The sequence below is a fragment of the Ursus arctos genome, unplaced genomic scaffold (assembly GCF_023065955.2).
Source record: "Ursus arctos isolate Adak ecotype North America unplaced genomic scaffold, UrsArc2.0 scaffold_8, whole genome shotgun sequence".
Classification (NCBI taxonomy): domain Eukaryota; kingdom Metazoa; phylum Chordata; class Mammalia; order Carnivora; family Ursidae; genus Ursus; species Ursus arctos.
This window is the reverse complement of record NW_026623100.1, coordinates 71,904,818-72,400,871: the sequence shown is the minus strand read 5'-3', so window position 1 is coordinate 72,400,871 and position 496,054 is coordinate 71,904,818. Positions and strand designations below refer to the sequence as shown.

General features: G+C 42.0%; 1 protein-coding gene and 2 long non-coding RNA genes across 7 annotated transcripts in view; all 3 read left to right on the top strand.

Annotated features, from left to right (window-relative positions):
* The first annotated feature begins 25,209 nt into the window (after positions 1 to 25,209).
* Positions 25,210 to 260,237, top strand: KCNS3 (potassium voltage-gated channel modifier subfamily S member 3). Of its 5 annotated transcripts, XR_008958182.1 has the most exons (8): positions 25,998 to 26,140; positions 46,419 to 46,609; positions 163,612 to 163,674; positions 201,421 to 201,512; positions 220,916 to 221,263; positions 243,163 to 243,249; positions 254,244 to 254,399; positions 257,926 to 260,237. XR_008958182.1 is itself a non-coding variant. In XM_048222636.2 (3 exons), the coding sequence occupies exon 3, from the start codon at positions 59,043 to 59,045 to the stop codon at positions 60,516 to 60,518; it is 1,476 nt and encodes a 491-aa protein (XP_048078593.1). In that variant the 5' UTR covers positions 25,210 to 25,367; positions 46,419 to 46,609; positions 58,984 to 59,042; the 3' UTR covers positions 60,519 to 60,990. The 5 variants fall into 5 exon arrangements, 3 of the variants coding, with proteins under 3 accessions (XP_048078593.1, XP_026375035.1, XP_044246379.1); XR_008958183.1 differs by lacking the exons at positions 201,421 to 201,512; positions 220,916 to 221,263; positions 243,163 to 243,249; positions 254,244 to 254,399; positions 257,926 to 260,237 and adding an exon at positions 168,837 to 170,020; XM_048222636.2 differs by lacking the exons at positions 25,998 to 26,140; positions 163,612 to 163,674; positions 201,421 to 201,512; ... (2 more) ...; positions 254,244 to 254,399; positions 257,926 to 260,237 and adding exons at positions 25,210 to 25,367; positions 58,984 to 60,990.
* Positions 260,238 to 352,779: 92,542 nt separating this feature from the next.
* LOC130543143 (uncharacterized) lies at positions 352,780 to 487,237 on the top strand. Its single transcript, XR_008958235.1, has 3 exons — positions 352,780 to 353,055; positions 486,314 to 486,368; positions 487,115 to 487,237. It is a non-coding gene; the product is annotated as an uncharacterized LOC130543143 (long non-coding RNA).
* Positions 487,238 to 495,715: 8,478 nt separating this feature from the next.
* Positions 495,716 to 496,054, top strand: part of LOC123000345 (uncharacterized) — a 5,459-nt gene continuing 5,120 nt past the window's right edge. The window contains exon 1 of the long non-coding RNA XR_006408298.3: positions 495,716 to 496,054. This exon is cut by the window's right edge and continues 656 nt beyond it. This is a non-coding gene — a long non-coding RNA (uncharacterized LOC123000345).

The window sequence follows — 496,054 nt, the reverse complement described above, 5'->3', positions numbered from 1 at the left end:
TTCTCCTCCTGTGTGTTTTCTCCGCATCTCATAGCTCCTGCTGTGTGCCTTTATTTCAAACTTTGCAAAAGAATCCCCCCCCAGTTGTACCCCTGTGACTCTTGTCCTTCACCCCTCCATCTCTCCGCCGCCCCCACCCTTCGGTACTTGCCCCTCCCTCTGTTCACCACACCTGCCCAGGCTAGGGAGGAAAGGGCGAGACTAAGCAGCCGCAGCAGGAATCTTTAGTGGCGGGTACATTCTTTCATCGGTCACCCTCCCCCACTTGCGAGCACAGCACTCGTGTGGACGGGCTTGTGATCAGGATCCCTTTCATTCTTCTGATCATCTGTGTGCTGCAGGTTAGTAACCGCATGTGTGGCTGGCTGAGTACTAGGCAACACACGGGGGCAGGTGAACAAGATGCCACAACCTTAGACGCAAGTAACACTGTGTTCTTTCTCGACCTATGTGATCTTGTTCAATCCACATAATAACCTTGTGAGGGCAAAATGCAGTCTCTGTTCTCAAGATGTTTAAATGGAGCTGGGGGAGATAGGCTTGTACCTAAATAAGCATGTTATAAGCAAAAAGGTAAAGAGATTAAAAAAAAAAGTTTAAAAAGCTGTCCAAAATCAATGGGAATAAGGGAAGGAGAAAGGAGTTTTGTCTGATGGGGCACCCGGCTTCGTAGGTAAGCTGACACTGAACTTGATCCTCGATGGGTAAGTGGGCTGACCATAGGGCAGAGGGGCGTTTCAAGAGAGAAAGAACAGCGAAGCTGAGGTGAAAGGCAGGGATGGCGAGAGGCACAGCATGTGGGCATGCGGGCTGACGGTGTGTGGGTACAGACTGTAAAGGGCCAAATGCCAAGCTAAGGGGTTGGATGTAGCAAATACCTTTATTTTTTGTTTGACTCATTCTTTAAGGGTATGCAGTGGCGATTAATTTATGAACTAAACAAGAATTTATAAGTTCATGGCATGTTTCTTAGCCTGCAGTTGGTACCTGGAAGAGAGGCAGGATTCCTGCTCTTTGGGAGTTTATTTTTATTTTTTTTAAAGATTTCATTTATTTATTTGAAAGAGAGAGAAATTGAGAGACAGAGTATGGGTGGAGGGGGAGGGGGCGCAGAAGGAGGGGGGGTGCAGAAGGAGAGGGAGGAACAGACTCCCCGCTGAGCAGGGAGCCTGAGGTGGGACTCCATCCCAGCACTTCAGATCATGACCTGAGCTGAAGGCAGATGCTTAACCGACTAAGCCACCCAGGCGCCCCTTTTTGGGAGTTTGTATCTAGTGGTAGAGGAATAAGATTCGCTGATTGAGGAGAATGGACTGTCGTGTAGACAGTGAGTCTGCAGGAACTTTGGGGATGGAGGTGCACTGTCTGGGGATTAGAAGCATGGATGAAGGGGTTGAGGGGCTACAGAATGTGAGAGTGGAGGCTGCCCGGGTGGGAAGGGAGTGAGGGCAGAGCATTCTTCGAGGAACTGAAGAGTAGAGTGAAGGAGGGGGCAGGAGTGGTGAGAAGGGAATGGTGGGCCTAATTTTGGAAAGTTCTGGAAAAGCCAGGGCAAAAGACATCGTTCTGAAATACTGATCAGTCCCCCAGTATTCTGTTGTTTCTCGAATATTCACTTCGGTGATTCCCTGTCACTAACCGACCCCTTACCCTGTGCCTAGCACTTCCAGCAAGGCTGTGAGGTAGCTGCCATTATCCCCATTTTACAGATGAGAAAATGAGGCTCACAGAGGTCAAGCAAGTGGCCTGGGGCCCATGGCTAGTAAAGGGCTTCTCCTGGGCCTCTCAGCTATGCTACCCTCCTTCACACAAAGAACCTGAAAGTAAGACTAGAGCATGATGATCCCATGGGAGGAATGATGGATTGCTCAGGACGGTTCTGAACACCGGAAATATCTGTGATTAACGTTAAAACTTCCATTCCAGGAAAGGGGGAGGGACAGATTTCTTTCTCTGTTTATACTGACTTAAAAAAGTACAAATGCCTCCCCCTTTCGATCTTTCAGTTTTCTTGTTTGGGAAAGACATATTAAAAAATCCTGGCGGGGGGGCCTGGGTGGCTCAGTCATTAAGCATCTGCCTTTGGGGCTCAGGGCATGACCCCAGCGTTCTGGGATCGAGCCCCGCATTGGGCTCCTTTGCTGGGAGCCTGCTTCTTCCTCTCCCACTCCCCCTGCTTGTGTTCCCTCTCTCACGGGCTGTCAATCTCTCTGTCAAAAAAAAAAAAAAAATCTTGAAAAAATCCTGGGGGCGTTAAACAAGTATATGAAACCAAAGACGATGCTCCAGTCACTTCCCTGGAGTCACCAGGTTCTTGTGATAGAGGCCCTTTCAGCCCATCCTTCTTTGGTGCCCCCCCTTGCCCACCTCTCTCTGCGGTGGGTGAGCCAGGCTGGAGGTGCCAAAGTAGGCCCCTGGGGGGCCGGAGGGACCAGGAGGTGCTATTATGAAGGGCTCTACTTAAAAGGAGCAGAAGGTGTCAGGGAAATGCTAGGGCCTTGTTGTTTGTGCGTGTGGATTTTAAATACCAGGAGCGAATGACAGTTCCCATTCCCGAGCCTGAGGCAAGTGTCACACGGCCAAGGACTTGGTAATAGCAGAGCAATGCGACTCTGGAAGCAGGAGCTGGAGGCAGATGCTGTTTCCCCCACTTTTGGAATGCTCTGCCCATCCTCTTTGTGGACAAAGCTGCAGGTAATTCTCCCTAGCCACCAGGCATCCCGTCGTTGCTTCCAGACCCAGCTGCAGCTGAGGCTCGCTGTGAAGGCTCCGGACAGATGTTTGGGCTGCCAGGGAGGCCCTCTTGCTGCAGATCAAGGAATCCATTCAGAACACTTAATTTCCGGGCGAGCAGGCAATCCTGCAGATGTGGTCCTGGACTGCAGAGAGGCAAGCGCAGAGCGAACGGGCTACTGGGGGATGCCCCAGCATGCACCTCGGCGGCTGTGCTCCTGGGCGCCAAGGTGAATGGGCTACTGGGGGATGCCCCAGCATGCACCTGGGGGCTGTGCTTCTGGGCGCCAGGGTGACATCCCTTCTCCCAGCCAGGCTTTGGACAGACTGGGTAGCAGGGCAGAACAGCTCTGGCGCTCCAGTTTTGTGGTCGAGAACGTGAGACAGTGAAAAGCCAGGTAGGTTAGTGAAGGACTTTAGCAACATCTCCAAAGTCACAGAGTTCATGAAGGCTTTATCTGCAAAATGGGGGAACAAAGCTTACTTCACAGGCCAGATTGAAGATTAAATGGGATGATGGCATTAAGTTCCATGCACAGTGACCGATGGAGTAAATGCCAGTTGCTTTCCCCTCAAGTTAAAGAGCTCTGGTAAAAAAAAACAAAAAACAAAAAAGTGAATATCAGCAAGCTTAGTGGAGGAGAGTTAATCGCACATGATCTTCTCCCCCAGGGGGGTGGCAGCTGGGGGGCAGGTAGCCGGCGGCCCCATGATGTTGGACACTGGGCTTGCTGTAAATGATCTGTCCTGGAGGCAGAGACCCCAGCCCAACCACAGGAAGAAGCTGGTGCCCTTACTTCAGTCTCGAGATGCTAGAGTTGTTAACTGTTTAATTATATAACAACAACAACAGCAACGAGTTCAAACAGTATGGACAAACTGCAAATGCCAAGTAAAACTAGCTTTCCTCATTGCCTAGACAACCACTATACTTTTTTATCCTAGAAGCTGCCCTATGACTTTAAATGCCTTATGAGAGACAAAGAAATTGGCATGTACCTGTTTCAAGTATTGCATCTCCTAGTTGTTCTTAAGGATTTTTTTTTTTTTACATCAGTAAGATTTATTTTTATTTTTAAAAAAGATTTTATTTATTAATTTATTTGAGAGAGAGAGTATGAGCAGGGGGGAAGGGCAGGGAGAGGTAGGCTTCCTGCTGAGCAGGGAGCCCCAGGAAAGCGGTCCCAGGACCCCGGGATCATGACCTGAGCCGAAGGCAGACACTTCGCTGACTGAGCCACCCAGGCGCCCCACCTCGAAGATTTAGAACCTACACATTTTGTTCTCTAACCACAATGTGTTGCTCTGTGCTCTACTTATAGACCAAGCCTAAAAACGGAAAACTCATGAACGCATTTACGACATTTTTCAGTGTATTTGATACCATGAATGTTCAGTCACAGAAGTGTGTTTGGAGCCTTACGGCAGCAGTATATCCATGACTGCCTGATGCATGCCTTAGAGTTCCAGTGTACACTACCTGCATGGCCCGGGGACACCAAGCCCGCAGATGGCCGTCTTTACCTTTAGAGGTAAAGAAAAGGACCCCACACTGTTCTAGGCTTATCTTCGCCACAACGGGGAAGGTCCTTCTGGGAAGGAAGAAGATGAAGGGAGGGCCAAGCGAGGCCTACCTCAAGGCTAGCGCTAACTGTGAGTTTTCCGTTTCCTGAATGAGGAACTTAGGTTGACCTCTTTAGAACTGTTTACTGCGACCAAGAGCCCCAATGCAAGAACAGTCCCTACATAGTACAACAGGCAAAAAACCGCCCAGACTATCTGAGCGACCTGCTGTCTGTTACCCACAGGGCAGCCGGCAGCTGGGTCCACATTAACACTGTCTAGTGCCGCTCACAGAACATGTTTGATCTCACAGCGCAAGTGATGCCTCGAATCTGCCAAGAACCACAGTAGTTAGGATCCTGACAATTTGTTTTAAAGTTTGTTTCTGTAATAGCTAAGCTATATTGCTGAGTGGTTATAAAATAAATCCATTTGCATTTTCTATGCAAAATTTATATCTCAGAATTTTATGGGAAATAGAGTCTGCTTCTTTTTGCAAATGGCATTCCGCCTCTTGTAATTTAAAAACCTCTTTGACTAAATAGTATTTTAATGACTATTTGATGATGAAGAGACACCATAGTCTAAACAATCTTAAAGTTGGAGATTTCTAACTTCCCTTAACGATGCCATAATATTTATATAATCGTATTTTCTATACTCGATCTATACACGTGTTCTTTTAAGGGGTATCACAAGGTCAAGAAATATGAATTTTGTAACAAATTCGAACCGCTTCATAATTAGCGTTCCTATCATTAAAAACAGTCTTTGTTAGTTTTGTGGGGGAGACAAAAAAAAAAAAAAACTCTACAAGTTTTCATTCTTAATTCAAGGATTGTTTTCATAGGAAGAAAAAAATATTCTTAGATTTAGAAATCCATCCACCTTTGATTTCTGGGCTTCAGGGGCTGTGAACACAGCCCACAGCAGGACCCTCATGTCAGTTCCCCTCAAGGTCACCCAGCTGGTGAAGAACACAAGTGCGTCTAACTCAAGTCTAAGTGCTCTCCATAATGGTGGTTTCTGTAAGATGCGTAGCTCCTCTTTGAAGGGCTAGCCACCCCCAAAGAGCTGCTTCTTATTGGTAGTGGTCAACTATTTCCATGCATGCATCCATTCTAGTGTGAAATCTACAGTCATGCCATGGCCACAGGTCCAGGTCCCAGGGAAATAATAGTCTTCAGATGGTAGAGGGGGCTAGTTAATGTTAAGAAAGGCAGAAGGTACCAGGGATTTATGGGAAACAGGAGATTTGAGCTCTACCCACAAAATATGCAATCCTTTGACATGGTTAAAACCAAGGAGAGCAGCTATGACTCCCCACACCCCGTGGGAATCCAGAACAGTCAGAGCTGCTGCACTTACCAACTGCAGGAAGGTCAGTTTACTTGTCTCTGTCGTGTGTGACCTCCAGGGTCATGTGCATGAAGCTTCCCCCATGCTCCGGAGTCACAAAGTCTACAATGTGAAGGGGGTGATGAGCCTCTGAATACCGCTTTTAGCCCATGTCCAGGTGGACAAGAAGAACCTTGTCACCTACCTGTAGTAGCCGCTCCATGTCCGAAAACCAAAGCTCCTAGATGAATTAACAGGCAATTACGGCACAAATCCCACGGTTAAGTCTATACACCCATGCCTCCCCCACTCAGCGTTTAGCAGTATTGAGAGAAGTTTACCAAACGGTCAGAGAAAGAGAGGCTGGTGGGGCACGGACAGACCCATATGCACAGAGAGACGGAGAGATGGACAGATATGCGCGGAGAGAGACAGTTGGACAGGTGCACATGCACAGATGGACACACACAGAGGGAGAGAGGGGAGAGAGATGGAGAGAGAGAGAGATGGAAAGTAGAGAGAGAGAGAGGATCGGAACCCTGAGATCCCGCGGCTCTTTCCGACCCATAGTAGGATTGCCCATCTCACAAGATAGAGACCACGCTACAGCAAGAAGCCCAGGCTTTTGGCCTTTTATCTCTGCAGACAAGCTCTGCTTTCTGTTTGGCCTATCAGCATGGAACTGCCCTCAGTGGGGCTTGCAATCACCAGGAGAAACCATTAGAGTTGCCCTTCCTCCCTTCCCAACAACAAGACAGGATCGAGAAGAGTCATCCTGCAAGGAAGTCCCACTGTTCTCTGGTTCTTTCGTAAGGCCTGCCTTCAGCTCCCTCAGAGTGTTCCACAAACACTTCAGTAGAGGCCCCAGAGTGGCTTCCAGATAAAATACAGGATGCCTTGTTAGTTTTGAATTTCAGATAATACTCAGAATATTGCAATATTTGGGACATACTTATATAAAAAATTATCCATTGTTTATCTGAAATTTAAATTTAACAAGGCATCTTTCCTATTTATTAGCTAAACTCGACATCCCTACTGAAAAGATTTTGGTTTTGTTGAGCCGAAAAGGAAAACTTTAGAATGATCTAGAATAAATATATTTTTCCATATAATTTTTTTTTCTGCCACTTTTGGTCCGATGTGCAAATTAAATGGGTAGCCAGGAAAGGCCCGTGAGGTGTTTGGCCAGGACTAGGTGAAATCAGCCAGGGCGTGAGTCATCCTGAATGTTTGTGCACACCAAAGCCTCTCTCTCCTCACCGGAATGGGAACTTTTCCATGGCAAGAATATGTTATGGACTAAAACCCTTTTAATGAGGACCTACTATTTACCAGGGATTGTGCTAGAGAGCAGGGATGCGGGAGTGAATAAAACACTTAATTTCTTGCTCATGGCTCACCCACGGATAACCTGGCCTCTGTGCTGGTGGCATGCATTCTCAGAACTTCGCGGGTGCAATCTGACGCTGACCCCATGCACAGAGGGCAGGGCGAGAGGAAGACAATTCCAGACTGGTAAGTGGCAGTTTTACTAAACAAGAGAATTTACATCCGAGGCTTCTCCTGGGCACCACAAGATGAGAAGATCTCCACACCCATCCACCAAGATCTTAAAAGTTTATCTAGGGGCCTTAACTGTTCAGAAGCTCTCAGCAACCCATTGCTTTCTCGAGTCTGCCTCCTTAAAACCAGCTCTTAGTGTGGGAATGGTGGGCCGAATGGACATCCCAAGGACGGGGTGGGATTGAGCCTCCGGTTGCCCAGGTCAAGCTTGAGGGTCCACCAGCAGTCACATCCTCTCAAGACCTCCTCCAAAACAGCCCTGGCTCGTGGGACACAATCAGGAAACTGCCCTGATCAGCGCTCTTTGTTAATGTATTCATGCTCGGCTGCTAACGCGGGTTGGGTATCCAGTGGTGGGAGAAGTCTCAGGGACCAGTTCATGGGTGACGGTCCCTTTCTATAGCCCTGTGGATGACAAGGGAGCAGCTGCCCCCAATCAACGTGTTATGGGCTCTGGTTTTTAATTTGCTGCCAGTGATGGGCCAAACATTGGAAGTTGAACCTTTTTTCTGTTTCACATTTAAGACACTCTCTTAGGATCCACAGTTAGCTGCAGAGTTGGCTCTGGCCCTAACGTGCTGAGCACCTTGGTCAAGTCCCCTCTCCTCGCCGGGCTTCCATGTCCTTATACATACAAGGAGCTAGTCAAGCTGGATGATCTCTGAGGTTCTGTTAGCTGGGACACAGTGAGATTTCTCACTGAAGGATGCTTCCTCCCATGAGGGGCCTGGTCGCTGAACTATAGCTTCAGGCAGAGGCAGGAGGTTTGGTCTGGCTGCCAGGGCTTGGGGACAATGGGGGGCATAGAGGGATTTCTTCACTCAGTGTGGGACTTCCTGACTGGTCCCATCTGCTGGAACAGGTGCTTAAGTATGACTTTGTGAGAATTCCCAGAGTTTGGAAAGTCCTAAGCCAACAGAGAAGAATTTACTGAGAACAGGAGAAGGCAGACCCAGGAAGGACTCCAGTGCCCATTTGTGGGGAGTGTGGGAGAGCTGAAGTCATTCTGGCTGAATGTGTAAAACTGATCAACAGCTCTGGAAGTTGTCCCAGCTGATGTTATTGGAAGACTCCTTCCCCCCTCCACTCCCACCTGCCACAAGGGTAGCAGGGAAAGTTACTTAACGCTTCTGAACCAAGGTTCTTTAACAGTAAAATAGGGATTTCCTGTGTCACAAGGTTCTCATGTAAAAAACACCATGCAAATTATAGGCACACACTCAGGAAAACATAAGAAGTTCCCTTCTCTCTTTCCACCCCCACCTCCTGCCTGGAAGAATAAAGATTCTCTAAATGTGTGTTTGTGTGATAGACAGTGAGAGAATTACAGAGTGTATTGTAAGTGATTATTTCTTGGTATTTCAGCAATTACTTCACAGTTTTGTGCAATAATTTTTTTATATTAAAAAATGCCCAAGAGTAGCAAAATTAAATTCCTTCGGGAAGTTAAGTGAAAAAAGAGCCATACATATCAGCATGCTTTCTGTACTAATGGGAAACCTACTGGAAGTAAATACGACAGAACGGTAATGCAACAATTTCTGTGTGTAAGGTCCTTTTTTTTTTTTTTGGAGAGAATTTTATTTTACTTTATTTTATTTTTTAAAGATTTGTTTATTTTATTTTTTCCTTTATTTTTATTTCTTATTTAAATTCAATTAGCGAACATATAGTACATCATTAGTTTTTGATGTAGTTGTAGTCGATGATTCATTAGTTGCATACAATACCAGTGTGTGTGTAGGGTTCTGAGTGCTTTAAATTTTCAGGAGGCGGCAATCTGGTGCAGATGCAATGGCAGAGGCAGACCACAGGGGGGCGCGCGGGCCTCTCTAATGGTTTTCAGGAGGCGCCGCAGACCCTCAGGTGAAGATGAGAGCAGCGTGAGCCACGGACAGTCCTAGCTGCTGGAAGGCCCCCGCTGAAATAAAAAGTGCCCTACGCCCTCCTGCATACATTAGCTGGCCCCCTTTAGGGAAGGCGACATGCTAGAATGAGGCTGGGATTGACAGTCTCAGGTCTGAGGGCGTGAGGCTCAGGGTCAGGCCTCCCTCCTGTTTTACTGGGTTTGAGTGGGCCTTTTCCCTTGCTTCGTTTGCATGTCTGGGAACCAAAGTGGAGGGGCCAAGACCCCCAGCAGAAGCAGGTGCCCAGCACAAGCGCGGAAGCGGGGGGGCTGCAGGAGGTCAGGAAGGACATTACAAAAAGGCGAGACTGGCCTCCTGCCGGATCCAGAGCAAGCGGGAAGAACCCTGGGGGCAGCCGGCAGAGGGGCGGGAGTCTGCTGCCACCCTTTGGTGTGGTGAGAAGGATGAGTTTTCCGTGGACCCCCCTGGATGCCATGGAGGGCCCTGAGGGGCACAGGGTTGCCCTCTGCGGTGGCCATCTGTGGGGAGGGGCTTCCACTGCCAAAGGAGGTGGCTGGTGGTGGGGAAGGAAGAGGCAGCAATCTGGGCTGGAAGCTCCCTTGTTTGTGGTATGTGAGGAAGGACCCTGTCAGGTCCTTGGAGGGGTGCACACCTCTCATCTCCACGCAGGTCGGACACCTGTCACACAAGAGCATCGCTGGCCAGGTGGTCGGAACCAGAGGAGCCGTGACCCCTAACAGAGGACCACAGGGGCAGCCAGTTCATTAAAAAGAAAGAAAAGACCCCAAATCACACCCCTCCCCCCACGCCCACAAAATTATTGTTTTTTTCCCACTCTTTCTTTCCTCCCTGCTGGAGGTCTTGGTCCTAGAGAAAGAAGTGCGGGGAAGGGCTAGGAAACAAGTCACCCCTCTCCACTCCCAGGTGTGTCTGACTCCAGGTCCCTTGTCCTGGGCAGATGTCAGAGACTCCGGTTATTTTCTTTTATTAAGGCTAGTGCAGCCCAGGTTGTGACGCCAGGCTCATCTGAGATTCTGAGCTTTTCTCCTCAGCCATGTGAGGCCACTGCCATGCTCAACAGGCTTAGAGGGTGGAGTGAGTATGTTCTCTTTTTCCTCCTCCTCCCCTTCTCCTCCTTCTGCTTCTCCTGCCTCCTCTAGTCTTCGATCCAGCAGATAGTTGGGACAGGGAGGTAGAAAGGATGGGGAGGTGTGCTGGTAAATATTGAATGACCAGCTCTCCAGAAAAGATTCCCTGATTTGTAGCATCTGCCTATTTGTGTGGGGGGTAAATGTCCCACCATGGCTGCTTTCAAGCTGCCAATGTGGTCTGGCTGGACGTGGCATTGGGAAGAGGTCGTGAGCCAGTGTGAGGTGGAGTGAGCTGCAGTGAGCACACCCCAGGATGAAGGATAAAGAGTTAGTCTACCTGAGGGGGGACAGATACAGTCCTCCTTCTGCTGACTGCCTCTGCTGCTTGGCCGCCACCAGCGGGCTTTGATGTCCTCTGTGGGCTAGGTTTTTAGGGTCCCCCAAGATCCCCACTGCTCAGCCCCTGCACACGGAAGACCTGACTCTTCCACTCCTCTTTAGTTCCCTCCACCAGTGCCCAGTCCAGGACCACTGGCTGGTGGTTTCCCTGGGCTAGGTGGGCAGCTTTCCCATGTGGGGCGCCTGCAAGATGGCGTAAGCTGAGCTACGTTCCAGAGTGTCTGCCTGATGCACGGAGAAGCCACGTACCCCTGACACAACAAATCACAGAAATGCAAGTGGTTTCGTCCCTGTCTCCCCACACTGAACTCTATATGAAGCATTTCTCACTCTCATACCACTTCTGACACCAAGCGTGTGCATTTTCCACTCCAAGCAAGTCTCCAGTTCTCTGTGGATGCTAACTAGGTATCCTACGACTCCATTTAATTCTAACGTTAGCTACCTGGCCTCCTACTGCCATGTAAGGACACAGTGAGGAGAGAGCCATCTATGAACCAGGAAGCCAGCTCCCACCTGACACCAAACCTGCCAGCACCTTGAGCTTTGAATTTCCAGCCTCCAGAATTGTGAGAAATAAATTTCTGACCTATGCAGAATATTTATAAATGTACGTTATTCAACACGGGTATTTTTGAGACCGTTGGATTCCTTCAGGAGAGAGGAGAGCTCTTTAGCAATATAGCAGAGTTCGCAGGAGGACATGAGCAGCCATTGGAATCACTGGTGGTCACATAGGGAACCTGGACAGGTTCCAGGCCAGTGGTATTGGGTGCTACCAGCTCCCTGAGGCTTAAGTTGGGGGCGGGGTTGGGCAGGGGCCATGCAGGGGATGCACCGGTAGGAGATAGTTTGCTAGATTTAGCAAAAAAAAAAAAAAAAAAAAAAAAGTATGTGTGTATATATATATATATATATATATATATATATATACACACACACACGTACACACACACACGTATATAGGCATGTGTGTGTATATGTGGTAGCCATGGGCTGAATGTTTGTGATCGCCCAAAATTCATTGCCTCCACGGTGATGGTATTTGGAGATGGGGCCTTTGGGAGGTAGTTAGGTTTAGGTTAGGTCCTGAGAGTGAAACACTCATGATGGGATTAGTGTCTTTAGAAGTGTCACTCTTGAAAACATCAGCCAGGGTAATATAATAACAGTGATTATTACCCTCAACGTGCTTACGGTTCTCGTCCCAGCTCTGCCCTCTGGCCCACTGGGCAACCTCGGGCAAGTTAGCGCCCATCTTGGTGCTTCTGTCTCTTCTGCAAAATGAGCGTAGGGAGCGTCCGGTGACGGAGACGGAGGTAGCATCTGTGAGAAAGACCCTCTTAGCACGTGCTGAGCGCTCGGAAGGGGGGGAGCACGGCTGTGAGTAGGTGCTCCCCTCGAGGCGGTATTGCACCCCTGTGGCCCAGGCAGGGGTGAGGAGGCTCCAGAGGCCGCCCGCAGAGTGCCCCCGCTGCACGGCCACACGGCAGGGCAGGGCCCAGCTCCCCGAGGAGCCAGCCGAAGTGGGAGGCAGCACATTGCACCTGTGGCGGCCCTCCCCGGCATGGTGGGGCTGCAGTTGCCGCCTTGGCCCTCTGCCCGGGGAGCCCAGGGGAGGCTGAGGGCAGCTAGGGACATCTCTGGCTCCCCTCCCCCCACCCCAGCCAGCTGCCAGGCCAGCCCCTCTTCCTCCAGAAGAGCTCTCTCTGTCTCTCCAGAGCTCACAGCAAGGAAAGGCCATGTAAGCACAGAGCAAGAGGGTGATTTTATACAGGCCAGGAAGAAGGTTCTCACCAGGAACCGAATCTGCTGGTACCTTGACCTTGGACTTTCTAGCCTCTAGAACTGTGAGAAATAAATGTCTGTTATTTAAGCCACCCAGCCTATGGTATTTTGTTATAGCAGCTAAGCTGACTGATATACATATATATATAATGTATATATCTCAGTTAAATTTTTTTTGTATAACTATGTCTCATGCAATGTTTGGAAAATCTTCTGAAAGAATCATTCTGTTAGAAAGCAATGATTTAGGGATGCATTTTAAAAAAATCAATGACATTATAGGTAAGTCTTAAAATTCCTATGTATCCCCATTCATATTAGAGTACAAAAAATCTGAAAAATTAAAATATGTGTGAATTATTGGGCACTAAATAAGTGGATTAAAAATGTCGCCAGGTTCAGAATACCTTAGTCTGTTTGGCAGTGGGTCAGTGGTTTCCAGGGTTAGATTTTAGACGTGGGTATTACTAGATGAATTCATGGTTGAGGAAGAAAAGAAAGGAAAGCCTTTACTTATTTTAGAATGGTGATGATGATAATGATTTTTTTTTCTTTCACTTCGGCCTTCTCCAGAGTGCTAGCCCTGTTCTAGCAGCAAGTTGAGAGAATGGTCGGGAACGTGAACTGTTTAATGGTGCTTGCATATGGTGTTTTATAAAGAAGGACGTGGAGGGTCATTTAGAAATGGTTCTCTGAGTGCTAGCCTGCCCCAAGGAGACGGCGCTGGCACTTCTGACTAGTGTGAATTCTCCAGCACGTCTAAGAAATAAATGGCAGACATTTGAACTGGGAGTGAGCTCTGAGCAGGAAAGGTTTCTTCCCACACTAAGCGCACAGGGCTCACCAACCAAGAGAACTAAATAAATGGGGAGTAGTGTTCAGAGGAGAGTTTGGACAGTTTGAAGAGAATGAGCTAGGATTCCAGGTTTCTCACCAGCAGACAGTCTGCCCGGGAGCCTGCAAGGCTACGATGGAGGCTTGGACCATCCACCTCTGTGCTGCTCAGAAGAGAGATGATGGAGGCCTGTGAGAAGCAATCTGAACCCCAATGGAATGGCCAGACAAGGATTCTACATTAAGTTTTGCTGACCTTAATGAGCCTTTCAAATTATACACTGACACCTACTTCAAAGGCTTGGAGGTGGTGTTCTATGAGGAGAAGATGAGGAAGAGCATTTGCGGTATTTGTGAAATTTACGGAGCTCATCTAAAGGCAAAGTCCAGTGCCTTGTTCAGAATGTGGCGCTTTTAGTAATGACATAGGTTTTTAGGTCCATATCAAGGCTAAGTTGGGTGCTGTGGGGCAGCCCTACGTTCCAGCTCTAGTGATCATCAGTGTTGGCGTCTCTCATCAGCTCAGTGTAGGTGCAGAGTCTTAGGACGCCTGTCCTACCAGTTCCACCCTCAGACCATTGGCATCACTTCCAGTGAGAGACCGTGGGCCGACTGCAATGGCAAAGGAACTGGTCTATTGAAGAAGGAGCCATGGCTGACAGCCTGGGAATACCACCCAGGCAGGAGACCAGGCAGGCATCAGTCACAGGTATGTCACTCAGACCTGCCCAAGATAGGGAAGAACAACCGTTGGCAAATTCCTCACTTAGAAGATTCCAAGATGCAGAATGGAGGTAGGGGGGAAGTGGAAGGAAACAGGCCTTTCTGGTGGTGGATATGATGGAGCTCCTGGCTGCTAGTAACTGAGATGTGACTGATAAATTTAATCAAAGGGTAATTTCCTGGGAGCTCACAGAGTTCATGAGAGTCCAGCAGATCACACTTGGGGATGAGCAAGAATCAAGGGCCTTCTGGACGGTCAAGAAGCTGACAAACCTTGGAAATACAATGAATATAGAAAGTAAGTACTACCCTTCCATAAAGCCCGAATGCACAGAAGAGTAAATACCTAGGAAAAGGCTAGAATAGAAAAACAAATCCACCTTTTGATAAATGGAGCCGACAAGAAAGCTTGTCTGTTTCAATTTGGATTCTGGGTGGAATGTTTTTGTTTTCCACCTTCACAATTAGGTTTGAGATTTGTATTTACACTATCTTATGGTCCACAAAACTCCCATGCCATACTATTAACCTAAATGTGGTCTCCAATGATAATGCACCAGAGAAAATAAAAACCTTTTGGTACAGCAGGCTTGAAACCAGGCCTTACAGATGTCTTGGATGAGTGCATTGATGTGTTCATTAGAATGAGGGTGAGGCTCCCTTACACTGTTGGAAAGAACCAGAATCAGAAGGCAAGAATATCTGATAAGGATGCGGGGACCTCTATCTGTGCTCTTGTCATGGCCCCACAAATGTTAGGGTAGGGACAGAGCTAAATCCATGGGTTACTTTATAAACCAGTGTTTCCTAATCACAGTCAATCTTTGAAGGTTATATTAGATCCGGTCAATTGGCTTAACTTGCTGTTTGGTGAAAATTTCCCATTGACTATGAGCTTTTCAATGACAGGGACCATGGGTGGTTAATATGTAGTAAGATCATGTTTTAAAATGTTAATCACTCGGAGTGCTTCCCCCTTCCACAGTTTTTATATACAATCTTCTTCTCCCCATCTAGTTAGAGGCTAGGATTAGGATTGTAGGGATGCAAAGAGAAAGCAATATTAGAATTTGACTTTTGACTTGCAAAATAGGCTCTTGATGCTCATATCCATGGCTTTGAGAGAAAGGAATTAATTATAGAAGCTCAAGGTTCTAGCACAAACAGTAAATGGGAAAGGGATTACATGAAAAACAACTTTCCTAGAGTTGATAGAGCAAGCTGAGAGATGGTGGGAAGACCATTGGAATTTAGATCCAAGAGCTGGTGGAGACCCTAAAAAGGGAGGAAGAGGAAAAGTCCAGGTAAATTTGGAAGAATCCCGGAGCAAAGATACCAGTGTCTATATTTGAAGCCATATAGAGAGATCTGAGCCCAGCGTGGCGTTTGAGGCAGAGTAGTGGCCGCTGAGTAAGCTGTCAGGGAATGTGGGTCTGAGTGTACCTTACAGGGTGCCTGCCACACACCCCATGCAGTGTAGGAAATGCGGCTGGGAGTTTTACACCCTGCAGAGATACTGCCGATGTGCTGAAGGTGGGATGATGGCCCCAAAGCACTGGGGTCAGGTTCATGAGGGAGCAGAGTAATGCGTAGAAACCAGTAATGCGTGGTGCGGTAGGGTGAGTATTAAGCAGTGGGCAGCCCAGCCCAGAGGAGACCCGTGGTGGCGCCTTACTTCGCTGACCCTCACTGCTGGGGTGAGGCTCACAGGCCTCCACAGATCATACCTACGACCTCAGAGAATAAGGGAAGGCAGTGGGTGGAGGGGAGGCTGATTTTACAGAATTTAACTCTAAGAACCACCGGATTTACCTGGAATTGCCAGTATTGTTTTTGGTTGCCATGCAGAAATGACTTCTCAAGAGCTGCCAGAGATAGAGAAATAAAGAAAATAAGAAATTTGCACCTGTAAATCTGGGTTCTTGAAATTCACATTCAATAATCCCAGTTCTTTGCACTGATCCTGGTGTAAAATTAATGTTTGGAAAAGCTTTGTTGACCGGGGGATTGAATGAATGGCCACGCAGCTCTTCTGATCGTCAGGGAGAGCACATTGGAAGCCATGCTGCCAGCCCGCTGGCCTAAGGGGTCCTTCCTGTCATTATCTGGCAAAAGTTGGAGACTCGGTCCTGGGATGGTTTACGGAGAATGAGAATGTTGTTCATTTAGTTGCTCACAACCTAATACTTTACTGTGAGTACAGAAGGGTATATTTTGAAGTTTATGTGGGATTTATATTGATGCTTCTCATTAACCAACTAGAAATTTATTTTATGAGGAATTCCTCTTTATATGCAGAATAGGAGCCTGGGTGCTACAAGCCAGGAAGGAAAGAAGAAGATAATTCACACTTATTTTTTCCTCTTGTGCTTTGTGGGGCACCAAAGCCTCAAGACAAACTTTCTAAGTTAGTAGTACTATTATCCCCATTTTATAATGACTCAATTGTAGATGTGGTTAATATACTTGACACTCAGTAGACCTGCAAATGTTGGTTGAAGGAATTAATAAATGAAAGTTGAGTCACAGGCTCAAGGCAAATCAGGTGGTAAGTGGTAGAGCCTGGCTACAACTCTGAAACCTACATATTTCCATTATGCAGTGACATGCATTCTAGGCTTGTAATTCGTTCCTTGGTGATCATTTATCCAAACTCTCTTTCTTGGGGCACCTGGGTGGCTCAGTCAGTCAAGTGTCTGCCTTCGGCTCAGGTCATGATCCTGGGGTCCTGGGAGTGAGCTTCGTGTTGGGCTCCCTGCTCAGTGGGGAGTCTCCTTCTCCCTCTTCCTCTGCCCCTTCGCTCACTTGTGCTCTCTCTCTCAAATAAATAAATAAAATCTTAAAAAAAAAAAACCCTCCCTTTCTCTCTAGTCTTGCTTCTCTTGGTGACCATTATATTGATTCTTCAAAGTACATGGATATAAGCACCTTTCCTCAAAGCAGGAGTACGAGAGAAAATGTGTCAGCCTCAGAGAGACTTCGAGGGGATTAGGTTGGGATGGAGACACTTCAGGGCTTAGAATGGAGACTTGGGTGGGGTTCTATGGGAAATGCTGACAAAATTGAAGTTGAGTAAGAAAGATTTGCTGAGCACCAGAAAGAGATCCCCAAATAAACATCTCACGAGTTTCTGAAGGTGGAAGTTATGATTCCCAAAGTTCTACAGGTAGTAAGTGTTACTTGAGATCTGTGTCAACTCCTGTAATTATCCGTACATTTTTAAAGCTGACTTTCCATATTTATTTCTCAGTTGATTATCTCCTAGGAGGCACACTTCTTGAGAGCAGAGATTGTTTCTTCACCTTCGTGTTTTCCAGAGTCCTTAACACAATGTGCAGCTCTTAGCAGCCTCTCACAGGACTGGGATCAGAGCTGGAGGTTGAAGTCTAGGAGACATCAAAATATACAAGCAGGGATTGAGTCAACTGATAAGCTTGTCGAGAGCAGCAGCCCCAGAGAGAGGACAGATGCCAGGGGAGGAGCTGAATCCAGCCTCTCATGGAAGTGCCTCCGCGAGGGTGAGCCCTCGGGAATAACCAAATTGTCCCCGGCTCATCAGGATTCTCCTTCTGACCCTGAATCAGGGTGTGGGAGGGCATCCCCTTCTTCCTGCTTCTCCTCGTGGGCACCCCCATGGCTGATGATCGACTACCACGCCTTCTTGCCCTTGCTCTTACGGCTCAGCATCCTGCAGCCAGACTAGTGTACAAGGTTAGTGAAAATGATGCCTCGTAATAGCTTAGTGCCCTGATGAAGGAGCAATCTGGGGCCTTCCCAATCGCAGGGAACCGCTGGGGAGTGCTGCTGGGTGTGGATATGAGGGTGTACCCATATGTGGCTCTGCGTGTGTGTGAAGCACATATGGAACTTCCTGAGAGTGTATGTGCACCCAGGCGGGGGTGTGCATTTCCGAGTCTTTGTGTGTGAATGAGGGCACATGTGCGCCCAAGTCTTGTGCAACAGACTTGCTGTCTTAGAAATCTATCTGCTAGTTCAGGAGAAAGAAGAATTTTCCATAATTTTCAGCCACAGAATGACCTGCGCCCAAACCTTGATTTGGATCCCTGAAGGGAGTTATGAAAAGTACCTGCCATGCATTTCTGCCCCACCACGAAACGTGACATTTCAGAAGCTAGAAAAGAAGCATCTCCATTTTTAAAAAACCTCATGACTCCTTTAAGAGCTAAATAAAATAGGGGCGCCTGGGTGGCTCAGTCATTAAGCATCTGCCTTAGGCTCAGGGCGTGATCCTGGTGTTCTGGGAGCAAGCCCTGTGTCAGGCTCCTCCGCTGGGAGCCTGCTTCTTCCTCTCCCACTTCCTCTGCTTGTGTTCCCTCTCTCGCTGGCTCTCTCTCTCTCTCTGTCAAATAAATAAATAAAATCTTTAAAAAATAAAAAAAAATTAAAAAAAATAAGAGCTAAATAAAATAGTAGGTGTAATATTTTTTAATACTAAGTATTTTTTGTAACCGTTGAGATTAAGATCACTTGCATTAGTATACACACTGGTACACAAATAAATTGCTTATTTTTCTCTCAGGTAAAAGGGTTGCAGTGATTGGCCGTATATGGCATTTATATAATAGCTCCACGAAGTGGGGAAGGCCCTGGACTTACAACTCTTTGAGATCGGTATCTGTTCTGATTACCTCCTTGTCACCTGGTTGGTGAAGGAGGGTTCTTGCCATAACAGGATGAGCCTTGAACACATGACAGCCAACACAGGACAGATGAGACTGACAGCAGTTTATTAGTCACATGTTCTCACAGCCAGGGGGAGGAGGACACCACGTACCACACAGGGCCACTTGGGAAGGCTTGGGAGCAGAGAGAACCAGCAGGGGCTCTAAGAGGTATGCTTTGTAGTGATGAGAGGATGAGGGGACTCTTGGTTCCTGCAGGAGGATGTGATTGGCTTGTTTGAATAACTCCACAGGCTGGCAGGGAGGCAAAACCCATTAGGTTGAGGACCAGGTAAGATGCAGGCTGGTCCAGTCAATAGGGGAACTCTCCAGAACAGGAGACTTTCCCCCTATATGGGGGACATATCTGGCCAGAGTAGGAGAACTCCTGGCTAAGCCTCAGGGGTCCTGTGAAGTTCAAAAGTGTCAAGGCAGCACACGGAATCTTATAATAATTGGGGAATATAATAAAGTGTAATTATCCCCATTTTACATGGGAGAAAGAGAGACATGGGAGGGCCAAGGTGACACAGCTAATTTTATGCTGAGTTGGATACCAAGAAGCTTTTTCTTTCCTTCCTCTATATTGCTCTGTATCATATCATTATCTTATTTGAACCCTACTCCCACTGTGTCAAGGAGCATCTAGCCAATGAAGAGACTGAGGGTCAGAGAGAGAGGAAAAGCTCCATGTCACGCAGCTGGAGGGGAACAGAGCCAAGGTCAAATTCAGGGGGTTGAGTCTAGGGTGCTTCACTTGCTGGCACAGCAGGCTCAGGGGCTGGCCCTGATATCAGGAGAGTGGTCACAGTCTGCTGGCTCCCACATCTCTGCCCAGCATTGGGTAGGATACAAGCCCCATAATGCAGATGGAAACATCAGCAGGGTTTCTGCAGCTCTGAGAATTCCCTGAAGATAGGACAAGAAACTGGACTGAATTCTTCGGGTAAGTTTGTTTTTGTTACTATTGCTTTATGAAGAAATAAGGACTGGGACCATCGAGTCGAGTACATGCATATCCAGGGGCAGTAGTTAAAATATTTAACAACTGCTAGAAAGACTGTCAGTTCTAGCTGGGCCAGGCATTGACCTTTTAGTTGTAGGGTGGTGGGAAGTTCTGCGGGACACTGGAGAAGGGCTGAGACAATAGGAAGGATGCTCAGGGAGCTTTAGGACAGGACTATTTACCATCCGGTATATAAATTTTTCAATATTTCTATCAGCCTTGTCCATACCCTATGACCAGCAATCCTACCGTTGGGTATGTATAAGCCTCTCAAATTCTTCCCATGTCCATAAGGGGCCATGTGCAATGATGTCCAGTTCAGTGCTGTGGTGGTGGTTCATAATGTAGGGCTTTCAGGGTGCCCATCATTGAGGAGGGGATGGTGTGTGCGTGCACACACACACACACACACACACACACAAGGAGCAGACCAGATGCACACAGAGCAATAAACAGGGATGGAGGTCAAAACTGCCACAGAGTGGAGTGAAACACTTGAGAAGATTAAGATAAAGGACACATTTCCATTTGCATAAATTAGAAATGCATGCACTCAAAACAACCTTCTACAAGGACTATGGAAACAGAAGGTTATCAATAAGCACATTAGAATGACTGCCTATGGAGGGTGGGCTGGCAATGCAAGTGTGGAATGGGGAATAAAGGAATAAATGAACAACAAAAATGGGAGAGAGGTTTTGTGTGTGCTGCTGCTGACAATATGCCATACCCGAAGATGGTGGGTGAGTGATTTAATCCTCTGCAACCAAGAAGAAAAGAAGAAAAAGGCAAGAAGCATGAAGTCAGTGCAGCTACCCAACACTCACGGGTATTTGCAGCTGCATTTAAAGAGGAAGAGGAAGAGGAAGAGGAAGAGGAAGAGGAAGAGGAAGAGTGGAGTGCATTTGAGAGAGTGATCTCCTAGCAGACAGCAGGGCACTGACTTTCCATCTTGCTTCTCCAGAAAGATCTTTTGGTTTCTTCTCACTGCTGTATCTTGATATGGTAGAATCTCCTCTTTATCATCGCAGTAAGAAGTTCTGATTTTTTTCCAAGGAAATTTTAATAGAAAATTCCTTCTGTCCCAGAGACTGAATAGACCACTTCCACCATCATCCATGAAAGAACTCAGTCATGTGCTCTCCCCTGTGGCATGGGAGGCTTGGACATGTACACTTTATCCTGGGCCTCAATGTATCTAGTAGGATGACCACAGTCCTGGATTGTCCGGACCAAGGAGGTTCCAGGGACACTGGACTTTCAGTTTTTTAAAAGTGAGACAATCCTAGGAAAACCAGGAAGAGTTAGTCACCTTATGATCCAGGTAACCATTGGAGATATTTTTATTGAAGAAACAGAAGAGAAAAGATCATGGGGTTGTGCCTAGCAGTCTCTGCCATGGAGAAACTTTCCACTCTTCTAGTTGGAAATAAAGGCTAGACCCTAATAGGTTCCATCACAAGTGTGGTGGATTATTAAAATAGGTGCAGAACTCCCCAAGAGGAGGAAAAACAATGAGGTTGACCCATCTGGTCTTTGTTGCCTCTGAGTTTGTTTTCCTCTACTCTCCCTGAAGTCTGAAGACCTGAAGTTCATCCATCTATCCATCCACCTATCCACCCAACTATCTATCTGTCCATCCATCCATCCATCCATCCATCCATCACCTATTTCTTTTATTCTTAGCCACTGAGCATCTGTAATGCACCAGGCTCTGAAGATACTGAGATAAGTAACATCACATGGTGCCTGCCCTCAAGGAGCCCACAGTTTAATAAAGAAGACTCAGTCTACACAAGTGACCACATATTGTAAGAGCGTAACTGTAACTAGAGGTTTGTATGAAGTATGATGGAGCCCAGTAGAAGGAATAACCAAATATGATTTCTGGGTCAAGGAAAGCTTCAAAGAATGGGTGATAATGATAGTGCAGGTTAAGTTGGCATTTGCCAGGTGGGGAAGGGGGCATTACAGAAACAGGGGGTAGGCAGGGCCAAGGCTCAGAGAGCACACAATGAGCACAATGGAAAGATGGATCTAATGTGTCAGGCTGGAAGGTAAGAGTGGGCAGTGTGTGTGTCGAGGTGGGGGAGGATGTGTGGAATGAGTGAGGCGGGGAGAAAAGTGTGAAGTGCCGGAAATATGAGTGAAGAGGTAAGTGTCAGCCAGATTGTGAGCACTCTGGAAGTCCATCGCTTGGAGTATTTTCATGGCCTGACCTCTCAGACACAGCCCTTACTATGCTGAAGTATATTATTATGAGTACTGACAAGTGGAGCGTAATATGTGCTTGCCCAAAGTCTTTTGACTATGACACAGGTGTTCTATGGAATTCATCTTGGGAAATGCTCAAGAGTCCTCAGAGGACACCTCCAATGACCTGAGGAGAGGATTCCTTTGTGCCTGGAGACTTCAGCCATACTCTGTTACACAGGGTTGGTTTTTTTTTTTTTTTTAATTTAATAATTTATAAATGATGTCCTTTTATCTGTGGAACTGTAAGGCTTTTAGAACTGGCAAACACCTTGGGGATCATCTTGTCCAGACCCAAACAGAATGCCAGAGAGGAGATATCACTGAGCTGATCAGAGGCAGAGACGGATTAGAATTCAAGTCTTTGGACTTGAAGACCACAAATATTTAAGGTACTTTCTTTATTTTGTGTGTGTGTGTGTGTGTTTTAAGATTTTATTTATTTATGTATTTGAGAGAGGGGGAGAGAGAGAGAGAGCGCGCCTCTGTGGGTTCCATGGGGGAGGGGCAAAGGGAGAGGGAGAGAGAGAATCTCAAGCCGACTCTGCACTGAGCACAGAGCCCAACCAGGGGCTCAATCTCATGACCCCGAGATCATGCCCTGAGCTGAAATCGAGAGTTCTACGTTTATCCTAATGAGCCACCCAGGTACCTCTAAGGTACTTTCAATATAAAAATAATATAACAGGACATTTAAAGTAAACATACAAATAATTTTGTGAAAGAAGAGAGATCGTCGTAGCAATAATCTGGATTAAAAGCATTCTAGCTAATTAACTAGATTTAGTCTTGGCCTGCCTGGCATCCAAACAGAGATTGATTATGGTTCATATGTTTTCTCTTTACCTGATGGAAGAAATAAAATATGTCAGTTCCCTTTGGGAGCACATGGAGCTAAGCAGCCCTATGAAGGAGCCTTCTGTCATTCACTTCACAAACATGCAGACCCTATTAAAGGTCCTAGAAAATCATCCTTCAGGAAGCTCATTGCCTTTTTGAAGATAAACAGTGAAAATCCCATATGGTAGGTGCTACCTGAGCGACAAGCAAAAGGCATGTGGAGAGCATGAAGGGAGGTACAGAACCCTGGATAGGAGAGGCGGCTTTCCAGAGGGTAGAGATTAGGAACTGAATGGTGTCCTAAGGGAAAGGGAGTTGGCTGAGCAAAGAAAGGCTTCTGGTTGGGAAGGATGTTCCAAGAAGAGGGAGACACTGTGAGTGCAGGGAGACACGAAAAAGGCTGGCACTTCAGGGAATTAAAATGTTTAAAGGGCTCAGATCGGCTGGCGTGACATTCAGGCTGCTGTTCAAAGAGAAGCCGATATGAGGAACCAATGGAACAAATGTTAGCCACTATGACTAATACTTCCTCCCTCACCACCTTCCTGTCAGAGAACACCTTCATTTTCACACGCAGACCTTTTTCCATTTAAAAAGCAAATTAGTACCTCCCTACCTCTGGCAATGAGACCCTGGTGGGCTTCCGTCATTTAGATTTTAGAGAGAAGGAAGGGTCAGGGACAGGTTTGGGAGGGGAGAGGAGCCGGAGAACGTGGACCTGCGGGTAAGTGGGTAAGAGAGGAAGACCTTACCAAAGGAGTGCCCGGAGCAAGGAGAATATGGAAGCCTGGAAGACAGATTGCCCTGGGCCCACATTGGCTTGGGATGTCTCCACTGATGCTGGGAGTCCTCCTGGAAGCCATGGAGGAGTGAGGACTACTGTCAGCTGATGATTAGCCCCTTATAGGTTAATGCGTGGCTTGTGCAGATGCTTTCCTACGCACATGGTTAGTGAAAAGGGGATGGGCCATATCATGTGGCATAAAGACATTTTGCTGGGGTGGGAAGAGGCAGTTAAATGGATCAGAGCAGCCACTGTGGCAATGAAGACTGAGGTCAGAGGAAGAGGCCGTAGACACAGGAGGTGAGAACATGACCGTGTATGTGTGTGTGTGTGTGTGTGTGTGTGTGTATGAATGCATTTACCACTTTGCCTGGCTCAACCTTGGTAAACTGTCAGGGGTTAACTTTTGGGGAACAGACATTCATTTTATGACCCATACAGTGCTTTCCTGCGTATTATTCCATTTGCTTCACATGATCACCCTGTAAGGGAGGAACTTTTCTTACAGAAGAAGAAACACCATGTTGAACCACTAAGTGACTTGCTCACAAGGCTCCCCCTGGGTACAGCATGATGGGAAAGAACTCCAGTCTGTCTCTTAAGCCTGTGTCCCTTCTATACCCTGCCCCTGTATGCGCACAGCGGAGGCCTGTCCTTTCTGTCCCCCGCTTTCACAGATGCCACTGGTGGGGGTCCTTTCTGACCTCCACTGTGGGTGCCCCCTTCCAGTTCGTAGGTGTCATCCAGACCTGAGAAGGCCCTGGCTCCCTGGCTCTTCTGCACTGCAGATGCCCTCTGCAGTGCGTGGAGATTCCGAACAACTCTCATTCTCAAGTAAACAATGCTGGACTTTTCGGATAACTTACTGATTTAAAATGACAAATAGCTAACTGCTGGGAGAGACTCAGAAGCATTCTTCTCAGGTGTTGATAAAATATAAACATATTTTTAGAATAATCTTAGATCTTACACTAAAGATGATCGTATATGCAAATTACCTTCTTTAGAGGCTTGCAAACGGCAGTGTAGACAAATGCTTTGGATCCTCTTCCATAAGAGAGGGGACAAGCTTGGGGGAGCCAAAGAACAATGGGATTAGGGACAGAGGGTCCCCAAACACCTGTTCCCCAGCCGTCTGCCTCCCCACCTTGCCTTCCATGAGCCAAATGAAAATGCTGGTGTGTGAGGGAAGACTGTGTTGGGTTTTTGCTTCTCCTCTGCCATTCCTGCTTGCTACTATTCTCTCCTCCAGCCAAACCTCTCTGTAAGGTGCAGGTTTCACCTCCTTTTAGAAGCCTACCAGATATTGTAAACATTGCTCCCCTTTCTCTGATTCCTACTGAGAGTTTTGATCAAACAAAAACAGTGAGAAAATCCAGACACCACCGGGTACTAGGATGAGGTCACAAAAAGTGTCTTTCACCTTTTCCGTGCATCTCTTTGCCCCTGTCCCCTCCCACGTGCCGGCTCAGGACCTGGAACTTAACTCTGTGTGGTCTTGCTAGGTGCTTGTCTGAGGCCAGTGGTCAGCAGGTGCCGGGTTGGGGGCTGTAGTCCCATTGCGTGATGTGGGGGCGGGAACACCGGGCGCCTACAGCTTGGAGCAGCTGGCTCTGAGGAATTATTGCAAGTCTGCACAACTTAAAAATCTGCAGTTTGGGGGCGGGAGGGGGAGCGCGGGGGTGGGTCCCCGAGCGTCCCATTTCTCCTCCGGGCGGTTCACTGAGTTCTTGCTCACTGCAGAGGGGCCGACCATGCCTTCCGGACCACACGCCGCCCTCGCTGAGGCCTCGGTTTCTCAACCTCGGGCTGAAGGCATCTCCCTCTGACCTCCGCTTCCATCCTTCGGGAAGGAGACCCGACTCGTCCCCCTTCCTATCAGTGCATGCGACTTGATAGGTAAGTCGAGGAATGGAGCCTGTGAAACAATCTTGCTCTGCAAATGCAGCATTCGGGCAGCGGGGCTGGTGGTAAACAAGCAAGACCGGGGCTGTTTTCTCCTTCGCACTTTGTTTTAAAACAAGTTGGGGCCTCGATACTTCCTAAGAGAATCCCGGCAAATTTGCGGAGTGTCGCCTGGGCCGCGACTTTCGAGAGGCGCTTGCCGGGGCCGCGGGGTCGCGGCGGAGGTGAACTGTGTCCCGCGGAGTCGCGGGCTCCAGCCCGGACTCCAGCCCGGAGGGCGCGCAGGTGGGAGGCACCGGGCGCGCTCCTGCTCCCCCCGGGTCAGGGCACGCGGCTCCGGGGGTGACTCTGCACTCGGGTCTGGGCGGGGGTGCGCGCCCCGTCCGGCAGGCAGTCTGTCCTTCCGTGCGTTGGCCGGTCGCACCGCCGGAGCCCCGCAACCTGCAACCGCACTCGTTGGAGCGCCTGGCGCTCGGCCTGAGGAGCGCAGGCGGAGGGCCCGAAGCTAGGCGGCTGGCGAAGCGGGACCAATGGGGCGGAGGCCCAGCGGCCGGCCCCGCCCCGTCCCGCGCCGCCCCGCCCTATTCGCGGCTCCCAGGCGCTGCGCTCCGGCCGGGCGGGACCGACGGACCGACCCAGGCGGGCCACCCGGCTCTCCTCGCCGCCGCCGCGGCGGGCGCGGGGCCGCGCGGAGAGGCCTGATCCCTGCAGCGCAGGCGGGAGGCGTAGCCAAGCGGAGCGAGCCTGAGGCGCCGGGACTCCGGCAGGTACCTGCCCGTGTCCCCTCCTCCGCGCGCACTCCGGCGACTTCTCCGTCCGACCCTACAACTTTCGCCACCTTTTGCTGCCCCTGCGGCCCCGTGGCTCGGGTCACGAGTGCACGGCCGCGCAGGTCTAGGCCCGCAGGGGACTTTGAATTCTGCTGGGCGCCTGTCTCGCGGCGCCCCTCAGCCTCCGGTTCCCTGAGCCCGCCGTCGCTGGAGTCCTAAAGATCCGCCTGTTGCGCGAGCCGCGGGCGGCGACACGGTGGCTGGGCCCCTCGGAAGGCCGCAGGGAGGGTATCTAGGATCCGCTGTTGGGCGTGGGGCGGGTAGCTGCGGGGTGGAGGACGGACTGGAGGCGGGAGAATCGGGGAGCCGGGGAGAGGCGGCACTTCGCGTAGGGCATCCCTGGGGCGTTTCCTTAGCCGGGAAGCCTTTCCTTCTCTTCCTCGAGAGGAGGCGCTTTCCTGGCGAATGTAAGTGCTTCCCGGGCCGCCTGCTCCGCCTTCTTCCCTGTCATTCCTCCCCTCCCCTTTGCCCTACAGCGGTGCCGGGCGCCCCGCGACCGTCGCAGGGCAGAGCGCACCCAGGGCCCGGGTGCTGGTGCAGCGCGGCGCCCACGGACTGCCGGCGCGCTCTGGGTGCGAGCGGCTTGGGGCTTGCAGGGCCGCCGGGGAGTCGCCCGCCGACTCCCCACGTTTGCATCTGTGGTGTGGGGTCGGGAACTTCCCTTTCCCGCGCCCCTCTGGGTGGCTGCCGGACCTCCTGAGGTGAATGGGCTGGCGAGCGAACCAGACCTTCCGGCAGGGGCCGCGGCAAGCCGGGCTGGGCGCCTTTCGCATTGCAGGGCTCCGTCTCCCCCCCACCCCTCCTTCCCCGCTCTGTCTCTCCCGTCTCTTTGGGGAAAGGAGCACCTTTGCCGTCCTTGGTGTGTCGCTCACATCTCGGCTAGGGAGACTGAGCCGGTAGTCGAACTCGGGCAGCCCGCGGCAGGGGTGGAGGGCAGCAAAGAATCCCCTCCACTCACCGGAATAAGCCGGGGGCTCTGGTTTGATGCTCGAGAGTGAGCGGGTGGAGCGGGTTGTGCCTGCTCTTGATGAGAGCGGACTTGCGGTTCGTCCCGCTCTTGAATTTTTTTTTTTACTTCATCTTATTCTCTGAAGAGTGGGGCAGGTGAAGAAAACAGGATCAGAAACCTTCCCCTCCCTTTTCCATGTATTTGTTTAAGTGATTTGCATAACCATTTGCTTAGAACTGTATACATTGCCCCCCTTTTTAGACTACTTGCAAATACCTGCCCAGGTAAACAGGAAGCAAGCATTTTCCTGAGCACCTGCCCCCACACAGTTAAGGCTGAAAGAGGGTGGAGTTGATTTTGTGGTTGAACTTGGTGTAATATTTCGGTTTTACTCCTCACCTGAGTTGTAAACTCCGGGGGGACATTGATTCAATCAGTTTGCGTTTACGACCGGCTCCCCCGGGGCTGGGCCCCGGGCTCTGCTCTGGGGATACACAGTCCGAAATGAAGTTCCTGCTCCCGGTCTAATCCGGTCCTTCTTTTTCCTTTTTTCTCCAGATTCCTTCCTTGTGTTCTAATATTAAATTTGTCTTTTCACAACTAGGGATTGTCAGTATTGGGGTAGGGAGGAGAAGGTGATGCCGAAGTGCTTAAGAACTCTGAGTCCAAATCACGTCGTGAATATTCTAAGGAGATTTGTGGGATCTGTTTAATTCAGTCTTGTGTCTGAGCCATTTTTACTTGGAAAATCAGCCCGAACAAGCCCATTCATCAATGCAGCAAAGCCAAGCTTTTGCTGGTCAAGTGTATAAAAGCAAATAGGGGGGTGTGAGCAGTCTTTGCTTCGTTTAGAAATATTAGAATATTAAAAATCCAATGCTCGGGTGCTTGGGTTTGCCAGCAAAGCACCAGCTAAGTATTTTTCCTTCTTCCTTATTATTATTGTTATTATTATTTTTAAGAAAGATGGGGAAGAGTGGGGACTCCAGACACCTCCTGTCTTAAGTGAATTTCGCCTTTCACAGTAATCGTTCGCGGACTCTGTGTCCCTCTGTTCTACCCAAGCGAGATCTCAATCTGCCCTATGTCTGGCATTTGGGGTTGGAATGTGTGCAGCTTTGAGAGAGCAGGCACCACAGGGCTTTCCTCCTCCTTTTTTTTTTTTTTTAATAGAGAACATTTACTGGCTGCATACCATGTGCCAGCTACTCTGCTCGGCACTTTTCCAGGCATTATCTCATTTAATCTTCAGAACCACCCATGAGGGAGTGAGGCTTTCCTTCTTCATCACAGTGTTTCTGGGGGAGGCAGCAGTAGATGGAACCCCTGTAGGTATATTCTGAGTCCCATGGGAGATCAAAAGGGTGGGGCAGGGCTTGGGGGTCCCATGGGCAGACAAGGGTGGCTATGCAGGGTACCTGGAGGCAGAGTGGAAGGCGTGTCTTTACTACCCCAGCTTATCAGGTTTCAGGAAGGTGGATTCTCTGGAATGCCCTTTGTGTGAAATACCCACAAGGACCTGGGTTCCAGCCCTGATTTCAATCTCTTTATGGCTCCTTGACTTAAGTCACTTTGCTTCTCTGAGTCGCAGTCTGTTCAGCTACAAGGATCTAGATGTCTCTAGATTTGTTGTTACTCTTTACTAGGCACTGTGCTAAAAGCTCTGGATGTATTGACTCATTTCATCCTGGTGACGACCTTTGGAGGTGGGGTCTGTTATACTACCTTATTTTATTTTTTAAATTTTTATTTATTTATGTATTTATTTATTCATTTTTATTGAAGTATGATAAGACATACAATATTATATGAGTTTCAAAATATACGACATAGTGATTTGACAATTCCATACATTACACAGTGCTCACCAGGATAAGTGCAGCAATCATTACCCAATTTTAGATGAGGAAAAAGAGAAAAACTGGGTGACTTATGCAAAATCACACAAGTAGGACTACATGAAGCCAGGATTCGGTCCCTGGCATCTGGCTGCAGAGCCACTGTGGGATTCTGCTCTCCTTGGTTATCCCTACAGCCCCAACACTAACCTACGCTTAGTAGGACACAGGCTGGTTTGTGGAGTAGTGAGTAGTAGCGGTGGCTTGCCATGACCACGTGGCTTTTTGGCCTCTGTCTCATCCTTAGAAGGAACCTTGAAAACTGCACTGAAAAAGTATTCTTTTTGCATTTGCCAAAAATGTCTTCTTTCCAATGTAATTGGGAAAAAGGAAAACAGACCATAAAGATCATGGGCTAGGTAAACATTATGGCTTTCTCCAGAGAAAGTGCTTATTTTCAATGAGAAATCCAGAAAAATCAGAGAACACTTTGTGCTCTGAGTCAAATCCATCAAAAGCGCCAGCAAGTAACCAGCTTACAAGAATTTATTATGTGGGTGCCATGTGCCCAGTAGGCATCCAGGGCAGGCAGACTGTAAGACGTGTGTTCTCTGAGCCCCAACATAGAGCGGACCTGGAGACTCAAGATTAACAAGCTCTAGACAGGTCAATACAAGATGCTAAGTATTTGAGTCCTGATAAAAGTCACAAACTGTCACATTTGTATAGCCTGCTACAATTTGCAGAAACTTTCACAGGGTTACCTCATTTCAGTTCTAGTAACAGAGTATGATATGCAGTGGATGGGGTGGGAGTTTGGAAACCCATATTACAGATGAAGGAAACAAGGCAAAGTGAACCACGTGGACATGGCCGGAGCATGGGGTCTTCTGACTCCAAAGCCATCATCAGTCTGCCTCATAAGGAATGTAGTACATGCGGAAGGTCCTTGGAAGTGACAGAGTTTGAATTTCATCCCGAAGTTGGCTTTTGGTCACTGCTCTTGGCTAGTCAGGAGGAGCAGGGGAGGAGGGGAAAGTATTTGTTGCTGTTGTTTTATTTTTGCATTCAGGAGTCTGACATGTGAAACATGGAAAGAAATCTCAATTACGATGAATTCGGTAACAGTGCTGAGAATGTGCAGTCAAACGTAGAACCTGATTTAGAAGAATTTCCCTCCCTGTCTTCCTTTATCATTTTTCTTTCTATCATTTCTTCGTGGGCAAGGGGGTCTTGCTCTCTTTGGAATCCTGCAGAACCTTGTACCACGGTTTGCTTGGAGTAGATACCCTTTAAAATTATCTTTAATTGCGCAAGTGTTGAATGATCAAGGCCTAACATCTGCTTCTAGCTAATAACGTTCCAGATAAGCAGTAAATGTTGACAGCAGCTGGCTTCAGTGTGCTTGTTGAGGTCCCCCGTGAATGAAAGCCTTCTGCTCATCAGCCTGAGCAGATCAACTGAGCTCAACTGAGCAGCTAGCAGATGCTTATCAGTGTTGACTTAATGATTAACTTATGTGGTCATATATATCCTCTCTACATATATAAATATGTACAAGCATTCATTCCACAAGGTTTGGAGTACTTACCCGGCGATACGTACTGTTAGGTGCTGGGTATTCTGTGGTAAAGGAAACAGGCATGGAGGGGGTGGGCGGTGGATGGGGAGGCAGACATTAAACAAAGAAATGCAAACATTTAAGTAGTGCCAGCTGCTCTAAAGAACTTCCTGGGGGAGAGGAGCAGGGGTGGGGAGGGCACTAGGTTAGATGGGGGAGCCAGGAAGACCTTTCTGAGAAAGGGACTTTTCATTCTGAGGGGCGCACAGGAGTTCATCAGGTGAAAAGTGGGAGAAAGAGAATCCCAGGATGCAGAAGGAGTGTGAGCATTTGAAGGAAAGGATGCACACTGAGCCTAGGAGGAACTTCCAGAGAGCTGGGGCGGAGAGGGGGTGGGGTGGCGGGGAGGGGGCCAGAAAGGAGGGCAAGGGCAGATCATGCTGCAGCCTTTACACCAGCTTAGGGACCTTAGAGTTTATCCCGGAAGGAGCTCGTGGGTTTGTAAGGGGGGGGGGGGTAGTATCAGGAGCCAGTTTACATTTCTGCAAGATGGCCCATGAAGACAGTGAAGAATAGACCAGAGAGGCTCAGCCGTGGCAGCTGGGAGCCTGCTTAACTGGAGGGTTAAAGAGTTGGGACCAGATCAGACTGAGTGGAAACCAACGGGAGCTGAGGAAATAGAGGAGGCACTTGTACAGTTGGCTCTGAAAGGGATCAGAGAGGGTGTGTGGATATGCCCGTCTATGTGAAAGCCACATAGAGCTGAGGCTAGGGAGCTGAGCCCAGCTCCTCAGTGAATCACCATGTCCACATCTCTGTGCTTGGAGTCATATGGCCCTAGTGCTTCTAGAAGGTAAGACATTTGAATCCTAGCTCTGGTTTTGTCTCTAATTGCTGGGGAAATTTGAGTTTATCTCTTGACCTTCTCTGTTTTTGTTTTTATTTTCCTCGCAGCCTGTTGATTGTATGATTAAAAAAAATAGGTAATCTGTCTCTGAATATTTTTCTCCACGAGGATCATTCACATGTGTTAATTTGGATCGTCTTTATAAATTGAGCTAGGGGAACTATGAGTGGGTATGTGGAACATTTGTGGTGAGATTCTAAGCATTTGCTCTTTGATGATTACCAATACACTGCTTGGGAATTGCCTTAAATGGAGAGACAGCCGTGATAAGCCTGGTGGTGAGGAGATGCCGAGCCCCGCTGAGCTATGTGGGGGGAGGGCTGGTGGAGAGCCCCAGGCATGGCTAAGCCAACTTTCTGTGTCTCGGTGGAATCCTTCCTTACCTGCTCTTCTTCATCCCATGAGACTCTTCTTCTTTATCCATGGATATCTTATAAAAAGATGCAAGAGAGTTACCTCTGGTCTGTCATCTGGGGACCCACGTTTAGCAGAATATGACGGCCTAAGGTCGATAATAAACATCACAGATAGCCTGATGGGGCCTTGAAAAAGGGACCAGGGGTGCCTGGGTAGCTCGGTCGGTTAAGCGTCTGCCTTCGGTTCAGGTCATGATCTCAGGGTCCGGGGATCAAATTCCGCATGGGGCTCCCTGCTCAGCGGAGAGCCTGCTTCTCCCTCTTCTCCCCGCTTGGGCTGTGTTCTCTCGCTATCTCTGTCGCTATCTCTTTCTCAAATAAATGAGTAAAATCTTTAAAAAAAGAAAGAAAAAGGGATCCCTTTGTAGCTGTGTGGAATGAGAGCGTAGATAAGACCACACAACTGAAAGCTACCCCAAAGGTCAGTTAAGACATCTGCTGTTTCCTGATAACTTCTCTCAGGAATGCGGACTTCTATCCTGGCGAATAACTATTGTGGTGAGATGAAAGAATCACAGCAGACTAAAATGTGGGGCTTGACTATGCCCACAGTTTTTTAAACTTTCTTTTATGTACTGGTCTGGCTCTCTTAAGCCCTGACTGACAGGCCAAGGTGAACCTAAGAGCATTTCCTGGGATTTATTTAAGGTAAAGAATTTCATTGGCCCGAGGGGTGGGAGGACTTGGCAGCTGAAGACTGTGGTTGGTAGGTTTGGATTGAGAGGAGGTGCCTGGGTTCTGGCAAAAAGTTAGGTCAGCACTCTTGTCTTTGAGGTCAGTATATCATACCTTCTGGGCAGGGTTTGTCTCGTGGGTTTTTAAGATCCTGGTTTTCTAAGTGTGGTACGGTCATAGGCTGCTGACATCAGGTGCCCCTCTATCTATCATCTTTGTCAAAGAGTAAAAGGGCATCGATGTCCCCATCTCTTCTTATCTCCTTAATCACAAATCTGCAGGGTAAGCTCCCTGGATATGCAAAAACAGGAATCTTATGGACGTTCATATGGTGCCTGAGAACTTCACCTTTTATGTGGTTTCCCCAGACTTCTTGACCTAATTTGAAAGCAGATGTCGCTGTGGTGCATCTTTGCGGTGATGCACGCCGAGTTTTCTCCCATCGCCCCCCAGATTTAAAATGTGGACACTGCGGTGCGTTTTGCATTCTCATCTGGTGTCCTTTCTATGAGGCTTTGAAGCAAAAGGACAGGATGCAGTCGTGTAATGTGGCCCCAAACTCTAATGGGTTTGCTTTTGGCTGTTTTCGACCAGTCACTCCTGTCAGCCACATCATTTAAAAGCACACAAGCAAGCCTCGTTTTACAACCCTTCATTTGTAAGTTAGTGTCCGCAGCTCAGAAATAAATCCGACAGTAGCATTCTTAGGCACTGGGGTTAGGTTTCAGAATGTGCGCAAATGCAGAGGTTAAGTCAAAGGAGTGGGAAGCTAGATGGTTCTTCGTGGAACTCCAGGATTGTGTGGTGTTGAAGGGAGGTGGAGTTCTCTCTGCTAGAAGCAGGGCCCTGCTCGACATGCCGCACACACAGACACACACCGTCCAGGGGACAGAGGTGGTGTGGGCTGCTTCGCCGATTACAAAGTAGACAAACCACAAAGAAGTACCAATTCATATGGAATGTCGGTTTGGCAAGAGGCAAAGTGCTTGGCAGTTAGATGGTACTGATGGTTGCATATTAGGAATGCATTTAATACCACTGAACCACACCCTTAAAAATGGTTAAGATGGTCAATTTTATGTCACGTGTATTTTATCACAATAAGAAAATTGGGGAAAAAAGAGAAATTGAGATTCCTTTGTTTGGGTCTCAGATTCTTTCCACGCTTAAAAATTATTGAGTTTGTATAACAAACAACAAAAAAATTCTGTTTGCACCATTTTATTGTTAACTTTTTCAGAAGCTACCAGGTTGGTCTAGTGTGTAACTATTTTGAATTTCCCTTGCTACACTAACGAGTAGGAAATGCAAGACATGGAAAATTTTGAGTGTGAAAATCAGGTAAAGAAAGCCATGCTTTCCTCCAGGGTAGAGAGTTCGCTTTTTCAAGTGTGCATTCCTGTTTACTGTGGAGTCCGACCCGAGGTGGTGCCCAAAGCTCTCTCCTGGGGCTTGGTCCTGGACTTCACTCTCCGGAGGATACCTCGCTCTTCAGAGAATCTCCTTGTCCTCCCTCCAGCACTATCCCACCTCCTTCTTCCTCACGTGGAAAGCTGGGAAACTCTGAGAGGAGGGTGCATTTAGGAAATGAGTTGGAAAAAAGCGAGGTGTGAGATTTAATGTTAATAAGTCAAATTGAAAGCTTTTTGGCTTGCGTTGTCTGGGGAATCTCATTATTTTATAATTTTTTTTTTCATGTTGATGAAGTATGGAATTAGTCACAGCAGATAGTTCTGGGGAAAGTGTTAAAAAAAAAAAAGTCCTCCCAGGGTGGCGTCTAGGAGCTGGATTTGGATGTTTGTGAAGCATAAAACCATTTTTTTCCGACCTTCCAAATAATGGATTAGATGCTGTATGAACGATCATATTTATTTTATTATATCTCTTAAAATGTTAAATGAAACTTTTTTTTTCATCCCATGAAATAGCTGCTCGGCTTCATACTAGAGCAGGAGACACTTGGTTCTCTGAGCTCCTTGTGAACATACTGAGGATTTATGATTTGGCAAAAGCACTCCGTTACTTCTAGTAGCAATACGCGCTCTTCTGCAATCCTTCGGAAATGTCATAATGTGTCGGGCGCTCCCACTGGGTACAGAGAAGCAATAGCTCAGCGAGGCGTCTCATCCCAGTGTCCTGGAGCCCCCAGGAAGGCCCGTATGTGAAGGCAACTCCCAAGTGGCCTTCTTTGCTCCATTTTGAGCAGGAAAATCCTTGTCTTTTACCCTTAAGTAGATCATTCATTTGGCCATTCTTCCACCCAAATCTCCCACTTGTCGGCCGTGTGTCAGACACTGACATCACTGTGTATCGGTGAGGTTGCTAAGGAATTGGGACCGGGGGTGCCTGGTGGCTCAGTTGGTTGAGCGTCAGGTCATGAACTCTGGGTCATGAGATGGAGCCTTGCATCGGGCTTATGCTGGGTGTGGAGCCTGCTTAAGATTCTCTCTCTCCCCCTTCCCCTGCTCCTCCTCCCTGTTCCCCCCTCCAAAAAAAAAATTGGGTGGAAGCACCAAGGAGATGTGCCTATTTTTTTTTCCTATTTAGCATCAGATGTGTGTGGGCTCCCATGTGGTGCATCAAAGGCAAGTGTCCTGAAAGAGGTGGTCTTTGAGCTGATTTCTGGAAGATAAAAGTGGAATTAACCAGAAAAGAAGGGAACAGAAGGAACAGCTTCAAGGGGGTTTGAGAAGGAGTGTGCACTGTGAGATTGGGGCTGGAGAGTAATTGGATGTCACTGAGGCAGGGGGGCTTGGGGTAGATTGGTGGGTACCGAGGCCAGAGAGGCAGGCAGAATGTTCTTGCCGCCTCCCCTGTGTGCTGAACCATTCTGAACCTCATGCAGAAGTGCTGGATCATAATACTGCCTCCCTCTCTGGGTTGATCTGCGAATTAGAGAAGTTCATTCGGTCATTCAGTATTTTTTGGCTGGGCATTAAGGAGACAAAGATTCAGAAAAAGTAGGCCCTGCCGTTGTGGGGCTCACAGTGCGGTGGTGGAGGCTTCCAGGAAATTGTTCTACTGCAGTTGAGGAAGTTAGATACTCGATGGAGGCAGGCCCTGCTGGGTGGGGGCCTGGATTTGGGGCAGGGAGAGATCTGGGGTCAAAGCTTGGTTCTGGAGAATGTGATAGAGAATATGAGTCTCGAGGGGCATTCTGAGCAGACAAATGAGTGAGGAGTCAAGGACACTTTGGGAGAATTTCAGGTAATTCCTTATAGTTCTAGAGTTTGAGTTGGTTGTAGAATGTGAGGATAACAGATGAGGAACCATAATAATGACAGCTGACATTTAATTGAGCATTTACTATGTACTAAGCCCAGAGGGCTTTATTCTTATTATCTCCTTTTTAATCTTCATGACTGCTCTCTGTGGCATGTGATATTTAGTATCCATGTTTTACAAATGGAAAAAAAAACACAAAACACCCCAAGGCTCAGAGAACTTAAGTGATTGCCCAAGGTCACACAGCCGGGGGGTGGCGAAGCTGGGATTCAGACTCAAGCACTCTGGGTCCAGAGTTTATCCTGAAGGGCAAGGCAGCTATCAGAGGACCTGAAGCCCGCACATTTTAGAAGGTAGCTTGAACTTGGCATGGAGAATGAATCTGGAGGCAGGGGATGGGGATAAGTCTAAGGCAGGGAAGACAATTAGAAGTGTATTGTAATAAACCATGGAAAAATACCAAGTGTCTGAATTAAAGCAGAAGCTGGAGGGATAAGGAAAGGAAAGGAATTTGAGAAATATTTGGGAATAGAGGATGAGAGGAAAGTGTGGACACATTTATTTTAAGGTCCCAGTGGGACATTCAAGTGGACACGTCCAGGAGGCAGTTATAGGAGTCTGAAATGGAAGGGGGAACATCAGGGCTGGACATACACATCCGGGCTCTGTGGTTCAATGAAATTCCCAGAGAGAGGAGCAGAGGGACAGGAGAAACCCAGGGGGTTGCAGTGACACGCATTTGAGGCCTGCAGATTGTATCCAGGCTACAGATATGTTTCGTTTGGCTCACAATAGCAAAACATCAAAACCAGTAATTGCCAACATTTAGAACATTGGGAAGGTTCACATAAAAATAAGATTTGTGGGTGTTCTTGACAAGTTGGGCGATCCGACCACCTGATGTGCACAAATAAGGGACAGCAGTCCCCTTTTGGCAGGACTGGTGCTCTCCAGCTTGTCACAGCGGCCAGATGTCCCCTTTTTTTCATTTCAGGCACCTGCGTGGTCCCTGAAGGTATTTTATTTTGTGACCCCAGATTTAAGGTTTGGGAAGACAAAGCAGAGTTTCACAGGAAACCAAGAGTGAGTGGGCGGACATGTGGCATCAGTGACCCCCAGGGGCTGGGAGGTGGGCAGTGACAAATGCCTTGGATGGGTAAGTCACACCCAGATGAGAAGTGTGCTGTGGGTTTGGTTGTCTAGAGGTGCCCCAAGCAAAAACACTTGGTGGAGTGGTAGGGCAACAATTGCACAAGAAGAAGGAAGGGTGAGTGTGAAAAATGTTTTCAAGAGCAATGTGTCGCAAAGAGCAATTGGGGTTGGGAGAGTTTGTTTTGTTACTTTTTAATATGTGAGTGCCTTGATCATATCTATATAAGGGTATATGTGATATAAAATAGTACTTTCTTTGTCCTCGACTCCCATTTCGTAACTATAAGGAATCCAGTCTTAGCTTTGGTTGTTCTTATTAAAACAGAGTGCTCCAGGGGCCAGAACGGAATGAGGTTCCTTGTATGGGTGTGAAGGAAGCCCTGCCAAGTTCGGATCTTCCCAGTGTGCGTGCGTTTTTGCTGGTTTGAGCAACAGTGCCTTCAAGTGGGCAACAGTACATTTCAACAGCAGCGGGTTAAGTGGAGCAGTGCCCATGTGGTGACTTACTACCTGCGTTTACTCCTGTGGTTGTACACTGGACCCGTTTCCTTTTCCTGCTTGCCAGGTGGAATCTGTGTGATGATCTTACCAGCTAGCATCCCTTCTATTTCAAGCTGGGGGAGTGGGCCTTTACTGGTTGGATGCCATGTACCAATTTTCCCATTTACTTTTTTGTATTTCTTTTATGATATAATTTGATCTGATAACTTATTGTGTGTGTGTGTGTGTGTGTGAGATTTGTCTATCTTGTCTTCGATGAAAACTCTTTTTATTAAGAAAGAAATGCATTTTCTTCTGCAGTGGTTGATAAATAAGCTACCTTCCTTCTGTGGTGACCACAATTTCACAGGCACATTTGCCGTGATGTTTCTTTTCTCCCGGGAATACAATGGGTGGGGGGAGACTTTAAAATTTGACATGGAATGGAAGCAGCTGCTGGCTTATTAATGCAACAAATAACGTTTAAGAACTTACTGTGTGTCGGATGAGGCTAGAGGCACTTGGGATACGGTGGTGGTTAAGATAGATAAAAATTCCTGCTTTCATGGAACTCATTCTGAGTGGGGAAATAAATAATGAATATGATAAAAAAAATAAAGTACATGTCTCTAAGTATATTTTAGGGAGTGATAAATGCTAAGGAGAAAAAATAAAGCAAGGAGTAGGGGGATAGCAGTTTCACAGGGGGTATTTTAGATAGGATAACCAAGAAAGACCTCATTTGGAAGGTATCATTTGAGTCCAGGCCTGAAGGGAACGGGCAAGCAAGCCATCCCTTATGGATAGGGCATTCCAGGCACAGGGATCAGCCGATGCAAAGGCCCTGAGGCAGAAATGATGAAGGAATAGCGTGGACCCCAGTATGCCAGTTGGGAATGAAAAAGAGAGAGGAGAAGGAGATGAAATCAGATAAGTGATGTGGGAGGAGGAGAGTTTTGCTTTGAGGAAGATGGAAGCCATTGAAGAATTGAACACAGGAGGGACATGGTGTGACTTACATTTTAACAGGATCTCTAGGCTAATGGATTCTTAACCCTTTTTGTGCCATGGACCCCTTTGGCAGTCTGGGGGAGCCTATGGACCACTTTTCAGAACAGTGTTTAAATACAAAAAAATAAGAGCCACAGAATAAAAAGGAATCTAGTTGTATGGAAATATATAGTTATCAAAATATTTAAACCAACTTATGACATAGTGATATATGTGCTGCTTTATCAACTCCTTCAGGACGATCTAGCAGTAGGTCTATATGCACTGTGACTTCAAAGAAACAATGAACTTACGTGATTACTTTCTGAGACCTGGAACAAGTGTGCTGTGATATGAAATTACCAGGAATTTCTAATGGAGTGAAGTCACTGGTACCGCTCTTATTGCTCTGGGCCCCTGCCTGCATTTTTAATGAGAGGAATTACTACATTTCAGTTAGAGATTAGTGAAAATGAAGAATTTAGCTTCCCCTCCCCATCTAAATTCAAGAACTTCCTGAATTCTCTCTACTGAGCCCTGCTTTCCTGCACTATGAGGGGGAGGTGCAAGAGAAAAGTGGGGTAAATTCAGGAGCTGTCGCCCACATTTCTGGCCTTGCCACTGTCTGCACTTCGTAGACATGGCTGGGATTCGCTGTTTGCCATCTTAGGTCACTGCAGTGCCTGGTGGATTGCTGTACCGAGTGCCAGCCTCTAATTTTCCAGATCTGGAAACAGCAATAACTCTGAGAGGCTTTTTAATGCCTCTCTGACTGGTTCCTTGTGGCTAAATAGTGCAGGAGACCTGAGTTATGGTCCTTGTTTCAGCAGATTCTCTGTATGGCCACCTGCAATCCATTCTCCTTTCCTAAAGCCAGCGCTCACTCACCTTGGTTATTCCTGGCTCACAGAGGTGTGGCTAGTACAGTAGACTTCTTCATATTCTACATAAATATTTCTAGGTCATAGGGCTCCATTAGCCAGACTTAACTATTTTCTGCTCTCTGTACATACCACAAGCTTTCTCATCCCCACGGCATTGCACGTGTTCCTTCCCCTCCTGGGAGAATGACCTTCTCACTCTTAACCATCTTCTTTACTTGTTCGTGTCTGACCCGACCCTCAAGCCTCAGCTCAGATGCCACCTGTTCCCACAGTTGTCCCTCCTTCCTGATCCCAGAGGGACCCTTACCTCCTGTGAATTTCCATGGCACCTCGGTACCTCTCCTCGGGGTACCTGTTGTCTCCTGCCTTGTACTGAAGTTACTCATTTACCTGTGTGCCCTCCTCTGACCCCTTCTGAGCAACTGTAAGCTCCGAGGGCAGGAGCCACATTGTTTTTTGTCCTCTGTAGTTCCCAGGACAGTACCTGCCTCAGAGCAGACGTGAATGAGCAGCAGACACGTATGATTCTATAGATGTTAAAGGAGCCCGTCGGTGGAGGATCCAATATCACCCCAATCTGTACGTTCACTTTGTGTCTGTCCCGCCCCCCCAACCCTTCCCCAAGTACTGACCAAAGCTGCTTTTGATCTTTTATTTTTTCCAAAAAGAAATGACTATTTATTTATTATTTAATTAATTAATTCATTTTTAAATATTTTATTTATTTATTTGACAGAGACAGAGAGAAAGAACAATCAGGGAGAGCATCAGGCAGAGGGAGAGGGAGAAGCAGGCTCCCTGTTGTGGGGCTAGATCCCAGCACCCCGGGATCATGACCTGAGCGGAAGGTAGATGCTTAACCGACTGAGCCATCCAGGGGCCCTGAAACGGCTATTTACATAAGCATTTCGTGATACTTGCAAAGAAAGTCACACAATGTTGAGAGATACAGAGGAGAAAGCAAAAATCATCCCAATTTCTAGCATCCAGAGAGAATGCATATAACACTGTAGTGTATATTCTTAGAGATTATTCTTTTTTCCCTTTGAACGTTAGACCTCTTTTATAAAGACCAGATCATGCCATATGTTGTACTATAATTATTTTCTCTTTTTATTTAGCATATCGTGATGATCTTTTCATGAATCTGTAGTAGAGCGTTGTGGTTAAGAGAATGGCTTTAGAACATTATTGTTTAAATTCAAACCTTGAGGCTATCACTTAATAGCTGTTGACCCTGGAGAGTTAGTTAATTTCTCTATTTACCAGTTCTTCCATCTGTAAAATGAATTCCATAAAAATACTACTTGTTCAAATGTCACGAGGGTTAGGTGGGTTTGGACATGCGAACACCCAGAGGTATTGAAACATGATTCAGTATACAGGGGCTCTTCCTATGATTCTTGCAGTGTTTTTAATGGCCACGGAATATCCCATTATATAGCTACCTCCTGCTCTGTTTCCCTGTCGATGCACATTTAGGTTGCCTCTGACTTTTTACTCTTAGGAATAACTACTGATGCCGCGAACATCCTTGGATACCCATCCTTGCATGCTTGTCTAATTTATTCCCTCAAGGTACAGTCTCCAATGTGAACTTTGTAATACACATTGCTACAGTGTCCTCCAGAATGTTTCCTTTTCCCTGTTTCCTTCACTATTACCGTGGCATGGTAGGTTTTTCCCCTCTACTCTCTAAACTGCTTGTTCTCTGTTGCTCTTTTAATCACGATGTTAGTGCAGATGCTTGATGCATCAGCCACCAGAGACACAGGGATAGATGAGACTACCCTAGGGTCTACAGTCCCCGGGTGGCCTGATTTGCCTGCCTGTGTCCTGGCTGCAGTCTGAACCCCTGATTTCAGCTAGTCCTGCTTCAGGGGGTTCCTGCAAGGGGATGGAGCCGGGCAGTTCCCTTCTGGGGCTGGTGGAATAGTGGCAGCCATATGGACAACTCAGGGTGGTCCCAGAGCCTTGTCACCAGGTAAGGATGACCATGCTGGGGTCAGTGGCTGCGATGTTTCGCTCTCTCTTGTGAGGTGCCCACCCTTCCACAGGGCTTTTCCTTGCTTTCCTTTCTGAAGATTGCCTTTAGAGGTGACTCAGTGACTCAGCAGCAGCCTGCTGTCTCCCTCTGTTCCCCAGGGAGGGTTGTCTAGGAACACAGAACCCGAGGAGAGGAAAGTGGTGTTTAGTTACCCATGCTTCAAGCCTTAGGGATTTCTGGAGATGGTATTGCATTTACTCATTCTGGATGGCCAAGAGAAATATAATTTATATTAACTTTTGAAATATAATTTAGAGGCTTTGCTTTGGAAGGCACTTACTGGTTTCCTCCCCGAAGACCAGAACTTCTATAAATTTATTTTTAATCCCTGAATGTATTAGACCCTGAGAAGTTTTCATTTTCTTCTGGGGACAGAGCAAAAATTTTTAAAAAGTCATTGATTTCTCATATTAACGTACGTCTTAAAATTTGATAATTTGGAAAAACGAAGTAACTCAGGGATATTCTTAGTAGTCTACTGTCTGAATCAGCTGGGAGGTGGTGTATTATTTTGATTGCTTTGGATTATAGGATTTAAACATAAGTACCATTTTTCTGGCACACTAAATCCAGTTATGGCAGTCTGATTGTGAGATTTTAGTTTTATTTAAGCAAAACCCCAGACTACAACTCTCATTAGTTAATCAAGATAGAAATAGGGGCAAATTTCACCTTTGATTATTATTCCTGTTATTTCATTACTCTTAGATTTTATTGAAAATTAGTCTATGATTGATAAATAGGGACAAGACTACAAAACTGACACGTATTTGCATTTTTCCTGGGATATCAATGAGTTTCCACAAAATTGGAGCTTGGTCAGGGGTGCGTATGGTCAGCAAGAGGACCCTTACCTACAAGAGAGCTGTAGTAAGACATCTTTCGAACTATATTAGTGCATTGCTCTGTGCGTCATTCTGGCACCAAAAATGTTAGCAAACATCAGATAGATTCTCAGAGAAAATCACTAACCTTTACTCTAGACTCAAATTGCCTGAAGCATGCTTCGAGTTTCAACAAAAGGTTAACCTGCCTTTTATCTTTTCTCACTTGCAAAGTTTTGCTTGTCTGACACCAGAAATGCCATGACTGAATTCTAGAAGAAAGTATCCGGGTGAATATCCCCCGCCCCTGTCAGCAGACGAAGTATGAGTACCATCTGCCGTTCTGAGCTTTCTGAACTTCCAGCTTCCAAACGGGTACCTGAGATCTTTTTACTCGACCTCAGAGCAGTGGTTCACCACTGGGGATGGTTTTGCTCTCTGGGGGCCATTTGGCGATTTTGGTTGTCACCACCTTCGGGGACAGGGAGTGCTGCTAACCATCCTGCAGTGCACTGGACAGCCCCCCACAAGAGGATTACCTGGCCTCAACATATCACTAGTGCCGAAGCAGAGGATACTCTTCTGCCGAAGTTGGCAAGGTTAGGATGTCTCCAGGGAAGCTGGCTGGCTGTCAGGATGGTACTTAAAGGTGCCATTTACCTGGTGACCTTATCATAGGTCAGGGTCAGGCTCTGAGGCAGCCTGGCAACTTCAGAAACTCACGTCAGGAGTCCCACAGTTGTTCAGACTCTAGCAGATTGTCATAGAAACTTACAGAACACTGAGTAAATAAACCTCTTCCGGCCTTATTACGTTCCGCTAATAAATATATCTAGTGGACAGAGTGGACATGCTTGCATGCTCTCTGTTGGTGAGGTGCCTCAGGGAGTCTGGAATCAGAACAAGGAGAGGTTTGGGCGTATCTAACAATACCCGAAACTCTAGGTCCAGACACCTAAAAATCCACTCAAGATGTCTCCATCGGGGCCGAATGATGCTGCTTCTTCAGTGTGAGATCTCCTTTGGAAAGTGCTGGGATGGGTCTTGGGCAACCAACGTTGATCTTTTACACTTTCCTCCTCCGCTTCCCTTGCTGACCAACTGCCTTCGTTATCCATATTGATTCTTCTAATTAATTTACTGTTTAGTCTTGTTGCCTTGGGGAGAGGAACTGGTTCAATAAAAATGTGTCAAGCACCATTGTGTAACAGGGATAATGAATACGAAGACTGATATTATAACATTGTCCCTAACTGGAGGCTTCTCAGGCTAGTGGGAAGACGGAGGTGACAGCATTTCAGAAGAATGCGAGCAGGGTAGTAACAGGTACACTCAGGATTCTGTGCAAGTACATAAGACCCAGATCTATGCAGCAGTGTCCCTCAGAGTGTCTGCTTTGATCTCTCAGACACTGATTTTATAGTTTAATTTTTAGAGAGCAACCTTAGTCCTGTGATTCTGAGTCCTGGGGGACGGGCATCAGGAGTTATTATTACCCCTGTGTACTGTCTGCTTGTCCATTTGATTTTCCTCGTTCTGTTCCAAGATTGGATGTCAGCTCTCTGGATGATGAAAGAGTCCAACAGGCCACTTAATCTTCACCTTCTCCCTCTCAATAACGGAGCCAGTCATTTTGTACATTTTTGAATGCTGTTGTCAACCCACCAGGAAATACAGCCAAGCTGGAGGGTCCACCGCAAGGATGCTGCAGAGGGCCTCCCTTTTTTATCATGAAGAGAATTCTACGGAGGGTAGCAATACTTGAGTGAACTGATGTGTTTTGCCACGATCCTGCTGAATCACTCAGCAAAGTTAGAAGCCTGCTTAGGTGCTAAATCGCAAACGATACCGTCTTCTTTTTAACAGTTACACCCTGACATGGGTGGTGGGAACACAGAGAGTGGACCATGTGGTGGGATTGTTAAGCAGGAAGGGGAGACCGTATTGGATGTACACATTTTTCTTGCCCAAAGTGTGCTGGTTTGGGACACGTTCTGCCCACTTCTCCCAGTCCTTAACTTCCCCTGACAACTAATTTTTTTCTTCAGTGATTCATATAGTCATATCAAAGTTGATTTTCTGGGCTGAGTGACATCAGGCAGACTTACCTCAGTTTGAATCCTGTCTCTGGCATTTGCTGGGTTTGGGACTTTAGACAAATCACTTCCCTGAGCCTCGATGTCCCACCTATAAAATGGGGATCACAAAAGTTAGCACTCTCAGTGGTTGAGGATAGAAGTGATGTGTGTGAAGCTCCTGGAAGGTTCCTGGCATGTTGTAGGGACTCAGAAGATGCTGGTTATCATTTTACATGGAAAGGTCACTGTTAGAATGTGAATGCCCTAGGAGGGGTGTGAATTGACATAAATTCACACCGATAGGTATTGACTGGTGTTGTATCTTTTCCAAAAATCTAGTTTTTTTGGATGGGAGTCATAGTGATGGAAAATGAGGCAGAACACTGGCATTCTGAGTTTGGGGGGGTGGTGGACAGAGAGAAAAGGCAGCCTGGGAGGTTATTAATTCATCAGACATTGATGGAGGGCCCAGTAGGTACCAGTTTCTGTAAAAAAGACCCTTGGTTCCCCTCACACTGTCCCTGGGCCAGTCCTGTGATGAGCCAGTGCCCAACAATGCTTGGGGTTTCTTAGAAGTGCCAAACTGCCTAAGTACTTTGTTAACTTTTTTCTTCAGTAATTAATATAGTCATATCAAAGCAGTGTGCAGTTAATTAATTATCTCCCAGCCAGATTAATCTTACCTTCCCTTAACATGTGCTGCCTTTGGAAAGGTATCTTGTAGGCAGAGGAAGACTATACGTGTGTGCTTAAACCTTTTAAAAAAGGCACAGCAGCATTTCTGCGTTTCAGTGGAACACAAATATTTGAGACTGACCCAATGATGTGTTGCTGGGAGGCTGTGGAGGAGGAGAAGTAGGAGGACTTTAGCTCCTGGATTGATTTTATTTATCTCTTTGAGATTGCGCTCTACCTCTTCTGCTAAGAGTCCCTTCGGAAATTCACTTTGGGTAGAGCTGCATTTTTTTTTTTCTTCTGGATCTTTCCTTGTTATCTTTATTGGAGGTGAAAACGCACTGAAGGATTTCTCTGGCCGTTTTTGGGAGCAATGTGTTCCTGCTTTGCTCCCTCTCCATTGCCCCCTTGGTGTTGGTAGGGTACCATTCCTTGTTTATTACATTTGGTCCTGAGCCTGGGAGCTCCTGGAGTGGGGAGGAGGGGGAAGGCACTGCATCTTGTTTGCAATCCCAATGCCTAGGATAATTCCAGGCAGATCTTAAGCTATAATGAATGTTTGTTTAATGACTGACGTAGCCAAAGGCACTTCTTTCATTTTCTTTCTGAAGCTCGGAATCAATCTTTTCTTCTTCCTCCCCACCCACCCCTGGCCCCCTTTAGGACCTAGCATTGATTGGAAGACATGAAAATCAATGGATGGATGCCTAGATACTAATATAATTCTGTGGGAAGGCATCAACATGAGACAAGTCTTACCTTGTTGGGAACTGGAAATTTTTTTGCTTTCTTTAATTTATTCAGAGAGAGAAATGTAAATTTGTCCTTTTGTTTTGGTACGAGCTTAACCCCCCATACACACTACACACGCATCCGTGGACACACACACATTTAAGCAGAGGACGCTGATCTAGCAGGCATAGTCATTTCTGATCTGTGAAATATGACAATGGACAAATATAACACAATCGAATTTGGCCAGACTTTGAAATCTATTGATTTCAAATTAGAGCAGCAGTGTTAATTCTATTAGGACAGTCACACTCAGAACTTGGTCTCTGAAATGGATTAAAATGTATTCATTTAGAAGCTTCTAAGTATGTCCTTGGTGAATTAGCCAGGAAAGTGATGCCCCTAGAAGAAACCGTGTGGGAGGTGAATGACTGCAGTCCTAATTCTAGTGCCTCATCTTAGCTTTGGATGTTTTGTTGGCCTTGGGGTCAGTGGAGATGTCCCAAGAGTCCCCTGTAGTCAAAACCTGAGAGTCCTTAAGCCTGAGAGTGATTACGAGTCAGTCCTGGGGCTGTGATATCTTCCTATCCCTGTGTCCATTGAGAGTAATGGTTCCATGGGGGGTGGGGGGCAGAGAGAAGAACACCCCCTCCTTGAGATGAGATGGGGCCCTAAGAGATGGGTCTAATCAGTCAAGTACTCAGATCACTGAGTCTGAGTTGGAACGTCTTGGGTATATTTCTTCCTTGGAGCTAACACTTGACCTCTGGCTTTTTCTGCAGGTGAGAGTGATTTCCCAGTGATTGCCTTGGCCCATTCAACCAGAAAACAGGATTTTCCTCTTCTTTTGGCCACTAAATGCCTATGTGTACCACACACAGCCGGGAGGGAAGAAGGGCGGAGCTTCTTGGATGATGATGGACATTCCACTGGACAGGATGAGGGCAGAGAGTGTGCCATCGACACCACAAGGGTAAGAGTCACTGATCTTTCCTCTGGTCCCATTATTAACCAGACGGAGGGGAGAACGAGCCTTACAGTGACAGAAATGAAGGTCACATACCAGGGAGACTATTTGGACTAAAATTCACTGGCAGTTGGGGCAGAGGAGTAAAGGAGGAAGGTGAGAAAGCCAGCCTGGAAGGATGAGGTTGGATTCTTTTGGGGGGATACGCCACGCCAGCTTTGGAAGAATGAGTAGCCCCCATTCCCCACTTCCCCTCTGACATTTATGGCTCAAACTGAAGGAAGTAACAACTGCTATTGTGATAAGATTCCTTTTGAGTGCATTTGAGTCCATCTTGCTTAAAATGGGCTGTGGAGCTGGGTTGGGAAGTCTGGCTCAGGTCACGGATTGGGGGCTTCTCGGAAGTACCTGGCCTGGAGACATATTTTGTTTGAGCCACGTACTGTTGAACACATGTTGGATCAATTCTAATTAAACTTGAGATACCCCACATAAAGATCAGGGTTTCCGGGTCTCCTGGAGCACCGTAAGATACGTGCGTCCTGGCTCCCTGTTCCACAGAGGACTCTGGGGCTGAGCGGCCTCTGCCTCCGGATAGCTCACCACAGTCCCAGCCAGCCCACTTCGTCTGTTTAAATTGCTGGTTTGGACACTGGAGGCATTTCATTTCACCTTGTCTGGTCTAGATCTTTCTGTTAGCTCTTTGACAAAAGCAGTGATAGCCCTTTTAATTCTTCCGGATCAAAGTGAGTATCTTTCACTAGATTATGGGCAGAAATTAGCATACGGGGCAGTCTGGGGCTGAGACTGCCGTGGCAATACATGATTCCTTCCAGGGAACAGCTTAGGGTGTAGGGACAGCACCTGCGGGGGCCCGGTAAGGAGAACTGTGAAAACATTATGGTATCTTGTGCTGGGTGTTAACAGAATTGCGCACTGGGGGCTGCTGGGAGGAGGTGAGAAAGGTGAGGAAGCGGGTGGGGGGACCTGTTAATTTGGCCAAGGTACGTTCAGATTCTCCAAAACTCCCTTCCCCGGACACCAGTCTGAGCAGGTGTTTGTGGCTTCCTCCACGTCACGTGACTCCTGATAGGGTACTTCCTGCAGAGTTAAGGCTCCCCTCTTGTGGCCCATCCACTTTTTTTTCCTGTTTCAGGTTGAAAATTTTCTGTCCGTGATTCTTTGCTTTTTACAAATAAGACAGATCTCTGGCCACTTGCCTCAGTAAATCAGTCAGCCTTCCGAGCAGCCTCTGTTTGGAGATGAGCTGTGTGAATGACAGGATCCTTGGAATTTCCAGAGAGAAGCAGCCACAGTACCTAGAGGTCCAGAGGGAATGAGCACAACCCTAATACGACTGTTCCAGGTGGAGAGTGATGCCTCTCTTCCAGAAGGCTCTTTGAAATTTCACGTATTCTATAGGCTGGCACTGGGCATGACCTTCTAGATGTCTCGTAAACAGCCATTCGTTTCCTAGAATTGCACTCTTTTAGCTGCTCTGACAACACTGATTCAAGAAGGCCTGAACCAAGGAACCCCAGCGTCTCCGTTTCTAAACCACACGGGGTGGGCTATGCAGTGCCACTGACATTTCACCGTGCTCTTTGCTCTTCTCTGCCCATCGCTGATTACCGATTTTCTGTTCCTTACGTGTTACCCATGCTGGTGCACGGGGAGCTTTCTCTATGAGAAGGTCAGGGAAGGTGCCTGGTGGGAACACCTCCATCCAAAGGTGTGGACTGACTTTAGATTTCTAATTCTGTTTACATCTGCTTGTTTTTATTTGGAAGATTCTCACATACCGTGGGCAGAAATAGAATTTAGCATGACCCTACCCTTTTTAAAAACATGAGTGATTTGTCTTTTAAATTTAATGGGATGAAATGCAGCTCTCAGAATATCCCAAAAAGGTGGCAGTATTAATTCTGAAAAATGTCCTATTTTTTTTTAATCTGATGGAAGGATTAATGTAGATTTTGGACATGTGGGAGGGCAGAAGGAAGCTAGGCTTTTGTTTACATTTATGGAATCGATTGAAAAAAGTGATTCTGCCCAATCAAAAGACCGACTATTTTTGTTATGCTCTATGACGTTTCTGAGCAACACAAGAGCATCAGCGAAGGCACTCAGGCACGTGTGAGTGTATGTCTGTCAGCCTTGAAAGGACACAGTTCTGAGAGCATTTTTTAAGTGAGTTTGAGGGCAGAAAGCAAAACGAGAAGGAAGGGGGACTAAGAAGAGGTGAGTAAGAGGTTAATGGCTTTGAAAAGCCTTTTACAGGGTGCCACTTGGAGAGAATTAGATGAATGCAGTTTTTCTTCTAAGCTGCCAGTGAGTATCTTGGATTTTTGACATCTTTTTCTTTCTTTTCCATCCTGTAAACACCAAGAGGCCCAAGGTGGCCAAATACAGTATATGGTGTTCTCACCATGAGTAATTTGGGTTGCTAGTGGGCAGGGGGAGCGGTACAGTGAGCTGATGCTCTTCTTGAGAAAAAGCATGAAAATAGCATTTCAGTTTTCAACTTTGTGGCCAGATGCCTTTTGTACTCCCGGATGGGCCTGGTTTGAGACCCTGTGTGTCCTCGGCATGCTTATACCAAATCCCCTACTGGCATGCTTATACCAAATCCCCTACTGAAGGGTATAGTGCTCTTTAATGAGGATGATGAAAAACTAGGTAAATTCAAAGATCAGCCAGTCCCTCCTCCCTCCCACTTAAAAACAAAACAAAACAAAACAAAACTCATATTCGAGACATAGTGGAAAGAGTCTGCCGCATAAGATCTGGATAATGTTGGGCAAACTCCGCGCCTCAGGCATCCCTATTTGCAAGGTGGGATATAAGATCTATCACTTAGGACGGTGAGGGAGTTAAAGGAAATCATTCATTCATTCAGTGATGCTTCCTCATTGCCTCCTAGTGCCCAGGTACTGCACGGGCTGCTGGGAATTCAAGGGTGAACAAGAGTGTCTATGAAAGTGCTTACTATGGTGCGTGGCCCGAAAAGGTGCTTAGTAAATTTTTCTTGAAACATTTTTGATGGAGAATTTTAACATGGACAAAGTAGGGAGAATAATACATTAAACTTCTGTACACCTCACCCAGCTGCAACAATGATCAATTCATGAGCATATCTTGTATGAGCAAGATACACTTCCCCCACCTCCCCCCAACCCCCCACCTCCTGGCTCTGTTACCCCCACCCCCGGGATTATTTTGAAATGAATCCCAAACCTGGTATAATTTTATATTTTAGTATACATTTTCAAAAGATAAGGGTTCTTTTAAAAAGTATAATTCCAATATCATCAGCACATTGAAAACTTAACAATAATTCTTTTATATTATCAAGTATCTCGTTGATACTCAAATGTCCCTGCTTTTCTCATATATATATATATATATATATATATATATATATATATATGTATATATTAAGCATTTGTCTAGTTAAAATCAGGATTCATACAAAGCCCACACATTGGATCCATTTGCTACGTCGCTTATCTGGTCTGTGCTGTCTGTCCCGTACAGTTTCCCACAGTCTGGATTTTGCTGTGTCATTGCACATGTTCCTCTGAAATCTCTATCTGATTTCAAATGGCACTTCTAGTCTCTCAATAAAATTCAGGGCTGATTGGTGGTTGTCGTTGAAATACTGCAGAACTGTGTATATACTTCCATCAAGAGACACACTGTGTCTTCTTTCTTTCTGTGACTTCAGGCTCAGTATTGTTATTCTGATGTAGCTGTTATAAAGTGCCCCATCAGCTTTTGATCTGGGTTTTAGCAGCCTGGATGCGTTATTCCATGATGACTTGCAAAATAGTGAGGCTTTAATTCTATCATTCCTTCTTCATTAGCTGGGATCCCTTTTAACATAACAGTTTTATTGAGATATACTTCTCTTATGATAAAATTTACCTTTCTTTTTTTTTTTTTTTTTTAAAGATTTTATTTATTTATTTGACAGAGAGAGACAGCCAGCGAGAGAGGGAACACAAGCAGGGGGAGTGGGAGAGGAAGAAGCAGGCTCCCAGTGGAGGAGCCTGATGCGGGGCTCGATCCCAGAACGCTGGGATCACGCCCTGAGCCGAAGGCAGACGCCCAACCACTGAGCTACCCAGGCGCGCCTAAAATTTACCTTTCTAAAATGCATAATTCGGTGGTTCTTAGTATATTCTAAGTTTGTACAGCCATCTAATTCCAGAACATTCTTATGACCCCCGAAAGAAAAACACTGGTCACACCCTATTCTCTCTTCCTCCCCGCCCCTAGCAACCGCTAATCTACTTTCTGTCTCTATGGGTTTGCCTGTTGTGGATGTTTCATATAAATGGAATCATACAATATGTGGCCTTTTTTGGTCTGGCTTCTTTCATTAGAATAATGTTTTCAAAGTTCATTCATGTTGTAGTATCAGTACTTCATTCCTTCCTATGGCCAAATAAGATTCCATCGAATGGATAGACCATTTTGTTTATCCATTCCTCAATTAATGGACATGGATATTTGGGTTGCGTTCTGCCTTTGGCTGTTATGAATAATGCTGCTATGAGCGTTAATGTGTGTATTTTGTTTGAACACATGTTTTCAGTTCTCTTAGAAATAGAAGTGGAATTGTTGGATCATATGCTAATTCTATGTTTAGCTTTTTCAGAAATGGGCTAAACTGTTTTCCAACATGGTTGTACCATTTTACATCACCCGTGGTAATGCACGAAGTTCCAATTTCTGCATATCCTAACACTTGCATTATCGTAAAACGCTTGTATTATTATTACTTTTTGATTTTAGCCATCCTAGTAGTGTAAAATATTATCTTGTGTCTTTGATGGGCATTTCCCTAATGATAAATGATGTTCCATCTCTTCATGGCCTTTTTAGCCATTTGTTTATCTTCAGAGAAATGTCTGTTGAAACCCTTTGCCCATTTTTAAATAGATTATTTGTCTTTTTATTGTTGAATTGTAAAAGTTCTTTATTCTGGATATTAGATCATTATCAGATAAATGATTTGCAAATATTTTCTTTCAACATGGGGGTTGTCTTTTCATTTTCTTGTTACTTTTCCTTTGACTTGACAGTGTCCTTTGAAGCACAAAATTTTTAATTGTGATTAAGTCAGTTTATCTATTTTTCCTTTTATTGTATTATGATTTTGGTGTCATATCTAAGAAATCATTTTAATCCCAGGTCACAAAAACTTATGCCTGTGTTTTCTTATGCATGTTTTAAGTTTTGGCACCTATATTTAGGTCTCTGATTCACTGATAAATTAATTTTTGTGTATGATATGAGGTGGGCATTTTTTATTCTTTTGCATGTGGCTATCCAGTTATCTCAGTATCATTTATTGAAAAGATTGTTCTTCCCCGATTGAATTGTCTTGACGTCCTTGTTGAAAATCAGTTGACCATAGACATGGACTTATTTCTGGATTCTTAATTCTGTTCCCTTGATCTACCTGTGTCTCCTACGCCAACTCTACCTTGTCTTGATTACTGTAGCTTTGTAGCAAATTTTGAAATCATGAAGTATGAGTCTTCTGACTTTGTTCTTTTTCAAGATTGTTTGACTATTCTGGGTCTCTTGCACTTCCATATGAATTTTAGAATCAGCTTGTCAATTTCTGAAAAGAAAAAGGCAGCTAATATTTGGATAGGAATTATGTTGATCACCATACAGTACATCCCTGGTTTTTGATGTACAGTTCGATGATTCATTAGTTGCGTATAACACCCAGTGCACCATGCAATACGTGCCCTCCTTACTACCCATCGCCAGCCTATCCCATTCCCCCACCCTGTGTAGTGACTAACATAATATAATAAAAAAATATTATTACAAAAAAAAAATAAAACAGAGGTGGTATGCTCTTAAAGAAAAAAAAGGAATTATGTTGAATCTATAGATTAATTTGGGGAGTCCTGCTATTTGGGATTGTCTTTACATTTACTTATGTCTTCTTTCAACAGTAGTTTGTAGTTTGGGCACAAATTCGTACTGCTTTTGTTAAATTTATTCTTAAATAATAACTTTTTGATGCTATTATAAATGGAATTGTTTTTTAAATTTCGTATTTCTGTTTTCTCATTGCTAGTGTATAGAAATATAATTGATTTTTGTATATTCATTTCATATTCTGCAACAATGCTGAATTTATTTATTAGTTCTAATAATTTTTTTGTGTGTATGTATTCCATAGGAATACATGGAATTGTGCTATCTGCAAATAGAGATAGTATTTTTGGGCTCGGTTGCTGGGTACATCTGTATTTATAATTTTTATGTTTTCTTCACTGATTGACTCTTTTATTTTTATAAATGCTCTTTGGCTCTGGTAACAATTTTTGTCCTAAATTTTATTTCGTGTGGTATCAGTGTAGCCACTCCTACTCTCTTTTGATTACTATTTTCATGCTTTTACTTTTCAAAGTGTTTGTGTTTTTCAATCTAAATATATATTTTCTAGCGTACCATTTTAATTATTTCTGTTACTATTGTTTTTGAGTTATTAGAATTTTTTATAAAGAAAAATTTCCCTCTTTAACTACTATATGGTTCTCCTAAGGTACAGTTCATGCAGGAAAACAGGATAAATGTTTGATTTTCTTTTTTTCCCTCACATTCCAGAATAATGAACTGATACTCTAATACCCTGCAAAGGTAACCAATGTATTTCTTTCTTTCTTAAAAAATATTATTATGAACTCAGAGATTTTAACATACTCGACATAGTTCAGTCTATCGGGAAATTTTTTTTCTTTTTGACGCACAAATTTACCATCTTTGGCCAGTGGGAGTCTCCGTAAGTTGGCCCTGAGTCCTTTTGACTCTATCCCTGTCCTTGATGATGGCTTCCTTACTTTCTAATATAAGAGGATAGTCCAGGCTTATCTTGGGTATTTCTTTTTTTTTTTTAACTTAAATTTAATTAGCCAATATATAGTGCATCATTAGTTTTAGATATAGCATTCAGTAATTCATCAGTTGCATATGCTGAATGCTCATTACATCATGTGCCCTCCTTAATGCCTATCACCCAGTTACCCCATCCACCCATCCACCTCCCCTCCAGCAATCCTCAGGTTGTTCCCTATAGTTAAGAGTCTCTCATGGTTTGTCTCCCTCTCTGATTTCTTGCCATTCAATTTTCCCTCCTTTCCCCTATGATCCTATTTCTTATATTCCACATATGAGCAAAACCATATGAAATATTCATTTCTCTGAATGACTTATTTTGCTCAGCATAATACCCTCCAGTTCCATCCACGTTGGTGTAAATGGAAAGATTCCATCCATTTTGATGGCTGAGTAATATTCCATTGCACATATATACCACATCTTTATCCATTCATCTGTCGATGGACATCTGGGCTCTTTCCATAGTTTGGCTCTTGTGGACATTGCTGCTATAAACATTGGGGTGCAGATGCCCCTTTGGATCACTACATTTGTATCTTTGGGGTAAATACCTAGTAGTGCAGTTGCTGGGTTGTAGGGTAGCTCTATTTTTAACTCTTTGAGGAACCTCCATTCTGTTTTCCAGAGTGGCTGTACCAGCTTGCATTTATCTTGGGTATTTCTTACCCCAGACTGGGGATTGGCTATTTCTCTAGGGAGCCCTTGTTCTTTTAGTGAGAAATTATATTTTGATGCCTCAATCTGCACAAGCTTGAGATGTTAATTGGTCTTGACTTGGTGTCTTCAGTTGGGTTCCCGGGGAAATAGACTGAGACAGAGATTTGTGTGCAGGAAGTTTGTTGGGAGGTGCCCTTGGGACCAATTCCAGTGGGAAATGAAAGAAGTAGGATGGGGCAAGGAGAAGAGTTGAACTGTGATGAGGTTGGAACAGAAATCTTAGCTGATCCTATGGGAACTCTGGACCCTACCTTGAGAAAAAGGTGCTGGGTCTTTATAGCCCCCTCATACATAAGTCATTGGATGTGAACTGGCCTGGGGAAGGAGTGTCGTGACCTTGGGCAAGACAGCTGTCTTCGAATGAGGGTGATTCCCAAAGAGGGACTTAACTGAGAGCTCTTAGCTATTAACACTTCCAGCAGGTGTGAGAATGAGTGGCTCAGTTCTAAACGGGAGATGTGAGTGATGCTTCACAGCATCCACTAGAGTTGGTCATTTTGTTGTAGGCTTTTTCAGTGGAAATAAAATTCTCTTTTAGGGAAAGTTAAATTTTCAGTTCATAATGCTATTTCCAATTCAAATTTAAGATCATTGGGCTTTTCTTTAATTTCTTTGGTTTTTATATTTGTATTTCTTTTATTTTGCATTTGAAATCTTGGGGGTTCTTTATGACATTAACATAATCATTTATTTGCTTTACCCTATGTGTGTGTGCATAAAAGTTTGAGTAATACAATATGAATACTAAAAATATTTTTAAGATGTTTAGAGTTTATTTGTCCTAGGGTGTATACCACTATGGATGTACAAATTATTAAAATTAAATTAAATTTAAAAATCTGGAAATAATTTATCTCTTTGAGGTTAATGACCAGTTTGATACACAGTAAGGTTAAATTTTTAGGGATTGTCCTTTTCTTTTTTATTAAATTTTGTTTCATAATTATGTAAAATATTTTCACAGTTCCCAAGTCTTGCTTCTAACACTGTTCCCTCTCTCCCCATATAGGGAAGCACTTTGTTCATTTTCAGTTTGTCCTTTTGCTGTTCTTTTTTTGTATGTAAGTGTGTGTGTGTGTGTACATATGTATATGTATATGCATATATACACACATAATTTCCCTCTACTTAAGTAGCATATCCTAGAAATCACTCCATTGCATATAGAGAGATAGACCATAGCTTATCTGGCCAATCTTTTACTGATGGCTGTTTGTATTGTTTCCAATTATGCAAGTGTTTTCAATTTTTGTCTCTCTTTGGGAGAGATTTCTAGAAGAGAGAATGCTGGGGCAAGGGTAAATGCCTATACAGTTTTGCTACATCTTGTCAAATTCCCCTCCAAAAGTGTTCTCTTTCATTTTGCATTCCCCCACCCTGCTTCCCCACAAACTCATTAATAGAGTATGCAGTCCAATTTTTGGATTACAGACCACATGAACATGCATAAAGAAAATGCTTTAATATATTTAAAGTTTATTTATGTATTTATAAATACACATATAAATGTGTATGTTTACATATATAAATAAATGCATATATTTACATATATAAATGAATTATAAATGTGTAGTTGATACAAATCATAAATATACATAGATATGTATAAGTGTACCTTTGATCTCGTAAATGTTTTCTGGATAAGAATAAATGAATGGCTGTTAAGTAGACACTGGTCTAAAATAGGAATCTTGGAAATAATGATGTTCAGTATCTAGAAAGCTCCGGAATCGGTAGAGCTTGCACCTCTGCGCTAACCCTTAATGGCTGCGTGATGTCCACTCATCTCCTCTGATCCTGCCTCTTCATTGGCAAAATCCCAGGGTGGTAGTGAGGGACAAATGACAGAAGGAAGTGTGTAATTGGCAAGGGACTGTCTGCATTCCAGGGAACCCAGCTACCGAAGGTAGAAGGTAGAGGTGGGAGCTCCTTCTTCCCTGCCCCCTGTTGGGTGCTGTGGGACGGACTCAGGCAAGGAAACCAAACCTCCTTCTCTGGCCACCATGCCTGGGAAAATCTCAGCTTGCACTCTGAGCTCAAGCATTTGATCTGATCCAGAGACGCTTTCCTTTTTCCCTCTGCTGAAGTCCCCACAACAAGGAGCCCCTTATTTTATGATGTGTATTGCTTTTATGATGAGACTTTGTGGCATGAATGGGCCGCATAATGGGCTCTCTTTCACTGGCACAGAGTGATTAAAAAGCAAGGAGGACAGAGTGGGAAGACCGACATTAAGGGTGATAACAGTGTTCTTTAGAAAAGTGACTGCAGAATGATCGGGGAATGGGTTACACACCCACTGATTATGAGACCGGCGTCTGCAGGTGTGTCTTGAAGGCAGACACTGGTGTTCTATCACCGGGACTTTCCAGAATAGCCAAGGAAATGAAAAATAAGCCACCAGAAGAAAATGTCCATTAAAGTCTTAATGCCAGCTTAGCTAAAACTAGCTCCTTGGAACGTTTTACTGTTATACTTGCCATGAGCACAGGCCTGCTTTCAGAGATCTGAAGTTCCGTAAATATTTGGACCAAGCCATGAGGTCTGATTTAGGTCCGTCAAAGAAGATATCTAGCTAAAAATAGAAAGCAGAGGCAGAAAAAAACCACGCAAGTATTTTGAAGAGGTCAGCAAATCTGTTAACTGGTATGTCAAGCTATGCTGTGGTCTCTGGTTTCATGGGAACACGCTCATGGGAACACGTTCAGTTAGTGTCTAGAGAGCAAGTGCCCATGCTTGCTTCATGACCGTGGGCCTCCTCCTGGGGTGGATGGCAGGGGGCTGGACTTCGAGGCTGTGTCTTCTGGTGCCTTACTCAGAGGAGGAATCTCTTGTCTCACTGACAGCCTTGGCTATTCATAAGCATAAGGGACAAAAAAATCCCTTCCTGACCTTTTTGCCTCCTCTAATGGTGTCCCCGTATCAGCCACTTACGTGGAGTAGAAAACACATCCTCTTTTCACTTTTCTACCTCCCTCTCCTTTTCTTCCAGTCAATCAGCAAGCACTGCTGATTCAACATTATAAACTTTTCTTGATTTCTGTCCCTTCCTCTTTACACACACCACCGCTGCAGGAGTGGGGGGCCTCTCCCTGCCTCTCACCTGTTCTGTTGCAGCCCGGTCTCCTTGACCCTGGCCTTTGCCCCCCAGCAAACTCCCACCCTGCCATCAGCAGGGACTTTCTAAGTCACGGTCACAAAGATAACTGTGTTCAATCACTGATTAAGACCATTTCATGGTCTTGCCTACGGGTAAAGTCTAGACTCCGTAGACTGCTTTACAAGATTCTTCCTAATCTGGCTTCTGCCCACCCTCTGGTGCCCACTGTTGGGAATGCCCTTTCCCCTTGTTTGGTCAACTCTGCTTGAACCTTTAACATTTGAGCCAGATATAACCAACGACAAGGGTCATTGCTCTTTTCAATAATGCCAAAGATGCTTGACTCATTTCTGGTACAGCACTTCCCACATTGGATCATTGGATTATAATAAGGGAGAAAGTGGGGGAGAGGGTGTACATAGTGAAAGTATCATGGGTTTGGGGCTAATCCAACCCAGGTTTAAATCCTGGCTCTACCATTTACCTATACTGTGATCTTTGACCCAACATTTCCAAGTGTCTATTTTTCTGTACACTGCTGTGAAGTGTTAGAAGTAAGGGCTTAAATGACATCATGTTTACAAAGCATCGAACAGTATCCTGTGGGAATTTACTATTTGACAATCTCCTACCTTTCTTTCATCTGCACCATTTGCTCTGAGGGAGCACCATTGTATTGGGTGATGGTCAAAATCTATTACTTTCTCTCTGAGAAAGAGAACACTGCATCGTAGTCAGTGTCACAACTAGAAACAGGCAGTGTGTGCTGGACCAGTGTAGACTCGGTATCTATGGAGCCGTTGGGAGTGTGTGGGGGACAGTCCGTGAGGAGAGGGAGCAGGTGGAAGAGAAGTACGTATGTGTCAGGAAACCGATAGTGCAATTAACTTATAGAGGTTTTCCCAAGTCACTTTCTTCCCTGTGGATGTACCTGAAACAGCATCCCATTAAGTGTAACTATATCTTTAAGATGTAGGGTACTTAAGGACAGGGAGGTAATTATATCCTCTTGATTGTCCACATCCAAACATAGGGATAGGACTTTCTCTTAAAAGAGTGAAACATGGGAGCACAAGGGGAAAGCTACATCTTTTGTAAGAGCTGAGCCGAGCCCCTGGTCATGTGTGGGTTGGGGGTGAGGGTCAGAGCAGAGGGGAGGGCCGTCTGTGCAGGTGCATGACTGAGCCCTGGCACAGGGAAGACGGGCGGCAACCAGCCTATCACGTCTGAGCTGAGCATTCCCAAATGCGGGAGCCTCATGGTTGAGACTGGACAGGCTTGTATCGTGTAAGTGATCCGTGCATTGTTTCTTTGGGGGGGGGGTGGGAGGTAACTTTTGTATGCTTAGAAAATAAAGAAGTAGGAATTAAGGTTCATGAAAAGGCGATGGCAGTCTTCTTTTTCCTAAAAAAAAAAAAAAAAAGAAAAGAAATGAATCTATCAACCCCAGCTCCTGCAAAACAACCTGTTTTGTGTTGCTTTTCTTCCAGTTCAAATGCGTAACACTGTATTCCTTTTTATTCCGTTTCCTGCTTTGCTCTTCATGTAGCCCATCATCCTGGAAAGGGCAGCTTAAAATAAGCTTGGCAAGGCACGACGGGACAGTGCTAATGCCGTCTTGTGCTCCTTCCAGGTGCAGCGTGAACTTCCTCATCTCCCTTCCCATCCAGCTCCCTGCCTCCCGTGTCCACCATGGTGTTTGGTGAGTTTTTCCATCGCCCTGGACCAGACGAGGAACTTGTCAACTTGAACGTGGGGGGCTTTAAGCAGTCCGTCGACCAAAGCACCCTCCTGCGGTTTCCTCACACCAGACTCGGAAAGCTGCTCACCTGCCACTCGGAAGAGGCCATTCTGGAGCTGTGCGATGACTACAGCGTGGCCGATAAGGAGTACTATTTCGATCGGAACCCCTCCTTGTTCAGATATGTTTTGAATTTTTATTACACGGGCAAGCTGCACGTCATGGAGGAGCTGTGTGTGTTCTCGTTCTGCCAGGAGATCGAGTACTGGGGCATCAACGAGCTCTTCATTGATTCCTGCTGCAGCAATCTCTACCAGGAGCGCAAGGAGGAAAACCACGAGAAGGACTGGGACCAGAAGAGCAACGATGTAAGTACCGACTCCTCCTTTGAAGAGTCTTCTCTGTTTGAGAAGGAGCTGGAGAAGTTTGACAAGCTGCGATTCGGTCAGCTCCGGAAGAAGATCTGGATTCGAATGGAAAACCCAGCCTACTGCCTGTCTGCGAAGCTCATTGCCATCTCCTCCTTGAGCGTGGTGCTGGCCTCCATCGTGGCCATGTGTGTCCATAGCATGTCGGAGTTCCAGAACGAGGACGGGGAGGTGGAGGACCCTGTGCTGGAAGGTGTGGAGATCGCGTGCATCGCCTGGTTCACTGGCGAGCTCGCCATCCGGCTGGTGGCTGCTCCCTGTCAGAAGAAATTCTGGAAGAACCCTCTGAACATAATTGACTTCGTCTCCATTATCCCCTTCTATGCCACCTTGGCTGTGGACACCAAGGAGGAAGAGAGTGAGGACATTGAGAACATGGGCAAGGTGGTCCAGATCCTCAGGCTTATGAGGATTTTCCGAATTCTCAAGCTTGCCCGGCACTCAGTAGGACTTCGGTCTCTAGGTGCCACACTGAGACACAGCTACCATGAAGTTGGGCTGCTGCTTCTCTTTCTCTCTGTGGGCATTTCCATCTTTTCTGTGCTCATCTACTCTGTGGAGAAAGATGAGCACACGTCCAGCCTCACCAGCATCCCCATCTGCTGGTGGTGGGCCACCATCAGCATGACTACCGTGGGCTACGGAGACACCCACCCAGTCACCTTGGCCGGGAAGCTCATCGCCAGCACGTGCATCATCTGTGGCATCTTGGTGGTGGCCCTTCCTATCACCATTATCTTCAACAAGTTTTCCAAGTACTACCAGAAGCAGAAGGACATTGACGTGGACCAGTGCAGCGAGGACCCACCGGAGAAGTGTCAGGAGCTCCCTTACTTTAACATTAGGGATATTTACGCACAGCGGATGCACGCCTTCCTTACCAGTCTCTCTTCTGTGGGAATTGTGGTGAGCGAGCCTGATTCCACAGATGCTTCCAGCATCGAAGACAACGAGGATGTTTATAACACCGCATCCTTGGAGAATTGCACAGCAAAATGAGCAGGGACATTTGTGCCTGTATCTTGTGTCCCTTCCTGATGTTAGGTTAACACAGCTTTATAAACCTCAATGGGTTCGTTAAAATCATTTAATTCTCAGGGTGTACCTTTCAGCCATAGTTGGACATTCATTGCTCCAAAATGATAGAATCTTCTTTATTTTTCTCAGTGAAGTGAATTAAATGCCTTGTTCTGAAATTTATTTTTTACAAGGGAGAGTTGTGATATGATTTTGGAAAAAAAGGTAAATGGTATCGGGTGGGATTTATCGCTCCGGCTTATGTATCATTCTGTGTTTGTCATCTACTCACATTGAGCTAACTGTAAATTACTGACAAGTAGAATCCAAGGCCCAGCTGACTGAAGACTACATGCATGTAAGATCCACAAAATGAGACAATGCATGTGAATCCATGTTTGTGTTCTAGACATGGAAATTAGGAGCCTAATAAACTTGCCTAATTCAGTATGGAGAATGTCTTGGCTGTATGTTTTTATGTCAAGTTAAGTGCATGTCAGTATGTTCAAAATCAGTTTGGAAGGGCAATGCTCTTTTTGGAGTATCAAGAGCCCTTGCTGGTTCGTTTCTGAATTTTGGGTAAACATCAACAACGGGCTCGTTCTTTTGTTCAGGACACTGGTGGTAGTTGGCCAGGAGAAGGATCGTGTCCAGCGTAAACTGATGAAACGTGTGCACGTTCAGGACATACTCGAGTTAGCATATTTGCACGAAGCGTGGGCCCTTACAGATATCCTTCTAGTCTATATTTTGTATTTTATAATTTCTCTTGTTGAGGTAAAACCTCATCTCCTGAAAATGATGCAGAGCAGAGTAAAGCCCCACATTCACAGACAGAGACACACTCCGTGAGTGGAAGAAAGGAGCAATGTGGTACAAACACACAGTTGTGATTCATAATGGCCAGAGGAGTGAAACTTTAACCACTGGAAAAAGAGATGCCTGCAACTATAAAGTGAGCTGCCATTTAAAAATCGCCTTCGAGACAGTAATGTCTGCCTCTTCTCTAAAAGCCCCTCCCACTGAAGGAAGACATACATACTCGTTTCCAGAGCAGTGACGGAGTAATTCCAGCCCAGGTGGAGAGAATTTAGCTAAAATCTTAACTTTGGAGATGTATGGTGACTCTAACTCCTGCTGTCAGCCTGAGTTCTTTCCCCGAGATCCTTCTGAATGGAAAAGCGCATGGATTTATTATACAACTTCCTATGTTTGCAGATGCATTTCATTGAAAGAAGGACGTCGTCTGGAGGTTATCTGATGAAGAGAACTCTGACTCATTCCTCAACATTCCCGTGCCTTCTGAGATGGATATAACTGAACAGGGTTTATAGTCACTTTTAAATCTGGAGGTTTATTCATACATGTGTGTCATCCCCCGCCCATCTGAAAAAGCTTTCTTTCCCCCAAAATGCCTTTTTGATGTTGGCATAAGTATAGTTTTGAACCATAGCGAAGGAATTTGGGATCCAGTTTTATTAAAGATTTCCCAATTAGTAGTGAAATAGCTGAAGGCTGCTTCTATAGTAATAGTAATAGTAGCAGTAACGGTAAGAGTAATAGTAACAGTAATAGTACCAGTAATAGTAATAGTACTAGCAATGACATTGGTAATGATAATAGTAATAAGAGCAACAGTAATGATAATAATCAGCTGCTATGTAAGTGCACGACCTATATAATCTCACTGATTGCTTACGACATCACAATGAGCAAGGGGTTTATTCCTGTCTGCGCTTTAAGACAAGGAAACTGAGGTTCTCAAGAAAAGTGCCAGTGCATGCAGTGAATAATGGACTTGGACTGAGAACCCCGGGATCCAGATTCCAGAGTCTGTGCTTTGAACATGGTATCCCCGCTGCCTCCTGCTGCACTGTGCTGGGGAGTAGATTTAAGGACACAGAGTTCATCTGGAGAGGCAAAGAGCAACAAACTCTGTTGGACTTTGATTTCTCCAGTATGTGAGTTGAAAGGGGAAAACGCTGACTGTGTATGTACCTGTCCTTCCCTGACCCACAAAGCAGGCACATTTGTTTACAGAGCCGAGTTTTCTAGAACGCCCTTGAAGCTGGAGCAGACCGTGAGGGCGCTTCCTTGAGCCTGAGTGGCAGGTGCAGTGGGCAGCCTGCATTGTACAGGAGTTCCGGAATGTCTCTCAGCTGGTGGGTACTGAAGGAGAGCTAGAGTCCTACATCCTTTCACCTGAGCTTTTATGATTGGAGCAGAATAGCAATTGTGTTTCTGTCGTTCATCCCGCGTGGTAGGATGGCGGGTTTCTTGTTGCCTGAGGGTTGAGTCAGCAGCTAAGGGCCCGAGGCACAGGGGAGCTGGCAGAGGAGCAGGGATTGAGGGGCTGAGGAGGAAGCCCGCCAACCCGACCTACCTCTGGCCCTGCCTGTTGCTGTGTGATCTGTTCTGGACGTTGGGGTTCATTTGAGCAGGATCAGGCCACTTTGGGAGAGTTTTGTCTTTTAATTCTTTCAAATTCCTTGTCTCTACCCGGTGACCTCTTCTTCCACGTCCTCAGATTTGTGTTAGCGTCTTCAGCAGCAGTTCTATGGTGTTTGGAAGGCCGGTGACTCACCCAAGGACCTGTCTCACCAGGCTTGATTTCCTCCCTCCCAGTCCTCCTCCACTGGAGATTGTCTCAGCTTGCTCGTGTTCTACTCGCCATTTGGCCCGTGCTTACTGGGGTGTGTGCTCAGGGAAGGCGCTGGGAATGAAAGACTGACACGTGGTCTTTGCTCTTAGGGAGACTTTAGGCTAACAGGAGATAAATTAGTCAGCTGACATGTGTGTGTATGTGTGTGTGTGTGTGTGTGAGAGAGAGAGGGAGGGCTTCCTGGAGGAGGTGTCACCTGAGCTATTTGGGAACTTTAGTCTGGGATCCTGGTGAGTTTGGTTCAGTTTTAGGGAGAAAGCCTTCACTGCCATTGGATGGGTCCCAGCCGCAGACACTGCTAATCTCTGCCTTTGGGGCTTCTCTTTCCCCCCTCCGCCAACCACCACCCTTCTTTAGTTAAAGGATCTTCCATCTTTAGACATGATTATCCCATTTTTTTCCCTTGTGGAGATTTAACTCTGCCCATATTAGTCACAGTTGCTTTTTATATGCCTGAGCTCATCCCCATGTGTTGATTTTATATTTAACTTAGAATTTGGGGGGCAATTAGTATTGTCCCCAACTAGAGGGTCATGTGGGCCACTGTCTTGGGGTTTCTGTGCTCTGAGACCCCTGTACTATTTTATGGGGTTGGTTAATATTATTGGAAAAGCTTTTTCTGATATTCAGAAAGGGATGATTTGCACCATATGAAATTGTCATTATTCCATCATTTTTTTTTTTTTTTGGTCTAGAATCACAGCAGCTTCAGTATGATTCAGTGTAATATTAAGGGTTTCCCTTATGTTAACAAAAAGGTAAACTTGTGACAGGTCCTATCTGTATGTCTACTTTAAGAGAGAAGTGGTCATCAAGGAGCATGGGGATTGGGTATCAGCCCCAGAGCTAACTGGCTGTGCAGTCAGGACGCCAAGCAGCCTTTCTCTGAGCTTCCTTTCTTAGTTTAGATTTAAGTGTAATAATCACCAGAATCCTTTCTATCCTGGACACTTATGTAATCCACTTTCTTTCTGCAAATTGGTTAGTTCCCCTCTAACTTGGTTAAAAACCGGATTTTAACCTGCCAATGAATTTTTCTTATTCTCTGTCAGTACAGTGCTAACCAATGAGGTTTTATTGCTGTGGAGGACACTGGGAACTAGCTTGCCTTAAAATCTAGGTTATTAAAAGCATTTGCAGAGTCATTTCTTTTCCCTTTGTCTGGTGATGAGGAGCAAAGGCCTTAGAATTGCTGGAGAGTGATGGGGGTAAACGTTTTCTTGAACATCAATAGATCCATAAAATTGATTTGCTTGAAAATCACTCAGTGGCTTAACCTTTGGTCATTTTTGACATCTGCTAGTTTATCCGTCTCAGGAAGAATGCCAAAGCATTTAGGAACACAGGACAGAGGAGGGGTGAGCTGAGAAAGAGAAGGCACACAGGACGGCTAAACACTGCTTAAAAATGCGATAGCTCAGAGGGACCTGGGAGGTCACGAGGAAGGGGAGTGACTTACGCAAGGCCATGCAGCTAGAGGCATCCATAGAGACCAAATCCAGACTGGAGCACACACCACAGTGCGTTCTGCCCTCCCTCCCTGCCTTCTTCCCTACCTGCATTTGATTATGAAAAATTTCAAACATATATAAAAGTTGCAAGTATAGCATCATGTGACTACATGTGCCTACCACCCGGCTTCAACATTATCAACTCAGTAGAAACTCATTTCCTCTTTTCCTCAACTCACTTCCTCTCCTCTCCAGTTTCTTTTGAAGCAAATGTCAGTCATATCATGTAATCCATAAGTTTTGCAATAAGTATATTAAAAAAAAGAATCTTTTTCTAAATACAAAGGCAATGCCAATAAACTAAAAATGAATGATTTCTTTTAAGTTTCTTTTTCTTAAAAGTAAGCCCTAGGCCCAACATGGGGCTCGAACTCACAACCCTGAGATCAAGGGTCGCGTGCTCTACTGACTGAGCCAGCCAGGTGCCCCCAAACTAATAATTTCTTAATAGTATCAAATACCTGGTCTTTGAAAGTATTGCATAACTGCTACTCTTCAGTTCCTTGGCATTTCTGAACACCTGGTTCAGGTAAAAGAATTCTACAGATTATGTGTTAAATCATCACAGGGAAGCGGGAGCTCAAGAATAAGTGAAATGATTTCTGCTGAGACCCTTGAATTATCTGACGCAGATTACGATTTCCTCGGTTTTTAAAGAATTTATTTATTTTTTTATTTGCGAGAGAGAGAGAGCTGACCCCATACTGAGTGGGCTTGATCTCGGGACCCTGAGATCATAACCTGAGCTGAAACCAAGAGTCAGACTCTTAACCAACCGAGTCACCCAGGCGTCCCTTCCCTCAGTTTTTACAGGTCTCTGGAGGCTGAGAGAACACACCTTACAGCTTACATCTAACCCAAGTGTTGCCCACGGTGCTTAAAAGTTCATTGGTCCTTGTGTGATACTGGCGGAAGGTGGAACCACCTGCTAACTGCTGCTTGAACGAAGAATGTCTGTGTTCTTCAAGCCAATCAGTTTCCATTCTGAACTCTTTTCTCGCTCTGAAGAATCCCAAGTTTGAAACCTTTGTTCACTTTTCTTTCCCCCCAGGAAAGTAAGGAAAATATTTATTAGGTGTTAACCAATTTGACCAACATCCAAATGAGGCAGGTGTTTTAGTAGAACGTTTAAACAACTTTCTTGAGTATTAGTTTCCTACGGCTGCTGCGATATTATGGTGGCTTGAAACAACAGAAATTTATTGCCTCTCAGTTCTGGAAGCCAGAAGCTTGAACTGAGTTTCGTGGGCTAAAATAAGGTGCTGTCAGGGTTCTTTCATTCTGGAGGCTCTGAGGGCAGAGTCCCTCCCAGACTTCTTCCAGCCTCTCACAGCTGCCTACATCATTCCTGCCTGCCCCCACGGTCACATCATCTTCTCTTCTGTGTCCCACTTCTCTCTGCCTCCCTCTAAGGCACTTGTGATTACATTTAGGAGCCAGGGTAATCTCCCCATGTCAAGATTCCCAATTTTATCAAATCCACTAAGTCCCTTTTACCATAAAAGCTAACATTCACAGGTTCCAGAGTTTAGGACCTGGATATCTTCGGGGATCCATATTCATCTTCCTCCACCTCCACAGGTCACACAGCTGCCAAGAAGCCTTAATTTTAATGGTGTGCTGATACACACGCATCTCATTGGTTGGGGAAATAGGAAGAATGGATAAGAGCGTGGGTTTTGATGTCAGACAAACTTGAGTTCTAATCCTAGTTTTGTCTGTGGTCACAGACAAGCTCTTTAATCTCTCTGACTGTCAGTCTTTTCATCTGTATTTGGGGTTGATACAGACCTTCTCACAGGGATAGTAGAAGGATTAAGTTGGCTCTCAAGACTCGTTTTGGCTTATCTCAGGTGGCACCCATGTAGGACCAGGTAATTCTCTGTCTGATTACAGTACATTCACGAAATTAGACAGAATTCGACCACTGTCAAGATATTGTACATGTGTTAGGAAAAAGTAATTTATGAAGTAGTATTGTGTGACAAGACATGAAGCTAATTTAAAATTAAGAAATATGAATCTAAAATAGAGGAATCACATTTAATGTTGGAGCAACTTTTAAGTGTATTGTTGGGGTTTCCAGAAGATAGACAATGTGGCTGAGACACGTAATGAGTTTGAAGACCGGAAAGAGCCCCGGACCTGGAGTTGGAATACCTTCGTTTGCATTCCAGATCTGTGTGTGGCTTTCTGCATGGGCTTGGGGAACCTGTCTGACTTTTCTAAGCCTCGGGGTCTCCATGTATGGAAAGGGGACAACAAGATCACGGTTGTGCGGATGTAAAAATTCTTCACATATGTTTTATAAACACTTCATAGTAGGAAGCTATCATGAGGCCCTCTTTCCTTGAGAAGAAAGACAAAGAGAAGAAGCAACTACCCTTGTGTCTACGATGAATTTTACTGCATCATTAAAAAAAAAAATCAATGAACAGAACATTTGGTTCCTGAAGCGCTGTGTAGCTTTATTTGAACACAGCTTTCTTTCTAAATGAATCCTGCCAAGAACCAACGTGAATATACATTTTGTGGAAAAGTTCCATGGTGCTGTAAGGCCAGATGTACGAAGCACACACAGAGCTCCTTTTCCAGTAGCAATTATCCGATGAAATTGTGCCTCGTTTGCAGCAGGCAAGCCGGATATATTCCCATTGGAGTAGGGAGCACGTGCTGCGGTATTTATAAACCGTAAAAGACGTTTGTCAGCATGCACAGCACACACATTCATCCCTGCGCGCTGGCGAGAAATAGCCGCGTCGGTTCTGAACAGCTAATGAGGGATTCAGAAATTCTGTCAGCAAATCTGGTGCTGCGAGGGATTCTCTCCATAGATGGTGATGACTCCAGCACATGTGCTTCTAATCAGGCACAGAATAGAGCGTGAGGCTCTGGGTCGGCACTTGGCTCATCCTTCCCCGGGCCAACCCCAGCAGATTCCAGAAGCGAGGGGAGTCATGATGTCCAGTCCATGGTGTCACAGGGAAGATGAGCCGTGGGAGGTCAGCACTCACGGTTCTCACTTTCATGTCTCCTGTGGCCTAGCAAGAGAAAGCTTTCAGAGCCATCTCGGGCACATCTCACCCCAGCTGCTGGGGGTTCTACATAGGTCCACCCTTTTGAATCCTTTCTAGGCTCTCAAGAGGGTAGGTTGGCTTTGTTAGAGATGGAGGCAAGAATGGTTCATACTTGCTATACCCCTTGCTTCTTGGCTAGACCGACCGCCTCACTGGCCCAAGGAAGTGAGCTGCCAGCCCTCCATGACGTTTGCAACCAGGGGTCCAGACCCTCTTCACTGCTCTTCTCCAGTTTCCAATGGATCTGGGTATGATCTCAGATCATGGCTCCTGATTCTCAGCTTTCACTTTTGTTTACCATCTGCCCTTGAGTCTTGACAAATGATTTCTCTGTTACTCACTCCAGTTTGCCCTCATACCCTCAGTCTATGTGTCTTCTCATTTCAGACCATTTTTAATGTCTATCCCAGCCAGCCTTTTAGGGCAAGTCCAAATCCAACCAGCTGGTTCAATCCAACCTGCTGTAAGCCCTGTAGGGAGGCACCTGGACATTTCAGGCTGTTGGAGTCCATGACTTCAGGTGACCAATGTAGGCCTGATCAGACTTCATTCCAGATTTCAGAGCAAGAGTTATCGATCGGCACCAGGATCCCACGTCAAACCTAAGATATTGCATGATGTATAACAGGACTTTAAAGGGACCACCTTCTCTTGTGCATTCCTGGTTCCTCCAGTGGAGTTGCCTTCTCTTCTGATCAGCTGGCCCTCTGGCTTTTGATGCTTGTCTATAAGGGACTTTGTGGACTTGTGCAGTTATTTGTGGCAGCTTCCCAGCATGATAGGCAAGGATCCTTGAGTGCTTATTCTTGGTGTTTGCCCTCTAGGACCCAGATTATATATTATGATTTTGGTTGAGGTCCAATTTCATTTGTTCAACAAAAAATTTATTAAAGGGTCCTCTGAGATATATGTATATGGGTGATATACAGATGAAAAGGACAGAACTCTCTTGCTCATGAGAAGCTCACAGGTGGTAGAATGGGCATCTAGGGCTGTAGTGCCCAAGACAGAGCAGGAAAAGAGAATAGGTTTTGGGCTTCAGAGCTTGGTTCAGGGGCTGGCTTCACCATTTACTTCTCTGTGATTATGGTCACGTTACTTAACCTCTCAGAAACCTCTGTTTTCTCAACTATTCAAGGGGAGCTAATACTGCTGAAAAGTGTTGAGATAATGCACATTAAGGGCACATAGGAGGTGCTCAATAAACATGACTTTCCTCCTATTTCCATTCCCTAGTATGGCATACTTGCTGAGGTTTTAGTATAGAAGATGAACTGAAGCCTTGAGAGCTATTTAGCAAATCTGAATCATGTGGATAGTAAACCAGATGATTCAGACAGGTAGTCTCCTTGGTCTCCACCTCATCCTTTGCCTGATAATAAACTCGTAATGGTTCATCAGCGTGGTATGAAATGCCAGTGCTGCTGTGAGGTCACGAGCAGCATCTTGCATCCCTGACTGATTACTGGTACAGACCTTTCCATCTTTCCCTGATGATCATACGTAGCATGAGGCAGGAGACACCTGAGCCTTGGGGGCTTCCTTAAGCAGCTACAGACGTGATGACATTCGTGAATCCCATATTGCCTGTCAAACAACGAGGGATTCTAAAAACAACATGGGCCCAAAATAACTGCCTCACGAATGCAGCATTTGAGTGCCGACGATCGTCACCATGGCCCATAAAAGTTTTGGCAAGGGTTTCTATCCTTCACTGACCATCAGAGTTCTACAATAGAGCTGGCCCAGTGTGTCCTTCATTTCTTTTTTCTTTTTAAAGATTTTATTTGCTTGTTTAGTAGAGAGAGAGCGAGCGTGCAAGCAAGCAGGGGCAGGGGCAGGGGCAGAGGGAGGAGAGACTCTCAAGCAGTGCTGAGTGCAAAGCCCAATGTGGGCTTCATCACATGACCCTGAGATCATGACCTGGGCTGAAATCGAGAGTCAAATGCTTAACCAACTGAACCATGCAGGCGCCTCCGTCCTTCATTGCTGATGGTTAAATGTTTTAGTCTCTCTCAGGAAATTGTCTGCAATCAGTGGATCTAATAAGGCTGGAGTTTTTAAAGTAACTTGGATGCATTGAAATATGCTGCTGTATTTGGAATGGCAGCTGTAATAGTACACCTGTGTTTCGCATTGGTGCTTTACATGAATTCACCCATTTAATCTTTGCAACAACCCCACGAGGTCGGGTGCTGCCATCATCCTCATTGTACCATTGAGAAAACCGAAAAACGGGGGTTACCATACTTGCCCAAACTCACACAGCTAGTCATTTGAGAGCTAGGATTCGAATCCAGACACCTGGTTTGACCTCCGAATTCATGTCCTCAATGACTGTAATTTACTGGCTCCATGCTAATTTAAGTCACATGACTAATAATGGTTATTTAGAAATTGAATTGACAACATTTTGATTATCTCAAGTGGCCCTGCTCTGTGATGAGGACTTTCTTGGGTATCTGGGAGAAGACTGGAGGATTGCTTGACACGATCACTTTGAGAACCGTGCAAGGTCTGAAATTTACCCTGCTTGCACGGTAATAAGTTAGTCGGCCATAAATTAACAGATGCTGGCAGAGGACACACTGTTCCTGGGCCAGAGACAAAGGGCAGGTCATCCAGCAATGGCATCTGGCAATGTCAATAACTAGAGTGTCAGCATTTATACCTGCTCCCTGAGCCCGTCTCCATAGGGTGATGCAAAGTGGGCCCGAAGGGAACACTTCAGCTAAGGGAACACTAATCTTTTAAAATTAAGCATATCTGCCCTTTGCCCTAGAGGGCGATATTACCTTTATTATACTGGACAGTAAGCAATTTGCCCTTCGCTCTAGAGGGCAATAACTGGAGATAATATATCTTCCAAGGCTTTTTGCTCTACAAACATCCTTAAAAAAATAGATTAGAATGAAGGCAACTCATGGGTCTCTCGTGTTTCTTCTCATCTTGTGAGCATGAACCATCTCCCAATAGATCTCTCTACTCCCAAGGATCTAAAATTTCAATGTGTGGTGATCAATAACAGTCATGAAATCATATTAGACTAATATATGGGGTTTGCATAATTTGGACTGCAAATATAAAGGGCTTCTTGGAAGGCAAAGTCACTGTGAGCTAGGGTAGGTATAGAAGTCTTTTTGGATCTGGAGAGATTTCACTAAGTCAGAAGACAGTGGAGAGTGAAATAAAATTGAACATTTTATGTGTGTCACCACTGAGGCTAGGGGCTCTATCATACAGAGCACTGGACTTGGAGTAAGACTTGGGTTCAGATCATGGCTAAGTTGTTTATTAGTCATGTGTGCTAGGCAACCTCTCCGAACTGTCTGGCTATTATTTATTGACTTTTCCTTTCGTTTTCTGTAAGGAATGAATACTTGTTACCTGCAGAAGTAGAAATCAGAATTTTGGTCAATATCATAGTGAATAATGGAAAGGCTTTTGCTTATCTACACCCTTAATAGAGAGTTGAGAAAATGAGTTGGATTTTCTTTGTATTGAAGAAAATTGGTGATATGGCCACAATTTATCCAGATTCTTTGAATAATTGTTAATACAATTATCTTTAATTTGATTCTCCTATTTTTACCACCAAGACACAGGCTTGTCATCTCCTTTCTCCTAGCTCACACTGACTTTTCTCTCTCTGAGGTGTCACTATTGCTCTCAGTCCATCACTCATACCCACTGTCTAAGGGTGAAGTTCTGACTCTATAACTCTGCTCACATGACCTCCGAGAGGTGGCTCGGTCGGCCACTTCTGCTTCACCTTCCCTTCCCTACCTCTTATACTCTACTAACCAACCATATTAAAAGTGATGTTAACACACACACACACACACACACACACACACACACACACACACACACATGCAGTCCTGATTTTCCATGTCTTGGGCTATATTCCTCCCTCTCTCTGGAAAGCTTTTTCTCCCACCCGCTCACTAGCTCACTCCTGTTCACCCTTCATGAATCAGCTCAAAATTACCTCCTCCTCCCTTACAAATAAAACAACTAAACTTAATGCTCCTAAAAGGATTTCTCCCTCCCTCCCATCCAGCATCTATCATCTATCTCTGTCTTCCTGTATTACTCCCATTGTATTATAAAATATATAGGTAGGTGTATCTTTCTCTATTAGGCTGTGGATTTTTAAAGAGTGGATAATAGGTCCTCAGTGGATATTTTTCAATGAGTGATTGAAAACAACTGATTGTACGGATAAAGGGCTCTTTGGATCTCTGAGTCAAGACCTTCATGTTGAGTATATAGCAGATCACGGCCTCATAGTGTCTACCACATGTGGGCTCCAGCAGGAAGGCGGAGGGCAGGGCTGGCTGTGGGCACAGGCTGTTTTCTTCTCCAGCTCCACCTTACCTTCTCACCCGGCACACTTCCCGTCCCTACCATTTACCCCTTTCTCATAGCGGATTAGTCAAAGCTAAATATCAGAATTAGAAGGAATTGGGGGGAACTAATCCCATTTGGCCTAATCCTCTCTCCTTCCAAGGGCATTTTGGTTTTCAGAGAGGCCCCATAAAGATCCAAGAGATTGTAGAGCTCCTTCGCTGCAAGAATCCTGAATGGTGGGACTCCAGGCAGAGGCCAGAGAACTCAGTACCTTCACAGCACAGCTCCATCCCCCTCTGGTCTGTCCACAGGAATGAAAGTGGATTCTGCTGACTGATAGCCCCAGTCAGCTTTCAGGGTCACCATGAGGGTGATCAGCATATGCAATGATCAGTATATGCAAGCCTAGAGCCAGTTTTGAGAAAACAAGCATTACCAGGGAAGGCTATACATAAGTTTATTTTCCCACGGTGGGCTCAGTTTTCATGAGTCTGAAGCCAAGGAAGACATGAGGTGTGACTGCCCCCCTCTTTGGAGGCATGAAGGTGTGCGAGGGCTCTATGGGCATTCATCATTTCTGTCTGAATTCTCAAGAGCTGTACAATTCAGTGAATTGGTGGTTCTGAGCTGGGAAATGGCTTCGAGATGGACCGCAGAGCAGTGGAAAGTCATTTTCCCCATGCCTGAGTTCCAGGAGGGAGACGTTGAACATGGTGACGTCCCTGGAGAAGTCAGGGCAACGGGTTACAATTGCTGTGACATTCCAGTGCTTGGGGTTCTATAGGGTGTCTGTGTGCACCCATGTACACATTTTGCACGTTGGAGGAAAAAGCCAAAAGTTGGTGGTGGGCGGGGGTGGATGGGTGCGGGTGTCTGGTAGTCCTGGATTCAGATCACTTACTAGCTGAGTGACCTGTGCAACCACTTCCATCTTCCGTTTCCCCCTCAGTCGCGTGGGGATGATGAAATCCATCCAATTTCGTTATTGGGAGGATTACATGATATGAAAAGCACTTGACACAATACATAGTAAATAGCAGGTGCTCTGTAAATGGTATCTCTTGTTAGTGTAGAAACAGACTGTATTTATTTATTTGTTGTTTACTTATTTAATGACGTTCCACCTTATCCCCACCCCCCAAAATTGGGGTACCATACAGAGAACATGCTCCAACCCCAGCTACCGACTTCGATCAGAACTCTATGAAATAGAGATGAGAGAAACAAGAAGATAAGAATGAATTGGATGAAGAAAAGTTGGCCACTGTAAAATCGATTGGAAAACACGCATAGATACAGGCTTAGAAAATATATATTATTTAATCATTTGTACTCTGACTTGTTAGCGGAGGGTTTTAAAGTAGTTTACAAAGATACATCAGAACAGAATGAACGTAACTGTGGTATATGCATTCATGCCCTGACTGCGTCCCCAAAGGACTTTAACTTATAAGCTTAAGCAAATGCCAGGAAATTAATAATAATGAGAAAGAACAAAAACGTGTTAGCAGAAAAAAAATTGAATAGAGTCGTGATGCTAACTGTGTGGTTTCTGTGTGCAGCTAGTGGCCCCTGGAATCTGTCCTGACCCTTTATCTCACATGCATGAATGCTGGCAAGACCAGGCTTGAGACCTTGAACGTGGTTTTCCGTAGTCATCTGGCTTCCCCTGCTGTGCTTGCAATTGGCTCCTCTTCGGCTTCTGCCTCGACTGTCGACTTAGATTCCCCTGCGGTCCTGCTCCTGCCCTCTGGCTTCTGCATCACACCCCATTCCCCTTGCTCTCTTGGGACTTTGGCTCAGGACCCCTCTAGCACTCTGTTCCTGGCTGCTCCATCTTGGTTTCGTGGAATCCAAATCGCCATATGGACAGGGGCTGTCTGGGAGAATGGGACATGCTGTACCATCTGTCACCCCACACCCACACTGACTGATGACCTAGTCTGGTTTTGTCGTTTGCATACATGTCTGGTTCCCCTGCTCAGGTGTGGAGCCCGGCTCTGGGGCCTTTGCGTCTCCTGACTACATATCAGGTCTTGGACTACTTTATGTGTAGTTAGTGGTTTCCATATGTCACTGGCTGGCTTGTCAGTTTGCTGATGGGACATTGTGCAGGCATACTCAGGGCAGTCATCAAGGATTCTCGGGTTTCTGCCCAATGAAATATTTAGACACAAGAGGGCTTGCTTCTTGGCTACAAAACAATATCACCAGCAACACAAGCAACAACAACAACAGTATCTTCCATGTTTGAGCATTTCTGTGGCAGGCATTGTGTTAGACACGCTATACTCATTCTTCCAAACTCTCATGAGTAAAGGATAATGGTTAGCCCCATGCTACAAAGAACAAACTCAGGTACAGAGAGGATAGATGATTTCCCCCAAATCAAATAAGTATTAAGTTTAAACAGGATAAAAAGGTGGCTTCCTGACTCAAAGGCCAGTTTTGCCCACACCTCTGTACCTTCCAGTTCGCTCAGTGACATCCATGGCAGCTAAGGGACAGCTGTCTGGAAAAACTGGGGGTGGTCTCATTGGGGGTCCCTGTGTAACAACTGCCTCAACCTCCTAACACTCTCTGTCTCCAGATAGCTTCTGAGGGAAGTGTTCATTCAAAAGGAAAGCAGTTTTTGCAATACTAGTCACAATCGGTAGCAATTTATTTATATCTGTACCCATTCTGCCTTCTTTCCAAGCTAGGAAGGTCAGCCTTTCTCAAAGCCAAGCCTCTTCACCTGTCTGTCTGTCTGTTTATATGTTTGTCATTCATTCATCACTCTACTTATTGATCATCCCCTGGGTGCCAGACCCCACAGTGGACACTGAGGAATGGCCGTTCCTCCGCCTTCGATGCCAGTCCTTCCACCTGCCGTCAGGATGTCCATCCACCTGTCACCCCCGGACTGTCATTAATGCCCCCTCCTTTTCTTGCTGTTCATTCCTATAAAAATACCCAACTCTTTTCCATCCTCTTCCATCCCCTTCTTTTTTATCACCTTACCCTTTGCTTTTGAGCCAAGCTTCTAAAGAAGTGTCATGACTGCAGCCTTCCCTGTCTTCCTGTACATTGACTCCCAGCCCCTGCGGTGTGGGCCCCCCCCCCCCCCCACATCGGCCTCCTGGAACTGCCCTCATCGAAGTCACTGTACTGCACACTTGAGTCTACACTGCACTGGTCTATCAGCCACACTGGGCAGCTTTGGTCCTTCCTCTCTCCCTCCCTCCCTCCTGCCCTCCCTCCCTCCCTTCTTTCCATATTTCCCATGTCTTGTGCTACTTACTGAAAAAATGAAAGTAACAAAAAAACAAAAATCAAAATAACAAAACGAAGTCCCAGCCTCTGGTCTCATGAGCTTATACTCTAGTGGGAAAGACTGACTTTAATCAAAGTACTGTAAAAAGAAGTGGAAACTGCATTTCTGATAAATCTTGGCATGAGAACATAAAATGAAATCTTTCCCAAAGGAAGTGAGGTTTAAGTTGATATTGAAGGACAAGTGTGTGCTCCCTAGCTAAAGGGCAGAGGGCGACTGCAGAGAGAACAGCACGTGCAAAGGCCCTGGTGAGAGGAAGCCAGCGCGCTGAAGGAACCGTGACAAGTCTGGAGTGGCAGCCACACAGAGCAGGGGGCCTGAGTGAGGCTGGGAGGGTGCAGGGCAGAGTGTGCAAGGCCTGGTGGGTCAGCTGAGCGGCTCTGGTCTCGATCCCACAAGTACCTGGGAAGTTGTTGTTGTTTTCATTTTTGTCTTAGTGTGGAGAATGGGAAGGGAGGAGAAAGTGCTGCATGGAGATGCTTGTTGAGACGCTCGGGATGTTGGCAGCTTGTTAGCGCGCCTGATAACCATCGAGAACAGAGGGGGCTATAGGTCACTTTGCAAAGAGTCAATCAGTTTGTGTTGGGATAACTAAAGTTACCGCTCTGAGGGGAGGAAACTGTTCAGTTGCGTGAGCCCCATTCCTTCCTCAGATCAAGGAAAGTTGTGCAGCGAGTTCTCTTGCATCCTCCTGAGGAAGGTGCTTTGCTGCCACAGAAGGCTGTTTCCTGCGATTCCTCCGTGGGCCCTGGCCCCGTCAGTCGGACTGCACGAGCCAGGAAGTTGCCCTGTTAGCCGTGCCCTCAGATCTTTACCCACGGGGATCAGTAGTGGCTCCCAGAGACTGAGGAAGGTCCCCCTCCAGGAGCGACAGTGGCTGGGAGAGTGATGGCAGCCTCCTCTCTCCTTGGCCTTGGGGACCTCTGCCTGAGGCAGCTTCCTGTTTGCCCTGAGCCTTTGATGGCAGTGGCCCAGCTGGGGTCACATGCAGCCTGGGTTAAATGAGACTGCTTTCAACTGCCAACTAGACTAGGGTTTTAAAACTAATTATTATTTTTTTGATCATTAAACTTTAGAACTGAAATGTGGACTGGAGCTGGGATATGGGTGCAAAATGCATTTGCGTCCCTGTGGCATCCCTTCCTCCGAGTTATGTGGACATGGCGGGGGGGGGGGGACACCCAGTAAATATTTGTTGAATGCAGAAGCAATCTATTCACCAAAATTCTGGGAAGCCTTAACTTGCAAGAACATCAGAGCAGCAAGTAGATAACAAAAGATACAGGGCACGCTGGGCAAAATCCTGACCATATGGAAGGATTTGGTGGGACCAGTAGAGTCCCAGGCCAAGGATGGGGGTGTCATGCAGAAGGGTAGAGACTGGGGAGCATTTGGTCGTGAGGGTTCTGTATGGAGAGTGAAAGACTCATTAGCTGCACTGGTTGATCAAATCTGGGGGAAGGCTATGTTCAAAGAAGATTTTAAAGACATCGTGCTGTGTGTTACTTTGGAGTAATTCCTCTAAGTCCCTGCAAAGCCTTCACTAAAGTTCAGTATGACTCTTCGAGGTCTTTGCAGTTAGATGGGTGTCTGATTAGATGGGTTAACAAGAAGAGGCATGCCTCAAGGAAACCAACACGTTGGTTTACAAATAAACAAAGGACAGTGTCTGGACTGCTTCACGGTGCTGTGTTTCTGGCGAAATCTTGGGGTTGGCCCCAAGCCTTGCCAGTATTGCAGGCTATTGGGGGAACAACCTGTACAGGGACTTTAAACAGAAATGTACGTGGGCTCATTCTGGGCTCCCAAAAATTCAGAGCTCATCCGAATTGAAAGGCATTCTGGAGACCATTTAGCATTTTACAGATGGGGAAATTGAGGCTCATAAGGGAATATCACCTAATAACATAACTTCTCAAAGAAAAAGCAAGAACTTGAACTTGATAGTGTTGGGACAAGAGCTCATTTCTGTTTCGCTTCTTTTTTCCCAGTTCTGCTGACTTCCTTAGGTTCAGTAGCCTTGTTAACTTGAATTAGAACTCTCTGTGTCTATTAAGACTCCTTGGGTTACAAACAACAGAAACAATTTCTAGCTAACTTAAGCCAAAGGCAGGGATTTGTTAGAAAACACTGGGGAGACTCATAGATCCAAAGGGGAGCAGAACACCAAGCCGTGGGCGGGTAGGCTGGGACTAGGGCCGTGGTGCTGACACTCCCCAGGGCACTTGCTGGCTCACTCCATAAGCTGGATTTTTGGACTCAAATTAATCATGCATTTCTTTCAAAAAAATTTCTTTTCTCCCCTTTTACAATCTCAGTTGAAAGCATTTTTTTTGGTCATGATATTTTTAAAAGATTTTATTTATTTATTTGACAGAGAGAGAGCACAAGCAGAGGGAGCAGCAGGCAGACAGAGAGGGAGAAGCAGGCTTCCCACGGAGTGGGGAACCCTGATGTGGGGCTCGATCCCAGGACCCTGAGATCATGACCTGAGCTGAAAGCAGACATTTAACCGACTGAGCCACCCAGGTACCCCTCAGCTGAAAGCATTTTAAAGAACCAAAATTGCTACAATGGTTCTTGTCTGTTCGAAAGGTTCAGAACTTTTTTAGATGACACAGATAATTTTCGCCACTTTGTGGATTAAGTTTATTGAGTACTGTTATGGTCTGAATGTTTGTGTTCCTCCAAGATTGGTAGGTGGAAACCCTAACCCCCAAGAATGTGATCTTATTTGGAGGTGGGGCCTTTGGACAGTTTAGATGAGGTCATGAGGTTGGGGCCCTCATGACATGATTGGTGCCCTTCTAAGAAGATGGCAGAGAGTTTCACTCTCTCTCTGGCCTGTGTGGACCCAGCAGGAGGGCGGCCCCCTGCAGACGAGGAAGAGGGTTCCCAGCAGGAACAGAATCTGCCAGCACTTTGATCTGGGACTTCCAGAACTGTGAGAAAAAAATATCTGTTGTCTAAGCCGCCCAGTTGTTACAGCAACCCAAACGGATAAATACAAGTCCCCGCTTGTGTGCAAATGACCACACAACCAGTGTCGGCTGATACGAACGTGCTAGATTGCTGAAGGCTCCACTAGCAAGAGACATTTTAGGGGATTTTTTGATCAATAGAGATTGTCAAGAAAATGTGGTTGAAACTAAGACTTCTGGCATTTTGCTTCTCAAACTCAAAGTACAGAAAGTTGTCTATAAATAGTATATATCTTAGTATTTCAGGTTTTTAGTTTAATTTATATTAACTTTTAATATAACTTCTCTTTTTAACTTTGTAAGTGTACACAAATTCCCCCTGCTAACAAATTACATTCCAGCAACGGTACTGTAAATGATTGTGCGACCCTGGGGCCAATTACTTTGAAATTTTTAGTTCCATCTGTGAAGTGAGGGTATGGAGACTGAGCAGAACACGATGAAAATTTCTCTTGTGCTTATCAGATATTGCCAATTATTTGTCTAGTGATGGTTTCCCTCACTAGGTTGTAAGCTCCTTGAAGGCAGTATTTTACCCTGAGCACATCATTGGTCAAGCTTCAGTTGCTACCCAGGGTCTTAGGTGGGGATGGGAACAAATCAGTATGTTGAGGGGGGCTGAGCTGGGCCCCCCTGATGGACTCAGGCTCATTGCTGGAAGACAATGGGCATGACTTTGTTATGTTTGGGAAACATAGCTGTTTCGGTGTTTTTAGTTTGGATGCCTTTTTATTTATATCCCACATCACTGCATAAAGTGTTTGAGATGTGACAGATGTCAGTTGCCTTTGCTAAGCTTTTACTCATAGGGACTGGACATGCAAGCTTGGATGGGAGCGAGAAAGTGGTAGGGGCTTCCTGGTTCTCAGTTCTGCCACGCTAAGCACTCAGAGCGGAGCCGATGCTGTCTGCATGAGACGGATCACAGTGACAAGCAGGTATGCCTCTGTGACCTCATCAATTGCACATAGGTACAAAGACACCAATGAGCAAAGCCAAATTGGCCTTCCTCACCGGTGGGAAATTCTGACACAGAGGGGGCTTTTTTAGTTAGATTGGTGTAGAACAGAGGTCTGAGGAAGGCCAAAATATTCAGGCCTGCTGTTCCCTGTCCCCTCTGCTTATAGTTCATTCATTCATTAGCTAATTAAGTCAAAAAACACTGAGCACTCCTACGTGTCAATCCAGTTCTTTGGTGAGTGCTCTGCGCAAGATAAGAATCAGGAGCAGTTGGAGGGATCCAGTCCCGCTTGGGTGAGACGGGGCCAGGGGCAACTTCCCAGAGGAGGCTCCCTTATGCTAACTGGATGGATGTGTCATTGTTTATTAGGTGAGGACGGTTGGGCATTGGGGAAGATGGGAGAGTGTTCCAGGTGGAGAAAATTTTGGTCAAAGGCAGTGCTGGACTAAACGGAGTGTGTTGGGTTGTGATCTGGGCTGATGAGCTTGGAATTTATCCCATGTCCAGTGAGGAGTCTTTGAGGGAGCTTTAAGCAGGGAATAACCTTGTGAGATTTGTATTCTAGAAAGCTCTCTTTGGCAGCTGTGTGGAGAACAGGTGGAGTGACAGAGTAGTAAGAATAGATGGAGAAAGGAGTTGAGGACATATAAAGGGGGCATGCAGCAATCTTATTCAACTGTTCTCAGTGGGCTGGGAAGTTTAGGAACAAACAATATGCGGGCAGTTTCCAGAGGTAAAGTGGGATCTTGTTATAAAAATTCTCATCTTTTACATCGACTCACAGCCCAGACTTGCAGTGGCCTTAGCATGGGGCCCCTGCATCCACCTGCCCTCTGTTACCTGCAGAGAGGGCCTGGAGCTGGTGTGGTTTGGTGTCCAGAAAGGTTTCCTTTTATATTTCTATTCCAGTCTCTTTCTTTGGGAATTGGCCATGTGAAGGCCATGTGATTGGCCCCTCTCTCTGGTCATGTAACTGGTTAGATCTCGAACCCCAGCGATGCCAGGAAAATGAAATGCTGCAGCACTGGGGCCCCTGTCTGAGTGGCTGAGGGACTGAGGGGTCCTAAGATCTGCCTTACAGGCATGCGTCGCCTCTCTCTCTGTCAGGAGGGCAATGCTTCATAGGTGGGGGCCGTCTTCATTTGTGCTGTGGCTCTGGTCAGCAGGCCAGCCGGCGAGACCCAGAGCACAGTGCTGTCAAGCCTGCTGTCTCAGGGCTCCAGAGGAGTAGAGGCTGCTTCTCAGTGCCTGGGCAGGGGTGTGGGGAGGCAGCGCAGGGCTGAGGCCCTCCTTCTGCCTCCCTGGGACTGCAGCTCTGCTACCACTCCCCCTGCACTTTTCTATCAGCCTCATCACCTGTCTGCCCACCTCTACCTTCTCCCCATCCAATAGGTATTGGTTATATGGTCATTTTCTTTTGATCTTCTCAACCATTTTAAAAAGCTAAAATTAAAAAAATGTCATTTTTAAAAAGTAAATTAAAAAAAATTTAAATTGTGTTAAAAATGCACATACCATAAAATTTACCACTGTAACCATTCCTAAGTGTACAGTTCAGTCGTGTTAAGTATTTTCATATTGTTGTACAACTAATCACCAGAACTCTTCTTATCTTGCAGAGCTGAAACTCTGTAGCCATTAAGCAACACTCCCCATTTCTCCTTTCTCCAGCCCCGGCAACCACCATTCTACCTCTGTCTCTATGACTTCGAGTACCCTAGGCACCTCACATAAGTGGAATCATACAGGGTTTTGTCTTTTTGTGACTGACTGGCTTATTTCACTTACCATAATGTCCTTGAGGTTCCTGGGTGTTTTTGCGTGTAACAGGATGTCCTTCCTCTTTAAGGTTGAATACTATTCCATTGTCTGGGTATCCCACATTTTGTTTACCCATTCATCTGTTGATGGACACTTGGGGGGGTGGCTTCTGCCTTTTGGCTATTGTGAATAATGCTGCTGTGAACATCAGTGTGCAACAAACCACATCATTTTTTGAACAAAGTCCGATCTCCTGAGCCCACCCTGTCTTTCTCCCATTCAGAGAACAGCATGGCAGATATTTCTGCTCTCTGCCCAGCCACTCTCTATCCTGGGTGGCCAAAAGGAATTTCTGTTCTACAAGGCCATTCTATATTCTTTTACCTGGGCTATTGAGCATTGTCCTTCACTGCCCCCAATTTTTTTGAGGGGAATCTTTGTGAATTTTCTTTGTGGAAGTTTTGTGTCTCGATTTTCTTTGCACTGTTTGCTTCTGGGAGGATAGAGCAGAAGCATGAATTGTAATGAGGGGAAAATGCTCCCTAAGGGTCTCTCCCAAGTTGAGAAGAGCAAGAGAAGAAGACACTACAAAGTGGCTTCCCAATGGGGGGTAAAGGTAGAGGAAGGAGGTGTGACCCTCCTGGGTCCTTCAGCTGTCCCAGGCCCAGGAATGAGTGTAGGTCAGGGACCAGGGTGATGTGTGTCATGCATGTAAAGGAAGAAGGGCCTAGAGGAAGAGGGTAGGGTGGTGTGAGACCTGCCTGAGTGAGAACAAGAGTTAGGAAACATTGTCTGAAGATATGTCTGGGATGCTTTTTAGGTACCCAGATGTGTAAAATCCCCTACATTCATGCCCCATTTTAAACACCAACATTTTTCTCTAATACTGCTAAGGTACAATTTATATTTACTTTGAAAGTGACTCCATGCAGAGGATGGGCCTCATGGGGTTCCCCAGGACTTATTGAAGTAAAATGTTGATTCTAGAATCATTTGTTGCTGGTCTCTGGTCAATGCTTCCTTAGTTTGAGTTTTTCAACTCAACAGCGTTTTCCCTGTTTTCAGTCTTAAATTTAGGATGAAGGTAGTTTCTCTAGGACCCAGGAAAAGTGAAATGGGATCTTTAGAAAAACACAAATAAGAGGGAGGCAATTTTGTCGTTTATGTAGGAATTCAAGCTTTAAAAGGCATAACAGTTTCCTTGAATAATCCTTTCCTGAGATAACTTGAAATAGGATTTCAACCAAGTCTTCCTCTATTACATTTTATAAGCAAGCTAATAATTCTTCTGACTATAAAGTATATTTCCCATGTGATGTTTTTGTACATTTCCTTACTCTTGGCCTGATATTAGAGCTCACATGGTCCAAATGTCATAAGAGACAAACTGTTCTCATTGTCGGGGACCCCATGGAAGACTTGGAAGGACTGGGATGCAGACCAGGGGTGGCCTTGCTGAGCACTTGCCTGGGGTTTTGCACCACACTCCCATCAAAAGAGCCACAGGCGTGTTTCCTGCTCTCTCGAGAGGGGTTTCTGCAGATCAAACTTTATCTGGATCCTACCATAAATTCCAATTTCTATTTCCTTCAAGACAGAAGGCATTCTTGGGGCGCATGGGTGGCTCAGTTAGTCAAGCATCTGACTCTGGATCTCAGCTCAGGTCTTGATCTCAGGGTCAGGAGGTCAGGCCCTGCATTGGGCTCCATGCTGGCCGTGGAGCCTCCTTAAAAAACAAAACTCTATCAATGGCAAAGTGCATAATAAACACATGATTTATATATAAAAAAGGGATGGAAGGCATTCCCCTCTCTGCCTTCCTGGCTCCCATGCTTGCCATTGTACTAAGCCATTTGTTTAATTTCAGGGCTGATTGGTCCCTGGAAATGTTGTTTCCACTAAAGCAAATAGTTTCAAGCTTACAACATTTAATAATTACCAATTCTTCCATTCAGAAAAATCTCCCTAGGACATGACTCCCAGATGATGAGAAGGCAGCTTTTCTGAAGCTGTGTGTTTGTGGGGGTGAGGGCATCTTACGGAGCAGTGTGGACAAGGCTGTGATGCTTTCTCCCTTGGGGTTTTAAATCTGACTTTAGTCCCCTTTTCTGTATGACAGTTACACTTAGTGTCCTTGGTGGACCCTGAGACCACTTTGTTATCTGTTACGCCTAATCATTTATGGAGGTTGTCCCTACATGAGTTTCACCTTACTGTTAGGTAGACTGATAGAGTGGCGAATATTCCTTTCATTCTTTCCTTATTCTCCCTGACCTCCTAAGAGTACTAACAGCTTTATGGCTTTATTTAGACAATCATAGTTGTCAGTCACCCATTACATCCCTGCTTTCGGCCATTCCTCCTGTTATTCTTGCATTGGGAGCAGCAAGAATCTCTCTCTCTCTCTCTTTTCTGGTATTGGAGGTTTGACCAATTAGCAAACTTCTAGTGAGCAATGTATTCACTGCAGCTTTTGTTACACTCCATGCATATTTCCCTTTCCCTGGCTCCTTTGGTGGCAAAGACCATCTCTTGTCTGGGAAACCCATTCACGTGCCTCTGCTGGGGCTGATGCTTCCCCCTGGCAGTGACAGGAGTGGGCAAGACCCAAGACGTTCGAGAGTCCTCCACGAACCTCTTGCCGAAGCAACTGGGAGGGAGGCAGCACTCCTTCCCTTTGTAGGATAATTCGTTGTAAGGAAGATGGGAGCTAAAACTGCTGCTTTCCATCTCTGCCACCACGTGGGGAGGGTTTGTCTGAGAATGAAGACCCAACACAGAAAAGCAAAGCTGGGAGATGGAGAACAAAAGATATTCTTAACAACACCATCGGACTCCTTCATGTTGGCACATGGAAGTCAGCTGTGTCCTTTACATTTTTGGCTACATGGGACAATACTGTCCACCTTTTGGGTATGTCAGCTTGAGTTGGGTTTCTGTCATTTGCAACCAGCACATCCTAAGTGATACAACTGCCAGGCATTTTATCCATGGAAGTTTCTCCAGTGATTTGCACAGAGTGGACAGTGGGGGGACAGCAACCTTTCATGTGATTTTCAGAGATTGAAAGGTCTCCTACTAGGGTTGCCAGTTAATCTACAGGATTCCCAGTTAAATTTGAGCTTCAGATAACTAATAATTTTTTTAGTATAAGCATGTCCCATTCAGCATTGGAATTTCAGATCAACAAGAAGTAATTTTTAGTAGAAGTATGTCCCATGCAATAGGTGGAGTCTACTTATATGAAAAACATTTCATTGTTTATCTGAAATTCAAATTTGAGTGTCCTGTATTTTATCTTGTAACCCCAGTCTTATCAAATCGCCATATTTTAGGAATGTGATTGAAATAATATTTCGAGGTTTCTAAATTTAAGAGAGCATCCTACATGAGTATCCTTTATACCAAGAGTGTGAAATTCAAATTTATTTTTTATAATTTATATTTTTGTTTGCTGAGTCTGGCAATCCTGTCCTCTACCCACCCCAACTGTCTTCCTGATCCAGTGACACAGCACCTAAATCCGAGAGTCATCTTGTTCTCCTGCTCCGTGGTCGAGGTCAAAAAGCAAGGTCGGGTTCAAGTCACTTCACTGGACACCCATCCTTTTCAGGTGTTTGAAGGCAAAAGGGCATTACACTTAATGAAGGACTACCTTCTGACTTGTGTAGGAGGCGAAAGAAACTCAGAACTAACATTTACCAAGGTTCTCTTGCTTGTCAGCCATGGGGGAGAAGTTTTGTATCCATTGACTCATTTAATTTTTGTGACAGCCATGTGAAATTGATAACATTCAACTATTTCCATTTTTAAAAGAAGGAAACTGAGACCCAGACAGGTGAAGTAATTTGCCCCAAACCACATAGCTCGGAAGAAGTCAGATTCAACTGACCCCAAGCCCATGATCTTCTCGTAGGTTCGGTTTCTTGGAGAGAGGGCAGCTCCTGATATCTGTTAGCTGCGTGGATATTCCCTGGGCACTGAAACAGAGAGCCATCAGAGGGGCAGTGACTGCCTGTGGCCACGGCTTTTGGACCAGAGAATCTGTGATCTTTATTCTTTACCCACACTCGGCTGGGATGGGTGAATGCTTTGACTACATGCGTCTTCCATGCCTTTCCCTGGGATAGCAATGAAAACAAAGCAGATGGTCCTCAAACATATGAAAAATGTTCAAATTACTCATAATTAGAGAAATCAAAATTAAAATATCATGGGATACCATTTCTCATTTATCAGATTTGCAGAGATTAAAAAGCTGAACACAGCCTGCTGGCAGATCTGTAGGGAAACAGGTACTATTATACGTTGCTGGGGGGGGATGCAAAGTGGTTCGACTCATCTGGAGAGGCTTTCGGTCACACTTGACAGAACTCTATAAGCACTTACTTTTCTACTGGAAGTGTGACTTCAGGAATCTACCTTCAAGACATTTCAACAATGTGAAAATACACATGCACTGTTTGTGATTGCAAAGTATCCATCTGTAGGTTCGTTAGTAGCATTGTATAATGTGAACTTCCTGGCTTTATAATTTTATCATTTTACTGCGGTTATACGAGACGTTAATAGAAGGGCAAGCTGGCTGAAGGGTACTATCCTGTACTATTTCTGTAAGTCGAAAATTACATCGAAGTAAAAAGTTAAAATAACAAGGAAGCAGAGTTTTCATCACCTTATGTGGGGCATGAGGTCAGGCCCGGACCGGCAGGGAAGGGCCATAGCTGCCCATGGGCCTCCTCCTCAGGCCCAGTGCCTTCTGGAGAAGGGACCAGGGCTGACCTTGTCTCATCGATGACAAAAGACGGGGAGGCTGGCAGACAGTTGTCAGCCACATGCTTGCGGAGACTCTGAGGAGCAGTACATTCCCTTAGGGGAGAAAAGAAGACAGCATACCTGCCCAGACTGTTGCTAACATTTAGATTAAGTCCTTGCAGGATGTCCTTGGAAACAGTTTCATTATTGTAAAGTCTCATCTATGTGTGAGAGGCTGACTGTCCTTTCTCAGTCACTGGTTATTTGTATTGTCAGTTCAAACACCTTAAACTATTAAGACCATATGCAGCCCCCTCCTTACGTGACATTTTCAGTCCTGCAAAGGGAACACTATGAAATACTTATGATGGGGAGTCGGTCCTCCTTCCACCCCAAACAACTTGCTCAAAAATGCAGTCCTCTTATTTTTTAAAAGATTGTGAAGTTGGCAAATGAATTCAAGCGTCCTTAAGATGACTTGGGCATTTTCTAACATTTTTATCATTTCTAATTTTGCCTTATAGTAAAACAGAGATTAGCTGCTTTCCATGTGCTGTTCTGAATTATTTTGCCAGAGCTTGGCTTTGGGCTTCAGCGATACCTCCTCAAAATTTCAAACCCTCGATTCTGTAGAGATGGGGTGAATTATTGGGGTCTGGGGGATGCTCACTGTGCTGCCAGGTTTCTGGAGTCAATGTGGAGACAGAGTCGGCCCAACCCAGTTGTGGCGAGGGTGCCTTTCCATGGGGCCTCCTACGTTGGCCACCGGCAGGAGCTAGATACCATGGTAAAGCTGATTTAATTCCCCAGGAGCCCCGTTAAGATAGAGAGCTTGCATACTTTTCTGAAGGTCACAAGGCTAATAAATAGTGGAGCTGGGACTTGACCCCAAATCCAGCGCTCTTTTTCCTAAGCACACCATCCAGCAGAGGGAAATCAACTTGGCCACCTCTGCTACCTTGCTGAGACCCATGCCTATGGGGAAAAATAATGGGGTACCCTTCTGTCAGTGCAGGCACCTCATTTCTGTTCTAAAAATCAGAGCGTCTTTCTGTTGTTTCCACCCAAACCCTAGAATGTTTTCCTGAGCGTGGAAGTCCTATAGAAAGAAGCCTCATTTGCCAGGTCTGACAAGGTTGGCTGGTGCTGGAGTCTTCAGAGCAAACCTCACCACCTTCTGATACTTTTGGAATCATGATCCTGACATACTAGGGTGGGAATGCCAAGGACTTCCCTCCTTTCTATTCAAGGGAAGGTCCCATGTGTGTTTTGAAGTCACCCCTTGCGTTTGACTCTGTCCCAGCATTGGGTTTCCTTGGATAAATGACTCTTTTCTTATATCTCATCTTTTCTATAAAGTGGGGATGGCATTTCTTTTCACAGAATTATGGTCCGAATTGAATGCCCTGCCAGAAAAATCACCAAGTACATAGTAGGCATTGAGTGAATGACTGTTACTATTTTGACAAACACTACTAATTCTCAATACAGCATTCCACCATATAGCCCCTTCACAGGCGCTCAGGCTATTTCCAACGAAGAAGAATAAAGTTGCAAAGCATGTTGCCTCTCAGAATTCCTTTTATTTCTAGAGGACAGAAACTCTGCCAAAGAGGAAAATGGAATTTATCCCAGGCTTTTGTGTTGCTTTTATTTGTATGCAAAAGCGAGCAAGTCGTCTTTGTTCTGAAGATGAATTTCATTCTAATGGTGCCAATGAATCTTTTAAAATTTCATAATTGCCATTCTTAGCATGCTCCAAACTGAACGATAACAAAAGGATTAGGTGGCCAGTTCAGACTGGGTTTGGAGATGGATGTGCATTTGAAATGCTTCAGCTGCGCCCTGAGTCATCCCAGTCCACTGAGACGTGAGCTGAGCTGGATGGTGGAGTCAGCAGTGCCCACCCAGCCTCGCCCACCACCGGTCCTGGGGATGCTGGGTGGTACAAGGCGGGCCCGAGGGGACGCTGAGCGTGAGTGCCCCACCCCCTCCCTAGCTCGGCTTTTTGTTACCCTTACGTGCAAATACGTGGAGCACTTTACAACTTGTGAAACTTTTTTTTTTTACATTTATTGTCCTGGGGTAATTCTTTCAAAAACCCTTGAGAAGGGATAAGGCAGAGATTATGATCCCATCTTATACAGGAGGTTCGGAGAGGTTGTGGCCAATATAAACGGCAGAGCCTGGACGTGAATCCACATCACTTGACTCTAAAAGCTATAATCTTTCCACTGCATTTGTCTGCCCGCATAGTACAATGGTCCAAATTTGAATGAATGATAGTCTTATACATTTTTTTCTTTTAAAAAGGCTGTCATGTAATCTTGTGTAAATTACCAAGACCTGGAGTTTTGTATCTGGTGATGTGGTGCACTATTTCCTGCTTCTCCTCTCGGACCTCTTGGATCTCTTTCTCCCTCACTACCTTGACGCCACCAGCATGCTGGCCCCAGTGGGCAAGATGCTCTCGCTTCTTTGTATCTCAGAACACCACCAATGTGAAGCCATAAGGTCATGGGTCTTACTGAACATTTGGGGTAACAAGGACAGAGCGAGAAATACCAAAGCTGGATGCTGAATATCACTGCTCTGTCCCCTGATGGGAAAAGAAAAAGGTTAGTCCTTCACAGAGATGCTCTCACAGAGCACCCCAATGCTTTGCCTTGCTTTTCTATCTCATTTCCTTTTTCACAGAGAATGCCCTTCTTTGATCCTTTCTAGGATACATCTCTCCCCTCTTCAAGGAAATCACCATCTTTTGCTCACAGAAGGTGGCTTTGGTCAAGTATCTATCCTCAGGATCCCCTCAGTCTTACTCAGTTCAGGCTGCTACAACAACATACCATAGACAGGGCGGCAGAGAGAGCAGACATTTACTTCTCATCATTCTGGACCCTGGGAAGCCCAAGATCAAGGCGTCTGCAGATCCAGTGTCTGGTGAGAGCCCTCTTCCTGGTTTGCTGAGAGCCTTCTTGTTGGCAAGAAAGCGAGCTCAAGTGTCTCTGTTAGAAGGACACGAATCCCATCCTAGGGGCTCCACCCTTATCTAAACCTAATTAGCTTCGAATACAATCCTACTGGGGGTTAGGACGTCAACATATGAATTTTGGGGGGACACAGACGTGCAGTCCAAAACACCTCTTACACAGGCCATGCGTGGGACAAAGAGATCCATAACAGTTCATTTCCCAAATTTGGTGTGTGAGCAAGGAAAGATCTCGGCAGACCAGGTCTGCTTTGAGGGCTCTGCTAGTGTGAGGTGAAGATACGGGCTTCTGGCCACCTAAGGACAGCTCATGGACACACGTCTATGTTCACATGCACACTCACATGCCCCCCAAGGACACACACAAGTGCCGGCAGGCAGCTCAAATGAATCCTAGGTTTAGGATGAGAGCTGTTTTCCTAAGGTGATGTAATTTCCGATCCTTCCCCTGGCCCAAGGGGCAGGCAGGCCTTTACCTTTCTCTTCCCTTCGTCTTGCTTTCAGGTTTGTACACAGGAAGGTTTCTGTGCATATGACGTCGGGGTCCACTATACTACCTTCCTGAACAGCAGAGCCATGTACCTCTTATCCCATCTCTGGCTGCAAAAACAAAGGGACACACACTTTACAGTTTGATCTAGGGAGGCTTCTGTCTGAAGTCCCCCTTGGCCAGAATTAGGTGGAGTAACACTAACCTGTTACTCCCCAAGCCACGTCAGATCCATGGAAGGAGGCGCCATTTCTTACCCAACTTTGTATTTTCACAGCCGGGTGCACACCTGACATACAACAGTTTGTTTACAGGCTGACTGACTGAATGGACAAAAAAATATGAATGTTCCTGCAACTAAGGGAAACTTAGAGGAATGTTGGGTACCGTACATTTATATTTAAGCAAGGCTAAAAACAATAGACTTTCCCTGTATCATTTTGGACTCCGTGTCTGTCGGGTGAAGACCATGTATTGATTTCCATATTTACTAAGGCACCTACTAGAATAGTGCTTTATATAAATAAATTCACTGCAGTTTCTGGTCTTCAGGATACCTAGCATACTTTACTTATGGAACATTTTTGAATACATGGGTTTTAGGTCAACATATGTGTCTTCATTTTTTTTTATGTTGGTTTTTAAAGACAGTGATCTAGAAAATTCAATTACTGCATCAAAACTTTCTCTGATGATGACAGACTAATCAATCACTGCTGGAAATATTCCTTACTTTTTAGAACACCGCTTTGTAATTATTTTTCTTGATTGAATGCAAAACTTTGGCAATTGCTTTTACATGTAACTTCTGGGTAGAATTTTATGACTTTTATGTAGTGTTTGTTGATAAAGGGAATAAAAAATGTGGTGGGCAAATTCTTCACCATTCCGTGTGAAGTATGGAAGATTAACTTGGGGAGACATGTTGGGCAATTGAACAAAAGGTTGGAAAAAGAGAGAAAAGATGAGATGCTGAGGGAACTGGTCTGGGGTCTCCACCATCTATAGTTTAGACATTCTAAAAAAAAACAACAACAACAAAGAGAAATAGATGAGAAGAAATTATGGAAGAAAAAAAAAATGGAAGAAAATTGATAAGAAATGAAAGACAAAATATATTTCCATGTCGAAAAGGCCACATAATGCCCAACCTGGTATTCAGAAAGACCCATATTGAGACAAATCATTGTCTCAGAGCAGCCTAAAGTTTCCAGAAAAAGGAAAAAGCAATTCACATGAAAAGGAACAAGAGTCAAAATTGTTACTTCTTCAAAAGTAATGGGAAACCAGAAGATGATATGGAAATAACTCCAAAATTTTAAGAAAACATTATTTCCATAATTCTATATCCAGCCAAAATATCACTACATGTGAGGGCAAAATAACAATAATTTTAAACATGCAATACCTTGTACTTTTAATGCCTATGCACTGGGGAGCTACTGACAGACGCACCTCATAGAAATGAGGGAGTAAGTGTTGGAGACAAAAAGACGTATGTGATCCAGAAAACAGGATTCTTCCAGCAGAGAGGAAGGGCATTTTGAGAACGTCAATGTAGGGAGATCCCAGGATGCTCGTCAGGCAGCAGGCAAGCAGCCAGCCCAGAATGGAGCAGAGATAGGCCTTCTGGAGGGAAATCTCAAAAGGGTGTCTGTGTGTGTGGAAGAAAACCAACAGATCGCCTGATAACATTGGGAGGACTTTCACCTGATGCTTAGAGTACTTGGGGAAAATTGCATGATAGGTACATAAAAAGCTAAGACATTAAAAAAGAAAAAGCTACGCAATTATTTTTTTCCCAGGGAAAATGCAAAGTTCTGTAAGAAAGGAAATGGGCTCCTGGTACACCTATGTCTCAGGTGTGAGTAACATTCTCATGGTCATAATAATGTCAGTATTGAATACTCATTTACCAGAAGGTGTGATCAAACATATTAGGAGAGTGGGGAGAGGGGGGATGTGTATAGATGCATACGGTGCTGGTTGAAGAAAAGCGTTTCATTCTCCATGGTGATAAGTCAATGGATAGTGTCTAAAATTGACAAATAATCAGAAGGTAGCCATATAAGCATGTTTTTCAGCAAAGTATGGTATCAAATACGTGAGACAGCTAAGAATGGACAGTGGCTGCCTCAGGGTAGGAGGACGGGGGCAGTGAACGATCAGGCCCTTTCTCCCGCTTTCTTTCTCTCTACACATTCTCAACAATCCTGCACTGACCAGACGAATAGAGAATTTTATCTTGAGGTCCTGGAGTGAAGGGAATGAAGTGAAGTCCATGATGTTGCCTTATAAAGCTGAACGATCTTTTCCCCTAATTATTCAAATTCTTACTAGGCTCCAACAGCATCTGTTCTTGTAGAGAGCCCGGCCCTATTCCTAAAGCAGAGATAAGATTTGAAAGGAAGAAGTTCTGTCCATAGACTAGTGCTTGGCTCAACTTGACACACCATGGAACCTTGCAGAGGTGTGACAGGCTACATCCATCATGGACTTGATCATTTTGGCCTGGCCACCCTACAAGGAGTTTATACAATTTTTTTTCTTTAAAGATAGGTCTATCTTTAAAGATAGGTCTATCTTGGATAGACAAACCCTACGAAATCAGGGAGGAGAAGTGGGTGGTGGAATGGGAGGTTTTACTTTGCTCTGGGAACCGAGGCAGAGGAGTGGCTCAGAGAAAGCACGATGTTGACATTTTGGTATATTTGGAATTGATTTTATGACTCCTTTGCCTCCATTAATCCATTATTGAGTGATGCTTAGAGAATGAGGCTGTCTTAGAATCAAAGTATTTACTCTCTTTCTTCAACTCTCCCTGCTCCCTGTCTTCTCCTTTCTCCATCCCAGCATCGTTTCCTGCCAGTGAGCTACTAAAGTCCTTGCCCTTCCAAGCCCAGCTTCCATGGGTCTGGATATCACCAGCTGAGTGCCCAGCTGGATATCACCAGCTGAGCGGGTGAGGCCATTGGCTGCGGCGACATTTTCACCCCTGGGGATGCGGTTGCATTGAGATACAGTAACTTTGCTTCCAAATAGGCTCTAAAGACATCTGGCCCATTAAGGCAAATAGTATTATTTGTGAGTGGTTATTGCTAAGAAGGCTCAGGCATGTATTGTGTGACCCGTTAATTGAAAAATTACTTCCTGTCCTCAGTTTTCTACTGCTAACCACAGACAAATGATGATGCATTTGACAAACTTCTGTGAGTTTTGTGTTCCAGCTCTGCTCTGAATATGTAAAGCAGTCTGTTCTCTATTTATTCGACGTGTCCTGAATTGAGATTTTGAATGCAACATGTTTTGTTCTCTATTAAAACTACCTAAGCTTTTGCAAGGGTTGAATAAAAGAACAGACAGTAGTAAGTCTGGGCTTCATCCAGCAGCCACTGGAGCCAGTAGGATTATTTATCTGTAAATCCTCTGAGGATGAGGCAGTATGACCATTGCTCACTTTTCTGTTTCCTCCAGGAATTCTGTAAAGTTTGAGCAAAGCTGCAAAATCTCCTCTTCCTATGCTTGATAGGAAAGGTGATATCTGTAGGGGCCCTTCGTGCCATTATGACAGAGAGGCCAAAAGGGTGCTTAAAAGGATGACAGTGGATATATGTTCTAAGCCCAGTTCCTGATCAGGTACCCTATTGCCCTTGTGCAGAGTGTCCGCTGAAAACCCGCTGCTGTTGCTGACGCCATGTGGTTGGTACTTAATGAATGCTTCTCTTGTGTGTGACTTAAGACTCGGGAATGGCTTGTCGGGAAACCACGTCAAGTTCTTTGAGTCCCCAGAGTTCACGGTCTGCTTTTAGAAGACCTAGGTTGCTATCCTAACTCTGTCGCTTTTCTCATCCAGTGAACTTAATAGAACCTCAATTTCTTTATCTGCAAATAGAGATGAATCTAGTTACCTCTTGTGAGTAGTAATTAAAATCATGCATGCCCCAAATGTATATGAATATATATTTTTATTTAGCTTCAATAATGCAAGCGATTGATGAAAATAAATGTGTGCTCTCTGTTATCAGGACAATTTGGTACATTTATGTTTACAGTCCAGCACAAGAAATAGAGAATTATTTGCTATTTGAGCATTCAGGCCAACAGAAATAAAGTAACTGTATTTTGTGTATGTAATAAGAACACAAAATTTGATTCTAATGTGAATAAGTCTCTACATATTTCAGGTTACATTGATATCTTCTCTTCAGATTTCCTGCAACATTTGCTTTTTCTGCTATTCACTTAGCACTTGGTTCAGTAAGGATGTGTGATTGAATGACAATTATAAACTTTAACGAGTTCAAACTTTTCTTCTGCTGAAGAGAATCTGTAGTTGGCAGCTGAGTCTACCATCCATCTCCCAGTCTGTTTCCAAAAAATTACTCTTTATACTAAAAATCCATGGGAAAGAGAGGAGAGGGAAGGTAGGAAGAGGAGGAGCATAAAAAGAGGATGGAGAGGAAGATTTTTCTAGGGACTCTTAGGAAATGAGAAGCTCTTGAGGAAGAAGCCAGATAAAGTTGAGGAGAAGGGAAGAAAGTTCGTCAGTTTGACACAAGTCAAGAGTGGACTTCAGATTATTTCTCGAAGGTTGACCTCCGCGCGGCGTTTCTTAGAGACTGGCCCCTGTGATTCACGGATTTAATAGGGTAATAGGTGAAAGGCACCACTTGATAGTTCATGGGAAGTTTTCTCTGTCCAGCCAAATAGTCGCAGCTTTTTTATTGCTTCCAATAGTCCCCTGCCTAGTTAATCTTCCTGTCCCGACCATGAGAATAATTTCTGTGAATCACAAAGGTGATGATGTCAATCTTCTGTTTGAAACCGTCTCTAAGGATACAAACCGCCCACCTGCTGTTATTCAGGTGTGACACACGTGCACGCACACACACCCACGAGCCAGTTGCCCGTTTGACTTCTCAGGATGACCCTTCCACTCTCCCCAGGAAATAGTGTTCAGTAACCCAGTAAACGATACCGATTTTCAGTCGAAGGGTTGAGGTAATTTCTCAGCAGAAGATGGAGAACAGAGAAGTTCTCCTGGATGCCCCGATCATCTCTGCCCACGCCCACAGGGGATGCCAACCAGAGTGACAACGGCAGAAGCCACATCCCACATGAAGTCCAACCGACGCTTGAAGGCACTGATGACATGGCAAGGGGCAGGGGTGCGGTGGGAGTGTCTGCCCTGATAGGGAGCAGTGTTCTATCACGGCCCGTGTGGTCCATTTCCAGCACGTGATAACACTGCCTGCACCAGGGCAGACTGCTCCCCTCATCCCTCCCCCTTGCTCCACCACAGGACTGCACCTCTCCCTCCCTCTGCTTTAGCTAGAGAGTGGTGAGCGATTGTATTGATATTTGATCTGACCGATAAGGAAATGCCTGTGACCATTTGAGTGACAGCCTCCCGGGGTTGTAGAAATCACAACTTGAGGTCTGATTAGAGTCCCCGAGGTCTGGCACGATGGGTCCATGCATAGTAAGACCAGTGGAGTGAATCCATGTCTTAGACTCTGGAGATGGGGTGCTGGGCCCAGAACAATGACACAACTGTGACAGTGTAAAGAACACTGGGGTTGTTTATGCAGCTGCAGATGGCTGGCACACCTGTATTCACATTTGGAACTTTGGGTTGCTTTTTCTGAGACCCCGTAGCCATTAAGTGCTATTCCTTTCAAAGTGCTCTGTTAAATTAAGTCCTGAATTTGTTATACTTTTAAGATGCTTTATATGGTGGTTTTTTTTTCAAGTGTAGCTGTTTTAGTTACTCTAAACCCTGATGAATTTTGATTTAAAGGAAAAGCTCAGCTTGATTAAAATGGGCAGGTATTTGAGATTGTGACTTGTTTCCGACAAACCCTTAAAGAATAAAAGGTGATTCACATGGTACAGAGAAAAGGGAACTGGTCAAATGCTAGAACTAGTGTTACCAGCAGACATGAAAAAGGGAGGGGCTTGGAGGGAAGGCCAGTGCTTTAGACAGAGACCCTTCCCAGACCCCAGAATGGGCACAGCTCAGCAGCACCTGCAAGATAAAGTCCATGCTCCTAAACTCGGCAGATAACAGGCTTGGAACCCTGCGTACCCCTTCCGCTCCATCTTTCTGCATTGTCCCTTGCTTGAGTCCTATCTCTGAGATCCAGCCACCCCTAAGCAGCCAAGTCCCTGATGGTGACACACTCTTTCATGCCTCTGTGCCTTTGTATGTCCTATTTCCCCTCCGTGGACAGCCCAGTTTTTTTCTTTCTGCAACTTCCTATAGTCTTCTTCAGGAATTAGCAAAATATCATCTCGCCTATGGACATTTCTCCAGTTCCATTCTGTCATATCCCAAGCGGAAGCAATTGTTTTCTCATCTGTAATGTTGTTCTGGAGTCAGGATGCCAAGTTTGACTCCTGTCTACCCCACTTAATGCTGTGTGACCTCCAAGAAGTTACTTAATCTCTCTGTGCTTCAATTTCCTCAATCGTATCACGGGGATGATAACAATAATAATACTATCACTTATAAAATTAAAAAAATTTTTTTTAAAGATTTTATTGATTTATTTGTCAGAAAAAAGAGAGCTTGTGAGAGAGAGCGGCAGGCAGAGGGAGAAGCAGGCTCCCAGATGAGCAAGGAGCCCAATGCAGGACTTGATCCCAGGACCCTGGGATCATGACCTGAGCTGAAGACAGATGCTTAACCCACTGAGCCACCCAGGCGCCCCTCACTTATAAAATTCTAATGAGGATAAGGTTCTTAAGAAAGTTTCCTGGAATCACATAGTAACTTACTAAGTGCTAATTATTTATTATTTTTATTATCATTTATTACTGCTACTACCATTACCATTATCCTATATACCTCCCTAGTGCTTTCATTCACACAAATTTTATTCACATGATTATTCTTGTTTGCGTTGGGCTGCCTCAATCTCATCTTTTTTTAATCTTTAGGGCTTACCATAATATCTGGCATGAGGCGATGTCCAGTAAATATTTCTGAATTTTAATTGTTGGTGTCTATTTTTTTTCCCCCTAATCAGATGATAAGCTCCTTGAAGTGTGTTTTCTGCTTTATAGCAGTCCTCAGGGATGCTAGCCCAGTACCCTGAACATAATCAGCACTCAAAAGTCTACCGAAGAAACTGGTGAATTAATGAAGAGTCTATAGAAATGACTTCTTTTAAATTTTGGTTTCCAGAGAGCTGGGCAGACCACTGGTGTAATGGGAGACATTGTCCCAGCATGTCATGTGTGACCAACTGGAGGACTGAAAGCAAAGACTTTGGTCCGATTCTTTGTGTCATAAAGTTCTGCTGAAATTAAGTGGTGGTTGGGAAGTGGTGTTAAAGATGAGGTCTGCCTTCTGAGCCTGACGCCCGGGTGTGGAATCCATAAGCGATAGATTAGGGGTTCGTGCGGGGGCAGTCGGTGGCCTAGCTAACTCACACGTTCTTTGTAAATCTGAGAGGTATGAGTCTGTGCCCCACAGCTTTAAAAGTCTGTATTTCCACAAAACAGGCCCTTATATGTAAAGTTTCTCTTCTCCTACAAACCATCTAGTGGATATTATTTGATGAGATGTTTCCTTATGCTACATTCGTCAGGTTACAAATAGTTTAAAGTCATTATTTTCCTCAACGAGGGATCAGTCTGGATGCAACCCTTTGATCCAACTTCTAACTGAGAGAATGTATTTCCGTGGAAGTGGTTAAAATGGGTTGTTCCGTACCCCAAGAGTGTGATGTGCTTTTGATCCATTTCACGTCCTCTTCTAGGGAATAACCTTCTGAACTTTGGATTGATTATTTAACAGCTCTTACTAGCTCTTACTATTAAATACTATTCCTTTAAAGGGACACTTGTTAAGCTCTTTGAGCCCTGAATTTATGTTTTGTTTAAAGAGTGCTATTTAAGGTTTAGATCAAGAGATTTTGGGAGAACGGTTCAAGTAAAAAATGAGAAGTTACTTGAGCTCAGATATAACCTTTACAGACTTTGCCAGGGACCTGGAACACACAGGAAAAAAAATGTGAGGTCATTTATAAATGGAACGTGAGACTCTACTTTTCTTCTGTAAGCTGCTGGAAATGAAAAGTGTAAATGCAAAGATAAATGAGAGAGGGATTTCAAAAGTTCTTCGTCAAGGAGCCCAGTTATTGCCTGAAATGGCAAGGCAAGTAGGGCAGATGTCTCTTGAAGACACGCTTTGGACAGACTCCAATGCCCAAGAAGCCTGAGCATGGCTTCCAGAAGCCCCTTGCCATGCTCGGCTTTACACCTGCATCTGGGTGGTTGGGTGCCCATAGAGCAGTTTCTTTTTTCTCCTGGGCCTTCAGGTAACTGCTTTTTAGTCCATTTACAGTTAGATGAGACTACATGCCAAGACTCTGGCTAATAGATTTGAGTAGAAGTAATTTTAGCCACTTCCAGGCCAGCTTCCTAAAATATCCAGTATGATCTTACTCTCGATGTCTCTTTCATCATCTCTACCTGAAAGCCCAAGAGCCACAAAAGAAATCCAAGGTTAAGAGTGAGCTTCGTCACCAACTCAGCCAGTCTGGGTTCCTGAATGACCACGTGGAGGGGAACCACCGGGGAAACGGTCTGTCTAGAAACGTCTGCAGGGGACTTTGTGTGATCAAGCAATGAACTGAAATGTTGTTAAGCTACCGAGATCTCAGAGTTTATTCGTTACGGCAGCAGCTCTGTTACATTTTATGACTAACAGAAATGAGTAAAATACAGATCTTGTCTTCAAGGAGTTAACTTTTTGGTCGGGAGAAGCATATAAATAAATGATTATAAAGTAATATGATCAGTAGAGCAAATGAGGTGGGAAAGACACAACAGAAGTAGAGCAGGGAGTGAGATTGGGAGGATGATGGTGATAGACTTTCTGGAGGAAACCCACCACGGTGTATTTCTTGCAAGCGTGGGCGTGTTTGGGGAAGGGGCTATGGGGGTGGGGAGCAAGGGAGGATGAGAGGCAGGTCAGTGTTGCTGGAACAGAAAAGATGAGGTTGAACATGGTGACATGTGGGGCTGCAGACGAAGCAGATGTCAGACCTTACAGGGTCTTACGCATCGTGCTGGGGACCTGGGCTTCTTGAGATCAGTCTATTCCAAGTGGTGATCTGTGGTGACGTAAGAGGCTCAGGTCAGGATGTACATCAACACTCCACTTCTTTCATAGAGAATGGCTTGCTATTAAAAAAAAAGTCAGTTGAACTAGATAACAAGCATAGTGATAGAGTTGATTCCCATTCTGGCAGGAGCTCCTTACTTCGTCATGTCCAGAAAATTGTTCATTCTTCTGAGGGACTTTGAGTCACACTGCTTTAGACAAATTATTCCACTTGCTGCAGACGATGGGTGTGTCTATCCAGGGCATAAACCAGGGCAGGAACCACTTAAGGGGCATGAGGAAGTAATTCCAGAGGAAGATGATAAAGACATAAACTAGAGCAGTGGTGGTACCAGTAAACAGGAGGGAATGGATTTCAGAGATATTTAGTGCAGGAGCGCGGCACCGTGTGGACAGTGAAGGAGAGAGAGAATTATAAACTGGGTTTGTCTGACACCAAGACCTGTGCTGTCTTTACCATCCTATGCTGTACAATGATCTGTAGGCGAGATACGGCACCAGGCAGAATGTGAATTGAATTTTGGTAGTAGATCATTTATAAGAGCCAGCCTTGCTATATTTTCATAGGCAATATCCTTTAATAAAAGGCAGAACGTTCCTTTCAAGGAGCATAAACAAAATTCAATGCAAAGGCTTTGAACTAATCTGATATTAGGTATATAAAAAAAGACCAGGTTGATCACCAAGTGACAGGGAAACAGGGAATTTTTATATAGACTGAAAAAAAAATCAATACTAGCATAAAAGTTTACAGAGGCAATGCATTTTTTAGTTAAAAATGCCTGAAGATGAGCATACTAGTCGATAGGTACAGAAACTCTTGGGGACATAATTCTCATTCAGTGCAGATAAGCAGTTATCCGAAGCCAATTATCTGATATAATAAGGAAAGAGCTCATGTTTTCGCAAAGTGTCTTCCTTTGAGTATGTTTTAGGAATGATTATTTTCAAAGTTAGCCAGCTTATCGGGGGAATTTTCTACATCTAACCAGAGAGAAAAAAGGGAAGAAGATTTTGAATATATAATGCGTTTAAAGAACCAGTGGTGTTATTGGGCTTTGTAGAACTGGGTCAAGAGGTGTGGCCAACGTTTTCAGAAGCTTTCTAATTTAGGTATTCAGACTTTTCTATATACTCTTTCTGGCCAAGAGGCTCTATGCTCAGTAGTCTTGCAATTTTCTTAGGCCCCCAAATAGCCCTTTCAGAGACAGTCTACATTATAAAGGTTTTTAGGTATTATCGAATCCAAATACTCTAATTTATAGTTAAAGAAAGAAGACATAGGTAGGGGAGGAGCCTTGCCCAAGGGCAAGTTAGGGTAGGCTGTGACTATAGCCTAGGTATCTTAGCCTCCAGTGGGTCTGAAATGTAAGCTCAGTACAAAACAGGGCTCTATCCTAGCCACTGTCATATCCCCCCATAGAGCCTAGAGCCCTGCATGGTACAAAGAGTGTGTTGGCTGTACAATTCTAGGAATGGACCAAGTCCTTTATTTTTAAGATTCCTACAACATGGAAAAGCTTAGTATGACACTTGGAGAGATACTGGTTCCCCCGTGTGTTCTAGTTCCACCAGGCTATCTGTCTTACAGGCTACTCAGCACCATCCCCAGTTCACAACTATCCAAGGATTTGGGAGCAGCCCTGCCCCAGTGTGGCAGGAAGGTGGGGAGCCCAGAGGGTCTGCATGCAGGCAAGCTGGCTTTAGTCCTGCTCTGACCTAGCTCTGATTCTTGCTCTACCTCCACTCAGCCATTGAAGCTGTTTCGTGATCACCTGAGGCCTAAGTCTCTGTCTTGATTTTTTGCTCATTATCTCAGTCAGACTAATCTAGGCTTGAGTGCAATAACAAATAAGCCCCCAAATCTCAGTGGCTTGATACATGAAGGTTCATCCCTTTCTCACGAGTCTGGTTGCTCCCTAGGATAATTTCCTCTCAAGCAGTGACTTAAAGATCTCAGTTTCTTGCATCTTGCAGTTGTACCACGTGGAAAACATGATTTCCGGTTCAGCTGGTGGGGGAAGTGTGGGCTGGAGGGTTGGACACGTAAAAGCATTAGCTTGGAAATGACACATGTCACTTCTGCTCGATGTCTATTGGCCAGAACTCATTACATGGCCTTCTCTAATCTGCAAGGGGGGTGGGAGTTTAGGAAAACATACAGATTTTAGTAAGTGATAAAGAACTCTGTGAAAATGGGACCAGGCAAATAACTGAGAGATCACTGAGATTTTTATCCTTTTTGCCCCCTTCCTTAAAAAAAACTTATAACAAGTTGACTTCGCACAGCAGAATGTTCTTTGTGGCTTAGCAAGACATAAACCAGCAGTGTTGGTGGGTCTAGGAAATATAATCGGTGAGGCTTTAGGTTCTTGAGAACTTTGCTAGCGCCGGTGACTGCTTTGGGATTAGGTCACATGAGTTGTCTCACGGAGTAATAAAAGATAGCATGGACACGGCTGGGCTGATCCCAAGTTGGCTGACTATTCAGTTCAGACAGAGCTAAAGAAAAACAGTTGCCAGTGGCCTTTCAACTCTGCTCCTTTCCTGTTATTTCTTCAGCCATTTATAGTCTCGTGTCTGGATAGAGCCGGGCCAAGGTTTGGCAGGATTTGAGGTAGATAAATCATTTGCAGACTAGCAAGGGCCTCACAGTTTTACCGGGAAAGGGAAATTGGAACCTTGGATTGGAGTAGACCGGTGTCTCCTTTTACTGGCCAAGCATGCTTTCCTTTTAACCCCCATGGAGGCCAAAGCACAATTATAGAATCTCACGTTCTGTACCTTCATTGGGTAAATGCCCTGCTACACATTTGGTGGGAAGGACTCAAGGGTTCCCTCCAGGCAAAGCAAATGGCAGTTGGACATGATGTGAGTGATATGGGACATGGCGCTCCATGAGTGGGGTGTGATGCCTGCCTTCGTGTTTTCTACCAACGTCTGTTCTTGAATAGGATTGGCTACTGAAAATCAGAGACTTTCTGTTACACCTGATAGAAAACAGGGGAGAAAACCAACTGTAAGTCCTTCCCTCTTTTTCCTCTACCACTTCTCCATCCTGAGTCTAGTCAGTTATCACATCCTCACAATTGTGATTCTGAATACCTCTCCAATCTGTTTAAACTCCCTACAGGATTGTCTTTGCCTTAGATTAAAGCTCTACTATGTCCCATCTAGAATATTTTAATAGCATCCTAACTGGCCTTAATACCTCCAGTCTCAATTTAACTAGTTTGTTTTTTATTCTTCTATTCAGAGTGATAGTTCAAAATCCAGATATAGGGGCACCTGGGTGGCACAGCGGTTAAGCGTCTGCCTTCGGCTCAGGGCATGATCCCGGCGTTATGGGATCGAGCCCCACATCAGGCTCCTCCGCTATGAGCCTGCTTCTTCCTCTCCCACTCCCCCTGCTTGTGTTCCCTCTCTCGCTGGCTTTCTCTATCTCTGTCAAATAAATAAATAAGATCTTAAAAAAAAATCCAGATATAATCATGTCACAGATGTGTGTAAAAATCTTTCAGTGGTTTTGATCATCTGTGGAATAAATTCCAACCCACCTGTTGTAGTTCATACAGCTTATCACGATGTGGCTGCTGGTTTTTCTCTATGGTCTCTCATTTCTACACTCCAGCGTATGTGGAATAATCTGTAGTTACCAGACTGTCTCATGCCCATTTGTGCCTCTGCCCTTTCCTGAATGTTCTACCCAGAATGCCTTCTGGGTATACTTCTTTACCTTGCAAACACTTTAATCTTTCAGGACCCTGCCCGGATACCACCTCCCTTAAGGAAAATTTCTAGATTGTTTCAGTTGAGTTAGAAACCCTATATTGGGACTCTAGTAGCGTTTGTTCCAGTAAATCATCATTTTTACCATGCTCAGAATCTTTGGGTAGACACTGAACTTCTTGAAGGCAGGAACTGTATCTCTCGCTTTGCCTCTGTCGTGTGTGGCTCTGTTTTTGGACCCTCCGTTCTGTTCTTTCGATCTAGATGTGTCTTGTTATGCCGACATCACACTGTCTTAACTACAGCTTTATAATAAGTCTTGAAATCAGGTAATGTAAATGCCACATTTTGTTCTTTTCAAGGTAGATGCGGCTATGTCTGTGTGAAAAATTACCATGACTGGAGCCATTTTAAAATAGAGCCAGAGCAGGCACTGCCGAGAAATTGCCTTACCTGCCTTTGTTTGAACTGGGCCAAAACCTTTGGGCTGTGCCAAATGGCATTTGTTTTACAAGCAGTTGTTAAAGGGGGCAGGAGAGTGGGCATCCCGATCGATCGTAAGATTGTTGGCTGTGGACTTTCTGAAGACAGAATAGTTAATAAATTCCTATCAGGAATGGGTTCCTTTGTTGACACCAGTAGAATCATTGATCAATGTGTAGTGGAAAGTGGCTCAGCCTGTTAGTACCAACTGACAGTACCTTTTCTCTTTTATATAAATCATATGATTGCTTCCCTTCCTCTTTCTCATAAAATCCCCTTGCTTTTGCCCCCCAGGTGGGACACTATTTGGGTGTCTAGCAGAAGCTATGCTCCCTGAATTGCAATTCTTTGATCCCAAATAAACTCTTGTTTGCCCCTCATCGTGGCTCTTTATTTTCAGGTTGGCATGTCACCTTTCTATCACCCTACAAATTCAGAATCAGCTTGTCACTTTCAGCAACCGGAACCTCCTTGGGATTTTGAAGGGGACTGTATTTAATCTATAAATCCATTTGGGAGGAATAGACATCTTAACAATATTGAGTCTTGTGACCCAGGAACACTGTGGATCTCTCCGTTTATTTAGGTCATCTTTCATTCTCTCAGAAATGTTTCATAGCTTACAGTGCACACTCCTTCACATCTTTCATCACTTAAACAAACCCTAATAAGCAAAAACTCAAATCTAGGAAACAAGTAAATCAGGAGAGGATTCTTTGCTTTCCAGATGGATTCCACAAAATACAAACAAATCTCAGATCGGACAGAATACATCACAGAGTAGGTGCTCAGACACCCTGTCGACAGCCCTGTGCCCGCTGCACTTTGGATACTTTGCATCAGTAGCGACTTCCCCAAATCCAAAGACTACTGGAAGTCAAGGATGCCTGCATTCCATTTACCTCACTCCTCCATGGCCTTTATTTTGGTTCCTTGCACGCAAAAATTTGTGTTCTCTGAACACGGTCATCTGCCTCAGACAGAATCAGCATCTGGGAGAGCAAGGCTGGGTTTGGTCGCAATGACCAGGGCCTGGGATTGCCTGAGCCCGTGAGTTCCTGTCAGCTCGATGACTCCTACAAATGAGTCTCCCTCCCACCCACAGCCAGACTGTGTGGGAGATGAGGGCTGGCTCCGCCACTCCGGCGTAATTTATGGGTGACTACAGAAAGCAAAAAGTCTTGGGCTAGACTGAAAATGTAGAGGGGGATGCAGCCTCAGAGCTATGTCAACACCCATCAGTCCGTGAGAAGGTCATGGTCATGGTCCTGTTCATTTTATACCTGCTTAGAAGTGAACTGTCCTATGGGGCATCTGGGTGGTTCAGTCATTGGGCGTCTGCCTTCGGCCCAGGATGTGATCCCGGAGTCCTGGGATCGAGCCTCGCATCGGGCTCCCTGCTCCACTGGAAGCCTGCTTCTGCCTCTCCCACTCCCCCTGCTTGTGCTCCCTCTCTCACTGGCTGTCTCTCTCCCTGTCAAATAAATAAATAAAATCTTAAAAAAAAAAAAAAAAAAGAAGTGAACTGTCCTCGAGTTCAGTTCAGCTATGCTGGACCCCCATCCCAGCTTGAAAGTCTCTAATGACTCCCTCTTACCTACTAAATAGTCCACTTTTCTTTTTCTGACATTTAAATCCCTTTACGGTCACCTTCCAAATACCTCGCAGGTCTTCTCTCTTGTGTATTCCCCACATTTCTTCTGCCTTCTGGCCATATTGGGGTGCATGCAGTTCCCCATGAATGGCAGAATTGTTTTCTTCCTTTCACCACTTGCAATTCTTTCTGTATGGTATAACCTCACGGTCCTACTTTATGTATTCTTTTGTTTTCTGAGTGCTTTCTGCAATTCCATCTTCCGATGGTTGGGTGGAAATGTTCATTTCCGCTATCCACGCAATCCATCCAGCCCAGGCTGTTGGGATGACATTCCTAACTTACAGCTCTACTCTCATGAGCCTGGCTGCTAAAACACTTCAGTACCATTCTAAGACCGAATTCTAAGACCATTCTAAGGCAGAATTTATTCGCTTGGCATCAGGACTCTTTGAAATCCACTTTGCCATGCCCTCACTTACTTGATTGAATGAGTTTCTTACTCTAGTGCACAACTCTGGGATGGATGCCCCGGAGCCCTTCTCCAGCACTTAGGCATTGGTTGTTCGCACCTGCATGTCATATTTTGTTGCAGATGGTGTGTGTGTATGTGTGAGTATGTCTAAATCCCTGCTAGACCGTGGGCTTCCTTTGGCCAGCACCTACTTTGCTCATCTTATGTAGCCTCTTCAGGACCAAGCACACTGCTTCCCATAGTTGATGCCCAATTATTAATTACTGGCTGTGAATAACAAAGGAGTAGAGCAGAGGATGCCCAGAGGGGGAGCATTGATCAGGGAATTACACAGGTCTTGTATTTAGAAGCTTACAACCTGAACCTGGCTGGGAGTAAGAATAAATGAGTGCTTTTTCAGTTCCTTGTAACAGATATATGTGGATCACCTCAAGGTTAGATATTAAAATGTACCATTAAATACAGGTCCCAGAGGAAGAAATGCAAATTCACGTTCAACTAATGCCTGCCGGTGAGATATTAAGCTTGGGCCAGCTTTCTATGATTTAATGAGCTGTGAAAAGAGGGCCTCACAATCTTCCATCTGCTTCCCTGGGCTTGTGGTCACAACCATGACACGGCCAGACTTCATCAGCAGTTATAATGAAGACCAGCAAGTGCCCCGTCAGCACAGAGAAGACCACTGAAGGTCAGGGACAGAATAAAAGGAAGGAACATCACTTTCACACCGTTGATGAAATTTTCAGCTGATGGGCATTCCTGAGACACCTGTTCACAGGGCTTTCATTGCGTTTATGCACACCTGCTCTACCCTGCGTGCCATGCGGAAGCCGGGGGCACGTGCTTGAATTAGCCACAAGGAGCCACAGGACCGCCATTTTAAAAGGTCCCTCACATTTATAGACAACTCGACACTTTTCCTTTCAATAACCTGGCCTCTATCATTATAAAGTTATATCGTAAAATGTTAATATAAAGAAATGAAAAGGAATAATGGCTGTAACCTACACTCAAAGATAATTGTGATTGGGCTCAAGTTTTCATCCCTTTATCTATGCCTGGGCACTTTTCAGTAATTGAGAACATAAGACATGCTCTTCTTTTTCACATACTTTGTAACACAAGCATTTCCCCATGTTAATACGTAGTCTTTTTACATTTTTTACTCCATTTTCAAAAATTCAAGTGTAATTTACACACAGTAAAATTCTCTTTTTTAGTGCATAGCTCTTGTAAGTTTGATGTTGTGTTCAGTCACATAACTACCACAATAAGATATAGAAAGAATTTCATCACCATTCCCCCCCGCCCCCCCCCCAGTTTTCCTGGGCCCCTTTGTAGGCAATAACCCAAGCTCCCGATCCTGGCAACTACTGATTTGTTTTCTGTTGCTATAGTTTTGATTTTGCAAGAATTTTGTATAAGTAGAATCTATAGTAGGAGCGCTTAGGTGGCCCAGTCGGTCAAGCGTCTGACTTTTGGTTTTAGCTCGGGTCATGATCTCAGGGTCGTGTTCTCAGGGTCGTGAGATGGAGCCCCGTGTCAGGCTCCGTGCTCAGCACAGAGTCTGCTTAAAAGACTCTCTTTCCCTCCCTCTGCCCCTCCCCCCTGCTCTCTCTCTTTCTCTCTCTCAAATAAATAACTCTTTTAAAAAAATGAATCTACAGTATAAAGTTTTGGGTCTGGCTTCTTAAACTCAGCATAATGCCTTTGAAAATTATGCATTTTGTTCTGTGTATAACTAGTTTGTTTATTTTTATTGCTGAGTAGTACTACATTGTATGGATTGACCATACTTTATCAATTCCTTAGTTGAGGTACATTTGGGTTATGTTTGAACTGAATTAGATTTTGGTGGTAATATTAAAAAATAAAACACTGTAAACATTCACATAGAGGGTTTTGTATGGACATAAGTTTTCATTTCACTTGAGTAAATACCTTGAAGTGGATTGCTGTGTCATATGGTAAATGAATATTTAACTCTAAAAAAAATCCACCCACCTAGTGCCCAGATTTTGATTTATAATACCATTCTCTAATAAAAGGAACTCAGGCTCTTTGGATGAATGGCCAATTCTAAGACCGGAGCAGGAAATATATAATATATAATAATATATATGAGCCTGGAGCATCGGTGGGAGTATGTCCAAGGGGCATAAGGGCGAACTGAAAAGACCTCCCAGTGGGGTGAGAAGCTGTCAGCGTGCTGCCAATAGCCCAGGTCAAGGGAGCTCAGGTGTGTCAAGGAGAGTCAGGGAGGCACTGGCAGACTGTGCTTCTTGGCCTTAGGCAAATGACATCATCTCCTGAGTCCCAATTTTCTCATCTTTCACAGGAAGGAATTGGGATTTCTCAGCTGGGTCCCCTGGATGATGGATGTTCCTTACAAAAACAGTTCCTTGGTCAAAAATTTAAGTATTAGGTTAAACTATATGTATTTTTTTCTGACTGCAGGGCATCCCAGAGCCTTTAATATCTAAGAGTGGGAGAACACAGGTGCTGTTTTCCTAAGGTATTTGATCACGGACACCTCCCCTGCATTATGATTTTTTCAGGTGACATCTGTTCATGCGGGAGCTCTGATGGTCTGTGGTATATGATTTGAGATATGCCATGCTGCAGGGTTGCTCTAGTCCAGCTCAGCTCTGTGGCTAACTAAGCAAATAGTAGTTCCAACTTTGGAACTTTAGCATCAGAGGAGATGAGGAAGGCTGGAATCCAGAGGGTTCTAGGCTCCCCACATTCCTGTTTTCATCTCTTTTATCTGTTGGAGTTCAGAGTCAGTTTTCTTTCGGTAAGAGCTTTCCAGAACCAAAAGCAAATTAAGAAAATCAGTATATTTAGGAGAAGGTGCTGAGAAATCTTATTGCGGGCATGGAGGAGACCAGTGTAGGGGCAGAGGGATGAGGGGCTGAACGCTGGTCACATTCAGCCAGAGGCTGTCACTCATGCTGTGCGGAGCTCCACTGTGGCTTTGGTGTGGGTGTTCTCAACTCTTGGCCTGTCTTAGAATTACCTGGAGAGCTTTTAAGATAGGCTGATATTTAGGGCGCCTGGGTGGCTCGGTCACTTAGGCATCTGACTCTTGATTTCAGCTCAAGTCATGATCTTGGGGTCATGGGATCGAGCCCCCCCATGTCGGGCTCCGCACTCAGCAGGGAGTCTGCCCCTCCCCCTGTCCCTCATCCTGCTTGCACTTTGTCTCTCTTTCTAAAATAAATAAGTAAATCTAAAAAAAAAAAGAAAAGAAAGAAAGACCTCCCAGTGGCCAAAGGTGGGACAGTATGAGCAACAACACAAGTAAAACAGTATTGGCTTATAACCTAAAATATAAAAGAAATATCCATGTGTCTATGCTAATATGAATAAATGATTGAATAAATTAATACATGGGAAGGAAAAGACGCATCTCCCATGCAGAAGAATTTCAAATAAATTATGTAGATACTCCACTGTAAAAAAGGGAAGTCTAACTCTGCCAGTCCTGAACTATGGGCTGCACGTGGTGATTTCCTCCAAAGTGGTACAGTGTGGAAAGGGGAGGGGTAGCAAAAGTCATTTTAAAGTTGAGAAACACTACCTCAGCCGAGTGATCAAGGTCAAATCAATAGTAAACAATAATGTTGATTGTATATAGGCTTGATATGATGTGATGAAAAGGCAATTTCCCCTGTGATGATCCCCACAAAAATCCATAACCTCAGTCTAATCATGAGGAAAATATCAGACAGGATGCCTGGGTGGCTCAGTTGGTTAAGCATCTGCCTTTGACACAGGCAGGGTCCTGGGACTGAGCCCCACATTGGTCTCTCTGCTCAGCTTGGGGTCTGCGTCTCCCTCTGCCCCACCCCCCCATGCTCTTTCTCCCTCTCTCTCTCTCTCTCAAAAATAAATTAATTAGTTAAAAAAGGGAAAACATCAGACAAATACCAATAGAGAGGCATCCTACAAAATACCTGACCTATACTCAGAATAGCCAAGGTCATAAAACCAGGGCATTCTGAGATACTAGCATAGCCAAGAGGGGCCTTAGGAGACATGATCACTATATGTAAAGTGATATCCTAGATAGGATCCTGCAAAAAACAAGACATTGGGTGAAAAATAAAGAAATATGAATGACCTGGGGACTTCAGTTGATAGCAGTATATCAGTATTGATTCGTTAATTGTAACCAATGCACCATACTAAGGTAAGATATTCATGATAGCAGAACCTAGCTGCAGGGATAGAAGGAAACTCTGTACTATCTGCTCAATTTCTCTATAAACCTAAGAACCATTCTAAAAAATAAAATCCATGCATTAAAAAAACCTGCAAAACTCTTTTCAAAAGTGGTGGTATCGTTTTATATCTCCACCGTTAGTGCGTGAATGTTTAGGTCACTCCACTTCTTCACTAGCACGTGGTATGGTCAGTTTGTTTGATCTTTTTTTTTTTAAATGATTTTTTATTATATTATGTTAGTCACCATACAGTACATCCCCGGTTTCTGATGTAAAGTTTGATGATTCATTAGTTGTGTATAACACCCAGTGCACCATGCAATACGTGCCCTCCTTACTACCCATCACAAGTCTATCCCATTCCCCCAGCCCCCTCCCCTCTGAGGCCCTCAGTTTGTTTCTCATCGTCCATAGTCTCTCATGTTTCATTCCCCCTTCTGATTACCCCCCCTTTCTTTATCCCTTTCTTCCCCTACCGATCATCCTAGTTCTTATGTTCCATAGATGAGAGAAATCATATGATATTTATCTTTCTCTGCTTGACTTATTTCACTTAGCATTATCTCCTCCAGTGCTGTCCATGTTGCAGCAAATGTTGAGAATTCGTTCTTTCTGATAGCTGAGTAATATTCCATTGTATATATGGACCACAACTTCTTAATCCAGTCATCTGTTGAAGGGCATCTCGGCTCCTTCCATGATTTAGCTATTGTGGACAATGCTGCTATGAACATTGGGGTGCATATGGCCCTTCTCTTCACTATGTCTGTATCTTTGGGGTAAACACCCAGTAGTGCAATGGCTGGGTCATAGGGTAGCTCAATTTTTAACTTTTTAAGGGACCTCCACACTGTTTTCCAGAGTGGCTGTACCAACTTGCATTCCCACCAACAATGTAGGAGGGATCCCCTTTCTCCACATCCTCCCCAACAATTGTTTCTTGCCTTGTCAATTTTTGCCATTCTAACTGGCGTAAGGTGGTATCTCAGTGTGGTTTTGATTTGAATTTCCCTGATGGCTAATGATTTTGAACATTTTTTCATGTGTCTGTTAGCCATTTGTATGTCTTCATTGGAAAAGTGTCTGTTCATATCTTTTGCCCATTTTTTCGTTTGTTTATTTGTTTCTCATGTATTGAATTTGAGAAGTTCTTTATAGATCTTTGGTATCAGTCTTTTATCTGTAGTGTCATTTGCAAATATATTCTCCCATTCCGTGGGCTGCCTCTTAGTTTTTTTGACTGTTTCCTTGGCTGTGCAGAAGCTTTTTATCTTGATGAAGTCCCATAAGTTCATTTTATCTTTTGTTTCTCTTGCCTTTGGAGATGTGTCATGAAAAAGGTTGCTTTGGCCGATGTCATAGAGGTTGCTGCCTATGTTCTCCTCTAGAATTTTGATGGATTCCTGTCTCACATCGAGGTCTTTCATCCATTTGGAGTTTATTTTTGTGTATGGTGTGAGAGATTGGTCAAGTTTCATTCTTTTGCATGTAGCTGTCCAATTTTCCCAGCACCATTTATTGAAGAGACTGTCTTTTTTCTTAATCATATTCATAGGTAAAAAATATCTTCTCTGTAGAGTTGCTGTTCAACTATTTTTTCCATCCATTTTTTTGGGGGGTTTGCTTGTTTTCTTATTTTTGAGAATGGATAGTTTTTAAAAAAAATGTATTCTAGATACAATCCTTTTAACAGAAATGTAACTCGCAAATTTTTCTCAATCTGTGACTTGTTTTTTTCGTTCTCTTCAAAGTGTCTTCTTTTGAAGAACATAGATTCTTAATTTTTATAAAGTCCAATGAATCAGTTTTTTAAAGTTTTATTTAAATTTAATTTAATTAACATATAGCATATTATTAGTTTCCCAGGTAGCATTTAGTGATTCATCAGTTGCATACAATACCCAGTGCTCATTATTTTAAGTGTCTTCCTTAATGCCCATCACCCAGTTACTCCATCCCTCCACCCACCTCCCCTCCAGCAATGCTTAGTTTGTTTCCTAGACTTAAGTCTCTTACGGTTTGCCTCCCTCTCTGTTTTTGTCTTATTTTATCACTCAGCATCAGGGAAATACAAATCAAAGCCACAATGAGATACCACCTCACACCAGTCAGAATGTCTAAAATTAACAACTCAGGAAGCAACAGACATTAGTGAGGATACAGAGAAAGGGGAACCTTCTTACACTGCTGGTGGGATTGCAAACTGGTGCAGCCACTCTGGAAAACAGTATGGGGATTCCTCAAAAAGTTGAATAGAGCTACCCTACGATCTAGCAATTGCACTACTAGGTATTTATCCAAAGGATATAAACATAGTGATTCAAAGGGAAACATGCACCCCAATATTTATAGCAGCAATGCCTACAGTAGCCAAACTACAAAAAGAATCCAGATGTCCATTGATAGATGAATGGGTAAAGAAGGTGTGTTGTGTACATCCAATGGAATATTACTCAGCCATCAAAAAGAATGAAATCTTGCCATTTGCAATGACATGGATGGAACTAGAGGGTATTATGCTAAGCAAAATAAGTGACTCAGGGAAAGACAAACACCATATGATTTTACTCATATGTGGCATTTAAGAAACAAAAAAGATGAATATAGGGGAAGGGAGGGAAAAAAATCAGTTTTTCTTTTATGGATTGTGTTCTTGATGGTATATTGTTGGAGGAAGCCATCAAGAGGATATGACTGCTGGTTGACTTGTGAGCTGGACCCAGGCAATCAGAGGCTCCTTATTCTCTCCCCTATCTTTGGAATATATGTTCTGCCCACCATTCCCACACTAGGAGCTGTTTCAAGGACATGGCCTTAAGAGAGTAAGGTGTTGTTGAGACCATCTGGACTGAATACATAACTGAACCCAGTTAGGGCCTCTAAGTAAACTTTTCAGATTCTGGCTGGTGGGTGCAGGCATCTACCCTTGCGGTCACCCAAGATAAGCCTTGTATGTTAGTTCCTTTGTTTGTTGAATCTGTCCCTTACCAATCTAAAGTGGTCTGTCCTTGACCTCCATGTATAGAGGTTAGTTGGTGAACCATTGTGTATCTAATAACTCTTTACTCAATCCAGAGTCACAAAGATTTTCACCCAGAATTTTTAAAAAAGATTTTATTTATTTATTTGTTGGGGGTGGGGAGGGCACAAGCAGGGGGAGTGGCAGGCAGAGGGAGAAGCAGGCTCCCCGCTGAGCAAGGAGCCCCATGCAGAACTTAATCCCAGGACCCTGGGATCATGACCTGAGCTGAAGGCAGACATTTAACTGACTGAGCCACCCAGGCGTCCCTCCCCTAGAATTTTTTAATTTCAAGTTTTACATTTAGGTTTATGATTCGTTGTAAGTTAATTTTTTGTATAGGTTGTGAGATAGGAAGAGTGGGTTTTTGTTTTGTGTGTGTGTGTGTGTGTGTGTGTGTGTGTGTGTGTGTTTGGGGGGGCACGTGAATAACCAATTTTTCCAAGTGACATTTGGTGAAAGGACAATTTTGTGTCCATTTTATAGCCTTTATGCTTTTGTTGAAAATCAGTTGATCCTATGTGTTGGCTTCATGATGGACCATCTATTTTGTCTCATTTATCTATAAGTTTATCTTTTTGCCAATACCTCACTGCCTTAATTGCTGTAGCTTTATAGTAAGTCTGGAAATCAGGTATTATGAGAACTGCAACTTTGTTGTCTTTTAAAAAAAATAATGTTTGATTTTTTGGTTCCCTTGCCCTTACATAGAAATTTTACAATCAGCATGTTGATTTCTGTAAAAATCCTGTTGAGATTTTGATTAGAATTGCATTGAATCTATAGATTCCTTTCTTCTGCTTGCCATGAATTTATTTTGCTTTCTTTTTTAGTTTCTTAAAATAAAACCTTAGATCACTGGTTTGAGACCTTTTGTCCTTTTCTACCACACACATTTAATGCCATAAATGTCCTTCAAAGTACTGCATTGAGCGTGTTACACACATTTTGGTGTGTTGTTTCTCCATTTTTACTCTCAAACTATTCACTGAGTGCCTCCAGCCGAACATTAGAATCACCTGTGGAGCTTTGAAAAATGCCAATGTCCATTCACTCCCAAGGCCATGTGAGTCAGAAAATCTGGCGGTGGGGACCCAGGCGTCGCTTAGTTTTAATAGCTCCTTAGGTGATGTTAATGTTCACCACGATTGAGAATCCCTGCTCTGACTTCACTGAAAGCAATTCCCGAACTCTTGTTTGCAAATGCTTAGCTGGATGCTTGCTGAAAAATTCATAGTCTTGCACCCACTACTAGACATTTTGGTTCAGCCTGTATATGTGATGGTCAGTGGAAACTAAATTTTTAAAAATGTAGCCCATGTGATGCTGATGCATGTGGTCCTCAGACTATACTTAGAGAAAACTTGCATTAGAAAATCCATAAAATAAGAAATGAGCCCCTGCTGTGGTAGCAGCTGTATGCATTTCAAGAGGCAAAAAATAACCCGAGTACTGTTGGCTCCCTTGGAGGGGGGGCCTCCCCCAACCCCCGTGCTGTCACAGAACAAACCTACGGTGGCAAAGAAGGTTTCCTTGCTGGGAATAACTGGGATGGCTTCACTGCTACAACTGCTGCCCTTAACAGCATTTTTCAAGGCCACGTAAAAATATCTTCATAGATTTCAGGTCTTTGCTCATGCAGTGTGCTCTATCTAAATGCCTCTCTTTTCATCTAGCTGACTCCTACTCATCCCTGCCACTCCACCCAGGAAGACTTCTTTGATCTTGTTTCCACACTGGAAGTTTCCAGACTTCTCCAGCCTACATTAGGTACCTTTCCTGGGGGACCTTAACCTCTCTTCTTGTTAATATCAAGGGTTAATCATCTACTTACTCAACTGAATCCATCACAAAGCCCTTCAGGACAAGTCGAGTCTATCTTCTCTATCTCCAGGGCACAGCCTAGGCTTTGGCCATAATACACCATCAGGAAATGTGTGCTGAACTGATCTAAACTGAGTACCTTCAAACAGCAGATGTCCCACCATTCTGCCTTCCTCTTGGGTTCAGTTTAAGAGGCAGTCAGGGTAGTGACTCTCCACGTGTTCTCTATCAACAACCCCACCATCTGGAACCTAATCAGTGGGGTGTGTGGAATGGGTGCAGAAACTCAGTTGGCTCTGCAAGTTTCCAGCCCAGGGTCTGGCAAATAATAACTGCTCAGAAATACTGTCCAGTCAAATGAAATAAGAAAACAAAGAAGGAGAAAGCCAAAGGATATCCAGAGTAAGGATGTGGAGGCCCCGCCAAGTCTTGAATCATGGAAGAAAAACTTGCTCAACTTACTCCTTGTTAGATTCTAATTACTCGGAAATATCCAAACCCCAGTTCCAGGCTTTGGAAGTAGAAGAGACTTATAATCAGAGAAAGACTTACTTTTGTTTCCCCAGGAAATAGGATAAATGAGAAGATTTTTCTCAACATTCCAGTTAATGGGTTAATGTAATGAGTGTTGGTAGGTCAAATAATGTAGTTGTATAAACAAGTGTTTAAACTGCTGCCAACAAAGATGTTTAATCTCCCTGACAGAAACTGAGTTTTTAGGCCCTTTAGAAACACCCACTTACAAGTAAACAAGTTGATAAACACAGTATTTCTCAATGCACAGTCTCAGTCCCAGGGCATGTGTTTGTCACGGCATGTCGGATTTTGCTGTAGGCACTTGTAAATAATAAAATTGCTTTCCTTTAAAAAAATAATAAAAATGCTTGCACATTCCCCATGGTTATTCAAAGTAGAGATAATTTGGTTTTTCTTTTTCCTATAGAAATGAGGCCATGAATTATTTTTTAATTTGAAGAATGAAATAATGTCCTTTCCGGTATAATGTCAGTTAAAGAGCAAGTGATAGGATTGTCTCTGGGAGCGGCAGGGAGGAGGGACCAGTTAAACTCCAAAGTCTAGGGCAAGAGGAAGAGTTGAGGGTGGTTGAGCTGGTCAGCTGCAGAGTACTGGGCAGGACTGACTGATGAGAACCTCATTCACTCAATCAGAAAATATTTATCAATACCGACTACATGTCAACCACTGTTTTAGGAGCTGAATGATGATGAAAGAAGATTTCATAAAATAGATTACGGGATAGAAATCTGTAGAGATAGAAACAGAAAGAGCTCTGAACAAAGAAATCTGGTTTTAGTTCTGTAAATTCCTGGGGTAATTTCTTGCCCTCTCTGGGTGCTAGTTTCTAAATGGAGGTGGGGGGATAATATCAGACCATGCGGTCTCCAAGGTCCCATCCATCTCTGTCATCGAGATATTACCAGGCTACCGAAAAATAAAAATAGGCATCAGTGATTTCAATGTGGGAGTTCAATGTGTTAAGCCTCAGCTTGGGACTAGACTTTGGATACTGCTTACAGCATCCAGGATGAGGGAGAGAGAGGCTTCATGATTCTTTTTGAAGCTGGTGTGTGGGAAACTGGGTGGCAGGTTAGTGGAAGGGTTTGAGAAAATAACAGGTAAGGACTGGGTCTATTTCTCCATATCTCTGTACTACTGTAGGGATGGGCTGTGGTCAGAATGAGCACAAAGACTGAAGCCAGGCTTACTGTCCCCTGCATGGTGATGTGATGGTGTAGCAGGAAAAGGTAACTTTGTGATAGTCCTGGTTTGTTGCTTTTATGTCTCACTCTGTTCTTAGCTCCATGAACTCTCCCTCTGCCCTTTTCTAGCTCTGTGACATTGGACAGTTTCAGATTGAGATTGAGTTTCAGATTCAGATTGATGCATAGATTATATAAATTTAAACATACAAGACACTTAAAGTAGTACTTGATACTGAGTAAGTTCTAGAATGTCAGTTTTTTTTTTTTTTTCTTACTTGTATGAAAGCACAGTAATCTGAGATCTTCTATTGCAGGGCCAAACTGTGAACACACATTCCTTTAGAGTTATTCTCTCGTAAAGATAAAAACGATTGTGTCCGCCTCCTTAAACTGCAGTACATATTCTCCTTCACAAGGATTTCCAATTGCAGGCTTGTATTTTCTCCCTGCACCCAATTACACCTTTTGTCCGTGCCTCATCCACCTGCTGTCAGAATGTTCTTTCTAAAGCCCAATTCTGATCATATCATTCCCCTGTTCAGAATTCTGCAGTGGCTCCTCATTGCTTACAGGATAAAATCCCAAGCCCTGAACTTGCATTTCAAGCTCCCTGGGCTCCAGCCTCATTTCACACCATATCCCACACATAGTCTCCTATATCCCAGGGCTTCTCAATCACCTGGGGGGTTGTTAAAAACTTGTGTTTCTGGGCCTCACACCCAGCATTTCTGACTCAGTGAGTCGGAGATGGGGCCTTGAAATTCTGCATTTCTAATAACTTCCCAGGTTACATTGACTGTGCTTGCTGGGGCCACACTTTAAGAACCATCGATCTAACCACACGAACTGCTGGCTCACTGGAGGGCTATCTGGTGCGAGCTTTTACATCTCGGCGTTTGTCAAACTCTGTCTTCAGCCCGCTGCTATTGGTAGAGTTCACTCATTCTTCCAGCTACTTTTACTTTCTAGGAAAGTTTGTCACTCTCACTCAGAATTAGGCAGGCAGGCACTCTTACGTACTTCCACAACTTGCTGATTATACTTTTATTTTAGAATTTATTCCATTCTACACAGTACTGGAGCTAATTTTGTGTTTGCCTTCTCTTTCATTCAATCGTCAGTCCCTTGAGGGAGGGGACCGTAACTCATTAATCTTCGTATTCTCGAAAGGCTTAAATTTCATGGTGGCACCTAGGAGGCCACCCCAGTAATTACACATCCGCTCTTCTCCTTTCTTTGCTTATTGTAGCCCCCAGGAGGGACAGCAATCTCAAGGGTGGCAGCCACCCCTCCTTCTGAGGCTCAAGGATTTTCACCATCAAAGTATCTGAACTAATGGATTCCATCAGCGGTGTTATAGAGAAATTCACCAAGGTTAGCAGGGAGCTAGCCTAAAATGTTGGTGTGGTAGGTTTCAGAGCTACCTGTATCATGAAGATGCTATACCACGTTACAGTAAGCGAGCTGTCGTGGAGAACACTATCCAAAGTCAACTCCAATCTAATGAGGTGTTTGAATTATTTTTAGAAGGAAAAGTGCCAGAAGCGGTTTCTTCTCTGTGGATAGCCTTTTCTTACACTGAATGTGGAGGAAAGAAGCAGAGGAATTAGTAATGAAGCCAGAGTGAGTGAGTGCACAGTCTGGAGAAAGTTTTGTTCAAAGTAAATTTCAAGAAATATAAAATAATCAGTCTCCTTAAATACCCTGTCAGTTCCAAAGAGCACAGATTGAATTCAGTTCTCCCACATGACTCTCTTGCTCACTGTTAGTGAGGAAGGTTCTTCTTAGTCTCTCCTGCTCCAGCTCCTCTTACCCTGCCTTCCTCATTAGCTCCGGGACCTTTTCCTGTCACTGTTGGTTTTCTATGCTTCACGCTATCCTTGGGAAATTCTATCTGACCCCATGACTTTCCCTGTCCCCCCTTATGCTAATGACTGCATCCAGTCTAGATTTTTCTCCTGATCCTCAGACCCCTGGAGCCAGCACTTTCTCCTAGCTCCCTTTGGCTGTTCCAAAAAGGTCTCAGCTTCAATATGGGTCTAAATTAATTCATCAATTTCCTAGTACTCTGGTCATTTGCAGGGCATCGATTATAAAGCGCATGGGATTGTTTAATCACTTTAGAAAACTGTTCCGTCATTTCTACAAAGACTGAACAAATGCATGATGTGTGACCCAAAAATTCCCCTCCTAAGTAGATTGCTAACAGAAAAGCTGGCATGCATTCACCAAAAGATATGTACAAGAATGTTTAAAGCAGCGTTAGTTGCAATAACTCCAAACTGGAAACTATCCAGTGACCCATTGACTGGATATATAAATATGGTTCATTCGTATCATGAAATGCCATTTACCATAACAACGAACAAGCTATGTGGATGAATCGTACAAACATAATGTTGGACAGAAGAAGCCAGAGACAAAAAGAACACCCCCTGAATGCTTGCATTTATGTAAAGCTCAGCAGCAGGCAAAATGAGTTTATGCTGTGAAGTCAGGAGAGTGAATACCATAGGGAGAATAGATGGGAAGGAAGCACGGGGCAGTGGAGGGGAGCTTTAGGTGTGCTGGTGATGTGTTTCTCCTTGATCTGGATGCTGATTTGTTGCTCATTTTGTGAAAATGCCTTGAGCGATACGTTTAAGAACTGTGTACTTTTTTCCCAATGTATATTATACTTTAGTAAAAGTTACAAGAAAAGAAAAGAATAAAGAATAAAAACCACTGCTCTCAATCTCTTTTCAGCTGAGTTTAGGTGCCAGATATGGTTTCTGTCATTTCCCTGTTCTAGGACGTTATGGCTTATTTCCCCCTTGGTGGCCAAAAATGGAACAAATGACCTCAATTGAGTGAGAAGACATACTATAAGAGGGCAGACTGTGTGCAAGACCTAGTCAAAGCAATGCTTCTAAACATTTAGTTGGCTGTCCTGACCTCCACAATTGCCCCTTCTCAGCCCCCAAGGCAGGTCTCCAGGGACACTGGCCTCAGCGGAGAACTCAGCCTTAAGAAGAATTTGCTGGTTGAAGCTCTATTGCCTGAGTGGCCTGTAGACCTAGGTTCCTTGTCCAACAGACTGCAAAGGTATTTTTGTGTGTGAAACGAAGTCATAGTTTCCGTGTAAATGGAATTTTAAAGGCTGTCATTGGCCAGAAGTCTGGATCTTATCACAAATGGGATACAGTCCATTATTGAGTTGCAACTTTGGTGTTTTAGTTAACAGAGAAACCCTGGAATAGCAATAGATGAACTGAATAGAAGTTTACTGATAGCATATAATGTCACAATGGTAGTAGCAAGGAGGTGGGGTAGGGAGAGAAGGTTTTGCTCCATGTGGTCATTCAGGTTTATGGAGGGTCTGGCTTCTTCAGAAGTCACCTCGGGCACTGACATCCAACTAGCAGACTGGGGGAAATGAGAGTGGAGGTTTTTGCAGTTTTGTGGGTCAGGTCTGACAGTGGGACCCATCACTTCTTGCCCTTTTCCATTGGCCAGATCTGGCCATATGACCTGATCATATGGACCATGCCTAATGTAAAGGGAGGCTAGAAAGTGTGGTCCAGCTGTGAGCATGGAGGGAAGGAAAACTAATTTGAGGAATAGTTAGCCAAACTCTGTCACACTTGGATTTAGCTGCAAGCAGGGAAAACTTAAACAGAGGTGAGAGGTGGGTGTGAAAGCAAATGTGATCCTCTGTTGGCTGGACTGTGCGACAGGTGAGGCGCCAGGAAGCCTGGTGGGCTGAAGGGAAAGATATAAAATAAGACTGAGCCTTCATCATAACTCAGTTAATTTTGGGGGGGGCGGAGAAAGGATGCCATAGCCGGAAATTGGAACACTGGATAAGGGTCACTCATATCTATTCCCTGGTGAGTAAACAGAAGAGGAAGAACAACTTTTCTAATCCATGTCTTCCTGTGCTAACCGGTTCCTCTTCTTAAATTATCTAGTATTTGCAGTCACGTGAGCCTGACACTGGGAGTAGTTCTCCCATCTCTACATTTATCCAAGTATTTAGTAATACTGCTCTATCAGTCTATCCTTAAGCCATTATCATACTTGATCATTGTCTGCTTCATTGTTAGGACCTCTTTGGAGGTCTGCCTTGTGAATTCCAGCTCCAGACTCTGTCTTTCTTCTTGTCTTGTTCAAGCCTTCTGAGGGCAGCTTTACTCTATTCAGTGAAGGCTTGGAATGCCTTGCATTTCTCTTAGAGATCACCCACCTGTACAGCAGCCTGGAAATTTTCTCCACACTTTAAGTGGAACAATTGTAGGGCTCAGTTTGTTTGTTTCAAGGATCAATCTCCTGCATTGCTTGATATCCATTGTCTGAAAATTGTTGTTTCATATACTTTGTCCAGTTTTTTAAAATTGCTTCAAATGGGAAGGGATATCCTGTTTCATTACTCTATTTTGGCCAGAAGCACAAGTCTGTATTGATTTTTCAGGTATACATCTTCTTGATTTATTTTACCCGTTGCTTTATATACTGCGATATAGATCTTTAAGTTATCAAGTTAAACTTCAAATAAATTATACTGTTTAATAAACATTAAAGAGTCTTACAACCATATATTTCCTTCACTCTTCTGTTTTTTGGGTGCTTTTATTATTTTATATTTTTTCTCTGGATATACTAGGCCATAGTATCTTGTTATTCCTTGTATTTTAAACTACAAATGGCCTATAAAATATTTCAAGATAGGTTCAAGTTGTTAACAAAAAAAGACTTTAATATACCTTTTTGTGCTCTTTATTTTTCCCTACAGGTCTGAAGTTTCATTTGGGTTAATTTTTCCATCAACCTGAGGAAACTTCTTATCTCTTTGTTCAAGATTTTGTATTTTTAACTTTACATGAATAGAAATATCTATTATTTTGTCTTCATTTTTGAGGGATATTTTCGTTAGATATAGAATTTTAGGTTGACACATTTTTTTCCTTTTCAATACTTCAGAATTATTATACTATTGTTTTTTAGTTTCCACTGTTTTTAATGAGAAGACAGCTCTATTCATATCACTGTTCTTTTTTGCTTGGGGTCCATTTGAGATTTCCTTTTTATCTTCAGCTTCACATATTTTCATACTTTTGTCTTGCATAGTTTTCTTTGTATTTATCCTAGTTGGGATTGGCCTTATGAATCTGTTTCAATTTTGAAAAGTTCTTTTTAATTTTGAAAAGTTCTTGGCTGTTTTATTTTCTTTCTTCTGCTTCTGGGACTCCAATTATATGTGTGTTAAAGCTTTTTATATTCTCCTACAGATTTCAAATGGTCGTTTTTTTTTTTTTTTTTAAATCTTGTTTTAAAGTCTCATTTTGGTTACTTTATGTTGGTCTACAGGTTCACTGGTCCTTTCCTCTGCTGTGTCCATTTTGATTCTAAGGCCTTGTATTGAATCTTCATTTCTGATATTGTCCATTTCTCATTTCTACTGTTTCCACTGGTTTTAAAAAATAGTTTCTATTTCTCTACTTTAATCACTTAGCTCTTGAATCATGCTGGGCACCTTTTCCACTAGATCCTTAGTATTTTTATCCCTCTTTCAAAACCCAGTCTGATGTTTCATCATCTGGGCTGTCTCTGGTTCTGCTTGCATTGACCAGGTCCTTGATTGTCCATGGGCCACATTTTCTTGCTCCCGATGTATTTATAATTTTCGGTCATATGGCAGACATTTTGTATAAAAAACAGATGGAAGCAGGGGCGCCTGGGTGGCACAGCGGTTAAGCGTCTGCCTTCAGCTCAGGGCGTGATCCTAGCATTATGGGATCGAGCCCCACATCGGGCTCTTCCGCTATGAGCCTGCTTCTTCCTCTCCCACTCCCCCTGCTTGTGTTCCCTCTCTCGCTGGCTGTCTCTATCTCTGTCAAATAAATAAATAAAATCTTTAAAAAAAAAAAAAAAAAAACCAGATGGAAGCAAACAGTGTTTGTCCCCAGAAAGGAACACATCCTTCTTTCTATCAGTCTTTCAGAGTGAAGGCCTACATCAATCTGACCCATCATTGAGCTGAACCTAGGCTCTGGAGTGGCTTTAGTTTGATTCAATTCACTCACTGCAGGCTTTAGCTGGTTTGAAGGTGGCTTGAGACTTTCTTTTCAGCAGGATTTATGCTCTGGAACTGCCACAGTAGCAGAGATCTTTTTATGGATTACAACTGAGTTAACAGCTTTCCAAACTGTATGAAAACACTCTGCTTTATATTTTGGCTGTAAGATTGATGGTTTGCTAGGGGGCTCTCTCTGCTCTCTAGCTGTGTTTTTGTGGCTTAAGGGAATATTTTTCCCTGCTGGCCTGCCCAAGCCTTCTGAGGGCAGCTTCATATCACTCTGAAGCCTTCAAATACCTTCCATTTCCCTCAGATGTCTTGCATTTCCTCAAGCAGTTTGGGGCTGAAAACAAGTAGTGGCTCCAATTAATTTCTTTTAACTCTCTTGTCCTACTTTTTGCATCTGGATGTGGCTACTTTCTCTATGGTGGAGAAGGCACTGTGCACCTCATGGGTGATCTCTCAGTGTTCCTGGCCTGTCCTTAAGCGTTTGGCATACTACCTGTGAATGCTCTGTGAAGATCCATTGGAAAGATTTGACAGGTGAATTCAATCTCACTCTGTGCCTGTGGGTTCTCAGAATGTTAATCTGTCATGCCAGCCCATATATAAGCTTAAAATTTTGTTAAAATTTCAGCTGGGTTCTCCTTATCTTTGGCTATTTTTTTTTCTCTATTACCCTGCTGGGATGCAAACAGCTGTCTCGGGACAGGTAGAATCATACAGCCCTGGTTGCTCTAGAAATCCCACTAATAACACAACTCATTTGTGTGGTATTTCTATAGAGATCTGATCTTATTTATTGCTACATCCTCAAATCCTGGAACAGTATGTGCAGAGACCAAATATTCAATAACATTTGTTCAATGACTATATGACCCTTAAACTATTTCTGAAGATAAACAGAAAGGGGAAAGGATTCTCATTTATTAAATGTCTACTTTGTGTTAGGAACTTTATACATATTTTTTCACTTAACCCTTAAAATAACACTTTGATACATATTATTAATGTTTTGAAGAATAGGAAACTAAGGTCTTAAATCTCTCAAGGGAGCTTGGCTCCACGGGAACCCAGGCTGACTGTTGGTTCTTTACCTTTTCCATACTATGATCCGTGTCTCAGGAAATGGTTTGCCTGCTTGAGAAAACTGAGGAAAACAGTGTTTCTAGAATGGTAGAAGAGAGAGATCTCTTCTTAGTTATAACCAAAGTTCAAATGTGTTCATCAGGAAGAAAAAAGACACATATGCTAATTTAGATTCTCTTTGTATGTTTGACATCCAGGATGGAAATGGACTTTTTTTTTTTTTTCCAAAGCCAAATTCTGCCTATGTAAGAAAATTAATGTACTTTTATAAATAAAAATGCTACTAACATTCTAATACCATGAATTTCTTTTCCTTCTCCCTTCCCTTCCTCTTTCTTTCTTTCCTTCTTTCTTTTCTTTCTTTCTTTCTTTCTTTCTTTCTTTCTTTCTTTCTTTCTTTCTTTCTTTCTTTCTTTTGAAAGAGAAAGCATGCAAATGGTGGGGAGGAGCAGAGGGAGAGGGAGTGAGAGAATCTTAAGCAGGCTCCACATCCAGCATGGAGCCTGATGTGGGGCTTGATCTCATGACCCTGAGCTCATGACCTGAGCAGAAATCAAGAGTCAGTGCTTAACTCACTGAGCCCCCTACTTCCCCTAATACCATGTACCATAGTTCCCCTAATTCCTAATACCATAAATTTCCAAGATCAGCCCACTCCCGTGTGAATCTCTGCCATCTCTAATGGACGCTTCTGGTTTTAATAAACCAACCAGCCAAGAATCATCCTTTGCACCAGAAGTGAATTGAAACCACTAGTTCCTAAATTTCCTACCTTTTCTTTTCCCTTTTTTATTTTTATTTTTTTAATAATAATATTTTTTATTATATTATGTTAGTCACCATACAGTACATCCCTAGTTTTTGATGTAAAGCTCCATGATTCATTAAATTTACTTTTAATAACTCTTACATGGGTATATCATACTATGTTTGCATTAAAGGTAATCATTTGGCTATTTGCAGAAAACTGAATTTATTTATTTATTTACTTTTATTTTTATCTTTTTTAGAGGAAGAGAGAGCATGAGTGAGAGGGGAGGGGCAGAGAGAGAGAGAGAATCCCAAGTAGGCTCCACATGCTCAGTACGGAGCCCAGTGCAGGGCTCCATCCCTTGACCCTGAGATCATGACCTGAGCTGAAATCAAGAGTCCAGTGCTTAACTAACTGAGCCACCCAGGCGCCCTGAAAACTGAATTTATCAAAAGAAGGGGATACTTAATAAAATTTGAGATGACTACATAATCCCTAATTTTCTATAGATAAATATATCTCCCAATTTGCAAAACCTGTGTGAAACATTTTTTAAAAACCCACATATTGGAGTTTTAAAATTAAAATTAAATCTCCTGATTGCTGATTTTTCTTTCTAATATTTAAATTTGACTAAACTGATTTCCATCAGAGTACTACCATTCTGAGTACTTGTTTGCTCACATTTTCAGAGATACTAGGGAATCATGAGATTAGGAGTGCTGAAAGATTCTGGGTCTCCATGAGAGGAAAGGGAGATAAGGAGTTAATATTTAGATGTAGGGTAATATTTCTTCAAAGGCATATCTGTCTTGGAGCCCACACAAAGGAATTTCATTACCAAAATATCAAGAGGTTCTTATTACGTGACAGAGATCCTGGGGAGAATCAATATATGTAACACAATGTAGGAAATATCCTGTAGAGCTCATTACTGGGAAATATTTTGTTTCCACCAATTTGTTAATCTACTTTCTCCATCCCCCTAATGAAAGCTGTATGATTCACCCTGCTTATCTTCAGTTTGACTCCCAGGAAGCTCAGTTTCAAGTATATAGAGAGCTTACCAGCATGCCAAGTACTGTCATAAACACACACACCTACACACACAACCCTCATGTTGAAATATGTATGTATTAATTGTATGTACATACACATATTGAAATATATGTGTGTGCGTGTATATATATGTGTGTGTGTGTATACATATACATATGTATATATATATAAAAAAACAGAATACAACCCATTTAATCAGTAGCAACCTCTCTTTGCTACAGTCCTAATTTCCTCATTCTATTTTAATGTTATTGGGCATCTTTGTTGCAAGACATCTTCAATCTTTTAAAAAAAAAATTTTATTTTTAGAGAGAAAGAGAGAGAGAACGGGGGAGGGGCAGAGGGAGAGGAAGAGAGAGAATCTTAAGCAGGCTCCATGCTCAGCATGGAGCCCAATGCAGGGCTCCATCTCACAATCCTGAGATCATGACCTGAGCCGAAATCAAGAGTCAGATGCTTTACCCACTGAGTCACCCAGGCACCCCATGACATCTTCAATCTTTATAGACAAGAAGTGAGATGGAAATAAATATAGAATGCCATATGAAATTTATATATATATATATATATATATATATATATATATATAATTACATATATATAATTACATATATATAATTACATATATATATAATTACATATAAACATATTATATATATAATTTAGTAATGTTTGAAAAAGGTTTTTTAAGAAAACTGATTCTATTTCTAGCATTAGGGGATGAAGGAGAGGAGGGGAGAATGATTCAGAAGAGAGCATAGTTGATGGATGTAGGCTCAGGGAGAAAAAAAAAAGCGTATGGTCCTACTAACAGCTGTGTGAATTATGGCAAACCAATTAATTTCCTGAGCTTCATGTTTACACTTCTGTAAAATGGGGCTAATCATACCTATCTCATAGACTGTGGTCAGAATCAAATGAAGTAATGTAGGGAAAGTGTTTCACAGTCTGTTAAATACCACTGACATGTAATTTGCCTGTAATGTGTGTCCAAGAAGGAACACAGCAGGAAGGTCAGCAGCTCCTCTGGTTGGTTGCTCCATTTCTACCTTGCTGGCTGCAGTTTCAGCTAGGCATCTGGGCTGGGTGTCAGAGTCAGAGGTGTTAGAAGATGGCCTTAATGGGAGGCAGCAAGTCCCCATTCTTCATACTGGGAGAGTCTGGTGGTGGGTTCTCAGAGGCTGTGCTTTTTTCATTTTTTCCCCGTCTGTCTCCTTAGAGGGGATACTGCCATTTTCATGCTTCCAAGTGAAGTTCTTGCTTAGCCAGAGTTCATGCCCCAGAATCCTTGCCTGAACTCCCTGTTCTCAGAGTAGTTCTCCTTGCGAAGTCCAATGCACCAGTGAATCACTGATCATGTGTCTTCATGTCCAAGTCCCACTTGTCAACCTCATTGATTCGTCCTCGAGGAGTTTGGGGATGGGGGTCCTTGGGTGAGCAAGGCAGCCTAAAATAACAAAAATCTGAGTTACTGTCTGTTTTTTAAAGCAATTCAATTTCATTTCTTTTAAATATGCAAACTACCTAGAACAAGAAGAATAACATTGTCCTTAAGGACCTTGCTTTGGTGAATAGCCAAATAAGATTCATAATTAGCACACTAATTGTGGTTAGAAACAATTAAGTAGCTTAAATGCCTACTCCTCCCCCCATCTTATTTACATTATTAACTCAATCAACCCACACCTTCTTCAAAGAATACAAGGTGAATATCAACCTTCAGCTTAAATTACATTCAGTGGTCACAAAATAAACTTCCAGTTGTTTTTCTTGTGCTTTAGAGATTACAAAATATTTTACTCTATAATGATTTCATTTTGTCTTCCCAACAACCCTATGAAGTGAACTGGACATTTTTCTCATCTGTTTTACAGCTAAGGAAATGGAGGTTCCAAAACATTGCGTTACTTGTCTAAGGCCACGCAGCCAGAGATCAATCAGATCATCTGCCCTTATCTGATTCTTCAGAGATTTCCTCTATTTCTATTGACATGTTAAAGAACCCAAGCAAAACTCATAGGGTGCCTGAAAGATGGATCATTTCATTCATTTGTCTGTTCATTCATTCATTTATTTCTATTCCTAGAGATTGCTACTATGCCCAGAACATGATAAATATCTCTGTAGAGTGCTCACTGCATGAATGGAAAGGAGAATGGATGGAAAAATTTGCTATCTGTAATGGAATAAAACTAGCTTAGCTCTTTCCACACTGTCACTGACCCCTTGCCAGTGCCATACTTGTATTCACTCCAGTAGGACAAGTAACAGGGGACACAACCTCAGCTTATTAGTCTGTCTGTCTTCAGGAACTGGGGAGGGAGCTGGATGACAGAAAGGAATTGACAGCTTTTAAGTGTTCAGATGGCCATTCTTCCCTCTCTCTCCCCCCACAAATCCTCACCATCTGCTTTGCTCTTCTCATGACTTCTGTTCCTATATTATCCTTCTGGGCCATCTTCTCTGCCTTTCCCTCTCTGTGTATGGGTGTCGATCTGGGTTTCTTTCTTCCTTCCTCTTTTTCTTCCTCTTCATTCTCCTTTTCCATGCCTACCCTCCCCCCTTTTTTCCCTCCATTGGGAACTGAATTGTAGGCTGAGTGGTCTGACTCAGGTGAAATATTTCTACAAAATAATGACCCAGGTTTGGCTCACTTGAGGATTAAGACATGTCATGTGTACTTCAGGCCAAAATCCATTTCCATGTGAACTAGCCATATTACTGTTAAAATAACTAGGGGCTGAGTTTTCCTGGTGAGTGGCTTAATTCTCTAAGCATTATTGAGAATTTATTTACTTATTGCATTATTCCTCTGCATTCAGAATCTTTCTAAGGAGTCTCAGATAACTCAGCAATACATCCACTTTCTCTTTTTGCTGAGATCAAATGAGATTTCTGAGAAATTCCTTAATTAAAATTTTAGGAGCAGCTTTGGCTCACAATACGAGTTCTGTAACAGTGTCCCTACTCCTGCTGAGCGTGGAGCTCAGTGTGTTCTCTAGCCTCTTCACTGGGTACTAAGCTTCAAATTTTTCAGCCCTTCTGATGTCCAGCCCCAAGAGTGACTTTTCTAAAAAAAAGTCAGATTTTATGAAAATGTCAGTTGGTTTCTTGTCAACAAAGAAGTACTGTCCACGCTCCTTTTTTTGTTGTACAAGGTCTTTCATGAATTAGCCCAGGTGTTCTCTTTACACTTGCCTGCAACACCTCCATCCCTTTTTTACATGGATGCTGTTCCTTTTTCTGGAATGCTTCTTTTTCTCTACATACCCTTCTTGTACTTCACCTGATGATGGAGATGGAGATAAGGGAGTATATCTGAGGGACATTTCCCAGATCCCAAATCCATCTCCTCTGTGAAGCCTTGGTATATTTTGTCATTCAAATCATCTATCTCTTTCTCCTTGTGTGTTCCTGCATTACAGCCTGGCAAATTCTGTCTTGAATTGCAGTAATTTTTTTTTTAGGTGTTTATCTCCCTCCTTGCCTATAAGTTTCAGTCTTATTCACCACCCTTTCAGGGTGCTTCACTGAGTACTTGGCACATACTCACTGTTCAGGAGTAGGCGGCCACTAAGTTGTTGAATTGAATTCTCCTTCTGTGCTTTGAGTTGGAATGTTCTACGGATAATAACATCTCTTCAGTTTTTAGAAACCAGTTCTTTATATCATAGCCTATGAGTTCAGCAAGAAATGAGAGTTTAAAATTCATTTTCTCATAAGTTGAAAGTTCTGACTGAGGCTTTATTTTGGAAACACATCACAGAAATGCTGAGAATCAAAAGCATTTCTTTTGCATCTATAGAAGATAGTGACTCAGCTCTTCCACTACCTTCTGTTCTGGTGGCCCTCGGCTCTCAGAACATGCATTTCTGTCTCAGATGGAGTCCTGAGGGTGGCTTTGGGAATTTCTGTCTTCTGCCTGGAAAATGAGTCATTTTGGACTGTTTTCCCATGAAGGGAAACATTCACCACCTCCTCCACTAGAGAACATCTAGATTGGGCTTAATTTTTCTACAATCATAAACCATGTTTCTGGGTTTTGTTGATAAAGTTTTATTTCATGATGTATCCGAGGCTGATGACTAACATGACAAGGTGCTTCAGCAAGTATTTGGAGTCAGGAGACTTTGATTGTTGGCATATGACTTTGCGTAGGTCATTCACTCTTTTCAAGGTTCAATTTCACTTAGAACCAGGATAGTGAGGTACTCCTCTTCTGGAGTTGTTGAATGGATCATACATGGTGGTGTTTGTGAATGGGCTTTTTCAGCCTGCCAGGTGAACTATGGAGGAGTTCTGGTATTACAGAGAGGTTGGCAGAGCTTGAAAAAGGCCTTCTCAGCATGGCCATTGGAGGAGTTACTGTTTATATCTCATATTTTGCTCTTTGTTTTGTTCAAGTTTCATTTTTATGTGTGTAGTGCAGATGCACATATGTGTGTCATTTTATCTGGGACTCAACCATTTTTTGTGCTGTGAATCTCATAGGTACTAGTGAAGGAGTTGAATCTTTCTAGAGAAGAATGTTTTTGAGTGCATAAAGTAAAAACAATAGGCTGAATAAGAAAAATTATATTGAGATACAGTTCTATCTATAGATTTCTTGGGAATGCATGAACTACAGCTTAAAAATTCTTGGAGTATTTTAAAAATTTAAAATCCAAAATGGAACTTAAGAGTCACAGATTCTTGTGCTCTCACTTTACAGATGGGAAAAATGTGAACCCAAACACAGTGCCCCAAGACTGGTCCAGAACCACACAGGAGTATTGTCCACTGGATATTTAAAGAATATACTACCTCTGTTTACTTTGCGTCCAGCTACAAATAACCTTTGGAATGATTTGTGCCTTGGTTCTTGTTTCTAGCTCATAACACTGTAGACTTGTTGGGTTGAATGATATTTGGAGTGACTTACTGACTGATCATTTCAACCCAAAATGTAGATCACAAATGGAGACTTCCTAAATATTCAGTATACCCCACCAAAGTGCATTTGCTCCATCAAGGTTATCCTGGTATTAATTATTCATAGGCAGAGCACTGACGAATGAATTCTAATTGCAAATAAGTGCAATTGCTGTCGATTGCATAATTTATGAATCCATTTGTTAAACTAAGACAATGGGAGTTGATGAAAGGCATTAAGTGGCCCCAAATTAAAGGTAATTTGGGTTCAAAAGCTTATATCTGTGTGAATGTAACTTGAAGTTGTTGGCTTTTCTGAGAACCTCTCTTCACACTGGCAATGCATACATGAGGTGAGCTCTGTTCTATCAGACTCTGTGTCTGGCTGGAGATGTATCAGCTGGGCTTCCTGGAGACCTGTGGTCCAGCCCATGATGAGATACTCTCTTGTCCATGTGGGGCTTAGAAGCTGCCATCTTTCTCTGTGGCTCAGGGCCTGTCCTCTGGAACTTGGCTCCAGAGAGCCTGGCTGGGCAGCTTTGTCTGCATTGCACTCTGAGGCTTTGCAGAGGAGAGCTTGGACAAGATGGTAAATAGGCACTGGGGAGGTTCCGTCAGAAATGATGTCCTTGAAAATGAGGAAATGTTTTTCTTTCCATGGGACAGACACTCCCACAGATCAGCATCTCACAGAGGTTAAGTACAGTCTGAAATTGCTCACTGCTCTTCCTACAATGCAACACGAGATGAAGACTGTACTGAAGATGGAATCTTTTGCATAATAAATTTCAAGATAAGTCTATTAAAGAAAAAAATGGGTCTTGGGAAGATAATTTATGGTGTGTGCAATGAAGTTAGTTGAGATTGAAAATATGCATTGTGAGAGTCATTCCAGGGGTCTGGCTTCCCTTTCCTTGAAGAAATAGAGCTGTTACTAGGAAATATTTAGCCTTCAAATCTTATAGAATTGTTTTCTAAAGGAGAAATTTTATCTAAGAACAAAGGAAGGGTCTGGAAACAATATAGCTTTGGTATAATTGTGTTTGTATTATGTTTTGTGATTAATTAATGAGAAAAGTGATGTCTTCATTGACTTTTGATTACATGTCATGTACTAAGGTGGAACAAACCACTGACCTAGATTGGAGACTTTGTCTTGCCAGGCATCGCAGGGCTGGCAGCTACTCAGGGGTGACATGCCTCACGGTTCTCTGACACCCATGCCACACCAGGTACCATGAGTCCACCAAAAAGTTGGGGAGACACAGAGGGGTCAGCACAGCTAGAACTTCCTTCCTGCAAGGAACACAAAGTGGAGAGCAGGCACTTCAAGGGAAGGTTGTTGGCAAAAGGAGAGCCCAAGACCCACCCTGACGGTCTTCTGTACATCTGTAGGGAAAGATTACATATCCCCTATTGCCTAGTAGTTGTTGCTGTGGGAGAATGGATTCATGAAGGGGTGTGGGAAGCCCTTCTGCACTGCCCTGGGCTAACCATGCTGTGCTCTGCTTTCTGGCTAAGGGGACTGTGAAGATGAGACTGAGCCCCACAGCCATGACTGGTCTCTAGAAAGTCCTGTTCAGTTCTACAAATTGTTATTTAGTGCTAATCACTGGGGATACCAAGGTGAGCTATGTAGGGTCCCCACACTTGGGAAACTCACCGTCCCATGATTGACGGTCTTCATCTGCTGAGTTCCCAGTGTGCCAGGCACTTCCCAGTGTTATCTCTCTAAATGTTCACAACTGCTCTCAGGATAGGTAAGTCTGCCCCTGAGACAGAGGGTTGGAGAAGCTCTCCAACAGCAGGTCAGGGTGACCTGCACTTATGTTCTGTCTTATGACTTTGAAACTAATGCTTTGAAAAGTGCAGGTGGGAGGGGATAGAGGCCGTGGAGCCTCATCTGCCCAGGAATGGGGCCTTTACAACAGGGCAGGAGGCATTGTCTACAAGTGGAGAGATGAAGTGTGCTTGAGAGGGTGACAGGTGAAGCAGTGTCTCAGCTCCACCACCCACTGGCTGGGTAAACATAAATGAGTTATCCACCCTCAGCTTCCTCATCTGTGAAAGGGATTGTGACAAATGCATAGTTAGTACAGCTGTTGTGAAGATCAGGTAAGATAAAGTGCTGATATGGTGGGTGGCCAAAATTGGCACTCAGCAGATGGTCACATGCCTTGCCTTTAAGGAGTCCTTCCCGTGCCCCTTTCAGTAACCTGTGGCATCTGGAAAGCATAGAAAAGAGGGATGCCAGAGAAGGCAGTGCAATTTGTTTGCGTGAGCTTGGGACTAGGAGCCAGGATATGGTCGTGTGACCTAGGTTAGGTCCCCTAACATCTCTTGTGGCTTTGTCTGGGTGGCGGAGCATTGGTTATGGTGGAATTGGAGCATGCATTTTGTGAAGGTTACTGTCCGTACTCTAGCACTGGGCTGGTTTATCTCAAATGCCCAACCCATCTCTGCTCTGTTTCCTCACTAGCACCCACTTTTCTGCTCTTCTGCTTTATCTTCAAGAAGCCCAAGGCTCATTGTCTCATTCATTGCAAATGAAAGTTACCACTAAAGGAATATCTGAAGTTCACTGACATTAAAGCCCAAGTTGTCCAATAGGCAGACTTGAGAGCCTTAATGAGAGGTCTCCACTGCTGGTGACAGGAATCAGAGCACAATAGGAGAAGGGATTGGGTGGTTGGTGGAGGAAGAGAGAGAGCACTGAAACTATTCTGGGGCCCCTAACATTATTAAGGTGGCTGTTAGGATTAAACTTCTGGAACTAATGAGTGCAGAAAGATAGAAGTTTGTTCTGCTCTGCTAAATGTTGATTTGTTCATTTGAGCCAGAAGGATCAGTAGATGAGTGTTCTGCTTGACTGAGAATGTGGAAAGTTAAAGATGGCAGAGCCTTGGGTACAGTGAGCACAACATAGTGGGGGAGCTGGGGAGTTAGGCCAAATCATGGAGGATTATGTATGGCAGGCTTGGACTTGACCCTGGAGTTAATCGCTATTTGTATGGTGCTTTTAAGCATGGAAATTATATAATTAAATTTTTGTTCTGGAACTATATCTCTGGATGTCTGTGTAGAAAATGGATTGGTGGGAGTGAGCCTGCAGGCAGAGAAGACAATTAGGAGGCAGCAGACACAGTCCAGGAGAGGGATGATGATGCCTTGCCTTGGAATTGCCAGTGGTCTCGGAATGGAGAAGAAGGCACAGATGGAGAAGTATTTTTGTGTCAAAATGATGGTATGCATTGACCTGTCTCTTAACAGTTGGGGTAAAATCTGTGGGCAGATAAACTAGAGATAAACAGAGGCCAGGGTGGGAATCCCAGAGGAGATAGAACATGGCCCACAAGAAGCTAACAGTGGAGTGGGCAGTCCTGGTGTCCTGGGGCAGGGTGGTAGCCCTTTGCCACCATAGATGGACGGTTAGCAGTTCCTGCTTTAATGCCATGAGCCCAGAGCTTGCTCAAGGTCATTTGGCAGGTGAATTATACTCCCTATGTTTTTGGAGCAGAATGGGAACCCCTTTTAAGAAATCTGGATTCTCAAAGGACTGGTGGCTGCCTCTTCTGCATTCCTGGTTTGGACTTCCGTAAGAGCCCTCTTCACCCTCCCTAGATTGGGTTTTTGACACTGGGCTCACTGCTTCATCTTGGAAACAACACTGCTTTTTGACTGCAATCTTGGGACAGAATAGTGGGTGGGTGGATCTGAGGAGGTCATCCCACCAGGGAGTGAACTGCATTCTGAGCGTGTGTGTGCGCACGCACATGCGCACACACGCGTGGGTATACCTGGAATATTACCAGCACTCTAGACCCCTTGATTGGCAATTGTCTAGCCATCATATACAGAGCTTATTTCTTTATTTTAAACAATTTCAAAATGCTTTGCACAGTTTCTTAAGTGAAAAAAAAAGTAGCTGATCTCATCTGGAGACAGAGAGGGCTAAATTAAGTCATATTGTGTTAGGTCATCCCTGGGGCTAATGAACTTACTGTCTCCATGGTGGCCTAAAGAGTCAGCTGTGCCTAACACAGAAATAGTTGGTTAATGCATTTGAATGCTCTCGGTCTAGTGATTTACAGTTTACATGGGTTTTGACATTATTCGATCTTCTCAGAAGCCCTGAGAGACAGGTGAGATTATGACTCTTTCTTAAAGGAGAAAACTAAGGTTTAGGATTAAACAGTGTGCCTCAGGATACCCACTAGCCCTTCCTGCCCCAAAACTGCTGGCCTCTCTCAAGACTAGCAAATCTCCTTGGGATGCCTGGGTGGCTCAGTCGGTTAAGCGTCTGTCTTCAGCTCAGATCATGATCCCAGGGTCCTGGGATCAAGTCCCCTGTAGGGCTCTCTGCTCAGCGGGGAACCTCCTTCTCCCTCTGCACCTCCCTCTATCTGATGTTCCCCCTGCTTGTGCTCTCTCTCTCAAGTAAATAAATAAAACCTTAAAAAAAAAAAAGACTAGCAAATCTCCCTTGATCTCATGCCAATGTACTGAGTACTCAGTGATGCTTACCTACCTTCCTACAGAATGTTCAGGCCCCTCGGTTTCATGACACCATACCATCCCCATACACAGTGTGAGGTGCATGGTAGGTGAGATGATATCCAATGTTCCATAAAGTTCCCACCTTCTCTGGCTTAGGTATCTTGGCAGAGAACACTGCCCCTCTTAGTGCCTTCTCTTCTTTCTCCTCCAGCCATTCTGGAAACAGGACCAGTGCTCCTCAGATGTCCTTCTGTGCCCACACTATTGCTGTTGGTATTGACTTTTCAGAGAACTCTTTGATAGGGGTTTGGTCCCCGAGTGCTCAATACCAAAAATAACTCTAGCTATGGTGAGATGCAGAAATGTTTGTGTTTGCTCGTCTGTGTGCCATAAATTGCTGAGCATAGCGATGATTCTCGTACACTGTGCTTCCACAGAGTTATTATTCTCAAACATCTGGGGTGATAAACTGGAGAAGGCTTTAATTAGACAAGATGATGGGTCTCACTTCACAAAAGAGGCCATTGTGAATAGGACTGATGTGGTGAGTGATGGACTCAGTGAACCCCTGGAAAAATAAGAAGGGACTGGTGTGCCTGGAAATGAAGCAAGACAGGCCTCAGCTGTGATTTTTCTGGGTCTATTGATTCTGGACCCTGCGAACATAGACCTAAGAAGATCACATCTGATGTTGAAGGACCTTTGACTTCCATTGGAAGACACTGTGCTTGGCTGTCGGAGGCACAGACAGGAACCCACTTGATCCCATGTCTCAAGGCTCAGAATCTAGTGGCAGTGATTGACTTGTGGGCACAAAGGATGCTGGGTAAGAGCACGCATCAGGCATGCCCCCCTGTTTGAACAACTTAGTTTTGGTCAGAACCCCCCACCCCCCCACACACATGCAGCTGCAATAAACCCCCAAAGTCCCACATACATGTGGAAAATATCTTGGAGGCCATTCCATCTGAACAAGGCATTGACACTATCCTTAATGGATTTTCAGTCAACTGTCATGTGGACATCTTCCCTTTCATAAACAAGGAAGCTGAAGCTTAGAAGACTTGTCAATTCTCAGTCACCCACCTACTTAGTGGTAGGTCTCTTCACTCAGAAGGTATTTCTGTTAAGAAAAAAAACAACACATTTTTAATTTTAATATGAGAAATCTCCACAAGCCATAGCCTTGCTTCCTTGTATGAAGCTATAAATTCAGATGCAGAGGGGAGGTCTGGCAGGGAGACCTAGAGAATCATTCTGCCTCTGTTGAAACTAGGAAGCCACAAGCACTGGCTGTCGTAGGTTCCTCTTGCCACTGCTGGTGACTTCTCCGGTGTCCTGGGCATCTGACGTCCCCATGCAGCTCAGATGAGTCTGCTTACACTGCGTGAGAGTGAGGCACAGCAGACATATTCCCCAAGGGGGGCCAGCCTCGTTCCAGGATGGGGCTGGTGTCCCTCTGGGTCTACCGTTTTCTGAGTCTGATAGAGCCACACGACTGAAGGGCCACTGGGGTGAAAAGACCAGAACTTTGGAGTCAGACAGGTCTCTTTCCAAGTCCCAGTTCTGCCATTTTCAAGTTGTCTGGGTTTGGCAGATTTGTTATTATCTTTGACCCTCATTCTCCTCAGTGGGAAATGAGGCTATTAGAAAGACTTTAAGATCACACATAGAAACTCAGGTCATGTAAGGGTTATGACTACCACCAGAATTATTTCAGAGATGGACAGATCACCTCCCTCCAACCCTCCATTCTCACATGCAGAAATTAAGGCCCATGGAGATTATGTTCCTTTTCTAAGGTCACAGGTAAGACTCAGAAAGACTGGGGCTTAAGAAAATAGTCTTTTTTTTGGTCTTCTTTTGAAGTTTTGCCATTATGAACTGGGTGAATTCCAGTTTTTCTGGCCCAATCATGGAGTGGAAAAAGCCATCATCACTGAAAAATGATTTTTCTCTTACAAGTGTAACCATCTGCCTAGGACATCCATAGCCCTGGCCCCCAGATACACAGCCCTGTGTCTTCCAGAATTGCTGCCATACACTTCTCCTTGCCCCCATGTGGACATTTTAATGGGCCCAGGCATCTTTGGAAACATTAACTGGCAATGTTTAGGGTCCCTTAATCTGGAGATGGCTTTCACTCAAGTGGTGATCGACCCACGACTCAAGTGGCTCCTACTAACTTCTCTCCTGCCCATTTGACCCCTTCTGGTCTCATCCTCTCTGAACCTCACTGAACTCCTCACTGTTGCTTTTCCGACTCACACCCAGCCCATGCTTTGCTCAGGAGGCAACTCTAATTTTGGAGGTGCGGCAGGGTGATAGGAGCTGAGAGCCCATGCCTTAGCATAATGTTTCTGCCAGGTTTTGCCTTGCTGCAAGTCTCATATTTTTAGAAAACAACATCTAGAGTCCTTGGTGTTCTTTGGTGTCCCTGTCACATTCCTCCCTAGATATACCGAGCACCGAGTGGTGGGGTGGCTTCACTGGGATCTACCGAACCGCAGAAGCAAAGTAATTGATATTGATAATAGCTGCCATTTAGAAGGTGCTCACCACGTGCCTGCACTGTCGCTGCGTTTTCTATCTATGATCTACTTTAACCATGATGGTAACCAGGTACCATGAGTATTTCTAACCTCATCTGACAAGAGAGGAAGCTACCCTAGATTGCACACGGCTAGCAGGTGGTAGGGATGAGACCCAGGCTATGAATACAAAAGTCTGTCTCTTTTTGCTGCACCAATATAGCTTTAAATTGAATATGAGAGAAAGAGAGAGAGAGAGAGAGAGAGAGAGAGAGAGATTTATGAAATAGAGGTGACATTAGCCTAACCCAAGCTCCTCTGGGTTGGTTTTTCTTTATTGGTTGAATCAAAGTGGTCTAAGCATGTGTAGGAAGTCTGAGTGCTTAGGAGCCTGGTACTGGGCCAATTCATTGAATGTGCCAAACTTAACCTAGCAACATTTTTGTAGCATATGAGCAGCCTGCATAGATGTCGATGCCCTCATTCTAGTGAATTAAAAGGATCAGATATTTGAATTTGGGAAGTTACTAGAGTAAAATATTGTAGCATTCTTCATAAGGGGATTAAAAGAGATCCCCTCATGGGGCACCTGGGTGTCTCAGTTGGTTAAGAATCTGCCTTTGGCTCAGGTCATGACCCAGGGTCCTGGGATCAAGTCCTGCGTCTGGCTCCCTGCCCCGTGGGAAGCCTGCTTCTCCCTCTCCTCTGCCTGCTGCTCCCCCTGCTTGTGCTCTCTCTCTGTCAAAAAAAAAAAAAAAAAGAATAAAATAAAAAGAGAGATCCCCTCAAGGGGTGACCGAAAAGGACTCAGTCTACCATGCCTGGCTATGAAGATGGGGCCAAGGAATGTAGGCAGCCTTAAAAGTTAGAATAGGCAAACACACTTCTGAAAGTTTCCCTGCCAAAACCTTGATTTTAGCCAATGGAGACCTCTGTCAGACTTCTGAACTACGTCAGAATGATAGGGTAAATTTGTATTATTTAAGCTACCAACTTGGTGGTAATTTGTTACAGCAGTATTGAAAATTAATGCAGTGTAGCAGCAGAAACTATGTCTGATTCATCTTTCTACCCCTAGTCTCTGTAGACTGATGAATACATGTATGAGCTCAGAAAATGTTTCCTGAAAGGAAAAAAGGAAAAGAGAAAGAAAGAAAGAGAGAAAGAAGGAAAGAAAGAAAGAAAGAAAGAAAGAAAGAAAGAAAGAAAGAAAGAAAGAAAGAGGGAGGGAAGGAAGGAAGGAAGGAAGGAAGGAAGGAAGGAAGGAACTAATTTGAGTCAGGCCAAGAGTATTTCTTATAAGGCTCATTGGCATTCATTTGTTCCAAAATGTTCTTTAAAGCTCCATGCACCCAGTACTTTGCCAAATACTAGTGGGGAGACATGGAGGGGTACAAGTACAAGCACTCCCTCAAGGAACTTCCAGTCTAGCACATATATGAATCAGAGAGCAATCAGGTAGTAATTTGTGCATGCCACGGACCTCAGAAGAGGAAGATGAGAGAGAGGGGTCTCTGTTCCTCACTGGGTGTCAGCTGGAGGTTGCTTTCAGTTCCTTTCCATGTGACTCCTACAGAGGGTATCTTGTCAACATGGCAGCTGGATTCCCTCAGAGAGAGCAAGACAGAGAGAGCAAGAGAATGAGAGAGAGAGAAAGTGTACTCAAGACAGAAATCAGTCTTTTGTAGCCTAATCTTAGAGATGGACTTCCTTTACCTTTGCTGCATTAATTCCTCAGGAGTGAGTCACTAGGTCGAACCCATACTCCAGGGTGCGGTTATACCGGATGTGAATACCAGGAGGAGGTAGAGGTCGCCCAGCACAGTAGGGCAGCCTTACTGGCCCCCCCCTTTTTTTTCTCTAGACAGTGGAAGAGAGAATTTCTCTGAAAGCCATAAGCATAGGAAGTAGACAGAACCCGTCCCCATTTCTCTGGGAGCCACCCCCTCCACCATGGCCTGCATGTTCTACGTCACAGTCCCTGTGCAACATTTAGAAGAGTACTAACTAGTGATGATTTTGCCCTGCCTGACAAAAATCTAGATTGGGCAGAATCTCATAGCATCTCAGTCTAGGGACCTCCTAGGAAGCTGTAATCAAGGACAGGGGTTGGACAGGTAGGGAGCTACACATTTTCTTGAGCTGTTATTATTACATGGGAAAGAATAGTGGCTAAAGAATAGGAGAACTTGTGTTTGAGTCCACACAACAGGAATGAGGTTAAGTAGGTTACTTAAACTCTTGGAGTTTGTTTCATCATCTACAAAATGGGCATCTACCCGGAGGGTAGTCGCTTAATGTGCCTTATAGTCACTCCCGAGCTTTCGGACACACATCTCGAGAATTTCCCTAATTCCTAATTCCCTGAGAAACTCATTATCCCGGCTTTTCTCATGACTCTGGTGCAGGCATGTGAAACAGGCTCTGCCAATCAAATAACCAGCTAGACATGCTGAATTCAAAGTATACTCATGGAGAAAAGGGCTTCAGGAAAAAAGAGTTTCCTGAAGACTGGTGGCAGTGGCTTTTGCTCACAGAGGCCACATTGTTCTTGTCCCAGCCCAGCATCAATGGTACAGGTACTGCATGTCCTGATGTGTTAGATACCTTTGCCCAGGGAGACTGCAGTGGGGTCACTGTTGGAGTTTTCTTGCCATGTGGCTTGGGCATGGTTCCCAGCTGCCAAGCTCCAACTTGACCTTCTGGCATGCCTGGAGATTCAGTGAGCTACCTAATATCATAAATTAAATTCCACTTCTGTTTAAACCACCTAGAATGTACTGTTTTAGCAGCTGAGAGCATTGACTGATCCACTACCTCTCAGGGTGTCATGGGGATAAAATGAGATAATGTATGTAAAGCACTTCACAAAGGGCTTTTTATATAGTAGGCACTAAGCAAATGGAATCTCTTAATGTTTCTTTTATTACTATCCCTTTCTTTCAGTGTCACTTGGGTACTTCATGAGTGAAAGTCAAATCTCAATATCATGCTTATACTGTAGACCGGCGATCTCAACACTGGGTGGCTTTGCCCCCAAGGGGTGTTGGACAATGTCTAGAGACATTTTTGGTCAGCACAACTGGGGGTGGAGTGCTACTGGCATTTAGTGGGTAGAGTCCAGGGATGCTGCTAAACTTCCTACACAGGACAATCCCTAAGCAAAGAATGATCTAGTCCACTATCCAGTTAGCAGAGCTCGAGGTCGAGAAACCCTTCTGTAGACTCAGGAGCAGAGTGAAACCTAGCCATCACTCTCCACTCTGTCAGTAATAACCTATTAAGTTTTGCCAGCACTGGTTCCGGCGTGGAAAATCTCTAGATGCAGGAGCCCAAGAGTGCAAATTTAATCACACGATTTTGTGTCCCTGGAAAGCACTACCAAGGTGATGAGAGGAGGACACGGAATGGTACAAGTTTTCATAAATGTATTCCCGATGTCCTGGATTAAAGAATTAGAAAAAATAAATAAATTCAGAAATATCTCAATTTCTGCTTGATTGGCCAAAAAAGTGGGGATTTTTTTTTCCCTTTGTTCGATATTGCTGATGCTATTTTAATTGCTGGGCTTTTCTGTGTCAGAGAATCTAAGTATTTCCCACACAGTCTATAAATCTCTATTATGCCCACATATAGCAATATAAAGTCTCTCTGTAGTTATGCACTTTTATTAGTGCACAGAAAATTAAAGCATAAAACATCAAATAGGCTGTCTCTTTTAACCACAGATATGAGTTGAATTCATTGCCATATTGTTCTTCAACTTTATAATGACTATGGCTTATTCCAAATGGAAAATGCGTCTGAGTGAAGAAGACAGCTATAATGTGGTACCAGTGATGGGCTTGTGACTCTCTCACCAGGTTTCTTCATCTTCCCCTTCTAAGAGGGTGGAACAGATGACCTCCAAGATCTTTTCTGATTTTTAGGATCTTTAGGGGTTGCCAGGCTCCCAGGGCCCTCCCTGGAGGGAAGCAGTCTTAGGAGTTTGTTGGAGCATTTGCATGATTCAGCCTCAAATTCAAGGCCATGACCTTTTGTCTAGGCATAAGCCAAGGTCACCTCCACCTGGCAGGGTGCTTTTCTGAAGGTCATGCGGGACATACTGGTTGTTTTTTAGTTTGTGTGCCCAAGAAGAGCTTCTAGGAAATAGCAGTGTAATCCTGTATCCAGGTTTTATCTTTCCAGTTGGGTTCTCAGACCCCCATCAAGGTTTCTGCTTTTTCAGCTGGGATTCTTATACCCTGGTCTGGTTTTAAAGTCTTCTAATCAGTTATGATCTCCTTGAGAGGAGAAATGGTGTCTGATTCACCTTTTTGTGCTCCCATACACCGAACCTTGTATATGTATATATACATAAACTTTTTTCAGAGCAATACTTATATTTTGTCTATTTATACAACTTTTCTTTCAATAAACATTTTTATTGAAGCATAAGATGTATAAAAGTACATAAATCATAAGAGTACAGTTAGGTGAATATTCACAAAGTCCTCTATCCTTAAGCAACCACTAATATACTCTATATCTCGGTAGATTTGACTGTTATGGACATTTCATATAATTGGAATCATCCAGTCTGTGATCTTTTATGACTAACTTCTTTCATTTAGCATAACATTTTCAAGGATCATCCATATTGTAGCATGTATCATTACTTTATTCCTTTTACTTTTAATTCCTTTAGTTTATTGCGGAATAATAATTCATGGTGTAGACATACCATATTTCATTTATCCATTCGTTAGATGGTGGACATTTTGACTCCTATGAATAGAGCTGCTATGAATATTCATGTAGAAGTTTTGAATACTCTTATGTTTTTAATTCTCTTAGATATGTACCTGGGAGTGCAACTGTTGGATTTTATGATAACTCTCAAGTTTAGTTTTTTGAGGAATGGCTACACTGTATTTCAAAGCAGCTGCATCATTTTACATTCCCAATAGCAATGTATGAAGGTTCCAATTTCTCCACAACTTCACCACACTTATTAGAGTTCTTCTGATTACAGCCATCTGTTATGGACTGAATGATGTCTCCTCCTGCCCAATTCATATATTGAAATCCTAATCTCCAGTACCTCAGAAGGTGACTGTATTCGGAGAGAGGGTCTTTAAAGAGGTCATTAAGTAAAAATTAGGTCCTAAGAGTGGGTCCTAATCTGATATGACTGGTTTTCTTATAAGAAGAGGAAATTTGGACACAGAGAGGTACAGAGGGAAGCCCATGTGAAGACAGAAAGACAAAGGCCACTTACAAGCCCAGGAGAGAGGTCTTAGAAGAAACCAAGCATGCTGACTTCTTGATCTTGGACTCGTAGTCTCTAGAATTGTGAGAAAGTACATTTCTGTGTATAAGCCACCCAGTCAGGGGTCCTTTGTTATGGTCCCTAGCAAACTGACACATCATCCTATAGGATGTGAAGTGGTATCTCATGTTTTTTTTTTTTTAATTGATGTAAAATTAACATACAGTGTTATACTATTTTCAGGTGTACAACATACTGACTCAACAATTCCATTCATTACTCAGGGCTCACCATGATCCATGCAGTCACCATCTGTCACCATACTTTATTACAGTATTATTACCTGTATTCCCTGTGCTGTATTAGTCATCCCTGTGACTGATTTATTTTATGACTGGAGGTTTGTCTTTCTTAATCCCATTTATCTATTTCACCACCTCCCCATGCACCTTCCCTCTGGCAACCATCAGTTTATTCTCTGTAATTAGGAGTCTGTTTTATTGGGTTTTTGTTGTTGTTGTTTTGTTTTGTTTTGTTTCTTCATTTGTTTTGTTTTTAAGATCCCTCGTATAAGTGAAATTATACAGTGTTTGACTTTCATTGTCTGACTTATTTCACTTAGTGTAATACTCTCTAGGTCTGTACACTCATGGTTTTGATGTGCCTTAATGACTAATGACACCTGTCCTTGAGCTTTTTGGCCAGAATTGGTGGATCTTCTTTGAAGACATGTCTATTTGGAACTTTTGCCTATTTTAAAATTGGGTTATCTGTATTTTATTGTGTTATAATAGTTTATATTATATTAAATATAAGACTCTTATCAGATACGTGATTTGCAAAAATGCTCCCCCATTCTGTGGACTGTACTTTCACTATTTGATGGTATAGTATGCAAAAGTTTTACATTTTGTTGTAGTCCAACTTATCAATTTTTGTCTTTTCATTTGTACTTTTAGTTTTGTATCAAAGAAACCAATGGCCAATTTCTTCTTCTTTTTTTTTTTTTTAAAGATTTTATTTATTTGTTAGAGAGAGAGAAAGAGAGCAAACACAAGCAGGGGTAAGGGCAGAGGGAGAAGCAGACTCCCTGGATGTGGGGCTTGATCCCAGGACCCTGGGATCATCACCTGAGCTGAAGGCAGATGCTTAACTGACTGAGCCATCCAGGTGCCCTGACCAACAGTCACTTTCACAAAGATTTACTCTTACATTGTCTTCCAAGAGTTTTATAGTTTTAGCTCTTACATTTAGGTCTTGAATCCAGTTCGAGTTGAATTTTGTGTATCGTGTGTGTGGATATCCAGTTGTCCCAGAATGATTTGTGAAACTCCGGTTTATTTTTTGAAAGTTAAATCATTTTTGTATTCTTAAGGTAAATATAGCTTTATATGTGTGTGTGTGTGTGTGTGTGTGTGTGTGTGTGTGTGTGTGTCACTGTATATAAATTGCTAATATTTTGTTTAGAATTTTCCATCTTATGTTTTGAAGTGAGATGACCTGGTTTTCTTTTATTATAATTTCATGCTAGTTTTTGATATCAAGGTTATGTTGGCTGCATGAAGTGATTTGGGAAATGTTTCCTCTTGCACTAACCTCTGAAAGAATTTGCATAAGATTATGTTTATTTATTTACTCTTGAAGTGTTTGGAAAAATTCAATGAAACCATCTTGTCCTGAAGTTTTCCCTTAAGATCTTTTTAAAGGAATGTTCTATCTATCTATCTATCTATCTATCATCTATCTATCATCTATCTTTATTATTTTTTAAAATTTTTATTTAAATTTCAGTTAGCTAATATACAGTGTTATATTAGTTTAGTTGAACAATATAGTGACTCAGCACTTCAGTACAACACTCAGTGCTCATCACAACAAGTGTACTCCTTAACCCCCATCACCTATTTCATCCATCCCCCACGCACCTCCCCTCTAGTAACCATCAGTTTGTTCTCTACATTTAAGAGTCTGTTTCTTGGTCTTCCTCTCTTCTCTTTCTTTTTCCATTTGTTTTATTTCTTAAATTCCACATATGAGTGAAATCATATGATATTTGTCTTTCTCTGACTTATTTCGCTTAGCATTATACTCTCTAGCTCCATCCATGTCATTGCAAACGGCAGGATTTCATTCTTTTTTATGGCTCAGTAATATTCCATTGTATATGTATATATCATATGTATACCACCCACACATATATATAACACCACATCTTCTTTATCCATTCATGAGTTGATGGACACTTATCTATAACATTTTTTAATAGATATAGGACCACTGAAATTTCCTATTTCAGCTTATATCAATGTGGCAAGTTGTGTTTTCTAGGAATTTGTTCATTTCTTCTATATTTTCAAAATGTTTTTATATAAAATTATTTTTCATACCTTTTTATTATCTTTAAAATTTCTGCACAAATTTCTGTAATGCTGTGCCCTTTTTCATTTCCATATTGGTAATTTGTGTCTTCTCTTTTTTCTGTTATTGACCAGTTTTGCCAAAGGTTTTATCTGTTTTATTAGTTTTTTGGGCATTGCTTATTTATTTTTTTTTAAGTTTTATTTATTTAAGTAATCTCTACACCCAACATGGGGCTCAAACTCATGATCCCAAGAGTCACCTGCTCTTCTGCCCGAGCCAGGCAAGGAGCCCCTGTTTATTTTTTCTATCCTTCTTTTATTTTGTATTTTATTAATTTTTGCTGTTATTTTTATTATTTTTATCCTCTATTATATTTGGATTTAATTTTCTGTATTTTTTCTAACTTCTAGACAGGAATGCTTCTATCATTGATTTTTAGTTTTGTGTCCTTTTAAATATATATACTTAAGGCTGTAAATTGCAGCATCCCACAAGTGTTTATATTTTATGGTTCTCATGATCATCTAATTCAAATTAATTTTGTAAGTTTTTTTGTGATGTATTCTTTGGCCCATGAATTTAGAAGTGTATCACTTAATTTCCAAGAATTTAGGTATTTTTCTCTCTATATTTTATTATTAATTTCTACCTCAACTTTCTAATTGTGGTGAGAAAACATACACTAAATGATTTTAATCTTTGCAATTGTTGGTGCTTGCTCTACGACTTAGCATAAGGACAGTTTTTGTAAATATTCCATTGGCATTTGCAAGAAATGTGAATACTGCAGATATTGGGGACAGAGTTCTGTCAATTATGTTTTGACATATAGTTTTTTGGCATTGCTTATTTTACGAACAATATATGTTCGTATATGTTGATTGTGTCATTTAAATATTTTGGCTGATTTTTCTGCCTGATGATGTGCTCTTAACACTCAGTCCTTATTTCTGTAATTTATTTGAAAAATTAGTAGCTTAAACTCCACAAATATTATTTTGTTTAAAATACTATTTGTTTTATTTTTTAAGATGGCGTTATATTGTGTGTTGTTGTTGTTGCTTCTGTTTTGTGTAGTTGTATCTAACCCTAATTGCAGGAGTTGTAACAAGAAGAGTTTTGAGAGATGTGATACATTTATTCATAAGCACAGTTATAAACAGAAGTTATAAACTTCTGCTGGGGCACTTGGGTGGCACAGCCAGTTAGACATCTGACTCTTGGTTTTGGCTCAGGTCATGATCTCAGGGTCCTGGGGTCCAGCCTGAGGTTGAGACCCACATCGAACCCTGAGTGGTGCTCAGCTTCCAGTGGGGCCCTGCATCACATTGGGCTCCACGCTCAGTGGGGAGTCTGCTTCTCTCCCTCTCCCTCTGCCCCTCTACGCATGCACTCCCTCCCCCCTCAAATGAATAAATAAATCTTAAAAAAAAACTTAAAAAAATAAAAAACATAAACAACTTCTGCTGATCTCTGGAGCTACCAGCAGTGATACTAAAATAAATTCTTCCCAGGTCCTGTCCTGTTCTTCCCGCCACCACGAAACTACCACAGAACCTGAAATACATGTTATCATCACCATTCCTTTGGAAACTTGCATCTTCACAACATTTTCTTCTTGGTCAGATTTTGGGAGCACAATGATTCGTTTCTACAGAGAAGGCCTACCTTTAATTTGAAGGCAGAAGAGAACATCAGATTGTGTTATATTGTTGATCATTTCCCCCAAATCACAAATTTGAACTCCTTATTTAACAAAGGATCATTTCCCTGATTTGTGAATTGATTTACCTGAAAAGTCTTATGGAGATACAGATTTAATCTACTTAGTTATCATTTTAACAAATTACCAAATGGATAGAAAATACTTACATGGAGATAGAGATACACTACGGGGTGGTCATGTTTTGAAGATATGGCATCCCAGGAAATGGATACCATCTGGCTGTCATGAGCTTGTAAACTGCCCCCTAGAACACATGATGTCGGAGTAAAGGTATACCTCAGGTTGCACCATGGCATTTCACTATGTATCAGCATGTAATGTGCACAATAAAGACATGAGTACACTCACAGTGGAAAAGATACTAAACTGAAGGAGCTGTCTGAGCAGTATTTGTGTCTGGCACCAGTGGAAGACATTATTGCTGTCAAGTTAGTTGGGAGAAAAGCCACTTCTGTAGAGTTGGATCCTTTATTCCTCTCCAGTGGTAACATGCTGTGTTGGAAAGAGGACTGACTTAGTGGTCAGAGATCGGAGTCCCAGTTCACATTCTACTCCTCCCCTGCTCTGTGATCTTCAGCAAATCTCTTCCCCTCCAGGTGTTAGGTCCTCATCTATAAAAGCCAGGAGCTGCCCTAAGTGTCGCTCAGGACAAGCTAGCTGAGAATCTACACATTAAAGAGATAGCAAAGATGTGGGAGGGAGTCCCTAGGACTAAAATGTCTGAGTACTTTTCATTCCAATGAATGTATGTTTCATTCCAGTGTTATCAGTGTAGTTGAAAACAGCTGACATTTTTAGCATGGTTTGCCATATTTCAGTCAAATTCTTGGTCTCCAAAAAGTGAGCTATATTTATTCCTGTGTCAAAGCCAAGGATCCTGGGCTGCTATCAAGTGGGCACCAGTGGGGACCCCTTCCTTTAGTTCCATGGCCCTGGCTCATTGCACCAGGTCATGTTGCCCACACTAATGAGCAAGGCTGATGAATCAGGCTGGCAGTGGCAGATCAGGGAAGATGCTGTCGACTAAAGAAGCATCCACTTTTTTGCATCATTCCCTGAAAAACAGAGAGGCCAGTGCAGGTTTACAAATACCTCCCGCAGATGGGGAAGAATACTGTACCCGTCAGAGGGTTGCCGCTCTCCCTCTTGGTAGAACTTTTCCACGAGCCTAGTTAGATTTCCACATTGGATCTACAGGTAAGGAGGGAGGGCTGTGTATGAGCATGGGAATGGGGCAGAGAATGTTGGGGAAGGAGCATGAAGCTGGTCAGCTGGGCTTGGACACTTACAGTCAGAGCAAGCTTGTCCCACAGAGACAACATTGATGGTTGGCTTGCCAAGGTCAAGATGACACATTCCAGGAAATCGGCCAGGGTGGGCTGCATGCAGCGGGACCTAATCCCTTTTAGTTTCGAGCAAAAATGCTTTCCCCTCTACTGTGCCCTCCCTCACCCTCCCTCACCCTCCCCTTCCCTGCTCTTGATCTTCTTCTTCCTCAGGAGAGACTGGTCATAGGGGGTGGCTGAGCTGAGTGGGGACATCCGGGCAGGGGGGCTGGGAGCCTCTCATCCTGTCAGGTTACATATTCTCTTGGTCCCACATGAAGACAGCCTAGCAACCTTGTGGACACAAGTTTTGCCAAATAAATGGGTCTTTGAGTGAATTTAATGAGACACCTTTTCTGGGCTTAAGAGGGGCCATTTGTGATTTGAGCTCCTTGCCTTTCAGGTGGACACCGTTGTTCGGGGCTCTGTCTGAGATACTGTAAGCAGCCCCGAAGCCTCGGGTTTTGTTTCTAGCTTGGGAAATTCCTATGGCACAGTCTGCTCCCCCTTCGTCATCACGGAGCACTTCCTTTCTGCCAGGCTTGGGCATGTGCAGTCATGCTCTGATGTACACACCTACCAAAAAAGGGCTAAGAATTTGGCCAATTCAGGCATTGTGTTTTTGTTATTGTTTTGCTTTTGGTTACGGCAGGAGTGATGACAGACATTTTTTTCTTCTGCTGAGGGGGTTTTATAAAATTCCATTTTTTTTTAACTTTTTTCGAAGACTTTATTTATTTGAGAGAGAAAGAGAGAGAGAGAGCACGAATGGCAGGGAGGGGCAGAGGGAGAGGGAGAAGCAGACTCCGCACCGAGCAGGGAGCCTGATGCGGGGCTCCATCCCAGGGCTCCGGGATCGTGATATGAGCCAAAGGTAGATGCTTAACCGACTGAGCCACCCAGGCACCCCCAAATTCCATTTGTTTTCAGCTTATAGGATGGGATTGGTGGGGAGAAGGAAAGCATTTGCCAGCCTGTGTAGGGAAAATTTCTAGGGATGGTTGTTAGGATTATGTCCCCTTGGGAGAGCATTAAAAGTTATAACTGCCTATGTTTAGGGTTATAGTCCAAATGTGTTTTGGTTTAAAATTGATAATACATTAGAGATAATTTTATGGTGTTCCTAAGACTTGATCTTTCCTCTGTAGTATGACTAGAAGCAAATGGTCTCCTGAGGTAAGAAAAAGCAGTTGAGCCAGTACTGATCAGATCCTGCTCTTCTGGCTGAGGTTTCAAAGAAACTGATCTAGCGAGACACATTGATTGATGTAGGAACAGGGGGTGGGGCAGGAACATGATGAGAGGCTAAGGCAGGGCTTCGCTTGTTCCTGGGACAATGGGGGACACAGGTGGCCCCCTCATGGCTTCACTTGGTGAATCAGCAGCCTAAAAAATGGGGGAATATAGAAGCCATCTAATTACAGTTCAGGGAGTCGTGACTATCACCTCCATCTTTGACGCAGGAGGGGAGAAATGCTCAGATCACAAATGCGTCCTCCAACCCAGGGTCTAGGATGGGTGAATAAAAGAATGGACAGTTGGTAAAAACTTCCATCTTTTCTCTTTCTGTACATGGTATCCAATTATTTTTTTGACCTTTGAAAAATTTTTTTGAAGTGCCTATTGTTGAGATTACTCAATGGTACTAAGCCACGAAGGGAGGCTGGAGGATCCAGACAAGCTGGTCTTCAGATCCTCGAGCTAGTAATAAAGCCATTTTGCTTTACAAATTGGGATATACACCAAAGCCACTCTGTTTTTTTCGCTCTCTAATGACTAGAAATGTATAATAAGCTCCCCATCTGAAAAAAAGCACATCTCAATATGATGCCTGTGATTAATAGTGATAGTGGTGATGATGTGGCTTGAGGAAAACAAAAAAAATAGAACCTGTTAAATTTTAGATTTATGAAGTACTGGGATCCCTTGTTTAAGCCCTTAGCAACTTGACAGATACCCTGCTGTATATATGGGCTATGTGATAGATCTCTGTCTAATGAGCATTCAAGGGAATCACTAATCTAAGCCTGGGAATGTCTGCAAAGGCTGATTCTCACCACTCTGAGAAATGTTCAGGGCCTTTGGGGTCAAATTTCGTATTGAGATAAAATAAAATTGTCGTCATTCGGTTTTCTGCAGTAGCTGTGTTCTGGCTATTGCTAAGAAGGCTGTCGTTTAGGACATTGGCCAGCACATGTTGGGCTACACGAAGTAGATGGTCAATAATGTTCTCATTTGCCATTGTAGTTCTCTTTTGAGTGAAAGGAAGGAAATTGTTTTGAAATTGATGGCATGTGTGGGAGTTCCTGGTATAATCTACCCTCTGAAAGTTTTCCTGACCGGTTGCAACTGTTTAGTTTTATTCACTAAGGATTTCTGAAAAGTTACAGTGATGAGATAGACATAATCTAACATTATATTTGTATAACATGTTGCTTTATAGTTTAAACATATATTATTTTATTGGATCTAATTCTGAAAACAGTCCTATGAAATAGTTGTTGTTAACTCCATTTTATAGATGAGGAAATCAGGGAGATGAAGGGCTTAACCCAAGCATCAAAATAAGAACCTGTTTTGTTTTTTTTTTTAACTTCTTATCTTGTGCTCTTTCTGCCTCACTGCTATTAAGAGACCTTGGCTGTAATTCAAGAGGAGACATTCCTTGGCTGAGTGGCCCTAGGTAAATCCCTTTGCTTCAGTGGTCTTGGTTTCCTAAGCTATGGAATCAGGTAATCAATACCTGTTTCAACAACCTTAGATCCACAGAAGTCGCCAAAGAAAGGCTAAGGTAGGAAAAGCAGTAGCGTCCCTTTTTCCTTGCTAGAAAGGTACAAAGTATAGAGCCTTCCTGTGACTGGTTTTCTTCTATCTCTGCCATCTTTTTGTAAAGTTCCCCATAATTCTCTCGTGCTTTCAACACTCCCTGATCATGACCCTGCGGAGGAGTGGAATAGACCTTGGACTTTTAGTTTGGGATTTTTGCTGTGTATATCGAATCTGTCTTCCTCTTTTCTTCTGGGCTTATTTCTACATTTTGAATCTACCCCTGAACTGATTTCCCTGCCACATGGCCTCATTCTTCAGTGAGAGCCCTGAATTTACTCAATCCCAAGGGTCTATCTGGAAACTTGATTCTAGACTCCAGCAGTATGATCTGTTCCTTCCCTACTATTTTCTCACTATTCTGGTCCCAACAGACACCTAGTTCATGTAGCCAATTATTGGGAGCTCAGCATTGGTGTTTACAAACTTCAGACTTTCTTCTTAGTTGACAAGTACAAAGAACTCTCTCTCTCTCTCAAATGGTTCTTCCCATTTGAAGAAGACCCAGGAGTGTCTAGCATAAGTGTTATCAGTTAGAAGCCATTATGTCCTATCTGAAGTGCTTAGTCTATCCACCGTCTCCAGCTGTCCCGGCATGCAGTCAGAACACGTGCAACCATTGCCTTCCTTTCCCAGACTCGGGGACAGGGCAGTCTGCATGGCGGTGCCACAGATGGCAAGGGAGGTCCGGTGATGTGATTGTGGGGAAATTGATTTGTAAACATTCCAGTGAGAATGGCTTCCCTTCTGAATGGCTATTTTGGAACCTGTTTGTGTGAAACAAGAACGTGTTCCATTAAATGTCATCCTGATTCACGGAGTGATCTCTAGTCCACCAGTCAAACTACTTACAAGCAAATTAGGTGACTAAGTGGCTTCTAGAAAGGAGGCAGGTTTGAGCCTGGACATTGCTATTTTTTCCATGTATAGAAAGAGATCTAAAAGAAGTTCTATTGGTGACTTTACAATTAAAATCTGACTTTTCTTGGTGGAAAAAAAAAGCATATCTCTTGTTGATATACCCTCAAGAAAGGTTAACACTGTACCCACACAGCAATGCAGACTGAAGAAACATGGACACCCGCCCCTTCCTAGAGCTCTTCGTGTTTGTAAGAGCCTGAGAACCTGCCGGCTGTCCGGAGGGGTGGGCCTGGAGAATTAGATACTCTCCTGGCCACTTACCCTGTCTGAGCAGGAACATTCTGGGAATATACAGGCCTGGGTTCTAGGGCTGGCCTTCTGAAAGTGGGTGAGTCCCTAATTCTTTTGGAGCCTCAATGTCCTCATCTGTAAAATGGCAGGTGAGGGACATTGGAGCAGAAGATATTTATGGCTTCTTCCTGCTCTAAACTTTGACAGTTTTCTGTGTTTCCTTCCCTTCTTTTCAGGAAAGTATAACTTTCCTGCATTCAGAGGTCAGCGTTCTATCTCTCACCGCTCTCTGCCAAGGGAGTTGGGCAGTTTCTCTCCACAGAGGCACCCGCTAAGTAAACACATGGTTGGCCAAATCCACTTGGCATCAAATAATTTCAGATATAAAAATGTAGCTTCTCTGGGTCCTAAAAAGGGAGCTATTAAGACCAACCATATAGCTTTAATAAACTGCTTTGTGCTTGGTACCTTCAAAAAAAAAAAAAAAAAAAAAAAAAAGAGCCCAACCATACAGCTTGAGAAGGACTCACTCAGGATGCTACAGATCCCATTCTAACTAGATTTGCTGAATATTTAATTAAATTATGTCACTAATTACGGATGTCTGACATTTCACCTCCAAGTGAACTGTAGAAGATTGAGTGGAGTCCAAGTTTGTTTTTTCTCATCTCTAAGGAATTATTATGGGTCCTTCAGCCAAGAGAGGCTGACCACACTTATTTCACCCTGCCTTCTGCTTGTATGGATGACTCCCTCATTGTTCCCAGTGATCTCTTGGAGTGAACCAGCTCTGCGGGGTCTCTGCTCCTCTCAGGCACGTGGCAGGGACTTGCAGACTCCTGCTGGCAGGTATGGTTGCCACCATGGTCTCTAGGGCTCCTGGTTGTTGTAAGCTACCCTATCTACCTCCCCTGCCACCTGTTTTGCTCATTCTCTTGTTGTCTGCACACTGGGTGCACCAGCCCACCCCCCAGTACTTCTGTACTGCCTCCTCCCAACTCCCTTCCTTGCTCCCTTCCTCTCTCCATCCCTCTCTCACTACCCCCTCTTTCTCCTACCCCACCCCTTCCTCTGTCTTTCGCTTGCTCACGGCCACACCCAGATTGCAAGACGGCAGACACTTCTTCTGGAGTAGACACGATCATTGTTGATTTCTGCGCCATGACAGAGTTTTTCCTCCCCCTTTAGAAAAGCAAAAGCTGATCTCAGAAAGACCAGCACAGCAGTGGTACTGTTCTCTGGCATAACTCTGATGACAAGATCAAAGCCATCCAAGTCACTCTTGTAGTCAAGAGTGCTAATAAAGGATGCTGACCTTGAGGGACTAGAAGCAGTGGGAAGCCACCACCACCTTAGCTCCCAGGGGCAAAGTGGAGACGAGAACTGAAACCACAGGTGGGATCACCTGATGGGAATTGTGGCTGTAGGGAAGCAGTAGGGAAGTAAATACCCCAACTCCCTCTTCCTCCACCCTCTGATAGCCCGCTGGCAGCTCTCCCTTCATGGCTGAACCCATCAGGAAGCCAGAAGGCAAGGAGGTCCATGCATCTTGGAAGCTGGCCTCCTGGGGATGAAAGGGGTTGGAAAATAGGTCTGGGGTGCAAACAGGGACCATTTGGTATAGTCACTTCTGTTTTTAAAACTTTGCTTCTCATTTCATTTACTTAGATATTTGATACTTTACCATATCCAACATTTCTGAAAACCAACCAGTAAGAAGACTAAAGAGGACCTTATTTCTCTCTCTCTTTTTTTAAAATCTGGCATGGTTTCTGCAAAATCATGTATTCAGTAGTCTTATATTTAAAGAACACTTTTCTGGAGAACCCAAGAAAAGAGAAGTGTATATCTATCACCAAAGTTTTAAACAAATTTCTACCCTGAGATCCAGCAATTGCACTACTAGGCATTTACTCAAAGGATACAAAAATGCGGATTCGGAGGGGTGCATACGCCCTGATGTTTATAGCAACGTTATCAACAATAGCCAAACTATGGAGAGAGGCCAAATGTCCATTGACTTGTGAATGGATAAACACACACACACACACACACACACACACACACACACACACAGTGGAATATTATTCAGCCACCAAAAAGAATGAAATCTTGCCATTTTGCAATGACGTGGATGGAGCTAGAGTGTAATATGCTAAGTGAAATAGATCAGTCAGAGAAAGATAAACACCATATGATCTCACTCATATGTGGGATTTAAAAAAGAAAACAGATGAGCAAATGGGAAGGGGGGGAAGAAAAAAAGGAGCGAGGGAAACAAGCCATAAGTGACTTAATGACAGAAGACAAACTGAGGGTTGATGGAGGGAGGTGAGTGAGGGATGGGCTAGACAGGTGATGGGGATTAAGGAGGACACTTGTTGTGAGGAGCACTGGGTGTTGTAAGCAAGTGATGAATCACTGAGTTCTACTCCAGAAACCAATAGTGCACTGTATGGTAACTAACAAAATTTAAATAAACAAAATAAAATAAAAACTAAATTTCTACCTGTGTACTGAGAGTACTCTATTAACAATGATTTATTATGCCAACTACACTGGTTGATTGGAATTAGATTTTATAAAATGGCTTGAGCTTCTTGGAGAAATGTTTCTTCTTGAACGCAAGGTCCCATATGTGCAATGAAATAATGACATGCAGTATCTATAATTTCAGAACATATGCCTGTTGTTACAATTATACATCTCAGACACTCCTATCCCGGGATGCTCTCTGGCCAGAAAGGTGCAAAACTGTTAAACTGAATAAGTATCAGGAATGACTACCCATCATCAAGGTAAAACAGCCTTGCCTGTGGGGTATTTCTCCCAAATCTTTTCTCTCCTGCTTTCTCCCTCTCTCTCCACACCTCCTACCTCACTCCTCCCTTCCTCTCCTTTCTAGATAGAAAGACAAACTTTTGATAACAAGAGCAGTAGTGTACAAATTCAAGCATCCTAGATATATGCATCTTAATACTTTTTGGACTAGTTTAAATAAATAAATTTCATTATAACTGGAATAAATTAATTTTCAACTGGCAGAAATTAATTTTCATATTGTTGATTTTGATGGCTTCATTGATTAGATTTCTTCAATTTTTTTTTTACAAGTTTGTTGTGTTTTTCCTTTTCATGTTGTGTTGTTGTTTCACTTTGCTTCCCTCACTCTTCCTTTTTTTCTACGACCTTCTTTATTTGCCTAGTGGTTTCATGTTGGCTTGTGGTTTGGTCCCCAGTCCTCTCACTTTTTCTTTTTTTTTTTATAATAATATTTTTTTATTATATTATGTTAGTCACCATACAGTACATCCCTGGTTTTTGATGTAAAGTTCGATGATTCATTAGTTGTGCAGAATACCCAGTGCACCATGCAATACATGCCCTCCTTACTACCCATCACCAGCCTATCCCATTCCCCCACCCCTCCCCTCTGAAGCCCTCAGTTTGTTTCTCAGAGTCCATAGTCTCCCATGCTTCATTCCCCCTTCTGATTACCCCCCCCCTTTCTTTATCCCTTTCTTCTCCTACCGATCTTCCTAGTTCTTATGTTCCATAGATGAGAGAAACCATATGACAATTGTCTTTCTTTGCTTGACTTATTTCACTTAGCATTATCTCCTCCAGTGCCGTCCATGTTGCAGCAAATGTTGAGAAATCACTCTTTTTTATAGCTGAGTAATATTCCATTGTATATATGGACCACAACTTCTTAATCCAGTCATCTGTTGAAGGGCATCTCGTCTCCTTCCACGATTTAGCTATTGTGGACAATGCTGCTATGAACTATTTTAAAACCAATTCTAGTTAAAATGGCATTCTGGGGATCTTATCTCCTATAATATTGGGAACATTGCAGATGTTCCCAAGCCCTCCAAGTCAAGAGAAGGTTCTAAATCAAAGGGAGTGGGAGGACAAAGGTAGCAGTCTCATAAGCAAGATACAATTGTGCATATGCAAGCTGCTTTTAGCAGTGTACTGAGCTGCTGGTTTCACCGTGTCCTTGTCAGCATTTAAAAACTGTGTGTAATTTCAAGATAAATATGTACAAAGGCATTTCCTTGAAAGTCATTTTAATTTAAGAATAAATCGGGTGTGAAAAGTTGAAGGCAGTCTGAAAGTACTTCGATGGTTTGATAGGACCTGGGGAAAACTGATATTCTATATCCACTTCTTTTTCTCTCCCAAAGAAAGTACAAATATCAGATACTAAAATGTGTTGCATTTCTTTTAGAAATTTTGGAGGGATCTTAAACTCTACGGGCTTACCAAAGTCTACATATTTAAGTTCATGACTTTGCCTTCTGAATTGTGGGAGTCTGAGGCAGGCGGTCTCTGACACCTGGAACTTAAGTAGTTTTTGTTTCTATGATATGTGTTCTGGAGTTCTTTGGAACTTTGAGTCAGGAAAGTAGTTTCACGTTATGATACCAAGAATATATGGCAATGTATACAACTCCTGAGTCTCTTAGAGGGAAGTAATAGATATTTTTATTCCCCAGTTGTAAAACATCCCAGCTGTTTGGTCATTGAATGTGATTGTGTTTTCAAAACCCATTATTTCTCAACAGTAGAATGTATCCCAGTTGTTACTTCTGAATAATGACGAGCTGGTGGTTTTGAGGACCTATAAACCACATTCTCTTTACCTGCCCAAGAACTAAGAACTTGCCAAACTAAGATATATAGATGTGTGTGTGTGTGTGTGTGTGTGTGTGTGTGTGTGTGTGTGTGTATTTTTTACAGTGTGATATTTGGTTGAAAGATAGGGGTAGTAGAGGAAAAGTGGAAATTTTAAAGACTTTCAAGATCTAGTGGCAAAGGCATGTGACTCAGAATTCTATATCTCATTGACCTAGTGGGATAAATCACTTTTAAGAGAATTCTTTGTGTTTTTGATCAATCAATTTCATTTCTACTCCCTGCGCACTACCATTCTCTTCACCATCTCACACTTACCTCTTTGATTCCGTTTCTCTCTTTAGGTATAACTAGAAAAATGATGTTCCTATTGCTTTGGTTACAATCATGGCTAATGGAATGCTTTCAGTAAATTCCATTTCCCTGCATCTTCTTTTACGTTGTATCCCAAGGTCTGTTTGCATCTGCTTCTTCTTGTTTGACAAGCCAGAGTGCCTTCTCCCAGTATCTTGTCACATGGTATCTGTTAGGCTCCAGAACCAATGTGCTTTTCTTTTAAAAATATTACAGATGGACTTGGGGGAATGTAAAGAAGGGCCTGAGGGTTTCTGAAAGGAGCGCTGACATAAACAAACACTGTCAAATGAAACTGCACAGGACCGTCTGCATCTGAATCCGAACTCCCCAACCTCACTGGTTTTCTTTGGCTCATCTTGGGTCCCAGACTGTTCCATGGATTCTTTCTCTTCTTGGATTTTTCCTGTGGTGTGATGTCACCTGTAGTGTGACATCCTAATATCCTGCCCTGGATTCTAAATGGGCACTCTTGACTTCCCACCCAGCCTGCTCAGTGCCTTTGCCTTTGTCTCATTGAGTCTGGACTTAGTAATACAGGACAGCTCAGCCCTGTCCAGCCTACACTGGGCAATTCTCCTTGGTTCCTGGTCTTCTCTTTACCTTTGATTCTGCCATTCAGAGGAGGTATGGGGAAGCTGTGTGCTGGATCTCTTTTCTATTTTTTTGGAAACATCTCTTTCAGAATTAATCTCTGCTCTGATATCATAACCAAACTGACACTTCCATGCATACTCTGCTTCACATCTATATCATTCATTGACTCACAATTCTATATTTTACTGATCTGCTGGCATAAAATTATTTTCAGCTAATTATCTGTGTTATGTTGGTCTTTATAACCACTGATAGCCTCTTAGCCAGCAAATATTCATTATAATCATGTGTATGTGTTTTATCAATTATAACTTTTATTTTCAAGTGTCATTAATTCATTTTTACTTCTGACTTTGTAAAGTGCTTATCTTCTGACTTTATCTATGGTCCAACATGTTGCATCCAAGACAAGAAAATCTCAGTTCTCTCCAGAATCCCAGTACCCTGATGTCATGCAGTTTCTGGCAAACCATCTCTGGGAGGTGGATCGAGGAAAGTTCCCCATCTTATCTGATTGTTGCCCATTGAGGGCATTATAGATATAGTCTTTAAGATTTAAGATGGTCACCTATTTGGAACTGGAGAGGATGCCAGATGTTGTGTCTTAGGTGCCAAAGCATAGGCTAGGACCATTAGCCCACTCCAAGTGATGGTGTAAAGAGTAAGAGGAATCAAGAACACTCTTGTCTGCTGAGTATTGCTTGGGAACATCCTTGCTCATTTCACTTGGACAGGCCACCTGCTGCACACCCTGATATCATCAGATACCCATCAACCATTACTGTCACCTCACAGTGAGTAATATATATTATTAGTTGGATTGGTTGTGTGATGTCTAGCTTATCCACCAGAGAGAAAGCTCTAGGATACCAGTTCTTTTCCTCATCATTGTATCTCCAGAGCCAAGCACAGTAATTGGGAACATATTAGGAACACAGTGCATATCCACTGAATGACTGAATAATTGAAGGGAAGAAGGAAAGAAGGAGAATGTTTCCTTCTCAGAGTACATGCATCTAATTCCCCATTCCTCTGTCTAATGAGGAGGGATTTCTGCCAAACGTTCTTGGTCTCTTACTCTGGGCCTTATTCCTCCCTGAAGAAGTCAAGTGAATTTCTTTGTTAAGAAGAGACAGTGATTGGCATATGTTCCTTGATCAGCTAGAGAGAATGTATCAGAAGTCCTAAGCAAATAGAATCCACTCTCCTCGAGCAGTGTATGGCTGTGATCCTGATTACACATGTTTGCTCTGTAGACTCAATATTTTCCTCCAGCGCACCAGTCCAAGATCTTACTTGGGCACAGGGAATATTAGGAAGTTCCTTGTTATCACATTTCTAAGCCATACCATCCAAAATTAGTTTTATCAGGAGTTAAGATGACATTTTGAGTCTCATCTACCTGGCTCCTTTTTATCTCTCTCTTAATAGGTTTTGAACATGGGCAAGAAACAGGGGTCTCATTTCTTTGGCTGCCTAAAACCCCAGTAGTTCTTATGCATAGAGAGAATCCAGGAAAAATCAACATAGATATATTCTGGGTTGAAAAGTTTTGGCTCCAAAGGGAAAAATGAGATTCAAGACTGGAAACAGAATAAAGGATTTGCCTTGGACTCTGAGAGTCAGTGAGCCTTCTGAAATTGTGAGCAAAATGTTCTGTGTAGAGGATCCAGAGGTTTCATCAGAGTCTCAACAAGGTTGCTGAACCTCTATTTTAAGGGGCCTTAGATAGACCTTGAATTTGTCTTCTGACAACCAGAAATTTGGCCTCACCTTCCCATCCTCCCCCTTGCCTGAAGTGTCTTGCTGGTCCCCTCATCATACCCTTCAGAGCTCAGTTTGAGCCCTAGCCTAACTCCCCCCAGAAGCCTGCCATGCCCTCCCCTCCCAGCCAGCAGGGATCCCAACCTCCTCTGGCTCTGGTCCCCTCACTGACCGTCTGCTTCTCCTGTTGTCTCAACTGAAGCATGAGCTCCTGAGAGCAGGGTCAGATTGTTCAACATTTGCTCTGTGTCACCCAAACTGCCTGGCGTATAATAGTCATTTCTAAATTCCACTCTCTTGCCTGCCCTAATGTGAGCCCTGGGAGGCATTCATTAGACGTATCTTTCAGAGGAAGGGAGACTCTCAGAGTAAGTGTTTTCCCTCCAGGCAAAAGCCAGGAAACAGCAGAGCCAGGATTCAAACTTGGGTCTCTTGGCCCTAGTTCAGGGCTGCTCCTTCTCCCCAGTACAGCTTCCCTTGGCAAGAATTGCCCCTAACCTCCTACCCTAGAGCTCTTCCCAGTAGGTATGTCTTTGTTGGGAAACACTCCAGCATGACGCTGATTTTGAGCCCTCTGGATCTGGCGGTAAGAGAGGGCTGTGTGGACAAGGAGCACTTGACTTTCCTGCATAAGACATTGAAGAGAATTTGGAGTTGAGTGGCCTCCCCCCTCAAAAAAAAAAAAAAAAACACAGAAAAACAGATGACTACACTTTGCAAAAGATAGGGAAGAATTACATATAAACATGACCAGTGAAACATTCCCTAAGGAGGGCTTGACAAAAGGATTTTGAACAGGAAGCTTTCATTTTTCTTTGTGTGATCTACTCTCCGTTCAGCTGGTTAAGAAAAGCTCACTACACACAACTGTCTCAAGGGTCAGGGAAAGGTGGTGATTTGTATTTGAGTCAGTGGAATAGAGGGAAGAGAATCCCTTGAGTGGAGGAGAGCAGCAGATGACATACAAGACAGCAGTGGGGAAAAGGTGCACAGGGACAAGGAAATTGGAACAGAAGGGGCATGAGAAGGTTAGCCCCAGGAATTTGCAAGTGTCTTGGGGAGAGTTTGAACCACCCCAATGTGAGGGCCAGAGAGTAAAGCCAATTTTATTTAGATCTTCCAAGTCAAGCTGACTTCGACAGACATATGGATGCCAATAGATCGACAGTAGCCCCCTCTACATTTTCAGAATGAGGAGCAGTGGGTGGATGATAAAGGAGCATGAGTTTTATGGAAAAAGAAAAAAAAAAGGAATCTTTCCATTTCCCAAAGTCCTTCTACATTTTGGAGGAGAGAAGGTGTTAGCTGAAAACTTTCCTGATGATGACAATTGAATCACCCGCTGAAGAGCAAACTTGATGGCATTTACAATGCATGGGTCTTATCTCCAGAGCAGGCATATGGATGCCCTGATGCCTCTTAGCGAACTCCAGGCTTCAGTCTCCTGCGAAGAGCCGCTCCTGGGTCTAAGAGATAGGTGACAATGCACATGTTGTAATCTCTAAAACAAAAGCTTGTTATGTTCTAATTTGGCTGTTCATCTGCCTAACAGGAATGGAAAGGGGGCAGGAAGTGAGTAGGTGACAGTTTCCAGCTGCTGATGACCAGCAGAGCCCGTGGAGTGACTGCAGGTGACTCCTCGTCTTTCTCAGCCACCCAGACTCTCGGAACTTAGATCCTGCCGCTGCTGACAAGGGCCCAGGGAAGCAAGGAATGGCAGCTCCGTTAGTTGCGGTGGGAGTGATTCTCGGTGCTTCTCTGTCCCTTCGTTCCCTGAAGCTGAAGCTTTGGGTCTAGGCCATCTGCACAGTGAGGCATCTAGAACCTCTGAAGGACGCTGCGGTAGAGATCCGACCATTGGCCTAAGTCAAGGACCGGCAAACATGGCTCTTCCCTTGGGCCGACGTCACCAGACCAGCCAGTTAAATTCCCTTCAAAAGGACCAATGCTGCAGCGTCCTCCACTGCTGTCTTTACTCCTTGGACGACCAGCTCCCACTGCTCCTTCAAGGCCAGGTGCCATGTCTACGGGCTCCATCTCCCTGAATCCTCATCAACACCGACGACAAGGGCGCTGTCATCCCTTCAACTGTAGGCAGGAGAAAACTCAGAAATGTAAGTGACTCATTTCCCATCTGAGTGGATTGCTCAGGAAAAGAAAAGGAAATTAGCATAAAATTTGGGAGGAAGTATTGAATAATGACTGCAAGCAACGGCTTTCTGCTCAAACAAATCTGAGCTGGAAGCCTGCCTCTGCGACTTCTGGGCTGTGTGAGCTTGGGCAAGTCCCTCAGCTGCTCTGAGGCTCACTTTCCCTCCCTACAACGTGAAGATAATCCTACTACCCATTCCAGGCCACCTGCGTGGCAGGTCACCCGGAAATGTTATGCAGTCTTCTTCTTGCTATTACTAAATGGTGGTTATTTTTTCTCTGCCCACGAATCAGGTAGGCTCATCATATGTCTCCCTACAGGGTCAGATGGTCTTTAAGGTAAATCTTTTTAAAGCGTCTCTCAAGATTTCAGCATAAAGTTGCTCTGGAAGGGCATTCTTTTTCCAGGTTTGGGAGGTGATGGTAAATGACTAATGACTGGACCTCAGTCCCACTAAGTTCCATTTTAATCTCTGTGTTTATCATCGGTGTTGTTACTCAGTAGCACAAAGGAGCCTACCTGGACTTGGCAAAAAGAACATGAATAACCCCCGTATCGATGACCTATGGCTGTGTAACCAAACACCTCAAACTTCCTACAAAAATTATCATTGCTTAGGATTTTGTGGTTCCTCTGCTGGTCTCTCCTGGGCTCACTCCGACGGTTGAGGAATGGAATGTCTGGATAGTCCAATGTGGGAGTTGGTGCTGCTTATCAGCCTGGGCTCCTCTGTCTTCCTCTACACCACCGTTCATCCTTGGGAGGACTAATCAGCTTCCTCACAGCATGGCCGCCTCAAGGCAGCGTTCCAAGAGGACAAGCGTTCAGGTGTAAGCACCTATCAAGCTTCTGCCTGAGTCATGTTTGCTCATAGCCCATTGGCCAAAGCGAGTCACATGGCCAAGCTCAGCATCACGTGGGAGGTGACGTAGACTTTATCCCTTGATGGGTGAAGTGGAGAAGAATTTTGGCCATTTTGAATCCATCACAATTACCAATATAAAATGTTAAAAAAAAATGAAGACATCCAAAAGATTTAATAAGAATAAAAAGAATCCAACTCGCAGTGTAAGGATTTCAGGTCTTCCTTGCCTCTAAGAGCTTTCAAATGCTGCCCTATCCCATATCATTTCTGAGTGAAGCACCACCCACTTGCCCCTGGGTGCGTGAACTTGGCAGGAACCTTTCCTGTCTCCTTTTGCATCCACCGGCAGGTTGCTAAAGCACCATCTTACATCTTACATTTTCTCTTTTGGGAACTGCTGTACTCCTTTATTTCTTAAACCTTGATCAGAAGACAAATTTACTTCTATAGTCTCCCCACCCCCTGCCCGAAAGCCCCTCCAGCCGGGTAACCAGTATCTGCCTCCAGGACTGACGGATGTGATGTGATTGACTGATCTATTATTACTACTATAATTTTTTCTAATTGAAATTGCAATGTAATTATTACTTTTTGCTAACCCTATTAACATTTTGGAGACCACCTTTTCGTCTTATTTTAATTAACAGAGAAATATAAGTATTTCTTATAAAAATGGCTTATTATTATACTTACTGTTGCCTTTTTAATTAAAATTATAAACTAAGCATCTTTGCAAATCTCTTTTTGTATAGGTGTTTACATAAATATTAATATAACAATACACAGTATATAAACAAATATTTTGAATTTTTAACCTCTAATATTACGTTTGTTTAGTGGTGCTAAAATATATTTAATCAATCTTCTGATGATGAACATTTAGGTTGTTTTCATTTCTTTTATTAGAATAAACCATGTTGCAATGAATACCTTTTTATATATAACTTAATAAACTTATTATGATTACTTCCTTAGTATATATTCCTGGAAATAGGATCCCTGGGCCAAAGGATGCATACAATTTATACAACCGACTTTGTCAGCTTGCCCATTAAATAATTTTACGAGTTCATATTCCCAAGAATTACGTGTAAGAGCAAGAACACCCCGTCCTCCCAGCTTGTGATTATGTTTAAAATCCCAAGTTTTGTTCTGTTTTATTTTTCCAAGACAACAAGCAACGAGTTAAAAGTTGAGTATTTCAGCCTAGAGAAAGAGAAAAATCCTAAACTAAACAACTTAATTTCCTGACCGCCTGAGAGCAGCCTGGATGAGAACATCCCAGCCCAGGGCTCCCTGGAGACTGAGAGGAGAGAGAAGTCAGAAGAGCAATTGAAGGGAAAGCCCAGTCCCCTGCACTCAGTGGAACAGCCGTCTCTTTGCTGATCAGGCCTCACACAGGAGCCCCCAGGACCAGGTCAGGGCACATCCAAGGGCGCCTCCAAAGCCAGACTCTGCTGACACTTACCCCAGCAAAGGGACCCCACTTCAGAGGCTGGGATATTTTTCAAGCCTAATTCAAATCCCTCACTGTCCTGGGATGACCATAAGATACCAAAATAGCCCTGTCTCTTATGGGAAAGCTATCATTTCCACTCAGACCTGATCACTGCGTCAAGCTTTGGGATTGCTACAGCTTGGCAAGGAAAAAGTCCTTATTTATCCTTTGACAAGCTGAACAGAATTATTCCAGCAACCCACCATGGACACAACCTTTCCTGCAATGCAAAACCCCAAACTCCATCTCCTTTACTCATTGCTTTGCCCAAAAACTTCCTTCTCATTACACTTAGAGCTTCCTGCTACTTACACGTGGGACTCTGCAACAGAAAACAGTTAAAAGTATTTGGACATTCGGAGTCTCCTTCCAAATAGTATCAGAAAAGGGATTTTCATCTCTTTGTTGTGCTCTAAATGTCCTGATTAATGTCTGAAGTAACTCTGGGGATTTTTCTGTGAAGGTCTTCACAGGGCTTTGCCTGGAATCTTAATGCCAGGGGAATGCATGCACTGGGGCTGTGGCTGGATAGTATAGAGCTTCGATGATTTTGCTTCCATTTTGCTTATAAAATATTATATGTGTATATTTTCTCTTCCAGACCAGGGGAAACTGCCGAGGAAGCAGAGTGCCAGCCCCAGTCTTCCCCTCTGGCAACCTTTTGGTAAGGTGAAGGCCTTCCAAAATTCTGAATATCAAAGTAAATCTTTGTTACAATATCTTCTTTCTTCACACTTGAATGCAAAAATTTGATGGCTTTTCATTTATATTATTTATTCATGTCAGAGCAAGAGGTGCCCTTAGAAATCAGTCTTCTAACTCAAATCCCTCATTTGGAAAAACTGCAGCCCAGAGAGAGGACATGAGGTGCCTAAGCTTATATATATATATATATATATATATATATGTTGTTGTTACCAGCCGAGCTCTGGACAAAGGGTAAGCCTTATCATGTGTGGTGAGAGGGAGTGCCTTTGCCTCCTTTTCAAAGGCAAAATGGTGGATCCATTTTGAGGCTATTTCTAAGTGGTCTTTAGGCACCCAGCACAGTGCTGGGCACTTTACAGTTTATCACACCAATTATCCTCGTAATTCTATCAGTACCATTATCCTCATTTTATAAGGAGGGTTTCGGAGAGGTTTTATAAGTTGCCTAATATGATGTTTTCATTTTTTATGGTTTCCATAACAAATTGCCACAAATTTAGTGTTGTAACACAAATTTGTCATCTTACTGTTTAATAGCTGATAAGTCTGAGCTGGCCTCATCAGGGCAAAACAGGATGCTGAGAGCATTGTTGTCCTTCCCCAGGCTCTGTGTGAGGATTAGTTTTCTTGCTTTCTCTGGTTTCTAGAGGCTTCTTGGCTCATTGGTGCCTTCCTTGATCTTCACAGCCAGGAACAATAGACCTGATCCTTACACTGTATCTCTCTGATTCTTTGTCTTCCATCTTGTCTCTCTCTGACTACAGCCAGGAAAGGTTCTCTGCTTTTAAGGACTTCTGTGATTATTAGCTCAGGCTTGCTCAGATAACCTAGGACAATCTCCCCATCCTCAGGGTTTGTAATCGAGTTGCAAATTCCCTTTTTCCACATAGGGTAACATATTCACAGGTTAGAACATGGGCATACTAAGGGAGGTCATTATTTCGCCTACCAGTCTACTCTCTGGTCCCCAAAGACATCTGTCCCACATGCAAAATACGTTCTTCTTATCTCAAGGTCTCCAAAGTCTCAACCCATTATGTGAGAGAAGCTAGTATGTGGCAGGGTAGGTCTCTGGTTCCAAAGCCCATCTGATGGCTGGCCAATGACACATGATGCCATTTTGCTAAAACATGGAGATGTTGTTCTTTTACTGATTTGCATGAGCTCCCAAATCACAGAGAGTTAAACTGTCAGCTCTGTGAAGGCAGGAGACTGTCTAGTCTGTCAGTCATTCCATCCCAGCACCTACTACACAGCAAGAACTCGAATTTTGCAAAGCAAATGACTGTTGAAGAAAGCAAGTATTTAAGTGAACCAATGGCATAAGCAGTGTATGGAGACATATACTCATTACTTATTTTTCCTGTTGCAAAAAACCTTGTATTCTTCTCACTGTTTTTCAGAGCCATTTGAAAACAGATTACAAACCTTACCAGAGCCAAGGTTGCTCTTCCAGGTAAACTTATCAAGCTGCCTATGCTCCATCTGGGTTTTAATTACTAGTAAATGTCTTTTCAGGCACTATGATTCCCACCAAAATTGGATCCCAGCCCATAGATTCTGTTTTAGTTTTAAATATAGCCATTGAACTTATAGATTGCCAAATATTTGTTATTCTCGGTATACTTGGGTATATTCTGGGCGTAAGCATCCTGATTATTTTTGTAGCTAGAATGCTCTTCTGTAGTTTTTCCTAACATCCCCCTCCATGATGATTTCTGTAGTGGAACACAGGAGAAAGCCGTATCATTTTCCCAAAAAAGTATTTAAAAAAAAATTTAGCTTAGGGGTGCCTGGGTGGCTCAATCAGTTAAGCATCCAACTCTTGATTTTGGCTCAGGTCATGATCTCAGGGTCATGAGATTGAGCCCGGCCTCAGGCTCCACACAGGTCGAGCCTGCTTAGGATTCTCTTTCTCCCTCTCCCTCAGCCCCCTCCACCCCATGCTCCCGAGCTCTCTCTCTCTCTCTGTAATAATCGTAATCATAATCATAAATTTTTTAAAAATTTAGCTTAGATTAGTACTAGCCAGGACTGGGAGTGGGAGTAGAGATTAACTGAATGAGCACAAAGGATTTTATTGTAGTGATAGAAGTGTTCTAAAACTGGGTTTTGATGATGGTTGTGTAACTGAGTAATTTCTCTTAAGATTATTAAATTGCACACTTAAAATAAGTGAATTTTTTGGTATGTAAATTATATCCCAATAAAGTTGTTAACGAAGTAATTTGCCTATCATCCACTCAAAAACACTGTCCATGTTTTGTGTTAAATGTGATTATTTTTTTTACCAAAGCAGGTCTCTAAATACAGTTTTCATAATAATAAAACCTAAGCTTCTTCAGCTGTATCTTGGTCTATTAATAAGCAGAGCTGTGCATGGTCGCACTTAGCTGCTCCAGAAGTAAACATGTCATGCTTATTTGCCTTTGTCTTCCCAAATAACTTAAGAGCAAATAGACATTCATTCTTAATCTTTACCCGGTTTTGATACTTGGTTTATCTTAAATTTATCGGAGTAATTGTTTTGATATGATTCAGAACCAGGCATTTTTTTATGTCTTATGATTCATTTTGAAGGAGTAATTCAACCCCCAATCCATCCATGTGCTTCTATAGAGACAATTTCGTTTCCCAGGACAAATAAAGCCCAATATGCTGCTATATACACAGTGGTCTGATAAACAAAAAGAGAAAACCTAGTACGTATCAGCTTTTCAGCATTTGTGGACTTGAACATCGGCCACTTAAATGTATGTGTGGGCCAATATACACAAATATAAATATTCTTTAAGGGATTGCTAGGTTTAGGGGCACCTGGGTGGCTCAGTCGTTGAGTGGTTGAGCAACAGACTCTTGATTTCGGCTCAGGTCATGATCTCAGGGTCTTGAGATGAATCCCTGCCTCAGGCTCTGCACTGAGCACGGAGCCTGCTTAAGATTCTCTCCTTCCCTTTCTCTTTGCATCTACCCACCCCCCACCACCCTGCTCACTCGCATGCTCTGTCTTCACTCTGAAATTGTATAAATAACTCAGGAGCTTGATGGACGATTCTGTGTTCCTTAGACACTTGGACTGGCCCTCTTCTCATTAGAGAGAGCATATGGTACAAGTTTAGAGTCTCCAGGCTTGGTTCCCATGTGAACCTTTGGCTTCATTTCTTGCTCTCTGCTCTCTAGTCCAGGGTTTCTTTCCCATGAGGTTCATTGACATACCTGGTGGAGGCTGTAAAAGTGCAGATTCGAAACCTACGGAAGTAGACTCTCCAAGGTAGGATTCCAGGACTCAGAATCTTTAACAAGAGTGACAGGTCATTATTATAATGCACATTACTATCTAAAATATTTGATCTGAGGATCTTGCCAATATTTGAAGATTCAGTGTGGACTCTTCAGATTTATTAACATTCCAAGACAAAGTGTTTCAGAGCAGTGTTTATCAAGCTTTAATGTGCACATGGATCACCTAGGGATCTTGTTAAGATGCCGACTCTGATTTCAGAGGTCTGGAGAGCAGCCTGCGTTTCTGCCTTCTAACGAGACCCAGGGATGCTGATGTTGCCGGTCCACGGGCCAGACTTTGATTAACGGGGCTCCAAAGCATATTCAGGCCATGCTAGAGGATCAGAACACCTCCCAGAGGACAGAGCACAGTGGCTGCTCCAGAGACCATTCTGTGTGAATGCCCTTTCAGTTGGAGTGGGAGCAAATGTGCTTCTGGGAATCTGGGCTAGGTGTAGGGGTCTGATGCCTCTCTCAGGCTGCAGAGAATGGAGCCAAGGAAGGTACGAAGGTCACCATGGGGAGGGCAGGAGTGGCATAACCTGGGAGCGGAGCCATTTAGGAAGTCTACATGCTCACAAATGTAAGGGCCAGCGAAACAAGGCATGTAAACCCTGGAAATAGAGATTGAAGATGGAGAACAAAGTCCACATGTCTGGAAAGGAGGGCAGGAGGCAGACTCGTGGTTCCCTGAATGCTGAGAGTTATCTGCAGGGGACATTTACAGAATGGCTGTGACTTCACCATAGGTGGGGAGGAAGCCACTATGAAGTCAGCATCCTCTGTTCAACCCTGGATGCATAATGTTCATACTTTTGTGGGGCCATAACTTATTTTTAAAATTATCTATCCATGTTTATATGAAGGAGTAGTTCCCAGACTAAAATATGTCTAAGAATCACCCAGGGAACCTGTTAGAACTAGGTCCTGGGCCCCACGGTCTGAGATTCTGACTCCAGTATGTCTGGAGAATCTGTGTTTTTAACAAGCATACAAGATGTTCATGCTGCAAGTGTCCCAAGGATCACACTTCGAGACAAAGGGACCTGCAATGACAAACTTACCCTTGTGACCATTTGGCCTTTCCCTGGTTGAAATTCAGAGCATTATTTGTCCTCCAGGAAAACTGAAATGTAGTCTTGTGTATCTGGAATAATACAGAGTAGCCGTGAAATGAAATAAAATTAAATAAATAGTATTGATTATAACATTACTCTGCAGTGCAATGTGGCTCAGTTTTCCTCTCCTACCTTAGCTTTTTCTGCAAAAAGTCCCCCCGCCCATTCTGTTCCATTGGTCTATGTGTCTGTTTTTGTGCCAGTACCATGCTGTCTTTGTGATCACAGCTTTGTAGTACAGCTCGAAATCCGGCATTGTGATGCCCCCAGCTTTGTTTTTCCTTTTCAACAATTCCTTGGAGATTCGGGGCCTTTTCTGTTTCCATACAAATTTAAGGACTATTTGTTCCAGTTCTTTGAAAAATGTCCTTGGTATTTTGATCGGGGTAGCATTGAAAGTGTAGATTGCTCTGGGTAGCATGGACATTTTAACTATGTTAACTCTTCCGATCCATGAGCATGGAATATTTTTCCATCTTTTTGTGTCTTATTCAGTGTCTTTCAAGAGTGATTTATAGTTTCTAGAATATAGGTCCTTTACGTCTCTGGTTAAGTTAATTCCAAGGCAACGTATGGTTTTTGGTGCTATTGTAAATGGGATGGATTCCCTAATTTCTCTTTCTTCAGTCTCGTTATTCGTGTATAGAAATGCAACTGATTTCTGAGCATTGATTTTGTATCCCGCCACATTACTGAATTGCTCTATAACTTCTAACAGAAATGGACCCTCGGCTCTTTGGGCAACTAATCTTTGATAAAGCAGAAAAAAAACATCCGGTGGAAAAAAGACAGTCTCTTCAATAAATGGTGCTGGGAAAATTGGACAGCTACATGCAAAAGAATGAAACTTGACCAATCTCTCACACCATACACAAAAATAAACTCCAAGTGGATGAAAGACCTCAATGTGAGACAGGAATCCATCAAAATCCTAGAGGAGAACATAGGCAGCAACCTCTACGACATCGGCCAAAGCAACCTTTTTCGTGACACATCTCCAAAGGCAAGAGAAACAAAAGATAAAATGAACTTATGGGACTTCATCAAGATAAAAAGCTTCTGCACAGCCAAGGAAACAGTCAAAAAAACTAAGAGGCAGCCCACGGAATGGGAGAATATATTTGCAAATGACACTACAGATAAAGGACTGGTATCCAAGATCTATAAAGAACTTCTCAAACTCAATACACAAGAAACAATTAAACAAATCAAAAAATGGGCAGAAGATATGAACAGACACTTTTCCAATGAAGACATACAAATGGCTAACAGACACATGAAAAAAATGTTCAAAATCATTAGCCATCAGGGAAATTCAAATCGAAACCACACTGAGATACCACCTTACGCCAGTTAGAATGGCAAAAATAGACAAGGCAAGAAACAACAATTGTTGGAAAGGATGTGGAGAAAGGGGATCCCTCCTACATTGTTGATGGGAATGCAAGTTGGTATAGCCACTCTGGAAAACAGTGTGGAGGTCCCTTAAAAAGTTAAAAATTGAGCTACTCTATGACCCAGCCATTGCACTACTGGGTGTTTACCCCAAAGATACAGACGTAGTGAAGAGAAGGGCCATATGCACCCCAATGTTCATAGCAGCATTGCCCACAATAGCTAAAGCGTGGAAGAAACCGAGATGCCCTTCAACAGATGACTGGATTAAGAAGTTGTGGTCCATATATACAATGGAATATTACTCAGCTATCAGAAAGAACGAGTTCTCAACATTTGCTGCAACATGGACGGCACTGGAGGAGATAATGCTAAGTGAAATAAGTCAAGCAGAGAAAGATAAATATCATATGATTTCTCTCATCTATGGAACATAAGAACTAGGATGATCGGTAGGGGAAGAAAGGGATAAAGAAAGGGGGGGTAATCAGAAGGGGGAATGAAACATGAGAGACTATGGACGATGAGAAACAAACTGAGGGCCTCAGAGGGGAGGGGGTTGGGGGAATGGGATAGACTGGTGATGGGTAGTAAGGAGGGCACGTATTGCGTGGTGCACTGGGTGTTATACGCAACTAATGAATCATCGAGCTTTACATCGGAAACCGGGGATGTACTGTATGGTGACTAACATAATATAATAAAATCATTAGAAATAAATAAATAAATATCCCCCCCATGCAATAATAACTACTGGGGTGTGTGTGTGTGTGTGTGTGTGTGTGTGTGTGTGTGTGTGAGAGAGAGAGAGAGAGAGAGAGATTTTATGATTCTACAGTTAGAAAGTTCTTTTTTTATGATTTTGTTTTATTATTTTTGTTTTTTTGAGAGAGAGAGCCAGAGAGAGAGCACAGTGGGAGAGAGGAGGGGCAGAGGGAGAGGGGGAGAGAGAGAGAGAGAAGCATAGAGCCCAATGTGGGCCTTGTCTCAAGACCCTGAGATCATGACCTGAGCTGAAACCAGAGTCAGACACTCAACTGACTGAGCCACCCAGGTGCCCCAGCAAGTTCTTTGTTTATACCAATTGTCTCATTTACTCTTCAGAACAATCTAGTAGGATAGCTATTGTTATTTGGCCTCCTTTTACAGAGAAAGAATCAAAGTCAGAGAGACTAAGGAATTTGTATAAAATCATATTACAGAGGGTCTCTGACCCCAGATCCTATATTCTGATCACCATATCTCCTAACTATTGATATTGGCTGGAAGTGTCAACGAGCCACAACATTTTCCTTCTCTCATAGCACGTGTTAGTGTGAGTTTTGTGTCCTTAAGCCTGGCTTTTCGGTGCAAAAGACATTATTTAGAAGCAATTCTGGTTTCAGATATTAATACTTAATTTTTTATAGTTACACATGCAAAAACCTAGTTCTTTTTTAACCTTTTAAGTTTACTTACAAATATTATTATACCTTTTATATATTTAGCACATTTAATAATCAGTTTGAGTTTTAACAATCTAATTAAATTTCGTTTGTATTTCAAACTGTATTTATGTGTTTAATAATCTGGTTTCACTTAGAAATACATAATATAATAAAAAAACATTAAAATAAAAAAAAAGAAATACATCAGTTGTCTGAATTAGAAATAAAACCATCCCAAGTACTTAAGTAGCTTACAAATCTAATAAATTAAACTTATGTTTATGGTGAATTTGAACTCTCAAATATTCTAATATTGTGAATATAAACTTGGAGAATGTTCAGTTTTAGAAGGTCTAAATTAATTATTCAATTGTACATTTTAAATTGATATTAAAAGCCTGAGCAAGAAAATAGGCCAATTAAAAAGCAGTCTTTCTTAAATGTATAAGTGTTAAAAATGTCATTTTCTTGTATATTTATATACTTAGTTCTAAGTTGTCTTGGTTAAAAGATGCTTACACACTAATTAAACAGTTACATCTTCCTAAGCTACTTTGGGACATACCTTTCCCAGCAATAACGTTGTACAACAAAATATTTTGGCCCCCAAACTGACCGGATTTTTTGTTAGCAACAATATCTAGTCCTGGGTTTTATTTATATCTGTAACAAGGCCTCTGTAATTTAAAGGAACTGGTTACACAGCTTTCATTTCTTAAAAAATATACTTGATGTAATTCTTCTGGCCATTCAAGTAAATCTTCATCCCACACAGGTGAGATGTTGCATTTTTGGCTCTTAAGACATTTAAGCATCTTCTAGTCTAATTCAAAAGATTTTCAAGCATAACCCATTTTAATTATTTTTATTTTTTCTTCTTAATTTTTAGGGTTGAATTTTTTCAGATATTAAAATTATTTTTGATTGACTTTTAAGTTACCTTTCTTGGCTTTGTCTGACTAGCAACCCCAGATTTCAAGATCCTTGTCTAGGATGTTGGATACCAATCAGTGAAGTGACAGGAACCAGCTAGGTGGACATGTGAGTATCCACCTTTATTACTGGAGAAGCTGAATTGAAGAACGCAGCCTGAATCTGCAACCATCCTTCCTCCCAGTTGCCTTCCCCACCCCCTTCCCAGTCAAGACCACATGGGACCACATGGGTCTGCACTAACTATGACATGAGTTAGGGTTTTGTGGTCTCAAAAGCAGGAAAGAGAGCAAGACCACAAATGGGTATTGCTTTTATTTTTTATTTTATTTTATTTTTTAAGCATTTTCTTTCTTTCTTTCTTTTTTTTTTTATTATGTTCAGTTAGCCAATGTATAGTACGTCATTAGTTTTTGACTGGGTATTGCTTTTAAATACTAACTCCACCCAGGCCAGAGACATAGCACCCCCCAAAGAGGTTCATGCTCCTCCAGAAGGGCTGAGAATTTTACTCTAGATAAGAATTCCATTGATAGAAATAAAGTGACAGGGTGTTAAGGGTCCCTCCAAAAGTTCTGAGCTGTAAATAGGAAAAATATTTTTTAAAACTTCTTTGAAAATGAGAAGATTCTACTCAACCGTAGATTACATTGATTATTGTGTCCAAAAGACTATGAATGCTGGCACTGTGTCAGAATTATTCAGGATAAGGGCTCCTGGGGGGCTCAGTTGTTTAAGCACCTGGCTCTTGATTTTGGCTCACGTCATGATCTCAGGGTCTTGAGAATGAGCCCTGTTTCACGCTCTATGCTGAGCATGGAGCCTGCTTAACATTCTCTCTCTCTCCCATTCTGCCCCACCCCTGCTCTAAAAAAACAAACAAACAAAAAAGAATTATTCAGGGTGAAAGTGAATTCTTTATTGGCAAAGGATATTTACTCTTCCCTATGCCTTGAGTGACAATTTTAATATATTGTTATGGACAAAAGAGAGAGAGATAGATAAGATTGAATGGATGGGGAAGCCCGTACCGACCAAGGAAGAATTCACTGAAAGTTGAAGCAGACATTTCTTTGGGCAATTAGAATTGCAATTCAGGAAATACAGATTCAGGTAGAAACTTGACTCTGTTGCAAGGAAGACAACAAGAGGACAGAGTTAGATGGGCAAGAGGTCATGAGTGTAGTTCTCACTTAAGTCCTCTATGTAAAACAGGGATTGAAACTAGGTTAGCTGGGATTGCTTGGGAAAATATGCAAATCAGGGATTTAAAATTTGTCAAATCCAGTTGCTCCTTTTTTTTTAATCTTATCAGTAATTTTTTATATAGATTACATGTTAAAATTATATTTTTAACACAGTTGGCTAAATAAACTATTATTAGTATTAATTTCACCTGTTGGTTGTTTTTTTCTTTATGTAAAGTTCGATGATTCATTAGTTGCCTATAACACCCAGTGCACCATGCAATACGTGCCCTCCTGACTATCCATCACCAGCCTGTCCCATTCCCCCACCCCCCTCCCCTCTGAAGCTCCTTTCTTCGAAGTGAAGAATGCAAACAATTCAGGTGTCTTGGTGAGGAGGGAGTTAAATCCAGGCTGAGGGCTTGTTGCTGGAAAAGTTCATAGTTCCTCTGGGAGGGCATGCATAAATTCCTCCTCCCTGGCGGCCTCCTGACCCTCTTGTAGGAAAGACTCTAGCTAGTCTTGCTTGCTCCATTTTGAAATCTCCTTTTACAACGATTTAATGCAAATACAGCAAATATGAGGTATTTGGATTATCCACAACCTTTCTGCTCCAAAAGTGTGGCTAGCTGAGAGTTGACTGTGGAAATTTTTATTCAGCTATGCTTTTTAATCTCCAGGATTGCCGTAAATCAGTGGGAAGCCTGGCTCACACTCCTTGTCTGACTCACTAGTAACTGTATAGGGTTGATGGGCCTTTGGGGAATTGAGTGAGTGTGGTTTTCTTTAAGATTCCACCTCTCAAGTCCTTTGCAAATTGACTGCATTTTAACTCTGTGACAAGTCTACAGCTGGCCCCTGGTTTGTCCTTATCTCCTTGAAGGGAAAGATGGCGGGCGAGCTGTCTTCTAACTCTATCTTGTCACACACCTGACTGTACCAGCACGAGGACTGGAGACTGGAGACTGGATAGGATAAAAATACCACTACCTCCCTATAATCTCTGGTCCAAGCCACCAGCCTCTTTTTTCCAGACAATTATGATAGCTTCCTGATTGGTCTCCCTTTTCCCCACTCGTGCTTCTTACTGCCAATTTCCAGCTCGGAACCCAGAATAAGTATTTTAGAATGTAAGTCAAAATGTATCACTGACCTGCCCCAAACCCTCCAAATCCTTCCCCAAATTTCAAAAACCATATTCAATTCACGTCATAAACGCAATGTGATCTGGTCCCTGGCTACCTCTCCACTGTCATCTCTCACTCTTCTCTTTACTTACTTTTCGCAGCCATGCCCACCTCACTGTTTTTAGAGCGCGGCGAACTTGCTTTGTACTAGCTGTTCTCTCTTGTCCCAGATAGCTTCGTAGCTCAATTCATCATGGCACCCCAGTCTCTGTTCAAATGTCCCTTCATCAAAAAGACCTACTATTATCGGACACATTGTTCCCTGCCACAAATTCATGTGTTGAAGTCCTAACTCCCAGTACCCCTGAATGTGACTGTACTTGAGATGGGGCCTTTCAGGAGGTGATTAAGTTAAAATGAAGCTGTTAGACTAGGTCTTAATTTGATTGGACCGATTCCCTTATACAAGGAGGAAATTGTGGACAGAGGGACACCAGGGATGTGCCTGCGCAGAGAAAAGACCATATGAGGACACAGTGGAAAAGTAGCCATCTACAAGCCAAGGAAAGACGTTAGAGGAGAAACCAACCCCACAGCCCCTTGACCTTAGGCTTCTAGACCCCAGAACTGTGAGAAAACAAGTTTCTGTTGTTTGAGCCTCCCAGTCTCTGGGGTTTTGTTACAGCAGCCCAAGCAGCTAAAACAAGCACCCTGACCATTCAATCAATAATAGCATGCCTCCATTCCCTTGACCTAAATTTGTTTTCCATCATAGTCCTTCTTCTGTGATATTGGATTACATATTTATGTTCCTTTTTATTTTTGTTCTGCCCCCCCTACTTTGATGTACATTTCATGAAGACACGGACCCTAGCATGCTCATTGCCCAGCACAGTGCCTGGCCCAGAACAGATGCTCATTAAATATTTGTTAATAAATAAATGGATGGAATAGGTTGTTGAGATTTCATATCCCCTTCCATCAGTCTTTCTCCACCTATCTGTATTCCATCTCTGTGATGCCTTCCTTGACTCCTTCCTGATTTTCCGGATACCTCCTGTCCCTGCGTCTTCCACTGAGAGCACTGATGTTAGACCCACCCTTTGGTTACCTGATGGCTCTTTGCCTCTTGACTGCTTGGCGATGCTGCTTGATCTTGTGTTTACTCTTTTCCTCCAGCAAAGGCAGGTTTGCCTGAAAAGGAGTTTTGCACTTGGTCCTGAGTGCTATGTGTCTCTATACTGCGGGCTAAAGTGTGTATCTCCAGCCATTCTCCTGGCACTCGGATTGTACAGTCTGCCCGTTCCTTATCCTGCTGAGTGAGACCGAGGCGAGGTTTCTCAGACAGATGCAGCTAATGTGTGTCCAGCCCAGGAGACACGAGGCACAAAAGAAAGCGCTAATCAATAACTTTGACTCGCTCTGCTGCAAACTTTCAATTTTGATGCTCCAAAGACTGTGTCCATTCTAATGGCTAAGTGGTGATGCCACACTCAGAACTGGGTCCATCTGCACGGCTTGCCAGGTTCAGAAGATATGGATGACTTGGTTATTTTCTGTAATGGAAGCATGGGCGGGAGCCAAGAATTTGCGCAAACTCTCCAGACCAGCATTCAAGGCCCTCCCCAAACTGCTTCTGTGCCTCATCTCCCATTGTTCGATGTAAAGCGCTGTTTCACTCCCAACAGAATGTTTACTGCTTCCTGGGCACGCCTCTGACATTCCCGTCTCTCACAGATGCCTTTTCATCTCTGATTCCTTTCTCCCTGGTTATGAGATAAGCGGTTGAGTAAGAACAGATATGACCTTTGCTTTGACGATCGACTGAACTCTCCCACCCCTCATTTTTATCTATAAGTTGCTACCCATCCTCCAAGGTCATCCTCTGTTAGTAAGTTAATGAGTAGTCAGTATGTGCCAGGTTTTTAATATTAATATTTAATATTAATAATATGTGCCTTAGTTTGTAATATTGGAAACCTATTTGATTCTTGTAATATTATGATATGGGTACATGTATTATTTCCAGGTTATAGAGGAGGGAATAGAAACAGAGATGCCATTTCCACTTCTGCAAGAGACCTCCCCTGATCTCGCCTATATGCTCTAATGGCTTCTTCATTGAACTTCAAAAGCACACATTTCTTCTGTTACTCACTTATTTGGTCTTGCAGGGTAGTTCTATGTATACTTTTCTGATTCATGCTGGCCTATGAACTCCTTAAAAGCAGATACCACCTCTTCATAATCTTTTTACTCATCATACTACTTCTTGCTAGACACAGTGCTTAAGAACTGTTTCTGGTATTGGCTTGGATTGACCACTGGGCCCTGGAAGTCCTAGGTTTGCTGTTGAGTGTGCCCACAGGACTCAAACCTTGGTGCACAGGAGGGGTACCAACCTAATTCCAACCAAGTTCTTTGGCTGTGCTTTTTGGGGGGATGTGCCTTGTCCCGACACCAGGGCTCTTTCTCGAGAACAGAGGCAGACAGCTGCTCAGGTGTCACTGTCCCTCTTTGATGATGGAGGAGGCTTTGGATGGTTTCAGGAATGCAGTGGAGATTGAACCCATCTGGGAAGACTGGCTCCTCCCATCTGCTGGGCTCTGGGCTGGAGGTGTTAAATACATCTGTCTATTATTTTATTTTGTCCTTCCGTCTAAGTCAGCAGGGAATAACTTGAGCTCTATCCTTTTTCAGGTCTAGCCCTCCTTTCTAGGAAGCTTCTTCCTTTGCTTCTTCCTCCACTCTATTCCAAGACCAATAAATGTGCCATTCACAGCATGAAGCACAGATGGCCCTGTGTGGCCTTTCACTTTCCATGGGTTTGCACGTTTCATCTCTTGGATATGATGGAAAACTCCCAGAGACCAGAGGTGGAGCCTTCTGTTTCCTTCGAGTCCCATGGCTAGGTGTGGAGCTTGGACAGACAGGTAGCTTTGTGATAGACCCACCAATAGACCACCACGTGCTTGTGGGCACTGTGGAGATCAGATAAGTACTATGGGATCAGACGATTGAGCAGATAATGAAATAAGCCAGGTGCGCCACAAGCGTATCAAGATAAATGAAGAGAATTTCAGGGAAATGTTTGGAGAGTCTGATATCATACTTTAATGGCCATGATGGAAATGTTCCATCAATTGTAGAGTGAGCCTTTAGAAATGTTAGGTAACCTACTCTTGTTGACCAATGAATGAATTGCAGCATCAAGGTTTGAAGTCAGGTCTTTTTAATACCAGCTCTGCTTTTCTCACTTGTGACACTTAGGTTTCGTTCTTGAAGGACTGTGGAACTGAAAACCAGCCCTAAGCTCCCTGACAGGGGTAGAGGGTTGAGCATTCCCAGAACTCTATCTTCTCTCTGTAACAGTTCTCTCCCCAGAAAACATCTGAACCAGCTTCCCATTTTCTTTAGTCCTTGGCTTTTTCAATGCACAAAGCCATTTAAAATTAATTAAATTGATTCTTATCTTCAAGTTGGTCCTGGATAATGCATTTGTAGTTGCCAAAGGAGCTTCCCCAAAGGCATGTTAATGATATATTAGTTTTCCATTGTCCTTTTTTTTTTTTTTTTGGTTCCATATCCTAGGCCTTCCATTTCCAAGAACAATAATTGTGGCTGTTATTATTATCACATAGAAGAAAGCAATTTGTTCCATCCTCCCAGAGAGATGGAATCCCCATTAGGTTCTGGTGACAGTGGTGTGGGCTTTGCCTTTTGTCTGACAGCTTCTCTGAGACAATGGTGGGACCTTGGTTTCTGGACACGCTGAATTCACAGTCAGACAATATGACCATTGAGACATTGCCTTCCATGGTGATTGATGGGAGCCTGAGTTACCGCAATTAGGCAAAATGAAAAGGAAATGACAAATCGCAAAAAGCTTGCGAGCACAATTATATTTTGTGCCAAAGGCCTTCATATCATGGTGCGAAACAATAAAAGCTATTGTATGCCCTAATTTGAAACCCCTCTTGATTATAAACATCCTCGGGGGTATGACGGAAGTGTTTTAGTGTTGCTTGTGTCACCTGGTTTAATTCTTCCGTCTGTAGAATGAGACCGGGGCCTTTCGGATCTGGGAATAAAAGATGTGATGAGGCGGAAATGTCAGAGCACTATGACTTGAGGACCGTTCTCTCCCAATTCAAAATACCAGCCAGTCCAACTTCGAAAGCCTCCCTTTGAGACGCGCTGGAAGCACACACACCGTGTGTAGCTGGAGGTGATCGTACATAAACGTAATGAAGAAGTTAGGCTGGGTTGACATCGCCCAGCAGAGCAGCAGGGATAGAAAGAACGTCCAGGCCAGCTGAGAGCTACTTCTTCTTCAGCACGGAGTCGAACCTGTTAAATGAGGCTGCCCTGGAATCCCAGTCCCATGGGTTTCCGAGTTCTGCTAATCACTGTTGGAACTTCTTGAACCCCAGTGAGGCAGACTTTTGCAGACAGAGGCAGAGGGGGCTCAATGACTGCCTGCCTGAACCCAGGGGAAGCCCGTCGGCAAGGCCTGGCGGCAGAGTCTGGACAGGAGAAAGCCAGTCCACCTTCCTGCCAACACTTCACTTCAGTCGGCTGCTCTTTGGCTGGAGATGAGTCCCTGCCTTGCGGGGTCCGGCCATGGGGCAGGCATCCAGTATAGTCTGGGTGTGGGCGACATGGTATTATTAATTCTGGTTCTGCCATCACCCATCTGTGAGACTTCCCCAATCCGGACATGAATTTTCTGGGATATTGGATTAGGAAATCTCCAAGGCCCCTTCCATTGCTAAAATGTGCTATTTTGACAAAATGCTCTTTTGTGACAGCGTGTTCTTCAGTGCATTATAGAGTCCCCATGGTGAATGCCATTCACGGTCCATCGGGACATAAAACACAGGAGAGGAAATCCACAAGGTTTCTATCCCTCTTCCTCCCTCCTGAGCTCCCTCCCCTCTTCCCTGTTCTCTTTGTTTTATAGATACTCCTTTGTTTGGTAGGTGCTCTGTTAGCTAATGTGAACTAGCAAGTGTAGCGTTCTCAAACCCTATGTTTCTTTCTTCTCACTCTCAACACGTTTCCTTTCACTTCTAAAGGGAAATTGGAGCAGCTGTAGAGGGAAATCCTACAACTTCTTTTCCTCCAATCTGAAAACTCATCTGCTCTCGTCCCATCCTTTCTCCTGCATCTCTGCTGTAATAGAAGTGCCCCTCCTCCACTCTAAGACCAGTTCCTCCACTGCCTTTCTTCAGCCCTTAGGGGCAACTCGCCTTTAGATCATTTTCTCTTCTTTCCAGTATATTCTCGGCCTTTCCTTCTTGAATTGACCTTCTCATCAACATTTCAATGCGTTCAGGCTTTTCCCATCTTAATACAAACAATAGTCCTTAAAAACAACCAACCAGGGGCGCCTGGCTGGCTCAGTTAGTTAAGCCTCTGCCTTCAGCTCAGGTCATGATCCCAGGGATGGAGCCCTGAGTCAGGCTCCCTGCTCAGCGGGGAGTCTGCTTCTCCCTCTCTCTCTGTCTCTCTCCCTGCTCATGCTCTCCCTCTCTCTCAAATAAATAGATAAATAATATCTTAAAAAAAAAAACAACCAACCATTTCCATGAGCCCACTCTGCCAGCCCATTATCACACAATCTCTTTCTATCCACAGACACCTTCTCTAAAGAATTACCTCCCCTCATGGCTCTGCCCCGCCCCTGCCCTGTCCTCAATTCTCATGTACCCCTCATCCTATGCCAGTCTCCTTCCACTCACCATTAACCCGAACCTCCTTTGGCTAAATAACTATGGACACGCACGCCGCTAAGAAGACAGCTGCTGTGGGGCAGTGACGAGCACTAAATCCACACGCTGACTTGGTTTCTTATGTATGTATCTCTGCTTTCCTTTCTAGCAGGTGGTCCTGCTCCTATTTAAGGCCTCACTCCAAAGGCCCTAGGTTCTGTCACCTCCTTAGAGACTTAATTCCTTAGAAGATTCTCCTCTCTCTTTGATTATTCTCATTATACACCTTCGAGCATTAAAAATGAGCCCTCTTTTACCTGCAAAACTTTAACCTCTTCAACCGTTAGCCAGCCATACTACTCAAAAGAGTGCTGTATGCTCACTTTTTCCATGTTTCACTTCCTAGCTGTGATACTGTGATTTATAAGAAGAAACACATATTTGGTCTTGGACCCAGTTCCTGGCACAGAGCTCCTCAAACCTTTGAATTTTCCTAAGCGATGAAGCTATAAGGGTGTCTTTTGTCATGTTAATGAGGTGATTTTTGGAGAGCACCTAAGGATGGGGACTGGTTGCCAGTGGAGCCAAGGATGGAAGTCAGATGTGACTTCCTTGGCCTCTAAGAATGTCAGCGTTCACCTCTGGCTTCTTGCTGCTGGAGTCCCTTCCCCTCTTCAGGAAGATGGCTCCTCTCCAGCTCTTTCTTTCCCACGTGGCCCACGTTTAGTCACGGGACACATTTATATCCCCTCAAAAAGCAGGCCATTCCCACCACAGCTGTGCTCTCCTGGATCCAATATCCAATCTAGACAGAATTCTGAGTGTTTTATCTTCTATATACATCTCAAATCTACTTTTCTTTCTTTCCCCCGGCCACACTCTCACTAAGACACCACAGTCTCACCTGGGACAGTGTCTTTGCCTCACATCTACCCTTCCCTCCGCACCCCATCTTCCCCACCCCAAACTACTCTCCATCCTGCAGCCCGAGTTCTGGGTTATCAGAGAAGGTGAGCTTGGCAGCCTGAATGGCTGGACTGGTGAAGAGAAGCAGAGACACGCTGTGTGGCTGGCGCCTTGAAGGAGATTACTGCAGGCACCCTCTTCCCAGAAGTCACATACTTCTCTCTCTCTTAGTGCCTGTTTGGCAAAGGGGTTTTAATTAGTACAGAGGGGCAGGCAGGACCTCAGTACCCCCAGGCAGTGATCCTGTTCCAGAATGAGAGGTGAGCCAGCATATGTAACCAGAAAATGCTGGAGGTATCAGGAAACTGCGAGTGTTGGGGCTGGAAGGCACCTAGCAGCTTGCCTGGTCCAAACAAAAGAAAAGTGGATCACGTGATTCCAGTTAGCATGAAAACAACGGTCTCTTCTATTCATTTTGGTAAGTTTCTTGTGAGTGGCCCCGCCTGTGCATTGCTGTACGTGTCCTGGTTTTCAGATGCTGTGCGTGCGCCAAATGGCAGCCTTCACATCTAGGTGCACGTTAGAATCACCTGCAGAACGTCCTAAGACAGGTCCTGAGTCCAGGAACTCTGATTTCGAGAATCCACAGTGGGTTGAAGAATCTGCATTTTTAAAAAATTACTGTTATTTTAAATTGTAGTAAAATACACACACCTTAAAATTTGCCAACTTAACTATTTTTTTTATTTATTTATTTTTAAAGATTTTATTTATTTATGTGACAGAGAGACAGCCAGCGAGAGAGGGAACACAAGCAGGGGGAGTGGAAGAGGAAGAAGCAGGCTCCCAGCAGAGGAGCCCGATGTGGGACTCGATCCCGGAACGCCGGGATCACGCCCTGAGCCGAAGGCAGACGCTTAACGACTGAGCCACCCAGGCGCCCCCAGCTTAACTATTTTTAAGTGTGCAGTTCATGGCATTAAGTACACGCACACTGTTGTGCAAACACCACCACCATCCGTCTCCAGAACTCTTGTCACCTTGAATAACTAAAACTTGGTATCCATTAAGCGCCAACTCCCCCTTCTTCCCTCCCCCTGGACTCAGCCACCATCCTACTTTCTGTGTCTATGTATCTGGCTACTCTGGGTACCTCATATAAGTGGATTCTAAGTACTTGTGTTTTGTGATTGGCTTATTTCACTCCGTATAATGTCCTGAAGGCTCATCCCCCATGTGTCAGGATTTCCCACCATTTTGATGCCGAGTAATATTCCATTGCATGTATATACCGCAATTTATTCATCCATTCACCTGGTGATGGACTCTTGGGTTACTTCTGCTGTTCTGGTTATTGTGAATAGTGCTGCTATGAACATGGGCGTATAAATCTCTTTTGAGACTCTGCTTTCAATTATTTTTGGAATCTGCTTGTTTACCAGCTTCCCAGGTGACTCCGGTACAGATGGTCCTCAGCCCACGCTTTGAGAATATACGTGTGGTGGAAAGCACGAGATAAGTGTGGATGCAAATTCTGGCCCACACACCTACTGCTGTGTGTCCCTAGGCAGTGACCTATCCAGGCATCCTCAAAAGGTCCTCTTGGAGCTAGAGCATTTAATGTTATGTCTCAAAGTGAAAATGCCAGAACCTAAATTATAATCCGGAGGCTAAGCTTTTGAAGGTAATATTTGTCAGAGTTGTAAAAAGTACATTGTTCACAGAATCAGGGTTATGTCCCCCACTAGACAAGGGAAAAGCTATTCTTTTACCAACCAAAGATGCTCTTTAGCCTGTGCCAGACGTAGGTAGGCAATGTCACGTATGCCTTTCACTGGTCCTCACCACAGCTCTGTAGGTAGGGCATTTATTATTAATTCTCCCATTTTCCAGTGGGGAAGTTGAAGCTTAGAGAATGTATATGACTTGAATAATGTCCTTGACTGGCATTGACTCGCTTGTGACTCAGAGCACTCTCCATTATACTAGAACATAAATGGAATTGGAGACAATGCACCTTTGAACTTACTGCTCAGGGATCCGTAGCTGGACAAAGTACCTGGGCTTGATCTTTGGCGAGAGTCCCTGCTGGTGAAGTCAGGGGCAGTGCTGGGCAGACCTGGCTGAGGCAGAAATGAGAGCTGCTGGGAGGGCCACACAGGTAGGTTGGAAGCCTACAGGGCCTCCCAAGGCAGAAGCTGTGAGCGAGACAAGGAGGCAGAGAGGCAGCCGCTGGATCCTACCCAATGGAGAGGGAGCGAAGGCGTTCTGGGTGCGCAGGACCTCCCTGGTCTGGCCAACGAGGCTTGGCCAGTGTAGCTCATCAGAGGTGCTGGTGGGAGGGACCAGGGCCAGTGACAGGTTTGTGCTCACTGCCTTTGCCTTTACTCTGTCCTGCCCCCTCTTGTCCTGACTTCTTCCCTTTGTCCGTCCTTGAGAGAGACGATGGGGGATGTCCTGCTCACCTGCTCTGGCCTGGAAAGTCACCTCCCATTCTGGGCCTCGGTTTCACATTGGGGACAACCACCAAGCGGCAGCTTCAACTTCGACCCCGACTCTGCAATGGTGAAACTCCTCCTGGCTCAGCTGAAGCCTCCTTCTACCTGAGATCCCAGATCCTGAAGACCTCAAACCTCTCTGAACTACGGGCAGACTTAGAAAGTGATCAGAGTCCACAGGCTGACCTTCAGGAAGGTCTTGGTGACTTTCCTCTACACATGAGCTACACTGGTTACTGGACAAAGGAGGAGGAACCGCTCCCCCTTGTCCGCAGGAGATCCCGTGCCTTGGGAGGGGCAGAGCAGCTTCTCGGTAGAAGGATCCTGTTCGTGTGTGCAAAATTGCCCGTCTGCCAGGGTACCTTCCCTCAACATGTTATCTTCCTAGGGGTACAAGATGCAGGGAGTGGGTCTTCTCTGATTTGCCACTTGGGGCAGTATATAAGGGAATGTCTGGGCTATACGTAGAAATTAAATTATGCTTTAAGAAATAACGACTATACCAGGATTCATCCTATTCGCCAGATTTAGAGATTTTAGCTGTTGTAGAAGCCCGCTGCCCTAGATAAAATACCACTCAGAACTCCAAAGTTAAGGCCCTTTCTTCCTGAGGCTTCCCCTCCCCTATGGGCTGCTTGGACTCTTTTGGCCCCTTCAGGGGGCTTCTAGAATACTGAGGTAACAGTGTAGACATGAGAGTTCCTCCTGGCTCCTGCCAGCACATCTGAGGTGGGCTAGAACTTTCAAAAGACTGCACTGAATGCAAGGGAAGTCCTTAGGGAGACACAAACAAACAAATGGTAAGGTGCATAAAGCAATAGGAATCCCATAATATGGGGTTTTTAACCCGACTGTGGCTGGTTGGCAGATGCAACCCCTGCCCTTGCTTACCCTCTCATCCCCCCAACTGCCTGGGCCAGCTTCCAGCTCTTGCTCAGAATGGCTGGCCTTATTCTTAGACTCCAGGAAGCCAGCAGACACAGACCTCTCTCATGCCTCGGTGTCTTCACAGTTAGGGCTGAGAGAATGTTCTAGCCTTTCTTGGCCTTTCCTTCAGCTCTTGTCCGATGTGGCGACTGTCTCAGTGAGCAACTCCACCTTTCCCTTGAGGCCCCAACCCCATCCATCTTGCATGTTGCCTGATCCCTGATACAGAGGAAAAATATCTCAACCCTGCAGTGACCATAGACAACTTGACTTCCAGCATCACTGCCCCGGAACTGTGGCCACAGGGTCCTTCCCACACAGTGACACCACACCACCACATTTTGTCAGCTCAGACTAAAAACAGATCAGGCTTCCTTTACCTGCAAGTATGTTTCGTCACCTTATGAACACTAGCTGGCCAGTGCGGTAAAAGAATTACAGTGTGCGACCTATTTAGATGGGTTTAAATCGGCCTTTGCATGAGTTTTAGTTACAATGATTCTTTTATTTTTAGCAGGATTGAGAGATGAATGCCTTCTTGCAGATGAAGGACACTTTCTTGCCCTCATGAGCAAGGAGGGCAGATGCAAGAACAATTAGTCCCTCAGGCAGGAGACACTCGGCCTCGGCCTCCGAGAATCAGATTTTCAGCACACAGCCAGCTCCTCAGTCCCTATGCTTGGCCTGAGCCGGTGCTGGGGCCTTGATGAGCTCTTGATTAATTCCCTTCCCATTAGAATGCTGGTAGTTAATGCTAAACAGGAATGTGGGGGCTGGAAAATGAACCAAGAGCAGAGTCAGTCTGGATTGTATTTCTGGATTTCTCTCCAGGTAACCTTGGAAAAACGTTCACCTCTTTGAGCCCCAGTTCTGCCATCTGTTTTTGTTTTTAATGAGAAAAAAAAAAAACCAACCAGTCTACTAAATCTCACTGCTTTGTACAAATACTTCCTACAAAATATTTTAAACTAGTTCACACTAAAGTGTTGATGACTCATCAATTCATAGTTCCTCCTGTTTTTAAAGGAATCTGAAGTATCCTGATCTTTCAGTGTCTGGAATTATGTGCCAAGCTTAGATCTTTATAGACTTAATCTCATTGAAGGCTCACAATAACCCTCTACAGCAGTGGCCGTCAGTCTTTGTGTGCCTCAGAATCACCGGGAGGACTTGTAAATCCAAAGAGTTAGGCTACACCTCCAAAATTTCTGATTCGGTAGGTGCATTTGGAACAAGGTCCCAGGTGATGCCGACGCTGCGATTGCGGACCGCACTTCGAGAACCATTGCTGCGAAGTATGTGTGCTGTTATCTCCATCTTGCAGATGAGGTCACTAGAATAGAGAAGAATTAAGAGCTTTGCTGGAAGTTCCCAACTGGCAGAACAGGGATTTGCAGCCAGGGTTGACAGGACCCCGGTGACCTTGACCAGGGAACTCCGTGGTCACCAAAGAGGGGACCGAAAAGGAAAAGTACGGCCAAGACATGAAACAAATCTTGTCCTTTCATGATTTTGCTGGATACTACAGAATCCCTAATCTTCCGGATTTCAATCCTCCATGCCCCATAATCACCAAGGAGCCCTTGGCTTCATTTGAGTCTTTCCAACAAAGAAAAGAGATTAGAGTTTGCAGGCTAAGCGTTGCTTCAAAGCAAATTTTCCAGTAGCCTGAACTGAGAACCCCTGACCTTGCACAATGATTTAAATTCTGACCCAGCCATTCATGAACTGTGTGACCTGGGACAAGTTACCCAGCTTCATTGTTCTTCAGTGGCTCCATCTTTAACATGAGCACCTGTGCCATAAGTTGTTATGGGGATTAATTGAAACTAAAGACAATAATAAGAAAGAGTCAGCACGTAATAAATGATGCCATGACGATGGCAGCGGTCACTATCATGGCTCAGCCCAATTCACTGTGAAGTAGTCTGCAGGATTGAGCTGGAGAGCTGGATGACCCAGGACTCGCCCCCTGGGGAGGGGGTGAGTAAGAATTGCTAGAAGGAGACAAGTGGTCTGGGTGGCTGGTGTAGGGAAAGAGAGGCCACCAAAAATCTAGCCAAATGCGGTTTCTGAACCGAGAGGAGTTTGATGTTGGAGAACTAGACGTTTGGACACGAATCGTAAACTGAGGCCAGAACATTTGTTGGACTGAATTAGTCTTCTCTTGTCCTTGGAGGGCATAAGAACGGGGAGAAGTGCTATCACTGGCTTCGAAGAACTTGGTGTGGAAATACTTGAGAACCTGGCAAGGGTGGGGGTTACATACAGCAGCTCTGCTCCCCACTTACCACCGGGTGAGGGGTGCGGCTCTAGGTCTTTCGCCCTCGTAATCTCGTGCGTGTGGGACGTACCACGGGGAATCGATCCGTCCAGGAGAGGGTCAGCTGAGAGGCTGGATCCCCGCTGGGCCATTTACTAGCTGTGTTACCTCGAATGAGTCACTTAGCGTCTTGGAGCTTTGTCCTCTTCACCTGTTATACAGGCAGACTGACAGCCACACTACGAGGCTGGTGTGAGGATGAAGTGGAATCGTGCAGCCAAGAATCTGGTACAATCCCTGGCCTATAGTAGGCCTCTTAAATGGTCTTTTTTTGCTTCCCTCCCTTCACGTGATTCTCACACAGTCCTGTGAGGAAGGTTAGGGCAAATGGCATTATCTCCATTTTTGAGAGAAAGAAACGAAGGCCTAGAAATGTTAATGATTTGCATAAGGTCACATAGCTAAAAGATGGTATTTCTCAAATTCTAGCTCTGCGATGGGCCCTATGCCAGGATAATAAAATGGGTTTCACTTCATAGGCCAAAACCAATTAATAGGTCCTTTTGCCTAAACTGCAGGATGGCAAGGCTACTTGAGATTTGAAGAAAGAACCCGGATGGCTTAGCCATGTGTGTCAGGGGCCTGCTGTCGGGGTGGTGACCCTTGGGCCCTGCAGTTGTCATGCAGGTCCTGGGTGAATTCTTTCCTAGTAAATTTTGGGGTCGGCAGAATGACCCTCTCAAAGACCTTCATAGTCAAATCACAGTTACCTTAGGTAGCAAAAAGGAATTTGCAGATATAATTAAGGTTTCCAGGTCTTAAAACAGGGAGATTATTCTGGATTCCCCAGATAGGACCGATCCAATCACATGAGTTCTTAAAAGCAGAAAGTTTTCTCTGGTTGCAGTCAGAGAGATGTGGCATAAGGAGAAGTTGGAGAAATTACAAGCACAGGAGGATCTGACCTGCCCTTGCTGGCTTTGAGGATGGAAGGTGCCAACAAAATTTCTCTGTAAGAGCCAGAAAGCAAATATTTTTGGCTTTGCAAGACACAGAGGCTCTGTCACGACTACTTTGCCGTTGTAGAGGAAAGTAGCAGTAGACAATATGCAAAGAATGGGTGTGCCTGTGTTCCAATAACACTTGATTTACAAAGACAGATGGTAGGCTGGATTTGGCCGCAGGCTACCATTTGCGGAACTTGATGTTGCCAGCAGTGCTGGTCAGGGAGTTTGTAGGATGCTCGTTGATTGGAATTTGTCTGATGCTTTTCTTACAACCATATTGGAGTTACAGGTTTGGGGGGAAGAAGATCACAGAGGTCAAGTGCCACCTACCTGAGTTCATATCCAGGGTATATACATACGGCCAACATGACTTGTTGACCTTGACCACCCAGCTGAAGTAGTGTTGCAGATTTGTCTTCTATAAACTTACTCTCTTTGCTCCCTTTTCCATTCTGTACGCTCTGGAGAAAGGCATTATGTGCAGCCCACACACAAGAAATGGGAGTTATGCAATATCTCTTGAGTGGAATATCTACATAATGTGTTCTTATGCTTCTATGTAGGAGATTTGTCTCTTCTTCCCATTTATTAACTCATTTAGTCATTTATTTATATCCATATGGACTCATGGAAATTCACTTCATACTCGGGGTTAGAATCTAACGCTCTGCAGTTGATTTTATTATTCAAATTGTTCCAGCTTTTTGACCAACTTTTAAATTTTGTCAGTCTGCCGAATTTGGAATGGTGACTCATTGTGGTTTTAATTGACTTTTACCTGATTAAGAAAGAGCTTGAGGGTCTTTTCATAATTTTATGGGTTTTGTGTGTGTGTTTCCTCTATCATGAAAGTCTTATTCGTGTCTTTCGTTCAACTTTTTTTTTTTTCATTTTAAAAATTAGTTTGTGGGAGTTCTATAACCTGGATATTAACCTTTGCAAGTTGTATCTTCTATTCGAGGCTTGTCTTTTCACTCCCTTTATAGTATCTTTCTCTGAATAAAAGTTTATGTTTTAAAGCTTAAAGTTAATCAGTCTTTTCCTTTGTATTTTGTGCTTTCTTGTTTTAAAAATCCCTTCCTACCACAAGATCATAATGGAATTCTCAGACACTGTCTTCTGAATATTTTATGGCTTTACCTTTCCAATTAAGTGTTTAGTTAACTGGGAATAGATTGTGGGTGTAGTGTGAGGTAGGGATCCAGCTTCAATTCTTGTCCCACATGGATAACCGAATACTCGAGAATCTGTTAAGGAACAGTGTCATTCGTCCACTTGTCTGCAGTTTTAACTTTGTCATTAATTTGCGACCCTTTTTTCCTATGCCTGAACCAGTACCAGTGTTCCCATAATTTCTATAGCCTTTTCCTTTTCCACCTCTTCCTACTTCCCTTCTTTCTCTTCTTTCTTCTTCCTACCAAATCTTGATACCCGGTAGGGCAAGTCCTTCACTTGACCCCTTTTCAGGAATGTCTGGATATTGCCCTTTGCTCTTCCAAATTCATTTTAGAATCAATTTTTCACTTCTCACACACAACTGTGTATGGATTTTAATTGCAATTGCACTGAATCTTTGCATATATATGAGGAGAACAGTCAAGTTTACAATATTGAGCTTTTTTTCCCAAGGACATTGTGTATCTCCTCATTTTCTTTCATTGTTCTTTAACAGTCTCTCAATAATATTTTATAATGTTCTCTGTAAGGACCCTGCATATCTTTGTGAGATTTATTCCTAAATTTTCTCAGGGTTTTCATTGTTATTGTTGCTATTATAAAGATATGCTCCTTAAAAAATTAAAAATTTCCACTTTTTATTATTGGTATGTAGTTATAGAATTAATTTTTATACCGATTTTGTATCTAGCAAATTTGCTAACATCTCCAAATAATTCTTTTTATTTTTTTAGAGAGGGAGGGGGAGGGGCAGAGGGAGAGAGAGAATCTTAAGCAGGTTCCAATTCCAGCGTGAACACGCATGTGGGGCTCAATCTCACAACCTCACAGTCTCACAACCCTGAGATCATGACCTGAGCTGAAATCAAGAGTTGGTTGAACTGAGCCACCCAGGTGCCCCTGCATCTCGAAATAATTCTAACAGTAAATCTGTGGATCATCTTGCATTTTCAACATAAAAAAATCATATTACCTACACATAATACATTTTGTCTTTTTTCTCCCCAGTTTTTATACCTCTTATTTTTGTTTCTTACTTGTTTTTAAGGCACTGACTAGGACCTCTAGCTCAATGTTGAATAGAGGGTTCACAGAGTTTTTTTCCTTGTCTCATTATTTTTACCTCCAGAGAGATTACTTCTATAAGAGTTCTGAGGGGAAAGAATTTTTTCCCTTGAGACTCTTGCTGATAAAAATCTCTCCCTCTTACAATCTTAGGAAATGGGGTGATGGTGGGTTTGTAAGGTAACTAGCAGACCACACCAGTTAGTATATGTCTTGCCTCTGAAGTCGCGGCAGGTCTCCTTCATTTCACTTAAACATAGGTTTAAATTGAAGAATTGGAAAATGACTTTTTAAAAAAGATTTTATTTATTTTAGAGAGAGACCAAGCGAGGGCAAGTGCAAGTGGGGGGAGGGGCAGGTGGGGGGGAGAGAGAATCTCAAGCTGATTCCGTGCTGCGGGTGGGGCCCAAGGCAGGAACTGATCCCCTGATCCTGAGATCATGATATGAGCTGAGACCAAGACTCAGACGCTTCACCGACTGAGCCACCCTGGCACCCCTGGAAAATGACTTTCTTTAAAAACTATAAAAATACAAAAACAGCCATTCTACCACATACGTGCAGATAGTAAAAACCCCATTTGTGAGATCCCAAGGTGCATAATCTAACCTAGAAATATTGCCTATCCCTCCTTTGTAGGACATAATTCATGCAGGGATCAAGCTCAACACTTTGCTCGTTTAAAAAAACATAATTGTCAGGGAGACTGAACTAATAGAACGTCAGTGTTAAAGATCTCACATTGTCCCTGATTCTATGGCAGCCCTATGCTCTCCACAGAACTCACAGGTACTAGAGGTAAAAACCAAAGAAGTATGGGTGCAGGGTTGTTCTTCACAGCTCGACACCTTGGACCGTCCTGTGGCTGAGCCTGGCCCACCCTTGTACCCCCTCTGCAACCTGACAATTGTTAACTTGCTCCCGAATCACACAGGTGAGCTGCTCAACTTGTCCCTGGATGCCATCAACTTAACTCCTAGGTCTGTTATAGTTAAGTTCTCATTGTTTTGGCATTTTTACTGTATTTACCAAAACTATCAGTCCATAATGGATTAGACATGTATTTTTTTGAAGTGGTCTTTTATTGCAGAGTGTCCCTGATACGTTCAGCCCATTGTGTTGGAGGAAGATACAAGGAGAAAGGACCGTTCCCCCATTTTTTTACTATTCCTTCTGACTGTAGCTCTGACTGGATTATTTCCTCTTGAACTTGAAGGCTCAGTAGCAATGGCCTGTTCAGACATGTTCTCTGACTACCCTTCCAGGTCAGACTCAACTGCTCCTTTCTTTGTGCTCCTCTATGCCTCACAACTGTATTTGCTATTATTTCATCCTGCTTTGTTTTATCGATCATTGTCTGCATGTCTGTCTTCACCCCACGTTAGACTGAGAGCGCCCAAGGGTAACGTTCATGTTTTGTTTCTGCCTGTCAGAGAGCCAGCGTGACTGGCCACCCCAGCTGGAACACTGTGGTTCTGCCTCTTCTGTATCTGTCCGTGCACGACACATAGAAGGTTCTGAGAACATCTTTGCAGAATAAATGTGCAGGTTCTCTGTGCATTTACTCATCCCACAATCCATTTGGGGGGCTGACTCTGTGTCAGGACTGCAGTAGGAGCTGGGGAACAAGTGACCAAAGCCCATTATGTTTCTGTCTTCACGTAGATTACACTTTCAGAGATAGGGGTGAATGAATTATAAAGTCTGTTCGAGGAATATTTGAAGAACTACAACAAGGCTCCACGAGTCGCTGATGTACCTCTCTAACTTTATCATCTCGAGACAGCGTCTCCTTGGCCTGGTGAGATAAGTCATCCAAGAACAGTCAGTGTGGCTTCAAAAGCATCAGATGGAGAGACCGCACAGAAAGTGCTTCAGGAATAGGCAACCGGCCACAGGACCATTCGTTTCGTGGGCCCAGCCGTGAGCTCAGAAATCCTGCCTAGTAGTCTTGTCATGTTGACAATGCTGCTTGGAGAGGGCCTTATCGTGTGTCTCAGCTTTGCTGTGGGAGCTTAGAGATTGTGCTGCAGAAAAGGATCATTTAGAAACCAAGGCGGGGGAAGGGGCAGTAACAATTGCTTACTCCTGAAAACCAGGGTCTGTATTTTGGATTCAATCCTGTCACTGCCAAGTTTAGAGTCCGAGATGCCTAGAATGGAGCTCTGATGTCTCAGTGTTTCAAACTGATAGCCTAAATTTGTCAAGCAATAGCTTCCGTAATTTAGAGCAATGGTTTTCAGCTTCTCTTTTTCTTAAAGAGCAGCACCCTTTATTGGATAAAAATCTCAAAAAAAAAAAGGAGAAGCTAAAGTGATAAATCAGATTATTCATTCAAAAGATATTACTTGAGCCCTACCAAATACCTGACACTGTACTAGACACTTTTTTCCAGTAGTAGTGAACAAAAGACACATAAGTCTGCTTTTCAAAGGGTTTACATCCAAATGTGAGGAGCAGGCAACAACAAGAGCAGCAACAGCTATGTGCCATGGAGGACATGATGTAGGAAATAGCGGTAGGGAGTGCCAAGCCTGATGCCATATGCAGAGTGGTTAGGGAAGGACTCTTTGATAAATTATCATTGAAGAAATCTGGAGCATGTGAGGGAGGGAGACTTTGGGATATCAGGGGAAGAGCATTTCAAGTAAGGAAGCAAGTGCAAAGGTCCTGAGGTAGGTATGTGCATGCAGAACTCAAGGGCTAGCAGGAGGCTAATGGGGCCTGCAGGCAGAAGGAATAAGGGGGAAATGGGTCTAGAGAGGTAGCGAATGTGTGAAGGATGGGAAGATTATGATTAAAAGCTTTTTTTGTTTTGTTTTGTTTTTTTCTGAGTCTTGAGTGAGATGTAAAGCTGCTAAAGAATTTCGAGCGAGGGAAAAAAAAGAATTTTGAGCAGAGGAGTGGCATAAGTTGGCTTACATTGTAGACTGTGCCTGAAGCAGCAGCACAGCTATGTTTCCGTAGTGACTGAAAGGAGGCAGAGTATATGGTAGGAATGCAGGGGCCTAGAAGTAGTATCTCCGTCAGGAGAACCAGGCCACTTCTACGTCATCTCCCCACCCCACCCCACCCCGATCACGCCCCACGGAAGAGAAATTTGGAGACAGCACTCTCCCTTCCACCTCCTTCCAAATTCTTCCTTCTAAGACCCTGGTCAGGCTCCAGGTCCTTTAGAAAGCATTTCAGAAAATTGTTTCTTTTGCTAAGCACACAGTTGCCTGGTAGCACGTGATGGATTTACTGATTGTCTCCAGGATGTTTGATTGCCTCAGACACAGTGCAAGGTCCTGGAGGGCGGGGACGAGCATCTACAAGCACCCAGTGCACCATCAGCACCTGATCTGTTGGCCTCGTCTCTTTCCCCACCGCTGGGCGGCCGATGCCCAGATTCTGCACAGAAAGCCTCATGCGCAGTGCGGTTTCTCTTCTGTTGAGGCAGGAGGAGGTGGATGAAAGCACAGCTGTTGCAGAAGCTGCCTGGTTGCAGCTCTTTGCTCCACTGCTTCTAACCCACGATCCCCTGGTCTAGTATCTACTCACACTGTGGAGCATTTTCTCAGCTGTGAAACGGATAGCAGTACTCACCTTATAGGGTGGTCATGGGGATTAAATTAGACAATACATGTAACTTGTTGGGAGAGCGTCTGGAATAAAGTAAACACTCAGCACCCATCTGTACTGTGACTCTCTGCTCCCTTTTTCTGTGATTCCTCATCTCCTGCCCTCAGCAGGTCATGGCTTGTAAGCTTTCCCATCTGCAGGGCTAAAGTTCTTTGTTGCTCTTGCGTATACCCCCAACATCAAGTCAAGCGGCTCCTGGCTCAGTAGTGCCCCTGGCCTCACTGTTGGGATTTGTTGTATTCCCTTGGATGTCCTGGGCAATAGCTGTAGTGATTATAACAGCCCTTAACTGTTTATAAAGTGCTTTCATAGCTTTATTCCCTTGATCCTCTCTCAGCACCAGGGCTGCCACACACGGTTGTGGAGGTTGTGTATCGAGCGACTCCACAGGGCACTGTTCACATTGCAGTCTGTGTGAATGGCGCCCCCTAGAGCTCTGCCCTGCACTGCTTTCCACTTCCACATGGTGGTGAACCTGTTCACAGCTACCCTGTGAGGTCAGGGTTGTTATTCTCATTTTACAAATAAGGAAATTGGGGGCTTAGAGAGATTATTTTTTAAAATCTAAACTACAAAGGAAGAGGTTTCCCAACAAGTCCCTGACTGCTTCTCACAGCCTGCAAATTTTGTCAGTTGCCAGGAAATTACCCTGGAGAGAAGCAAACGATCAATTTCAAACTGTTTGCCTTTATTGCATCTTCTCCACCCCCACACCAAGAAATGGAAAATCCAATAACTAATAAAGAGTACGGTAAAGTCCTTTCCCTTTGTTGAAAGGATTTAATCATTGGAGTGAACTCCACAAATATTTGTGCAGTGAATGAGGGAGTGAGTCAGCGAATGTGGTGCTTCCTTGTGCCAAGGCTCCTTAGAGCTTCGTGCAGGGCCTCTGGGTGGCAGGACAGCTCTGACTTGGGTGGATCTGGCTGTTGGGAGGCATGCCCCACAGTGCTCAGCGATTCCAGCACAAGGGCTAAACCAGGCTCCTGGGAAATGAATGCATCCACTGATGGTATCCATGGTGCATACAGCTGCCTGTGGTCCCAGGTTCTATCTCTTTTTGCCGGGACTCATTGGGACGTCAACTGAGACTTGAACAATCCACCAGTAATCCATTTTCCAAAAGAAAGGCTGTCAACGTGCACGGAAGCTATTTTCAGTACCCATAGCTTTAAATGATCCTCCCCTCCCCGTGCAGTTTGCCTTTGAGTGGGATCCACCAGGGTCATGGCAGTAGGAACTCTCTCTCATCTTTTTCTGGCATCTGGCCTGCAGCACAATCTCCGCCCCATCCCATCCCCCCATCCAGCCACCATGGGGTCTGCCCTAAAACAGAGCTGAGAGCAATCCGCATTCTGTGACCTTGGCAATGTTGATTGCTTTGGGGTGGGGTGGGGAATGCAAATTTCTTAACAGAGCCTCAAAGCTCTCCATCATTCATAATCTGACCTCACCCATAATCTGACCCCTCCCTCCCAGCCCTACTTCTCCCCCCTGTCCCACAGACCCCCGTAGCACCAGACTGTGGTGGCTCTCAGCCTGCCCGCCTCCTCCCTGCTCCAGCTGTTTGCTCCACGCACGGAGAGCCCAGCCTTCTCGGCCTCTTCTCCGCTCCTGCAATGGCCCTTCCACTCATACTTGGTTTGGTCAGCACTTTTTATGCAGATTCCACTCCAGTTTAGAAAACATCTTCTTAAATATTTCATTCTGCTGTGTATTGGAGACAGTCAACTGCCTTTTAAAATCAGACTTCTGTTAGATACCACTGAGGGTTCTGCGTTTGGATCTTTCTTCTGCACTAGACTGCACGCTTCCGGAGGGCAAGAGCTGTTACTGATGCATCTCGGATTCCCCTACGGGGCTCAGGCCAGTGTCGCAGCACTTGCCAAATTCAACTGACTTTCTAACCCAGCTAAATGTAGTACTTTCCCTGATGACAGGTGACATCTACCGTGTGCTTTACAAGCTGCCCGTTGCCAGGAGACACCGAGGCGGTCACTCTCATGTTGCTCTTTGGCAATGACGCTGAAGGCAGGTGGACGGTGGAGAAGTGCTCTGGCAGTTAGACTGGCAAGGGACCGCAATCCAGCAAAGGCAGGCAGGAGGTCTCATCAGATCTTGCCGATGTCTCTGGCTTCATTCCCAGGAGAACGCCTGAGCAGAAGCGATACTGGGAAGCCCATAAATTCAGAATGTGATCACCGATTCAGGACAAACTGGGAGGGAAGCATGTATCTTCCTAGCTCCTGGGAATGGTTAGGGCTGCAGGTTGAGTAGGATTCCTGTGACCCGGAGGGTACTGACAGGGACAAGGGATTCTGCCCGCTCAGGCGGTTTCCAGATGGGCCACATGCTCACCCTTCACTTTGGTGATCATTTTGTCTTTGAAAGTTTTCCATTCAAAAAGACTGGATAAGGAGTAATTCTGACTGCCTTTGGCCCTCGAGCTTTTGCTCCTGGCCGTCCCTCCTCCCTTCAGTGCTCAGGGTCCTCATTCTCTCCCTATTCCAGGCAAATGCTCTCAGGCCCCTCCATTATGAACAGGGATTAAATGAGGCACCTGGGTGGATCAGTCGGTTAAGTGGCTGCCTTCAGCTCAGGTCATGATCCCAGGATCCTGGGATTGAGCTCTGCATCAGTTAGGGTTAGGGTTAGGGTTAGGGTTAGGGTTAGGGTTATCTTGCCTTCCTACCCTTATGTGCGCACGTGCTCTCTCTCAAATAAATAAAATCTTACAAATAAGCAAACAAACAAACAAACAGGGATTAAACAAAAGAGGCCTCCCATAGGAGTTTGCATACTGACTAAAGTCAAATACACAGGTAACATGTGAATGGCTTAATTCCAGGCATTAGCCATCACAAAACAGAAAACGAGGACAGGGCAGCCTGGTTTCTCTAGTGTCCTTGAAATCACACCAGGGAATGTCCTCTTCTTTTATCCCCATGTGTGCAGGTGTGTATCACGGTTTGCACCATGTTGGGAAAGTTCAGTAAATGTTTGTTGAACTTGAACCTGATCAGTAAGCTTTTCTGAAGCATCTACTGTTATTGAAGTATTATGGAGGACAAAGAATCCACAGGAAAGCATGCTTTCTGGCCTGCCAGCTACAGCAACAAGTCAAGATAGGCAGAGAGGAAGCAATAATGACATAATGGTAATAATAATAATAGTAATGATAATAATGGTATGACAGTAGTAGTCGTGGTCATAGTAACTTCCATGTTTTGAACAGCTACCATGTGCCAGGAATTTCACATACTTTTCACATTTATTTCTCACAATGCTGTGAGGTTATTATTATGTCCAGTTTGCAAAAGAAGGAAATGAAACTCAGAGAATTTCATTATCTTGTCCAAAGACACACAGATAGTAAACAATGGAGCCAAGATTTTATTTGACGAAGCTAGCATTCTTTCTATGACACCACGATCCTGCATGAAGCCTGCCAAGGCTAAGATGGAGGAGGAAGAGAGAGACAGATTCTATACACACGTGTTGGGGCGCCTGGGTGGCACAGTGGTTAAGCGTCTGCCTTCGGCTCAGGGCGTGATCCCGGTGTTATGGGATCGAGCCCCACATCAGGCTCCTCTGCTATGAGCCTGCTTCTTCCTCTCCCACTCCCCCTGCTTGTGTTCCCTCTCTCGCTGGCTGTCTCCATCTCTGTCAAATAAATAAATAAAATCTTTAAAAAAAAAAAAAAAAGAAAGAAATGCCTGCTATACACACGTGTTTAAGGGATTTGGAGGAAAAGAGCTTGCTACAGAGTAGGGTTGGCCCAAGCGGTCACTGTGGAAGGGTTGGCTATATACAAGGGTTTTTTTCTTCTGAATATTTTTTTGCGGTTCTGTTTATCTTTAGATTTATCCTTCCAATGATGAATAGTCGGGGAACTGTGTTCAGAAGTCACTTGAAATAATATATGAGGAGCTCTTTTGGAAGAACTTTGAGACAGAAACAAACACAGAAGTTAGCATATTGTTTGGTCTCAGTTAATGTTGGCTAGACGGAAGGACAGAGAAATACGTCAGAATCAGATGAGCTATCTAGACCACCTACGTTATGTCTATGGGATGAACTTGCTGTTGGCGTCAGTTTTAAACATTCCTAAAGCTTTTAAATTCAAATCTCTCAAGAACTTGCTCCTAGTGATTAGGTATTCCAATTATACTGTTCCCGTTTAGGTCACAGCCCAGCTTGTGGTCTCCGGAAGTGAGAAGTGCCTTCCGGCTGCAGTCAGTCTGGCATGTTGCTTCAGTCCCGAGATCCTGGGCAGCCAGCATATCCCCAGGGTTGGAAAGAATGTGGTTGACTACGGAAGTTCACTAGTTTATTCATTTAACAGATGGAAAAGGAGCCCCTACTTGGTTCCTGGCCCTGTTCTAAGCTGTGTAGCTCAAGGGGAGATGAAGGCTCTGACAGAGCTTGTGTTCCAATGGGCCGAGCTGGGTAATAAACAAAGAGCCACGTGAATATGCATGTTGACTTAAGATAAAGGTGAGCACCATGAAAACAGTCAAAATATGCGGCAATGTCAGGGAATACTTTAAATTGGAGCATCGCTGGAGGTCTCTTTAGAACTAACATCTGTACAATAAGAAGAAGATACAGAAAGAAATCAAAGGGGGCAGTGAAGTCCTCCAAAAAGTATGGCAAGTGCAAAGGCTCTGGGGTGGAAAAGACTTGGTGGATTGGAGAAAGTGAAAAGCTAGAGCACAAGTCTAAGAAGTAAGCGCGAGCTAGACCAGGTTGAGCCTTGCCAGACAGGGGAAGGAGTGTTTGTGTGTTATTCTCTTTTTTTTTTTTTTTTTTTTAAGATTTTATTTACTTGACAGAGAGAGAGAGAGAGAGCCCACACAAGTGGAGGGGTAGGGGCAAAGAAAGGGAGAAACAGGCTCCCCACTGAGCAGGGATCCCAATGTGGGGCTTGATCCGAGGACCCTGGGATCATGACCTGAGCCAAAGGTAGACACTTAACCAACCAAGCCACCCAGGTGCCCGATGGTTTGTGTTATTCTGATTGAAGTGGGAAACCACTAGAAGGTCTGAGCAGAGGAATGGCATGATGATGTTTAAAGATCACTTTTACGGTTTGCCTCCCTCTCTGTTTTTATCTTATTTTATTTTTCCTTCCTTCCCCTATGCTCTTAACACTAGGAAACTGAGGGTTGCTGGAGGGGAGAGGGGCGGGAGGATGGGGTCACTGGGGGATGGGCATGAAGGAGGGCACTTGATGGAATGAGCACTGGGTGTTATATGCAACTGAGAAATCACTAAACTCTACCCCTGAAACTAATAACACACTGTATGTTAACTAAATTGAATTTAAATAAAAAAGTTTTTTAAAAAAGATCACTCTTGCCTGCTGAATGTTAACTCCCATCTGATTCTGATTTCAGTATCACTTACCGAGTATGCGCATTGTGCCAATCACCGTCCTAGGCATGTATATGCATCTATATACATATACATACATACATGTATATAATTTCTATCTATGTTTGTGTATATGATATCTATATGTGTATATAGGTGTGCGTATGTGTGTGTGTTGTAATTACCTGTCTAATCTCTAGTCTCCGGCCCACTCCTGGAGGTACCTATCATCACTCTTATTTTGAAATGGAAAAGCCATGGCCCAGACTGTGACTCACTCCAAGCCACAGGGCTGTGCAGTATAGTTTAGAGCTGGGGTTTGAACCAGAATGGGATCAAAGTTCTCTAATCCTTCCACCCTGCCACGCTATCTCACCCATAAAATCATGGAATTTTAGTAGTGTTGATTAATAAAATTATCTCATGAGTAAAAAACCCAAGACACTTCTGCACCAGCTCTCATTTATACACCTGGCTTTCTGGCCAGAGCGGCCCTGGCTTTGGCTGGGCTGCTCCCACAGTCCTGGGGCCAGTCCTGACACCTCTGTGGATGCTGCGGATGGATGTCCTCGCCAGGGAAGCTGATCCCGGCCCCTCAGGTCACATGGGGGCTGTACCTGGTCACCTGCACTGTGGGCCTCCCACCCACGGTGTCCTTGTTGTGCGAGATGCTGCCAGATCCACCTGGCACCAACTAACCAAATAAGAGCGCCCCAGATGTTGGAAAAGTCCACTCCCGTGGAGCCAGGAATACAGGTTTCTCACTTCTTCCTCTTGGAGACACTGCTCAGAGCTGCCGTCGCTGCTGGAGATTGAGCAATCCGCTCGCGGGGGCCGTGGTCACCTTCGAAAGGCAGCCTTTACATTTGTTCCCCCTCCTTCTTGGCCCCCTGTCTTTTCTGTCTCTTCGGCCCCCCCAGGCTTGAGCTTCCCAGTAAACCGTGGGTACAGGAGCTACTGCCTCCCACAACCCTGCCCTGCAACTGGCCTCTTCCTTTCACTGTTCTCCTGCTCTGTTCTCACGGGAAGGCCTGTTGTTTTTCTAGGTGGACTAAGACATTGTTGATGGCTCGCCGGGTCCAACAAAAGCCTCCCCCCTAATGTTTCTCTGAAACCTAAACTCGGGTCTCAGAACGGGCACTTGGGTTTTTAATAGAACTATTCACCAGGGAAATTGGAAAGCCCCAGAGGAAGAAAGACGTGATGTACTAACATCTGTTAACCAAACAGCAGAACTTTTAAAGCGTTCAATACAAGGCACCGTTTTTAGCCTTGTGGAGACAAAGGAAGAAACCAATATTAATTGAGCATCTGTTATGTTCAAGAATTCCTTCATATCTTGATTCACCAAGTGTTCATCTACTGCCTTCCCTATGCTGCGTGTGGGGGCGGTGAATGAGAAAGCTCTTGCCCTCATAGGGCTTTCGGTCTCAGAAGTGCCAGGCCCTGTGCTGGGCAGTCATCCTGAAGCTTCCAACTGTGCTTTGTAATTTGCTGTGTGCATATCCATCACTTCCCTGGATCGTGGCAACCTACTTCGGACGGAGGAGTGTGTCCATTCTGTGGGTAAGAAAACTGAGGCGTAGTGAGTTTAAGTGGCTTTCCAAAGTTAGTGCACTGGGTTAGGTATCGACTTGGGTCTCCTGGCCCTGATCCCACGGCTCTTCCTAACCTGCACAGCTGCCCCTGACTCTACACAATTGCTAGGATGTCCCCCCACCCCCACTTCAGACTTTGTCCTCTGGTCACTCACGGGTCACAGTGCAGCCCTGACGCTGTCTGGAGGGACATGGGGAGTTTAGAAGGTGTGTGTGGCTTCTGTAAGGAGTGGACAGATTGTAGCAGAAGGTGTTCCATGCCTCCCCCCATCCTGGTCACATGGTCCAGGTAGAAAGAAAATAGACCTTGTGCTATGATGTCCGAAATGTATACCCAAAGATTCCAACATCTCTATACCTGAAAAAAATGCCTTTGCAAAGTTGAAACTGAGTATTAGGCATCCAGTCCCCAAACTAAAGGAAGTGTTAACACCTGGTTTCCTCTGGCGAAGGGTATGGGAATTAGAGACTTTTAGTGAACATTCCAGAAGGCTGTGCGGGGTCATCTCATTCTAGACGGGAGCAGAAGCTTCTGAGATGTTCCCAAAGCCATGCAAACAACTTCCCCCTTCACTCAATGACTTTGCCTCATCTTGAAAAATTATTCCCAGGATAAAAAAAAATATATATTTAAGCAAGGTTTTCACAGGCTAACCAAATAAGATTTTTACAAATTAATAAAATAGAAATTTAACTTCAGATAGGAAAGCCACAAAATTAACCAGATACAGAACTCTGCGGTATTAGAATATTAGTATTATATAAAAAATAAGACATTGAATTACTTCGGCAAAGTTTACTCAGGGAGAAAATTCATTTATTTATCAAAAGCAAGTTAATTCGCCATCCCAGGGAACTGTTGTTCCTTTCCATTTATGAAATCAGGGCTCCCTTATTAAGCCAGAGTACTCTTCCAGGGCAATAATGAAGAATAATGCAGCTTTTTATTGCCTCTGGGGTATGTCTGTGCACAGATGGCCTTGAAAATAAAACCGGATTTTGGAGTGAATTCAGTCTGCTTTCTTTTTTTTCTTTTTTCTTTTTTTTCCCCCTAACCCGACTCCCGTGAATGGAAGCAGCGTCATGCCCTTTAGCTCCTGAACGGCCCCTCAAGACGAATGGGACAGAAGAACCTTCATGCACACATTCCTTACAGTTACACTGACAGCCTGTAAGTACATGTTTGTGCAACCCCCCTACCGGTTATGCGTTGTGACAATCTCTAGAAATAAATTCTAGACTGCATGGATTTTAACTTCCCTGTCGCTGAATCTTCCTGAGATATGGCCCTTGGCTCAGCTAATTCTCAAAGTTCTGTGTAGCCCGAATGTCTCAAAATTTTGCTTCTTCTGTGGCTTCTTCTCCTAAAACAGTGGCAGAGGCCACAGAATTCACTGTCCTCCAACTTCCATCTCCTTCTTCAGACGGGTGGGGCGGGGGGGTCACAGTGGCTCTGAAGAATGTTACTGGAAAGCCTCTGCGTTTTCAGCTGCCTTTTCTTAACTCTGGGGTCTTCCACCCTGGGGGCAGCCGGCTCATTAATGTCAAAGGTAGTGCTGAATTCCCTCAGCCATATTCTGGGGAAAACTGATGAAAACTTTTCTGCATGTTATATCCAAGTTCAGGAATCTTCCGTGGCTTCTTGCGTTCAAAATATGAACATCTAGGTTCTTTAATTTGGCAACAAACTCTCCTTCTACTTGGAGTCATCTAGTCCTCAAATATTCATCGGAGCTTGCTAACTAAGCCCTGTGCTGTGGGGCAAGAGCAACCCTGGCCTCATAGAACTGACGATCACAGAGCTAAGTATTTCCTTGCAACAGGGCTAAGTGTGAAGATAAGAGGTGCAGGATGTCAGGGGGCTTCTAACTGAGGACCCAGACTCGTGTGGGGAACCTGAAGAACCAGAAAACAGCTGGGGCTGGAGATGAAGAGCAAGGGGGGTCAGAGTCCCCAGGAGGCTGGGGAGACAGGCAATATTGGGTTATGCTGGGCCTTGAAGAAAATTCTATGAGAAGAATGTGGGTCTTTATCAGAGGAGAAGTTAGAAGCCACTGTGGGATTTTAAGCAGGGGGCTAAGAAGATTAACTTGGTCTGTAAACCTGTCACTCTGGTTGCCTTTGGACATGGTTTGGAGATGGAGCCTGGAAGCCCAAGAAACCGGGCGAGAATGTGTTGCGGTGTCCCAGAGGGGAACGGAGGGGGATTTTGGAAAGAGGTGAGAATGTTGGAGAAAGTGAGAAATGAATGAAGCTGTACAGTGGTCACATGAACCGTGCTTGTGTCTTCCAGTCGAATCCTCTGCTCTCACCTCTCCCTCATTTGTTTATTTAAATGCTATTGTTCGTCTTCATGGGCCTTTATTAAGAAAGATGGCTTCCTCTTCATCACAAGCCTAACACCATTTTCAGGCATAAGATTTGGTTTCATTGCTTAAAGCCGCTGGCTCTTAATTTTGCTCTGGGTGAGGAAGGTAAATCTACTTTCTTGTTATGTTTTGTTTTATTTTGTTTAGTTTTGTTTTGCTTTTACATCTCCAATTCCCACCAGAAACATCTTCAGTGAAGAGGATGTGGCCTCGTGGTGTGGACTGAATTGTGTCCCCACAAATTCATGTGTTGAATCCCTAACCCCCAGTGTGATTTTGTTTGGAGATGGAGCTTATAAGGAGGTAATTAAGGTTGAGTGAGGTCATAACATTGGAATCTCAATCCAATGGAACTGGTGTCCTTATAAGAAGAGGAGGAGACATCAGAATGCTCTTTCTCTCTCCTCTCTCTCTCTCTCTCTCTCTTTTTCTCTCTTTCCAAGCCCACACAGAGAAGAGGCCATGTGAGGACAAAGTGAGAAGGCAGCCTACAAGTCAGGAAGAGAAGCTTCACTAAACATTGAACTTTCTGGTACCTTGATCTTGAACTTCCAGACTCCAGAACTATGATACAATAAATCTCTATTGGGGTGCCTGGGTGGCACAGTCGGTTAAGCGTCTGACTCTTGATTTCGGCTCAAGTCTTGATCTCAAGTGAGATTGAGCCCCACATTGGGCTCCACGCTCAATGAGGAGTCTGCTTGTCCCTCTCCCTCCCCTTATGTCCCCTCAATAAATAAATAAATAAATAAATACATACATAAATAAATAAAAAATAAATAAAACCTTAAAAAAGATAAATCTCTATTGTTTGAGCCATTTAGTCTTTGGTCTTCTATTAGGACAGCCCAAGCTGACCTATACACGTAGGTAGAGTGACCTCTTGACTAATCATATTTGATTCTTTCACTGCTTTTTAACCTCCCAAACCACCCCTATGGAAGCTGACACAAACTATTTTAAGAAAAAAACCTATATAAAGAAAATGCCAGTAATTTGGACCCCACTCATTCAGAATTCAGGCCAATTCACAAAGGCTAGGCTAACGTGGCACTTGAAAGAGAGGTTGGTAGTTTTGGGGAGGCTATGTGGATTAATGCAGTACACAGCATTAGACGGGTCAAGGAGACACTGGACAAACACCACTAGGTTTGCTTTTTACAGTTAATGTAAATTTAACATGGTAAGGCCTCAATTTTCTCAGTTACATAAAATTTTGACTGGTAGATTGACCTCACAGAGATCTGTGAGGATTAAATGGGCTGATGCATGCACCAAAATTTTCACTATTTCTGGTGTGTCATAAGCACCCAGAAGATGATAGTTGCTATTATTTGGAAATACTCATACTTGCTGAAGGAATCAAAAGAGCAAATGGAAATTATTTTCTATTTCTTAAGGTTGGCATATAAAAGACCTAAGATGTTAAGACCAAACATGTAAGTCTTCATTAATCTAACTTACTCAGAGAGAGACTTGGGAAGTCAGTAAGGATTCTAGAATTCAGGCTTCAGGGCTGCCAGCCTTGCCCCAGTCCACGTGCATCAGTCATGCTCAGCCAATGCGGCTCTCAGTCCTCCAACATAAGGATTTCTTTTGTGCTTAAAATCATTGTTATTCTTTTCCCTATACTGGGGCAGCTACCTAATAGGTGGGGAGGAAATGATGCAGACTTTGGAACCAAGAGTCCTGGAATGCAATCTGATTCTGCTATTCACTAGTTTACCACAGAGTAGGTTATTAGTAATACGTATTGAATGATGAATAAATGGATGAATGGGTGAATAAAAGGATTGTCATAAAGATTAAGTGGGATAAAAAATTAAAACATCTTTAAAAAGCACTTGATACATACTAAATGCACAAGAATGTTCATTTCTTTCCTTTTAGTTCAACCAACATTCCCTGGGCACCAAAAATATGCAGACAGTATGCAAGGTGCTGGATTTCCATGATGACAGTGGGACACAATTAATTGACATGATTTTCCCCAAGAACAGCTAAAATGGTGCTGAAGGAAGAGGAAGTAAATTATGTTAATCCATTCAATAATGGTCCTTTGCCTTGATCTTTTGAATTCGATGCAATGGATTACTATTATTTTTGATTAAGTTCAAACATAGCTTTTGCGTATTTCTGTGTTCAGGATTATATTTCACTCTTAATAAAATATGATTTCCTAGTTCTATGAAAATAAAACTGAAGGCTTTTCCTCAACATTGTCTAGATCTTTAAAATACCATTTACAGATACTCGCTTTTCCTTTCAAATTACGTGACTTGTTCTATTACACGTGGGATTGTCAGTCTTGCAGAATCCAGGAGTGATTCAGTAGGAAATGTTTTCACTAATTTCATATTTATTTCTATTGATTTTTTAAAAGAACGACACTGCCAGAACAACACAAAATTCGATTTTGTATGACCTGGAAGGGTATTGTACATGAAATGGTAATTGAATGCAAATTACTTTATCAAATATTTATTGAGCACCTGCTACATTCCAGGCCCTGTATTAAGAGCAGTGAAATATCCAAAGATAAGCAAGAAATTGCCCTGTTACTGGACACCCAATGCCTATTAACACATAATGACAAACCCACAAATGTCTACTCTTAGAGATAGTGTAAGTGCCAGCAAAGTCTCATGATGTAGCGGGAGCATGATGCAGAGGTTAGAAAATGTACTTTCTGGGCACCTTTATAAAGCAGAACTAGGAAAATGTCACCCAGGTGAGTTTTTCTGGGAAAAAATAATTTAACTGCAGAGACAGCTTTCTTAAGAGGCAGATAGAATGAATGATGAATTTATCTTATCAATTCCCCCCCCCCCAAAGTTTTATCTACCAGGTAGGAGTTCTGGGTTGCAAGTGACAGAAAATCTCAAAGTAGCTTAAGCAAAGGAGAGAATCTGTGACTATTGTAGGTGAAAAGCCCAGGGGTGGATCTGGGTCAAGCTGTGTCCTAAGAGGTGCATTTTCTCCATTGTCTGGCTCTGATTCCTGTCATGTACCCATTCTCAGGGAGGCTCTCCTTCTATGAGCAGAAGTTGGCTGCAGGACTTCCAGGCCTTTCATCCCCCTACCTCTAGCTTCACGTCTGGGGCGAAGGTTAAGGGTGTCTTCTCGAGAACCCCCAGCAAAGTTTTAGTGGTGTCTTGTGGCTCCGATTCAGCATTTGAACCATCTCTAAACCAATCACGATGGCAGGGGAGTGCAGGACTGGCTCTGGTCATTGAGGGGGCTACCTCTGGAGCTGAGAGTGCGATCAACTCCAACCATCCTGCATGGGGCTGGGAGTTGGCCAGATTCCAGTGCATTTTACTGAAAGAAGGCTAAAGGAGTTTAGATGGCAAAAAGTATATTTTATCTAACTAGGCAGATCAATTAATGAAGAATGTATTAGAAGTGGTGATTGGAGCAAAAGTGATAATTTTTCCAAATTGTTTTTAAATTAAAATGTGACCAAGTACTGTGCTGGGGTTCTCCATGTTTGATTTTCAAAAATAAAGCATCTTCTCCATATCCCAATGTGTTAGACATACACTGAGGCCTCATGCGGCCCAGAACCGGTTGGAGTTTGGGGGTAATGACATTGTTTTTACTCTCAACAGCTTGCCATCCTCTGAAACAAACAGGAAACACAGAATCAGAAATATCCAGGGATCCTGCTTTTCTCTTTTTAAAAAGTGTTTCTGGGCAATCTGAATGTCATGTAGTTAATAAGTTGGGAAAGAGACTCCGTAAATCAATAAAGAAACTGATATTGGATTACGTTAGTTGCCTGTGATAGATGAGATCTTCAACATACCAAGACAACGCCTACCTCGAATGCAGCTGCCCAAGTGAGACTCTTAAAATAGGGATGTAGTCAGGGATTTGCTCACGTGCTCAATTCCAAATTCCTAAGCGTGGTTCTCAATTGTGGCCTCATTCTCCACTACTTCCGGTTCAAACACTCAGTACTTCAGATCAGGTGCACTCCTCAGGCCTCATGTAAGCTTTCTAAGTCATTGCACATAGTGACTCCTCTGTTGTATTTTCTGCATACCTCAGGTAGCAGGTCAGATGTCACTTCCTCTCTGAAGAGTTCTTCTCTGATCTTTCAGAGCATTGTATAAATCTCCTGTCTCTGTTGAGCCCTCATTACATGGCATTGTGGTGGGTTTGTTTTTGTTTTTGTTTTGTTTTGTTTTTTGCCCATCTCTCACACCTTGGGACTGTGAGCATCTTGGGGGGAAGTTTGGAATCTGCTCATTCCCAGGAGGTGGCATCTGGCATCTGACCTCCAGGGATAAGGCTTTTATTTCCTGTGACACCCCAGACTCGTTGCTGGACAACATTCATGTTAGAAAGTTCTCTACACTGAACTGAAACCTGTTTCTTCTCCGTGACTTTGATCATTGGTCCCCAGGGGCCTTCGGAGTTGTGAGAGTAAGTCACCTCTGTTTGGGCCCCTGACCGCCCTTCCCTCATTGTTGAGACAGCTGTCACAGGTCCCCTGAGCCTCCTCTTTGGATTAAACAGCCTGAACTCCTTCAAGCATCCCTCTCAGGTCTCACAGACTGACCCCTCACTATTCGGATCTTTGTGCTTGAGATGCACCCCAATGGACCTATGTCAAGTTCCCTTGAACGAGAGGATGGGGCAGGATCTGGAGCTGACAGATGCAGGAAAGCATGGCCTCTCTCGAGCTGGGCATTGCTTTTTTTTCTCTTGCTGCCTAATGACTCAACGATTTCAGGTTTTTTCAGCATTAGAATCCTGCTGGCCCAGGTTGTGCTTGTGGTCAGTCAATATTTGAAATATTTCACAATTTAAAATAAAAATATCTTTAAAGACCCTCTGTCAATCTAAGTCACCCCTTTTTGCACTTAGACAATTCATTTTTTAACCCTCCATGGCAGTGTCTACATTTATCCATATTGCTCTCAATCCTGAAATACCACAACCCTAGCATGCTGCCTTTCATAGAGTAGTGACTGCATCGCGGGCTGAGCTATTGAGCCAGGAGCGCCCTGGTGCACCCATTTAACCTTTCAGTCCCTGGCCTTTTACGTGGCTAGCTGATGCCTGGCTTGGAAGCCTATGCTATCAGAACAGCCTTAACTTGCAAAGCTATCACTGCCCTGGGGAGCCCCTTAGTTCCCTCTTCATAGGCTGTCTCTTATGGATTCTGTACATGGTAGGTGCTCAATATATGCAAGGGAAGAGTGGGTTTAATGTGATGACTCTACCAGAAAAAAAGGAAGTGAATAACAAATAGTAGAGAAACGAGGCTGCACCCATGAAATGCCGAAAGCATCAGAGAACAAGACTATTTCTAGTTCAAGAGAACTTGAGGAAAGAGGCTTAAGAAGGAAGACGTGCTGCTTAGTTAAGTAAGGAGAACTTGATTTCAGATGTAAAACTGCCAAAATAAACTGGGTAAGAAAGGATCATGTTAAGAATTTTAAAAAGAGAAGTACCTTCTTTTTGGTTAGACTCCCTGATTGAGATGTCAAGCCCAGTGGGGAGACTATGATGCTTCGAGATGGGTCACTTTGGGTTCGAAAGTCCTGGAGAGAGGTCAACCCTTGCCCACTCCACGCCCTAGACCTTTCAGAGCCACTTTAGCCTGAGCAGGTGTCCTCCCCCTGCCACTGGATGACTCTGTCTGACTTAAATTCTTCACAAGAAGTGCCACCGCATCGTTGCTGTTATGGACTGAATGTCTGAGTCCCCCCAGAATTCATATGTTGAAATCCTAACCCCCAGTATGATGTATGAAAAGGTGGGGCCTTTGGGAAGTAATGAGGTCATGAGTGTGGGGCCCTCGTGCCTAAAAAGGATTAGTGTCTTTATGAGAGAGACTCCAGAGAATGTCTCTGCTCTCCACCCTGTGAGGATCCCAGGAGAAGACGGCCATCTGTGAACCAGAGGAAGGGGGCTCTCACCAGAACCCAACCAGAGTGGCACCTTTATCTTGAACTGCCAGTCTCCAGAGCTGTGAGAAATAGGCTTCTGTGGTTTATAAGCCTTCGGGTCTATGATACAATTTGTCATGGCAGCCAGAATGGACTCAGACAGCTGTGTTGAACAGGCATTGTGGATTTGAGTAGCCCACCATACTGTGCTCAGCCTTGCTGCTCTTGGAGAATATTAGGGCTTCTTGTCCCCTGCTATACTCTTACCTGTACTGTTTTACTATTAGAGGGAGACAGCAGCCAAAGCTAGAATTAGAAAAATGATGTTTCTACCTTGTTCTGTCTTTTCTTTTTCCACAAGGATTGCTGAGTGCTCACAAGAGCCCCCAAACTGTACTTCACGCCAGGACAATCAAGACGAGTTAAATAGAATCCCAGAATAATTTTAATGTATAGTAAGCATAGCTGCAAAAGTACATAGCAGGTACCAAAGTGAGAGGATCCATTGGGTCAAAGATGGTGGGAGAGGCACAGTCGGAGGCAGGAATCGTGAGGTGAGTCTCTAATGGTGGGCATGAACATGACTAAGGGATATGGGCAGCCATACAACTGTGCTCCAAATGCTGGCTCCACATTACTTCTGGAATACGCTCTCACTAAGTATGCTATTTCTCAAAAGCATCTCACTCCTGGGCATTGGAACAAATACATGGTTCTTGAATATAATGTGTCTTGAAGAATTATTTCCTATCTTGTCAGCAACAAAAAAGTAATAATTCTGAGCTTTAAGAAATGAATTGAAGGCGATACAGTGACAGGAAGATTTAAAAAACTCCACCCAAATGGATAAAAACTGCGCACAAAAAAAGAGTATATTTAGGTAACAAAATCATTCAGGAGCAATTTGTCAAATATTAAATGACGCTGAGAAAAGAATATACTTGCCATATTCTTTGAAAGTTGAAGATGTTGCTTCATATGCTTTATGGAGCTTAAACTATTTGAATAAAAATGAAACATCTCCAGGCTAGAAATGATAGCGCTCCGGTCTGCTTCTATTTCCTTAGGACTAAGGCGCGGGCAGGAAAGGAGGAGAGTCAGAAGGCGGGGTTGTTTGGTTTATGCTTCCTGCTGGGTCAGATGTGGAGAGGAAAACCAGGGGAAGAGAACTCGGAGCAGTTTTGCTTGAGGAATAACAGTAAAACTTGAAGTGTGTGATAAGACATTTTCTCCTGGAGATTAGCAGTTATATTCTTTGTAATCTCTCTCTCTCTTTCTCTCTCGCTCTCTCCTTTTTCCCCCTCTTTTCCTCTAAATTGAGCAAGTCATTTCCTCCAGGGCAGGATTTAAATTCCACAGCTTTTTAAAAGAAATCTTGACTTAGCTTGTCTGCTTTGGCTTAAAGGGGTGGCTCTGCGAGGACTTCGGTGATAACAGTGCTCCAGGATTTTGGCGATACCAGGAGATTACTTTCTGCATAGATTGGGCACGAGTCTCAGTTTCATTATTTTTGACAACTTGTACGCCCCAAAGACTCAAAGTCATTTGTCTAACAGTCTCATATATCTTAGTGCAAAACCTAATCAGAAAACTCTAGTTATTTGGAAATGGTTTTTAAAAATGTACAATCTTTAATATAACGCTAACGATAACATTTTCTTTAGGCCTTTCACTGATATGTTTCAGTTTATTGCTTCATACAATAAAAATTTTTATTTTTATTTTTTTTAAAAAGATTTTATTTGTTTATTTGGGAGAGAGAGAGAACATGAGCGAGGGACGGAGCAGAGGCAGAGGGTGAAGCTTCACCCCGCCGAGCAGGAAGCCCCATGTGGGGCTTGATCCCAAAATCCTGGGATCATGACCTGAGCCAAAGGCAGATGCTTAACCAACTGAGCCCCCCAGGGGCTCCTCAAAAAACTTTAATAACAAATCTAAGTGTTCTCAGAAGAAGGCTAAATGCTTTTAGTGGGAAAATAAACAAAATGAATTAGGCTTCAAATTAAAAGGTCAAAAGAAACAGATTTGGTAAAAATATTTATTCATATTTACTGAGTCATTGTTTCCATTTGGATAAATACATTGAGAATTGCTTAAAATAGTTTCTGGGAATGTCGCTAATTCTTGATGTCTTACCAACATTTGATTTACTTAGAGTCGTGCCCCTGACTCCTTCGGAAAGGACTTGCAGCTGTGTGCAGACTTGGCAACACTGTAAGAAGCCTGCCATCCCAGCACGTGCCAGGGCTCTGTCTTCGCCACTGTGGGAAATCAGCCCCACAGCCAAGGGGAGTTAGGAGCAGGATTACTTTGAGAAGAAGGTTCCAGAAACCCATGTTCTAATCCCTGTTCTGCACTCAACACACTCAGATACTCCGTCTAGACGACTGTGGGCAGCGCTACTCCTGTCTTTAACTGCTAGTCTTTTTTTTTTTTTTTAACCTTATCATGTTTTTGCCATTTTTTTTTAAAGATTTTATTTTATTTATTTATGTGACAAAGAGACAGCCAGCGAGAGAGGGAACACAGCAGGGGAGTGGGAGAGGAAGAAGCAGGCTCCCAGCGGAGGAGCCTGATGTGGGACTCGATCCCGGAACACCGTGATCACTCCCTGAGCCGAAGGCAGACGCTTAACTGCTGTGCCACCCAGGCGCCCCTGTTTTTGCCATTTTAAAAACTCAAGTTTAGTTAACATACTGTGTCATATTAGTTTCAGGTGTATAATATAATGATTCAACAATTCTATACATGACTCAGTGCTTCTCACGATAAATGTACTCTTAATTCCCTTCACCTCTTTCACCCATCCCCCACCCACTTCCCTTCTGGTACCCATCTGTTTGTTCTCTGCATTTAAGTCTGTTTATTTGTTTTTCTCTTTTTTCTTTGCTCATTTGTTTGGTTTCTTAAATTGCACATATGAGTGAAATCATATGGTATTTTCTTTCTCTGACTGACTTATTTCACTTAGCATATTACACTCTAGCTCCATCATGCTGCTGCCAATGGCAAGATTTCGTTTTTCATGGCTGAGTAATATTCCACTGTGTACACTCACCACATCTTCTTTATCCATTCCTCAGTTGATGGACACTTGTGCTGCTTCCATCATTCGGCTATTGCAAACAATGCTGCAATAAACATAGGGGTACAGATGTCTTTTTGAATTAGTGTTTTTATATTCTTTAGGTAAATACCTAGCAGTGACATCGCTGGATCATATGGTAACTCCATTTTTAGTTGTTGAGCACATTTCATATTCTTTCACAGTGGCCGCCCCAGCTTGCATTCCCACCAGCAGAATCACTGGCATTCTTAAAAGTTCTCACTGCCTTCATTCCCTCACCCTCATTCCTCACTGAACATTTGTAATCTGGCTGCCTCTCTCTGTACTCTTTTATTCAGTTTACTGAAAAGCTGATCAGCTTTTCTATTCCGCAAAACCAAGTCTTTCCTTTGTCCTTAGAATCTGTGTTTTTTCCTTTTTTTCCCCCAAGATTTTATTTATTTGAGAGAGAGAGTGAGAGAGAGAGAGCGAGCACACAAGAAGGGGGGAAGGGTAGAAGGAGAAGCAGACTCCCCACTGAGCAGAGAGCCTGATGCAGGGCTCAATCCCAGGACCTCAGGATCATGACCTGAGCCAAAGGCAGATGCTTCACTGACTGAGCCACCCAGGTGCCAGGCCTCTGTTTCTATGCAGTGCCCTGCAGTGGTTGGCAAAAGCTTCCTCCTTTGCTCCTGAGCCCTCAAGGAAATGATGCTGTTTTCCACCGCTTCCCACCTCTCCTGGCTTCTTTCTTCCTCTTCCTGTCCCCCACTTTGGGGGGCTTCTGTTCTCAGCCGGCTCTCTTCTCTCTAGCTGCTTCCTCTTCAGTCTTCCTGACTTTGGCAATTGTAACTACCGTACATTGCTTGTGAATGATTCCAAATTACGTTCCTCCAGAGGCAACCCTCTCTTGACTCTTGCGTATCTCCACATGGATATCCCCCGATATCCCAATGCAGCAGGTCCCCAACTGAATTAGCACTCTCGTTTCCAAACCAGCTCTTCTCCCAACCCACCAGTTTGTATCCTAGCGCCACCAGGAAACTACATAACCATCTGCATTCGCCCTGTCTTTTCCTTCAGGACTTATCACTGTGTCTGTATTTTCTTTTATAATTTGTTTCAGATTACAATCCTCTACCTTCTACCCATTTCATTCTTTTTTGTTCCCAGGAAAATAAATATAGTCTTTGACCCATCTAAGTCACATGGCCACTTTCAAACTGCTTGGAGAAGAAATATTACATTTCAAATTTTTGACTTTTATGGGTCTTCTGCAATAATTTATTTACTTTTTGTACACACTATACAGGGTTGCAATTACTTTGTGGGTCCTGATACATTTTGCATAGGGAGGTGAACCATGTAATAATGAAATGCTATTAAAATACTGTACCTTCCCTAAGGGAATTGCTGAGATTTTAGTTCATATGGATATCACTTAGAAATATTTTGCATTTTCCACACACATATAATGTGTAAACTTGTATTTAATATTACATGTAATAACATAATATATGATAATATATGATAATATATGATAATAATATAATATAATAATATAATATTACATGTATTTTATCATATCTATCTATACCGCAATTGATATATAGAGATATTCAAAACCTTTCCTCTATGCATAAGTGAAGGTTGTACTTAAGGTTTAATACTTTTGAATTACATTTAAAGACTATAGGGTATATAATTGCTAGATATTTTCCTAAACTATATTTTCAACAAAAAGTTACAATACCTATGTCCTATTCACATATCTTAACATCTTTTTAAAACATTTATTACTATTATTTATTTTCATATAATTTTAGGCTTACACAAAAGTTACAAGAATAGCACAAAGAATTCCTGGATAATTGCCTTTACCCAGATTCCCCAAATGTTAACATTTTCTTACATTTGTGTTTCCTTTGTCTCTCTATCTCTGTCTACACACACATGCATACACACACACACACACACACACACACACACACACACACACCCCTATGTTTTCCTGAAACATTGAAGAGTAAGTTAAAGATATGATGTCTTTTTATGAAATACTGCAGTGTGTGTTTCTTAAAAAACAAATAATTCTCTTGCACGATGACAGTATAATCATCATTTAATAATTTTTCTTTTTGAGAGAGAGCGTGGGAGGGGTGGGAGGAGGGGCAGAGGGAGAGGGAGAGAGAGAATCCCAAGCAGGCTCTACACCACATGGGGCTCAATCTTACGACCCTGGGATCATGACCTAAGCCTAAATCAAAAGGCTGACGCTTAACTGACTGAACCACCCAGGTGCCCCACCATTTACTCTTTCTTACACTAAAGTAATAGGTGCACATGTTGAAAATGTAATAGCACAGAAGTGCGAAGAATGAAAAGCAACCATACTCCTCTCCATTTTCAGTTCTACTTCCTTGGACTGGAATATATGTGAATTATTAACGATTTCTATTTTCATCCTTCAGGTAATTTTCTCTCTAATCTGAGATAATACAATTCTACCACTATTTATTGGCTGATTCATTCACCTAATAAATATTTCTTGAGCTCTTTCTATGGGGTTGACACTATATTTCTTGAAGTGTATTTAAGAAGTGTTTATTTACCCCTTGCTAGGAAAGAAGTGGCTATTCAGTGCAGGTGTATTTTTGTTCTTCTTTCCTTTCCCAACCTTTGATAGTTATTAAGTTGTTGTTTTCTTTCCTTGATTATCATTGTACATTTATATAATATACCTAAATAAGAACAAAAATAAATAATAATACTAATTTTCTTACCTTAATATTGTTCTATGTAAACTCTAATAATGGGCTGGGTTATACTTTCTTCCCTATGGCCCATTTGTTATTTAAAAGAGAATGTTCCTAATAATCAGGTCCAGTGGGTCCACTGTCATCCCAATCTATTAATATTAGTTGTCTCATGTTTATACAATGACTTTTCCAGTTTTCCTTTTCAAATAGTTTCCTAACAGCTCTTTTATTAACAGAAGAAACATTCCTTCTTCACTATTCCATTAAAGTTATCTATGTCTTTATTCATTCTACCTGTTGCTTAGAATGCGTCCATTCTTGGGAAGATAGCTTTGTGGCAACCTGCTGACTTCCCACTTTTATTTGACCTGACCAGTTTCTAGTCTCATTGTGAAACTGTCATCCTGCAGATTTTTTTCCTTGAGACATGAATTGGGGACACATTTCAAGCCCACATTTACCTCCTTTTTTGGACTTTCATTATATTATGTTAGGGAGTATCCTCTAATAACTTCTTCAAGAAGATACATTGAAAATGCGCTTACTGGGTGTTTGATATTTGCATGTCTAAGTGACCCTCCTTGGGGCTTGCTCTGATTGGGATATAGAATCATAGGTTCAAAATCATTTTCCCTGAGACCTGTGAAGGCATTGCTCTCCTGTCTTCAGGCCATCAGTATATTTGCTAAGATGTTTAGTGAGAATCGTTCTCACTTGTGGTTAATTCTTTCCAGAAGCATATATGAGCTTATGCTTATCATGAGTGTTTTGAAATTTAATGAAGGTGCTTAGCTGTGGACTTTTTAAAAATACAACCTGCTTGACCTTTGTGGTACTCTTTCAACCTGAAGACATGTATCTCGTTTTCCCCCCTTTATGATAGTGATAACTTTCTCTTTTTCTGTGTTCCTTCTTTTTCACTTTTACTAGTCAGATATGGGTGGTTTGTATTGTGTCAGTTTGGTTCGGCTGGAACTTCCGAATCCCTTTCCCTGTGGGGTCTAGTTTCGATTTGCTGAAACAGGAGTTTCTGTGAGAACTGGAGGGCCAGTGTGAAGCTGCAGACTTTGCTGTCTGAAGGTTGCCATGCTTAGATGTGGTGACAGGATGCAGGGGTCAGTGGGTTCCATCTTGCACCTGCTCTCTGCTCCAGCTCTTACTCCTGACCGTTGACCGTGTAGACAAATTGCAGCCCCAAGCCCTCCACCAGACACGTGGCAGCAGACCCACAGAGATGGAAACTGCACAGATGGAAGTAGACCACAGAACCCTCCAGGAGCCTTCCATTTGCAGTCCCACTGGGCAGCCGAGCCTGGTTGCCTTCTTAGCCTGAGTTCTCGGTGACTGCTCTCACCTCCTGGACCCGAACTTCCCCAGCTCCTCACACAACTGCGTGAGATTTCATATCTACAACAAATCTCTTATCCCATCAGTCCTGGTAGCTCCGCTTCCCTGATTAAACCCTGCCTGATTATAATCTCCTAAACTGAGTGAGATTTAGCTCTCTAAATTTTTTCTCATTTTTTAAGTTTTTTCTTTTTGCTCTATTTTCTGGGAGTTTACCTTGACTTTACGTTTAATACCCAAGAGTTCGTTCTTGCTCTCTGTTTAAATTTTATATCATCTTGTAAATCCTTCTTGAATTTCTCCGAGAATACTATTTAAAGCAGGTTTTTTAAATATCTTAAATTATCTTTATTTTTACGGAATCAGTTATTTTCCCCATTTATCTCAATCTTATTTTTTTCATGTTGGTAAGTCTCTTCTAACGACTAGAGATTTTAAGTGGTGATAACTACAAATGGAGAATGGCCATTTTTATAGGCAGCTAGTTTTCACCATTTTATTAGCAGATTTGTTGTCTCTCCAGTTTTCTTTGTTCTTACTGGATTATCCATGTCTTTTACTCTGGGGGAAATCTAGAAGGTGGAGAGAAACATGTTTGTGTTCAGGTGCCTGCTTGGACTGGACATGTCCATCAGTCCTTTATCCATGCCTCTGATCCTGTTTTCTTTCCATCTTCCCACCAACCCTACGGTTGAATGGGTCTCCCATATTTGTTCCCACGCTTCCAGTCTTCTTCCCTCCCCAATTTACCCTAAACTTTCTTAAAAGATTAATTCTCCTACAGTGTTGCTGCAAAAACATTCTATGGCTCCCAATTGCCTTTAAGGTTAACACCAAACTTCTTACCCTGATTATGGTAATTCTCACCTAAACCTTTACTCATGCCTTGATTTCCCCCCGTTTGTAATATTCTCCTTCAAATCTCTACTTATCAAAACCTGACCTTCTTTGAACATCTGTTCAATATCACTTTCCCATAATCGTACGACCAATCTCTCCACTTTAATTCACGATCACACTTTATTTAGAGCCTCCGTTTTACTGCAGAAAAGCATCCTGTCTGATATTACAACTATATAGCAGATTTTTCTCCTATATTAGAATGAAATTTCCTCCTAGCTAAGGGCCTTATTTTAACGTCTGTTTTCTTCCCAAAGCGCCAAACACGGAGCACAGCAGGTAATCACTGAAAATGCATTTACTTACTAAATTAGTGCATGGATATATTGCTGCGTTTTTAAGTATCTTTGCATTTCAGCTTCCGGAAAAATGAGCATAATAGCTGCCCTGTGTTAGTGGTGCCTGGTTTTTCTAAGGAAAGGAAGCTATCAGGCCATGAATAGATTTATGTAAGAATCTCCTGTTATTTTACAGAAGCATGTGTTTGGATTCTAGAATGCTATCCTGTTTTTCATCCTGTCTTTGTGTAAGGCCTTGCTTGCATATGTATACAAACTGGATTAGAATAATTGGATTAACTCACAGTATTCTCTGACAAGGAGTTCCATTTTGGGCATATCCTGCATCCTTCACGATTTGTCATAAATGTATGAACTTTGATTCTAATTCCAAAGGAGAAAGCTGTTGGTTCTGTGGAAAAAGGGTCTGAACCCTTGGGCACACTCTGACTCATTTGTGTTTTAAAGTATATTTGCTAGAAAGCATAGTCCTATAAAAAGTGAGCAGTACTCCCTCTATTCTTAACTTTAGTGTCAAATGAGGATTCTTGCAATCAAGATAATAAAATTAAATAAAGCCTATTTTTGGCAAAATTGCAAATATGTCATTCTTCCAAATTACTACAGTAATAAGCCGTTACTGACGTCTTGGTTTAAATTTTCTATTATGAATCGTCATACTGATTCATTCACTCCCCTTTCGTTTATTCATTCATGCAAAAACATTCACAAACCGTGCCCCAGCCTGTGTGTTACTGTGATGACTGAGACACAGACCTCGCCCTTAACAAGCACACAGCCTCATGCAGAGGACGGACCATCACAGGAACACAATAAGGGCCATGTTAGGGGAAACCCAAGGGAGGAGGAAGAAGGTTCAACTCAGCCTGTGAGAGACAGGGACAAGTTCCGGCAGAAGTAATGCTTGCTCTTGATTATTATTAAAATTGGAATTCCGATCGAAACTCTAGTGGTGTCCTCAGAATGCTACCCACCTTCTTGCCTACTGTGTGTGTTTGTGAATAATTCTGTGATATAGATTCCTGCCCGGAGAAAGGTTAAGCTTGTGTGTTTTGATAGGATGATGTCTTGGACACCCACCAGGTCCCCTCAGTCTGTCCGAGGGAATTCTGCAGATGACTACTTCTCAAAATGGCTGCATATTAGCATCCTCTAGGGGGCTTTAAAATGGCCAGACTCCACCCCTAGGAAGGCTGACTATTTAATTGTTCTGAGGCAGAAGTGACATTGTTTAGAAGCTGCCCACATAATTCTAACATGCAGTGACAGAGGCAAACCACTGCTACGGATACAATTGTAGAATCGTTTTGCTGAAAAGTCTCTTAGTGATCACCCAGTCCAACTTGTGTTTCATAAATAGGAAACAGACTGGGTTGTGGCTCATTCTTCTTGCAAACTCTTGTTAGGAGTTGAATTGTGCCCTCTCTAAATTCTTATGCTGAAGTCCTAAACCCCGGAACCTCAGAATGTGAACTTTTTTTGGAAAAAAGTCCATTGCAGGTGCAATTAGTGGAGATGAGGTCACAGGGGAGTAGGGTGGGCCCCTAATCCAATAGACTGGGGTCCTTTTAAAAAGGGGAAATTGGAACACAGATAAGCATGGGGAGAGAACGCCCTGTGGGGACTGGAGTGAGGCTGGCATGAGCCAAGGAATCCCCAGAAGCTGGGAGAGGGGCCTGGGCCAGGCCATCCCCAGTGCTTCAGAGGGAACACTGCAACGGCCACCTTGATCTTGAACTTCTAGCCCCGGAACTACGACAGAACACATTCCTATTGTTTAAGCCACTCCGCTTGTGGTACTTGTTACAGCAACAGTAGCAACTAATACAGTAATGTAGCCACCTATAAAAATGAATTTTTAAATTAGCCCTAGTCTGGTCAACTCAGCTGTTCTCATTCCTAGCGTGGTGAGTACTATACCCTATCCCGCTTCCCGTGAGCGAGCGAAGGCGGTTGCTGGGTCCTGCTTCCCTGAGTAAGGAGGGTGCAAGTGTCTGTGGCCAGGCAGCTGGCGTGACTCAACTGTCTTCGAGGCCTTCTCGTGCCACAGGCTGACTTGTCACGGCTGCAGGCGGGGACAGAGGACAGTACTCTGATCTCACAGGGTGTTTTGCAGTGCATTCTACCCCCACTTGTAAAGCAGCTCTCAGAAACAATTTCACTTTTTGTAAAAGTGAAATCTGTGTTTGTGGAATTCATGTGTCTTCGTGCCGATGCATGCACACACATGTGTGTCTGTGGGCACGGGAAGACCTGGCAGGCATCTCTTTTGGGTTTTGGCTCTGAGATGAGAGCAGCGCTGGTGTGAGGGGAGCTCTGATATGCCATGGCTGCAGGCTGTCCCCACCTGCTGAGGTCTCTTTTCTCCATTTCTTAGCGTCTGGTTCTCTCTCTTCTCCATATTCCAACCTTCAGCCTTCCGTCTTTTCATTTTCCTATAGCCCCAAATACCTCTTGAGCCTCTGGGCTTGGGAGGAAGACACTGCGTAATCCTGTTCCTCCTTGATCCCCGAGGTGGCTGGGATGTGTACAGCAAAGGCTTTCTAGGCGGTCCTGAAGTGGCTCTGTTTTGTTCTGTTTCGGTTTCCCTTTCCCTTTGTCTCTGTGTTTGCATGTTTGTACCATAATAGACTCATAAACACGGAGCTCTGATTATGTGAAATGGAGATCATCCTGACCAGGGTCAGAGCTGGAAACTCAGGCCCCGGAAGAGGGAGACAGCGTGGCTTTCTAACTACCGCATTTACTGGGCTGTGGGAACTTGAACTAGTCTTCCGAGGCTTGTGTCCTCGTTTGTAACACGAGGACCATGTTACTTCTGTGACAGGATCGAGGACTGTGGGAAATAGATGTAAAGCTCTCATTCTGTTTTTGGCACCCACAAAACGCCTGGCACGCGGCTGGGTTTCTTGTGTTGTGAGGAGAGATGAGGAGGCCACTCTGGAAGCTGGAAAGCCGGGAGCCGATACCGAGTTTATACAACTTCACAATAAAAATCATTTGTTTCTCACAATAGTCTCTGTTGAAGTGTGTGCTTATCAGCTTCTGAAATTATGAAAACCCCGAGTTGTGTGAGGAGAAAAGGGAATAAAGAAGAACAACGCACTCAAAACTCAACAAATCTGTAGCCAGTCAATCTATCTATTTGGACTGGTTGGTTTTTGCTTAGCATTTGTTTATCTGGTAAAGACAGAAGTGGGGGTCTTTTATCTCTCTTCCTCAAATACTTCTGGAAGTAGCAGGTTTGAGGCAGGAGGAGAGGAAAGGAAAAGAGCAAGGGCCCAAGGGAACTTGGATGTCTTCCTATGTTCTGGGAAACAAAGGCGTTCATGGCAGGGCCATGATGGGAGCAACCGGGATAGGGCAGAGGCCAGGCTGGCAAAGGGGCCCCGAGCAATGCCGGGGGGAGGAAATATGGAGGGGACATCTCCATCTGCACTGTGAGAGAAAGTCAGATTTTGCAGGAATCTAGCAAAGTCCTTGAGCAGCTCCTTTGCTCTACAGATGGAATCGGAGGCCAGCGTGGAAACTGAGGGACGGAGTGTTTATTGTCCCACAAGCTCCATGATAGGCCCTTGTCATACGTCGTCGCATTTAATTTTCTCAGCGATTTCCTCATCCCCTGTTTTACAAGGGAGAAAACCAGGAGTGAGATCACGATGGGAAGTGGCAGACTTGCCTGGGGGCAGTGAGGGTCTTGACGGCAACTGCCTTCTCACCGAAGCCCTGCCCGGATGTGCAGGAATATTTTTCCGAAGCCACGAGGGTTGATTTTCCTCTCTGTGGGTTGATGGAACTGAAAGTAACAATATCTACCACTTGCCACCTAATGGGAGGGAGAGTTCTCATTTTCATAAAAAAGACACTTGATACTGAATGTGGTAAGCTGGCTAACGGCCCCCTAACTATCCAAGTCCTAATCCCTGTGATTATGAATGTTAACTTTTACAGCAAAAGGAACCTTGTGGATGTGACTAAGGTAAGGACACTGAGATGAGGAGCTTGTCCTGGATCATCTGGATCGGCCTAACATGTGACCACGGTGTCCTTATAAAAGGGGAGCAGAGAGAAGTGTGTTCACAGAAACAAAAGGCCGTGTGAGGACCGAAACAGGATGCTGCACGCTGGCTTTCAGGTTGGAGTTAGAAGCTCCAGGACAAGTACTGTAAGGAAGGTTTTCTAGACTCTGGAGAAAGCAGAGACATACTTTGCCTGGGAGTCTCCAGAGAGAGCGCGGCCCTGCAGCTACCTTGAATTTGGCCCGGTGAAACTGATTTCAGACGTCTGATCACCACAACGGTAAGAGGATAAACACTGAGTTGTGTTCAGCTGCCAGGTTTGTGGTAATCTGATTCGGCAACCATAGGAAACTAACCCACCAGAGGACCCCTCTTCACAGCGGCCAAGATGGAGTCTTGGAATATGGTGGCCTTGCGTTGGCTGTGGGCTCATGGGGTGTGCCCACTTCCTGTCTTAAGAAGGGCCACTTATAGAGTATCTACGGAACAGCAAGCTGCCACTCAGTGCTCTCTGGCTGTGTTCTTCACTGGTTAATCTGAGTCTGGTGCAGATGTCTTCCGATGGCTAGCCAGCTGTGTGAGGGCAGCGACATCCTCTATTGTCTGGGTTTGCATGGCGGGGAAAGTTTGGGAAAGTCTGCCATTTGCAGAATTGGTTGGCATCCCGGGGCGCCTGGGTGGCACAGTGGTTAAGTGTCTGCCTTCGGCTCAGGGCGTGATCCCAGCGTTATGGGATCGAGCCCCACATCAGGCTCCTCCGCTATGAGCCTGCTTCTTCCTCTCCCACTCCCCCTGCTTGTGTTCCCTCTCTCGCTGGCTGTCTCTATCTGTCGAATAAATAAAAAAAATAAAAAAATAAAAAAATAAAAAGAATTGGTTGGCATCCCAAGCACACAGGAGAGGAAAGGAGTTAAGATTAAAAGCATGACCCAATGGGATAGGAGCTTCGGGGACAATTTCTCCCTGTTCCTTGATTGGCACGGTGGAAACAGCTCATTATCTCCTGGCCTACTTACAGATATGAACTGAATAGGGCGAAGGGAAGGAGGGAGGTGCATTCTGGGCAGCGGTGTGTGGGCACAAGCGTTCTAGGAGCAAAACAGACCCCGCAGATCCGTGTGATGGCCGAGGTAGGATAGGAACCCTAAGTGACCTGATTACAATGTTTTTGCCTCCTCTGACATTCCACATGGCTTCCTACAGAAGGGGACATGCACAGAGTCAGAACGGGAGCACGTTTCCCATATCTGACTCCAGGATTCTTTGCACCCATCAATATAGCTTTTTTTTTTTTTTTTTTTGGTAACAGGAAACAATGTTACCATAATGACCTGCTTATCTGCATCGAATATATTATTTCGTTCAATCTAACAGAGATGTCCATTTATCATTTCCACCAGGCAAAGAATTAACTGTATTAAAGGGGAAAAAATGGAAAATTCGCTCAGAGGATGCTGAGTTTTTAAGAATCCCGAGGGAGAAGATGATGATATAATTCATAGAGTGCTCCTTTGTGCCTGATACCCATCTCCTCATTAATCCTTACAAGGCCTTGAGGTTAGGTTTTATTATCTTCAGTTTGCCAGGGAGGAAAACTGAAGTTTGGAGGGATTAGGTAATTGCCCAAAGCCACTGTTGGGTGAGTGGCTGTCAGACTTGAGTGTGTGCCAGAGTCTCCCCGGAGGGCTCGCTCGAACTCGGGTTGATGACTCCTGCCCCCTGGGTTTCTGATTCTGTGTGTCTGGTCTGGGCCCCAAGAATCTGCACGTCCAGCAAGTTCCCTGTAATGCGGATGCTTCTCATCTGGGCACCACACCTTCTGAACTTCCGAGCTTGAGCGTTTTCAAAAGGATATGGACAGGGCGCCTGGGTGGCTCAGTCGGTTAAGCGTCTGCCTTCAGCTCTGGTCATGATCCTGGAGTCCCTGGATTGAGCCCCACGTCGGGCTCCCTGCTCGGCTCTCCCTCTGCCCCTCACCCTGCTCCTGCTTTCTCGCTCTCTCTCTCTCTCTCTCAAATAAATAAAATAAAATCTTGAAGAAAAAAAAAGATATGGACCCAGAGCAGTTTGAAACCAAATTGTGCTGTCGCAGGATTCCCTTTCTGGAGCTGACTTCAGGCTTTCTAGTGAGCAGAGGATCATGGGGCCTTGTCCCTCCCTGATGAGGCTCCCGCATGGTCTGCTGGTCAGCTGTCCTGACCGCCCAGGCCCACCTTCCCACCCATTCCCTGTCGGGCTGTGGCTGAGAGAACAGAATGTCCGTGACTGGCTGAGAGCAGGGGGCGCAGGGGCCACTTAGTTCCAGCCGAAAAGATAGCCACTGCCAAGGGTTAGCGCTTCTCTTCTCCTTAACTCCTCTTCCATAATTAGAAATAAAAGTTTTTTTAAAATTTTAAAATCTGTATTTTTATACATCCGTGCTGTTATTATGCTTAGCATAATAATATTAGATTACAAAATAACACGAAATTATGGGAAATTGCAACATTATTTCTGTGGATCGTCAGTTATAAACAGTTTAAAAGTTGTGCTTTCTTGGAGATTAATTCCAAACGTGGTTAATTTTAACATTCCTGTGTTCTGAAGGATCAGGCCTGATGGAAGTTTGTATCTGATTTTAGCTATTTTTCTTTAATTCACTTCAACTTTATTATCAACATGATGCATGCTCATTGTCAAAAGTTGGGAAAAGGCTGTGAATGGAAAAAAAATCACTCGTAATTTCAACAACAGGGCAACTGCTACTGACATACAAAAATGTGATTTTCTTCACTCACTTTCTCTTGTGACTTTTTATTTAAAAATGTATTTAGGGGCGCCTGGGTGGCACAGCGGTTAAGCGTCTGCCTTCAGCTCAGGGCGTGATCCCGGTGTTATGGGGTCGAGCCCCACATCAGGCTCCTCCGCTATGAGCCTGCTTCTTCCTCTCCTACTCCCCCTGCTTGTGTTCCCTCTCTCGCTGGCTGTCTCTATCTCTGTCAACTAAATAAATAAAATCTTTAAAAAATAAAAATAAAAATGTATTTAGCCCACATCTCATAAATATAAGAATTTCAACATGTAATTATGTGAAATTTATTATTCAGATATCTTACATTCTTTTTTTGTACCAAATTTCGGAAACCTGGCGCGTGTTTGCATCTACAGTGCATGTTGCTTTGTACAAGCCCGATTTTAAGTGCTTAGTATCACACACCCCGGGGGTGACTATATGGGTCAGCACAGCGGAGGGACTCGGATGACACATGACGGGAGATGGAAGGGGGTTAGGGAGGCTGAGGGCTTGTGATCAGAGACGGGGCAGCTAAGAATCCGAGGTGAAACACCTGGCCACTGACAGGTGTAGACGTGGTTCTCTAAAGTGACCTGGAAGTACCTGAAAGAAGGCACTTAGGTCTAAGTAGGTCAAGACAGGGAGGCCAAGGTGTTGGGCGGTTCATCCGCTTGAATGGAGTTCCTTCTGACGACAGCAGCGGCTGAGAAGGAAGGGGAGGGAGCTTGGTGCTTGGCACTCAGTGGGGGCTCGGCCTGATGCCCAGCAAGGAAGCCCAGGTGACACAGAGGCAGGTGCGGGAGCCGGTGGACGGAGTCTGCGTGGAAGAAGGATTTCTGCCAGGTGTCAGTCGATTGCGTGCAGCCCCCAGGCCAAATCCAGCCCACTGTCTGCTTAATCAAGTTTATCTGAATGTAGCCGCTCCCATTTCTAGATGTATTTTCTTTCATAGCTTTTGCTACAATGGCAGAGTTGAGCAGTTGGGACTGAGGCTGCATGTCTCATAAAGCTTAAAATGTTTGCTATCTCGCCCTTTACAGGAAATTTACGGATGCTTGATTTATGCCTTGGTCTAAATGAGCCTCAGGGGAGGAGGGGTTCCTCTATAGTGAAGTGGAAAGGAAATTCTCTGAATATATGGAAACCGTGGCCTGGCACTCACGGGTTTGCCCACAGTCTGCTACTCTGTTTCAGCTCAATCCCAAGGAGGCCGTTGCGCCTTTAAAACTGCAATCCCCGAGCGATCTTAAGACCAACATTAACTTCTAAGATCGTGTCTTCTCCACCGTGCATTGTTCGCCCGCGGCAACCGCTAGCACCTGCTGGGGTCACTCAAAGTGCTTTGTGGATGGAATCCTGATGCTGCTGATTTTTACAAACTCGCACAGTGACTCCCCAAACCTGTGGCAGATTAAATTTGTGTATGTTTCCTGCTTCCATCTAAAAACGAAAAAGTTTCACTCATCTTCTCTTACTGATTTACCCACAATTAGAATCCATCATGGAAAAAGAAATTATTTTTCTCCCTGATAATAACACCTGATGAATTGCAGGAAAGATCTCATTTGTCAGCAGATACATAATCCTACTACTACTTCTCCTTAATGTAATTCTCCTCTGAGTAGGAAATGGGGCAGCATATTGGAAAGGGCAGTGGACTGGGAAGCATTAGATCTGGGATTTATTTTTAGCTTTACTTCTATTTTGGTGCCTCCAGATTTCAGTCTTATCATCTATAATAATAATGGCAATAAAGTGCTGCTACTTATTGAGTAATAATAATAACTGCCTTTTCCCGAGAGACAGTAGAGTGTAGAGACTCCGAGCACGGACTCTGGAGCCTGTCTGCCTGGGTTTGGATCCTGGCACCCTGTTCACTAGCTTGTGACCTTGGGCGAGTCACTGAAACTCTCTGGGCCTCAGTCTCCTTACCTAAAAAAGGAGGATCGCTACTTTATTAATTTCGTTAATATTTAGGATACATTTGGGACAGCGCCTGGCACAAAAAGAGGTGCTATTTTAGAGTGTGCTAAAAAATAAATAAAATACTAAGTCCTTTATGGCTGCTATAATTACTAGAGTAGCAATTATACTACACTATATAATTACTAACAACACACTAGGCTTCATCCTTTCTGTGCACTGTCATTTAATGCTAATATCGATGCTACGAGGAAACTCTTGCTATCCCAAATCTTGGGCTTCAAGAAACAAGATTCAGAGAGCTTAACTAAGTTGTTCAGCATCACACAGCTAGTAAATAAAGGAGCCAGAATTACTCCAAGTCTTCCCCTGTAAAGTCTTTGCCAGATCTAAGGTCCTGGATTTGATCGGTTATTGCCAAATGTAAAAGGTCCCCGGTAGGGATTTCATGGGGGCCCATCTCTTGGCTCTGTCTCTGACTTTGGAGAAATGGCCCTGCTCTTCCACTCCTTAGGCATCTCACGTAGGATAGTGATGACACTAACCCTCCATGCAGAGGGCAGGTGAACGTCTGTTTTAGCCTGTGCTGTGTCTGTCTCCCCAGTTCTGGGAATGGCAGCTTCATTTTCCTTCGGGAAACCGCTCCCTCCCTGACTCTCATTCCCACGCTTTCCATGCAGCTGACCCCAATCGCCTGGCTCTGGTTTGGGGCATGTGACCTTCCCATGATCGATCAGAATACGATATCCCTCCAGTCAGAGGGATCACTGCAGAATGAGCACATGCAAATATTTTTTGCAAGACCCCCGCCTATATAAACAATTTGATTACAAGTATACTAAGCATGGGCTCGTGTTAGATACAGTGATTTATTGATGAAAATTGAGAATGACGGTAGAGAAAGGGTACTTCCGTATTTGTTATTATCCAGTCAGGACAAGTGAAGAGTCTTCGTAGTTTCCACGCACCATCTAGTTCTGTTCTGGTCCAGAACGAGCTCTTCACGTTCTTCTTTGCGGAGAATGCCATTCCAGGCTAACTTTGTGCCTTCTCCTGATGAGAAAAAGATAGCAATGCGGTTGTTACTCACAATGCCATTGCTCTTCACAATCTGCTTGTATTGAAACAACATAGAACTTCTTATCTCTGCAGTTTCCTAACACCATTTATTTAAGGCTGGTTCCAACATTACTCATGACACTGCGTCACCCATCCATTCTGCTGTTTCCAAACACTGACTCGCAGTGACTCTGTCGAAGCTTGTTCCTGTGCTTTGTTGATGACCATCAGTGCAAGTCTTCCCCAGAGCACGCAGAAAAATGTAATCGATAATCTGATTTTTGGTTATGTGAAATTTACCTTTAGAATTTTATAACATGAATGGAGGATGACACATCTTCTCTTGAATTCTTTGGTCCATAATCACTGCAGTCCTAGAATGTGATCTCTTTCAACGTGGACCATACCTCTGCCTTCCACACATGGTCATCAGTAACGATAGGTGAGGGGACTGTGGGTTGAGCAGGAAGAGCAGTTCCAGTCACTCAAAGAATGACCTTCCTTCCCCCTGCCTTGCTAAGGAAACCCACCACGACTAATCTGGGAGAGCACAATGTTACCACACTGATCGGGGCAAGGAAAGGTATTGATTAAGTACCAGCTGACACTGTGGAGCAACGGTCTGGAAAGTCCTCAGAAGAAATGGGTACCTCCATTGCTTGCCACATGGTCTGGAGCCAGTGGAGGGGGTGGGATACTCCCCCTGAGCGTTAGGGAGTCAGGGATTGCAGTGGTTGGGAAAGAGGGTAAGTGTTGTTTGCTACCATCCCACTTGTCCTGGGTGTTGTAGGATACAGAAGGTGCCATCGTAGAAACACAGGTGCACAAGAGCCAGCGCCCAGGCTGGACACTTGACTCAAACCAAGGGGTAGAACATCGGTAGCCAGAGCCCTGAACTTATCCTCTGTCTGACGTGAATGAGAGTCACCCCAAATCACTGTCAGTACCATTCTGGCAGCCAATCCTCACGAAAGAAATACAGCAGCAACTAGCAGAACAGTCTGCTTGTCAGGCTGCTCTCTTGGAACAAGGGCTGGGACATAGTGTTGTGCTAGGACCCCGTAGGCATGAGCCCTTGTGCTCCTGGGGGCACGTGGTTGACCTGATATCTGAAGCAGAGCAGAGAGCATCAAATTTTCATCATCAAGGGCCAGATATTAAGTATTTGGGGCTTTCAGAGCCATCCCTCTGTTGTGACTCTTCCACTCTGGTGGTACAGTGTGAAAGCAGCCAGAGACAACAGAAAATGAAGGATTTACAACAGTAGTCAGTGGGCTGGATTTGGTCCTCGGCAGGTAGCTTCCTGGACCCTGAATACAGGGCTGGAGAGTGCCTTGCATGGAAGAAATAGGGGTGGGCACTGCCAGGTGCTGATACACACAAAAGACAAAGAGAAAGTGGAGAAAGGAAAAAAGATTAGTATTTTTTTTTTTTTTACAAGATGGAGAATATAGAAAAGGTCATTCTAGACAAAAATACAACAGCATATACAAAGAGGCAGATGAAAGAGCAGGGTAAACACGGCAAACGGCAAGTAACGTGGTCCAGTTGGAGCATGAGAACGTCACAGAGAGTTAGCACCATAGGCTACAGGGCTTGCTGTGTGCTGTGTTTTTCTTGGGAGGGTTAAATGAGCAAACAGATGTGAACATGTCTTCACGAACTGTAAAAATGATACCATATTGCTTACTAATTTAAAGGCCTGATAGGCTATGCTAATGAATTCTTATTTTCTCCCACTCTAAGTTTTTGGAGAGCCACATAAAGTGTTTCTTGCCTGCAGTCACATGGTGAGATTTCCATTTTAGGAAGGTCACCTGATGCCCCATGGAGAATGGCTCAGAGGGGCTGGATTGAGGCAGGAGGCTGATAAAGGGGCTGTAATTTGAGTGGGAGATGGTATGATAGTTAATTTCATGTGTCAACTTGGCTGGACCAGGGTATTCAGATATGTGTTCAAACTTTGTTCTGGATGTTTCTGTGAGGTCATTTTTGTATGAGATTGACATTGAAATTGGTAGACGTAGACTAAGTAGATTGCCCTTTCTCATGTGAGTGGGCCTTTTCTAATCAGGCCTAAATAGCAAATGACTGACCTCCCCTGAGCCAGAAGGAATTCTGCCAGCAGATGGCCTTTGAACTTGAACCAGGGCATTGATGCTTCTCTGGTTCTCCAGCCTGCTGGTCCCCCAACAGATTTTGAACTTGCCCGCATCCATGATAGCAAGAGCCAATTCCTTAAAATAAATCTCTCTCTCTCCCTATGTACACATCTATTGGTTCCGTTTTTCTGGAGAATTGTGACTAACACAGATGGTAGAATCTGCACCAGAGCCGTGGCTGTGGGGATGGAGAGAAGGGTAAGAACTGAAGAGCTAGTTAGGAGATTAAATTGGCATCACTTAATGATATTTTGGGAGTGGACAGAAGGACAGTAAGAGAAGTTTCAGCGGTGACTGAGTGTTTTCTTAGGTGGGCTGCTGGATCGATTCAGATGTTATGTATCAGAAAGAAATCCTGCACTGTCAGTGTGGAGTGCTGACCGCAATGGTGCACATGGATGGAATCAAGGGAAGTGGGCAGGAGCCTAGGGTTGGCTGGGCACATCCCGACGAGAGCAACACAAGCTCCTGAAAGTGAGTGGGCAACAGGAAGTCTGTAAAAAGGGTCAGATTTTCTGATTTCCACTTTCTTGGCTCGTTTGTGGGCCAATCAGTGTAGAGCCCTGTGACCTGGCTGGTCAGGAGCATTAGGGCCGTGCAGGGCAGCATTTTTGGCTCCAAAAATGCGGTAGGGCCTCTTTAATTTCCATGGATGTCCTAGGGAGGGTCTTAGTCTTGATGAATAAAATTATTTAAAATATATAATTTTACCAGGTGTTGTCTCTATTTATGGCACAGTTGCAATAGGATTAGACCCTGATGGACATTACTGACCAGCTTTCTCCCCTCCAGATGGATTTCTCTCCCTCACTTACTGTCAGTGGTTGAGGGGTTCAGCCTGGGTTCACCCTCTCCTCTGCCAGGTATGAGCATGGTGACGTTGAGCAAATGGCTTCCATTTTCTGGGCTCCAGTTCCTCAATTGTACTCTCACTATCCTCATTGGCTTATTTGAGGTCTAAACGGATTAATGTGATCCACTTAAAATAGTGCCGGCATGTAATAAGCACCGTGTGGATATCATGGCAGAGTACTGAATGCACAGGAGATAGGGGTTCCAACTTGGGGCTTTCAGACTCTCCATGACTTGCATTCTCCTTCTCATTTCTTCTTCTTTGCTGGGTAGTCACTGCGGGACCAACATTTGATTCCCCAGAATACTGCCAGGAAAGGGGATTTCAGAGGTCTAAGGTTCTGCTGGTGGGTGACATTTGAATCTCGAATTCCTGATCTTTCTTTGGGTCAGATTTATGAATTCTGCTGCAGCAGAATACGGTCATTCAAAGACTTTTGGCCCTTTCTGTTGGTTATTTTAAGCAAGTGGTAAATTTCTTTTTAATTACTAATACACAGAAAGGGTGTGGTGAGTCAGCTCCTGGCTGGAATGGTGCCCACAGGCCAAGTGTAGGCTGTTCCAATGCACTTGCCATTGGCAGGCATCACAGGCATGAATGGGGAGATGGGAGTTCAGATTTTCAAACAATAGATGGGTTTTAGGAGAAAAAACTCCACAACCAGTGGAGTGTTTTTCAGGGATTTTCCTTTGAAATGAAAACCAGGTTCTGGCTACCAAAGCAAGGTGGATATGCTCTTAGACATTAAGAATAGCAGGTGCCAAGTGATGTGTGTAGGGGTATGTGTGTACACACTATAAGCATTTGAAACATACCCCAAGACCTATGCAACACAGAAAACTGACATATCACTCGTGGTCCCAAAGGCTGATTCGGGTCCTATACAAAAAACAAACAGAGGCTAGATTGTCTCTGACATATGTGTATAGTGGGGTGGCAGAGGGTGGTAAGGTGTCTGTGCTGGTAGGGAACCCAGAATAAGGAAGCAACCAAAGAGTGACCATCAAAGGCCCCCAAGTATTCAGAAATGTTCTGAGTGGTGTGGGGGATTCATATTAAGAATATGGTTGGGGTTGGAGGCGCCTGGGTGGCTCAGTCGACTAAGTGTCTGTCCTCAGCTCAGGTCATGATTCTAGGGTCCTAGGATCAAGCCCCTCGTCAGGGTCCCTGCTCAGCGGGGAACCTGTTTCTGCCCCCCCCCCATGCTCGCTCTCGTTCTCTCTCTCTCTTTCTCTAAATAAATTTAAAAAAAACAAAAAACCCATGGCTGGGGCACCTGGGTGGCTCAGTCGGTTAAGCATCTGACTCTTGGTTTCCTCTCAGGTCATGATCTCAGGGTCCTGGGATCCAGCCCCGAGTTGGGCTCCACGCTCAGTGCAGTCTGCTTGGGATTCTCTCTCTCCCGGCCACCGCCCCCCCCCCACTCCTCCCCCACTCACCTGCTCTCTCTCAAATAAATACATAAATATTAATAAACAAACAAACACGGTTATGACACTGTGAACATCCAGTGAGACAGGAAGGCACAGACAAGACTCCTGTAACATATTGAGAATAAGACAGGAAGCAATAAGCAATAACTGAGTCTGGGGGAAAAAAGATACATAAGAATTCAGGGAAAGGACAGAAGGAGAAGGAAGAGAAGCTTCCAGGAAGAAGTAAAGTAGAAGGTGAATCTTGGAGTCTGCCTTGGAGCCTGCCTTATACAATGTTTCGAGTATTTACTTACCAGCGAAATTAACTGGGCAGGAGAAAAAATGTTTGCATTTTTCTAACTGGCTTTCCTCTGCCCAACAGCAGGCCACACGATGCCACCCATTGGTTGAAACTGGGATTGTAAACATTCTCCAAGTAGAGCTGAAAGTAAGAGCGATTTAGACAGCAATGGAAAAATGTGAGGCTCTATACTGCCTAAGCTAGCATTTGCACCAGCTCTATATTAGTATTTACATTTAGAATAAAGGAAAAAGTCTCCGCTTGCCAACATTGCATAAGCAGATTTCAAGTACCTAACACAGTTTACTGAACACAGATACAGATGTGTATAAAGCAGCTGCAAGGCATTTTTCTCCCCTGGATTAAGGACAGAGTGCTAATTGTCATTTCAGCTTCTGGAAAATATGGTAGCTTATTATCTTAGCAAATTTTCAGGCTAAATTCATTTCCTTTCAACTCCTCCGTCTTTCAACAAAAACCTGTCCTGCTTTTATTAGATGGGTTGAACTGAAAAGCTATTGATTGCAGATTGATTGGTTTTAGAATAAATCTTGCAGTATCTCAAGATTTTCTTTGGTTTTAGGTATCAACATTTCGGCTACTTGAAAATCATAAAAACATTCTGGGCTGTGTAGAAAACTCAAAATATGACATCTTTAAGGTGACTTGTGTGTTTTTGCATGTGTGCATGTGTGTTAAACACTAAGCTCAAAATTGTGGTCTTGTTTTATTATTATTATTATCAGAGGTTTCTACATTCCCAGTGCAGATCTCAAATAATACCCCTGTAGCATTTATAAACATATTGAAAATCGCTTTGAAAGGACATTTATAATTCCCATTCAACGAAGACTGAAGCACCATTAATTTCTCCTCGTCCAAATCCTTAATTTGTCCTTCTTTCTTTCATTCAATCTATTCAACCAAATCAGGGGCTGGCAGCTACAGAGAAACCAAAGCATAGATTTTGAAATGTTTGGGAACATTGAACATTTAGATTTTCAATCTCCTGATGAACAAAGTGCTTGAAATTCGACCTTGTAATGGCAAATGGGCATAATACACACTTGAAATCTACACGTGAGGTTATCTCATAAATTATTCTATTTGAGAATAAGCTGAAAAAATATAGATGTATTCCAGACTTAAATACAATGCTGGTATTTAAGAAGAGCAAATATGCCATAGAAGTAAAAAACACTAGAAAAAAATTGAGCAAGGTTTGGAAAGGTGACTGGAGATTTATCAAGGCTCTCATTGGTATCTGTATTCTACTCCTCTCCTTCTCCCTATAGGCTGACTGTAAGTGTATCAATATTATGGACTTCATTTTTTCCTTATTTTGACATTTTCTTGAAAAACAGACCTTAAAGCTTGTTTTTTGTTTTGTTTTACAGTTAAACACTCAATTTCAGCGTAGAGAAATTTTCTCTTGGTCATGCCTGAATCGTTCAATATTATTGCCTGGAATTTCTGTATTTTCCTATACTTAAAAATTTTTTAGTTGTGAGAGTGAAAAAAATACCATCTTTTTGGCAGGTGGGGGTGGAGAGACCTCCAGCTCTAGCATCAGGAAGATCTGGGATCAGATCCCATGTTTTCCAAGAAGGGACGCCTAAGACCGTCAGGAGACTCCAACACTCTAGGCAGCAGTTTCAGGAATAATAAGAAAAATAGTTGCCTCCTTGTGGAGTTTCTGTGAGATCGACTATCATATTTGTCAAATGCTTGTCAGAGAGTGATAATGGTACTTTTAAAAAGAAAACTTACCAGCCATAGTTGAGAAAACATCAACTCAGTTCATTTAAATTTACATTCAATGAACGTTGCTGAGAGCTCGCTCAGAACTTTGTCCATATCTCAGAAAAGTTGTGGTTTCTTCTTCTCATTGTACTTACTGGACTTGGTCTTATCATCAGCTCGGACGGTGAGCCTCCCACCAGCAAAGCCTGTGACTTCACCGCCTTAGTATCCTTCACAGCCTGGCTTCCTGGTTTTCCGATGGGTCATCTGCCAAACACTGGTCCCGAAATACGCTCCTCGGGAAAAATGTTCCATGACCTAATAAGTTTGGGAGACGTTGCCTATATGCTCTATCCCCCTCCAAGAGCTTTCCAATTCCTACTAACTCACTGACTGTGCTGAAAAGCCTGGTAATAAAGAAGCCCTAATTTGCTTTAACTCAGTGTTTCTCAAACTTATTAGACCGTGGAGAATCACCTTTGCTCTTTAATCACATCTCTTAATATTTAGAGTTACACTTCTCTTAAGGTGGCCTGGGCAGTGTTTGAAGAACAGGCAAACAGTAAATATGCGAAACACTGTGTCTTATGTATTGATACCATGTTTCTTACATTACATTTTATATGAAATCTTCTTACTCCTCACAGCTATCTGATTCTATCCATATTAAATAGGTCTGATTTTTCTCATTAGTTCGGGAACCCCTGGGCTTCTGGAAAGAGAACTGAATTCCATATGCCAAATGTGCCAACCTAAATTAAAACTTTAATTAAAACTATAGCAATAAGTGTCAAGACAATGTGCTTTTTTTCTGTTCTTTTAAAATGAATTGTGTTCGATGAAGCTAACTTTGAAAAGTGAAATTCCATTTGGTGATACATAAGATGATTAAAGTTAAACAAAATATCCAACTCTCAGCCCATAAATGTTCGAGTAGCATCTGCTCTGATGGCTCCTTCTCTTAGGGGAGCAATAAGAGATCAAAGGTATTCCCATAAAGGAATATTCCAGAAAGCAGAAACTTAGTATGCTAAACACTAGAACTTTTTAAAATCTCAACTATGGTAAAAATATTTTCCGATTTTTTCTAATATTTTTTCATTCTTATTATTACCTCATAGAGAATATAATTTGACCCATTCTTAACTCAGAAACAATGCTGTACCAGTATCCCCGCCAAAATACAAGTGTGTTCATTTTCAACAAAACGCAATGAGATGCTTAGAGCTTTTTTCTTCCTCCTCTAAATGGTCCTCCACTGCAGCTCCCTTATTTATCTGTGATTAGCAGTCTCCCTCTGCTGCCAAGGTGAGTTTCTCAGAAGCTCTCCCCATCTGTACATTTTTGCCCCATCAACTGGATCCTGTCCCCAACTGACTTCTAATCTGAAGATAATGGAGATACCAGATAAGCAGTCAAGCCACTATATTTTTTTGGTTACCATCTGTAAATGAGTAAGTTTATGTGAGAATCTGAAAAAAGGCTTCATATCAATTACTATCAATTTTTGATAACACATAGGGTGGCATTATTCCCTGGGAGGTTTGGGGTTCTATAGAAACTTTCATAGCTTTGTGATAGCAATTTTCCATTTGTAATTTATGCACCTGTGACTTGATTCAGTCAATAAATAGTTAATTGACATTAATTTCTGTCAGGGCTTGGGATAAATGCTCAGTGTTGAGCATTTCTTGGGTTTCTGAAAAGGCCTAATTGATAGCCCCTCTTTCTTCTTCAAAAAATTCTTAATCAATCAAAATTAAGTCAGGGCTCAAAATAATCAACTTCGTTGTTGGTAAGCCTTGATAGGAAAGCAGAGTTTAGACCCGCAACCCCAATCTGGTTCCTGCCACCGCCCCTCCCCCACTGAATTCACCCTCTTGGCACAGATGGGGTGCCCCCCAGGAACTGCATGCTGGTCCTCCCACCCCTCCACCCAGGTGGTTACTCATCAGTTTATGTGGTTTTAGGCTAAAATAATAATACCAATTATTGGCAGCTGTGGTGGGCCCAACATAGCGTCAGGCCTTAACATACACCATGTCTAATTCTCATAGCTCTGTGAAGTGTTTTTTAGAGAAAGAAATCAAAGCCAGGAAAGAAGTGATTTGCCAAGCTCTGTCAATTAGTCAGAGGTAGAGTGGTAATTTAACTGTGATTTTGCATGATTCCAACACTTAGGTGCTTCTTGGCTCTCACGGAATGATCTAAATTCCAAACTCATGTTTCCCACTATAGTGCCCCGAATGCACATTGCACTCATCCTCACCGTGATGCCATTAGTTTTCCCTTTCCTCTTCAGGACTTGTCCTGTGCATACTCAATCCTTCCGGTTCACAAAGTTCCAGTTGCTATTTCTACAAAGACTCACATAGCTTAGCAGAGTCCTGCTCAGCACACATTTGATGAGTCAGAGAACCCTGTCCTTCACAGCATGATGGTCGATACAAGAAAAATTTATTTGATAGAAGAAAAAATAACATCAATGTAACCACTAAACAAAAAGAATACATTATAGATTGCACATGGAGAGCAAGTCTCTAGAATGAATTTTACTGAAAGGTAGAGGTTTAGAAGACGGGCAGCAAGAAGCATTTACTTCCCAGGAGAGAGGTATCTTTGGTAATTATTAAATTATTCCCTGATTCCTTTGTGGAATTACCATTGCCATCTCTTGATGTTCCCTTTTTCTCATTTTTGAGTCCAACGTCACCAGCACGGGCGCTCCAAGTGCCTCTTTACGCCCAACTCTGGGTTAGCACTCCCTCTAGTGGCAGCTCAGTGAATCTCCCATAATTACCCTTGGTTATGAAACCTATGGACAAATCATAGAAGAGCTTTCACTTACATATTTTTGAGATAGTCTTTATTTATATAACCTTCATGACCAGAAAAATAGCTATAAAGTTGATCTACCATGATTTATTTACCAATTACTTCCATTATTTTTTTTTACAATTATTAAAAACAATTTCCCACTGGACATATTAATGCACGTGTTTAGGTTAAATTCTCAGTAGTTGGAATTTTGAGGACAGAGGATCCCATCTGTTATGGTCGAGAAAGTGGCCCCCCAAATTCATATGTTGAAGTCCCAACCCTCAGTACTTCAAAATGTAATAGTATTCAGAGATAGGATCTTCAAAGACGTAATTCAGTTTAAATGAGGCTCTTAGAGTAGTAGGTTCTCATCCCACATGAGTGGTGTCTTTATGAGAAGAGGAAGAGGTAACAGGGATGGGCAAGTACATGACCACATGACGCGGCTCTCTGCAAGCTGAGGAGAGAAGCCTCGCAGGAGGCAATGTGTCTACACCTGGGTCTTCAACCTCCAGCCTCTGGAACTGTGAGAAAACCAGTGTCCATCCTTTAAGCCATACAGTCTGTGGTATTTTGCTATGGCCGTTCTAGAAAACTAATGTACCATCCCCCATTAGACTCAACTTGTGAATTCTCACCTGTCTCTTCATATTAAGTCAAATTCTTTTTAAAGTGTTTTTTTTTTTTAAAGATTTTATTTATTTATTTGACAGAGAGAGAGACAGCCAGTGAGAGAGGGAACACAAGCAGGGGGAGTGGGAGAGGAAGAAGCAGGCTCCCAGTGGAGGAGCCAGATGTGGGGCTCGATCCCATAACGCCGGGTTCACACCCTGAGCTGAAGGCAGACGCTTAACCGTTGTGCCACCCAGGCATCCCTAAAGGGGTTTTTGAAGGATTATAACATAGTTTCACTAACATTGGGTCTCCTATTTATGTTTTTAGGTGTCGAAGGATATCTCACTTTATTTTTTATTATTTATTTATTTATTTTAAAAGATTTTATTTATTTGACAGAGAGAGACAGCCACAGCCAGCAAGAGAGGGAACACAAGCAAGGGGAGTGGGAGAGGAAGAAGCAGGCTCCTAGTGGAGAAGCCTGATGTGGGGCTCGATCCCAAAACGCTGGGATCACGCCCTGAGCTGAAGGCAGACGCTTAACGACTAGGCCATCCAGGCGCCCTGGATGGCTCACTTTGAATTTACATTTTTCAGGGCACCTGGGTGGCTCAGTGGGTTGAGCAATGGACTTGTGTTTTTGGCACAGGTGATGATCTCAGGGTCCTGGGATTGAGCCCCGTGTTGGACTATGTGCTCAACATAGAGTCTGCTTGTCCCTTTCTTTCTGTTCCTCCCTCCACTCTCTCTCTCTCTCTCTCCAAACAAATAAATAAAATCTTAAATAAATAAATAAATAAATAAATAAATAAATAAATAAATTTGCATTTCTCTGGTAATTAGAAGTAGAGCATTGCCTGTGTACCATTTGTTCTTTGTCAGGGATGAATTATATATTCATATATTTTTCTGGTTAGTCTATCAGGACCCAGACATCTGGGTATGAGCTAGATGAGTCAGTCTAGACAGAGTGATTTCTCTTTATAGAATTTAGTACTAACATTTCATTGGTCACATTTACCTGCTGTTCATCTAGCAAGACCTTGATTAATCCTAGACCTGTCTGTCATTCATCTATATTCTATTATTTAATTTATCACACTATATTCTACTGTCTGCAGTGTGTCTGTCTCTTGTACAAGATTACAAGAGAAAATGAGAAGTGTCTGGGGATATATAGTAGACACTCAAAAATGTTGTGGGAAGAGAAAATTTCCTAGAGAAGGTCTCTGACATGGGGCTGAGACCCCCTGACACCTTCCAGCAAAGATTTTTCTTTGTCACGAGAAGCAGATGAGATTACCTGACACTGGCATTGCAGTGAGACAAGAGAACTTTTGAGAAATCTATAAATTTCTAGAGAAGATGCAGGAAAACTTCTCCACCAATATTTGGAACAGAGTGTAAGAATAATGTACACAGTTGAATCACATTACACGGTCTTTGTTTTAGCCTTGAGTGAAAAAACAAATGGAGTCAGAACATTCACCTCCTGGGAGGGGTTGACCTCAGTTGTTGGCGCAGGGTGTGGCAGACGTCCATGGCAGTCCTCCTGCCATCTGGCACCATTCCTGGGTGAGCCGGTGTCCCACTAGTTCCAGGACTCTGAGACTTTTTTGAGCGGTGCAGACAGCTACCCTTGGGCAGGGGCTGATGCATTGTGATTAATACCTGGACTCCTCTGAAGTTAAAAGGGAACGAAGGCTGAGTCAGACCCCTTAACACATCTCACTCTCTGCATGCATTAAGATTAGATGTTTTTTTATCTTTACTTTTTAACAGCAGTGTTAGATTTATAACAAAATTGAGGGAAAGGTATAGCGATCTCCTTCACACCTCCTGGACGCACGCAGGCATTAGCCTTTTCCCTTATCAACATCGCTCACCGGAATGGCACCTTCCATTTCCTTAATAGACACAGGGCTATTCAGATCATCTAGTTCATTTGGGAGTTTTGGCAGATTCTGTCTTTCAAAGAATTGGTCCATTTGATCCAGGTTACCAAATTTGGGGGCATAGAGTTGTTCAAAGATTAGGTTTTTATAGGTATCAAAATAATCGAAGTGTGGTCTTACCTGAAGCAGAAAGGGTGGGGAGAGGCAGCCCGGTTCGGTTTGGCAGCCTCTACTTGGCAAGCACGTAGGAAATGTTAGGTAAATGAGTGGATTTAGGGAGGAAGTCTCAATGCAGATATATTCCTAGTCAGCTGTTTGGATTTTTGCTCAATTGTACCAAAGTTATAAAGTCTGAAATTGACCAGTATTTTTCTTTCCATTTTCTTTTCTTGCTTCAAAATTAAGGAAGCTGTCCATTTAAAGATCTGACAAATACACAATTCTGTGTCTGGTGGTTTTTCTACAACTATTTTATATATGATTATTTAATTCAGCTGGAGTTAATCTCAGTGTGCGGCAACAGCCATCACTTTTCTTGAGCAGGGAAACGAAATATTCCCTCCTGTTACTGTCATGCATGTTGTGAAAGAAATCACAAATTTTATGTTGTGTTAGCAAAGTTTTGTGATGCACTATGTTTTCTTTTTGTTGCTGTTAGAACTTCAAGTTCGTCCTGGAAGCTTTTTAATGTGCTTCTGGTATGGACTGAATTGTCCCCCCCCCCCCCCCCCCGCATTCATCTATTGCAGCCTTACCTGACAATGTGATGGTATTTGAGGACGGGTCCTTTGGGAGGTCATTAGGATTAGGTGAGGTCATAAGAGTGGGGCCTCCTGATGGAATTAGTGCCCTTTTAAGAAGAAACACCAGAGAGATTGTTGTCTCTCCACCATGAGACGACACAGAGAAAAGGCAGCCACAGGCCAGGAAGACCCCAATCCTGCTGGCACCCTAATCTTGGACTTCCAGCATCCAGAACTATGAGACAATAAATTTCTGTTGCTGAAGCTCCCAGTTTATGGCATTTGTTAAAGCAGCCTGAATAAATACATGATGCATTGTGTAACTCGATCCAACAGCAATCTCCTGTTGTCCTGAGAGCATCTCTATTACCCTGTGGATACCTCAGTTTATGTGGCTTGAGAGGAGTCATCTTGTCTTTGGCTCTAGGGGTGATGAGGAGCTCAGAGGTGGCAAATGCCTTTTTGCTGCTATGGCAAAAGATGCCTTTTTCCTTCTGGGTTGCTAGGCTAGTAGGAAGTAAGAGGAGGGTTGGTCCTGGGAAATCCCTGCCATTTCTTGGGGGATGCTGCCTGAGATTGATGCTAGTATAATGAACGCTGAACTGAGGACAGATTTCTGAGATAGCATCTGGGCACCCGGATTCAGTAATGTGTGGGTCTTCTATTGGACTTTTTCCATTTCAAGAGCCAATAGATTTTTCTATTGAACGGAATCAGTTGCCATTGGGTTTCTGACACAAACCTAAAAACATCCTCATTAATACAATTCTGGCAGATTTTATAAACTGTAATTAATTCCAGCTAATTTGATTTCTATTTGGTTGATGTCGATCCCAGAGGTGAAGCACAAATGTTTTTGTTTTTGCAATCCCTCTTTTTTTTTTTTTTTAAAGATTTTATTTATCCATTTTTACAGAGAGAGAGACAGCCAGCGAGAGAGGGAACACAAGCAGGGGGAGTGGGAGAGGAAGAAGCAGGCTCATAGTGGAGGAGCCCGATGTGGGGCTCGATCCCATAACGCCGGGATCACGCCCTGAGCCGAAGGCAGATGCTCAACCGCTGTGCCACCCAGGCGCCCCTGTTTTTGCAATCCGTCTTAATGATCAGCAAGATGTCGCTGCTCTGGAGCTTAGGCCAGTTGGAGGTCTAGTAGGCATTTCAGAATGAACATTGGCAGGGCAGGATTCCTGCTTTCCATCCAAAAGTGATTCCTTCCTCTAGTATCTCCCCCCTCAATAAATGACATTTACACTCACCTCCGTGCTCAAGTACCACCTGCCCGTCATGCTTTATTTTTCCTTTATCTTTGTGCCTCTCATGTGATCTACTAACAAATTCTTGTCAACTCACCTCCAAAGCATATTCCAAATCCTTGCTTCAAGTCATCCCCATCTCTTGCTTGCATTCCTGGGAAAGGCTTCCAAGTGGTCTTTCTGTTGCCCCACTGTGTTCTGCACAGAACACTCCCAGTGGTCTCTTAACACGCACATCAGAGCAGAGCTCACACCCTACCCAGAACTCTCCAAAGGCTTCCCATTGCTTTGAAGATGAAATCCAGATTCTTTACTACACCTACGTCTCACGTGATGTGACACCTAATTACATCTCCAAATTCATCTTATGCCACCTCCTCCCCTGCCTGTTTATGCTCATCAGTGTGCTACCTGGTTCCTCAGGGCTGATTCCAAAGTCGTTATGACCCATCAAAACCAAACATCGCAAAGAATGCATAACGGCTCAGCATGGTCTATTTTTCACCTGATATCAAGTCTGCTGGAGATTTCCAGAGAACAGCGATGGTGATGTATACAACCTCTCATAGATCCCTGAGATCCTCTCTTTTATTTCCGTGACGACTTAACAATATCCATAGTTAGAGATGAGCGTGTTGCTGTTGTCAGTGTTGACAGAAGCCAAAAGCTGCTGCTGCGGAAGCTGATGCAGGTTTTAACTTTACCCGAAATGATAATGACCAGTAAACTCCCAGTGCCAAGCCTGGAACAGACGTCTCTTGTGTCTGGTCCATTGACTTTCCTTCTGTTACTTTCCACCAGTAATTCGATTGGGGCGAGAATGACTCCATCCCTATAAACTCCTATCAGAATAAAAAATGTCCAAACATTCAGCAAGGACTTTCTTTCAAAAGCTGCATGGACTAAGTACAAGATGACAATGTCCTGCACGTATAGACGCTGTCTGGACCCGTGTGGGCAGAAAGTGGCCTGCTTTCTGCACTTGGGGACAAATATCGAAGGAATTCTGTACCAATGAACACTTGTTTACAAAGAAGACTTTAACAAAGGAATGTACTGAAATCGGAGAAATGTCACCATCTTCGTTGTTACAATGAAAAATGAATTTTGCAATAGGCTTCTTAGGAATGTACCTGCATGGGGATTGATGGGTGCAAACCAGTGATGCGTCCTTGCACAGTCCCACATGTGTGGACGCTTACTGCTTCAAGGTTCAAGGCTTATTTCAGAAGAGCAGTAACAAAGGTAGGAAGGGGAGGGGAGGCATTCCAGGAGATACTCACACCCGGGTGCTCATTGTCTTTCCTGCAAATAACTTGTAGCTTCGTATTCCTGAAGGAGATCATGTTTCTGTTTATTTAGAAACAACAACTGTACATACATATATGTGTGGGTAAGCATTCTATAATTCACAGGACGGGCCCTCACAACAGAGAATTATATGGCCTAGACATCAAGGTTTCAAATCCCTGTTTTAGAGAAATTCTTAGGTGGACCCAAATAAAACTGATACTATTCACTGTTTTTTACCTAAACCTTGAATTTTATATGGTTAATCCTCTAGCAATGGGTAATGGGTAATAGGGAACAATTTTAAGATTTCATAATTTGAGTAATGGTTTCCACAGGATATAAAGAATTATCTTAAATGAATGTCAATAATGACACTGTGAGAAACCCTAGTCTAAGTATATGAAAGTTGAAGGGGGAATGAACCATGAGAGACTGTGGACTCTGGGAAACAAACTGAGGGCTTCAGAAGGGAGGGGGGTGGGGGATTGGGATAGGCCCGTGATGGGTAGTAAGGAGGGCACGTATTGCATGGTGCACTGGGTGTTATACACAAACAATGAATCACGGAGCATTGCATCAAAAACTAAGGATATACTGTATGGTGACTAACATAAGAAAAAATTATTATTAAAAAATATATATATACACATTAAAAAATATAAAAGTTGCCAGCCAAGCTAATATGCTTTCAAATAAAATTTGTTCTATCCCCACCTTAACAAATATAATATAGTATATATAAAACCCCACCAGACCGAGGGCATATTAGTGAGCAAAATGTCTGCAGTTGGCCACTTAGAAAAGCAAACTGTTAACCGTAGAGGTTGATAAAACTGGGCCATAAATTCTCAGAGTACAATTGTTTCTTTTTTCTTCATCATTAAAATCCGCAAAAGAAATGAAAATATTTTGACATCGTGTATATCAACTTTATAGGGGCTACAAATCTTAATCTCCTGAGTCAGTGACGTGGGGAAAAATGGGGTTTGTAATAGGTATATTGGCAGGCCATTAACTCTAACTGGGCTTCCTGGGAGTTCTGTCATTAGAAGGAGAAGAGAGCCTTTCCACTCCCTCCTTGCTGCAGACGGAGGCAGAAAGGCAGAGGCAGGCCAGTCCCCGTGCGCTCGCAGAGGTTCTCACCCACAGTGGGGGCAGGCGGCAGGTCTGGGCTGGGTGGGGGGGGCGGAGGGATGGAGGCTGGCGGTGCCCTTGGCAGGTGGGAAAACGGTGAGGGAGGCAGGCAAGAGGCTGTCACCAGATTATAAATCACTGGTCTCCAGGGACTTGGAGTGACCCTTTTACTACCTGCCTGCTCTCTCTCTCCACAGGGCAGTGAGGCTGGATGGGCCGCTCTGATTGGCAAGGATCACAAACTCCACAGGAGGTTCCTGCTAACCGGGCACTAGGGAAAGGTGGTAAGGGCATTGGTCGCCCTTGACCTCGTCTTTACTGATCTCTGTTTCTCTCCCAACCAGATTTCAAAATATATCATTCCACTGTATTTTATTTTTTATTTTTAAGAAAATATTTATTTGTTTGTTTGTTTATTTATTTATTTATTTATTTATTTATTTATGTTGGTGGGGGGAGGGCTGACGGAGAGAATCTCCAAGCAGATTCCTTGCTGAGCACAGAGGCCCACAAGGGGCTCGATCTCACGACCCCGTGAGGTCATGAGCTGAGCCAAAATCAAGAGTCTGATGCTCAACTGACTGAGCCACCCAGGTGCCCTTCCACTGTATTTTAAAGACCCCATGGAACAATGAAAAGCACATGTTTTTTACTTCAATGCTGGCTCTGGCACTTAGTAACTCTTTATGAAGAGTTAATGAAGCCACCCACTTCAACTCTCTGAATTTCAGCATCTCAAATAAAATTGTAGTTTCAGAAGATTTATTAAGTATTCATTAAACCTTGAGTGTTTGCCATGGGCCAGACACTGTCCCCTGGGTACTGGGAGCCACTGTCCTCATATTGTTTACAGACTAGCGAGGGAGCTAGACAGTAGTCAAATAATCATATTAATGAATATGTACTGAAGAGTGAGAGGGACCCACTTACAGCTGTGCAGGTTTTGCACTGTGCAATTACAGGGGGAGCTGTTTATAGTATAGTCCATATGAATGGTGTTCTGTGACGTATGTAACCTGTATGACAGCACATGGCACTGAGTCTGAGATGAGGGCTCTGAGGGAAGGGAAGCTGGCTTTATTAGAGAGTATAAAAAGGATAATTAATTTAGATTGGTTAGTTGGAAAACACTTCTTTAAGGAAGTACTACTTAAGATGTAAAATAAGTAGTTTTGGGCCTAACCTGGGCCGAGCATGTTTTATCATCTAAAACAAACTTTGATTTTATGAGCACTCTTTCTGCTGATGGCATCTCTCCTGGGCCTTATTCCTCTGATTTGGGGTATCATTAGATTCCTGAGCAAGGCAGTCTCCAGAGCTAGGAAAGGCCTGGACCAGAGGCAGGTTATCAGAGAAGGAGCTCAAGTACAGAATAAATCCCACCTTTTGATGTCAGGATGTATTTTGAACCGTGGTTGAGCTAAGGTCAGATCTAGTGTCTCCAGCATGGGGTAGAGGCTACAGGTGAGGGATGGGGGTGAAACACAGCAAGTCCTGGTGACATTTCACTATGACTACCGACATTTCCAGGCCTGGCTCATTCCTGTTGATGCTTTCAACTCAGTCTGTGGGGAGCAGATTTCTGGAATAGACACCAACACTCCCAGCCCCCCTGGTTCTCTTCACTGACTCTAGTGTAGGTCCCAGAGTGTGAGAAGGGGCCATGGCAGGGGATAGGGGTGTGAGGGTGGGGAGGGCCTCAGTAGTGGTGGGGCTCATAGTGGGAGCTGAGCAGTAAGGACAAGGGTCTTAGAGCTTAGAGCTGCTCATGAAATCTTGCCTTCTCAAGACTGGAGTAGAGAGCTTTCATGCCCCAGGCATGAAAGGGAGGGATGTCTCATCTCCCACTGACACCTCTGTGGGTTATAGGCTCAGCTTCTCATTCTTCCCGGAATAGACCATCCCATTCCTAGTCAGGTCATTGCTCACACTGTGACTTTACTTTCCATCCTGGCATACATCGTTTTTTTTGCTTTTGGCCCCCCCAGAACCACTCTCTACCCTCCTCCATCCAGCACTGACTACATCAGTGGGTCCCCTTGCCCTTTGGCTTCTAGACGCTTTTGGCCAAAGGTGACCTCCCCTGCAGGAGGTTAAAAGGAGGAGAATGCAGTCAGACTATGCATTTCAGCTCCCATCCTACAAGGTTGCCTCAGGCTGGCTGTGCTCCTTCACCAGTGGTCGCTGTTTTTTCCAAGATGTCCAGCAATTATGACGGTCACTTCCTGAGATTTGGCATTGCACATTCTTTCCAGCTGAGCGCTGGTCAGAGGGCGGCATCCACCAGCCCTGGGTTACTGTGGTTTCTCCTGCCTGTAACTTTGGAAATAGTGCCTTCAGAATAAAATCTCCTGAAATTATTTCATTTTGAGAGTGCCATCCACTTTCTTTTGAGAGTCTGACTGATATCAATACCCTTCTACTTCCTCTCTGACTTCAACACGTATTTCAGGTTCTAACACCAACACTACCTTCTTTGTAGGGCACTTCCTGCCCCCCCAACCCCCATCTCACTACTACACAGAGAATTATCTGGTCCATTCTCTGACATCCCACTACACCTAAGCTCTCCTCCACTGTGGTTTAAACTGGATTCTCCGGGAGTTATTTCTTGTACATCTGGTTTATCCCTCCCTTTCCATACCAGACAGTGAGCTCTTCAAGGCTGGTGTGTATTTGACTCACCTCTGGTCTCTGGTGTTTTGCTTGCTGCCTGTTCTTTTGTGAGTGGGCTAAGGTCAGCGCTGGGTTGCTGGCAAGGGTCACTGTAATTTTACAGGATGCATCATCTTCTTCTTAGAATTGCTGCTTGTGACATTTAATCCATACAGGGCACTGTGTGTTGGTTTTTCTAACTCTGCTGAGAATCTTGGCGTGATAATATCTACATAATCAGGGAGCCAGAGGGGGTGGGCTTGCTCAACAGGACTTGAAGAGAAACTGCCTCGATTTGCATTATGATTAGTAAACCCAATCAAGTCATGTCCTATCCGTCACTGTGTATTAAGAATCCACTATTGCTCGCAGCTGCATTCACCCTAGGAGGAAGGCATGGCTTTCAGATCAGAGTTTTTGGAAAGCTTACAAAGAGCCTTGGAGACAAAAAGTAAGCAGAGACAAAACACGTTCCTCTTATATTGAGCTCACACACTGGGCAATAATACCAGCTCAAGAAGTCACAGAATCTCCCCCTCTTTCCTCCTTTGCTTCCTTTTCTTATCCTTCCTGCCAGCAGAGGTCTGCAGCCTGAAATGCCAAAGTTTTATAGTAAACAAAAGCCCTCTCTCTCCTCAGCATTTTCTCATGACAAGCAGAGATGTAGGAAGCAAGGATGGCGCAGACTGAGTTTCTAACTTCGTTATTATTGAGAATCCAGGGCTTGTCTGACTCCTCATAGCCCCACGGGCATCTGGGTGGTGGGGGCTGCCGTCCACGGCCCCTTCTTTGGTCACTGTCTCCTTCTGTCTTCTGTCATCTGTCCCTGTACTGCGGGAGTGGGGGGTACAGTAGAGACGGATCAGTCTGCACAGCTGGAGTCCTCCTGGTAACAGCACATGCCCCCCGGGAACCCCGATGCTCGTCAGGTCATCGTATCCACGGACCCAGATGAACTGATCCGATGACAAGACTGGGAACTCCTAGGGCAGGAGTGTTCCGGGTCTCCACTGACGCTTCACCTGCACCGTGAATGTCTTCATCTATCCCCTCTGGGTGCTTTTTGTAAATTCCCCTCATCTTTCTTCTTTGGACGTTTTGATTAAAAACGCTGTCAGCAGAGCAATTTGATGTCCAAAGGAAGATGCTACTTGTGAGGCATTTTTCTTTTTTGAGTCACTGGAATAGGAAATTCTTTTATGCTTGAAAACCTTTCCTTTTTCCCCCATGAACATAAAGTGGAAGCTGACAGAATGTGTTAACTTTGCTGTTTCTGTGTCATTCCGTCTGCCTTGCTCGTGATGACCACATCCAACTTCAGATTCCACAGGCCCAGTGGGGCGGGGTGTGCACAAGGAAAGTGAGGCACTGGGCACCAGATTTGGACTGGCAGGTGAGAAGCAGGAGCCCAGGCAAGGAGGGCCTCGCCCTCGCTGCCCAAGTGTGTCTGCTCTGCATGCTGTGACTCGAGGGACTGCAAAGTGATGGGCAGAAAGCACTTCCAGAAGGACTGCAGGAACGCTGGGCACACCAGTCTCCCAAATCCCTTTCATTAGCACTTGTCTCCATAGCAACCCCATTCCAAGCTCATTTAAATATATGCATGTCATTAATGGGTTTGAAAATCATTTAGTATAAAGCTACTATGTGCCTGGCACCATGTTAAGCACTGGGGGTGGAATTCATCATTATTGTCCTCAGGAAGTTCAAGTCTAATTAGGAGACATATACACGTACCCAGCAAGCACACAGTGGCAGGGGAGCAAAGGGGAGGGTCTCCCAATCTGAGCTCGGCAGGTGCTCCACTGTAAATCCTCCCTACTGACCGCAGAGCCACTAAGGGACAAGTAGATGAGGGCAGTCTCGTGGTTTATCTTATTCTCTTCCTCAGGGTTTCAACCCACGAGCTTGGTAAAGAGGCATTCACCTTTTAGTCCACTGAAATTGTCCTCAGAGGCTGACAAAAATAAGAGCCTTGGGGCTCCTGGGTGGTACAGTTGGTTAAGCATCTGTCTCTTGGTTTCAGCTCAGATCATGATCTCAGGGTGAAGAGATCGAACCCACATTGGGTTCCATGCTCAGCATGGAGTCTGCTTAAGACTCTTTCTTCCTCTCCCTGCGCCTTCTGCTTGTCCTGTCTCTCTTCCTCCCTCTCTCTCTAAAATAAATAAATAAATCTTAAAAAAAAAAAAAAAGCCTCCAGAAGCTTCTTATGAAAGTGTAGTCTGAGTGAAGACCTATATCTAAAATGGTGGCTATCTGTGTCTGAACTCCAGGGAAACGCTGGGGTGCATGGGCTTCTGGAGTGCAGGGACTGTGTTTTTTGTATTCACGGAACCCATTGGGTGCTTGGCACAGCTAGAAACTCAGTAACTGAATTATGTAATGACTTAATGAGTTAGGAGTTGAGTGATCTGAGTTCTAGCAGAGTGGTTTTTGATCTATCACCTTTTCCTCATCTTGGTTTCCTCATCTGTGAAATGAGGGTTCGTGTTTAAAGAGTTCCAAGAATGCCTCTTGCTCTGATATTTTCTCAGTCCATAAGATAACATAAAACAAAACAAAAATCCACCCTCTCAGAAAGGAAGGGGGCCCGGCGTGGCTGGCCATGCCCAGGAAGGGAAGAGCAGCTCTCTGAAGGGTGTGTGATACCAGCTCATGTCCTCAGCTGAAGTCAAATATGCTCCAAGGCCAACACACTTCACGGTGGAGAGTTTGAGGTTGATTGAACAGTTCAGAGATTAAATATTCAAGGTTAAAGATACATTTCCATTAAGAGGATCTATATCCCTGTTACGCTCAAGAGGACTATATTTTTTTAGTGCTTCTTGTTTAGTGTTCTTTGGAAATTAATCATTACAGTTGATTGAAAGGGGTCAAGGACGAAATGGTATGTTTGCATCCTTATTCCACTCAAGTGTTGGACAGAGGAACTGCTTCACGGCAAAAGTGATTGATGAGGAAAAGGCAGGACCACACCCACTCATTTCCTACTCATGCCCCAGGGTCAGGATGAAGAGCCACTCTGAATGGAGCGCCTGTGTTACACTCCAAAGTTCACCCTTTAAATAGTTCACTGAAAATTCAGCCCAGAATTTTCATTTGAATCTCTGCTGACATTTGAAGAACTCTGGAAGACAAGAGCCATTTCTTGGAGGTTGTTTCCATTTTTCTAGATTCGGGCATGTAGGGACATGAATTTGAAGTTGTGTCGAAAATTAGGTGATGAGCATAGTGAAAAAAAAGACAGGCGGGATGCTGGACAAAGTAAAAAAAATCACTCATTAGGAATCGTGCAGAAGTTGTCCTGCATGATAACTAATACGGGAGACGTCATCATAAAAATTTATTGTTCAGAGACAGAAAACATCATGTCTGGAGAGAAAGAATTGATAGAAAAGGCAGTTAAGGGCTTTGGAAAGAAGTGGGATTCAGGATAGGGTTTTAATCCTGGAGGACAGGAAGGTCAAGGCATGTATCGATTTGGAGAAGAATGAAGAACATGGCCTAAAAAGCTGGGCAAATGAACTGTTTCCACTGTGTTCCATGACCAACACCAGTGCACTTGACTGTATCCCGTCCCTCCCTGCATGCCTCCAGTATTGATCCCTGAAGCTGGGTCAGGCAGAAAGTGAAAGCCAGCTAGTTTCAGCTTCTAAGGGTACGGGGGTCAAGGAACCTGACAAGCCATCGCAATACCAGTATGCTCAGGAAAGTTCTATCTCTAAACATTCTTTGTTTTCAAGGTTTTCAGAAATTTGAGCATTTTGAAATTCTTTAGAAAAGGATGAATGAAGGTCTGAGGCTCTTCAATAGTTAAATCCATTTCAATTTCAAGTAAAATAATTCCTCAGGACAAGAGGAAGGTTTTAGTTCTCAGATCAGGTGGTCATTAGCTAAGCTATTGTCCATCTGCTAACTTCAAACTTACTGACTTCTTTTGGGAAATGAAAATAAAAAGCAGAATTTTAAAAGAGAGACCAGAATGAGGTTCATGTCCTGCCAACCATAAAAGGCGCCATTTGAACTTATGAATAATAAATAGGAGGGTTTTCACTTGGACTCAATTTTCTTGGCTGCTACCAAACTTTCATACAAAACAAATAACTATTAACTTATATGCCAGTGACCTCTCAGGACACATTGAGAAATGCCGCAGGAACTCTAGATGATGTTAGGAATCGTTTTTAGTGTGAAGTGAGACTTATAATTCCTGCTTATTGAGGTTTTTACCCTTGTAAAAGTCTCCAAGTGTAGAGAAATGCAGGAAAGCTTCCTGTAGGAGACCATGTGCTGATTCAAATGAGTGAAATAAAAACATGGGAGAGAAAATCCTCTTACCTGATTCTTCACACTGCAATTTCATACAGGATTCTAAGGGAGGGAGCGTGGGTTAGGAAGACACTCAAGACTGGTCTGGTGATGCTTTTATTTTTTATTTTTATTTTTATTTTTTAAAGATTTTATTTATTTATTTGACAGAGATAGAGACAGCCAGCAAGAGAGGGAACACAAGCAGGGAGAGTGGGAGAGGAAGAAGCAGGCTCACAGCAGAGGAGCCCGATGTGGGGCTCGATCCCATAACGCCGGGATCACGCCCTGAGCCGAAGGCAGATGCTTAACCGCTGTGCCAACCAGGCGCCCCTGGTGATGCTTTTAAAAGCTGTGAGGTCTTATCAAGTCTTTTCTCCTTATTGGCAATATTATAAAACCTACTTAGAGAATTATTTTGAAAACAAATAAGTGAATATAAAGGTACTTTGTTAAACTATCAAATATGAGTATTCTTAAGTTTAAATCCAACTCTTTACATATTAGATTGCCTACATTAAAATGTGAGGGTACAACTGTGTTTGCTGAAGTTGAGAGTCTGGGTCTATCAGGATACTTCTTTGAAGCAAAAGTTGTAAGGAAAAAGAACAGGTTTCATAGGGCAATAGAGGCTTCTTCATTTTCTTTTATCTTACTTTCTTTTGTTCATTTCTTCATTTTAAAATTGCTTGCCAAATGAATGAGACAGGAGCCATTATTTTTCCCTTTTCCTTGAATGTAAGGGAGAGTAGGATGGTGTGGACCGTGAGCTGAAGAACCCTGGCCAGGGCCAAGGGCAGTGGCCATCCTTAAATACCACCTATCAGGAATAAGGAGACAGGTCCTCACAGTAAAATACTTCTTGGGACAGATCTTTATGATTCTCAGAATTCAAGGAGCATGACCAGTCCTGGCATTGACCAAATTTGTACTTCATTTTTTAAAAAGATTTTTATTTATTTATATGACAGAGAGAGAGAGAGAAGGAGAGCACAAGCAAGGGGGGGGGGAGGGACAGAGGCAGAGGGAGAAGCAGACTCCCTGCTGAGCAGGAAGCCTGAGGCAGGGCTCCATCCCAGGACCCCAGGATCATGACCTGAGCTTAAGGCAGACGCTTAACTGACTGAGCCACCCAGGTGCCCCTGTACTTCAGTTTCCAGACTATAAACTCAGATCCATAAACATGTGTCTTTATATTTGGAATTTTGAGCAACATTTAAAAACATGTTTTAAACTTCATTATGCGAGATTGGGCTTCCTTTGTTTGGGAGAGGGACAATTCTGAAGACGAAGAGTGCTGTTGTTCTTGATTTTTCCTCTGGTGCTATTCTTCCTGGGAGCACAACCCACTTTACTGACAATGTCACATTATTCCTCACAAAAAATGGTGTCTCCTATAATTGCCTTTCTCCCAAATGTTCCTAGAAGAAATGAGATTGGAGCCATTTGTGAGAAATTGAAGAATTCAAAGAACTTCCAAGATCAGAATGAAAAGGACTTAAGTCTTTCAGTTGGCAGGAAAAAATAATCACCAGGGTCTCTTGAGGAACAGAATCAATTGTTCACCTTCCTCTGAGACACATGCATTTGCTGAACCAAGGTATGCCATGGGTACGCTTCAAGGACGCTCCTAAAATGTAGCCCGGGGGGAATTTCAAAAGAAAACTAAATTTGTTGGTTTCTGACTTATGCATATCATTAGAGTCAGAGAGTAACGGGGAAGGAAGATTCTTATTTGCTAAATGAAATGTTGTTAAGTCCATGTAGTAAAAGATGTCAAGTAAATTTATATGGGAGACAGAAAATGGGACTTGCAATCCTTTAGGCATGAGCAATATTTTATTTTTATTATCCCCATCCTTCTCAAAGGATTTTAAGAAAATTATGTAATCTTCAAGATTAAGGGCAAGAATTATTTAATCAGACTTGGGAATGACCTGTGACCTAGTCCAACCTTCCTCACAAGATCTCCCCCGAAAGGAGGTCATTCCACCTCAGTGTGAGCATATATGATGACTACATGTCCATCTCATTGCTTGGCAGCTTCTGGGTTAGAAACTTCTTATATTAAGCCAAAATTTGTATCAATATAACTTTTAGCCACTGGTCTTAAATTCTGCCTCACGGATATACTTTTTTTACAGCCTCTCAAGAATTTGAAGTCAGCTTTTTTATCCTTTCTTGGCAAGTCTTCTTTGGAGGAATCTAAAAGGAAATTATACGTTGTTTCCTCCAGTACCTTAGGCAGATTTGGGACATGTTTGCAGAAGTCTGAAAGTCTCTTTTATTCTGTGGATGACACCTAGACTTTACTGTCTTTCCTGATGAGAGCAGGCTGTTGGATCTAGACAAAAGTGCTTTCTCAGTCAACAGAGATAGCGAGATGTCTCAGCTATGGATTAAAAAAGATAGAATTGTTCTTTTCTCTTGGCTCTTCACTTTCTTAGGGATATATAGATATAGATATATAGATATAGATAGATAGATAGATAGATAGATAGATAGATAGATAGATATGAAATTATTAGTTCTCTGGTATCTCCGTACTGCCTATTGGAATGGCCATGAAGGTTGCAACCCCAGAAGTAATCTCTAGATTTCCCTGATACCTGAAGTTCAGTCAACATTGAGCTTTACCTTCCTTTCTTAGTTGATAGCAATTGAAAATGCCATCGGAACAGCCACTGATGTCATTGATCAACTGGGACTGATTGATACACATTAACCAGGACCTGATTTTCCTTTTAGCCTTCTAGTTTCTGAGAAAAAAACAAAAACAAAAACAAAACAAAAAAAACAAAACTGTTCTTAATGAAGATACTGGTTGGAGTAGCTGGGATCATAAATGTAAGGTTGGTGTGTCATTCGACAACAGACCACCAGCCTCAGAGTTCCCCTGTCTCACCTCACCTTTGTGGAGTGGTTGTCTGCCCTGCGGCAATTTTGCAGAGACCCTAATGGTTTACCCATTGTGCCAATTGTTTAAGATGCACAATATTCTTACTACTGTATTTCTGGTGGGATAAATCTCCTCCTACTTAAATGATGAGTAGTTGGAATAATTTTCTCACATTCAGATATTTTTATCAAAAGAAAAAAGTTAGCTCATGATCTGGAAGGGACAATAAAGTCAAATACTAAATTCAGAACATAATTCCTTCACATTGAAGTAGAAGATGAGAAAGAAAGCTAGTAATTAAAAACAATAAACTTTATTGAGTTGTAAATTACACTTAATCTTTGAACAATGCACACAGTCAAAAATTCCACATGTAAATTTTGGCTCCTATTAGTCACTATTAGCCTACTCTTGATCAGAAGTCTTACTGATAACATAAACAGTCGATTAACACATATTATGTGTGTTATATACTATATTCTTCCAATAAAGTAAGCTAGAGAAAAGAAGAAAATGTTATTAAGAAAACCATAAGGAAGGGAAAATATATTTACAGTACTGTGCTGTATTTATATAAAAAAAATCCACATATAAGTGGATCCATGCTATTCAAACCTGTGTTGTTCAAGGGCCAACTGTATATACCAATATATACGACGCACCCATGTTATGTGTACATTCCTATGAGTTTTGAAAAACGTATAGACCCGTGTAATGACTGCGCCAATGAAGAAATACAACATTTCTATCATGTTAGAAAGTTCTAGACAATTTTGATGCCCCCCAATCCTTGGCCCAAGGCAAACACCAATTGGATTTCCGCCAATTTTATATTAGATTTGTCTTACTAGAGTTCATATAAATAGAATTACAAAGTATGCATTCTTTTATGTCTGACTTCTTTCACTCGGTGTGATTTTGAGAGAGTCGTTCATGCTGTTGCATGAAGCGATACGTCAGTCATTCTGCTTACTGCTGAGTATTATTCCATTGTATGCACGTCTGACGCTTTGTTCATCCACCATCTGTTGATGGACATTGATGTAAAATTACTGAGTCATTTATGTAAAATTACTGGAATTACTGAGTGTTATGGTAAATGTCATGTTTAACTTTATAAGAAACTGCCAAATTGTTTTCCAATGTGGTTGTATCCTTTCACATTACCTCCAGCAATACATAAAAGTTCCAATTTTTCCACATCTTTCCAACAAAGGTAATTTAGTCTTTTTAATTTTAGCATTCAGATGGGGGTTAGAGGCATTTCATTGTGGTTTACATTTCTTTGATGATTAATGTTAATCGTATTTTGGCATATATTGGTCATTCGCATACTTTTTGTGATGTATCAATGCAAAAATTTTGTCTATTTTTTTTTTTAAGATTTTATTTATTTATTTATTTATTTGACAGAGAGACAGCCAGCCAGCAAGAGAGGAAACACAAGCAGGGGGAGTGCGAGAGGAAGAAGCAGGCTCCCAGTGGAGAAGCCTGATGCAGGGCTCATTCCCAGGACTCTGGGATCACGCCCTGAGCCAAAGGCAGACACTTAACAACTGAGCCACCCAGGTGCCCCTATTTTGTCTATTTTTTTAATTGGGTGTTTAAGTTGTAATTGCTTTTATAAATTTTGGACCGAAGTTCTACAGATGTTGTTATAGATGTGATTACATAAGTGAGTTTTATATGTGTGCATATACAGATAGATGGTTTTCAACCAGTTAATGGACTATCTTTCCACTTTTAAAAAGGAATATTTTGAAGAATAGACATTTCAAACTTGCTTTTTATATTTTATCTAAGAGCTCTTTGCTTACCTCAAAGTCACAAATATTAGACTATAAATATAAATATGAATGTTTCATTTCTAGCAGTCCCCTTCTGAGTAACACTGTATCATTTCCCTCAAAATGTAGGAGCTTTAAAACATCATGCTTTCATTTCTTCCCTCCCATCCTTTGTGTTTTTGTTTTCATATATTTTACTTATACATATGTTATAAATCTCATAATGCACTTTTATTATTTTAAAATTAATTATCTCCTAAGAAATTAAATTTTTTCACTTATATTTACGTCCATATTTACCATTTCTGGCAGTTTTAATTCCTTTTAATAGACCAGAGTTTCTATATAGTATCATTTTCTCTCTAGCTGAAGAATTTCCATTAATATTTTTTTGGAGTGCAGATTTTCTGGAGACAAATGATTTCACATTTAGTTATCTGAAACCTTTATTTTGCCTGCATTTTTGAATGGCATTTTCAATACAGAATAGACTCCTAGTTCTTCGACCAAGGCGTGACCCCTGTAGGTCTTCTCCAGGTGGTCAGGGGACTTTCCTCTCCAGCTGGTTGAAGAGTCACTGTCTTCTCACTTTGTGTATCATTTGGAAATTGTTTAGCTTATGGCTCCCCAGTCATGCTTTCCTTGGCTGTGAGCAGCATAGGCTTATGCAAGCACAGCTCAGTGTTCAGCAAAGACTCAAGGACACAGCAAGCAGACTTCTGGAGGTTTTTTCCATAGCACCCTCCTCTCTAGAACTTTTTCTTGCATTTTTCAGCTGCCTCATCTTCCCTGGACTCTAATCTAATTTCTGTCCCAATTTAGAACAGTCTCCTTCCTCAGCTTGGTCTCCCCTCTCTGCGCGATGGTCCAAAATATGGACAGAAACCTGGGATGATTGTAAGATTTCCCTTGCTATTTTTACTTTGTGGCTTATAGATGGGTCTTTATTCAAAATTATATTATGGCTCTATTAGAGTTTGAAATGAAATTCTTGCCACATACAGCTAGAAAACTGGACAAAATCTATGAAACATTTGTTTATCAATATTGGAAAATAAGGAGCAGAAGATGGTGATCTCAGAGAGAAGGGGAACGATACTCTTGCTGATGTGATATGGGCCAGGAGCCAATGGTCCAAAAAAGAATTCTTGAAATGTTTTTGGTGCAAAAAAGGTGATTTTATTAAAGCCCGGGGACAGGACCCATAAGCAGAAAGAGCTGCACTGGGGTTGTGAGGAGTGACTGATTATATCCTTTCAAGTTGGAGAGTAGGGGGTAGGGATAGTGTGAGTCTCTAAGAATTTGGCAGCAAGGTTTTCAGGACCTTGAGGGGATAGCTCTTTTACTACTGTCTAGTAAAGCCTTAGTCATGAGACCCTTCAGATGTGTGTCAGTGGACCAAATGTTTGGAGGATGATTGCTAATATATATCTTGGTGGGGGCGTAGAGACAAAGGAAGTTGCCAAAGGATTTTTATATGTTAAAGAAGACAGAGGATCCTGGAGGTTGGGGTGATGTCAAGCTGGGGTTGCCTTTTGCCTCTAGTAAAGCATTAATTTTGAAGCAGCCGAGTTCCTTGAGGAGGTCACTCTGCCTGTCCCGAGTACTTGTCAATGGGCTGCAAGCTGTAAGGCCATTTCATTTTTTCCACATTTCTTTTGCCTTTGTTCTCCACATTATTGCCACTACCCTGTAATATTTTTCCAGAACTCTTCCTATAATTTTTTTTGTATACACTCATCAAACCTGTAAGAAGCAGAAAAACAAGGTTTCTTCCTTCGACTCACTATCCTTCTCAGGTGCATATGTGCTCATCTGTCTTTTGACCAATATTTTATATTGGACATTTTTAGTAGACGAATGGTTGCTGTTCAGGTTCTGAAACCTGAAGATTGAAGATTCATACCATATTCAAAGTATAGTGTGGAATAAGCAGAGTTGGGAAAAGTCATCGATGTCAAAATGAGGGATTCTCTGGGTTGGTTATTGGATTCCACACTCTTTGCAGAGTGCCTTTTGTGAATTCATCCATTCTTTGTCTTCTGTCTTTGAATCTGTCATAACATGTAAGTAAGCATTACTATCATTTTGAAACCTGAAGGACAGCAGTTTAAAACATATCATTCCACTGAAAGTCTGCAATAAAATAATTGCTTATGGGAAAGTTAGCGAGTAAATACTGTTTTTTGAGGGTGCCACCTCCCTGTTTGCTCTGGGCTCCTGGCATTTAGCTTTTCTTGACTCTCCATGCCTGGTAAACATTAGGAATGGGAAGGACAATACATCATGAACTTCTGGAGAAGTAAAGAAAGTTAGGTCTCTGTGAACCTACCAGAGCTTCTTGGTCACGGGGTTTTCTCCACTGTAGTTGAGGAAGGAATCTTGATCTGGTGTGACCATTTGAGTTTTTTCACTTCCCTTTGTTGGTGAGTGGTTAACATAATCAAGAAACCCATAAATTCTCAACTCTATGGATTTCTGGAGATTGTCTTAACCCAAAGAAAAAAGTTCACCTGGGATGGGTAACTTTGCAGCAAGGCAGAAGAGCCTACGGTCTTGATAACTTGATAACTGATTTTGTCCCTAAATATGCAAGCCTATTTCAAATCCTTTATGCACAGGCTTATCCTTTCTCCAAACCAAACTTTCCACACAGTGTTTTCTCTTCCTGGAATGGCCTCCCCTACTCTGTCCCCCAGGACAACTTTAGGCACTATTTAAATTTCAATTCAAAGCTTCTCTATGAAATCTTATCTTCCTTTATCAAGCAAATCTTTTTGCCACCTTTGCTATGCTTCCTATATATTCAGTACAACAGTTAATCTTAATTATATGTGGTTATTCATTTTCATGCTGATCTCCACACCAGACTGATTTCCTTGAGTCCAGGGCCACATGACATGTATCTCTTTAATTCCGAGGGCTTATCAAATTCTGCTTCTAATGCTTAGACATCCCGTATTCTTTCTAGACATGTAGGGTTGTTCTTCAAAGTGTGTGTCATTTCCTCCTATTCTCTAGCCACCTGTGGGCCTTAAATGGTTACTGGAATGTTCTTCTCTCACCTTAGGGTATTTTGGACAGTGGAGCTGCTCCGCTGATCTGCATTAAGAAGAAAGAGTAATTAGTCACAAACTATTTGTGTTTGCATTAGATGACTAATTTACATTTGAAATATAATCAGCTGAAGCACTGAGACGAAATGCATAGCATTTATTCACCAGTCAGAATAAGGCTTCCCAAGTGACCAAAATCGTTGAGAATGTGATACTTTGTTCATTTTAGATTTCCTTTGTTTCACTTTGCAGAATCCTAAATGTTGGAGGAAGTCATGGAGAGGACGTGACTGCAGATTGACCCCCGAGCTGGCCCAGGGCAATCAGAGCTCCTTCAGAGCTTCCCTCTCCTTGGACTGTAGTCACTCGCCTTCACAGAATGGGAGCTGTTTTCGAGGAAAAAGCCTTGAGAGACAATGTGTTATTGAGGCCCTCTGGGAGGTTTCTGTGACGAGACCCACTTAAGGCTTCTGTATAATCCTTCACGATTCTGGTGCGTGGTGAAGAGATCATCTCATTCTGTGGCGCCCAGGACGAGCCTCCTATGTAAGTTCCCTTGCTTATTAAGGCGGCCACCTACCAATCTGGAATGGTATGCCTCTTTCTTGGGTTTCTCCTTGCCCTCGGGGGCCCAATTTGGGATTTCACCTGGGAAGCCCCTAAGGGTGCAACTTACACTGAAATAATGATGGCCTTCCATCCCTGCCTTCACACCAACTCTTACACTTTCAAAGGCCCCTTGGGGCGATACTTTCAATTCACGAGATGCTTTGTTGCAGTGAGCCTGGCTCCTGTACCACAAAGAATAATAATGCAAGCTCTCTGCCCTTCAGAAGTCACAGTGAGGTGGTGAAATACCACCTGATAGCTTATGCAAGGCACTCACGCATGCGTACACGTACGCACGCGCATGGATACACAGCCGGAACTCAGGTGAGAGGGCAATACATTCTCTCTACGTTTGACGTCTATTAACATTGATCCTTTCACCTCATCCTGGTAAGAATCCTGCGAGGCAGCTGTATTGATTAGGTTTGTGTTCAGTAGTGAATGACAGTTATCCTCAAATAAGAGGCTTAAGCAGGATATATATTTATTTCTTTTCTAAGTAAAAGAAGTGAAGTTGGTAGTCCAAGGCTAGTACAGTCACAGAGGAGTCTAGATCCTTCCAGCTTTCTTCCACGGAGTCTCTAGAAGGCGACCGTCATATCATCAGCAAGGTTCATGATGAATGAGCTTGGAGGAGGGAGTGGATATCCTTCCTTTCGGGAGACTCGTGGAAGTCTCATGCACTGTTTTACGTTGGTACGAAATCCGCAGTCTGCACCAAAGGAGGCTTGTCGTCGGACCTTGCAGGTGGGGACCCCCAGGCCCAGGGAACAATGTGCGGGTGCACGGAGCTAGAAGGCTTAGCTTCTGGGGTTCAGTCATTTACTAAAGATGAGACTTGGAGCAAATGGCTCACGTCTGCGCGTGCTAGTCTTCGCCCTGGAAAGAACTGGTAGGAGCGATATTTTGGAGAGATCTGGGGGAGATTGTCCTGCATGAGAGACACTTTGCAACGATTAAAGGACAGAGCTCAAGTGAGAACAGTGGCGAACTCTGAAGAGCTGTACTAACTAGTTCTCACCGGACCTGAAACTGTGCTTACGTCATCACCATCAGGAGAGTCAGACAATGAAATAGAAGGTGGTGCTTCATGTTTTCAGAAGCCAGCAGAGAGAAGGTTGTGATGGCGGTCCAGCTACTTCCTCTGAGAGATGTGTGGATTCTCTGCCCCCTTGCCCTTCGGAGCGCCTGTATGTTGTTTCCCCAGAAAGATCGAAGCATGCCTGTTTCTGGGGGTGCTACTTAGAGCAAGAAAGCCGAATCCAGCTTCATCCTAGTGTGGACTCAGAATGAGCCAGACTGAGATAACTCTGGAATGCGGGGACCAGACAGCTTCAGAGAAGCCGCGCATCTTATAAACCCGCCACCTGGTGGGAACAGCCCTGGAGCAGGGAAATTGGGGTTCTCAGCAGCAGTGGTCCTATCCCGTGCCCCAACCTCAGAACGGTGAGTTTTTATCAGAGCCCTGCCAGGGGGTGAGGACTTGACAGGAGGTAGCTAGCTTTCTAGGGACTTAATTTGCTTTAATAGGACCGAACCCTTTCTCCTTGATTTATAAGCTGTTTCTTCAAAGTTCTTTCCTCTATTTTGCTGATGTAATGATTCACTTTTCTGATAAAATAGCTTCAAAGTAAAGAAAGTTCCAATAATTCCTTTCTATCAGGGAGAAATTGAGGTAGAGACAGAAATAGCAAATGATCCTTCAGAGGATGGGGTGTACATGGTTCTGGCTGTGCTGCTTACCTGTTCTGGGTTCTTGAATACATTATTTAGAATTTCTGAGCTTTGGTTTCCTCATCTGCAAAATGGGGCTGAGACTATGTGCCTCTCAAAGCTGTAGTGAGAGCACAGAGCCTGGCACGCAGAAGTTTTCCTCATCCAATAAGCCACCCTTGGTATTACTCAGCCCATGTCAAGGTTGAATGAAGGCACCCACGACGCCTAACTGAAGTCTAATGCTCTCTCTCTCTCTCTCTCTTTTTTTTTTTTTTTTTTTAAGATTTTATTTATTTATTTGAGGGAATGAGAGCATGCACGTGAGTGGGGTGGGCGGGAGGGAGAAGAAGGGGGAAAGAGTCCCAAGCAGATTATGTGCTGAGTGGGCAGCATGGTGTAGGGCTCGATCTCATGACCCTGAGATCATGACCTGAGCCAAAATCAAGAGTCTGGCACCTAACCGACTGAGCCACCCAAGCACCCGCTAGTGCTCTTTCTACTTCATGACAGTGCCCTTCTTGACCCCTCACTCTGGCCATAGTCAAAATGTAGGCTGCCAGCCTCTTTATCTGGCTGCAGGTAGGGAGAGAGAAACAGTCTGCTTAGATCATGCATGGGGTGATAGTCAGAGCTCTCAGTACAGAAAAACAAGAAGAGATTACTTCACCCTCAATTTACAGCTGGAAAAACAGAGACCCCAGAGGGAGAGAGGGACTTTCTGGAAATCAACAGCTTTGCTTTTATTTTAGTGATTTTTTTTTTTAACCTTTCCGGATTGCAACAAAGTCCAAGTATTTATGGATTTTTCTGTTCTGCCTTGTCTGGTCTCATATGCAAAGGGCAACATTTGGCACAGAAGGAAAGTAAAACCCAATTATGGCCGTCTGCAGTAGCTGGCACAGTTAGAATTTTAATATACACTTAATAGTGGTTTTATGACTCTCCATTTACAGCAGGCTGGCTTCTCCTTCCTGTCACTAATGAAATGTATTACTCTGGTTCATCATGGATAGAATGGGTCAATGAATATTGTAGTACTCTGAAGGGGATAAACCACTGTTCAAATGCTTTGTATGAAATGTCGTTGGTCTTATTAGTATTGCTACTTTGATTCTTCAAATTTTCAGCTTTGCAACCAGAATTATTCCTTGAAGTGTCATTTTTGTCCACCATTCAGAAAATTAGCTTTTGATGGGGAGGGAGACAGAAGGAGGAGGTCTGATCCCATAGGAGAGGTTCTGCTGAAAGCGTTTTAGTAATACAGTCCTGGATAGGACCTTAAAGATCTCTGATACACCTCCCTGATTTTTTACATAAGGATAATAAGGCCTGGAAATAGAAGAAGTAACTTGCTCAAGGTCCTATGATCAGATGGCTGCAGAACAGGGACCAAGCACCTTGATTTGGAAGACAATATATAGAGCTTACATATAAATTGTCTTTGTTCTTTAGTATCTTGGGACAAAGTAAAGAGTTTAGGTAACACATCACCTATTTAAATTTAGAGGAATAAGTCCATCAACAGAAAAATAAAGCAAAAAAAAAAAAAAAAATCCCGCTTGGTGAATACTTTCAAGCAGAATGTAAGCTAGATTGTTAGCTCTTTGAAAGCAGCCATATTTACCTTTATAACATTGAGCTGAGCACTTAAAAAATATGCAAGTGATTGATTAATTTAAAAAGTTCTGAGATGAGCTAAGTCATTTCATTTCATGGGTAATGATTATCTTTTTGGTTCCCCCAGCCAGCTGAGAGAGAGGGAGAGTGTAATGTGTGTCTGCTTATCTCTATCAGGGCTCTAGGTCATGGGGTTGGGGTTGGAGTTGGGGTTGGTGACCAATTTCTGCTCTTCTTTACTGAGAGGTCGAATAGTCATGCATGCAGTTCATTTCCTGGAAGTGTAATTCCTGTAAGGGGTAAAGCTGGCCTTGCCGGGCCCTGGGTATATTTTACGTGTTGGGCATTTCTGACCTCTGAGCCAATTACCTGGCCAGGGGCAGTGATTCAGCCAATGTTAAAAGGTTCTGCGTCCATGGTAGGGCCCAATATAGCAGCCTGGTCACTTGGGAGCCAGGACAGAAGATTCTAGCACTCCAGAGGTTCTGTGGTTTGCTGAAAGTGCCTGTAGAAGGAGGCTACTTCCATGCAAAGACTACAAGGGATGCCTCGAACCTGGAAGAGAGATTTCTGGTGTTGCTGGTACAGAGCTGGGCTCCACTGTGGGTCTCTCTCTGTTGCAACTCAAAGATGTGGGCTTGATCCTGTCTGTCCTTTCATGTTGCTGCAAAGTCAGAAGACAGCCTGTTCCAAAGACAGCCCCTGTCAAAGAAACATAATCTCTGTGTTGCTTCTGTTCATCAGACAGACTGGTTTGATAATAATTTAGCAGAAATAATATTAATAAGAACAATGACACAGTAATAAAAAGAAACGTTAATTAAATGACTACGATTTTCAGATACTTTATAAACATTGTCTTATCTGAGTTTTACTTAGCCTTCAGAGGGAGGTATCATTCAACCCATTTCACAGATATGGACGTTGTGACTCACAATAGTAGACCAAGTTGCTCAGGGTCGCAGAAGCTAAATAAAGTACTAAGGAGAAATTTTTGTGCTTGAAACAATTCCTCTCTGACCCTAAAGTCAGTGTCCTTTCTGTAGCATTGCATATTTGCACATTTATTTGCAATTTACAAACCAGATTCACTTCCACCAGCTCATTTGACATTTGAAACAACCCTATGACCTAGTTTTTATTTTGATCCTTTTTTTACATAGTGCCCAAATTTATATTTCTAGGAAGTGGCAGAGCTGGGATTTAACTCTATGTGTCTCTGCCATCAGAAAAAAAAAAAAAAAAGAAGGATGGATTTTAGAGTAGCCTGATACCATAACGACCTGGGATTCTGGAAATACCTGCATCATGCTTGTATCACAGCCACTGTCCCCATAGGTTCTTGTGGGAGACAGACTCACAGGGAGTTAGGAAAATAGATATGAAGAGCACCTTATTATTAGTTGAGATTTGGCACAAAAACCCAATGCAGAGTATTCTGATAAAACTATCTGAAGTATGGGGAACACTCTTTGTTAAAGTACTCTGGACCTCAGTCTGCAGCTGACCATGACACCAACTACTCTGTTTCATTGCTATGCTCAACAGGTATCATGGATTTTTGCCCTGATGGGATCCTTTGAGTGAAAGGACCAGCAAAAGGGAATCAGAGAAGGAGACAAACCATAAGAGACTCTTAACTATAGGGAACAAATTGAGGGTTGCTGGAGGAGAGGTGGATGGGGGGATGGAATAACTGGGTGATGGACATTAAGGAGGGCACGTGATGTAATGAGCACTGAGTGTTATATGCAACTGATGAATTACTGACCTCCGCCTCTGAAACTAATAATACACTATATGATAATTAAATTTAAGTAAAATGAAATTTAAAATAAATAAACTAAAAATACAAAAGGGGGAACCAAAGAGCTACAACCAACTCAGACTTGTAATGCACACTCACTTGCAATCGTTGGAGTAGCTTCTATCAGGGTGGGAAAAGGAGCAGAAGAAGGTGGGGAAAGAAAATTTGTTTCCCTTCATTCATATTGGTCTTTGAAGGGCAAACTCCCATATTGTTTCTTCCTACTTCAAATGCCCAGAACTGTTGGGTCTGGACCCTTGTCTGCCTTTCTTCTCCCAACCAGCTCTTTTCCTGGTTTGTCAGATTACCAGGACTCCTCACTTGTCTCCTTCTCATCTGGTTTTTTCTTTTTTCCCCAAATCTTGTAGAATACCAGAACCTCAGATTTTTTTCTCCCTAAGCTTGGCTGTTGATCCTTTTGTTTCTTCAAGGGCCATAGTTGTCTGTTTTAATAAGTGACACAAAAGATGCATGCATCCACCCAATCATTTAGTCCTAAAGTAAAAGGTAACATTGAGTACCTTCTAGATGTCTAATTTTGCTAGTATGAATGACGCAATCTATTGGTGGAATCGAATAAAGAATATTTACTGGGGTAATAGCTGGGTATGGAATTAATCTCAGTATCAGGATCCATAAAGAAGCAGTCACAGGGAGTTTTATATAAATTATGTAAGTGACCACAAACTTCAACTCAGACCAGACTCTGGCATCAGCCACATACCCGTGTTTATCCTACATGCAAATGAAATTATTGGTGGTCAGGTTCTGTTGTAATTCAGCTGTGCTAACTAGACATTTGTAAGATGAATATTTAAACAGGACATTAAGCAGGCACTTGATGTTCAGCGAGTGTTTATGAGAAAGCAGATGAATTCTGGCAAGGGAGCTAAGCTGTCTGAATTTTCAGCTGGGACTTGCCACTACCAAACATTGTGAGCCTGGGATAATTCCCCTCTCTGGGATCTCAGTTTTCCCGTAGAACGATGAGAAGAGGGCAGCTCTTAAATGCTATATGGATGCAGGATTTTGTGATGTACGGTTTACTTTCAAAAGAGACAGAGCAGATTGCCTAAAAAGCCCTTGTTTTCCTTATCTCTGAAAGTCCAATTTCAACTCCCTTTTCAAGCCTTAGCTTAAATAGTATCTCCTCTCTGGAGCCTGTCCTGATTCCCCTGATAAAGGAACTCCTCCTATCTCGCAACCCCCAGTGCATTTCAATGAGTGCAGTTTGTGCAACTTACCACTTTGTACTTTGTATTATTACTATTATTGCTGACCATATCCTACTTGTCTAGAAATCCTTCCTAGCCAGGTAGACGTTTAATCCATTTCTGTATCTCTCATAGTTCTTAGCACAGTGGCTGACGCACACTGGATAGTCATTAATTGTTGTGTGGTGATTAAGAATCAGTGACTGTCAGATTGACTGAATAAATGAATGAATTGCACATAAATGAAGAAATAGATGAATAAATGTGTGTGGAGAAGGGAATGGACTCATTGATACAATGCCTGCAAACCCAATATTCTTTAATATCATAGCTCTCACTCTGTGAGGCCTTGTGCCAACACCCCACATACGTGATGTCAGTAAGCCTCCCAGCAATACATATGGTAGGTATTGTAATGCTCATTTTAAAGATGAAGAAACCGAAATTCAGAAAAAAAAACTAAGGAATTTACCTAAAGACTGGGAACCACGTGTGTCTGACTACAGAGACCATGGCTATAGGCCCTGGACGATACGCCTGCCATCTTCAGGGGGTGAGTCAGAGAGCAAGGAAGGGTGTTTACAAGGATGCAGTTATACATCAACTATTGGAGGTCAGAGGGCTGTCTTCGCTAATTGTCATTTGTGTCTCCTTTCCTTTTGGAGTTTCACGAAACATGCTGATTTTATTTTCAAGCAAATGGTGGCTAGTCCTTCTCAAATTAGACCACAGAAGAATTTTAGGCTCATTGACCAACAGCCCATTATATTGGCCCAGTGTCAACTTTGGTGTTCATTTTGTTTGCATTTTAGATTGAACATTCTATGAAATTGCATATATTTTCATCACCATTATATTTAGAAGTTCCAGAATTATCCTCCGTTTTAGTGAGATGGGTCTAAAGGATCCTTTGTGGTGAGACTTAAACCAGCTCAACTTGAAAACATTTCTGTCATGGTCCCTAGACCGTGGGGCCATGTAATGTTCTTGATGGTTAAGTTTGTTTTGGATGCTGAGTGTTAATGTGACATGAATTCAGGATTGAGAATAATTAGCCAAGAATATCTACGACTAAATCTTAAAAAAAAAACAAAAGGGACGTCTGGGTTTCCCAACCAACTCAGTTGGTTAAGTGTCTGCGTTCAGCTCAGGTCATGATCCCAGGGTCCTGGGATTGAGTCCTGCATTGGGCTCCCTGCTCAGAGGGGAGCCTGCTTCTCCCTCTGCCTGCTGCTCCCCCTGCTCGTACTCTCTCTCTAGCTCACTCTTCCTCTCTTTCTCTCTCCCTGTCAAATAAATAAATAAAAATCTTAAAAAAAAAAAGAATATCTATGACTCACCATTGGTCTCAATCATATTTTGCAGTTAGGTACAGGAGGCATTATTGTGTACAAATAATTTATTTTTATTATTTCAATTTTTAAAAATTGACTTAATTTTTTAGAGTTTTAGGTTCATAGCAAAATTGAGCAGAAAGTACAACTTGTTCCTACATATGCCTGCTCCCACACATGTGTAGTCTCACCCACTATCAACATTCCCTCCAGTGTGGTCAATTTGTTACAGTTGTGAGCCTGCGTTGACACATCATTATCACCCAAAGTTTATACTTTACAATAAGTTTCACTCTTGGTGTTGTTCACTCATGGATTTTGACAAAAGTATAATATGTATCCAGCAGTATAGTATCATACAGAATAGTTTCTCAGCTCCAAAAATCTTCTGCGTTTCTTACTTATCCCCCCTCTCCCCAACCCCTGGCAACCACTGGTCTTTTTACTGTCTCCATAGTTTTGCCTTTTCCAACATGTCATGCAGTTGGAATCATACAGCATACAGTCTTTTCAGATTGACTTCTTTCACTTAGTAATATGCATTTAAGTTTCTTCCATGTCTTTTTTTTTTTTTTCTAAGAGGGGTGAGTGAGAGAGGCAGAAGGAGGTAGGGAGAGAGAATCCTAAGCAAGCCCTATACCCAGGGCCTGGTGTGGGACTTGATCTCATGACCCTGAGATCATGACCTGAGGCAAAACCAAGAGTCAGACACTCAGCTGACTGAGCCACCCAGGCGCCCCTAAGACTCCTCCATGTCTTTTAATGGCTTGATAGCTCTTTATTTATTTATCTTTTGGGGATGGCTGAATACTATTCCATTGTGTAAATGTACTGCAGTTTATTTATCTACTCAACTACTGAAGGACATCCGGGTTGCTTCCAAATTTTAGCAATTATGAATAACGCTGGTATAAATATCTGTGTGCGGGCTTTTGTGAAGACATATATTTTTAATTCATTTGGGTGAATAACAAAGAGGGCAATTACTGGATCTCAAGGGAAGAGTGTGTTTAGTTTTGTGAGTGGTGGTTGGCAATCTAGGGAGGCTCCTGAGTGAAATCTGAAACTGGCCCTTGTACGTGGAGGACAAGGAGAGGCACAAGGAAGAGGCAGGCCACTCCAGATTGCTAAATGGCAGGTTTAATAAGCAAGGCATCTTACATCTAAGGCTTGTCTCGGGTGGCTATGAGATGAGTAGATCTCCACCCCACCTGCCAGAATCCCTTAACAGGGTTCAGTCATGTATACCATCCAGAAGCTTTCCACAACACATTGCTCTCTGAAGGCTCTGTCCTTGAAAATGGGTCCCACTGTGGGAACTGTGGGCAGAACACACATCCAAGGACAGGGGAGGGGATGAGGAGCCTCCAATTGTCTGGGTCCAGCTTATCTGTCAACCATTGGTCATGTTTTCTTGATAACTTCCTCCAAAGTAAAAAAACTGCCAATCTGTTTTTCAAAGGGGCAGTTCTGTTTTGCCTTTTCACAGCAATGAATGAATGAGAGTCCTTGCTGCTCTGCACTTTTGCCCGCAGTTAGTGTTTATCAGTGTTCTGGGTTTTGGCCACTCTAAAAGCTGTGTAATAATATCTCATTATTTTAATTTACATTTCCCTAAGGACATAGGATGCAGAGCATCTTTTCATATACTTATTTGTCATTTGCATATCTTTGGTGACATGTCTGTTCAGGTCTTCTGCCCATTTTAAATTGGGATGTTACCGCGTGATGGGTAGTAAAGAGGGCACGTGCTGTGAGGAACACTGGGTGTTATACAAAACCGATGAATCGTTGAACACTACATCAAAAACAAATGATGTGCTATATGTTAGCTACTTGAAAATTAAAAAAAAAAGACTTGAACAAAAAAACCCAAAAAAATAAATTGAGATATTGATTTTCTTATTGTTGAGTTTTTTTTGTTTTTTTTAGTTCAATGATTCTTGTTGTGTGTAACATCCAGTGCTCATCACAACACATGCCCTCCTTAATACTCATCACTTGGTTAGCCCATTCCCCCACACCCCTCCCCTCTGAAACCCTTAGTTTGTTTCCCGGAGTCCAGACTCTCTCATGGTTTGTCTCCCTCTCTTATCGTTGAGTTTTAAGAATTCTTTGTATATTTTGAATAACAGTTGATTTTTTAATCAGAAATGTTTCTTACAATTATTTTCTTCCACTCTACAGCTTGCCTTCTTACTCTCTTGACAGTGTCTTTTGCAGAGCAGATGTTTTTTAGTTAAATGAAGTTCAGCTTTATCATTTATTTCTTTTATGGATCATGCCTTTGGCGTTGCAGCTAAAAAGTCATTGCCATATCCAAGGTCATCTAGATGTTCTCTCGTGTTTTCTTCTAATGTTTTACACTTAGGTCTATGATCCATTTGGAATTAATTTTTGTGACAGGGGTAAGTCTGTGTGAATTAATTTTTTTTTTCTGCATTTGGATGTCCCATTGTTCTACTACCATTTGTTGAAGAGGCCGTCTTTGCTCCATTGCATTGCCTTTTCTCTTTCATCAAAGATTGGTTGATTATGTTTATGCAGATCTATTTTTGAGCTCTATCTTGTTCACTGATCTACTTGTCTATTTTTCCATCATTACCACAATTTTTTGATTATTACAGCTCTATAGTAAGTCAGATAGTATCAGTTCTTTAACTTGAGTTAAGAGGAATCGACATCTTGACAATAGTAAAGTTTCCTATCCATGAACTTGGAATATCTCTGTTTATTTAGTTTTTCTTTCATTTCTTTTAACAGAGTTTTATAGTTTTCCTCATATAGATCTTGTACCTGTTTTGTTAGGTTTATACTATTAAGTATACTAATTTTGGGGGGATGCTAAAGTAAGTGGTATTGTGTTTTTAATTTCAAATTCCAATTGCTCTTTGCTGGTATATAGAAAAAGGGATTGAATGTTGTATAGTAACCCAGTATATTGCAGCCTTGCTATAATCACTTATTAGTTGCAGGAGTTTTATGTTGATTCTTTGGGATTTTCTACATAGATCATAATGTCATCTGGAAACAATGAGAGCTTTATGTCTCCCTTCCCAATCTGTATACCATTTATTTCCTTCTCTTGTCTTATTGCATTAGCTAGGACTTCCAGTAGAATATTGAAAAGGAGAAGAGAAATTCTTCATATGCTCCTGATCTTAGCAAGAAAGCTTCTACTTTCTCACCATTAAGTATTATATTAGCTATAGATATCTTTTGTATATGTTCATTGTCAAGTTAAGTTCCTCTTTCTTACTAGTTTGCTGAACATTTTTATCATGAATGGGTGTTGGATTTTGTAAAATGCCTTTTCTATATCTATTCATATGATTATGTGATTTTTATTCTTTAGGCTATTGATGTGATTGATTATATTGATTGATTCTCAAGGGTTGAACCAGTTTTGTATACCTGGGATAAATCCCATTTATTTTTGGTGTATAATTCTTTTTATATATTTTTAGATTTAATTTGCTAATATTTTGTTGAGGAATTTTCATCTTATCGTTTACTTCTATTGCATCAGTTATCTTGTAATTCAAATCAAATCAAAACATAGTCTATTGTTGAATCCACTGAAAATGTCACAAAAATATTTTATCCAAACTACAGGATAAAGGAAAAGAGAATTCATATTATTGATTATCCCTATAACTATATTGCTTAATTTAATTGTCATATGGAATGTGGAAAGAAGTGTTACTATTTCTATTCTTCAGATGAAAAAATAATTTGCTCTTCATTTAATCCTCCATACATTTTATCTGTATACAGCATAAATTGTGGAAAACAATTAAGCTCAGCTTCATTATCCATCCTGTAAGTAGCAGAGCCAAGACTTGAACCCAGATCTACCTGATTACAAAGTCCGTGTTCTTTCCACTATAGCATATGGAGGGCAGCTTACTTAAGCTGATGAGTTCCATTATCCTTAGAAGTAATTCTGAAATGGGTAAAAGTCAGAAGAATTTATAATGTATCAAATAAGAGAGGCAAGGCTCTGCCTGTGCTTAGTCCTTCTGGGGGCTTCAGGTCATCTGGATAGTCTCAGGGCTTCCTAAAAGGAGGACACATAAAAACGGTGTCTTCCACCATAGGTGATTCCCCATCTGGGAGCAAGAATTTATAACCTGACAGCTACTGATCCAGAGGTCCAGTCATAAATACAACCTTTCATGTGGCCTAAAGAATACTTTTATTCTTCCAACTGGACTCTGGAGGTGGGTGTCTTATTGTGTCAAGGATGAACCCTGGACACCCAAGTAGTCTTCAGCATGTATCGGTAGTTGGCCAATGTCCCTATTCATAAGGCTGGTTATCTGCCTCTGGTCCCTTTCTTAGTTATAAATAAATACTAACTATAAGTGCTGGCCATATACAAATAGATACTATAAACCCCACAGTGGGGCCATGATGTCCAGCCAAGTTCTTGTCAGTCCTTTTTCCCTGGCTTGGGTCTCACTTGATCCCCCTTGGCTACTACTCAGAGCCATGTTGTCTATGGATAGATAGAATAATGGGCAAGCACAATACAAGTCTGGAGCATCTTCCCAAAGTCCAGATTTCCTGCTGCTATGTCCAACCTACCTGAGCTAAGAAAGAATTAAGATTGTGACTCCCTCTCTTCCCACAATCCCTTTGCCATCTGAACCTCCCAGCTTCTCTTTCCAGAACTACATTTGTAGGAAGTTCCTCCTTAGTTCTGATGCTCTACATATTCCTGTAGGCCCATCTTGTATCAAACTTATTTATTTTATTTTATAATAATTTTTTATTATGTTATGTTAGTCACTATACAGTATATCCTTAGTTTTTGATGTAATGTTCCATGATTCATTATTTGAGTATAACACCCAGTGCACCATGCAATATGTGCCCTCCTTAATACCCATCACTGGACTCTCTCAGTCCCCCACTCCTCCTCCCCTCTGAAGCCCTCAGTTTGTTTCCCAGAGTCCATAATCTCTCATGGTTCATTCCCCCTTCTGTTTATCCCCCCTTCATCCTTCCCTTCCTTCCTGCTATTTCTTATGTTCCATAAATGAGTGAAACCATATGATAATTGTCTTTCTCTGCTTGACTTATTTCACTTAGCATAATCTCCTCCAGTCCTGTCCATGTTGCTGCAAATGTTGGGTAATCGTTCTTTCTGATGGCTGAGTAATGTTCCATTGTATATATGGACCACATCTTCTTAATCCAGTCATCTGTTGAAGGGCATCTCGGCTCCTTCCACAATTTAGGTATTGTGGGCAATGCTGCTATGAACATTGGGGTGCACATGGCCCTTCTCTTCACTACGTCTGTATCTTTGGGGTAAATACCCAGTAGTGCAATTGCTGGAGCACAGGGTAGCTCCATTTTTAACTTTTTGAGGGACCTCCACACTGTTTTCCAAAGTGGCTATACCAACTTGCCTTCCCACCAACACTGTAAGAGGGATCCCCTTTCTCCACATCCTCTCCAACATTTGTTGTTTCTTGCCTTGTCTATTTTTGCCATTCTAACTGGCATCAGGTGGTATCTCAATGTAGTTTTAATTTTAATTTCCCTGATGGCTAATGATTTTGAACATTTTTTCATGTGTCTGTTAGCCATTTGTATGTCTTCATTGGAAAAGTGTCTGTTCATATCTTCTGCCCATTTTTTTTATTTGATTATTTGTTTCTCATGTATTGAGTTTGAGAAGTTCTATGTAGATCTTGGATACCAGTCTTTTATCTGTAGTATCATTTGCAAGTATCTTCTCCCATTCTGTGGGCTGCCTGTTAGCTTTTTTTGACTGTTTCCTTGGCTGTGCAGAAGCTTTTTATCTTGATGAAGTCCCACAAGTTCATTTTTTCTTTTGTTTTTCTTGCCTTTGGAGATGTGTCATGAAAAAAGTTGCTGTGGCCGATGTCAAAGAGGTTGCAGCCTATGTTCTCCTCTAGGATTTTGATGGATTCCTGTCTCACATCGAGGTCTTTCATCCATTTGGAGTTTATCTTTGTGTATGATGTGAGAGAGTGGTCAAGTTTCATTCTTTTGCATGTAGCTGTCCAATTTTCCCAGCACCATTTATTGAAGAGACTGTCTTTTTTCCACTGGATGTTTTTTCCTGTTTTGTCAAAGATGAGTTGCCCAAAGAGCCGAGGGTCCATTTCTGGGTTCTCTATTCTGTTCCATTGGTCTATCAAACTTATGTCAGGACATTACAAATGTTTATGCAAGATGTACCATGAAGCCCAGTTCTTTGATATTACCTCTCCTGTTCAGAACTGCCAAGAACCAGTCCTGGCCAAGTTGTACTGATCAAGATGATAGTATTATGACAATTTTCCAATTAATACTTTCCAATGTTGCTATCTCAGGCATGGGAAGGCTGAGATTTCTGATAAGAGCAGATATGCTGTATTTAAATGATTGTATAAACAGATTTGATTGGTGATGACTATTTCACTAATCTTACAAAGTAGCTAGAACTGTGCAAGTTTAAGAGCACTTCAATACCATTGCCAAATTAGTCTAGGCTTATCCTAAAACTAGACAGTCCTTTGCTGTGAGTAATGCATGCAGCTGTACAAACATGCCTCCGATCTACTTGTTTCTTTAATCCAATTGGAGTCCACTGGGACATGCTTCTGTACTAATACTTCCATGATTCATGGTCATAATGATAAACCTTCTATAATTCTGAAGCTTAAAGGGCTTTGGCACCCCGGCCTGGGGAAATCACCGGGTTTGGTGGAAACAGTGTTGGTCCTAGTATCAGAAACTCTATCCTGAAGTCATGTGGCAGCAAATCATAAAGTTGGTCTGTTCCTCCTCTCTTCCTCCATCTCTCTCCATATTCTTTTTGGAAAATTGATGAACACATAGCCTATTAAATTAAAGCTAATTTTAGTTCCAAAGCCATTAGGAAATAAGATCCTGGGGGGAATTGTAAGTAATTTCATTTCAGCTGATTAAGATGTTTAGATACAATGCATCACATTTAATGTTTGGAAACATTGTCAAAGTCAAAAGCACACAAAGTATACTGTGTCCTAGGAGCTAACGAATTGATGGTGTTATCTATTTAAAATTTCTGATAACTCAGTAAAAAATTCCTTGAAAGCTTTTCTAATTCCTTAGTCATAAGGGAAAGGTCAAGCATCCCGAGGCATCTGTAGGATAGATTGCCATCCATCAAAGATAGGTTTGCCTATGGTTATTTTTACAGTTTGCTCTGGACTTAGACCTAGTCTTGTTTCTAAGCCTGCTCTGGTTGCCATTTGAATTTATTCAATAACTCATATTCCCTACATTTCAGTAATGATCTAGCCATATACAGAGTTCATTACCAGCCTATGCTATGTAACAGGGAATAAAGAGGCCCTCAAGAAAAGATCTTAAGTCCACTCTACAAAAATAATATCATGTCCAGAGTTCTATAAACAGGCACTTTACAAATTACCACTGGCTACTTTTTACATATCAACCCTATGCAAAGAAGACCAGATCAATATTGCCGTCCTCTGGGTGCTTACAGTCCTCTGTGAGATACACAATAAAGACAGAGAATGTTTCTTATTTCTTCCTATGTGTTATACATTTCACTAAATGCTGGACATGGGCTCATTCATTTAATCCTGACAACTGTCCTGAGAATAAGCACTATGATTTACTCTTGCTTTAAAGATGAGAAAACTGAAAATTTAGAGCTATTCAGTAACTTGCCCAAGATAATATATCCTGGATGTTTTGGAAGTGGGATTTGAACCAAATTAGTTTGATGATAACCACCATTTGACCCTGTTGTATGGAAGGGCAATGTGTAATTTTTACACGAAAGAGGATTGTTCAATATTCTTTGGGATCCAAAGAAGACCTTATCTGCCTTTGATCAGAAAGCTAGTGGAGCTATTGGGAAAGAGTTCACTTGTGTGCCAATTCGATCCCAACCCCAGTCCACAAATGCTGGCCAAGAGGAGGCAGAGAGGAGTGCCCAGACACAGAGCCATGCTGCCTGGCATTGGGAATTAAGGGGAGGTTATGTTCAGAGCTCCAATATGCCCTTCCTAAAACAACCCCTTTTTATTTGGAACATTGTTCTACCTGCCCACCTTGATACAGAGTTCCTGTCACAGGCGTGTAGTGTAAGGGGCAGGGAATTTGTTGTCAGAAAGGTACAAGTTCAAATCTCTGCCCCATAATTTGCCAGTTTTATTATCATGAGCATATCACTCCAAATCTCTGAATTTTAATTTTATCGTGTGTAAAATGGGGATATTAATACTTGCCTCACAAGCATATTATAAGCATTAAAGACTAAAGGGAGACGTGGATGAGCTGGGACCTGCCGAGCTTGATGCCTGTGAGGTAGGGTGTGCTTAGTCAGAGGCGGTTTCTCCCTTTCAAACTGCTCTCAGGGAAAGTTCTCACATGACTCTTTCGCACTTTCATACAATCACATTCCAAACTAGATTTTCTTTCTCAAAAGGGCAGTTAAACACCAGGTTTGACCTTTCACTGGCTTCTTCCCTCCAAGGGATTTCAAATGTCAGACATTTTACTAAGGGTGTTTTGGGGGGAACATTGTAGTGTGCAAAATTCAACTCCAGAGCAAGTGATTTTTCTACTTCTTATTCAAGGCTTGGGGTCTCCTAATCTGTGACATAGTCCTAAGCACTATGGGAAAAGGAATAGGACCCCTGAGTCCCAAGAGATATCCTGAAGGAAGAAAACCCAACAGCTCCGCCATAACCTCTGAGCAGTAATGAAAATGTGAGGGTTATTTCAAAATCTAACGTGAAGTTTCCATCTCCCTGAACAGTGACTCAGGGCACAGTGCTGCTCTGCAAGCATGCGCAGAAGTCACGGTATTTCCAAAGAGCCTCCTTCCCATCAGCAAGGAAGCAGCGTTGGCTGTAATCGATACGTGCAATTATAGGATGGGTAGCAGGGGCCCCATCCCTTAGGCTACTCACCATAAGGTCATTCGCTGATCCTTGCTAGGCACATAGAAAACATTCTGATGATCATTTCAGTTATTTGAATACACTTTAGAATTAAATTCGTCCTCTTTGCCCAGAGACCCACCTCAACATCCAAAGATCATCATCAGCAATTCATCCCAGTAACATCTTTCTTTTCCATTCATTTTTTCTTTCACCATCTCCTCCACTGTCTCCTCCTGCTCATATTCTGCCCTAACACTCCCCCTTTTTTTCGAAAAAGAAAGGGTCAGTGTGGTTAAAAGTCCCCCCCCCGCCCCAATTCTGGACTTCATATCTTTGATGGGATTAAATAAGCTGAATTTAAATCATGAGATTGCACACTGACTTAGTTTTCTAAGGTGCTAAAAAACGTTCTTTTTCTTTAAGAACATCACATTCTTTCCATCTTTTAGTCTATGGATACTCACTAAGCACCTTATAGGTGCAGCCCCGGGAGACAGATGTGTATCGTGCACTGTCTGTTCTGAAAGAGCTTATAGCTGTGAAGGATGTGACAGATGTGACTACAATTATTAATAAAACAGAACAGAGAAAAGGGATGCAGCAAGACCAAAAGAGAACTAATCATTTTTGCTGGACAAAGCACTGTTTGAGCTAGACCTTGAATAGTTACTGAAAGTAATGAAATCAGGGGCCCTTGGGTGGTTCAGTCCATTAAGCGTCTGCCTTGGGCTCAGATCATGATCCCAGGGTCCTGGGATCCAGCCCCGTTGGGCTCCTGCTCAATGGAGAGTCTGCTTATCTCTTTCCCTCTGCCCCTCTCTGCCCCCACCCCGCTCATGCTCTCTCTTTCTCTCTCACTCATGCTCTGTCTCTCAAATAAATAAATTCTTTAAAATAAAAGAAAGTAATGAAATCAATATTTTGTGGTCAACACACACACATCCCTCCTGTCCAAGTTCAAGTGTTCAACTTGTCTTGAGCCCCAGGTGCATAAAGGGAAGTGGTGGAAAACAAAGATGGAAGAGGGATATTTGTGCTGATAGATTCAAAGTATTGGGAGAAAAAAGATGAGTGGAGGGACCCTCCTCACTCCCAATGAATCTGTTCTCCAGACCAATCTCTCTTTTGGGTACTCCCTTCCATGTGATATGTTGGAGGACAGCTCCATGGGACTGCAACAACCATATAGGATTGCTCAGTTTCAAAAGATTAAGAGCGAAATACCCAGAAGGAGAAATAGCAGGTGTGATGTGGGGTAAGAGCCAGCATGACGCCATATTGCACCCTCCTGCTCCTATGTGGTCTCCTCTGCACCTCTGTTTTTGCAGTTTTTACCAAGGCTGCTAAAGAGGGGCCTATTTTGTAATAGATAAAAATCTGTGATTAGGAAGAGGGGAAACTATGGTGATCTTAGGACTTTTTCTGCAAAAAGCAACACAAGGACAATTTGATTGTCAGAATATGAACTTCCAATTAATAATCTGAAGTCAAAGATACTGGGTGTTATACGCAACTAATGAATCATCGAACTTTACATCAGAAACCAGGGATGTACTGTATGGTGACTAACATAATATAATAAAAAAACATTAAAATAAAAAAAAAGAATCAGAGCTCATTCTGGAATTAAAAAGTAAAATTTCCTTTCCAACGTAAAAAAAAAAAAAAGATACTGGAAACATTTTGTGTGTTTTGAATGGTGTTTTGCATTCAAGGTACATCTCCCAGTTAAAAAACTTTTTATTGACAGACTGATGTTCATACTGATGAAACACATAAAACATCAAAGCCAAAATTTATGGGTAAAACTCAGTGCATTCTAGCAAAAGCACCATTTTCATAAACTAAGGTGCAGTGGGGTATTTTTTTTTCATTTAAAGAAAACTGCATTGCTCATATGTGTATGTAATAAACACAGTGAGTCCAATAAACTCGATTTGAGTTATTTAGCACTGTTAGTAAAGTAAAAATAGTAAACATACGTACAAAAGAGAACAATTGGCATCAGTTGCATATACAACTCTTTTTGTGTTTATTAATGGAAGAAGGTATCATAAGATCTTTATCAATATATTACTAATAGCCATTGAGAATCTGTGTATAGTCATGGATAATCTAAAACTTTTCTTTATTTAAAACATTATTTGACTTAGAATTTTTTGTTATTTATTTAAGTAATCTCTACATGCCACGTGGGGCTCAAACCCACAACCCCAAGATCAAGAGTGCACACTCTTCCTACTGAGCCAGCCAGGCACCCCTATTTGACTTAGAACTTTAAGAAGAATTTGGCCTGGTTCCTTTCTCTATTAAGCAACTTTGTAAGGCTTACTACTCAACACTGTTTTCCTGTACGTCAGATGTTACTGAATGAAGAAAATAAAATTCTTAAATGAGTTTAGTTTCATTGTTCACATAGATTAATAAGTTGCCTTGATATCTATAAATCCTCTGTTCTCCAAGCCTGTCAGAAAGGTAAATGTTTCTTTTATTAGTTAAGGAAATCAGTAGTTACATGACTCAGTCTTTGGTATAGGAAAACAATTGAATGAGATTTCTTTCAGGCATCAGTAATAGAGAAAAATGCTGAAATATCACATCATTTTTTATTTTTATTTTTTATTTTATTTTATTTTTTTAAAAGATTTTATTTATTTATTCGACAGAGAGAGAGAGACAGCCAGCGAGAGAGGGAACACAAGCAGGGGGAGTGGGAGAGGAAGAAGCAGGCTCATAGCAGAGGAGCCTGATGTGGGGCTCTATCCCAGAACGCCGGGATCACGCCCTGAGCCGAAGGCAAATGCTTAACCTCTGTGCCACCCAGGCGCCCCTATCACATTATTTTTTAAAAGAGGAATCTAGTAAACTATTTACTAAGAGAAATAAATATGTTTTCTTGTGACTGAGAACAAAATCAATATTATGTATTCAACTAATGTTCGTGTGACCTAGAAGTAGTCTCTCTTTTCTTAAATGAAATATTTTATCAAAGGCAATTAAAAATTTAACCTAGAGAAGTAGATTTTGATATTTGTTTGGAAGAGAATAGGGAAGATTTTCACTCTTGAGCTAATACTAAGAAAATCATAATAAAATAATAATTATGCTTATGTATGAGATAATTGAGGAATGGTAGACAGAGGGAAGCCTAAGTGAATTGACGAACGGATTTGTAAAGAGAGAGGTCTTCCTACATGAGTTGTGAGCTGTGACAGCTTCCTGAGGAGTGTTGGGGGGACGTGGATGGGTGCAGACAGGCTAGAGAGAGGGGCTGCCAGACTTACCTGGAAGAAAAGGGGCCAGCTGGATTGTGGGTGATGATTAAGGCAAGCAAGATAGATTGAAGCCTGGAGTACCCCAAACACAGTAGTTTGTGTGACCTGAAATTTTCCCTCCCTGTCCCCTTCTAAATTTTCATTAGCAGGGCAGTGAAGAGAAGGCTGAGCTGCATATTCTCACTGGGTGTGGAACCGAGGACCCTGTTATGTTAAGTCTACAGGTGGAATCTCAGCTCACCTCTTAGCTCAAATTATCTTATTAAATCTGAAATCCCATCCAGATTGTATTAGTCAACTCAGGCAGCTATAATAAGTACCATGGACCAGGTGGCTTAAACAATAGAAATTTATTTTTTCACAGTTCTGGAAGCTGGGAAGTTTAAGATCAAAGTGCCAGTAGGGATGCTGTGTGGTGAGGATTCTCCCCTTGGGTTGCAGGTGGCTGCCTTCTCACTGTGTGCTCACATGGCCTTTCATCCGTGGGCCATTAGCAGGGAGGAGAATACTCTGGTGTCTCTTCTCATAAGGGCTCTAATCCTATCTGATTAGAACTCCATTCTTATGGCCTCGTTTAACCTTAATTACCTCCTCATAGGCTCTATGTCCACATACATTCACATTGGGTGCTGGGGCTTCAGCATAGGAATTTGAGGGGAGACAAGTTGATTCAGGGGATCCAGAAGCAGTTTATCAAACCAAAGAGGATTTTTCTTGACCTTTAACATCTAATGGGATTTGCTTTGCTAAGTGTTGGACTTGGTTGTGACCTATCACCCTTCCCTTCTTTCCTATTTTTTCTTTCTGGAATGGGAATGTCTACTCAATGGCTGCCCTACCATTGTATTCTAGAAGTACTTTGTCTGGTTTCATAGGATCATAGCTAGAGGAGAATTTTTTTAAAATAATTTTTTAATTATATTATGTTAGTCACCATACAGTACATCCCTAGTTTTTGATGTAAAGTTCCATGATTCATTACTTGCGTATAACACCCAGTGCACCATGCAATATGTGCCCTCCTTAATACCCATCACCAGCCTGTCCCATTCCCCCACCCCTCTCCCCTCTGAAGCCCTCAGTTTGTTTCCCAGAGTCCATAGTCTCTCATGGTTCATTCCCCCTTCTGTTTACCCCCCCCCCCTTCATTCTTCCCTTCCTTCTCCTACCAATCTTCCTGCTATTTCTTATGTTCCATAAATGAGTGAAACCATATGATAATTGTCTTTCTCTGCTTGACTTATTTCGCTTAGCATTATCTCCTCCAGTCCTGTTTGCTGCAACATGGACGGTACTAGAGGAGAATTTTGCCTCATGCTGAATCATAACTCAAGGCTCACCCACATCTGATTTAGAAATTTAGATAAAACCTTGGAGTTTAGATTTGATGCTGGAATGAGTTAAGACTTTTGGGGCTGTTGAGATAGAATGAATGTGTTTTTGCATGTGATAAGGACATGAATTTGGGGGAGTGCTAGGGGTGGAATGCTGTGGATTGAGTTGTGTACCCCCAAATTCATATATTGAAGTTCTAACTTGCAGTGTGACTATATCCAGAGATAGGCCCTGTAAGGAGGTACTTAAGATTAAATGAGGTTGTAAGAGTGGGCCCTGATCAGATAGAATTAGATTCTTACAAGAAGAGACAGCTCAGAGCTCTCTCTCCTGCTGTCTCCTTCCCACCACCACACCAACAGTTTATACACACTGAGGATAGGCCATGTGAGTACTTAGCCAGAAGGCAGCCACCTGCAACCCAAGGGGAAAGCCCTCTCCAGACATGTCTCTGCTGACACATTGATTTTAAACTTCTCAGCCACTAGAATGGTGAGAAAATAAATTTCTGTTGTTTAAGCCCCCCAGTCCGTGGTATTTTGTTGTCACAGCCTGAGCTGACTAATACACAAATCAAAATGATTTTGGTGAACTCTGCATGACCACCTCATTACTTCAGCTGCCAAAACAGGACTTTGTATTCTCTAGGAGAAGACAAATAGAACAGAGAAACCTCCCAAATTTAATATTCTTCAAATTCCACTGGTTTTCAATAGTGTCTGCTGTAAAATAAAATGTTATGAGATAGAAAAATAAACAAAAAATGTGACCTGCAGTTAAACCACACACAGACACACAAACAGAAGACCCATGGGTGACCCAGATAATGTCACTTGCAAACAAAAACATCATAACAACTATTATAAGTATGTTCAAAGTTTTACAGACACGTAAGAGAATGATGGAAACAGATGGACAATGAAAACCATCAAAAGGAACCTGATGGAAATTATAGACTTGAAAAGTATCTGAAATAAAAAAATAATATTTTGGATGAGCTTAAGAGCAGATGCACAGTGTAGGAAAAATCTTCAGATTCATGGAAATATCTAAAATGGGAGTCTAGCAAGAAAACAGGATGAAAAACATTTTACCTGTGGCCTGGGGGGCAATATCTAATGTGTATGTAGTTGGAGTTCTAGAAGGAGAGGAGAAAGAGAATGGGGTGCGGAGGGGATGCTTGAGGAAATAATGGCCTAAGATTTCCCCAGTTTAATGGAAAACATCAACCCACACATCTGAGAAAGTCAGCTCACCCCAAGCAGGATAAATACAAAGTAAACCACAAACAGACACCTCATATTCAAACTGCTGATAACCGCAGACAAATATTCCAGGCAGTTGGAGAGAAAGAGATACTTTATATACTGAAGAGCAACAAGAAGAGTGATGGGTGACTTCTCATCAGAAACAGCGTGAGTCAGAAGACAACAAAATGACACCTTCAGAGTGCTAAGGAGCCCAGACACTCAGCCACCCTGTAATTCGATACCATGCTAAAAGTCCTTTAAAAAATGGAAATGAGAAGATAAAGGCATTTTCAGATAAACACGGCCAGGAGAATTTGTCACTAGAAGAACTGCAGTACTCAAGAGAAATGACATCGGCTAGCTTGAACAGCACAGAAATAATAAGCATGTGAGTAGATATAGATGAATATTTTCTTCAACTTACTTAAAAGAGAACTGACTATGGAAAGCAAAACCAGTATTTTATGGAAAGAGTTATAATATATATTATATGTTAATGTTAAAATAAAATATATAACATCAATAACTCTAAAGAAGACAAAGGATAAATGGAATTATACTGTTGTAAGCTTTTTACATTGTACATGAAATAGCGTAATATTAATTCCAAGATCTAAATCTGTCCTAACGTGTTGCAGCTAAGACCAGGGCTGAAAAACCAAGGCCTTTCGTATTGATAACAGTGTATTTCTCCCATAAGACCCAAACAAAGGGTATTTTGAAGGGCAGCTGATGTTAGAGCCACGGCTTTGGGGTCAGACAGATCTGGGTTTGATTCCTGATTTCCCACTTTTTCTAGTTAGTGTGTATCTTCTTTGGTTATTTCATTAGTTTGAGCTTGTACCTTTATCTGTAAAATGGGTAGAAGTGTGTCTAGCTCATTGTTTGTATGAGGATTACTCCCAACTGAAAGCATATTTACCACTCTGTCAGCACAAAGTAGCCATTCAAAATGGTAACTGTTAGAAGCACGATTCTGTCTTTGGCAGGTCTCCAAGGGGCTATTTTCTGAATATATGTGAGATGGAAGGTCCTATAATGAGGTAGATTCCGTACTTTCCTGTTGAAGAGGGAATTTTCTGGATCTCCATTTTGAGGTTAGATTTCTGGCCTTAGGTAAAGTATACCTCACCAATCCTCAGCTTCTCATGAAACCTTGGGTAGGGAACAGGTGCAATGCTTGTTGCAACCAATCTTTAAGCCCCCTGAACTTAAATTGCACCTGGATTGACAGACATGGCATGCAACTGATGGCCTCATCGTCGGGTTCTGATCCTTGAACAAGTATGACAATTGGCAATAGGCTTCACCATATGGCTTAAGTTGGAAAAAAATGGTTCTTTACCTCTTGTGAAAAATGGCTGTAGAAATGAGTATCCATACATTTCTGTAATAGATATCCTCAAAACCTGAGCTGCAGTAATGTGGATAAATAATTTAGTGGTGTAATAAATTTTTTCATATCAAAGAATCTAAAGTGGTTTTCCAAGGGTATTTCAATGTGGTCTGTCTACATCAAAGTGACTGAAGAAATAATGTGTTGTACTAGTGGGTCGACATAGCAAATCTCCATTCCTTTTTGCTATACCTTCCAGAGGGAAAAAAGTTCTGGATTAAGCATAAGCAAGTGAATCAGATAATGCTTTCCTTAGGAAATTCCTTTCAGTTTAAATATAATTAATTTCCAGCCAATCAAAGACATTTTTTTTAGGTGGGAAGATTGTATTTATGAAATATGGTAAGGTAATAACTCATTCTTATGTTGCTTACTGTGTGATTAAAAATACTTAAAATATAATTATACTTTGGTCTTATAGGTGGAAATATTTTGAGTGTTGATCTGTGAGTAATTTCCTTTTCTGTGTCATCTTGTTGAATTGGATGAGTCACCACCCCCCAACCCAGACGTATTAAAAATAATTACTGAGCACTTAGTGTATGCAAATGCTGGAGAAAGGAATGGATGAGTCCTTGTCCCTTCCCTGAAGGAAGTTACTGAGAAGGGAAGGAACTTAATGAACAACTTAAAGCTGGAAGAGGCTAAACTTGGAGAAGGAAGATAGTGGAAGCTTCCTGGAGTGGTGGTATGTAAGCTAATCCTAATGACCAACTAAGACAAAGGCAAGGGAACAGTATTTCAAGAAGGAATGGCAGACGTAAAAAGGGGAATGTCATATTTCAGTAAATTTAGTAAATGGTCGTAGTTCAATTTAAAATTATGGGGAGATAGAGCTCAAAGACAGCCTGACAATGGACAACCCTAAATAGCTAACTTTGCATTTTTTTTTTTTTCAATCTTCCATGCAACAAGAAACTAGCAGCAATATGACATGATCAGATTCAGGTTTTGGGAAGGGTCTTATAGCACCATGGCAGACTTGGGGGAGGATTTTCTGGAGATTCAAATAAGATTTTAAAACTACAAAGCACTGTACAGATACTGGTTGCAAATATTATCATCAGTGTTTCAGGTGGAGAGAGAGACAAGAGACAGGGAACTTCTCTGATTTCTCTTCCTGGCGGGGGCTGGGGCTTACTAGTAGGCACCACAAAACTGGGATGGAGACCACCCAGGGCCTGTTACCCAGAGTGCAGCTCATGGTGGTAGAGGGAGATGATCAGCTTGTGCCCACAGTGTTCCTGAGCCGACTTTGTATGACACCCTGTAGATGAATGGTTAAGACCAGAGGCCCTCTGTAAGTGCCTACCACCAGGAGTTGAGACTTAGGACCAACATGTCAGTAAGTCACAGAAGTTAGTTCAAGAAATAATATCCAAAGTGGCAGAAAGGAGAGGAGATGTGGGCCCACTCCAGAGGGGGAGTCCAACAGCAGGATGCCATTATTATGTATTTATCCCCATACATATTTTGTGAGCACTTCTTTAAATGGACTAGGTCCACATAGGCAGGCCAGGTAAGAGATGATGAGGGCATGAGCCACCAGAGGCACCATGGGGGTCAGAGAGGAGAGAAAAAAATTCCAGATTTATTAGGGAGACTCAATAGCTTATTATACTATTCCTTAGTTTTCAAAAAAAACCTTAAGTCATTTGCCCCAAATTAAAGACCCTTCCTTTCCCTGCCCCCAGTCTGGGTACAATCTTCCTTCGCCTATTTAATTTGTGATGTTTTCTTCTAAACAACCTAAAGTGACTGTTCTCCAGTCTTGATGCTCTTCTTTCCTTGTTGAGATCAGATCAACTCATCTTTTAGGACCACACTGGTCAAGCCTAAGTCTTTCAAAGCTTGCATGATATTTTGGCGTGTAAGGTGCAAATGATTTTCCCTCACTGAATTGCTACCAAACTCCTGGGGCCTTTTTTGAGGTTCCATTTCCTTCCTAGTAATATATCTACTTGTGCATGATTATTTTCCCTACTAGACTCGAAGCTTCTTAAGACACGTACCATGTTCCACTTCTCTCAACATTATCAAATTCTGTTTTTCACCTAGTAGGTGCTTTATAAATATTTGTTGAGTGAATATAAGAAGGACTGTCTTGGTAAAATGTATGACCATGAATAACTTAAAGATTAGAGATTAAGTGCCTGAAAGGACCATCTATGTTTTGGATTAATTGTCAGTTGCACTGTCCAGTATGGTACCCCATAGCCATATATTGCTATTTAATTTCAAATTAAGATTAAATAAAAATTTTAAAAATGTATTCTTCCTTCTCACTAGCACATTTGAAGTACTCAGTAGACACATGTGCCAAGTAGCTAGGATACGGGGGCATTTCTAGCTCGCACAGAGTCCTATAGGACAGTACCAGTTGAGTCCCCAGTAACTCCAAGTTTCCAAATTTTACTTCCTGAGCTCTGTCCTCAAGCTTACTTTTTTCTCTGGTCACTCCATGTTTGATACAGGAAGGAACGATGTCTCACCTTTTTTGTTTCTATCAAAAACACTAATGTATTTTGCATTAATTACAAAGAGCCTTTAATTTCTCTGTGAGTTTTATGAGTGATTATACCAAAATTGTCTCAGACCATTGTGGGTGAAATTGTTTTACCTTAGAAGACCACTTTGGTTAAAAATTAACACATTATTGTCTAGTTACAATGTCTAGACACTGTAATATGTATTTTCTATAAAAACTTTTCATTTAATTCAGTTAATTGTGAAGTGGATATTATTATCCCGATCTCACAGATAAAGAACACAAAGCATGAAATTTTAAGTAACTTACTATTCAACCATGGGCAGGAGGTTGTGTGTACTCAAAAATCAACACTCTTCAAGGACATTTATCCTTAACAAATCTATTTGGAGCCTTTGAAGAAAAAAAATGGTTATCCCATAACACATTTATTCAAATATATTATTTAGTTAAAATAACAGAGTTTTGTTCTGAGTCTAGGAGTTGAAATCACTATTCCAAGAGTATTGTGATCTTATCTGGAAAAATATGGACAGCGTTTTCCATAGCAATTAAAAATAATATACTAAGGTGTTTTGTGATTATCATTCTGTAGTATTGCATAATTTTATAAAGTAATTAAATGGTGTAATCTTGAAATGCTCATCTCATTTGTGGAATTCTTTATCATTTGTGATTTTGTTGCAATAAGCGTGAAGAAATAGATGCTGGCAGTGTTAATAGACTTATTTTTAGAATTCCTAATAGATTAACACTGATAGCCTCATCAATCTGTTTGAGTGTCCTTGGCATTTATGGTTCTCCCTGATGGGAGGTATTTATAACTTAACAAGCAGTTCCAGCCAAATCTGCTTTCATGTCAGTATTTTTAGTTTTTTTAATAGTTAATTCTGTATTTTAATATTTTTAAAGTTCTGTTCATGGTTCATCACTTGTTGATAATCTCTCTTGATGGCTCCCTTGGTGAAACAAAGATGTCTCTTCTCCCCACTTATCATCATTTTCACTTTAAAATTTCCAACCTTTATGTTCTTATTTGTAACCTTTATCAAGTCTTCTGTGCTTTGTCCAGAGGGTCATTCTAAATGTTTAAAATCAATAGAGTGCATTTATTTTATTGACTAAGTAAAAGTGTTTTCACTGCAGAGGCTGAGTACTATGACTTAATTTGCTTCTCGTGTAACAGTTTGTTTTATTAAGTTTTTATTTTAGTGTAGCAATTTGTTTTCTTCCTCCTGTTGTTTCTAAAATTGCTTTTTTAAAAAAGGTCTAACATTGTTTGTCTTTGTGATAATTTTACACTTTCCCAACATCTCAGTAATCCTCTCCAAACTAGGAACTCCCTTCTTTGGGGATCTTGCTTCTGTTGGAATTCCACACTGGATGGTACTGACTTTTTAGGCCCGCCTTCTCTTCTACTGCTCTCCTAGGTTGGATACTGAATCTCATTCTTTTTCTTTCTTGGTTTATCCCCTCATTTTACAGGAGTATTTATTTAAGTAATTTCCTAAGGGAGAATTGGTGACAGAAAAATCTCCTGGACCCTTCCATGTCTAAAAATGTCTTTATTCTGAGCTCACTATTGATTCATATCTTGTCTAGGATAAAATTCTAGATTCAAAATCATTTCCCTTTAAGGACGTGAAAGGAAATGCTGATGATAAATCAGATGCCAGCATGATGATGCTTTTTCTTATGCAAGCTATTTTTTTTTCTTTCTGTGCACCACCCCTGCCCCCAAATGTGTACCAAGTTTTAGAATCGAATCTTTATTCCTGGTCTTCTGAAATTTTGTAAACATAGCTGGGTATGAATTTTGTTTTTAAAATCTTGCTTAGTACTCAGTGGGCCTCTTTAATGGGTTTCCTTCATTTCTGCAAATTCTGTTCTATTAATAGTTGTTAATTTCCTTTCAGCCATTTTCTCCATTCCTTATTTCTCAAATGCTGGTGCTCTTGATTTAAACTTCTTTGTCTTTAATATTTTTTTGCTAATAATATGGTCTCTTTCATTGTCATTTGAGATTTCTTGGCTTTATACATACATATTTTTATGGAAATCTTGAGTGTGGCAAATTATTTTTTTAATTTAAAAACTTTTTTTCTCTCGTTGCTTTTTTATTATAGCAATTTGCCATTTCATTCTAATTTTCAGTGACTTCTGAAATTTATGTATAGCAGTGCTCTGCTGTGCCGCCCAGATCCCTCTCTAGTCTGGAAGCATTTGTTCCCTCACTCCCTGAGAGTGTTGCTTACTCTGCAGAGTGGCCTGAATCCAGTAACTGATAAGTGGGTGTGGTAGGGTAGGATTGGAATGCTTAAAAGTTGGCCTCTTGCTTCAATCCTAGAAGGATCTGAAGGGCCATCCCAGCTCCTGAGCACCCCCGGGACTGTCTGGAGCGCCTGTTGCAATTGAATCACAGGTCAGCCTCTCCTTTTGTCCAAGCTTGCTGCCCATACTTCCTGACTCCCTTCATTGAGGAGTATGTAAATCTTGCTCACAGACTCTGTTTCCCGTGGAGCCTGGCCTAAGGCATTATGTGAGGATACTAATATGAAGTTGTTGTTGTTGTTTTAATTTTTCTGTTTTCTAAGTGATATCTGTTTTCTTCAGAGTCTTTTATTGTGTGTATCTGTGTGTGTGTGTGGTATATTTAAACTCTGGAGAGCTATTATACTTGCCATATTTTTCCCTAGATTTTTTTTTTTTTTTATGGAACCAAAAAAAAAAGATCTATCTGTCTATCTATCTATCTATCTATCTATCTATCTATCTTGGGCTTGGAAATGTGGGTGGAAGTGGGTGTCTACTCCTTAGAACTTCACTTTGCCACTCCTTTCAGTCCCTCCTTCCTCCCCTGCTCTCCGTGTCCTGCCCACATCTCCCCTAGGTTCTGCCCCCAGGACACCCAGCCACTGCTGACATCTTTGCAGGTCTCAGGCTGCGGCTGTTGCTGCTCCATTTTGTCAGTCAATCTGCTTCACATGCTTTCTGTGTTCTAGAAATGCATGAAAATAGCTCCATTGCTGATGATCCCCTCTTCTTTTTGTTGTAGTGTTAAATCATCTTTTTCTTCTTTTCCATTCTGGTGGTGTAATCCTAAGAGGCACAGTGTGCTTGCGCTCTTCTCTTGAACCCAGTCTTCTGACTTTGGTTTGACTTTAGTAGGATAGTCATGCTGCCGGTTTTCCTTTGGGGAGTTGAATTTCAATTCTCTAGGATGTTGTAAAAATGCCACACTTTCCCAAATTTATTGGGGTGAGCTGAGGAAGCTATGAGATGTAAACAAATGTATCTGGTATAATCTATTTTGGGCTTTGGGACCAGATGAATTACAGCTATTTAATTGTGTTTCTGATACTTATGTAATGAAATAATGACTGTCTTCCCTGCATCAGGAGCCTGAATAAGGTGCTATGAATAAGCAAAAAAGGCAGAGTCTGAATTTATAGCCTAGTGAGAGAGACAAAAATAAAGGGGATAATTTTACCTAAAATAGCAAAAGCTTTTTAATAATATTAGCTAGCTTGTATAGAGATAAAACGTCTCAAGTACTTAGTATGTGTGGGGGTCTCCTACAAGGGCTTTACATTTCTTAAGTAGTCAACGCTCACAACAAACTTATGATATAGGCCTTATTGTCTTCCCCATTTTATAGGTGCGGACACTGAGGCATTTGCCAGTAGGCTCACAGCTGGTAGGTGGGGAAGTCAGAATTCAAATCGAGGCTGCTCAGCATAGACTCTGATGACCTTTTAACTGCCTGGCTGCACTGCTTCTCAAGAGAGAGGAGGGAGAAATAGGTGAGCACAGAAGTCAGACACCTAACAGAACTGAACATGAGATCCTGGACAGTGTTCTGTTTTGTTTTTATGGAAAGAAGGAGATTTGTAGAATTTTTGGCCCTTCATTGACAATTTTTTGGGAAAAGAAATTCCCAAGGTATAGCCACCGTCCAGAGGCTATGCCATTTAAGCAAATGCTTGATGGTCATGCCAAGCAAAGATGCCACAGCTGTGTATGAAAAATTATCAAAAGAATTTACTGGATTTCTCTAAATAATTTAGATAATTATAGACTGGATAATCTCACAAATATATTCAGATAGCTTGTTACTTTCTTTTTTTGTACCTTGCCTTTTTAAGAAGTGAGTAGTAAAGAAACATTTAAGAATAAAATATTCTACCCACCAGTTTGTCAAAAACTAAATAGTCAGAAATGACAAAGTGTTGGTAAAGATGTGGAAATGTGGGAATTCATCTACACTGGTGGTGGGAGTGTAAATTGAAACTAAAATCATTCGGCATTTCTTAGTTAGAATACGTTAATTTTTTTTACCAACCATGATAGTGTATACCTAGGTATACACCTTGAAGAAACTCTTGGATACAAACTCCAGAAGATACATAGAAGAATATTCACAGAAACTTGTTAACTGTTTGTTAAAGGAAAACCCTAGAAATGATGCAAATGCCCATCAGAGATAGAATGGATATAAGCCAATCATAATAAATTCATAAAATGAGATACGAAACAGCAGTGAAAATGAAGGAAACAAGGTTATACACATCAAGATAATTGAGTTTCAAAAACAAAATATTGAATGAAAAAGCAAGTCTAGAATGATATATATTACATGATTTTATTTTTATGGAGTTAAAGACAGGCAGCTTAAATAATTTGGTTGTATTGTGTGAATATGTGGTAAAACTATAAAGACAAACAAGGAATGATGGAAGCAAAATTCAGAATAAGAATTATCTCTAGAGGGGAGATGGGGTATAGCGTTAGGATAAGACACTCCCAGTCAAAAACACTGATAACGTTTTAGTCCTTAAACTGGGTGGTTGTGGGTGCACAGGTATTCCCTTTATTATTATTCTTTAAAATATCACATATATTTTATAAGTCATATATATATGCTATATTTTATATCAAAAATGTAAGAAAATATTTTTCAAGTTAGCTTTAGATTTAGATTAAATAGCTAGTATTTACATGTGGCATTAAAATAACCTTCCTTAATACAGCATTACTTAAAGTCATAATAACAGAATTCCCTAAATTATTTCAGATATAAAGTACAAACAGGCTTTGCACTTAAATACAAAAGGAAGGAAAAACCACAAAGCTGGTTAAATTTTCTCTTTTCTAACATGGAACTTAATCACTAAAGCCATCTGGGTATCTGTGAAGTAAAAATCCTCACCCTTCTTTGTTTTATTCTTCAGAATGTATGCTAAAAGAGCAACTAGGAGTTAGCAAGCAGGGAAAGTGGGAAGTGCATTCCAGAAGGAAAGTGCAGCATAGAAAGAGTTCTTCTCCAATAACAGTTATGGTCTTGTTATCTAATGTGCTTTCCATGGCTGCTTTAACCTAAGATGGACCAATTTATAAAGTCATTTTGCTTAATCCCTAGATGTTTTAAGTAATGATAAGTGTCAAATGCATTTTTAGCACAGGCTGTTCATTTATTCATTGATCCACCCATTCATTTAAAAAATATTTATGGAGCATTGAGCATGTGTTGGTCTGTGTTGGGCAAACGCTCATGAACAAGACAGCCATGGTCCTTGCCATCATGGCACTTACTCTTTAGAAGAGGACAGAGAAAATAAATTGCCAAAGTATTTGTCCATCACTCCTGATGCCCTGAAACGAGGGCTTTTACTGTAGAGCTGTTTTTACATTGTCTACACATCCAGCGCTCAAAATTGGCTTCAGAGATGTGAACTCAATGAGGTTGTTTATAAATAGATCAGTTATGATGGGAACGGGATGGTAGTCTTTTGGTCTAGAGGATGTTTTGGGAGGAATGACTCTGTTAAACAAATATGTATAATTTTTACCAGGGTCTTTTATGTGTGAGTCACTTTAAAGAATTGGAAAATTAATCCAGTATAGACCTTGTCCCCAGATAGGTAACAGTTCTGATATCAAAGTCTGCCTACCCCCCACCATTACTTATTCTCAGCTTCTCACAGTTAAACTCACTGACCTCCTGTTGGGATACCAAGCTCTAATCTTGTTCTCAGGACCACTTCAGTGGGAGAAATGGTCCTTCTTTCCTTCGTCTGGTACCATGCTATTTTTTGATGATTACTATTAAGAAACTTTTCCCAACTTAGTGTGCAGTGGTGTTCATTCTCTTTCCTGTGTTACTAAAGTTTCCCAAAAGAACTGAATGTACATCATTAGTAAAGGCCTCTGTCTCTGATATCTTTTCTATAACCTCACAACCATCCTGATATGACCGCACTTGTTTTACAGATGAGGAAAAGGAAATTCAGAGATTGACTGGTTTTCCCCATGATATATCAGTCTGTCAAGAGTAGAGGAGGAATTTGACCCTCAATTCTAATTTTGCCTCTCTTACAGTTTTTTTTGGGGGGGACTCAAAAACCATATCTGGATGCCTGTGTTTTCTTGGCCTTTCTTCTCTCTCTTTTTCTGATTTCTGAGTCTCTGCTATTACAGTTCAAAGTTTGCTTGTCCATTGTTGGTAAGACAGGACTCCAATGCCTAGCCCAATTTTTGTTCTGTGTCCCCCACTGTTGATGGTTCTAACGTTCTTCTTTCAGTTTTGGCAACGGAGGCAACCATCAACGTGAAGGTCTACCTCACGCTCACGTTTAAAATATCCCTATGAACTAGTGAAACTGTTCTACTTCTTTTTCACCTCATAAAATTCCAGCCATGTAAATATAGGCAGTCAAAGAAGGGGAGAGAGTGTCAAGAATGCATTGTAGATAGTCCCCCTAACACCAAAATGAAAGAAGTAATAAGATGCATGGAAGCTTAGCACTTTAGCAGAGAGAGCCCCGTGGCACTGACACACAGAGTAAGCCCTCACCTCAGTATCCTATAATAAGGAATTACTGAAAGAAGCCATGCATTTGTTAGTAGTATTCACTTCTTTCATGCACACATTGTACAAATATTTGTTGAATGACAACCAAGTGGCCAATATTATTCTGGGCACAAAGGATATAGCGGTAAACCCCAAGGACCAGACACATATCTTTAAGCTACGAACAGTCTAATGGTGGAAGATGGGTAATACAGAACTGGACAAATCAATAACGTAATGTTGTAGTGATAAGAGCAGTGATGAAAATAAAGCAGGGTTATGGACTATGAATTACTGGAAGAGAGAGATGTGGGCAGCTTCTTTCGCGGTCCCTTAATGATCTGCCTCAAGACCTTATATTCAGGGTATTTAAGAATTTGTTGTAATACTCTCTTCTTGAATGTGGGCTGTCCTAGCAACTTGCTTCTCATCAATAGAAATAGGTAAAGGTGATGAGCTAGCTCTTCATGATTAGGTTTTAAGAATTTGCAGCTTCTGTGGATGGCTGGGGGACTCCGTCCGTGAAGTGTCTGCCTTCAGCTCGGGTCATGATCCCAGGGTCCTGGGCTTGAGTCCCATATAGGCTCCCTGCTCAACAGGAGCCTGCTTCTCCCTCTGCCTGTTCTGCCTGCCACTCCCTCTGCTTGTGCTCTCTCTCTGACAAATAAATAAAGAAATCTTAAAAAAATTGCAACTTCTGTCTCACTAGCAGTCTCTCTCTATGGCTTTTTAAAAAAATATTTTATTTATCTGTTTGACAGAGAGACAGAGTGCATGAGAGCGCACAAGCAGTGGCAGGAGCAGAGGGAGAGGGAGAAGTAGGCTCCTCACTGAGCAGGGAGCCTGATGTGGGGCCTGATCCCAGGACACTGGGATCCTGATCTGAGCCGAAGGCGGACTCGTAACAACTGAGCCACCCAGGCGCCCCTCCCTATTGTTTTTGATGAAGTCAGCTGCCATGTTGGAGAGGCCCATATGACAAGGGACTAAGGATGGCCTCTGACTCCCAGCCAGGAAGAAACTGAGGTCCCAATCTGGCAACCCTCAAGAAACAGATTCTTCCAACAACCCAAATGAGTTGGAAGCAGGTCATTTCTGGGTTGAACTTTTGGTTGAGACCCCAGCCCTGATCCACATCTTCATTGTAGAGAAACTTTGAAGCAGAGGTTCCAGCTAAGCCTGCATGGATTCCGGACCCAGAATTATCCCACAGAAACTGTGAGATAATAAATGTGTGTTGTTTTAACTGCCAAGTCTGTGGTAATATCATTATGCAGCAGTAACATTGCTGAATTATTTATTTATATGCTTAAAACTTACAAGAGTCCCTTTTCAGTTGATTACAACAGTGTCGAGCTTGTTTGCCATTCGTACTGCTCTGGTACATAATTGGGTTTGCAGTGTCTTTGTGATGATCATTGATTTTTACCTTCTGAATTGGCATTGGATCACTTGGATCCTTTTTTAAAAAGTCAATTATCTAATTCATTGGTGCAAAATTATGTCAGTTGCTGAGAGAACCAGCTTTAATGAGGCCCTTTTCAGTTTCCACGTTTGTTGGCTTTTTTTTTTCAGAGTTACAGGCTTATTCATGAATGGGTACCATTAATAATGTTTAAATGCACTACGATGTAACACCTTGTCATATTCCATTTTTCTTTAAAGCATTTAGGACTTATTGGGGTTCTTGCTTTACAGAAAATTCCATGCTTACAGAAATAGTAACAGTGCTCATATATCAAAAAATCATACATAGTCTATTCTGTTAGAGCCCCATGGGAGCCCCCATGAGGGGTTGTGCACATAGCCTGTGGCTGACAGCTAGGGCTTGGTTTGTAGATATTGCCATCTAAACATCTTTGGTACCATTTCCTAGAATGAGTTCAGCATATGTGCTGCCTCATAGCTTGTAGGCTCAGCATCAACCAGAAAATCTTCAGTGGAAACAGCTGGGCCTTCATCTGCTCTGTCACTTAAACAAAGATCCCTCTACAAGCTGGCTGCTGGAGGATGGGAAAAAGCCATCCAGGAGGATGAGACGGTGTTGAACAAGAGCGACAAGACCATACAAGGCTGGCACCCTCTTAGTGGGATGACATATGGCCCATAGTATTCTGGTACCCAGGTCTCCAACCAGCATGCACCAGGTTTATATTTCCTGTAGAATAAAAACCTATCCATCAAAATGTGGTCTGCATGGTCATCCACCTCCTAGGCCCTGGTAAGCAAAAATAGAGATCAAGCCAAGTTGCTGCTCAGTCTTCAGATGGCAAGAAAACTCCAGGATTGGCCACTGCCTTTGGAACCTTGTTTGGTATCTTAGACATGATGGAACGAGGAAGATACCCAGAGGCTGGAAGTGCATGTGCTATCTAAGAAACTATAGTTCACAAAGCAACTTACTACTGTTGTTATAAATCTACAAGACCCTCTGACCAGGGCAAAGGTCATGGTGTGTCATCATCTTGGGACTGCCTCAGATGGTATGTCATTTATCTTTTCTTGGATTCTCTTACGAAATGCCCACAACCTTCTTTTTATGGATAGGTGATAGATAGATAGATAGATAGATAGATAGATAGATAGATAGATAGATAGAAATATAGGTAGATAGATCACAGTATATCCATCTCTCTAGTTTTTAAAAACATATGCTTTCCTCAAATCTTAGAAATCTAATTTTTTAAAGAATAGGCATTTTATGGGTAAACTAGTGAAGATTTGGAAGTTAAAATACCTCAGTTCATGGGGAGTGACAGTCTGACTCTTGACTTGATCCCTGACCATCTATGTGTCCTTGAGTTGTCCCAATTGCTCTGAACCTAAATTTTTTAATCTGTTAAATAGTGTTAGTAACACCAGCCTTGTGATATTATATATAATTTCCTCATTTTCTTCATCTGTAAAATGAGAAAATAAGACTTTCTTAAAGGGATTTGTAAGAATGAGAAGAAATGCCCCATGTGAGGTGGCACCATTAGCACAATGCCTTGCCCATAGAAAGCATGCAGTAAATATGAACTATTATTATAACCTCACAGTATTGTAATCTTGAAATCATCTTAGGTCACCTTTAAAATGATGTGAGTCATCTGCCATGAGTAGTTATGTGATATAAGCATAGTAATAGCTGTGCATGTTAATATTGTTTGTGGTGCTAAACAACTTAATTTCTTCCTAGTTTACTATTTTGGAGGAGAAAGGTTAGATGCTCTACTCGTATCACATACAAAAGTAAATTCATGATGGATGAAATATTAAGATATCAAAATAAGAAAACATGAAAGAACTGGAGGAAAATACCAGGGATTATGTATTATATTGGACATAAGGGCATCTTCACCAGCAGGAAAAAACCCAATACTATAAAATAAAAAGCTACTCAATTATACTACATGAATGTATATGACAGACGATTACATAATAAAGTGAAAGATTAATTTCAAGCAGAGAAAATTTTTCTAAAAATATATAATAGAATAAAAAATAATATCCATAATATATAAAATCTATCTATAGATCAATTAAGGAAAAATGAATACTCAAACAGAAAATGCACAAAAGATACAACATATATTTTATATTAGCAAAAATACAAAGCTCAACAATACCAATAATGAGCAATATACATTAGAAGATATATAAATTTTTGCATATGAAATTAGCAATGATTTAAAAGATTGGTGAGGTGATATCGCATTGTGGTTTTGATTTGTGTTTCCCTGATGTCAAGTGAGGTGGAGCATTCTTTCATGTGTTTATTGGCCATTTGTGTGTCTTCTTGGAGAAATGTCTGTTCATATCTTCTGCCCATGTCTTGATTGTATTATTTGTTTTTGGGTGTTGAGTTTGATAAGTTATTTATTGATCTTGGGTATCAGCCCTTTGGAGGGCACATGATGTGATGAGCTCTGGGTGTTATAAGCAACTAATGAATCACTGAACATTATATAAAAAACTAATGATATATTATATGTTAGCTAATTGAATTTAAATAAAAAAAGAAAAATAATAAATGTAAACCATTCCTAGCTTTTAAAAAATTAAAAAATTAAAAATTATATTAAATTTAAAAAAAAGATTGGTGATACCAAATTTCAATCAGAGTATGGGAAAACAGGCATCATCCACACTCTAGTATGAATACAAGTGATTATATCCTTCTAGAGGACAATTTGGCAGTGTATATGAGACTTAAAAATTTCTATGCTTTTTGATTCAGCAAATCCACTTCTAGGAAATTTTTCTTACCAAATTATTTGTACAAGTTGGCACAGATACTTGTGTAGTAATAATGGTCATTGCAGCATTGGATTTTAGTAACAGAGAATGACAATCATTTCACACTGAATTTCTGCACTATGGCATTGGTTATACAGGTCAGCCCTGTTCAGTGTATGAGGAGACTAGACAAGGGTATAGAGAGGTCCCTCTTGGAAAGGGTGTTCTTTCATCGGTTCTGGTTACAATAACATAGTCTCTGGTTCCTCTGCTCCTGATGGAAGCCTGTGAGCCTTGACATTCATTTGGCATGTTGGAACCCTCTGAACCCCAACTTGACTCTCTGAGCAATAGTTCTCAGGGCTGGCTTTTCATTGCAATCATGTGGGTAAATATGCTGATCCTTAGGCCTCTCTCCTAGGTATTCATGCATAATTGGTTTGAAGTTGAGCTCAGGCATTGATGTTTTTTAAAAATTCCAGCTAGTGAAATGATTCATCTCACAACGCACCTTGGCCAAGCCTTGAGTCAGGAGGCACTTCTTAGAGAGGAGAATATTATTTCTTCCATCGTGTTTTCCATGTGTAAAGTAGCCGAGGTCACCCTCACACTCCCCAGACCTCTTCACCTCCTCAAGCGGGTGAGACACTGCATATAGCCGTCAGTACAAGCAGCTGACATTATAAGGCTGATCCAGCAGTTAACCCATGTTGGTGTGTGAATAGATGTATGCAAACTTCACCAGGGCAGAACATTTCCGAAAGAACCCAGACCATTAATTAAGAGGTTTCTCAGCAGGCAACATCATCATAGAAGAAAGAAGGTGATTTATTTTGCAGAGTTGCTTGGTCAGCTTTTCGATCAGCATAAAAAGCAGTTAGAACAAATTGACAAATTGGCAGAGGCAAATGGTGCAGGAAACCAGAACAGAAACACCAAGAGGCTTTAGTTGTTGGCAAAAATATATAGTATATAGTACAATATATAAAGTACAAATATATATAGTGCATATATATATATTTAAAATACATAGTACAAAATAACTCACCCTCTAGGGACGAAGTGACAACACTATTTTTTTTCTAACCATTTCTCAATGGCTCTGTTGGTGAGAAGTCTAGAAAATAGAATTCTAGCCTCTATGTTTCTACCATGCAGTGTGACCTTAAAAGTTGCTATGTTTTTGAGCTTTTTTCTTTTACATTTAAATTGGGGATAAGGTGAAGTAGGTATTTTGCAAAATTTGGTCTTATTCAAAAATACAATATTCATGCAGCCTGGGATAGGACTGCAAAATTGGAATTCAATTTGCATGTGAATTTAGGGTCTGAAGGCTTGCTGAGGACTGTTACCTGCATTCTATTAGAGTGGCACCTTCAAGCCATCTGGAAAGGACAGACAGAGGCAGGCCATCATGTGGGATCTGGGGCTGCCACCAAGTGTTCAGGAGACCTGAGTTCAAACACATCCACCTGAGCATGGTGGGTTCTTAATGGTTGACCTATAGGCTGACCTGTTTGGGGAAGGGGCTCAGGAGCTGACATCATCTTGGATAAGAATCAGTGGGCTCTAAAATCCTAGATGTAGTCTCCAGCACATCGACTAGCTGGAAAACAGATAAATATACTGGACATAGACTAATAGAAGTTGAGGCATTGCCAAACCCAGCACAGTTAGAGTGGTCCTAATTCCCACTCTGTTCGAGCTAAAATGATCTTGATCATGACTGGAAAACCAAGCAATATTATCATGTACTAAACCTCTTATTTCAGATTCATTTAATCTCTTGGGCAGCAGAATAGAAATATAAAATAGTTTCACTCTGGAGTTGGGAGATTGAAAAACTAGAGAACACGTCTTTTGTTTTCCATAAATCTCTAAATACTGTTATGAAACCTGACCCTTCTTGGCTTTTCTGAGACAGACTGATTTTATCATTCAGAAACTGGAAACACTGGTACAAAAGGTCTACGCATCTGTGAACTCATCTAGAAGGTCTTAGTATACTGTCTAACAATACGTTAAAGTTAATGATTTTGGAATAACCTGGTGGACAATTTGGGTATGGGGAAAAAAATGTTCAGAGTTTCTTTCATACTTTCTGACATTTCACCCTTGTCCCCTGAGTGGCAATGCTGTCACTGTTTATACCAGTATGGATGGCATCATGGTTGACAATACAGGCTCTGAGAAGAGGTAGCCTGTTCGAATTCCAGTCTGCTGTTTCTCAGCTGTATAACCATGGGCTGGTTGTTCAACCACTCTGAGCCCCAGCTTTCTCTTATTTAAATTGGGGGTGGGCTGTAATAGTATCTACTTCACAGAATGTGGTAAAGATGAAATAGAAGACCCTTTTAATAGTGCCTAATACATAGTTAACGTTCAGGAAAGGAAAAGGATTAGCTCACAGGCTGTTAATGGGGCTGGGAGGATAGACCCAGAAAAAGCCAAAGTAACAGGAAATTGTTTCTTGCTAAGTCAGACAGCAGCGGTAAAATCCCTTATGACCCCCCCCCCTTTTTTTAAAAGATTTTATTTATTTATTTGACAGAGAGACAGCCAGCCAGATAGGGAACACAAGCAGGGGGAGTAGGAGAGGAAGAAGCAGGCTTCCAGCGGAGGAGTCTGATGTGGGGCTCGATCCTATAACGCCAGAATCACGCCCTGAGCCGAAGGCAGGTGCCTAAGGACTGCGTCACCCAGGCGCCCCTATGACCCCCTTTTTGAGTAGTTACTGCTTTTTTTTTTTTTTTTTTTTTTTTTTTTACCTCTGAATCCCCTAGACCTGCTTTGTTACTCTCGTATATTCCTGGGGACATTCTTTTGCAAAATCACCTTTGCCTCATGACCTGATTCCTAGTTAGTCTCTGTTTTTCCTAATACAGTGCAGGAAAGCAACCAAGCCAAAACCAGTCCCCTCTTCCTTTACATTTTCCTCTAATCCTGCATCAGGAACCCTGATGTTTCAAAAGGTGCTCCCCCCTTCCTCCTTTCAAGAGGCATTGCATGGTTCCTCTGGATTGCCCGCCCTCATAGCGCTGAATTAATAAATCTGATCCAGCAGATGGCAGATTTGTGCCTGTTGGTCTTTGCCTGATAAGACTTGGCTTTACTGTTGTTGTAGCGGTAGTAGTAATAGTAGGTGTAAGGTGGTCAGAGACTCAGAGATGCCATCGCAAATATTCCAGAGGCATTTTATTCATTGATCACTTACTTAAGTCTAACATAGATTGTGTGTGTGAGAGAGTGTGTGTGTGTGTGTGTGTGTGTATGAGGGGTCGGGGTCTGGGATGGAGAGTACAATAAATAAACTTTTGTTAATGAACATGTTACTTTTATGTTCCTTTGCAAAATTCAGGCACTCACGAATAAGAAATCGGCCATTTGCAGTTTGATAATAGGTGAGGAAGGTCATTGGCAACCATGTGTAGGAAGAATGAGAACCACCAAAAAGATGGATTTTTAAGGAAAGAATGAGACTAAAAAATGGCTTTATATTCAGTAAAAGGTGTTTGTGAAACCTCTGTCCTGGGGTCAGTGCTGGGGAATAGAGCTGAGTCAGAGCCACGATCTCTGCCATGGGTGTCTTGTGGGCTGGCTGGGAGGAAGGCCCACCCCACAGAAAGCCTCAGTGACTCTGAGCAAACCTAGGTGGCCAACTGCTAAGATGTAGGTCAATGTGACCTTTGTAGGAGGGTATTGGCAACTTTTCCCCAAAAGTAGTATCGACAGTCTGCCCAGAAAAATCAATGTTTCCATCTTGATGTGGAACAGCACGTTCACATGTCAATATAAAGAGAAAAAAAAGGAGAGTGGGAGTGAAGAGACAGAATACAATGTCCTCTTTGTGAGTCCTGCCACTTTTGAAAGAAACTCACCATACAACATTTTATAGGTGTGAATGTCATAGTGTTCTGGAAGGGAGAAAGGCTCTGGGAAGAAACAGGCCTTGAAAAGATCTTTGAAAGATGGGTAGATTGGGGAGGACATTCTAATCCGGGGGAGAGTATGAAGAAGAATGGTATGAAAAGGGGTGGTTGTATAACAGTGCCAAAAAAGTGGGAAACATCTTGCATGAAGTTTTGGCCAGATTTTTTTTTTTTTTTTAAAGCCCAGGTCTGGTTTCATTTCTGAATCCAAGTTTCCAATGGAATAGCAAAGAAAATATTTTATATCTGTGCTATCAGACACGGTAACCATGTGGCTACTGAGCCCTGGAAGTATGGCTAATGTGTTAAAGAACTACATTTTGACTTTAATTTTGATTAATTCAAATTTAAGTTTATACAAGCCTATATGACTCGTGGCTACCACATTGGACAACTCAAGAAAGGATTGGTTGACTTTCTGAATTCTTTGGTGGAATGCTGCATTATCTTATTAACGAGTTTCCTTTTATTGAAAGCAGCATCCAGGAATACATTACTTTTATAAATCATGCTCACCCTTTTCACTAGGAATTAAAGACAACACAAGCTGCCAAATTTGAACCCCTTTGGGTTGAATGCTTCCAGTTTCTGGCTTCTGCTACACCTGAAGGTAATTCTTGGGTAAAACAAATAAGCAAACCAAACAAAACACCAACCAAACCAACAAAACACACTTTAGATCAGTAGGAGAAGGAAGGGAAGAATGAAGGGGGGTAAACAGAAGGGGGAATGAAGCATGAAAGACTATGGACTCTGGGAAACAAACTGAGGGCTTCAGAGGGGAGGGGGGTGGGGGAATGGGATAGAATGGTGATGGGTAGTAAGGAGGGCACGTATTGCATGGTGCACTGGGTGTTATACGCAACTAATGAATCATCGAACTTTACATCAGAAACCAGGGATGTACTGTATGGTGACTAACAGAATATAATAAAAAAACATTAAAAAAATAATGAATCATGTAACTTTACATCAAAAACTAAGGAGATACTGTATGGTGACTAACATAACATAACACAAAATTATTATAAAAAACACAAAAACAAAAAACCCCCCACACTTTAGAAAATAGTGATTGAGTTTGCTTTGGATGGTATCTATTGATATAGGTGATCATTTGTGTACTTCTTTCTTTCTTTCTTTCTTCTTTCTTTCTTTCTTTCTTTCTTTCTTTCTTTCTTTCTTTCTTTCTTTCTTTCTTTCTTTCTTTCTCTTTCTTTCTTTCTTTCTTTCTTTCTTTCTTTCTTTCTTTCTTTTTTCTTTTTTTGCTTTATTATTATTTTTAAATCTTTTATTATGTTTTGTTAGTCACCATATAGTATATCCTTGGTTTTTGATGTAGAGTTCCATGATTCATTGTTTGTGTATAACACCCAGTTCTCTATGCAATACGTGCCCTCCTTACTACCCATCACCGGCCTATCCCAATCCCCCACCCCCCTCCCCTCTGAAGCCCTCAGTTTGTTTCTCAGAGTCCATAGTCTCTCATGGTTCATTACCCCTTCTGTTTACCCCCACCCCCTTCATTCTTCCCTTCCTTCTCCTACCGATCTCCCTGCTATTTCTTATGTTCCATATATGAGTGAAACCATATGATAATTATCTTTCTCTCCTTGACTTATTTCACTCAGCATAATCTCCTCCAGTCCCGTCCATGTTGCTGCAAATGTTGGGTAATCGTTCTTTCTGATGGCTGAGTAATATTCCATTGTGTATATGTGTACTTATTTCTGTTTTCTTTTTTTTTCTTTTTTTTTTTTTTTAATGATTTTTTATTATATTATGTTAGTCACCATACAGTACATCCCCGGTTTCCGATGTAAGGCTCGATGATTCATTAGTTGTGTATAACACCCAGTGCACCATGCAATACGTGCCCTCCTTACTACCCATCACCGGTCTATCCCATTCCCCCACCCTCCTCCCCTCTGAAGTCCTCAGTTTGTTTCTCATAGTCCATAGTCTCTCATGTTTCATTCCCCCTTCTGATTACCCCCCCTTTCTTTATCCCTTTCTTCCCCTACCGATCATCCTAGTTCTTATGTTCCATAGATGAGAGAAATCATATGATAGTTGTCTTTCTCTGCTTGACTTATTTCACTTAGCATTATCTCCTCCAGTGCTGTCCATGTTGTAGCAAATGTTGAGAACTCGTTCTTTCTGATAGCTGAGTAATATTCCATCGTATATATGGACCACAACTTCTTAATCCAGTCATCTGTTGAAGGGCATCTCGGCTCCTTCCACAATTTAGCTATTGTGGACATCGCTGCTATGAACATTGGGGTGCATATGGCCCTTCTCTTCACTACGTCTGTATCTTTGGGGTAAATACCCAGTAGTGCAATGGCTGGGTCATAGGGTAGCTCAATTTTTAACTTTTTAAGGGACCTCCACACTGTTTTCCAGAGTGGCTGTACCAACTTGCATTCCCACCAACAATGTAGGAGGGATCCCCTTTCTCCACATCCTCTCCAACAATTGTTGTTTCTTGCCTTGTCTATTTTTGCCATTCTAACTGGCGTAAGGTGGTATCTCAGTGTGGTTTTGATTTGAATTTCCTTGATGGCTAATGATTTTGAACATTTTTTCATGTGTCTGTTAGCCATTTGTATGTCTTCATTGGAAAAGTGTCTGTTCATATCTTCTGCCCATTTTTTGATTTGTTTATTAGTTTCTCGTGTATTGAGTTTGAGAAGTTCTTTGTAGATCTTGGATACCAGTCCTTTATCTGTAGTGTCATTTGCAAATATATTCTCCCATTCCGTGGGCTGCCTCTTAGTTTTTCTGACTGTTTCCTTGGATGTGCAGAAACTTTTAATCTTGATGAAGTCCCACAAGTTCATTTTATCTTTTGTTTCTCTTGCCTTTGGGGATGTGTCATGAAAAAGGTTGCTTTGGCCGATGTCGTAGAGGTTGTTGCCTATGTTCTCCTCTAGAATTTTGATGGATTCCTGTCTCACATCGAGGTCTTTCATCCATTTGGAGTTTATTTTTGTGTATGGTGTGAGATAGTGGTCAAGTTTCATTCTCTTGCATGTAGCTGTCCAATTTTCCCAGCACCATTTATTGAAGAGACTGTCTTTTTCCCACCGGATGTTTTTTCCTGCTTTATCAAATATTAGTTGCCCAAAGAGCCGAGGGTCCATTTCTGGGCTCTCTATTCTGTTCCATTGGTCTATGTGTCTGTTTTTGTGCCAGTACCATGCTGTCTTTGTGATCACAGCTTTGTAGTACAGCTCGAAATCCGGCATTGTGATGCCCCCAGCTTTGTTTTTCCTTTTCAACAGTTCCTTGGCGATTCGGGGCCTTTTCTGTTTCCATACAAATTTAAGGACTGTTTGTTCCAGTTCTTTGAAAAATGTCCTTGGTATTTTGATCGGGATAGCATTGAAAGTGTAGATTGCTCTGGGTAGCATGGACATTTTAACTATGTTAATTCTTCCGATCCATGAGCATGGAATATCTTTCCATCTTTTTATGTCTTCCTCAATGTCTTTCAAGAGTGATTTATAGTTTCTAGAATATAGGTCCTTTACGTCTCTGGTTAAGTTAATTCCAAGGTAACGTATGGTTTTTGGTGCTATTGTAAATGGGATGGATTCCCTAATTTCTCTTTCTTCGGTCTCGTTATTCGTGTATAGAAATGCAACTGATTTCTGAGCATTTATTTTGTATCCTGCCACGTTACTGAATTGCTCTATAACTTCTAATAGTTTGGGAGTGGCTTCTTTTGGGTTTTCCATATAGAGTATCATGTCATCTGCAAAGAGAGACATTTTGACTTCTTCTTTGCCAATTTGAATACCTTTGATCCCTTTTTGTCGTCTGATTGCTGTTGCAAGGACTTCTAGTACTATGTTGAATAATAGTGGCGAGAGTGGGCATCCTTGTCGAGTTCCTGATCTTAAGGGAAAGGCTTCCAGCTTTTCCCCATTGAGAATAATATTTGCAGTAGGCTTTTCATAGATGGCTTTTATGAGATTGAGAAATGTACCTTCTATTCCTACACTCTGAAGGGTTTTAATCAGGAAAGGATGCTGTATTTTGTCAAATGCTTTTTCGGCATCGATTGAGAGGATCATATGGTTCCTGAGTCTTTTCTTGTTGATATGATGTATCACGCTGATTGATTTGCGAATGTTGAACCACGCTTGCATCCCAGGTATGAATCCCACTTGGTCATGATGGATAATCCTTTTAATGTACTGTTGGATTCTATTAGCAAGTATCTTGTTGAGGATTTTGGCGTCCATATTCATTAGGGAAATCGGTCTGTAATTCTCCTTTTTGAGGGGGTCTTTGCCTGGTTTGGGGATCAAGGTAATATTGGCCTCATAGAATGAGTTTGGTAGCTTTCCTTCTGTTTCTATTTTTTGAAATAGCTTTAGGAGAATAGGTATTATTTCTTCTTTGAATGTTTGGTAGAATTCCCCAGGAAAACCGTCCGGGCCTGGAGTTTTGTTATTTGGAAGGTTGTTTATCACTGATTCAATCTCTTCATAATTAATTGGCCTGTTTGAGGAATCAATTTCTTCCGGTTTCAATCTTGGTAGTTTATAGGTTTCCAGGAAGGATTCCATCTCTTCCAGATTGCTTAGTTTATTGGCATATAGCTGTTGATAAAAATTTCTAATAATCCTTCCAATTTCAATGGTGTTCGTCGTGACCTCTCCTTTTTCATTCATAATTTTAATAATCTGGGTCCTTTCTCTTTTCTTTTGGATAAGTCTTGCCAGTGGTCTGTCAATTTTATTGATTCTCTCAAAGAACCAGCTTCTAGTCCTGTTGATCTGCTCTACTGTACTTCTGGTTTCTGCTTGATTGATTTCAGCTCTAATTTTGGTCAACTGCTTCCTCGTGCGTGGATTAGGCCTGTCCCTCTGTTGCTGTTCCAGCTTCTTGAGGTGAGAATATAAAAACTGCATTTTAGATTTTTCTATTCTTTTGAGTGAGGCTTGGATGGCTATGTATTTCCCCCTTAGGACTGCCTTTGCAGTATCCCATAGGTTTTGGACTGTTGTATTTTCATTCTCATTGGTCTCCATAAATTGTTTAATTTGATTTTTGATTTCCTGGTTTATCGAGTCATTCCTGAGCAGGATGGTTCTTAGTCTCCAAGTGTTTGAGTTTCTTCCAAATTTTTCCTTGTGGTTGAGTTCCAATTTCAGAGCGTTGTGGTCTGAGAATATGCAGGGGATAATTTCAATCTTTTGGTATCGGTTGAGACCTGTTTTGTGTCCCAGAACATGGTCTATTCTTGAGAATGTTCCATGGGCATTAGAATAGAATGAGTATTCTTTGGTTCTGGGGTGTAGTGTTCTATATATATCTATGAGGTCCAACTCGTCGAGTATGGCATTCAAAGCCTTTGATTCTTTGCTTAGTTTTTGCCAGGGTGTTCTGTCTATTTCTGATAGTGGAGTGTTGAGGTCCGCTACTATTAATGTATTTTTATTTATATGTCTCTTTATTCTGGTTAAGAGTTGGCTTGTGTATCTTGCTGCTCCCATGTTGGGGGCATATATATTTATAATTGTCATATCCACTTGTTGAATACTTCCCTTAAGAATAATATAGTGCCCTTCTGCGTCTCTAACTATAGTCTGTAGTTTAAAATCCAATTTATCTGATATGAGAATTGCTACCCCAGCTTTCTTTTGAGGTCCATTTGCGTGAAAGATGGTACTCCATCCCCTTACTCTCAGTCTGAATGCATCTTTGGGTTTGAAATGAGTCTCTTGTAGACAGCAAATGGATGGGTCATTTCTTTTTATCCAATCTGCAACCCTGTGACGTTTTATGGGATGGTTCAAACCATTTACATTAAGACTGATTACTGAGAGATATGATTTTAATGTTGCCATGTTGCCAGTAAAGTCTTTGTTTGTATTGGCTGTGACTTTCTGTTCTGTATCACTCTTGGGGCCTTTTTACTTTTATAGAACCCCCCGTAATATCTCCTGTAGGGCTGGTTTTGTGGTTACAAAATTGGTTAGTGACTGGCGATTCTGAAATGTCTTTATTTCTCCATCAATTCTGAATGACAGCCTTGCTGGATAAAGGATCCTTGGCTGCATGTTTTTCTCTGAAAGAGCTTTAAATATGCTCCCCCAACCCTTTCTCTCATTCCAGGTCTGTGTAGACAGGTCTGACGTAATTCTGATGCTTTTGCCTTGGTACGTGAGAAATTTCTTTGCCCTGGCCGCTTTCAATACTGTATCCTTGCATCTAATATTTGCGAATTGCACTATGACGTGACGTGGCATAGGTTTGTCGTGGTTGAGCTTGGGAGGGGTCCTCTCTGCCTCTTGGACACGAATGTTTGTTTCCCTTGCTAGATTAGGGAAGTTTTCAGCTACAATTTGTTCAAATATCTCTTCTAGACCTCTGTTTTTCTCCACCCCCTCGGGGATGCCGATGATTCTAACATTGGATCGTTTCATTGAGTCAGTAATCTCCCGTAACCTACATTCGTGGGCGTGGATTTTTTTAAGACCATCTTCTATTTTCATTTTTTCCTCTATTAACCCATCCTCCAATTCACTAACCCGTTCCTCTGCTTCTGCGACCCTGGCCGTCAGAGCCTCTAGTTTTGCCTGCATTTGGCTCATAGAATTTTTAATTTCTGTCAGATTCGCTCTCATTTCTGTCCTTAGGGATTCTATATTCTCAGTAACCTTTTCGTTAATAGTTTTTTCAATTCTACTCATCATTTTGACCATCGTTACTCTGAATTCCATTTCTGATAATTTGGTTACATCCATATCCATTATTTCTGTGGCAGAGGCCACAGACTCACTGTCTTTTCTTTGCTGGGGGGGCTTCTCCTTCTTGTCATTCTGATGAGAGGTTGCGGGGTTGTCCAGAGCCCAAATTATCGACTGAGTCCCAGGCTGTGCCCCTTGTTTTATAGGGATCTTAGGGATGTGGGCTTCTTCTTTAAAGATTTTATTTATTTATTTATGTGGCAGCCAACCAGCGAGAGAGGGAACAGAAGCAGGGGAGTGGGAGAGGAAGAAGCAGGCTCCCAGCGGAGGAGCCCGATGAGGGACTCCTTTCCGGAACGCCGGGATCACGCCCTAAGCCGAAGGCAGGCGTTCAATGACTGCACCACCCAGGCGCCTCGGGCTGCGGGCTTCTTGATTTTTCAGCCTGCCTTCTGGGGGAGGACCTGCCGCGCCGATACTCAGGCAGCCCTGTTTGGGTAGAGTCTCCGCGTCCCCTGTGAGGGGGGATGGGGATGGGCACTCCCTGAGCCGGTATTTCCAGGCTTTTGTTCTCTGGCGGCTTTCCCTGGCGGTTTGCTGTGCCTCTTCTGAGAGTCAGAGCAGCAGAGGCCAAATTTCAGCCTCTGTCACAGAACAGAGGGATTGCGGCCCGTTCTCCACTGATATTCTGGCCACTTTAACTCTGTTTCTGTTGGTGCTGCTCAACCCTGCAGCGTCCCGGGATGTGCGCCCCACACCCGGCGTCCCAGCCCTCACTTCCAGGGCCGGCGCGTCTCTGTCCTTTGTGTTTCTAATGCCGCCAGCCGCCAGCTGCCCCGCGCGCGCTCCCGGATCTCCCGGTCTCAGTCTAGATCCAGTGAGCGCACCGGGATTCCGGTGTTCCGCGAGATGCCTGGTGGCGCGTGCACCCGGCTCACGGTCTCAGTCTGCTGTTTTGCGGGTGCCGACCACGAGCCTGCGAGCCCCGCCCGCTCTCCCGTGCAAGTGGCTACCGCTTCCCGGCGCCCGAACGCGGCGACTCCCTCCCCCTTCCGTTTATCTTCCGATATCTGTGCACAGTTTCATGGCTCCCCGCTTCGTACCTCAGTACTCAGCGCTGGAGATGTTCATTTGTAGAGATCCAGATGCGTCTTCCTGCGTCTCAGGCTGGTTCCGTGGTTGTTTAGGCTGGTCTGGTACCTATCCAGCTCGACTCGGAGGACCGGCTGAAAGCGGTGTCTCCTACTCCTCCGCCATCTTAACTCCTCCCCCCTTATTTCTGTTTTCAAGTCTCAGATCTAAATCCATTTCAGCACCTGAATAATTTATTACCTGTTTGGTTTTCAGTGATTCAATTATTTAGTCATTGAAATGATTATTCATTAAAAGAAGTATTCAAGGTATGTTATTTGAAGAATCCTTTTTTTTTTTTAATTGTGTTATGTTAGTTACCATACTGAACCTCATTAGTTTTTGATGTAGTGTTAATCCCCTCCCAAGCTTGGTGAAATTCTGATGTTCTGTTTTGTTTTGCAATGGAAAATGCCTGCTTTTTTTCACAATTATTGAGTTGTCTAGTTTGGGGGGGGAATGTAAGTTGAGTCAGGACCTGTGTTTGGGGACTACTCAAGGGGCAGCCTGTGGTGTTACAAGAGGACCTTGTGACTATATGCAAACAATCAAGATTGGTCTGGTCTGGAAACTACTCCTCTTCTCCCTGCTATCTTCTAAGGGTCCAGGCTGCCATTTTGCAGTCTTGCTCCTTTCTCTGAAAATGTTAGACTGGATTGTAATTTTGACCTGATACACCTGAATAAAAGGATGAGCAGAAGGACCCACCTTTTACTTTTCCCACCAGACCTTGGTTTTCTAAGCCAGATTCCAATATACATCATTGGGACTAAAGATACTTCTTTTCCACACCTGGGGTCTAATTTACTTCTGATTGTATTTTTTTCTGAAAAGCTCTTATTCAGTAACTATGAAAGGTATGTTTTCCTAAATGACACATTATTGATTATGACTCATCTTCTCTAGGATTAAAATAAGGCAGAGGCTGAGCAGGGCAAATAAGGCATTTAGCAGAAGATACTCTTAAGGCATCTACAGTATTGATAACTCTGTAGAAATCCAGATTTCTGAATTGCTAAGTATATGCCAGGAATTATCTTTGTTGTTAGCAAAAACAGATTTTTATAAACATTTCTTTTTGTGTTCTAAAAAAAAAGATCTTCTGCCATATAGATTTTTGTTAGTTTGCTTTATTTTTAAAGCTGTTTAGTCTTATGTGGAAAGTAAAGAGATATATTAGAAATGACTTCCCCTTAAGAAATCTATAATCAAGTTCGGCATGACAGTTTATATGATGGCTTCCACTTCTGCTTCAACATTGGCTCTGTCACTGTCAAATTTTATTTTGGTGAGATTGTGCTCCCTACATTAGATTGGGCAGAGGTATGCATCTAAATTTTGTTGTTTTTCTTTTTTAATTTTACTTTTAAGTAATCTCTACACCCAGTGTGGGTTTTGAACTCACAACCGCAAGGTCAAGCAAGAGTCATATGCTGCACCAACAGAGCCAGCCAGGTGCCCCCATTTTTTGTTATTTTTCATAGAACAGTTCTTGGGTTTTTAAAATAAACTTTATTAATTTATTAATTTTACCTTATTTAAAATTTTAGAAAGAATTTCTGTGTCCCTTAAGTCTTATTTATTTCCTCATTTATTTAACTTGTCCGTGGTAGTTGTGGTGATTATGGCTTCTTAAATTTAACACATAGCCTCCTTCTTTCTATCTTGTTTCTTTTCATCCTTCTCTCTCTCTTGTCCCCTTCTTTTTCTTTTTCACCCCTCCTAATACTGTGTTTACCTATAAGCATAGTTTAAGTTCTAGCATATAAATTTAGAAGAATAATATTCTTAAATTCCACATATGAATGAGATCATAAGGTATTTGTCTTTCTCTGACTAATTTTGCCTAGCATGATACCATCTAGCTCCATGCAAGTTGTTTCAAATGGCAAGATTTCATTCTTTTTGATGACTAATATATATATATATTAAATAAATATATTCAATTCATTAAAAATATATTTATTGTGTATATATACCTCATTGTATGTATATGTATACATATATACACACCATGTAGTATGTATACACACACACACACACACACACACACACCCCACATCTTTATCCATTCATTAGTTGATGGACATTTGGGCTCCTTCCATACTTTAGCTATTGTTGATAATGCTGCTATAAACACTGGGGTTCATGTGTCCCTTGGAATCAATTTAAGAAACAAAACAAATGAAAATAGGGGGCATAAAGAGAGGCAAACCAAGAAACAGGCTCTTAAGTATGGAGAAAAGACAGGGTTATCAGAGGGGAGGTGGGTGGGGAATGCATTAAATAGGTGATGGGGATTAAGGAAGGTATGTGTTGTGATTGAGCACTGGGTGTTGTATGTAAGGGATGAATCAGCAAATTCTATACCTGAAACTAATATTACACTGTATGTTGACTATTCTTTTCTTTATTTTTTCTTAATCATTTATTATTGTATACTGAATGTCCTCTCTGGCCTAATAATAATTTATAGGAAAATTTTAATATTTCTAAACACTTAGATTTTTTATTTAAAATCTGTTCGATGGCAGTGCTAGAATGTGGTCACTACCATACCTGTCTATAGGAATTTATTGAGGTCCGTTTTCCAGTTAGTATCCAATCAATTTTTTTAAAGATTTTTATTTATTTATTTATTTATTTATTTATTTATTTATTTATTTATTTATAGAGAGCTTGAGCAGGGGGAGTGGCAGAGGGAGAGGGAGGGAGAGAATCCCAAGCGGACTCTGGACTGAGCATAAAGCTCAATGTGGGGCTGGGTCTCACGACTCCCAGACTACGACCTGATCCAAAATCAAGAGTCTGACTGAGCCACCTAGGCGCCCCTATCCAATCAATTTTTATAAATAGTGCCTTGACACTTGAAAAGGATGTACTTTTTAAAAAATAAAATACAGCATTTAATAGGTACCTATTGATTAAATCTTATTACATAGTTCAAATTATTGACAACCATGTCATGCATGATGAGTCGCATGTAAAAACCTTCCTCAATATGTATGTCTTAGTTCATTTTTTCTTAAAATTCTAGAAAGCTACTTTATATAATTCAAAACTATGCTACTTCTCACAGAGAAGTTTGTGACTCATGTCTTTGTTGTAGATAGAACCAGTAATTAGTACTCACTCTTTCTGTGCTATCACTTTATATCTTAAATTCTATTGAAACTTGTTCACCACTACTGTTTTCCCTTTATTTCCTATTGCATATCTATATTTGTATTTTAACTTCCTCTCATAAAGTTAAATGTCTCGGGTAAGTAACATGATTTTTAATTAAATGTGATGTATTTGATTTTTAAGATGAAAATTAAACTACTTAAACTGTTGGAATGACTGACATGTTCGGTCGTGTTATAATCCTTTTGCCTTTGCTTTCTGAAGTTCAGGTTTTCTTTCCAGTGCTTGTTTTTCTTGATAATTTTATTATTTCATTTGTTTTGTTTTTAGTTATCTTAATGTTTTGAATAGTAGAATAATATTTCAAAATCAAAAAAATTAGGATAGAAAGTTTCTAAAAATAATTGTATAAACTCCCTCTTTGAAAGAAGAGGAGTATAAATAAATCTAGAAAATGAGTAAATTTGTAACCAGGGAAATGGATGTCACTTTAATTTACATTCTAATTTCCTCTTCTTTATTTCAGGATTTTGTAATTTTGGATCCAGAGTATTGTTTGTGAAATAGATAAATATACATATAATAAAACTATATGAATATATAATAAATGCACATGCATTTACATAGGCAGTCTGCTCTTTGCATGGCAGTGTCGGACTATAAATATAAAACTGTCCACGCAAGCTGAAACTCTGCCAAACTACCTTAATGACGAATGGAAGAAATTATGATTCTTCCATGACCTCTCAAATTTTTGACGAAGCATAAATCTTACTGTTGGTTATAAACATGCAGGGAAATTTAAAAATAGCAAAATTAATATTTATTTGTTACGTGGTAGTTTAAAAAAGTAATGGCTTTCCAGAGATATAACTCACATAGCATAGACCTCACCCTTTTAAAATGTCCAATTCAGTGTTTTTTTTAGTATATTCAGAGAGTTGTGCAATCATCACCATTCATTTCAGAACATTCCCTCACTGCAAAAGAAGCCCCATTCCCATTAGCAGTTACTCCTCATTCCTCCCTCCTCTCAAATCTGGCAACCATTAATCGACTTTCTGTCTGTACAGATTTGTTTACTCTGGACATTTCTCATAATGGAATCATACAGTATGTGGTCATTTGTGACTGGCTTCCTTCACATGGCATCATGTTTCCAAGGTCCATCCATGTAGTAGCGTGTATCAGGATTTTGTTCCTTCTCATGGCCAAGTAATATTTCATTGCATGGATATACCCCCCTTCTGTTATCCATCCAGTAGTTGATGGACCTTTGGGTTTCTACTTTTTGGATATTGTGAATAATTCTTCTATGAACATTAGTGTAGCTATTTTTTGGGTGGACATGTTTTCAATTCTGTTGGGTGTATACATAGGAGTGAAATCACTGGGTCATGTGGTATCTCCATGTTTAACATTTTGAACATTTGCCAAACTGTTTTCCAAACTGCCTACATGGTTTACATTCCTAGCAGCAATGAATGAGAATTCTGATTTCTCCACATCCTCACCAACACTTGTTATTAAAGACAACAACTATGTCTTTACAGATTTTCTGCCTTCTGGATCTGTTTTTTTTTTTTTTTTTTAATTTATTCGACAGAGATAGAGACAGCCAGCGAGAGAGGGAACACAAGCAGGGGGAGTGGGAGAGGAAGAAGCAGGCTCATAGCGGAAGAGCCTGATGTGGGGCTCGATCCCATAACGCTGGGATCACGCCCTGAGCCGAAGGCAGATGCTTAACCACTGTGCCACCCAGGCGCCCCAGTTTCTCTTTGTTTTCAATTTGGGATGTTACTTTTAAGATACCCTCAAGCTTAGAGATTTTTTCCTTAGCCATGTCCCATCTACTCATAAGTCTATCAAAAGCATTCTTCATTTATGTTACAGTATTTTCGATCTCCAGACTTGCTCTTTGGTTCTTTCTTAGAATTTCCACCTCTCTGCTTACATTACCCATGTGTTGTACCATGCAGTCTACTCTATCCATTGGAACCCTTTGTGTATTAACCAAAGTCTGAGTCTGGTCCTGAAGCATGCTCTAAGCTGTGTTTTTTTTTTTTTTTCAATAGTAATCATAATATTTCCTTTCCTACAAGAAAACATTGGTCAAATCCTTATGAACAGTTGCACATTGTTTACCCTGATAGAAGATTTTACTTTCCTTCATTTCTATGGTTTTAGTTACTGTGGCTTTCACTGTTACCATCAACGAGTAGTTTTACTTTCCTCTCATGACTGCCTGCAGGCTCTTATAAGCTACAGAATAGAAATGGAATCTTCAATGACAATGGGCAGTTTTAGAATCTTGTGGAAAAAACTATGTCAGGTACTCAACTATTAATACTTCAAGGAATAGTTTTGGGTATATGTTTTAAACTGACGTTGCTTAAACAGTTGTCACATAGCACCAGGGGACAAGTCATATTTTCAGGCTTATTATAGCCTAGAAGCAGAGGACTTTATGAAAGAAGACTAACTAAAGATCCAGCAGAACAAGAATTAATTACACAGAATCAAATGAATTGATGATGGTAAACTAATTGTGGTTGTCCTGGAATTCTGTCAGTATTACTTCCAACTCTTCCAGCTCTATTTTTTATTTTTTATTTTTTGTGGGAACATGAGGAAGCCTTTCAGACTTCTTTTTGATTTATCGCTAACGCTCAAATTATTAGGCTAAGATTTTATAACAGAAATGAAAACACTTTTAAATGATCTTGTCTTCTTTGTATCCAGTAAGAATTTATGAAAAAATACTTTTACTGAGTCTCTTTACTTTCAGTGGCAAAATAAGTATATTCAAGTACCAAAAATCTAATTCATTCAGACATGACAAACCCACCACTAAGGAATAAGATTATACTTCATTCCTTCCAGGAATTTGTGGTCAGCCTTTTTGTGATCAAGAGATTATTTACTTATTCACTTATTTACTTTAGAGACTATTTACTGTTACTAGGATTAAGAGAAATTATTCAGGACTAATTCATCAAAATAAGTCACAAGTCATCAAAAGGATGACTTCATGCTCTTTCAAAATGCTGGAACATTTGTGCCACTGAGCATCTTTTCATGTGTCTGTTGGCTATTTGTATGTGTTCTTTGGAGAAATGCCTGTCCAGGTCCTCTATCCATTTTTAAATTGGATTGTTTATTTTTGTGATATTGTGTTGTGTGAGTTCCTTATATGTTTTGGATATTAACCCCATATCAGTTATATCATTTGAAAATCTCTTCTGCTATTTAATAGATTGCTTTTTCATTTTGTTGATGGTTTTCTTTGTGGTTTGATGTAGTCCTATTTGTTTATTTAGTTTCTTTTTTAATCTCAACTTTCCCCTTATGACTTTCCATCCATGTTTCATAGAGCCATGTTTCCTTTTATTTTCCTGAGATGACAAATATATTCTATGACATGTTCTGTTTATTATAGGTTTTGTTTTGTTTGGTTTTTTTCCCCTGAGGTTTGCTTTTCCTCTCAACTTTCAGGGTATTTCTCTCCTTTTTTACTGTTATGGAATGATTTTATATGCTTTAGATTCGCAATATTTCTTTGTTTTCTCATCTGTCAATGAGGACAGATCTCCAGAGCCAGAGTTTGCCAATTTGAAAGAAGCATAGATTTTTTTTTTTTTTTTGCATTTCTTGTGCACTTGGATGCTTATAGATCCTAGGATAGCTCTAAGTCCTATTTTTGAATTAATGTGCAAAGCCCCTAGCCAAATTTTAGTTTCTGATCATTACTCATTTTCTGCATTTCTGATAGACTGCCTACATGGCCTAATTTTCTTACTCTGGAAAATAATGTTTATCTCCGGGGGCAGGCCGTCCAAATGTGACTTGCTTACATTAGAATCTTTTGAAAAATTTTAAAAGTATGTAGCTTCTCAGGTTCCATCTCCTCTTCTGGATTTTAATCTCTGGAGGTGGGATTTGGAACTTGTATTTCTTAAAGGCTTCCCAGGTCACTGCAATGCAGCTGGTGAATAGCCCCATACCTGAGAATAACTAAGTGTATCTGCAACAATTTATAGTTCTGCTTTAACCTATGACTCTTACCCTTACATCAAGAGTTCAGCTACAGCCCTCTACTGGCCATGACCACAAGGTATTATTTCTTCTACCACAGACCTTGTTGCACAGCAGACTTGCAATCTGCAAATGAATATAGGTGCTAATGGATTGGGGGGAGAAGGAATAAATTCTCTTAAAAAGAAAGAGGATCTGTGCTATAAAGGATCAGTTACCTGACTTTCAGTTTTACGTAAGTGAGGCCAATAGGGAAGGTTTGAATTATCTTCATATCTACATCCTAGTTGACCAAACAGAACTGTTTCACAACATGGGTTTTCCATATAGACAATGGAATATTATTCAGCCATCGAAAAGAACGAAGTCTTGCCATTTGCAATGATGTGGATGGAACTAGAGTGTATTATGCCAAACAAAATAAGTCAGTCAGAGAAAGACAAATACCATGTGATTTCACTCATATGTGGACTTTAAGAAACAAAACAGATGAACATAGGGGAAGGGAAAGAAAATAAAATAAGATAAAAACAGAGACAGAGGCAAATCATAAGAGTCTCAACTAGAGGGAGCAAACTGAGGGTTGCTAGAGGGGAGGTGGGTGGGGAAAGGGATAATTGGGTGATGGGCATTAAGGAGGGCACTTGATGTAATGAGCACTGGTGTTATATGCAACTGATGAATGACCAAATTTTACCCCTGAAACTAAAAATACACTCTTTGTTAACTAAATTGTATTTAAATAAAAAAATTACACATACACACACACACACACACACACACACACACAACATGGGTTTTCCTTAGTCCATTATCTTTTGATTCCATTTAATTGACCTTTCTCCCAAGATGTTAGGGTCCGTCTCCCTTCCCTAGAGTGTGAACTTTCTAAGGACAGTTAATTGTGTCTCCTCAGAGTGTATTCCCATTACCATCATCGAGCTTGACACCTGGCAGACATTCATGGATGTGTGTGAATACCTAAATAAGTGGTTGTGGTGGTTGGTTGCCTGTCATCTTCAATATTCAAAGCTGTAATTTTGTCTACAATAGGTTCCTTAATGGGAAATTGGGAGAGGCATTATAGCAGGGTCTGTAAAGTGCTAGGCCATTTCAACCCAGAAGTTTTGCATTTAATTATCTCCTCAAACACACACACACACACACACACACACACACACACACACACACACAAACTTGGATGTGTACTTGAGTCAGAACAGAAGGAGGGGAAAAGTCCCGAAAACTTCATCTTTTATGTGTCATAGAGATTGAAAGTGATCTTATTTTAATGACATGTTAAATTTCAAACATTAACAGTATCGTTTTTTTTAATAAACTTGATCTTACAGCTTTTGTATTTTATGCCATGTTACGGAGTTAAAAATATAACATCGAATTGGTTCTAACCTCCAACATACTTTTTATGGAAACTTAAATTTAGATTAATACCATGGAGAGAGATTTCTTTCCTCTTTAGGCTCAGACAGGGTAATTAGTTTAAGTAATAAAATTAAAGGAGAAAAAACAAAGATAGTTCTTGCCTTATGTTGTCAATTCAGTTCCTTAAAGCTGTTCTGCTAAAAAATATGCCATCGTTTGGAATTTTTTAAAGAATGAAGATTGCTGATTTCAATTTAAGGTTATTGTTTCTTTGGTTTTTGGCCAATCTTTTCTCTTGCTGCAGTGGTTTCTCTGTTTATAAACTTTTTAATAGAAATTTGCATGTCTTTTAAATTTGAGTAAAAATGCAGAAATCCTGATTAAGACTAGATAGCCTGAGGACATAAAACATGTCCTCTTCTCTTGCTCTTGTGAGCTAAGTGATGTGTCAAAGTGAATGTGTGTTGTCAAAGTGAATGTGGCATCACACATGTATGTTACATGTGGTCACGAGCCATATTTGGATTTCTGGAGTTGTATGCTTTTGCCTTTGGTTTTGATAACTTTTGAGGACTGAATATGACTGATGTGGAAGTAGTTTTAAAGCAGATTCATTTTAAATTCGTGTGTTTTTTGTTTTTTTTCTGAACCACTTGGAATTTATAAAGTATATGCCCATAGAAATGATGTAGAGTATGGTTAAGTTTCAGGGTAACTCATACAAATTTCTGTACCCACAGTCTAACTGAGATTTTCACATAATGGGGGTATCCTTAGACCTGGGTCCTAGGGATAGCAGTCACGTGGTACAGGCCTTCAGGTGAGGGGAAGGCTCAAGTATGGGGTGGAAGGAAGGCAGGGTCCTCCCTCATCACCATGGTCTCCCTGTCAATAGGAAATAGTTATTTTTGACGTTTTGCTCACCATGAGTATTTAAATTCTCACTGGTCTCCTGGTGCCCACAGAATGTTCGTGTCCTGCCTTCTACTACTCTGGGCCCAGCCTTCAGTCTTCACTTCTAATCACTTCATGCTTCCCAGTTCCTCACTTCTTATATTCTCAAACTAAAATATTCATCTCTTCAGTGTGGTTGATTTTTAAATTTTTTTTTTAACTGAGGCATAATTGACATAAAACATTATTATCTTTGAACGTTTCACTTCTGAACATGACATAACTGGCCCAACCCTGGAATGATGCATAAGAAGTCAAAACATATTCTTGCCTTTTTAATCTGATTGTAGACTCTGCTTTTCTCTTTCATCTTCAGAAGACCATAAACAGTCTGTTAGAGAGAAACTCTGATGTTCGATAGGAAGAAGGGAGACGTACATGATTTGTCTATTTTAATCTTGTGGCATCAACTCATTTTAGATTGAGAGAACCACCTTTTCTTTTGTCAAACAATGCAAACTTTGGGAAATACACCTCCCTTGACACACGCTGTGGCTGGAGTATTCCTGTCAGGAGTGTCTGGGGCTCTATTTCTGGGCCATTTATCAGCTCGCTGCCAAACTGCCCATCTGGAAACTTGACGTGGCACATTCCAACCCGCCTTGCTGTTATGAAATGAGGGTTTTCTTGTTTTGTTTTGTTTTTCTGGTCTCTGGGGATCTTTGCAGAAAAGCCACCTATTTTTGTTTTGCTTTTCCTGTAAAAATGTAAATGCTCTGATAGGCATTTTCTCCTGAGGTATCCAAAGTCACTTCCATCCACTGATTTTCTTTTTCAGAGTGTCCTCATTGTTATTTCTTTGTGGTCTGGAGAGAACAAATGACCTGTCCAGTGTTTCACAGTAAGTTAGAGAAAGAATTAAGAGTGATTCTCAAGTCTCCTCGGAGATTACTTTCATTTTTAATTTTCTCCCCAGTGCACCTCATTACTTCTTTACATGACCTGTAGGTCCAGAAGCTCTTTTTACAACTTCTAGGTCAGTACCTTATTTCTTAAGAGTGTGAGAAGTTACAGTTTTCTTCTGGAAAATCATACAGACATGGCATGAAAAATTATCATATTTCTGTTGGAATGCTCCGCCATCTGTGTATTTTCTATTTTCTTTGGAAAGCTACAACAGGATCTAGAGGTATGACATACTCACAATTATGACTGTTTTTCTTTTCTTCATCTGCTTGGGTAATAATAACTTTCTTAATTTCAAAATATAAAAAATTCTCTTGTACTTGGGTCGGTAGGTCAGGTGTCCTCATTCTGCTGAGATTAGCTGCTGTGTGGCTTTTTCATCTTGCCCCTTTGCAGATATGCTGAGTGTGCTAGTGTCTACCCTTAGATATGCACTACCTTGTCTGAGGGATAAGGATCTAGGAAATGGTATTGCCAGACTCTGAAATAATCGTATTTCTAGGACAATTGAGGGAGAAATGCTGTGAGGTCACTTGTGTTTGAACATGCCATGCAAGCAGCTGCCCCAAGTTTTGCTTTTCAATGGGGTGCTTAAAAAGTCGTATCTGAGCAGCCCCGGTATTTAATCTTTATTTATTAGAGTAGCTCCACCAATTGATGCAACAGAGTACAAGTTGTTCAAGTTGTAGTTTGGGCCCTTATTTGATATACCAGTAATAAATACCGGAAGCATAGTTAGGTTGATTTCAGAGAGCAAACACAAGGTAGAGTTTATAGCTTAAATTGGATTAGATCTGGGTTTTTTTTTTTTAAACCTTTTATTATCTCCCCATTGAGGGCTCCACCTCCCCCTTTTTTAAAGGACAACTTCATATTTTGTGCTTTTATGTTTTTATCCACTCTAACAAACTCTGCGTTTTCAATTGGTGTGTTTGTAATTTTTATTATTTGTTTTCTTTTTGTTTCCTCTATTTCTTGTTCCTCATTTTCTTTTTTCTTATCTTGCTGTAGGTTGTTTGAACATTTTTTAGGATTCCACTCTGATTTGTTTGTAAGTGTGTTTGAGTGTATTGCTTTATATAGGTTTTTAGTGGTTGCTCTCGGCATTACAATACATATACGTGACTTACGACAGTCTACTGATATCAACATGTTATCATTTGAGTGGAGCATGGAAACTTCACTTCCTTTTAGGTCCCTATACCATCTCCACTATTGAAAAATCATTATCTTAACTTTCAGATGGTGATATGGACTGAATATTTGTATCTTCCCAAAATTCATAGGTGAAGCTTTAACCCCTAGTGTGGCTGCATTCAGAGAGACAGAGCCTATAAGGAGGTAATTAAAATTAGATGAGGTCGGGGCGTCTGGGTGGCTCAGTCATTAACCGTCTGCCTTCGGCTCAGGGTGTGATCCCAGCGTTCTGGGATCGAGCCCCACATCAGGCTCCTCCGATGGGAGCCTGCTTCTTCCTCTCTCACTCCCCCTGCTTGTGTTCCCTCTCTCGCTGGCTGTCTCTCTCTCTGTGTCAAATAAATAAATAAAATCTTTAAAAAAAAAAATTAGATGAGGTCATGAGGCTGGAAACCCTGATCCAATAGGATTAGGTTCTCATAAAAAGAGACATGGGAGAGCTTTCTCTACACACCCTGCTCCTTGCCCGCAGGCATGTGTTAAAGAAAGACCATATGAGGGGACACCTGAGTGGCTCAGTTGGCTAAGTGTCTGACTTTGGCTCAGGTTATGATCTCAGGGTCCTGGGATCAAGCTCCATGTTGGGCTCCACACTCAGTGGGGAGTTGGCTTTTCTCCCTCCCTCTCCCTCTGCCCCTCTCCCCACTCATTCTCTCTCTCTCAAATGAATAAAATCTTAAAAAAAAAAAAAAAGGCCGGGTGAGGACATAATGAGAAGGGGTCATCTGCAAGCCAGGAAGAGAGCCCTCACTGGAAACTTGATCTTGGACTTTCCCGCCTCCAAGAATGTGAGAAAATAAATTTCTGTTGTTTAAACCACTCAGTCTATGCTATTTTTTATAGCAGTCCAAACTGATCAATATAGATTTTATTATAATTTTTATTTCAATCCTCAGATGAGATTTTGAAAACTCATCAGGAAAAGAATAGTCTATTGTAGGTTATTCTTGGTTAATGACTATTAACAATTTTGGTTCTTTACATTATTGTATTTTTCCTTTTTGGTACTCTAAGCTTCCTACATTTATCACTTCCTTTCTGTTTGAAGCATTTTCTTTAGCCTTTCTTTAAGAGTAGGTCTGTTAAATGGCACATTCTTACAATTTTCCTTCATGTGAGAATATTTTTATTCTTCCTTCATGCCTGAAGAATTGCTTTGAAGCTATGAAATTTGCAACTAACAGTTCTTTTATTTCAATGCTTGAAAAATATTGTGGCACTTCTCTTTGTCTTCCATTGTTTCAGATGAGAAATCTGTCACTCAAATTGGTTTTTTTCTCTATAGATAAAGCCTTGTTTCTATCTGGGTGCTTTCAAGATGCCTTTGTTTTAGTGCTTAGAAGTTGAATTATGATGTGTCTTGACCTGGATTTCTTTGAGTGTATCCTACATGGAGTTGTCGTAGCTTCTAAAAATCTTAGATTTATGTCTTTCTACAAATTTGCAGCCACTATCCCTTCAAATATGAGACTCTGAAAATAGGAAATTGGATTGTTTGTTACTGGCTAGATGAGACAAATCTGGGTTAAAATTCTGTTTAAGCCACTTAGTAGTTAAATTATCTGGGTAAGATGAATCTGTTTCTTATTCATTCATTCATTCATTCACTCATTCATTCATATGAGATATGATGCCGGTCTAAAATGGGCCTTTGTTGTTTTAATCAGCAACTGCCTTCCCCCAACTTTGGGGACCCTAAGAAATAAACGGAATGAGGCATCAACAGTATCTTGTTCCCAGCGCCTAGAACAATCCCATAGCCATGAGACTTTAACTGTTATTTGTTATATATATAAATAAATAATGATTCCAATCCCAATAATATTTCTTTCCCAGTGTAGTGAAAGGGACCACACACTTAAAGATTTGTGGTACATGTGATGAAAGATTTGTGGCTTGGTGATGAAAAACAAGAATTGACTGCCTTAACAATCTAATTTTTCTCTTCATTGCTCTCTACATTTCTCCCTCTTCCTTTCGCTACATCTCTCTCACTCTGGGTGTCTTCATCTCCACTGCCTTTACTCCCTAAGTTCCTAGGCTTCCTCCTTTCTCCTCTTTGTCTCCTAAGGTCTTTTTTGTGTGTATCTGTTTGGATTCCTACTTCTGCACTTCTCATTTTAACCTCCTTTTTTGCTTCTTAGCTGCTTCTCTAGCTCACCATTTCCATTCTGTATCAGATCACGATGGAACTCTAACTTACTTGTATTTATGTAGTAATTATTCAGTATTTATTTGCTATGTCTTGGAATAAAGATTTCTCTTCCTTTTTCTAACTGGAAAAGAGTCATTTCATCTATTAAAATTTATATATATATATATAATTTAAAAAGTACTAGTAATCTATTTAAATCTTAAATATATTTAAGTTAAATACAAAAAATTAAATATATTTAAATTAAATACCAAAGTGAAATATGTTTATGTAAAAGAGATAATGCAACTTTTTATTCATCTCTGTCTAGATTAATTTTGATTTTCTGTGGCTTTAAGGCTATTAATAAAAAAATAAATCCCCAATCCCTCTTGTAAACATGGGTCTATAATGCCTTTTATTAAGCCATTGCTAAGGCCACAAACAATGACTGTGACAAGCGGGTCTGATGACAATAATGTTGATTAATCTCCATAGGGCTCAGTACCGGGTTTTAGGAAACTGAACAGGAAACATTCAATACTAACTCAGCATCTAGTTCAATGAGTCACGAATACTGACTGCACATTAGTCAGTTAGACCGACTGTGTTGATAGTCCAATTTTCTGGGTAGAGAATGACCCTTTGTTCACCCCACTCTCCAGACCTTGATTCTGCCCCTTCCAATGCACTGCTACAGAGCCTGGCCCCATGGTGAAGAGGGAGATCACAGTCCCTATGTCTTTGCCTGAGAGACAGCAAGTAACTTGGCTCTAGTCCAACCTCCCAGGCATTATCACTGAAGCTGTAGCTAGTCCCCTTCCCCGTTTTTCCTCTTTATACCTTTCTTTGCTTCTGCTAACCTATCCCAAGTGCTTAGTGCTCTGCCCTTCTCTACACTACAGCCTTAGGAAAGGCTTTTTTTTTTTTTTCCTTACTGTGAATCAATACAATAATCTTTCCTAGGAGGATTTTCAGCCTTGAACCTTGACTCTCTTTGGGAATGAACAGACCCATTCCTTGGAGCCCTGTAATACTAAATGCTCTCAATTTATGCTCCTACCTCCACCCCCATGTCTTTGATGACACGTGCCCAGGACTTATAAACGTTTAATTGGAGAGCTTAGTTGAGTATTCTTCTCATCCTTAGATTACCCTATAAATATTGAAATTAGACAAGATCTTTTAAAGTATTTAAGTGACATTTTGTTGGTGTACACATAGGGCGAATAAATTTCCATCTATTAGCTGATTATTTATCAGGCTAACTGGCCCCCCATCCATCAATTTTTTTTTTTTTAATAAAGCTTAATGCTTAGATGGGGAGGGTACTTGCTCGAATTTGTGTTCTTCTGGGACAGCATGCAAAACTGCATTCACAGACTGCAAATGTGCTTCACATCCTTCTGCAATGAGTAAGGAAAAACTGAGATCTCTAGCATTAAACAATTTTATGCCACAAAACCTGTGTGTGAGTTATTGACATTCCGTTCCTATGATTACTCAATTGATGAAACCGAGTAATGCACACTGTGCTTTTGTAGTAGCATCAGCAGGAATTAAATGAGTCTTTGGGGGGATGTTTATGGGTTTTGTTGATTTCAGGAAAAAGACCTGAGTGATAAGGGCAGCTGCTTGTGGGAAACAGCTTGCACCCAAATAGGAATGAACCATAAGATTGAACAGATGTTGTTCCTTCTTCTCAGTGCCTGGATTATGGTGAGATGTTATCACCTACTTCCTTACCAAGAAAGTCTAAACTAGTCAAAGGAAACTGTCGGGGCCTGCCACAGCATTCCCCAGCAGCAGGACAGGGTTTATTCCCCAGAAGTTTTGTAGTCATTGGTCTCTCAGATGTCTCACTAATCAATTAAAAAATAAATAATAATATAGCCAACAATTAAACACATATTTTGAGTTGGTGGTAATAGTAAATTGACTTAGAGAATAAGTTGCATTACCTTTGAAAACATTTTATACTTATTCTTACTAATTTGAGAAATGGGATGTGCTGGTTAATTTTACATGTCAAGTTGGCTGAACCAAAGGATACCCGGTTAGCTGGGAAACGTTATTTCTGGGTGTCTGAGAGTGTTTCTAGAAAGGTTTGAATTGGTAGAGTGGATAAAGAAGATCTCCCTCACCAATGCTAGTGGGGATCATCCAATCTTTTAAGGGCTTGACTAGAACAAAAAGGTGGAGGAAGGGTGAATTTGCTCTCTTTGCTTAAGCTGGGACATCCATCTTCTCCTGCCCTTGGACATTGGCACTCCTGGTTCTTGGTTGGGCCTTTGACCTTGGATGAATTATACCACCGGCTTTCCTGGTTCTCCAGCTTGCAGATGGCAAATCATGGGACTTTTCAGCCTCCATAATTGTGTGACTTATACATGGGGAATGTAAAGAAAAATGGTGGGGAATAGGACTTCTTATTTTAAGAGGGCTGACTTCCCAAATGCAATATTTCTGGAAAACATCTCTTCTGTGCCTCACTTCAAATTATAAGGTAGTAGGTCTGCAACAAGAATCAGATAGAAGTGGGTTCCAGTGAAATATGTCCTCATATTGGTTGTGTGACCTTGAGTAAGTTACTTTGCATAAGTTAATGAAGCATAATGTATCTCAGTTCCCCTTTCTGTAAAATGAGGATACATACACTTGTTTCAGAGAGTTGAATAAAATAAACTATGTGATAATTTTTGTTGTAATGTGCATTTTAATATTCTAAAGTATCATAGATTACATGACAATCAAAAGATTTATTAATTTGCAAGGAGGTGAAAAGGGGTTTTAAATGCATAGACTGGTTATAAAGATGCTTTCTGATTTTAGGGGCACCTGGGTGGCTCATTTGGTTGGGCATCTGACTCTTGGTTTCAGCTCAGGTCATGATCTCAGGGTCAAGGGATCGAGCCTCGCGACGAGCTCTGAGCTCGGCGGGGAGTCTGTTTAAGATTCTCTCTCCCTCTTCCCCTGCTTCTTCCCTCTGTGCTCCTTCTACCTCTTTGCCAAAATAAATAAATATTTTTTTTAAAAAGATGCTTTCTAATTTTAGAAACATGAAAATGTGAAAAGAAAGCCTTGTGCCCCGGGTTTGAGAAAATATCATGATGGATGCTGAAGAAATATCCACTTTCCTTCTCCTTGAAAATTAAGGAAGTAGACAGCAGAAAGCAGTGTACTTAAACATTCAAGGAGACTGGGATTGCTTGATATTTATTTATAAGATACTTAATTTCTAGTATGTATATGTACAATCCAATGTACAAAGATCAGAGGATGCTAGCCTGAGATGCGTGGACATCTCATGTGGACTTTATTTCTTATTTTCAGCTTGCAAATAAAATGAGATGGCCCACAGCTTCTGCTGTATAATCCAGACTTAATTAGTCTTGTTTTTTGGTGGGGTCAAACAAGAAGGATTTGACTATTAAAAGAACATTTATCGCACAGTGAATAAACCACAGACCCAAGAACATTTACTGTGTATAATCACTGTGCAGCCTATTTCTACTTTGACTAACGTGAGGCGTGAGGTTTTGGATGCGCTTGTATTGGTTTTGCTTTGGCAGGAGACAGGGTAGTAGAGACAGCTTTGAGGGGGAAAGTGTTGCTCTATAGTTGTGAAATTATTTTCTTCCTAACATAGCTGTGCTAATTTATTTCACTCATATCCACAGATTGCAGCCAAAGAAATCAGCCAGCTCAGAGCTGGAAGAGACTGGATTTAGAAAGGTTGGGAACAGATAGAAATACTGGAATTTTGAAGATGGAGAAATGGGAATTATATATTTATATTAATGAATATTTGATATAATATATATAATACTTATATATAATATTTTATGTTTTTTCTTTTTTTCTTGTTTGTTTTTTCTTTTTTTAAATTTAAATTCAGTTAACCAATGTATAGTATAGTTGCATATAACACCCAGTGGCAATAGTATATGTTATGTGTACATTTATACACATGCATCCTGAGAGAAATTGAGATACAATGGATAGAAAGACAACACAAAAACATTCTGGGAAGCCTAAAAACTCGACCCTGGAGGGGCAACTCAACCCCTTCCCCAGAAACTTACAGTGTCTTTAAGAATCTCAGATCAGGTATCATTGACATGTTTCTTGACTCTGAGCCACTTGGAACCTCTTGCCACATTCATACTCCCCCTGCCTCCCGACTGGGCTGACACTGCCTTTGTGTTCATCCTTTGTAATCGGGATTCTGTCTTTCATTTCAAAGTTCCTGGCAATCTAAAGTATCTCCTCTTTCAACATGGCAGGAAAGATCCCTGCCACAACTTTTTTAAATGAAGTTTTATTTTTTTTTAATCATTAGCAAATAGGTGTAAATAGTAAAACCTACTATTTTAGTGAACACCTGCTATGTTCTAGGCAGGTGCCTTCGTTAATTACCTGACTTAGTTCTCATCCAGTTGTATGAGGAAGATATCATTGCCATTTAAGTTGAGCAAACTGAAATTAATTGAATCATATAACAGCAGAGGCGTCCCATCAACGAACATTATTTTTTTATTAGCGAAGCCTGAGGGAACTGGTAGAGAGAGAGAGATCATTAGGAATGATTTAACACATTGTTCATTTCGCAGAGCAGGAAAATGAGTCTAAAGACAAGGAGTGATTCCATGAGGTCTCACTGAGTGTGTATCGGAGATGGGAACCCAGCTCAGGACTCATGTCAGTCCACCATCCTTTCTGTGAAACATGGCCGCCTCACAAAATGGAATGGCGGCAGGCCTATGGACGTGTGGTCAGCCGCACATCGCCAAACCGCTGATGTCTGATGTGTTACCAGGGCTCCCTGTGACCTGGACCAAGAAGAGGAGAGAAGGTCTGAGGAGCCACTAATATCCTGCTGGGATGAGAGGCTTGTCACTCAGGCTCCTTCTCTCCTTTCTGGGCCCAGTTAGAAAGATGCTTAATGCTGTCTCCCAGAGTAAGACATGATTAGGTTATAGCAACAGGATAAGAAACAGGGCATTTGTAAAAGCATGTTAAAGAAAGGACATAGAAAATAAGAGCATTTTAGAAAAAGAGGGGAACACTTTCCTCTCCAGCTGCAATCTTACTACTCAGCTCTTGTAGGATGGCACCACCTTGGACTACCTAGACTTGAACCCACCAGATGAGAAGATGCAGGTGCTAGATGCTGGACACGATGTCCCCTAATGCTTCCACTCCCACCCACTTCTAAGGAGCCCAGGTCTCTCCTCTTGGGTGACTCCCTTAACAGGGGCACCAGGGTCTGCTCTCTGTCTTCTTGCTTTGCTTCGGCATCCACACTGAGCCGCACTCCCTTCTAGAACCTTCTAGCTGACAGAACATGTGTGAAAAGCAAAGGATGTTTTTTCTCTCTGTGAAGCTCTTCAGTCTTCAAGGATTAGGTGTGAATTCAGCAGGGACAGAGGTAAGAGCTGTGCAGGTGAGGCAGAGGCGTGAGGTGAGAAGCGCAAGTCGAGAAAACAGCAACATGAACGTTCCTAAATGGACGAGAGATTGTGCACTTTAATCTTCTCTAGGTCTCCATGTCAACTCTTGGTGGATTTATCAGTGCTGTCTTCAGATTCACTCATTCTCTCTTTGTGTTCAGTAACAGATTATCCCACGTACTGACTCTTTTATTTACATGCATATTTTTCATTTCCAGCCTTTTGGGTTATTTATCTTCATGTTCTTGTTCTATTTTTGTCTTTCTTTCATACTTTTGTTCCATTTAAGGGAATAAGCTAAATATTTATTTCACAGTATTAATTAGATTATTCCTTTCAGTTTACTATCTCTGGAGTAAATCAATGTTCCAATTGTTGATGTCGCTGGGTATCTTTCTCCACAAAATTTTAATTTTTTTTCATTTTGATTTACAAGCTAACTTGGGATAGGATTATTTTTTTTCTCTCTCTCTTCCTCAGTGTTCACTGCTTACCATCTAGCAATTTTGCGTTTGTTTTTACTGATTCCCTGGGCCTCATTCCATACTTAGGTCTTTTGATGTCATGTTGGTGACACGGAGGTGATCATAGACTGAGTGGGAGGTTTGGGCCATTCCTGGTCTCCAGGCAGCTTGTGTGGCCCCATCTGTGTTTGGCAGAAGTATTTCTCGTTCCTTTCAGTGAGAATTCCCCGTGCCATCCCTGGTTTCAGTAAGACTGGGTCAGGTCCTGTGTCCTGAGTAGAGAACTTTAGGGCACTAATATCATCAAGTTTGGAACCCACACAAGGCTCCGTGGCCTGGTCTAGCTGCCACTTTATGCAAAGGGCTAACCTTCCCTTTTTATGTAAATTGGGAATAACAGTATCTACTTTTCAGAGTCATGAAGCTGATTAGAATGATTCTAAACGGTTTCTCTCTAGTTTGCATGATTTTTACCTTTGTATTTTTATCAGTGCTGCCTAATCTTGTCATGTAATTATTTAACATGGAGTAGTTTATTAAATGACATCAGAAAATCCTCAAATCCCGAGTTTATTATGTACTTATTTATTAATATAGATATGTAGTTTTATCTGTACACACGCCTTTATTTTTTTCTTTCTCAATATACTGATCAAGAACTACATATATGACTAATGCTTCTCCAAAACTTTTATAATTGTAATTGCATGAAGAAGGTTAAGTTTTAAAATTCAATATACTAGAATCATTTTGAAAAACTTATTGTGCTAAAGGTATAATTTCACTAACTCCCATCACTGTGAATCTTGTGCTCGATATCTTTCTAAAATGACTATCACAGAGAGTATTTATATTATAGGTTTTTGAGAGAGCTTTGCCTAAAATAAGATCTGTTTTCATAGATAAACGTTTTGTTGAACAAAGGATTTCTTTGCAAGAATGTGACAGATGCACATAGGAAGAAAATTCTCCTTATTTTGGGATATGATAATCCTTGGGTTTAGTTAACAATTATTGGAAGCATATTGCTGGGTAAAGTTTAATGCTCAGAAAGATCACTACATTAAGTTTCACCATATTCCACTGAGCACAGAGATTTACATACAATCGTGTTGCATTTTATACTTCAGTAGTCTGCTTTTCTTTTTGGGTCTCTTCAAAAAGGTGTGATCTGTACTGGGATAAGTGATCTGTCTGAGGTTTTCTAGTCTAACATACAAATAGTGCTAAATATTCTAACTGCCTCTGGGGAGATCCAGATGCCTTGTCTTGAAAAGTCCTGATCCTTGGGATGCTGGGCTGGATGACAGGGCTGCACCTGTTAAGACCTGGGTCATAAAGCCTTAGAGAGGTTGCTGGTAGGGTAGCAAAGCTCTCCCATGGAGGATGGAGGGGCCAAAGCTTTAATGGAAAGATGTCAAAGAAAAAATGATTCATGACACTTATTACGACAGTCAGGCAGACTTTATTCAGGACTAGGGAAATGGGAGTAGGGACTACTGTGGTGGGGCTTTGCAGTAGGGGAGAGAGATTAGTTTGAACTATGAACTCAAGAGAGAAAAATGGGAATGTATAGCTAAGGAGCAGGATGGGGCATCTGTGAGTGGAAAATGACTAAGAGGAAACCTCAGGGGTGAGATGGGGGATTGTGGTTGAACAGATCTAATGGGATTCTGGCTGAAGGCAGGCCAAGGTGACCGAATACTGAGGGTGGGGGTTTCTGGCTAAACCAACTTGACAGGATTCTTGCTAAAACTGAGTGATGCAAAAAAGAACACGGAATTCCAAAAGTTGACCCCTTGTTGGGAAGAGGATTCAGAGGAGCCTGACTAAAGTTTGGTCAAGGGAAGGACTCTGTCAGTGACACACCAAAAATACTGCAATCAGAAATTCTGAGAGTTAAAGGAGAGAAGGGGTGTTTGGGATTATCAGGCTGTGGTGTTTGAATGGGCGGGGCGGGGGGGGGTACAGCTTTCCCTCTCTATGGGCTGGCCTTGTCCCAACACTTCTGGTTCAGTTTAAGGTTCTCTGTCAAGATCACTCACTGAGTGGGTGTATGTCGCCTCCTCCTGTATTCATAAACTCAGTGTAAGTAGGCGTGCATGGGGGAGGTCTGGAGGGGGCGAGACCCCAAACAGTTGTGGCTTATTCTATTCTTGTCATTTACAGAGTTACACATGTTGGGACCCACATTTCTCCTTACTAGCCCCCAAAATGAAGGTTTCATCTTCTCTACAAGCGTAGCGAGTTCAGCTTTGCGATATCAGCAGGCAGGCCTGCTCATAACCTAGGAAGCCTTCGTGCAGGTCCTGTACAGGAATTTTAACTTCCTCTTGGGCCAGTAAGGAAGACTTTCTCCTTATTTCATATTTCTTCCATCACACTATATACTTTTCGGTTTAGTGGTTTTATCTCTCCTTTATCTTGATTCCTTTGGATCTGGTGAAGGAAAAAAATGTTATTTATACGTTTTCAAAAATAAAACAGAAAAAGAGATAGATCCACCTGCTGTACATATTGAACCTTTCCAGCTTGACCCTCGCCTTGTCAGGCTGCGGTCCTGGGATTCTTCCTCACCTGGCCACTCCACAGCAGGCCCATTTCCTCTCAGTACATAGCCCCTGCTCCACCTGATTCCCTTGCTACCAACTGACCTTATGCTATATCTAATTTTGCAGATAGTCATATATGGAATAACTCTTGTCGGTAATTATTAAGTATCTATATTCAACATTTTCTCCTTTTATAAATTGCATTATTTGGATCCTCAGGTCCTTTGTATGGCTTATAAGAAATCACAAGGGTCATGGGAGAGAAGAAATAACTCGAGTTTCATATGTTTTTTGGACTTTTATTTTTACTTGAAACCAGTAGATATTTAAGAACAACTATTAGTTTATTAACACACCAATAAAAATAGTTAATATTTAGTAAAACAGATATTGTGGTTAGGATTTGCAATGCATACATTTTACCTTGCAATTCTAAGGAACGTATAATATTTTCATGGGGACTGATTCTTGTCAAGGACTTTGGATCTGACTATTGTGAAGCTGTGCATCATTCTGGCCAATAAAGGGAGGCCAGTGATCACCAGGTTATAGACAAGCTAGTGATGTGCGAGCACTTATTCAAGAGTCCATGCTCATGAAGGGGACTAGAAGCAGGGAGGAAAGGCTGGCGAGATGCAGAAAGATTTTTCAAGTTGGCTCGTGGAGTTCATATGTCTTCCAGTTAAATATAAGTAATCTCACCATGAGGATCTCACTTAAGTCATGCCATTTTTTTCCCTTAGGAAAGATATATTATGATAATTAACATGCCTCCATAGAAACTTAGATGAGTGCATTTTAAATGGGTCACTCATTCTGAATTTCTTGATTTAATGTCATTTCTCTTTTTAAAAACATGAATGTGCACGCTGATTTTCTATTTCCTCTCACCATCTGTTACCATAAGCTCATAGACAAAATATAGCTATAAATCATACTTACTAAAAATTTACTCTTCTTGTCTCATGGGATGTATTTATGACTGTGTGTGTATGTTTGTATTTATGAATTCACATTTTCTTTACTTTTTGTGTGTTTTCTCTAGATAAGGAGCAAAATAATCTCTTTGCAGACATTAATTACAAGCTCCAAACTTAGAGGATGACGGCTTTGAACTTCTAAGATAGTCAACAATCTCTAACCCATCATCAGTCATTTTTAAGCAAATTCTTTGTGGGTTGCATTCATTTCTATGGCTTTGCCTTCCTCATTTTGGTGGCAGAATAGTCATTATGGAATGGTCTATGAATAGAGTCCAAGTCTGGGTACTTAGATCTGCTTAGTGACTCAACAGAAAAGCTCATGAACCTGCTGATTTTGTCTTGTTAGCATATAAACATCTTTGCTATCAATCTCTGCATGATGCTTTTGACCCTGTGTTTGCAATTCAAGATAGAACACAAAAACAAAACAAATGAACAGCGACAAATAAAAAATTATTTCCAGGACTATTCTCTCAAGAAAATAACTAAGTTTTACTCTCTGACTAAAATATTATGTAGAAAGAACATCAAAGGAATAAACCCTGTCAATTTATCCTAATGCTTTGAACCCTAACCAGTAACTTAAGAAATGAAAAAGGATGAGAATTCATCTGTGCTCCAAAATGCTTTATACCGTAAGATCCAGGTACCTTCAGCCCCGTTTTCTAGTTTGGCTTATCAGCAATAGTTCAGCGTGCTACATTTTGAGAACTATATAACTCTGCGTGAATAATAACCTTATTTTACTTGGTGAGGAGGAGTGATAAGCACCCCCCCTCCGGATTTGCCACAAAGCTATTTCCTCATTTGCTTTCTAAATGCTGCATGGTAAAGTGAATTATTTTTTTCTCACACCTGTAACATTCCACTATCACCTTAGTTGTACTGTGGTATTAAAAAATTTAAATCCATCTGGTGAAAAGCCAATCGTGACCTTTCTTTTTATGGAAGATATATTCTAATTCCAATTTTGCTTGGGCTGCAGCAGCTTCTAATGCAAATGAGTACATGTCTTATAAAATGTCACTAATAAACTCCCTGTCATTCGGTGTTGGAGTAAGATATCACCTAAAAAATCACCTTTATCTTTTAACAAAAAAATCATCAAGTGAAACTAAATTGATATAACTAATTTTTTTTTTATTATTACTATATTAAGGTAGGATGTGTGTGTGTGTGTGTCATGATTTATTGATGTGAATTAAGCTGTTGAGTCCAAGGCCTTTTTTCCCCACATTGAGTAATGTGGTTATTATACTTAATCTTTGTTTTTTACATACAGGAAAGAACAAGAAATGTGGATGTGAGGCCAGAAAATTAGGCATCATAGTCCAAATAAATAAACGCTATGTTGGAATCTAGAGATCTAGGTTTTAGCCCCATCCTGGCCTTCCGTTACCTGTGTGACCATGAGCAAATCACCCTCTCTGAGCCTTCATTTGTCTATAACCTAGAGACATCAATACTGCTCTATTTTCTTGGTTTTGTCATGTGAGGGAATGTTCTTGGAATCTGTGAACTACTACACAAACAGAAGTGGGATTATTTAAAGTGAAGCTAGATTATTTTTTGGCAAAAGGTAAAGCAATAATCAAATCACCATTTACGTCAAAAAATACTCCTTTATCAATAGAAACTTCATCAATGCAATCTATTTGTTTTTACCATGTCACTTAAAGAACTTAAGGAATAACAACAGCAACAGATAAGAATTTTTTGAGGCATACATTTCCTGACTCTAAGGCTGGTTGCTGGTAGCAAATAAAAATAGTATCTCCCCATCACTGACTCCTAAGGGCCAAGACTGTGCCCAGGTCTTCACACACATTATTTCTGTTTCTCACCAAATGTCTGCAAGAAGCTGCCACTATGCAGTCAACAAATACGCAGGTAAGTTGAGGAAGGCTCAGTACGATGCCTTTGCACAAGCCACTGATTGGGTCACAGCAGAGTTAGAATCCACACCTGGCCGGTTGGCACAGGTGTTAAGCAGTTGACAAAATCCAAGCAACAGAACGTTGCTGTTAAAATACCTCAAAACATTGGATCCTAAGAGAGACTCACCAACAGGCCAGCATTCTGATGGTGAAGAAAGGTGTCTTTTTCTGGGACAATGGCTGTTCGCAGCTCCGAGAAATGATAGCCTTCTTACCTTTTACTTGAGTATTATTTCTTAAATAAATGGTTTTAAGCCAATATTGTCCAGATACTTCCCTTCAGCGCCCCTGCCTCCACTTATGTTTTAGTTTTAAAGAAATTGATCTTGTTACATTTTCAAAGGAGAAACTCACATTTCTATGATCAGTAATTAGTATGCATAAAGCTGTTTGTTTAGACTCAGTTCTTAGCAATTCATCGCCACAAGCGGTGATGTGAAGTGGACTGCACGTAGAGACACACTTCCCATCATCACAGAGTCCATCGTGTGTGATCCCTAAATCACATATTGTTAGAATTATAGGGGGACTCACCCACCATCTCGGCAAATTGTGGTTTTTTTTTTTTAATTTTCTTTTTTTAAGATCTATTTATTTATTCAAGAGAGAGAGAAAACACATGAGCGGGTGGGAGGGGCTAGGGGCAGAGGAGAGGAAGGAGAGAAGCAGACTCCCTACTGAGCACGGAGCCCAACATGGGGCTCAGTCCTAGGACCCTGAGATCATGACCTGAGCCGAAATCAAGAGTTGGAGACTTAACTGACTGAGTCACCCAGGTGCCCCTAGGCAAATTGCGTTTTAAGGGTTGGGAGAAAGAGAGGAAGTGACTTGCATGTGGTCACACAACCTATTATGAAGTTCCAGAGGTACCCAGACCTTTGACAAGTTATTGTTCCCATTTCTCGGGCTCTCATCTGTTGCTTTAACTGAATCACCCAGCACAGCAACCACTGTTCTACTTATTTCAGGGTGAGCAATAAGTTGACTCCAATCCCCGTCTACCATTGTTTATGAACTAGGGGCCCTGCACTAATACCTCTCTCAACACACAAACATTGTTAACCCCTAGAGGACTACTCACGGGCTTCTTGTGTTCATGATAAAGGCTTGCATTTACCAGTTTTAAGCTGATCTTGCCCCTCACATCCATTCATTGTAGTTGAAGGCTGGTCGGAGCTGTCTTTGAAAAGTGTGCTTCTGTGAAGCCTTGGAGTGACAGTGTAAGTCTATAGAAATAGAAGTTGATTTACACAAAATATTTTTGGATCCTCATATGTACTAAATACTATATTTGCTCCAAAATATTTTGTCTTCCATATAAATTTCAAGTCTAACATTTCCTCAACATTCTATTTCTATAAACCATTGTATTGAGAATAGGAATGACATATAGAGATGGAATTTCTTTCTTTCTTTTTTTTTCTAAAGATTTTATTTATTTGAGTGAGAGAAATCATAAGTGGGGGGGGAGGGTCAGGGGGAGAGGGAGAAGCAGACTCCCTGCTGAGCAGGGAGCCTGATGCGGGGCTTGATCCCAACACCCTGAGATCATGACCTGAGCCAAAGGCAGATGCTTAACTGACTGAGCTACCGAGGTTCCCAGGGACAGAATTTTTGTATGTAAGTGAAGAAGTTAGTTATTTGTACATGAAATAAAAAATTGAGAATGCATGTAATTTCCTTTTGATTTCTTATGTGTCTCATCAGAACTGCTGTCCCTGGAGTACACACAATATTTTATAGTATTTTATTGGAGATTTCTTCCTGCAATATGATTGTAAGCTGTCTTTGTGACACACAGCATGGACATATTGTAATTAGAAGTAATCAGCTCATAAATGTAAGCAGAGTGTCATGCTGGGAAGAGAAAGAACAAAACGATGTTAATATCAGGGTCCTGGTAGTTCTAAAATAGAATTTATTGATTAAATGTAGTCTTTTCTATTGAAAAAATGGAATTATTATAATTTGCCCTTTGTTTCTGTTATTGCTGCTCTTTCCTGGAGTGACTCATTGTAATCTTTAATCAGTTCTATTTATCTTTTCATGAATAAAATGTTAAGATATTTGAAATATATTAATATGTTAAGGTATTTTTCTTTTCATTGTATTTAATATTTGAGGTTTATGTATACACACACACATATATATACACATATGTATATATGCATGTTAAAAGTAAATGTGTTAAAAGTAAAAAGTAAGCAGAGACTTCTTGCAACAAAGAGATTTTGTGACAAATATACAAGAAGAAAAATATCATTCAGTCCAGATATCAGTTGATAACTAGAAATCCATTCAACACTGATGCTGCAAATCTAGGGAAATCATGGGAAAATGTAAGAACACTTTGGACTATCTCAAAGAAACAGCCATGTTGTATGGGCAAATGCAGCTAAATCCATAGAGAAAAAATATTATTATGTAAGTCCTGGTCTTTCAGTAATAGAATTTTTTCCTTAAATGTTTCCTCATAAAGTGAAATTTTTATAATATTTATTTTGTTGTAGCAGTTTCTATTAGTGGCATGACTTAGATTCAAGAAATTTATTGAGGAATTTGGATAGAAACATGGGATAATTATATTAGTGTCCTAGTCTTGAAAGTATCAGAATTAAAAAAACCAGAGAGCTCATACATCCTGGCTTCCTCTTTAGATGTGAATCTCTCTCCAGCATTTCCAGCATGTGGAATATATATAATGATGAAGAAACTTTCCCTGCCTATACTGACAGTTCCTTCTCTTGATATTGAATTCATCCATTCAACCAATATTTGGTGCCTACTATATGCCACACATGTTTATGTATTGAAACACATACAAAGGAAAAATAAGATACTGCCTCTGTCCTGGAGGCCATCACAGTCTACTGAAGGAAAGAAAAATAAAAGTAGTTTATTAGAATGACAGGTAATAAGCATATAGTAAGAAAACCTTAAAAATTCTAAATGAAATCAGAAGAGAGAATGATAGCTGCTGGACTGAAGAGTTGACATTTAAGATTGGTTTTGATTCATTACAAGTTCCTATTAAGTTCCCTATTCTCTCTCTCTTTTATTCTTTCTTTCTCACACATACATGATAAAATTATTTAGCCATTTTTTGTTCTTCATGGTAATAACTTTATGTCTCATTTTTTTTTGTATTTGCCTTGCTCATATTTTTATCATTAACCCTAATAAGGAACTTTACCAAAAATATATCCAGATGACCCAGTGAAACATGAATTGCTAATATGCCTCCAAAAGACATAACAAAGACTTCTGGGTAAGATTATAGGGCTCAGTGAAAACAACTATTTTCTAATAATTAACAATGTTTAATGATGCAGTGAGCTGCTGTGGTGAGTAGTAAGTTCTTCAACATCAGAGCCACCTGAATAATGTTATACTTCTTTTGATGTGGAATCAAATTATGTTGACTTTTGAGTTAAAGCTACAGAGTTGTTGGTTGGGTCTATAAGAAAACCTTCACATATAAATATTTAGTCATCTTAACCTTTTGTTCTTTTTCTGGGTACAATTCTATGATCCATGTCTTTGATGATAATGTTGGGCATTCAGAACCAAGGACAGCGATTTCCATCATGGTGTTGTAGATGTTGATTTGATACTAAATGGCAACAATAACAACAAAAGATTACCTGCAAATATATATTATATAATAGGTCCAATTCATCAATCAGATTAATCAATCAGAATACGTTACAGAGTTGAGAAGGAGGAAGACTTAACACTTATTAAACAACACACCATACTATCTCATTTAACAATAAATGTGTGTGGTAAATACTGTTATTTATAGATATATATGACCTATCTGTATATGTATACATGTATATGTATGTGTATATGTATATATACATCTATGTATATAAGTATAAAATATTTTTATAATCTCTCAGTATATGTTTATGAATAAGGAAATGAAAGCCAATGTTTTGTCCTGGGTTTTTTCATCCACCAGCCTCCATTGACCCTTCTGGAAGGCCATGATGACTGATGATAATAAACGGATCTGAAACAAGCCCTTTCTCAAGGTCACATTATTAGTAAGAGATTTAGTCCCAGTTATGATTTTAAATCTCATTGCTTTTCTACATATAGAAGAGGAAATATGCCAAAAATGGAAAGGTTGCATCTGCATAGCCAAAAATAATCATGCAATCTTACCAAATTCAAAAAGAAGAAAAACGCATTTTTTATAAAGAATGGAGAGAGACATTACTGGAAAAGTAGCTTATTACTAGCTATATTTAGTTGTTTAAAAACACTTTACTTTATAATATATATATTTGTATATATACTGAAGTTTATTTTCCCCAAATGACCCTGATCCAGCTTAGGACACCTCCTGAGACCAGGAAGTTACAGGTCAAGACCAGTGGAAGTCTGTCTACTGTCAACCTACAGTCAGATTGGAGGGTAATTTCTGGAATGATGGGGTTATAGTGTCTTTGGTACTATGCAAGGAGTTTCTTGTCCTCAAGACTGAAATTTCCCATAGGAAAAGGAAAATGATTCAAACCAAACTCTCTGAATTCACATGGAAAAAATGAAGACAATGTTTCAAATGAATGAAAAATGAACACGATAGTAAGATAATGTAAACAGAATTGACTCTAGGGTAAGTCCATCAAAATAATTACACATAATTCTCATGAAACAAATAAAGGCTTTGTAAGAATGCTGCTAGAATGCCTGATCAATATCTTTGAAACAGTTACATAATAGCTGTTAGGAAATTTGACAGCAATATATATATATTTCATGAAGCCTGTATATCACCATATGGAGGCATGTGCACATATTTAGGAATGAGCAACAGGCAAAGCATTCACTTCCTCATTTAATAGCAGTACAAATCTGACCCCCAGATGCACTTCTTCAATGTGCTGCTCCCCAAAATTTATTTTCCTATGGAAAATCCTACTCATCCTTTAAGGTCTTAGACAAAGCCTTGTTTGTGGTTGGCAGTCAATGGTTATTACTGATGTGAACAGAAAAATAAGATGTTTGAATTTTGCACATTTCTAGTACTATTAATGAATCCTTAGCTCTTGGGTTATCCAATTTTATGAACTGTAACAAATCTCTTCAATGTAAAAAGAAAAAAAAAAGAAGAAAAAAGAGAAAAGCTCCAAAGCCATCCGTTAAAGATACACTGAACATTAACTCTGTGCAGAGTAGTACAGAGAGCACTAGCTTGGCATTTGAGAGATACAGGTCCTCGTCTGGACTCATCGTGGACCCTGTGTAACCTTCAGTTGGGCATGTTACCTTTCTGATTCACACAATAGAGACTTAGTAAGCTAGTACTACATAGCACATTTAGCTACTTGTCTTTCCAACTAGACTGTGGCCATAGGCATTATTGTGTTCCTTTCCATCCCAGAAGGTACTAAGATATTTAATTTTAATTGACTTAAATGAATTTGATTTTTCTTTATGTGTGGAATATGAATAGTAATCCTTTCTTTGCATACTGCATACTCTATCCTGTGGTAAATCAGTGCATGTGAAGGTATTTTAGGAAAAATATCCCACAAACCATTATGCAAATAGAGAGATTTATACCAGAGTTTCATCCCAAGAGAATTAGATCTGACTTACATGGTCTAAATATGACTCCAAGAAACTGAAAGAAAATAAATCCCTTGTAAATTGAATAATGGCAACCCAAATAACAATTCCAGAATCCGAAGTCTGAAACTTCACATGCCTCAACAATTTTCCTGCAGCGATATTGGAGAAAGAGATTCTCATCTATTTATCTGCCTTTGTCTATAGGTGTCTGCAATTGATTTATAAATATGGAAAATTGATGCCCTGTTTAGAATCAGGAGCATATCATCATTGTATGTCATACAATGATATATCACAGGGGCTCAATACTTTCATTCACATTGTTGCTTGAGCTTCACAAAAAGTAAATGATTCAAGCAAGAATATGTTCCACTATTTTGGAAGACTGAGACCCAGAAAATAAATGGACTTGCCAGCATCAAAGAGCTTCTTGGTATCAGAATCAAGATAAAAATTCAGGTGGCTCAATCCCTAGCCCCTATCCTGATTTCTTCCCACCATGGTACCTGGACTGTGAGAAGCACTGGAAAACTTGGCTCATGTCATCTTGATCCTCAAGATCAGAGCTCATCTCTGGTGTCCATGTTTGACTTCATATCATTGACCTGTGACTAAACCTGTTTAGTCATTTTCTCAGTCTCCTGAGTTTCTTCCAGTTACTTCCAGAAAAGCACACAAGATAGATGATTAGCCATTAAAGGAATATACTCTTCAAACCGGAAAACCGCTCTTCAACATGAGATTAAACCAACTCTCAGCAGGGTCCTAACCATGTGCTTACCACTTTAAAGACTTCCAAAGATCATATTCTCTAGGCCATCCTTATCTGGAATGTTTTGTATTCTGGATCTTCAATAAATATATATGGGGTGGGTTGGGGTATTAAGAGAGCTGTGTTGAAAATATCTTCCTAGGAAAGACTCCAATCATGTAGTTTCCATTTGACAGCTCATTTTTTTGTCTTTCCATAAAGTCTTAAAATTATTATGCTAGTATCAGCAATAAAATCCCTTCCTTGTTCCTTTCCACAAAATAACAGATGGTGAGTAAGTCAATATTTTGGATATTTTACATTCTGTGACTCATTTTCAGGCCAAGTATAGCTTTTTCCAGATGTTCACAACCCTGATCTAGAATGGATTTAGCATTTATCTAGCATCCTTTCACTGTCTGCTAACCACCAGTTCTTGCATATGACCATAGCATGAATAAAGACTTTAAAATGAAATGGATGCTGCCTATCTTGAAATATACAAAATAGTTTATTTGCATGTATTCATTGCAGGCACTGGTTGATGTGTGATCTAGATATAGCACATGCTATCTTGCATGTCACTGGTTTACCAGCATTTTAAGACAAGGCATTTGTAATAGACCTATTCAGAAACATAAAACTCACAGAGTGTTTGAAATAAAACCATCTGCTTTATAGTAGTTAAGATTGCATAACTTTTGTAATATTAGTGTGATAAATTTATGGAGGCATAGCTATGATTTTTCTTACTCCTTATTTCTTAGCTGGGTCATATGCACAGAATGGATTTTGATGTTTCGTGATCTTTTTAATAAATAAAGACATAATACCATATACATGTAAATTGGCGTTCTAGGTTCCTTATAAGCAGGTATCAATAGTACAGAATGTATTTAACTTTATAAATAATTCAATATGCAGTCGTAATTATGCCTCATGTTTTTACTGTGTTGTATGTTTCAGTTCTGCCATCTTATTTAACTATAAGTTCTTAAGGAAACATGTGTTAGAGGCTGAGGGTTGATTGGCATCCTATGCTCTAGAAATGGCTCAAGAAGAGAGTAAGATGTGGTGCCCGGTTTTGAGGTACTTACCATTTATATGTGATGATTAGGCAAACAGATCAATGCCCTTTGGAGTTTCAAGCCTTACACCAGGAGGAATGTTATGCAAGGGACTTTCATCTTTTAGGTCTCCAAGCTTTGGTTCCTGGCACAGAAAAGCCTCTTTATTATCAAATGACATAGAGGGAAGGTTGAGGGAGACAGAGAAGCCTCATTCCTGAGATGGGTCAGCTAAGAGCAAGGCCAAAAATTAGTCCTGAATTTTTTTTGGTCACCAGCCTCCATGGACCCTCTGGAAGTCCATGATGATGGATCTGAAACAAGCCCTAGGATCCCACTTCCATGCCCATGAAAGATGTTGCTGATATTGTGATGTAATATGTAGCTTCTATGCCATATGATTCCTTGTCAGGAACAGCCCCCCAGTGTTTCTTTTGTTAAGTACCAGAGTACCTTCCATGGCTGGGTCAGGCTCTATGCTCTTCTTTTCTTCATTCATCTTGGGCCTGGGGCAGCCCCTTTCCCTCATATGCGTTGGCTGCTCACCCTCTTCTATTTAGGAAAAAAGGATTTTCACCTCTCTGAAATTGAGCCCCTTCTTTGGCTTTTTCTTGCTGCCCAAACCTATAAAGTTTTAGGAATTTTGTTCCAAGGGTTTACTCTTATGGGAAAACATGAGTAAAGAATTATAAACACAGAGAAGTGTAAGTTCTTATCAAGGGCTTACCAAGTTCTGCTGGTTCCTCTCTCTGCCGTGGCTCCTTTGGAAAGATCAATGTTTGCTTTTTGTCTCTCAGGAGTGAGATTCACTACTCCCTTCCCCAGATCCTATGCTTCTTTTATCCTACCTGTGGAAAGCCTATGTTTAGATCCTTTATGCCTTAGCGACCCTTTATTCAAGTCTGAAGATGAGGCATAGGCAGAATGTCAATGACCTTATTTCATGAAAAGTGAGATCAAAGGAGAAGGACCCAGTTACTGAGAGGATATACAGCAATTCATTTGAACAACATTTCTGGAAGTTACTATATGCCACAAACCAGTTTTAGTTTGAACAGTGATAGCTGGATGGATAGGAAAGGACTTAGTTCTCTAGGAATTTTAGCACTGTGGGGAGCATGTGAAAAATATTCATTGAAATAAGCAATTGGAGTTATTTAAGCTGGAGAACAGAAGCCTGGAAGTGGGGAAAGGGAGCATGGTGGCTGGCTGTCTTCAAATAACAGCAGAGCACTCTTGGACAAGATGGCAGTTGTCAGTGATACCAAGAGCTCAAACTAGGACCTGTGATTAAGAAGAGCAGGGGAGGGGCGCCTGGGTGGCACAGCGGTTAAGCGTCTGCCTTCGGCTCAGGGCGTGATCCCGGTGTTATGGGATCGAGCCCCACATCGGGCTCCTCCACTATGAGCCTGCTTCTTCCTCTCCCACTCCCCCTGCTTGTGTTCCCTCTCTCGCTGGCTGTCTCTGTCCTGTCGAATAAATAAATAAAAAATCTTTAAAAAGAAAAAAAAAAAAAGAGCAGGGGAATTTTGTTTCTGCTTAATATAATGAAGGACTTTCCGATAATCAGAGCTGCCTGGCTTTGGATTTGGCTCCAGTGTGATGTGTGGAGATTCATCTCTGGAAAAGAGATGATCGTTCACTCATTGGGACAATCTAGGGGTCATGTTGATGTCAGGGGAACCCCAAGACACCCTGAATCTACTTGGGCTGTATGTCCTATAATGTTTTTGCTTGAATTTTCAGAAGTACAAGGGCCTGAGCTGGAAACTATTGAACCTCAATGCTGATTTCTCACCTATGATTTCTATCCTGATTTGTTCACCTTAATGCCTGCCTTTTGAAAGCAGCACTTTCATTAAGCAAAGTAAAACATTTCTGGGAATGAGTTTCCTTTCTAAATCTATTTGGTAAACAACCTTGTTTCTTCTGTTTTTTCAGTATTCAGCCTTTGTTTTGACTCGGTGCATTTTGCAATGTTCTAATCATTATTTCGTTGCTACTGTTAAATTACTCCCAGTCCCAAGACTTTGCTGGATAGAAGACTGATAAATATTTTTATCGAAAAGCTATATTCTCTAAACTTCAATGGCTTTGTAATGCAAGTTTCATCAGAAGTGAGGTTTTTTGAATTTTTTGTAAATATGAATGCTCACTCTCTCACTGCTGCTTAGAATTTTACTGATTACACTTTGGAACTGCATAATTGTGTAATTAATCTTGAGGATGTCAAAATGCATATTTTTAAAAGTAATTTTCTTGGGGAAATAATACATATCTCATTATTTTTTATTGTAATTGGTATTCATACTCTCTTAGTTTATAGGTATAAGCTTTGCCAGAGATGGCCAATATCAGTGCCATATATTATTAAAATGGATTAATTTTTCAAACACATCTTCCATTCAATTTCTCATTAAATGAGGCATTGTAAATTCTGCTGTCAAGGAATACAAATAACATGATTATGCAATACTTGCATTATACAAAGTCTTCTCAGCTAGGATGGTTATCTGCCATAAACACTGATTCATTCTTTATGGAAAAGGGCTTTAAGACACAGTTATCAAAACTGACGAAGGGCCAGCTTCAGTCCAAACCTTGAGAATCTCATTCCGTTCATACATAAGGAGTTTGTGAGCATTCATCTAGGAACTGCATCCAAGAAGGGACCTAAATAAAGATAGAGTCAAATTTGCTCTACCTATAATTTTTGGGAAAAAAAAATGTGTTCCTTATTCAAGGGCCACCATCCTTTGTCTAACACAAATGTAAACACATGAATGGATGAATGAATGAAATGAATCAGAATAAGTGAAGGAATAATAATATATACCAGCGCTGACATGGGTAAATTGCAACAAAGAGATGAACATCAGTATGGGTATTTTATGCTGCCCGTGAACTCACACCACACAGGCATAAAAAGATGCTGATTTGTCTGAAGACATTCAGCTTCTCAGTGATGGAGGAGTTTGGTGGAAATCTTGAGGCATTAGCCCTAAATAAGTGACAGGTGCTGGGCTATGCAAAGAGGCATGACAGGGTCTTGCTATTAAGGAGCTCGCGACCTTATGGGAGAGGCACATAACTGGACGTAATAATATCAATACAGTGTTCTTGCAAGTGCCAGCAAAATGCTTTGTGCAGCTAAGGAAGACATCATCTCACTCTGCAGGATATGGGGGATTAATAGGGAAAGATTCCAAAAGGAAGGGAGATCTAAGCTTTGGCTTGAAGGATAGAGAGGACTGTGTCAGCAGGGGGGTGGGGGAAGGCACTCAGTCAGGACTGAGAGACCAGCAGGTACAGAGGCATGAGGTTAGAAGGGTCTGGTGTTTGTGGGAATCAGTATTAAGCTCTGCAGGCTGGAAAAAGCATGGATCTTACCCTGGGGCCTATTCTGGGAGTAGTGGAATGTGCCTGGAGGCTATGATGCAGGGAGGAGCATGAGACTTTTTTGGAAGGCCTCTCTAGAGGCAAGGTGGAGGGCAGAAGGGAGGATAAAAGGGCTAAAGCATCTTTTCAGTATAGTGCCAGGGAAATGGAAAGAGGGAGGTGGATTTGAAAGAGATGTACATGATTGAATTTAACGGAATGTTGTGACTAATAGATTTGAGGCACAAAGGAGGAGGAGCAGAAAATTAATATTGGACCTCAGATAGATTGTTAGGCCATTAATGAAAATCAGGAATACAGAAGGGGCAAGACTGGTGAGCAGTGGTGTTTCAGATGATACCTTCAGTTTGGGGCATGTTGCAGTTGAATTGCTTATAGCATTCAGGCAGAGATATTGACCTGAAAGTACAGTGAGTTTCCACATCTAGCCCCTACGCCAGCCTCCCTGTTGTCAACATCCCCCACCAGAGTGACACATTCGTTGCCGTCACTGAACATACACTGACACATGATCATCCAAAGTCCATTGTTTACATTGGGGTTCATACTTGGGGCTGCACTTTCTATGGATTTTGAGAAGTGTATAATGACATCTATCTACCACTACTGCATCTCATGGAATATTAACCACCCCAAAAATGCGCTGTGCTCTCGCCATTCATCCCTGCCTCCTGAAGCCCTTGGTGACCACCGATCTCTGCTGTATTCACTGGGCACAAGTTACGAAGTCCTGCCCCCATCAAGAGAGGAAAATTAAGTCCCGCTCACCTAATTTATTTATTTATTTGTTTATTTATTTATGTTTTTTTGTAGAGAACACATGAGTAGGAGGGGAGGGGCTGAGGGAGAGGGAGAGAGAGAATCTTAAGCAAGCTCCAGATTCAGTGTGGAGCCCAACATGGAGCCCAATGTGGGGCTCAATCTCACGACCCTGAGATCACGACCTGAGCTGAAATCAAGAGTTGGACGCTTAACTGACCGAGCCACCCAGGCGCCCCTCCACTCACCATACTTTTTTGCAGCTGTGAATAGTAAAGGTCAGTACAGCTGTTAATAATAAAAACAATAATAACAACAATGATTCTATTGTTGTTATTACTGTTTTTTTTTCAATGAAAATCTAATAGAAGTTATTGGTCGCTAAGAAGGCACTATAAAGAAAATGTATCTTAACAAATTCAGGAACTCAGACCAAGATATACTTTTCTGCCAAAGCTTGAAACTCCCCAGAGAGAACATTTTCTTGGACATTTGATGGTATTTTGTAGACCGTACATCAATTAGAGGACATCCTACAAAATGATGATTTTTATATTGAGTCATGTGAGCTGAGTCCAACGCTAGACATTTTGACTGTCCACTTCCTTACAAAATCACCAATTAGACATCAACATGTCTGCTAGAGGGCTAACTTAGATTACGTACTTGGAGTAGCACCTTCGCTTAGAGATGCTAAGCCCTGGTAATAAATGAGGGCGGGCAAATAAAACTCTCTGGTGACGGCTGCTTAGATTCACTGGATTCCAATCTGAATGTTTACTCGCTTCCGTGAGAGTACTATATGTGCACAGAGTAAATATTTTATGGTCCATGGCATATGTTCAGACCAAGAATTAGAGTAATAAAAACCTAATTTCAAGCTGGATGTAAATACAACTATGTGCAAGTTTCTCGAAAGAATAATAAGCATCCATATGGCTGTTAGGCACCGTGTATAATTTATAATGTTGAAGTATCTGAAATGGCCTCTCTTGGTATGTAAGTGCTAGCTTTCTTCTCCCTCGTCCCCTCTTCCCTTTCTTCCTTAACACCATTTGACATATTGCAAAATGCTGAGACTCCACTGAAGGAATGCCCAAACTTCCCAAATAAACCTGCACACGCTGTGATTCGCTGCTCACAGGGATTCCTGGGAGAAGTGGTGGGAAAATGTGTGGTAGGAGCACCTATGAAGCGGGGCCTGCATTTGTCTACTCTTTGTATGTCCTGCTGGGCTCACAGAGCAACATTTCCTAGGTCCCAGGGGAAGCGGTGATGTTGTTGGTCACATGCCTAGTGAAGAAACCGTCTGAGCCATCAAGCCTCCCCTCCCAGAGCATCTTCGGCTGGCAGCTTCCCACATGAAAGCAGACAGTCCAACTTGAGTTGAAGAGCAGCCATCTGAGGGCAAGTCCTTTTCCCTGGCGTTCTCTGATTCCCGACCAGTCAAGGAGAACAGCCAATCCCTCTACCTTTGTTCTCTAATTACACCTTTTAAGCTACCTAGTGGTAAATGCTTGCCTCTGCACACAAGAATTCAATCCTAAGTATGGCATTTGCTAATCTGATCAAGACTTAAAAAAATACATCTTTAGAAGAAAATGAATTTACTAAGATCCACCTTTTACACCAAAGGCACTGTTCAGAAGTCTTCTGGAATAGTACAAAGAATACAAGATTTGAAATTAAATAGCCTGGTTTGAGTCATGGCTTCTCAACTTGCAAGCTGCATGGAGATTAAAAATGAAGGGAAATGGGAGGTGATGTTTGTCCTGGACCTGGCAGGGTGAGGGGGGCCATCAGCTGGGGCAGCAGCAGAACACGCAATGGTGTGAAGCAAGAAAATGCTGGAAAATGCCTGTAGAGGGAAGTGGTAGGAGATAAACAAAAATTGGGTTATCGCTTGGTTTAAAAGAATGCTAGATGCCATGTTAAGAAGATTGGGCTTTAGCTCTAGGGGGTGGGAGGTCATTAGAGGTTTCTGAGGGGGACAGAGCCTGACCACGTTTACACTCTACGAGGATGGCCCTGGAGAATATTGCTCTTCCTCATTCTTTCTGGGAGGAAGAGGCTGGTGCAGCTCATCTCTCTGGAACTTTCTGGCTTTAGCGTTGAGATCCCATGTTTTCCAGAGAGGTTCTATGAGCTCACATTGTTCTCTGAGGCACTCAAGGGCTACGAGAACTTTCTGCTGCTATTGGGTGATTCTGAACTCAGTCATAAGCACTCGCAAGTGTTTTTTGAGGCCAAAGATTTTCACTCACTGAAAAAAAATGCTCTATGAGGGGAAACCACCTCCCCCTTTGAGGAATGTAATGAGGAAAGTTGAACATTTCCAGCTAACAACTTTTTATAGGCTATGAATAAGTAAATACAGAGCGAAAGAGGAGAGAACAAACAAGGGCTTCACTGAAGAAATATTTGTTTAGTGAACCAGTCAGTACTGGCCCACTGTATCCCTCAGAGGGCAAAGGTGGGCATGCTCACCTCTGTGCTCTGGTGGGACAGCCACACTGGGTCTTTCATTCATTAGTGCATTCACATACCCCACATTTTCTGAACATCTGCATTATTCCAGACTCACTATAAGATCCTAGGTCACAGATACGCACAGCTTAGCACTTTAAAGAATTCCCAATTTAGTGGGTGAGGCAGGTTTATATGTAACTAATTTTAATGTCGTTTGGCAGGTCCGGTATTGAGACACTGGTACATACTTCATTATCTCAGCTGATGTATTACTGGAATTTATCATATAAGAGTGAGCATTCGTCTTCCATGGGGATATTCCTGGGCTGGAGAATAATATAAAACACCTGAAATATTTTGTGTACCTATAGTCTGTAAATAAACCTTTTACAATTGAGTGGCTAAGACAGAAAGAGTTTAGGTGACTTTCCTCAGACCATAATAAGTGGAAAGCCTTGATATGACTTGATGTCTGACTCCAAAGCCCACAGTGTGGAAGTGTGGTCTGAGGCTCCTGCTGCTCCCAGCCCATGTCGAGGGGTGGGCACAGGACCCCAACATAGTTTAGGAGCTGCTCAGACATCTATTTATCCCTTGGTTTCTCCAGTAGCCTATGTTCATGTCCACCTGGTAGACCAGTCATCCATACAGGAGTGCTACTCTGTGCAACATGGTTCTAACTGGGCAGTATGTGGCTGTTAGGATTGTTTCACTCGGTGACCTGGGCTCCTTGAAGATGTTTCCAGGACCAGGAATGCAAGAAAATTCAGCCCACAGGGGTCACAAGGCCAGAGAAGACACTCAGGAGTAGTTTCCCTGCTTTTGCTAAGCATTCCTGTTAATCTGGGCACTTTGTGATGGAGCAGGACATTTTCCCTGTGCCCTGGCTTGAGATGGTTCACTGGCACAGGCTTGTAAAGGAAGCACTAGGAATGGGGAGAGCCTGCATGCAGAATCCTTCTCTAGTAAAACCGTGAACTCATCGTAATTTTGATTCAAATCCCAACTCCTGTGTCTGAGTCCTCTCCCACCACTGCTTGTGGGTCTTTGTGTTCTCTTTTCCTTCCCTGTCTCAATGCATCTGGAGAAGTCTCTGCAGGGCATCTTGCAGCATGGCTCAGTGGAAAGAACATGGGTTTTGGAGGTGAGCAAGACTGGACTTGCGATGTAACTTTGGTGGGGGGCAGAATTTCCCTGAGCCTCATTTCCTCACCTGTTAAAATGAGGTCATGGCACTTACCTTGAGGAATATGGTGTGATTTCACAAGATGAGATTGGTAAATTGCCTGGCATAGTCTTGTGATATTATAGTTTGGTTTATAGATAGCAATTCTTCCAGCAAACCTTGCTATTACTATGAATTAAAAAGCAATTGAATTGGTTCTCACATTATATATTAAGCTTTGCTTTTCATCTTTGGAAGGAATGTTTTGTTCTCTGTCAGGGCTATTTTCATCATCATGGAAAGGCCTAGGAGCGATTGTTTAGGGCCAGGTGTCCCTTCCTCTTGTTCCTGAAGTAGAGAGATACTCCGGGAAGGGCTTGTTTGTTCCCAGACCAAGTATCCATCCAGCAAAATAGTTGGAGCTCATCTCCTTAGTAGCCTCAGAGCAGTTTTGGTCTCTAAGCTATTTTTCTTTCTACTCTTCCCCTCTGCCTTCCTCAGTGGCAGGAGCATTGCTTGCTGCTCTTCTGACTGGCACCCCTCCGGTGGGCAGAGGGCAGACAGTGGGGAGGCAGAGAAAATCCCCTTTAAGGACTTCATTACAACCATGTGATGATTCAAGATGGGTGGCTTCTCAAGTATTCAGTGATTTGAAAACAAATATACAAACAACATTTACTCCATTGATACAATAAACATTACTTGGGGGCTGTTTAGTGGCAGGCACTAAGCTAAGAACTGGGTTAGAGAAATAAGTTAGATACAGTCTTGCCCCTGAGAAGCTTGTAGTCTTTTTTTTTTTTTTAAAGGTATACTTATTTATTTGAGAGAGAGAGAAAGAGAGAGATTCTGCTAACTCCTCTCAAAAATGAAAAAGACAAATTCCCATGGCTTCTCATGGTGCCCCATCAAGGACTGAGCCAAAGTTAGACTCTCTTTCTCCTCATTACTATCCCACTGGTTCTCAAATCCCTGAAAGAGATTTTATTTATTTATTTATTTATTTATTTATTTATTTATTTATTTATAATTTAAAGTCAATTAGTTAACATATAATGTATTATTGGTTTCAGAGGTTGAGGTCTGTGTTCATCGGTCTTATATAACACCCCGTGCTCATTATATCACGTGCCCTCCTTAATGTCCATCACCAAGTTACCACATCCCAGTACCTGCTTCCCCTTCAGCAACCCTCAGTTAGTTTCCTATGATTAAGAGTCTCTGGGGCGCCTGGGTGGCTCAGTCGTTAAGCGTCTGCCTTCGGCTCAGGGCATGGTCCCGGCGTTCTGGGATCGAGCCCCACGTCAGCCTCCGCTGGGAGCCTGCTTCTTCCTCTCCCACTCCCCCTGCTTGTGTTCCCTCTCTCGCTGGCTGTCTCTGTCTCTGTCAAATGAATAAATTAAATCTTAAAAAAAAAAGAAAAGAGTCTCTTATGGTTTGTCTCTCTCTCTCTGGTTTTGTCTTGTTTTATTTTTCGTCTCTTCCCCTATGATCTTCTGTTTTGTTTCTTAAATTCCGCATGTCAGTGAGATCATGATAATTGTCTTTCTCTGACTGACTTATTTCACTTAGCATAATACCCTCTAATTCCATCCATGTCATTGCAAATGACAAGATTTCATTTTTTTTGGTGGCTGAGTAGTATTCCATTGCGTATATATACCATATCTTTATCCATTCACCTGTTGATGGACATCTGGGCTCTTTCTATAGTTTGGCTATTGTGCACACTGCTGCTATAAACACTGGGGTGCAGGTGCCCCTTGAGGTCACTACATTTGTATCTTTGGGGTAAATCCTTAGTAGTGCAAGTGCTGGGTCATAGGGTAGCTCTATTTTCAACTTTTTGAGGAACCTCCATACTGTTTTCCAGAGTGGCTGCCCCAGCTTGCATTCCCACCAACAGTGTAGGAGGGTTCCCCTTTCTCCACATCCTTGCCAACATCTGTCTTTTTCTGACTTGCTAATTTTAGCCATTCTAACTGGTGGTATCTCATTGTGGTTTTGATTTGTATTTCCCTGATGCCGAGTGATGTGGAGCATTTTTTCATGGGTCTATTGGCCATTTGTGTGTCTCCTAAAAGAGATTTCATGCCCACACATCTTATTGTAGAATCACACACACTTACACAATGGTGTGGGTATTGATAACTAAGCATAGGGAGACCCTGATGCTTGAATAATTCTTCTTCATGTTCTCAGTGCATGTGATCATGGTCTACTATTTCACAGGACATTTCGAATGAACATATATTATGTGTGTACAGTTCCAAAATCTCACATCCCAGAGCAGCAGAATAAAACTCACTGGTGGCCAGAGGATGATGGCATTTTAGGAATGGAGACTTAATTATTGTCCTTAATGCTGTTTTGGAGGTTTCTCTTTAGTGCTAGCCAAGAAGTTTTCTGCTTGGGCTTCCATAAAGCCGTTTTTGGCATCATGGCTTTGATAGTTGGGTGAGGGCTAAGGCTGATATGACGTAAGGTATTCGGTAAAAGCCAAGAAGGTCAGTGAGTTACTTTGCAAGCATGCTCCTAGCGTTAGCAAGGTATTGTCAATCAAATCCGCGATATCTGCGTGTTTATGAAAGTCTCTACAGGGATGGTCTAGTCATCAGTCTGGGATTCCTAAACAGGTCCTAATATACCATAATATATCCTACTATTAATACACCAAAGTATACCAAAATACCATAACGTGCTTCTGCCTTAACCTACAAACTATCACACGAGGTCACCTGCCCTGTCAGCCCAAGGGAGGGTATGGCATTTTTATGTCTTTCCTTATTGTCAAGCACAGTTGATATTCAGAACTTCCTTGGTTAATTTGTTTAAAACACAAACTGCCTTTTGGCAACAAAGATGAAGAAAACATATTTGCTTCGACTCATCAAAAAATGTTAATTTTCTCACATTTATAATATTTGCCTGAAAGTTCGAGCTACCCAGGAGTAAAGTGATTACATATGAATTTGCATTCCAATGTCTTGAAATAGTTCATGGAGTCTCCCACAAACATTCAAATAATATGATTTTTCTTCAATTACGGCTAGTTTGGTTAGGATTTATAAGTTAGTAATGGCCCTAAGAAGCCAGTAACCTCCCAAAAGAAATAGAAGTTAAACTTTAACATGTTTTCATTAAAAAAAAAACAAAAACAAAAACACTTTCTTAGTGACATCTGGACAATTGTCAGGTGAAGGAGGCGAGCTACTTGCCGTGTTCTGCAGTGCGGATATGAGCTGAGGAGGAACAAGGTGAATAAAGAACATCCCAGGGCAGCTCAAGCTGTCATGTGCGGTACGGCGTGGCTCTCACACAGGCCGTGTTGCCCATAGACAGGTCAGTGCAAAGGGCTGGGTAACATCTCCCCACATGCTCAGCTTACTTTGGTTTTTAGAGTTACCAGAAATAAGTGGGGAGGTTGGAGAGGGTGTTGGCTAAGAACACAGACTCTCCAGTTCATCAGCTTGGGATCAAAGCCCAGCCCAGTCACCTAGCAGCTGGGAAAACATAGATAAGTCATGTGTTTTCTCTTTGCCTCAGTTTACTCATTGTGTAATGATGATGATAAGGGCTGTTATATGGATTAATTAATAGAATACATTTAAACACTTAAAAAGCTTCTGGAACATGGGATGCATTGAGTAAATGTTAGCTATTATAATAAAGTTCATTTTATTTATTTATTTAAGTTTTTTTTTTTTTAAGATTTTATTTATTTATTTGACAGAGATAGAGACAGCCAGTGAGAGAGGGAACACAAGCAGGGGAGTGGGAGAGGAAGAAGCAGGCTCATAGCAGAGGAGCCTGATGTGGGGCTCGATCCCATAACGCCGGGATCACGCCCTGAGCCGAAGGCAGACGCTTAACCGCTGTGCCACCCAGGCGCCCCTATTTATTTAAGTTTTAATTTAAATTCCAGTTAGTTAACATACAGTGTAACACTAAGTTTCAGGTGTACAATTTAGTGATTCAGCACTTACATACAACACTCCATCCTCATCACAAGTGCCCTCCTTAATACCTCTCACTCATTTATCCCATTCCCCCCCCCCCCACCTTTCCTCTGGTAACCACCAGTTTGTTCTCTATAGTTAAGAGTCTGTTTCTTGGTTTGCCTCTCCTCTCTCTTTTCTTTTTTTCCCTATGCTTGTTTGTTTTGTTTCTTAAATTCTACATATGAGTGAAATCATACGCTATTTGTCTTTTTCTGATTAACTTATTTCATTTAACATTATATTCTCTGGCTCCATCCACATCATTGCAAATGGCAAGATTTCATTCTTTCTGACAGCTGAATAATATTCCATTGTATATATATATATACCACATCTTCTTTATCTATTATCAGTCGATGCACACTTGGGCTGTTGCCATAATGTGGCTATTGTGGATAGTGTTGCTATGAACATCGGGGTGTGTGTATCTGTTTGAATGACCATTTTTGTGTTCTTTGGGTAAATACCCAAATACCTAGTAGGGAGATTGCGGGATCATAGGGCATGAAGTTCATTTTAAATATATAAAAACAATCTTAAATTGTGTGGGTGTGAGAGTTAATGGAACTCAGGTGTCCCATTTCACAGATGAGGAAACGGAGGACCAGAAAAGGAGGAGACTTGTTTAATGTAACATAATGAATTGATGCCCAGCGGGAAGTCTGCTGACTGGCTCCCATTATACAACTGTTTTCACTTTGCAAGATTTTTCTTCTACTTATTCAGAACAGGGATACAGAGTAAAGAAAAAAACAAGTTAATGTAAGTGTCTTTGATTTTTAGATTTCATGAAAGTTTTAAAAAGTGAATTGAACTGCCCTTTTAAATTACCACCTGTTCTTCCATAACATTAAAATTTATGGTGAGTTAAAAATTAAGTGAATTGTCTTAAACTTATTGTTTCAGAACTCATTAAAAGTGTATTTTAATTAATTCTGTTATATTTAGGGCCCTGGAGCCAGCTTTTTGCGGTGCATCTGTTGAACCATCTGCCAACTTGATAAATGATCTCATTCTGCACAGGGACCTGTGTTCCTGCAGATGGAGACCCCCTCTGTGGGGTGAAGTTTCACCAGTGTTTTACCTGGGAAGTGGGCAACAGTGCTGCCCGGTGATTGACTCTAGCTAATGGCTCCTTGGTCAGCAATCCGTCAGTGCCAACAGCTTGCACACTCTTTTGGGTGTGAACAGCATCTGTGCTGAGGACTGGCCTCCATGCAGAGTAGAAATCAGCACGTGGCAGTTCTGGCTTGAGGTAAGTGAATTTGGGCTTTTACACATTTCTATTTATACGGTATATTCCTCTCTATATACAAATGTCTTGGTATTTACATCATTGAAGCTTTCAGAAACTCCTCTGGTTTCTGGTATTTACATCATTGAAGCTTTCAGAAACTCCTCTGGTTTCTGACTTGTAATGGTCAAGTTGTTAATCTTTCAAGGAGATCTAAGTATTTATCTTAGAAATCTTCTCAACCTGGTGCAGGTGGAAGTGCGCCTAGGGTAGAGGAAAACAATGGACTGAAATTCAAGACAAGCCTTGATCTCGATCTCTGGTCAATGAAACAATTCAATGAACATTTATTGAACACCTTTGTGCCAGGCAATTTTCTGAGTTCCTAAAACCACGAGTCTATAGCACAGGGCTCAGATCTTAATGTATGTCTTCTCTAGTCATCTAAGGCTCAGGCTTCTGCTGGAAATGGAACATCTCATCCATCTTCTTCTGCAGTACTTACAGCATCTGGCATGGACTCAAATTCAGAGTAACTGCTAAGAATTACTTATTGGCTGATTCTTAAAACTTACTGTACCAGACAGATAATATATTGAAACAGGTTACTTTCTTTTCTAAAATTGATAGAACTTACTATTACTCATTGATCTTGCAAACTTAAGGATGTTTGCTTGCATTTCCAACGGGAGGTTGGGTCCAACAAAATAAATTGGAAACCACATATAAAAATGAATCATCTATTTTTTATTGAATACACATTTTCATGTTAAACATCTTTAATACTTAACATGCATTCCTGCTAGCTTTAGAAATCAAACAAGGTTTATGGATTCAATTTAAAACCTTTCATTGAAAGGAAATCTATTTTTAATTTTCATTTTAATCATTTAAATATTTAAAGATGTTGCCTTTGTTCTCCAAACTTCTTTAATCATGTTGGCTGTGTTTTCATAGGGACTTCTGAGACAATGCATGTTTTTATTAATAGGCTATTCTAAAGCAAATGCATTTTTCAACCTGAAAATGAGTTTTCCAGCCTCTAGATTGGCTTTTGAGTTCCATCATAGGTGTGAGTCCTTTGTTACTATTCATAAGGAATTCTTGTTATTGGTGGAGTAGATGGTGAGTCAAAGTGCCTGATACTTAGCACTGAGTGGTATGAGTCAGGTTTCGGCTTCAGCTCCTTGCTGTTGCTCAACCCATTTCTGTTGTCTGCATTCACTACTCTCACGGGTGATGAAGTTAAAAGGGAGGAATTCAGTTGGAATATATTGCGCTTTGGAGGTCTCCCTGTGGAATCTACCAAGTATCTTCCCTTCTAGCCTGATGAGGGGGCTAGGCTGACCTGGCATGGGCTTCATGCAGACTGGGATTCCAAATTTGACCCTCCCACCTTTTAGTTTTTTGACTTGGGCAGTTTACTTCTTTAAGATTCGATTTCCTCCTATAAAGTAATGTCCACTCTGTAGCATTGATGCGCAGATCAGGGATAATGCATCTGGCTCATAGAAGGTCCTTGGTAAATGGTCACTCTTAAAATGTTGCCAGTTTCCCATGAGAATGAGAACCCTAAAGTAAGAGATGCTTGTGGAGACCCAGGGGAACCTCAGTTTACCTTTCATATGCCTCCTGGCCTTGTTTTTAAGTCTGAGTGCCCATTCTGTACCTATGGGGACAGCTCTGTAACCACTTGAGTACTTAAAGCACAGATATATTGGGATTCTGAAAGCAGAGGGTGCTGATTTGCCTGTGAACAGTGAGTGGGGTAGACACTCTCCGTTCTACTAATGTGGATTCACCTTTGTTTCCCTGAGAGAGAAGATCTTGTGCAATGTGTGATCCTGGGCCGTGGATATTGCTGTGGCCTCTTTCCAGCCCCTGGCTAGACTAGACATGGCCTGCACCGTTTCCACATACCAATCAGGCCAACCTTGTATTTGGGGATGAGGTGGAGATGAGATGTATATGCAGATCGTGATTTCAAGGGTGCTGAGAGGGCACCTGGGTGGTTCAGTCCGTTAAGTGTCTGACTCTTGGTTTCAGCTCAGGTCATGATCTCAGGGTCATGGGCTCTGCGCTCAGTGTGGAGTCTGCTTGTCCCTCTCCCTCTGTTCCTTCTGTCTCTCTCTCTCTCATAAATAAATAAATAAATCTTAAAAAAATAAGGAGTGCTAAAAAAGGTCCTTAGTCACATTTAAAACTACACTATCTCCTCTTCTGTTACGTTTAAAAAGGAGAACAGGCCTTTCCATTCCTTTTCTAGTTGGAAGGATGCAAATGGCTCACCCAATATGGAATTTAGCCCTGCCAGGCCTCCTTCCTATTATTCCTGTTGTTCTTGTAAGGAGCGAGATTGTTACTCAAAAGATATTTCTCCCTCCACCCCTGGCAGCGCTCCTTCTGGTGCAAACCATTTTCATGTTCCCTTATTTTGTACAACAACCTCATTCAGGGAATGAACATTAATTCAATGCTCACTACACCTGCCATTGCATTGGGCAGGTTACGTGCCGGATCTCACTCAATTCCCACTGCAATCCTCTTGGATAAGGGGAATAGGCTACATTTCTATACATGATAAACTGTTCACTCTAAGGTTCATGTAAGGTTTTGAGAAGCACACAGCCAACACTACACAGTGAAAGAAGAAGAAAGTTGAGATTTCAGACCAATTTTATGTAACTTCAAAGTCCGTCTTCTTTACATTTTATAATGATGCTATTTACTATAAGGACAAAACGAGCTTCTCTGCATGTCACTCCTCCAGCGCAACTTTATAATGACTTGCAGTTTTGAAAATTGGCTAAGAGACCAGAACATCTCAAAATACAATCTTTATTGCTTGTTACGCTTTTTAAGTTGAAACATTGGAGTCATTGATTTTGACTATGTATCTAGTTTATATAATTTTTATTTATCAATATCCATGGAAAGTTTGGAAATATATACAGCATTACAAAAGCGATCTCAGAAGCACTGTGTAGTGGAAAGAATTAAGACGTTAGAATTAGATATGCATCCATTCTAATCATTAGATGTTTGATCATGAGCGGGTTGTGTGAGCCAAGTCTTAATTTTTTCATATATCAAATGGGGACAGCGGTCAATATCTCTCTCACATGGTTATTATGAGAACTAAGCAAGATAAGAAACAATGTCACAGAATCTGACACATTGAGGCATGCATTAAATAACAGACCTTATTTTTAGGAAAATTACTATCTCATTAATAATATAGTAGCCTCAACATGTATAATGTATAGAGATACATAATATTCAAATACTATCCAAAACGTCCCTAGTTCCCATTAGATCATGTCTTGTCTCCACTGTATTCTCAGCCTTGAGCATAGTACCTAGCATACAATAGGTTCTGGTTTAACTGAGGATATTGGGGATAGAGCAGTAATTTAAGAGACCTAGGTTTGTGACCTAGGATTTTGCTAAGCAGTCATTAATTTCAAATATATACAATAAAAATTGGGGGCTAGAAAATCCATAAGGCTGTTAACATTTTAAGATGGTACATTTGAAAACTCCTGAAATGAAATTTATAGGCTAGTTTGGGTTAAGCATCAATTAAGTAGCATTAAAGTCAAATAAGAGACATTCAGAATATCAGGTAAAACCAATTTTCCTTCATCTGTTTCACCTATTTCATGGCAAGGGAAAACATGATAGCTTTTCAGGAGTGAATTTGAGGTCACCAACTATATTAAAATCACAAAACCTACTATTTGATGGATATATAACAGAATATGGATAACGTTTGCTGCCGGAAGCAATGATCCAAGATGCTGAAGAGGGGTATTCCGAGTCATTAACCATCTCTAATGAGATGTGGGGAGGAGAAGTTAGGTGGTCAGCATTACCGAACAGAGTGCAGACCCATGCTTGCCTGACAGGTCTGAGCTGGGGTTTTAGTAACTCAGGAATGAAAGGAAATCTGTAGTACCCTCATATTTATTGTCCTCCACTTAGGTTTTATGCTTCAGAATTTTATTGTGGGTTGTACTTTTTAAGTATCCTGTATGTACATATCACCTTTTCCTTATTATATCATATGTTCTTTGAGATCAGGGACAATGTGAGCAATTTCATATATTCTCCACACTTTTAGTGCTGTTGTAATGAGACTGACAGCTGTAACGTGGGTATAATCTTTCACATCTTGTAGAATTTTTCTGAGGGCTCAAGAAGCCTGAAGTGCAAAATGGTTAGTTCAGTGTCTAGAAGCGGGTGAATAAACTTCCTGTCTTATTACTATTCCTGCAATTATAAGTGTGCCAACTAGGAATTGAGGGCTTGCGTCCTCCACTAAGTCATCCTTCTTCAAGAGCTAAATAGAACAGCAGAAATTAGGGAGGCATAAAATGAGCGTAATCGTAAAAAATTATCTCCAGAAATGGTGTTCTCCTATTTTTTCTACTCCCAAGTATTTGAAGCCCTGGTGCTATCTCAGCTTTAAACAAATTTAAGAATTAAAAGCCCTTGATTTGTCTCCTCCCAGAGGAAGTTTTTAACTTTTTAATTTGCATCACTGAAATATTTCCTACATTATTTCTTGAGGAGAAAGATATTTTCTAGTGAATGGAGCTTGTGTTGAAGCAGGGGGATATTTACCCTTCCGCCATCTTAGCCACACCCCTCATATGGTGGGAATGAGATGTCAGTGAGCTCTTTCTGACCAGGAGACGTTCCCCCAAAATCTAAGTTTACTGGATTGTTCCACCTCTGAGTATTTGAAACCTAGGTATGTACAAAAAGAACTTTGCCATGAACAGTGACGTATTTAGCACAGGCACGGTGCTAACTCACTTTAATTAAACTCTAACTCAACTCCAGTAGAGAATGTGGTGATGCAATTTTGTGGGCTTTTTTTTTCTTTATATTTTAGAATCCACGTAGTTAAGCACTTAGAACTACTTGAGGAGATGTACATAAAAAAGAGAGGAGAAAACCAGATCATGCAAACAGACCGTTTTGTTAAAAAAAAATGCATATGGAGAAATAAAGAAAAATTATGAGAAGAGAAATGCTTTTCCTTCCATTACTTTTCCTCATTTTATTTAAATTGGTATTCAAGTTGCACAAAGGATTTGGGGACCTTTGTTTGCTATGTAGGTCTAGTGTTTTTGATTCCATGGCAACAGAATGTCATTCTCTAGTCTAGAAAGGCTCTAGATTCTCTTGGGAGAATGCACTGCTCTCCCTATATAGTGTGGTTTTTTCTGGGGACTAGTCCCGGCTCGAGGACACCAATCCATGTTTCATCCAGACAGTCTGTGTGAGAGCAGAACACTCAGCTGTCAAATCCTCTCCCACCTCTTTCCCTTACATGTGCCTGGGGAACAAGGATATTTCCAGCTGACTCTTCCCTGGGGTGAGTAGGTGAGTATCTGTAAATGGAAAGGAGGAAGAAGTAAGCCATGGTGAGCTCTCATGGAAAAGTTTCCCCTTACAGAACATAGAATTGGGACTGTGGCATATAAATGATTCATCTGAGGTTCCTAACCTGAGGCATTGATGCCTTTTAGACTTGCAGTCCTTCTGGAATCAGTCTGCTCCCGCTTTTCCACAATGTCACCCTCTGAGTAATTTCGGTTCATTCTTTTGGCATAGCCTCAAGCTTCATGTGCCTCCAGTGAAACTCCATTAAAAAGCAGAATTGGGGGGGGGGGTTGTCTATGGACATTCATGGTGTTTGGTGTTTCTGAATTACTGATGGGATACCAATCTTGTTTATTGAAATCTTTCTTTTTTTTTAAAAAAAATGCTCATTTGTTGCTTTATAGAGAATTTGGTATACATTTCCCAGGTCAAGATCTGGTAGGATCTTATAAACATTAATTCTCATCACATAGGACCACTGAAGGCAGTGTTTGCAAAGTTGTTGCAAATCAATAATTATTTGCCTGGATCTCTTTCCTGGATGCTTCCAGAACTAAGACCCCCTACTTCATATCTGTATACCTAAGCCACAGTAGGCTCTGCTATCAAAATTATTCACTGTGACAGGTAATGGGGGTGGGGTGGGGACAAAATCTTTGCTAATGTCACTGTGATTTATTTTATCCATGTCCAATGTTCCATCTTGTAGCCCAGAGTTCTAATAAAGTTGGTTGAGTTGTAAGGAACAGTGATCTCTTTCAAACATCCCAGATGATGAAAATAAGAGTGAATTATCAAAGCCAGAAGTTATCAGAAATAAACCACAGCAACTTTAGGGGCCACCTGCTGTGTCTTTCTAACTGCATCTTTGCCCCTCTGTGAACATATTCTGTTCTGTTCTCTCTACTGACCAGTGTCCTCTACTTACTCATATTTTTTGTTTCCTTACAACTTCTTCCTGCAAATGGTTTGTTTTCATCTTAAGTTTACTCTAGGCATCCTTTCTGCTTCTGAGTCCACCACTAGCTAAATATTTGTCAATGATTTATTATGTAGATTTCGAAAAGACCCCAGTTGTATTGCCTGTACTAGGCCCCAGGTTTCTAAGTAGTAGATTTATTTCCATCCTTGAGTTAGGTGACTTTTTCTCACTATAGATTAGTTTGAATTTTCCAGAATTCTATAAAAATGCAATAGAATATATACCATTTTTATAAAAATGCAACAGTATATAAAAAGCTATAATATCTGTATATATATAATGGAATACTACTCAGCCATCAAAAAAGAAATCTTACTATTTGCAACAATGTAGATGGAACTAGAGGGCATTATGTTGAGTGAAGTAAGTCAATCAGAGAAAGACAATTAATTTTATGATTTCACTCATATGTGGAATTTAAGAAACAGGACAGAAGATTATAGGGGAATGGGGGGAAAATAAAAATAAGACAAAATCAGAGAGGGATGCAAATCATAAGAGACCCAACTATAAGAAACAAACCGAGGGTTGCTAGAGGGGGTGATGGTGAGAGGATGGGGTAACTGGGTGATGGACAATAAGGAGGGCATGTGATGGAATGAGCACTGGGGGTTATATGCAACTGATGAATCACTAAACTCTACCTTTGAAACTAATAATACACTATATGTTAATTGAATTAAAATAAAAAGTAAAAAAAAAAAGTAAAAAAAAAAAAAAAAGCAACAGTAGAGTCTGTATTCTTTATTGCTCTGGCTTCCACTCCCCTCCCCAGGATGATTACATTGAGTTTCATCCATGTTGTTGTGTGCACCTGTAGCTTTTTCTTTTTTTTTCATTGCTGAGCATCCATTGTCTGGACATGCAAGTGTTTGTTTATGCATTCAACTGTTGATGGGTTTGGGCTATTACAAATAAAATCACTATGAATTTTCATGCACGAGTCTTTGTATAGACATGTGCTTTCATTTCTTTTGAGTAAATTCCTAGAAGTGAAATGTCTAGATCATATGGTCGGTGCTTATTTGTTTTTAAGAAACTGTAGTACTGTTTTCCAACAGATTGTTATCTTTTTACATTCCTGCCATCAGTATACGCAAACTCCATTTCCTCTCATCAACATTCAAAATGGTGAATTTTTAATCTCAGCCATTCTAATAGATGCAAATCTTTTGTCTATTTTTCTTTTACAGATACACTACATTTTATTACCTAGTCCTCAGTTGACAAGCATTTGGGTTGTTTCCACTTTTTGGCAATTATGAATAATAATGCTATGAACACTTGTGCATAAATTTTGTGCGGACACATGTTTTCAATTCTCTTGAGTATATACTCAAGAGTGGAATTGCCAGCTCACACGATAACTCTACCTTTAATCACCTGAGGAACTGCCAACCCGATTTCTCAAGTGGCTACACCATTTGTCTATCTTTTAAATTGGTCGTTTGATTTATTATCATTAAATTTTGAAAGTTCTTTACATATACCGGGCACAAATCATTTATCAGATCTATACTTTGCAAATATTTTCTCCTTTTCATCTTCCTAACAGTGTCTTTTCAAAAACAGAATTTCCTATTTTTAAATTTTGAACTCTCATTGCTTTATGGCCACTGTCCAGAATCTCTTGCTTCACATACTCCTCTGGTCTTTTGGTTGTTTCAGGCAGGAAGGTGAAGCCTCCTCCATCTTGGTGGGAAGCAGAAGCTCTCGATCATCAGTTTGTTGAAGATAGAGAGTAGGTTTTTATGATCTAGGCCTCCCCCATATGTAGTAAATTATCTTGTATATGGCAAATGTCCAAAATAAATGTTTGTTGAATAGTTGGAATTTGTTTAAAAAGTGAAGACGAAAATACGTCTCCTGTCTCAGCTGGTTTTCGTATCTGTAGCAGCTTGCTCTTGAAAGGAGAGTGCAGTGGAATGAAAATTCAGTTTGGTTTAAAGCCCAGAGTAATTGAGTTTAGTTAATCGAGGCTTTGGTTACTTCCCTTGAAGCAGATTTTTGTAGCTACAGAACATTTTATTTTTTGTTCTGTAATTAATGGATAAACATTATTGTTTCACTGCATAAAAATCAATGACAAACAGGGCGCCTGGGTGGCTCAGTTGGTTAAGAGACTGCCTTCGGCTCAGGTCATGATCCTGGAGTCCCAGGATCGAGTCCCACATTGCTCTCTCTCTCTCTCTCTCATTCTCTCTATCTCAAAATAAATAAATAAAATCTTTAAAAAAATCAATGACAAATAGCCTACATGGAAGTTTATCACTGGTGATAAACAAATAGCTCTTAAATATGTCTGGGTATTCTAATTTTCTTTTTTTTTTTTTTTGTCAGTAGTGTTCTTTTTCTAATTTAGTAACTCTTCAGTGGGAGGAAAAAACTCGGAGTTTCAAACTTTTTACTTGTCAAAATTCATAAAATTTCAACTACATTGACCTATTTGCTGAATTGAATTGGTTTGTTGTCATATGATATGTTTAAGGTCCTGGAGAGCATATTCTAAATCAATCTTTTCTTATTGTTATTAGAATTAAAGACAGAAACATTAACTCTAATTTTGAAACTCTCATTTATAAGTAAGATTTTTGCTCTTTGAAGTTTCAGAAAGTTAAAGAACTTTGAAATATTTGTCTACTTTTCAATCTCTACCTTCTGTTAGTTCATTTATCATATGGCTCACGTTTAAGACCCTGGAGAGCACATTCTATACCCAATTCTCCTTTTCCTCCTCCTTCTGCTCCTCCTTCTCCTTTTCCTTTTCAATGGGATTATAGTAAGAGATCTTACTTTAAAATGAATTTTTTTTCTAATTTATTTTGGAGGAAATGAAATAGAACATGGGGTGGGCTTAAAGAGCATTAGGTAAGTACCAGAAGTTCAAAAAATACTTATGAAATGAAATTGTGTTGGTCAATGGAATATAGCAAATTACATGGCTTTTTTTTTTCTTGCGGGTTAATATTCGTTTGATGAATAATACTTCAGCTGTTAATCTACATCGAACATGATACCAGGTGTTTCGAGTTAACAAAGTGAAAAACTCTACCTGTTAAAGCTCATGTAGCTTGGATGTGGTTAACTTGGGATCAAGGGTATGTCTCAGAGTTTTCTGTAAAGTTTGTAAAGCTTTTAGGGGTTGGGTTCTAAGGTGAAGAAGAGAGAATAGGAGAAGGTTGACATTTTGTATTAGATTTAAAAGAAGTCTTAACCCACTCTCCCATCCATTCTTAAGGTTTAAGAACTATTGGTCTAGGGGTAAGACAGACATGCAAATAAATAAATATGATACTATCTTATAAATTCTTTAAAGGTGGTATATACAGGACACCCTGTACATACATTAAAAGAATATAACAATCATAAATATACAGGCACCTAACATCAGAGGACCTAAATATATAAAGCAAATACTAATAGAACTTACAGGAAAAATAGACAGCATTATAACAATAGAAGGGACTTCAATACCCCACTTTCAACAATGGATAAATCACCCAGGCAGAAAATCAATAAGGAAACAGCAGACCTGAACAATACTATAGACCAAATGGACCAAACAGACGTATGGAGAACATTCCATCCCACAGCCGCAGAATATACATTCTCAAGTGCACATGGAACATTCTCCAGAAAAGATCATATGTTAGGTCACAAAACAAATTTTAACACATTTAAGTGTTTTTTCCACTCACAATGGTATGAAACAAGAAATTGATAACAGGAGGAAAATTGGAAAACCCACAAATGTGTGGAGATTAAACAACAAGTTCCTGAACAAATAATGGGTCAAAGAAGTAACAAAAAGGGAAATCTAACAAAGATCTTGAGACAAATAACAATGAAAACATAAAATACCAAAACAGAAAACAGCAAAAACAGTGTTAAAAGGGATGTTTGTAGTGATAAATGCCTACATTGAAAAAATAAAAAGATCTGAAATAACCTGACTTTATACCTTAAGGAACTAGAAAAAGAACAAGTTAAGCCCAAAGTTAAGAGAAGGAAGAAAGCAATAAAGAGTGGAGTAGAATTAAATGAAATAAGGGCTAGAAAAACAATAGACAAGACAAACAAAATAAAAAGGAATTTGGAAAAGATGCAAATAAAACTACAATGAGATATCACCTCATACCTGTTAGGATGGCCATTATCAAAAAGATAAGAGGTAACAAGTGTTGGAAGGATGTGAAGAAAAGAGAACCTTGGTACACTCTTGTTGGAAATATAAATTGGTATAGCCATTGTGGAAAACAGTATGGACATGCCTCAAGAAATTAAAAATAGAACTATCATACGATCCAGCTATCTCACTTCTGAATATATCCCCAAAGGAATGGAATCAGGATCGCAAAGAAATATCTACATTTTCATGGTTATTGAAACATTATTCATAATAGCCTTGATGTGTATTCAGCCTAAGTGTCTGTCAATGGTGAATGATAAAGAAAGTGTGGTATCTATAAACAGTGGAATATTATTCAGTCTTAGAAAAGAAGGAAATCCTGCCATTTGTGACAAAGTAGATGAATCTGGAAGACATATGGTAAAGTGAGAGTAGTCAGACACAGAAAGACAATTACTTAATGTCCTTACTTATATGTGGAATCTAAAAAAGTGGACTATATAGGAGCAGGCTGTCGAATGGTGGTTGCCATGGGCCAGGGTGGTAGAGGAAATAGGAAGACGTTGCTGAAAGCACACCAAGTTTCAGTATTGTAGGGTGGATACAACTCAAGAGATCTAACGTACAGTATGGTAACTCTAACTGATAATACTGTATTATATCCTCGAAATTTGCTGAGAGTAAATCTTAAGTGTCCTCACCACAAACTTTTTTTGAAGGTAACTATGTGATGGATAAGTTACTTAGCTTGATTGTGGTCATCACTTCTCAATATTTATACATATCAAAATTCCATGTACACTTTAGAGATATGCAATTTTTATTTGTTAATTATACCTTAATAAAGCTGGAAAAAAAGAAAAGAAAACGAGGCTAGAGAGGTAGACCGTGGATACATGCCGTTAAACATGGGATGGATCGTGTTGGGAGGCACTGAGATGATTTTATCTTATATGTGGTGGAGAGCCAATTGTGGGGTAATTCAAATAATGGTTTTATATAAAAAACTGATAATAGATGAAGTTTAGTAAGCACGTATGATGTTCAAAGCTCCGCATGAGAAGATTTACTTGCATATCTTCTGTAATCCGTTAACATTCCTATGTCTGTATAAAGCTAATTTTTAGCTATATTTTGCAAATGGAGACACTGAGTTTCAAAATACTAAGTAATTTTTTACAAAGTTCACAACCCGTTGATGGCAGAGCTTAAATCAGTGTTGCACACTGCAAAAACCAATCACGTCAACCTCCATTCTCTGCAAAGCAACGTGATGAAAAGAAGAAATACATTTCGTTTGTGTTCTGATAACTGAAATAATGTGGAACTTCCAAAGTAGCAGTTTACTTTACATTTCTTGATTTTACTTTTTATTGAAGAAAGTGAAGATGGAAAATTCCATGAGACATGTGACAAGTCCTCACAAAATTTACAGATTATTATGTCATAAATGGTCACATAAAGTTAATAAAAATGTTTTTGATCATTTTGGTGATCACTTAAGATGTTAAAACTGGTGGTGAGCAAATAAACAAGCATATACATTGAGCCTTGTGCTCCCTTACCCACTGTTCAGCAAAATCAACCATAATTTATGAAAATTGAAAGACGCTGCCCACATTGTTTGTATTACTAAAACAAAAGGGAAGGTGTATAGATGCTAATAGGAATTGATCAAATAAGTTGTGGTATTACCATTCAATAAAATAATCCACAACTATTAAAAGACTGTTGCAAACCTATAAATGTTGACTTTTAGAAGGCTAAGAATGTATTAAGTGAAAATATGTTCATCATAAAATGTATGCAAGAATGTTTATATTTTGGTATTTACACAGAATGTCTGGAAAGTGGCTATCTCTGGTAGGACTGACATATTACTGTTGCAATATTAATTTTAAAAACTTTATTTTCCTCTAAAAGAAAAACTGTGCAAGCACCATTGGCATTTTCTGCATTCCAAGACAAAGAATAGAAAGAAGAGAGATCCTTTTAATATACAGCCCAAGTGTTTACAGATTTTATTAGAGACAGAAGAAATATAAATATTTACCAGCCAAACTCTCATAGTCATAATATGGAGAAGAAAACCTACTTTTGTATGACTCATATTGAATTGTCTAAAACATAAAATAAAAATGCAGGCCTTCTATATAACTCACAAAGAAATGAAAAAGCCATGGGAATGTATCTTTTTTGTGATCTTGGAAAAGTGGTATTATAATGGGAAATCACAGAATATTCTATGACAGCAGTTAAATTTCCTTTTTTTAATGTAATGATAAAGTTCTCTAAGAAACTTGGTAGATACTTTTAAGCTTAAACCTCATATAGAATTTTACTGACATATTGATGTAGCCATAAGATTCGCTCAAAATGAAGAGGAAAGCTTTTCTTATTTTCTTTAATGGTAATTCATTCTACTTATAATTACTGAAACAGAGTTTCTGAGTATCCACGTTCTTCAATTAAAAAGAATTGTTCTAAATTTGAGTCTGGATAATTGAAACTTTGGAAGCTGTTTTGAAGGAAAATTTGACTCCATGCTCTTAATGTCCACAGTGCACCTCCCATGATTCTCAGCTCATCACAGTGCTGAAGGGATTCACTTTCCTCAGATTTCATATAGAACATATAAAGGTCCCTTTTGAGGATCAAATAAAAAGTTCATAGTCATTGACTCTAGAAAATTATGACAGAGTTTGTTTTTTGATGAGCTCATTAATTTGATAATAATAAAAAATGAATCACATTGCTTATTGGCTACAATTATTCATCTTTTTTCTTGAGATTCAACTAGGTTTCAGATATGAAGAAAGCATAAATTTATTCTGCAGTGTACTCATCATCTCCTAGTCCTACAACATGGCAGTAGCTTCTGGAAGCATGGAGAACAATGTAATAGCATTTACTTAGCCCTTATTAAGAACTTGCTCTATGTTTAAGTGGTTTATGTTTCTTTTCTCATTAAATCTCTGCAACAAACCTATGATGTATTATTATTCTCAGTGTACATTATTATAGACTCTGTTCCCTTCTCCTGAGTGACCACCTACAATTGGAACTTAAAGGATAATTGTGGGAAAAAAAAGAATCAATGAGTGGATGAATTTTCATAATAGTCTTCGGAGTAAAAAGAAGAATCATAACTATTCTCATCTGAAAAGGTAAGAGAGGCAACTACAGTTAAATGACCTGCGCACGGTGATCCAACTAATGATAGGGCTGGAAATCAAAATCAGATCTCCATATCCTGAGGCCAGGCTCCTACTCATATAGCACTCTTCCTTAATTTATTCATTTTATCAATAATTCACTTATTCATACAAATTTTTGTGAGCCTTCCATGTGTGAGGCATTATGCCAAAACCTGAAGATATATGACAGTTATAATAACCAACATCCTCTTTTGGTCCCAGCCAAACATGCCACATTTATGACATAGAAACTTGGGGCTTCTAAATGTTCCATGTGCTCCCTTGCATTATCTACTTCCCTTATAGTTAGGTTAGAGGCTCATGACTAGTTTTGGCCAATACACTGAGAGTGGAAGTAATGTGTGTCACTTCCAAGCCAAGGCCATTAAAAGCTGATACATTTCTTCCAACTCAATCTTTACATGTACCAGCATCGATGTCCAGGTATTGAGATGATGTGTCACAAGTTGGAGAAGCCAGGGTCCCAAACATCATATGGAAGAGAGTCCTCATTGATCTATAGTGGACTTTGTGTGAGCAAATTCTAAGCCAATAAGATTTAAGGATTTATTTGTACTACACTATAACCTAGATTATCTGGCTAAACTAAAAGCTTTCTACCATTTTTTTGAAATGGTCTCTCCCTTATTGATGTACTTTTAGATGATGCTTGTAAAAGTATAGTTCAGTGAACGTATACTTTTATGTTCATTATTTTTTTTCAAAGTGATGCTTTATTTGTACACCCCCCTAATTAGGAGGAACTAAAATACTAAACAAATATAAGACAGAAAAGATTTGAGGGCAGTTAAAAATTTTTTAAATTTCCTTTTACTTAAGAAAGAGGATAAAGATACTCATTAATAAATAGATTTTGTTAAAAATGCACGGTAACAGGGGCGCCTGAGTGGCTCAGTCAATTAAGGATCTGCTTTTGGCTCAGGTCATGATCCCGGGTTCCTGGGATCAAGCCCCACGTCAGGCTCTCTGCTCGGCAGGGAGTCTACTTCTCCCTCTGCCTCTGCCCATCCCCTTGTTTGACTCTCTTTCTCAAATAAATACATAAATAAAATCTTTTAAAAAATGCACAGTAACATATTAAAATGAAATTTGAAATAATGAAAATGAAATATATACCCTTCCAACCCACAGAGGGGAAAGAGGAGAATAAAGAAACTTTGAAAAATTCAAGAAAATTCAGGAAATAGGAGGCATAGAAAATGCAGCATAAACAGTACAATATAGGACGGCATACATATTCATTACATTAAAGGTAAATGGACTAAACCCATCAGTTAAAAAATAGTGACTGTCAATTAAGAATAAAAGAAAAATAACCTCCATGCTAGTTAGCAGAGATATAATTTAAAGCACAAGACACAGAATGATCACAAGTCAACTGATAGGAAAATGCTAACCAAAAATTGATATCACTATTAATGGCATAATAAATATTACAGGAAAATTTTTTTTTATGAAGGATACAGACGATTCCAGCTTAGTGTTCAAAGGAACAATTCACAAGATAGTTTCTAACTGCAAAGTACTTCACTTTGATGAATTCACTACCAACATGGGAGATTTTTTATATTTCTATCTGTCTGAAAAAGCAAACAAAAAGCATTTAGCAAAGATATAAATAAGATTTAGACTACACAACTAACAAACCGTATTCAATAGGCATCTTTAAAAACCTGTATCCAACAACTTGAGAATACACATTCTTCTCAAGCCCACATAGGTATTAACAAAAAACTGACCTTATTATAGTTCTCCCAGAAAAATGCACTAAATTAAAAAAAAATCAAGATGTACCACCCTATTCTCTTAATGAAATGGGTTTTCAAATATCCAACAAATACTTACTAAAATCAAGAAGACCTTACATATGTAAACAGCAAAACACACTTTATTTTTTCTTTTTTAAAAAATTGTTTATTATGATGTTCAATTAGCCAACGTGTAAGTACATCATTAGTTTTTGACGTAGTGTACAAGGATTCATTCGTTGTGTATAACACCCAGTGCTCATCACAACACGTGCCCTCCTTAATACTGATCAATTACCCCATTCTCCCACTCCTGCCCATCTGTAACCCTCAGTTCATTTCCCAGAGTCCATAGTCTCTCATGGTTTGTCTCCCTCTCTGATTTCTTCCCATTCAGTTTTCCCTCCCTTCCCCTGTGGTTCTCTGTGCTATTCCTATGTTCCACATATAAGTGAAACCATATGATAATTGAATTCTGTGGAGATATTTGGAAACGTTTGAAAATGTTTTAAATTCTATTAGTTAATGTGTAACTTCTTCCTTCTCAAACACACTTTAAAATAATTTTTAGTATGAAAAAGAAATCATAATGGCAATTAGAAAATACTTAGATCTTAACGATAATAAAAAGACAGTACAGCAAAATTTTTAGGATGCAACTAAAGTGATATTTAGATGGAAACTTAAAGCTTTAAATGTTTACATAAGAAAAGAAGAATGGTTGAAAATTAATGAATTAAATATGCAACTTAAAATTTTAAATAATGGAAGAACAAACTTAAAAAAGGAGAAGATAGGACATAGTATAGAAACGATAGAAAACAAAATAGAACAAAAAACGAAAATATAAACCATGCCTCATAATAAATAATGAGGCAATATTCGGATAGGATTGGTCATGAAAGGGAAAGCACAAATGAACAAGATTAGGAATGAAAAAGGAGAATCTAACCTAAGATAGAACAAAGGTTTACTTCTGAAACAACTAGAGATTACTATTAACAATCCAGTGCCATAGATTTCAAATCATAGGCGAAATAGAAACTTACCAGAAAATTATAACTTAAAACTAATGTGAGGGTCATTTGAAAACCTGAATAAGCCTATGTGTATATTAAGTAAATTGAAGCCATTATTAGCAATAATATCCAAATACAAAAATGTCTAAATCCAGATAAGAGAATTATACCAAATATTCAAAGAACTCAAAATACTTAGCTTGCCTTATAGAATTGTTGCAGAGAAGAAAGGGAGAAGGAGCTGATATAGTCATGTTTCTAAAACCACAGTCATCCAGGAGAGAGATTAGGGTAGAGTGAATAAGGAGGTATTAGAGGGAATGGAGACAAGAGAATATATTTCACTGATATTTAGGAAACACAGTCAGTGATGCATGGAGAGGAGTTGGTGTTGTAGACTGTGAGGTGGAGATTAGTGTGCAGGAAGATTATTTAAAAATGCTCTTGGACTCAGTATCTTCAGAGAAAGGGATGGCAGCTGGACTGGGAAGAGGGAGAGAGTGGACAGCAATGGAGACATAAGTAAGATTCATTGGTGAGCTCTGAAACTGGAATGACCCGTTGGAGTTGTCTTGATTTGGACCTTTAAACTCCCCCATGGGTTCCTCATTGGACGCTGCCCTTTTGGATGAGGTGACTTTCTTGGGCTGAGGGGAACCCCAGAGAGGGATGAGGGCAAGAAGCTCTCAGCCATCAGCATTCCCACCAGCTGGGGAAACACATGCTTATATCCTAGAGGGCAGTCGGAAAGCACAGCACCGTGTGCACTGCGATGTGATGTTGGGGGTAAGGGAGAAGGAGCAGTGACACAAGGCACTAGAGTTTCTAGCTGGGCCATTTCAGTGGCTATCGCTTCTCTCCAGAGAGATAGAGAACCTAGATGAAAGAGTTTAGTTGGATGAGGAAGAAGAGGAAAGTTCATGTTAGTCATGTGGAGTTAATTCATACAGATGGAGATTCCACTGTCAACTGAATTTGTGAAGTTTTGCATTGAGATTTGCACTGTGTGTGTGTGTGTGTGTGTGTATCATTTAGATCAGGACAACTGTTGACATACAGAATGCTTTTGTATAAATTAGAAAAAAGTGCTCCCTTTAGGTGAACACGGGCCCTGGGGTACTTGATCTGGCAAGCAGCGCATAGACTGCATGTCTGCCTTCAATCTCTTTTTCAACGTAGCACATTAGGGCAGTGCACAATCTGCACAACCTTACTTAGTGGCCCTGAATTAAATAACAAGTGAAGTCTTGGGAGTGAAAGAGACTGTCTAAAAAGAGTAGTTAAAATGAGAAGGCAGTCTATACTGAAATATGGCTAAGGAAAAACCTACGTTCAAGAGACAGGAAAAGGAGGTGTCCCCAAAAAGATTTAGAAAGGCCAGTCAGGGACATAGGAGGGGAACAGTGTTATAACTGAAACCAAGAAAAGCTAATAGTTAAGAAACAGCTTTGAACAGTGTCAAAAGCTGCAGAGAAGCGAAGTAAAATGAGATAGAAAAGTTTCCATTGAATTTATCAACATTATACTAACAAAAACTAATTAAATGCATTAGCACTAAAACTCTTGATCACCATTAATTACTTGTGGATTAAACATTCCCGTAGGGTCTTAGCAGGCTAATCTCAGAGTCACCAATACGAACACCACTTCTCTGGCACTGGCTACATTGAAATGTACACAGTCTAATAAAGATGTATTAATATAGACTATGCAAATATTGGTTGATTGAGTCTGAATAATAGTTACATTTATCTGGATTCCTCTGTGTACTAGACACTCTATCCATTGGCTATTTCAACCTCACAACGACCTTGTGAGATAGATATCAGTGTACCGATTTTACAGATGAGGAAATTGAGATTCAGACTTGAGTTACTTGTTCAAGGATAAATAGTGATGAGTCAGTGAATTAAAATTTTGTCCCCTATCTGATGACTCCATAGCTCATGTCTTTTGCTCTGTCATTGTGCCTGAAGAATCTTAAGATTCTATTTAAAGTACTTCTTGCACTCTGGTCTTCACCCTCTGAGTGTCAAGCAGATACTGCTTAACAACTGCAGGGTTTTTTGAGAAATTATGTGGCCTCTTGCCGTGGCAGCCTGGAATGACTCCTGGTAGATGAATGCCACATTCTCCCCTGGTAGATGAATGCCACGTTCTCCATCAATCCAAACTCATTATAAACAAACCCGGAGCTTGTTTTACAATGGAGACTCTGCCAAGCAGTATAAGTGGTAATGTTTATTTTCACAACTGCGGTGATTATTGTCCTTAAATCAAGAATGTGTTATTGGTCTATAAATCAAAGGTTAGATGTTAAATTACTGATCTACCAAGTTAGAAGTCAAGAAGAACAAACATATAGAAGTCAAGAAGAACAAACATCACTTTAAGGAGGTGTAAATTTTCCACTACTACCAGATTGTTCCTGAGACACTGGGCCTTAACTTTCCTGTCTATTCTAGAGACAAGTACTAAATTTTCTGTGTATGAGGAGAGCATTTAACTCCCTAGATCCTATTACTCTGAAAGAGGGTTCTAGCATTGACCTGGCACTTGATTATATGAATCAATAAATTTCAAAATAGATATTTAACAAAGTAACAGTATCCTTTTATGGTAAAAGGGATCAACAAGTTGTGTGTAGAAAGAATATATTTCAACATAATGCAAGCCATATATGACAAGCCCACAACTGACATTATACTCAGTGATAAAAAGTTAAAAGCTTTTCCTCAAGTATCAGAAATAAGACAAGGGTATCTACTCACACTGCTCCTATTCAACATAGGACTGGAAGCATTAGCCAGAAAAATCAGGGAAGAAAAAGAAATATGGGACGTCCAAATCAGAAAGAAAGAAATAAAATTGTCTGTGTTTGCAAGTGATATTATATATCCTAAAAACTGCACACACACACACACGAAGTTAGAACCAATCAATGAATTCAATAAAGTTGCAGGTTACAAAATCAACATACAAAATCAATTGCACTTTTTTTACACTAATAACAAAGTACCTGAAAAAGAAACGAAGAAAAAAGTATCATTTACAATAACATCAAAAACCATAAGATACTTAGGGGTAAATTTAACCAGGGATGTGAAATATCTATACATTGAAAACTGTAAAAATTTGATGAAGAGATTGAAGAAGACACAAATAAATGGAAAGATATCCTGTGTTTATGGATCAGAAGAATTAATATTGTTAAGATGTCTATACTACCCAAAGCCGGCTATAGGTTCAATGCAATCCCTATCAAAATTCCTATGGTACTTTTCACAGAAAAAGAAAAGCAATCCTAAAATTTGTTTGGAACCACAATAGACCACAAATAGCCAAAGCAATCATGAGCAAGAAGCAATCGAGAAAGAACAAATGAAGAATCACACTTCCTGATTTCAAACTATATTAACCAAACTAAAGTAATCCAAACAATATGGTACTGGCATAAAAACAGACCTATGGACCAATGGAAGAGAATAGAGAACCTGGAAATAAGCCCTTGTATATATGTTCAACTAATCTTTGACAAGGGAACCAAGGGACTCAAGGGAAAAAGGATAGTATTTTCAATAAATGGTGTTGGGAAAACTGGATAATCACATGGAAAAAAATGTAATTAGACTCCTACCTTACACCATTCACAAACTTGAATTGGATTAAAGATTTAAATATAAGACCTCAAACTGTAGAACTCCTAGGAAAAACTAGGACATTGGTATGGATATAATACACAAAGTATGTACAACAAAAGCAAAAATTAAGAAGTGGTACTAAATCAAATTAAAAGGCTTCAGCACAGCAGAAGAAGTGATAAGCAAAATGAAAAAGCAATGTATGGAATGGGAGAAAATACTTGCAAACCATCTGTTTGATAAGGGTTAATAACCAAAATATATTGAAGAACTCCCACAACTCAATAGCAAAAGTAAATAAATAAACAATCTGATTAAACAATAGGGAAAGGATTTGAATAAACATTTTCCATGGAAGACATGCAAATGGCCAATGGGTGCATGAAAACGTATTCAACATCACCAGTCATTAGGGAAATGCAACTCCAAACCACAATGAAGTATCACCTTCTACTTGTTAGAATGGCAATTATCACAAAGACAAGGGACCACTAGTGTCAGCGAGGATGTGGAGGAGAGGGAACCTTCATGCACTGTTGATGGGAATGCAAACTGGTGCCACCACTGTGGAAAACAGTATGGAACTTCCTCAAAAAATTAAAAATAGAACTACTATATGATCCAGTGATCCACTTCTGGTTATATATGTGAAAGAAATGGAATCATTGTCTCCCTCTCTCTCTCTTTTTTTTTTTTTTTTGCAAAGTCAGTGTCCATTAAACAGATGAATGGAAAAGTAAAATGTGATATGTGATATACATAATTTATATCAAGTTTTGTCTTCATTTCTGTTTTTCCTTCTTCTTGATCTTGCAGCTCATGTTTTATCTCTTCCTTTCATATCATTATCTATTCCCTAACTTTTCTGTACTTTGCTTTGTGCATTTGTTAAATAGGGGTAATTGTTTCATTAAGTTTTCTCCCTTTTTAAATCTATGAATATTTATCAGTGTCTTTTGTTGATGGAAACAGAACTATGCGAGATGGGCTAAAGCAAAATGGGTTTATGAAATGGGTTTCACGACTCTCCTGGAGGGCTAGGCACATAGGCTTGGATACTACGCAGCCAGCAGAGTGCCCAGCCACACATGGGCAATGTTCTAGTGGAACCAATTGCTGCTGTCTTCCATGCTCTGTGCTTAGGGCACTGAGGAATATACACTAGAAACTCAGCTCTAGAGTGAGGAACCGATGACCTCCATCCCTATGCTTGCCTCAAGCTTAGTTTCTCCATATGTGGATCCTATTATTTGCTTCCTTCTAGAAATCATATATGGGTGTTTTTGCTCAGTGGATCTTTGTCACAGGCAGAACTCTATCTACAGAGGAGTCTGAGAAAGGATCCTTTGTGTTTCCCAGCCAGCTAGGAAAGCTAGAAAGGAGTTGGAGTAGACCCTGAATTAGTCAACCCCAGAGTGTCCATCACGTTATAAAGAAACGTTTGATCACAATTTTTATTTTCTCTGTGGCTATAGTTAGCTGATATATGTTCTTTATAGATCATGTGTTTTCTCTGTTTCTTTCATTCTTTTGTGGTTTTTTGTTCATTTCTTATAGTATCTAGATAGTGCTGATTCTGGTTCTTTTTCATTATTTATCTTTAAACAGTTGACTTTTTCCTGGACCAGCTGTTTGGAGGACCTGTTTCAGGTGAACGGACAGAGAAATACTCAGAGTTAGCCCGAATTTTCTTATGCTCCAGTGTCATGTTTGTGAGTTCTTTTAGTCTTTGTCTCTTTCCACGCACTAGCCATGGGCACTTGCAGACTTCCGTAGGACTGTTCAGACGAAAATTCCTCTTCCTCCCTGTTTCCTTGTGTGATTTTTCATTCAATGCTGCCCCCTGTGTTTCGTGATCAAAAGGCACCCAGGGAGGCTCCATTGCTGGAGGTGTACCCAGGGACCTGGCTGTGCACGTCAGCACGCCCCTGTGCCCCTGAAGTGTGCTGATGGCTCTTCCTGGTGACCCAGCCATGGGTTTGACCTTTTTGCTCTCTCCCGCAGCCCTCTGTAACATTCCACTGCTTGGCACCCTTTGATGGTTTTGTGGTTAGAGCTGTGCTAGTTCTATTAACCATGTGGTTGACAGCTTTCTTTTCATTCCCCTTGGTGGTTTTATGTGATTTATGGGAGGAGAGGGAAGAGGCTGATTTCACACTAACATTTTTCAAACCTACTTCCTTCTCGAAACTCTTCCCTCTCCTCTGTGTCCCCCCGTGTTACTGTCTGCAGCTTCTTGGTCACCTTTGCTGGATTTTCTTCCTTTTACCTACCTTGAACTATTGTAATTGCATAGGATTCAGTCCTTGAAACTTCTCCATCTGTGTTCACATCCGGTCCCAACACTTGGTATTTACTGATAACTTCCAAATTTGCATGTGCATTTCTAACCTCTCTACAGAACCCCCAGCTCATATGCCTATCTGCCTTCTCAAATACAGTCACTTAGTTATCTACTAGGCATCTCTAATTTATCCTGTCCAAAACTGAGCTCCTTTTTTTATTTCCCACTCAGACTTCCTGTGCCACCGTTTTTATGCAGTTGCTCAGGACCAACCCTGAAATTATCGTTACTTCCCCCTTTTTCTCCCACTTCATATCAATGCTATTAGAAAATGTTATTTGTCAGTTCCACCGTCAGCATACATCGAGAATCCTACCACTTCTCACTATCTCCACAAAAATTCTAGTCCAAACCACCACAATTTGTCCCTCGACTGCTAGTGCCATCTCTCATTTGGGTTTCCTCTTTCCATTCTGCTCTGCTATCCTGTTCACCATACAGTAACCAGCGTAATCCATTAACATATGTCATGTCAGAGCATATGAATGTTTTTCTCCACCGGCTTCCCATCACACTTAAAAAAAATAAATCCAAGCCACTAGTCTCTAAAAGGTCCTTCATGATTTGGCATCTATCTCATTGACTTGCTACTCTTGCTACATTCTCCCCCACACCTTCTGCTCCAGTCATGCTGGCCTCCTTGGTGGTCCTCAAGGAACCATACATGCTTGTGCCTCAGGCCCTTTGCACTTGCTGTTCCTTCTGCCTGGAACCCTCTTCCCCTGACATTCGCCTTGCTATCTCTTTCAGTTCCATCAAGGTCAAATTTCCCCTTATAGGGACCCTCCCTGTCCATCCTATTTAAATTTGCCACTCTGATCAAACTTCATCCCCTTAACCTACTTTATTTCTTTCATAGAATATGTCACTACTTGATATAATGATTTGCATACACGTGTTTATTATGTGCTTTACCCTCACTAATGTGGACTCTAAGAGGGCAGGAAATTAGTCTGTCTTGCTCTCTGATATGCTCCTCTTCCCCAGGACCTGATACATGAAAGGCTTTCAGTACGTGTATATTGAATCAATAAATGAATAAACAAATGTAGGCCTCATGTTTCTTACCTATGGAATCTGATGGTAAACTACTGTGCAAATCTCTTATTCTTTTTTTCTTGAGATTAAAGAGCTGACCACCTGGACAAAAAGTCTATTTTTCAAGTGCTCAGATGTTTGGCAGGGAGTGTAAGGCATCAGAAGTCACCATTTTTCTTGGTGTCTGTGAATGGCAGCACCAGGATTAGGGCCCTGAGCATAAGCAGGGCTTACGTGCTTATGATCCATCTTGCCAACATCCTTGAAGTATCAGCATCTCTTGGACTGTTTCAGTAGCATAACTTAACACCCTACATCCAGCTAGCTTCTTCCAATCCATCCTACACCCAAAATAGCGATCTTTCTAACATGCAAATTGAATCATGCCACCTTCTTCCTGAAAACCTCAACTTAGAACCCATCCCATAGAGAATGTGATCCATCCGGAGTGGAGAATGCCAGATTTACCCACCCCACCCCTCCCATCACTCCTTCTTCATCTTAGGGGTGTTCCAAACCTGACCGATCCCCATGCATTTTTCAGCATGTAGCATCCACACACGTGCTTTTCTTCATTCTTCCTTCTCAGGGATCTGACATTTGATGTTCCTTCTGACTGTTTCTTTCTACTCCATCTGTAGTCCCTCAATCTTCAGTGCTTTATCTGTATCCCTCTCCACCCCGAAGACTCAGCTAGAGAAACTCTCTTCTAGAAGGATGTGCCTGAGTGTTCTCCTACTTCCACATGCAGCCCAGATCCAAAGAGGGAAAAGGGAGAAGGAAAAGGAGAGAACAAAACCCAAGAGACAGTAGAGACAACTAAGAGAAGAAAGGTGAGGAGCCCAGAGAGAAAAGTGGAAAGCCAAAGAATGAAACAGAATGGAGCAAAAGAGGAAAACCGAGGCACAGCTAATACGGTTTTGGAGCCTGCCCTTGAGTTCTACACAGTTTGAGAGATGACTGATTTCTGAGCAAGACAGCTTCTTGGTGTTTCCATGCTGCCTTTTTGTAGCACTTGCCATGCGTCTCAGACTGTGAGCAGTTTGGGGGCAGTGATCAGCTCATAGACAGCTCTACATTTCCAGAGCCTGGCGTACCTTAGCTCTCTAAATACTTCTTGACTGAATGGAAAGACGAAGTCCCATCAGAAGGATCAGAGAGGGGAAAGTAGGAATCCTGCTGAAGGCAACACAGGGGATGGTCCCAGGCGGCTCTCTAGAAAAGGAAAGATGTATGCTGAGTTGTAAAGGATTAGTAAGAGTTTGCCGAGTGTGTGATGACAGCGTTTTGGAGTGGAAGTGGGAATAGGATTACAATAAATGCTAACATTTTTGAGCACAACCGAGAAACAGGCATTCCTCAAAGAACTTGATATGAGTTTGCACAGTAAGTCCTTACGACATACTAGGGGAGTATGTTTAATTATGATTGTTGTTTTATGGATTAGAGCAGAGAAGCAAGAAGAGGTTTCCTAACAGGCTCAAGATCACACAGCTGAAAATGGTAGAAGGAGGCTTCAAAGCCCACACTCTATTTCGTGTTTCTCCCCGGGCTTCTCGGGGAGACAAGGTGGGGTTTTTGAGGGGACAGTGAGCTCATCATTGAAGAAATCAGACCAAGAATCCCAAATTTCTGTTTTCTAACACAGTGTCATTCCTAGTCTCCCATGCCGCCCCTAGCAGAAAACACAATATTTAAAAATCAATCAAAGACAAGACTCAGGCCAATAATGATTATATGCGCAATGTGATTGATATTATTTACTCTAGCTAGATTAAAATGTTCCCTAGAAAAAAAAATCTATAAAGACAACAGAAGCCATTATATAAAGCTATGTGGAGCCTTCCAGATAGTAAAATGGATGTCATAAATTATTTCTGCTTCTGTGGAGAGGGAAGTCTCTTTTCTTGTCAATGTAGCAAACTCAGAAAACCCTGGAATCATATCAGATGATATCATATGAGTCATCATATCAGAGTAAATTCACCTGGTTCCAGCTCTTAATGCCCCTCCTAGAGCCCTTACTAAGTATTTTCCTTCCAGGCACCACTAAACCATGCCTAAATTAAAGATCTTTGGGGAAATATGTGGAAAAGGGAGGCAAAGTTACATTCTCCAATCCTTATGGCATATATATATCTCTATAGATATATATCTATGTATCTGTATATATAGATACATATGATTTCCAGAGGCCTTAGAACAGGTAACCTATCTTCCCTCCTGCCTCTGAGGTAGACTTCACTGTATTTGGTGATGTAACACTAAGCTCTCTGTCCATCCACTGGGGTGAGGAAAAGGGCATTATCTTTGGCAACAAAGAAATCTGGGTCCCAAGCCTGGATCTGTTTTGACCAACTGCATGACCTTGAAAAAGTCAAGTCACTTCTCTGAGCCTCCATCTTCTCGTCTACAAAAAGAAGGGAACAGGTTTTTTTTTCCCCTCCCACATGATTATAAGGGTGAGATGAGACTTCTCATTTATGGGCCAACACAGGTCAGATAGGCAACCGATATTAACCATTTTCATTAAGATTTGCACGTGCAACATTCCTCTGACCAATTCTGTATTCGCCTGCTTGAGGATTGTTTCAGTGAGGAAAGTGATACGAAAGGAGATGGTGATGTTTTGTGCAAATCTGAGGATTGACTGCTATCGGTCTGGGTCCTGGCCTGTTTTGTTTGTTTGTTTTGCTTTGTTTTATTCAAAGTATCCAAAAGGAAGAAAATACATTAGAAGGAACTTTTTTTTTAACCCATCAGGCAGAAGGAGCTTATCCTATTTGCCAAGGACTGCAACATTTATTCTCCAAACATTAAATTCTATTGCTGAAAGTCACAATGAAGTGATCCTTATCTCTGAAGCATAAAACGTCACAAAATTCTTACGAAAACGAAAGGGACCTCTTCTCTCCTGCCCATGACATGAGAATGTGCTCTTCTGGAAACTGCAATGCAGCTTTCGTGGGCGGAGGTGAGTCATCCCTGAGTTGCAACCACTCCAGTGCAGGGAGTGGGCAGAGGTGGGGACACTGCAGAGGGCTGGCATCTTGCCCCAACTCCACCTCCTTGTTCCTCTCTGAGGCGGGGCCAACCTGCCTTACTGAGTGGGTGCGACCCGGTTCTGCTCTGGGATGTTGACTTTCCCACGTTCAGAACTGTCCACAGAACTCACACAAGAACATGTGTGCTGTTTGTGTCCAGTGAAGTAAGGACATCTCAAGAATGTGCCAGGGCCAGAGGAAGCCTATGAGGCTTTGCTTCTTGTTGGGTTCCCTTAATTAGACAGATTTGCCGGAAGATACGTCAGAGGTGAGGTCTGTGGCCGGTGCAGCCAGCGGCCTAATTCTGAGTTTGCAGTATATGGATGGTGATGGTTGTCCATTTCTCGATCTGGTAATAATGCTTGCCTCGTGCCTCCTCCTATACTCTGAGTTCCTCATTGTTTCAAAGGCAGCTTAGCAACAAAGCATGTAGTGGCTCTATTTCAGCAGGTATGGCCACGAGTGGAGACACAGGTGGCCCTGGCGGAGGTCTGGCCCTTGTAGGTTCTAAGGCCTCCAAGGACAAAGGCGCTAGACCGGTGCTTTAGTTAGAGGGAAGCCTATTATATGCCCACCGTTAACCACGTGCTTGCCACATCCATTTTCTGCAGAGGTTCTGGGCCCAGGTTATAGAGAGGAAAGCCAAAAGACCACAGGTAAGGGGCACAGACCTTGGAGTCAAACTGCCTGGGTTTGCTCTGCCTCTTGCTGGAATATTAAGTAAGCTCCCGATGCATCCTTTACTTCTTTTAACAGTAGGATCCTTCCCTCTTAGTGGCCTAAACACTTCACAAGATGATGAGACAGGTTTGGTGAAAGGTTGGCCATTACCACTGCCCCAGGTCCACAGCCGTTCATTTCAGACTTGAGACTCACCCTTGCTTGGGCCAGTGGCCACATCCTCAGCTTCACTCCTCGCTGCCTGCCTCCAGTCCTGCCACGTGACCTTCACCTGCCACTGCCCACACCCTGAGCCTGTGCCTTCCAACCCATCTGGGTGAAGAAGTAGCTTAGAAGTGAAGCTCTTACCTGTTTCATGTTTTTCTGCATTTTCAAATCCTTTTTCTACAGGAAAGCCAGATGGCAGTGGAGATAACTGCAGAGTAAGTCCTTCCAATGGGACATTTGAGGAAAGGGTGACTCTAGAGGGCAGAAAATCCTCTTTGGTCCATTTGGCCACCCAGACAAAACCTTAAGAAGTGGTGTTAACATAAGTAGTTTCCCCAGCATACATGGTTAGGTTCTCAGCACCTCAAATTCAGTATCCTAGAGTTGATCTGGCTTGGGAAGGGTGACTCACCCTAATCAAGCTTATAAGAGACTGATGTATAAAACCAAAATGACCATTTAGTGACATCTTGGAAAATATGGTTGCCAGTTGTAGAAGAATGTGGAAGATTTTTTTTTTTTTTTTTTTTTTTTTTTTTTTTTTTTTTGGTGCTGGCCAGGTGAAAATTTTCCAGTAGTCAAGTGACATAGGAAATCAAATAAAAATTAGATGGTTGGTTGGTATGTATGCAACTAATTCTCCTATTTAACATATAATTGAGAAATTCCTATTTGACATGCACTATGTTGTATTCTAAAATTACAGCAGAAAGAGGTATCATAATAATAGCAGAAATAGTAATAATATCAAGAATATCAATAATATCCACCACAACATGTGATATCATTCTGTAGTTTATATATGTTACTGCATATGTAAGTTGTATATTATATATATAGTATAAGTAAGCACTCGAATAGTGTTTACTCTGTCAGAAACTGTTCTAAATGCTTTATACATATTTGCTCTTTTGATTCCCATAACAATCCTGTGAGGTCATTGCTATAGTCCTTTCTAGTTTTCAGATACAGAACCCGGAGCATGGGGAGTGAAGCCATAATTTCTGTGTTTTACGGTCCAGCTGACAATGGGTGAAGTAAGCAACTCAATCTAATGTAATAAAACACGAAGGTGAGGGTAGGTTCTGGCGCCTGAGACCACACGCAGGTGCATCAGCCCAGGACTTAGGGACCGGGAAAGCGGATCCCACATGGAGAACTGAGGAACGTGGGGGCAGGGGCGGCTGCCAGGGGAGAGAGGGAGGAGGGGGTGCCCTAGGACAGCCGGCGTCTGTGCAGGGTGGCAGGAGATTATCTTGGGAGGGGAGAGCCGGTCTGAAATGACGCTGCCAAGCTTGGCAAGAGTCAGCCTGTGAAGCCTTCTAAAACACATTAGCGTCGTTGAATTTTACACTGAACATGATAGGAGACCGCTGCAGTGTTTCTGTGGGGAAAGCAACATAAAAGTTATGATTTAGAAAGCTCTTTCTGGCTGCATGTAGAGAACGATTGGAAGGGAGATGAGAGTGGAGGCAGGGAGAGGGGGTGGCAGAGGGGGTGGGAGGAGTGGTCACAGGTGAGTTATTTAGGTGGCAGAGTTGGGAGGAGATCAGATAAGTGAACTTAAAACATGGAAACTTGGCTAAATTATCAGGAAATTCAAGAGAGACCCTTCTGCTAAAGGTGGTTCCTCAGCATCTTCTCCTTTCTTATGCTCTGGGGGCTTCCCAGGCCCTTCTGATGAAATGTGGGTGCCTTTGGTGGCCACATCCTTAAGGTGGCTCTGCATGACTCTGCCATGACCCATTTTGTGTTGGCTTCACAGTGTAGGTCCCAGGAGGCAATGGTATTTTCCTTATTTACAAGGCACTGCGGCGTGGCCATACCAGCGTCTCCCACACCTCCTCTCTCATTGCCTTGGTTTCATGGACACCTTGAGGGCCCCAGAACCATCCCTGCTCCATGACTAAAGCGCGGAATGTCCTTGTGCGAGGTATATCCAGTGCCTTCACAGGGTGGTCCCTGCCACAAGATGACAAATGGGAAGTTGGATGGAGTGGGGGAAATCTGAAAAGTCAAATAATTTCACGAGGGAAGGGAACGGGGGATGGCTGGGCTAGTGCTTGAATTTCAAAGCTTTTGCTCATTCCATTATGCTGGATGATGTCGCCTTGAGGGAAATCTTTGGAATAGTCTCCCGATACACCAGTTGAATGAAAACTGTGCACTTGGTAAGCTCACTTTGCTATGTGTACTAAGCATACATGATGTGTGTAAATATGTGTACACACACACATGCACACATGCACTCTGGCACACACACACACACACACACCACACTTACCTAAGTAAACTCTATGGGGGCAGAGGCCGTATGTGTATGTTTGTCTCATTCATCCACACTCCTTAACCTGGCACTAATATCGCGCACAGACAATGATATGACAGATTAAAGCCTCCACATTCCTTAGAGTTCTAAGTCATTTTTTGTGAAAGATAGTCCCGAAGCTAAAGGAAATTGCAGGACAAACCAGTGGCATGGCCGAGATCTGGACCGACGCTGTTGTCACTTTGCTTGGACACTGAACTCCTCAAGGGAAAGTGCGAGCCTTCCCATCTCATCTCCTCTGGGGTGGGTGCCAGCTTTGGGTGGGCCTTAAAGTCAGTGCCCCACCTTTCCACCTGACTCCGCCCATCTTCTCTTCCAAGTCCTGCCCTTCCTGTTCCGAATCACAGGTAATCTGATATGCTCCTGGCAACTTTTTTTTATTCTTTCTGTCTCCCTGTTTTGGTGGGAAAAGGTTACGGGCCCTCAGCTGTCATTCATCCCATGACAAGTCTCTGGCAGCCTCTGCCTGTCAGTCACCTCCCACAGCCAGTGACATTCATCAGTTTAGATTCCTAAAAGGTTAGGGAGACCAGGGGCGCCTGGGTAGTGCAGTCATTAAGCGTCCGCCTTCGGCTCAGGGTGTGATCCCGGCGTTCCGGGATCAAGTCCCACATCGGGCTCCTCCGCTATGAGCCTGCTTCTTCCTCTCCCACTCCCCTGCTGTGTTCCCTCTCTCGCTGGCTGTCTCTCTGCCACATAAATAAATAAAATCTTAAAAAAAAAAAAAAGGTTAGGGAGAACAATAACAGGAAATGCCTTTTTGCTTCAGCCATAATGAGAACTATGTCTGGTGCAGTTAAAATTTGGGGACATGCCACAGCCGAACCCACGGTGATCCTAAGTAACTTCAAGAAGCACGTCAAGCTGGAAGGGAATGAAAGGGGGGCATCTGCATGGGGCAGGGACCCTCTTGGGAGGCTCCTTGGATGAAGTTCATAGTCCCAAGTTTGTGGTCATGTGGTTTTTAAATTCAGGGACAGTAGGCATAGCATTAGCCCAGAGGTCAGGGTTTAATTGTCCTGGTCCAATATCCACCTGCAGGTGCATTTAGCAAAGGTTCTACTCCTCTGCACCTCCAAAAATATATATTTTTGAGAGAGAGAGAGAGTGTGAGTGGCAGCGTGCGAGGGGCAGAGAGAGAGGGACAGAAAGAATCCCAAGCAGGCTCCACACTCAGCATGGAGCCCAGTGCCAGGCTCAGTCTCACGACTCTGAGGTCATGACCTGAGCCGAAATCAAGAGCTGGACACTTGACCAACGAACCCCCCCGGTTGCCCCTCCAATTCCCTTTATTAAATGAGGAAGTTATACTAGATCTCTAAAGTCCCATCCAGGTCTGCCATCCTACTTTTGATTTCAAAGGACCTACAGGTAGGATCAAAAAGAAAGCAGTCCCCCTGTGGAGCATTCTACCCCAATTGGACCCTGCAGGTGGAGGCTGGTATTGGGGGCCGAGAGTCCATCTCACCACACACAGTGCTCTAAGCCTGTGATATCCGGGATCGCAATGGGGTACCGGGCCGGAGCCAGGCGGCCCCAACAATGTCCTTCTGATGGACTCATTCCCTCTGGTCCCTCCGCCATGACCCCTGCTCAAGGCCTCATGGCTTCATAGCTGGAGAACTGTTTCCTGGAACTTGTCAAAAACATTTTTGAGTTTGTTGTTGTTAGTTTAGGAATATTAGGAGCTTCTTATTCCCTGAACGTAGAGGTCCAATCCTGTACCCCAACTAAGATACATTAAGAGGTCTCCTGATCTCTGCCAAACTAGATTGCATTTTGGCCCAAGTGTCCCAGAAATAGGGTTGACATCTTTCTTAGACCCTTAGTACTACTATTAAGCAGTTAGTTCTGTGCGTTGTCTGAGCCCCCTGCCCTTTGAGGTTGTTGCCCACCAGCGCCATCAGCCCCATCACTGACACATTCCTCACGGTCATTTTCATCCTGCTTCGAGAATGTAGTCATTGAAAATTTTCTTTTGCCCTACCTGTTCTTTGTTTTTATTTTTATTATTTTTATTTATCTATTTTTAAAGATTCTATTTATTTATTTGACAGAGAGAGAGAGCACAAACAAGGGGAGTGGTAGGGAGAAGGAGAGGGAAAATTAGGCTCCCCGCAGAGCAGGAAGCCCCATGCGGGACTTGACCTCAGGATCATAGCCTGAGCCGAAGGTTGACACTTCACCGATTGAGCCACGAGGCGCCCCTCTTTCTGCCTTTTTTGGATTGAGCATGTCTTACTATTTTATTTTAACTTCTTTGCTGGGTATTATTAGCTATAACTCTTTGTTGTTACATCAGTGGTTGTTTTAGGGTATATTATATACACCTTTAACTTATAACTACCTTCAAGTGATATTATACCACCTTGCTGATGCTGTGAGAACCTTCCAGCAGCATACTTGCATTTCTCCCCCAATGATCTTTGTGTTACTGCCATCATACATTTCACTTATGCATAGATTAAAAATTCAGAAATACAATTATTAGTTTTGCTTTCAGTGGTCTGTTATCTCTTACATAGACTGAAATAATAAGAAAAATAGTATTTATGTGTACCCATTTTGTTACCATTTCGGGTGCTTTTCACTCCTTTGTGCAGAACCGTATTTCCATTTAATATCATTTTCCTTCCACTTGAAAGATTTTCTTTAAGGTTTTCTGTAGTAACTATATGCTGGTGACTAATTCTGTCAGTTTTTGTGTGTTTGCAAAGTCTTTATCTTGTCTCCATTTTTGAAAGATATTTTCCCCAGGGTAAAGACTTCTTGGGTCGTCTTCTCAGAATTTCAATGATGTTGCTCAATTGTGTTCTAGCTTGCATTATTTCCAACAAGAAATCTGCTGTCATGTTTATTTTGTTTCTCTGGGATGGTTTTTTCAAGCATCACTGAAGTCAGCCTGTTTGCTGGCTGGGCATTCGCTAGGGTTGTAGTCCAGCTAGGATCTCAGGGCAGGAACCCAGTTAACAATCAGGCTTAACTCTTGAGTGGGAAGGGGCTGGGCTTGTGTTGCCATTTCACCCTAATACCACAGAGAAGAAAGTTTTAGTCTAGAGTCCCCACAGTCACAGTAGAAGACTTAAATTTTCCAAAGCATTTCACTTAATTTCTTTAGAAATTTCCACCTGATGGATTTCTTGATGGTAGATACCGGCTTCCTGCTTTCTGTGTACTGGGGAAGGGCAGGAGAAGGCCCCGTAACAGTTTGTGCAGTTGTCCCATAGAATGATCTCTAACTGTTCCTTCTATTCACCTTGTTACTCCTGCCCCCCACATATAGGCTGACTCTGAACTCAGTAGTTCTCTGAGGTCCTTTGGGTAGACCAGCTGTGACTTTCATGGTGGCTCCCTCATCCATATTCTATGCTGTTACAATCTCCATCCATTTTATCTGTCAACCCACTCCTATCTACAATTTTCTTATCGAAGTTCTACAACTCTTTATCAATGGGATTTCTATCCTCCGCTCCCTTCACTTTATCACTAGTGGTTTATTCCTCTTTGTTCTTTTCTTTCTTATTTCAGTGGTATCAGGGAGAGAGAGGCAAACTCCAATGCCTAGTATTTCACCTTAAGTTAAAGACACCCCTGTAACCCCCCTTTAATTTTTCCTCTGCAAATGAGTAAGTTTTGAAGGAATTGTGAGACAAGTCCAAAAATTCATAGTGAGTTGTTGATGGAGTATGGGTCACATCATTGGCCATCAGGGCCCGTATTACACAGATTAAATCAATGCATTGATACTTTCATAGCACTGCCCTGATGACTGAGGGCAGGGAACCTTTCTGATTCACTACTGTTTCTCTGGTTCTTGCAAAATGCCTGCCACAGATTAACGTCTCATTGATAAATTAATAATCCTCATGAGGTAAATGGCTTTTGAGACCCTTTTTAGCAATAAGGATCTGTGACCTATTGATTCTATTTGAGAGCTAAATTAATTCTATTAAGAGGATATTGTCTGTGTTCTCAATCTGCCTCTACAGCAGACTATTTTTGTTTGGTATGCACTGACTTAGAAAAATTTACTCTTATAGTAGCACATTTCCTTAACCTTGACTTTTTTTTTCTTTTTTTTAACAAATCATGGGCCCTGTGCTCCTTAGTGCTTATCTTTGTATATATACAGTGAAGTTTAGGGAGGACAGGATAGCCAGAAATCAAATGGTGAGTTCCATAGACAGAAAAAGAAGCCTCTACAATGCCCCCAATCCAGTCCTGGGCACTGAAGATATAAAGCTGTGTGAGATGTATATTTCCTGTCCAAAAGGAGTCCTCAGTTGTGATATGTAATATGGTTCTTAAAATGTAAGGTCCTTAAAAAAAAGTCCAACTTGAATTTGAACCACAAAATTCAGAAGACACAGACAGTATAACTAAACTCTTCTCTCAGATGCCCAGTTTCTCAGGAATCATCCAAGCCAACAAGAGCCTTCAGATACACTTTACGTCATAGTCTCAGAAGTAAGATTTAGCACCCTCCCTTCCCCTGACTCCTTTCTTAGGATGCATTTCCTGAGTGTAGGGAGAATGGAGAGAAAGAGCTGGAAGGCTCCAAAGTAGCTGATCAGTGACACCAAACATTGTTGTCTTGTGTTCGAGATTTGCTTCAGATTTGAACTAAGGTGAAGTATGCACGTCTATTTCTAAATTACCTTGTTTTTTAAAGATTAGGTTTAAAAATGTTGATTTTAATTTTTGGACTGAATGCAATTATAGGTAGAAGGAGAATATTTTAATAATCTATTCATGCTAACAGGAAGGGAATGAATTTTCAGATCACTCAGAGAAATTCCCCTCTTAGTTTTGACTTTCCTTAATGAATCAATTACAGGAATGTATTTGTGATTGACCACGCAAAACCGGGCCGCTCTGATTTCATTTGAACCCTCCATACCTAATCAGAAATATTTTCTATCTTGGTGAAAAGCACATTCCAGGGGAATTAACTGCACTCGCTGAGAACACTGCTGTGGGCCCTGCTCAATATCGCATTACCTAGAAGGGTGCTTTTGTACGGTAAACTTCCCAAACATTTGCATTTTAATGTGCACAATGAATCTCAATTAAATGCCTTCAGTCTGTTTAAAAACCATTTTCTTTCTTTTTTTTTTTATAAAGATTTTATTTATTTATTTGACAGAGATAGAGACAGCCAGCGAGAGAGGGAACACAAGCCTGGGGAGTGGGAGAGGAAGAAGCAGGCTCCCAGGGGAGGAGCCCAATGTGGGGCTAGATCCCAGGACCCTGGGATCACGCCCTGAGCCGAAGGCAGATGCTTAACGACGGAGCCACCCAGGCACCCCTAAAAACCATTTTCCTTCCACATTACCGTCTCTTTGGAAACACCAATGTTATAACAGTGATAAACTTGAAAGGGCTGCTGATGGATAATCATGTTGGCTTAATTACAGAAAAAGACAAGTTACCTCCGAGGAGGAACCCGGAACCAAAGACTTGAGAGGGAACAGAAGTGTCCCATGTCCTCACTTCCTGTAGTGATGGGAGGAGAAATAGAATTTGCTCTTTTTTTTTTTTTTTTTTTTTTGAGAATTTTGGAAGGCTTTGCTTTTAGTCTGGCAAATGTAGTTAAAGTAACTGTACATTTACAAAAAGCTCTATTATCCAACACACTGAAATGAAATAGAAAATCTCAACTATGCTACAACTAAGAACAGTCCCCTAATCTCTACCATCTCTGATATTTTTCTGTCAGATGCAATTTTCTTTTTATCATATTGAGGCCGACCTGATGTCAACAAAGACCGATACTCCTTAATATCAAAGTTGAACTTAGTGTGGACACAAGGATAAGGATTTCTGAAGTTCTCCACTACTGTCTCCAAGTTTGGAGGTATTAAGACTGGAGCATAAATAGGCCACATAATGAACAGGAAAAACATTTTTTTTATTATTATTAGTTCATTGCAGTCTATAAATTAGCAGAGCTGGTAGGGTAGGAAGAGAAACTACATGACCACACTTGACCATTGTCTTCTCTGGTCCAGCTTCCAAACAAGACAGGTGATATTTGGACATTGCTAATTTTTCATCAGTAGGCCCAGTTCAGAAAAATGACACATCTATCGACCAAATAGAAGCAGGAGATGATTCATTGCTACTCAGCTTCTTACCAGAGTGGGCAATTGACTCACAGCTGTGTGATAAAACCCAAGCTCCAGGGGCTCCCCATCCTTGAAAGATAAGGTATATGATTAAAAACAATGACGGTGTTGCTGCATTTACAGAGAAGCTCAGAGACACAGTTCCATGGTTGACTACTCCCCAAGCACCAGTAATCACCCCTTAAATAAACTTTTTACTCAGCATCCAACTTTTCACTTAATGTTTTGAAGGGAGGAGACTCTAGTGACATCGTGTAAGAAGGAAGCAAGTCAAGAATATGAGTCCTGTGCTATTTGGGGGGCAGTAACAGCCTGGGTGGTAAATGCCCCATTCAAAGATAATTAAGCAGAAATACACCAGCCTGTCATCTGTGAATATTTCTAAAGCAAATATATATACATAGAAAGGGAACATATGCAATGCAATAATTCCATAACTGGGAATATTTTACCTTCCAGCCGTAAACAACAAGAACTTTGAAAATACCCTTACGTTTAGATATGGAGAAACAGGCAGTGCAGGAGTATAATCCTTTTTCTTTTAAAGGTTTTCTTTATTTATTTGATTGAGAGAGAGAGAGGGAGCAACAGGCAGAGGGAGAAGCAGATTCCCTGCTGGGCTAGGAGCCCGATACAGGACTCCATCCTAGGACCCTGGGATCATGGCCTGAGCCGAAGGCAGACTCTTAACAGACTGAGCCACCCAGGTGTCCCAAGGAATAGATTTCTTCAGAGGATTACACTTTCTGGATGATAGTATGGGAGGGGATCACAAACGAGATATGTGTTCTCACTGAGCGAAGGAGACAAAAGAACAGAGTTTTGGGAAAAAAGTACTGGAGAAAAGGAAGGTGTAGAGATAACATCCAGAAGAGGTTCTCTGGAGTCTTTAGCTGAATACTAACCAGTGCTTATGTAAGTTGAAACTCCAAGCAGGATATATAAATTTGGTTCAATATAAAAAATCTATTAATGTGATTTGCTTTCTATTGCCGATCGTAATAAGTTACCACAAATTTAGTAGATTAAAATAACATGAGTTCATTGTTTTACAGTTCTGAAAGTCAAAAGTCTGAAGCAGATCTCCCCCGGCAGCATTCTGTCCTGGAGGCTCTAGGGGATAATTCGTTTCCTTGCTCACTGGGGTTGCTGGCAGAATTCAGTACCTGTGATTGTCGTCCTGACGTCTCAGTTTTCTTGCTGGCTGTAAACTCTTTCTGGCTTCTGGAGGCTGATACATTGGTACATGTTTTCCTTTCTCCAAATCCCAGGCCTGTAATGGTGGGTTGAGTCCTTCTGACACAACATCTCGCTGACCCACTCTTGCCCTTTTCCCTCATTTTTAAAGATCATCTGATTAGGTTGGGCCCACCTGTATAATCCAGGATCATCTACCCCCCCATTTCAAGATCTTTGGTCTTAATCATTTCTGTAGAGTATCTTTTGTCATAGGCTCGCAGAGTCATAGGTTCCAAGGATTAGGACGCGGATAGCTTTGTGCCTACCGTACCGTAATACGAGACTGACAGAGAAACCTATGGAATCATTTCCATAAAGACATTGAACATTCTAGTATCATTATTCTTTGAAAGATTATTTATTTTATTTTAGAGAGGGAGAGCGTAGGGCGAGGGGCAGAGGGAGAGAATCTGCAAGCTGACTCCCCACTTAGCATGGAGCCCAACACAGGGCTCGATCTTACAACCCATGAGATCATGACCTGAGCCAAAAGCAAGAGTCAGATGCCCAATTGACTGAGCCATGTAGGCTCCCCAAAACATTCCATTATTATTAATGAATCTTAACAAATTAGAAATAGGTCTTTTTTTTTTTTAACCTGATAAATGTTACAGAAACTATCATGCTCAGTAATAAAATTTAAGAGCATTTCCCCAAAGACACAGGGAAAGACAAGGATGCTAAATGTCAACTCTTCTGTTAACCATCTGCTGGTCATCTTAGCCAACAAACTAATATAAGAAAAATAAAGTGTAATATAAGCAATGTAATATGAGAAAAATATGAGATTTGGAACAAGAAATTTAACTACCATTATTTCTAAATAACATAGTTGGTTCCACAGAGAACCCAAACATAATTATAAGAAAATTGTTAAAATTAAAGGCACCTGAGTGGCTTAGTTGGTTAAGCATCTACCTTTGGCTCAGGTCATGATCTCAGGGTCCTGGGATCAATCCCCAGGTGGGGCTGCCTGCTCAACAGAGAATCAGTTTGTCCTTCCCTCTGCCCCTCCCCCCTACTCGTGCGCGCGCGCTCTCTCTCTTTCAAATACATAAAACCTTAAAAAAAGAAAATTGTTAAAATTAAAATTAATAATGTTATATAGTATAATATTAATAAACAAGTCAATTGTATTTTATACATCAGCTCACAGTTGTAAAAATGTGATTTCCTAAAAAACATACCATTTGCAATAGAAATATGAAAATATAAGGTACCCAGGACTAAACTTAACTGAATCTGTCTAAGGCATGTATGGAAAAATAAGAAAACATTTTTAAAAGACAATTGTTAAAATCCTAAGGAAGTTGGGAGACATGTCATGTTCTTGAATAGGAAGATTTAATATGATATAAAAATACAAACTCTCCCCAAATTGATCAATAGATTCAATGCAAATCTAATCAAAATCCCAGGAGGTTTTGACAAGGAAATTCTAAACTTTAAATGAAAGAGCAAAGGGCCAAGAGTAGGTAAAAGATTCTAAAGAAGGATAAGATGGAAGAACTTCCCTATCAGATATAAATAATTCTTAAAAGGCTGTAGTGGCTGTCACTGATGTCGGGATCAACAGATCAATGGTACTGGTTCAAAGGATAGACAAATCGGGGGCGCCTGGGTGGCGCAGTCCTTAAGCCTCTGCCTTCGGCTCAGGGTGTGATCCCGGTGTTCTGGGATCGAGCCCCACATCAGGCTCCTCTGCTATGAGCCTGCTTCTTCCTCTCCCACTCCCCCTGCTTGTGTTCCCTCTCTCGCTGGCTGTCTCTCTCTGTCAAATAAATAAATAAAATATTTAAAAAAGCAAAACAAAACAAAGGATAGACAAATCAAACAATGGGACTAAATGAAAACAAAGAAAATAGCATATGTAGAAACTTCATACATAACATAGGTAGCTGGAAGATTTCTGGGGAAGGGATTCATTTATTGGTTTTGAAATAATTGGGTATCAATACAGAAAAAATTTAAATGGAACTCTAATCACACGGTACCAAAAAGTCAAGTCTAGATGGGATTAGGTCTTAAGTGTGAAAAGCAAGATTAAAATCCTGAAGTCAATGTAAAGAATATCCCTTTAGGGGGTGCCTGGGTGGCTCAGTCAGTTAAATTTTCAAGTCCTGATTTAGGCTCAGGTCATGATCTCAGGGTTGTGAGATTGAGACCCATGTTGGGCTCCACGCTAGGCATGGCGTGCTTAAGATTCTCTCTCTCCCTCTCCCTTTGCCTTTCCCCCCCACTGCCGCCCAAAGAAAGAATATCCCATCAGGATGGGGAAGAGTTTCTTAAATAAGACACAAGAATCCCAAACAATATAAGAAAATATTATTAAGTTTTATTACCATAAATTAAGAGTTTTCCATTTTTCAAAAGGCATCATAATTAAATGGACAACTCATGGCAAAATATGCCAGGAAACATTTGCAATGCATGTAGCTGTCATAGGAGAAATATCCACAATATAAAATGAACTACTACAAATCAATAAGACTAAAAGCAGAAAAATGGGGAAAGGACCAGAATAGGTATTTCACAGAGAAGGAAACACTTTTGGTTTTTAAACTACAATTACAGTCTCTTTAGTAACGAGGGAAGTCCAAATTAAAACCGTAATAAAACTGATAAAACACCAACCGGATTGACACAAATTATGAAGTTACATGATTCCAAGTGTCGGCAAAGATGTGAAGCATGGGAACACCAACCCAGTGCTTGTTGGAATGCAAATTGTTCTTACCACACTGGAAAAAGGATGGCATTATCTAGAAAACTTGCGAATGTGTGCACTCTGCAATCCACCTATTCTTTTCTAGGTAATTGCTCTGGAGAAACTTTGCCACAGGAGTGCCAGCAAATATGCATCACGATACACAAACCAAATTGCTTGTAATAGTAAAACACTGAAAGCAAACCAAAGGCATTAATGAATTATGATTTATGAAAACAAATTAACCAAACTTAGTTCCTACGGGAATATATCCTGCCACGGCTGGTTTCTGATTCTCTTTGTGAGTGATTCACTCTTTGATTCATTGAGACTCTGTTACCTCATTTGCAAAATTAGAGAGTTTGGATAAGAGGATCTTAAGGAGATTTTTAGCTTCGATGCTTATGATTCTCCTTATTTGCTTTTTTGTTTTCCTTGGAACAGAAAGAGTTTCATATGCTATTGCTTCTTGATTGTGTCTGTTTTAGCACATATTCTGAGACCATACTTTTGTTTTCTGGGATTAATCTGTTAGGCACCTTGCAAAAAGAATGCAGACATCGTGGATCCCCACTGGGCAGTAAGGCAAGACGTGTGCTTCTAATTTCTCTTCTAAGATTATTACACATGCAGTGCATGGTACCTAAGTTAGTGAGTTTTAGACTGTGGATACCAACTGTCGATGGAGGCCTTGCAGGTTAGTTGAAGTCAGGACTGCGATCTGTCCTACTTGCTTCCTAGTGACCTTTGGCCATTTAGTGGAAGAGGTGTAAAAATAAACTGCATGGGAAGGCGACTGAAAGGAAGGTGACAGCCTTGCCTCAAGTGTCAACATTTAACTCGTTGGCTCCAACATTTCAGGAACTGAGGCTCTGTCGGAGCAGAGCTGAAATGCACCTTGGGTTTGATCTTTCCTTGTGCTTTGGGGTTTATCCCAGGATTCATTTTTCTCAATATTTATAGATTTCCTCTTGCTAATTATTTCGAATCTTCACCCCAGACTGGTAACTTAATTGATTTCAGTCTTCAGAGACAAAGTTCTCTGAAATTAAGTGCCATGAGACCGTGGGAAATCTGTGTCTCTGGGATCAGAATGTGGGCTTTGCTGCCCTCTGCTGTTCAATTGGGGCAAACCTTTACCTAGGAAGACTGCAGAAGGGGGCCAGGTACTCTAACACCACAGAAAGGCATAGAAGGAAGAGACAGGAGGAGAACAATGGCCCTGGTTCTGGACACTGGCCTATGTGATATAGTCTCTAACATTCTCACTATAGAATGAGGAGGAGTTTCTGCAAACTTCCAGGGAATTCATGGGTGTTAGATAAGACATTTTGCTTAGCAGAAGAGAATATTCCCTACTGGAAAGTGCCACACGATTTTTAAAATGTTATACTGATATGCTAACTAACAGTTTATAGCAGTGCCCCACCCATTTCTCTTTGGCTCACTTCTTAGATCCACCTCTGACCCCACCGAGCTTGACTGATTACCCAGAAACCACTTGGAGACAAAAAGTTGGATGAAGCAGGTTTATTGCTGATTACTTTCAAGGTACATCTACAAAGAAGTGAGATATGCAGAACTGGGCAGAAAGAGAAGGTGACCAGTTATTCAAATTGTTACAACTGGAGCCTCAGCCAGTGCAACGGAAGCTGGGATCACATTTGAGAATGTTCCAAATTGAGGCATGGGGACTGTATTGGCTGGTCATTGTCCATGGGCCGCCCCCTGAGAGGAACATAACCTTGGATAAGGGAACTCCCTCCAGCCAAGGACCATTCCCGGTCAGAGTTATGATCATAAGTTATTTTAAAGACCCTGTTATTTCCAGTTGCTGAGACCAAAGTAACTTGTTCCCGAGGAGTGGATCTGGGCCATGTAGCAGGATATCTGCTCAGCCAGGATTACCTGCTTAAGGGATAAAAGAATTTTAGAATTATGCAATTTGTAGTTGGAGGAAGTCCACCTTCCAATGTGAAGTGTGAATATTCTCTACATAGTTTTGATGTTATTTGAGCTGAGCCTGGGGAAATGGAGATCTTTGCACAAGGAGATCCTTGCGAGGAGGAGAAGCCAACCAGAAGGTGTAGCAACGGAAAGGGCAAGAGACAGACTGTCACAGAACAAGTGGTTGCAGCAGAAGATCCTAGACTCAGAGATAGTGATTGTGAAGGGAATAGCAAGCGCTAAGGTTGTTCAGATTACGTAAAATCAAAGCAATGTAAATTACTCTTGGTGATTGTCCATGTCCCAGTCCTGTGGCTGACTAACTGTGAAGGCATTGAGTTACTTAATCTCTGAGAGCTTCAGTTTACCCATCTATGTATATGGACAATAAAAATAGTACCTTCCTCTTCTAGTCTCAATGCAAATTAAATAAAAGACCCACATCAAGCTGGAACCCCAAAAGCCTACCATCTCCATGTTAGGGATGAGCAATAAATAAATCTCACTACGTACGCACACAGCTGTACGTATCTTTCCCTGTGTACGTGTGTCTGTGCGTGCATGTATTCGTATACGCATTTGCATGTAAACATCTATATTCATCTACGTCGGTATCAACATCAATATCAGTAGTTCTCAGTTGGAGATGATGTTCCCCTCAAAGGGCTATTTGGCAATGTCTGGAGACATACTGGTTGGTCTGCTGTTTCTGGGGCACTGGTGTCTAAGGGTAGAGACTAGGGATGCTACTAAACATTCTGCAAGGCACAGAACCAGCCCCCATGAGAAAGAACCATCTGGCTGAAAATGTCAATAGTGCTGAGGTTGAGAAGCTCTGGTCTTTCCATATCTTTTATATCATATCTAGTTTGTCATTGTGTATGGCCCAGAGTGAGAAAAAAATGCATGTCTTTATTTGCTATTGTTCTGATGATTCCAGGCTGTGGAAGATACTTCTAGGCTCCTACTGCATATCTATTCTTTCATTTTTCCTTAATAACAACTCCCATCATTCATAATGCAATGTGTCCAGCTCATTTCGTAGTTTTCCTGCTGCAAGGGGGTCATGTGGCTCCATTCTGGCTAATCAACGGTCGGCAGAAGTCTCCCAGTAAAGGTGATTATTTTCCTGCTGAAAACAAAGAGATCACATAGTATATGCTTTTTCTTTCCCATTTCTCTTTCCGTGTCTTTCTACCTGCAGGGGTGATAAGATTCTTAGCAGCACAGCAACCATCTTACAAGCGTGGGAGTGAAAGCCGAGCAGTAAGACTGGTAGAGCAGAAGGAGAAAAAAAGAGCCATGGGAGCTTTTTTTCTTGTCGTATCATGTACTAAATAAACAACAACAACAAAACCCTCCCAAGAAAAATATCTTTAAAACTTTATTAAGTATTCTAAAAATAAAAACTTCCTTCTTCTAAGCCCATCGTTGATTTTACAGGAAAGAAAGGATTCCTTAAAACCCCTAAAAAAGAGTGAGATGGGGGAATGCTAATCTTAGCTTTTACTTCAGGGGAATCTGCCAACCATTGCTGTCCATCACCTTCCATTTCAAGGCTCAGGGGACCGGTGATAGATCCAAAGTCAATTCAAGGATCAATTAGGGATCACTGAGCAAAAATAAACCTCCCCCACAGAAAGAGACAAGAAAACATACCTATTTAAGTGTTTGCATTCAGGGGGAGAATTTGCTTAACTTAAGGAATTGTAATCCTAAACCATCTCTTACAGGCAGAGAATTTAAATCAAAGTGGTCCTTCACTGATAGTGCTTCCAGGGAACTGAAAGAAACAAATTCTCTCCAGAGGATCAGAATTTCAACACAAATTTGAAGAATTCTCAAAGCTGAAGTTGCAAAGAATGTGAACTCACAGTCAAAAGAATGTTTTAGGACCAAGAGCCAATACCAGAAACAGATAGTAGAGTTGTTTCCACAAAAGTCCGATTGGACTACAATTGTTTAATGAAAACCTTTGGAAGTAGATAGGGTCCAGAATTCAGAATTTTTTGGATACTTAGAAATATGATAGAATCCAATCATGGTAGATTCGTGGCAACACTACATAATCAAACAGTTCAGAGCAAAGGGCACGAAATGGTAAAAACAGAAGCTTTAAATAGTCTCATGGCAAATGCAGTTTGGATTTTGTTTGTGAATGACTGTTGTCCACCCTCTTGCTAAAAAGAAAATTACGTTTTCAGAAATCTTTCAAGTCAGAATTTCAGATAGGACGATTTTGAAACTATATTGGGATAGCATGCATACAATGTAAAATAAGTATGTAGCCTATGTTTTAGGAAATGAAAGAGATACTAGAAAATATGAACAAGGAATAAAAGAGTATTACATCAAAGTTGAAAAATAATTTAAAAATAGAACATCTAGAAATAAAAAAATAAATGAACTTTAAAATACAATGGATGCATTAAATCAAAATATTAGACCCATCTAAAGAAAGAATTAGTAAACTGGTTTTGCTCAGGAGGAGGGCAAACCAATTAATTAACTCAGTAAGACTATTAAGTATGCAAATTAAATTATCTAAAAATAGCTACAAAAATATAACTAGCAAATTGATGGGGAGAAGAGAAAATATAATGAGTAAAAAGAGAAAATAAAAGAGAAATTCAATCAATACAAAGGAAGGCAAAAGCAGAGAGGAAAAACCTCCTTCCAAACAAACCAGAAACTAATAACACAAAGCAAGATGGTAGATAAATCTGATTACAAAACTAATTGCCCCAGGTATAAATGGACCTTGCTCACTTTCGTTAAAAGGAAATGACTTTCATCCTGTATTTTTGAAATTTCAACTCTGTGCTGTTTTTTGAACTAAAATAAAAGGACAGAATAAGTTGGAATTAAAAAGTTAGAAAAATAGATTCCAGATGCATAATAACCTAAGTAAATCCGGTATGATGATATTAATATCAGGCAGCTGGGGACTCAGCTTCAGGCTCTGATTTCCAGACTTGCTCCCACTGCAAGCAATCAGACAACTGGACTAACTATGAACCCAGTGCCTTCACACATTAGCCAACTGGCAGAACAGTGCTGGGACCACTGGGAGAAGGGCAGTCAATCAGATCAGCCCAGCCAGAGCGTTCTTCTCTGGGGGGAGGCACTTTCTGGGTAGCAGCAGGGAGGGAGAGCCCACGCAGAGCCGAGGAGTGTCCTAAGACTAAGAGACAGAGTCCTGAAATCTGGGATGCCGAGGTGGTGGGAGTCTGAAGGCAGAGAACAGGAAAGGAGGCAGCAAAGAAAGAGACCCAGAAATCTGCTTAGGGGTTCTCTTTGGTCTTTTGCTAAATACTAAGCCATGCACGTACAGGGGCAAACTCCATGAGGCTGGGCAAGGAAGGGATACCAAGTTGCTGTAAGCTGAGCAAATGACCTCACACAGGGCTGGGAAGTGTTGGAGGTTACACTTGTCAATGGAACAAGTAGACAGAAAAGCGTAGGGTTCCAGATGACCTGTTGAACACTATCAAACATCTTGGTTTTATTGCTATCCATAGGACAGTGCATAAACAATAGTGAAATATACATTCTTTTAAAGAGCGTACAAAGCATTAACCAAGAAAGATAACATGCAAGTATAAATCAATGTTAAAGGGTTAAAATCATAAGGCGTACATTCTCTGGCTTGTTTCTATTGTTCTGATTTAGTCTTTACAGCATCTTTGTGTTTAAATGAGTAAACCAAAAGTCTGAGAGTTAAGGAATTTGCCCAACTCGCACAGAAGAGCAACTGGGGTGGGCGGGTGGGGGAGAAATTTTTGGGTCCCTGCGGTCTCCTTAGGGTTGGTCCGTGGTGAGTCCGGAGAACAAGTACATGCAATGACTAACGAGTGCCACTAGAGGGAAGTATTTGCTCACGGAACCAGCAACCTAACCAGACTGGGATCTGGGATGTATCCGTGGATTATGGCAAGAAATCGGAATTGAAAGATGTCCATGAAGTATAAACTGAAAGATGCTGTTGCTGAATCTTTGCAACAGTCGAGTCATCTGCCTTTACGTCTCGCCGTGACAGTGCCTGCTGACGGAGTCAGGGATCCCTGGCTGGCACTCAGGGACCTAGGTCTCTGAGCCCTCCCGTTTTTTTCACTGGCTCAGGGAATCTCTTCCTCCTCCCCAGCAGCCCCTGGGGCAGCACTCTCCAGCTGCTGTTAGGGAAATCTCAAAGGAGACAAACCTCTGACCCAATTACTACCCTTTGGACAGCTTTATAAAATGAATCTCTGTGACTAACTCCAGACTCTGATGTAGTCCTGTCTCAGTTCTTTGGGAATAGGGCAGATTCAAGTTCAAGTTTCAGCGCTTCTATTTAACTTGGGTATGTTTCTTAACCCTTGGACTTCTGGCTTATTTATTTAAATCAGGGAGCAGCTGTTAATATTAAATCAGAGCAATAAATACAGAGCCCCCAGCACCTAGTAAGGGCTCAGGAAATGAGTTCCCTCCCTTCTGTTCGCTGCTTTCTTAACCAACCAGGCTTCTTTTATTGTGCCCAGCCTCGTGGTGATGCTTCTGGTGATAGAAAGTATTATGAAATGTTTGGTCAGTCCTCAGGCCGCTCATGTGGAGAAGGACTTTGTTGTGTGTTTTAGAGCGTTGCTTCTCCAACTGCAGACGTTCTGATACAACATCATAATTTCTAGAGTGTCTGCTATCCACCTGTACCATTATTTGTTTAATGTTTTAAAATTGGCTCATTTCTTAAAACCCTTTAATCTAAAGGAAAATATATATCTGTTCTGTAAATGGAAAACTAGCATCACTCGCAGTAAATATGAGTTCAGCATAAAAATAAACATTAAACTAAATCAATTCATTGAATAGTGTAATAACATAAATAATATAGAAACCACTGTATCTAAGGACGCCTGGGGGTCCACAGTAAGCCTTACTTGTCCCAGGTATCTGGATAAGCCATTTCAAAATATATACAGAAGGAGATAGTGTCTTAATGATCATAAGCAGAAATACGTTCGTAATTGTAATTGAATTTGTAAAGAGAGTGTATCTTTGTTATTTTATTATTCCTCAATAATTTGACCCCTTTTACATGCTCCTATCTGGTAATTCAGTCCATTCCCAAAACTGAAACTGTCTCTTCAGAAATCCAGTGTCTGTAAATGATCCACTTAAATCCTCTGCTTTCTGACCCCTCCCTCCCTTCCCCTGCTTCTCTTCCGGTGGGCAGCCGGGTAGAGCTGTGGCTTCCTGTGTCCACACGTGGGGGGCATGATACCTATGGGGTGTGATATTGACACACTTCCTGGGCCCAGAGCTGGGACTGTCTGCCTGGAGTCTCAGAGCAAGGAGAGATCAGCTCAAGAAAATGCAGAAGAGAAAAGCAAACTAATATACATTTATAAAGTACTTATTATGTACTTTTTGTCTCCAGTAGCTTTAAGTGGATTGGGCATGCGTGATGTCTAATATTCATTTTAGGTGATACTGAGATAACCGCTTTTTTAGAGGAAAACTAAAATAATAATAACCTCAATACTAGTATTAATGCGCCCTCACTGCATATTAATTATGCTCATTGTGTGTAGCCAATAAAGAATATTATTGTCTTAAAAGAACATGCAGTATAGCCAAGGTGATGTTTCAAGACTAGATACATTTGCAAATGTAATATTTCATTGTATTTTTTAAAAGATTGTATTTATTTATTTGGGAGAGAGAGAGCAGAGCAAGAGAGAGAGAGAGAGCATGAGTAGTGGGGAGGGGCAGAGGGAAAGAGAGAAGCAGACTCCTTGCTGAGCAGAAAGCCCAATGCAGGGCTTTATCCCAGGACCCTGGGATCATGACCTGAGCCAAAGACAGAGGCTTCACCGACTGAGTCACCCAGGTGCCCCTGTATTTTAAGAGTATGTATGTATCCGGGGACCCAGAAGCAAGAGTCTCCATGCTACTGAACGATTGGTTTGTTCCTGCTTTCCTCTACCAGTGCAGCAAGTCAGTCCTCTCCTAGCTGACATCGATTCTTCAGTTCTGCCAGAAGGAAATTCTCCTTCTGATCTTCAGTGCTCTCAGTAAGCTTTGTCATGCACCCGAGACAGAAGCCAAGATTCCAGAGAGCCAGGGTTCCACGGCACACTTGGACTTCGAGTGTTTCTTCTACCACGGGAGTTCTCCACTGGGGGTGGTTCTGCCCCCGGAGACATTGGTTATGTCTAGGGACATTTTGATGGTCACGCCTGGAAGGTTGCTACTCCCTAGTGGGGAGAGGCCAGGGATGCGGCTACACATCCCACAAGGCACCCCGCAGCGCACAACACGAATAATATGTTGGTATTGCCAAGGTTGAGAAACTCCAGTCTGCTCTACCAGAAAGCAGAAGGAGGTATGAGGAAGGCATTTTCAAGCCATTAAATGACAGAAACATGCTTGTTGCTTTCAATTCTTGATCTCAATTCTCTACAGTGACTTTTGGAGCCTCGTAAATGAAGATTTTGTCTAAAATCTGTGCCTCTGTGCATGAGAGAGTGTCAGCAAATGAGTTCGTGAATCCTAATGAATAATATTCCCTTTTAAGTATTTCTTCTTGGGGACTGTTGCCAATGGGAGGGACTGCTGAGGACCAGGCAGGGTCAAGTGGGGGGGGTGGTGAGAAGTGAGAAAAAGAAGGATATTTGGTTAGAATGAACATTTCCTTATTAGTTATTATTATTGTTATTATTTTGGTAAAAAAAAAATATAATCCCTAAGGGCTGTTGGAACACCTGATGAATCTTAGCAGATCTTCCTTTGTTCTTTTTCTCCTCTCAACCTCCCTCCCTCCCAGCTGTCACCACCCTCCCTGCCTCCCACTCGCCTGGGAGGTACACACCTTTGCCAACTCTTACTGCCACTATTAATTCATCAAGATCTTTACTGTCTCATATCTTTTATGAGGATGAGATATGATTTGTAAAATGCCTTTCATGGTTTCTCAAACCTCATAATTAAAAATTTTTTCTAATCCACCAGGACATATTCAAGTTGGATGATATCATTCTGAGGTTCACTCACTGTATTTGCTTTAAGGGTGAGGAGATAGAGATCCATGATGGTCCCACTTATCCCGTTCCTGATAACTAGGGAGCCACCTCCCATCAGGACACTATTGGCTTTACGTTCATTTTTACTCAATGGACGGTTGATTTTAAAGAAGTGCATTTTTTTAAGAAGTGCGTTTTTTATTTAAACTTTTTTTATTTTGAAATAAGTGTAGGTTTGCATGCAGTTGCAAGAGATAATACAGAGGGGTCCAATGTACCCTTCACCCAGCTGACGCATTTGTTTTATCATTTTGAAAACCATTGCCTGTCACCCCGGTGTGATTGGAGAACAGATCACTTTCATTAATTGGATATTGAGAGCTGCCCTACTTTTAGAGCATAGGTTCCAAAGACCCAAATAGAAGAATACGCTAAATTACATGTACGTTAAGACTAATATGTGATGCCTTTTTGTTTTTACTTGTTTCTTTGAATGATTCAGATCATTGGGTATTCATCACTGCATTGAAAGATCTGGAAGCTTGAGGATGAGACTATGTTTATCCTGTGATGTGACATAGTGTGAAACACCTTTGGGGATATTTTTGAAAATATTGAGTGAATGAAGAAACAAATCTATGATCTTGAGAGAAGAGCTAGAGGTCTCTAGTACCCACTGACAATCAGCTGGCCTAGGGAGAAGCCTGGGTGCTCTTCTCTGGGGGCCCCACCTCATGTCAGCCAGCCTTATGGAGAAGAAACTTTATTTCATGTCTTTATAGGGGAATATTTGGTTTTCATTCCATCTTAATTTCATCAAACAGGGCCTCTAGGAAGAGCCGTAATTCAGTTGTGCTAAAACCAACTAATAGTTGACTCTGAGTGGAAAATATAAGCCATATAGAATGCGTTACCCTAAATCAAAATTCATTCTTTGTCTGAAGCCTACAGATTGTAAATCAAGAATTAAACTCGGGTCAGTAAATCTAAGCAAATGCACAAGCCTGAGAGTCTGCACAACTGAAACAGAAGCTTGAAAGGTAAACCTGCATAAATCAAACCTCGGAATCAAAAGGGGAAACAATGATTTTTCTTGTCCCACGGAGGAAGAGAAATGAACCCTCTAAACCCCTCAATGCAGATAAAAGTTCTGGTTTGTATAGAGCTTGATATATTTATGTGTGGAGGAAGCACTGCCTGAAATTAAGCGAGAAGAATGAAATATTGTAATGATCATGCCAGAGAGGCTGCCCTGCGAACAGTCTCACAGCTGGGTCATTAACAAGAATGTTTGAGCAAATACTCGGCCAGCGTTCAGCTGCTCTTTGCCAGGGGATGGCAGGGGGTGAAACGCTTCCAGAATCTGTCAAAGGTGTTAGTCCAAGCAGCTGCCCAGTGGTGGAGAAGGGAAAGGTCTCCTGCAGCTTCGGGATGAAGCCACTATCCCTGACAGATCGTACCTTCCACGTCCCAAGAGCGTATCTGAGTGTTAGATCCGTCATTGATCCCCACTTGGCTCAGGGGCTCTGCAGTCTTGAGGTTTCACGACTCTGGAATGTTAATGTCACTTTTATAATGTAATTTTCCCTCATTTTAGAAAATTTCTCAAATCTAATTTATTGCCCTGTGTTTTCACAATCCCCTTATTAAGACAGCCAGACCCTCAAATCATTCCAGTTTATTGATGAAATGTTAAAAACCACGTGCATAGAGAACTCGATTTTGTTTTGGTGAAAGGGCACTGGGATAAGCCAACAATATTGCTTAGCCTATTTGCTTTAATTGGAAAGACATTAAAGAAACGGCGTTAGTATTTCATGTAACACACAGTAGGAAGCAGGGTCCCTTACAATGCTTCCCATGTTGCATTTAATTTTGGATTCTGAACTGATGTGTGCCCAGAAGGCTTTCTTTCTTTCTTTTTTTTTTTTTTTAAAGATTTTATTTATTTATTAGACAGAGATAGAGAGCCAGTGAGAGAGGGAACACAAGCAGGGGGAGTGGGAGAGGAAGAAGCAGGCTCATAGTGGAGGAGCCTGACGTGGGGCTCGATCCCACAACGGCGGGATCACGCCCTGAGCCGAAGGCAGATGCTTAACCGCTGTGCCACCCAGGCGCCCCCCAGAAGGCTTTCTAATTTAAAATAGAGAACCCTGTGAATAGCATTTGGATGGACCCACGCACCACACAGAGCATACCAGTGGCTGCAGTGTGCTTTGCACAACTCCTCAAAGGAGAAAGTTGGGGGTGTTTCTCTGTGTACACGCATCCTTGTACATACGTGTAGAAATCCCTTGCAGCGCCTGAAAACCAATTATAGCTTGTTCGTGATGATTCTTTCATAAATGGCTCATTTTGAGGCAAAATGTTTAAGTGCTGCAAAAATGTCCCCCAACCGCCTGCACTTACGCCCATTCTAGAAACCTTTAAATTATCCAGAGTATATGAAGGAGATGTTTACTTGTTAAATTTATTCATTCTTTCCATAAATATTTAATGACTGCCAGCCACTTCTAGTGCCAACCTCTGTTTCAGGAGCTGGAGATCAAGAAATGGTCAAAACAGACAAAAATTGAACCCCAAATCAATTGCATGAATCAAATTAAGTAGCCAAATTAATTTCCTGACGGAATCACTTTGGGCGGAATGTTTGCTTAATAACCTTCCATTCCTGTACAAGGGTGAAGTCATTCTTACCATGGTTTTTAGGGTCATGTTTCATCCCAAATTCCAAAAGTTCATTTTATTTGGTGAAATTTTATCTTCGAGTTGTGTTAACCTGTAAGTGTGTATCATGGACAGGGGATAGAGCCTTTATAATTGAGAAGAATCATTGACATGCAAAAATTTTATATATGAGAGGATAATATCTATATAAAAAGATGACATGTAGACAAAGTCTTGGAACAAGTAAACAAAAAGAGAAAAAGTGTTAAGATAGGGCCGAGGACTCAAGAACGTGGCCAGTGACATCTGCATCACCACTGGGGACTCATCCTAAATGCAGAAGGACCAACCTCAAACCTACTGTGTAAGGAACTGTGGGGGCAAAACTCAACCCATGTGCTGGAACAAGCCAGGCAGGTGATTCTGACTGACCCTAGAGTTTGCATCGAAGATTCTTTTACTTCAAAACCCTTTCATTGTGTAGTTGTAAATACAATTATTTTATAAAGCTTACAGTGTCCCAGAGAAGAGAGAGAGCCATCTATTATTTAATGCAGACCTACGCAGGCAAATTTGAATTGGTGACTACGCCAGTAATTTGAATTATTTTGGTTCAGAAAGTTGCTCTCTCTGAATCAGAAATGCCCGGCTCACTGACTCATTGGTCAACATTGGCCTAAGGGTCCAGACATAACTGTTTGTGTGTCTGCGTTTCTGGGGCTGGTAAAACCTAAACCTCGTCTTAAGCTGATCAAGGCTCAAGCTATGAAACTTGGTTGCCTGCCCACTTGCTGATGGAATCACAGCACATTAGAGAGGGCCACTGAAAGAATCAATCAGCTAACTCGATTTTGTACAACAACTTCCATGTGCTGGGCACTCGGCCTGGTGCTGTTGCAGAGGGGGGTGGATAGGATGAGGTGCCTCTGGCCAGAAGTGGCAGGGAACTTCAGCCTTTCATCTGTGAACAAAAGCACTCAGCACCCCAAGCTTTGTGCTAAATGACCATGCAAAGAACAAGAGATTTCAGTGGCCCGGGGCAATCAGGGACAGCTTTGCAGGAGCCACGAAGTTGGGCAAGGGGTTGGTAGGAATCAATCATGCAGATATGGTGTGGATGTGGGAAAATCCACAGCATGTTTGAGTGAGAGTTCTGCCTGCATAGTTTAGTAGTGGGAGAGAAGGTTGGAATCATCTGAGCCAGATGGAAATGGACCTTGGATAACATCCCATGGACAAGACAGAACCATTAGAGGTTTTTCAGCAAGGGTGTGCTGAGATGAACATGGAGGTTAAGATGGCAAGTTGGAAATAATGGTCTTCATTTGCCTCCTATGCCACAATGAGTTAATCTAGACTTCCTCAAAGTCATGAGTCACTCAGGCTGCAAAATGGGTCCATTTGTCAGTAAAGGGGAAAAGGTGACAACAGCTAAGAAAACGGAGAACAGCAGGATCCCAGTCAGAACCTGGCCCCGGAGTGAGAATGCACACGTGTACCGCTTGGAGATGAAAAATGCTTTCCTTGGGCCATCCATCATCATCATCATCCATGGAGACAGCTCCCCCATCTAGGGCACATTTCTCCTGAAGGGAGAGGCCGGGCCCTGGGGATGCTGTGATGCCCGGCCCTCTTTGGACAGCTGCATGTGATTGATGGTCTTGGGCTCTGGGCCTCTCCAGGATGAGTGTGCAATGTAGCTGGGAGGTGTAGAGGGCAGGGAGCCCTCACTTCTCAGCCAGCAGCAGAGAAGTGCAGGCAAAGCCTCCGAGTCACAGGGAGAAGTCTTGCCTATCTCCCTCCTTCCACTGCAAGCTTCTTGAAGATAGAATCATCTTCACCTTGTCATCTTTCCTTTGTCCAACAAGCCTGGCACGCACTGGGCTTTTGGTTAATGTTGGTTGGTTGAATCTATGAACCTAACAGGTAGCACATAGAATTTTCTTCCCCTTCTCGATGTGCTTAAGTCAGAAATTATAAAACCAGAAGTGTTCTCAGACACCGCCTAGTCCAAACACTTCACATGAAAATGGAGAGACTGAGGACTCAAGAGGAGTAATGGCCTGCATTAAGACGTCGATAAATTAGTAGAGATTGTAGATTAGTATTATATTAATAATACCAAGTCTCCTATAACACACAGACTTCTAAAGGACTTTTTTTTTTCAAACAGAAGATCCAATAAGAATTGCCTCTTTCAGGTCTCTGTGTAATTATCACGCTATCAGTGAGGCTTTCTGTGAAATCCTATTTAAGATATCACCCGCTTTCTCTACATTCCCTGACTCCTGCCTCACCACCTGGCATTCCTTCCATCCCCCCAGCCCCCCACCTGCTCCACTCTATTCTTCTCTATAGCTCTTACCACTGTCCGATAGTCCAACTATTTTATGTGTCTATATTTCTTTTGTCTGCCCCAGCCCCCAAGAATATGATCTCCATGAGGACAGAGATCCTTTCACTCTATTCTGACTCTATTACTTGTAACATAGCTGGTACGTAGCCAGCATTTAATACACATTTACTGAATGAGTGAAGAAACTAAATTAATTTTCCACAATGCAAACCATTCCCTGAGCATCTTGGTCAATTACAATTTATTTCTGTACACGATTTAGTGATTAAACCATGACATTGATTCCTAGAGGCAGGAGGCTTTGACGGTGAGGCCCTCCAGCTGTAGCTATCGGGATGGTGTCTGGCAGGATGGGACAGAAGACGCCTAAGTAAGATAGGGCACTCTGATTTTCTTTGCGTATCTGTCTCTCCTACTGGGCTGACAGAGCCTGAAGGACAGAGCTGTGCCATATTCTTTGCTGAGCCCCCAGCACATAGTACAGGGCGCGGTAAACTCCGGATCGGGGATGTCCATTAGAACCTCAGTGGTGATGGAGATGCCAGTGTCGGTGCTGATGGAATAGTAGCCACTGGTCACATGTGGTTAATAAGCCCTTAACTGTGACCAGTGCAGCTGGTGAACCAAACTTTTCATTTTCCTTAACGTCAGTTAGTTTTGAGTGTGAACAGCCCTATGTGGCCACAGGCTACTGCGTTGCCCAGAGTGGCTCTAGATTTTCAACATGGTTACTGAATGAATAACTGCAACTGCAACTCCATTGTCTATAAAGTAAAAACCTCAGTAATTTGGAGTAGTTGAGTGAAAGCCTTAGCAACAAGTTAAACGTGAGAATTGTTGTTTGTTTAAAATAATTGATTTTTGCCAATCCCAAGCATGTACTTGCTGTTTTTCCTTCTGGCATAATCAATACACAGAAATCAAAATTCTTTTTAGATTATTCAATATTAAACAGTGAGGTATTTCCCCTGGCCTTTTGTATTCTTCTGGATCATGATTATGAATATTGCAGTTTTTGAATGTACCAAACGCATTTAATCACTGAGTTGTATATTGTAGACATCTACGTTGAGGTCCGCTTTTTCCCTAATATAAACAAGAGTGTAAGAAATACTCCTTTACATCACTCTTTGGGCAAGCTTGGGTTCCTTATTTTGGCTAAAATAATATAAGTGGAGCAAAGGATAGAAGTATTTCCAAGCCCTCAGAAACTCAGGAACATAATTTCTATAACAACCTCTACCACCTCCTTTGATGGAATTATCACATGGGTTTGTCCTGGAGAGTCCTAAATTGATGGCTCTGGGCATCGGCCCTTTGAAGCTGTTGCGGGAACCCTTACCACTGTGGCTTCAGGATTTGCATAGGCATTCCTTCTGCCACACCTGCCTTGGATAAATGCTACACAGCTAAAAGGATAAATAAAACCACAGGGGCTTAATGAAGACAGAGGCATGATTCCTTCTCATGTAAAAGTCAGAAGGGAGCCCTACCATCCTGTAAATGTAGCTTCTAAGATTGCCCCAATCACAGACAGCTACCAAAAGCAGACACAGCAGGAAGGTGTGTACAGAACCCAGGGTAAGATTCTGGAGGAGGTGACCTGAGAGTTGCTCCTATCACTTCTGCCTTCTTTTTACTGGCCGGAAACCAGCCTATGGCTATACCTGGTCACAGGGAGCCTAATTATCAAGTCCTATTAACCGTACATCCTTAATATGAGGCTCATCCTTAATCATCCTTAATATGATTATACCTCAAATCTATCCACTTAGCTGTATCCTTACTGCCAGTGTCCTCTTTCTGGCCCCCAACATCTCTTGCATAGAGTAGCGTAACAACCTTTGAGTAGGTCCTCATCCTCTGTCTTATCGTCTTCTGATCCATCCCCCACATGTATAGCCGGCGTGATCCTTTTGAAATTTGGATCTGATCACATCACTCCTCTGCTTAAAATGTGAAATGGCAAAACATTGACTTGAGAGAAAAGAAATTTTAAAAGCCAAACACCTTCCAATGACATCCAAGGCCTTTTTCTTCGACCCTACCCAATTATCCCGCCTCATATGGCTCAAATGTCTGGGATGTAGCCATGTTGGCACATATTTGGTCTTTTAAGGGTGGAAGAAATGGGAGCTGAGAGCTGAGACTGACAGCTAACTTCTCTGGGATATGAAGTGAGAAAACACATGTGTTTTCTATCACTCTAACAAAATCCAACATTTGTCCTCTCTTCAAACATATGTGGGAACTACCTTCTGGAGGGCTACGGTTTCCTAGGGCTTCCAGAACCCCAGCTCTTTACTCTGTAGGACTTGTTGGGATTTTAGAGATTACCTGTGGGGAGACACATGTCCCATCAGGGTTCATTCCTGAAACCAGCCTGTGGAACTGACCTGATGTACCCTCATAGAATATAAAGTATGGTTTCCTGTATATTGATTTTTATATGCAGGTCTCTGGTATTATTTCAAACAAAAGAGGGTTCTAACGGGCAAATGTGGAAGATATTTCTCACTCCTCGCTAAAATGATTCTGGGAAAATAATGATTCCTCTCTGGGCCTCAGTTCCCCATATGTAAAATGAGGGTGTTGGACTAGAACTATCTCAAAGATTCATTTCAGCACCATAAGGAGATCAATTCATTCAACGCTTACCTTTGTTTAATTTTAAGCCCCCACTATGTGCTCAGATCCATTCTGTCTTGAGGATAATGTTTTGTAAAAGAGGGACAAAGACCCTGCTCTAATAAAGACTATATTCTAGTTGGGAGTGGAGTTGTCAAATAGACACACATTCTGACAAATAATGGAGAAGCAATCTGACGGTGATGGTGGCTATGCAGAGAATAGTTAGTGGGTGGTGAGATAAAATGAAAGACTGTCTCTGATGATATTTAGGCTAAAAGGCAACCATGTCAAGATCAGGCAGAAAGCATTCCATGCAGAGAAACCATCAGAAGCACAGAGTTTGTTGTGTTTCATGGAAAGAAAGAGGCTTAGGGAGGGAAGCGAAGTTGGAAATGGTCCTAGAAGAAGTGGAGAAGTTCGTTTGGGGCCAGATCATGTAGGATATTTGCAACAGAGTTAGAGATTCATCCTAAGTGCTATCAGGAGTTCCTGGAGAACTTGAGGCTTGCGGAAAACCCTTCTTTCAGTTTTGAAAATATCACTCTTGGAATTGTATGGAGTACAAAATGGGAGGGAGTGGGAGCGGAAGGGGAGGCTACTGAGGCAGTCATTGTAGCAGTCCGGGAAGGAGCTGGACAGAACATGGGTTAGAATAATGGTAATAGATGGAGAAACGTGCACACACCCGAAACATGCTTGTGGAATGGTTGCAGAGAATGAGTAAAAGAAAGGAGCAGGATAGCCTGTGTGGGTTAGTCGGATGAGTGACCAACTCTTGGTTTCTGCCTGGGTCATGATCTGGGACTCATGATCTCAGCATTGTGAGATGGAGCCCTGTGTGGAGACCCACACTTTGAGCTCAGTACTCAGCACAGAGTCTGTGTAGCATTCTCTTCCTCTCCCTCCCCCTTTTCCCTTCCCCTCGTTCATGTGCATGCTCTCTCTTGCGCATTCTCTTTCTCTAAAATGAATAAATAAAATCTTAAAAAAGAAAGGTGAAAGCTATCAAATAAGGTGGGGCCGTTTTCTGAGTTTAAGAGAATGGAGAAGAAGTTTTTGTTATTGAATATGTCAACTTTGAGATACCCATTACAGCTATACGTGTAAATGTCAGGGAGGCGATTGAGAGAGGCGATCTCATCACTGGAGATGTAAGTTTGGAAACCATCAGCAAATGAGTAGTTTTGCAAGCTGCGGACTGAAAGAAATCGTGTAGCAGGAGAGCATAGACAGAGAAGACAATGGGTCCCTTAGCTTTGGGGCACTCCTTCATTTAAAGATTTGGTAAAGGAGAACAATCCAGCAAAAAATACAGACGTGGAACAAGGAAAAAGGTAGGAGAAAAATCAGGAAAGAGTGGTTTCACTAAAGCAGAAAAGGGAAGTGTTTCAAAAATGAGGTCATTTGTCCTGAACACTTGTGAGAGGTCACGTAAGGCCAAAACCGTGAAGGAACTATTGGATGTGACAACATGGAGACCATTGGTGATGTTGACAAAAGCAACCTCAGTAGTATGGGGGGACAGAGTACAAATCAGAGAAGATTAAGGATACACATTGACATGAGAAGGATGGTGAAGAAAGCAGTCAAATAAAATCGTTGTGCACTGGCGCAGAGATATGATGGGGATATGAGGATGAAGGGGAGAAATTACAGCATGGTTGTCAGATGATGGCAATGATGCTGTAGAGAAAGAGAAATTGCTGGTGCAGGAGAATGAGAGTGATTACAGAAGAGAAATCTCAATTGCCAAGTGGAGGCGAGGTTCAGTATACAGGCTTGGGTGTTGCCCTTGGACAGAAGCAGGCACCCTTCTTCCAAGGTGACAGAGGGAGACAGAGAGTGTGGGCGTTGATACAGGAGGATGAGAAGTTGTGGGGAGACAGATGAGTTCAACTCTAATAACCTAGCTTTTTCAGTGAATCATGGGGCAGGTCATGGAGGACAAGTAGGTGGGGAAGCAGGAACACTGGGGATGAAAAGCTGAGGAGAGCCCATCTAAGAAACAGATTAAAGGTTTTTCTCATCCCTTCTCGTTATTTATTTATAAATAAAATCAACAACGTGTTCAGGATCTAAATACCTGCCAGGTCGTTCTCATATATTATATCTAATTATCCCAATCTTAATTTAAAAAGGCAGATGTTGTCTCCACTTTCCAGAAATGCAGGCTCTGCTTGATTCAATAACAGCAAGCCTTTGCCTTCCTTTAAAGTCTTTGCCTTTTGAAGCCTCACTATGAAGAGAGAATGCTGGCGAGGTCAGGGTTATCGGCTCATTCACCAGTTCACTGCAGCAGGCATTTCCGACTACCTACTATGTGTTAGGTTTCAGACTCCAGGGCACACTTTATACCTCCTGTGACACCTCCCCTCACCTGTTTCTAATCACTCTCCATGACGAATCCAGGCTGGAGAAGCACAGCTGTGACTAGGGTACAGCCCTCTTTTCAGAGAGCACAAGTAAACTAGCAGACAGAAGGGTGTGTTGTTACCATAGTGAGCCCAGGGAGTGGTGGACACAGCCCTGCAGGGCTCAGTGAAGGTTCCCAGAGGAGAGACAGCCAAGCTCCAGGCCCTGTGGCTACTCTGCCTCACTAACTGTCTCCTCTCCCAAGCAGCCCATATATGGCGGCTGTGTGCCAACCTTCATTGGTCTTCCGCACGGAAGTCCCCACTCCGCCCTCCAGGGAGTCACCGCCCTACAAAGCTAGCACAGTCACTGGACTCCATTCATCACTCCTTCACCCGGAAGACCCTTTCTTCCCAATTCCCATATGGCTTCCTTTTCTTTGCTCTTCAGGACTCAGTTCAGGTGTTACATTTTGCTGGGATGTCTTGCCTTGCCGATACTAACTCCCCAAAACACGCACACCGTCTCTTCTCCCTGTGCCACTGAGCTCCTGCAGGACTCATCACTACCTCTGCCTAAACCTGAACATACTGCATTGAAATTGTTTGATCTCCACCCGCTCCACTGTACTGCCAATTGCTTGATACTGGAGACGGGTCTTAGTAATTCCTCAGAATCAGACCCAGCATACTGTAGGAGCTCCATATATGTTTATGAAATCAAGAAGGAAAGAACAGATCAATAAGCAATGCTTACAGTTCTTCCAAACTTGCTTTGTGCTCTTAGCCTCCAGCCTTTTGAATATGCTATTCCATCTACTGAAGTACTCTTGTCCTTTCTCCATCTTTTGCCAAGTCCACTTGGCACACACTTAATCTTCCCAAGACTCAGAAAATTCGCGATGCTCCAATACAAAGACTTCTCACAGAAACCGATCTCTTAAAGCAAGTATCACCTTATTATAAACTATCCCTGGGTCACTTTGTTTGGGATCCTTGGAGAAAGTGGGCTTTATTAAAGTGGTTTTGAACACTGAGTTTCAGTTCTGTTGGGCTACTGTTGCAGAAGTTTAGATGTGCATTCCAGAAGGTCAAGGATCTTTTAAGTGTCAGTACATACTTCCCTTCCCCCACCAATCACTCCCTTGAGAATATGCTATTTTACAAAGCATTTTTTTTTTTGAACAAACCTACACTTCTGGACCAATTCATCTGCAATTTGCTATACTTCATAGGGCTCAAAGCCCCCGCGTGCCTAAACTACTAGGAAAGATTTCTGGACACGTCAATAAAAGTGTCCTAATGAACAACAGCTGCAAAGAACATGTCTTTAAATAAATTGATTCCAAATTTCCCTGCATGTTTCTGTGATTTTCCTTTTTTAAATGGGCACCACTGACTTTAAACTTGGCTATCTAAAAAAAGCTGAAGGAAAATATCATATATTGTTTCAAAAAATTTTCATTGTCTTGCTTTTCTTCACCATTCTTTGTTTGAAGAGGTTAATGTGCGTTCACACCGATTACCTCACTTCTGCTGGTAATAGCTCTTTGGAGCAAAGGCAGGCAAGTTATAGATCTTCCCCGTTTTGAATTTGGTATGGAAAGTTTACAGACTTGGCCAGATTGGGGATCAGGATTAAAACTCAGATCTCCTGATCGCAAGGATTCTGTTCAGACCCTGGGCTCCATCGTTTTTTAACACAAAACCCAACATATTCTTCCCACCAGCAGAGAACATGCATGATGAAAAAGTCTGTACTAGACTCTATATAGGCTCCACGAACTTCACATCTAACATATGTGAGTCGAACTTGGTTCAAAGTTTGTGTTCAATTATAAAATGAAATGAGATCGGAATTTTTTCTTCCAAGGAGTAAAACTTACAATTTATTAATACTCAAAAAACCTTTTATATCAATGACTTACCATCTGAAATTGTATTTAAGCTTTCAGTTATAATTATATTTAAACTTTTAAAATAATGAACTTGTTTTACTAATCATCAGTAAATAAAGAAATGGCACTTGGAAGAAAATTGTGGCAGATACCTCCATTTTGGGGTTTGAGTAGCATGGCAGATGGTCATTGTTTTTTTGCACAGGAGGCTAGAAATCAAAATTTGGCTCTACAGCCACATGATTTCCCCTCTCTGATCTACTACTCTGGACATCTGGGGTTCCTGTGGATTGGGTTCAATCAGCACTGTTAAGGTAGTAAATATTTCACCATCCGGGTCCCCTCTTTTACTCTTGCCGAGCGGAAGGGGAGAGAGCATGGGAGATTCCTATCCTGAAAATTCTCCTTCTGTCACCTTGTACGCATTGCCCTTGCCATTTGCAAAAGCAGTCTGCGACACTGTTTTGCTAGAGCAAAGACAAATGCATAGTAGTGGGAGGTAGGATGGAGGGAGGGAAGGGTTGAATTAGGACCCAGAAATTGTTGAATAGAACAAAATGAAAAGCTGTTCCCAATTTGAAAAGTGAGTTGACGTCTGTTACTCTGGTATGCAGTAAAACATGTTTTTCATCTAAGACATAATAAAAGCTACAAGCATTTTACACTGTGCATTAAGAGCTGCATCTTTAAGGGAACATCTTTTCATTTAGAGCACGTACAAAATTCTCTGTTTGATACTTTTGAACGTTTTATTTTTGCAGTAGATGAACTATCCCTCAGTCCTGGCACATCCTAAGTGAATCGACAAAAACACCTTTGCAAAAATGACTGTGCGGGATGCATTGCCGTTGCGTTTTTTTCGTACATTTCTATAAGAATTTCTGTTCAAGCTGAGTGTGGGCCTGGACGACATCATCAGGGAGCATTAGTAGAGAAGTAGGATTCCATGACATGCAAATGAACCAGAGGACCTCTAGGGTTAGGGTGGATGAAGATTTTGAGGTGATCATGAAAGGGAGCTAGGGCAAGGAGATCATTCTTGATATCTTTTATGAATTTGGAAAAATGTCTATGTGTTAAGCATGAGGCCAAATGGAAACGGGACCTGGGGAGCCATCCCATCAGAGAGCTGCACCATTCCTGATGAGTCCATTCACATATATTACATAAATGGTACCCTCTAGAGTTGTACAAATGTAGTGTCCCTGTTGAGAAGAATGACAAAAATTTTAAACATCTGTTGTGTTGAATAAGGAAGACAAAGGTCCAGGTACATTTCTTTCTTTTGCCTCTGATATTACTTATTTTTTTTAAATTCCTTCTTAGTCACTTTGTCTGGCAATTCTTTCTTCACCCGTCTCCCTCCATCCCCTAGCTTTATTGAGGTATAATTGGTACCTGTTGCTTAAATATTGGTGTTCTCTTGGGTCCCTAAGAGATTTGCTTCTCTTCCATCCTGTACACTCTTTCTACCTAATCTCATCCACATGCACAATTTTAACTACTACTTATGTATTGATGACTTCAGATATTTATCTCTGCACTTGCCTCTCCAGGAAGCTTCCGCTCTGTGGCTCTGTGTATCCACCTGCCTCATGAATATTCTCTGGGTCCTATCCTCAATATTTCCTAAATTAAATTAATGATAATCCAATTATCCTGCTCTTCTTTCTGTACTCCCCAGTAAATCGCCCCAGATTAGTATAGTCTGGAGCCCTAGACTAAAAGCTTGGGCGTTACCCTGATCTGTTTCCTGCCCTGTACTCTGTACTCTGAATATCTGATCAACAGTCAGGCCTAGGAAATTCCTCATGACCATGTCTTCTTCACACGTTTGGCTGTCACCTTAGTTCAGGCGTGCATTGTCTTGCCCAATCTGTTAAACTGCCTGGGGTTCTCCAATCTATTTACGATTTATGCATTTAAACATAGCAGCATTTTATGCTTAATGGCTGGCACATAGATGACATTCAGTCATTGTGGTTCGAACCAATGACTAAATTAATGATGTTTGTATTGAGTGCTGTGCTTTCGATGATTCCATAACCAAGAATGTTTATTGACAATTAGATAACATTCTTTCAACATGTGTTTACTGAGCACCTGAGTAAGTATACTTCCTCTTGACCCTCCATGTGTTATACGCCTCATTGTAGAGGATGAAGAAGTACATAAAAATACATATTTCATGTTAAATATGGAATTCATGTTAAGAATACAGAATGGAAAAAAAACTAGAATAATGAGTAATAAAAACAATAATTAGAATCAAAAATGAAATGTTTTGTATTAATAGGATCAAAGCAATCCAGAGATAAGGGGTTCTCGAGGTTTAAAGTAGCCAGGCAGCTCTGTGGAAGAGGCAGAACTTAAGAAAAGATAGGATTTTTAGATGAGTGGTAGCAGGAGTGGGAGAGTACTTCTCAGGAGACTCTCTTGAGCGGGAGTATGAAGACAGCCAGGATCGATGTCTGGCACTGGTAGAAACTGGGGCAGTGGCAACATGTGTGTTGGGATGATAAAACTAACAGTGTGTTGATGTTTTTGGGAGAAGCGAGCATCACACAGTAAAAGAGCTCTGGTACTAGACACATTTGGCTCAAATTCGAGCCTATTATTTGTTAACTAGGTGATTGAAAGAAAAAACTATTCAACCTTTCTGAGATTTTATTTTCTAATCTGTAAAATGAGGATAATAACATCCATGCTGCAGTATTTCATGGGGATTAAATGTGAAGATGTTAAGAAATCATCTTCTAAGATACTCGTCATCTGACAAGTCATCTGAGCACCATCAAAGGCCTGGCCCAATGGGAATATTGTAGCTCCAGGACACGGAGGATCCAAGGCCACCAGATCTTAGGCAAATGTCATTTGAATAAAGGTCAAGCTTTTGTTATAATATGATACTGACAGTTCTCATGGTGGATTTGAATGGAGTGCATACTTGAGCTCCTTCTTTCTCAAAGCATAGAATCCCAGAATGTTAGAGGTCACCAAGTCCAGCCCTTGGGGACTCTTCTTTTCAGCCAGTGTAGCTTTGCTAATCCTTGCTCACTGCTCCATGTGGTAGGTATACAAAGGGTTCCGCCACCCACCCAAGTTTGGAAACCATCGATTTGGTCCAACTCCATCATTGTATCGAGGCATAAATCAAGATATATGTCAAATTTATTATGTTTTTATAATTAATTATAAATGGCATTTACAAATTACCTATTAGTCTATAATCTTCAAGTTAATACAGTGATTTCATGCACATGGGCACATACATATAATGGGGTTCTAAACAGTTAAAATTATCCATGAAAAATGCTATTCTAATCAAAGTTGTGTCAACGATAGTGTTTTTAATGCATTACAAGATTTGGTTGCTTAAAAAAAGCCTATACTGAATATTCTATCGAGCAAAGAATTCTTTTTTAAATTAAGTAATTTATCAGGTCAGAATTTTAATGTTGACATTCTTTAGAATTTAGATGTTTTTCTTTTTATCTAAAAAAAAAATACGGGGCAGGAATCTTTGCCTATTTGAGTATGCTTCCATCTACATGGCAATATGCAATGTTTTTCTCACAAGTAATTGGTCTAAAGGAAATTTTACAAGCCTTTAACTGGAATTAAATTTAAAAATTAAATAAAAAAGATTTTGTAGCCTAAAAGGAAGTGTGGCATGATGTAAAGAAAATGGGCCTTGAATTTTCACAAAACTGCATTGAAATTCTGGCTTGGTTCCTTAAAGTTTTGTGGCTCTGGGTGACTGTTCTTTTCATCTGTCTCTTTTTTGAGATCACTACTAATATTCCACTCTGCTAAAGAGAACACTGAAGCATCGAAGGATTCTTAACTTTCCAAAAGTTGCAAATTTAAGTTCATATAGAATATGAAACATACGGTTAATAGCTGAGTAATTTTGACCATATTAATTACCTTCTATCAAATGGGGATGAAATACCTAACATTCTTTAAGTTTAAAATAAAATAAGACATGAAAAGTACCTATAAGAATGGCTGACACAGAATCGGAGCATGAAAAATATACACTGTCTTCTCCCCGCATTAGAATAAACCCAGACAGGGTGCTATTTTTGCTGTGGCACTCACTGAACGTGTTGTTCCTGATAGAAGTTCTGGCATTTACATAAAAGAGCAGAGAAGAAGTCAAGGAAAATCATAATAATAACTCAATGGCATGGGGAGAAGAAAAGAGTCTCAGAGCCTCAACTTTTTTTTTTTAAGATTTTATTTATTTATTTGACAGAGAGAGAGAGAGAGAGAGAGAGAATGAGCAGGGGGGAGGAATAGAGGGAGAGGGAAAAGCAGACTCCCTGCTGAGCAGGGAACCTGATGTGGGGCTTGATCCCAGGACCCTGAGATCATGACCTGAACCAGACTGAGCCACTCAGGCACCTCTCAGAGCCTCAACTTTGGAAAATGCCTCCAAGCCATACACATACAGCCTCCTCGACACCAGGATCTCTTTTACCCATGGTGAGGGTAGCCTGGCTCTCAGCACAACATGAGAGGGTGCTTTGAGGTCTTTGCCAGTTATCAGTGTATCGCCTATCTGCTCCAAATTCAGCCACTGTTGTCTGTTTTGTGAAAATATGGAGAAATACTTTTTCTCTTGCTATCTAGCATAATGCAAATCTTTGTCAGACATTGCAGGAAGAAGGAGTTGCCCCTGGTTCTAGGGTGCCCTCTCAACGGACTCCTGCATCAGGCCCAGCCCTGTCAGTGCACCCCTTTCCTTGTGCCTGGTCTTTGCAGCACATAGATTTGCCAGTCCCCGGCACCTAGAATAGGAGCAGTTTCTGCAGCACGTGACTCCTGCAGCCTGAAATGCACCAGCAGCTAGCGGCATTCAGGAGCCTACTGCGTTCCCAAGTGATCCCCTCGAGTGATTTTATAGCACGGTACCTCCAGCAAGTCCCCTTCCCTGGAAAGCAGATTAGTATGCCCCATGGAAACTTCTCTGCCACCCTGTGAGCCATGACCATGCCCTTCAACAAGGACTGGATCTCAGCCCTGGGGGTATGGGTGGGAGACTCTTCCTTGGGCCCCCCTATTTGAGTTCTACAGGTGGTTGTTGCTCCTTCTATCTGCTCTTCCTGTATTCTTTAGTTTGTTCTCTTTATTTCTTATGAGCTATTTCTTATGTTCTCTTTATTTCTTCATTGCTTCAATCCCGTTATAGCTATTAATTCTATTAGATTTTCCCCTACTCAAATTACTGTGTGGTTCCTGTCTTGTGATTGGACCCTGACTGACGGTGGCTCTCACGTTTGCCATTACATAGATAATGTTTAAAGAGGTCTCATGACCAGGGTGCCAGGGTGGCTCAGTCTGTTAAACATCAGCTCTTGATTTTGGCTCAGGTCATGATCTCAGGGTTGTGAGATTGAGCCCCTCATTGAGCTCTGCACTAGGCATGGAGCCTGCTTAAGATTTTCCCTCTCTCTCCCCAACTCTAAAAAAAAAAATTGTGTGTGTGTGTGTGTGTGTGTGTGTGTGTGTGTATATATATTTTATATATATTTTGTATATATTAAAGTATATAATTATATATTGTATATAAATACTAAATTTTATAATATCTCTATATAAATTATATATATTATAATATTTATATAGAGAGAGAGAGTTGAAAAAAAAGAAAAAAAGAGGACTCAGGGACAAATCCTAGGCTGGTAGCGAACACTTAAGTCTCAAAGCAAAGCTGCAAAGCAAGTTAGTTAATCCTAGACGTTACTAGCAGTTTCTATGACTGCCTCAATCCACTGACTTTCTAGCTTCTTGGGGAAAAAGAGAGAATTGAGTTCTATTTCTCAAGACAATTAGAATGTTCTTTGCCTAGTTTATGTTTCAACACTAACTTATCTTGATCTGCTTCCTTGGTTTTTTGGTTTTTTGTTTGTTTTTAAGATATATCCATCCATTTGAGAGAGACAGGGAGAGAGACAGAGAGGGCATGGTGGGGAAGGGTAGTGAGAGAGGGAGAATCTCAAGCAGACTCCCCACTGAGCACAGAGCCCTACGCAGGGCTGGAGCTCAGGACCCGGAGATCATGACCTGAGTCGAAAAAAAGAGTCAGACTCTCAACCCACTGAGCCACCCAGGTGCCCAGATCTGCTTCTTTGTTAAAAGGGAGGAAGTTAGCAGGAAACTCTAAACAAAAACTCAGTGGCCTAATGGTATTAAGGCACCCTCTCTGGGCTCTGTAATTCCAGCTGGCATGTCTTTTGGCCACTAAGAAAATCTGGCTTTGCATTTCAGTAGAATGTTGAAATTAAATTACTTTTAGCTAATCTTAAACTTGGAAAATTTTGTCATCCAGAGTGAGTAAATCATTGTAAAATGCTCTAAGTACATCCTAGTTTTCATTTCTGCAGCACTGAAATAAGCCATATAGGTTTTCCTGTCCTTTCCAGGAGTGGATATGCCAATGTACTCTGATTAAATCATTGGAAAATGTAAGGAAAATTCCTTCTTTTAGAAATAAGTTTATAGGGGCAGATTCTCATCATAAGAGATATATAGGGATTTTATATTTAGAAAAGCAAAGCAAAAAAAAAAAAAAAGAAAGAAAAATTGTCTCACTCCCTCTTTTAAGTTGTGTCCATCATCCTATGTAGTCTCAAGGAATGATTAAATAGAAAATATAGAAACATATTATTTTCCAGTTAAAAACTTGATCGGGCTAGATAGAACAAGGGCTGAGCCTTCTGTTTCTAAATATGCACTTTAATGTAAAATATTGAGTCACTATTGGAGGAATATGTGTGGTAATTCAATTAGGGTGATTACCATTTATTTGATAGTGATATTTTCTCTTTCAATTGGAGGATTGGAGTATAATTTAAACTTTGGAAAGTTTAAATTCCAGCTCCTCTCATATGACCTGTTTCCTTCCAAAATATTTTTAATTAGAAAATTTCTAAAATTCATCATATAATACCTAGGATTTTCCCTGTGCCTATCCCATTCTCTCAATGCAAGATTGGGTCTGCTTTGAAAATAAAAAAAGAGCTCTTTCAGGCCACGTTACCACTAATAACATTTTTAAATAACATAAAGCAAGCACAGCTAAATTTTAGCATAAGTGTTATTTAGCGCAAGAACCCAGGCTTGCAATCTTGAAAAGAGCAGGATCCAACAAATGATGAAGTTATTTTAAACATGTTAAATTATATTGAGTATCTTCTGCGTATGAAGGAACAAATGTGCATAAAGCATTTTTAGAAAGATTTAAATTTGAAGTAATGATTTTTGTAAGTTTAAGTGCTTAAAAAGGTAATCCCTTAGCTAGTGCTTTTTTTAGTATTTACACTACATAAGTCCTTTATATATATGACCTCACTAAATATGATTTCTATTTTACCAGTTTGGAAATTGAGGCTCAGAAAGGTTAAACAATTTCCCAAAAAGCATATAACTGGTAAATAGTAAGAATGACATTTGACACAGAAACATCTAAAAGATATGCACATCCCCACTATCCCACATTGTTTTTTTTTTTTTTTTTCCCATTCCATGGCCGACAAGGATCCTTTAGGACCATAGTGATTGACTCTGTACTTTGGGGGAACTTGCTTATTCTTGAGGAAGGTATTTAAATATTAAAGCAATAAAATTAGAATAGAAAGAGTTCTGTGGCACCGGGGTGCCTCAGTTGGTTAAGTGTCCGACTTGATTTTGGCTCAGGTCATGATCATTAGGTCATGGGATTGAGCCCTGCTTTGGGCTCTGCACACAGCATAGAGTCCCCCCCTTCTCCTCTGCCTCTAAAATAAACAGGTAAATCTCTAAAAAATATCTTTAAAAAATCTCTAAGAAAAAATAGGAAGAGTTTTAACTACCCACTCCCTCTTTTTTTTTTTTTTTATCTTATTTTTCAATTAGCTTGTCTAGTTTGGTAATCACACAAATGTGTAGTCTATACTAGAAAAATCTGACAAATCTCTCTCTCTTTTTTAGAGGAGCATTTCCAGTTCATCATTTGAAAAAGTTAATACATGCTTTCATTTTAAGTTAAAAAATATTCCCATTTCAAGATATATTGACTTTTCTAATGTAGCTCTGAGCCCTTCTTGAAACAGTCATTGCCTGGAAGCCTTAAGAAGTTTTAATGCAACTTCCAAATGGGTCTCACCCTACTAGGGAGTAGTTCTGGCACTGGGAGAATTTGGCTCAGCAGATTTCAGCAGAGTCCCAGCTCAGGAAGTCAATTAGCTTGGAAAGATGAAACATCTGAAAATGTAAATTATTAGTTCAGTTGCAACTCTATGTGTTACATGTGTAGAAATGCAAAAACACATTTGTTCAAAAGATTTATCGTGAGCTGCCACATCGGACAGTATGAACACTTAGATATGCTTACATAAACACATGAGTCACCTTTTATAAAATACAACTTTCCATGTAAGCAAGCTATTGATGAATGTGGAGTCTGAGACATTTTCTCTTTGGCTGTTGTAAAATTTTCTACAAATGATAAGAAAGAACATCTTTAAATGCAATAAGTTCAAGAAAATAACTTGTCTCGGAGGGGAGGGAAGCCAAGGGGTCCCAACATCACTCACTCCCATGTCCTAATGCAAACGCTTTTGCCAGAAAGTCTTCACTGTCTGAGGTGAGTTAAGGGTCTTGAGAGCTGCCTCCAGTTTAGAAAAAGCAAGGCACAGCTTCTTCCTGATGTCGTCTGGGGTTGGCACTTTTTAAATGTCTTTTATCTTAGAATTTGGAGATTTCCCCCGCCCCAACTCAGAATAGATAATGAGATGCAAAGTAGCTGGTGTTGGGAATGTCCGCTCTGTGGGTCTTATTCCAGGTGACTCATGTTTCTGCCTCTTTCAAAACAAGCTATTAGCTGTACGTATTAGTTGAATTAAGAAAGACGGGAAAATTTTGTTGTTTTTCAAAATCTTTAATCTATGGTTCTTTCTGGAACTAAAGACCGTCCAACAAATACCACTCAAATCCTGATATCAGTTGCAGCTTAAACAAAAAGCTCTCCCGCCCCACCCTAACCTCTAACCCCTGGAAGTAATTCCTTAACAGTTCTTCCCTCCCCCAAGCTCCCCCTCATCCCCCTCACCTCCCCCTCATTCCCCCCCCCCCCCACTTCTTTGTTGCCTCTCTCTTCTCTATTTAGGATATATTTGCATTTTACTGTATGGTGACTAACATAATAACATTTTTTAAAAAAGGATATATTTGCATTTGAGCAAATTTTGTAATTATTTGTCATTTTATCTGCCCCTCTCCCTTACTGGGGTACGAGATCCGCAAAGGCATGGACTTTGTATTAATACATTTTTAAAAAGCCAATCCCTAGTACTAGAACTGCCACAGAGATGGTACTTAATAAATACAGGAGCGGCATTTGGGTAAAGAGGGGGGAGACTGATCAAAATGGACACTATGGGGGGATACGTAGTAACAATAGGCAAGCAGTTCCTGGCCGCGACGCCGGGCACTCAGCAGTCTAAAACGCCCTAATGTCACGGAGTACACATCACGGGTTGTTTTCACGGATTAGAAACACTACCAGATGCATTCTGAGAAGGTACACAGATGTTCAGCCACAGCAGAGGGGCCAAGGCAAATATGGAAACTGAGGAAGAGCCAAGAAAAGCAGAAGCTGGTTACCTTCATGCTACGGTGGTTCTCTGCATTTTTGTCATCGCTGTAGAAGGTTAGCAAGAATCTAAAGTGAGTCCTGGGAGCTCCTGAGTGGCTCATTCGGTTAAGCATCTGCCTTTGGCTCAGGTCATGATTCCGGGGTCCTGGGATGGAGCCCTGCCGTTGGGCTCCTCGCTCAGTGAGGAGTCTGCTCGAGGATTCTCTCTCCCTCTGACGCTCCCCCTGCTCATGCTGTCACTCAAATAAGTAAATAAAATCATTTAAAAAATAAAAATAAATAAATAAATTAAATAAATACAGGTGGAATATTGAAAACTTGAATTAATTAACTAATTAAACATCTAATAATAACATTAGAATAATTTATGTTACTAATTTGATGATTCTAGACTTCTTTTAGAGTTGAGAATTCTGGATTTTCTTTGGGTAGAATATTTCTAATGAAGATTATCTTCAGGCTAAATGCAATTACCTTTTCAAAACAGACAGTCCTGGACTTAATTATGGTTCAACTGAGTACTTTCTGGCTTTACAGTGAAAGCTATACACATTCAGGAGAAATCGTACTTCGATATTTTGAATTCGGATCTTTTCCTGGGCTGGAGATAAGCGGTGTGATCCTCTTTTGCGATCCTGGGTGTTCGCAGGAGCCGCAGCTCCTGTCGGCCACATGATCACGAGGACGACCAATAGATACACTTACCAATCATTCCGCGTCCGGGCAACTACTCTGTTCTTCACTTTCAGCACAGTGTTCAATAAACGACACGAGCAAGTCAACACTTTATCATAAGTTCGGCATTATATTAGATGATTTTGTCCGACTATAGGCTAACGGAAGTGTTCTGAGCACATTTAAGTTAGTCTAGGCTAAGCTAGGATGCTCAGTAGCTTAGGTATAGCAAAGGCATTTTTTTTACTGATTTATTTTCAACTTAACGATGGGTTTATCTGGACATAACCTCATCATAAATCAAGGAAGATCTGTATTATCATTTTATCTAATAAAATTTGACTCATTGTAAATGCTACAACAACATATAATAAGATTTTTTTAAATAGAGAAAAAGTCACATAATTCAACATCCTAAGAGCATTTCTACCAATATCATTATGGGTTATATTCCCGCATTTTTGTCATAAAAATATTTCTATTGAATTACTGCAGACACAAATAACTATAACCATAATTGAAAAAATGGTGAGAAAAATGCTGAGCAGTAATTGATAACGTTGCCAGAATTGTCCTTTACCATATGGAAAATAACAGTTAAATGTTGACCTTAGTTGATATATGTGTACTTAATATACATTACTAGGAACATCTTAGGTTTTATTTTTAAAGCATTGTATTTTTCCCATTCAAAAGAAAGAAATTCATCATTGAAAATGTGAAATGTGACAAAGTAGTATAAAAGACACCAGAAGACACAGAAATGAGTAAGCATGTAGACAGAGACAATTATTATTAATATAGGATAAATTTTCTCCCATACTTTATATATTTTTAAATCAAAATTGGTACTGTATGTAAAACAATTTTTTTGTCAATTAACATTAAATACTATACCTTTTTACCACATCATTAAAGAGTCTTAGAAAAAGCTATGGTTTCATACTATTTTATTATTTAAAGATATTTATAGTTTTACTACCCTTCTAGTTTAGACTTTTTTTTCAGATCTGACTTTTTTACTGTACATAATTAGTTTTGTAATACAGCTTTCATTCTGCATAAACGCTTGCATGGAATTGTGACTATTTCCATTACCTGTATACTCAGGAACTTTTTTTTTTTTTGAAGATTTTATTTATTTATTTAAGAGCTCGAGCTCGAGCAGGGTGAAAGGAAGAGGGAGAGGCAGACTCCCTGCTGAGCATGGAGCCCAATGTGGAACTCGATCCCAGGACTCCGAGATCACGACCTGAGCTGAAGGCAGACACTTAACCGACTAAGCCACCTAGGGGCCTCTACTCAGGAACAGTTTTAATGTTCTTGCTACATATCACCAAATTCATTTCAAGACTATAGAGGAAAACATGCATCCTCATTAGTGAGAGCATCTCATTTTCTTGTATTTTTACCAACATTAAATACTATGATCTACATTATTATGATATACAGGCCTTCTTTTTTAGATTTTTAGTTTACAGGTGTAAAAATATACATAGTATATACATATATATATATATATATATATATATACACACACATAGTATTTTCTTGTAATTAAAAAAAAACTTTTGTAACTATGGCTGCAAATAGACTTTTGTTCCCCATATTTATTTGATCTTTTCTGTTATTTTTTCTAAAAATGAGTTTATTTAAAAAAGTGCATGACATGGTTAAAAAAATTATGCATACTAGAAAATGTACACATAAAAAGAAAACATCTCCCTTTGCTATTCCACAACCACTTTTCTTTATTTTCAGAGGTAATCACTATTAATAACTTCTCAAATATTCTTCTCCCCCAAAAAAGAATATAGCTGCATATATATGGCAATCTTATTTTTTTTAATGGAAACCCCTTTTTAAAACATACACAAATATGTCATGATTCAAACTTTTGCAGTTTGCTCTGTTCATTTAATGTCTTGGATACCTTTTCATATCAATACATATGTAAATATGCTCTACTGTTTCTAATAGTTAAAAGAAATACTGTAAATTTTGAAAATTTATTAACTTAATAGGTGAGAGTAGTATCTTACTGTTTTAAATTTTGTATTACTTTGATTTTTAGTGTGATTGAACCTCATTTTTCAGATACTTATTTCCTATTTGTATTTCATTGCTTCAAGACCTTTATCTGTTACCTATCTGCTGTTAAGTGACTTTAAAAGCCATTTTGGACAAAATATGTCTCACAGAGATCTCTGGGAGGATACCTGTCCTCTCTTCTAATCCCACTCTAGCTCAACTTCTATACTGAATAGCTCTTAGAGTGGCAGCCAGGCAACACTTGGGTCAGAAGCAGCAGTGGCTCTCCTTCGTCTCTGGGTCTGGGGACCAGCATGGAAATCCTCAGTCATAGAGATTGAAAGCGATGGTCCCTGGGGGTATCTTGACCTTTGGAAATGGATATGCCCCATCTCTTCTGGATGCTAAGGAAATTCTGAATAGTTGTACTGGAGCCTCTCTACTTCCAAACCAAGTAGATCTTGAAGACAACAGGTACAAAAAAATTTCCCCTTGGTATATCTACAAAGAACAGACAACCTGCCTGATTCTTCACCCTTAGCCTGAAGTTTCAGAGGTGGACATTGTTAGTGCTTATTGATATCAGGTTCTCCTTCCTCTCTGAGCACATGGAAGTCTGGGCTTCTCTGGCTCTTTGCAGTGCAGTGGAGCCCTGTGACCATATCTCGCCAATAACATGGAAGCTAAATATTTGAATTGGCTTTGCATAATTCTCTGTTTCTCTTTTACTCTGCTGTGGCAAATCTTGGAGACTTGTCCTAAAGGAGGGACACTTTAAAAGAGGGGAGCCTCAGTTACTCTTGTTTCTGAATCACTGTGAGAAGCAGAGCCCTTTGCTAGATCATGTTAAACATAAGATAATCAGAGAGAAATACCCTGGCATTTTCCATGCAGTGTAACTTAGTCTATACTGGTAAATAGAACACCCTAATGAGTAGACAAAAGGAGGCTTAACAACTAGAAAGACTAACAACAGACTCATAAAAATAAAACTGTTGAATGAAATAAATAATAATTTGAAAAAAGTTAAAAAGCTAAGGTGATTGAACATTGTTAAAATGTTGTAGAATGTCTTGAAAGAAAACATTGTGATGGTTGAGGCTTCATTTTATCAAGTGAATCATCTCAAATGCAAGCCAAAAACACGAAAAGAAGTCATACAGAAAAGACAAGTTTGAAAACCAAATTCAAAAGAATTAATGTGTAAATATCAGAAATCCTGGAGGGTAATAAATGATGGATAGAAGAAAATAATAATTAAACAAAAAGAAAAACAGGGAAAAATCCTCACAGTAAAAAAGCTTCTAAGCTATAGACTAAAAAGAATGAGGGAAAATCATACACGCACAAATAACCAGATATATTTTAATAAAACTGCTGAATTCCAAAATAAAGTATGATTGTTTCCTCAAAAAATTAAAAATGAGATTACTATATAATCCAGCAATTCCACTTCTGGGTAGATACCCTAAAGAATTGAAAGCAGGGTCTCAAAGAGATATTTGTACACCCATGTTCGCAGCAGCATTATTCACAATAGCTAAAATGTGGAAGCAACCAAAGTGTCCATCAACAGATGAATGGATAAGGAAAATGTAATATATACATATAATGGAATATTATTCAGCCTTAAAAAGGAAGGAAATTCTGACATATGTTGTAACCTGATGAACCTTGAGGACCTTATGCTAAGTGAAATAAGACAGTCACAGAAAAACCCAAAAAACAGAAAACAAATACTCATGATTTCACTTAGATGAGATACTTAGAGGAGTCAAAATCATAGAGGCAGAAAGTAGAATGGTGGTTACCAAGGGCAAGGGTGAGCATGGAGAGAGAAATTATTGTTTGATGAGTATAAAGTTTTAGTTTTACAAGATGGAAATTGTCCAGCAGATGGATGGCGATGATGGTTGTATAAGAATGTGAGTGTACTTAACGTACTGAACTGTACACTTAAAAATGGCGAGATAGTAAATTTCATGCTATAAATATTTTATCACAATACATAAAATGAAATGAATATATGTATATGGTGCCATTTATATAAAGTGCACGCATATATAAACATTTTAGAAAAAAGTAGTGGTTCTATTTACTGACTTGTAGGAATAGCTATGATATATTGTCAAGTAGAAAAAATAATTGGCTAATATGTATAGTGTAACTGTATTTTAATAAAAACCAATCAGGTATACTTTAATATGTCTATAAATATTAGGGTGGTAAAGGATTGATTTATGTTGTATTATATATATATATATATATATATATATATATATATATATATATATATATATAACATAATTTGTTTCAACAACTAATTACTATCATAATTTTTAAAACTAAATATAGAAAATGTAAAAAATTGATTTGGTAAGGCCATATTACGTATTACAGTAAGAGCTGAAAACCACCACCTTTCACGTTTGGTGAATGTATTTTCTCAGTTTGAATTATATCTTTTAATGGTGTGATGGTATAGAAGTTATTTAATATAATTATATGTATTACATATCTTAAGTATATGATTATCATAAGTTACTTCTATTATGTTACTTCTATTATTATGTATTATATTAATACATATAATACCACACATACTTGCACAACACACATATATATACATATCTTTTTGCATTAACTACTACCAAGTTATCTATGACATTCAGGATATTTTGGTTTCTTTAAAATGGAGCAAGAAATTAAAAACATCTGTACAATGATTTAAGTGAAGAACTCCTGTGATTATTCCTCTTATGGTGGGATAATTGTAGTTCTAACCCAAATTTGTTCTCATTTTTTCAATATTCATGCTCTCAAACTGACAATAGGCCTAGACCGTACGATTTGTGTTGGCCAATGGCATCATTAGCAGCAAACATGTGAACAGACTTCAAAGGCACTTGTGCATTAGGGCTTATCTTCTTGTGCTCTGGGCACCTTGCAGCCTCATGTAACAGCTTGGCCTAGCACGTGGAGGATACAAGACCAAGACCATGTGGAGAGAGGGTCCAGTCATCTGAACTGTCTAGTCAACCCACCAGCTGATTGTGGCCATATAAACAAGCCCACCCAAGATCAGTCAACCTGATCCAGGAGAAATGCTACTTAGTCCAAATCAAATTATTGACTTGCAGAATAATTAGCTAAGTAATTGGTTGTTGTTTTAAGGTATAACATTTTTGTTGGTTTATTATACAGGGAAATTTAAATGATACACTTACATCCAACACACAGACACACACAGACATACACACACACAGACACACACAGACACACAGAACACACACACACACACATTCTCTTTGATATTTGCCTTGAAAATACCAAACTTACCTGAAGTTTTTTCAGTAACTTTCCTTTATCTAGTTTTCATTGAAACAACAATTTTCTTTATTCTTTGATATTTTATCATTTTATATAATCTTTAATTACATTATATAAGTATAATAGCAAGTACAACTACCATAAGCAGGTTTGAGAAGAGAAACAGCTGATTCATGGTAAGCATAGAACCCATTAAGGGAGAACAGAAGTACAGGATCAACTAGAGAGTGACCTAGGTGTGAGTTTCCATCATGTTGTTGGCCATGGATGTATCCTGGACTACGGTAGCCCTTTAGGAGGTCTATCAGGCTGGGACAGCATTTCCTGTCCACCTTCACTATATTGCTAACTTTTTAAAATCTTAAAGTCATTATCTCCCTTGCTCTAACCAGGGAATGAGTTTTCTTAATGACTTCAAGATGATCAGGATCCCATTCATAATATAAGTTAATCAATGTGGATGTATGCATGTAAATATAATGTTAAAATATTAAATTAAAAATTTGAGAGATACATAATCTTATTGTATTCCAAAACATTTAACACCATGGTTCATTAAGTTGCTATTATTCATAATAAGAAGACACTTGCATTGAAACTTCTTAATATATCTTGAAATAAAAAATCCATAATCCTAAACACTGAACAGAATCAACCCAAGGAATCCTGTTAAGTCACTTTATTTATATTAGTAAGAACACGTACCATAAAGCTGCTACAACAAACAATACCAAAATGTCAGTGACTCAAAATAATAGTATTTTTCTTGCTGATGTGAAATAGTCTAATGCCTGTTGGCCATAGTTTTTGTTCCACGAAGTCATTTTGGGACGCAGATATTGTCCATCTTAAAGAACTGCAACCATCCACACTTGGTCTCTAAAATCCCCGTGGAAAAAAGAAGTAGGAGAGAGGATTTTGTGAAACTCTTGACTGTCTCAATCTGGAAGTGATGCCACTTGTACTCACAGTCTATGGTCAAACACTAGTAGTAGGGCCTGATCTTTTCTAAATTAGAGCCAGGAAATGTGATCTAGCCATGTGCCCAGAAGAGGAAACAAGACTGGTGACCATCCATCCAGTCTCTGTCACATTTTTTTTTCATTCCACGAGATCGAGTATATCACATTTGTGTTCAAATTGAATGGAGAATTGAAACAAAGAATTAAAATCAGTAGCAAAGGAGTGATTCTCACAGAAGTTAAAGTGGCCTAGGTATATGGATACAGCATATGGTCTTATCTTCAATCTGGTGCTTTAAGATATTTGAACATATTGATGGCCTTCTCTAGAGTTCAGATTCCTTTTTATACTGGAAATAAGGAATTAATCAATTTCCAATTTTAAAGAGAGATAGGCAAATTGTTCTAGGAATGCTCTGGGATGATGTCGGTGACTGGGAAAGGACTAAGACAGGACCTCAGTTTGGCTCTGTGACCTTCCAGATCACTTTCTCACATATCTCCTGACACCCTGGGCAAAAATTCAATATTCTGGTTTATTAAGAACAGATTTTTTCCTTTCTGTTCATATTTCTTCCCAACTTCAAAGTCATAAAGGAAGAGACTTATAAGCAGGATATATATATATATAAAACATGTTCTTAATTTTATTCATTCAGCATCCACAGTGTTTATTAGTGAGTCTGTTTAATTTATGTGGCTTTTATTGAGAGTTTACTTTGTGGCAAGCTCTTATATTGAGACATGGGAATACAGATAAATAAGCTTTAAAGAAGTTAGAGCCAAACCCATCTATTCATTCATTGAACAAAGATTTAATGAGCTTCTACTTATGAATCAGCACTGCTCTTATGAAACTGGTCAGAGGAGACAGTTCATCAAATGAATACATCAATCACCTTGGAGAGTAAAAAGTGCTATGAAGGAAAACAAAAGCAAAACAGTGATAGAAGGCTAATTGGGTTAGGTGAAAAGTCTCACTGGTACTTGGATTAAAAGAGGAAGACACCCCTGCCAAGTTCAATAGCCAGAGGGATCATTCCATTAAGAAAAAAACCAGGAATGGGTTAAGTAAATTCAAGAAAGAAAGGAAGCTGGGGAAGCTGGATGTGCATACTTGAGGGAAGCTGGGCAAATGGATGCTTCAGTGAGGGGGTAGGTTCTCTCCCTCACCTAATCATTGCTCCCTATCCTCTTACCCAGGTCCCCATGGAGACATGAATGCTCTTGGGTAAGCATTTTTCAGATTATCTTAGTTTGCTAGGGCTGTGTGATAGTTAATTCTATGTCAACTTGACGGGGCTAAGCGATGCCCAGAGAATCAGTCGAATGATTATTTTTGGGTGTGTGTCTGTAAAAGTGGCCCAGAAAGAAATTCCCATTTGAATCAGCAGACTGAGTAAAGAAGATTGCTCTCACCATCACTAGTGGGTATCATCCAGTATGTTGAGGGCCTGAATACAACAAAAATGTGGAGAAAGAGAATTTACTCTCTCTGCTTGAGCTGAGACATCTGTCTTCTCCTGTCCTCAGACATGGGCACTCATGGTTCTCAGGCTTTCAGACTCAGACCAGGACTTACACCATTGCCCTTACCCCTTATCCTCGCATTCTCAGACCTTTGGACTTAGACTGAATTATGCCACAGGCTTTTCCAGTTCTCCAGCTTGTAGATGGCAGATCATGGGACTTCTCAGCTTCTAAAATCATGTGAGCCAATTCCTATAATGAATTTCCTCTTATCTTTCTATCTGTTATTGGTTCTCCCTGTGTCCTCACATAGTCATCCTACTGTGTGTATTCTCTGTGCCATAATCTCCTCTTCTTATAAGGACGCCAGCCATAGAGGATTATGAAGGGTTATGGAGTACTGATATAGTGTCATTTTACATGAATTTCCTTGTTAAAGGACCTCTCTCTGAATACAGTCACATTCTGAGGTACGAAATGTTAGGACTTCTATGTAAAAATTTGGTGGGGAAGGGCACAATTCACACATAACACATACCTTAAGTAAAATGTGCCCATTGAAAGTGGGAGATTTATTTTCTATTGTGATACATAACATTTAGGTAAGGGCTGGGTCATCAGGGCATCATAGACTATGAGATGATGTATGAGACAAAATGGGGAACCACTGGGAGTTTATCATAAGATTTTTTTTTTAAGATCGTTCCATTTATTGTGTAGAGAATGAATTCTCTGACTACATCAAGAAGTGTAGGTGAGTTTCTCATGGTTTGTCTCCCTTTCTGATTTCTTCCCATTCACTTTTCCCTCCCTTCCTCTGTGGTCCTCTGCACTATTCCTTATGTTCCACATATGAGTGAAACCATATGATAATTGTCTTTCTCTGCTTGACTTATTTCACTTAGCATAATCCCCTCCAGTCCCATCCATGTCAGTGCAAATGGTGGGTATTCATTCTTTCTGATGGCTGAGTAATATTCCATCGTATCTATGGACCACATCTTCTTCATCCATTCATCTGTTGAAGGGCATCTTGGCTCCTTCACAGTTTGGCTATTGTGGACACTGCTGTTATGAACATTGGGGTGCCTGTGCCCCTTTTTTTCACTACATCTGTATCTTTGGGGTAAATATCTAGTAGTGCAATTGCTAGGTCGTAGGTTAGCTCTATTTTTAAGGTCTTGAGGAACCTCCATACTGTTTTTCAGAGTGGCTTGCATCCCCACCAACAGTGTAAGAGGAATCCCCTTTCTCCACATTCTCTCCAACACTTGTTGTTTCCTGTCTTGTTAATTTTTGCTATTCTAACTGGTATAAGGTGGTATCTCATTGTGGTTTGATTTGTATTTCCCTGATGGCTAGTGATGTTGAACGTTTTTTTATGTGTCTGTTAGGCATTTGTATGTCCCTTTTGGAGAAGTGTCTGTTCATGTCTTCTGCCCATTTATTCACTGGATTATGAGAGACTCTGGACTTCAGGAATCAAACTTAGGGTTACAGAAGGGAGAGGGGTGGGCGGATGGGGTAACTGGGTGATAGGTATTATGGAGGACACATGTGGTGATGAGCACTGAGTGTTATACACAACTAATGGATCATTGAACACTATATCAAAATCTAATGATGTACTATATGCTGGCTAATTGAACATAATAATAAAAATAAATAAATAAATACTAAAAAATAAAATATAAATATAAGACACATTAAAAAAATAGAAGGGTAGGTGACTGGGATTAGCATCATAACAGAGGAGATGGTATGTGATGCTTAGATTCAGTATCTATTTTGAGGTAAAATCTAGCAAAATTAGCTGATGGATTAGATGTATAGAAAGTAGGGGGAAAAAGAGGAATCAAGTAGGACACAAATGGCTTAAGCCACTGTGAAATAGATGGATCTCAGCAAGGGCTAGCAATGTGGTCTCTAAGAAGTAACTTTATCTCTATGAGTCTCTATCTCTTCATTTATAAAATAGAGCTAATATTATTTCCTCCATAATTTAGTCATAAGGGTCAAATTACATAATGCCTATAAAATATCTTGCAAGTGCTTGGCATGCAGTAGGTATTCAGTGGGTGGTATTGCCAAATGTCAGCCCTTCCAAGATGAGGAAGCTGTGTTCACAGACCAGTGGAGCAATATGTGGTTAAATGTCTAACTGACAAGAACTGATGAGCGGTGCTCTCCCCATGTTATAAAAAAGGAAAATCAATGTGGACCAGCATGCGAAAACCTCTCCTGGTAGGGTGAATGATGGGGCAAATGTGGACGACTTGAGAAAAAACTCATTTCACGAAGGAAGAAATCCTAATGTTTTAGCTGGCTTGCCCAAAGTCAGGGAAAAATAGTCTGTCCCACAGTGGAGAATCCCAACTTTGCTGTTCCCTTGTAGACCTTGAACTTGTGAAGTAAGCTCCCTGGGCTATGGTTGTCTTACAATTACAGTGGAAGTTATACTAGTTAGTCTGTAACCTGTTGCCAGATACTCCATGTTTAGAAAAATACCAGATCATTAATCTAAAATTTTCAGTGTTACTTCATAAGATAATAAAACAAAGTTGCAAATTAATGATTCTAAAGTAAATCATACTTTAAAAATTGATGAGTTTCTTAGAACATTGCTAATGATTCATTTAAAATTTTGAAAGATGTTTAAAGAGATCTAGAATAAGATCACCATATTAGTAGCCAACAAACATCACATCGCTGTGTCTGATGGACTCTATCTTCAGTTTTAACTATTGTGTAATTAATTATCTAGTCACCTGGAAACCATTGTTGGAAATGGTATAATATTAATCACAAATATTTAAGGAAACATAATCATGAAGTACTTAAATAAGGATCCAGAATTGTGAAAGAATCAGATTTTACCTACTGCACACATCACCCACCTAACTGCTTTGTTACTTTGTCCCTTCAAAAATGATTTGATTTTAGCTTTCCTAACAAATCTCAAACTTAAGGGTCTGAGTGTTAGTCTACTCTCCCCACGTACTAACCTGGACCGGGTCCCCTTTTCCTCACCTGCTTTTGGCCTGATGATTGAATCAGCCTCCAAGGGCAGCACTACAGCTTCTAAACTCCAGGTCCACACCAGGGGTCCCCCTCCATTCACTTCTCCTTGGTCCCAGGCCAAGTGTGAGCTGGAGCTTCTGGGCACGAGGGTGAGGCAGAGACACGTAATATGAACCAGACTGGAGGTCAAGTCTTATTTTCCTCTGACTACATGCTTGCTGCTCCTCTGGAAACTGCTGCAGGGAGGGTTTTCTCCCTCACCTCATCATTGCCCCCCACCCCTCTCAGCCCAGGTCCCCATGGAGACCTGAATGCTCCTGGCTGAAGCTGGGAAAGCATTTTTCACACCTTAAATAAAATGTGCAGATTGAGGGTGGAAGGATTATTTTCCATTACAATATGAAACATTCTGGCCTTTTTCCCAGAGTTTATAATAGCCCTTGGAAAGGGCCTCACCCCAAAAGTATAGTCCTAGAAACCAGCTAGAATGAACTGGGAAGTCTGGACTACGGACTTGCTAGGGAGGGAGAGCCCATGCTGATGGGAAGGTTGGAGCACTGGCCTTGTTACTGCCTAGACCAGGTATGCAAAGAGCTGTTCATGGGTACAGACTCCATCCATGCCTTTGGTCCTACCCTCAGAGCCCCCAGGGGTTATTATGTTCACCAAGGTTTAACTTGAGGATCCTGGAGCTCTCAAAGACGCTACACACAACAATGAGAAAGGTCTCCATCCATTGGTTCTGTCTCTTTAATTATCTTTGATACCAGTTTAAATTCAATTTCCCTATAGACTAACTGTAATAAGCCAAACCCCGGTGATTAACACCACACAGGTTTATTTCTTGCTCTTCCCATAATGAGACGGTTGTGTGATGGATGTCCTTCCACAACATGTTTAGGGACCCAGGACCCTTCCATCTTCCAGGGCTTTGGAGTCTTCCATCAGATCCTCTTCATTCTGTCTGAAAACCATTCTCTCTGAAGGACCTTGCAGAGGACTTTAGGAGTCAGGTGTGGACGTGTACAATTTACTACACCAACACACCTTTGGCCAGAACAGTCACGTGGCATATACTCCAACTTTTGGGCAGTCCGCAAAATTTCTATACCACCTGCCAAAGAAGGAGAGGGAACTCCTAGGTATTGGGGAGCACATTCCCAAACATATCTCGCTGAAAATAGAAGTGTCACTCTGGGTTGTCATCAATCCCTACACATCCATGGGAATGAAGTGTCTGAGAAAAGGGTGAGGTACAGGGAAAGGAGCCTTTGAGGACAGGGGAAAGGAGAAGGAATCACTGCTCTTTCTTATTTTTCCTGTTCATGGTCATAAACTTAAAAATGTGGTATGGAATGCATTACCCTGCATGACAGTAAGGGAGAACATTTCTAGAGTCAGTCTTCTACCAAGACAGAGTCTAACATCATGTGAGTGGCATCCAATCACCTTTACCATATTCTATTGTGTGGAAACAAGTCACAGTTCCCACCCATACTCAAGAGGGGGATATTACCCAAGGATGTGAATACCAGGGAGGCAGGAAACACGGAGGCATCCTTGAAGTTTGTCCTCCATTCGAGCAGATTTCTAATGTAATGAGAAGATGGATGGATGAGGAGGAAAGACCTCACAGAAAGAGGCTTGTTTTGAGACAACATGCACTTTGCTCTGAGTCTTATTCTTATCATTTATCAAATGACAACAGTGATACTCACCTCATAGGACTCTCAGGCAATTTAAGATAGAAAGTGTTGGTAAAATATCTAATAAAATGCTGGCAAAACAGGGTCCAACAAGCCTTCCTTTGTTTAATTTGCTGATGGCCTTGGCAAGTCACTTCCCCACCCTGGGGCTCAGTTGCCGCCTCTGTAAATGAGCAGTTCAGTTCCAGAAGATGTTCTGGGGGTCACTGCCAATTTGAAAACTCACATCACTGGACAAAGCTGACTTGTACACAGTCTCCCCATAAAAACAAGAACTTGAAAAAAAATAAACTGAAGACAAGAGATAAGGGAATTCCCTCTTCTCACTTAATCATGGACTTGAGGGCAATGAATGTATTTCTTCTTGGTCATCCAGTTGGAGACATTTTGGAAGTTGGATGTGAAAAGATTAGCCATTTAAGATTGTGTAGGAAATAATCAGAGATTAGATCATCTAGTTCATTTTACGGATTACTGTCTTTCTGTCTTCGGCTTATCTCTTTTTTTGAGTAGCTGTTAAAGCACAAATCTCTTCAACCACAACAATGGCAACTCTAGCTCCATTGACAATTAGAGGAATTTCTAACTTCTTTAAAAAAAATCTAGAAATATAGAAATAGATGCTTGCTTGTCTGCTAAAATGAGTCAATAGGAATCCTTTGCTATATTTCACTGGGGAGCAGTTGGGGGAAAAACAACTCAGGACCAAGTCACCACTTGGACTGATGACCATGCTGGTAGAAGTTGTTCTGCAATTGTTGGGCTCTCATCTCTAAGTTTCTCTCTATCCAACACTTTTCTGGGCTTCTCTTTATCACACTCCGAAATTCCTGCTCTTTCTGCAGCTCTCCTCGTTGCCATCTGTCGTTTGGCACACCCAGGAGAATCGAGGGGAATGCTAACAGAATTACCATTCAGCCTGAGATGGTTTCTCTTTATTCTTTTCTCAAAATGAGGTGTCTGAATGATTGGAAATTGTAGCCAACCCTCTGAACAGACTCTCCTGGGGGCTTGTTGTCTCTAACGAGGTCTCTATGAACATTTATGAACATACTGAGGTGTCTTGATTCCCATCACAATGCCTCAACTCTCTTAAATTGAAAATATACCTGTAACTTTGTCTTGAATTCTACACGCAGACCCCCTCTGGGGACTCCCGTGGGTAATCCCTGAGGCTGCAGGGGTAGGAGACATGTGCGTGCTTGAGTGAGTGCCTCCTTAAATTCTGTGCCCTGGGTGCCGCACTCACCGGACCCTAATCCTAGCCCTGTTAGACTGGGCAGGAAGCTCCTCACTGAGGGCTTTACTGAATTAGATATAAAGATTGTATATTCATTTCCTGGAGTTGGCATAACAAATTACCCCAAACTTGGTGGCTTAAAACGATAGAAATATATTATCTCATAGTCCTGGAGGCCAAAGGTCCAAAACCAAGGTGTCAGGAGGTCTGTGCTTCCTCCAATGGCTCTAGGAGAGAAGCCTTCCTTGTTTCTTCCAGCTTTGAGGTATCTTCTGGCTTCTGGTGTTCCTTGGTTTGTGGCAATGTAAGTCCAATCTCTGCTTCTGTTTTCACATGACCTTCCCTGTCTGTGTCTTCTCCTCTTCTTATAAAGACACTTGTCTTTGGATTTAGGGTCCACTCAGATGACCCACAACGATCACATCTTGAGACCCCTCATTCAATCACATCTGTAAGACCCTTTTTACAAATAGGGTCACATTTACAGGTTAGGAGTGGACATATATTTTGGGGAGTCACCATTCAACCCCCAACAGATTGGACTCAAGAGTTTGAAATCCAGAAATCCAAATCACGAGATAATCTAAATAGAGTTATTTGTTCAACAAATCTTTGCTGAGTCCTTACTCTGTGCCTAACACCTCCGACTCCAAGTGAGACCGGGACGAAGATAGCGAAGAGGAAGTCGACATGGTTCTGTGCCACACCTCCCCAAAACAATAGCAAAATAAGCAACAAAAAATATGTTTCTCTCTTTCTGACAAAGAATCTACTACGGCCCTTGGGAAAGACACAAGTGATTATACGGCATGGTTTAGGGGAGGGAGTGCTAATAAAGGCACACAACACTAGTTTTAAGACTAGGGTGGCGGGTGGAGTTCAAATAACTCAATCCGGTGTTCACGGAGTTCCAGCCTGTCAATTCCTTGGTACAATGTTTACTTTTCCCCCCATTATTATTATTATTTAAAATGTAAATCCAAGTTAGTTAATGTATAGTGTATTATTAGGCTCAGGGTAGAGTTTAGTGATTTATCAGTTGCCTATAACAGCCAGTGCTCATTACATCAAGTGCCCTCCTTCATGCCCATCACCCAATTGCCCCATCCCCCACCCAACAACATTTACTTTAAAAAATATTATTACTTAAGGAAAAAGAGGAGGATCAATTGAAGGGAAACCTGCGACATAAGAGTACATTGGATATGGCAAAAAAATAAAAACATAAAAAGTCCCTAATGGCTGAGGTTGGTGAAGTCACACTCTAAAATCAATCTCAGCAACTCGTCATTAAATACACACTCAAATTCTTCCCATTCGTAGAGTCCAGCTCAGGTTCACCTGTTCCCTAAACTCTTCCAAACACAGCTCTGAGTTCACGTGGCTTCCCCCAAATACTGCGTTTCGAAGCCAGTTCCTTCCCACCAGTCCTGTTTCAGAACATGGCACCACTACCGGACTTTACCGCGGGTTTTGCAGGCATGCCGGCTCTGCGGCCTCGCACACCCGGTGCCCTACACTTCACTATTAGCCGCTAGTCCACACAGCCCCACTTCCTGCCCGAGCCATTCACACCCTCCCAGTTAGTTCTCTCCTCCCACCCTTCTTATCTCTACCATCCAGTCTCTGCAAGGCAGGAATTGTGATCTCTGCACGTAAACTATGTCTCTCTGGGCTTCAATCTCTCCAATGGCTTTCTGCTGCACCTGAAATAAAATGAGAAGTCCCTACCCTGGCTAAAGGTTTTCTTGTGGGAGGACGGGAGAGTGGGGCTAGGGGCAGAGGGAGAGGGAGAGGAAAGGGAGAGAGAGAATCTTAGGCAGGCTGCAGAGCCTGAGGTGGGGCTCGATCTCAGGACTCTGAAATCATGACCTGAGCCAAAATCAAGAGTAGAACACTTAACCGACTGAGCCATCTGGGCACACTTATCCCACCCCCTCTCTTTTTTATATCCAAAAGGTCTTCATATGGCCTCACCTCTATGCACCTTTCTGAAATAATCTTCCACCCTCTCTTCCTTGCAACCTAAACTCCAGCGACTTTATTTCTGCTTCTTGAAGAAGCAAAGCCAGGCCTTGCTGTATGAGGTTTGCACGTGGTTTCCCTGCCTAGAAACACTCTCCTACCTATCTTTATGGGTCGGTCCAAACAGTCCTGGCTGGAGTGTCTCTTCCTTAGTGGGACTTCCTCCCCAATCACTCAGTCTATATGATTCCATCTTCACTCACCCTCTGCCAAACCACTCTGCTCTGTTTCCTTCACTGCTCTAAACAACTGAACCAATTTTCATTTGCTGTTATTTGTTTATTGCCTATCTTCTTGCCCTGAAATACAAATTTCATGAGAACTGGGACCTTATCTGTGTTCTTGCCATTGTCTCTCCATGTCTGGATCTGCCCCAAACACATAGTAGATACTCAACACATTCTTGCCCAATGATTAGATGCGACACCATCTGTATTAGTTGTGTTTTTAAATACAAGCTGTAGGAGAGAAAGCATCATTTTATGGTTTTCTATGCACAACTGAACACAATTTTTAGCACAAATAAACATTTATTTAGCTGTTTTGGAAAGGTGAACGAGGAATGATGTTCTAGGATTTCTGCTGAATACCCTTTGGATCTCGTGTTTTAGAGGTTCTAGCTCTGTTCTTTTCTTTGCTGGGTTTTCAATAAGATAAGGCAGTTTATTGTGGATAGTTTCTGTTTCTCCTTCAGAAATCTCAGATTTGGTCAATATCTAAGAAATCTAAGATGAGCCATTCTCCCTCTTTCCTCTCTCTCTGCTTCCCCGGGACCACCTCCACTTCTGAGTCTCCTGTGCATTGCAGAGAAATCCATCCCACAAATAGCTTCCAAGCTCTTACCTATAGAAATAAGAAACAAACAAACAAAAACTGCAATCACTATTCTCTGGAAGAGCACACTATATTGAAACGCTTGAATCTTGACTTTCTAGAAACATTGGCCAACTTCCTTTAACAGCCATTATCTTTGCATTTTATGGTACTTGGGTTCTGTCTCTGATGGCCAAGGAGGTCCTTTCCATATCTCTTTCTGCTGTCAGTGTCTCCCTGAAACCAACAGGGTTTGTGAATGATGTACCTCAGGGGGCTCTGCTGGGGAAGCCCGGGTCAGACAGACTCTGTTCTGTGTGAAGTAATCCTATCTGTGTGTGCTCGGGTTTTAAAGTTGACCCTCATTAATCATGGCTCTGGTTCTTTTAGACATTCCAGAGCTGATCTATCCCCTTTTCCCCCAAGCAACAATCCATATAGACCCCCAAATAAGTTATTTATTCCTGAAATGACTTGATCTGGCATCGGCCAGGCTTCTACAACCTCCTGTGTATGAAAGAGAGAAATGGATGGCTTGGACAACATCAAAGTGTTGTTTTACTTTCCATAGAGTCATTAACTTTAAATGTTCCCAAACTAATAGTCCAAGACATTGTAAAGAGGTAATAAGTTCAAAGGAACATGAAACATAAAGCAGAACTCCAGAGTCATTTGAAAGTATTTTCTGTAAATGTGTGCAAGCTTTCAGGGCTGCTAGGCAAAGAAACCTGGATCGGCATTTTGGCCAGTGCTGAAAAGAATTCTCCCCAAGTGGAGTGTGTAAGCGAGTTGCCAGGCCAACCTCTTTGAGAGCGGGAGCATGTCTTTAGAGGATCTGCTGTTCCGGAGAATGCTGCGCTGAGCTGGCTCATTCTTCCTTCAATTAAAGGGCAATTTGTCTCTTTTTAAAAATCTCTCTTCCCTTGTTTGGATCTAGGTGTTCCAGGTCACTTAGGGAGGGTTGGTCTACTGCTCTGCAAAATAGGATGTCTCTGTATACGAGAAAATTACACACGGATTAAGTTATATAAACTGAATATCCAAGTTCCTGTTACAAAATCTCTAGTCACTGAGTTAAAGAGTGTGGGGTGGGAGGTCAGAGCCCTGCATATTGCTCTGAGACATCAGAGCTAAGACATCATTATTTTTATTATTATTATTTTTTTAGTAGACAAAACACATCCTTTGAGAAAGCCACCAGAGGATGGAGTTTTGCACGAGCAGACTCGCTTAGGACGCCGTCCATGGAGTTGAAGCGCTTCTGCTCTTGCTTCCACCTTTAGATTCTCAATTTTCCATCACACTGGACAACTGTGGGTCTTGCATTCTAGCCTCACATCCAAGGCAGAGATCTGCAACCCTTAGTGCAGGTTTCTTTCATTTCAAATAAAAAACAACGGAACTCAACACTGTTGTGTTACGTGTTTCCTTTTCCTCTTTCGTCACACGCAGGCTTCATTTATGGGTCATGATCACGAGAAGCCATCTACATCTTAATCCACTTACTTTTCACTCACCGTCTTGTCCTAGGCATTTAAATCCTGCTCTGTAACTTCCCGAGAGTTTAAGTTGTCGTTGAGTGTATATCCCAGGATTTAGTTAACCGCTACCTATAACTGGATTTTTAAATTGTTTCCAAACTGTTCACCATTAATGATAACTCAGCAATGAACATTTTGAGGCATGAATACATTTCTTCTGTCGAGGGAAGGACGTCATTAGGATGGAACCCTTCTAATGGGATTATCAGGTTGAAATACATAACAGTTTTTTGGCTCTCGATAGTGGTATGTTTGTTGCTTTCCAAAATGCTTCTGTTCAGCCGCAGTATTTACCTGGCATTGTTCAGGCATCATTTCACTATACCCACCCCCGCGTGGGACCTGGTAAAGAGGGATATTAAGCATCCCAGAGACCTTGAACTGCAGTAAGCACTGACCAAAACCAAAAACTATGACAAGTTGAATTCAGTCAAATTGAAAATTATGTATGGATACAACCTAATATATGGGTCTCACTTTTATTGTTTTTTAATCATCTTATTTCTTAAAAATATACTATGTAAGAAATATATGGCTCTTTACAACAGAAAAAGAAAATAAATACCCTCATTTTGCTGCCACCTGGAGAAGACATCATTCATATTTTGGAGAAACTCTGATTATTGTCCTATGCACATATTTAAAAAACAAAAATAGAACATGCAAGGTTTCAGTCTTCTATTTTTCACTCAATATGAGAATATCAACAATATATATGTGGTAAGCATTTTTGTCACATGTCAATTGTAATGACTACTTAAATTTATCAAATATGTCAAATATCCTGTGGTTAGTCATGTAATGTATTTCAGCTTTTTATCTATCACAATTAATGTTGCAGTGGTAGTTATCATTCTAATGGGTATAGCTTGAATAAAACTGTGATAATATCCTAAAGACATTTTAAAAGAATTTTTAGATAAAAGTGTATGCGCATCTCTAAGGCTTGTGACAAGTATTCACGAATTGCCCTGCAGAAATGCTACCCTGCACAGGGGTAGGAGGTGATCTATCTTCTGGAGACTCACCAACACGGCCCGGTGTCATTTTACAACCAGTCATTTTAAATTTGATGAACTAACATGATAGTGCTTGACATTAATTTGCACCTTTTGATCCTTTGTGAATGTAGCCATCTGTTTTCTCGTGTTTATTTTAGGGTGTATGTTTTGTGTGTGTGATCATGCTCTTTCCTGTTTTCCTACTGCTCACTTCTCTGCTATTTAACTTTCTAAATAACCACAGAGTGGAATGGTCTTCAGGTTGTTATGAACATGTGGTGTCCTCCACAATGTGGTTGCTGGATATTGGCACATCCCCTACCTACCTTCTCACATTTTTCCTATTGGGATTCTGGCCCTGAATCCTTCAGCTGCTCTGTGATTCTCCACTGGCTTATTGCATTGACTTAATGCTGGGCTTGAGATCGAAGAGGCAGGAAGTTCTGAATTTATACTGTGAAGTGGCACATAATATCCATGTAAGGAGTGTCAGGAGACCCGAAAAAAAAACTTGTGCTGGATCGTAAAAGGCCTTGAATGCCGGGAATTTTAGAGTCTTTTCTGTCGGCAATAGGGAGCCATTGAAGAGTTTTGAGTGAGAGAGAGGCAAAGCTGTGTTTCAGAGAGTATCCAGAAGATGGCACCATTGTAACATGTCTTTTGCCAGAGAGCTTCTAGGGGCTTGAGCTTTGCCGGTCAAGTACTCATGTGAAAATGAGTATTCAGACTAAAACCGTCTAGATTATTCTAGTGGACTAGACTGGGATGGGTTTTCCTAAAAGGTGAAAGAACTCTTACACAGCAGCTCTGTCTTTTTTTTTATATTACAAATTAATTTGACTCCCCCAGCCCCCGAGCCTGCTTTTCGATTATGTATATCTAGATACTCATTTTCTGCCATTAAATTCTTCAAAATGATTCAGTGGTAATGGCAGAATGTTGATTATTGAGTAGCTTGAGCTATATGAGAAACTTCCATAATTCCTCCACTACTTAAGACGCTTTAAAAATTTTTCATTCTCTTGGTCATTTGATTCAACTTATTTGAAACATCTCTACTTGCATGAAAAAAAAAAAAAGAAGAAGAGTCAGTACAAGATAAGAGAGTCCAAATGTTTTTCACTGAAGCCTCAGTGGCTCCCCTATGAGAGACAGCAAGGCACATGGTTGTAGTTGGAAATCTGGCAGTAAGGAGCTCGAGGGCTGATGGTCAAGATGTTCTGGTTCAGAAGTTAGAAAATAAATAATTCCTGAGAGGAAGGATTCTTAGGCTCTGGGCAGCTGATACGGCAATAAAATAAATAGGCAGTAAAACACACTTCCTGTTTTGAGAGTTCACATTTCATATTGGCAAAGCGCATCTCTTAAATTCAATCTCATGCTTCCATAAATAAACCTGGCACCTTTTTAAACACTTTTCCATCTGCTTCAGAATGAGGAGTGCATTATTGAATACACCTCAGGGAGTCCCAGAAATGGGAATAGACTACTTGTGAGGAACACACCATTGCAGTTGGCCTTGGCCCAGAGAAGCCATCGGGAGATTGTTTGAGTTCAAACCATTGTAACAAGACCCCGAGGGTGTTTCCCCACCCCCTTTGCTTCTACTTGAGGTTGTCACGGTGAGAGCTTCGCACCAGGAGGAGCCAGGAACCATCTCAGGTTGAGTGAGGGTTAGGCACGTTTGCAGGATTCTTTCCTATAATACCTGGGCTAGTCCTCATCCAGTTCCTGACACCTTGTTCCAACATATTAATCCAGTTTTCTAGGATGCATGGAAAAGCCCAGCTCGATGCTGGAAAGCATGGATTGTTGTCACAGAGAAAGGATTCAAGTCCTCATTTTGTCATTAACTGTGGGATCTTTGACAGGTAGGTGTGATCTTTGACGTTGTATCCTTAGAGCATTGTAAGACAAAGTGAAGTAAAACCCATGAAATCAATTGGCACGCTGCCTGGCACTAAATCAACAATCCACAGATATTAGCTATTTTTCTTGTTCGACTTTCCCAGGTAATCTTTGTGAACCGAAAACTGGGAACAGACCCTGCCTGGCTCAAGCAGCCAGCAGACAGAGTTATCATTTAGCATCTACATTTACCATTTGAGGCCATTCTTAGATTACTGGATACTTTCCTAAATGGCTTTTTTTAACATCATATAATCTAACCTTTACAGTAAACCTCAAATATTAAAATTTTAATTGAATATTATTTTTACCTTATAAACAGAAGATGAGATATACTACTAAATGTTATTGAATGTGAAATGCTACTGGTTGTAAGGTATGTCATTTTAAAATTTACCATCACAAAAGAAAATAAAAAACTTCGATAATCATAACTGTAAGACTCCGCCAGTTGCAAGACAGATTGGAATTTCAGAGACTTTTGAAATGGGGTGGGTGGGAATGTGCCTTTAAAACCAATGAACTATAGTAAAGAACTTGCCTAACCTCATGCAGAGTTGGTGGCAGAACCAGAATTTTAGTGCAAGGGACCCCAGTGACTCCCAATGTTTTTCTCCAAGTCAATGCTTATCCCTTATCAGCCACTCTCCACAACCAGCGGGTCTTGGAGCAGCTCTGCCCTCCTCTGGCAGCCCCACTCCGCTGCCCTGGGGCAGCCTTTACAGTCCTCCAGCTTGTACCACCGCTCACCCCATGATGCTCCAGCTCTGAGCTCCTTAAACATGGAGAGCCAGACACATAGGACTTTGGCTCACCGGCGCCAGTAGCTGGGCATTTCAGAGGTGAGTAGAAGGCAGAAGCTGCTGAGTGTTTCATTGGCGCTGCCTGAAGTCCTTGAGGGGCAGGGAGTGTTCAACAAATGATCTCAGTATTGCATCACTGTTGCTATCAGCTTGCAAGACTGCGATTAGATTGGATTGTGATTGGAGTGGGTTTTTGGCACCATGGGATCCCCTAAGCTCTGGCAGACATAGGCTTGTGTTTCTCTTTGAATATCTGGGACTGTAAGTACTCTCAAACTCAATGTAACTTGAGGTATCTCATCTCTTTGACTTTTGTGCTTGGAGGAAGTAAGTTGTTTCCACCCCCGCATTGATCCTGGTAAGATGGCGGGAAGAGAATTAGAGCTTGGGCCGCAAGTTCCAAAACAAGATGTTTTAAGATAAAGAAATTAAAAACTTTACTAATATAAAATGTCAACACAGAAACAGGTTGTATGCTTGCATTTCATCTCACTCACAAATTTTACTTAAATTGAAAAGTGATTATGAAATTATACTGCCTTTCAGAAAAAAAACAGAGCTACATTAAACCTGACTTTTGGTTCTACCACTGGCCAACCATTGCCTTGGCAAGTCAGTTCTTGCTAAGCCTTAATCTCACCATCTATCATTAAGGAAGTTGAATTAGAGACTCTTTCTAATCCTCTTGGCCCTGAGATTCTGATTCTCTGACGTGCCTCACCTTACTGGCTTGGGGACCAATATTATCGATTGCATATCGATTGTCTGCATAAACAGAAATGCCCTGGGGATCACAACATTCTTACACCTTTCATGGTATCCCTGGGATCCTGAAATAGCCCACGATCTCTCCTCAGGCAATGTGCCTTAACATTTGCTTCAGAAAACCTGGTCACTGCGCTTTCCCCAGATGACCACCAAGCATTCTCCATCCATGCTTAGGCAGCCTTGACAAGGATTCTGATCCAGCAGCATGATTTCCAGCAAGAACCACAGACTAACTGCCCGCCATGGACTTCTGGACCAGGCTGGACCTCTGGGGGCAGTAGGACATCTCCCCAGAGGCTTCATGCAAGGCTGGACCCTGTGCCCAGTTTTCATCTCCCCTCTGAGATACCACCACTCCTTTGCACACAGTTCTATCCTGGTGTGTGTGGTTGTCCATTTACACATTGGTTTCCCCAAATAGGTGTCAGATACTTGCAGGTTCAGAATGCACCTGATGTACCTAGATCCGCAGAATCTGACCCAGTGTCTGGCACTGCAGTGCGGGATTGAGTGAGCGCCTAAACATGACATTTCCTTTGGGGGCATGGAGGAGGGGAAGGGGCTTCCTCGGGACAGGTATCATGGGCACACGGTAGTGGGGAGAAGGACGAAGACCTCAGGAGCAATTCCTAGATTATTTTCTACCTTTCTCCTACCTGCTTTTGGGTCCTATGTGTGTGTGTGAACTTGACTGTGAGGTCTACCTCGAACTCTTGCCTCCAGGATGCCATGAGTGCATGTGGTATGCTTCTCTAGAATTCGTTATCCAGCATGGTGTTTATGTTGTAGCTCAGAATTTGCCTTTTGTTTTACTAAGTATTGACATCATGCTTCCCTGGAAGGAATTATCACTCTCCTTGAGAAGTGTAGCAAAGGTCCTTTTTTTTATAGCCTTGGCTCTTCCTTTACCTCCTTTCAATTGGCTTCTCAAGCAATGCTTAAATTATCCCACCATCTCCCTCTTTGACCTCCGCTTGCCTTTGTTTAATTTTTCCCTTAGATTTTCTCTGAGGATAAGGAATCCCCTTGTTTTATCATCAACTTCTTTAAAAGATCTTTTTTGATTAACTTGGTTATTTTAATATTTGAGTCATCTTGGCAATTCATCATTTATCCATGCTGCAAGTTCTTTTGATTTATTACTAGCCTTCATCAGGCACATTTTCCCTTGTTCCCCACCTCCAGATTAATCCAAACTCATCTGTGAAGCTTGTTCCCGGAGAGTCGGGTCATTCCTATTTATTTGCTCCCTTTTGGGGCTGTAGGCATAAAGCTCTGGTACCCTGCCAAGCTCACTCAGAGTGGCTGGTCAACCTACTTTAGCCTTCCTCGGATGCCGGCGCTGCCTGGTGTGGGAAATATGAAGAGTGGAAAGAGTGAGCCTCCAGAGTAGCGTGCAGATTCTCCAAGGTCAAGAGTGAGGGCAGGTTTCAGGGTCAGAGATATACCTCAGGCCATTGGATGCAAAGCCTGTCTTATGCCAGCATCTGTCCTGTTCTGTGAGCACACCCCGTCCACAGCCCATAACATACAGAAAACATCAACCCTTTTGATCCAAGAACTGCATCAAATCATTTTGACCCTTTGAGGAAGATATGTAACCTGGGCCAAGTGGAGCCAGATGACTTTTTTTTATTACCAGAGCATAAAGCAATATTAAATGATTTCATGAGTTGTAGCCAGAACATCTGTTATTAAACATTAGAAATCTGATTTATTCAATTATAACAAATTGGCACTCAGCCCTCTCTAAAGTAATGCCTTGCCTTTGGGGCAAGAGAATGTTGTTTGTCAGTTTTCTTTGTGAACATACCATCCTTTCCACATGTCGTACGAGTGCTCCTCTTTTCTCTGAGAGATGATGGCCCTCTCAAGGACAAGAACTTCCCTGGGCAGAGGGGTGGCAGGGATATGTAACATGCTCTGCTCTTTCAAGGGGGGCAATGCAGTAGCTCTGGACCCTTAACTCTCCAGAAGGCAGACAGGTTGTCATAGGCGGGAAGAGAGCACAAAGGAGGAGACCCTCATATGTACAAATCTGAAGGCTGTAAAACTGACCCACAGAGTTGCAAAGCAGAGGGGTCCTGAGTCAATGGCTAGTGCCTCCAAATTGGCCCAATTTTTCCTTCAGCCACCACTCCTGCAGCCTTAGGGGGCACACTGTTTTATTCCACATGCAGCCATCCTCAAACTGGGGGAAATTCCACTCTTGAGTCCTTCATTTATCATGGATACTACAATATTTCTCTGAGAAATGTGGGCATCCACCCCTTGGGACATGAACCTTTTGCACTGATCAGAGTAATGAATGGAAATCATGGCATTCTGTTGGTGAGATGGCAGACTTTAGTCACCAGGTAAGTGTGTGTTGGTGGGCACTGGGGCAGGCAAAAGGGGTAAAAGGAGAAAATCCCTGGGAATATAGAGGCTTCCCAAAGTAATCCAAAGTCGTCCATTCATTTTATGGTTGGTTTGCTAATCACTCACTAATTGGTTTTCAGATATTTACCTGTGCTAGTCACTGTGTTAAGTATTGGGAAATGGGCAATAAAAATTTAAGGAAGAGTTGATCCATTAACTCAAGAAGTCCACAGTCCGATAAGAAAAGTACGATGTTGGCACAAACTGAAGGAGAAAGTTATGAGTCATGGGAGAGTCACAGATAAAGGATCAGGGAAAGTTAAAGGGGAAAGAAAGAATACTGGAATGTTCCAGGAAGGGTTTCGTGAGGGATGTGGAATTTGGGCGGGGCCTCAAGGCAGGATAGGGTGCTGAAGGAGAGAAAGGAGAGACAGTAGTTCTTGTAAAAAGAACTCATGGCTCAACACAAGACATGGGTACAGAGCAGCATGGAAGCATGTTCGAGTATTTCCCAATACTTCGTTCCCTGAAACCCACAGTCCATACAGAGGACTAATGGGAGACGAAAGTGGAGGACAGACTGACGCCCTATCTTGAAGGTCTTTACGTGCCTTGGCAAAGGCATAGTCAATTGGCTGAAGAGTTCCAAGTGTGCAAATAGCACTGTAATCCAGGAAGATTAATCTAAGACCATGAATAAATTGCAGTGGGGACACCTGAAAAAAACACAGTTGAGAGAGAATAAAAACTTGTACTGGAGTCTTAGGGATGGAGAAGAGAAGATGCACAGAGATGGACAACAGAGGAACTTGTGTGTGTACGGGAGCTACGAGTTGTTAGCAAAGGAGTGTGGCTTTGGGAATCAGACTCTAGGGTGACCTGCACGTTTTTCTCACTCAGAACTATCTAGAGGAAGTCACAGCTTTCCCAGGCCTCCCTGTCTTTCTCCCCAGCAATGTCCGCTCGTGTGTGTTATTGAATGCTCATCTAATCCCTCCTGGGTTGTGGCGAGACTCAGGTGAGATAATAGATGTGGGAACACTTCATAAAGTCTGGAAAAAAAAAAACCCAGAAGTTTATTGTGGTTATTTAAGTTACTCCCTGGATTTGTGGGGTGAACAGAAGTGAAGGATCTCAGATGAACCTCGGGTTTTTATACCAAGATGACTCTGAAGGTGGAGAGTCATGTGCTGGAAGATGAAGAAAGGAGGAAGGGAAAGGAGGGCCCCACTCACCTGGCACCTCAAAATAAACTCCAGCTGGATAAATATCACACTGTTAACTCGAAACCACTGAAGATACTTTATAACGTAGCCGCTGAGAAATTCTGTCTAAGAATTCCAGGGAAGCTCGAAACCAAAAAGGAAAAATATTAATACATTGAGCTGCATTAGAAATGACAACTTTTTTTTTTAAGATTTATTTATTTATTGAGAGAGAGAAAGAGAGAGTCAGGGGGAGGGGCAGAGGGAGAGAGAATCCCCTGAGCATGGGCTCCTCGAAGGGCTCCATCCCAGAACCCCAAGATCATGATCTGAGCCTAATGGGCGCCTGGGTGGCCCAGTGGGTTAAGCATCTGACTCTTGATTTCAGCTCAGGTCATGGTCTCAAGGTTGTGATATGGAGCCCCACATCAGGTGGGCATGGAGCCTGCTTAAGATTCTCTCTCTCCCTGGGCAGAAGGGTGGCAGGGATATGTAACATGCTCTGCTCTTTCAAGGGGGGCAATGCAGTAGCTCTGGACCCTTAACTCTCCAGAAGGCGGAAGGGCACCTGGGTGGCTCAGATGGTTAGGCATTTGTCTTTGCCTCGGGTCATGATCTCAGGGTCCTGGGATCAAGCCACTGGTCATCGGGGAGCCTGCCTCTCCCCCTGCTTGTGTGCTCTCTCTGTCTCTCTCTCTCTCTCAAATGAATACATAAAATATAAAATCCTAAAAAAAAAAAAAAAGATTCTCCCTCCCTCTCCTCTGTCCCTCGCCCCCCCCAAAAAAGAGAAAAAAGAAATTATAACTTCTATTTAACAAAAAGTAATGAATAGGATTGGAAAGAAAATAGCAAGCAGAAAAACTTGTTGGCCAGTCACGTGACTGACATGGACAGATTTCGGAACACCCGAAGAGCTTTACAGAACAATTAAAAATACAAATGAGTGACCAAATAGAAAAAGAGGCAAAGAATATAAATGAATAATTTATACAAGGAGAAATACAAATGATCAGTATACAAAAGAAAACCAATTATATCTTAATCAAAGATATTCAAATAAAGGAATTTTTTCTGCATGCTGGATTGGTGATTCAATTAAAAAGATTGAGAGTAATGTTTTTATGAAGAGTTGAGAAATGATTACTATTGTGCATTATTTGGGGGGATGAAATAGAAAATATAGCTGTCTTTGTGGTGTTCAATTTGATAATTCATATTAGTAGGTGTAAGTTTTATATCATTTCACCTACAGATCCACATCTGGGATTTTACACGAAGAAGATAGATTATAAATGTGGAAATATAGATAAATGAAGATGTCTCTTGCATTGTTTAAATTGGCAAAAAAATAGAAACAAATACACAATAAATTAGGAAAATAAACTGTGATATATCTAAATTTTTCTTCAGCTACTAAAGTTGATGACATGGATCTTTATTTATTTAAATGTAAAGCTGTTCATGTATTATTGAGTGAAGATGTGTAGTATTATCCCACTTATATATAATATTATATATACATAAATATACCTAAATATACATATGTTTGTTTGTGTATTGATAACAAGATATATCTAGAGAGATGTTCACTAAAATGTCACCAGTGTTTTTCTCTGGATCATAAGATTTCTGGTACATTTTTCTATGTTTGTTTCAATGTTTAAATTTCTGGAGCATTTTTTGCCAAAACAATCACATTTTAAATAAAATACATAAAATAAATTAAGAGAAGGACCCACAGAGGGAGAGAGGAAAAAAATGAGGGAAGGTGGGAGGGAGGAAGAGAAGGATGGGGGGGCTGTATTAAAATGTACCTGTGGGGTTTTAATTTATGGAGATGACTAGATGCCTGTACAGAGAGACCAATGGCATTGAAAGAAAAGCTTATTACATACAATTCAAGACAAGGGGAGCACCATGCCACACAAGGCCACACAGGGAAGCACCAGGTTTTTCCCGGAGGCAGAAGAAGCAGTGAGAAATTATAATCCAGAGCCTTTCCTGGGCTTTCTGAGAGCAAGACGAGGCAGGGCAGGGGAAGCAGCTCATGACTGGCTTTTTGGACTGATGTCTGTGGACTCTGGGAGTAGAAGCAGTCTCTAGCAGCCTGGTACCTGGCCCAGGGTTGATTCAGGGCAGGGGAAATGCTGGCTTGCTGCGTGTGAGTTAGATGAAGGAGGTGGCTGGGGTGGGGGTGGGGAGCACTCAGGATCCCTTGGTTTGTATGATAAAGGTGTGTTTGCAGGCAAGTTGTTTATTAGCTCTAGGAATTAACTAGTTCTGGGAAGGGCAGTCTCTCCCTGGCTGCTAGCCACCCCCTACACACACCTAATGTCAAAACATCATAAAATTTCAAACATGATTAATATAGGAGGGAGTGAATGGAGAAAGGGAGAGAAGGAATAGTTGGTGAGGGAAGGCCCTGAGAAGGCGGAAGTGATGGATTCTGAGGGTAAATGGGGGGTCTTGCTGTGATCTGATAGAAGGGCAGGGCTTCCTCCAACGATGAAGAGAAGAAGATGTGAGAAACTACACCAACTTCTGCTGTATAAAGAGAGAGGCAAGAGGAACCCACGTCAGATGGCCTCGATCTTAGCAAACAAGTAGTCTAAACTATTTCTAGAAAATGATCAGGATAGAGTCTGGAAAAGAATTAGAAAAAAATGAGGTGGTTTTAAACAGTTGTTGGAGAAAATTCAACATGTGATTTTCTAGGTGTGAATTAAAGAGTATCTATTAGGTCCAGGGAAGGTTATATTCAGGCATTAAAAAATAACAAAACAAAACCAAAAAAACCCGGATGAGTTTGACTCCGGGTGAAGCTTGGATATTTGCTCATTATGCATTAGACTTCTAGACTTTTTAGCCTTACTCTTAAACCTCAATTCCTTGAATAAAACAGTTTCTGCATCAGGGATCAACTTCCCTTGCAGACCTGCCAAGAGGATACAAGAACCTATGTTGGCTGCCATATAGGCCACTGTCCCCCATGGTGGGTGGCTCTTGAATCATTATTAGCTGGAAGACCCACCCTTCTATGCGCCAACTCCTGCTGCTCCATATGCGGTGTAGAAAATGGTTAATAAAAACCCACCTCCCAATTCCTGACATGACACGAGAAAAGGGTACAATCAAACACGTTGTCTTATCACTTTCCCCAACATTTGATTTCCTGAACATTTTCACAGGTCTGTCTGTTTAAATCCTTCCCCTTAATGAAACCAGCCTCCACATGAGACTCACACAGGCAGGAAATAAGTTTGTGAATGAATGAATGAATGAATGAATGTTCTCATTCTTTGTTTCAATAGAGTTTTACTATGTGCGGTATAATATAAGAGATGACCTAGTTATCATTGCTTTCTCTCTTCGTGCTTGGTTTAGTAACGGATGTCTCCAATGCTTGAGTGAGGGCAGATGAAGGAGAGAAACATGAAACAGCCCCCAGATGTCAACTGATTGCACATGACAGAGCCTGGCTGTGTGAGGCGATAAATATATTCTGCCGACATCAGGCTGAACAGCGCCAATGTGGACACATATTCAGAAAAACAACAAGCCAACGTGGTCATTTCTCTGGGCCTTGTCTTCGTTCTTTCCAACTCAACTGCATTCTTTACTCCTGATTTGGAGGCTATTTACAGTATATCCCAGGGAGCCAGCCCGCGGTGTTGACTCTCCTTTCTTTTGGAAATATTAGAATTTGTCTCCTGAGGGAGTCAGAAGGATTGTTTGTTAGTTTAAAAATAAGTCATACATTTGATCATGATTGTGCAAGACTCTCTCCTCCTCCATGAAGTGTCCATCTCAGGGTTGGTGGAAAGGAGGATGTCCACAGGGAGACCGGAGGCAGGACAGTTGTCTATGGGGCACGGTGTCTCTTATCTGGAAATGAAAGAGCCAAGAAAAGAAACATAACACTGAATGCTTTTTACCAAGAAATGAAGTCAAAAGGGAAAAGAATTCCCCATTAGTGGGAGGGGAGTAATACCTAAGCCAACTTTTCCCATAGCTTCTCCGGTGGATTCTTTGAAATGAAAAGAGCAGGAAGAGCAAGGAGGAGTTGTACAATATGTACAGAGATCCAAAACAGAGATTTTGAAAGTTGCAGCCCAGTTGAATAACTGTCTCATTCCGTGTCATGTCATCTAGGCACTGGCCTGGACCTTCACTCTGATTGTATGAACATTTCATGTTTGAATCACACAGATAATTCCCACTTTTTTCTCCAACCACACATTCTCTCTCTGGACAATCTTGTTCAAGTTCATAGCCCAACACCAGAGGTGGGATGATAAAACCTAACTTGTAAACTGTAGACTCATCTCCTTTCTGAGCTCTGAGCTCTGATCATGTCTGCAAAGGCATTTCTGATCGTCTCAGAGACACCTGAAGCATGTTCTCCAAACCAAACCCATCCTGTTCTCCCAAAACCAGTATCTCCTCCATCCTGATATCTTAGTAAATGGTTCCCACACCCAATCTTTCAAAGTCAAAAAGTACCTGCACCACTAACCAGAGTTATTGTCCTAAAGGCTTGATCATATCAGGTCTCTTTGAAAAAGAATGAAACACACATCTCAGCTTAGAATGAAGTCACAAGCTGTGCAGATTGTCTTTATTATCTCATTTGCATCTCTGGGGCATTCAATGCCGTTGGCTGCTGCCTCCTTCTTGGAACGCCTCCTTCATTGCTGTAACTTCCTACTCCTTCATCCAGTCTCTTTGTGAGTTTCTTGCTTTGGCTCTTCCGCCTACTTCCCTGTAGTGATATTATTCCCTACTAAAGATATTAGGTCATCTCCTTTATCACTCTATATCTGAGTGCTTAAAAAACACCCTGAGGGCTTCCTATGTAGTAGATCCTGGATCTGTATTTTCAAGAAGCTCCCCAGGTGACTCTAAGTGGTTTGTGGAACACCATTGTATGTATAATTTGTGAGGTAAACAAAGGCAAGGTGGTGCTATCTTTAGAGACGGAATGTATACCGTGGCTGTAACCTGTGTTTCTCCGAGTGGGACCAAGTGGCTGAGACTGGCTGGATGTTCACCAAACCTGTGTCTTCTTCCAAGACATTCAGCTCCCTTGCAGTTCCTTGAGGTCACGTGTCTGAGTTCTGGCTTGTGAATGGACATGAATATGCCCATAAAAACCTTCCATTTGTACTTCTTCATGCTCTTTTCCTCTGCCAGTTGTCTGAGTCGATACCCATGGAAAACTTGAAAGTCCTGAATTAAAAGTGGCACAGGCTCTGTCATCCAGAATCATTGATACACTGCGTGGAAGAGGGTTTCCCTGCTCACTTGTTCCTTCTCCTGGTACTGGGACATAACCAAGAAGCATACTTATACCATGCCAAGCCATTGACATTTAGGGGTATTTGTTGTAACACCTGACACATTACTTACTATTACAGTGAAATAAAAGGTAATGGTGAATCAACCGTTCCCATGATGTACCTCAAGAACATCTAGGTACTCTTCCATCGCCCACGCCTCATGGCGTCCTGGTTACTGTAAAATCACCTAGCCGACGTGTTCTTAACTTTTCTTGTACCATGGATACCTTTGGCAGCCTGGTGAATCCTATGGATAGATTTCAGAAGAAAATATTTTTTGAATGCTTAAAATTAACCATACAGGGTTACAAAAGAAACTCATTTGATTGGAATCGTTGCCATAACCTTAAAAAATTAAAATTGAGGGGTGCCTGGTTGGCTCAGTCAGTTGTTGAAACCAACTCTTGGTTTCAGCGCAGGTCATGATCTCAGGGTCATGAGATCGAGTCCCAACTGGGGCTCTGCACTCAGTGGAAAGTCTGCTTGAGGTTCTCTCCCTCTGCCTGCTTGCCCTCTCTCTAAAAATAAATAAATAAATAAATAAATAAATAAATAAATAAATAAATCTTAAAAAAATAAACTCCCTTTAAAAATTAATTAAAATTTGTGATACTGTTACGAACATGTTAAAGAGCAAAATAACACATTAAACATGTAAGCAAGCTAGAAGTTGAGTTTTTAGAGAGCCATCAACATGTGAAGTTTGTCTAGTGTCGCTTGCCTTGAATAAGAATATTGAACTGTGGGGTGGTCTTTGTCAAGGCAACATGCATGTCACGTTTAGTCAATGTTGATTTTTTTGTTTTGATGGTTGCAAGTGTGGGAATCCCAATTCACAGAGATATATTGAGGCATTTGGAATGAAAACTTCCATAGATGGTATTAAAAGGCCAGGAGAGTCTTCTCTCAAGGAATACCAGAACTCTCCAAGGACTTTTGAATTAGACTCTGATGTAGTAAGATCTCACTTTTGCGATCAATGAGCTCATATTTGGCTAGATCAACATCTTTGATACAGTTTATATCCGAAACTGTTCAGTAACACATAATGAAAATGACTCATCATTTTCCACATATTGATCAACAAACAGTTGTAGAGAGAGAATTCATTGCAGATGTCTGGGTAACTAGTAGTTGGTGTCTGAATGATACCTGGATTGGGGTTGCCCAAAAGCAATCTGGCAATATTGCCCAGGAAACTGTGATAATGTGGGATCGTAGGTCTAATAACTACAACAGTTTTAAAGAATTTGAAATATCGACAATAACTGTAATTCAATAGGGCAATATCTGATTTTTACTGGTGAAAAGTCATGAGTTCTGCTAATGTTCTTGTGGCTTATTGCCTACGTTTATAATGAAAGAAATGTTCAATTGCAGTTAAAGTTATTGGGGGGAAAAGGCGTTTTTTTCCTCAACAAGTTTAAGAATCCACTGAAATTCTGCCCATGGATCTCTTGGGGAGAAGTGTGGGCCCCAGGTAGAAACCCCTGCTCCAGCCCTTTGAGATAATATTGTGCAGATATAGAAATCTTCTTTCTTGCGAAGGGGTGTACATGTGGATGTGGTCTTATGTGGCCAAGCGTATGTCCTGAAATGAGACATAGTTCACTCTTCCTCCTCTTCCACTCAGTTGGCACCTTCTCTATTTTTCCCTGCCCTGTCTTGTGGCTAGAAACCCCCACCAAGGAGATACATTGCTAGAACCCAGGCTCTAAGCCAGGCCACACATACTACAGTATTGCCAGATATACAATATTCCATTGTCTCATCAGTGGTGACATTGGGGAAGATTCTTCAATTTTCTATCATATTTCTCCCCTGGAAGTGGCCTTGTTTTCTCATAGTTTTATAAGAGTACCATATAAAACATAAAGGCAACTATATAAAAGTGAGACGGAAGTAACCTATATAGACACAAAAATACAAATAAGCACATGTGTTTGCCATGTTTACCTTTCCTTAGTTGGGATCATTTTCTCAAGTATTAGGTTTAGTACACACACACACACACACACACACACACACACACACACAGTGAGAAGCAGAGAGAGAGAGAGGAGGGAGAGAGAAATTGGCATGACAGTGAATCAGATTGCCCATGGAAGACATCCGCTAGAGGAGTGGAACTGAATCCTAGCACTGTGAATTTCTGCTACCTGGCTCAATAAATGACACAGAGTATGTAAACAGGTAAATGTCTGTTAAAGTGAGCTAAAGCCTGCTAGCTTAGTGATGGTTTGTAAATATCTTGGATAGACATGTATCTTAAATAAATAGCACAATCTGTTTTTTTTTAGTTTAAATTCAATTAGCCAACATATAGAACATCATTAGTTTCAGATATAGAGTTCAGTTATTCATCAGTTGCATGTAACACCCAGTGACAAATCCGTTTTTAACTGAAGTGGGTTTACTTGAAGGTAATATAGTTTTTTCAGGAATCCTGTAATCTTGGGGAAGTTACTTAAACTCTCCACGGCTCCCTTACCAAATTGGTAAAACAAGGATAATAATGCCTACCCCTTAGAATTAAAAGATTAAATGAGTTAGCACATGAAAAGCATTTGAGAATAATATTTGGCATAGAGTAGGCACTCTGCGTGAGCTATTATAATTATTGTTAGATGTAGTAGTATTCATGGTAGCAATTTCATCACTATAAGAAGTGCCAAAGAGTATTGAAATGCTCAGAATTTAATGTTCTACTACAAATTCTAGATCTTATTGCTTATTCAGCTCTTGGATCTGTGTTTAAGTTTGCTTTGTCCTTCACCTCATTGCCAGCCAGTCAGCTATCACCCTGAATCACTCTAAGACTCCCTACCCCTAAGGATCCCCTCTAAATGGCACTTTGTAATTGACTATGAACTTGGAATCAAGATAATGCAAGATTATTTGGATTGTGCACAAAATAGTATTGAGTAGATGGGTCTGTGTGCATCTCATAAATGCATTTGTTTACCTGATTGACTTTTATGATAACTATATCTAGATATCTGGAAGGATTCGTCCTTTGGTAAATGGATGTATCCACCTCATAAGTAAGGTAGTGCAGTATGCTTACATGTTTACTGGCATCACCTTCCCTTTCTTCCCTTTATCGTGATTACCTTCTCCATCCTCAGGCCTGGTCATAGGCAATAAATTCTCTCAAAGCACCACCAGGTCATGGGTGGAAAGCAGTGAACTGGGTGAATTTCAGGGTCAGTAGCCACTAAATATTGTATGATTTATGCACATGACCAACTCCAGGCCTCAGGTATATTTAAAGATGAGCAGGGTTGGCTAGACACCACAAAGGCATTTCTTCTCATGCCTTAGATTCCAACTTAAAGAAAATGATGATATTTCTTCTTGTCAACACATGGACACGCCTGGTGTGACTGCCGGCTCCCGCTGGTGGGCAGAGGCAGAGCTGTGTGTTGGCCACACCGGTGGGTGTGCATACAGCTCCTGTTTCAGTGGAGGAGCAAATACCGGAATTTTGAGCTCTGCAGGTGGTTGTGTCATTGCTGATGTATTTCTTGCTGTCTAACCAGTTGGTAATATAAAGTTTATAAATCTAATCCTATCGTGGAGACAAGTTGGATGGGAGATTTTGTGTTTAGGAAGAATATACCTAAGGGGCTCCTAAACTGAACAATATTGAGTTGTTTGTGTCACTGTTTTATGGTTCTGGGAAGTCCATTCTAACTGGACAAGATTTCAAGATTTATGGTAACATCAGGAAAGACTGGTGTATTTTTAACGTGCTCACATATCACCTTGCAGCTGAGGGGGACTTATCATGGTTCCTACTGCTTTGGCTCTACCAGTTTTCCTTCTGGCTTCTTAATCGGGTCTCTGTCTTAGGAATGACAGCCTTCCCAGGATAAAGCTTAGCCTTCTTAATGCACATCAACAGAATGGCCAAACAAGAAGCAGATTCCAAAGCAGCAGGAGCACCTGCTTTGGGGAAGTATGGTTTAATGGGAAGTTCAGGGACGTAGGAGTGGAACATGTTATCTTCAGCTCTCAGCCCCATCATTGAGCTAACCATGTGATTATCCTTCAGCAGGAGCCAGGATCACTCTTGACATCAGTGTGGTCACCGTGGAAGTGCATGACTCCGATCTTTCTCAGGGAGACAATCTCCTGTGAGGATTGTGATTAGCTGATACCTCTGGCTTCCACATATTCAAGGTCTGCCATAGCATTCTTGCCAGGGCCACACTCTTCTTGGGATGCTCTCGGGTAACAGCTGAGCACAGCAGAGATGTAGAGCGGGGCCGTCCTACTTCACACAAGGCTGGTCAATGGGAGGTGGGTGCCCTGGGTTCCTTCTTGCTTGGCCAGCCTGCTCAGAGCTGCACTAGAGACTGAGCTTTTCCCTGCACAACCCACTTCTACCTTTTCTCTCCTTTTGGAAGTGTCACACCAGCATGCCACTCTGAAGATGCCTCTTCTTGTTCATGCTTCTTCTCCCCTTTTTCTTCACAGGAAGTATCCCCCATAAATCTCTTGCATCCTGATTTCCATTTTGGCATTTGCTTCTCAGAGGACCTGAACTGACAGGCAGTGTGGGGACATGTGCTATTTTTGCCTACAGTGTACATTTGACCCCTTCTTATCATAATGCAATCCCTGCATAAACCCAAGCCACCTTACTGATGAGCTGTTCTTCTCCAGCCCCAAACATGGGGTTATGGTAGACCATCATAATCCATGTTATAGTCTTAAACTCGCCACAGCTCACTTACCAAATTGGTAAAACAAGTCTTGTTCTACTGCCACTGGGCTGGGCACTTGAGCCAGGTCAGATTAATTAGTGTTCTCATCTCTGGTATAAGTGGTCCAAGTGGGCAAAAGATTAAAAAATCCAGTCAAGGTCTCCCCCATGATATGGGGCACTAACACTTAGGGACTTTCTCTCCTTCCTATTAGAGAGGAGCTAAGGGTGTGAACAGAACAACTTCTTCTTCTTCTTTTAAAGATTTTATTTATTTATTTGTCAGAGAGAGAGAGCACAAGTGGGGGCAGGGGGTGGCAGGCAGAGAGAGAAGAAGGCTCCCTGCCGAGCAAGGAGCCTGGTGTGGGGTTCAATCCCAGGACCTGGGATCATGACCTGAACTGAAGGCAGAGGCTTAACCCACTGAGCCACCCAGGCGTCCCTGCATACAGCTTTTTAAGAGTTCCCTTTGTAACTGATTTACATATTTTAATTTTTGTCCCTAGTTGTTTTTAAAAATCGCTTTATCTTGGTGATCTGTGGTCCCACTATAACATTGTTTATTATGTTTTTTGGCATGGGACCCATTATGTTTCCCAAATCTGAGGATTTGTGGCCTTCATGAATTCTGGAAAATCCTCAGTCATACTGCCGGAAGTAGAACCTCTACCATTCACTCCCTACTTAAGTAGGTTTAGGCTGGTTTTGGTCTACAACTTCTGACAATAATGCAACTCACTATAGAAAGGAGACTAAACAAGGAATCCAAAGATCAGGGAAGAATAGAGGCAACAGCCTCAGCGTCCAGAGTCCCCAGTCTGGAGGCTCTCAGAGCTATCCTCTTTTCTGTCACTTTTCTTTTGCTCTGGAATCTATTTCTGAATTCTTCTACTCTTTCTCTTTTATTTTATTTTTTTAAAACTTAAGTTGGTTGAATTGGGTTCTGTCACTTATACTTGAAATAGTTTTCAGTAACAGAATGGGTTGCTAGTAAACCAAATCTAGAAACTAGTTCTCTACCCTGAGGGTGATCCTGCCTCAGGAATAGAATAAAATGCAAAATGGTAGGAAAATTCTGCAAAGTGCTTGACACAGAACAGGCCACCAATAGATAGTTTTGAATGAAATTGTAGAAGCATAAGAAAATGAGAGAATAAGGAAATTGCAGGACCAGGAATAAGGGTGTAATATCCAAAAAAGCATCATAGTACACATGGTAAGTGCTCACTAGTTATTTTGTTGAATGGATCTAAGAAGAGGAAAAAACTTGGCTTGACCATAAGTTTGCTTTACCAGGTTGTCGGTGCCTCTTAATGATGAGTCAGGGTGCCTGAGATTGATCCCTTCTGAGACTATGATTCATCTTTTGTGTCCAAGTCAGGATTCACCTGCTGGAGAGGAATTGTGGAGATAAGGGTAGTGAGAAAAGGGGCCTGGGCATATTCAGGGACAGTGACAAGAGGCAAAGAGGAGTGATAGTGTGGGAGGTAAAGAGCAGGGCATCTAAGAGCAGTTGGGGACCCCAGAGCTTTTTTATTATTTCAGTGAAAGGAGCCTCTATGCAGGACCAGTCTAGACCCATGGCTTCTCCAGGCAGACCAATAATTCAGCTCCCCACCAAACCAGTATCCTCTCAATATTTGTTCAGCACTTATTTAGTGGGGGCTGAAGAAGTATCAGCAGGGAATTTTGTTGCTATTGATTATTACCGTCCCAGGCCGCTTCCGGGTTTGACAAACTAAACTTCTGTACCCTTGATGGGTGTGTTAGGAATCCCACGGGCAGGGAAATTGGCACCACGTTTGTAACTTTGTTGGTGTTAGCATATCTCAGGGTAGGAAACATGACACTAATCTGTGGGTTCATCAGGTTCTGCCCATACAAGCAGTAGTAATTGGAGAGGAGCTGGAGGAAACATTTCTCAGACTGACTGCCTGAAGATAGCCCAGTACAGAGGAAAGAACAGTCTGGGGAGCACACTCAGGAGGGCTAGTTCCCTGGTATATACAATATATTCTCCATCACAGGTCATTCAGCCTTTTATCTACTTTACATGAAAATATCCACACGAAACTGCCTTTATTTCTAACCAATGAGTAAACAGATAACATATAACACAGCCCTGAACTCACAAATGCTCCAAGTATTTTTTTTTAAGTTTATGGAAGCATTTCAGTGAAACGTTTGGGTGGGCAACTTACTATAGTAAATAACAATCATGTAGAAAGAGGAGGGCATGACGGGAAGACATGCGAATGTGGTGACAGAGCCGAGCACGCATGATCTGGAAGATCACACGGGTGAAATAGATCCCACAGATTCCACCATGGGTGCCAGGACGGGTGGAGAAACAGCTCCTCAGAGCCACGGAGTGTCTTCCTGGTGAGGACCAAGGGGAGGACAGCAATTCCTGAGCTGAGCCCACTGAGCATTCCCAGACCCCATCTTAGAACCCATGGGCTCATTTACCTCAAGAGCATATGAATAGAAACTTGGCGATTTGCTCAGAAAAGTAACATTGCTTTGTCACAACATTGTAAGAGGACTTTCACAATAGAGGGGCCTTGTGAGAACATAGCTGAGCTTTGCCTAATAGCACTTGGGACACAAAAATGATACAAACAGGGCTCAGAGGCCCTTCTCCAAAGAAGCATACATCCTAGTGGGATTGGATGGAGGTACACTGACATAATCAAGGCAGAAAGAAGGCAGAAAAAGGGTCAGAGAATCTGACTGGAGAGATTGAGGGAACTGTCATGGGAGAGGTGGCACCAGGGGTGATGAATGACAAGTGAAGTTTCAATACGTAGGAGAGTAGGGAGTGCTCTCCGTGCTGGGGGACCAGCACATGCAGAAGCCACAGAGGCATGACATAGAACAGGGGGTTAAGCCCACAGGCTGGAGCTAGGGAAGCAGGAACTGTATAGACAGACCTCCCCCTTACTGCTACACGATTTTATGATGGTGCCTGGAGATTGTATATCTGTTTGTAACTTTTCTCCCCGTTTCTCCCTCCCAGCGGGAAGCTGGCACCCTTCTCCATTACCTGGAGCAGAGACAGGAGCCTGGCAGGTGCTCAGTCAAAGCCTGATCTCTCAGTGGCTGTTTAGTCTGTAAAAGAAAAAGCGGTAATGGCTTCATCCAGCAAATGTGAGACCACTCTAAGCAATCTGGTTTCCTTGGAGGAGGTCCCGGTCTCAGAAGGGACGAGTCACTGTGGTACAAAACTTTGGGGACCAGCCTTATGGCTGCCCTGTGTCTGTTGGCCCATTGACTTGGACAGAGCAAGCTTCTACTTTTCAGTTTACTTTTAGTCTGTGGACGGAACCAGAGCTTGGTTGGTGGAATCACCACTGTTCACACTGACTCTTCCCAGTTGAATGGTTATTGACTCCAGTGAGCCCAGACCCTTGCTCATACATTTAACATGAATGGAGCCTGACTCTTTTGTTCTTTTTTTTTTTTTCCTCCAGTAGGTTCTTGGTCACTTTTAGAACCCTCAGGCTTTGTGAGCTTTGAGCTTGGAAGGAAACTGTCTTGTCTCTCTTCTCTGGAGAAACGTGCAGTTCTTGGAATAAATTACCAAGGGAGTTTTTACAGACAATTCTGTCTTCTGGTTGAAAATGGCCTCTGAGTCAGTCAGAAAAAAATCCTATCTTACATCATGGTTTTCGGTCAGTTGATATTGTTAATACTGACACATAATAAGTAATACGTATACGTTGACAAGTGATTGCTTAACTGATGGGCAATGGAGTTGTCCTAGGGTTTGCTTTCCTTTATTTTCAAAACCACTCCCTCATTCCAAATGCCCCAGATGCCCACCCCAAGAATAGCACCACTTCAATGTCCTCTGAGGTCCCACTGTCTGTCATCCGTGTCCCCTCCATGGCTAGGGAGTGGGGAGACTGGATTCTCTGCTGTTCCCTCTGATTGGAGTGGTATTTACTTTGTCCCTGCCAAAGAGTTATGTTTCAGTCAGCTGCTTTTCTTCATCTTGGCAAATCCTGCTTGATATTTCTCAATTACAAACTAATGACTCATATTGCAGCATCTTCTTATTTAAAATTAGCACAGCAGATTGGATTTGTTAAATCGAAGAGAGCTGGAAAAGCAAGCTAATCCTTCAATAGCGGTGACAATCTCTGCAGCCTGTGGTGCCATTGGCAAACTGGAAGGAAAGGCAGAGGGACCTAGAAGAAAAGTGTTTTTAATCCATTTGGAATTTGACGGATTAGCCTGAGTTGGGTGAATAATTATGCTCTATAAGATTCTGTGGCACCATCATGACACTTGTCGAACTAGCCTTACATTATGCGACAGTAACAGATTAATCCCCCAAATCTCAGGGCTTATGACACAAGGGTATGTTTCTCTGCTCACATGGCATGTCCGACATAGTCTGAGGGGGACCCCCTACTGCACAAGGACCCAGGTGGACAGAGACACCCTTCTCTGGTCTCTGTGGCAGTGAAGAAAAAAGGCAGATAATTTCACATGGGCTTTTTACTGCTTCAGCCAAGAAATGACGATTGTTACTTCTGGTCCTATTTCTTCGGTCAGAAACAGTTACATGGTCCATCTTAGCTGAGCAGAGGAGAAATACAATTCCCTGTGAACTTGGAAGGAGAAGGACCAAATATTGGTCAGTAGTGGCAATGTCAATAACATCTGCCCTCTGGTCATCAAGTGATTGCTTTACTTTTGTTCCCGCACTGGAAGCCCTTATCCTCCTGCTCACAGTACAAAACCCAAAGTCTCATTCATTCATCACAAATCTGTTAACATCCAGGATGTCAGGGACATGAATGGTAGTTTCTATGTTAGGTTTGGGCTTTTTTTTTCCCTTGGTCCAAAGACTTATGTACCAAAAAGGCGATATGCAATCACAGAATAGGGGCAGGGTTACCATAATAAGTACTGCCATATAGAAAGGCAAAGAATGAGAACACTCACCAGGCACTGAACTGATAATTCTGGAATCCAACTGGGGGAATATTCTAGAGCTCCCTAATCTGAGGAAGAAGAATATACCTTAATTAGTTTCTGATTCTGCTCTCTTTGGCCTCTGGATTGTACCCTCTGGAAGGGTCTTTTCCATTTTTAGCCTTCTTGGCCACTTCTGACATGGGCACTGGGTGACCCACTCTCTTTGTTAATTTTGTTCTTCTTCCCATTATTTATGCATTTAAACTGGTCAACTCTTTCCTGAGCTGTCTTTCCGATAACACCTTGCCAAACACTGCCATTTTGGACGCACTAATAACATCGTTATTTCTTATTTCTTCTCCTAGAGCCAAGATTTCATTCATTCACATCATAACTGTTACTTATTTTAACACTTCCATATGGCATGCCATGAATCACTGTTTTTACCACCTTCAGTATCAGTATCCTCAGGGGCCTCTTCCTACATCTGATGTGTAAGCCAATGCTACATATTTGAAGTTTTTTTTACTGACCCTACCTCTTGTTGCTAATTGTATAATAACCAGATTAGAATAAATTATGCTGCAATACAACTTAGCCCCATAATCTTAGAGGTTTGATACATGAATGTTTGTTTCTCTGCTCATGAAAAATATCAGTAACTAACCACTCATTAAATGTCATACAGACCATATAACCCAAGGCACATTGTGTTAGTGTCCCTGGATTTAGGTGAAAATGAGGAAAAACAAAGCTAACATTTGCGGAGCACCTGATATGCTCCAGAAATTGATTAGTGTTTACATACATCAACCTAAGTAACTTATTCAACGTTACTGAGTCAGAATTGGAACCCAGTTCTGCCTGTTTACAAAGCTCGTGCCTTTAACCCCTCCTTTCATTTTTCACCTTTCCACATTCGCATTTTTGTAGTGGTTGGCACAGGAGAGAGGGTGCCTTAAATAAGTGCTTCTAGAACTTTTATGTGCATACATATCACCTGAGTATCTCATTAATGCAAATTCTGATACCTGGTGATAGGCCAGAGATTCTGTGTTTCAAACAAGATCTCAAATGATGCCAGTGCTGTTGATCTGCGGACCATTCTTTGAGTAGAAAGATTCTAGAGCATTTTGGTGATAATCAGGGATGATCTTGTGGGACACCTTTGCAGACATGAACAGCTATCCAAAACAATGTCTTTTCTGATGATCTAGAAAGATCTTGTTTTAAATCACTCTCGATCTAACCCCTACGGTCTGTTAGATTCCCGTCACTTGCTACCAAAAGGGTTACAACTAACAATCTCCATTACTTCTCAACAACACAGCTGATATTCACCTGGAAGATTTAAATAAGGTGTTTCTAAAAGTTAAAGGACTATCTTCCCCTTTGCAAAGGGTTAAAGGGAATTAAATGAAGAGCAATATCCAATTAAATAGTCTGGCTTACATATTATAACGCCCTCATATTTATTCTACTATCAATTGTATCTCCTTGACCAGGATCCATATGTCCATAGGACAACAGTCATCCTCCACCAGACAACCCCAAAGAGCCTTCCCAAAGCCAGACCCGAACTACTTCTCTGGCTTCATCTCCTGCACCAACGCTCTACTACACGCACCCGAGGCCTAATTGCCCTGATTCACCTGCAATTCACCACATGTGCTACAAACTGCCAAGCTTCAATACCTCGGTTCATTTTGCCCCTTGACAAAGTTCTCTCCTTGACCAAACTCTAGCTAGGCTCTTCTGAGCCCTTTCTGGATGAAGCCTGAATCTTGGCCTGTAGAAACTTGAGCAAAACACTGACATAGTTTGTAACAACTCAAGGCCACATCCCTAGCATGACCCTGGCCTCCATTAAAGTGCCTGCCTGAGAAAACTCAAGACTATCGAAAGAATTCACTGTTCCAGCCAACAACTGAAGATGGGCCCCCCATCTCCCAGCATTTGTGGGAAAGTAGGAGTCTAACCTCAACAAGCAACAGGTAGCAAACCCAGTTGGGTTTCACATGGACCAACACCTCCTTTCCACCTTTTGTAATTCTTCACTTTCCTGACTCTACTGAACCTCCACTCAACCCCCTCCCTAGTCCGTCATTCTGCCTTTAAAATGTCTGGGCATTGCTGTGCAGATGGAACCCTGCTGTGCAGGGTTGAGCTCACTCTGGATTCTCTTCCCTATTGCAATAATATGGTACTGATTGAAATCTGTACACCTTAACTAGTGTCTGTCTTTGTTTATCCCTGACACCCTGATCCTGGAAATCTTTCTTCACCCCATCTTTTTTCCCAACTTTAAGATCGTACAAATACAGCTTAAAAACTCTCACGTCCCTTTCTCTAAGTCTCTAGCCTGTGTCTTTCTCTGATTCCCAGAACATAGAGCTGATACTTTATCTCAGCCCTTACTTACCTCCTGTGTTTAACCAGGATTTGTTTTGTCTGTTCCACTGGTCAGTTAGCTCTTTGGGAGTAGGAACTATGTATGATTATCTCTGGATCCAAAGCATAGCTCAGCTTTGTCTTTTTGTTGGTAGTGCTTAAATCACTGCCTTTAGTGCCCTTGTCCACAGCTTTAAAACAAAGTAGTTTGGCCAAATGTCTAGGCTCCTGCCTCTAGGCCTCAGGTTTTAATAGAAAAATAAAATCAGGGGCGCCTGGGTGGCATAGCGGTTAAGCATCTGCCTTCGGCTCAGGGCGTGATCCCGGCGTTATGGGACCGAGCCCCACATCAGGCTCCTCCGCTATGAGCCTGCTTCTTCCTCTCCCACTTCCCCTGCTTGTGTTCCCTCTCTCGCTGGCTGTCTCTATCTCTGTCGAATAAATAAAATCTTAGAAAAAAAAAAGAAAAATAAAATCATTTATGCCTTAATGTGGCAAGAAGCTATGAGAAAGGAAGATTGTCTCCTGAGAAGGCTGGGGTCTCTCTCACATGTATTAATGTCCTAGAAGGTCCACTGGGTGGGGATCCACATAAAACATGTATATCCAAGCACAACACATGTTGCATCATTGCATCCTACCATGCCCTCATGTATACTTCACACACCAAATACTTGCATCCACACACAGATGGTCATACATAATGCATAAGGTGCATGCATACATACTGGAGAGGAGTAAATTGTGATGTATTTGAGACACATTGTCAATAATTATCAACAAGGATGTGGACTACTCTAGTTGATGTGTTAGCTAGCTAGAAATATTGAGGTAGAATAAAATAGCAAATCTGCTTTTTCACCTGAACGCCTCTGGTCCACTCCAAATCCTAACCCTACAACCATTCTTTTTTCTTTTTTTTTTTAAGATTTTATTTATTTATTTGACACAGAGAGAGACAACCAGCAAGAGAGAGAACACAAGCAGGGGGAGAGGGAGAGGAAGAAGCAGGCTTCCGGTGGAGGAGCCTGATGTGGGGCTCGATCCCAGAACGCCGGTATCACGTCCTGAGCCGAAGGCAGACACTTAACGACTGCGCCACCCAGACGCCCCCCCACAACCATTCTTGTCCCCCTTTTGTGCTTGAAAGTAACTTGAATTCTCCCATATATATTATTTCATTCATATGTTTACTCAAATATTTTCCTTAATTTTTAAACTCCTAACAAACAAATCCAGTATTCAGGGCCCTTTCCAAAATAAGCTAAGTTCAGAAATTTCTAAGAATCTCAGTCCACTGGGAACTGAATTCTTCGAGTATAAATTAAATATCCATTTAAATGACTCATGATGTATTCATGTTAGAGCAGTTTGATTGTAAGGCCTTGAGTTCAGGATCTATGTCTTGTATGTATACACTCAGTGCTTAATGCGGTACTGCACACATACTAGTTGCTCAGGATATATGTAAGGACAAGCCATCTATGGGAGAGGAATGTGAGGCCTCCCCCTCTATCATGGTGTGTAATTCACTGGCCCTTTGCCATAGGGCCTTCCTTCTTCAGACACCCTCTTGGAAGAATAGGTTATTAAAGCCATAAACCCAAGATCATAAATAACTTACCCGAGTCCCAATAAATCTGTATTTCATATGAAGCATGTTATTTTTGACAACAGGCCCAATTCCTTTGGAAATCACGTAGTAAGAAATAAGGGAGGTATCTTCCACAGAATCACATAATGGTTTCACATAAGGCTCTTGTCAGTCCTCACTCAAAATATAACACATTAGCCAATCAGATACCACAGTCTTGGTGGCTTCAGCCCTTGCTACAGAAAGCTCATTTTCTTCCTCTCTCTTGGGGCTGGAATTTCCACTGCTCAGAAGCCATTTGTCTTGAAGATTTCATTTTCAACATCAGCATAGGAATATAAAAAAAAATGTCATTTTAGCTCTGAACAAGATTGAGATAAATCAGGCTTTTTTAAAACATCTTTGGGACTTCCTGGCCCTGGTGACCCTATAATGGTGGGTGGAAGGGGAGGGCAGTTATTTAAAGATGCTAGGTTTCCCATGACGGAGGAATATAGGCACATTTAATGGCTCTCTGGACTTCCCAAATGGACCGATTGGTATCGGTTGTTCCCAGAGTTAAGTTGATTCTGGGAACAATTCACTGGACTCCAATACTGGAGTGAGTTTCATACACTTTGTCTTTGGAAAATGACCTTTAATGCCAACTCCGGAGTCAGGAAAAAGTCCAGATGTTCTCAATTTATTTTGAAGTATCGCGGACCATTTACCCATTTATCCATTGATTCAGTGCGTATTTACTGAGCAGATACTTTGTGCTTGGGGGCTATAGATACAGAGATACAGATCAAGGTTACCTTCTGGGTATATGGGGCTCCAGATAAGTAATTTTCTTTATAACCAGTTAAGACACAAATATCAGCATGGAATCAGCACCTGGCAACACAATTTCATGCCATTCCTTGAGAGAAATACTGTGCTAGCCAGTGAGAGATACTTCTCCCCAGATTACCTCCCAGAAATCTTGAACCAGGGCCTGGCCATGTGGCCCTAGCACAATTCCATCCACCAAAATGGAACTGCTGGCCTGAACTGGCCTTTGGCATTAGAGGGAGACTTAGAAAAGATCCAGGAAGCCACTCCAAAGTCTGAGGCCGCTTGACATGTAGGCTGTGGTAGGCACCCCTATGCCTGGGTCTGGGGGTGGTGTTGACATCCATTGGCCACTAAGTTATGATTCCTGGTCTCAAGGAGATCTCCTATTGTGTGAAATGTTCTTCTAACTCCACATGCCATGATATAATAAGCTCACTCCAGTGTTAGAGATACCATGATAATGACATAGGGGTGATATAGTGGAAAGTCTAAAGAAAAAATGGTCCCTATTTGATCAACCTAAAGAGAATGAAGTAGAAATATATTGATGTGATTATATAGTTGGGGATTGATTGTCCTGAGATGTCATTTAAGAATGATTTAGGGAATTCTTTTGTTTGACTCACCATGCTAATCCAATGTCTATAGAAACTTCTGCTTTCTGAATTGACAATCTGAAATGGATGGTGCTGGAAATGAGAGATTTGGATGTAGAGAAAATTGCACTTGTCCAATCTGTCCACCACTTGCTAGCTGTAAGGTGCTGGAGGAAGTAACTCCTCCAAGTCTTGGTTTCCTTATCTATAAAATGGGAGTTGTCACATATATTTCAGTAGGTTATTTTGAGGTTTAAATTACAGATTTATTTGTAAAATCATACTCATGGCATACAGGTTCATTTGTTCCTAGAGTAAAAGCAATTGCAGAAAATATGCAAAAAGGAAAATTCTTCTAGAGAGATCAGCTCAGTCTAGGATAGGAGACTTTCCTACGAGCTTATGATTTGAGAGGCATGACCCAGAATGTTATGTTCCAGGCCCTGCAGTAGAGTCAGCCTACATCAACTAGTTTGGTTGGATTTCCAGGCTGGATATGCATTTTCTAAAACCATATTAGGATATTGATGTCTACCTGAGCCTCTGAATTTCCTCTGTGTCTCAGTTCAGGCCATGTTATGGACTGAATGTTGGTGTCCCCTCGCAATTCATACACTGAACTCCTAACCCACAATGTGATGGTATTAGGAGGTGAGGCCTTTGGAGGTGATTACATCATGAAGGTGGGGCCCTCACGAATGGGAATAGTTCCCTTATAAGAAGAGCCACAGACTTGCCCTTTCTCTTTGCTCTCCGCCGTGTAAGGATACAACTAAAAGGTGGCTGTCTGCAACCGAGGAGTCCTCGCCAGATATGGGATCTGCCTTCCTCTTGGACTTCTTAGCCTCTAGAAATGTGAGAAACTAATGTTTGCTGTATAGGCCACCCAGTCTATGGCCATTTGTTATAGCAATCTAAACTGAGACCTCATGACCTCATCTAAACCTAATTATCTCCCAAAGGTCCCATCTCCTAATATCATCACATTGGGGGTTAGGGCTTTAACATATGAATTTTGGGGGGACAAATTCAGTCCATAGCAGTTTCTAAGTACAGACTCAGACCTGTGGGAATGAAGGTTCCTGGGAATCAGAGGGGTTGCAGGAAAGCTGGCGCATTTGACTTCTTTCATGAGATCTCAGCAAAGCTCCCTCTGTGTCTGCCTCTGCCTGTGGAAAGGCACTGCTTCCCATTGAACAATGCTTGAAGCCCTAGTCCTCCCAGACTAGCCTAAGAACATAATCTACCACTCTCCCAACTCTTTTTTTTTTTTTTTTTAAGATTTATTTATTTGAGAGAGAGAGCACGAGCGCCGGGCGGCGGGTGGGGGGAAAGGGAGAGTGAGAGGAGAGAGAGCATTCCAAGCAGACTTTCCATTGAGTGCAGAGTCTGACACGGGGCTCAATCTCACGACCATAGATCATGACTTAAGCAGAAATAAAGAGTTGGACACTTAACCGAATGAGCCACCCAGGTGCCCCAATGCCTTTTTTTTTTTTTTGAGAGAGAGAGAGAGAGGAAGCGAGAGAAGGAGGGCATGCATAAGTGTACAGGCCATGTAGGGAGGGACAGAGAGAGAGCGGGAGAGAAAGAACCTTAAGCAGGCTCCATGCCTGGTGCAGAGCCCTGTGTGGAGCTCGATCTCACAACCCTGCGATCATGACCTGAGCCAAAGACAAAATCAAGATTAACCGACTGAGCCACCCAGGCACCCCCCCCCCACCCCGCAGCCGCTTTCCCAACTTTTACAACAAAGCACAACCCAACCTTGGGGGTGGGGTGGGGGAAAAGGGGTGGGAGCTATAGATGAGAATCAGGGCTTTGGGTGAAGGTTGAAGATGGTCAAAGGGGCAGAGGGAAGAGATCAGAATCAGCAACGTGGGAAAAAAAGGACAATGTTTGGGGAACATGGAAGAAACTAATCTGAATCAAAGTAAGGGTATGCTCAGAGAGGGTTGAAGGGATATTGGGGAACTTGGGGAGTAAGGGAGGTCTCTGGAGATAACATTGCCACCCCAGAGTTGGCCTCACGGCCCTATTCTCCCCAGGGGTTGCCTCTTAGCAGAGAAGTCAGAAGGAAGCCATCTTTTTAGCACCTCTTGATTTTGCAGTTGGAAGCCTGAGAGCAAAGCACAAGGAAATTAAGAGAAATGTTTTGCACATTTGTATAGAAGGGGCCACTGTTTTGGAATAGACATCCGTTATAATAAGTCTGCACACAGAAACAGATGGAAGGAGATAAGTATCAGGCTCTTGCCTCCAATTCTGTCAGCCAAGAGAAAAGGAAATTTGTGCTGTTAGTTCTGGAAGCTTCCTCAAATCCAGACCAGCACTGAGTTTCTGCATTGACTTACTTCCCCTTTAATCAGAGACCCTCCATTTCCTAGGATGCAAATATTTTGGAAAAGAAAACCCCTTTAAAGGGAAAGAAAGGGAACTATCATTTTTACTGAAAGGCTTTGCCAGGTTTATTTGCATTTAAATGCTTGTGTTCATAAGAAACGTTGAGGCAGGATTACCTTCTCTGTTTTTACAAGAAGCAGTCTCAACACTGAAGTGACTTATCTCATATCATAGGACTTTATAAGGGCCTGGCTCAGAGTTGCTGAACGCCTTGATCCACGTTCAGCATTTAGACAATACAGCCTTTCAGGCTGTGGGCTCACTCTTTTGAAATAGAAAGACACAGTGGCAAGAAAAAGGAGAAAGGACATAAATAAAGCTACAAGTTAAACCAGATCATCAAAGCCCATGACCAAAGTCAAGTCTGGCATCAACTCACCAGATATGGGAAATGCCACGGTCCAGAAGAGGACCTGGGTGCTAACCTTGTCACTCAGCCTCCATGGCAGTTACTTCAGTTCTAATAGACCACTCCCATGGGAAGGCAAGATTTCTTGCAAACTAAAAGCTATGAGGGATGGCTGGACTCAGAACCCTTTATGGTGCATTTCAGCCCCAGGTCTCTGTGGTCCCTCCCAATAATCCAACCCAGGTCAGCGTGTGTATGCATGTGTGTGTGTTGAGGGACGGGAGAGAGCTGATGTGGCTAAGGACAGCAAAAATTATTTTGTACCATGTTGATAACTAATGAGAGTCGATGGCTCTAACTACATTCCTTTATACAATGTCATGCTGCACATTCAGGATAGGGCATTGAAGGAATGCTGAGGTTGGCGGTATGGGTGAATTAATGACAATAAAGATAAGCATGAAAGAAGACACTCATTAATCCCTAGGACTATTGAGCAGCATGAGGCCCATGGGTTTGCTGCTCATGCCTATGTTATAATATGAAGAGGTGATGGCTGGGGCTCCGTTAACCATTTGGGTCATGAGGACAAAAGCACACCTTGGGTATTGTAAAATGTTCTTTGGGATCTTTTGGGATGGAGTCTAGCTCCTACAGGATTATGGCATGGTCAGACCACCCCTGGACTGCCCCAGACTCTCCTCCCACTCACCGTCCATCCTCCGACTAGGTTCAGGGCAGCTCCACTCAGCACCCGGCTGGATCGCATCTTCCAATCATACTAAATTGAAATCGTCTGTTGACTTGCCTGGCTGCCCCTCCAAACTGTGCCGTCCCAGAAGGCTGGGACCTTCAAGGCTAGACACGTCTGTAGTCTAGTGAGTTACCTGCCACCCAATAATGTTTATTGAACAAGTGAATGAGTGACTCAAAGTTTTGTTATGAGAACATCAGGAGTGCAAAAGCAGGGGAGGTGTTCTAGCTAATAGAATCCCGTGGATGTGGAGAGCTGCAAAGAACAGAACATTTTGGGTGCATTTTGGGCCAAATTCATGCTTTAAGGGGCCTTCTCTGTCTGCCAGGTCCCTCCCCTCCAGCCCTGGAATACACAGCAGGAGTCGATGATGACACTGACTCATTCTGGAATGTGAGGTTTGGGGGGAGGCTGATCAGGGACTGGCAGTTGATGAGGCCACCTGCTGTGGCTGTTACTCTCTCCCTCTGTTTCCCATGGCTTCTGCCCAGGGGCTGCCCTCCCCGACCTCATCCTGCCCTCTCTGGCCACGACTGATGATCACACAAGCTCCCTTCTTCTCGCCTCTGCAAGGCCTGGGTGAGAGTCTGTTTGTGGCTCTCTTCCACTCTGCCACGTCCCCCGAGGGCCTTAGTCAGCAGCGTGGGCGTTGCTCATCTTCTCATCCATTGCCCAACCCAGGACACAGTCTGTGAAGTGAAACCCGTCTGTAGGCCCAGGGGCTGCCGCTGTGGACGGAGTGTTTTCTTTCCTTCACACCTCTTTCTCTTTAACCTCTGGTCTTTGGCCTTCTCCTCTGCATTTCTTGCCATAGACCTCTCACCATGTGTCTCTGTTTCCCTCTCTGCTCCCTGAGGGTTCTGAGTAATGAAGACCTCTTCGGTGGATCCCTAGAGGAATGTCTGTGGCTTCCCTCTTCCGTTCTGACAACTGGGCCACAAGAACCTTCTTCCTCTCATTAGTTAGGTGACTCCAGGGACTCCTAAACATTTCTGAGCCTCAACGTACTCATTTGTAAAATGGGATTGCCAAGGCTGACTGTACAGTGGGCTGATAGCGAGAAATATAATATGGAGAAAGTAGAATGAAAGGTCTTAGAAATTGTATATGACAGCAAGCAGGGCATGATGGTGTCTTCATTATTTACAGGTCCAGGAAGAAGAGGCAGGGAGGGCCGAGGTACACAGACACCTGTTCTCTACCACTCACCACTAACTTCATCTATTCTCCCTCATCTCCATCTGTTTGCCTTCCATTTGTCTACTCCTTTCCATTTGTTGCCATCTATCAGGTATTCTGTGAGGGTTGACCTTGCGTGTTCTGCACTGAGTGTTCTGTGCTAGCCTCTTCTCTTCTACGGGCCAGGCCTGCTGCAGTGTCCAGTGAGATCCAGAGACCTGGAGCAGCCTCCCACCCCCACCTCTCTCCCCACACCCCACACTACAATGACCCTACAGACTAACATCTCTCCAGGTGTAGAAGCCAACCAGAGGCAGTGCAATGAACTACTGACCTCCGAATTCTTCTAGGTGCAGTAATTTGATAGCTCCATTTTGTTTTTCCTAGACAATTCACCGATCCTTAATTTTCTTCCCTTCCTTTGGTGGCTTACAGAGGAGTCTCCTGACCTGTACCCAGCAGAGATTGAGGGAATGACCATAGGCTCCATCCAGTTGTACCTTCTAGGCCCCTTGCTTTGTCCAGCCATGGTTTCATGGCAGAGTGGGTTTTGGGACCTTTCCTGAAAGGTGAACTCTGACCCATCAGGGGAAACCAATATCACTAGGTGACGGAGTTGGTGGGAGGCAGGTGGGAACAAATTCCTTCTATGAGCCAAGCTCGCCTTCAGGTCTGATCTAGTTTTCAGAATAGCTGAGTATTACCAGTTACCCCCACAGGCCCCACACTGGGGAACACCATTCAGTCTCGTCCTTCAAGGACATTCAGTGTAAGACAAGACTTTGTTTACAACCTTCCTGTCCTCACTTTTCCAGCAATAAAAGGGTGACCTATGGTTGGAAATACATCCAAGGCATTCTGAAGCCAAGTGCTAGGAATCTCTTTTCTGTGGTCCCTGAGAACCAAGCCCCCTTGCCATCTTAGACCAAAACGTCTAGGAGATAGGATAGGGGGAAGAAAGCTCTTCGGTAGGGAAGCCCCTGGCTTGTAGCCCCTAAAATTCCAACAATATGCCTTATGCTGGACATCTTTTTTCCTGTTTGGCATGTTTCCAATTCCTCAAGGTATTTTCTTCAAATAAAATGTGAAAAAAAAATCACTTTGCAAATTTTAACAACTAAATATTGAATCCTTAGTGTCTTTGAAAGCAAATGTTTTAAATCAAGGCTTTGAGTGGATAATGGTTTATAGACTCACCTTTTCCCCACTTGCCTTTCACAAAACCATCTTCAATTTCCTATGAAGAGCTGGGAAAGTAAACACCAGCATATTCATTTAATTTCCCTTTGGCTCACCAGACCTTGTTTCTAGAAATATCTTTGATTCCCTCTGACAACTCTACTATCTTTCTATTTCCCTAATCTGACATCATCCCTGAATGTTCCCTCTTAGCCCTCTCGGCTTACATCATTACATTTTTCAGCTTGTCTCTACCGGTATCTTAACTCCTCTTTTGATAGTTTTTCTGATAGTTTATGTGTTAGGATGATGATGAGGATGATAATGATGGTGAGGGGGTCGAGTGGGGGGAGAAAGAAAGGAGAGGTGGGGAGAAAGAAAGAGAGAGAGAAGGGAACTTCTTTTGTCCTTTCAACCTAGGAGTACATGTGGACCTGTTCATTCATTTGGCATACTCGCTCACTACTGCATAAATTTACATGACTCATAGGTAAATCTATGAGTTTCTATATTTTGGACATTCATGCAGCCTCCAGATTCTTCCTTAAGATCCTCCTTCTCCTTTTCCTTTTATCTTTTCAGAAAGTAGAGGTTTCTCACATTCCTGGAAAAAGCAGTCCCATCTTTTAGTTGGTTCTGGGAATCAACTCTTCTCTCAAATCCTCGTCTGTAAGTTGAAGGGTTGCATATGATGGTCTCTGAGGTCCCCTGTATGAGACTGTGAAAGACTAAATGAGATTGTAATGCATTAACAGAGTAAGGTAAGGGAGGACCAAAGAGAAATCAAGCTCTACTAGACATGCATGATAAAGTCGTAGATGGTGTAGGGGAAGAAACATCAGAGAATAGAGAAAGAGGGTTGGAATCTTAAGCAGGGCAATAAAATATGTCTCAAGACACTGCCGTCTCTCCTTTTCTCAATGCCCTTGAATGTGTACTTGACATCTAATGTGGTATGTCCTGTGCTCTTTAATGTACATTGCACAGTGGGAGCAGCTACAATTCCAGCTGTAGGCTGGTTAACTGGAGGTTAGCACATGTCTCGACAACGTCCCTTGTTGTTGGTCACAGCACTAATTCCATTGGAATTTGGCCTCAATAACTATTGAGGATCTGACGTCTCTGAGGATAAAGAAGTATTTGGTAAGAGGCAGGGTGCTGACTTTGCAATATGGGCAGATGCTCACCTGGATGTAGAGGAAAAAATACACTCTCCTCTGCTAATAACAGACTTCCCTTATTAAAAGAAGATTATAGAACTCCAAAGCAAGACTCTAGATACCCTGAGCTTTCCTTCAGCCTTATCCATTGATCTGGAAACCTCTGATGTGCATGTTGGATCATCTGATGTAGACTTGTGATTAAAGGGGCAAACATTGTATTAGCTAGCCATCTACCCCTTCTTCCTCCTTCTCCTCCTCCTCATCAGTCACACTGGATGGAGTAGGTGCCACAGCTTATGTTACTGGGAACATTTGTATCCAGCTTTGTATCCTAGGTATGAGCCAACATACTGCACTATCTGTAGTTTTCAGGTGTCATAGAATTTCTATCACATACAAATCTGAAAATTGAAAATATTAACCACATTTAGAATACAGTAAATATCAAACAATATTTTGGTCACTTCTGGGCCCCAAAGTGACCAGTACAGAACTTTGCAGGAAGCAGTCATTCAGGAAATCATGTGCTAGTTTTAATGATCATGATCGTGATGAAGATAAATGATTTAAAATAGTAAAATGTTTTTCAAATGGCTTCTATATATCAAAGGTTATACAAAGTTAGCTGCATTTGAACCTTAGAACCATGTTAAGGTAATAAAACATTTCAGTGCCAGATATGAGCCTATGGTGAGCAGAGACTGTGTTTTACTCATCTTTGCATTTCGAGCCCTTATTGTAGGACTTGGCAAGAGATCACGCTTAACATTATTGTCGCACGCTTACTTTGTGCACGAAGAACTTACTAAGCATTCATTGTGGAACAAGGCTGCCACATATGTCACTGAAAAGACTGCATCATACAGCATAAGGGGGTGCTATTCACATGCAATGCATTGGGAACAGTGTCCCCATTATTGGTGTCTAACTGCACTGTAGCATCCATGAGAGGCAGTCAAGACATGAGTCAAGTTCCTACTCTTTTGGAACCTACAGTTAAAAGAAAAAGACAAATAATAAACTCATTAACAAATAAATAAATCATATAAATTCACATATTGAAATGTGCTCTAAAAAGAAAATAGGATGATGGCATCAACAGCAGTGGATGCCGGGGGAGGGGCGGGGGTGGGCTATCTATCTACTGGAGTCGGGAGAGACCTCTTTTGCGGAGGGAAACATGGAGTTGAGACAAATCATTAGGCAGAGGCAGGCATACGTTAGCTGTTTCATCCACGCAGCAACCTTGTTAGGTATACGTATATATCTATATCCCACTTTATATGGGAAAAGACCCAGCCCCAGAAAGAATTTTGCTTCAAGTCACACAAAGTAGTAAGGGGCCCCACAAGAGTTTGTGCCACATTTGTTCAACTCCAAAACCACTGGGTGTAAATATTATATCACACTGTCTCTTGTAGAAGAGAAAGTGAGTGTAACAAAGATCTTATGCATCTATAGTCATTTTTGTGAGCATATTTCTAGAAGTATGGTACTGGTCTACACGCTGGGTGATTTGATACATTTTTGTGAGATGTCTAGGATGAAATTCTTAGCAGGATTGATGCATGTCACAAAACTGTGTTCAGCAATTTAGATATTCTATTTTTTTTAGGTTCACATAAGGTGACTGTTAAAAGCATAACACAGAGAGATTTGATGAGGAATCAGGAAGACCGGCCTCAGTGCCGACTTGACCACCAGGAATCCCTGGGACCTTGGGCAGGTCCTTTTTCCAACCTGAACTTCAGTTTCTGTGTCTGAAAATGAATGTGATATTTGCCCTCCTTATTTCAGGACTATTGTAAGACTCTAATGTCATAACGTGTGATATATAAATTTATATATAAGTATATAAATATATAAATTTTGACTGTACTAATTTGGCAATCCTTAAGGTAATACAAAACATCAAACTTCATATTCCTTTTCTTACCAAAGCCAAGATCTTTATGGGGTAGAATCTGAAAAAAAAAAAAAACAAAAACTGGAGACAGTGCCACATAACTAGATCTATCTTCCAAAATTATGCAAAGTCACTTTGCGATTGAATTATTATTCATGCCCAAAAAATACTGTTGTATTAATTACCCAAATAATTGATCCTGGAATTATTTGGTTGTAAGTAGCTGAATTTTTAAAATAATTTTCCTGTTTATTGGCCTAGTGTAACTTTGTTATGAGTCTTGCCTTGGAGATAAATGTCTTATCTCCATCAAGATTTCTGTCCTGGAAGAGAGTTTCGTGCTGGATCTGTTGCCGAGATCGTGACATTTGCTTTTCTGATGTTCCTCACTCAAAACTTTCTACCTTAAGAGCCAGTCCCATTTTTTCATGCTCCTTATTTACTTTATTATTAATAGTATGAATCATAATAATCTGACTTTTTCATGTTCATAGTGCTTTAGCAGGAGAAGAACTGTCTTCACGCACATTTTCTTCATTTATCTTTATCACACATCAGTGATGGAGGTTTCGATTCTCATTTTCAAGATAGCAAAAGGAGGTTCAGAGATGTAAAGTGATGTAGTTAAGATGCCACAGCTAGGATGGGGGGAACATGGCTTCAGACAAAAGGCTACCCATTCTCTGAGTCCCACCCCCTACCCCCACACATACGCATGTTGAAAGAGCTTGGCTCTGGTTGGATTTTGAACAGACTTTATTACATTAATATCTTTAAGTATCTTAATTAGGTCTTTCAGGAAGGAAAAGAAATTATTTGGTCACCAAAAACAGCCTGAGGATTCCAACTCGAAAGAGTGAGTCTGTTTCAGATCACTCGATAGGGTGGTGGCTCCATTTGGCCAGGAAACTTGAACATCAACGATGAACCATGTGTAGCAGGGGATGCTTGGATACAGCCCCTGGCCTATGAGGAAATATGACTGTTCGTGGTATGTGCACCCAACACCTACAGCAAACACTCCCACGGCCACCAGTGTTGGATTCAATTAAACATTAAATTCATCATCTTTAGCAAGGAAAGAGAACAGCAAACAGTTGCTCTCTCATGGCTAAACACCCCTCGGATTTGCTGGCCTTTGATTTATTGGAAGAAACCTGCTGGGAAGAACATACTGTGTAGCTGATTAATGTCAGCTTCTGTCATCAGTTTCCACTTAGATTCTTGGCCAGCCCTGACATCTCCTCCCTTAAGGATCCAGAAGAATTTGAGGGCTGATCCAAGAGCTTTACTGGCATGGGATTTGCAGAATGTGGTGTTTGCAAAATAAGGAAGATGAATGGAAGTGGAATCCCATGTTCTCCACTGGACTTGTTTCTTTAATTCTTTTCTCCAGAGGCCCCGCTCCATGCCAGGACCACACTAGCAAGGGGACTGAGGAAAGTGTGTTCCCAGGCCCCAGTACAGATGTCTTGCATTTCCTGTGCTGCTTTATGTGTTGGCTTCTCGGAGCTTGTCAAACTGGGAAGGGGTCCGAGGAGGAATGTAGTACACATTCGCCATCAGAACCTTCGCCGAGACCCTTGGACAAAGCCTGTGGAACATTGAGCCCACGGAGAGCAGGCCCCATCCACTGAGCAGCTAAGGCCGAGAGAAGACCCACTGCTCCACCTCTCCCCAGACCAGGCACACAGGCCTGTGTGTCATCCAGCACCATTTTGCTTTCCCCAGTGATAAATCATGGTGCAAAGGCATTATATTTAAAGCAAGCATATGTTGGCTAATTGAATTTAAATTTAAAAAAAAACAAAAAAAAATAAATAAAGCAAGCAGAATTTCCTATATGTGTTCTTCTTGGTTTTCAATTGGAGGAAGTGCCCATTATTTGATTTTTTAAAAATAATTTTGCCTTTTTCCCTTTCCTCTAGTATGCAAAGGATCTAGAATGGCAATTTTGTGGCAATTTTGACAAGACTCTAAACCCTCTCCTTCCTGAACTCATTGCTGCATTCAAGAAGAAAGAGAGAAACATAAGAAAGAGACAAAGACAGAGAGAGAGGAGGGAGGGAGGGAGGGAGGGAGGGAGGGAGGCTGGGAGGAAGGAAAGATTTCAATTGAGAAAGATAAATCTGTTTTGATCATCTGTTCAAATTTGACAAATCATCACAAAATCTGGTGGCAGAAAGTAACATTGATTTTATTATATCTCACAGTTTTTAAGAGTCAGGAATTTGGGAGAAGACGGGATAGAGAGTTTCAACATGGGATATCACGTGCAGTTGTTGTCAGGAGCTAGAAAAGCAGGAGCTGAAGTAAAGCCAGTGGGGGCTTGTTGGGAGCATCCCTTTCCCCTCCCTCTACCTCTCCTTCTCCCTCTTCATATGGTTTCAGGGACTTTCAATGCGGTGTTTCCACCTGGGCTAATTTGGGCCTTATAGCATGGCAGCCTCTGGAAAGTCAAAGCGTTTACATGGTGACTGAAGGCTTCAAGAGTGTGTATTCTGGGGGGTTCAACTGTTGTGCTATTTTTAGTATATTGTGTTTGAAGATGCACAGAGGCCTTCAAGATTATTTTTAATGGCTTAGAGTTACTTCCTTATCCTTTTACTAATCAATCATAAAGATCTGGTAGGAGGTTGGAACAAATTACTTCTATGTTCCTCTTCATATCTATTTGTCTACTGTTATTGATTTTAGGATTCTGACAGGTGTGAGGTAATAACTCATTGTAGTTTTGATTTGCATTTCCCTGATGAAAAATGATGTTGAGCATCTTTTCATGTGCCTGTTGGCCATCTGTATGTCTTCTTTGGAAAAATATCTATTCATGTCTTCTGCCCATTTTTAAATTGGATTATTCAATTTTTAAAATTTTTTTTATTATGTTAGTCACCATACAGTATATCCCTGGTTTTTGATGTAAAGTTCGATGATTCATTAGTTACCTATAACACCCAGTGCACCATGCAATACGTGCCCTCCTTACTACCCATCACCAGCCTATCCCATTCCCCCACCTCCCTCCCCTCTGAAGCCCTCAGTTTTTTTCTCAGAGTCCATAGTCTCTCATGCTTCATTCCCCCTTCTGATTACCCCCTTTTCTTTATCCCTTTCTTCCCCTACTGATCTTCCTAGTTCTTATGTTCCATAGATGAGAGAAATCATATGATAATTATCTTTCTCTGCTTGACTTATTTCACTTAGCATTATCTCCTCCAGTGCCGTCCATGTTGCAGCAAATATTGAGAACTCGTTCTTTCTGATAGCTGAATAATATTCCATTGTATATATGTACCACAACTTCTTAATCCAGTCATCTGTTGAAGGGCATCTCGGTTCCTTCCATGCTTTGGCTATTGTGGACAATGCTGCTATGAACATTGGGGTGCATATGGCCCTTCTCTTCACTATATCTGTATCTTTGGGGTAAATATCCAGTAGTGCAATGGCTGGGTCATAGGGTAGCTCCATTTTTAACTTTTTAAGGGACCTCCACACTGTTTTCCAGAGTGGCTGTACCAACTGGCATTCCCACCAACAATGTAGGAGGGATCCCCGTTCTCCACATCCTCTCCAGCAATTGTTGTTCCTTGCCTTGTCAATTTTTGCCATTCTAACTGGCATAAGGTGGTATCTTAGTGTGGTTTTGATTTGAATTTCCCTGATGGCTAATGATTTTGAACATTTTTTCATGTGTCTGTTAGCCATTTGTATGTCATCATTGGAAAAATGTCTGTTCATATCTTCTGCCCATTTTATGATTTGTTTATTTGTTTCTCGTGTATTGAGTTTGAGAAGTTCTTTGTACATCTTGGATACCAGTCTTTCATCTGTAGTATCATTTGCAAATATATTCTCCCATTCCGTGGGCTGCCTCTTAGTTTTTTTGACTGTTTCCTTGGCTGTGCAGAAGCTTTTTATCTTGATGAAGTCCCGCAATTTCATTTTATCTTTTGTTTCTCTTGCCTTTGGAGATGTGTCATGAAAAAGGTTGCTTTGGCCGATGTCGTAGAGGTTGCTGCCTATGTTTTCCTCTATGATTTTGATGGATTCCTGTCTCACATCAAGGTCTTTCATCCATTTGGTGTTTATCCACTCTCGCCACTATTATTCAACATAGTACTAGAAGTCCTTGCAACAGCAATCAGACAACAAAAAGGGATAAAAGGTATCCACATCGGCAAAGAAGTCAAACTGTCTCTCTTCACAGATGACATGATACTCTATATGGAAAACCCAAAAGAATCCACTCCCAAACTATTAGAAGTTATAGAACAATTCAGTAATGTGGCGGGATACAAAATCAATGCTCAGAAATCAGTTGCATTTCTATACACGAATAATGAGACTGAAGAAAGAGAAATTAGGGAATCCATCCCATTTACAATAGCACCAACAACCATACGTTACCTTGGAATTAACTTAACCAGAGATGTAAAGGACCTATATTCTAGAAACTATAAATCACTCTTGAAAGACATTGAATAAGACACAAAAAGATGGAAAAATATTCCATGCTCATGGATCGGAAGAGTTAACATAGTTAAAATGTCCATGCTACCCAGAGCAATCTACACTTTCAATGCTATCCCGATCAAAATACCGATGACATTTTTCAAAGAACTGGAACAAATAGTCCTTAAATTTGTATGGAACCAGAAAAGGCCCCGAATCGCCAAGGAACTGTTGAAAAGGAAAAACAAAGCTGGGGGCATCACAATGCCGTATTTCGAGCTGTTCTACAAAGCTGTAATCACAAAGACAGCATGGTACTGGCACAAAAACAGATACATAGACCAATGGAACAGAATAGAGAACCCAGAAATGGACCCTCGGCTCTTTGGGCAACTAATCTTTGATAAAGCAGGAAAAAACATCCGGTGGAAAAAAGACAGTCTCTTCAATAAATGGTGCTGGGAAAATTGGACAGCTACATGCAAAAGAATGAAACTTGACCACTCTCTCACACCATACACAAAGAGAAACTCCAAATGGATCATTCAATTTTTGAGTGTTGAGTTTTAGAAGTTTTTTATAGATCTTGGATACTAGCCCTTTATCAGATACATCATTTGCTAATATCTTCTCCCATCCATAGGTTGCCTTTTAGTTTTGTTGATTGTTTCCTTCACTGTGCAGAAGCTTTTGATTTTGATGTAGTCCCTCTCCTCAGGTGACATAGCTAGAGAGAAGTGGCCACAGCAGATGTCAAAGAAGTTATTGGCTGTGCTCTCTTCTAGGATTTTTATGGTTTCAGGTCTCACATTTAGTTCTTTCATCCATTTTGAATTTATTTTTGTGTATGATGTAAGAAAGTGGTTCAGTTTCATTCTTTTGTACGTAGCTGTCCAGTTTTCCCAACACCACTTGTTGAAGAGACTGTCTTTTTCCTATTGGATATTTTTTCCTGCTTTGTCAAAGATTCATTGACCATATAATTGTGGGTCCATTTCTGAGTTTTCTATTCTGTTCTATTGATCTATGTGTCTATATTTGTGCCGGTACCATACTGTTTTGATTACTACGGCTTTGTAGTATAACTTGAAGTCTGGAATTGTGATGCCTCCAGCTTTGCTTTTCTTTTTCAAAGTTTCTTTGGCTATTTGGGGTCTTTGTGTTTCCATACAAATTTTAGAATGGTTTGTTCTAGCTCTGTGAAAAATGCTCTTGGTATTTTGATAAGGATAGCACTAAATGTATAGATTGCTTTGGATAGTATAGACATTTTAACAATATTTGTTATTTCAAATCATGAGCATGGAAGGTCTTTCCATTTCTTTGTGTCATCTTCAATTTCTTTCATTGGTGTTTTATACTTTTCAGAGTACAGAGTGGCTAAAATCAATAACACAAGAAACAGCAGGTGTTGGCAAGGATGTGGAAAAGGGGAGCACTCTTGCACTGTTTGTGGGAATGCGAACCGGGTACAGTCACTCTGAAAAACAGTATGGAGGTTCCTCAAAAAGTTAAAAATAGAACTATCCTATGATCCAGTAATTGCGCTAGTGGGTATTTACCCAAAGAATAAAAAATACTAATTCAAAGAGATACATGCATGCTGGTGTTTATAGTAACATTATCTACAATAGCCAAACTATGGAAACAACCCAAATGTCCATTGACTGATGAATGGATAAAGGTGTCACACACACACACACACACACACACACACACACACACTATGGAATATTACTACGCCATAAAAAAGAATGATATCTTGCCATTTGCAATGACATGGATGGAGCTAGAGTGTATTATGCTACGTGAAATAAGTCAGTCAGAGAAAGACAAATACCATATGATTTCACTCATATGTAGAATTTAAGAAACAAAACAAATGAACAAAGGGGGGGGGAGAGAGACAGGCAAACCAAGAAACAGACTTAACTATAGAGAAAAACTGATGATTACCAGAGGGGAGGGTTGAGGGGTATGGGTTAAATAGGTGATAGGGATTAAGGAGGGCACTTGTTGTGATGAGTACTGGGTGTGTACGTAAGTGATGAATCACTATATTGTACATCTGAAACTAATATTACACTGTATGTAAACTAAGTGGAATTTAAATAACACTGAAAAAAATAACTATTTGTCTGGAATCCTATGGGGTATTGGTACTAGGGTCTCATCCTTAAAAGTAAGACAATAGTAACTTTACTAATGCTCACTGAAGTGTCAGGTACTATTCTGTATACTTTTCATACATTGAATAATTTAATTGTTGCAAATATGCTAGAGATTGGCACTATTTCTTTTCTTTTGCAGATGAGAAAAAAGAAGTGCAGAAAGGTTAAGCAACTTGTCAAAAGTCACACAGCTGGTAAGAGGATTTAAATCCAGGCGACTTGATTTAAGAGGTCATCTGCTTAAGCATTATACTAACCTATCTGCCCCAAAGAAATCATTCTGTTTGCTTCATATTTAAGTCACAGAGAATTTTTGGCATGTTTGTTCTTTACATGCACAAGGGATAAAACCCCTCGGACAAGCACCTGGCAGTGTAACTGAAGCAACAAGCAGCACGTGACAGATCCTAATGAGGACCCCAGGCAAAGGCTATAGGAGTCATAAGAGGAGAGAACTGGGAGCGAGCTGGGTCTTAGAAAGGGCTTCCCTTTGGAGGGAGGAACAGAAATGGGCTCTTAAGAACAGATAGAAGTTAGAGCACAAGAAAGATGGATTTGACATTCTTGATGGTGAGAGGAACTTGCTTTACGTATAGCTGGTCATGTTGCCAGTTCCAGCCTTAAATAAGGGGTTCCTCTTCTAACATGACTGCATTGGGTTTCTTTGGGTCCTGACCATTATTAGGTCATCACCTTAAGAGAGAAAAGAGGACAGGACTTCCCCTTAAGGATGAGTCAGAGATGAGAGGCTCTGGCACATGGAGTACCCAGTCTTTTTCTGGACTCCCCCACCAACCCCATAGAGCCCCTGAGATCAGACGAGATCTGGCTTCCTCTGGGGAGAGTGGTTGCAGAGCCAGAGCCTCAGAAATAAATTAGTTGCCACTAATTCTCTGTCCTCACCCTCACCTGCCAGAAACTGAAGACCCTTTTTTCCCAGCCAGGAATTATGAAAATGGAGAAAGACCCCATTGCCCTCAGACCCACGGTGTTGTCCAGCTGCTGCTAGGCGCACCTTGAACTTCAGGAGGCAAGGATCATGCCCAGCTTCTTCACTGATGTGCTGCCAGTAAGTGACATGTGATCCGTGTTCAGTAAATATGTGTTAAAGAAATGAATGAGGGAAGTAATTGATGACTAAATGAACAAGTAGGGATTTTTGCATCTGTGTTCATCAGAGATATTGACCTATAGTTTTCTTTTTTGTAGTGCCTTTGTCTGGTTTTGGTATCAGGATAATGCTGGCCTCATAGAATGAATTTGGTGGCTTTCTTTCCTCTTTTATTTTTTTGGACTGGTCTGAGAAGAATAGGCATCTCTTCTTTAATGTTTGGAAGAATCTTCCCGTGAAGCCATCCGGTCCTGGACTTTTGTTTGTTGGGAGTGTTTTGATTACTGATTCAATTTCATTGCTAGCAATCTATTTCAGTGTGTCCATCCAACGTTGAATGGATAAAGAAGAGGTGGTATATGTATCAAGCATATATATATATATATATATGTAGAGAGAGAGAGAGAGGTGATATATATATATATATATATCACCAAATATTACTCAGCCATAAAAAAGAATGAGCTCTTGCCATCTGCATAGACATGGCTAGATCTAGAGGATATAATGCTAAATGAAATAAGTCAGACAGAGAGAAACAAATACCATATGATTTCACTTCTTTGTGGAATTTTAAGACACAAAACAAATAGACAATCAAAGAGTAAAAGAGACAAACAAACAACAGACTTGTAGAACAAGCGGGTGATTGCCGAAGGGGCGGTGGGTGGGGGGATGGCTGGAGTAGCTAAAGAGGATTGAGAGTACATATATTGTGATGAGCACCGAGTAATGAAAAAAAAGAGAGAAAAGAAACAAGTGAAATTGTATAGATAATTTTGGAATCCAACAACAGGATTCCAGAGGATTAGAAAGGAAATGAGATTGTCCCTCCCTGCTACCTAAAAAGGCAGGTATTCTGAGGTGAGAGTCCTGTGTCCAGAGACCTGGCTTTCTCCTGGGTGGTACAAGTCACACTCCTGTCTAGAAGCATTGAACAAGTGTGTTGAAACGCTTAAAAGACTAACCATTGTAAAAGTTACTACACTTAATTTTGAAACCTCTTTTTCCCGGTACTCAGAACTCAGATTTGAATCTATCTGGGGGTAAACTGAATTCTAGAATGATCACAAACATAGGGCTCTGGGTGCTTCTATTTGAAGCATTCTTACATGGTACCAAAATCAACTCAATGTGATGTTGTCTTTGCCAGCAGGTGGCTCAATCTGAATGACCCAATAAACAGAAAGCTCATTATCCTTGTGATAAACGGCTCCCTTGTTGTATAATAGCATTTATTATAAGAAAGGATTTCCCCACAAGGAAACAAGCTGTGATCTCCTGGTGTGAAACATTAAAGCAAACTTTAGCCATCTCAAAATAACTCTTCGACATGAATTAAGATTCTGGATGAAAAACTAGTTTGCCCCAACTACCTGTAAATGACAATTTTTTGATGAGTTGGGAAATTAGAAAATTTGAATATGGTCTGGATATTAGATTTACTGAAAGCTCACTGAAATGGAAAAAAAAGGGTTAATAATTAACTGGAAAATAAAGGTTTCCAAAACAGAATATATGGCGTATATAAAGCAGGGTCTTGTTTTTATAAATATAATAGAGCTAATATAATAATAAATTATAATAATAAAGTATACCTAATAATAAAGGTGTTATATGTAAATCGATATATATATTAATACATTCATATGTACATATATATGTGTGTGAATATATATATATACGCACACACACACACACACACAGAAGTATTCCCCATGGTGTTGATGATGGAACTCCCTAACATGATAGCAATGTAATGATTCTATTTGTTTACTGTTACCTGCCTCACTGATGGGAACCCACCATCTGCATACACCCTCACACACCCATGATGCTCTCCGGCCTCCTTACGCTCTTATTGAGCCAGCAGTAATATTGTGTCACGGTCCTTGCTGTTCCTTTGGACAGAAAAATCCTCCCTTAGCTTTTCTACCATCCCGCTCAAGACTCGTGAAGCCTTTCTAGATCCTCTCTGTCAGCCACCTGCATTGTTTCTGTGATTCTTTGTCAACCTTCTCCCTGCACAAATTGCACTCTGCCTAACAGTAGACGAGGTTGCTTACAGAATTGCGACGTGTCAGAGAGAAGCAAGCTTGAAGCAGGATAGCCAGATTTCAAGTCCCAACTATACTTCCATTGAGCTGTTGGATTTTAGGGAAGTTTTATAGTTTCTGTCATTTCTACACATTCCGGATAGTGATGATCATGCCAGTCTGACACAGTGTATGAAGTTCTTACAAGAAAATAGATGCAGAGAGTGCCCTGAGATGGCCATGTATCGTGTGTGGATGTGAGAGACAGTTGCTGCAAAATGTGGAATGAGGGCTGAGGCTGTCGTCACAGCCTGGGTGACCTTGAACATGGCTCTCCCACTCTGCAGCTCAGATTCTGACCTAAGATCAGAGGTCAGGTGCCAGATGTGGGGAGACAGCAGGTGACTCCGGAAGCCTACCAGCGCCTCAATGAGATGGGCAATCACAGAGTCACGGATCATTTCCTCCCTAGATTTTTAACTCAGGGCAGGTGGTCAATAGCAAATCCTGAGAAAAGCCCACCCTGTAAATAAAAAGTATTTAGTTTAAAATAGTCTTGGTGGGGATGATAATTTTGTATTTTCTCGCATACAGGCACTGTGCTAAGAGCTAAGGATTCAGAGACACCCAAGATTTTGAGGGGGCCCCAAGCTAATGGGGAGATAACTTTGCACTTGACTGACCATAAAACCAGTGAGAATTTAGAGGACCGGAGTCGGGTTTGGCTGGATATTCTATTTGGTTACTAAGTGTTGAACTGAATGGACTGAATGAAGGCTCACAGATGCCTTTCGCATATCATCATGGCTTCCCTGTCATGTCCACGGCAGCAGGCTCTGTGCTGAGTGGTTTGCATATGTGACCTTATTTAATTTTTACGACATTCTTGCAAAGTAGCTTCATAATCCCTATCTAAAGTTGAGAAACAGGTGGCTCAGAGGAGTAGAGCAACCTGCTTTTGGTTTCACAGAGAGAAACATTTCCCAGTGGCTTCACTTCTCACTGGCCTGGTGCCTCCAGGTCCTTCATCCTCATCCATCCTGCTCCCTCCCTGTAGGCCAACAAGACTGCCCAGTGATCCTGTCTTGGGAAGGACATTAGGTTCCCAATTCTGTCCAGCTCCTGATAACTCTGGGCACTGCTATTCCAGTAAGACTCAGACAAGATGAGCCTAACTGGGGTGTGGGCCAGTCCAACAGTCTTACTATCCTTGGTTTCATGTTTGGAATTGTTTTCTCAGATGACGATCAGGAAAACAGACCCAAAGCCACAGAACTAAAATGAAGGCAGGGTAGCCCATGGTCACTGCACCTGCTTCTTGACCCAGATGCCTAGCTCGATGGCAGTTCTTACTCCATATAGAAACATGGAGGGCAGCTGACAAGGTGGCTTGTGGCCATCCCAGGAGAGTAGACTCTCCAAGAGCCACTTATCTAAAAATAACAGATTGGGTTCTTCACCCCACTTCCACCTTGGCCACACCTGAAGCCTGGGAGAGGATGAGAGGCAACGTCTCTGACTTCAAGGATCTCACTTGTTAAAGAGACAGGGGCGGTGCTGGAGGGATGAACAGTAAGTCTGGGCAAGTCAGTGTGAAGTCCAAACTCCTTTGCTGGGCAGTCAACACTTTCTACAATCTGACTTCAACCTACATTTTCAACCCGTTCACTCATTTCTCGCCATCACACACACAGTACTGCACCTGCCTGAACTGGTCGCCATTCCCTAAGCAAACCAGGCCTTTGCTCATGCATTCTCTTCGTGCTTGTGCATTCACCAGAGTCCCACACCACCCCTACCACCTCTCCTTTGTACACCACTCACCCTCCAGGACCAGCTTCAAGTCTGCCTCTTACAAAGGGGTACCAGAGCCCCACAGAGAGCCTCAACAGGCAGCCCTGCTTCCCAGGCCCTCCCAAGACAGGAGGGAGACACAGGCCAGAGCTGTAGACCCTTGACCCCATGCTGCCTCATGGACTCACGGAGTGTGCAGGCTGGGCCATTCCGGAGCCTCTAGCAACAGCCAGTTCCCTGAACCACGAGGGAAGAGTGGGCAAGCAGGAAAGGTGTGCGAGTCAGTGGCAGTGACGGGAAGACAGGCTGGAAGTGCTGGTTGCTGACCCCAGCATGGGGCTCTGTCCCCTACCCTCAAAGCCGCTGACCACCCAGAGGAAGTGAGAACAGAGGGCAGAAAGCAGTGTGCCCTTACAGGGGGGCAGACTCTGGGGACGAGATCAGTTTCTGTTGCTAATCAGTGGTCTTGCTTGTTGGCACTGGGAGAACATTTTGTTCAGGTTTACTCAAGTTTCTGTTAAAAGCCATGTGGAATGCCTTAAATGTTCTTTAAGTCACTGGGTAGAAGGATGCCAGGCTGAGCCAGAGTTGGAGCAGAGCTGCCCCAGCTTTCTCCCTGAGGCTGTCTTGAAGCAGCAGATGAGACAGCAAGGAGTCCTCAAAGGATAGGCTGAGAAGGGTCCAGAGGCCCGCCTGCCAGCCTTCTCCGTTAACCCTTTGTTCTGCTGCTCATAAGTCATTGTGCCTCAGTTTTCCTCAATCTCAGACAGAGTGCAGAATTGAGTTACTTAGATCTATTGTAAATCCTGAAACATCCTTCTAGCCCGGAATGGAGACTCTGAAAAGCAATGAATGAATTTTTTTGGCATCAACCTCCAAATGGCAGATTTTCTCATTAAAAGCAGAGAATGGATAATTTTAAAGAGATTATTTCCCCCAAAGATAGTAATCTGCAATTTAATATTACAATATCATTTCTTGAAGTCAGTGGTTAGAACAGCTGCTCAGAGAAATTATTAATTTCCTGCAGTGAGCTGTGATCGGGAACTCACTGGCCAGAATGTGATTATTTTTTAAGATGTGCCTTATGTATAGAAATATTGCCTAGAAACTCAAATGCATTGCAAGTGATAGTGCTTAACTGCGGGCCACGTTGAAGAGGAGTGATTTAGTGGAATTACATTTTATTGTGTTGCAGAAACACATGGAAATTGATCGGAGGTCAGGCTGAGGCTGGCAGAGTAAAATGCCCAGAGTCGTTTAGGTCAAGTATTAGCTTGCTCACTTCCTCGGCTGATCTATCAAGTCGGGAAAGTGATAGAGGCTAGCACTGGGGTCATTGGGTGTCTGCGTCCTACTCATCTACTCCAAGGGAGGCCTCCTGCTTTTTCTTTCAATGAGGCAGGCTGTCTCAGCCTTGATACTTGATATTTTGAGCCAGATAATTCTTTGTTGTGGAGACTGTCCTATGTGTTGTCAGATGTTTAGTGGCATCTCTGACCTCTACCCACCAGATGATGGAACACGCTTCAGTTCTGACGACTAAGAATGTCTTCCGACCTTCCTCGCCAAATATTGTCTAGAGGTTGGGGATTGGAGCAAAATGATCCCCAGTTGAGAACCCCTGCAGGAAGGGAGATCTGTATCATTTTAACTGGAGGTTCTTCCAGAGGTCAAGGATGGGCCCAACAACCTCCCACCTATCTCCTATATTTCCTATCTCCATCGTCCCCAAGTTCATCTAAAATAAACGTATTTCATTGTTTATTCAGTTTAGTTACAAGCTGATTTCCAAATGAAAAATTGCTCCATGCTTTTGCAATTTACAATGAGTAATGGACAATTTTTAAACTTCCTTGTAACTTATGAGAACAACAAAATGTACACAATTTCATTCTTACAGGATGACTAGTTGGCTCTAATAGGATAATGTTCAACAATTTGCCGAAAAGTGTGCTATTAAGCAGTGAAATAAATACCAGTGCAAATTACCTTTGATGTCACTATAAAATAACCATTTTAGCCATTTTCTTGGATATCCTTACGCTGATATTCAATTTTTCCATCTCCTCCAGCTCTACATAGGCCCCACTAAGCCTAAACCATTATGTGCAGACGAAAACCATTCTCCGCACAGACGCTAGGTCTGGCCTCACCACGGCCCTAACCATTAATCTGTATTGCCTCCCACTCAGCTCCAAATGAGTCAGCTGACTATGAACTTCAAATTTAGACAGACCTGGTTTCTAATGACAATTGTGTCATTCACAACTTGTATGCTTTTTGATAAGACACTTAGCCTTCCTGGGCCCAGTTTCCCTCAACCTCAAGTGAGCTGGCAATGTCTACTTCTTGGAGTTGTGAGAAATTAATGAAATAATGAGTAAGAAGGCCCTAAACATGTGCCTGCCACACACACACACACACACACACACACACACACACACACACACTGTCTGTTTCATTCAAAGAGTGGTCACACTTGTATAGTCTGGTTCATGTCTGTTGGGCATTTCCTTCAGTGTGATGATGCCCAGCCATGATTCCCAGGCCCATTTTCTTAGCTCCTTACCTCACTTAGATCTGTACCTGGGTTCTTTCACTCCAAGGCTCCATTTGGAAGAACAACATCTCCATGCTGGGTTCAGCTTGGGGCCACTCAGGACAGTTGGAGGGAGTCCACTGGGCCAAACAGTCTTTCTCTAGGACTTGCCCACTGTGTGGCCAGCTTGACTGGGGATTCCAACACTAATATCTATGGGATAGATGATGGTGTTTAGTAGGCTAAGACCCAAGACCTTCCCTGGGTGAGAATGGCTAAGATGTTACTCACTGCTAGCCTCCATGACCCCCTGGCCTACCATCCATCTAGATTCTAAAAGAACACTGGAAAGTTTCTTTAACTTGGGACACAGTGAAGATGACAAAATCATTGTGAAGAACCAAGCCCTTACCCTAAATGGGATTGGGTATAACTCATGAACTGGGACAACACATGCATCACATTCAGAGTAAAACATCAGGAATTCTAGTACAAGCATTGAGATACTGCTTATTGCAATTCTTGTGGGAACCCCTAGCCAGAGAGTTGGAGGAACTGGAGCTTATATGCTTGGGTCCTTCTTGCTTATCCCAGGTTCTCTGCTCTCTGCGATGTTACTTTAATTATTTCCTTGTTACTGCTTGCAGAAAAATCTTAATTTTGTACTCATTCCTCCCCACCCCAAGAAGTGTCTTTTTTGACTGATTTCTGTAGAGGGCCGATCCCTTCAAATAGCTCTACCAAGGCCACTGCCCTGTGTTTTGGGTTAGCCCAAATTTGTTTACCAAATTTAAAGGGACAGAAAATGTGAGGAATAGAATTATGGAGCAAAGTGGTCAGATTTGAGAGGAAGTTATGGAACCAAGTAAATAAAAGAAGGCCATGCTTCTCCCTTCTATTCCTCACATTTTCTGTCCCTTTAAATTTGGTAAACAACTTTAAGATACAGAAAATATTAGAAAAGTGACCGATGTGTTCAGGACTCAGAATTAATCAGTGTTGATATTACATCATATTTGCTTTGGAGTTTTTAATTTTTAAATTTTTTTTTGTTTTTTAAATTTTTTTAATAAAAGAAAAAATACTAGTAAGTAATATGAAAACTTAAATTTACGTCCTTCTAACAAACCCTAAAACTAATATCTCATTCTCCTAAATAAGACAGGAACCTTAGAAAGGCTCAATTTCTTTTTCTTGTCCTCTGTGTGTTCACTTTCTTGTAATTACATCACGTTCTGATGTTAACTTCCTCAAATATTACCGATACTTGTGGTTGATAAAATCTTGACATGCCGCCATATTTTTACCATCACCTCTTCTCATATTACTTCTTGTTCAGTCCCATTCTTTCCTTGTGGGCTTATTTTTCTTTTTGTTTGAAGTACATGATTTAATATTTCTTTCAGAGAGAATCTGTGAGCAGTGACCTTGTTCTTATTTCCGGGGTTCCTTTTTCACCATTTAATTCTTTGCCACTTTTGTCTGCGTGAGGTCAGTGCGTGCACCTGACCTCTAGGGTGCTCATTTTCTGCAACTGCTCTCCTATGAGCCCCACAGTTGAAATCCTACTCACCGAAGGCTAGTGATGATTGAGTATCCCCGAGGATATTTCTCCCAGTATTGTCTTAAGGATTTATGACTTGGTTGGAATTAGATCTCCTTTGATCGGAATAACATTTTACGCAACACAGTTAAAAAGGAATACAATCACGTTACGTTACAGAAAGAGTCCTACTAAGTGCATATTGTAGGATCTTATAGGATCTCAGCAGGATTCCCAGATCTCTCCTGTGTTCCTGCCCCCAAAAGGCTGGAACAGGACATTCTGCTTCTCTGGCAGTCTCCACCGCCCTCCACACTCTCCTGTTATTGCCTGCTTGTAGACTACTCCCTGTCCCCAGGGAGGCTGATCATTTGAGTTAGTTTGTCTCTTTCTTCTGCTGTCCTTGGAAAGCCTCTTCCCTCGGCTAGCAGTTTCAGGGATCAATTGTTCTTTGGCAGAGAAAGAGGCTCGATGACAATGAAGAGTTTCCATTTCTTCTTCCTGCAGCTGCTGACCCGAGAGAGCAAAGCCAAACCGTGCACCTCATCACAGGAGAGGAAGCAGCGTGAGCCCTGGAGATTAAACGGATTAACTCCCCCAATCACCTGAGCAAAAGAGACCAGGACACCTTCTTCCATTGGGACCACCTGATAAAAACAGATGACCTATCTTCTCATGTGTACAGATGTTGGGCTGCACAATTCTCTACATCTCTGCAAGTATGGGGAAGTGAGCCCATTTGCTGATAAACCAATCAGTCTGTAAATTTTGGGGGAAGAGCTGATGACATGTAGAAGAAAGCAGAACTGTTGGTTAAAAAAAAAGGCAGCAAAGATAAAAGGAAGAGAATATAA

What these genes read in the sequence shown, in the direction of transcription:
- KCNS3 (XM_048222636.2), top strand. Translation starts at nt 59,043, where the DNA reads ATGGTGTTTGGTGAGTTTTTCCATCGCCCTGGACCAGACGAGGAACTT.